We start from the raw sequence: 576,716 nt of genomic DNA, 5'->3' as shown, positions 1-576,716 counted from the left end.
AGGTTAATGATTTCTTGGCCTGCAATCCCCAACAAGCCATACATACAAGCTTTCTTTCCCTCTGAGTCAATTTTTTTGCTAGCTATTAGATAATTCTCAAAAGCCTTATGCCAATTTTTCCACTTCATTACCGGTTTCCTGGCGTTTGTAAAAAATGATGGTTGAGTAAACATATTAGAATTTGTCATCTTCCAAAAACTCTTTTTTTTCTTCTAAAGCTTGAGAAAACAAAACTGAAAAGCAAAAGACGTAACTAAGAATGTATTAATAAACAGTTGCGGCTGCCATGACTCGCCGGTGGAGGGTGGGGTGCGCGGCAGGCGGGTTTGTTAAACAAAATTAATTAACTTAGCTTCGCCTCCGGTCTTGCGTCTCCTCTCTCTTCTCCTCACAGGAGGCAGGCCGCCCCTCTCCTCCCCTAAGCCAATCAAAACACGGCAATGGCAGTGTTGTGATTGACTAGGACATCGATCACACAGGCGTCTATGGGGAGGCTGTTTTCCCAAACTTCATCCCGGAGTAAGAGAAGGCAGGATGCGACTTGATCCCGTAAACACGCGTGGACTGGCCACAGACTCCAACCGTCTGGTGGAGATCTTACATCCTGAAAGAAATTCATTAAGGTAACTTGGTCTGATTTGCTCGGACCTCTACCCCACCTCTGCAGAGACTTTTTAGCATTCTGCATCTCAGCTAAATACCTCTGCCCCCCCCCTTGTCCTGAAGAAGACCCTACTAAGATGCTTCACACACTGCGCTACAATTTGGGTCGAAACGTCGATGCTTATAATATGTCTTTACACTGCACATGTATATAAGGAAACAATTGAATTGACTCTGGGCCATATGTATAAAATTGTCAGGACGAATCAGAATGTTCTCCCCCTGTTCACTGCTCTGCAATTTTTGTACTGTATATAGTGTATTCACCTATCACCACAAGTCACCACAGTTAATTGATATCCTTTGTGCACAACTAAATATGTATATTGCTTTAGCCTTCAATATCTGATATTAATCTCAAATATATAATTTGAAATCTATTTTCAGGTGTTTGTTACATTGTTCTTTGACCAAAAGACTTTTGATTGTGATTAAAAGCCAATACTGTTTTGAATTCAAAAAGAAATTGACATACCCGACAGAACCATTGTTTTTGTTTAATCCTAATCCCAGGTTCTGAGGGACACCGGACAACCCCATTGTTGTTTTCTAGTTTTCTTCATGCAGGCTGCATGCAGCCTGGATGGAGAAAACAGGAGAGTGCCTATGACTGGTTTGGGCGGCCCTGGGGCCGACCAAACAGTCAGCGCCCACAACAGTGGGCAAGGCACTCCTCCCCTGCCTGGAGCAGGACCGTCCATCTGCCTGCCCCCAACCAAGCCCTTCTGCTTTCTCACAGTGCGAGAAGCAGAAGCATAAAGTGGTATTACTAATACCATTTTATGTTTCTGCTTCTTGCACTGTGAGAAAGCAGTGGGGCGACGCTCCTCTGCCCACGTGGTAGAGTCGCCCCTGTGAATTAATAGTGGTTAAAGGCCTGTAACCTGTAATTCACTTAAAATACATAATATGGCAGCATGAGCATATCTATATTTGAACAATTGAGAATGTATTTACAGTTTATCTATTGCGTGCAAATCACTGTTGTATGTGCTCCAAATATACAGTGTTCGCAATTAGGTGTGCAAATCACTGTTTTGATTCTCCCTTTTTATTGTAAAGTAAGTTTATGATTAGCGTTTGCATGAGGTGTTCCAATCGGTGTCTCGGAAATTTAAATAATCCTGGCATGCCTGTCGCCAAAGACAGGCCAGTGCTAAAGTAAATGATCCGAAAATATGGCCACTGTAATCAAAACACTTATTTCCGTGTAAAGTTGAGCTTGTAAACCCAAAGTTGTGCTTGAGCGGTGACACAGCCTCCTGCTGTATGAGCATAGGCTCAAGCATGCGCTTCCTTCGTCACCGCTGTCACGCACAGGCTCAATGATGAGCTCTCTGTATCACGGCTGGCTTCATGCGCAAGCAGACTCTTGATAAGTGATGTTGCATGCTGAATCCATCGTTACTGCCTTCATCGCTTTGTCACAAACACTGCATTACCATACGGTTTCCCCGTAATTACCCCATCCCAGTGTTCACTTCACCCATGTGTCTAACTATAAATTTGTCCTGTGCGGCAGGTCTGTGACCTCTGGCCTATCCACGTGGAGGCCTGCCATGAGGATGGTTTTGGGTGGGCGAGCCGCCAGACTATCCACCCCCATCCCCACCCCCTGTCATGTAGGTCTTGTATATTTTCCAGACTTTGTCAAATTTTGCCTGTTTGCCATGTATTATGGATGAGAGTTTTTCCATGGCATAAATGGACCAGATCTTGCTCCACCACATATGTATGGGCGGTGTAGTGGGTTATTTGCCAACCCTGTGCTAATGCTAATCTAGCCGCTACAAAAAGTTGGGAGATCAGCTTACCCATGGGAATCTTTAGTGGGAAAATGGAGTTGTCACCTGAATTGCCTAGCATTATTAGGAGGGGATTAAAACTGTGCTGAGTACCGGTGATCTGGCAAATATGTGTTAAAATCTCCCGCAATACATCTGAAAATGAGTGTAGGTCGCCACATGTATAAAAGTGCCACTCTCGCCACAACCCTTCCAACAAAGCCCTAAACTCTGCATGATGGCATGTACCTGGGTGAGAAAAAGGTACCAATGTGTCAGCAATTTGAATGCACTCTTTTTATGAGATACACTAATTGAGCCTTTCAGAGCCCTGCACCAAATGTTGGCCCAAGTCTCCTCCGAAATCGCTTTCCCCAGGTATCGCTTCCATTGTGTAATATATTTGTGGTTATGGGTCAGATATAGGTCCAGTAAGAAACACTGGAGTCAGGGGATGCCTTTGTGTGGTATTTTGTTAGCAAATAAGCCTTCAATAGGTGTCTTTTCCCTCCCCTCCAATGGAGCCACCTCCCAGAAACCAACCCATTTAACAGTTGGGTGATTCTGTAGCGGTCCGGCGGTCAAGATTCCAATTCACCCTAAGGTTCTCATTTGTGACAGTTCTCCCCTCCACATATGCGTCCCCCAGTGTATGTGGTTGCACAGTTTTCCATGCTGTAAATCTGGGGTCCTGAAGGACGGGTGGGAAATCTGGGTTATGCGTGATAGGGGGATATTGAGGAGGGAAAGGTTGTAGGGTCTTTTGTCCATTACACCTGCTGCCAGTTTTCTAAAAGGACTACTGTGGCGGAGAGGCGTGGAGGGCTCTGGTCTCTCTGAGGGAGGCCCTGCAGACAGAGAAGGGGGAATTTCAAGAAGGTCTATTCTACATGAATCTATCCCTTTTGGGAGCTGTTGTGATTCCATTCCAATGCAGGATGCATCTGGGACTCTTGGGCATAGGTTTTAAAATTAGGAAGACCTAATCCTCCTTGAGTGCAGGGCTTTAAGTGGGATGAAAAAACTGGGTGGTCTCGCAGAGGGGGGTCGCCAATGTAATTAAGGGCGTGGTTTAAAAATATGTAAGCTACAAATCTGTGCTTAGCATAGTGTGACACCTGACTTGTATTTTGCTGTTTCTGTCATTGCATCCAGATATATGATATAAAAAGTAACATCATACATACAACAAGTCAGGACTATTGGCTTTGTCAATGGTTGTTAGTTGCATTAGATAAATAAGCAGCAACTATGGCTTGTAAATAATATTGAAAAAGCTTCCACTTAAAGCCCTGGTGACCCCACGACAATGTTGCTGCTCCTGAGTTTCAAAAAGAGAAGGGAAATCCAGAGAGAAAATGGTTCTCTTTAAAGGATATCCCTTCCCATACAACCCTCACCTGGCATGACGTCATGCCATAACTTCTCCACTAGTGAGAAGTGAGCAGTGAGCAGTGAGCAGTGTGAGCATGCACACATCAATGTGCCTGCTGTCACTGCAGTCCGGAAAAAATGGCCCGCCTGTACCAGGGCACAAAACAGAGCTCAATAGAGACCCATTTGGAGGCACCCTTTAAAAAACTGCTGGTGCTCAGCACTGGTGAGACCCGGCCCACTTAAAGCCCAGCCTGGGTGACAGGCTTCAATAGTGTGGCCCATGGACTCTATGGGAGCGTTTCGTCCACACAAATAAAATCATGTTTTTTTGTATTTAGTCTAAGGTGGAGTCATGTATATGCAATAGGAGGCACTGTACAATATACAGTATACAGGTAAGAAATTAATTTTTATGCACATCATTCTCCCAAGCCAGGAGATTTCGATCTTCCCCCACTTATAAAGGCCCTTGAATAACATATGCATAGCCGGGGAATGTTAGCTCTTACAACTGTGTGGATTTCTGTGTTAGACGAATGGCTAGGTATTGGAGAAGCTTGTTGGACCACGCAAAGCCGTTATGCTTGAGCACTGCTTGGATGTCCTGGATATATTCTCCTCCAGCTCAAAACAAACATCCCTCCGCAAAGGGCACACAAAAAACCTCCAGGTATTCATTCTTGATATCCGGGTTAAAGCCCAGTTTTATGAGAGAGAGCTGTAGTATTTTGTGAAAACAGAAAGTATGCCCTGACAAGAAAGAAAGTGCTGATCTTTATCAACAACAGCTCCCTTTGGAACGACCCCTGGTGGTCTGCCAAACCTGGACCAACTCCAACAGACCATGCCTGCAAACTATGAATCATCCTGGACAGCAAGTACACCATGAAGCAACAGATGAATGCAGTCTGCTCCAGCTGCTTCCACACCCTCCCATGCTCCAAATAATTTTCAAATAGGCTCCCCACTGGCACGAGGAAAACTGTCAACCAAACCCTAGTCACCAGCCAACTGCACGAGGACAGGGCACTGTAAGCAGGATCCACCACCAAACTCATGAAGAGACTACAGAAGATACAAAACTCAGCAACTGGACTCATCTTCATCCTACCCCAATGAACCCATATCACCCCACACTCCGCATCCAGAAAAGATGCCAATTCAAGATACTGCCAAACACCTCCAAAGCCTTCGAAAGCCTAAGGCCAGCATACATCAACCATAGCCTGAACTTCCACCAACCATTCAGAGACCTCCACTCCGCCACCCTTGTCCTCACACTGAACCCGTGTATCTGCCGGAGCCACAGCGGAGGCCGTACCATCTCCTATCTCACCGACTAAGTCCTGGAACGGCCTCTGCACCAGCTGCGGACACTCACTATCTCACCTCACTGGAGGATTTCAGGAAGAGACTCAATACCTGGCTTTTTGACTTAGCTCTGCTACCCAGCACCTGGATACCCTCATGGGTGATTAGTCACGCTACACAATTTCTGACTGATTGATTGATTTGGTGCGGATCATCCCTTCCTCATCTTTTATTGCTTCAACTTAATTTCCAGGATATAGTTGTTTGAGCTTGTAGACCAAACTCATGGTGGCTTTTTTGCCTTTCTAGTAATACTGCTTAATGTACAAGAGTTTCTTGGCTCCCTTTTCCATAACTACCAGCACTAGCTCCGCCCTGGTTTTCCTGAAGGCCGTAAATGTTGGAGGGTAAATGTTGACTTTGTGCTGAGTCGCAAGATGTGTTATTTCAATCTCTAACTCAATTAACTCTCCTCTTATTAGCGCTTTGTCAGCATCCCAAATTGGATCCTAACTGACCCCTATTGTGGTATTTTCCTGAAAATAATCTGTTATGGCACCCCAGATTTTCTTTCCTGCACCCCATGATCTCTAAGTGCTACCTGCATTGTCTATTAAATGGCACCTGTGTGATCACAACTGTAAGCTCAATCTTGACTGCCGTGTGATCTGTCAATATTTTGGGAGTCTATGTCAGAGGCTGGGCAGGCCTGTAGGAAGTCAAATGATGTCAGGAAATAGCCTATCCATGTATACATCAGGAGCAGCAGTCAGTCTCACATGCCCGGGGGTTGCGGCGGTCTTCTTTTAAATCACCACAGACTCCAGAGTAGTCCACCACTGGACTCAAAACTCTATGTCCCGGAAAACCACTCTTGAACTGCCAGAGAGAATCCCACATGAGAGCTCAGATGCAACCTGTCTTGGTATGTCCGGTTTGCGTTGATTTTTAATGTTTGTAATGTATCTAATTAGTTGTAAATGGTTATTATTTTGTTATGTTTAATAATTTTGTGCTTTTTATCATTTAAATGGTGTTATTTGGATATAGGCAAAATAAAATAAGTATAGAGGTGATTTTGTGTATTTTGTCCATGTAAGATAGGTATCATTATGATTTGCAGCCACAATTAAAATCTGACTGGTCAGGACTGATTAAATGCAGAAACAATGGTAAGATTTTGTTATTTAGGATCTTGGCCGGGATTTCATTGTTGATGTTGATCAGTAATGGCGGATTGGATTCTCATTACTCAGGCTTACGGACAGTAATAAGTAGTGCCTTCGGGAGCAAAAGGTGGAGGACACCGGTCCTCATGTACTCCTTGAACACCTCTAGAAGTCCGGAGCAGGTGATATTTATAATAGAACTGAACTGGTAAACCATCTACCCCAGGTGCTTGCCAGAATGGTTGGCTCACGATGACTTCAAAATTTATTCGGTGATGATAGGTTCATCTAAACACTGGCAGTGGACATCCAAGAGCCACACTAATACAACAGAGTCTGTACAACAGTTAATGTGATGAATTCTTGAAAAATTCTCTCCGCCCCATATATTGTGGAACCATCATAGCAGATTTCATGGCTGTCTGAGCAAGCCTAGGGGTACTTTATATATTAAGTCAAGGGCTCCCCCAGACTGTCTCCCTCTCCATATTGGTTCGCTTTGGATTCCATCCCAAGATAGTTAATCTTCTTGTCCTAGTGTCAGGCGCCACTGCTTACCAATCGCGGTTCTTTGGTTCTTGCACGGGAACAGAAGATGCTTGCTTCCCGACTCCCACTTCCAATCAATCAGGGCCAGAATTAAATCATGGCGCTAATCCATTTGAAAGGGGGAAATTGGATAAAATAATAAACAACAAGAGAAGAGACTGGTCCTGAACCTTCGGTTTTCCTGTCTGGTCTTCGTCAGCTTAAATCAGCCTGCTGAAGATACCTGAGGAAACTAAGCATACACAACAATTATGTGTCTTGACCTATCTAACTACTCTCTCTCTCTCTCTCTGTGAAATATTACCTACCCTTGGTTCTGTAGTGACCCGCTTCTCTTCTAGGAGAATGATGTGTGTCTTTTCCTCTTGCTAGTTAGATGAAATTCAACATCTGTAATTACAGTTTACAAGATTATTTCCTGACCTTCTTTTCTACTCTAATTTTATGTATCTTATTATTATCATAAGAACCTACCAGACTCTTTTCTGTGTGTTGTCTTATATTTGGATTCTTTTTAAGTCTGCTGATTTCACGAGGTGAATTCTTCTAAGCTCACTTCAAGTTTTTTCCTATTTGGGTTTCATAGGTTGCTGGCTGAAGCAGAGGGAAGTCGCCCTCTTCTATTTTACTTGTCCAGTCTCTCATTTATTTCTCCAGAATTTCTATCATTCTCACTAACATAACTAACTTCTTTTCTTTTCTAGGTGCTGATAAACTGTCTATGGTAAGTACTTTTTAATCACCAATAAACAATTAGTCGTTCAATATTTTTCCATTCAGAATACGTGAATAGTCTTTTAACACTTAGCTCCGTTTCTCTCTCTTTATCTTCTGTCAGCTCACTGGAATGCGTCTTCCTCCAGAGCTCCGAACTGTGACTGGAATCCTCTTAAATACCTTTTCCGGTCTCTCTCCGTGTTGCAAAGCTTCGAGGAATACTAGGAAAGTGCTACACAAGATTTCCGACTCCGAGAAACTATAAACCCTAAACCTTTTAACTAGAAACTACGAGAGCTCAGTAAACGTCGGGCTTCCACGGGAAACGCTTCGGTGAAGTGCACACTTTCCCGGGTGCGCGAGCGTCACCTAAGCTCTCTGCTGACGACTGACGATCGCTGACCCCCGCTCCCTGGCGGCCATCTTAAGATTGCGCAAATGCCACAGGACTGACCAAGGAAGGCTTCTAGACAGTCCTCCTTCCAAATTGGTCCCGTGCACCTTTGTTGCGCTGCAAACTGGCCTGAATTGTGGCTCTGGATCGTTAGGGATCCTGACAGTACCCCCCACCAAAGATGGTCCTCCCAATCTTGGCTTGGTGGGATATCTTTGATGAAAAATCTTGACTAGTCTTGGAGCATGAACATCTGTATCCAGTTCCCAAGACCGCTCCTCTGGTCCATAGCCTTTCCAATCGATCAAATAATACAATTTACCCCTCACTAACTTTGAATCCAGGATTTCCTTGACCTCAAACTCCAATCCAGTCTCTAACTGAATCGGCTGTGGAGTGGATTCTTTTCGTAGATTTGGAGCAGATTTTTTCAATAGTGAGACATGAAACACTGGGTGGATTTTGAGTTTTATTGGCAATGTCAATTTGTATGTTACTGGATTCACTTGCTCCGCTATAGGATAAGGGCCAATGAATCTTGGTTGAAATTTTCGATTGCCCTTTAGCCTAAGATTTTTAGTATTCAACCAGACTTCAGTCCCCACCTCCAGAGGGGGAGGTTCTTTTCTTTTCCTGTCTGCGTACATCTTGTATCTCTCCTTAGCCTGTTCTAGATTCTTTGACGCAAATCTATGTACTAAACCCAGGTGAGATACTAAATCCTTAACTGCGGGAACTGGACTCTCAAAATCCTGTACTGAGGAATTAGGATGTCTACCGTAATTCAAATAGAACAGGGAATACCCAGTAGAAACGTTCTTAGCGTTATTAAAGGCAAATTCTGCAGTCCATAAGTAGTCTAGCCATTCCCCGCTCTGTTTCAAAGTGAATAATCTTAGATATTGCCCCAGCTCCTGATTTACTCTCTCAGTTTGTCCATCCGTTTCCGGATGGAAACTGGTGGAATATCGTGTCTCTACTCCCAAACTCTTCATAAAGGCCCTCCAGAAATGGGAAACAAACTGGGTTCCTCGGTCGGATATAATGACCTTAGGTATCCCATGCAATTTCACTACTTGTGAACCAAAATGAGCAGCTAACTGTTTTGCTGTTGGAATTCCCTTTAAAGCCATGAAATGTGTCATTTTCGTGTATGCATCAACTACCACTAAAATTGTGTTAAACCCTTGACAGGATGGTAAATCAGTGATTAAATCTAGGGTCACAGTGTGCCAAGGAAAGGGAGGAACAGGTAGCGGCTGCAACAACCCCTTGGGAACTTGTCGTTCTGATTTTCCCTGAGCGCATATCTCACAGGTCTTTACATATTGTTCTATATCTTTAGTCATCTGTGGCCACCAATATTTTCGTTTTATTAACTCCACAGTCTTGAACTCTCCTTTTTGCTCTGCTAACAGATCATCATGACATTCCTTCAAGGCTTGCTTCTGCAATGCTGAAGTTGGCAGATACAAGGCTCCTTCTCGGTAGGGCAAATCATTGAAAACTTCTCGTCCATCCTCTTGCTGAGCCCATTCCTGCATTTCTTGAGGAGATAAAACTTGGACTATCTTTTCCTTGAAACTCTGGATATCTGTGGCGCCAATAATTTTATAGTCAGGTATGATCGTTTGAGTGTTTGTTTGATTCTTCTCTTCTCCTGTTCCCATTCGAGATAAGGCATCCGCCTTCCCATTTTGAGTTCCTGGTCTATAAGTGATCACAAAATCATAGTCAGCAAAATACAATGACCAACGAAGTTGTCGGGGAGTTAGGGTTCTAGCTGACTTCAAGAATTTGAGATTGCGATGGTCAGTATAGACTGTAACTACATGGTGAGCTCCCATGAGATAATGCCTCCATTCCTTGAAAGCATCCTTTATTGCCAACAGCTCTTTTTCGGTAATTGTGTAGTTGATTTCTGCTGGTGTCAATTTTCTTGAATGATAGGCCACGGGATGCAACTGCCCTGTTTTCTTGTTTCTTTGAGAAAGCACTCCTCCTACTGCAAGATCTGAAGCATCTGTTTCAACATAAAAAGGCTCCAAAGGATCCGCGTGAAGAAAAATGGGTGCTGAGGTGAACTCACCCTTCAAGGATTTAAAGGCTAATTCTGTTTCCTCCGACCATTCGAAGCGTGCTCCCTTCTTCAAAAGTCGAGTAAGAGGCAAGATTCGTCGAGAGAATTCACTAATGAATCTTCGATAGAAGTTGGCAAACCCAATGAACGCTTGTACTTCCTTTACACTGGTTGGCGACTTCCATTCAAGTACTGCCTGAATTTTTCGTGTATCCATCTTGATTCCTAATGGTGAGATCACAAAGCCCAAAAATTCCACTTGAGTGGCACTGAAGGCGCACTTCTCCAACTTGACAAATTATTTATTATCCTGTAGTTTTCGTAGAACTCCTCTAACCTGTTTCTGATGCTCCTGGGTATCCACTGAGTAGATCAGTATGTCATCGATGTATACTATTGCACATTGATCGATGTATTCACTGAGTACATCATTGATGAAATGTTGGAATGCTGCAGGAACATTGCATAACCCATAGGGCATCACCTGGTATTCAAATAATCCAAAACGAGTTCTGAAGGCGGTCTTTCACTCATCACCCTCTCGTATCCGAATGAGTTGGTACGCTCCTCTTAAATCCAGCTTTGTGAAAATCCGAGCCCCTTTTACCTGATCCAACAAGACTGAGATAAGTGGAAGTGGATATCGGTTCTTCTTGGTTATTCTATTTATTGCACGATAATCTATGCACGTCCTCAACTCCCCTTCTTCCTTCTTGGGCACAAAAAATAGAGGCGAAGATACGGGGGATTGAGAGGGGCGAATAAACCCGTTAGCCAAATACTTGTCGATATACTCTCTAAGATGGTGATGTTCCTTTTCCGTCAAGGCATATACCCGGCTGCATGGCAAATTAGCACCTGGTTCAAAGTCAATTTTGCAATCGTAAACACGATGCGGTGGCAATTGTTCAGCTTACTGTTCATTGAATACATCTTCAAAATCTTGATATTCCGGAGGTATGGCTTGCGCGTTTATTACGCACAGCGTGACTTCCGCTGAACATAAAGCATGGGCCGGATTCTCTTTTTTCGCTTCTTCTTGATTTTCAAAACAATTCTCTCGACAATAGGTTGAAGTCATTGCTATTGTTCTGTTACTCCAGTCAATTGTTGGATTGTGCTCAGTGAGCCAAGGAAGTCCTAGGATGAGCTGAAACTGTGGGGCATCAATCAAATTAAAATGAATGGCTTCCCTATGCCCATCATCTCGAATTAACTGTACCAGCTCGGTGTGACTTACAATGGGTCCCGAGGAAAGATTAGTACCCTCTATTGCTCTAACTGGTTCACTTTTTGCCTTAGCGATTGCTTGCAGCCCGATCTTTGCTGCGAATTTCTGGTCACAAAAATTGCCAGTGGCTCCAGAGTCTACCATAACCGCCACTCCTTCCATGGTTTTTGGCGAAACTTTATCGTCATGGATAAGATCAAGTGTGGTGAAGAAGACTGTAGGGTATTTGCCAAACAATGTTCTGACGGAGTTTTTTCTTCACTCACATCCACCTGTACAACTCCCTCTACAGGTGGTGCTGCTAGTTTTCCTTCGGCTTGAAGAAGCTTTTAGGTTTCTTTGGGCAGTTTCGCACAAAATGCCCACTCGAGCCACAGTACATACATACATTACTAGTTCGTCTTTTCTCTTTTTCTCCCTTCGAAAGTGGACCCCTGATAGCTCCTATCTGCATCGGCTCCGGCCCTGAATATCCTTCCGTGCTTCTTCCCACATCGGTACTTGCTCTATCAAACCGAGGAACTATACTTCTGAACTCTCGCTTTCTCTCTCCTCTTCGCTCTCCTTGACGGAAATCCAGCTCCAACACTAAATCAATTAAGGCGGATATTTCCGTAGGACGATTCGGAATCTGCGCCAACCCATCTTTCAATTCATCTCGCAGACCACGATAAAAGATTGCTGTTCGCTTACTTTCCGGCCAATCGAATTGGGCCAAATACGCCACTAGATCTCTATTTCCTTGTTTAAGCTCCAACAACTCATTATCCACTGTTTGGGAGATTTGTCTACGATCGAATATTCGCAGGAATTATTTTTTAAACTCGTCGTAGTTCAACAAAAGAGGATCATCGCGTGACACAATCGGCATCGACCAGGCTGCCGCATCTCCACTTAAGTATGAGAGAACAAAAGCTACCTTAGATTGCGCATCAGGGAAGATAGAAGGGCGGCACATAAAATGCAAAGAACATTGCGTGATAAACACTTGTGCTTTCTGTGGGTCCCCACTAAATCTCTCAGGGGCAGCCAAAGGTATTACAGGAGACAAGGAATGTATAACCTGTGTAGTTAATTGATTTGTGTTCCCCCCAGAAGTGGATGGACTCTCTCCTCCTACTGAGTACGGCTGTCTCATTCTCTGTGCTAACTCTGCCGTTTCCTTTCTTGAATTCATAACCTCTTGCCTTAGACTTTGATTTTCTTCTTTTACCGCTACTAACTCTTTCTGTATGGCTTCTAAGACTGCCCCCAGAGTCTGCAAGTTCATTCCCTCAACCATTCTGTTCAGGTGCAAGTTTAAAACATGGGCACTTCACTCTGTCAGGCACCACTGCTTACCAATCGCGGTTCTTTGGTTCTTGCACGGGAACAGAAGATGCTTGATTCCCGACTCCCACTTCCAATCAATCAGGGCCAGAATTAAATCATGGCGCTAATCCATTTGAAAGGGGGAAGGGGGAAATTGGAAAAAATAATAAACAACAAGAGAAGAGACTGGTCATGAACCTTCGGTTTTCCTGTCTGGTCTTCGACAGCTTAAATCAGCCTGCTGAAGATACCTGAGGAAACTAAGCATACACAACAATTATGTGTCTTGACCTATCTAACTACTCTCTCTCTCTGTGAAATATTACCTACCCTTGGTTCTGTAGTGACCCGCTTCTCTTCTAGGAGAATGATGTGTGTCTTTTCCTGTTGCTACTTAGATGAAATTCCACATCTGTAATTACAGTTTACAAGATTATTTCCTGACCTTCTTTTCTACTCTAATTTTATGTATCTTATTATTATCATAAGAACCTACCAGACTCTTTTCTGTGTGTTGTCTTATATTTGGATTCTTTTTAAGTCTGCTGATTTCACGAGGTGAATTCTTCTAAGCTCACTTCAAGTTTTTTCCTATTTGGGTTTCATAGGTTGCTGGCTGAAGCAGAGGTAAGTCGCCCTCTTCTATTTTACTTGTCCAGTCTCTCATTTATTTCTCCAGAATTTCTATCATTCTCACTAACATAACTAACTTCTTTTCTTTTCTAGGTGCTGATAAACTGTCTATGGTAAGTACTTTTTAATCACCAATAAACAAATAAATACCTTTTCCGGTCTCTCTCCGTGTTGCAAAGCTTCGAGGAATACTAGGAAAGTGCTACACAAGATTTCCGACTCTGAGAAACTATAAACCCTAAACCTTTTAACTAGAAACTATGAGAGCTCAGTAAACGTTGGGCTTCCACGGGAAACGCTTCGGTGAAGTGCGCACTTTCCCGGGTGCGCGAGCGTCACCTAAGCTCTCTGCTGACGACTGAGGATCACTAGAACGCTGACCCCCGCTCCCTGGCGGCCATCTTAAGATTGCGCAAATGCCACAGGACTGACCAAGGAAGGTTTCTAGACAGTCCTCCTTCCAAATTGGTCCAGTGCACCTTTGTTGCGCTGCGAACTGGCCTGAATTGTGGCTCTGGATCGTTAGGGATCCTGACACCTAGCGAGAAACAGCCTTTACAATGAAGTGTTTAGCACGCTATGTCCTTACTATGAATCCTTCAAAACACATGCCTTTATCACGCAGGTAGGTATTGGTGCCTTCAAGGGGCAGGTGGTGTTAAAGGGAGCCAAGAATAATCTAAGGGTTTAGTGGTGAGTAGTAGTAAAGTGAGCTAAGGGTAAGTTTAGGGTTTAGGGGTGGGTAGTGGTAAAGAGACGTAAGAGTCGCTTTAGGGTTTAGGACCGGGCAGTGGTAAAGGGACTTAATGATAATTTTAGGTAGTAGGGATGGGCAATGGTAAAGGGGGTAAGGGTACATTTAGGGTTGGGTAGTGGTAAATGGACATAAGGGTAATTTTAGGGTTCATGGGTGGGCAGTAGTAAAGGGATGTTAGACTAATTTAGGGTGCAGGGGTGGGTAGTGATAAAGATGGTAATGGTAAATTTAGGATTCAGCATTGGGTAGTGGTAATTGGAGGAATGAGTAAGTTTAAGGTTAAGGGAGGGGAGGAGTAAAATAAAAGAAAGAAGGATATGAGGGAATTTCCCCACCCCCAAAACACCGACTGGCAGTCACCAATATGTAGTTATGTTAGGCCTGCTTTTCGATAAACAGAGCTTTTTAGGTTTGCTAATAACTTTGGCCTCATTTCATGAATCCTCATGAAGTGTTCCAAAAATAAGAGTTATCCCCCTCAACTCAATCCTGAAAAGCTTCAGGGTGAGACAGGGTCTGGAAAAAAGGGGGGTCCCAAAACATAAAATACTCATGCATTTTACATAGACTTCTTTAAGATGGGGTTTAGCCTAAACTGCTTAACGAAATTACACCAAATCGACAGGAAGCTAAATCTTGGTATGCAGATTGTGGTTTTTGTGATTTGGTGTGAAGCTGTTCAGTAGTTTTTCAAGATATTAAGGGTAAAAATAAGTGTATATTTTGGGAGTTAAGCTCGCAAGAGTTCTGCGAACCTCCGACAAGAGCGCACAATCAAAAAGGGAGTCCTGTGATTAGTTCAGAGGTCTGTTTTTCCCATGAGCTTCCATGTTCTTGTGAGAGGCTACTGCGAGTCTCAGGAGAGCAAGCGCTCTGGTTGGCTGGCTGTTGGAATGTTAGAAATGACATGCCCACTGTTAGAACTGGCGATTTCTGGTTGGCTAAGGCTTGTGCCAAAGCCAGGCAGAGACCACCATTCTACGTCAGGGCAAGGAAGTCACCCGCCAAGATAACCCATGCTCACCCTCTTGGCGCCCTTAGCTTGGCACGAGCAGTCAGTCTTATCCCGGAGGCGATGTGTAAAGCATTTGCGCACGCACCTACTAGCAACAACATCCAAGGCCCCCCACAAAAGGAACTCCACACAAGGTTATATAGAAAATAGCCTTTGTATTATCAAAACACATCAGAATCAGAATCACAGGATGTACATTGTGCCAACTCGCACGGGCAATATTTACAAGGGATTATATACACGGTACAGGGACACGTGGACCACTGTCAGGAATAAGCACTTTTAGAACTAGCACTTTTAGAACATATAATACTTGTAGCACTAAAAAGCAAATGTAGCACACAACCTGTAACCACTGGTAAAAGGTAAGTACCTCCTACGCAATCCTAACCACCTTAGGCATATATCACGCAGGGAACCATGAACTCACTAGTATAACCCATACTAGATAAAACAGCCTCCTAAGCATAAACATATGTCTAGAGGTATCAGAACACAGGGTGCACAAAACATACTACACACAGTACATTTCCTAACACCCAAAGCATTAGCACATGAATCACGTTTAGCACATAAATCACATTTAGCACATAACTCACATCAAAGTTCAGGTTGCGCCACTGCGCCAGAACCTAAATGTAGCAGCTGCCCACTACTTGCTGGGCAGCTGAGGGACAAGAACAGGGCCTAAAAACGCTGCAGCTGGCACTAAGTGCTGCACAGCTGTGGAAGGCCCAAGTAGGGGCGAAGGAGAGCAACTTACTCCTGAGTCCAAAAGAACACATGTCCCTAAAAGGAAAACTTAAACAGTGCAGCTGCCCACTACTTGCTGGGCTGCTGTGAAGACACTGCAACATGGGCTCTCCCTGGCACTCTGGGAAAAAGACTGCGCCCAAATGCTGGAGGCACCTGGCTCTGAATTAAACACTTGCCCATCGTTGGAGCCCTCTAGGCTCTAAAACAAATGTGGTGCACCCTGGAGCCCTCTAGGCTCTTAAAACAACTGAGGCTTCCGGCAAGCTCTCAGGCTCTAGGATTAAGGGGGGCCAACAAAGGAACTTGCCCCCGATAAACTGTGGGCCCCACGTGGGCGCTGGGACAAAGGCTGTTGGGCGGCGGAGCCATCTGGCTCTGAGGAATCATTAATGCAATGTGGGAGCAGCCCACCGTCATCCGGGGCCGCCCGAAATGCTCCCCTGATGCGGTGCCCTTCTCAGGCACCAACCTGAGCTCCCACAGAGCCCCCCCTGCCCGTTTCACTCACCGGGCTGCTGCGACTGGTGGGGGCTCCTCCAGCGGCAATGGGATGAATCTGGCGCTCGCAGTGGGGGCAGGCACCGGCAGCCCGGCTTCCCCCCGGCAGAGGGGGGAAGCGGAAATGACAACACCGGCCCGCCCACATCTCCTTCCGGCGTTTCCCCCGGGCTGCGGCGGTGAGATTCGGGGGCACAAAATGAGAGGTAGGCTCCCTCGTAATGAAAAGCAAGTAGCGGGGCGACCACCCGCGGGGTCAACAACCACAAAAATAAGCAGGGTGGCACCCCTGTTTAGTTAAATCTAAATCTGGGCAAAAATGCAGGGTTGGCACCTGCGAGGTACACATAAGGGCAGGAGCGCTTCCCCCCGAGGGAACACAACAGCGCTCTGCCTATAAATGCAGAATAAAGCGCTCACCAGGGGCTGGGGGCACAGGAAGGGAGGACCCCTAAAGAAGGCAGAAGGGGCCCCAGAAAGAAGTCCTCCAGCAATCCAGGGGCTGGGCAGGGCCCAGGGAGGCAAGCCTTCCCCTGGGCACCAGCAGCAGCACGTCCCTAGTAGATTCAAGTCAGGAAACAAGAACATTTTGCATGGGGACACAGCCCCTTTTTATACACCCAACTCCTTTGTCTCAGGGTGCAGGGTGGGGGAAGACCAGTCGCAGCTGGTTTTGGAGCACTCTGATGTGCTCAGCCCCTCTTCCCATTCACTGGCTAGGCTGGGTCATCAGTTGCACCACATGGGGCGGAGCCAGCATTGTGTGGGGAAAGCCCAGCCCTATTCAGGTCCCAGGTGCACTCCTCCCTCACATCAATCATGCAGATCTCTCCACTCACCACCGGGGCAGACCCATCCTGACTCCTGGAGCCAGGCTCACCAGCCAGCTCCAGACAATCACAAGCCAGACAGCCAATTCACATAAATTACACAGGCATGCCAACTTCTAGAAGTGGCACTTCCACACTAGACACAATAACGCCACACACATCATCGCGCAGCATTTACTCACACGAGTCCACACATACCAAACTTGCACCTGCACTCCCCACGCATCACGAGCTACCAGGGACACATACATTCCCCATGCATTCCTATGGGAGGGCAGGCCAACCTCACCACATGCAAGCACTTTACCATGGGGCACAGTGGTAAAGTGCGCAGAAGCCAAAAATCACTAACACCAGGTCACAATTAAAAGCAAGAAGTTTAGGGGTGAACCTGCCAGAAGGGCCAAGTCCAACAGCCACCAGTACTGTTCACTGTGAAAAATGTGAGATGTTGTGCAAATGAAATAAAAAAGATAGCTAAGGGCGCAGCAGAAATGCATGCCTTACCCCTAAATTTAGAGAGGACATGCCTAAGGGATAGCTACTATGGAGAAAATAAATGTATATTGTTTTTAACCACATTTTTCAATCTTGCAGTGGCATGAATAGTACAAAGGAGTAGATGAGTTCTCAATACACTATTAGTAGGAATGTATATTGTGGTCCTTGTATTTGAGAAGGAGAGTGTAACAGATAAGTAATGTGATTAGTAAATACGTAATTCTTATTTTCAAAAAGGGTTATGATCTTGCAGGACTCTTGTGCGATCATGAAAAGTAGGAAGGAGTAGTTAATGTTTGAATAGACTGTAGTAAGCATACTTGCTACTGAAGGAAGGAGTATTACTGGAGATGGTGTTTATCAAGTGTACTATTTACACCCATTGGCTTTGTAAGAGATGTGAATAGGGTATAGTCTTTTCCCAAGCCCTACCTTGCACATCCCTATCAGAGAGAGGGGTGTTAGCAGGGAAGACAGCCCCTAGACAGAGCATACTATGTATACCTGCCATCTAAGAGAGAAGTCTCAGTGGAGGGGCCATTCTCTTCACATGCCCTAATACACACACCCATCATCTGAAACAGAGTTATGACAGAAGAGGCCAGTCCATGTACACAGCCAAATACGTACACCTATCATCTGAGAGAGAGGTCTAACAGGAGAGGCTAGCCCATGTACACTCTCTACTATGCACAGCCATCATCTGCAACAGAGGTATGACAGAAGAGCCTATCCCATAAATCAATCCTACTATGCACGTGTCATATGAGACTGAGATCTCCCAGGTGAAAATAGAGTATGGGGGGACTTTTTTCTATTTAGTCGTTGAAAGAATTATGCCAACCCTCTGTGGCATTATTGTTTTTGCATCTCCTGCTAAGCACGTCGAGTTACAGGTCCACTATTTCAAAGGAAATCTTGGTTTTCTTCTGTGACCCCCACATGCTTAGATGGCCAATCCACGTGTCTTTGAAATAATTTGGAAGTGGAGACACATTTTCTGTGTTTTGTGAAAAATATTCTGATTGTATAATTGAATTGTAGAAGTCATCTACACATTGAGGAGGCACAAAACACAAAGCATTCATTTTTTTAGCTCAGTTTGAAGTTTACTATTTGACATATAAACTTCAGCTAAGGAGATTTATTTTTCGCCAATATGCCTGGGAAAAGTGAAATAAAATCCTTGAATTTTGCGTATTTGGATACACTTTTGTAATTGCAATAATCATTTGTAATTCATAGTCAATTATTATTTTTCTAGGACTTTTATTTATTGTTTTAAATTTTATAACAGATAAATATTCAGTGTATGTTTAGAATTGTTTGTCAGGAAGTAAACCATAAACTAATGGATAATAGTGTTTTTAATGTATACATGAAAAGTATACATTTAGGTGAATGGATGGGGAGTTGATTTAAAAGTGCCATACATCATCTAAATGTTGCTATTCTCTATGGTTACTGTGTTATGAATTGTACTTCAGATTAGTATTCGTTTCAGAGGGTTCTCAATATCATAGAGTGAAAAAGGTTTGTTACTGAAAGGGGGGAAGTTAATGTCAAAGTAGGATTGCAGAGTACTCTTAGGGGATTACTCATCTGTTCACTCTTCTTAATTTTGGCATAGTGGACATGCTACGCGCAACATGCATGGGGATGTTCTGGGCTCCCTCCCTTAAACTGAGCCACAGGGTTCATTGGAGGTGTTCGCAGGGGACTTTATTTGCTGAATATTTTCCTTTGCTTCAATCTCCACTGCAGAGGCTGAGTGTTTATCCTCTGGTGTTCCTTCCACTGTGTCACCAAGAGTAACTGCTCTGCCTTTGCAATGGGATCAAACATATTCAACACACCTGCAATGACTCCTGAACTCAATAAATCTCTCCTTACAATAAATATAGCCACCATATTTTAAAAGTATGTTGCAGCTTTTGAGTAAAATATATCTTGCTTCACGTGCATTTTCCATTCTTAAAAAACCTGAAAAAACAGAATAAAATATTAGGCATTAGATGTAATGAAATTGTTTGTTGTTCCAAATTTTTTAGGCCCTTTCCTATACAGAGAAAAACATTTCAAAGTTATTTCTTGGACGTGAGAATTTTTTTTACTTATTGCTGGTTAACTGTGGAAAAAAGGTCTCTGTTAGAATCCTGTTTTGAAAAAAGAATGTGAATATTACATTGAATTTCTATTTATTATGAGTTAAATGTACCTGTTTTATTAGTTGTTGTGGTTTTAGCTTCAGGCTTTTGTAGATGCAATTTAGATTTTCTTGAGGTAGTGTAGATTGCTTGATTCTTTGTTGTGTATCTAAGGTCAAGAAGACATTTGCATACCATTATTGACTTGGTCTTATATCACTGCATTTATTTATGTGTAATTTATGATGTTTACATTGTACTGTTGACTATTTCCAACATGTTTATGGTGTCTTTGCTTTGGGTTGGAGCAATGATTTTAGTTTTCCTTTTTGTTGGTCGGAAGGTTCTTTTTTTAAGTATAATATGTTTGGCTTTGTTTTAGTCTTAAATAAGGGAAATATATTATTAGTGTTGCCTACTATCCAACACCTTCCCTGAATAGACACTTGGTGAAGTTAGAATAGTAAATCTGTCCACCAGTCACTGTCAATCACCTTCCCTGAGTTAACACTTGGTGAAGTTGGAATAGTACATCTGACCCCAGTCACTGCCCAGCACCTTACCTTAGGTAACACTTTGCAGAGTTGAAATAGTAAATCTTACCACCCCCAGAATCACTGTCCAGCACCTTACCGTAGGTAACACTTGGTAGAGTTAAAATAGTAAATCTGCCCCCCAGTCACTGGCCAGAACCTTACTTGAGATAACAATTTGTTGATGTAATTGTGAAACTTGCTCCCCTAGCCACTGTCTAGCACCTTCTCCAAATTAGCACTTGGTAGAGATGGAATAGAAAATCTACCCAGAGTCACAGTCCAGCACTTTGTCTGAAGTAACACTTGGCAGAGGTGGAATAGTAGGTCTTGCATCTAAATCACTGTCCAGCACCTTCCCTGAGGCAACACTTGCAGGAATTAAAATAGTAAACCTTGTGCCCTTAGTGACTGTCTAGACCCTTTCCAGTGTATAATGTATTTCTTTTCTTTTCTTACAATGTTACCTAATTAAAAAACATTCACAGTCAGAATTTTCTTTTAAATATTCGGAGAAAAAATGTCTGAAAATGCAAATAAAGCTATTAAAGTGTACTTGTAGAGTATACATTGCTATTTGTTTGTATATAATTGTGCAACTTACTTTCCAAGAGAGATGGTAATCTTTTTCAGTATAACTCACTCTCCTATACTCAGGTGCATGTGGTCAGGTTAAAAGGCACTGACTACAAAATGGTGGACGCCTGTTTTTATATGTTATTTTAAGGGTATACCATAATTTACCTTAAAATAAGTATTGGAAAAGATGTCCGTGACTAAATGTATAGTTATTTTTTGTGGTGAAATGCAACGTGTATTTGATCTTATTCATAGACTTTCTCAGCCATTTTGGTTAGGGGCAGGGTATGTAGAAATGAAACAAAGTAGGAATTCTTAAGTGTACATAGTGTTTTCCTATTCTAGAACACGTTAGCGCCGTTTTGTGATGTTTTGCATTCTTTTATATTTATTGTTGGAAACATTTGTGATGGGTTGCGATATTTTGTATTGTGTTGCATGATATATAATGATGCTTAAACAATGTGAGTTGTGTTGCATTTTTTTACATTGTGTGTCGCGTGGTAGTATCATCTTGGATAAATTTCCATAGGGTTGCAATGAATTGTGTTGACTTAAAATGGTTGTGCTGTGTTGTGTTCTGTTGCATGGAGATGCGCTTCAAAAAAGTCTTTTTTCATAACAATGTTTACTAAAATATGACATCTTACATAATTATATTGTTATTGTAGTAATCATTTTAATATTGTTATCCCTATTTAATAGCCTTTTTTATAATAAAAAAGCTGCATTGTAAAGGTTTACGTTGTAAAAATCTGCGTGGTAATGATATGCTTGGTAATGGTTCATATAATGTAATCATATGTATGTTCATGGTAAAGACATGCGTGGTAAAGACCTACGTGGTGATGGTAGATGCATTGTAAAAACTGTGTGGTAATGGCATGCATTATAACGTCATACAACCGGACAAGGCTGCATTTTATATTTGATAAACACAGCCATAAGCCAATCTTTTACTGCCTTATCATGTGGATGTACCACGGTATACCGCAAATGTACTGCAGTATACCACGGCACAATATATAACTAGATTTTTTTAAACTGCTAACTTTAATACCACTTAAAAATACTACCAAAAGGTAGCATTTACACCTAATAACATATTTTCCTTCCTGACATTATTGACATCAGTTTGCAACCTTTCACACTACGTCAGTTTCAAGTACCACACTCCACTCTATGCCACTCCAATCTACCCCACTACACTGTACACTATTACACTTTACACCACTCCATTTTATGACACTCCGGTGTAGATTTTGGCCAAACTTGGCCTTGAGTTCATCTTGAATTTCAAACACATCCACATGTTCATCTCTCACTGACTCCACACCCAGCAAATTGCATACTAATGCTTTGTGAAAATATGTCAACTTTGGTGAGTTTCAGAGTAAGCGGTAGTACAAAATGTAACTGCTCAACACCTTTCTTGTTGGCAATTCAAGACTAGTCATTCCAGGAGAATGTTTGTGTGTAACTATAGTTGTCTGATGAATTAAGTATTTTAGTCCAGGGCCAGCAAATTTTAGTGATTTGCTGGACCTATATAACAATTGTCTCACCTCATGCTTACTGCGTGACTTTTTCCTGTGAATTTTATTACCTACAGCATTAGCGGCTGGTGTAATTTGATAGTGGCGGGCATATATCAATGAATTAAATTTGGCATGTGACTATATTCCGTGAGCTAAACTTTTCTCAGTGGTGTTCAGTGGTGATCACACCCCAAAAAACATGGTGAGAAATTAGTATTTTTCATCACAATTTCTAAAACAAATTGAAAATAAATGTTGTTACAGGTGTTCTTAAGGAAAAATTCATACTAAGATTAAATACAATTTCTAGTTAAATCTAATTTGACCTACCCAAATATGTGAACACCAACCAAGAGGGTTTGAGATCTCCCCCTTTAGGGTAAAATGCAAACAAGGCAGAAAAAAACGTATTGAATGGCAGAATTGCACAACTTAAAATCCGGAATCTTGGACCAATCTCAACTTTCCCACTTGTCCAAATTTTGTGATCTAGAGAAGTGACTTACTTCAGTCTGCCTCCTTGCCCTTTATCATCACATTTGAGAATACTTTGACATACTTCAGTTCAAGATGTGCACTATTCAAAAAAGTATCTTGTAGATATTGTACTGGATTATAATGCTGCTTCACGTATGATAACAACCTAGGAGTCATAAGGTGCATGTGATAACTGACTTGTCTCTCCATTTATTATTGCCATCATTGTGAGGGAGGTCATGAATGTTTTATATTTGAAAATATCCATCTAGTGAATTTATTGCACAACGTGAAACCAGGCAACAATTCTGACTCCCTCCCTTGACCAAATTGTGTCATCTCTGTCAACTGCCTTAGTTGGCTCTAACTCTTTGCTTTTATCATCACATTGTGTGATCCAAGGCAATTGCCTTACTTCACTGACTCTCTTTGTCCTTTATCATTACATCAAATCAAACGTGATGATAAAAGATGAAAAGGCACAATGAAATACAGCAGTTGCTTAGGATCAAGCTGTGAAGCAGTGATTGATAGATCACCTTGAAATTAAGACAAACCTCTCTAGCAGTACTATACCCTCTCCTGCAGTTTCTAATAAACCACAACGTTGCCCCATCTCTGATCATAACTAAGCATGGGCGTAAAATCCGTTCCGCTCGCGGATTTTCGGTAAATTCGCAATCCGCGAGATTTGCAAATTTCCCGCAAATTCGCACGCAGCGGATTTTTTTTTTTCTTGGTGATACAATTTTGAGGCGCGCGGCGTTTACTTACCGTCATTCATCGTTTGCCGAGTTATTTTTCTTGATATTTTGCGAGTGCTGCTCCATTTTGGATCTTGCTGCGGGATCCCGCGGGAATTTGGCAAGCGCGATTACGTAATCGCGGCTTGCCAACTTGTACAGCGAGAGTTTGTCAACGCGAGTACGCCGTGATCACGTATCGCGGTACTTTGCAATTGCGAGCTTGGAGATGCGGCGAGCAGCAATAATCTCGCACTCGCGAAAATACAAAATTTGCAATTCTGCACAAGAAATCCACCAGCAAGCAGCATAAACCTTCTGGAAATGATGATTTTTATCTGAATAACTCCTCAGGTTGACATTTGCCTGCACTTTTTTTGCGAGGAGTCCATTTTGGGGAGGGGGGGGGGTGGGAGGAAGGAAGTGCCCCACAGTCTTCAACTTCCTGTTCCTGTCCAGCAGGCTCCTCCCAGTGCTTTGTCCATCTCCTGGTCACTTTTCATTTGGATCTGGAGCTGGAAGGATTACTTTTTGTGGATGCTGCTGGATATTTGGATTTGAGGCCTTTTTGACTTTCTTTGGATCGCTTTTGGATTAGAAATTTCACAAGTAAGTTTGTTTGGGGCATTACAGTTGCTGCAACTACAATTTTGGAATTTTCGATTTTTGGGCTGTTTTGGGGCCTTTTGCCCAGGGGTACTCAGTGGTGGGTGGACTGAGTCTTTCTGTGGGGTGTCTTGAACTTAAACATCATGGAGGCCATGGATGGAATGGGATTGTGCTGATTTTTCAGTGATTTTCGTTTTTTTGGGCTGTACTTGTGGCCTTTTCACCAGGGGTAGTGAGTCTTGCATGGGCCTAGTCTTTCTGTGGGGTTTCTTGAACTTAAACATCATGGAGGGCATGGATGGAATGGGATTGTGCTGATTTTTCTTTGTTTTTCGATTTTTGGGGGTGTTCATGGGGAGGGACAGGCCATGTGGCTGGGGGCCATTTTGAGTGCTGCTACAGGCCCTGGCCATGTGCTGGGAGGCAAGTGGCCATTTTGATTGCAGGCAGTGTTGTTAGGCCTGCAACCATTTTGCCTAGTTTTCAACCTTTATGCCCAGGGGTAGTGAGTCTTGCATGGGCCTAGTCTTTCTGTGGGGTGTCTTGAATTTAAACATCATGGAGGCCATGGATGGAATGGGATTGTGCTGATTTTTCTGTGATATTCGTTTTTTTGGGCTGTACTTGTGGCCTTTTCACCGGGGGTAGTGAGTCTTGCATGGGCCTAGTCTTTCTGTGGGGTGTCTTGAACTTAAACATCATGGAGGGCATAATTGGAATGGGATTGTGCTGATTTTTCTGTGTTTTTCGATTTTTGGGGGTGTTCATGGGGAGGGACAGGCCATGTGGCTGGGGGCCATTTTGAGTGCTGCTACAGGCCCTGGCCATGTGCTGGGAGGCAAGTGGCCATTTTGAATGCAGGCAGTGTTGTTAGGCCTGCAACCATTTTGCCTAGTTTTCAACCTTTATGCCCAGGGGTAGTGAGTCTTGCATGGGCCTAGTCTTTCTGTGGGGTGTCTTGAATTTAAACATCATGGAGGCCATGGATGGAATGGGATTGTGCTGATTGTTCAGTGATTTTCGTTTTTTTGGGCTGTACTTGTGGCCTTTTCACCAGGGGTAGTGAGTCTTGCATGGGCCTAGTCTTTCTGTGGGGTGTCTTGAACTTAAACACCATGGAGGGCATGGATGGAATGGGATTGTGCTGATTTTTCTGTGTTTTTCGATTTTTGGGGGTGTTCATGGGGAGGGACAGGCCATGTGGCTGGGGGCCATTTTGAGTGCTGCTACAGGCCCTGGCCATGTGCTGGGAGGCAAGTGGCCGTTTTGAATGCAGGCAGTGTTGTTAGGCCTGCAACCATTTTGCCTAGTTTTCAACCTTTATGCCCAGGGGTAGTGAGTCTTGCATGGGCCTAGTCTTTCTGTGGGGTGTCTTGAATTTAAACATCATGAAGGCCATGGATGGAATGGGATTGTGCTGATTTTTCAGTGATTTTCGTTTTTTTGGGCTGTACTTGTGGCCTTTTCACCAGGGGTAGTGAGTCTTGCATGGGCCTAGTCTTTCTGTGGGGTGTCTTGAACTTAAACATCTTGGAGGGCATGGATGGAATGGGATTGTGCTGATTTTACTGTGTTTTTCGATTTTTGGGGGTGTTCATGGGGAGGGACAGGCCATGTGGCTGGGGGCCATTTTGAGTGCTGCTACAGGCCCTGGCCATGTGCTGGGAGGCAAGTGGCCATTTTGAATGCAGGCAGTGTTGTTAGGCCTGCAACCATTTTGCCTAGTTGTCAACCTTTATGCCCAGGGGTAGTGAGTCTTGCATGGGCCTAGTCTTTCTGTGGGGTGTCTTGAACTTAAACATCATGGAGGCCATGGATGGAATGGGATTGTGCTGATTTTTCAGTGATTTTCGTTTTTTTGGGCTGTACTTGTGGCCTTTTCACCAGGGGTAGTGAGTCTTGCATGGCCTAGTCTTTCTGTGGGGTGTCTTGAATTTAAACATCATGGAGGCCATCGATGGAATGGGATTGTGCTGATTGTTCAGTGATTTTCGTTTTTTTGGGCTGTACTTGTGGCCTTTTCACCAGGGGTAGTGAGTCTTGCATGGGCCTAGTCTTTCTGTGGGGTGTCTTGAACTTAAACATCATGGAGGGCATGGATGGAATGGGATTGTGCTGATTTTTCTGTGTTTTTCGATTTTTGGGGGTGTTCATGGGGAGGGACAGGCCATGTGGCTGGGGGCCATTTTGAGTGCTGCTACAGGCCCTGGCCATGTGCTGGGAGGCAAGTGGCCGTTTTGAATGCAGGCAGTGTTGTTAGACCTGCAACCATTTTGCCTAGTTTTCAACCTTTATGCACAGGGGTAGTGAGTCTTGCATGGGCCTAGTCTTTCTGTGGGGTGTCTTGAATTTAAACATCATGAAGGCCATGGATGGAATGGGATTGTGCTGATTTTTCAGTGATTTTCGTTTTTTTGGGCTGTACTTGTGGCCTTTTCACCAGGGGTAGTGAGTCTTGCATGGGCCTAGTCTTTCTGTGGGGTGGCTTGAACTTAAACATCTTGGAGGGCATGGATGGAATGGGATTGTGCTGATTTTTCTGTGTTTTTCGATTTTTGGGGGTGTTCATGGGGAGGGACAGGCCATGTGGCTGGGGGCCATTTTGAGTGCTGCTACAGGCCCTGGCCATGTGCTGGGAGGCAAGTGGCCATTTTGAATGCAGGCAGTGTTGTTAGGCCTGCAACCATTTTGCCTAGTTTTCAACCTTTATGCCCAGGGGTAGTAAGTCTTGCGTGGGCCTAGTCTTTCTGTGGGGTGTCTTGAACTTAAACATCATGGAGGCCATGGATGGAATGGGATTGTGCTGATTTTTCAGTGATTTTCATTTTTTTGGGCTGTACTTGTGGCCTTTTCACCAGGGGTAGTGAGTCTTGCATGGCCTAGTCTTTCTGTGGGGTGTCTTGAATTTAAACATCATGGAGGGGTTGGATGGCTTGGGATTGTGCTGATTTTTCTGTGATTTTCTTTTTTTTGGCCTGTTGTTGTGGCCTTTTCACCAGGGGTAGTGACTAGTGAGTGTTGCATGGGCCTAGTCTTTCTGTGGGGTGTCTTGAATGTAAGCATCATGGAGGGCATGGGATTGTGCTGATTTTTCTTTTATTTTTTTATTTTTTTGGGGGTGTATAACTGAACTGATGTTCCTCTGTCTTCCATTGCTTTTAGGTGCACAAGACTCAAGAGAACCACCAGTGCCAGGAAGAAGTCCTGCAGCGGTGTGTGTGCAGCATAACGTCACGCGACGTCACGTCTGGCCTCAGACAACTCTGCAACTCGTGCAACTGCGGCCTGCTGTTCTGACCTGCTCTGAAGAAGATGGCCCCAAAAAAAGGTCTCCGTAGCTCCTCTAGCAAGAAAGTTGCTAGTAAGGAGCAGAAGAAGCAAGTTACCAAGGAGGCTGGTGTGCCGGCCGCCGCGTTTTTTGGGAGTAAAAAAAAAAGTACGCCTGCAGCAGCAGCGGGATCTGCTGGGGACCAAGCTGGGAGCAGCACCCCTGCTCCATTGGGCTCAGTGCCTCCACCACCACGCCAACTTAAGTCAAAGCCCTTGAGTGCTTCAGAGGCAGTCAGTGTACTTCTTCAATCACCATCGACCAGTGATGTTGGCTCATCGCAAGAAAGTAGCAGCAATGTCCCTGAATCAACACAGGTTGTTGTAACTCATCTGACAAGTGTTGAACAACCACAGCCGCAACAACAACAACATGTGCAAGTACAAGCCCAAGTACATGTAGAAGGAGAGGCAGCGCAAGGAGATGCGCAAGCAGAGGTGCATGGAGGGTCACAAGTGCCCACAATAGTTGTTCCTACCGAAGTAGGGGCACATCAGGAAATTGACAATCAGACCGAGGTATCATTTGAGGAAGCCACTCCTCCTGATGATCATTCATTGTCTTCCACATCCCTAGCAAGGAAAAGATCAAGGGGGTGTCTACATCTTCTTCAAGCCCACCTCCTTCTGATGATCTGGATGACGATTGGGAACCACCACAGCCGTCTGAGAGTGAGGCACACCATGATCTGACAAAGATACCTAAGCGTAAAAGGAAGGTCGTCGAAAAACTCATAGCTATGGAGTGTGATGAGGCTCAACAAGAAGTGACGGATACTGCTGCTGATGAAGCCTCTCACGACGACGAGCCAGTCATCATAAAGGTCACTGCAGCCCCAGCGGGCATGCAGCAAAGAGACATTTTGACCCTATCCCGAGAAGCTGCTGAGCGTGATGATGATGTCGACGAGGAGGCAATGGAAGAAACACCACAATCATTGGATTAACTAGTACACCAACACCTACCGCTTCCATATTTCTTAGTCGCCAGAAGGGACCTCCATCCACCTCGACCTCAATTAGTGGTGGTGAAAGTGCAAAACGTACTGAAGTTTGGCAATCCACACCCTCCACTTCATCTGGCATTAGCAGCAGGACCACCACCACCAGTATCGCCGCCTCCTCCGGCCCCCAAAGACATTTCAAGTCTGCAGTTTGGGACTTCTTTAGTGTTTGCCCAAAAAATGAAAACGTAGCCATTTGTAGCATGTGTAAGCTTCGAGTTAGTCGTGGTAAGTTTGGTTCCAACTATGGTACCGGAGGCCAGAGAGGTCATCTTGAAAGAAAGCACGCTGTCAAATGGTTTGCGCACCTACAGGCGATCAAGGAAGCCCGAATTGCACGTAATGCTGTTTCATCTGATGATGACGAGGAGGAAGAAGACGTGTCAAGCCCTTCACTTACACCCAGTACCCCTGTCAGCAGCACACCCCATGTGAGCCACACTAAGAGTGTGGGAGAGAGTGATACACCAATGCGAAAAAGTTCATCAGCGTACGTAACTGGGTCGAAGATATCATCATCATCATCCCGTAAATCCTTGGTCCAGGGCAACATTAAAAAGATGTTGTTTACAGAAGCGCAATATGAACGCAACCACCCACTGACGCGTCTGTATAACACTAAGCTGGCTAAAATGCTAGCTCTGGACCTTCTCCCTTTTTCTTTTGTAGAAGGGGTTGGTTTTCTAGAATTAGTGGCAGCGCTCTGCCCTAAATGGAAGGTTCCTAGCCGGTTCTATTTTGCCCGAGTTGCGGTTCCAGCACTACATGAAGATGTTCTGGAGGTGATTGGGGCAGCTTTGCAGAAGAGTGCTGTTCACACTATACATCTGACAACAGACATGTGGACCAGTGGCGCAGGCACTGATTACATGTGCATCACTGCACACTGGGTCTCTTTTTCAGGGGTTAAAGCAAAGCTAAACGCAGGTGTTGACACGGACAAAGTTTTTAAAGCTGCTCGGAAACATGCAACACTAGCCATGTTTGGTTTGGAGAAACGTCACACAGCAGAAAACATTTTGGATGTGTTTAACACAAAGGTCCTTGACTGGCTGTCCCCAAAAAAACGCCAGGTTGGTTATGTTTCCACGGATAATGGCTCCAATGTAGTTAAGGCCATGCAGCTGGGTGACTATTTCAGAGTGCCGTGTTTGGCGCACTGTATAAACCTGGTTGTCAAAAAATTCTTGAGTGATAAAGGCAGTGCAGCGTACAGGGTAGTGGACACCTGCCGAAAAATGTGCAAACATTTCAGCCATTCTTTTAAGGCCCGGAAGCATCTGAGGAGCCTGCTATATGAACGTCAAATGCCAGTGAAAGCACTCATCCAGGAGGTGGCAACACGTTGGAACTCAACCTTCTACATGCTTGAGCGTCTGTATGAGCAGTATACAGTACTCGATCACTATTTCTTAACACAGGGTACAGCTCAGAAGGAGGACCTGAGGATGGGTGTGGCGCAATGGGACATAGTTAAAAGCCTGACACGCATGCTTCGTCCTTTTGAGTTCTTCACGTGTGCAGTCAGCAAGGAGGACTGTAATTTGGGAAAAGCTATCCCATTGTTGTACATGCTGGAGCACCAACTGAAGGAGGTGTGTTCTGTGTTTCAAAAAGATGAAGAAAACCAAGACCCTTTTGTTCTGGCGGAGAAATTATTAGAGCACCTACAAGGTGATGAACGTCTTAAAATGATCCACTCAAACCAGCATTACATTTGTGCTACTATTCTGGATCCACGCTACAAAAAGGCGCTGGCAGGCCAAGCATTCTTTCCTTTTGCTGATGAAGATGTTACAAAGTACAAACAGTGGCTAGCCTCCTCAGCCAAGAGGTTTGAAAGAGAACGGCAGCAAATTGAAGGAAAAGGCAGTACATCAGCATCAGCAGGCCATCCCCAGTCACAACAATCCACTTCTGCACCTGTGACTGCGGCACAAGTGACCTCTCAGCCGTTAAAGAGACCGGCAACCGGATCATCTGCACCACCAGACACAACAGTAACATTGGAGGCTGAAGAGGATTGGCTAGCTCGGCTTGGGTTTGGTTCTCAAAAGGTCACAGCAACAGCTAAGCAAAGTGGAGGAACCTTGGAAGAGGACCTTGAGTCGATGGTGAAGGACTATCTGAATGACTCAACAGAGGTCTATGTTAATGCTGACCAATTGGCATATTGGCATGGGAAAAAAGAATTGTGGCCACAGCTCTCCAACCTGGATTTAAACTACTTGTCTTGCCCACTCGCAAGCGTGTCTTCTGAACGTGTTTTCAGTGCTGCTGGTGGCATTGTAACTTCCAAACAGAGCCGCCTCTCGCCCAAAAATGTGGAGAGGTTAACAATGATCAAGATGAATCAGCACCTCATACCACCAGATTACAGAGTACGAGAAAGCACGCCGGATGAAGACGAGGTGGACAGCAACATAGATGAGGGAATTTCTTCTCTGTCAGGTGACACTGAGCTCACCCTGCCTGAATTCGCAGAGTATGATGACGAAGCCTTATTCTTATTCGTGAACCGTGACACCGAGCCCTGAAAATGAGACAATGAATCAATAACATTCTTTTTCGTCCTTATTCACTTTTATTCCTGTGTGTCTGTCTTTCTTTGTTGTGCACAGTTAATGTAATTCAAACTTTAATCACCTAATCACAAAAACAAGCCCATCAGCAGAACTGTCTTCACTTGTTTGCTTATTGATTTGAAGGTGCCGCAGTCTGCATTCCTCAAGTTCACAAGTTCAGAAGAACATGCTCCTCTATCCTCCTCCTCCAGACTCCTATTTCCATCAAAGCAGAGGGCTGGTTTACGCCCAATGAAGAAAGACTCAGCACTTGTGGGGGTGTTGTTCTACCTCTTTGCGGGTGAGTTGACGGCTCTGGGGCCATTGCTGGGAAGCTCTAATACCGGATAAAAGTGGTTTGGACCAAATCCGAGGCGGAAATTTTTTGGTGTTTTTGCTGACTTGCTTGCCTTTGAGGTGCTCTTAGGGGGGGTTCCGTCTGTTTGTGGGTGAGTTTCGGGGTCTGTGAGCACTGCTGGGACACTCTAATCTTGATTGCATTTGCTTTTCAGGAAATCCGTGGTGGTAAACCGGACTTATGGCCTAGCTACACAGCGCGTTTGGACCGAAGGCCGAGAAATATTGTAAGTAGGAAATTTTGCTTTTGGCCTGTTTGGGCCTACTTTTACTTTCAAAGTACGTTTTGTCACCAGTTTTCTGCTAGGCCTCGTTTTTTGAGATTTGATTGGGGGTCTTCTACATTTTTGCGACTGGCTTTACTAAGGGTCTGGGTGGGAGCACTGCTGGGAAGATCTAATTTTGTTCTAAAACACAGTTTACAGTACACCTAGCTTGAGGGGAAAGATCCGCTACATTAATTTGCCCATACTTATTTATCCTTCAAAAGGTGACTCAGACAGAGTACGCACTTTCAAAAATATTGTACTGTCTACTAGGAAAATCAAAGTGTGACTTTTTGCACTCCACAGCACACATACCTTATATTTATTTATCAGTGGTGTTGTAATATTATATCACTTCCTGTTTTTCGTTGAATAATTACAGGCCGGGTTTCAGTCTGTGCAATGGGGAAAAAAGGATGGAGTCAGGCTTCACATTAGCGAGCCGCAATTCAGCATCCGCCAGGCAGGCAGTGGACAGGGTGTCTTCTGGTCACCAACATTGATGGACAAAGCGTCGGATGGAATGGAGGAGTGCCGCTAATAAGAGGAATTTTTTTCTGCATGCAACTTACTTACCAATTTCAACAGGACAACTACAACAACATACAGATACAGTATCCATTGTTTCTTTCTATGAATGTGACTGCATTTCTTGGATCTCTCTCTGCTTCTAATTGATCCCTTAACACATCACTTAGTCCACTCCACTATCACATCTGCACCACACATAGTCATTTGTAAGTGCTCCTACGTAATTCGCAAGTCGCAGCACGCCCCAGCCCGTAGAGGACTGGGATGGCCCCAATGATGAAGCATGTCACCAAGGGGCAACCCTGGTGAGTGAGGGGACACCTAGAAAAAGAGCAATTTCTCTTTTTCGATCTACTATACCTTCCAGACCAACCCCATTGAGTGTTGTGAATGGATTTATAGTGACCAGCAAGGCTCTCGGGTATCTGGCAACAGAGACCTTATGTTGAATATAGTTATCAATATTTCCACACACGCCCTGTACTGTCGCATTCTTTCTTCCACAGTTGTCGAAAGTACTACTTACTTTTCACTGACGTGCATGCACTTTCAAAGATTGATGGATAGGTTTGTACCTAAAGATTTGTTTATGTTCAATTGTTTGTCCATGCTGTGCTTTTTTTACAGGGTGTCTTCTGGTGACCAACATTGATGGACGAAGCGTCAGCTGCAATGGAGGAGTGCCGCTAATAAGAGGAATTTTTTTCTGCATGCAACTTACTTACCAATTTCAACAGGACAACTACAACAACATACAGATACAGTATCCATTGTTTCTTTCTATGACTGTGACTGCATTTCTTGGATCTCTCTCTGCTTCTAAATTGATCCCTTAACACATCACTTAGTCCACTCCACTATCACATCTGCACCACACATAGTCATTTATAAGTGCTCCTAACTAATTCGCAAGTCGCAGCACGCCCCAGCCCGTAGAGGACTGGGATGGCCCCAATGATGAAGCATGTCACCAAGGGGCAACCCTGGTGAGTGAGGGGACACCTAGAAAAAGAGCAATTTCTCCTTTTCGATCTACTATACCTTCCAGACCAACCCCATTGAGTGTTGTGAATGGATTTATAGTGACCAGCAAGGCTCTCAGGTATCTGGCAACAGAGACCTTATGTTGAATATAGTTATCAATATTTCCACACATGCCCTGTACTGTCGCATTCTTTCTTCCACAGTTGTCGAAAGTACTACTTACTTTTCACTGACATGCATGCAGTAGTGCATGCACTTTCAAAGATTGATGGATAGGTTTGTACCTAAAGATTTGTTTCTGTTCACAATTGTTTGTCCATGCTGTGCTATTTTTTCTTGTCTCCCAAAACCTTTCCCAAAAACCCCCGTACCCATCCATTTTTCAAACCCTAACCCTCTTCCCCCGGGCTGTGTGGTTTTGATTGATGTGTGACTAAATTACAGCAATAAATCCACACACTTGCTGGGGAGGATAAGGTGATAGCAACAGGCTGGTGAAGAAATCCGAGGATATATTCTTACTCTGCTTGACAAAGACCCATGGCTAATGTCAAAGAACTTCAACCGAATTAGTAGTTATACTTTACCATTTGTTAGGCTACAATCTGGCACTGTTCTAGTGTACTGTCACCTGCTATATTCTCTATTGGACCGTTGTATTGCTCAGGAGGACAAACCAGATTTCATTTTCTTTTTTTTCATAGGCATGCAACTGCCACTGTGTCACACCACTAGTACCACCGCTATGAGGAAATTTTATCCGCCCAGGATTGCCAACCTTATTCGCTGTTTCCCGTGGAGCTAGCCCTGGGTCTAGCCCTACTTTCAAACACAAATTACAGGTAAGATAAGCGTTTGGTGGTTTGGGAGTATAATGGAGTATTAGGAGAGACGAGAGACTGACGGTAGTACTACTAAAGTCCTAGGACTCTTGAATTCACTTCACTTACTCTGTGAGAGGCACTTAGTGTTGAAAACATTTGGGCATTTACACTTAAAGGAAGAAAACAGAACTAAACTTTCAGGAAAACAAAGTTACTGTTAAACCCCCACCCACCAGGCAAGCAGTAAAAAACAGGTATGCTCAGATAAAGTTTGAAAAAGTATATTTATATCCCTAACAAAATAATCTCCCGCAAGACCCTCCCTAACCCCAACGGTTGTCCTTTAAAAGTCCCAAACCCAACTACCGATTCCCACCCCCCAAAAGTCTCTAAAAAAGGGGCAAGGGACACTATGGGTGGATGGTGTTTACTTTTTGGGCCAGGGCATCATACTCCTGGCGGAGCAAGGCGTGCTCTACGCGGAGCCCCTCCAACACGTTTGTAAAGTGGTGGAGCTCCTGCTGAAGGCGGGACACCCTCAGGGTACTGCGGCGCAGGCGTGCCTTGCAGTTACAATGGCTGTGAGAGGCAGCTGTTGTCCTTGCTGCTCGGCGTTGGCGTTTGGCTTTGGCTGCCCGGCTCAGTCTGGCTGGAGCACTGTGCTGGGTGGCAGCCCGTGGGGGCACGGAGGCCGATGCAGACGACGTTGTTGTTGTGGTCGACGGCACACTTTCGTCGTCCTCCAGGGCCACCAGCCGCCGATATTCTGCAACAGTGGCATCGATCCTCCGTTGCCGGGCCGCTCTAGCCAGCTCCTTCCTCCTTGTTTGTTTGGAAGGAGCATCTATATGAAGAAAGAAAGACATAGTCTGTAACCAATGCTCTTTAAGATTAACTCAATCATTCAGCAGAAATTTGTGTTGCAGTACAACTAGCAACTTGCAAGCGCATTACATAACTATTGAGGCCAGTATCTATCTAACCTCCCACTTCTTCATCCTTGCTCTAACATTAGTGGGAGTTTAAGGAACAAATTCTACGAGCACTATGGACTTCCATTGGAGTCGACTATGAAAGTACACCAGTCTTATTCTTCTTCTTGTCTCTTGTTTAGGAAAATTGGTACGTTATCTTCTGCAAGCCGGCATAATGCCAGCGCAGTGAACTTGCACCCGAGAAAAAGAGACGCACGCCATGATGAGTGACATAGACTTGCGTTACTGTACCGGTCCAGTACATGCAGGTGGTGAAGCTCTTACTTTTCTATTACGGGTGGCACTGAGAATACTCTGTTACAAGGGCTACTGCTTAATTAATTTAACTTTCACCCTACAGTGCAAATGAGTACTAGAAATGGAAAAATGAAGAAGATAAATAATCTGATTATCTATCACTTCACATGGGATGTTTTTGCTTACATATGGGATGACTTTAGGTGCTTTGCTTTTTATTGAGTGACCAGTGATACATCCACACTTGAATGACTGAGTACTACTAAACTTATTAAGAGAGGTAGGGAGTGGCCACCGTAATAACCGGATCTATGCTGTGCTTGCAATACAAACTACTGCTACTATTGATGGTAGTATTTGGACAAAATTACAACTTCTTTTCCTTGCCTTTCCTACACTGGAACGGACGTGCGGGTGCAGTGTTACATGCTCTTCAAAGTTACACTTAGTTCATCCACTGACCGTCTACTCTCTCTAGATCATGGGTACTCACAAACTTTCTCTCAGGGGCTAAATTTACAGTGTAGTTTGTGGCCGAGGGCCGCACTGGTGGGGGCGGAGTCAGAGGGGGCGGGGCTAAAGCAAAACGAAAACTTGTGACCATGAGGTTGCACACAGGTCCCTGCAGCAGATGCCTTCATCCACTGAGCCACCAGACCCAGCATTTACATACATCTCTCTCCCTACTGCTCTCCCTCCTGCCCTCCCTCTCCATCTCTCTCTCCCTCCTGCCCTCCCTCTCCCTCCCCCTCTGTCATCTCACTGTGTGTGTGTCTGTCTGTGTCAGCCTTCAGCCCGGGCTGAGACAGCTTCCTCAACGCGCACACACAGACAGCCACACCAAAGTACTTAACAGGTCTTTAAAAGACCATTAACATATTATTGAGGCTTTGTTTGTTGTAGCGCCCCTGCATCTCCACCCTGACAATCACTGCTTTCCCGGCCCCACAGAGCAGAGGCTTTGTTCTATTTCACCTCTTTGTGGCCCTGCATCTCCACTCTGCTCTGTGGGGGCCGGGGGAGCAGTGATTGTCAGAGTGGAGATGCAGGGGCGCTAACAGGTGAAATACAACAAAGCCTCTGCTCTGTGGGGGCCGGGGGAGCAGTGATTGTCTGCAAGGTCTGCGCACCGCCAAGGAAGGCTTGCCGGGCCGCCACCGGCCCGTGGGCCGTACTAAGAGTACCCCTGCTCTAGATACACATATGCTATCTAAGAGTCAGATAGTAGCATGATCCAGGTATATTATGGACACATACAGTTTCTGTGTCACCCACCCAGGCTGTTGTCCTTCAACCAATCATTGCTTCATCATTCACCCAGCCATGCATCTCATATTCTTTCCTTCCCAGCCACGTCTTCAATCTCAATAAGTAAGGAATATATAAGAGCTTACCTCTGCCCGCCACCACCACCGTCTCAACTCTCACAGCCGGCACTGGAGCCGCCTCCTCCTCCCCTGAAGAATTGCCCTCCGCCTCCGTGTCGAGCACCACCACCTCCACGCTGGCCCCGCCACCAGATGTTCCACCTACAAAGTACATTTAAGAATGTTAGAATAAACCACTCACTAGTATTTGGTCTAGGAATGAAGACATGTGAAAATAATGTAATTTGTGACTGTCTACTCGAAAGTAAAAAAAAATGTCCCTTTTTCCAGGGAAGGGTGTTGTCTTGCTGCACTTTTTGGCACAACTGATGAAGGCTGGCTTTTTAACACGCACCATTTTTCTCCACACAGACAGAAGATGGACTTCTAACAACAAGATCAAGTTGAAACCAGGTGAGAGCTCGGCCCGACCACAAGAAATGTCTCCAATTAATCGTTAGCACTAACCACTTTTCCATTCTCATTTAAATGTTTAGTTTTTTTATTATGACTTTATTCTAATAAATGTGTTTACTTTTAATAAAGCTTTTAAACTTAAATAGACTCTGTGTTTTTTGGTCCAGACTAGAGTGACTGAGCGAAAGGTTTTGCAATTTTTGCAAGCATGAGTCCGTGCCTCTGACACTTCTTGACTCTGACTCCGAGTCCGTACTCTTGAGCTACGTTGGATAATCATGATTGGGGATCAATCATCGATGAATTCGGGAGGTAAATGACTGTGCCACACTATGTAGTCAGTCAGTAAGGACATTGGGGGTTCAAAGTCTGTTATCACAGAGGTATGTGGAAACTCTAACAGCGCCTATTATAATTGATAAGCAATGCACTATTTATTGTCCATAGTTCTGTTTCTGCAGAAGAATTGTCCCCGCAACAGTAGTGGTATGGATTGTCCTCCTATCCAAACCAAAAGGTAGTATCTTATTCTTTCTTGGTGGTCATTCACATTTTATAGTTGGGAATTTTCAAAGCAGATAGAACACTTCAAAAGACATTATGGACAATCCCAGAGGACTGCACTGCACTAAGTTGATAGAGCTATTGCTGACTAGAATGGGAGTTTCGCCAACCGTGCAATCTTAGTTAGCTACACAGACAGACTAATAAGAATAATCTAGTAATACCACAGGGAGTCATAGTAGAGGCAGGATAAGAATTTAGATACAGTCTACAAGAAGATCAAAGACAATTTTGAAAAAATCAAATGAGGAACGCTAGGAAAAATAAGTACTAGTCTAAAATGAAAACTTACTGGGGCCATCAAAGGAGCCCTTGCCTGCCCGATTCTGGCCCTGTTCAACAGCATCCGCCGCCTGCTGCTCCTGTGTCCCCTCGCCCCTGGGGGGAGCTGACGTACAACATGAAAGAAAGAACAGAAAACATGGATGATTGTTGCTTGTCAATGTCAACCAAATCAAACATTTCAAAACAACAATAACAAAATATTTCCGCGAAATTATATTGATTGGGGTTAGTTTTCATTGATTTGCGGACCTGCGACTTCGAAAGTCACGTAACTCACTAAACAAAGTACTGAAAGGTTCACCTAGGACTGGTAGGCAGCAGTCCGCAGGCAAGACGCAAAGTGACAGACAAACTCCATTGTGATTTCAGTCAGATCAGTGACAACACTAACAGTTGCCTGCTACATAACCAGTCATTTAAATAGTCAAACTATCAATCCACCGCCACTATTTTTCTTATTGTCAGGGGTACAAAGGAAGGGGCAGATTTAAGCCCCTTGCGGCTCTTTTGCTCCGTTCTTGCGTGACTTTTGTGACGCAGCAACTAAACAAAAGAGGCGCCATGGTGCGGCGTATAATATTATAACAACGTGACGCATTTGGGAGATGCATCCCGTTATAAAGCCCTGCGCCATCAGGGGGCGTTCCGGCGCAAGGGAGGGCATTCCTGCGCTGGAACACATCCTAAAAGTGGCTGAGGGAAATCTACAAAATTTCAATCAGTCACCTTTAGGACAATGATGCGTCACACAAACCCTGCACCTGCTTGAAGCAGACGTACGGCTTGACCCAGCATTGGGGAGATAGGGTACCCCAGAGCATTGCTGGAGCTGCGCCATTGTTGCGACGCAACTCCAGCAGTAAAGCTTCGGTGACGTTTTGGGCCCATGGTGCGCCGCATTGCAAATACGGCGCACCATGTTTGGTGGTGGTAGCGGGCAACACAATTACTGGCGCATCCCTGCTACTTTGCAGGGATGCGACGGTAATTGCAATTCTGCCCCTTAGGGGCATACTTACTTACGCGTTCTGGCGCATCTCCAGAGATGCGCCAGATCAAATGCGTCACGCAAAACTACCCTTGCGACACGGCAGATGCGCCTCATTTACAATGCGGCGCGCCCTGGCGCAAGGGTAGGCACTTGCGTGACGCATCTCGTCACGTAAACCAACCCTTGCGACACGGCATATACGCCTCATTTACAATGCGGCGCGCCCTGGCGCAAGGGTAGGCACTTGCGTGACGCATCTCGTCACGTAAGAGCGGCGCATCGCTGGAGTCACGTCGCCAACGCAATGCAACTCCAGTAATGCTCAGGGCCACCCAATACTTAACATGCTGTGTCAGTCCTTACGCCTGCTTCAAGCAGGCATAAGGAATTGAATTGACGTAGCAGCGTCGCAGAAGTGCCTGCGTTAAATCTTGTAGATTTCACACAGGCACTTTTGCGAGGCGCACAGCCGCAGGACCGCCCACCCTGCGTACTAGGAACGCACCCATTGTGGCACAGGCCCATGGCTTTATAACGTGACGCATCTCCCTAGATGCGTCACGCTGTAAATGACTCGCAGGGATGCGCCACGTTTACGCCGCTGTTGCGTCACGCAAGGCAACGTAAACGTGGCGCAAGGGGCTTGTAAATGTAATCTGCCCCCTAGTGTCTAGCATTATGCAGTTCTGTAAAGTACACTCATACATAATTGTTACTCAGGCCAATGAGACCACAAAATAGAAAACAAATAAGCATAGTAGGAACGCCACTGAGAAGGAGAGCAGTGCACCTGAAATGCACAGAAGATTTTGAAATATAATTTAACTACAATGTAATCGTCAGCAGCATTATTGGCTTGCTCCATGTAAAAAACAAATATTTGCAATACAACAACACAGAGCAGGAGAAAACATAGTAGTGAGTGATGAAACAGCTACTACTACTCACCAAGCCCGGGGATCTCCAAGCCGAGCTGGTCCAGCAGGTCGCGCTCCCTGTCCAGGACGTCCGTCCAGCGGTGGGTGACCTGGCTGTAGGTGCGCTGGACCCCGGAGAGTTGGGACATGGCCCAGCACACCTTCTGCCACCGCTTCCGGCGCTCCCGGATGTTGTAGCCGCCGGCCGCGATCCTGCCGCCTCCCGCGATGGTCCTGGGCAGGCGGCGCTGGACGAAGTAGACCAGCGCGCCCACTTCCTCCGGGCTGAAGATCTCCCGTCGCGTCACCTGCTCCCCCCTCAATCGCCCGCATGCTGTCCTGGCACGGGGTCCAGGACTCCTCCTCCCCGCCGCCGCTGCGTCCCTCAAGTGCCTGGGCAGCTTCACGGCGCCTGGCTTCACCATGGTCTGGGCAGGTAAGGTAGGAAGTAGAAAATTAAGAAGGAATAGGATAGGGAAGAAGAAAAGAAAAGAGTTTAAAAGTAAACAAAAATAGCAGAAAAGACAAAAATATACAGCTAGGAAAAGAGAGGGATAGATAAGAAGCAAAATCGTTCGAAAAAAAACTGAAAACAAGCAAAGGATGGCAAAGATAGCAAGAGGATAAACACCATGCCCAGACACAGGAAATTAATGAAAAACAAGATGGCCGCCCGTTCACGAGCGCGAAAGTAAGTTTGCACGCAATTTTCCTCGCGATCTTGTGCGAACTTGTACTCGCAATGCGCTTACCTCGCGAGATTATACATAGCGGGCGGAAACGGAAATACGTCACGCAAACAAAATGGCCGCGCCCGTACTCGACCTTGGGGTAAATTCGCGTGTTGCGCTGCAAGCGGCTCGCGAATACTGCAAAAAAACTCGCGAAATAACACGCCGCAAAAAAATATAAAGCTCATTCGCACGAATTGGCGGCTTCCGCGGTCGGTTTCACACGACGCCGAGCCTCGCAAATAGCGCGAAATTACCGAAAAACAATTTTTGCAAAAGCAAAACAAATGAGCAGGTGCTAAAGGTCAATCTCATGATTTGTAACGATTCCCTGTTGTGCTTCCTGAGGGGGCCCTCCAGAATTCGGTTGCCTGCTTGCAACTATTGTGTGACCCTGCTCTGACCTTAACTGTATGCCACAAAGGTCCTGATTTACAGCTAAGGGAGCAGACAAGCAGGTGCCAGGCTGGAACTTCAAATTCAGTGACACATTAATTAGCCCCTAATTCATTATTGTCAGTTGGGGCAGGGCAGGTGTTGTTAATAAACTAACCCCAAATTAATTCATGTCAGTTGAAGCAGGGCAGGTGTGCTTGCTTTTCCCCCCCATCTTCTACAGTGATGATGAACCAGAGGGTGGCATTGATGTAACAGAGGGTGGCATGGGTCAAAGAGAGGGTGGCAGTGGTGAAACAGAAGGTGCTGGGAGGCTGTGATGATGAACCAGACGTAGAAACAACATAGTCGCGACCGTTGCGAGCCGACAAGTAAGTTCGCAATTGCGAACTACTACCAAATCCTCGCGAACTGGCAGAAACACTTGCGAACACAAAAAAAAAATCCGCAAATTCGCGGGAATTCGCGGATTTTGCGGATTGCAAGCTCGCAAATTCGCTAAATTCGCGAACGCCAGATTCGCAAAATTCGCCCATGCTTAATCATAACCCAGGCCGTATACAAGATGAATATGATAAATCACTTGTCTCTCGTTCTTCACTGACATATCATCCTGCCAGTGGGGTTAAGGGAAAAAATGACTCCTGTTTAGAAGCTATCACTTCTAATAAGTGCCACTCGTACGATACAATCTAATGCACTTAAATAAAATGCTTTTGCATGTTAAATAAATACAGTATTTCTTTAACATGCGGAAGCATTTCGCTTCAATGCATTAAATAGCAGTGTATTAATTGAATGCACTTAAATAAAATGTTTAGGCTTCTTAAAAAAAATACGATATTTCATTATTGGAAGTCGGAGCCCTTTTAAATACTACTTTGCCAGTTGAAACATGCACCTCTCAAGGGCATTTAACAATCACTGATATATTGAGACCATTTGAAGGTCATCACCTTGAACAGTGTCTGTGCTTTATGATTATGAGGCAACCTACAGCACACCTGCCTCACACCCCTTAAGCTACTCGCTCCCCCCCCCCCCCACCAAGTACCTGCCAGAATCTGGCAACCAGCGCGAACCTACAGGCTGGATGTGCACCTCTTGGAGCAATCTGTCCTTGAGCGATGCCAAGAGGACCCCTGGGGGGAACAGCCTAGCAACAGTGCTTGCCTGTGGGCATTACACAGGGCGCATGGCTAAGGGCTCGGTGCTCAGACTGGGCAGGGAATGGTTCCTCGCTTTCAAAAGTGGTGAATGGAGGCGCTTAAACAGGAAACAGCTTCCGTAATCAAGAACTGAAGTCACCAAGTATGGGGAGATTAGTTTCGAAAAGTTAGGAGTCCGAAAAATCATATTTGACGGTGGCGGATAAGTCAACAGGGCAGTAAATGATTTCGAGATGCAGTCTCTTCAGCAATGAAAAAAACAAGCTCCAGCACAACTCAGACATATGCATTGAGATAGTTTACGTCACAGAAGCAGCATGATTGGCATACCGCCTGCTATGTATGGGACTTAAGGCCAATTTGTCCGGGGGTGCCATAAAAAAAGTGACACTCCTGTGAGTCATCAAGGGGTGGTCCCTACCTCAATATGGCAGACTTGGGCTAAATGCAGGTAAGCTCTTAGCCTGCTTAAATTACATACATGAAGCCAAAAACATGAGCACTAGCACTTGCGCTTGTAAATAGTTCATGGCTACCTGGTTCTCGCTAAAGCAAAAATCAGAAAGTGACAACCAGCCAGGAACTGACACTGCATTGCCATCTTTAACACTAATTTTAAAATGGCTCCTTCAGTACAATGACAAGTACAGTGATGCAGAAAGTAGGAAAGGCGTGGCCCCGAAGAAAGCAGTCGTCCCCTGACCTACAGGACTCATTTTAGAAGTGAGCCAAAATCAATCTCTCGAACCTTAGAGAGCAGGCTCATCCAGTCTGTATCACTCTCTTGACTTAATTGGGCAGGCTTAGTGCTGCATTTGACGAAGCTAATTGCTAATACTGATTGATTTTTAAACTAATCGTATTTTGCCTTCTGTAAGGATGTTTTAAATGTAATAAACCTTCATAGTTTTCATTAGTTTTATTCATCTCAAGATGACTTAATAATTGATTAGGTTACCTGATTTGCTGCCTGAATTTAATCTTGGAGGGGCACATTTCCTCATACATTATTGAGGGCAATACTGGCCCCGATCACATGTAAGTATTTTAGATTAACAGATAAAATACCATCAACAAACCAGATTCAAGATTAGATCAAATCTAGGTATACATTTTTTCGAAGTCTGCGCTTTTGGTTCCTATGGTCTAGACACATTGGGTTCTTGGCAGAGTTCATAAGTAGCTCAAGAGAAAAGGAATGCACTTTGATGAATTGTGGTATGAACTGAAATGGTGGTGAAGTTTATAGTTTGAGAGTGCAGATTTTTGTGGTTTCATGATTTATATGGTGTCTGATCTTTTTGGTTATGCAGTTTTGATTTGAGGTTTATTAGGAGTCCTAGTTGTTGTGATTTTAATGATTCTGTCATCTTTCTGAGGTCAGATTGTTGGAGCTTATGGAGTTTGCTTAGGTGTCATCATTGAAGATATTTAAACTTATGAATCAAATGTCTTAAAAATTATTGAACTGTGGAGATTGTTGGATTTTTGTTTGGCTTGGGTAAACGGATTGGTCGAACGCCCAGATCCCAAGATATATTTCTGAACTTGACTGCAAACGTTGAGGATTGTATTGTAAGGTGCAACATACACACCATAATAGAATATTTCTCTTAACTAAAGTATAATTTTATATGTGTTCTAATTTAGATTGATTTGGGTTTTTTTTTTGGTGCACGGGAGAAGATGCGCTGATTGAGGGTGGGTTACCACTGGTCGAGAATTCACCCTATTGTGATTGATAGTGATATAAGAATATTCTTCTATTCTCTTTAGTGCAATTGACTTTTCTTTCCCTATTTAGTTTAAGCAGATAAGAAAATTCTTTTGTTTGTTTTGTTTGAGGTCCTTCAGAATTACGCCATAGAGAATCACACTAAAATTGATTGATTGTCACTGAAAAGCTCCTCTGTAATTGGATAGTCATCCAAGCAAGTCCTGCTGGGATTGGTCAGTTCTTGCTATATGTTGCACTGTGATTGCTTATTATGGTTTATATTACATGCCTTATGTAATGTTAGAGTAAAAGCAGGTGCTGCATAATAAAAGTCAAAGGTTCCTATAATACAAGAAGAAAAGATTCCTCCGGAAGATTCCCCTGCCTATGAGATTAAGTTGAATTTGAGATTCCATCCATGTATGTGGTTAAAAGAATGTAATGAGATCACAGGTGACAAGAACATGCAATTTCCTTTGGAGAGTACCTTTAGTGTAAGGAAGCTGGAGTATTTGAGTCGAGTGATGTATGAAGGAAAACGACAACCTAGACCTGCACAGTTGGAAGCATTGAATGCGTGGGATCATATAGTGATTGAGAAGGCACTAAAGAGAAGGAAGAGCCAGATTAGAAAATGGTGTGTCATTGGTTAGATACACAATCAAAGCCCCACATACCTGAACAGCCGCATCACATTCCACCAACCACAGAGACACCACCCCTCCACCAGAATCCTACTTGCACTTATACCATACCTCTTGGAAATATCCAGGCTGTGTACTAGCCAAAGGTCCAATGGGAGTCTATTCCAGAAGTGCGGTCCCAGATAGGAAAAGGATCTCCCACCTATACTCAGGTGATTGATTCAGAGGCAACCTAGCCAGGTATGCCAAGGAAGAGTGAAGGGTGTGTGTAGGGATGTATGCACTGATCTTCTCGCTGAGATTGGCTGCGCCCGTCCCATGCAGGGCCTTGTGCATAAAGACTGCCCTCTTTTTTATCAGGAGCCAATGAAGGGCCCTCAGGTGCCGGGTCATGTTGGACCTAGGTGGGAGTCTGAGTAGCAATCTTGACACCAAGTACTGTACCACCTGCAGTCTCTTCAGAAGGTAGTCTGGGAGACAGAGGTACAGAGCGTTCCCATAGTCAAGTCTTGATGTAATCAGGACCTGCACCACCTTTCTACCAGCGGTCTGAGATAACAAAGGTAAAAAAAACTCTGCATGTGAAGCACGTTGAAACAGGACCCGACTAAGGGGCCGATTAGGATTGCGGTGAATCCGCATCCTCCGGGACGGCGGAAGCCACCGCCGGCCCGGAGGATGCGGATCCACCGCTGCGGTGTCAGAAAAGACCCCCACCAGATTAGGATGGCAGGGGGGTCGGGAAGACCGTCCGCAGCTTTTCCGCCGCGGTCCCGTGGCGGAAAAGCTCTAATATGGAGGCGGTGTCTGTCAGACACCGCCAGCCATATTAGGATTAGCCTTGGGTCATGCCTTTCCACGGCGGCAATGACGAAAAGGCATACGGTCTTTTCTTTGGGGGCCCGTTGCGGGCCCCCAGGGTGAAGGGGGGGTGGGGTGCACATGGGGGGTACCTATGGTATCCCCCTGCATTTGCTTGCACATAGCGGCATTGATTGATCTAAGAGGGGGGTTCTACCCAAGGAATCCACATGGGACCTGGGTGCTATATGGTGTAGGAAAGAAGGGTCCCAGTAGAGCTTAATACATTTACATGAATTTATTGTAGAAAAATCAAATGTAGTAACACACAATGTCAATTAATCACAATGCATGAGCCATATCAGTTGGTCAATAAAAGTGCCCCAAGAAAGGAAAGGGGAGTGGGATAGCGTGATGCTGTGAAGGAAAAGGACAGTGAGGGAATAAAGTTTGTGACAACTTATATATTGCAATGTTAATTTAGAATGCAATACAGTTTCATGGCTTCAGATCCCTGAGCCAAAGAAATTGGGGGATTATAACATATCCCAAAGGTTTGTACTATTTCTGTTGACACAGAAGAATTCAAAATAATGGGGGAGTGTCAACTGAACAGGACATAGAGGTAGCCGTCGACGAAAAGGCATACGGTCTTTTCTTTGGGGGCCCGTTGCGGGCCCCCAGGGTGAAGGGGGGGGTGGGGTGCACATGGGGGGTACCTATGGTATCCCCCTGCATTTGCTTGCACATAGCGGCAGGCACCGCGCGGTGCCTGCCGCATTGTGCATGCAAATGCACTGCATGCAGTTTTAACATTGCAGCGGGTGCTGCTTTAAGCAGCACCCGCCGCAATGTTAAAACAAGCATTAGAAATGCAATCGGGCTCGGATTTATTTGAGTTTGAGCTAATGGCATTGTAAATGCCAATGTATTGTTGCTATGTGTTATGGAGTGTGTTCATGTGGTGTGTACTGCCAGTGATCTCCTTGTGAGTGTGCGAATATTGCACCACTTGCCTGTGATGTCCTTCTTGTGAGTGTGAGAAGCTTGCACCTCTGCTGCCTGTGGTCTCCTTGTGAGTGTAAGAAGCTTGCACTGCTGCTGCCTGTGATGTCGTTCTTGTGAGTGGGAGAAGATTGCACCTCAGCTGGCTGTGGTCTCCTTGTGAGTGTATGCACTGTCATCGCTAGCCTGTAGATATGCACTGTCATCGCTAGCCTGTAGATATGCATTGGCTTCACTAGCCTGTAGATATGCACCGTCATCGCTAGCCTGTAGATATGCACTGTCATCGCTAGCCTGTAGATATGCGCTGTCATTGCTATCCTGTAGATATGCGCTGTCGTCGCTAGCCTGTAGATATGCATTATCATCGCTAGCCTGTAGATATGCACTGTCATCGCTAGCCTGTAGATATGCTCTGTCATCGCTAGCCTGTAGATATGCATTGGCTTCACTAGCCTGTAGATATGCACTGTCATCGCTAGCCTGTAGATATGCATTGGCTTCACTAGCCTGTAGATATGCGCTGTCATTGCTATCCTGTAGATATGCACTGTCATCGCTAGCCTGTAGATATGCTCTGTCATCGCTAGCCTGTAGATATGCACTGCCATCGCTAGCCTGTAGATATGCATTGGCTTCACTAGCCTGTAGATATGCACTGTCATCGCTAGCCTGTAGATATGCTCTGTCATCGCTAGCCTGTAGATATGCGCTGTCATTGCTATCCTGTAGATATGCGCTGTCGTCGCTAGCCTGTAGATATGCATTATCATCGCTAGCCTGTAGATATGCACTGTCATCGCTAGCCTGTAGATATGCTCTGTCATCGCTAGCCTGTAGATATGCACTGTCATCGCTAGCCTGTAGATATGCATTGGCTTCACTAGACTGTAGATATGCACTGTCATCGTTAGCCTGTAGATATGCATTGTCATCGCAAGCCTGTAGATATGCACTGTCATCGCTAGCCTGTAGATATGCACTGTCATCGCTAGCCTGTAGATATGCTCTGTCATCACTAGCCTGTAGATATGCACTGTCATCGCTAGCCTGTAGATATGCATTGGCTTCACTAGCCTGTAGATATGCACTGTCATCCCTAGCCTGTAGATATGCTCTGTCATCGCTAGCCTGTAGATATGCGCTGTCATTGCTATCCTGTAGATATGCGCTGTCGTCGCTAGCCTGTAGATATGCATTATCATCGCTAGTCTATAGATATGCACTGTCATCGCTAGCCTGTAGATATGCACTGTCATCGCTAGCCTGTAGATATGCATTGGCTTCACTAGCCTGTAGATATGCATTGGCTTCACTAGCCTGTAGATATGCACCGTCAGCGCTAGCCTGTAGATATGCACTGTCATCGCTAGCCTGTAGATATGCACTGTCATTGCTATGGCTTCACTAGCCTGTAGATATGCATTGGCTTCACTAGCATGTAGATATGCACTGTCATCGCTAGCCTGTAGATATGCTCTGTCATCGCTAGCCTGTAGATATGCACTGTCATCGCTAGCCTGTAGATATACATTGGCTTCACTAGCCTGTAGATATGCACTGTCATCGCTAGCCTGTAGATATGCATTGGCTTCACTAGCCTGTAGATATGCGCTGTCATTGCTATCCTGTAGATATGCACTGTCATCGCTAGCCTGTAGATATGCTCTGTCATCGCTAGCCTGTAGATATGCACTGTCATCGCTAGCCTGTAGATATGCTCTGTCATCGCTAGCCTGTAGATATGCGCTGTCATTGCTATCCTGTAGATATGCGCTGTCGTCGCTAGCCTGTAGATATGCATTATCATCGCTAGCCTGTAGATATGCAATGTCATCGCTAGCCTGTAGATATGCACTGTCATCGCTAGCCTGTAGATATGCTCTGTCATCGCTAGCCTGTAGATATGCACTGTCATCGCTAGCCTGTAGATATGCACTGTCATCGCAAGCCTGTAGATATGCATTGGCTTCACTAGCCTGTAGATATGCACTGTCATCGCTAGCCTGTAGATATGCATTGGCTTCACTAGCCTGTAGATATGCGCTGTCATTGCTATCCTGTAGATATGCGCTGTCATCGCTAGCCTGTAGATATGCATTATCATCGCTAGCCTGTAGATATGCACTGTCATCGCTAGCCTGTAGATATGCACTGTCATCGCTAGCCTGTAGATATGCGCTGTCATCGCTAGCCTGTAGATATGCTCTGTCATCGCTAGCCTGTAGATATGCATTGGCTTCACAAGCCTGTAGATATGCACTGTCATCGCTAGCCTGTAGATATGCTCTGTCATCGCTAGCCTGTAGATATGCACTGTCATCGCAAGCCTGTAGATATGCATTGGCTTCACTAGCCTGTAGATATGCACTGTCATCCCTAGCCTGTAGATATGCATTGGCTTCACTAGCCTGTAGATATGCGCTGTCATTGCTATCCTGTAGATATGCACTGTCATTGCTAGCCTGTAGATATGCATTATCATCGCTAGCCTGTAGATATGCACTATCATCGCTAGCCTGTAGATATGCTCTGTCATCGCTAGCCTGTAGATATGCACTGTCATCGCTAGCCTGTAGATATGCATTGGCTTCACTAGCCTGTAGATATGCACTGTCACGGCTAGCCTGTAGATATGCTCTGTCATCGCTAGCCTGTAGATATGCACTGTCATCGCTAGCCTGTAGATATGCACTGTCATCGCTAGCCTGTAGATATGCACTGTCATCGCTAGCCTGTAGATATGCTCTGTCATCGCTAGCCTGTAGATATGCACTGTCATCGCTAGCCTGTAGATATGCATTGGCTTCACTAGCCTGTAGATATGCACTGTCATCGCTAGCCTGTAGATATGCATTGGCTTTACTAGCCTGTAGATATGCGCTGTCATTGCTATCCTGTAGATATGCACTGTCATCGCTAGCCTGTAGATATGCTCTGTCATTGCTAGCCTGTAGATATGCACTGTCATCGCTAGCCTGTAGATATGGGTTGGCTTCACTAGCCTGTAGATATGCACTGTCATCGCTAGCCTGTAGATATGCTCTGTCATCGCTAGCCTGTAGATATGCGCTGTCATTGCTATCCTGTAGATATGCGCTGTCGTCGCTAGCCTGTAGATATGCATTATCATCGCTAGCCTGTAGATATGCACTGTCATCGCTAGCCTGTAGATATGCACTGTCATCGCTAGCCTGTAGATATGCTCTGTCATCGCTAGCCTGTAGATATGCACTGTCATCGCTAGCCTGTAGATAATCATTGGCTTCACTAGCCTGTAGATATGCACTGTCATTGCTAGCCTGTAGATATGCTCTGTCATCGCTAGCCTGTAGATATGCGCTGTCATTGCTATCCTGTAGATATGCGCTGTCGTCGCTAGCCTGTAGATGTGCATTATCATCGCTAGCCTGTAGATATGCACTGTCATCGCTAGCCTGTAGATATGCTCTGTCATCGCTAGCCTGTAGATATGCTCTGTCATCGCTAGCCTGTAGATATGCACTGTCATCGCTAGCCTGTAGATATGCATTGGCTTCACTAGCCTGTAGATATGCACTGTCATCGCTAGCCTGTAGATATGCATTGGCTTGACTAGCCTGTAGATATGCGCTGTCATTGCTATCCTGTAGATATGCACTGTCATCGCTAGCCTGTAGATATGCTCTGTCATCGCTAGCCTGTAGATATGCACTGTCATCGCTAGCCTGTAGATATGCATTGGCTTCAATAGCCTGTAGATATGCACTGTCATCGCTAGCCTGTAGATATGCTCTGTCATCGCTAGCCTGTAGATATGCGCTGTCATTGCTATCCTGTAGATATGCGCTGTCGTCGCTAGCCTGTAGATATGTATTGTCATTGCTATCCTGTAGATATGCACTGTCATCTCTAGCCTGTAGATATGCTCTGTCATCGCTAGCCTGTAGATATGCACTGTCATCGCTAGCCTGTAGATATGCATTGGCTTCACTAGCCTGTAGATATGCACTGTCATCGCTAGCCTGTAGATATGCACTGTCATCGCTAGCCTGTAGATATGCTCTGTCATCGCTAGCCTGTAGATATGCGCTGTCATTGCTATCCTGTAGATATGCGCTATCGTCGCTAGCCTGTAGATATGCATTATCATCGCTAGCCTGTAGATATGCACTGTCATCGCTAGCCTGTAGATATGCATTGTCATCGCAAGCCTGTAGATATGCACTGTCATCGCTAGCCTGCAGATATGCACTGTCATCGCTAGCCTGTAGATATGCTCTGTCATCACTAGCCTGTAGATATGCACTGTCATCGCTAGCCTGTAGATATGCATTGGCTTCACTAGCCTGTAGGTATGCACTGTCATCGCTAGCCTGTAGATATGCTCTGTCATCGCTAGCCTGTACATATGCGCTGTCATTGCTATCCTGTGGATATGCACTGTCGTCGCTAGCCTGTAGATATGCATTATCATCGCTAGCCTGTAGATATGCACTGTCATCGCTAGCCTGTAGATATGCTTTCTCATCGCTAGCCTGTAGATATGCATTGGCTTCACTAGCCTGTAGATATGCATTGGCTTCACTAGCCTGTAGATATGCACCGTCATCGCTAGCCTGTAGATATGCACTGTCATTGCTATGGCTTCACTAGCCTGTAGATATGCATTGGCTTCACTAGCCTGTAGATATGCACTGTCATCGCTAGCCTGTAGATATGCTCTGTCATCGCTAGCCTGTAGATATGCACTGTCATCGCTAGCCTGTAGATATGCATTGGCTTCACTAGCCTGTAGATATGCACTGTCATCGCTAGCCTGTAGATATGCATTGGCTTCACTAGCCTGTAGATATGCGCTGTCATTGCTATCCTGTAGATATGCACTGTCATCTCTAGCCTGTAGATATGCTCTGTCATCGCTAGCCTGTAGATATGCACTGTTATCGCTAGCCTGTAGATATGCATTGGCTTCACTAGCCTGTAGATATGCACTGTCATCGCTAGCCTGTAGATATGCTCTGTCATCGCTAGCCTGTAGATATGCGCTGTCATTGCTATCCTGTAGATATGCGCTGTTGTCGCTAGCCTGTAGATATGCATTATCATCGCTAGCCTGTAGATATGCACTGTCATCGCTAGCCTGTAGATATGCACTGTCATCGCTAGCCTGTAGATATGCTCTGTCATCGCTAGCCTGTAGATCTGCACTGTCATCGCTAGCCTGTAGATATGCACTGTCATCGCAAGCCTGTAGATATGCATTGGCTTCACTAGCCTGTAGATATGCACGGTCATCGCTAGCCTGTAGATATGCGCTGTCATCGCTAGCCTGGTAGTAGTGGTGGTGGTTGTGGTACTGCTAGTAGTGGTAGTACTGGTAGTGGTAGTACTGGTAGTGGTAGTACTGGTAGTGGTAGTACTGGTGGTGGTGGTACTGGTGGTACTGGTGGTGGTGGTAGTACTGGTGGCTGTAGTAGTGGTAGTACTGGTGGTGGTGGTACTGGTAGTGGTAGTACTGTTGGTGGTAGTACTGCTGGTGGTAGTACTGGTAGTGGTGGTACTAGTGGTGGTGGTACTGGTAGTGGTAGTACTGGTGGTGGTACCGGTAGTGGTACTGCTAGTGGTGGTGGTACTGCTGCCCGTAGTACTGGTAGTGGTAGTACTGGTGGTGGTGGTGATGGTAGTACTGGTGGTTGTAGTGGTACTGGTATTGGTAGTACTGGTAGTGGTAGTACTGGTGGTCGTGGTAGTGGTAGTACTGGTGGTAGTGGTAGTACTGGTGGCTGTAGTAGTGGTAGTACTGGTAGCTGTAGTAGTGGTAGTAATGGTAGTACTGATGGTGGTAGTACTGGAAGTACTGGTGGTGGTGGTGGTACTGGTAGTGGTAGTAGTGGTAGTACTGGAGGTGGTGGTACTGGTAGTGGTAGTACTGTTGGTGGTAGTACTGCTGGTGGTAGTACTGGTAGTGGTGGTACTGGTGGTGGTGGTACTGGTAGTACTGCTGGTGATGGTGCATGTATCAATGAGTCTAATTTTTCCTAATGAAATAGCCATTGGCATTACGTGAGACACACAAGACATTTGTGAATTCCCATTGTAACCGCGGGAAGGCTCTGTTTTCCATGATTATTGCGTATTCACGTTTTTTCCACAAACTTTACAATAATGATGACTGCATGTTAACTCTGCGAGTCAGGCTCGACAGCACGTGTCACGAAGGTCACTTTTAACCCTCATCATTTATTCAACCAGTAGTCTGCATGTCAGCACTTATTAAAATTCTGAAAACAAAGCTTACAGAACCAGAATCCAAATGTTTTATAATAAAACGCCTTTAAACCCCGTTTTTTAAACCACAGACAAAAATAGTGCAGCGCAGCGTGCGAGGAAAAGAAGGAAATGGCGCCCTTTGGAAATGAGAGTATTCAGGAAACACAAGAACTACAGTGTGGACGAGCATGTATGAGTCATCTTCTGTGAGCCTCGCCTGCTGCCTCTCGTCATTTTACATTGAACGCGCTCACCGCTGTGAACGCGCTCGCATCATCTGGATTGCATTACACGGGCACTCTGACAGCTCCTAATTAAGATTAATCACTCTGCGTGCTCGTTCGCGCACAGAATATGCCATGAAACTAACATCAATGACGGACGAAAAGTCAATATAGCCTATCACGTCAAGGCTACTAAATAGACAGCACAGCGAAGACGAATCACTAGGCACATGCCATAAAACACTAAGGAATGTAAGGAATGTGTCTGGCCAGAGCCCTAGAGATCCTTTTTTTTTTCTTCAACATTAGGAGCTCGAAGCTCCGCCTCCCCTGCTGACGCAGGGTTGACGAAGGCCAAGCCCTAAAAAGGGTGGCGGTCACAGCCGAATTAGCACAGAGGGACCGCCGCTGCCCCTGCGGACGGTCCCTCCACCTCTGGAGTGGCGGACGGACGCAGGTCCGTCCGCCATCATAATCACCTCCTTTGGCTTGAATCTTAGGTTGGAAGGACAGGGAAATGGTGTGATGCCCATTGTGTTGGGAATGCTGATATTTCATCAAATATTAATATGGTGAGACGGGTGGGATGGGTGGGCAACTGTACAAAAACCATTGAGGGAGACTGTATTATAGTACATTTTAATAGTAGGAACATTGCAGACAGGCTACTATGGGACACCTCAGAGATACAAAAGGTGAAGGGGGGTATCAGGGCTGTGCCCCTGGGCTTTTTTTATCCACCGGGTAATATGCCAATTGTACCAGTTAGGTCCCACTCGCATGAACTCCGGCAGAGACCTTGTCAACCCAGTCAGAGTTTGTCTAAAAACTTAGGGGGATATACCAAATGGGAAATTATAAATAGGAGAAATAAACGGTCATTACCTAATCCCCCTAGGGTACGAGGAACCAACGGATTTGATTTGCCTTTATTAAATAGTTTCTCTCCATTGTCTCACATAGATGAGAATGATTGACTCGAGATGTTAACTGAACGTACTCCAGAAGATGGTCACAATTCCCAGTTAGTGGCTGTAGAGGTTAACCTTAACAATAAGATCATTAGCTTGAACATCGCAGGATTGAGAGCGAAAAGAGATGTGCCTAGCTGGTTAACCTTTATAAAACAATATGATGTGATCTCTTTTCAGGAAACCTGGGAGAAGGAGAGTAACTTTTGGCTGGATGGGTTTACATCATATTGCTTACCAGACTGCCCAAGTATAGCAGGGAGAGCGAAGGGGGGCCTTGCCCTTCTCTTCTCATTAAAACTAAAAGGTCTGACAAAGAAGCTGGAGGCGCCCTCCGTTAATTGTCTGTTTGTTGAATTATGTACCCCCAAGTCAACCTAAAGTGTTATTTGTACATTTTTATAACTTGGGGGAAGGCAATTTCCGCAATGAACATTTATTTTATTTAAAGGCTTTTTTAGAAACTTATAGGTCAAAACAAACTTCTTTTCATTACATTATTCTTATGGGCAATTTTAATATTCACTTATGTAATTTGAAGTGTCATTTTGTTAACCACTTGGGTCCTGAATATTCTGTCCTACCCCATTTTGAGCATACCCAACAGGGGGAGGTTATGGAGGATCTTTTGGCTGGAGCTGATTTGTTTGAACCCCTCTGTAACGAGTCAAGTAAACGGTGTCCAACCTTTAAAGCCTGAGAAAGGGACACCATTATTGATTATATATTTGTGTCCCCTACATTATTATCTAATGTTGCTTTTTATAATGCCCAGTTTTCCCCGTTTAGTGACCATAACCCAGTAATTTTGGAGTTAAATAAGAACGTGGGCCTTCTAGGTTTAACAGAAAGGCTTACAGGATCGAGGAGTTTACTATTAAGGGATCAGGGAAGGAGACTCAAGTGGTCAAAAGTTGTTCCTGAATCCTTTCATAATGATTTGTGTGAGAAAGCCAAGGACAAATTTGAATTATGTCAAGAGCCTAGTACATCGGGGACTGAGGTGATTAAAGCCTTCGAAGATATCTGCAGGCAAGTAGCTATGGACCTGACTGTTACCTCTAAACCCAAACGGAAAAGAGGGGAAAGGTGGTTTGATGCTGACTGCTCTGGAGCTCATCGCATATTAATGTATGTCCTTAAGAAAATACCTAGAGATAGGGAGCACATAGCCCAAGCGAGGAAGTGTTATAAGTTAGCACTATCCGCTAGACAAAATAAGATTAAAAAAGAGGCATGGAATGCAGTCATGTCCGTTGAAGTAATCAAGGACAGCTCTAGGTTTTGGGCCACTATTAACGCGCCTTTCTTCTCGGGTGTGGAAAATGACAGCATGGTAACCAATATCACAGAAACTCAATGGATAGACCATTTTGAGAACACATATGGACTATCGGAGGAGCTAGAGTTTGCTCTGCCCCCAGGAAAATATGGAGTTTCTTTAGGTTTAGTTTTTTTAGAGGAGGAATTTGAAACAGCCATTAAAGAGACCTCCTCCAATAAAGCTCCTGGTACAGATTGTGTCCCCTCAGATTTATATAAATGTGACCCGAAACTATGGACAAAAATTCTGGTAAATTTATTTAATGCAGTAGTGGCTCATGGGGCTCTGGTGTCTTGGTCCAGGTCTATAATTATACCAATATTTAAAAAAGGGAATAGAGGTGATCCATGTTGTTACAGACCAATATCACTGATTGAATCTGTAGTTAAGATCTTAGGGAAAGTGATATTGGCTAGGGTTACGAAAAACGGGGTTTTATCTAACTTGCAATATGGCTTTAGAAAAGGGAGAAGCACTATGGACCAATGCCTGAACCTACATCTATTAATAAGTAAATACACGGTAGCCAAGGAGGGTTCCCTGTATATGGGTTTTATGGACCTTACATCAGCATTCGACCTGGTTAATAGATCGAAGCTGTGGTCCATTTTACTTGAAATAGGCATTGATGAAAACCTGGTATATTTTTTGGCTGATTTACATCAGGATTTATCGGCTGTAGTTAGGGTCACTCAGGAAGGTAATTGTACAAGACCCTTTAAATCTTTCAGAGGTGTGCGACAGGGTTGTATCCTGGCCCCTCTGCTTTTTACCCTGTATATAAATGACTTAGATAAAAAACTGGCCCAGGCAACTTTGGACACTCCGCGTGTTGGGACACTTTCCATCCCGGTTCTCCTATACGCGGATGACGGTTTTGTTGTCTCGAACTGCTGTGGGTCTCCAGAGGCTTTTGGACGCCTTTGGGGGTTTTTATGTGTTCTCTAAATCTTATAGTTAATATTGCCAAGTCTCACATTATGCCTGCAAGGCATAGAAAGAGAAAGATCAAATCCTTTACTTGCAATGGAGCTGTGGTGTCTAGAGTACCCGCTTTTACTTACTTAGGGGTACTCTTTGATGAGAGAGGTTCATGGGTCCCTCAATACAAACTTTTAAAAAACTCAGTAATTAGATCTACCTCTGCATTAATGGGGTTTGAACGGCATCTGGGAACTAGACCCTTTGAAGCTATTATTTCCATTTATAAGGCGAAATGCCTGGCAATTGCAACGTCTGGCGCTGCAATCTGGGGCTATAAACAAGTGGATAGGGTGCATCTAGCTGAAAATTGCTTTTTACGAACCCTTCTGTCTGTCCCCCAATCAACGCCAACCTTTGCCATCCATAATGAATTGGGCCTGGGTTATGTGACTGATTTATTGAAAATTGCGCCTCTGGTCTGTTGGCTTAAGACTTGGCTTAATCCGGACATAACATTGAATCATTTAATTGTACGTGATTGTGTTTCATTGGATAAGGCTACTAATATTCAATGGCTCCTATATGAAAAATGCATGTTCACCAAGCTGGGACGCCCAGACCTTTATCATAACCCGGATGGGATCAGAAAGGCTGAAGTGAATTGGGTGAAGACCCAATTTTTTTATCTAAAGTCGATGGAACAGGCGCTCCAAAAACCTTTGGTCAGGGCTCATTATCTAATAAATACCTCCCCAGCAATTGAACCCTATCTAAAGACTGTGAGCAATCATTTCCATCGGTGGCTCCTGACCAGGTTTCGTCTGAATATGATTCATTTTATTTTAGGGGATAGTTCAGGGTGGTGTAAACCAGAAGAGACTGGCCCATGTAAATGTGATAATTTCTCATCACAAGACACCTTGCACTTTATGCTCTTTTGTGATCTTTTTATTGATATCCGGAGGAAGTTCATTGCTCCGCTCTTGAGGGAAAAAGGGTTTTTCCAGGCAAGACCGGCACTATTGTTTCTCCAATAATTAGACGAACCCCAGATTATGTTTGGTGTTGGTAGCTTCCTTGTGCTGCTGTGCGCCTTAAAAAGAAAAGACCCGTCACAATGATTGTTCTATGAATGGTTTTTTACATATTTTTAAAGTAATAGTTTTTAACTATTTTCTATTGATTATTGACTTGATCTTGTGGCATTTTATCTTGTATCGTCCATATGTATATACTGAATGTTGGTATGTATGTGTCATTTGTATGTACTTTTATTATTTTAATTAATCGAATAGAAGTTTTTTTGACTGACTGACTGACTGACCTCGGATATTAGGCATTACTAGTTGCATGCAACATAGTTTATCTGAAAAAAGCTATGTTTCTATTGTTCCAATAGTTTCCAAACCTGTGTGTATATGACCGGTCTGATTATACTAGAATGTAATACATATAGTTCAGGGCCAACATCACCATCACTCGCAAGGGCGTACATACATGGTAGTGGTGCGCTTACTCAGGACACCTTAGGGTGCAGGCACCTCCGTCTCAGGTGTGGGGTTCTCACGCGGGTGCGCCAAAAGGTAACATGTAAGGGGGCCCCAAATGTCTCTGGGCTTGGAGGTTCTAGGCAACAGTTCCGCATAGGTGGTGAGTTGTTCCTGACAAAAAACTAAGTCATGGAACCAGACCTTGAATTTGGGTGCCCTTCCCCTGCCCCACCGGCATGCCACCGCCTCTTAGCCATGAGTAGTGCGAGGGGCACATATTTTCGATGCGCAGCCTGTAGTGGTTTGACATAACCTAGCAGGGCCAACAGTGGTGTGGGCTCAATATGAGTGCCTGTCATCAAGTTCAAGGCTTCAAAGACATGTCCCCAATAGACATGTACTCCTGGCCACACCCAGGCTAGATGCAGGAAGTCCGCTCCCAGAGCCTGACATCTGTTCACCGGTCTGTGTTTCGCAGATTATACCTGTGCATCTTGGATAGGGTGTAATACAACCGATGGAGACATTTGTAGTGTATTATACGTGGCCTGCTGCTGGCCAAGACTTGCTCAGTCTGCAAGCAGCAGTATTCCCAGTGTTCATCTGTCAAGTCAAAGCCCAGCTCTGCCCTCCATTGTGTACGTGATAGTGCAGTCGGTTCCTCTCTTTGTGTGTGCACTATATTAGGGAGACAAGGCGTTTGGCTGCCGTGTTTTTAAGAATCAGTTGTAGTGGAGCAAATACTAGGGGCTCAGCCGGAAACTCTGGGGTTATGCAGCGGACTCCCTGTCTGATTCGTATATATAAAAAGACATCAAGCAGAGTTTGTTGTAGCCCCTGAAAGACATGCTCGGTCTTGCAAAACTGGCCATCATGATACAGGTCTCCCCAAGTTTTAATGTGTGTTCGCTCCGCAAAATTATGAAATATTGTCACTTGGAGAAGGGGCATGCTAAGGTGATATGTGAGAGGTAGCAGCGGGGAGTACAGCAGTGGAGTGTCCAGCATGCGACCTATGCGTTGCCACTCAGTGATTGGCAGGTAACAGTGGTCTGTGTCTTTTCCCTAGTGCTAGGTATGTCATATAACGCATCATTGATCGGAATGGGGTGTGCAAGCCAGTGCTCCGCCGCTACTTGCGGCATATATTGTGGCTGATACACCCAGTAGTACGCGTAGTGGGCTTGCGCACTGATATAATAGAATTCAAAGTTTGGTACACCAAATCCTCCTTGCGAGTATGGTCTAGTGGGAACATTCCACTGCAGCCTCTGGTGTTTACCCCCTACACCAGGCACGTCCATTCTGACCTGAGTGTTTTAAAGAAATAGCCCCCTAGATGAAACAGTATATTTAAAAATAGATAGCGCAATTGGGGAAGTATCACCATTTGTATTAGGGATGCCCACCCCACCATTGAAAGGGGTAGTGTAATCCAGCGGGTAACATAGTATGTTATGCGAGTCAGTGCTGTGCCATAATTAAGGGGCATCAGTTTGTCCCTATCTCTAGTGATACGAATGCCCAAATAACGCGATCCTCATCACACCACTCTAAGGGATAATCCAGCGGGAAGCGAGTTGTTGCAGCAGTCAGGGGAAAGATACAGGACTTACCCCAATTAATTTGGATCCCCGAGAGTTTCCCAAAGACAATGAATTCCCTGAGGACTGGATTTAAATGTTGTTGTGGGTCGCGAATATATAGAGTAATATCATCGGCATATAGAAATATAAGTATCTGTCACATTTCACCGCAGGGCCTTATCATTATAGTGTTGCCGCAGCTTTGCTATCAATGATTCAACCACAAGCGCAAAAAGTAAGGGGGGTAAGGGGCACCCCTGTCGGGTGTCTCTGGTGATCGGGAATGCCTGGGATATGCGCCCATTTATGAACACCTTAGCAACTGGTAAGTGGTATAGCAGCTAAATGCAGGAGAGGAAGAGGGGTGGGAAACCAATTCGTAACATCACCCTGAATATATAGTACCACTCAATTGAATCAAAAGCCTTAGTGGCATCTAAAAAAACAGCTGCCAGGGGTAATTCAGGGGAGACATTATTTAAATTGGTGAAAAGGGTTCTTAAAATATGGGAGGTAGCTCTCCCGGGCACAAACCCCGATTGGTCGGAGAGAAACAGATTTTCCATCAGTAAGCTAAGTCGGGTGGCAATAAGCTTGGCTAGTATTTTTGCATCACAATTAAGGAGGGACAGTGGTCTATAGGAATCGCACTGACGGGGTGATTTCCCAGGTTTCAAGAGCGAAATGATGAGAACCTCTCTCATGGATGGTGGGAGGCAGCCAGTTCCAGTGAATATTCGTACACCTCGCGCAGAATATGGGCCTTCTGATCTATATACATTTTGTAAAACTCTATAGGAATGCCATCCGTTCTGGTAGCCTTCCCCAATTGCATGTGCATGATGGCATCCCTGACCAGCTCGAACAGGGCACATAAAAACTTTCGCTGAACATCGCTCAGTCATCCCAATGTCACATCTTCCAGATAACTCTTTAAATTCAAACCATCTGTCCTATTCGTGGTGTAGAGTTGAGCATAATGACTTGTAAAGGCATTGAGTATGTTTGCAGTTCCTCAGTAGACCATCTTGTGCGGGCCTTCGAGCTCTAACACATAGTTGGAATAGCGTGACTTTCTAAGCATGTCTGCCAGTGCCTTGCCTGGCCTTTTCCCCTCCCCATAGCGACGGGCCACCCAGTATCTACCACAACCAGGGTTCGGCAAGTGGCTCGGCCAGCAGGTTTCCACGAAATTGTGGGGCACATTTCCAAAAGTCACGATCTCTGTTTTGTCCGGGTTGCATCTCAAATGGTGCAGATCCAGACTGTGAAACACCTTGGTGAGACAGCATTCTATCGGCTTCCCATCTAAGTCCTTGCCTTTCTCGCAAGCAAACAGAAGCTGCATGCCATCGGCATAAGAGATGACTTGTGCGCCAAGGGACTCCACGAAGATTGCTAGGGAATTCTGAAAATACATTGAAATTGTGAGACAGAGAGCTGAGCCATGCGAACGCCCATAGTCAGGGGTCCGGCTTGTTCAGTGTGTGCCAGCAGCTAGACTTCCGGAGTCCAACTGTCCAAGAAAGATAAAAGCCAGTTTAAGGCAGATTGACGGATCCCTATCGAATAAAGGCGCTCAGGCAGCTTAAGGTGGGGCACGGTTTCAGAAGCCACAGTGAGGTCCAGTAGGATAAGTATGGCTTTACCTTCAGTGCCTAGAGTACGCCGAACATGCTCCACCACTTCGAGAAGCGCGGTCTCCGTGCTAAAATGGGGGCTGAAACCTGATTGAGTGGGGTGGAGTATACCGTTGTCTTCCTGATAGCTTGAAAGTTGGTGGTTAACTTCCTTCTCCAGGATCTTGGTGAGAGCAGGGAGAAGGGAGATGGGCCTATAGTAAGCTGCTTGCTTGGGATTCACTGCAGTTTTTTTTAGCAGTGGTAGCATTTTGACCTTCTTCCAAGCTAAAGGAACCACCCCTGTTGCTAGCGAGGTGTTAAATATGTGGTTCACAATTGTGTTGATAGAAGGTGCTACCATCTTTAATATTACAATTGGGTAGGGGTCAAGGGAGATCCAGATTGTATGCTCTTTAGAGCAGCAAGAGACTTAGACGGAGATATGAGAGTGAATGTGTCTAAGGAAGAGTACGAAAGAGGAGATACTGGTACCATGTGAATCTTGCTCTGCGATTGGGATGTTAGAATTACCTCCCTCTACACATCAGACCCTCACCCACACACTTCTCAAATTCTGTAAGAACCTGAATACCTGGCTCTTCAACTAACCTCCTACCCCCTCACAACCCATTCAGACTTACAGTTCACTCCTGCTACAGCACCAGGATATCCTTGCAGGTGATAGCACACTCTACAAATACACTTAACACAACATTAATTTTGATACAAATGTTCCTGTTGTTGGTAAAATGGTTACTATTACTACAGCACAGTTGAGTGAAGAAGTGAGAAGATAAAATAATATATAGCAATTAAAAAGTGAATTTGGAGACATTTTACAGGGTATGATTGACACAAAAAGGTTGTCTGCATACAATGAAGATGAATGTATACAATGAAGATGAATTAAAATACCAGAGTAAAGAAGCAACTAAATGTGTGCTTTGAAGCAGATGGTAGGCTCGAAAACTTAGCCGAAAAGTGCGACATAGATTTATGTAAAAAAGAAAATTGCGTCGAAATTTTAGAATTATTTGAGGTGACTGAAATGGGTTTATTTAACCCTAAGAGCACCTATTAGAGAAATAATTTATTGTACAAAAGAATTGGCAGATTTTAGAATATGCAGGAATAAATGGAAAAAGACATGGGGAGGAAGTGCTCAAAATACAAAGATTGAAGAAAAATAAACAGGCGTGAGTATAAATGAACTTGGAATGGATATGTCTGAATTTCCTTTGCGAGAAGTATATTGAGGAGCATATGCGTATGTCCCTTGGAATGCTTCCATTTCTAACGATAATGGCATTACTCCTAGTCCTACTCCCTCGCCTTCCTTCCATACAATTGAGGCTCCGCCTCCCACCCAGACCCACCCCCAGCATAAAAACTCTGCCCGCCCCCTCCTCCACCTGTACGTAAACAAGCCGAGCTAGCACTCAGTTGAACCGCACCGGGAGGGAGGGAGGGTCCTCGAAGGAAGGCGAGGGAGTAGGACTAGGAGTAATGCCATTATCGTTAGAAATGGAAGCATTACCTCCCGTCCCTCCCTCGCCTTCCTTCCATACAATTGAGGACATAGCAAGCAGAATAAAACAGAGACGGACAACTGAGTGATAAAGAACACCAAATTTAATACAGTGCCCAAAACACAGCAGATCAACATCCCTGGTCCTGCATAGAGGACAAGACCCTGTGGCCCAGAACATTATCCAAACGTTCCAGACTCGCAATTCGATAGCGGCGGACAAAAGTAGACGGAGAAGACCAAGTCGCCGCCCTACAAATCTCCACCACAGAAGCCCCATGCAACTCAGCCACCGTAGCAGCCATACTGTGAGTGGAACGCCCCTGAACCCCCACAGGAGGAACCACACCCTTAAGATGGTAAGCCAGCAAGACCGTGGACCTAATCCAACGACTCAAAGAGGCCGTGGAAGGCTTAACCCCTTTCCGAGCCGGACCAAAGTTAACAAACAAAGAGTCCCCCACCCGGAAGGACTCAACAACATGGAGGTACCACAGCAAGGCCCGTCGGACATCCAAACAATGCAAGCGAGAATCCTCAGCCGAGGAAGGAGCAGGACAGAACTCAGGCAAAATCACCTCCTGACTGAGGTGAAAAGCCGAATTGACCTTAGGGACAAAGGACGGAACGGGAACCAGAACCACCCGATCCGAAAAGACTTTACAAAAAGGAAACTTGCAAGACAAGGCCCCCAACTCCCCCAAGCGCCTCGCAGAGGTGATAGCGACCAAAAAGCAAGTTTTAAAAGTCAAGAGACGCAACTCGAGACCCTCAAGGGGCTCAAAGGGAGGACCAGACAGGACATCCAACACCAGATGCAAATCCCACGAAGGGAAGGACCGAACAGGGCGGGGAAACAAGTTTAACAGACCCCGAAAAAAACGAGGCATCAGAGCCCCCTCATCCTGCAAATTACGCCAGGAGCCCCTAAACGCCTGAATAGCCGCCCACTGCACCCGCAGAGAAGCCACCGACAGCCCCAGAAGAGCCCCATCCTGAAGGAACTGCATCACCAAAAAGAGGTCAGCAAGCGTGGGGTCAACACCCTTACCAGCACACTAGACCGAAAAGACCCGCCAATGCCTGGCATAGGACAGCAGAGTGGAGGACCTACGCGACGCCTGCAAAGTAACCGCCAACTGGGCAGGAACCCCCAACCCAGCTAAGCCCTGCCGCTCAACAGCCAGGCCGTCAGGTGCAGCCTCCGGAGAGAATCCAGGGGAAGGGCCGGAAACTCCAACGGGGACGGAACCACCGGAAGGACCCACTCCCGGTCGCAACACAACTCGGACAGGAGAGGAAACCAATTCGCCCGAGGCCAATAGGGAGCCACCAACAACACCCGAGCACAATCCCTCCGGACCCGCACCAGAAAGGACCGAAGCAGCGGAAAGGGAGGGAAGGCATACAGCAGACCCCGAGGCCAAGGACAGGTCAAGCCGTCGACCCCCAGAGAACCGGGACACCTGCCCAGAGAACAGAACTGCACCACCTTGGCATTCCCCAGATCCGCAAACAGGTCCACCACAGGGAGGCCCCAACGACCCACCAACTGGAGGAACACACCGGGAAGGAGAGAGAAATCCCGAGACGACGGAATGGCCCTGCTCAACAGATCCGCCCTCACATTGTCCACCCCCCGAATGTAGAGAGCCGACAGACCCAGCACCCAGACCTGAGCCCACCGAAAGAGGACGCTGGCAATCAAGTTCAAGGACCTGGACCGGGTCCCCCCTTGACGGTTGACATAGGACTTCGCCACCAGATTGTCCGTCTGAACCAACACCCAATGCCCCCTCAAAGAGTCCTGAAAGTGCACCAGGGCAAGCACAATCGCCCTCAGCTCCCGCCAGTTCGAGGACCTCCGGGAATCCAGCAGAGACCAGAACCCCCGAACCTGCTCCGACCCCAGCCAAGCACCCCACCCGGACAGGCTGGCGTCCGTAGTCACCACAAGCGGAGCCGGGGGAGTCAGAGAAACCCCCGCCAGGAGGTGTTGGCGGCAGAGCCACCAGGAAAGCTCCTTCCGGATCCGGTCCGTCATGGGCAGCAGGGACAACAGACTCTGAGACCCAGGAGACCAACCCAACAGGATCCAATTGGCCAGGCGGAGGAGATGAAAACGAGCCCATGGAACCAAAAACACCACGGAAGCCATGTGTCCCTGCACCCGCAGCCACTGGACCGCCGAAGAAGCCTCCCGGGACATCAAGGCCCGAACCTGCGACTGAAGAGACACCAGGCGCTTGTCGGGCAAGGCAACATGGCCGAGCAAAGTCTGAAAACGAGCCCCGATGAACACCAAGTCCTGAGACGGGACCAAAGAAGACTTTCCCCAGTTCACCAAAAATCCGTGTCCCTGAAGAACCTCCAAGGCCCTCCCGATGTGAGAGAGCAAAAGAGACTCCCCCGCAGCATGCAGCAAGAGGTCGTCGAGATATGGATGAATGAAAACCCCTTCTGCATGAAGGAGAGCCACGAGAGGCGCCAGGACCTGCGTGAAAACCCTGGGCGCAGACCTGAGGCCGAAGGGAAGTACGCAAAACTGAAAATGGGCGTCTCCCACAGCGAACCTCAGGAAACGCTGAGAAGCAGCGGCAACCGGGACGTGGAGATAAGCGTCCTCGAGATCCATGGAGGCCAGGAAGTCGCCAGGCTGAACCAAAGGAATGATGGCCTGAAGGGACAACATACGGAAGTGTACGGGCCGAACCCAGGCGTTGACCCACTTGAGATTGAGGACAGGCCGAAAGCCCCCGGTCACCTTCCGAACCAGAAACAGAATGGAGTAGGTCCCCGTCCCCACCTCCTCGACAGGAACCCGGCAGATGGCAGCCTTGGCAAGCAAACAGGACACCCCGTCCAGCAGAGCCACCCTGCGGGGACCGGAGACAGGCAGAGGAGTCAGCCGAACCCCAGAATCCGGCGGAACCTGCAGGAAGTCTATCATGTACCCACGACCCACAGTGTCCAGGACCCAGCCATCCGAAACGTCCTGCTGCCAACGAGGAAGAAACTGCCGAAGACGACCCCCCACCGGCAGGGAACCGGCCAGACAGTAGTTGTCAGGGACCCTTCTTGGCAGGGCCCTTAGGAGCGGAGGCAGCGTGCCTGGGAGAAAAACGGGGCTGAAAGCGCCGCCTGCGGAAAGATTGACGAGAATCACGCTTCGGGGAAGACCGAGGGGCCCTACTCCAAGGCTTACCAGATGGAGCCGCCCCGCCCTTATACGGCAAGGCATGCTTCCGCTCCTTGAAAGCCTTCGAAATCATGGCAGGCAATTGGTCCCCAAACAGAGCCAGTCCATCAAAAGGCAATTTCAACAGAGCCGCCTTCTCCCCAGGATCAGCCTTCCAGGACCGGAGCCAGAGGGAACGACGAGCCGCCACCAAAGCCCCAGTGGACATAGCCGAAGACTTTATAACATCCGACGAAATGTCCGCCAATAGCCTAGCCTGCTGTTCCATAGCAGCCAGGAGGTCAGAGCACTCAGAGCCCTCCTGAACCGCCGCAGCCAATTTCTCGAAATCCTGAACCAAAGACTGCGCAGAGTAGGCAGAGAAAAGGCTAGCCCTCAGCGCCAGGTTCCCAGCAGCAAAGGAGCGTTTAAGGCCAGAATCCACCTTCTTATCAGTAGCATCCGCCGGGGTACAGTCCTCAGGCTGAATAGCAGTCTTGCCAATCAGAGTGGCCAGGATAGAGTCCAGCTTCAAATTGTGAGGCAAGGGGTCCTCCCCCTCCAAAAGGTAAAGTTTCTGAAGGAAGCGAGGGACCTGCAACTTATCAACCTCACGCCACTCCCTCAGCACCATGTCCTTGACCGGACCCTGAAAAGGCATGCCCAACCTGGATGGAGAAGCATACTGAGGAAAGAGATTCCCATCCGCCTCCAGCTGGAAAGGAGGGAACCCCAAATTGTCCCGCACATGAGCCAGAATATCCCATCTCTCCTCCCTGGAGATAAACTTCCCACCCGAGGAGGTAGAAGGACCATCATCATCCGACAAGGAAACCTCCCTTGCAGGATCCAGTGAGCGTGGACGAGAAGAAGCCGCAGGCACCGGACGAGCCTGGAGAGCCTTAGACACAGCCGCCTCAATCATGCCCTGCACCTCCTCCTTGGACATGAGAGGCACATCACCCCCAGAAAGGCCCCGACACCGAGGGCGCTTGGAGGGAACAGGAGAGACCTCAGGCGAGGAGGAAGAGGAAGAAGACACCACATGGTTCCGCTTAAACGCCCGCTTGCGACCCATGGCAGAAGCACAAAGGAGCAGAAAACCCCACGCTGCCAAATGAAGGAAAAAATCACAACCGGGAACCAATGACAGCCCCGGCCAGAAAACCCGCCAAAAACGGGCCCTACCCTCATTACATTACCTTTCATTTACCAGTAAATGCAAAAAAGAAAAACAAAAAACGGGCAGCAACCCGTCCTACCAGGTCTTCCAGAAGAGTGTAGTCCGGGAGGAGGCATCCATGACAGCCCGACCCGGAAACACAGCCCCAGCCACAGGAGGACCGCCCAACAACGCTGCGGCTTCCCGAGTCACCGCTCCGCCCCCAAACCACGAGGGAGACGAGGAGAGGAGACACAGCCAGGAGAACGCTGCAGAGGACACCGTCGCCGCAGAGAACCAGCACGAAGACTCCCCGGCACCGCCACAGGGAGGAACTGAAGGTAAGTCCCACTAGGGAGACAAAAAAAAACAGGTGGAGGAGGGGGCGGGCAGAGTTTTTATGCTGGGGGTGGGTCTGGGTGGGAGGCGGAGCCTCAATTGTATGGAAGGAAGGCGAGGGAGGGACGGGAGGTAATGGGTCTGATCTCATTGCATTTACAAATAATTTTCCAAAACTTATGGAAAAAACCGATAAATGGAAATGGAGAGGCCAGTGACAATTTCTATGGTGCTTTGGATACATTTAAATTAAATGTTCTTTGAAATTATTGTCCCAAAATATTTGAGGGCAAAGTGTAAAGGATGTATTGTGGCCAACAGAAGAGCATCAAAAAGTTCTGACTCCTGTGGTCATTGAAAAGTATAAAGAAGTGATTTGAAAGTAAAAGGTGCCAGAGGAACGAGTGAATCTGTCAAAGATCTTTACTGTTACTGTTACAAATTAATTTGTGCATGTGTATTAAAAGAGTCTAATGCAGATCTATAGAAAATAGAGCAGAGTAGAAAGATCGGACCAAACAAGACTTTAATGGTTTTCTATCAGCCTTTGTGTTAGGTGTGCATCCAGAGCTTACTTCTCATATTCAACAGAGTGTGAAGATTATGATGTATTGGCAGACAAAGAGTATCAACGAGATACTCAAGTATGAAAAATATTGCAGTAATTGCTTTGACGCAAAACAGAGAAACGTTAGGGAGAAACTAATGATTTCTCCGAAAAAGCAGTTCCAGAAAAGTAATAACAATCAGAAGGTGGTTTCGGGCTTCCATTCTGGTTTTCTTTGTGATGCAAATGTTGAAATACAAGGAGTTAATGTGCAAGGAAATAATAATACTATTTGCACAAGTGGAGATGTTGTTCCACAAGGTAGTGGTAGAAGATTTGTGAATAAGATGGTGAGGCGAATGGCCACACAGTATCATTTTTTTTAACATAAACATTTGTTCTTGTATCAAAACCTAGGAGGTGAAATGGCATGGACCATCACTAAAGCAATGTAACATGTTCGAGTACTATAGGCTAGTTTAGATATCAGAACACCCTACCCAGTTCAACTCATAGAGGTTCCAAACCTATCCCTTTCGGGAAAAGAAGTTCCAGTTGGTGGCATTAGCGACAAACATTACTAATCAGGTATCAGCAAATGTCTGTGTTAAAATTGGGGCAACAGAGAACAAACATAATATAGAATACTAGTCCTGTTGACTTGTTAGGTAGGGATTTGCTCTATCAAGATGAATTGTGCAATCTATTGCACATCAGATGGTGTAGAAATTCAGACTCAGGCTGAAGATTCAGAATTTAAAATAAAATCACAAGAGTCAAAAGTTTGTCTCCAGTTCTTACAAAAGAAGATTTACCTCCTGATTTTAGACATGCAGTTAATTAGGCTGTAGGAAAGTAGAATCTGCTTTCATGGTCCCCCCACCAATTTTTTGCTGGTGCCATTATGTTTTTCTGACTAATCTGACTGGAATCCTGCTAATCTCTGTGCTTCTTCCAAAAATTGGAAATGGTGCATACTAAGGTACCCCTAAATTAGCAACTGATGTACCCTTGTATGTCCCAAGTATATGGTACTAAAGAACCCGGGGCATAGGTACACCAGGAGTCCCCCCATGGGCTGAAGCATGTATTATGCCACTCATGGAAGACCACTCAAATTGTGACTACATGCCTGCCATTGCAGCCTGTGTAAGCTGGTGCTAGCACTACTTACGACAGATATAGGCTTTCCTATATCCGAGATCACTACACTGTAATCCTATAATTCATCCCTAAAGCGGGCCTTTCAATCCCGAAAGGAGGGTGTTCGGTTATAGGTGTTCGGGTGTCCCTGCATGAGCAGGATACCCCAACAACCTGCAGAGTACATTTTCCCAGGTTGTAAGTGCATCAGCCATTATTATATATAGAGTGGTCATGGATGATTAAACAAGGTCCATCTCTAAACTGCCAGGAACGAACCCTGTTGTGTTTGGTATCAAACATGTTGGAATCATACCCCAACACCATAAATAGTATTGGAGGTATGATTCCATGCACTGTAAAGTTTCTCCAGGAGGCCCTCAGGGCTCCTGGTACCAGTCTTCTACCTCCGGACAGCAAGCTTTGGCTGCTGCCGACCAGAGACACAATTCTGACCCCCTGCTGCTGAGCCAGGCTCGAGAAGGGCTAGGCAGGACAACAGGTTTCCTTTCACAGAGAGGTGTGACTACCTCCAAGACAGGATTTAGTGTATTGGGACGGGGTGGAGGCACTTGTCCGCACCACTAGACTGCTTTGAAGGGCACAGTCGGTGCCCTCCTTGCATACTCAAGTTGAAACCAGTGCAAGGGTCCATTGGTTCCGGCTCTGGAACTAAACCGGACAAAAGACATGGGAGTATCCTCCCCAATGTCCAGCCCCCTCCTCTGGGATGGACCCCTAGATCATCCCGACCATAACCTTAGAGTACTTAAGGGCTTACCTGTGGGTGGGTCCCTAGATTCATTGTGGAACAAGATTCAGATCTGGGAAGACTCCTGCTACTCATGGTCTGGTCTTCCTGCCAGCCTTTCACAATGTCTGTGCCCTTGCTCCATATAGGTTCTTCATAAGGCCTGAGGACATCCAAGACACCTGAAGGAATCTCCCTTGGAGAAGAGGAGTCACTCCCCTGCATCTGCATACACCACAACACAGCTGACCGGTCTGCTGATTCTGGGCTCCCACAGACTCCAAAAGTCACAACAACATAGATTGTGGTTTTAAAACTCCCTTGAGGCCTGACCTGTCTTCTAACCAAGTTTGAGGCCTGTATCCGCCGTTGGAACAGCTGGAACAGCTGGAACAGAACCCCTGTGCACTGCATCGACTTGGCGTTGCCAAGGCCTGTTGACACTCTCCTCCAGAGATCGTCAGGCTCCGAGAAGCTTAAGCCTCATGCAATTATTACAGCCAAAATCATTGTCCTCGCCGCATCCTTTGCACTGTGGGCCTTCGTTGTTGGTGAGGTGCTCGAGGTCCTCTTTTGACTCCTGTGCCTTTGGCCCATGGGGTCTCCTGAGGTTCTTACTTGGCTCCAGTGGGCTCCCCTGTTTGCTCTGGGCCTGCTCTGACTTACCTGCTTGTTGTGAGTCATTTGGACATTGCTGGTCCCAACACTGCACCCTTTTCTACAACTACATTGGTTGCCATTGCTAAGGCTTATTGGTGCCCCTGCCGGACACTGACTCCTTGGCTCTTGACACCCAATGTGGGACAGCTCGTAATCAGCTCTTGGTCTTCCAAAGCTGCAACTTCAAGGGCACCATCAACTCTCCTGCATCTACTGACATCGGTGGGCATTCATCTTCCATGCCTCCTGGTACTCCTGAGTGGCATAGACTCTGTCCCCTCTGCTTGCAGATTCTTCTCATCTTGAATCCATCTTTGGGTTCCACCAGACTCTTTCACCTTCTTCGCCAGCAGCACCTTTACTGAAGTCCTTCATTGTAGACTATGGGGGTTTTCGATGTCACTTGCACCTATGCACCCAGCTTCCCTGTTGTAGGTATCCTGGTTCCTCGGATACCCACAGGTTTGGTGACTCTCCAACTCATCTTCCACTGGGTTTCATCAGGGTCCTTTGGGAAGGGTCCTTCTTTAAAATTGCACCTGCGACTTACCCATTGACTTGTATTGAGTATGCGGTCATGTTTCCACACTGCACATGGTCTCCGCTGGGTCCCTAGATACTCACCTTGGGTCCCTGGATCTTCAACTTCTTCTGGGTCCAGTCTTAACTTAGGTCATGGTTCGCATTCTGCTATTTTAGTATATAGTTTTGTCTCCACCTAGAGACTTACCTATTCTATTATTGAATTATTGTGTGTATTATGATTATAACTCGGGAGAAGAGATATTGCTATGTGTTAGGGAGTGTTTACAATAAATACACATGTTTATAGCTACACTGTGAGGTTATGTTTCACTTAACCTATACCATAAGATTACGTACTGGTAAAACAAGCTGCTTTGCACTTCTACTGGACTAAGCCTGAAGTCTGCTCTCCACAGCTACCACTAAGAGAGCTTTCTATGGTTGCATAAACCACTAAAATCCCCATAAACTTTGTGTGGATTAGTGCAAGATGCTACACCTACATAAGGGAGCACCATATACTAAACCAGCCTGCTACAGAGGAGATATGAGATTTGGCCGGAAAAGCAATTGGATTTATTAAGAGTGCAGAAAAAGCAAAAACATTCCAGTGAGACCAGATACTGTGTTCCCTCCAACTCCTCAGTAGAAGTTTACCTGGAAAGTAGGGGCAGGGATGTAACCTGACATTGAAAAGATGATTGAGCAGGGCATCTTAAATGAAGCGCTAGGTAGACCATGCAACTCACCAGTCATGATCATAAAAAAAACCTAATGGCAAATGGAGGGTGGTTCAAGACCAACATAACAACAACACTGTTGTCCTATGGTACCAATACCTACTGTGATATTGTTTCAGACTTCTGTCGATGTTACAGTAATTGGATTGCGCCAATCATTTTTCTCTGTTCCTCTTCATGAGAATAACCAATATCTCTTATGCTCAGATTTTTAAATAAAGTTCTTGTACGCAATTGAATCCCACAAGGATATGCACAAAGTCCCTCTATCTTTAGTCTGATTCTAAAGAAAGATTTGGGGTATCTGCAGCCACAGCGTAACTCAGTGCTGGTGCAGTACATAGATGCCCTGATGGTCGCATCAAAAACAAAGGAAGAGTGCACATTTTATACAATTGCACTCTTAACCATCTTGCAGATAATGGACGTAAGGCATGATCAATAAAAATGCAGTAATGTAAGTAAGAAGTTATCTATTTGGGACACCACATTGGAAAGGGAGTGAGAAAAGTTTGCAGAGAACATGTTTCTGCTATTCTGAAACTGAATCCTCCAAATACACAGACAAGCAAGGAAGTTGGCTACTGTAAGCAGTGGATTTCAAACTTTCATTTAATTGCAAAACCTTTACTGAGGCACACTCATGGAGATGTAAGCAATCCAGTGTCATTTGATGATGAATGCATGAGTGCCTTCCTGGAGTTCACAGAAAACAAAATAATGACAAATTCTGAAAATTATTTTTACTTGTTCTCCCATGAAAGAGAAGGATGCACATTGCCTGTACCTAATCAAAGACATGGAGAGGTGAAGAAGCCAGTGGCCTACACTCTGCTTCATGGAATCCAGTACCCACACCTTTCCCTGGTTGTTTAAAATCAGTAGCAGTGTTTTTTCTTGCCACTCAAAGGGAAAGGATTGAGATGGGTTATACACTAATTGTGTTGGTTCCTCATTCAGTTGAGAATTTGCTGACTTGTACTCAAACTCAGCAATTGACAAACAGCCGGCTAACAAAATACAAGCAAACAATCTTAGCAGATTACATTTCAATATTTTATTTAGGAGATCCAATGCAATGAATCCAGGAATGCTTTTGCCAATTGCAAACACAAAGTGATGATGAAGATTGTGCTCATGATTGTACTGAAGTCACTGAGTTATGCACTAATCCAAGGCGAGACCTAAAAGATGTATCACTGGAACTGGCTGATCAAATTCTTTTTGTGGATGGGTCTGGTCTTGGAGACCCTCATGGAGCATTTAGAGCAGCATATGCAGTCTGCACCATATAAAAGATTGTAGAAGCATCATAATTGTGTACTATCATTTCAGCGCAAGTATAAAAAATGTGCTTTAACAAGAGCATGCTGTTTAGCCAATTATTTGAGTGTGGCAATCTGCACTGATGGCCAGCATGGTTTTAGCATTGCCCATAACTTTGGATATTTGTGGTCTGAAAGGGGTTTTATGATATCTTCTGGCAATGAAATGCACATTTTGAGCTTAATAAAAACATTGCAGCAACCAAAATATTTCTGTAGGCAAATGTTTGCCTCTAAAAAGTGGAAATAATAAGATTATGTTAAGCAACAAGTATGCTAATGAGGTGGCAAAACATTGTACTCTTGAGTCAGCCAGAATCCGCTCAAAAGAACAAGAACAATGAAAATTGAGAATGGCAATGTAAACTGTTTCTTGTTGACTCCCATTCGGACACTGATCAAGCTTATCGAGCTCCAGGACGAGGTGCAAGAAGATTAAAAGAAGTGGTGGTAAACAGCAAGTTATACAAAAGCTCACAATGAGATTTGTATAACAACTTAAAAACAATACATTTGACCGAATTCAGTATTGTTATTCTTGTCCACATTAATACATGATCTAACACATAATCAGAAGTAGACAAAAGGCAGTGAGGGAAACAAACTATATCCGCACTTGTTATAATATCACTTAAAGTTGATTTATACTACAATCTGACTCATGCCCTCCTTTGTAAGTTCACTGCCCTGGAACTTAATTGGGAAATATACACAACAATTGCACAAAGAGGCATGAGAAACAGCATATAATATGCACAATATAACAACACAAATTAATGTGAGAAACTTGAATTCTAGAAAAATCTTCCTTTATTTTTCATTCATACAGCCAACGCAATTCGCCCATGCGGGCTTCGTCAGGGCTAATTTCAGAAGAATCAAAAACCACGTCTTGGCTAGTTGACAGGACGTAATCCCAAATTTCTTCTTCTCAGACAATTCCTTCCTAGTCTCATTTAATCCCCCAAATGTTCCGTGGTATCGGGTCCCGTATTCGTGTGTCAATCAATTTGAAACAGGAGAGAAGAAGAAAAACAGAACTCGACCATCAGCGAGTTCAGGAAACAGTATAAGTCCCACTCCGAGCGGCCATCAGCGATATGGTAATCTCTTCCAGCAACAAACAAACGCTCCAAAGCGGGACCCGATACCACGGAACATTTGAGGATTACGTCCTGTCAACTAGCCAAGACGTGTTTTTTGATTCTTCTGAAATTTTTCAAAAATTCAATGATCTAACATTTAGGTGGTGATGCCTTGATTAATCTATTTTGCATGCATTAGGTCAACCCAGACTTTAGATCTGTGGCTGAGAATTTGTGTCAACGTGTGTAACTAGCCAGCAGATAATCAGGAAAAGAACATTGGTGAGTCACATAGGAATGTTGTAGGGCCAGTTTACCAAGATACAAGTGAACTTCTTAGAAATGCCTGGACACAACTGTCTCAGATGCTTCTTAGTAATAGTGTGCTTATTTTCAAGGTGGGCTGAGGCCTGCTCAACGAGGTGTTGTGGCAGCATGATAAACTATTACCGAGGGAGCTGAACCCTAGATTCTGCAAACTAACTTCCATAGAAACAGATAATGGTACTCACTTTAAGAATGAAATAATTAAGCTTTTATAACATCTCTGCAAATTGATCAGAAGATCCATTGCAGTTATAGACTAGAAGCGTCAGTAGTAGTAGTAGTAAAGTAAAACAATGGCACTCTGAAATCAAAGTTGGCAAACGTATGTGCCTCAACATCACTAAAGCGGCCAGATGCACTTTAGTTTGTTCTAGTAAGCTTCAGAAATACTCCAAATTAAAAGACTGGATTTTCCCTCAAATAATTATTTCTTCAGCTGCACTTGTGTCAATAAGCAAAGACATTGTGTTAGATTACTGCAAGTGTCTGACTGATGTTGTATGCTCCATTTCTCATCAGGTGAATTTGACAACACAATTAGCAATAGAAGAATTGTGCCATAGCTTCCAGCCGAGGAACTGTGTAGTGGCGAAGTAGCACATTTGCACGTTTTGCCTTTAGCCAAGGTGGAAAGGTCCATCTCAGGATATCAGGTCATACTTGTGACGAGCACTGCTGTGAATTGTGGACGCTTCCCACAATGGATCCATGCATCTCACATGATGAGAGTAAAGACTGAAGATGAAGAAGTGGAAACAACAACCAATTCACAGTGTCAAGCTCGAGTTCATGGTGCTCAAGAAGAACAAGATCAGCAAGAACAAAAATGACAATGGGATCAAACTCCAGTTTGTGATCTTGGAAAGAAAAATCTGAAAATACAAATAACAAGCACCCCTAATGGAAATCAGTTTACAGGGAGTCAAACTGTTTCAAATGAAAGTGAAACCGAGGTGGCAAGTGGAAATGAAGATAAAGCAGTAGTCATAGTTGAATCAGAAAGTGTATATGTGAATGTGTATCAAGGAGGTAAGTGGCCTTAAACTGTGAAAGGAAACAAGAGAGTTTAAAGGACAGCAAAGAAACCACTAACGATCAGAGCAAATGAGAGCAAGACTTCAATGATAGTGATTTTATAAATGCTATGGTGAAAAGTTCGGCAAAAGGGCCAAATAAAAAGTATGCAGCTCCTGAATGGCTGATTAAGATATGAAAGTAATTAAACTGACAAATTGACAATTTATTTCGAAGTACTTCCTTAAATTTGCAATAAATAAAAATACATAAGCAATTGATGGATTGCTTAAAATTAACTTTTGTTTCTGAGATTTGCACAGTGGTTCATAGTTAGAACTTGGTTTTCTTGTACCCTAGGTATTCAGTTGAAGATAGCGGATTTACCTTGATCTCTATGGACTAATTCTATGATCTGAATATTCAAAGAAATTGAAGCTTGGATTTGATTCTGTACCTTACATTTAGTAGTCTTTTTTGATTTTGTTTAGAATTTTTAGAGACACATTGCAATCAGTAAGCAATGATGCAGGAATATTTTGAGTATAGCTTTATTGTTAATACTATTGATAATACCAATTGGCTTACTACTGTGTTTGATGTCACCAGTTGTATATGCATCACCTGAATCTAATGGCTAACCATTGCACATAATAGTAAAATAGATGTGAAATTAATATATGGGGTAGATCTTTGGGTTTTTATAAATAAATGTGTACTTCTTATTTGAATACTCTGAAATAATGAAGATCCATAATTGTTATATATGTACTATTTTGCCTAGCGCTATCGCATAGGGGGTTTCCATATCTCCAACTTCCTTTAGCTCATTCCTTATCATGTAATGTTTTCAACATTAGTCATGGAGGAGAATTTCAAGGACCTTACCTCATAGACTATAATACTTCTCTGTAACCGCTTCTTGAAACTAAAAATTATCAACAGATTATTTCTAAACATTTGAGACTAAGGGGTCCATTAGGATGACGGGCGGACTTTGCCCGCCCGTCATCCTATCGTAAATCGGGACCGCCCGCCATAAGGGCGTGGGTCCCGGGGGTGCCATTAGGATGTGCCCGCCACAGTGGCGGGCACATCCTGTATTTTCAGCATTGTGGCGGGCGGTGCTCTCTGCACCGCCCGCCACAATGCTGAAAATGCACTTTCACATTTTCATTTGCAAAGCGGCAGGCACCGCGCGGTGCCTGCCGCTTAGCAAATGAAAATGAATGGGGGTACCACAGGTACCCCCCATGTGTACCCCCCACCTGTACTTCACTCTGGGGGCCCGCAGGGGGCCTCCAGAGTGAAGACCGCATGCCATCGGCAGCGCCGCCGCGGAAAGGCATCTAACAATGCCCATGGTAATATTGTGGGCGGTGTCTAACAGACACCGCCTCCATGTTACTCGTTTTCCTCCCTGGCCGCTAGGCGACCGGGGCGGAAAACAGGCGGGCGGTATTTTGCACCGCCACCTTCCCCTCCGCCATCCTAATATGGCGGGGGGATTTGGGCTTGCAATGTCGGGCGGTTTGCCTCCGCCAGGCCGGCGGTGGCCACCGCCAGCCTGGCGGAGGCAAACCGCCCGACATCGTAATGGACCCGATAGAATGCAAATTAATTTAAAACTTAACCTGAATAAAAATAAGTTTGTGTGTAGATTCAGTGATGAGGAGTGTTAGTTTATTAGGAATTTAAAGAAAGAAGAGTGAACATAATTAGAAATTGGGAAGAAGTGAGAGAGATAAAATTGCAAGAAGAATCTGAAGAAAAACAGTAAAGGAATATTCTGTGCAAACCAAATTCGAGATCTAACTAATCTATTTCATCTCTCTGTTGTATTAGTTGTTGTGAGTACTGCTTGTTTGATTTTCTATGGTACAATCAGCTTTGAAAATGGGTAGATTTATAATATGTTCTTGGAACATCTGTGGCCTAAATGACAGAAGGAAAAGGGGTATAATGGCTCAAATACTGAAAACTATGAAAATCGATGTCTTGTGTATTCAAGAAACCCATATAACTTGGAAGAATAGGAACTGGCTTAAAGATTTAGGCCTTGAATTAGTAGGCTGCACTCTGCAGGGTGCAACCACAAGAGGCGTTGCTATATTAAAAAGATATGGGTTAGGGACGAGTAAACGGGTTGAAGAGTAATTAGTGAATTACGGTTGCAGGCTACACTTCTGACTATTTTTACTGTCTATGGCCCCAACTCAGATGATCCGGACATGCTGAATCAATTAAGCATTGAATTAGCACTGTGGCTGTCCCCCTTACTTTTATGTGGGGATTTTAACTTGCATTTGGATGGGAAAGATGACATTTCAAATAATTACATCTATGGTGGTATGAAAAGAAATGTATTCAAGGCCACTAAAGGCATCATCGATGAATTCGGGCTGGTAGACGTAGGTTATTTAAAGGGAGGGGGTACCCCTGGGAGCACCTTTTACTCTGCCCCGCACCAGAAACACTTTCGTTTAGATTACTTTTTCGTAACTGCCGGATATATTAATACTGCCAAAAACATCAGGTTTGAATTTGTGCCCAAATTAATCTCCGACCACAACCCTATTACTTTGGATTTAGATATTAACTTCAGACCATCCCCTAGGCCTTGGTCCTTTGAGCGGAAATTACTATTCAATCCCCTTTATATTGAACACATGGGGAAGTGGATCCCTGAGTTTTTCGAAATTAATCAAGGCTCAGCATCAATTGAGATCGTGTGGGATGCTTTTAAATCAGGAGTTCAGGGAGAAACGCGAAGTTATTCAATAAATAAACAGCGGGAAATTAGGAAGGCAGAAGATATTGAGATGGTAAAACTGAGATATCAAAATCCAGCTGATGGCGGCATGCAGTAGAGGGATAAGTATTGAGCCAATTTAAAAAAACCTAGCCATACAGAAAGCAAGGATTCATCAGAGTTTTGCTACAAAATTGGCTCAACAAATTGCAGCTTTTAGATCAGAGATGTATGAGGTGGGAGAAAATTCAGGGAGGCTCTTAGCAAAAAGACTTCGACAGAAGGCGGTGTCCGCAAACATAGATAAGATTATGGATAACTCAGGGCAACTATATGATAATCCATTGGATATACTGGGGATTTTCCATGAATTTTTATTGTAACCTATATACAGAGGATATCACTAGAGATATTGAAGGAAGAGTAACAGATTTTATTGATTCTTTACCCAACATTATTCTACCACCAGAAGAGTCTGAGCAACTGGTCACCCCAATTACTTGGGAAGAAATAGAATTATCTTTAATGTCACTAGCTTCAGGTAAAGCTGTTGGACCTGATGCTATCCCTCTGGAGTTCTTCAGGGTCTTTCGAACTATTCTTAAAAAAGAAATGATTATACTTTTTACGGAGGCCCAAAAAGGAAAGGCACCACCTTCCTGGCAGGACTCAGTAATTACTGTTTTTCTTAAAAAAGATAAATCGCCTTTATTGCCGTCTTCATTTCGGCCCATTTCGCTGATTAATGCTAAGATTTTAGCCTCACGCCTCTCCAGTATTATTAAACCGCTTGTTTCTAAATTTCAACACAGATTTATTCCTTCCCGTGATACAGCTGATCATATTCGCCATTTAATCACATTTCTGGACTGGGCTCAGGTAACCGGTTCTACGGTTGGTGTAACCCTGTTGGATGCTGAGAAAGCATTCAACAGGGTTGCTTAGGCATACATGTGGGACACCTTAACTAGAAAGGGATTCGGGCCAGGTATTTTAACAGCCTTAAAAACTATGTATCATTCCCCTACCGCTTCTATACGTTTGGGTGGTCAAACATCCGCCCCGTTTTCGATTACCCGCGGCACTCGGCAAGGGTGTCCATGCTCACCATTACTTTTTGCTTTCTATATTGATCCTTTTTTAAATCGCTTTAATCTTGCTGAAAACATCAAACCAATTCACCTAGCCCATACAGACTATTGAGCCCTAACCTATGCAAATGATATAGTAGTAGTCACAAAAGATATAGAAACCACGCTCCCCGTCATTAATGATCTAGCGGCACAGTTTGGGTCCTTCTCAGGATACAAGTTGAATTTATCCAAAACTCAGACTTTGTATGTTGGAGGCAACCAGCCCTCTACTATAGAAATCATTCCAGAAGTCACATACTTGGGAATTAAGATCTCACTCCCAGATTCTAACATCCCAGAATTAAATATTAACCCGGCAGTTGCCAAAATTATGCCACATTAGAAAGATTAGGCCATCTCAATTTATCTCTATATGGCAGAGCGAACGTGTTAAAAATGCAGATTTTACCCAAATTTCTATATATGTTCCGTACAATTCCCATTGAATTCCCTCTTGCAGGTTTAATTAGAGCAGGCAACCTCCAGATTTTTGTGGGGCTATAAACGACAACGCAGAGCTCATAAAAAGATGATCCTTCTTAAAGAGCTTGGTGGGTGGAGTATTCCCCATTTCTTATTCTATTATGTAGCCGCTTCTTTACAACTCATTAGTCCACTTGTTATTGGGGATAAAGATCTAATCCCTTTCTGTAATGCTCCATCTATCTACGAGCTGGCTATGGGCGAAGAGATGAAGGGATGCCTGCTGAACGTAGTCGAACCTAGTTATTTTAAGAAGACCACATTTAAGATCTTAAAAGCTCCCTATACAGTGTGGAAACTAGTCAGGCGACATATGGGTATATTAAAATTAAATGCATATACACCTTTCACTGCATCTGATTTTATTACCTCATATTTTTTGGGATCAAGTCGCTACTAGGTGGGGTACTAAAGGAATTTGTTGTTTAGGGGATTTGTTTAAAGAGGGACATTTATTTTCTTTTATTGACTTACAAACCAACTTTGGTCTATCGAAAAAGGATTTTTTCAAATACGTAGTTTCTTACAGAATGTAGGACCACTATCAGAACATCAAATGAGGAAACTTCACCTTATTGAATGTATGGCGAAAAAGACATCAATTGGCCTATTCTATTCTCGTCCAATTCAAGAATTCCCAAATGATCTGGAAAATTGTCAATTAAAATGGGCAACTAAGCTTGGGATACCTGAAACAAATATTCTTGAATCTGTTATGTTGGCCAATCGAGTTCTTATAATGTGGATGATGCGATCACAGCATTTTATGGTTACACATGATCTATATTATACCCCAGGAAGATCTCTAAATGAAGCCTGACCGCAGGGACAAAATTTAACAGGTGTGGCCAATGCGCCGCTGATGCGGTACATATGTTTTTTCTATGCCCCCAACTTTCTGAATTCTTCTCTCGTATTGAACAGTTTTTGGGTGCAATTTTGGGGCGCACGATTAGTATAACCAGTGATTTGGTATTAACTGGTTGCGGTTTGGGAACCGTGGGTCAGCCAAGACCAAAAGCAACAACATGTTTTCTTTTTATTTGTATGGCTGTAATACGGGCTTGTATTACAAGAGACTGGACTAATCCCGAGCCGCCTTCTTTTTTTAGTTGGCGTGAAAGACTATTGTCAATGTATAATTTGGAACTCGCCATTTATAAAACTAAAAGGACAAAGAGGAGGGCTATGAGAGCAAAGATATGGGCACCTATCACGGAATGGATTTAGGAAATGGTAATGTTTCAGATTCTATGTGTATTTATTATTATTTGCTGTTTTGATGAACTCATCTATTAATTCTGTAATATTTGGAAATATCTGATTATATTTGCTGTTTTTTCCTTGCAGAAAAAATTAAATTAAAAAAAAGAATCTGAAGAAATTTTTTGAAATCAAGGATGCATCCTAGTCTGAGAGAGAAGAATAGTCAGGGACGCACTTTTTACCTAAGGGGGCCCGTTGTCCTCTGCCTCTGAGGAGAAAAATCTCTGGCAGGGACATAAGCCCAGGGATTTTCATCTGTACTTTCATCTGTACTGTCAAGTTCTTCCCTGCAGCAGATACCGGGATTGTCATCTGCCCTGGTGGTACCATGAGTCCCAGGGTGCAGATTGGGATTCATCACCCTCACTTTCGCTGCCATAGGTGAGGGGGAGGCGCTTCCATCGCGTCACAAAGCGCAGCATCACCCCAGTAGGCGCGCCCGGGCCCGTCCTTGCCCGTCATTGACCGGAAGAGGCTGGGCTGGGCCACAGCACTGACATTTACTGCATTAGATCTACAGGCTGTCGTATCACCTCAAGGTAGTGGTCCCATTGAGTGTTCATCGCACCTCTTATGGCTACTTTTTTGCAAGTTTTTCATTCATTTGCTAATCCTTTGTGCCATTGTTTGTGATTTATTTTGTAACGCTATTCCCCTTTGTTAAGCCTGTAAGTTGTTCATTGTGCTATAATATGAGTAACCGTAAGGGGGTGGCAGGCACTCTGGACACCGTTCTTGTCAGGGCAGAGTCCGGGCTCTGCCATGAGATTGAACTTACGGAGAGGCGCCTGTCGCTTGAACCCTTAGCTGTGCCAAGGCGAATATCTTCAGGACCCATGGTTGCGGGTAAAATTCTATTAACTTGCTCGCCCCCTTCTATGGATGACCAGTCTCAGTCCCTCCCCGAAATTGTATCATCCCTTACAGACATGCCATCTGGAACAAGTATGGTCACTAGGCAGAAGACCTTTAAACCCTCGATTGAGGATCCAGTGACCAAAACAAAAGAGCAGATAGGAAAGAAAAGAAGAGGGGCTGGGACTCAAAAGGTCAATCAACCAAAGCGGCCTAGATTAAACAACCAGGAGGCATCTTTAGCACGCACTGTCTGTACTCAAACTGACTTTCAATTTGACGCTACCCCTTCCTCAAGCTCTGCTTCAGGGCCCGCCATTCTAAACACCTGGGGTGAGGACACCATGGGTAGTGTTTGTGCTCATATGGAACAATTGCTTGAACCCCGTTTTGCTCTACTTCAGACTCGTCTATGGATCTTGCTGTAAGCAAACTGAGCAGTCAAATTGGATCCTCACAGCATGTTAACTATGGCGGTGGGTATGGGTCTAGCAGTATCCTGTACTCCAGCTATAGCTTCTTCACTGGACCTATTTGCTAGGATATCAGCCATTGAAAATGTGCTACGCAAAGGCCAGGGAACCTGCGATTCTAGTGTATTGCACAACACCATAGTAGCAGAAGGTGGTGTCCCAGTTCCCCCACGACAGGTGACGGCTGTAGGACCCAAGAATACTTCTGGGCCAATTTCAAGTTCTGCTTCTGTTTCTGACAAGCCTTGTGTCACCACCAAGGTATTCATCCCACCTGTTGTCCCTATGGAGAAGGAGGGGGTGAGGCTTAGCCTGCCTCCGGAATCTACCCCATTGATGATAATTTTAGCAAATGTGCCACACACTGTTTCTGAGGCAAATGAATCCAGTGAGGCATTAAGAAACAAGGCTCTCTGCTGGCTCGGGACCAAAACCGGGCTGACTGAGACCTTGTTTAGCAAGTTTAAAATGGCTAGAAGGGTAGGGTGGGTAGGGAGAAGGGAAAAACACTTCCAGGGGATTGCATCGTTCTGACATTTAAATCACCAAGCTTGTTACGTGAGATGCTTTGCAGACTTGGTTGTGATTTTGTGATACATAATGGGATAAATGTTCTGTCCCCCAGATATTTTTACCCCCGCCCCCGAAAAGATTTCCATTAACTTTTAACACAAGGCCGATTACTACCAGTTGTTATCAGCAGTTTAGTATACCGCTCCAAAATAGATTTGATATATTGCCATCCCTGGAAGACATAGTTTGACTTACCTTAAACCCTAGTTCTGTACCACAAACGGGGCTTGAAAGTGATACTTTTAATACTGTAAAGGTTGCACCTGTGGCCCCAAAGAAGTTTATTTATAACCTTAAGAAACATACTGAAAAGCAAGCCATCTGCCCTACGATACGATCAATGTATTGGGCCAACTGATGCCACTTGGGCAAATAGGGAAATGACAGACATTAATTTTGCACCTGATTATAGTGACCAGGGACCACTTTTGCCAGATGGAAACAACAAAAACCTGCATTTAAAGAATGATGTCAATTTCTGTACCACAAACCATAGCTATAATTGTGGCTACACAAAACATCTTACTAGGGTCGATTTTGGGGATAGCCACTTGACTATACTCTCATGGAATGTGGCAGGCTTAAACACTAAACTAAGTAACCTGGATTGGCTGGATTTTATTTATGATTTTTATATTTTATGTATTCAGGAAACTTGGATAACTGAAACTTTACATAGCAATGGGTTTAAACCCTTTCTAACTCTGGCTGTGCCTTCCAGGCATGGGAGGAGCAAGGGGGGTCTGGGTATTTTTATATCACATAGGTTGAACCTCAGAAAGGTGGCTTTTGTGGCATCCAATATTTGCTATCAAATTTTTAAATTGGACATTGATAAACAGTATTGTATTATTCTTATTAATTTTTATAACAATATTCCTGTTACAGAAATTAACCAAGTTATTACGCAGTTTCTGGTGGACTTGTCAGCCATCCAAAGGAATATACCTAAAGAACTTTGTGTACTTTGGAGAGGTGACTTTAATGTGAATCCTTGTAGTCAAGCGTATGGTGGACATTGTGGACTCTCACATGATGATGATATAGACATCTCCCATTTCTCACATTCACTTATTGGAGAAATGCTAAATACGGTTAAATATTCCTTGGATTTAGGCTTTGTTAATGATTTGTGCTCACCGCCTATCCTCTATAGTAGTACATTTAATGGTGGGGGATTGTCCTCAACTATAGGCTTTTTTTCTAATTTCAAAGAGATATGCAGATAGAATTTCTAACTTTAAAACCCACACAGTAGCTTTTAGTGATAATTTTCCGATCAGTTTTACGTTAGACTTGCCGACTAAGGTTGGGCGGGAGTGGATACCTTCCAATTAACCAAGACACTTCTAGACAATTATGATCTAGAGTTTCAGACCTGCCTAGATGAGAGGGCAGCAGATGTAGATATCGGCGATTCCTTTCAAAAAATCTCAAAGGCTGTTGAAACAAACCTAATGACAAAATCAAAAAGCACCTCCAATAGCAGGTCCCGGTGGCTTGACACTCAGTGTAGTAAGTCGCACGCTGCCCTGATATCGGCCTTGCATAAGCAGACTAGAGATCGGGATGAAATAAAATGGGCAAGGTTGGCATATAAAACATCACTTAAAGTACGTAAAGAGGCTATTCGCACTGAATTGTGGCAGGCACTTAGGCAAGCCTCCGTCTTAAAGGACATGAAAGGCTTTTGGAAAGCCGTGAATGCACTGTTCTTGGCCCCCAAACACTCCCCTAGTTTTGAAAATACAATTGGGGAATATCAATGGGTGTCCCATTATTCTAGACTATATGGCAGTGGCTCTGTTCCCGCCATTGGTGTGGGCCCTGGTTTTGGCCCTTGTAGCCATCTCCTCATCCGCCTCGATATTGAGGTGGATGAGGTGATTGAGGCTATAAACGCTAGTGCTGGGAAAATAGCTCCGGGCCCAGATTGGGTACCCGTGGACCTTTTCAAATCATGCCCTAAATTGTGGGGTCCACTTTTAACATTGGTCCTAAGGGTTCAAGGTTTTACTTCGACCTGGACAGAGTCCACCCATGTTCCCATCTTTAAGAAAGGTGATCGCAATGACCCAGCTTGCTACTGCCCCATTTCCGTGTTGGACTCCCTAGTAAAGGTCGCCGGGCGTGTGGTCTTAAATAGATTGCAGACGTGGGCTGAGGATACAGGTATCATTTCAGATTCACAGTACGGATTTCGCACTGGTCTGGGCACAATCGAACAAAGCCTGAATCTGAGCCTCATTATAGGAAAATATGCCCAAGCAAAAAAAGGGAGTCTGTATATGTGTTTTGCTGACTTGAGCTCAGCGTTTGATTGTGTCAATCACCCAATGCTTTGGTAAATTCTAGAGGAAATGGAGGTGGAAGGTCATTAGTTAATTTCTTAAAACAATCCTGTCTAGAGGCCCGGGCTAGGGTTCGTTACGGCAGAACTGGTGAGCTTAGTTATAGTTTTCCGTTTGGAAAGGGGGTAAGGCAAGGGTGTGCGCTCGCACCATTCCTTTTTACCCTCTATATAAACAGCTTGGGAGACTTTTTTTTTTTTTTGAAAAACTTTATTGTCAAGAAGGCAGAAAAGTTATTCACATTGACACTTTCGATCACCAGTTTTACATTATCACATGCTACTGTCAAAGAGACGGATAAAACATACTACATTCTGGCACTTTGTAGTTATCTTCACACTATGGATATGGAAGAAGTAATAGCAACCATTTCGTACAGACTCTCACTCACTAACATACCATACCCTGTTTCAGTTCGTAATCCGCCCATTTATGATACAGCGATCAGTTCCCAGCAATTTCAACTAACAGAAAAAAAATTACATCTATAAAACCCAACTAATGTCATCACTTCAATAGAATGTTGTACCCGTTCATAGGCAGTTGTCATCCATTGCACATGATCAGTACGTTGTCAAAGGTAATGTCATTTTCTCGCTCCACCTCATCACAAACCAGTTCTTTATGTAAGTCCGCCCTCCCTAATCTTCTTCCTCCTCTGACTCCAAGTCCTCGTCCTCTGGTAAGGGTTCACACGGTTCTCCCCTGTATTTGTTCCATGGCATCCATACCTTATTCCATTTACGGGGACAGGCCCGCAGCACGTATACCGCCCTTTCCTTCACCATTAGGAGGTCCATATTCCTAATCCATCCAGTCACCGTAGGCAATTCTGGAGCACCCCATTTTTGTGCAATGTCCCTCTTGGCCACTGTCACAGCCAACGTGACCCACAATTGTCCATATCTGTTCAGGTCATTAGGGTCCCAAATGTTCAATAGGCACTTACGGGGTTCAGGCAGGATTGACACCTCAAGGGCTTGGGAGACTGTGCGCATAATTTGTCTCCATACGTCTTGGATCAATGGGCAATCCCATAGTGTGTGGAGTAGAGTTCCCTCCTCCCCGCATCCTCTTAGACAGAAGGGGTGTGGCGCCCTCTGTATCCTGTGTAGAAGTGTTCTGGTGTAATAAGTGCGGTGTAGAATCTTGAGCTGCACTAACCTGAACCTAGCTGAAATGCCCACTTCTCTTGGTGACGCAAGCGCCTCGTTCCATTCTGTGTCGTCCATGTCGCCTAGTTCCCCAACCCATCTCTCTCTAAGTTTCTGCGTGGGGTCTGTCAGGTTGTTAACCAGTTTTTTGTATGTGAGAGAGGTTGCCTTTTGTTCCATAAAGTCCGTCAGTAACCTGTCCTCTAGTGGTGACGATTCTGGGAGTGTGGTGTCAGGTGGAATTGCGTGTAGTAGTGCGTGTCGGATTTGCACATACCTGAATGTTTCAGTGGGGCCCAGACCATACTGCTGCTGGAGCTGTGAGAGTGCAACCACCGAGCCCTTGTCCCAAAGGTCTCCTACCACGGAAATCCCTATGTGGTCCCATTGTGCGAAACCCTTACTGGACCTTAAGTTTCCTAGCGTTTTCGTGTCCCAGAACGGCGTCATCCTGGTGATTTTCCCCTTCCAACCCAGTCGAGATTGTGCTGTATGCCATAAGGTCGCCGTATGTAACGTCGGTCCAAGCAATTTCCGAACCTGTGAAAAATTGTATAACACTGAGAGCATGCCGTCCGTCCCCAACTGCGACCAATCCGCCTTGTATGCGGGGTCTTCCCGCGGGACGTGGATCCAGTGATTAATTATCTTAAGTTGGGACGCCCAATAATACAATTGAAGATTGGGTAGCGCAATCCCTCCTTCATACCAGCTTTTTACTAATTTGTCATGTGCTATACGGGCTGGGCCGTTGCTCCACAGCAGAGCAGACACCAGTGCAGCGACTTGTTGGAAGTAGCGTGGAGCCACCATATAAGGGGTATTTTCTAACACATAGAGAAATCTGGGGAGAGCCATCATTTTATATAACGCAGCTCGCCCAAGGAGGGTTAGTGGCAGGGTAGCCCATTACTTAACGTCCGCACGTAGACGTGCCAGAGGTGGCACCAAGTTTGCGGTATAAAAGTCCGCCGCATTAGTGGTGATGAAAATACCCAGGTATTTAAATGAGCCGGTCGCTAACTGCAGGGGGCAGTCATCCCGCAACAACGGCTCCGGGCCTTTAAGTACGAATATTATAGATTTGGACCAATTCAGGGTGTAACCTGACGCTTTCCCGTGCTCGTCGCACAGAGTCAATAGGGCAGGAATACCCTCATTGGGATTAGTCATGTAGATCAGCATATCATCTGCATACAGGGAGACTTTATCCTCCCACCCTTCCTCCCAGGTGATGCCCCGAAACAGTGGTGTTGCTCTGAGCAGGATAGCCAGGGGCTCCAGCACCAGCGCGAAGAGTAGGGGCGATAGCGGGCACCCTTGTCTAGTCCCGCGTCCTAGTGGGAACGTCGGTGAAATGTGACCATTCGCTACCACCTGTGCCATCGGTGACTGGTACAGTAACCGTACCCATGCAATATATTTCGGGCCGAAGCCCATACGAGCAAGGACCGCAAATAGATACTCCCACTCCACCAGATCGAAAGCCATTTTGGCGTCTAGGGATAAGATGACAGCCTGTTCCGAAAGGAGATGCGCTCGTGACAGCACCCCATGGACCCTCCGCAGATTCAGTGCCGTGCTTCTGTGTGGCATGAAACCTGATTGGTCGGGGTGTATTAGGGTGTGTAGGTGCTTGGTCAGGCGACTAGCCAGGAGTTTCGCCAGGATCTTTGCTTCCACGTTGAGCAAGGAGATGGGTCGGTACGAGGCGCATATAGTCGGCGGCTTGGCTGGCTTAGGAATGGCCACTATTGTGGCATTGCGCTGGTCCAGAGGGAGTTCTGCCCTGTCCACACTCTCAACATACATATTCAGCAGGGGTTTGCTCAACAGGGGAGCTGACGCTTTGTACCATTCTACGGGTATCCCGTTAGGCTCTAGCGCCTTGCCGGATTGCAACGACTGTATTGCCAATTGGATTTCGTTTTCTGTCAAGTCAGTGTCTAGTTCCTGTTGCACTTCTTGTGAAAGCGCGGGGACAGTAATGTGGTCGAGCGATGCTATCGCCTCCCGTTCCGTGACGGCCCGAACCGGTGTGTATATCTCCTGATAGTGGCGCGCTAGGGTGCGTACTATTTGTTCAGGGTGTGTCTGCAGCTGGACATCCTGTGTGTAGAGTCTCTGTATACCTCTGTTGCTACCACCCCGCTTGTCCAACCAGGCCAGCATCCTCCCGGCCTTATCGCCCACGTCATATATCCTGTGTGCGGTGCTTGCCAAGTGTCCCTTAGTAATCGTTGTGAGATGAGCCAGGTGTTGTTGTTGTCTGAGGTGCAGCGTATGTGTGGTGTCAGGGGTGGGGTCCGACATGTGGGCGGTGTTCGCGGTGTGGAGTGCCAACTCTAATTGAGCGAGTTCACTTCTGGAGTCTCGTTTGTGTCCCGTGATTGCCGCTATGGCTGCGCCGCGCAGGACTGTTTTGTACGCCTCCCAGAGTATCGAGGGCGAGGAAACTGTTCCTATATTTTCTGTAAAATAGTGCGATGTGGCCAATTTGAGTTTCTTCCTGATACCAGGGATTGTTAAATAGTTGGGGTATATCGGATAGAGTCTGGCGCGCTTCCTCTCTTTAGCAGTAATGTGGAGGGACACTGGGGAGTGATCAGATATGCCTCTGGGTAGGATCTCTAGTTTGTCTACTGATCCCAGTCCTACCCCCAAAAAGAAAAGGTAATCAATACGTGAGAGACTGTTGTGTGTAGAGCAGTAGTGCGTGTATTGAGTCGCTGTGGGGTTCAATTGACGCCAAACATCTGTGAGGCCTAGCGCGGTCAGAAAACCAGGAAGCGTGGCAGTCCCTCTCTGGCGTTCCCGTACGGGAAAGGTGTCTAGCAAGGGGTCTGTTATAGCATTAAAGTCCCCCCCAATGATCATGTCACCCTCTGGGAGGTCAATGAGAAATTGTCCAAGCGCCGGCAGTGCTGTAGAGTGCAGCGCCGGGGGGATGTACACGGATACCACACTGAGGGGTCTCCCCTCCCACTGGCCATACAGCGCCGCAAAACGACCCTGATCGTCCGTCCTGCGGCTTTCAACCATAAAAGATGAGTTCTTTTTAAGGAGTATCCCAGTGCCCCTGGACCCTGTAGTGAATTCCGCGTGCACCGCCATGGCATACCCACGTCTGTCGAGTGCTTTGCATGTAGACCCAGCCAGGTGCATTTCTTGCAGCATCACTAAGTCAGGCCCGTGGCGTTTGATGGTTTGGAGGACCAATCCCCTTTTAATTTTGTCCCCTAGGCCTCTAACGTTCCATGTGAGCAGTTTTAAGGGGGGCACCACTGTCATCGGAGGGCCGCCCTCAGCGGGTGTATCTCGATCCTGTTGGGCCATCTGGGTTTACGACCAGTGTTACTGATGTGTGGAAGTGGAGTGTAACACATATGCAATGACTTGTGCTAGGGTACCTGGAGTGTACGGCCTGTAGTAGGACCGTGCTCCACACGGAAGTGGTGATGACTGAGAATAATAACCATAACATTACAACTTCCCCCCCCACCCCCTCCCTGCTCCCCTGCACCACGGACGAATTCCCGCCCGCATCCCCAACTTGGCAGAGTGCTTAATCCCATCCCCGTCCATCTTACTTGCTCGTGGGGTTGGTGAGACCCCTACAGGCACCGGCCAATGCCCGCCCTACTCAGCTTCATCAGCGTCAAGTTCCCAAGGGCTGCAAACGTGTTGTCCCTCATGCAGCCTACTCAAATCAGCCCCTGACAGGTTGTCCAGAGTCAAGTGGGTCCCTTTCAAGATCCGATTCCAGTCCCGTGGCGCCTTCCTCGTTCGCGGTGCTGCTGGACGGGCGATCCGCCGGCCTTCCGCTGCGCTGGTTCTGTCGGTCCCTGTGCGGGCGCTGGGGTTGGCCCACCTGTCTCCATCCGTCGAGCCATTCTCTTGCCACCTCCGGCGTGTCAAAGAACCACGTTTTTCCTTCGGCCACAATTCGCAATTTGGCGGGGAAAAGCATCGAGTACGGCAGGCCTTTGTCTCGCAGCGTCTTCTTCACGTCCGTGAATGATTTCCTGCGCCTAGCCACCTCTGCTGTGTAGTCTGGAAAGAAGGCCAAAGTTGAGTTCTGAATTTTTACAGGTGGGGAGACCCTCGCCGCTTGTAGGATGGCGTCCCTGTCTCTAAAATTGAATAGTCTAGCCAGTACAGGCCGTGGAGCGGCGCCTGGCTTGGCCGCCCCACCAGGAACTCGGTGCGCCCTTTCAACAGAGAAGAAGTGAGACAGGCCTTTAGGTTTCAGCTGGGTTTTGATGAGGTCCTCGACGTATAAGTCCATTGCAGCTTTACCTTCCGATTCCGGCAGGCCTAGGATGCGGACGTTATTTCTCCGGGAGCGTCCTTCCTGATCGTCGAGCTTCTCCTGTAACTGCTTAGTGACTCTTTCCATGCGTTCCATTGCTACTTGCAGGTCCGAGGTGGCCTCAATGAGCGATTTCGTAACTACCTCCACTTGAGACACTCTTTCCGACACTTTCTTGAAGTCCGCCCGAAGCAGAGTATCTTCGGAAGAGATGGAGCCCACCGTCGTCCGGACCTCGGTGAGGGTTTTCATAACGTCTTCTAAGGTCACCTTTTGAGTTCCGCCCGTTTCTGGAGCTGCGCCTGCAGAGTGGCGGCCGCCATTCTGGGATTGTCCATGCTGGCTGTACGCAAATTTGTCGAGCTTCGCCTGTGTCGACGCACTCCTTGTACCCTTGCCTGCCATGGCGTTGCGCTGGTGAAGGAAGTATTTGCACTCGGCGGCTATTCCAGCACTTGGCGTCTACGAGCTGCGTGGTCCCCCCGGGCGCCAGGCAGTCAATTGGGTGTCTCACTGGTTCCAAGGGGTTCTGTATACCCCCCACAGGGCCCAGGCGCGTTGCAGCCGGCGGCCGTGACGACCAGCACGCCGGCCTCCGAGTCGTTCTTGTGCGGCCTACTGCGCGGCCACTCCCGTCTTCCGCGCTCACTGTAGCGCTACTCGCCGCGGTGCTTCGGTGTGTCTTCAGTGAGCCCCTGTCAGGGGGCACCCCGCGTATTGCGCCAGATCTCCGCCGTGTATCTGCGCAGCAGCGCTAAGGTGGGACTGTCTGATCAAGCAGGACGCCACACGATGAGTCAGGCACCACTATGGACGCTCCCACACGATGCTGTCCCTTCGCCAGGATACTGGGGCTCAGACCCGTCCCTTCATTAATTTGGGGTGAGACTCGGATCGGCAGCAGCACGGGAGGACGGCAGGGCCCTTGACGCAGACTGTCTTACCCTGTAGCAGGAACGGCGCTTCTGGTCGCCCGCTCCGTCTAATATGGCGCCGCCTGGGACCCAGGGAGACCCTCGCCCTCGCTGGTATTTGCGCTGCTTTTAGATGGTGCTTGCAGCCAGTCCTGGACTCGACAGCTCCCCCGGCCCACACAGGGGTAGACGCTGGACAGGTGGTGCGTATGAGCACCCCTCGTGGTAGAGTTCAGCAGTGGCCGGCCGGCGCCACCGCGCCCGGGCCGAGGAGGATGGACTTCCGCCCGGGTCCGCCAGCTACTCCAGGTCGGTGCGGCCAGGCAGGTACAGGCCCCAGCACGTCGCTGCAGAATGGAGCAGGTCCCGGCGTCCGATCACCACCGGGGTCGGATCAATCAGCGCCGCTCGGGTCCTCGAGCCGATGTCGCTCCTTCGAGCGGGCGAAAAGTCGGATTAGTGTACGGATTTTTAGTGCGGGCCGTTATGCCTGGAGGAGCTCCCGCTTCAAGCTGCCGCCATGCTCGGCAGTTGGCCACGCCCCCGCTTGGGAGACTTTTTAGCACAGGAATGTCAAGACCTGCCCAGCATTGGCAACAGGGCAATTGGCATATTATTATACGCCGATGATGCGGTCCTGTTAGCCCGCACCCCGAACGGTCTGCAAAAAATAGTGACAAGTTTCGTATCTTATATGTCAAGCCTGCACCTTAAAGTTAACATCTCAAAAACCTTTGTCATGAAATGTAGTAAGCCCAGTGTAAAGTACCGCAATATTTTCATACATAGCGGGAAACTTGATTTTGTAGATCATTTTTCATATCTGGGGGTTGTGTTTGACAAAAGGGGTTTGTGGGCAAAAGCTGTCAATTGCAGAAAATTACTTTTTGCTAAAGCTACAGGTGCTCCGATTAATTTTGCAAGGAGGTTGGGCAAGCGCCCTATTGATGACCTCCTGGTAATATATAAAGCCAAATGTATCTCTGCTGCCTTGTATGGGGCTGGCATTTGGGGCCATGTACATGTGGAGCCATTCCAACAAGTTGAAAATAGTTTTCTGAGATACCTCCTGGCTGTTCCTGATAGCACAGCTACTTACTTCTGCCATGCCGAATTGGGCCTGCCATACCTGTCTGACCTTATTAAAATCCAGCCGATTTTATTATGGCATAAGGTCTGGACAGGTGTGTCTACAGGCCTAAATCGGGACGTGATTTTAGATTGTTTGAAACTGCAGCAGGTAAATTACATCCCCTGGCTGGCATATATTAAAACTTCAAATCTTCTGGAGATGATCAGGCTGTCTTCTAACATTATGAAACAGAGAGTAAGAGCTAATCAATTACTTTTGATTCAAACAGGGATACAACCGTATTTATTGTGTACCTCAAGTAATTATGATAGGTTCTTACTGATGCGTCTTCGCTGAGGCAACTTTCACAACCTGGTTACATTTCTTCAATTAAACGACTGGTCACGTTCTCCCCGCCCCTGTGACAATGTATCTAAACAGTTGACAATCCACATTATGTTTTTTTGTAAATTTTATACTGTACTTAGGAGAATACGGATTGTGTCTTATTTGAAGATGCTAGGCTTGAGGCAATGTCGACCCGCATTTATAAGGCTTCAATCTCTAGCGGATGAAAATGTCACTAGTCACATTGTAAAATATCTGAAAGGGGTGGTCAGAACAAGGTCATCGATGCAAGGTCCAACTCTTGTTGAAACTAACTGATTCACATGATGATTTTGTTACTACCTGAGCATGCGGCTAACACTTTGAAATCGGTCTGTTATTTCATATCTATGGTAATTGTAATGGATTTTAATCAGTTTTTAGCTTGATAAACTTTTTAATTATGAATGCTTATTTTTAAATGTTGAAATATTTCTTGTGCTTTTATGATTTAATACTTGAATCTAAAAAAACAAATATTGATTGATTGATTGAGAAGAATAGTAATGTGTATGTGGCATGCAGAATCTCAGAGTCCTGAGCCGATAGAAATGGTTTTGATTGGTGAAGAACCAATTATTAGAAGAATGTATTGTTTGTCAGAGAGCTGCTTCTTTTAACCACATATTTAATTGGATGGGAAGCTATTATCTAGCTTTAGTCTTTACTCATGTTTATCACATGAATTAATTGAGTGAAAGTGTTGATAATAGTTTAAAGAGCTGGGGGCGGAGCTTGCAGGCAGCGATGGCGGTCGCGCGATCCCTGAGCTCCGCGCCGCTGCCTAACATTATTCATCAAGATCCTACATTGGCTGTAATTTAAATAGCACAAAGAGCACCAGCAGGAACCTACTAAAATCCGGTGTGCAGTGGGAGCCGGCTCGGAGCACTAAAGATCAGCTACGCTAGCCGGCGGCAAAGAAGAACCTGGCCGCGAGACCGCAACCTCGAGTGAACCAGACGCTGTGAGACGTGCTACTGCGTGCGGGCTGGAGAGTCGACTGGGCCCGGTAAGCGTCGTGTCCCTGGCACTCTGAAGTGTGTGAGTCATACACTGCGGGGGGAAGCATATGTCACCTGGAACAACCCACCCACCCCCCTATATAACATTGCACCTGGAGAGCTGAAGGCCCTCGGAGGCCTCTACACGCAGACACCTACTCCGTAGTAGGGGGGAGGCCATACTGGCACTCTGAGCCCGGCCATACACAGCGCTGCTTAACCAGAAAGACTCAGAAAAGAGGGGCATGCGGCAAAACGAAGCTGATACCTGCACCGCAATAGAGACTGGCAACCTTGACTCTATTCCTGGGCAGTTAGCCACTATCTTCACTACGCACAGCGAGTTGCAGAGACCTGGTGCCCCCACTTGGTGCACTTGACAGGCCAGAGCAAAACTGAGGGTCAGAACTGGCGCACACCGCTCATTCAAGTAGACCATCAGCCCCCAGCTTATCACCGGAGAGCCCTAGGGGACGGCCTGGTAAGGAAGTGCGCCACCAAAGTACTGAGACGACAGGGAAGCCATTTTGGCCCTGGCTCCCGGGGCGGGCCCTGCTACCAGCCATTGTATGAGGAAGCTTCATCTACCTGGCGGGCCTAGGAGTTTACTGGCAACGAGCTTGCAACGTGCTATCTGGTGGATTATATAGTGGTGTCCCCCATTGAAAGCCAAATCTGATAGGCGCCAAATCTAACGGCAGCCACCCCGGGAGGACTATGCGACTAGACACCGCCATGGGAAAGGGAGACAAGACTCAGAGCAAACTCCCTTTTGAGAACCGTCGAAACAAACCCCCTGAAACTCAAGAGGCTGACCAAGCTAACTCGGCGAGTGGCGCGGGGAACACTGCCTACTCTGACATCAAAACCATGCTCCTTGCGATGGAGAAAGGACTACAAGACAGCATGGCCTCGATTGGCACTAAAATAGACACCCTCACTTGGATCGCATCGCAGAGACAAGCATGCGGAGCGCTTGGACATGTCTGAACGACGCCTCACAGAGGTCGAGGAGGATCAAACAGAACTGGATGTCGATCACAAGAAAATAGGGAAACTTATGCAAATGCTCCAGGAGAAGACTGAAGATTTGGAGGCCCGCTCGAGACGCTCCAACATACGCATCACGGGGGTTCCGGAGATGACACAAACTGGCACCATGGAAAAGTTTGTCGAGAAACTCCTTGTCACGTTGCTGGGAGAAAACGTCTTTTCACAAATGTTCATAGTGGAGCGCGCACACCATTCGCTCAGCCCTCGCCCTCACCCGGGAGCCCCGCCACGACCCATCATCGCCCAGCTCCTAAATTATAGTGACAGGGATGTGGCCCTCCGACTGGCTAGGGACAAGAAGAAGTTGCAGTTCGAGGGCTCTAAAATCTCCCTATATCCAGATTTTACAGCGAAAGTACAGGAGGTGCTCAGGCATTTCGCCCCATTTAAGAGTCAGCTCCGGGAACTTGAACTAGATTATGCCATGTTGTACCCCGCAAAATTGAGAGTCAATCGGCAGGGGCATTCCCATATTTTCATGGACCCTAAAGCGCTGCAGCAGGCTCTGAAGGGATGGTCCAGAGAACACCGCAGGGACACCAACCGCGAGACGGAAGGAGAAGAAAATCGGAGCCAGCTGGAAGAACAAGATTGAAATGGCCCCACAGCTGGCAAGTTGTGTTCTAGTGCGCGCAGGTGTACATCGGCCACGCAGACTGCGCCACGTCCTGGACTGAAATTGAAGTCGGCACCCACTTTGCTCCTGGGTCGGGGCTGGCAGAGCTTTTCCGATGGAGGACTGATGACCAGATGGAACTGTCTGTGGGTGAGATAACTCTGATTCATGTGTAATGTACTGTGCTAGTAAACACACAACGGGGGTGGAGAGCACGAGACTTAACATATAACAAACTAGACAAACTCATCTGTTTGAAAAAACTGCCCTCACTCACACTGAAGTGTGTGACATGCTTCATCATAGGGCCTGCTTGCAATACGCCCTTGTGTAGCCACACACAGGGTGGAGCATAAGGGAGGGGGAAAAAATAAATCCCACCAAAACAAAGTACAACCACAGAACTCAACACATAATACACATGAACATATAAAAGTGATGAAGCAGTACAAATCACCAAGTAACTGAAAGTAGTGATGCGACAAAAAGTGCAGTTAATAGGAAATAATTAAAACTGTTTTAAGGATACCAACCCACAAATTTTATTCCAAGGTTCCTCCACCAGGATTAAAAAGAAAAAGGATGGGTAATGTCTTGATAAGAAGATGAGGCTTCTCAAGACTTCCCTCCTGGTACTGCTATGGTCAACATGTTTCGACCGACTTACTGTGCCTCAAAAGGTCACCCGGTCTTCTTCAGGACTGATGTCACTTTCAGTACCACTTCTGGCCCCACCGTACTTCGGTTAGTGTGCCCCGAAGTCAGGATCCTAGCCCTTCTCGTCACGTGAAGTGAATGTTCCAATAGTCAGGGAGAACATTAACTAGAAAGGAAAGGAGATGGTATAGACATGCTACACTCCCAGGTAATCTCTTTTCCTCCTTATACATTAAAAATGTCTCTTTGAGTTCACTGTGTGGTCAGAGGCGTATAAATGCACCCTCTCAACTTTCTACCCGGGTTTGCAAATGGTCCCTCGAGTATCCGAGTTTAAAACACGTTTTAAATGGTATTACTTCTGTTTGTTTTAGAAGGACCACCACTGCTGCATATATACACACACACACTCCAGGTATCACCTTGTCTCTTCCCTTAGTCACACACCTCCCTCTCTCGTTATTAAAAATCGGGCGTGGTCAACTATGCCCGCATTAGTACTCACCGAGTTTATATGGTATATAAACTCGAACTGGTGTCCGTCAGGAGGGTATCCCGGGAACACAATCTGTAGAACAAAGAAAGAAAAAGGAAAAGGAAATGGCCGTAAACCCCTCTCCACCAATGTCGGACTGATAGTGTAGTCCGTGTTCCTCGCAGGGTGTACTACACACCGGGTGTACTACACACGAGCTAGACCATGCAGGTATGGCCTTCGAGATACTGCGAACTGTAAGAGAGGTCATGCCCCCGATGCAGGCTTCCTACACCTCGCATGGCAATGCCCTGGCGTATGGGATTTCTGGGACAAGGTCTTCGCTGACATTAGCAATATAGCAGAAATTGACTTGACGCCTGATCCCACACTGGCTCTACTAGGGTACACGAAAAAACTTCCCAGGGCTGCGCGGCGATTGGTGGACATGGGACTGCTCATGGCCCGGAGGGTTGTGGTATGCTGTTGGATGAGAGGCCCCATCCCCACACCTAAACACTGGGCGCACGATATGTTGTATTGCTGCACACAGTCTGAGAACTACAGTGAGCTGCTGCCCCCCACTAGTAGACCAAAGAATTTTTAAGGGCTATATCAGACATACCTGACCAATAAAAGAGACACTCACACCGCTGAGGAGATACAGCAGCACTAGATGGCTTCAGGGTGGAGGTAAGCACCACTGAGGCGCCAAGGGCCGAGATCACTTCTGCACCATGTGACTAGCCCACTTACTGAGCGAGGAGAGCCGTTTAATTCGTTGGTGCCCACATTAATGTACATTTTAAGATTCCCGCCTGCCCAGCTATGGGTTGTTGGCTACATGGCTGTGTATACACCGGAGAGGGAATAGTCACGTAATTGTCCATACTAGAAATGTGATCAAAGTCAGATTGGCGGGAGGGGGGGTTTGATGACTGTAATGTTTTGCAAACTGTTAACCCAATAAAGAAATGTAACCAAAAAAATAAATAATTAGTTTAAAGAGCTATCTGCTGTAGTGGATCAATTTGGTTCTAACACTGTTTTAGCATTTATTACTATTAAAGAAAGGTAATAGCTGTTTGTGATGGTAATGCAAAATTTCCTTGGATTAAATCATTTACTTGCAAAAGAAGGCAGAGTTTGTTGTGTGTTGAAGGTCCAAAGTGTCACGCGTTCATACCTGACAACAGTAAGCTGATTAATTATTATATTGGTAACATCACAAACATTTTGCACAAGGCAAAGGCTTTTGAAGAGTGTGGGCTATGGGAGTCGGTTAGTACACTGTTCAACAAGATTAAAAAGGCTTTTACAAAGGCTGGTGAGTAATTTGGTAATATGTGTGGGAGCATGTTTCAGAAGATCTTAACCCCACTAATCATTGTTTTCATTTATATAATTAGTCTTGTTCTTTTGCTTGAATTCTTAGAAGGAATTTGTTTTTAAATGGGTTTAAATTGTGGGTGTGAAAAGAATGGTTGAGCAATGTCTGCAAGAATGTGGAATAATGATATTAAGCTTGAGAATATTAAAGTATGTTCCTTTTATAACACAAAATCTTTGGAAGAATAGAAACACGAAGCTGAAAATGAAGGAAACTGTATTATAGACTTAGTGGGAAATGTGATGATGATTCATCATCAGAGGGGGAATTTGCAGGAGATATTTTGATTCACAAATGGTTGCTTAGTGACATGAGTCATTTTCATTGAAAACTTTAACACTACACTTTATACAGCACTATGGGGCTCATTATTTCCCTGGCTGTGAAAGTCTGGAATTCTGTATAGAGTTCAACGCCAACCATTCCTTCTCTGGTACGCTGATCTATCGCCCCCCTGAGTCTGCAAAACTATTCCTTAGAGCACTACCAGAGATCGTAGCAAAAAGATCCCTATCGGCGGCTAGTTATACAGTATTGGGAGATCTCAATCTGCACTTTAACTCGCCGTCCGACCATTCTGCCAAGGAGTTAATTGATGACCTCGAAGCCCTTCAACTGTCCCAGTTGGTTACAGCCCCAACCCACGAAAAAGGGAACCTTCTCGATCCTATTTTCAGCAATAGCATGGATCTAATAACGGCCCAACCTATCCCCCTTCCGTGGTCAGACCACTACCTGGTGCCGTTTACCTGGTCCACCCATAAAACCCCCCAACTATCCCCCCAAACCTTGATGAGAAGAAACTGGAAAAAACTACCCGGCGACCTTTGGAGGCTTGAGCTAGACGCTACCCATCCGCCATCCTGCTCAGACCCCAATCTGGCATATGGAAACTATGTTACCTGGATCACAAATTCTTTAGACTCTCTCCTGCCTCTTCGCAAATCGTCCTCTAAGCGAGCGCAGACATCAGCCCCCTGGTTCTCTGACTCGCTGAGAGAGTTAAAACGTCGATGTAGGCAACGGGAGAGAGCCTGGCGCGTAGACTTCCTTCCGGAAAAAAAGGCCGCCTATAGAGAGGCGATCAGAAGCTATAAAGAAGGGGTCAAGGCAGCCCAGGCAACTTATTATTCCGACAAAATCTTGGAAGCCAGATCAAAGCCTAAAGAAATTTTTAACATAGTAAAGCAATGCACGAATGTCCTCACTGCTCCCCCTCTAACCAAGACCAAGGAGCAATGTAATGAATTGGCGGAATTTTTTCACAACAAGGTGTTGAACATATATTCCACCTTTCCAGCCATGGCCCTGAATCATGAGGTGCCCGACTCACCCAATTCGGAAAATCTCCCCTGTTCAGGCCTGTCTACTACTGAGCCGACTCTTGATCATTTCCCTCTCCTGGACCTTGTCACCTTAGAGAAAGTGGCTTGCCAGGTTAAGTCGGGCTCCCCTCGCGACCCAGCCCCCCCAGAAATCCTGATGCAGGCAGGCGATGCCATCCTCCCTGTAGTCCTGGAACTGCTAAACTCATCTCTGTCCACTTGCACAGTTCCCACTGCCTGGAAGCAAGCCTCTGTACGGGCGCTCTTAAAAAAACCTAATTTGGACCCTAACGATCACTCCAACTATCGCCCCATCTCATTGCTCCCGTGGACTGGCAAGGTACTGGAAAAACACATAAATGCCCTCTTGGTCCAGTTTTTGGAGAATCACTCCCTACTGCACACCTCCCAGACAGGCTTCAGACCTGGCCACGGGACTGAAACCGCCTTGCTAGCAGTTACCGAAGAGTCTCGAAGGATACTGGATCAGGGGGGATCAGTGGCAGTGATCCTCCTTGATCTAAGTGCTGCCTTCGATACGGTCAGCCATGCCACTCTGCTGAACCGTCTCCAGAACATCGGAGTCTCGGGAAACGCACTAAGGTGGTTCAGTTCCTTTCTGGCCGACAGATCTTTCCAGATCTTTGATGGCAACATAACATCTACCATCAAGCCTCTTAGCTGTGGAGTTCCGCAGGGCTCATCGTTGAGCCCTGTACTGTTCAACGCCTACATGAAACCGCTGGCTGGGGTAGTAGAACCGTACGGCATTAAAATCGTGTCGTACGCCGACGATACCCAGCTAGTGGTTTCACTGGCCCAAGAGAACGGTGGGCAAGCCTCAGCCGGCCTGCTGAACTGCCTGGAGAGCGTGAGGGAGTGGATGACCAACTCCTCCCTCAAACTGAACGGGGGAAAAACTGAACTTATGCTCCTAGGCCCAGCCTCACCACTACCCTTCTCTTCCTTATGGCCCGCCGGTCTAGGAGCACCTCCTACCCCCAAGGACAGTGTTAAGAGCTTGGGAGTTTGGTTAGACCACAAACTCTCCTTCTCCACTCAGGCCACCAAGTTGTCTGCCACCTGTTTTGGCCTATTAAGAACGCTGAGGAAGGTCCTTCCACTTTTACCTCTAGATGCCAAGAAGATGGCGGTACAAGGCCTCATCCAGTCCCGTTTAGACTCAAACAACGCCCTATACCTGGGGGCGCCTGAGATGACTCTCCGAAAGCTGCAGGTGGTACAAAACTGCGCAGCACGTACCATAGTCCAACTTCCACGGTCTCAGTCCGTTAGACAGGGACTGAAAAGCCTACATTGGCTGCCTGTGAGACAGAGAGTGGCATTCAAGGCTCTGTGCATCACACATCGGGCTTTTTGGAAGACTGGATCAGCAATCAACACCAGCCTTGTCACCCCTTACCACCCTAATAGGAACCTCCGGTCTACCGGTGCTTTTCTGGCAGCGGTACCCAGAGTAAAGAGAGCTAGGTCCGGGGGCAGGATGTTCTCACTGAACGCCGCCAGGCTGTGGAATGCACTCCCCCTTGATCTTCGATCCACACCCGACCTACTCCCATTCCGCAGAAAACTGAAAACCATACTATTCAGGAAGCCTTTCTAGCTCCTCCTGTGTTTCGTCACGTCTCTGTCTAAACTCAGCGCTTGGACGCCCCTGGGCAGCAACTGCGCTTAATAAATCGATAAATAAATAATAAATAAATTATGATGGTGGAAGGACCGCCACGCCGGCGGTGGTGATCGTTTCGCCATCGACATAAAATTTACCCTCCAACACATTTTGATGGCGGTGGGTACCACGGCGGAAGCTTTTCCACTGGTAGCAATCGGCATGATTGCCCAGCAAAGCGGTCAGCATGCTCACAATGGCGACAGAGCCTAGCAAGCGCCGCCGGCACAATTATGATGCCAGCGGTAGCCAGCCTTTCCAAGGCGGTTGAACCACCCTTGAAAGGCTGGCAGAGAATGTCTTCTGGGGCCCTTTGCGGGCCCTCGCTTGTGTTGGGGGGAGATGTGGGTGCACTCTTACATTTCACTGCACAAAATAGAAGGCACAGTGTAGTGCCTGCCAAGTAGTACAGTGAAATGCACAACATGCTTCTTTCAACATCGCAGCAGTGCTGCTGCTGTAAGCAGCCACCGCCCCAATGTTAAAGGTGTGGAATCTGACCGCAGCAGTGGTAGACCCATCATAATTGAATAGGCGGGAACCCCGCACACATGGCGGTTGGACCTAATCACAGTTACGGTGGAGGGCGGATCAAATCCGCCCGTCATCCTAATGAAAGCCTATGTTTTTTTTTTGATTGGCCAAACTAGGTCCAGAATCTATCTTGAATTTCAAATGTGCCCATATTTTTTTCTCTCTCTGATGCCACATGCTACAAAATGTGCACTAATACTTTGTGAAAGCATGTAGTTCTTGGCGAGCCTTGAAGGAAGCAGTAATACAAAACATAATTGCTCATGGCCTTTCCTGTTCACAATTCAGTAGGTCAAATAATTCTAGGAGTCTTATATTGTTTGTGTAACTAGATTTGTACTGTCACTTCTGATGACATTAGGTCTAAAGAGTACTGATTGAATATTAATTTGGAATTGGAATTGGAAGTGGATTTATAGAGCGCATAGCTACCCGGGGGCGTCCCAGCGCTGGACTCATAGAAATATCTTGGGAGCAAAAGGGACCTAAGGGAACATCCATGTTTTCAGGGGCTTAATGAATTTTAATAGGTTGGTTTCCCTGCGAATTTTGAGGGGAAGGGAATTTCAGAGTTTGGAGGCGTTGTATGAGAATGAGCGTCCTCCTGACAGCGCCTTCTTGATTTTGGGGACGTTTGCTAGAGAAAGGTGGTCGGATCTAACATTCCTGTTGGCTTTGTATGGTTTGATCAGGGATCGCAGGATTGGGGGGCCCTTGTCTTGTAGAATTTTATGTGTGATACAGAGGGATTTGAAGTTGATTCTCTCATGGATTGGGAGCCAGTGTAGGGAGCTTAGGGCAGGCCTAGCGGAACATCGTTGTTTGTGCCTGTGAGCAGCCTCGCCGCTGAATTCTGGACCAGTTGGAGTTTGTTTATGACCGATTTCGGGGAGCCATGGTATAGGGTGTTTCCGTAATCCAGCCTGGACAGGATGGGGCCTTGCATGAGTAGTTTTCTGGAGTGGGGGGAGGGGGGGGGGGGGGGGGTAAGAGTGGGAGGAATTTGCATGAGGTGCGTAGGAGGCCGAAGCAGGTTCTCGCGGTTTTCCTAGCTTGTGTTTGGAAATTGAGGTCCTGATCGAGCCAGACACCCAGACTTTTTATTTCTTTTTTTGGAGTGGGGACTGGTCTCATGCATGGTGGTCCCATGCATTTAGAGGATGGTATTAGGATGATCATGTATTAGTTTTGTATTGTGATTTCCTGAACCTGTGTAACAATATTCTCATTGCATGCTGAGGTGAGCCAGAATCCATCTCTTGATAGATTCAAGACTAATCATATTTTGCATTCTGTAATGATCTTTATAATTTAAAAAGCCTTCAGGGTTTCCATTTTTTTTGTCTCAAGAAAGCTTATTTATTTGATATTGTTACTTGATTTGCTGCCTAAGTCTTACCCTGCAGGGACACATTTCCTCATACATTCCTGAGGACAACACGCCCGATCCTGCATAGTCTCAATATCTTAGATTGTCAAAAATAAAATAGATAGGTTAAATAATGTATCCAAACAATTAGCATTTAAAACAGATAGGTTATAGACTCAATTAACAAATAATCTCTCTCTCCCAAGCATGCGTAATCAATAATTGATCACAGAACAGGAGTTGCCAGGCCTCCTTGATGGAAGGGCATTTAAGGATGCTTATTAAATAGGTTTGATTATTTGACAAGGTGTCATTTAAATAATGTATTGACAAATACACATTATTGCTCATTTACTGTACTATTTCTATTTAAGCGTATAACAAGAGGGAGAGAGGACTAGGTAGCTAGTCCGAGTCCCCTAGGGTTTATATGTGATTAAACAAAAAGGACTAGCTTAAGTTGACCAAAGTGTTACAGTACTCAAATTAGTTCTGTCACGGGCACCTTGTTGGTGTATTCATGAAGCCCTCACCCACCAACCTAGTTGGTGGCATGCTTCATCATCGGGCCCACCCAGTGACACCTAGTATGTCCCGGGTGTGCTACGACGCCTGATTACAGCGGAGCTGGTATATTGCTGAGAGTGCAGTGAGGTTGGGTGAGTTGTGATTTAAAACGGCTTGGTGGTGGTCCCAGTACCCGAGGGTAAATTAAATTTTAATAACTGGGCCGTCACCAGCGGTTAAAAGTAAGGCTACAGGACGCGTAAGGGTGGCGAGTTACTGCCCCCTGCGTCCTTCAGATGGTCGACATGTTTCAGCCAGTGCCTTAGAGTATTCTGGCTTTCCTCAGGACCGATTTTTAAAAAGGTGTGGTGAAATAAAACAGACTAGTGTAGTGGTACAGACTATGTGATACACACACTAAGGCGTTTTTCTATATTTGAGAGGGGGATTCCCTTCTCATGCATACGCTTTGGGTTATTAGCCAAGGCTTCCTGGAGGGAAGCGGTAAGGGGATGACCAGTCTTTCTGGTCAGAGCCTGCCTTGTACCTGTTGTCCCGCCGTCGTCCTCCGGCTATTTAAAACATTACACTTCTTAATGGTACTATATTATGGCACCATGTACCCACACTTTTTCCTATCCCTATTTTCCATCTCCTTCTTTCATATACATAATTTTCTGGTTCTTATTGATATGGTTTGTCTTATGTTATTATTGCTATATACTACTTATATTGACTGTTCAAATGGACAACTTGTATTATTTTTTAATTAGAGGCAAACATTTTAAGCACAAAAACAGACAATACTTGGAAAAAAAGGTTATCATAATTTATAATACATTTTGAATTCAGAAATACATTTTAAATATTCGTTAAGGATAGTGTGAGTGGGTAGGTTTTGTGCTACTGTCACAAACACATTTATGTACCTTACAGAATAAAGTAGGAAAATGGTGGTTACTTGTTTGCATCATACATTAACCACACGCCTTCTTTTCTCAGTCTTTGTTTTATCATAACAACGAGGCACTTACACATTAAAACGTAAACAATGGTGTATATATAAAAACTAATACATATCACTTTAAAACATCTATAGAAGTAGAAAGAGAAATACAGTATTTGTATCTTTCTCATTTTACATAACATATTTCTTCAAAACAACAATAAGCAATGAGTGGTCACAGGTTTACAGCTGCAAATCTAAGATATACAGATAAACATAAAATGTGTATGGAATTTTTATTACATATAAGACATGTGAGCACTTGAAGTCAGAATCAACCGGAGAACCTACTTGGGATAACTTAGGAACCAAACTATCTACATTAAACAGTAGTGGAATCTGATTTAATACAAACACATAGCTCTTCTTCTGCCTTAATAGTAAACGTTGTTTTTTTATTGTATCATGCTTTCAATAAAAAACATGTTCTCTCCAGTAACAAATAACTAGGCAGGAGCATATGTGCCTTCAAATGCACACATTGGTTAGTGGCTTCCTTGGGCAATGTGTGTTCCATCACATTAAGCCATGTCATATACCTATAACACTTTCCGTACAATTGGTCAGGTTAGGGTTAAAATAGGTGTGAAAAATAATAAAAAGGAAAAAGAAGCAGAGTTGTAATAATGGTAACTGAGCCCTGTAAAAAGATATTCAGAAAAGATTTTGTAGACTTAAACAGTTTATAACCAGTAGAAATGTATGCACAATTCCAGCATCTACAATGTTAAAAACGTTTCACATTATTATAAAAGCTCATCTGCAGCTGAAATTTCTTGCTGAAAAATATTTACAGGTTATTGCTCCCACAACCTTTTAGTCAGATAATCAATGTACAAAAATATGTTTTTTTCCCTACGAGAACTAAGGAGTTGTTACGATGCCGGTCGGACCGCAGCGGTTTTGTCGGAATTAGTCATTCCGATCGCCAGATTAAGATACATGCATCTTGTACTCCGACCGACCGCTGACAGACCTCCAACTCTGACAGCTTTTCTCAGATTGCCGAAATAGAAGTCAGAGAAAAAAACAGCAGCCTTAAGGCAGTGAAGGGATCTCTGACTGCCATCTGGATTACGATGTGGGTTTCTGACGACCCGACCATGGCGGTCCAACTGACTGCCTAGAGTCCTCTAAAATGGGGTGCAAACCCATCCAATTCTGCTTCTCCCAAGTATTCTTCACCGTGGATCCCTTTCTCAGGGTCCCTCCTACACATGAGCAGCTGGACCCCGATGACTATGACCCTGTGGAGCCGGAATCCATGCAAATCCTTCTGCAGTATATATCCCCATTGACTAAACTGTACAAATTCCGCCACATTCCAGCAATGGGGTACATGCAGCACAAGGCATCGACCAACATATGCCCTGCATGTTTGTACAAGTTACATGTTTTTGGTAATTTTGTATGTGTTTGCAGCAACATATTCAGGGATATGAGCACCACTGCTCATGAGACTGCTGAGGTAGCAGCAGTTGCATCATAATCATTTAGGGGGAACTTTCCCGGCATCAGTGGTTGGAACTGGATTGCAGCATCGTAATGACCCCCTAAGTTGCAGGACTTGTCAGCAACTTTTATTTGTAAACTTTGTTTCGCCTATAAAGCTGACAGAAGCCAAATTTGCTAATTTGCACTTCAGTATTCTGGTTGCTGCATTTCCTTCACAAATGTAATCTTCCGAACTCTTTTATGTTCAGAGATTGCACTCTAATCAATAAAGGTTATCTACACCGGTGCTTCGGCCAGGCTAATGAACAAGTTACAACTGAAAGAATGGTGAAAGTAAACCTGGTGAAATGTAGCAAATTACTTATCTGGCATATTTAAATAGGGGTGTATTTGTGTAGCACACCATGCACTCAACCACGTCTAACTCCTTAACACAAAATAAGCTTATTACATGACCTAGAAGACCAATGACTACAGCGACGCACTCAGTGCAGAGAAACTAATTCTGAAATCTTCCACTGCCTGATGCAAATAGTGTAAGCAAAACAACTAAATATGCATCATCTACTAGATCACCCTGTTCACATTTTAATATAATGCTAGGCCATTTTGCAAGATACACTTTCTTTAGAATCAGAAATCTCAATAGATTTAAAACACAAATAGAATGGAAGTCGGATCAGCCTGGACCGCATTGTAGTGTGTTTTATGTACAAAAGGTTTGCCACACCAAAACTGTGCTTATCTTATCAAGCGAACACAACAAATACAGTTGCCTGGTGTATGCATATTTGTTAAGATACAGATGATGCCAGTGACCATTTAAGTCTGCTTTCAGATTTATAAACACGATGAACATCAAGAATGCAACTAGTTGTATGCATTTATAGAGGTGAGTGGAGTAGCAAACCTGCTGATTAACTGATCCACAAAATAACCAGCACCTCTAACCTTGTGGCTGACTCAAAAATTAGCTACACGCTCAAACTGTTCCTGATTTCATGTATGACAGGCCTAGTACTTGGGAAAATTGTCTAACCATGTAGAGTTGGTATTTAGGCAGCAAGTTGCATCCAAACTTTGTTTCCTCTTCATTGTTTAATAGGCTTGGAGAGCCACTTTGTGAGTCACTGTGCAACACACAGAAGATGTTCAAATAGCGTTTTGGACCCAGTGTACAATTTAGGCTTGAATTGTACTTGCCATTGCATATTACAACTTCACTGGTATTGTTTTTTGAGTTGTCTAAGCCAACCAAGCCACAGTTTCTGTTCTGCTCAGGCTGTGTGATCAGGCGTAAAAGACAATGTAAACTAGACAGTTGCCACTTAAAAAACCTACGTCACCCTCCTGTTGCTGTGATTAGGAGAAAATGTTCACAATTCATATTTCATTCACAGAATACATTTTAACTTTTCTATACTATTACTGATACGAATGAACAACACATTTAATAAAAGCAGTACCGTCACAATGGCCTCCGTGATGAAGTAAGAAAGTGCTTGAATAAGATTTTCAAGGAGAAACAGAACGGATCTCAGAGAAAACGACTTTTAATCACAAAATTGTGTAAAATATGTGAGAAAATGTGAAATATAAAATGGCCTCACGGATTCCCCTGTGGCGTATGGAATTATTTCCTTCCTGTACAAAGCCTGCTAACCTACATCAAGACAATTTGAGCTTAAAATGGACAGAGGGAATATGACAACCATTTGGGTCTGTGGTGTTCACTACCTAGTATTCGAGGTGTGCAACGTACAATGTAGTAATATTACAAAATTAGTTTGTAGCATGTTCTAAACCTCAAATAATAAAATAGACGTTTTGCGTTAATTAACTAAAAAGAAAGTAAAATGGTGTTTCTTGCATCACCAAAACTCCGCCGTAGTTGCCCCAACAAGAAAGGATAAGCAATTGCTTGTGGCCTTTTTTTTGCGAGAAAAAAAACATTTGTTTCGAGCTACAATTACATAGCACAGTACACAAGGAAACAGTAGTATTGATAACAGGGCCTTTCCTATAAAACCAGTGGGCACGAATGTGATAGAATGTCGTTGTGCTTCCAGACAGCGTTGTCCAAATCCACCGGACTGGTATTAATTGTCACATCCATACAGCCGTTGTAAAAGGCATTCACCGGGGTGGCCGAAACTGCAATGTCTGAAAAAAATACCAGGTTTCACAATGAGTAGTGAGCATTTAATTACATTTTCTATTCTCTCCACAAAGCTCTCTGCAAACACGAAATTCAGCCACATGTGTGTCATATTAAGAGCAGCTTTGCATGGTCCATGTGTAGCACAATTTCAATAATATAAAAACATATGAGGTAAATACTTTAAATTAGCTGAGGGAGTTCAGATATCATAGTGAAGTAACTATGTGGATGTTTTCATTTTGTGGACATCACAGTGGTACTTAAAATGTAAAAAAAAAAAATTAAGTACCAGGGCCTTCGTCAGGAGGCCACTGCAGCTTGTACCACCCATTGCCCCTGGTGCCAATGATAGATAAATACAACTACTAACCATCACACTCCTACAGCTGTAAAACCTCTGACTATTCCAGGCCACCCAAAGCTATAAGAATGGATTGGACTGCAGGTAGTACTCATTTTAAGGTATATTAGATTATGAAATAACTCTTGTTTTTTCTCATTTCAAAATTAGACAAACATCGCCACCATGTGGTGAACTGTCTTAAGTCCTGGTGTTGACAATTAACGGCTGAGCTACGGAAACCACAGGTTCAAATTAAGCACTGGGTCACAGACTAACAATGTATTCATTAGTGAAACCTCTAATAATGTTCAGAGAAAGCCCTATGGCAAAACCATAGGTTTAAGGCGTTACAATAAACCTATAAATTGGAAATTGGTAGGAGCACTTTTTCCAGAGCTCTCAAGTTTAACAGGCCAAGTCCTGCTTTTTTTTAATAAAACAGGAGATCAAGTCCTAGAATGCAAAGCAACAGTCTTGACTGGATGAGCTAATCATGCATGGAGCTGGGGAACTTCAGAGCCCTGTTCTGAGTTCATTTGGACTGGGTGCACCTAGGGTTGAGGACAAATGTAAGTGGGTGTACTTGAGGTTGGGTTTGGTGCATGTTGGAGTACGTTTGGATGGGTGGGCCTGGAGTTGTATACACTCAGCATTAGGCGTATTTGGTGTGTGTTCTGGGAATTGGGTGCACTTAGGGTTAGGTGCACTTGTATTACGTGCTCCTGTGGCTAGGTCACTGTGGAAGTTGGGACACCTATGGTTGATTCACTTGGAGTGGGTGCATCTGAGGTAGGATATGTCTGTGTATGCAGTTACATAGCGCTGACCTAGTTGGAGTCTAACAGAGCACAGAGCATTAATTGTTCCTGGGTTGCAAGATGATAAATGTTTGTGTAAAGTGGGGTTTACACTATTTTGAATATTACACATACATTACATTTCAGCTGTTTACTATTTCATTTTATTTCACATCCTTTACACTTTTTAGGCCCAGGAATTGTGTGAATTCGGTGGTTTGGTGTGCTTCCTATGAGGATACCGAGATAGGTGTATGCTTGTGCAGACAAGTGTGTGGGCATGATTGTTTGTATGGTGTAGATAGGAGTGAGGGTATATGAACAAATGTGTAGGTATATACACGTGTGTCTATAGGTGCTTAGAAAGGGGTATGGCTATGTGGATGGCTTATTGTAGGAGTGACTGTTTTTTGAGGTGGTTTGGTAGTGTTCCAGAGAGTACACCCAAGGTTTTGAAAAGTGTAGTTTTATAAATGAAAAGGCTATATAATGGGACATTGACGGTACAATATGTGATATTATCCTACAACTACCATACCTGACTTACGAATAGCTAAATATTGTAATGCCCAAGGAATGAAGCCAATAACACCTTGTATAAAAAAGTAGAAGTGATTCAATGTAGGTGTATTGGTTTTTCCACCTGCATCGGTTGCTCTATTGGTGTGTAAATAGTTTGGAACATTATAGCAGTGTGCTGAGATATATGTATGTACACAAATGGGTCTACTGGTGTGTGAGTAAGTAAACAGATGGAAGGATACATGAGTAGAGAAGGGGTTGGTGAGTGTGGATGGGAGGAAGGGTGTTTAGACAGGTGTTTGCATGGGTGTATTTGAAAGTATTCTTGTCTGTACATGACAGAATGGGATATAGTAATGGATGTATGGATCACTGCTGGTTTTTGTAAAAGGGTTTGTTCTGTGTGGAAGAAATTTTGGAGGTGAGGACTGGCACATAAACATGTAACTGTATGAGTAAGAATATGCCTATTTGCATATGTCTCGGTGTGTGCTCTTTCATTAGGGGTGTTTGTATGCAGATGTGTGGATAGGTGTACCTGTGTAGTGATGTTTACTGTATTGTATTGCAGCATTTATATAGCCTGAATGCACATTCACAGTAATTTGCTAAATGGAATGCCCTTCGAAAGGATGTTTGAAAGGGTTTGAGTTTGTAGTGTGGCCTTTGTGGGAAGAATTGGGTTTAGTGCATATGGTTTGAAGACTTCCTCCAGACAGGTAGTTGAAAACATGTACCCTTTCTTAATCCATTTGCTGCGTGCGTCTGCCAACGGCTGTCACGAGCACTACCTGGGTAGTGCTGCGCACGTCCGTTGGCCGACGCGGCCCTGCCCGCACATGGAAACGCCCGGATTCTACGCCACGTTTAACGTGTTAAGCGTGAGTTGGTGCAACAATATGAGACACAAGGTGTTGTTATTTTACCAGGTACATATAATTCTGAGGTCTATCACAGGAAGATCATGGGATTGGAAATTGTCATTTTGTGCACTCTCCAAAATTAAGAAAAACCTCATGCCTATGTGAGATTTTATGAAAAAACGGACGATCAGCAGTAGAGTGAATTTAGAATTGAGTGACTCAGTTTGGACATAAGTATGGGGTTTATGTTGAAGAGTGGATCAGGGTTGTGAATAGCTCTATGTGCAATGCGAATACACTTAAAGGTGAAATGTTGACCCACAGGAAGCTGGAGTAAGGATTAAAGGCTGGTGAGAACTAGTTCCTTGCATATTGTATATAGATTCTGGGCTGTGACATGGTAATCACTCACCCATTGCTGCTTTGACAATGCTTGGTCTAGTCACCTGATGCAAATTTTGTTTAGGACATGGCCCCTTCCAGACAACATGGCACCCTGCAGATTGCGTTCAGCATCTCGTGGTGATCTGGCTTTTGTGAAATAGCAGCAGGAGCAACAAACTGGCCCACTATAAGGAGAACCTGAGGGACGATAGATGTTAGCGTCCTCTAGACACCTGCATGCTTTAACATAATTTGACTACAGCATATGGCTCAGCTACTCTGGCTTGACCTCGCTGAATTAAGACCAGCTCCGTGTTTGGTGCGCTTGCCCAGCCTACCTAGAGGGGAAACAGCAGCTGGCTCTCGGGGAGCCGGGAGATGCAGTTGGAGTCTGAAAGGCAAGGAAAGGATACCATCAATTTAGATAATGGTACTATCGCTAACGTTTCTGAAGACTTGTACACCTGAGTATGCTAAAATCGAAACAGAGTATTAATCCAGTGGACTCCCTGCAAAAGATTCTTAACTCCCACACTAAATGAAAGGCCAGAGATGTAGCAACCAAAAAAGTACTCTTCGGGGGCGTGGCCAAGCGTGGTCCAGGATGACCGCGTAGTGCTCTAGCTCCGGAGGCCGTCCCTGCACCTCGACTATCCTGCACTGCTATCTGGATCACCCAACGACTGCTTCTGGGGTCGGACAGGTAGCGGTTCCCGGCCTGCCGTATCGGAACCGCCGCACAGACCTGATGAGAGAGATATCCTCCCCTTCGCATTAAGGCCTGCGGTGACTACTGAGGCCGATCTCACAGTGCCCCAGACGCCGGAAGTGAGACTCGACCGCTCCAGCCTCTATCTGCACATAGTACCACTGGAGAGCGCAGGCGGGGAGACCCGGCTGGACTGGATGCAACGTGTGGCGGCACTGCGAGTTCACAGGCGCTGCCGCGACTCTCTTCAGCATTTGGCAGCCGGATGCCCGATGCCAGCGGTGGCGGTGAGTTCTGGACTACGTGGCACTCCCGGCAACGCGGCAGGGGCAGCTCTGGTGGCCTATACAGCGTGCATTCGCCGCCAGCTTGCTAATGGCGGCGATGCGCATTTAACTACTGTGCCCCCCTGATTGTACCGACAAAATCACATCCCCTGCATCATCAGCCTCCCCTGGGACCTTTCATAGACATTACTGGTGCATTGGGGAGCTGGAGCCCCCCCCCCCTCGAGGGCTAAGGGGTGCTTTGGGAAAGTGGTGTGCTGTCTTGGACTTGGCCTTGCGTCCTTTTATCATAAGCGCTCCCCCTGTGTTTTCACTGAAATACTGCCCACTCCGGATGAAAGGAGCCGAGACGGGTGTCCTGGGGGCCAGCTCAAGACGACTATGATGCGACTGTACCTGGAGCCTGTGATTCTATTGGTGTCTTGCCCCCCCAGGGTGGTTGCAGCTGCCGGGCATTGAATTCTGGGGACCCATACCCCCCCAGGGGAAAACAGACAGTGCGAGAAACTCTGGGGCCTGCACATCGCTTTTGAGGTACTACCCGGCTGGTGTTGCTGTTGCATACTGTGGAAGGTGGCACTCCGGCCAATACTGGGTGCCCTAATCTGGCTGGCAGCTTACCTTGGGCATTAATATGGAGAGAGTCAAGGGCGCTTGTTCCCGCGGGACGAAGCCGGTCCAAACTAATAAACTGGACCATTACACGGTCACCAAAGATGCTCAGAGGGGCCGACTGTCCGAGGATGCTGTCAGGGGGAGCCCCGGAGAGGATGAACCAGAGCTGTCGCTCAAGGATGTCATGGAGGCTATCACCGAAGTCAAGACTTCCCTGGATACCATAGCGATCAATGTCAACCTTATTAGGGCCGATCTTGGAAAACTGAACGAGAAAGTCAGGCAGGTTGAAATCACAACCTCTAGTCTCGTCGACGATGTCTCGCAGCTACAGAGGGACGTTTGTGCACTTCAGGAGTCTCGCACCCTCGCGGATCTTAAGTTAGACGACTATGAAGGCCGGCTTCAGCGCAATAACCTCCGCGTCTTGGGAGTTCCGGAGAAGGCAGAGGTGCAATCCCCAGACCTGTTCATCGAGGACCTTATCCTCAAAACACCTCCAACCCAAAGGTCTTAGTAAGTCCTTCGTTACTGAGCGCACTCACAGGGTCCCAGGCGGCCGTCCCACGCAGCCCATACTGGCTCGGGTCCTACACTTACTGGACAGAGATGTGAATCTCCAGAGGAGGAGCCCCCCCTTCGCTACGAAAACGCTGACATTTCCTTCTTTCCGGATTTTACGCAAAGAGTACAGAAATAGAGGCGGTCATTCCTCGCTGTGAAACATGACCTGAGGGAACGGGGCTTGAAGTACTCGATGTTGTTTCCGGTGCGCCTCCGGGTTGACGCGGAAGGAGGAGCGTGGTTCTTCGACCAACCGGAGGCTGTGGCAGAGTGGATTGAGTATCGTAGTGCCAAGGGGCCTAAAATCTTCCTGAGTTAAGGACTCAGAACATGGCCGCTTGACACTGAGTAATTGGGGTCGTGGTGAGCCGGGAGGGGGGGGGGGGGGGGGGGGGGTCCACAAGTGTTTCAACATAGGGGTTGAGGATTGCGTGCGGTCTTAGGCTATCCATCTATTAGGGGCGGTACAAGCACCATGATTAGGGGCAGGGAAGTGGAGCGATCTTTTTTCTTTCCCCCTTTTTCTTTTTTTGAACTCCTCTTTGGGGCGACAGGCACTCTACAAGTTTTTCATGGGCAGTTTTAAGCCCAGAGTGCAGGGCAGCGGGGTGGGGTAGGGGGTTGTTGGGTTGGGCTGTTTTGGTTGATGGCTTGGTGCTTCTTTAGCTACATCGGCAGAGTATATGATTGCAACCATGGGAAGCTAACGGGTGGGGTAAATGCGGAGGGTATTTGGCTTTTTTACTTGCATGACAGACGTGATGGGGATAAAAGCGTTAAAGTCTTGAGCTGGAATGTAAATGGGTTGCGGGACAAGATCAAAAGAAGTGTTGTTCTCCAGTACATTAAGAGACATGCTCCAGGAAACGCACCTGGTTGGGAACCTATGTAAGACAATCCACAAGGGGTAATACAAAATGATTGCACATTCGGGGTTCACGTCGGGTTCCAGGGGGGTAGGTATTCTGACAAGAAATGCATTTCCTCTAGCGGAGAATTCTATGTGGACGGATGATCGAGGCAGATACGTCAGTGTCTCCGGGATGTGGGAGGGCCGGATTCTTACCCTCATGTCCGTTTATGTCCCTCCGGGCCTACATGACACGTTGTTCGCTAACTTGGCGCTGTCCTAGTCACCATTCCAAAGGTACTCTTGGTGGTGGGGGTGACTTTAATGCAGTGGTCTCGGGTGTGTTGGATAGGTATCCCCCCCGGGAGGTTAGGCCATCGGCTTGGTGGTTGCCGGACTTTCCTGAGGCAATGGGGCTGGTTGATGGATGGAGAGTATTCCATCCGAACCAGATACAGCACACCTTTCACTCCGGGGTGCAACACAGTCTCTCCCATTTAGACTAACAGTCTGGTTCTCGTAGCACAAGTCGCCTACATAAACAAAATCAAACACTTAGCTAGGGGTATTTCCAATCACTCGCCCCTCTGGGCCCATCTACTTATAAGCCCGGGCACGGCGGGAAGGCTGGCTCCCATTAACCCTTGGTACCTACGTAACCCAAAGATTCGTAAAGACCTTATCAAGACCATTGACGAATACTTTACTGAAAATGTGGGGTCTGTCTCTTCTTCCCAGACCTTATGGGGAGCATTTAAGACAGTGATTCGGGGACAGGTTCTATCGCTGGTATCTGGCTCCAAAAAAGACAAGCAGAAGGAAGTGCTTGAAATCGAGGCAGAAATTTACAGACTACAGGGCGATTTGGAATCTGGGGTGACACCAAAGAAGCTTCACCTGCTGAACCTGAAGCAGCATGATTACAGATCTTAAATCTCGGATAGGGCCAAGGCCCTCAGCAGGGAACAGCAGGGTAGACTATATGATTTAGGAGATAAGGCCGGAAAGCTCATAGCATGGCTAGACAAACGGGAATGGGCGCGCCGGCTGGTCCCGGAGCTCATAGTAGAGGGTGGCATCTCAATCACGGAGCCCCAGGAGATAGTTGATAAGTTTGCTGACCATTTTCAAATGGTCTACACGTCGATGAACCCCCACACAGAAGCAGACTCTCTTGTTACAGGATATTAAGCTCCCCGGTCTCTCCCCGGAGGATCTGGACTTTATGGACAGCCCTCTCACAGCCGACAAGACCGCACAAGCGATCTGCTCTTTAAATTCCGGGAAGGCTTTGGGCCCGAACGGACTCCCTATTGAACTTTACAAACTTAAGCCGGATAAAATTGCTCCCTATCTGAAAACCATGTTTGAAGAAGCTAGGGTAGCTGGAATGCTCCCCCGGGAGCAGAGAATAGCTACCATTGTCACATTTCATAAGGAAGGGAAGACTAAAACAGACTGTGCCTCGTATAGGCCCATCTCTCTCCTAAATGCAGAACCTAAGATATAAGCCAAACTATTAGCTAACCACCTGGTGAAGGTGATCAGTGGGTTAGTGCATCGGATCAGTCTGGTTTTATGCCCCATAGAAATACTGCCCTCAACTTGCGCAGAGTTCACTGGGTGGTGGCTAGATCCCACACCCTGCGGGAACCAGCTGTGGTTGTGTCACTAGACGCGACCATGGCTTTCGATACAGTTGAGTGATCCTATTTATGGGCAGTCTTGGTGAACTTTGGGTTTGGCCCGAACTATATTCACTGGGTGCATCTTCTGTACTCCGATCCGCTAGCTCAAGTGGTGGTAAACAACAAAGTTTCGGCTACTTTTTTGCTTAGTCGGGGAACTCGTCAGGGTTGCCCTTTATCCCCCTTTTTTTCTCCTTGGCCTTAGAACCCTTTGCTGCTTGGATCTGTTGGGATCCGATGATAAGGGGGCTTCGATGGTCCCCTGGATGGGAGGAAGGCATATCTTTATACGCAGATGGCATATTACTTTATTTAGCCTCTCCTAAGAAATCTCTAACGGTACTACTAGATATCCTCGCAATCTTTGGCAGATTCTCTGGCCTCTCCATCAATTGGGGAAAGTTCCTACTATTTGTGCTGAGCGGGGACCCCCCTTGTTGCACCCCGGAACTGTCCAATGCAAATCAACACAGCCGGATTTAAGTATCTGGGAATTTTCTATCTTACATGACCCCTCGGCCCGCTATGCCCAGAATCTTCTTCCCTCTCTTCGGAGACACAAAAGTGATTGCTAACTGGAAGACGCTCCCCATTTCGGTCCTGGGCAGGACCACCCTATTCAAAATGATGGCCTTACCACGATACCTCTATGCCCTTCAAAACACCTTAGATCTAGTTCCGTCTTATTATTTTAAGGAAACCGAAGGCCTACAGAGGGATTTATTGTGGGATGGCAGACCCCGAATTGCCCTCAACAAACTAACGCTAAACTGGTACGACGGAGGCATTAGCCTCCCAGATGTTAAGAAATATTATTGGGCCTCTCAACTCGTGGCCACTAATCACTGTAAGTATGGTTGTGAGGACGACCCGGGCTATTCTATGGATAAGTGGCTCCTCCCGGGAGGCACCTACTGCAGAGCTTTATACTCCTGACCTAAAAGATTTTCCTTAACGGTTCCCACAAAACATTCCATTCAAATTTGGCACATCGCCAACAACTCACTGGGTTGGAGACATACATTGACTTTGGCCACTACTCTTTGGAACCCCCGAACAATTGGGTGATCTGTGGAAAACGAAGGGCTTCGATAGGTGGGACCTAATCTGTATCTCAGCTATCAAGGATATCTGGGGAGGAGCGGGGAGTCAAGTCCTTCAGTATGCTTCAGAGCGAACATGAGCTCGCAGACACCAAGTATTTTCACTATGCCCAGGTGTCACACTTGCTCCAATCACTGCTTCCTCGGGGTGCCGATCCCCCGGAGGCCTCTCCCTGGAAGATAGAACTCTAGACGGTCACCTCCCTGACAAAACAATCTTATTGATATGCAAGAAGTTAATCAACCACATGGCAGACCCTCTACAGATACTGCAGGATAAATGGACACAGGATGGGATAGAACTAGATGAGGAGGATTGGCAAACTGCAGTACCCTTCCCTAAAGAAGTGGCTATTCCGGCACGTCGAGACTGGTTCAGCTTAAAATCCTCCACAGGATCTACATAACTGGGCCCTGGCTAGTACACATGGGATGGTCCGACACAGGCGAATGCAAGAGGGGTTTCGGCCTAACTGGAAAATGTATGCACACCATCTGGGAATGCACACATATTAGCCTTTACTGGCTCCAGGTCCATGACACAATCAGTGAGGTGCTGCGCGTCTCTCTTCGCCCAGAGGCAAGACGATATCTTTTAAACATTTGGGAGCCAACAGATTTAAACACTTCTCAGACACTGTGGGTTACACGGGTTCATGTTGGCCAAACGAAACATCGCTCAATTGTGAAAAACGCCCACATTGGAGGCCTGGGAGCAGAGCCTTGATTGATGTATGTTCAGAGAAAAAACTGTATATTTGGCAAGGGTGTGCCCTAGGAAATGGTCCCGTATCTGGACTCCATGCAATGTATATGTATGCCGCCTCAAAGTGTTGAACATGATGACCCTATAACCCCATGATGTTCCTCTCTGTGATGAAGTTAATGTATCCATCCACCCAAGAGTGCTGTAATGTGTAGCCTGCATAACCCTCCGCACTGTACTGCATTGCTGATGTATGTTTCAATAAAAAGATTTATAAGAAATACATTTTAAAAAAGTACTCTTCGGGAGGGGCTTCGCGCGCAACCAAGATGGTCGCGTGAGCACAGGGCTCCCGAGACCCTCGCCGCCTCCCGCATATATCCTGCATCTAATCCTGACTACGGCGACGGGTTATTGAAGACACAACCCAGCTGATATAATAGCTGCTTTCAGAAATGTATTTGGACGCCGGGAACCGAACTTACGCCACTCTGAACTTTAGTGGCCTGCTCCATGGAACCGCCTGGGACTCGAGCCACCGTGGTGGCCAGGTGGTAGTTGAACAACAACGGCCTGCGGGAATCGGCTTGCGCCCCCGAGTTGACTTTCGGTTTCGCTCTTGATTTTTCTACCTCAGCCTATCTCCGCCCAACTCTGGCAGCCCCCGATCTAGACCCCGCAACTGCACCTGGCGCCGGCTGTCTAGAGCTGCTGAGACTCACACTTGAACTTCCCTGGGGCTGAATCGTGAGGAGTCATTTTTACCAGGTCCCAGGGGCCCCTCCGGGGTGCAACATCTAACATGGCGGGCAAACCTGACAGCGAGAAGCGGAAGACCAAAACCACTCACCGAGGGGGTACCATCCAATCGAACATTATGGATCGCTATACCCAGCCTAAAGGGTCCCCCGGTGGTGCGAGTAGGTCTCTGGAAGAGGCGGGCGATGGCTCGGCTGCATTCGATGATTTGACCCTACGTGATGTCATGGGTGCCATTGCTAGCATGAAGACCTCCATAGGCCAACAGTATGAGACATTGGCCCTAAAGCTCGACATGGTGGCGATCGATGTCAACCTGATCAGGACAGACTTATCGAAGACCAACGAAAAGGTCAAATCCCTAGATTTGAAGACCTCCAGCCTCACGACCGTTGTGTCCGACTTGCAAACGGAGGTTCACAATCTACGGTCCTCCAACGACCTCTTTGCCCGCCGGCTGGAGGATTTTGAAAGTCGGGCAAGACACAACAACGTGCGTATCATTGGGGTCCCTGAGAAGTCGGCCGAGTTGACCACAGATCTCCTCGTGGAAGATCTGATTTTGAATCACCTCGCCCCCAAAGGCCTGAGCAACTTTTTTGCAGTGGAACGTGCGCACAGAGCACCGGGTGGGAAGCTGAAATCGGGTGCCCTTCCACGGCCTATAATCGCCAGAATTTTGTATTATAGGGATAGAGACGCTATCCTGCAGGCATCACGGGCAGGTGGCCCTACTAAGTTCGAGAGCACCACGGTCAGCTTCTACCCGGATTTCACCCAGTCCGTTCAGAAACAAAGGATGGGGTTCCAGGGGGTGAAGCGGCGACTGAGAGACATGGACATGAAATACCCGATGCTTTTTCCAGCTCGGCTTCGTGTTGAACACAATGATCGGACGTTTTTCTTTGATCGCCCTGAGAGCGTGAGTGACTGGCTTGATACATTGCCTACGCAGCGAGATCGCTCGGAACACTCTGGAGGTGCGGAAGGTGGCCCGTTGGAACAAGAATGAGGAGTGGTAACTGGTTCCCGGACAGTACACAGAACTGGCAGCTGTGGTTTGAGGACTTTTGTACTTGCAATGCTTCTGGTGTAGGACCCAGAGGTGGCGAGGGGGATGGGACTCTCCCTCCTCCGGGGTCTCTTCTTGTAGTTTAATGCTAGGGCGACAGGCACACTGCAAGTTGGGGTGGCTCTTGAATCTAACGCAGGGGTGCAGGGTGGGGGGATGTGTTCCTGTGATTTGTTGGGGGGAAGGGGAGGGGGGTTTGGATGTGTTGTATTTTGTTTCAAGGCAACGCATTACTTTGCATTGTGTTCGCTGTGGGGTGGATTCTGCCCTTACTTTTGGGATGGGGGTAGGGGGTTGAAGGTACTATGTTGGAATGTTAACGGACTGGGAGATAGGATAAAACGAGGAGTGGCATTACAACTGCTGAGATGCCTTTCCCCTGATGTAGTATTACTGCAGGAGACACATTTGATCAGCAACACGTGCCCTGCCATGAATCGGCGAGGATATTGTCTAATCGCACACTCTGGATTTACTTCTGGAACTAGGGGGGGGCGGGTATCCTAGTCAGGAGTTCCCTCCCCCTGCAGTTAGATGATGCAATTCTTGACGACAGGGGCCGCTATGCCGCTATCACCGTAGGTGGGAGGGGAAGACTATCTCATTACTTTCTGTGTATGTTCCACCGGGTTTACAGACTATGACCTTCGCTGATTTGGGGAGAGTAGTGTTGGGGCTCCCTGATAGCATTCTGGTCATGGGCGGGGATTTCAATTCTGTTGTTTCCAGTAGGGAGGACCGCAGCCCCCCCCCAGGGACCTCACGAGATCACAGTCTCGGTTGAGTGGCTTCTTGGAGACGCTGGGTCTGGTAGATTGTTGGAGGCTGATGCACCCGAGACAAACGCAATACACCTTTCACTCTGGTGCTCACGGTAGTCTCGCTAGGCTTGACTATGTCCTGATGCCAGCTGCACAGGCCTCTTCGGTAAGGGAAGTCAGACACCTGGCTAGGGGTATATCGGACCACTCCCCACTGTGGCTTCTGATGGACATGAATATGGGCTCTGAGAGTCGAGTGGCTCCGATCAATCTTTGGCATCTCCGTAACCCCAAAACCCAGGCTGAGTTGGTTAAGTCTTTAGACCATTATTTTGCTGAAAACGTGGGGTCAGTGTCCTCTTCGGTTTCGCTGTGGGAGGCTTTCAAGACGGTTATCCGTGGTCAGACACTGTCGTTAATTGCCAGCGCAAAGAAAAGCAAGAATGAGATGGTGGTCCAGCTGGAAGCCGAGATAGCTGAGCTGGAGGGGGAATTGGAGTTGGGCATTACTCATGATAAATTGCATGTCCTCAGTCTCAAACAGCTTGACTATAGCGCCCTGGTAACGGATGCTGCTAGAGCTATGAGTCGAGAGCAGCAGGGACGGCTGTACGATGTTGGAGACAAAGCTGGGAAATTGATTGCCTGGTTAGATAGAAAGGAGAGGGCGAGTCGTGTGGTTCCCGTGATTGAGAGAGTGGATGGAGTGCGTGTTACGGACCCGGTTGAGATAGTGGAGTGTTTTGCTGAACACTTTCGTAATGTATATTCCCCAGTCTGACAGACCAGAAGAAGATTTGCATTTGTTGTTAAGAGACATTACGTTGCCTCGCCTATCGGATCCTGATGGATGCAGAGTTTTCTGATGAGGTAGCAATCGCTATTCGCTCCGTCCGCTCGGGAAAGGCTATGGGCCCAAATGGTATCCCCGTCGAGCTTTACAAGCTGCGTCCGGACAAAATGGCGCCGTATCTCCGTGAAATGTTCATGGAATCGCGAGACGTCGGTTCCCTTCCCCATGATCAGCGATTTGCGACCATTGTGGTGATTCACAAGGAAGGGAAACCGCGGGATCGTTGCACATACTATAGGCCTATATCGCTCCTGAATGCAGAACCCAAGATCCTTGCAAAATTGTTGGCAAACCGATTGATAAAGGTGATCAGCGATCTGATTCATCCGGATCAGTCTGGTTTCATTCCACATCGCAATACCGCATTAAACCTGCATCGTCTTCATGGTGTCCTGGCGAAAGCGGAGTCGCTATGTGAACCGGCCATCTTGGTTACCTTGGATGCTACGATGGCCTTTGATACAGTGGAGCGGCCATATCTTTGGGCTGCTCTTGCAAAGTTTGGTTTCGGCCCTGGTTTCATCGGTTGGGTAAAACTCCTGTATGAGGAACCGCTGGCCCAGATTGTGGTAAATGGTAGTGTCTCTAAGTCCTTTGTTCTGGGGAGGGGCACGCGACAGGGGTGCCCGTTGTCCCCACTGCTTTTCGCCCTCGCCTTGGAACCCCTTGCCGCTTGGCTGCGGTGGGAACCATCGCTTAAGGGTATTCGGTGGACCCCTGATTTTGACGATCGAATATCACTCTACGCAGATGATATTTTGCTGTATCTCACGTCGCCCCGGAAGTCGCTGATAGTACTGTTTGACATGCTGAACGTGTTCGGGAAGATCTCCGGTCTCGTGATTAACTGGACTAAGTCCTGTGTTTATGTACTCTCTGGAGACGCTCCCCCTTTGCCACGCATCTGCCCCATAGAGGTAACGCAGATAGGTTTTAAATATCTGGGGGTCTTCATTTCAGTGGACCCTGCTATCCGTTACAAGCGTAATTTGCTTCCCCCGCTCCAGCGGTTGAAGTCTGACGTTGCGGCCTGGTGTGGTCCCCTCTCGGACGGGCAGCCCTTTTCAAGATGATGTCTCTACCACAGTTTTTGTATGCGCTTCAGAACACGCTCGATGTCATACCGGCGAGTTACTTCCGGGAGGTGGAGAGTTTACAGAGGCGGTTGATATGGGGCGGACGTCCGCGTATCGCCCTTGCTAAATTGACACTTCCCTGGTATGACGGGGGTATTGCACTTCCGGATATCAAGCGCTACTACTGGGCCTCCCAGCTGGGAGCAATTAATCATGCAATGTATGGCCCCACGTCAAACCCTGCGTTTGAGATGGATAAGTGGCAGTTGCAGGGTGGAGACTACAATAGGGCGCTTTACTCCATGTCTGTCAGAGGGAAACTCTCAGGACCCACTAAGATTGGAGTGCGAGTGTGGCAGAGTGCGAATGCGGCAATGGGGCAACCCCGCTCTACGTGTCTGAAAGATTGGGTAGCTTGTGGAGGACGAAGGGCTTTGAGAAGTGGGATATGATTGGTATTTGTAAGGTTGGAGATCTCTGGAACAAGGATAGGATTAAGACCTTTGAGGAGTTGAAGGTAGAATACAACTCAGTGACAAGGAGTTCTTCCGCTATATGCAGATCCGCCACGCACTGACCTCGGTTTTTCCAGCCGGGGTCGCAATTTCGGAATCATCCCCTCTCGAAGATCGGGTGCTAGACGGCTACGTTCCGAACAGCACCATTTCTTTGATATATAAGAAATTGATCAACGACCGTACAGACTTGCTGGTGCGCCTCCGTGAGGTATGAACCAGCGATGGGCTGGAGTTGGATGATGAGGATTGGCAAGCTGCGATATCCTCTCCTAAGGAGGTCGCTATTCCAGCCCGTCTCCGGCTGGTGCAACTCAAAATCCTGCATCGGATTCATATAACTGGCCCCGCCTAATTTGTATGGGTTATTCTGTGGATGGGTTGTGTAAGCGTGGATGCGGCTTAATGGGTACTTTCCTCCACATAATTTGGGAATGCCCGGAAGAGGTTGTGTTTTGGAATCGAGTGCATGCAGTTATGGAGGAAGTCACTGGAGTTTCGTTGTTGCCTGAAGCCAGGCGCTGTCTGCTGAATGTCTGGGAACCGACTGATTATGATGTTGTGCAGACTCAATGGGCGACCCTTGGGAATACGATAGCCAAGAGAGCTATAGCACAATTGTGGGGGTCCCAAAGAACAACACCCACTGTCACAGCATGGAAGGAAAATATGGATTGGTGCATGTTTCGGGAGAAAACGGTGTATGTGGCCCGCGGCAGACAGAGGAAATGGGGTAAAATTTGGGGCCGGTGGAACTCATACCGGGGTGAGATGTGCACTCCTCCCCTAGAACATGTGAATCTGCTTCCCCCCTGCTCCCCCCCCCCTTTTTCATTTGACATTGATAATTTGTATTGACTTGTAACGTGCTTCCCCCCCCCCTTAGAGCATGTACCCAGCAAAATTGCCTTTATTGCCTTGTTTGTTTATGTTTATTTTATTGTTAATAAACAGAGTTATAAAAAAAAAAGTACTCTTCTTCTTAACTGCTCTGAAGTCGAAGATGGCTCAATCAGATGGGAACATATGCAATCTCTTCCATGTATTCTAGTATGGACTACTTTGATACCTCCCTGACTAGCAAGGACTCAATGCCAGTAACCACAGAGAGTACCGGAGACAGCTGGGGAAATTAGCTGTTGCATGGTACGCAAAGATTTCAGTGGCTTGCCACAATAGAACAGCTGGGGAACAAGGAAGGGAGCAAAGAAGGAGTAAATATGAAGGGGACTCAAGACAACGGTCACAGTATGGATACCAAGGTTTTACCATCCATAATGAAACCGGTATAGGGAATAGCTGTCAAAGGGAGAAGGATACTATTTCCCTGATGGGAACAACCTCAAATTCCATCCCTTTGCAACAAAACCAAGCAGTGGCAGGGCCAAAATGTATTCCCTGTCTTAAACAAAGAAGGAAAAACGGCCACAAATTCTAAGCCAGTTCGCTTTTTTGGGGAGGACAGTGCGGCTGAAAAGCGTTACATTCCAGTAAGGGGCGGCTCAGTCAGTATTCCAGGTAAGGGATAGGGATCAAGGTCTGGGGCAAATGCCTTAAACTACAGAAAGTGTAGAACTCAGATCTGAATTAGAAAGGGTGGTAGATGGTAATGTCCCTTCAAAACAATTTTCCACTGTGTCCCAATTAGTTAAAGAAGTAAGACTAAACTGTTTCGGCGGATACAAAGATTGAATCCTTATTACTGACTATTTTGGCTGAAATTCAGGCGGTTTAAGGTTATCAAAACTCCTTAGCGCATAGTCTTGGTAGCAGGATGGCAGAAATTAAAACAAAAATTGTGACGCTTGGGGTGCAGTTCGAAGTAATGACTACTAGGATTTCGGATCTTGAGGACAGCCAGAGTGAACCATCAAAAATGAATTTTACCCTTCAAAGGGAGCTTATCGCTGTGAAACAACAACTGGAGGACCAAGAAAACGGCTCAAAGAGGTCTAACCTTGGATTCGTTGACATACCTGAAATGGAGGAGGGAAAAGCAGAGATAAATTTTGAATATATTGCTGATCTGATTTGCACTCATCTTTTGACTGGCAATACGGAAGATGACTATAACTTGTGCACATCGAACACTGTTTCTAGAGTATCTGAATAGATCTCACTCTAGTATGATTTTGGTGCACTTTGAAAATTACAGGATGCATGAGAAGGTATTGAATAGTGCTATAAAACAAAGAGGCATCAAACTCAGAGACAAGTTTGAAGTACAGGTTTCCCTGAAAGTCATAGGAGACCTCCAGGTGACGAAGGAATTCCGGAAAATGCAATTCTTATTTCAAGGTCCTGGTGGGCTAGGAAGGATTTTATAACCAGTCAGATTGAAAACTTTGTTTAAGGGAGAATTTAAAGTGTCTGATGATATTATGACTGCACAAAACTACCCACATGGATTTCAGTCTAAGTAATAACGTGTTTTGAATTTTTTTCTGTTGAAAGTATGTATTATCAGGTTACTGTTCTAAAATTATTTTCTATCATTTATTTCTAAGAACCCAATCTAGATGTTGTCCTGGTCTTTGTAGGTCAAAGTGGGGGTGGGGGCTGGTGTGGATCGGTTGGGTGCAAGCATTGCACCATAAGCAAGTTAGGGGGGCTCTGTGACAGGGCAAGAGGACGCAATTGGGGTGGGTGGTGTGTTAGGAGAGGCTGAAGGGCTCCATAAGGTGGGTAATATGGTGATTTTTGGGGTGGAGGTGGGAGCTCAGTCAGTCCCTAAGTGGGGCTGGAGCATGTATCAATGGGGAGAAAAAAATGCTGTGTTGCAGTGATGGGCTAAGGCAAATAAATCAAGCAAATAAAGCTGAAGGCTCTGCTTTCAGAATCCGAGTATGGCTAGTTAGGCCTCTGATGTGAACTGCCATGTTTCAGTAAATGTAAATGGGCGAATAATCCTCAGAAGCGCCAGGCACTTATTGATTAGCTGGTAGAGCAGAAGGTCATCATTGTTTTGCCTCAGGAAACACACAATAATATCCAAAATATTATCAATTAATTGGTCTCCTTTTCAACTAGTATGTAATTCGTCTGCATCAGCCTCTCTTACAGGTGTTGCAGTTCTTGCCAGTAGGACGTTTGACGGTCAAGTAGGGCAGGTGGCATCTAAATGATTTGGAAGATGGGCGGTGGTAGACATTTATATCAACTGAGAAAGGTATTCTGTAGTCTCTTTCTGTTGTTCAACCCTAAACAGCCCCCAGCAGCTATATGATCTTTCACTCTAGCTAGTGAAGTATCCCAAGTTTTCTATAAATGGTGAAGATTTTAACTTTGTTAAAAAAAACTGAAGTAGATACAAGCAGGTGGGTTATTCCTCTGCACAAACCTAAAATGGCATGGGCAAAGCAGAGGATTGAGGAGGAGCATAGTCTGTTTGTACCTTGGCAGGCAGATTCCCCAATGCAGAGGCGGTACACTTCCTTTTCCTCTTGTCATTGCTCAGCTTCTAGGATAGATTAATGTAAGGATCTACTGATTACCACTTCCTCAATTATTTTAAATTCTCTACCAAATCATGCTGCTATAAGCAGAGACATGCCCCTCTCTGACAAATCGGCCCGCTAAAACGCTGGTCTTTAAACAGAGCATTATTTCCTGAAGTTTCCTTTATTGATCAAATGAAGGCACTGGCTACACTGTTTTTATTAGAAAAGAGAAAATCTTCTTCCATTGAAAATATTTGGGAAGCATTTAAATTAACTCTGTGGTTGGGGGGGTAGATTGTTGCTTATCAAGCCAATTTTAATAAGTTGGACTAAATTAAATTGAAGTAGTTGTCCAAGACTTGCTATATGGCAGAGCTGAAATTCCCACGTAACTGACCCTCAATATTTCAAGGAGAGATTGCAAAGCATAAACTGCTGCATTTTCTGATTCTGATGGAGAAACAACCTATAAATAATAGAACTTATGGGCAACAACGAGGAAGGAGAAGTAACTGGAAGATTGTTGGCTTGGAGAGTTAAAACACAACAAGCTCAAAATGCCATATAAAAAATACGGGATCCGTCAACAGGCAGTCTGTGGGTGAACTCCCTTTATCAGAAAAAGTAATTTAACAGCATTTTGCAACTATATCCACAGCAGATCAACGTCCAAGTAAGAATGACATTCAGGATTTTTAAAACAGAATTCAGCTCCCAAAGTTGACAAACGAAGGTGCACAAAATCTTGTTCACCCTATAACAATACTGAGATACGGGGTGATGTTAAAGCTTTGCCCAGAGGAAAGGCTGAATGAGTAGATGGGATTCATCAGAGTGTTAAGAGAGTGGTATCAGATCTTGCTTTCAGAAGTATAAGGTTATATGTGGACACTGTTTAACGATATATTGACGGGTGGCCTTTCTCCCTCCTCTTTTCATAAGGGTCTCCTCATTTGTTTTCCTTAAAAAGATAAAAATAGAGAAGACAAACTAATTTCACCCGATAACGTTACTTAATGCAGATTATAATATTTTTATGGAATCACTAGCTGCAAGGGTAGCGGAGGTCATGCCACTTAATTGGAAAATATCAGATTGGGTTCATTCCTAGGTGTCAACTGTATCATAATACACACTATCTTGTAGTAGAATTGATTATTTTAATCAACGTAAGACTCCTGCTGCAGTCGTGTTTATAGATGCAGAGAAAGCTTTTGACCTTGTGAGCTGATAATATTTGTTTCAAGGTAAGGGGATTTCCAAAACAGATCTTCTTTTCACCCAGAGTGCATTCTTTCTCAAGTAAAGACAAGGTATTGTATACTTTCGGCTTTTGAAACTAAACATAAACCACTAGTTTGATTGCTATGACCCCTATTAAAAGCCTGTGTCTTCATGAATTGTTAGATGCTGCCACTAGATTGGAGAAGTGCAACCTGGGAAAAGTTGGCAATAGGTTGATAAAAAATAAAAAAAAGCTCAAACCCCTTGAGAAGTAGTTCGATCTTGCCTCCCTTTACCCTGGGTGCAAAATATGTTGGTATATCTATAAATGACATCAATCTTGAACAAATACCAACCATTGAAAATTGAACCTGCCAGGGAAATTGCTTGAGTACTCTTTCAATCTACAGGAGGGGATATGAAACAAAGAAAGTGGATACATTGGTTGCATTTAGAAGTCTCAATTTTAAGGACCAGTTCTGATTTATACAAAGTAAATGATGAAAAGAAAAAATGGTGAATTTAACTCAAGAACAGTGGTTGGAAGCTTCATTTCTTAGCTCTGAGGAACTGTGTGGTCCTAATTTTTTGAAGATGCAACTTTACGCTCAATGGATGGTGTATTATACCCCTTTATGTAAATATGCCAGAGCAGCTTCCTAGATGCTCGGAATCTGGCTGGGAGGGGGGGGATTGAAATGTACATTAGTCTCTCTAGTGAAGGTGTACTTGGCAGTCTTGAATGCAATTTTATCTGGATGTTCTGAGCATTTGGGAATTAGACAAGCTCCGGCACCCAGAGGGTGGTTCATTGCAACGTTAGTAGCATGATCAATAATTACCGTAATTTGGAATCCGCAAAACCACCAATTCTGCAGGCATGGGTTGAAAAAAGTAATATTGTGTACTGTAAAGAGTTCTTGTATGCAAAAGGAGTAGGGAAGGGAGGAAGCATTCTTTTAAGTGTGGAAATATTCTGATCGAATTAGGGAAGACGATCTCTGTCACAATTTAAAACAAAAATGCACTTTAGCTTTGGTAAATTATACTATAGCCCTTTAGAATGTACTGTTATGAAAATTCTTGTAGGAATTCATTTAAAGAATTGCAATTCTTGGTAGTTTAATTAATGTTGCTGGAATTGAATTTGGAAAGCAAAAAATGCATCAATGTTTGTTAACTCCTTCTGTGCGCACGACGGGCGGGAGCCATCGTGCGCCACAAGGCTCATGTGCGCAGGACGGCTACCGGCCATGCTGGCACATGGCATCCCTCAAAGCCTCAGGAGCTGGGGAAGAGCTTCCCCAGCTCCCGAGGCCCCCCCACCCATGGTTTCTGTGAAATGACGATCAGCACACACGTCACGCTGATGCATTTCATAGAAACCAAAACTGAAATGAGCGTTTAGGCTCATTTCAGTTTCATTTTATATGTGCTCTGGGGCTAGCTCAGCCCCCTGAGCACGTAGAAAGATGGGAGCGGTATCACTGAAAAGGGGAGGATCTCTTCCTGCTTTGGGATCGCCTCCTGGGGCGAACCCCAAGCAGGGATCCGCCCACTAGACACCAGGGAGGGGGAAGCGGCCCCTTGGGCAAAGGCCTTTGCTCCCCCCCAAAAAATTGGCTAAGTCCAGTCTTTCTCCCCCCCCCCCCCCCCCGGGGGCAGTAGCCTCCAATCTGCCCCCCCCCCCCCGCCTGGGCAAAAAGCCTAACAGACACCAGGGATTTGTTTGGCTTTTTTATGCGTGGGTGTGGGGGGCTGCCCACACCAATGCCCCCACTCCTGAAAAAAATAGCCACAGTCTGTCTGCCACCCTTGGGGGCATATCGGGGCAATTCAACCCCCCCCCCCCCCCCTCACCGATTTCCCCCCCAGGGCAGCAGAAAGCCCACTAGGCACAGACTTGTTTTTAGCAATGTGCCTACCTGTGGATTTTGGGCCCTAGTGCAGCTGGCACATAGGGAAACCTAGCAAATCTGTACACTTTTGTAAACTAGACACCAAGGGGAATCGAGGATGGGGTGACTTGTGTGCCTCACATCAGGTTCTGTTACCCAGAATCCCTTGCAAACCTCAAACACATTTTCCTCACATTTCTGTAATGGAAATTTCTGGGTTCTGCATGGATCCACAAAATTCCATGAACCCTGCGTTCCTCAAAGTCTTCCGAGAAAAATGGTACCTCACTTGAGTGGGTAGGCCTAGTGCCCGCGACAGGAAACAGCCTAAAACGCAACGTGGACACACCACATTCTCTCAGTGAAAACGGACCCTTTTTTTGCAAAGTGCCTAGCTCTAGACTTTGAACCCTAGCTCTGCCGGCACCTAGGGAAGCCCAGCAAACTCATAATTTTTTTGAAAACAAGACACCCAGGGAAATCCAAGATGGGGGGACTTGTCTGGCTCTCACCAGGTTCTGTTACCCACAATCCCTTGCAAACTTCAAACTTTGCGAAAAAAATAACATTTTCCTCACATTTCTGTGGTGGTAAGTTATTGAATCTGCGTGGATCCACAAAATTCCACCCACCCCGCGATCCCTCAGTGTCTTCCGAGAAAAATTGTACCTCACTTGTGTGGGTAGGCTTAGTGCCCGGGACAGGAAACGGCCCAAAATGCAACATGGACACACCACATTTTCAAAATGCCTAGCTGCAGATTTTGAACCCTAGCTCTGCCGGTATCTAGGGAAACCTAGGGTTTTAGGCCCGGGCTCGGCGGCCATCTTGGGAAACCTACCAAACCCAAACATTTCTCAAAACTAGACACCTGGGGGAGTCCAGGGAGGTATGACTTGCGTGGGTCATCCATGGTTTTCCTACCCAGAATCCCCTTCAAAACCTCAAATTTAGCTGAAAGAAAACACATCCACATCCACAAATTTCATACCACCCAGCATTTCTTCAGGTCTCCCAATACAAATGGTACCTCACTCACATGGGTGGGTCAAGTACCTGCGACAGGCAAGGGCCCAAATGGTATTGAGGAGACATCAAAATTACCGATCTCAAAACAACCTGGTTTGCCATGGGGGTCAATGGGATTTTGGCCCCTGGCTCGGCAGTCATCTTGAGAAGCCTACCAAACCTGCACATTTTGGAAAACTAGACACCTAGGGAAGTTCAAGGAGGTATGGCTTGCGTGGGTCACCCAACATTTTCCTACCCAGAATCCCCTTTAAAACCTCAAATTTAGCTGAAAAAAAGCACTTTTTTCTCAAATTTCTGTGTGGGAAAGTTCTGGAATCTACATGGATCTCCAAATTTCCTACCACCCAGCGTTTCCCCAGGTCTCCCGATAAAAATGGTACCTCACTCGCGTGGGTGGGTCAAGTATCTGCAACAGGCAAGGGCCCAAAACGTATTGAGGAGACATCAAATTTACTTATCACAAAACAACCTGGTTTTGCAAGGGGGGGTCACCTGGGTTTTTGGCCCCAGGCTCAGCGGCAATCTTGGGAAACTATCAAAGCCACATATTACTGAAAACTAGAAACCCAAGGAGTCCAGTATGGCTTGCGTGGATCCCCCAATGTTTTCCCACCCAGAATGCCCTGCAAACCTCAAATCTAGCTGAAAAAAACAAATTCTGCACATATTTTTGTGCGGAATCACTGTGCCGGCACAAATGCCCTACCCAACATCGTTCCCCTCAGTCTCCCCGAGTAAAATGGTACCTCACTTGTGTGGGTGGGGCAAGGCCCTGTGATTGGGAAGAACCCAAAACATAGGGCTTAAAGGTATAGCACCAAGAATTCCAAGCGCTACAAATTTTTTTTTAAATACGTTTTTAGCCTGTTCTACATTGGACACCCACACAAGTGAGGTATCATTTTACTCGGGACACTAAGGAGAACACTGTGGGGTAGGACATTTGTCCTTGCACAATCCACACAGATCCAGTATATTCTAACCGTAGATTAATACATTATTAAAACACATAGGTCTACTGTATACAGGCGGTGGGCCACTGTGGCTGTTCAACGAGGCCGACATAGGGGACCAAATTTTCTTCCCTTGCTTCGTGGCCTGCCTGCCCTTGCATGTGTGAAGTGTGGTCTTTTGGTTCTATATACCCATCAACTGGGCAAGCCAGGCCTCAAACAAGGGAGGCTCTGGGTCCTTCCATCTGGCTGCGATTAGCAATCTAGCAACTGCAACTGATATAAAAACAAAGTAAGTCGTGGCCAGCAGCATGGCCGAGTAAGTCGCAAGCCGCCGCAGCTCCGGCAAACCGACTTGATCGGTCGTATTTTACCCCATCCAGAGAACGATTACAGATCCTTACCACCTTGCAGAAGGTTCTGCAACACGGGAGGAGGGTCTGGAGCTGAGGTGGACGAGCTGAAAGGTGCTGGAGCCGAGAAACACGACGAGAGCTTGGGAGACGGAGACGGCCACAAGATGGCGGCGCCCTGATCCCCGAGGACGTAGGAGCGAGTGGAGAGACCGCGGCTCGGCAGACGACCTGGGAGGCCTGGAGCAGCGAGACGACGCAGCGGAGAGCTGGTGAGGAGCCGGGAAATCGCCAGGACACCGCATACGGAGATCGGCAGAGTAACGCTGATAGCAAGCACCACAACGAGGATCTGGGCAAAAACCGAAGCCGAGGCCGCAGGGAGAGGCGACGCAGACGGCGTCAGGAGCGCTTCGCCCCCTGGAGAGACGGCAACACCTTGCTTTCATAACCGTGACAGATGACCGGTTTTATTTTCTGATTATTTAATATTCTCTCAATCAACGTATTTATATCGATGTTTCCTCTAGCCACCTTTATGATTTCCCACTCTTCACCCATTAATTGGAGCTGGGCATATGGATCTAGATACATGGCCTTAATGGCCTTAATCATTCGGGGGCCAAAGCCCTTTTGCTCTAATACATCCCGTAGAAAATTCCAAGTCACCCGGTCAAAAGCCTTTTCAGTGTCAAGGAGGACCATAGCCATCTGTCCCTGTGCCTCTACTGCAACATCAAATAGTGTTATAGCCCGCCTTGTATGGTCAGTTGTTCCACTCCCTGGTATAAATCCATGCTGCCAGGGTGACACCAGATGGGCTATGACCCTCCCCAGCCGACCAGCCAAGATTTTAGAGTATATCTTGGCATCCGTGTTTATCAGCGATATTGGTCGATAAGAGGTGGGCCTATCCGGGGTCTTGTCCTTCTTAGGGAAGATAATATCTTTACCTTTCCATGACTCTGGTGGAAGCCCATTGTATTGAACTACCAAAAACAAGACTAATAAAAAAGGGGCTAGCTCAGATTGAAATACTTTATAAAACTCAAGTGGTATTTTATTTGGACCTGCCGCTTTCCCAGAGGGTAGCAGGTATAAAGCGGTTAAGACCTCTTCAAGTGAAATATCTACTTCTAACTCATTTCTGGTAGATTGGTCTAATCTTGACACATGGTCCGGCCCGGATACTACTTGAATGGTGTCCTGTGGGGCGTAGTTTTCTTCCTTATATAACTCCTGAAACAATTCTTGAAACACATGAACTATGCCATTAACCTCTTTAAAGGTTGACCCGTCCTTTTTAGGTCGGGCCTAGCGGCAGCATGCATGCGCTGCTCGCTCTGCGAAGCATGCTGTATTAGGGTATGCACTCGCAGCCCCACCGACTCTCCGCCCACATTTGTCATTGGCTGTGTGTCATTGTCCTTCTTAAATGGTGGCTTTTAATTCGTAAATAGGCTTGTTAGGCCTGCCTTTGTAGCGCCTTGTCTGCATTTGTTACTGCCCATAACAACTGGACTTTTTACTTGGCTTGTTACACGGTCGGATCTATCTAGTGAGTGAGCTCTATTTTGTTTTAGGCCCGCGATGGGACAATAGTGGCTGCTTTTTTTTTTAACCGTGCTCAGTTGAAATGATTTTTTTATACTTTGACGTTGAGCGCGACGCCCGCTTCAGGGGCACCTCGCTCTGTTTCGTTTTTTTTTTGTTTTTTTTTACTTTTATGGGTTTTGCTTGCCCAGAAAGTTATAAAATCTTTCACAAACCGAGGGCTGATGGATGGTTTGGAGTGAATTTTAAGGAAAAGTGTAATTTTGCTCCCCTACAGATAGACAACGTCACAGGGATCGAACTCCTGGGTTTTTCGCTGCAAGAGGCTAAAGGTAGGCTACTCACATATCAAGCACTTCTTGATACCATCACTAACCTGACCTTAACCCACTCTAGAAAGATTCTATTAGGGGATTTTAATTTATGGGACAATAGGGAACTAGGTAACCATTTGAGAGACTTAAGGCAAACATGTGAGAATCTTAATTTACAACAATTGGTACAAAAACCAATCCATCAAGGAGGGCATGTTCTAGATCTCCTGTTTGCTAATCAGACCGAGACTGAGGTGGCAGATATACTGCCTCAAAGCTGGACTGATCACTCTCTAATTCATTTTAGTATCACGATACCCAGGTCAGAGGATAATCATAAACAGTCATCGACATACAGAAAGGGAAGAAAGTTGGCCAAACTAGTAAAAAACAGGACTCGCCGACCTTCCCGAACCAGAATCGGTTTTGCTCCTTCTATCTCCGTTAAGGAAAATTATCAAATATATTGTAATTATATAGCCGGAACTCTGGACTTATTAGCCCCATTAAAAAGACTCAAGAATAGGGATAAAGTCTCAGCTCCCTGGTATAATGAGGAGCTGAAACTATTGCGAGTAACAAGCAAGAAGGCGGAGAGAAAATGGAGAAGGACTTACTCAGAGATGGATAAGAAAGTATTGAAATTAGTACAGGCCAGATACAAGGAGTCTATCTCTAGGTCAAAAGCAGACTTCTATGCTAAATCTATTCTGCAAGCACCAAATAGCACAAAAGCTCTTTTTAATATCTTCAGGGACCTTTCCAGCCCAACCTGCATGAGCAATGAGGTGGCTGCATCGCAGAAACTCTGCGATGAGATTGCCTCCCACTTCGAATAAAAAATTGCTAAAATTGTTGGAGATCTTCACCCTAACAACACCAGTGACCAGGATGACTCACCCTGGAAGTTAGACGAAGAACCCAGGGTAGATACTTCCCTGGAATGCTTTCAAGCTCTTACGGAGGATTCCTTTAATATCCTTGCCCACAGTGTTTCTTCAGGCTCTCCTTTTGACCCCCTCCCACATAGAATTTGTCAAGTATTTGGGCAAGAAATCTTCCCTTGGCTGCGGCAGATTTGCTGCCAATCCTTGGAAGAAGGAGTGGTACCAGAGGTATGCAAGTAGGCAGTAGTGACATCTCTGCTCAAGAAATCCTCGCTAGACCCTACGATTCCAGCAAACTTTAGACCTATCTCTCTCCTGCCATATCATATTAAAATCTTAGAAAAAGCAGTCAGTAAAACCTTGTCATGCTATCTCGAGGATAACTACTTGTTGGATAGGGACCAATTTGGTTTTCGTCCAGGCCACGGCACGAGACAGCTTTGGCAACTGTAATAGACAACTTACGAATGCGTGCCGACAATGGGAATCCTACTGTCCTAGTGTTACTGGACATGTCGGCCGCATTCAATAAGTTGAGCCACACAGTACTGGTGGAAAGACTGGAGAAGATAAGGGTGAAAGGACGGGCTTTACAGTGGCACCAGTCCTATTTATCAGGAAGATAATAGGTTGTGAACATGACGCAGTTCACTTCCAGTAAGTCTCCAGTACATCACGGAGTGCCGTAGGGCTCTGCGATCAGCCCTATTCTTTTTAATACCTATTTAAAGCCCCTGTTCCCCACTATCAAATCCTTTGAAATTGACCTGGTCAACTACACTGACGACACTCAACTGATGTTTTCCCTGGAAGGGAAACAAGCGGTGTCCATGGATACGTTCCAGGGAAGTATGTGTCAGACTGTTAGATGGCTCAGGAAAAATTCCTTGCAATTCAATGGGGAAAAAACAGAGGTGGTATATTGTTATACTGCCAGAATGTCTCAACATCTACCATTGGAGTTCAAACTCACCCTGAGGAAGAACCCCTGGCTCCAGTCAACACGGTGCGTAATTTGGGGTTCTTGGTGGATGATGATCTCCAAATGGAGTCACAGGCTAACAAAACTGCTAGCGTGTGCTTCTCCCTGATACACATGCTACGGCAGATTCTTCCGTTACTAACTAAGGACTCGCGCTCTCTTGTACTAAGTAGTATAGTGCTGAGCAGGCTGGACTACTGCAACTCCCTGTATTTGGGAGCACCACAATATATTCTTCAGGGGTTGCAGAGAGTCCAGTCCATGGCAGCAAAGTTGGTGTTAAATAGGCAGCGCAGGTCTTCTACAACTCTGGCCTTGAGGGATTTTCACTGGCTGCCTATTAAGGAAAGAGTCTGTTTTAAATCGCTCTGTATTGTGTACAGAGCAGTGCATGACTCGGGCCCAGTCCCACTGCAGGAGAAGTTTACCTGGTATAATCCCAAGAGGCAGCTCCGCTCCTCTAGTGCAAATCTGATAATGACTACCAGATTTAAACGTTCCAGGATGGGAGGTAGAGCTTTTAGTGTGGCTGACGCACGCCTATGGAACAAACTGCCCCAGAACATTAGACAGGCCAATTCCATGACTGGCTTCAGGAAGAGTCTGAAAACCTGGCTTTTCCCAAGGACTGAACATTAGATCATCCCACCGTTAATCCGGTCTGCTCTTGTGGTGGCTATCTTCAAGTCTAAGCGCCATGATACCCATAGGGTAGCAGTTTGCGCTATATATTAGAACCTAATACAATACAATTATACGGAGCGCGGCGTCCACTTCAGGGACAACGCTCTAGGTTTCATTGTTTTTTTTACTTTAGTAATGAGCACAACGCCCGCTTCAGGGACATTGAGCTCTTTTTTTCAGTTTCTCACAGCTGAACAAAAAGCCAAACCCGTGCCAGTGCCTGTGCATGTTCATGAAATGACTGAGGACATGAGTGCGCGCATCTATTATCTTCTGCTGCCATAAAGCACGCAGCTTGTATAATCAATAAAATATGAACTTGCGTTAAACGATGAAAATATATGGATTCACTGCATGGGCATAATTTGACTCATAACCACTAACAAATGGATAAATGCATATGTTAAAACGTCCTGATTCCGGACTTTTCAAAAATGGAAAGGCTGCTGCGAATGTAGTGGTGAAAGGTTGCACTGCTGATGAATTAACGGTTACTTTTACCATCAGACTTTAAGGTTAGGGTGTCATCAGAGTTATCATCCGCAGAAATCAACATTGTCCTTATGCTGTTTTCGATTCAGAGCGGCGGAACTAGGACTGCCCTTTGCCCTTCCATCGCTCCTGTATTCAGGCTTTTGATTGCTTTCCGTCTCCCCACCTTAGAGATTTCTTTACATACCATTGACCTTTCTTCAGGCTGCAGGTCTGTTTTTTAGACAAAAGGAAACGAATTTTGCTTTAGAGTAGTGAAGAGTTAGAACGTCCTACACAGGGTCGGAGTGGGACAAAAAATTGTCCGAAGTTTGCAAATTAGAGAGTTTTGAACTTGTAATGAGACGCTGTATAAGTGTTTTTCACTGCATGGATTTGAGCTTTCTCTAGGAAAAGTTTGTTTTAATATAAGGGAAACCAACAGTAGAAATCTAGCCAGCAGACCACAAAACAGGCCCAAAAAAGGCAATAAATACGTCCCACACTATCTACTAAATTGCACTTCCTGATTGCCCTATAGGCCAATCAACCCTAGTTGTACAATGGGTTTATATATTAAATCATGTTTCTTAATACATTCCTTTCAATGTGTGTTTGTTTTTTTTTTAACCAATACAGTTGGATGCAGGATATAATACATTTGTTTATAGAGCTTCAGACCACTCCTACCATTTCTAAATGCTGTAATTAACAGGCGTCACTGTTATTCAATGTTATGGTTCTCAGTTTATCAACCTCAGAAGGATGAGAAGATTGCCTGGATTTAAAATCGTGACTTACAGTTCACTACGTTTAAGAGGTGAACTAAAATTGCGCAGTGCCATCGTGCCTGCATTGTAATGCATCATTTGTGGTACCATCGGCAGTTGACACACAAGCATCCTGTTGCAAATGCCAGTTGTACCGGATGAGAACGAAGCTTCTAAGCCGGTTCAAATTCTGTAATCATCTCATTTACAAATGGAATTACTTGAAAAACTCCGGCTAGAACCACACACATCCTGTTCATATTCAGACAGAACTACAGTCCGCACATTTTGTTGCTGGTTAATTCCCCAAAACACTTGAGGAGTGCAACCTTATCCTGGAAAGTGACTGCTGAAATTGCAATCGTTTTGCTGTGATTATGACTTACCTATAGAGTGCTGAGAAGTATTCTTGACTTACTCATTTAATTCAGGAGTAAGTCAAGAGAACTTCAAGAGTAACAGCAAACTCTTTGTGAACTAGGACACACACTTTGAACAGGAAATCGGCTTTCTCTGCATATTTGTGCCATGTTTGACATTGAATTCATCAGTGCTAAATGTGCGCCCTGAGTTTTTTTAATGTCGAGCCACTCTGCGAGGCATGCTGTATTAGGGTATGCACTAGCAGCCCCGCCCACTCTCCGCCCACATTTGTCATTGGCTTTTGTGTCATTGTCCTTCTTAAATGGTGGCTTCTGATTCGCAAATAGGCTTGTTAGTCCCGCCGTAGGTAAGGTAATGTCTGCATTTGTTACCGCGAAAAATGACTGGACCTTTTACTTGGCTTGTTTCATGGCCGCCTTTATCTAGTGGGTGAGCACTATTTTGTTTTGGGACACTAATCTGACCCTCCAGGATTTCTCAATTTTGCGTTTTGCAAAAAAATTGCGAAATCAGCAGTTTTGTAAAAAGGCAGCGATTTTTACAAAACTGCCGTGAAATTTGAAAAATGCGATCATTTTATTTTTGGGACTAGGCTGTGAAAACACAACATAAATTTTAACGTCTCAATTCCCATATTTTGGGAAAAGAGGCTCTCTTGTGGCCATCTTATGATCTCCACAATATTAGTAGTTTTTGTTGTGGATAATGGTTTATCATGAACCCTCTGTGCTGTTGTAGCATCACTCTCTAAAAAGTTAAACATGTTGTCCATATGCACCAGCTCTGAAATGTCTGTAATATAGATGTTATGCTTCCAGTAGGATGAATAGAGTAGTGTAAGCACTTTTCATGTAGGCACTTTTCAACTTAAGGAGATTTCAGAGCTGCTGTATTTTTGGTTAATCCTCCCAGACTAATCTTTGTTACCATATGTTAACAATAAGCAGACCCCCCAGGATATAGCAGCATGGATTAGCAAATTTAGCGGCACAAGTAAGTGTATCTGCTTTATGAGCGTTTACATCTGTATGTTTGCCTGCACTAAGCCCCAAGTCAAAAGTAAAGGTTATCAAACATACAAAATCACCAACTTTTTGTCTATTTTTCTGTGGAGCTCCGCATTGGCCAATATGTGCCAGATGGACACTTCATAAACCATGGAAATAAATTGATAACTATATATCTGGAGAAGTGTGGCTCACTGGTTAGAAGCGGCAGATCCTGAAGCAGAGATCAGGCCCGGGACCAGGGTTCAATTCCTGACGCGGCAGGGTCTTGGGCTCAATGTCCGCGGACTCGATAATTCTCGCTTCAGCGCCTACTCTAATCATGGGTCCCACGCTGCAACTCTGGGAAATAGCTTGCTTAATCTCCACATCGGCCCCAAAAAAACTGGGATGCCTGGCTTCACCTTGGGGATGCCCAGGAGGGGCATCTCACAGGGAGAGCCAGGAAGGGTTCCACAGCGTTATTCAGCGCTGGGATGCCCCTTTGCTGGGGCAGCTGTGCGCTTTACAAGTATACTACATTTACGTTTACATATGATACAAATAATAAAGTTTTCAATGACTTTGTTCCTGCCGTCACCAGTCATGCAAACAAATAATTTATTGTTTGAGCACCACAGTATGCCTGGCCCAGGAAGTACGGTACCAAAGGGGGTGGTGATGGACGGAGCATCCGAACCAATCAAACACTCACACCCAGTCAACAGATCTAGGTTTAATCCTTTAGCCCACTCTGCCACCCAAGTTCAGACACAGAAAGTACAGCATTAGACTTCTCTGTCTTACGCCACAAGTAAATGGTCCAAATAGCATTATGTCCACAGTCTGTCTATGTTCTTACTCTTACTAAACTCCCGAGATAATTAGCCTGGTGGTTACTCCCGCTGTGTTACTGTTCCTACCACATACATGCTACAATATTTGAGTGTTTACCTGCATGTTTTCCTTTTACAGGCTCCTAGTTGAGAGCGTGCACTCTGTTCACAAATCTTTTTTCTTTATAATAGTGTGTGTGTGCGAATGCATGCATGTGTGTTTGTGTCTGTTGCACACAACTCATTAATAAAAAAACTTTGTGAATCAGGTCCGAACATTACTCAGAGTTATATTTCTAAATATATTTACCTACCTACTCATCAAGATTCCATTTGGATGAAGGCAGGCAGGAGTGTTGTGATGGTAGTGATGGTAGTAAAAAATGTAAGGAATTCTGCATTTCATGGGGTGTTCTCCAGGAGTCAGACGTTTGCCCCAGAAAAGGGGTCCATCATTTGTGAATTTGTATTCAGCCTACCTTCTGTATTTTATCTGTTCCAGGAATGTAAGTTCAACTATAACTCTATGCAAAATGTTAAAATTAACTATTCTTAGAACATGTGTGTTACTATTTCAAACTAGAAATCTTCCTTGTGGGCTAAATTAAACTAAATGCCCAAGGGGGAATGAACATTTGTTTTGTAAACAATGCATTAAAGTATATTTATGCATCGATTAGCAAATTTTGCGGCACAAATATGGAAATTTAGCAGCATTTTTGCTGCACTTTATTTTACTCATAATCATTCATTTTCAGCCTGAAATCAGTGGAAACTGTTTTAGCAGAGTATTCCACTTTGAAATAGGCATTTTAAAGTACATAGGTTAGGGTTTGATTTAAAGTAAGGGATGATGAAAGGAAAGGTTGCTTTTTATATTATTGGTATTGCAATAAACATTTGTAATTTGTCATATTTAGGCTTAGTTAGCGTTAGAGTAAGAAAGCTTTATGTGATGGTGCAAGTGATGGTCTCAAACTTTAAAAAGGATAGGAGAAGGATGGCAAGCGAGGTAATTAATACACATAATGGAGGCAATGGTGGCTGCTTTTTTTGTTTTTTAATTTGCACACTGAGCGCAGCACCGTATTTAGGGACACCCCCTAAGTTTAAATGTTTTTGTTTTTTTACTTTGAATTTGAGCACGACACCCGCTTCAGGGGAATCATGCGCTGTTTATTTTAATATTCTTTTTACTTTCATACTGAGCGCGGCGCCCACTTTAGGGACACCGCACTCCTTCTTTCTGTTTTTTTAGAACTTTAATAGTGAGCACGGCGCCCACTTCATGGACACCACGCTCTGCAATACAATAGGTATTGCTTTTGGTATTCTACAAGACAATGCCCTGATTTTTTATAAAAGGCATTCCCATTTACAATGCCAATAGCTTAAACACTCTCAATTGCGAGACCTATTGCATTGTAAATGCTTGTTAATTGTGGCAATCCTATTCCTTGTGGTTTTTTGTCTCGTGTGTAGGGCAAGTATTTTTCCTACTGATTCCCATACTCGTAGGTCTTTTTCTTGTGTGTCTGGAACTTTTTGCCTATTCTCTGGGTATACTTTTTGTTTATCTCTGCTTTAAGTGTTATAATTCTAAGCTGGGTTTGCACTACTCCTAGCCCCTGAGTGATCCTTGCCATGTGCTCTTGTTCTGCTTCGGCTAGTTCCCCCTGCAGCCTCTCATTCTTACCTTTGTGCTGCCTCTAGGTGTGAGCAACCAAGCTGATAATCTCTCCCCTAAGGCCAGCTTTAAACACATCCCAGGCTATGCCCCACGACACGCTATATCTATTAGTATCGAAATAGCCAAGTGTCCAATTCCTTATATGTTCAACAAAGGCTGTGTTTACCAGTAGTTTCCTATCAAAAGTCCATTTATACTGGTGCTTTAAATTCCCATAGAGTGCTACGTCTAGAACCAAGGGGCTGTGATCTGATATTATCCCTGGGATATTTCTACTCCCTACACGATGGTGATGAAGCTGTTGAAGGGGCCGGCCTGGAAGCAAGGAGATCGGCAAGGCACATCCAGAGCGTCAGAGACAGACCGGCCTGATGTAATCATAGAAGGTCAGACAGCGATAGCCGCACCGAAGCAGAGGACATTGGATTGTAAGGTGCTACCAGAGGTTGAAACCCCCTCCACTGCAGATGAAGGTATGTTGGCGCCTTCCCTACTTCAGCCTCACTAAGGGAAGGGGGGTGCACTTATGCACTTACTGAGAATACGGCAAAAGCGGACTATGATGCTGCAAGTGTGAGCAGTGGGTCTCCAGGGGCAGGGAGGGCCCTTATCAGTCAGGGGCAGCCAGTGATCCAACCAATGCACCCTCGAGTGGTCATTTATTGAGCTGCCCACCCCCCCCCCCCCTCCGAGCTCATAACTCTAACACCTTTAACCCTGATTTGGCAGAGGTGACCCATGTGAATAACGATCAATCTCTTAACTTCATCAGGCATACAGCAACCCAGCCGGCAGAGGCAGGGATTGGAATTTATGATGTGGAAAAGGAGCCAAGAGATTACCTCTTTTCACTTTCAGATGGGGCTGAATAGTTAGTGGATCGGCCTAGTTCTTCTGTTGAATCTAGCAAGAAGGATAGTGACCCAGATGAAGCCAAAGGGGCGTGTGCCATGACTGCGTGGAAGGTGGTCAAGAAGGCAAGCCGGCATCCATCAGAGGACAAAAATCTAACATGAGAATAGTCAGTTACAGAATGTCTATTCAGCTCTCTCCGTGTCCTTACAGGATACTACTGGCTCTGACCACCCCACACTGGACGCTATCTACCAGTCCATACTAATGCACCGCGAGGAGACATGGCAGGACAGCCGTAAGGCCCAAACTGCACTGAGGAAAGTCCAAGGGGCAGTCAGAAAACTGCCTAAGGTATGTAATACCATCGGGGAGCACATGATAGATGTGGAAATAGGAACTATTGAGGTAGAAACATACCTTGCAGCCACCCGTGTACAGTCAGAGGCACATGAATCCCAACTTACTGATATACAGTGGAAGCAAGAGGATCAGGAGAACCACCAGAGGTGCAACAACCTTCGCCTGTTAGGAGTTCCTCAAACAATGGAAGGCACAGACACTCGGGCCTATGTGGTGGAACTGCTACGAACCGCCTTTCAAGAGCTAACAGGATGGAGCCCATAGAGTTCCCTTTGTCTTGAGACAATCAGCTAGAGAAGACTCTAAGTCTAAGACGTGGGCTATTCTAGTTTACTTTGGAAATTTTCTCTTAAGGCAATCCATTTTTTAGAAAGCAAGGCCTGAGGCGAAGCGGTCCTGCGGCGATGTCTCATTCTTTGTCCGTCCCAACTATTGCCAAGTCACGGTCGAAAGACGGTAGCGGCTGCTGCAGCCAATTAAGACGTTTCAGGACAAAAATGCACAGGCATATTTGGTTAACCCTGCATGTTTGAGAGTGATATGGGAGGAGGGAGGGGAGCAAACACGATTTTTTGTATCCAAAATCGAGGCAAAATAATTTCTAGTTGGTATCAAACCATAAGAATCATAAGAGTATGGTTTTTTCACGTAGGTAACCTTGCCTACATCACATTTTCTGGCTCTTGTATCTTCGATAACCTTCTTAGATGCATTCTTTGAAAGTCTTTATAAGGGGAATTGAAGGTCCAACTAGTGGCTGAACCTGTTGGGATCTGTAGCTAGATTTAGGGCTTTATATTTTGTATTTTCTTAAGAAATGTATGTATAATTTACACAGGTTACAGGTGCTGCTTCCATCTAATCACAGACAGTTGTTCGGTCTAGCTGCTTTGCAGGGTAGGGGAGGGTTATGGGGGCGGGAAGAGGGAGGGGCCCTCGGGTGGGGGGCTTAGGGTGGAAGGGCAAGAAAGGTTGGGAGGGCTGGACATGGTGGTTTTAGTGGTCATGTTGAAAGAGGGTAGGTGTGGGGGGGAGAAAGCATGAAAATCTTACCCAGAGCAGGCGTAAGGAGGGCTATATTGAATCCTCATTAAGCAAAACTGAGAGCATGAATGTTATGATTTTTCGAACATTGTTAGATGGGTATAATAACTATATGTTCGATTAATGTGGGAGGTCTGAACGATAAAGCAAAACGATTCAGGGTAGCTGAGTTTTTGAGGGCTACAGCCCCCAATATAGTATGTCTGCAGGAGACGCATATTCATTGGGTAGGAGGGAGTGGCTAACAATTCGAGGGTATATTTTGCTGACCTGCTCCTCCCAGACCTCTAATATCAGAGGAGTTGCCATTTTAGCTAGCCCAAAATAGGGATGATAAGGCGCAAATTGGCAGACAACTTAGGAAGGTGGGAGCTGGTCGAGCTGGGGGTAGGTCTAACCGATTGTACCATCTATGGGTCAAATCAGGATGACCCCAAAGTATTAAAGGATCTTGAGGATGAGTTACCATCTTGGCCCTGTCCGCTGGTATGTTGCTGAGATTTGAACATACATCAAGATGCAGGAGGTCTGTTAGACAAAGCAGGACAACTGCATGATTTATCACTATTAAGGCATTGCCATATATTTTCATCTAACGAATGGCCCAGTACTTAAAACTTAATATAAACCCTCCTTACATCTATCTCAAAATGAGCTGCTAAATAAAAACTGCATTAGGCCAAGTGGCACTGTATGGCAAAGGGCAGTTAAATGCCTTATATTTATACAATGATTATAATCATAACGGTTACAATACATTTTAAAAATGTTCATCAATCACACTATTAGTTGAGCACCCAACTTCTTTAATGTAAAATCAAAGACTCACACTCCTATGTTACATTCAATGAGTTTCTTCATTTTATTAAACATATAAAGAGCATTTGAATCAGAAACCAGTTCCTGAACAATCAAACTACGTACTGTAATAGTTGTTGGGGGCATCAAACTGCACTTGAATAGCATAGAATTTGAGCATAGCCAATTAGACGTAGATCAACAATCTCCAATTATAATCTAAATTCCTCCACTCTGCCTTGTGTTTAGGTCTGCTCTCCATAATCGACTCTTATTTTTTCAGGGAGTGCTAGTTATTTTACATTGGGCTATTCCAATATATATAAAATGATAGTCGGTATTTCTGTAATATACACCTTACTCAAGCAATCATATTTCGCTAACGAATGGCAACAAAAAACATGAGAATCTCAATCCTACAGGGATTGTCTTGGCTATCTGATGTTCTAGGTCTAGTGAAATTTAACTGATACTAGAGTATTTTCCAAGGCAGAGATATTGTTTGACTATTTTAATTTCCACTTTGGCAATTATCCATCTTTTTTCTACCTTGGTTCGTCCTTTTTACTGAATTGCATTATCTTAGTTTCTTAAAATGCATATCTTGCCTATGGTATTGCATGAAGCAAGGTGTCCCATCAAAAGACACTGTAACCCTACTTGAGTGATATCTTGAGGTTTAAGGTCATCTTCATATAAAATTAGAGTAAGCGGATGACCACTCAAAGACGGAGTAAGGCATCGATTATGAGCCAACAATTGTGGGAAACCAGCAATAGAGAGTGAAAACAGCAGGTTAATCCTCACCCTTGCTTAAGCCACTTACACAATCACAATTTCAAGTGTGTTCGTTTTATATATATATCAGTTCTCTGACCTATGTATAGATGGGTAGTTCAATATATATTTTCAAAAGACTGTATGGTATACCTGAGGCCTACAACTAAACCTATATAACAGAGCAATCAACTCCATCAAAGGCGCTCTATAGAGTAATCAAATTGGCATTACTTTTTGTTTGAACCATATACTACACTTATTCTACACTATAATATTAACCTTAGTGCTAGCGCGATATTTGTCGTACTACAATTGGTGCTAAAACCACATTGATGGTTCACAATTAATATTCCAATTACCAAATCCTGCAGGTGTTGCAATATTTTTAATTTGGTTCCCTTAGGGATCCTTGAGTGCTATAAGATGACACCTAGCTGTCTGATTTCTAAGTTCTTTTTTAAATAAATTGAAACAATCAGGCTTTCCATCCACGAGGAGGGTATTGACAATGTAGTATAGATCTCACTAAATAATCTCTTCCTAATGTAAAAAAAAGGCTTGTAACGCGGTTACTGGGGCGCCATCAAGGCCTTGAACCCGTGAGGCTTCAGAGTCTTGTATTTTAAAGTCTGTATTATCTAAGGGTGCATGCAAGATTGCTGAGGAAACATTTATGCACATGCATGTGGGCTGATAATTGCATAATGTGGGAGTGTGTTGATGCAGGTCCAAATAATAGAAATGCCACTCCATTACATGTACTGGGATATTCTCTTTGGAGGTGGCTATACCCACTGCTAGTGCCACAGTCTGCCAAAATATTTGCATATTATTAGTATCTAAGACTTTACAAATAACATGGCAATTCCAGGCTTCCATAAAATCTCTTATGTAACTTCATGTAGCATTTGTCACTTTATACTCCAAGAGTTACTATTTTCAGTATGGTTATCTCTTAGATAAACTTGTTTACATGTATCCTTAGTTATTATCCAGAAAAACTCTTTAATTTTTCAAAACATTGGTAATTACGATCTTCAATTACTCTTACTAGCTTTTGTGAGATATCTATTCGAGTACACCTGGCAGCAGTGTAAATGTTACATGAAGACACTAGACAGGGCAAAGTTTCATGCAATCAGTGGTATAAATTTAATGAACTGCCTATTCTAGATGTTTCCACTGATTCGAGCTCTATTCCTGGTACAGGAGTTGAAAGTGGTGTTTTCCAGGATTATGTCACTGGCGTTTGAGGCAATACATTTGGTTGACCTCAAGTTGCATACCCGAAAAATAGCTTTCCTGATGGTCATTTACTCAGCAAAGAGTGTTAGTGAGTTCTAGAGATAAACAGAAAGATGTGGCTATTTTGATACATTCAGTTGTGCTGATTTCCCACCATACTCCCCTGAACCTACAGCAATCAAAATATTTATACGTTATCAATGCTGGATAATTGCCTTTGCCTGTAAATAATTTGTTTCCCTTCATGGAAATATGCTTCTTTTAAATCTAGCGAGTCCATAAAGTGCCCAATCTGTAGGAATTGTGTCATCTCTTAAACTATCATCACCTTAAAGAAGTATTTTCAAATGAATTTGTTTATGAAATATGACCACCTTGAAACATGTGTGCTTATTTTGGAGGTACATTTTGTAATTACCCAATTTTCTTTTTGTAGATTGGATTACCTCTTTCATTACCCTGTGAAGGATCCTGTGACCCTTAACCTCCTACTGTCAGGAGTACATTGCAGTGTTGGTTCAAAGAGCCAATGGACGTGGGGGGTGCTTTCCTGTGAAATCCAGAATGCGGACTATTGATAGGGTGTCAACCAACTTGTCTAAAGAATTTGCCTCGTAACTTGATACACATAGGTAGCTCTGCCAGCTCATCTGAGTCTAAGAAACATGCTGTGTGGCAAGATGTCGAAGCTGTATTTGGTAGACCAGTCTAGACTGGCCAGTTCTGTCGCCCTCCTATCCTCAAGGACAGCAATTGAAACAGACAGAATGGACAAAGAAGACAAAACTCTTCACAAACAGGACCCACAGGCTTTGAAATGGGACTGAATGCATTGCTGAAATGGCTCAGATGGCTTTTCCCCAATCTTTACCTGATTGTATTGCCTGCTCCGCACTGTCTATCTCTTTACAAACAGCCCTTCACCTTTAAAAACAAGCTGAAAACTCTAGTAGAATATATTGCAACCACTGTACTAGAACCTTGCCAGGTGGCAAAGGTCCTGACTACAGAATATGTGATGGAAGCCCCAATTCCCTAGATACAGATCATCATGGTAATCTTAAAAGACAGTTTCCTACCAGCAGGGTTTGCTTTGCCTTAGCCTGCTTCCCATGTTTGAGGATCATTTTAATCAATTGCTCCTGATCATATATTCCTAGCAGTATTATGCACTCATTGACTGGTGAAACAGATGCTTGTGGCACTGGGTTCCTTGATATCCTGAAGGAAGAATGTTAGACGGACCGGGAGGGTCGGCCGAGGACAGGAGGAGAGGTCTCCGGGGAGAGCCGTCTCCAGCGATCGTACAGACGAGTAACTTCCCCCCCCCACAGAAGGACACCACACAAAGATAAGGTTTACGTTCTTTATAAGCAATCTTTTAGGTACGATGGGATGGTACAAGGAGGTCAGGACTCAGGGGTCCCCTCGATTCTAGTCTCTTGGATGGGAAAGGGGGTAGCGGGACAGTCTTGTTACCAATCTGGTAGATGCGATGATATGATGGATAGCTCACAATCCTCGAGCTCGGCGTTCTAGATGGGCGGGCCGCGGCAGCGCCGGCAGGTCCCGAGATGATCGTAGGTAGCGACGGTCCGCGGCGGCGCCAGCAGGTCCCGGTGAAGGTGGTAGTTACAACGGTCCGCGGCAGCGCCAGCAGGTCCCGACGAGGATGAAGGATGCAGTAGGTTGCGGCAGCGCCAGCAAGTAGGACAATAGTTCACGAGGCAGGGCTACGGCAGCGCCGGTAGTCCGTCAAGGATGAGTTTGTCACGGTGTCTCTTGACTCCAGGATACAACTGCCTTCCTGCTCTGAAGCTGCCCCAGTTATAGGTCTGGCGCCCTTTGATGTCCGGACCCTCGCACTTGGAGGTCGGGAGGTCCGGCATGAGAGAGTCCAGACAACCAGCAGGGGGGTGGAGCCAGCGCCCGGGGGAGCTGGGGGCGATCGGCACCTGGCGGGGGAGAGCCATCGACACTTCTTTCTCCCAGTGACCTGCCAAGTGGTCCGTTCACCTCCTGGGTGGATGTTGGTGCCGGGATGGCGGGGCCTGGCTAGGCCCAGGGTTAGGGTCGAGCTGAGGCCACGCGGACTCGTGGTGCAGTGTCCAAGATGGCGGCCGGGCCGGGCGATGAAGCTGGTGGTGGCTCGGCCCCATGATACGGAGATGTCTGTGGTCAGGAGTCCCATAGGGGACGGGGTGCGGGTCGCTTCCGGGGGTAACACCTGGAGGGTCGGGGCTCGGGCCCTGTCATGCGGGGAGGGAGCAAGCCCTTCACATGGCCTGTCCAACATGCGTCCCCCCCAGCTGAAGGCGGGGAAGGTTACCCATCCTCTTGGGGACTCTCCTCGTCGAGGCGGAAAAAGCGTGACAGGCCATCCGCGTTGGCGTGGTCCTGGCCAGGTCGGTGTTCCACAGTGAAGTCCATCCCTTGCAGGGAGATGGACCATCGCAATAGTTTGGGATTTCCCCCCCGCATCTGCATTAGCCACTGCAGGGGCCGATGATCTGTTTGCACCCGGAAGTGGGTACCGAAGAGATAGGGCCGGAGCTTTTTGAGGGCCCACACTACGGCGAAGGCCTCCCTCTCGATGGTGCTCCAGCGCTGTTCTCGGGCCAACAGTCGTCTGCCGATGAAGGCCACTGGTTGGTCGACTCCCTCGGGGTTCAGTTGGGAGAGGACGGCCCCAATGCCATGGTCTGAGGCATCCGTCTGTACGATGAATTCCCGGCTGTAGTCGGGGGCTTGGAGCACCGGAGCAGTGCACAAGGCGGCCTTCAGTTTCTCGAAGGCCGCTTGGCAGTCGGGGGTCCAGTTGACCTTCTTCGGGTGATTTTTGGATGTGAGTTCTGTGAGGGGCCCCACAATGCTGCCATAGTCCCTCACAAATCGCCGGTAGTAGCCGGTGAGCCCCAAAAAGGCTCGGACCTCTGTTTGCGTGACTGGAGGCTGCCAGGACTGGATGGCAGCGATCTTGAGTTGAAGGGGGGCCACCAGACCGCTTCCCACTTGGTGTCCGAGATAGGTCACGGACCCCTGTCCAATTTGGCACTTGCTGGCCTTGATGGTGAGGCCGGCCCGTTGGAGGGCCTGCAGGACCTCTCGGAGGTGGTGGAGGTGGTCGGCCCAGTGGCGGCTGTACACAGCGATATCGTCCAGGTAGGCGGCGCTGAACTCCTCGAGTCCCGCCAACACCTGGTTCACCAGTCACTGAAAAGTAGCTGGGGCGTTCTTCATGCCGAATGGCATGACCTTGAAGTGGTAGTGGCCATCGGGGGGGGAAAAGGCGGATCGTTCCTGAGCCCGGGGTGTGAGACCGATCTGCCAGTAGCCCGCTGTCAGGTCGAAGATGCTGAGGTAGCGGGCAGCCCCCATGCGGTCGATTAGTTCATCTGCTCGGGGGATGGGGTGAGCGTCGGTTCTGGTGACAGCGTTCAGGCCCCGATAGTCGACGCAGAATCGAAGCTCAGGAGTGGTGCCGGGGGCAGCAGCTTTGGGGACCAGCACGACCGGGCTGGCCCAGGGGCTGTCCGAGGGCTCGATGACCCCGAGCGTGAGCATCTTTGACACCTCTTCTTGGATGCAGGCACGTACCCGATCTGGTACGCGGTACGCCCGATGTCTGATAGGGGGACTGTCCCCAGTGTCCACGTCGTGCAAGCACCAGGGGGTGACCCCTGGGGTGAGGGAAAACAGGGTCGCAAATTGCAGCAGGAGGTCCCGGCAGTCTTGGTGTTGTTCCGGGGTGAGGGCCTCCGAGAGTCGGACCCCGTCTACGGAACCATCTTTCTCACGGATCTTTAGGAGATCAGGGAGAGGTTCGGAGTCTTCTTCCGCTCCACTGTCTGTAGCCATCAGGAGACTGAGCTCCGAGCGCACAAAGTGGGGTTTGAGTCTGTTGGCGTGGAGGACCCGGAGGGGGTTTCGGGGAGACTCCATATCGATGAGATAGGTGACGGGGCTCTTGCGCTCAACCACTTTGAAGGGCCCCGTCCATTTGTCCTGCAAAGCACATGGTTCGGTGGGGGACATCACCCATACTTGTTGGCCAGGTTCGAATTCGATGGAGGAGGCATTTTGATCGTACCATTTCTTCATGTCCTCCTGACTGGCCTCAAGATTCGCTTTTGCCGTTTCTCTGAATCGTCGGGTCTGATTGCGTAGGGTCAGGAGGTACTTGAAGACGTCTGGAGGGGACTTCAGGGGGGCCATCTCCCAACCTTCTTTGACTAGGCTGAGGGGCCCTCGGACAGGGTGTCCGTACAATAGTTCGAAAGGGCTGATGCCGAGGGACTTCTGGGGGACTTCTCGATATGCGAAGAGGAGGCACGGGAGCAGCACATCCCACTGGCGACGGAGGGGCTCTTCCAACCCCCCGATCATTCCCTTGAGCGTGCGGTTGAACCGCTCGACTAGTCCGTTTCCTTGAGGGTGATAGGGGGTCGTGAATCGGTAGGTGACCCCGCACTGCTGCCAGGGGGATTTCATATATTTCGAAATAAAGTTTGTGCCTCTGTCGCTGACGACTTCTCGGGGGAAGCCCACCTGGGAGAAGATCCCCATTAAGGCCCGGCCGACCACCGGGGCTGTTACAGTCCGCAGGGGGACAGCCTCGGGGTAGCGGGTGGCGTGGTCCACCAGTACCAGGATGAACCGATGTCCTTGTGCTGTTCGGGGGTCCAAGGGTCCCACAATGTCTATTCCCACCCTCTCGAACGGGGTGGTGACCACTGGGAAGGGTTGCAGAGGTGCTTTGAGTTTGCGGCCGCTCTTCCCGCTGGCCTGGCACGTGGGGCAGGACCGGCAGTGGTTGAGGACGTCGTTTCTCATCTTTGGCCAAAAAAGTGGGTCACCAGGCGACTGTAGGTTTTGTCTTGTCCCAGGTGTCCAGCCAGGGGGACATCGTGGGCCAAATTTAACAAGAAGTCTCTAAAACGGAGGGGCACCACCAACACTCGACTGGCCCCTAACTCCGCGATTCTTTGTTCACTGTACAACAGGTCGTTGTCCCAATAGATCCAATGGGCTCCGGTGGTGTCCCCGGCGCTCTGGGCGAGGTCTTGCTGGCGGAGTCCCTCGAGGGAGGGACAGGTCTTTTGCTCTTGTCGGAACTGCTCCTGGGTGGGCCCCCCTTCCTGACGCCACTGAGCCAGATCGGGATGGTCCTGGAGCTGAGCGGGCCCTTCGGGGGTTGGCTCTGGGGGGTCGGTATGGTCGGTGTCCTCCACTGGAGCGATCGGAGGAGGAGGTGCTGGCCATTCGGGTTCTTCAGGTTGGGGGATGGCACGGGCGGCCATGGACCGGGTGGTTACGCACGCCCAGTCCGGGAGGCCCAGCATCCCCAGGTGCTCTCTTCTTTCCACGGCGGCCCACGGGGAACTCAAGATCATTCCCCAGGAGACAGTCCACGGGGGCATCGTCTCGGACCGTCACCTTCAACATGCCGGAGACTCCTCCCCATTCGAAGGGGACGCAGGCCATCCGACACAGACTCTCGGAATTGTCGGCTGAACGGACGGGGCAGAGAATGTTCATCAGGATCTGTTTTGGGGTCACCAGGTGACAGCGGACGGCCGTCACACTGGCCCCCGTGTCACGTAGTGCTTCAGCCCTGCGCCCATTAATGTTCACCCACTGACTATATTTTCTGGTGTTGGCGGGTAGGGGAGCCCGCGGGATCATGTCTCTTCCCCCTAGGCACGCTAGAACCATGGCGGCCGGTTCCCACTCTTGTTGTTCTTGTTCGCATTCTTCCTGTTCTTCGGAGATTTGCTCTCCCCCCAGGGCGGCGGCAGCTACCTGGCGGGGCCTCGGAGTTTGGTTCTGTGGACAGTTCGGGTCATTGGCTTAGTGGCCGACTCGCTGGCATCGGTGACACGTGACATTGGCTCGGAACCCCGGGCGCATCGGGGTGTTGCCCCGGCTGGCCGGGGGCTGGGTGCTGGCAGCGGGAGTGGCCGGGACGGTGTCTCTTCCTCGTCCCTGGCCTCCTCCTCCTCGGGGACGGTGCTGACCTTGGTTGTTTCTGTTCTGTTCGTGCGGCCCACTCCGGCCCACTCGGGTGCTCTCCCATCGGTCAGCCTCGGCGGCAAGCTGTCGTTGGTCAGTCAATTTACTGTCGAGGAGGTGCTGCCTGAGCTCGACGAAGCAGTTGTTGGAGAGGTGCTCCCACACCATGAGATTAAAAAGTTGTTCGTAGGTGGTTACGTGGCTCCCCTTGATCCAACCCTCGAAGGCTCGGCTGAAGTAGTTCACATATTCCACCCACGTTGTACCCGGGATCCGGGTGCAGTCTCGGAACCTCTGGCGGTACATTTCGGGTGTGAGCCCATATCGGGTGAGGAGGGCAGCCTTCATGTGGTCATAGGATGTCATCAGATGGTCGGGGAGTTGTAACAGGGCATCGCGGCCTTCATTGACGAACCTCCCCCATAGACCGGCTCCCCAGTCACTTCGGTCGATCCTGTGGGAGGTCATGGCGATCTCGTAGGCCTTGAACCACTGTTGTATGTCGTCATCTCGGAAATACTCTCGGACGACATCCTTGGGGATGTGGACCTTTTTTCTCTGTTGCTCCTGGGGTGCGCGGTTGCTCGGGCACCCCTAGTTCTTTGTTTTGCTTCCGTAGGTCTAATTCTGCCAGTTTGCGCTCGTGTTCGTACGCTAGTCTCTTTTCTTCGAGCTCTCTTTGCCTCTGTTTTTCTTCCGGTTCTTCTCGGAGTCGCATATGTTCGAGGTTCAGTTTTTGTTCGGCTAATTTCAGTTCACCGTCCATTTTGAGCCGTGCCATTTCTAACTCATGTAGTCTGCTTCTTTCTCTCTCTTGGATCTCCTCCTGCGAGATACCTGTTCTTCGCTCCTCGGGAGCCGTGGTGTTCCTCTCTGATGCTGCAACGTTTTGGTCCGGGGGTCTGGCGGCCCTGGTTTCGGCCCAAGACTCAATGGCGTGCTTGAAATCGTCTTTAGTGCTCAGACCGGTGGTAGCAATGCCTAGTTCAATGCAGAATTGTTTCAACTCTCGATGGTTGTACTCTTCCAATTTCTCCATCTGGAATTTCTCGGTGGATCCGCTTTCTTTGGTTGTCATTGTGGTTTAGTCGTGGGGTGAGTTACTCTCTGTACGATTACGCGTTGATTCGGATCGCGCCGCTGGCCACCAATGTTAGACGGACCGGGAGGGTCGGCCGAGGACAGGAGGAGAGGTCTCCGGGGAGAGCCGTCTCCAGCGATCGTACAGACGAGTAACTTCCCCCCCCACAGAAGGACACCACACAAAGATAAGGTTTACGTTCTTTATAAGCAATCTTTTAGGTACGATGGGATGGTACAAGGAGGTCAGGACTCAGGGGTCCCCTCGATTCTAGTCTCTTGGATGGGAAAGGGGGTAGCGGGACAGTCTTGTTACCAATCTGGTAGATGCGATGATATGATGGATAGCTCACAATCCTCGAGCTCGGCGTTCTAGATGGGCGGGCCGCGGCAGCGCCGGCAGGTCCCGACGAGGATGAAGGATGCAGTAGGTTGCGGCAGCGCCAGCAAGTAGGACAATAGTTCACGAGGCAGGGCTACGGCAGCGCCGGTAGTCCGTCAAGGATGAGTTCGTCACGGTGTCTCTCGACTCCAGGATACAACTGCCTTCCTGCTCTGAAGCTGCCCCAGTTATAGGTCTGGCGCCCTTTGATGTCCGGACCCTCGCACTTGGAGGTCGGGAGGTCCGGGATGAGAGAGTCCAGACACCCAGCAGGGGGTTGGAGCCAGCGCCCGGGGGAGCTGGGGGCGATCGGCACCTGGCGGGGGAGAGCCATTGACACTTCTTTCTCCCAGTGACCTGCCAAGTGGTCCGTTCACCTCCTGGGTGGATGTTGGTGCCGGGATGGCGGGGCCTGGCCAGGCCCAGGGTTAGGGTCGAGCTGAGGCCACGCGGCCTCGTGGTGCAGTGTCCAAGATGGCGGCCGGGCCGGGCGATGAAGCTGGTGGTGGCTCGGCCCCATGATACGGAGATGTCTGTGGTCAGGAGTCCCGTAGGGGACGGGGTGCGGGTCGCTTCCGGGGGTAACACCTGGAGGGTCGGGGCTCGGGCCCTGTCATGCGGGGAGGGAGCAAGCCCTTCACGTGGCCTGTCCAACAAAGAAGCTTCTATAACCGAGTCTGTCCTTGTCACAGAAGGTAGACAGAGTCTGGGGCCACTATTACTTTTTATAGAGATGTGGCCAATATGTATGTCAGTGTATTGATCAGGGCATACTTTTTCATTTACAGGTGATCTCGGAAAGGCAGTCAGGGGACAGTCTTTACCAGATACTGTTCCATGACATACATGAGCCAGCTTTGTAAGCACTTTAGGGAACTGACCAGCCAAACTCCTCCAGGATCTGCTTCGTAAGAGTTATGTACTTCATTGTGCCTCATCTCAGAATGTGAGTTAAGACTGGCATTTCATGGTGACCTTTTGACCCCCTATGTCCGTGTCATCATGAGGCAGCTTGTCATGATAGTGCTCTTCATCTCAGAAGCAATCATGGTGGTATTTCATTTCTTGAAAAGGTTATCTATAAATGCCTTGACTGTGGGATCTAGGCAGGGCAGATGTAATTTTGGGTCCAGAGTTGGCATTTGAGCTTGAACCTATTCGGGATCTCTAATGACTGACCTATGTTAGTGTTTTAATGAAATACAAGAGTCTTCTATTTGTGTGCTCCATTACCCGTAGCTGCCTTGTTCCTTTTCTGTTTTTAATTCTTCTCTCTATCTTTAAAGCAGTGATTTTCTATTTTATTGAGTCTTAAGCGTTCCTTCTCATTCAATCTACGTTTGCCCTTAGTCTACTCTCTTTCTACTTCTCTTGGTCCTTCTTCTGCAATCTGCACGCTTCTATGTCTTCAGGATAAGTTTGAAACATTTTTACTTTCTCAACCTTAAGCACAATTTTAGGACAGAGCTAGAAGGTATATTTTAATGAGCAGAATATCATAGTTAGCAGCAATGTCAGTCTAGGTGCCTGGTATGGCATTGAAGACTTTGTTTCTAAGGTAATGTTGATAATCTCCGGACCAGTGGACCCAACACTGAGATGGGTGCTGAACAGCATAACCATAAAGGAGAGGTGCCAGCACATGATGAGAATTACATGGGGAAATAGAGGGTGACCACCTCACCTGAGTTTTGGGATCACAGTCCACAGATTCAGTTCTGTCCTAACTGTGATGGGCAAGGAACCTAGTATTATCACAAATGTTTCCACTGGTTTATTTCTTGGATGTTTCATCTAATATCTAGGCTCACGGGATACGACTCTAAAAGCTCTGTCTCTTCTTTTTCTGGAGTACAGGACTTCAGAGATGTTATATTTGAGCACATCATGATCTGGATAGAGGTAGCAGACAGTCTCATTCTTTTCATAGGCACAAAATAACACAAGAAATAAAGAGCATCTGATAAACAAGCACTCTTAAATCAGCACCTCCTCAACACTGATTGTTTAACTCTGAGGTCGCGTAAGCGGGCTGAGAAAGGCATACTCCTATGTTTTTACAATGGCGACGGCACGCTTCATCTTCAACAGTCCCTGCACTGTGCCAGTTGCACATTGCATTCCAAGCAGCGTGTTGCTTACCACAGTGGGATTGCCTGTTGGCAGCACTCATCTACCCCGAGGCAGCAGAGCAGTTCTTCAGCAATGCCACATTACATACAGAAATCCTGGTCATATTTGCAGAGGCCATTTTCCTTGACTTTATATCATTCCCAGGATCCTCAGATGGATGGCCTGTAACATGCTCTTCCATATCTAGTTCTCAAACCAATATTGCTACTTATTCCTATTCTGCTCTTTCCAATACTACTTCAGTATCCAAGATGCAGTAGCAATGAATGCTGGGATTACTTCCTATTTTGTCCCTGTAAAAGGGACTTTGCATTAATCATCCTTGTGCTGCAATGCTTTCAGAACTATCTTACATCATGTTCATCACCCTCTTCCAAGTAATTTTGCCCCGGGAATTTTCTTTTATGCATTTTCATTGTGCTTCAGTTGGAAGTCATTACTTGTTATACTGCCCTTGGTTTCTTCTCACCCTCTTTTCAAGATTCCAGTTTTCATCACTCGGGTTCCTCCTCAGTCCAGTTTTCTGTGAGAAGTATTCAGCTGCAATTCAAGACCTCACCACCCTGATTCTTCATCAGGAGTTCTTTTTATGCTCATGCTTTTTCCTCCTTGGGGCACTAGTTGTCCGACGCTTGCATAGCATCAGCAGCTTCATGGCTACTGGAAGGGATCGACCTTTCTTCTGGCCATCTCAAGTATAGAAGAGAAATCACCTTCAAACCTGGTCATTGACAGATTGATGAGTGTCTCTCTCACCAGGTCACGACTGCCATGAAGTGGGGATAGAGTCAATTTAAATCAGGTTGCAAGCATGCTATCTTTTTAATTAGACAGCACATGAATGGGATGCTTGAATTAATCTGAGCCACTAATAACGTTCTTTGCACTTTTCTGTCCCTGTTGTTTACCTTATGTGAGCCACTATCAACAGGGACTATTCAAGTAAAACCAGGCCTTGGCCCTGCCCCTAAAGGGGCAGTTCAGTCTGAACTGCTAGACCAAGTCCACTCAACACGAACATATAGAACTCCAGACCAACCTCAATATTTAATTAGGCTCGAGAAGCATGTAATACCTTTGAATAATGGGTTATGGAATATGACAATATACATTTTGGGGGGGTGGAGCAGGTGTGCATGCTCTTCTTTGGATTGTCAAGGAGATTGGATATCCTCACTTTTATTTAAATAGTATTCACCCTGACATTGTTTCTGTTAAAGGTTTTTAAATTTTAAATTGGCAATTTCAGGCTAAAATGCCTCATGTTCAACATCCATAAATTAGGGATTATTAATAAGATTCAATTACGGATTTTAAAAAGGAGAAACCATCTTTCGTTTCAGCAAAGAATATGAAGCATACTTTCCAAATGCTTATGGGTTGGCCCTTTTGCTGTGTGAGATTTTATTGGCAGGCTCCAAGCAACGGTAACAGAAAACTGATCCAAATAGGTCTCCAATGGTTGAGCTGGTTCCGAAATTATCACTCATAAATAGGTTAATAAACCTGGATGCCCATTTGGCAATCATATACGTATGAGCCCATGCTAGGAGGTTCTGCCCTCTTGATTGAGATTCAAGTGGCAATTGTTGCCAGGACAACAGTACAGCAAACCTAAATTTATCAAATTCCTAGCTAACTAGACTGCCCAAGAATATGATGAACAGTTTGGAAAATATTCGAATGGAGGCAGATACAGCATTCACCAGAGCTGATAACTGGTTCTTTTTTTTTTTAAATTAAAGAGATTAGCCATATTGCGTCAAAGCATTCATGAACCAGTTGTCTATTATCATAAAAATCATTGTACACTAAACAGAAAGTTGAGATTACCAAATAAATTATTGAGCTCTACATTCACTAAATTGTAAAACAAAGCTATAGGTGGTGTGATGTTTTTCACTAGCTGTGGCGATCATTTTTGTAACCACCACCTGGCTCATCTGAAAACGGTATCTAACTTACTTAACTTAGGACAGCAAATCAGTGGCATAACATTAGCCCCTGCAGCTCCTGTGGTGTTGGGGTAGGCACAAGCTCCATGGGGCCCATTCAGCACAGTACACTCACTGGGTCTGGGACCAAAGTGGTGGGGGGTGCTCCATGTACTTTGCAGTGGGGCCCCCTCAAGCTTCATTACGACACTGCAACAAATCAAGAGCATACTCCGGAAGTACTCAATGGTTATTACTTGAGGCACATATGGATGTCCATTAATTGGCAAAACACTTTATAAATTATAGGTCGAAGTACACAAAAGAGATTAAGTGTGTCCGAGTAACAGGACATGTCTGAGGGTTTCCAAATCAGCTACTTTGAAAGCAGATATGCTCATCACTACGCCACCGATGCTCACTAATACTTGAGGTTTTCAAGGTTTCATTTTGAAGAACCTCATTTTACAGTGTCTGACTTTTCTTATGTAAAACATGTACAATCACCCACCTGGAAGTCCTCCTAGATAGGTAACAACCTGGCCACTCATTGCTGTGCTCAGGATAGAAAGTTGCTGCTCCAACTCTGCTTTCTCAGAATATGTAATATCTGTATAAGAATCAGCAATCAACTCCAGAAACTGCTTACTCACTTTCAGCCACAATTGCACATTTTTGTTAGTACACAGCCTCTTGGATGTTAGCTTTGCAACTGTGACATTTTCAATAGTCACAAAGATATGCTGTAGAAAAGAGGACAAAAAGAAAGAGCTCTCATACATATTGTCAGTAAACATTATTTTTTTGCACTTTTAACACATTTAAGTCAACTATAATAGTACAGTAATATTTTCAGAAGCAAAAATATCTTAAATCTTTACTTAATAACAAAACCAAGATATTTAATATTTCAGCTAAAACCTACCCAAATTTGGCCATTGCCAGATGAGACCACCCCTGTAACAATTTTGAACATTTCAACAAGGTACTGAATTTTTCTAGAAATTTGTTTTACCCAAACAACTATTCTAGTCAGTTGTCTCTCTGAAAAGAAGGCTCTAATTGGTAAATCTCATGGATATCGTGTTAAGCTAGTATATAAACACAAGCCTGGGTAAAACAGCACGTTTATTGAAACAAAATCACTGATAATTTTTGAAAATGCCATGAAATCTAGGTATTACATCCACTATTTATCAATTATTTTGACTAGATGAATGCGATAAAAATAAAGCGTTGTGCTGCAAGATCAAACGTGTGCACTGTAGATGATTGTAGCATGTTAACATTAAGGACTAAAAGTCGATTTGTGTTTTTTGTGCAAGCTTCTGACTCTTAATTCCTGTTTTTGTTATTTCTGCTTATCAAATCTATAATGTTTCCATCAACTTTGGATCGATTATATTCTTACAGTCACAAATAATGCAACCTTTTTACCAGTGCTTAATTTGAGCTGGTGATTTCCGGGACGCAGCACCATCACTTAAAGGTCAACACCAGCACTACGACAGTCTGCCACATGGTGGTGCAGTCAAAATTAGAGATAAACACAACAACAATTCTTCATTAACTCACTATACATTAAAAATGACTAATACCGGTTATCCAAGCCTTCCTTATAGCTTTGGGGACCTGGAATAGTATTGTCACACTTGTAGGGTAAGTAGTTGTGTTGTTGGTGCTGTCATTGGAGGAGTTGACAGGGGCAATGGGTGGGTGGTGAAATCCGCAGTGGCCTACTATTTTTTTTTTTTTTTTTTTTACAAATTAAGCACTGCTCTTCATGTCTAAAGAAAACCTCATTATTAAAGGACGTACCTAAAAACCATCAAGTGCCGCTGATAAGCCTCAGGAAATATATATATATATATATATATATATATATATATATATATATATATATATATATATATATATATATATATATATATATATATATATATATATATATATATATATATATATATATATATATATATATATATGTTGCCGAAAACTCCTTGCAGCTGCTTCGTATCTTCGCAGAACAGAAAGAGCACGAATCACCAAGCTTGCTGAAATGCCTTCACTTTATTTGCATTCAGTTACAGGTAAATGCTGGCAGCCATGACGTGTTTCGTCCCTACTAGGGGGACTTGATCACATGACGCCTTACTACCAATTACCTTTGTTTATATAGGTTATCACTCTTTTTTCTGTTTTTACTTTTTTCTTTTTTTCTTTTCTTTTGAACCAACAATTGTTTTCTCATTGGCTGTACCTATATCATGTGACATTTTTAAAGTGCTAGAAGTAATGTGCAAATATGCGGTCCTATAAACTCTCGATCAAAATTTCATTTTCAATCTTTGGTTTTAAACATAAAATTGTCTGTTTGGGTTAAAATCATTTTCTCTTTTTGCATCAATGCGCTCAATAGGATGACAACAGTTAAAAGTTAAAAACATGCAATTCATATGTAATTCACGACAAACTGTTGTTTGCTAGGATTTCATTCTTAATGCATGATTTGTGCAGGTAATTCCTTCATGGGTAGGTTATATATATATATATATCCAAACCTTCACCTTGGTATTACCCCAGGGAAGACGACGCCATGTGGTGATCAAATATGCTTTATTGTCGGTTTTTCAACGCGTTTCGCCTGAACCAGCAGGCTTGTTCGTGAACAGGCCTGCTGGTACAGGCGAAACACGTTGAAAAACCGACAATAAAGTATATTTGATCACCACATGGCGTCGTCTTCCCTGGGGTAATACCAAGGTGGAGGTTTGGAGATTATACCGGAGTACCCTCGAGTAACCGGTGCTGGCGACGCGCCCTCTGGTTTGGTGGCGGTTTCTCGAGCAAAGGAGAAAGATATATATATATATATATATATATATATATATATACATATTGCACATACATACATGTGTTGGGGCTCGGTATTAATTACACTTGCAGATTTTACCCTTCAATTGTTAGGTCACATTATAAACCCACTTTTATATAAAGCCAAAGGGAATCTTATTTACCTGCATTTGCCATAGGTACTTAAAATTCAAATGTAAGCATTTGATAACACAGTGTGCATTAGAACAAAACAACGTAAGAACACCATTTCTAACCAAGATTATAGATCTCCTTTAAAGACAAATTATGGGGGCGTGGCCAATATGGCGTCACTGTAGGACGCAAATATCGGAGCTCCCGTCTGCCGTCCACCGAAATAGCGCCTATTAGCAGCTGAGTGCCCCGCCGACCACCGCGATCCAAGGCGGAGTATGCCCCGAAGCTACTGTGGCCCAGTCGGCGCCTGGAGCCCCGCCGCTTGCTTGCAGAGCGCGCTGGAGGCGGCCGGCTGCCGGGATCCGGAACAGGCCTCACAGACAGGGGGAGACAGTGAAAAGGCCTGCCGAGGCCGGCGGCTGGCGAGCGGGCCTCGCGGTCACGCGAGCACCGAGGCGCTGCGAGCCTGCGACTGTGCTGCATCCAGCGGACAGAGAGTGGCCCCCCCCCTGAGGGTCGGACCGAGTGGGAGTACTCGCCGTGACCACCGACTGCAGCGGCGGCCGGGGAGGAGCCGGCCTGATCGCCGCTACTGCTCGCCTTCGAGGAGGCTCTCCATGCCCGTGGGAGCGGCCTGACCCGGCGGCCCTGGACGCCTGGGGAGGAGCAGAGAAGAGAGCGCCCGGTGCGGGGGTGACTGAGGCTTGGGAGCAGCGCTTGGCCTTTGACGGCGGCCCCGAGGGGGGCTGCCCATCGTCCATCGCCCCAGGCCCGGGAGCGGACAGAGCGGGGGACCCAGGGGAGCTGGGGCCGTCCCTGGGGCCCAGTGAAGGAGCACACTGCGGCGGGCTGGAGCAAGGCCCTGGCGGATCGACTGCCCATGACCAGCCAATACCAGACAGACGAGGGGAGGCAGGTGGACGGCTGGGCCCTTCGGTGGCCGAGTGCTGTGAGGTGAGGAGTGTGGGGACAGCGCCTGGGGCCCAGAGACTTTCTGAGAGGCAGCTGCCGCAGCGAGGGCCCGAGAAGGCGACGCACGACTGTGGTGCTGGTCCGAGCAGGGGACTCGGAGCTGGAGGCGCGACTGGCAGCAGCTGTGGGGTGTCATTAGGAGCGACTGGCAGAGCTTGAGCACCCCGGGTGTAGCTCCCGCGCGAGGAGCCAGGAGCAGGTGGACGAAGTACTTCCTGACCGCTCCTTGGTCCGCGCTCGGAGCCGACAGCACCCCCGGAGAGCGGCGGAGGACCCGAGTGGTGAGAGCGTGGTGCTTCCTTGTGGACTGTGGTGGGGGAGACCTCCCGTGGGTCTGGACCGGACCGGCTGCTGGTTGCATGGTTTGAGGTGAAGGCAGTGGAGCAGTTGTTATCCCGCTCCTGCACGTGCGCTGGCGACCTGATTACCCCGCATTGATTATGTCCACAGCCAGGACGCGGAAGCAGAAGTCAGTCAAAGAACTTTTCGAACAGTCCTCCTCCGCCACCAAAGCCCTGAATCCAGTGGCCGCCATGACGACTACAGCACCCCGCGCGGAGGTGGGAGAAGCCCCCATCAAAAAATCCTTTATTGAGTCACTTTTCAACACCCTCCGGTCTGACATACAATCGGTCAAAACTGAGCTGGCCGCGGAAATGAGAGAGATCCGTAGGGACATGGATAGTGTGAGGGAGCGGGTGTCCACGCTGGAGGGACGGAGTGATGCGGCGACGTCGGAGATAAACACTCTGCAGCAGGAGGTGATACGTCTGCAAGATCAGCACCTCGACATGCAGGTCCACCTCGAGGACCTTGACAACAGGTCCTGCAGACATAATATCAGGATCCGGGGGTGAAGGCCCCGAATGAGACCAGGGATCTCTTTGCCTTTACTGAGGGCCTGTTCCGGCACATCCTGGGTGCCCCGGAGGACTCCCCACTTGTCCTAGACAGAGCACATAGGGCCGGCCCGCCGCGCTCCCCAAATGCCCCACCGGCGGACATTCCGGTCTGCCTACAAGACTTTAAAACGAAGGAAGCGATTCTGGCCAAGGCTCATACAATGCACCCAATATCCTATCGAGGCACCTCTCCAGTGCTGTACCAAGATGTTTCCCTAATCACGCTGCAGCGCAGATGGCAGTTCCGCCCGGTCACGGAGCATCTCCGACAGCAGAGCTTCACATACTCATGGGGTCATCCATTTCGGCTCATCTTTCACTTCCGGGACTAGCTGCACCAGATGCGCTCCTTTACTGAGACTTGTCAACTGCTGGGCCTAGCGGTGCCCCGGGATGGCGATGAACAGCAGGACCGCAACTCGGAGCCTGAGACTTCACCGTGGGGTTGGCAGAAACCCCGAAGGAGGCGTAGATTTCGGAGGCCGACTCAACGCGCCATAGAGCAGGGACAACAAGCACCTCTGACCGTCGTCGCTGACGCCCTAGCAGGGCACACCTCGGATGTGGAATGAATAAGTACTGTGGGGCCTTCATATTGTCCTCTGGTTGGGGGCTGGCTGATCCGCGGTGGATGGCGGGCGGTTCCGGACAGCCATTCTTGACCGCATTCTGTACCCCACTTTGACGGCATCCCGGGGTTCCGGGAACGGCGAACATTATGATGGATTTTATGCTTTCCTGATTGGTTTGGTTATTTTGTTCTCAGTTTTGTATTAAGACTTGGTTGTGGGGTTTGGGGGGTTTTATTTTTGGGTAGGGGTTCCTTGTCCACTTTCCCTTGGCCCTTTCCCCTGGCGCCTCCGTCTTGATCCCGAGATATGGTCCCCTTTTCCCGAGCACGCAATTTGGGTTGGTGGATATGGCTCCCGGGCCGCCTCTTCCCCCACTCATGACGGGTGACACACTCCAGGTCCTGACCATCAATGTAAAGGGTCTGAATAACCTGATTAAACGGAGGGCAGTGCTGAATTACCTTGAACACTCCAAGGTAGATATCTGTCTCCTTCAGGAGACACATCTCCTCACTAAAGACCATCACAGGATGCAATCCAAACATTTCCCCACACAGCTGTTCTCATCCAGTACTTCTAAAACAGCGGGAGTGGCTATTTTGGTTTCCCGCTCTTTTCCCGGTAGGGTGGTTCAGAGGGAGGCAGGGATTACAGGTTGCCTTCTTGTGTACCAATTGTCCCTGGGAGACACGACCCTGGTTATTGGCTCCGTTTACGTTCCCAATGAGGGGCAAATCAAGTTTTTGCGTACTGCCCTGAGCGAGGCGTCAGCTGTGTCGGCCCGCCACTTGCTGATTGGGGGGACCTTAACCTAGTTTTCGATAATGATTTAGATTGCTCTTGCCAGCGGAGGACACAGGTCGGGGTCCTCCTGGCTGCGGATCACACAAGCATGAGAGACCTGGGGCTTTTTGACATGTGGTGCCATTTTCACCCACACTCTCGCAGCTACACCTTCTTTTCAGGTGCCACAAGACTTACGCCCGGCTCGATTATTTCCTTTGTTCCACCTCCCTTCAAGCTTCTGGCACTGCTGCTGAAATTTTGACAGCGTCCCTATCTGACCACTCCCCGGTCGTGGCTACATTCCGTTTCCCGCGCTCTTCCCGCTCCTCGAGACAGTGGCGCCTCCGGGATACCATGTTACATCAACATTCGGTAGTCGGGCAGATTCAGAAAGCGATATCTAACTTCCTATCCCACAACGCCAACGCTGACACTTCCTTGGCAGTTCAGTGGATGGCTTTAAAGGCGGTGTTACGAGGCGACTTAATCGCCATTTCTTCTTCCTAGAACCGGGAACGAAACTTGAAAAGAGCGGAACTCCCGCAGAAAGTGAGAGAGCTTGAGCAGTTGCACCAGCGTACCGGGGCTCATCGTGCATGGCGGCAGTTATGCACTGAGCGGAAACACCTGGCAGTGATAGATCAGGACAGGGCTGAATATGCGGCCCCCCGCCTCCGCCATTCCTTTTATACTGGGGGTGATAAGTGCGGTCGCATCCTAGCCAACAAACTGAGGGAGAAAAGGCAACAGCAGAGAGTGCAGGGCATCCGCGAGGCTGGAGGTGGAACGGTCACGGATGATGCCGCCATCGCGGAAAGGTTTAGGGATTTCTACGCGGAGCTATACAAGGGAGATAGCTTGGACGTTCACTGTAGCGCAGAATATCTCGCGGCGGCCAGGATGCCCACCCTTAATGACTCACAGGCCGCCTTCCTTGACAGGCCCATTCAAACAGAGGAGGTTATTTCAGCGATCTCCCGCCTTAAGCTGGGTAAGTCGCCTGGCCCAGATGGCTACACGGCCGCTTTTCAATTAGCCCCTATCCTAACAAACCTTTTCAACACATTCGAGCACGCGGGCACTATCCCGGGGGAGATGTCGGAGGCAGAGGTAGTGGTCATCCCAAAGCCGGGAAAGGACGCGTCGACCTGTGAAAAATATCGACCTATATCCCTTCTGAATATAGACCTTAAATTGTACGCGAGTATTCTGGCGACCCGGCTGACCCCATATATGGCTCGATTCAGAAAAGGGGGTGGTGATGGACAGAGTATCTGAATTAAACAGAACACTCGTACCCAGTCAAGAGATCAGGGCTTGATCCATCACCGTTTTTTAGCTCACTGCACCATCCCAGCTCAGAACCTGGCTACATGCAAATTAGTCTGTCCCTGGCCCAGTGCATCATGGGAACAGGGCAGACCAAACTACCAAGCCAATTCTTTTACGGGAAAGGAAACAAGCTTCCGGGGACCGGTTTCTGGCATTACAGCCGTCTTCGGCCCGGCTTGCTTGAATCCTGATGGTGCAGTGAGCAAGGGACTCATGTCTGAGCATACCCTTACACACTTATGGTGGACAAAACGATTCAGAAAAGGGGGTGGTGATGAACAGAGTATCTGAATTAAACAGAACACTTGTACCCAGTCAAGAGATCAGGGCTTGATCCATCACCGTTTTTCAGCTCACTGCACCATCTCAGCTCAGAACCTGGCTACATGCAAATTAGTCTGTCCCTGGCCCAGTGCATCAAGGGAACAGGGCAGACCAACCTACCAAGCCAATTCTTTTACTGGAAAGGAAACAAGCTTCCGGGGTCCGGTTTCTGGCATTACAGCCGTCTTCGGCCCAGCTTGCTTGAATCTTGATGGTGCAGTGAGCAAGGGACTCATGTCTGAGCATACCCTTCCACGCTTATGGTGGACAAAACGATTTAGAAAAGGGGGTGGTGATGGACAGAGTATATGGCTCAGCTGGTTGAGCCCGATCAAGCGGGATTCATTACACAGAGGCAGACCAGTGACAACACCAAACGTGTCCTCCATTTAATAGAGAAGGCATCCCGCACTCAGGGCGAATTCATGCTCTTGGCTATAGACGCCAAAAAGGCCTTTGATAGGGTACACTGGCCCTATCTAGAAATGGTTATGATGGCTGCCGGGTTTTGGGAGAAACTCAGGACCCGAATACTCAATTGCTACCGGCTACCCATGGCGACGGTTAGAGTGAATGGTTGCTCCTCCTCAAGCTTCCCTATCGGCAGGGGCACCCGGCAGGGCTGCCCCCTGTCGCCCCTCCTCTTCGCGCTCTATATAGAGCCCCTCGCTCTTCGAATCCGGAAACACCCTCTTATTAGCGGAATTAAGTTTGGCAGTGATGTCCACACTATTAGTCTATATACGGATGACATTCTTCTCTCCTTGTCGGAGCCTATTACGGCTCTCCGTGCCCTTCTAATTGAACTGGACGCGTTCACAAGGGGCTCCGGGTTTAAGATCAAGGTGGAAAAATCTATGGCGCTGCATCTCTCCCTCTCCGAGCAGACATTGGCCTTTTTGAGAGAGGAGTTTCCATTGCACTGGGCGTCCTCGACAATCCCCTTCTTGGGCGTTCACTTGGCACCGACTCTCCGGGGGGTGGTGGACACTAACTGCTCTCTCCTCCGCACGCGCATCCGCACGGAGCTTCGACGATGGAAGCACTGCATGCTGTCGTGGTCGGGGAGGATTGCGGCCGTCAAAATGACGATCCTCCCGCAAGTTTTGTACCGTTTCCAGACTCTCCCTCCCGGCCCCCAGCGGGTTGGATTCAACAGACCCAGGCGGAGCTCTCGTGCTTCATCTGGAACGGTCGTAAACCTCGGTTCCGACACCAGATTGCGATTCTGCCACCTGAGCAGGGTGGGGTAGGGGTGCCCGACCTCCAAACCTACTTTCATGCTGCCCAACTGCGCTATCTGGTGGAATGGCATAAGTTGGAGTCCGAGAAGCATTGGCTTTTCCAGGATCAGGCGGTGGCGGGCAGACCCTTACAGAGCATTCCCTTCCTACGTAAGTTGCACCGCCCTCCTAACTTGTATGTTTCTGACATCACCGTTACCATCCTGAAAGCATGGGATAACACTGCCGTCTCGGCGAAGCTTACCACCTTTCCTTTTCCAATGACTCCGCTATTTGACAACCCGGATTTCTCTCCGGGTATGGACGCCTGTGCCTTTCAGGCATGGCGAGTCTCCCCCTGTAGATCGGTAGGGCACCTTTATGACCTGAATGGTATCATCCCCTTTCCACAGATCAGGGAACACTACAACATTCCGGAAAAGAGCCGCCTGGAGTACTTGCAGCTCTGCCATTGGGCCTTGCACCCCTCTGTCAGACCGCAGTTACAGCGTTTCCTGTCCCCCTACGAAAAATGGCTAATTGCCCGTACCTCAGACAAAATTTTTTATCTCTGACCTGTATAAGCAACTGCTTGAGCATACCACACATACCTATAATGCGGGGTGAGTAAGATTGGAGCAGGATCTGGGGAGGCCACTTACACACAAGGAGTGGGAAGGCATCTACTACAGGGCACAACACTCTGCTTACCATGCAGGTCTCAAGGAAACACTAACAAAAGTCGCAACATATTGGTACTATACTCCTGAGCGCCTGCACCAGTTCGACTCGCGCAGGAGCGATCTTTGCTGGAGAGGGTGTGGGGAGGTGGGCACTCTGGTGCATATTCTGTGGGGCTGCAGTCGCCTGCAGCCCTACTGGAAGCAGGTATTGGATGAAGTAGATCTACACCTTGACACACAGCTTCCACACTTACCCTCCTACATCCTACTTGGGTTGCCCAATCCCCTGACTTACCCTCTTAAATCCCGGAGAGGCAGGATGATCGCCATCGCCCTTGGGGCAGCTACACAAAACATCCTGGCTCTTTGGCGGTCTGATCAACTCCCCTCACTCACGGGCTGGCTCCAAAGAATTTGGATGGTGCTGGGCATGGAGAAACTCACGTTGACTTTGGCTGGTAGAGGGTCGGAATTCCCCGAGTTATGGCGACCATTCTTGACACTATTGACACCGGAGTTCAGGGAACTAACGTGCCCCCGCTATTTACGCTTGCTGCGCCTCCCTGACACTCCGATTCTCACTGTAGCTCCCAGGAAAGCCCGAGGACCTCGCTGCTGACCATTACACTCATTCTCCCCTTTTTGTTTTCCTTCCCCTGATTTCCTAGTGGACGAGGGGTGGGTGGGTTAGGGAGGGAGGGGGCGGGCGGGGGTGGGGTTGGGTTGGGGAGGGGGTTCTGGGGGGGAGGGGGTTTCTTCTTAAAGGTTGCTATTGCATCTCGTTGGCGGACTCGCTCCATGTTTTTTGTCGCTGGCAACGCTAAATTAGATACTTGTTATTGTCTCGCTTACTGTACAGGAGCTGAGGGTCTTGAATATCTGTCTGCTATATTTTCAATAAAAAGATTTAAACCATAAAGACAAATTATGATCCTTGTATCATAAATAATCTCTAGGGCCATTTCAGTAATTGGAATGCATTTGGCAGGTATCGGTTTTTGCAAGAAAAAAAAAACAATTGCGCAAATTCGTTCCAGTCCAAGGGCCCACCTTTTGTCATGTTGATTGCGAAAGCTGGGTTCTTCTCCGTTTATTATTGCTCGTCCACTATTCATACTGACTTTCAAATAGCGAACCTTGATGTTCAAAGGTAAGCACATTTAGGCATAGTCCCAATGTATTTCTCATTGCTAAAGCCCTCATATTCAAATCAATTTAAATGCCTCAAAAGTCTAATCGGAGTCTTTGAAACAGCAAAATAGCAACAAAACCCAAATTGTGATTCAGTAACACACTATGCAATTTGGGTTTGCGCATGGAAAATACTAATCACTATTTGGGAAGGGGGTGTAGAGGGCCCACTGCCTACTACTAAACAAATGGTTGTAAAAATGTTCATTTTTTGTTTTTATTTTAAACGCATCCCATTTAGCTTTTAAAAAGACAGGCTTTATTTTAAAAAGATAGTTTTACTTAAAAGTAATCACAGACATGGTGATCTGCGGACACAAGCCGGCCACCATGCCTGTGACGCTAGCCAATCATAGTGAGTCCCAATTTGCGATCTACCGCATGGATTTTAATGATGTAGGTCAAATTGGGACCCACTCCGATTTAGTATTTTGTGAGCCAACCTAATAATACCCAAGTAATTTTGTAAAATACCAATGCATTAGGTAAAAGTTGGTGCGCAAATGGCACCCACTTCTACCAAATCAATCATAACCCATTCCAAATAAGTATTCACAAATAAATATTTATTGCAATTTAAGATTGCATATTTGGAATATTAGTATATGAGGCCTTAGATTAATTCAAATTAGATGGTGGCTTTTTCCTGGCAGCATTTAGGGGATAATTTGGCTTTAATATGACCCCTTCTTCTATCCATATTTACAGGTATCCGCACGAGAACTAAGGCCCTAATTATGATGTGGTTCAAAACGGCTCCGACCATTGGTCGGAGCCATTCTGACTGCATCGTAATTTACCGGTCGGATTCCTTTCTGACCGACCCATTATGATGGAGTTAGTCGGAAAGGAATGCGACTGGTCATTATGACTGGCTTCCGACTGGCTCAGAGAGCCCGTCAGCCAGTCAGGATGCGGCCAGTAATCCCAAGGGTGGCTCTTTTCGCAGTTGGGATTACAATGTTAGGTGGAGACAGTCTTTCTGTGCCGGCCTTCCTGACACAGAAAGGCCATCAGAACTCGACTTTGGAGGCCTCCAGCAGGGCCCCCTTTGGTGCGCAGCCTCCGATTGGAGGCTGATGGTGCACATTGATCCCTGCATATTGTGGCAGGCACCTCGAGGGGCCTGCCACTGGGTGCAGGGATGAACTGCACCTCACATTTTTACAATGGAAGTATGCATTCCAGTCGTAATGTTTGATCTTATTGAAAAGTATAGGAGTGCGACCAAACAGTGTTTAGTTGCATCCTAATTAATCGGTTCGGACCTCTGACAGGGTGTTGATCGGTCCCTTGGCCGAGACAATGTCAGACGGAGGAATCTCTGCCAGACATCGTAATGAGGCCCTAAATCTTTCTTAAGACAGGGTCACTGTCTGCCTATTATTGCAGTGAGTAATGATGTAGTTCCAAAACCTGCAAAATATGTTACCTCAAATGAAGCATGAGCCCTGAATTCCAGAGTTTTCAAACCAAGTATAGATACATGTTTGTTTCCACGGATTTGAGCTTGATTAGGCAATTAGTGGTTTACACATAGTTAATCCTCCGTTAACAGCTGACAAATTAAAAACAGCCACTACAACAATGACAACTCTTCATTTGATCTTTGTCCAGGTCCTTATACGAATCACAGTAGAAGTGTTCCCCATTCCCCAACACTTAATTCTCCTCATCTGCTATGCTATTTATCATGAAGTTCCTTTCCTGTGGATTATTTCTGCTCAGAAAGGCATCCCTTTTAAACTGTCTTTGTCCATTCCTTTGATGACTTGGTTTTGCTGTGCTGCTCAGCTGAGCTGCACATGGGCTGCAGCGACCAGAAACTAGGCCCCTGAAAGAAGAGTGACTGCTAATTTTTTCTTTTGTTAAGGAAGCTTCTAAGATTGGGGTCTCTCTACACAGGTTATCAGTAGTTTCCTGTCTAGGAAGGAGTCACATTCAAGCATATCTTGAGAACTGTGAGCTATTTAACCCTTTTATTCACTCTTCAAGCATAAGAAATGTGCTTAAATAATACTGGTTATCCTACTGGGACAGCCCTTGAGAAGGAAGTGGTTCTGTTTTTTACTACAATACTTGCCAATGAACTTCAAGACACTGGTTTATCTGATCTTGGTAGAATAAGTTGCGGCCTCAGGAGACAAACTTGGTTTGGTGGAGGCAGGAATCTAAAGTTGTCACAGTCTGATCTTGCATCTGATAGTAACAATTGCACAATTCCTTTAACAGCAGTGGTATAGCCAGTGACATACCTTTACTATTACTTTTCAATGATTCACACTCTTACTCTGGTCAAATTAATTCATAAAGGCCACCACTAAGTGCCTCCGAGGCTATAATGCCAACAGGTTGAACATTAATGTTAACACAAGGAGATGATGGACGGAGTGCGGAAACTTTTCAGACACTCACCCTCAGTCACAGATCTGGGTTGAATCCATCATCGTTCTTTGCTCACTGTGCCACTAGATTCAAGCTAGCCTGGCTGATGAAGGGTGACATACCCCGAAACTGGGCCAAGGATGCTTGTTTCCGGTTCAGGGACGACCTGGCTTGGCAGTTCGGTCTGGACTGTTCCCATGAGGCACAGGGTTAAGACTGATTTGCATATGGCTGGGTCCAAACTGGGGTGGCATAGTGGGCAAAAGAATTGTGGATTTAACCCAGATTTCTTGACTGGGGAAGAATGTTTGAATCATTCTGCATTCCGTCCATCATTTGTTGCAGTTACTCCTTTTGGTCAAGCACTATACTACTGCTTAACTAAATTGGCCCAATTGCCTGACTTGGAAATACTTTACAACATATTATATATTTACTGGTAATGATATACTTTAAACAAAATTTTACATATCCATGGGGATTAAACGGTCTTAGAATCTGGATGTTTTCCTCAACTATAACCACTAGTAATCAGGTTCAATCTTGCCTACAATGAACTTTCTACAATTGTATGATTGTACAATTGCTATGGGGGCTCCGATCCTCACCCCAACCCCACTCTGCCCACTCCCAACCAAAAAAATTTGAATAAACACCCCTGGCATGAACTTCCTCCACTAAACATGAATTTACCACATTTCTGATGATGGCAAATTTATCAGTTTTTTCGTTATAATACTCTGTATGGTTATTTCTTTGCCACTCTTAATGTTTTTATCGTCTATGCTCTCTCTCCATCTTCCCCTGCCTCCTCTCATAGACTAGTCTTCATTTTGCTGTTCTAGTGCGGAGTCATAGGTCGGATGTGGAGACTTGTCTCCTCCAGGTGATTTGCTTTTGCTGTCATCAGCATGAGTCTGCATGGCATGCCAAAAACTGCCAATATTTCTTACTAACACCACCTTCAGGTTACTCATAGCCAATGTCGGGCTGGCGTACATAACAATCTGACAATGTCCAAATGGCTGGTCTAATAGATGTGTGCGGGTAGTTGTTTTGTCTGTTTGTGGGCCTGTTTCACGGTCTGGTGGGTCGTTTTTACAGTTCCTTGATATTACCACATACATTCCCTGCAGCACGCACAAATGCATAGTCTCCCACAACCTGCAAAACACCAATACAGAGTGTCTTTGCAAGTTCAAAACTGCTGAGATTTGCATATGTAGGCAATTTTGTTAGCTATCTGATTCACGAAAGGGGCTACTTTTATTTTGATGCCAGTGCCAATTTTCAGTCCCGGTCCAACCTTGCTTACAGCTAATAGCAAGCAGCCTGAGCAACAGGAATGAAGATTGTGGACATTACGAGGACCAGAACAATAAATTAGGAACAAGGTAAATAGTGGACTAGGACTGACATCAGACAGTAATAAGTGTATCTAAATAAAAATTCTTGGTACAAAAATATATCTTTTTTATTTATTGTAATTCAATCATTGTTTAAAAAGCAATCATTTGTATCTGCTATATATATATGTGATATACAATCTACATATATGACATGCTATACATTTTAATTCATTCCAGTTTGCATTGCATTACAGTGGTTATAGATCCAACTGAACATTTTGATCTAAAACATGGCTAAAGGTTACAGGTTAGCCATGTTTTAGATCAAATTGTTCAGTTGGATCTATAACCACTGTAATGCAATGCAAACTGGAATTAATTAAAATGTATAGCATGTCATATATGTAGATTGTATATCACATATATATATATAGCAGATAAAAATGATTGCTTTTTAAACAATGATTGAATAACAAATAAAAAATATATATTTTTGTACCAAGAATTTTTATTTAGATACACTTATTACTGTCTGATGTCAGTCCCAGTCCACTATTTACCTTGTTCCTAATTTATTGTTCTTTCAACTGATTTGTTTATCCCGAATTAGGAACTATAGTCTGGGGTACCCCCAATTTCTTGCAAACATTACGAGGACCAGAAACTAGTGCCGGAGTAGGCCAATAGGTAACTTACCACAGGTCTTAATGGGAGGTTTGGAATTGTAGTAACCTAGCTCCATAGCATGAGTAAGGGATCAGCACTATGTTGAAGCAGAGAGGAGTTATGTTTAGGTCTCCAGTGGCAACTGTCTCAAGCTTTCTTTCAGGAGTATGAAAACACTTAGTAGCTTTGTAGAATTATACACCGAGAGTATGTGGCATACAACCCATAATTTTGCAAAAATAATGTATATGTGTATTTATGTGTGTGATATTTGTACAGCATGAACATCGCAGAAAGGAAGCATAGGGATGTACAGGTCCAACAACAAGGATACTGGTAATGACTGCTTGGAGAGGAAGCAGGGTTCAGAGAATGGGCGTGGACTGTTACTGCATTATGATGTAGTGCTCTTTAAAGAAGTGTATATTACCCTTCTTCTAAACCCCAGGAGGGTTGGGGCACTTCTCATGGATATGTGGATTTCGTTCCCGATTACAGGCTGTATGAATGGAGACTGACTTAAGTTTTCTTTCATCCTTGTTTTTTTTTCTTTCTTGCACTTCTTCATGAAAATACACTTATGAGAGTATTTTATTTAGTTTGACATTAAAAAGCATTCGTTCCTTGAGATGTACAATTTGTTTACTTTCCTTACAATATAAAGTATGCCATATTCATCAACTCTCTCCAGGTATTAATACGCAACACTGTGCTCCCAAGTGCGGTATTTTTCTTTTCCCATTGCTCCTTTAAACTAAAGTTTCTTCTTAGGACTTCTCAATTCAGCATACCAATCAGGCATTAACTGATTTTAACATACTCTGCTTTACAGGGATCACTACACACTCCTCTTCGGAAAATCAACAATTTTCTCCTAGAATGTCCATCATACATTAATGGAGTAAGAAGCTCATAGAATACGGTGCAGGCAGTAATGCTCATGTGATGCTTAACCTCTAGCACTATGTTCTTATCTTATGCTTCTTCCCCCACACCAATGCCCTGCCATTCAGCCAAGATTTTATTTTTCCAGGAAACTTGTACAATAGGTTATAATCTAGGAACACAAATGTGCAAGATGCAGTAACGATTGCTGCTGTATGAGCCATTAGCCATGCTCATGCTTTCAGAATGCACCAGCCCAAACAGTGGGTATTTTTAGGGTAGAGACAAACGATCACACATTTGTGAAGCAATGTCACCTAACAAAGTACCACAAATATAGGGATAGGAATATAGGCATTTGTTTGGAAAATACTTTGAATTACTTGAACACTAATTGAGGTGAAAAATTACCTGTGTATTAGATGAACCAGCGTCTTCAATGGCCAAAGCAAGCGGAACAGTGTCCCCATTGACCAGGGCAAATAAAACACCAGTGTCCGTCGAAGAGCGAATATTCAGAGTTACATTTACCAGCCATTCGGCATTGTTGGCGGAATTATCTGTTAAAAATAAAATTACTGTTACAAAAGGAGAATCCAAAGAAATGTATTAAAATTACCTTTTGTAACCATAGACCATCTATTTCTTACTGAAAGGATTTTTTTTTTTATACAGGATTTCATTTCGTTGGGATAAACCTAACACATTCAATCAATCAGGTGTTTGTTGAGCGCGACTACTCACCTGTACAGTGGAACTTGTATAGTTCAATGAAGCTAACCACAGGTTTTAAACAATCAAATAACATTAACTAACACCACGAAAATCGCCTCCTAATGACCCAGTTGGCAGTGTTTTGTTTCGCCCAATTCCTGCACAGTTCTGTCATCTCACCCTTAGCAGAAAAATCAGTGTTCTCAAAAATGTCTTACTTTAATTTCGCCAGTGTCATCTTGAAAGGTAATGTACTGTACTCCGTGTCAGCAGAATACTATTATGTTTTCCTACATTTGGGTACATACTGTTTTTATTTTCATTCAGCAAATATTGGGCATTCTCTTTTCATTGGTGTTGGCACCATGAGCGTCTTGCAGGAAGCATCAGAGCGCTTGCTGTTATGTTATGTTATCATTTTGGTAGAGCGCAACAGCTGCCCCAGCAAAGAGGCGTCCCGGCGCTAAGGAACCACAAACACTATACTGAGGAAGAAAGGAGTGGGATAGACAAGAGTCCTAAGGAGAGGGGAACAGGTGGGTCTTGATGGCCTTCCGGAAAGTAGACAAGTTTTCCAAAGAATGAATGTTCAGTGGCTGAGCGTTCCAGAGCTTGGCTCCCAAAACCCTAAAGGAGCGACCACCAGTGCGGCAGAGCTTTGTACGGGGTAAAATCAATAAGTGCTGGCCTAATGAGCGCAGGTTGCGCCGAGGCACATACGATGTAAGGAGTGGACGCAGAAGTTCTGGGCATCCGGATTTGAGGATTTTGAATGTCATGATGAGGGTTTTGAACTGGATTCGGGATTCGATGGGTAACCAGTGCAACTTTCGAATAGTGTAGCATAGGGGTAGCATATCCACTACCACCCTGAAAACCGCCCAAGTGTGACTTTTCTTACCCTTTCATACGACATACCAGCATTTGGGCTAATATTTCTAACACTCAATTGTTGGCGTTACATCCTAGCCTTGAAAAACCTCTAGATTTGCACGCCAGTGAAGGGGTGTAACGCATGCTCGCTGTCCAAATCTACAATATCTTCCTGATGTCCAATGTATGAACACGACAAGAAAAAAACAAAGATATTTGAAAAAAGGAAAAAAACAAAAGTATTACTCAGGCGAGTAGAGTTTGCTATATGTATGATGTGCCAAAATGTGTTTTACTGTGTACAATGAATTGTCAATTTTGCTCTGTGAAATTAGGCGGTTGCTTTCCATCTATCACTATTTACTTCAGCGTGCCTAAGGCATTCTGACCAATGAGTGTTTAATGAATGATTTCACAAACTGTATTCTTACCTTCAGAACCTATACCACTTCTCAAAAGCTAGCACAGTGAGAAATAACATGTAGCATTTAAAGCTGCAGGGTTTGGCTTCCAGTCCTGAGCAAAAATCTCAAACTCCTAAAGTTATTTCCACCTTCTGAGTCAAACCACAACAATCACATTTTGTTTCATTATAAATTATTTTACAACACAGATTATCGGTATTATCATCTAAATCCTACATTGCATGTAAAAATGTCTCAAAGTGGATGAATCTGCTTAAAAAGTCAAATTTCGATAGCTGGTGATAATGTCAATTGCATCATTTTTCCATTTCAGAATTACAAAAAATGTTGCTGTAAAAATCTTTCATGCACTTGCATTTCCTTTTTTCTGTGCTGTAGCTTGTGGTGTTAATTAAGTCACCACAACTCTACCCGACCTAATGCATTCCTTTCACCGTTCACAGGCGGCAACCCTCATGTACCTGTTTCCTAGGTGCTCCTCTCAGTATATGGGGCGAAACCTCATACCTGTGCTCCGTCATTCTTGAGCAATATCTTCTCCTTTCTATGATAAAATACTCTCCTTATCCGAACACTCCGGCCCCCGTTACCCCTCTAACCACCCCATCCTTGAGCCCCTTCAGGAATGTGCCATAAACTTTTCATCCACATACATCTCCCGCCATCTCACATCTTGCCTCTTTTGTGTGGCCCTCTTACACTGCTCTCATTTGCCGTCGTAAATAACGTGTTCCCGCAAGCACATGAAGCCATCTTCTAACATGGCAGCCATATGTAATTGGCAAATTATCATGTGAATCAAGCTGCTGATTTAAAAGGACAATTTCAAACAATTCTAAGGTCTACACAACATTTGTACAAGCTACGTTTTTAAGTTTTAGAAATGTTCGTCTCGAAGCTGTGCAACAATATATTATTACTTGATTATTTTACGGAAAAATAAATCCGGCATTCTTGGGTATGGGAGGATCGTAGGATGTTGCTCTGCAGATTGAGATAAACTGGCAAGTATTTCTTGTCCTGAATTTGAATGTGTATGTTCTGTGAGTTTCTTATTAAACTGGCTTGTGGGCTAAATTGGTAGTGAGTTCTATTGTGGTAGGTCTCTTACTACGAACGTTACATTTTTTTTTTACTTTATCTTTAAAAGATCTGTATATGAAATCAGTTACTTTTGTCCATTACAAAAGTTGGAATTATACTAGTTCTTATAGGATGCTGGCTTGCTCCTATGTGTACTGGAAGAACAGGCGAGGTCTGCACTTGCAATGGAAGACTTAGAGGTCAGCTTTGCAGAAGTTACAACCAGGAACCAGAGGCAGTGCATCCCTTTGGGCGCTGGGGCGTTGCCTCTCTAATATTTATCAATACCTTTTAATCCCGGGCCGCGCCCGAGCAGTTATTTGCTCTGAAGGGGGTGGGGCGGGGCCGCAGGCAGCAGGTTCAGTCATCATGATGACTGACACTGACATCATGATAATAGGGGTGGACGAGCCCAGCGCACAGCACAAGTGCGCATGTTGGTTTTGGTCGGCGAATTTCTCTGACCAGCCCGGACATGTGCACTAGGCTTTGCTCTAGCTGCACATTAGGAAAAAGAGGGTTGATACATGCCGCAGCCCTCGGTCTCCTAATGAGAGCAGAGTATCCCTGCTCAAGTCAATCCTGGTGCGGCCGGAGAAGCGTCTGGATCGGCATAGATGCCTCAGTTGCATTGCCAGGCCTAGTCCGGAATTTGTGCATGAGACGTGGGCAGTGGGGAGGGGGGGTGCGTGGCCGCATGGAAGGCTCTAACAACCGAGTATGACCAATCACTGCCATGGCTTATTGTGAAGCCATGCGGTGATTGGCCATGTCTACGGTTGCTGGGCTGTTCAACTAGCTTGCAGTACTGGCTGTACCTCCCCCCTCAGGGAGCGACGCGTGACGGTCCAGAGGCAGACCACACATGGGCTTCGTGTGTTGTTCAGTACATTGAAGTCACTGCTCGTCGTGTTGACTTGTGGCCTGCCCAGGCTTGGGTGGGTCACATTTTTCCTGACCATGGCGAGTCTCAACCTTGTCTGACTTGAGTCGAGTGCTTCTTACAAAGGAAGTCGACCTCAACTGAAGCCAAGCCAGCCAGCCACTTTAACTAGCGGCAATAAAAAGTAGGTTGTGTCTATGATGTCACAATTTTAATTGAACTAAGTGGCTACTGTGGAGGCAGGCTGGATAAACTATGAACATTCTTTTATTTGATTCGCGCCTTGGCACTTCAGGATGAAAACTGCCAGGTGTGGGCCTAGTAGGCAAGATTGCAATGAGAAGCGTTATCTACCAGGGGTCGCAGGCAGTGCGTCAGGGATTGGTTTTGGAGGGATGCTTGCATACGGTCTTAGTGTCTTTGCTGCAGATCAGGAACTGATTGTCCTGGTGTATTAAGTACACATTTTGTGAGAGTTACTATGACATTTGCAAGTCTCGCTAGAGCTTGACTACGTGAGCAGTCCCAGATGTTTGGTCTAGTTCTTGAAGGAAATTCAGCCTCCCTTTGAACAAGCAATTTCCCTGCCTCAACTACATTTCCTACAGTATGCATAGGTAAAGTACACAAGTGTGTCCTTCATCGATGTTAAGACACTAATATAGTACGGCGCCAGAGCGGATATTATTATAGCGCGTAAGAGCGAACTTGACGAAAGTAAATAGAGAAATCGTGTGAGGGAAAGAAATATGGAGAGCAAGAAAGTAGACTTAAATAATAATGGAACAAGGAGATGGAGGAAGGGTGATGGAAGGAAAGGAGAGAAACAACAAATGGAAGAAAAAGAAAAAGGATGGAATGAAGGGGAAGACAGAATGTAACAAGAAAAGAATTGAAGGAAGAAAAATGGAAAGAAAATTAAGCAGGAATATAATAAAAGGCAGAAAGGTAGAAAGAATGAGAGAGGGTATGAAAGAAGGAAGGACAGGCAGAAAGAAAGATGGAAAGAGGAATGAAAGGAGAATGGAATGAAGAAAAGAAAACAATAGAAACAGGAGAGGAAGATGGTTAGAAATGACACAATGAAAAAAGACTAAAACGAAAGAAAGACAATAGAAAGAGAGAATGAATGAAAGAAAGAAGTCAATGCAGTTTTTGACCAAATTCTTTAAAAACCATGCTATAAAATGCAGTATCACGAACGATTCTTTGAAATTTGCTTGGGTGTATAATTCTCACAGGCATGCATAGGAACATTTGGGATAGCTAACGTTTATGTTATTTAATGTCATAGGGCTCAAAGTGAGGGGTATTTTCTTTTCCTGGCTACTCCCTTGACCTGGAGGAGCATAAGGAGGCAGAGGAATCCCTCTCCCCAGATTTGTGGATTTCTGCATTCATGTGAGTTGGGTAGGACACACTGGAAGAAGGGGGAGCAACCTCTTGAGTATACTTCAAAAGGTGCTCTTTGATTAATAGACAGGTAATCTGAAAGGGGCCTGGGCAGATTTCAGAAACGAGATGGGGCTGACATGGGAATCACAAAGAGTAGGGCTGAGGCCCTGGGGCAATCTTTTGATACACATATCACTGTGGCGGACATCCCTATGTGAACCTCTAAAGTCTCCCATGGCCTCTGTTGTGGGGTTATTGAATTTGGAGTCGCTCCTGCTGTGACAGACCACTTTCTGGAGGAAGGGCAGGGCACGGAAGAGGAAAGGGCACTTCAGAAGGAAGCAGACCCCCAACATAAAATTCAAAGACTCAGATTCTAAATCACATTTGATGTCTGGAAATGGACTACAAGACGGGGAGTTTGAGGCCCCCAAAATTGGCAACTGTCAAGCAGCCAGTCAGGCTGTGCCAGGAAGAGAAGCTCTGCAAGACTTTTGCCTGTGGCCAGTAGTGTTATGGTCTCCCAGCAGAGTGGTGGGACATGACCCAGGAAATCCAAGATCACCTACCCCATAAACATTGGTGCCTGCCAGCTGGGCCAGTACGCCGTGTGAGGAAAAAGAGAGCATTAGAAGGAGTAAGGTCCAGTACGGCATCCTGGTGATTGGATTATTGTAGTGTGGTGGGAGGGGAACACTGCTGCACCAATCGAGTTGTCTCTTGTGAACAGGTTAAAGTTGCGACCCCCATATGCCAGATGAGGGTAGCCATGAAGTGAGCCATGAACATTGCCATCTACCAGGCCATTTCCCATGTGCAGGTTTGAAATCCGAAAACTGGTCTGCCAGGTGGAGCTGCCCTGAGGATTTCTGCCATGCCATTCAGGCACTAGCCGGTATGTGGAGTAAAGTCAAAAGGCCCATATGCCAGATGAGGCCATCGTAAAGATTACAGCTGTGCCGATCGGTCCATAGTCTGTGTGCGGAGTGGAGTCTGCAACCCCATATGCTAATTGGAGCTGCTGTAAAGATTGCTGCAGTGCAATCGGGCTGTAGCTCATGTGCAGAGTGAGGATGGGGACCCCGTATGCCCGTAGGGGCCTCCAGGAAAAGGCAAGGAATTTGGTCTGGTCAAGATAGTCATCGAGAGGAGATGGGGCTGTGGTGACACATGCAGACTCAAGCCCCGACTAAGAACCAGCATCAGGAGCATTGCACCCCCCACCTGTGGGGAAGATTCCAAGAAACTTACCAGCCTCAGAGGAGCATTGAATGCTCACCCACCGCTGCCTCCACAGGACTCTGTGTGAGGAACTCGAAGACACCCGACTGCAGACCCTCCAGGGTCATGTGTGAAGAACTCACCAGAGACAGCCGCTGCAGCTTGAGCCCCCGTGAAGAGGGCACACTCAGAGACTTCAGTCAAGCAGGTCCTGTTGGAGTGAGTAAGACTGATTTATGGGCCCTATGGCCCCAGGGGAACTTGCCTGTCATATAGCGATTCAGGGCTGGAAGACCTTGGACTATAATAAGAGTCAGAATGGTACTCGGGATTTGGACTATTAGTGGGGCTTAACATGAATGTTGGCTGTAGTAAATGGGGACTAACCACTAGAGTGGAGTGGGACTCAGGAACCCACCTGTAAAAACACTGGAGCCTTGACCTCAGGGGCCTGTATGTATTGTTTGTGAATGTTATATTTTACTTTGTGTTGATCTATAAATGCACATTTTTTAATAAAATCAAGTATATGGCTGGACAGTCCTTTATTACGACTGCTGACCGTATTTTGAGTTGCAAGCCTGTGTCTACCCCCTTCTGCCTATATACCCCACCCCGACTTAGAAACCTTGGACTGCTCAACCCATGCTACCACTGAGAGTCAAGTGAGGAAGGGGTACTTGTCCCAGTTTCTCAGGACCAATAGCAGGTCAGGCCTGGGACATAAGGAGTAAAAGGTATCAACACATGGTTGGGCCGAGTAGCTTCTGCTTGCCCAATGGCCCTACAAACAGGATTCCAACAACAAGTGTACTAGTTCGGGTGACAGGTAAGGTGTCTGTAAAAATAAAGGGTCAAATCATCAAGGGCTCTTGTGTTTCCTAGAAACAAATTTCAGAACCTGCCACAGAGAATCCAATGTAAATGTGGAGGACCACCACTAAATCCCATTCTGAAGCAGCACTGTAGTAAACAGCATTGCAGAGCTTGCAATGAGGCCCAGACAGACAAATAATGTAAATAACAGTAAATAATAATAATGGTCCTCTATGGCCAGGCTCTTCAAGCCCAGCATGTAACTGCCTGTCAGCTCTTAAGAAGGAGTCTTGGTTTCATCTAATTTTCAGCTCTAGAGGTAGAGGAAAGAAAATGAGGAAACCTGAAGGCTAATTTCTCAGAAAGGCCAAAAAAACTAGTAGAGAAGAGCAAAGCTGTAAATCTATACTCCACCACCTCAAGTGTATGCAAAAGACCAAGATGTAGGGGCAAGCAGACACAAACTGTATGAAGTCTGTAGTGTACATTAGTTGTGTCAGCTATGTCCCAGCACCTTGTGATGGACATGCAGTATCCCAGCCTTGGGCCAACTGTCAGGATCTGATTCGACCTGTACGCGCCTGCCTTATGCAGTTAGGACTACGAGTCCAAGAACCGTGTGCGGTCGGAAGGCGGAGACTATTTAACTGTCCTCAACCCAGAAATCGGGTTGTATTGGATTTTGATGCCTGTACGTAGCGGTGCGGCTGCCCGCTAGGTTCTTGAATTCTGTGGTGCTTCGCGGGGTTAGCGAAGACATGGACGTCCCCAGGTCTTTGGTTCCGGAACAGGAGAGGCGTGTTCTGGTGTCGTGCTCGAGTAAGGACGAGTGTATCGGCTGATGCACTCAGAGGGTTCTGTGGTGCTTTGCGGTTGTTGTTCGCGAAGACACGGACTCTCGTTGGCAGGAATCTAAATTTCCGGAGCTGGAGATATCTTGGTTGTTTCCCGGTGCTTGGAGTGAATTCATCGAAGGAACGCGGTCATTCCGTATTGTTTGTTGTACTATCTAAGGATATTTCGTACTAGGATCGTCTGTACCAAAGAGCGGGGAGTTACCCTCTGAACGTCACCTACTGGAACGTTTCTACGACCTAGGAGCTCTGAGGTACTGTTAACTTGTTGTTCACATACTTTGTTTTCTTATGTTTTTCTTTGGGCTCTGATGCTGCAACTGCGGGGAAATAGTCTTTGGTTTCTGTGACGTAACAGAAAAGAGTTTGGACATAACCTGTGCATTAGCCTTGCTGAGGAGACCTCTTCGAATTGTTAAGAGGCCGACCATTTCCTTTAAGTCTCCTGGGGTGTGTTCTGGTATGTATCGGGAATGACTGTATGGAGGAGGGATAGTAGAAAGCAGACAGGGTATGTAATCTGTCCTTGTGTCTTTGTAGGCTCTACAGCAAATTGTGCCACATTAAAGAGACCCTATGGTGACCCTCATCCACTTTCCATCACGGTGTTCTCAGCAAGGTACGAGGAGTAACATTAGGGAGGGTGAATCAATATAGACTAAAGAGTAGTGGTCTAGGCCTTATTAACGGGTTGTTTTGTGTCTTTCAGATTGCCGCAACCCGCGCAGCATCATCCCGGCCCATCCTTTTTTCCCTCACCTGATCGCCACTAAGCTCTAGGTACCATATATACCGAGCTTGGGGGATCTGGAGGTGGACCCCTAGAGCATCACCCGGATCCCGAAAAGCACCGAGAGATCTTGACACCAACTGCTATGAAGAATCTGTTGTGAGTACCTCTAAGATAACTTCAGAGTGTCTATGGTACAGGCCACTAAGGACAATATAACTGTAGGATTCTCTTAGCATATCTTGCTGCTTATGTGATGAACTCAAGAACACATACTGTATTTGGTAAGATGAAGGAAGAAAGTCATAACACTTTCCTTAAAGTCTAATATGAGTAACTAGATAAGTACCAAAGGGTGGCCATAAAGGAAATACCATTTGTTTAAAGAAAGCCCAACATGGATTATCTCGATACGCTTCAAGGCAATAGAGGCACACAAAAGATGTACCAGAGAAAATTGCTCTACAATAATTATGGTCTATTCTGAATGACAGGTGCTGTCTCAAACATGGAAGGATTTTAGGGTTTCAAAATGGGATGTCTAACTAAAGTTGTCTATCTATCTATCTATCTATCTATCTATATATATATTCACTGAAAAAACCATAGGTTTCAGGGATGTTCTAGTTAGTTGGGCATTTGACTCATATAAAACCAGAGAAATTCGCCAGTTATAGCTAGTTGAGCTAACTATAACTCGCGCGCCCTCAATGCACTGCTGATGATGTTACATATTACATCACTCATGACATGGTCAGTGACATCATTGATGGTATCTCAAATGACATCACAGATGACATCATCCAGTGAATGTGTGTTTCTGTAAAGTTTAAATATTTTTCATATATATCTATGCCAAGGTGTATTGAAGAATGAGTGGATTTACAAGTACCTGAAGGGATTATTTAGTAGGCGCATGACTGACTGTATAAGTGAGTGATTGAACGTGTCTTACTGAATGCATGGGTTAGTGACTAAACTGTGTGAAAGTCTGTATTAGTCTCTCAGTTGGAGTGTAAGCGGCTGCATTGGTTGGTGAGTAGCTACATAGGTGTCTATATGGGTTATTGATTTGTTGTCTGAGTATCTGTATTAGTGCCTGAGTGTCTGTGTGGGTGGGGGGTGACTCTGTGCATAGATGTCCGAGTGGTTGATTCACTAGTTGTATGGATTCAAAGGTGCATCTGTAAAGGGCTGTATGGGTGACTTAAGTGTGTGTATGGGTGTCTTAATGAATGAATGTCTCAGTGGAATATGTGTAAATAACTACATATGTTTTAAGGCAGTATATGTCAGTGTTGGAGTATATAAATGAGTATACATGAGAGTAAGCTATTTGAAGAGTGGGTGTATAAATCACTGTCTGCTTGTATCAGTGATTGTATAAGACAATAAGTAAGTCTTAGTATCTGCATAAATAAGTGATGTGGTGTGTGTAGAAATAACGCAGTTGGTGTATATAACTGTGTACATTAGTAAATGAGTACGGTATTCATTCTTTGCATGACTGACATGGTGTGTGACTAACTCTATGGATGAGTGGTAGAGTGTGACTGTATGTATAGGTGTATCAGTACATATTATAGTACTGTATTGATGAGTAACTGTATGTGTAAGACACTGGATGTGTGTATAGACCTAGGAAATAGTCAGTGATATGTAGCATCTGGCATTCTTGTGTGTATGGTTTCAAAAATACTTATCTGTATTTTAGAGTGCCTGCATCATAGTTTATATTACGGCAGTGATGTCATCAGTGATGTCATTTGAGATGTCATCAGTGATGTCACTGACCATGTCATGAGTGATGTAATATGTAACGTCATCAGCAGTGCATTGCGGGCGCGCGAGTTATAGTTAGCTCAACTAACTATAACTGGCGAATTTCTCTGGTTTTATATTAGTCAAATGTCCAACTAACTATAACGTCCCTGAAACCTATGGTTTTTTCAGTGAATTTCCAAGGTTTTTTAAATGCTAATTCCTAACTATAGCGTCTGTAAAACCTATGTTTTTTTCAGTGAATTTCAAAGGTTTTTAAATCTTTAATAATTTAATATTTATAAAACCTATATTTTTTCCTAATTGTTTTTCAATATTTTGCAACTCTATTATCCTTTTTTTTACTTTAAAAATTATGTAATGTTTCATATCTTCCCCCAAGAATATGCATATCAAACTTTTTTTTTTCTTTGGAGAAAACTACAGTCCCGTACCGGTAATCTACCAACCTCGATCAGCACACGAATCCTATCCTCCAAATTTCAATGATTTGCTTTTTGTATCTGACGGGTTTTTGACACCACGTCCCATGTAACAGCCTGTACGTATGAGGTTGCGCCGGCTGCTACTGTGGGATGCGACCGGTACGCACTACCAAGCGGCGAGTTACGTCATGTACTAATGGGGTGGCACCCACTGTGCGTTCCAAATGCAACAAATGCACGCTGCCATGCCCTGTATTACGTCACAGACGTAGAATATCACGCCGCATACGCCATTCCCTCATTTTTTTTTTCTCAAAACTATATCTAAATAACTTTAAAGCGTATCTGAGAGCAAAAGATAATTAAAAATATTTTAAACAGTTATATATTTCTAACTGTAATAAACTTATATTATGGAAAATATATTTTCTCAAAATCACATCGGGTGCGATCTCATTGCGCACTGACTGCGCGATTGCCATGTGACCATGATAAAAAACATTTAATTAGTTCATAACATTTTCCATTGTAACAGTTCAAAAACGCCACCATTGTAGTCAATATCTGCACTGCATTTCATGAAACACACCTCATCTGCTTTGTTCTAAACTTTTTGCAATATACACATATCTTACACTACACACAACATGCAAACATAATTTTCATCAATATTCATGCTCTGAAAAGTAGCCTTCCACCTGTGATAGCCATACACCTAAAAGTTACATTACCGAATTGTTCTCCAATACCAGAGGTAATATGGTTGCATACGCTGTTCACAGCACAACGTAATATAGTACGACCCAGAGACAGTATCATGCAGAGATAATGAACACACGGACACAGATAGATAGTTGAAGTTTGTACAGGCATGTGCGCTCGACTCCTTTTTATCACCAGGGTCACATATCCAGTGACGTCTGTGCTGGATGAGTGTAAACCAGTCTTCAGGGAATGATTGCTGCTAGCATCAAACAACAGTAATCATTGCATCACACACAGAGATTCAATATTAAAAGAATCAATAATTTGTGCTGCAGTAAGGTAGGGACAGTAGATGTGAAATAATACAGAAATATTTTTATCGTAAAAGAACCACAACTTGTGGTATACTGACACACAATCAATAGCTCTGAAATATTACAGAAAAGGATTATATCATAAAAGCTCCATCAGTTCTAGTGCACTCACATAGCCACATCAAAAGCATTCAGCATGTGCACAGCCAGCAGTAATGCATGCTGTAGACAGGCTGTACTAGGAGCAATATCTGTTGCCATCAACACTGCATCATCTGCAATAGCAACTCAATCTGAATTGCGAACACTACTGTCTGCAGTGTTGGCCACAGAGAGCGGTCAGCAACGACCCACACCTACATAAGGTGACTTGAGCTGCCCAATGTGTCGTAAGCGAAGCAACAAAAAAGCGTGTGCAGAGCCTGCAATGATGCGTATGAGTGGTGCAGACAGAGCGCACTGGAGCAATGTCTTTTGCTACAGGACTGCATCATCTGTAATACCGACTTAATGTCAAATGTGAACATTGAAGTCTGCAGTATAGACCAGAAAGAGCGTTCAGCAAGGGCCCACAGACACAAAGCATTTACTTGAGCTCTACAGTTTGCAATACGCGTAGCAAAAAAAAAAGTGTGCCTAGCCTGCAATGATGCATATGAGTGGTGCAGACAGTACGCACTGGAGCAATGTCTTTTCCTACAAGACTACCTCATCTACAATATCAACTCAATCTCAATTGTGAACACTGCTATCTGCAGTGTAGGCCAGAGAGAGCAGTCAGCAAGGGCCCACAGCCACGAGCCATTGACTTGAGCTCTACAGTGTGCAATACACGAAGCAAACAAAATGTGTGCGGAGCCTGCAATGATGCGTATAAGTGGTGCAGACAGAGCACACTACAGCAATCTCTTCTCTTACAGGACTGCATCATCTACATTAGCGACTCCACAGTGCTGGGCCTCAGGCTGGACGCTGTGTGCCTGTGTCGCGGTACCAAGCGTTAATCTCAGGAGCCTTCTGAGCTCGGAGACCTCTGCACAGGAGCTTCCGCCGGCACTTGGTGGGCCCTCTTTCACATACAGCGGTGTTGAAAGGTGAACTGTGGAGCATATATGCGTCGCAGCTGCCATTACGCTTTCTAGATACCAGCAAGCTAAAAACATAATTCAAGCAGCCACCTTCGCTCACGGCGTCAGCCTCGTGGTGGTGTAAGCTGCGCAGACCTGGCAGATCTGGAAGAGAACCACACCCAGAGAAATGTGCCTCTTCTTCAAACCCCTACACTAGCCTTGCGTACGCCGAGCCAGCCCACTACCCTAAACATTTGGGCGGGGAAGGCACGTACGTGCTACCATTCTGAAATCTTACCTACTGACTGTACTATCATGGTTGAGACCACTGTCCACTTCACTCAATGGACCATCAGTGTATGTTGACATGTACATGTCTGTGCTCTGCATACTCAACTCTGTCCGGCACATCCCCTCAAGACTTTGCATAATACACTTTTATAATCGATAATTACTTACCACCTTCGCACATACTTTGCTTCCATCTCTCCCCGCATTCTGCATTGTGAGGCAGAGGTGCCATGCCATGTTTAGTTTGTGTACATGGCTAGCCAGGTTTCCCACAGCATGTAGTGTTGTTGTGTCTGCTAGGTACACATGTTGTTTTTCATGTTGTATGTGATTATATAAGGTATCGCGTTTATTCACGAGCAGTGGTTTCTCCCATTTACATATCGCTGTCTTAAAGAGCATACAGAAGTTATTCTTACAGGTGAAAATTGCGACCACAATGCCAGTCATTCATTACTATCCAAGAATGTGCAACTACACGGCGCTTCTAAGCTTACAGCCCCCAACCTTGCGTCCTTTCTTAAAAGCACGCCAACTCCCACAATCCGACCAACATTCACACAGCTTTCTAACGGCAGTTATCTGCTTCTCAAAATGCACTCATATGGAATGTGAGCTGGCACACCGCATGTCCTTACGGTTTCAAACACAGTAACTTCCTGTGGCGATGTCTATTCCCTCGATCCTGAATAAGTACCCACTGTTTTTAACATAAGATCCACACTATTTCATTAAAATACCTAAAAGTGCAGATCTTATTTTTAACTTTTTCCCTTTGCACCACCATATATTTTTTTCTCTGGCCACTGCAATCCAGACCAGAGGAGCCTCAGGTTGAGGCAGGCACCCACACTACCTATGGTACCCAATGATAACTGCCAACGAACCACAATGTAGGGGCGGAGGAACGATATATACCGCTACACCAATTCACATTGGGTTTTTGAGGGTACCATAGTTTTTCCAACCAATGGTCTGGATCTGTTACAAGTGTCCATCTTTCACTTTGATTAACGCTGATATTGTTTGGGGAAATAAAATGGACACTTTTTCCTCGTCCCTCCTCTGATTACCATAGATGTCTATTCCCACCCACACAAACTAACTCCAAAACTTCAACTTGGCCTTCAATTCTTAGTTTGAAAACAGATTTCAAGAAACAAACCAAACTAAAAGAGCTTTTGTTCATAACAGTAGTCTCTCTCACTTCTGCAAAATAAATTTATCGACTGCAGATACGACAAACTTCAAGTAAAATACACTCCCTTTTAAACTGTCAATGACACTTTGTGAATTGTTACACAATTTACCACACATGTCACACTCAAGGTTTGGCACACTTTATAACACGGTCTCCTACAACCTTCTAACACGCTTTCAAACTGTTCTTCTTTTAATACCAGACTACATTCATTCGATCATCTCTGGAATAACAGGAACAGTGCCCATAATTCTCGTTCTTTGCGGCCATCCTACTACTAATTCTACTTCTAGAAATGGCTACGCTCTCTGTGGTAACAACTATTTCCGACAGAATACGCCTCTACGCGAAGCTACATCAATACTGTAGAAAAAACAGAAAAACTTTTCGGCTACCTGCCTCTATTATTGGAGCTAGCTACAACATAACATTGATCTACACTTATGCAATATGCGTACAACCATCGTTTGATTGCAAAACTTGCCCATTTGACTGGCGAATGGATGTATGTCTTGCCAGCATCCCAATCGCTCCCGATATCCAGCAGGTAATGCATTATCTTGAAAACCATGAACTTGATTGTTCTGGCAGTGGAGCAATTTCAAATGCAATGCAAAAAGGAATCACTGCGAAATGGGATTTCTGCGCAGCCGCAAAAGATTTCCTCCAACGTGCGATCTTTCACAACATCGCAGATTACCTGCCAATTCAAATTGCCCCTCCAACATTCGAGGAACATTACAGTCCCTTCGAGGATATGAATTGGATCGCTTCACTTTTCTCAGACGATGGCAACAATAGCCTCTTGGAACATTACGCATCTCAAGCCGCTGAAGAACTTCTGGACTGGAATCTCCAAGAAATGTAAGAAGCTCACGTTATTCTTGAATGGATTTTTTTCCATCTTTTTTTACTTTTCCCTTTAAACTTTTTATAATACACTTCAATCCTACTACTTTCATATAACAACTTTCTAAGTATACTCAGACATTTGAACTCTATCTTCATTATTGTCCCTTACGTCTCCACTTTAACCAGGGATCTGTGATGTATGGCCTATGCAAATACGCTATTTACTTCCTAAATTAGCCTAAACCCGACACCCATTTTGAAACCATGTCTATTCTTTGTGCACATGCCTCTCTGCCTCCCTGCTATTCACAAAGCCCTTTCACACAAATTTACTCAAAGTCAACGTCTGCTCAGAACCTCACAATAAAAATGTAAAAAGACGACTTTGTTTAGGAAATGGTTGGCACAGTGTGGTAATCGTAAACTACCTTTATTTTCATTATACAATTTATTCATCCATGTCTAATAGCTATTGTGAGGGTCACATAGAACTGTAACATATAATGTGCAATTCACTGATGCAGGAGCTTTGATTTGACTACAGCAGAAGCGGTTGGAGTTTGTCTCAGCTCGATGACTTAGCTCTCTACACAAGAATGTTTTTTTGAAACAGCTGAAGACAATGTATGGTTTGCCTACAAAGGTACCGAATGTGCTAATCAGAAGCGCAATGTTTGTATTCATCCTCAAAGTTCAATGTGGATAGAACTAGTACCAATTCTGACACGCACCACATTGAAGATACTGAACAACAGATTGCGGACTATTTTACTGTTGATAATTTTGTGTTACAAAAAAGCACTGCCAAGGTATCTAAAAAGCTTGGTGATTAATTTTTTTTATTTTTTATTTATTTCTTTTCTTAAAGGATACATGTGGTAATCGTTTCTTACCTTTATTTTCCTTATAGAATGTAGAGTCATTTAAGTGTAATAGCTATTGTTTACGTCACATGTAATGTAATGTAATGTAATGGTGTTTTTATATAGCGCGGTTATCACTCCGAGGAGCATCTTGGCACTTAGGAATGGGCACCTGCTGGAAGGAAGGTGGTTACTGCAAGAAGGTATAGAGAGGGATCAGATCAGTGTTTTGCATAGAGTGTGGGGAACGCTGTAGATCCAAGTTTTTAGTGAATCCGAAACAGGGACTCTGATGTAATTTGGCGTAATTTTGGGGAAGGCTTGTTCCAGGCCTTTGAGCCTAAAATCATCTGCGATTTTCCTCCCTTTAATGCCAATCTGAAAGCAGGTATTTTTAGCAGATAGGCTTTTGTTGATCTCAAGCTACGAAAGCGGACAGAATGCTTGAAACCCAGTTGGAGGTATAGGGGGCCCGAGAATGGAAAGCCCTGAAAGTAATGATAAGGACTTTAAACAAAATGCGTTTGTGGATTAGTAGCCAGAGTAGGATATCAAGTGCCGCTGTTGCAGATGATCTCCTGGGCCATTTCAGTACCAGCCGTGCGGCTGCATGCTGAACCATCTGGAGCTTGTGCAGTACTGCTTTATTAGTACCTGCATATATACTATTGCAGTAGTCTAACCTTGAGGTGATAAGGGCAACGGCAACCGTTTGCCTTGCCGAGATGGGAATTAAATCAAAGAATTTCTTGAGGCTTTTTATGATGTGGAAACAGGTCCCAGCAACTGTCAGGGATTGTTGTTTAAACGATAGGGTAGTCTCAAATTGTATTCTAAGGTGTCTAACCACGTTTACTGTGTTTGGAGGGGGAGTAGTATCTTCTGGCCACCAGAGCTTGGGCGAGAAAATATTTTGGGGACCTAATGGTAATATTTCAGTTTTTTCCGAGTTGTATCTCAATTGGTTATGGTTCATCCAACTGAAAATTGCTGTGAGACAGTTGCAGAGGTTTTCTTCCATCTGGGTAGTGTCGTTGTCTAGGACGAGGATTAGCTGCGTATCATCCGCATAAGAGATGATGTTTATATTGAAGGACAATATTAATTTAATTAGCGGTGACATATAGGCATTGAAGAGGTTTGGGCTACATGCAACTGTAACATGTAATATGCAATTCACTGATGCAGGACCTTACGTTTGAATACAGCAGAAGTGGTTCAACTTTGCATCAGCTGGATGCCCTAGCTCTTGCACCAGTGGGTCCAATTATGGCAATTAAATAAAGACACTTTCTATATAATTTGCAAACTCCATGCCTTTATTACACACAGCCACTTTCTTAGACACACCTCATTTCACCATTTTTCTTCTGTGGCATTGCAACATTCTACATTATATTCTTCACAATTATTATTTTATTCCTGCTTCCTAAAACACTTCATTCGAGTCTACAGACCAGTAGGGGTGAGTAGTTGGCTTCCCACTCCCTGTATAGTACACTAACACTACTTTCACAGGTATGCTACAGCGGCCAGTATCCTACAGCACCCAAAGCACATCACGTTACAGCAATAAACTCACGACTTACACTCACAGTTTCATCCCCGAGTCTTCAGACCGGTACCAGTGAGTACTTTGCTTCCCACTCCCGCTATACTCTAAACACATACTAACCCCACCTGCATACATATGCTACAACAGCCAGTATGCTACACCGCCCAGAGCACATCAGTTTACAGCACTCAGCTCACAGTTTAGGCGCACGGTTTCATCCCCAGGTGTACCGGCACCTCACCTCACCACCATCTCACAGTAGGCAAAACAGCACTTTCACACGAGTAGAAGTAAATACTTCACATCGGCCAGTATACTACAGCGCCCACAGTACATCAGTTTACAGCACTCCGCTCACAGTTTAAGCACACGCGTTCATCCCCGACTTTACCGATACCTCAACTTAACACCATCTCACTCTAGGCAAAACAGCACTTTCACACCGGTAAGGGTAAATACTTCGCTTCTGCCAGGATGCTACAGAGCACTCAGCTCACAGTTTAGGCACACACTTTCATTGCCGAGTGCACCAGGCCCTCACCTCCGCACCATCTCACAGTGGGCAAAACAGCACTTACACACTGGTAGGGGTAAATACTTCGCTTCGGCAAGTATGCTACAGCGCCCAGAACACATCAGTTTACAGAAGTCAGCTTACGGTTTACACGCACGCTTTCATCCCGGAGTGTACTGGCACCTCACCTCAGCACCATCTGACAGTGGGCAAAACAGCACTTTCACACTGGTAGGGGTAAATACTTCGCTTCACACTCCCTTACAGCACACCCTAACCACCCTACAGACCTCACAGCGATCCTACCCTCCTCTTTCCCACTTTTTTCTGCCCTTTTCCCCCTTACTCGCTTCAACGGAATCACAAAATGGCGGCCAACACCTCCTAGTTGCAACCGCTTGCAGCCAATAAGCAGCAAGCTCGTGCTCGTAACGCCTCAGCCAATCAGATGGCAGAATTTCCAAATATCGATATCTGTAAATTTTGATATTTCTCAAAAACTACTGAACGAATTTACACGGATTTACACCAAATAAACAAAAGTGTGCTTTCTAGACCAAGACCCTTCTACCTGCCAAATTTGGTGTAATTCTGTTCACCTGTTCGACCTGTAGCCTTGTCTAAAGGTTCCTATGGAAATTAACATGGCGAAAACACGGTTTGGGACCTCCCTTTTTTCTCTGCCCCACTTGACGAATCACCCCCAAACATAGGAGTTGATATCAACAAATAATTAGTTTTGGAAATTTCGCGAAGATTCGTCAATCGGCGCCAAAGTTATTGGGAATAGAATGTTGCCATTTTCCTATGGTAACTAGGTCCTAACTATAACTACCTACTGGCGACTGCCAGTAGGTAATTAATATATATAAAATATATATATATATATATATGCATTCAAGAAATCGAGGGATCGATAAACCCAGCAGTCCGCCAGGATTCTCAGCGCGGAGGAAGCTTGCTGAGGTATTTTATCTCGAAGGGGCGAACTGTCTCACATTTGACTGCCCCAGCTTCTGACCTAACCTGGGAGGAGAGGCGCTGCAGTCCAGCGGGGACACAGAACATGCACCGCGACGTTCAATCGTCCTTCAAACCACCCCACCTACCTGATTGGGCACAAGACCACATCGATCTCCACTCCTCCACACCGGCTACCTGTCATTGCCAGAATATTGCATGCTGGGATTTGGAGTCCGCGACATTCAAAACGGACTGCCATTGGCTGTGCAGATTGTATGGGGGAGGGAACACAGTGCCTTTGGACATTTAACAGGAGGTCATTGGGAAGAGAGTTGTTAAGGGGTAAGGCGCTGAAGAAGGCACGTTTGCCGAAATGCATTCACCATTCTAGGACCTCTGAAATAAACGGCTGTTTGACCTGTGTTCCCCGCGTGGCCTCTCATCTTTTCATCTGGAAAGGATTTCAAGTTATTTATATATATATATATATATATATATATATATATATATATATATATATATATATATATATATATATATATTACCTACTGGCAGTCGCCAGTAGGTATATATAGTTAGGATTTTTTCTCTATGGGATTTTTGAAAATTCTATGTCTAATAACTTTGGCGTTTGTGGACGGAATTGGCTGAAATTTTCAGGAAAATGGAACATTTTGTTTCTGAGCAGCCCCTGACAATTTGGGGGGGTTTCATCAAGGGGGGGCCGAGAAAAAAGGGGGTCCCAAAACGCGTTTTTCCCATGTTAATTTCCATAGGGCGGTTGGCCTCACTTTTAGCTCGAACGGCTGAATGGATTTGCCCGAAACTTGGCAAAATTGTAGGGACTGTTAGCCCAATGTGCCTTTGCTAGGTCTCAATATATGTGCTCCAGTGGATTTTGAGTAATTTAGGTTCAAAAAAAGATATATATCTGGGCGGAGCCTAACCACACATCTGATCTGATTGGCTGTCAGCATTTCATCCAAGAAGTGTTGGCAGCCATCTTGGGACCAATATACATGATAGCACCTCATTAAAAAGCATTGTAGTTAATAGAGGGTTTTAGGACTTTAGTTACATTATAAATCATTTGTTGATGGTACCATACTCGTTTTAGGAATTGTGGTGGGTTCTAAGGTGATTTTACCATGTGAAAAAACCTTCTGCTGTGATATCATGAATATTGTTTGAAAGAAAACTAATATCTCATGATTTTCCCACAGTGGTTTGGAAGGGGATCTATAAGCTAAACTGAAAGCTTATTTTCTGTAAATTCACATTATCTTTCTCAGTCATGTGAAAATGAAGTCTGACATTCTCAGTAAAACCTGTACATCCAACAAGGACAGAGACTGTCAGTTGATTCCTTTGTGCTCTACTGCAGCCTCCTAAAGTGTTCTAAAGAACAACTAGAGCGCTAACAGTCCTACGTATTACAAAGGTATAGCACACCTGGAGCCATCGTGATGGGAATAAAGTGGTAACTCTTAAAACATTTAATTTAAAAAGGAACAAAATGAGGGGGTATATTATGCAATAGAAGGTATTATTAGTGCTGCAGAAAGAAAAATTAGGGCACATTTTGAGTGACTTTTCAAATCCTCTTCTATTTCATTAAAAAATTCTGACATGCAGTCTCCCAAAATGGCCACCAGAGACAAAAGAGCCCAAATGTAGCCCAAATATCACCCAGATGTACCCCAAGTATAGCCCAATGACAGAATGTCCCAGAGTGTTCTAAAGAACAACTAGAGCGCTAACAGTCTTACTTATGACAAAAGTATGGCACACCAGAAGCCATCTTGATTGGAATGAAGTGGTAAGTCTGAAAACACTCAATTTAAAAAGGAACAACATGAGGGGGTTAATTTTGCCATAGAAAGTATGATTAGTGCTTCAGAAAGAAAAATTAGGGATCATTTTGAGTGACTTCTCAAATCCTCTTCTATTTCATTAAAAAAATTCTGACATGCAGACTGAAACATGCACTTTGAATACCAGCAGCAGACGTCCCTGGTGAGCAGTAGCTTTACTACAGTGATCTAATGTGCAACTAGAGTGCTAACATTCAGAATTTATGGCAAATGTGTGACACATCTGAATGCCTTCTTGATGGAACCAAAGTAAACAAGCATAGAAAATGCAATAGATCTCGCCCTCGTTTAAGTTAAAGCCATTCTGTTTGTAATGAGGTGGCTTTTTAGCTTTGCTTTTATTAGTGTTTTTTCAACTTTCATGTAAATAACATGCATCTGTATGCATATAAGTATATGTATGCATGCATTTATGTTTGTATTTATATAGATATACAGATGATATATGTTTATATATGTATGTATATATATATATATATTCACTGAAAAAACCATAGGTTATAGACCATATATAGTTAGGAATTAGCATTTACAAAACCTTGAAAATTCACTGAAAAAACCATAGGTTATAGACCATATATAGTTAGGAATTCGCATTTACAAAACCTTATTTTACTCACACAAAACCATTGAAATTCCATATATAGTTAGTTGCACTAACTATATATCGCGCACCCGCAATCCACTGCTGATGATGTCACATATTACATCATTCATGACATGGTCAGTGACATCACTGATGACATCACTGATGACATCTCAAATGACATCACTGATGACATCACTGATGACAACATCCAGTGACTGTATGTTTCTGTAAAGTTAAAATATGTCTTACATATTGAAGAATGAGTGGATGTATAAGTGTGTGGATGAAGGATTTAGTAGGTGCATGACTGACTGTATGAGTGAGTGATTAAATGTGTCTCACTGAGTGCATGGGTTAGTGACTAAACTGTCTTAATTTGTGCATCATTATGTCTGTTGTTCTGTAAACTGTTGCATGTGTTGATAAGTAGCTATATGAGTAACTATATGGGTTATTGATTGGTTGCCCAAGTATTTGTATGGGAGACTGAGTGTGTGTGTGGGTGGCTGGGAGGTGTATGACTCTGTGCATAGATGTGTGAGCAGTTGATTCACTAGATGTATGGTTTCAAAAGTGCATGTGGAAACAGCTGTATGGGCGGTTGACTGTGTGCATGAGTGTATTGGTGAGTGAATGGATATCTCAGTGCTACATGTCAAAGTAAGTGCATATGTAAAACACAGTACATGTGAGAGTTGACATATATAAATAACTGTGCATAAGAGCCAGTGAATGTGTGAGTGGCTGTATGGATCATTGTGAACTTGTATCAGGGATTGTATAAGAGAGTAAATATGTGTTAGTATATGTTTGAATAAGTAAAGTTTGTATAACTGTATAGTTGAGGAAATGGAGGTGTGATTGATTCTTTGCATGACTGACTAGGTGTGTGAGTAACTCCATGGATGAGTGACAGTCTGTGAGTGTCTGTTTACACTGATTGTATCTAAGGTTATATTAGAGTCTGAAGAGGTTCATCGTATTATCACATGAATGATATCATCAGTGATGTGATCAGTAATGTCAAATGAGATGTCATCCGTGATGTCATCAGTGATGTCATTTGAGATGTCATCAGTGATGTCACTGACCATGTCATGAATGATGTAATATGTGACATCATCAGCAGTGGATTGCGGGTGCGCGATATATAGTTAGTGCAACTAACTATATATGGAATTTCAATGGTTTTGTGTGAGTAAAATAAGGTTTTGTAAATGCGAATTCCTAACTATATATGGTCTATAACCTATGGTTTTTTCAGTGAATATATATATATACACACACACACATACATACATATATAGACATATATACACACACACATACATACATATATTTATATATAGATATAAAAAGAAATTCACTGAAAACAGCCTAGGTTACAGGGATTTATAGTTAGAAAATAGAATTTAAAAAACCCTAACAAGTCGCAGAAACCAACATATACAGTGATGTTATAGTAAGGTTCAGATCTCAAATAATATAACTCGTGCCATAAGGTAATTATAACTCACGCCTCCGCCATGCACAGTCTTATCGTCAATAATTCCACTGCAATGTCACAGTGATAATATCAATGATGTCATAGAATATATCATGAGTGGTGTATTATGTGGGGTAATTAGCAGTGCATGGCAAGGGCGGGAGTTATAGTTACCTTAGGGCACGAGTTATAGTTACTTGAGATAACAACCCTGGTCCTCAAAATAATCAAACCAATCCATGGTATAACATACAAACACCTGTGATAGTTACCACATACAGTGTAGGCAAACTGTGCCAACGCTGGTTAGCATATTGCTGTCTTACAGCTGAAAAACAGCATTTAACATCAATTAGAGAAAACATGGATTTTTTTGACTTCCTTCTAGGACTCCATCCCAATAGAAATTAACGATTCTTGGCAACAGAAATCAATGCCATTTATAAAGAATGGAACAAATACTCAGAAAAAGAAGCTGCAAAAAGAATTAGGCAAATAGATCAGGAAACTATGCAAACAATCATTAAAATTATCAACAATGGCATGCATACGCTCTCTAATAGAGAATACTCACTAAACCACATCCTGTCTTCAGTCTTTGAACGCCCTAAAGGAGACTTAAGTTGGTTACAACACAGCCAATCTGAAGTAAAAGCTAATATACAATTAAATAGGACATCCCAAACACTCAGATTAGGTTTCTTGCCTTGGCAACTTTGAAATGAAACAGCTATTTTTTAACCTTAGAATTTGACACTTACACAGAAAATTATGGCTAAAAAAGAATCCATATATACTTTGCTGAGTATTTAACAAATGAAAGAAGCACAATTTTCAGTTAGCGACCATCCACCTATCACCTGGCCAATACACAGCATATTTATCTGATAATCACAAATTTCACTTTCATGACTGTTTAAATCTTAGCTGGTAAAAAGCAATGCACAATTCGCATCTGTTCCATTTGTTGAAGTTTATTTTGTCCAACATGTGCTTGAATGAAGACAACCAACCCTGTGTTTATTAGTACATCCAGCTGTAAAAATCAATTAGGTCACTCCTTTCTGTGTGATACCATTTTGTTGCATGGAATATATAGTTCTATGATGCCAGAGTTATGTTGTATTTTATCAGTCACTTCTACTATATCCATCCCCACCCACCTTGAACTTCTGTACAAGGCTCCTATTCAGTTTGTCCCAATGTTACTTACTGTGGCTTAAAACCAGGCCAACTTTATTTAATCATGTATTCAAACATGTCGTTGGCCTAGTGTTGATATGAGAGATGTGCATTTTGACAAAATTAGCAAATTCATCGCAGTGTTACTGCAAAAGAAGTCCTTTGACTTTAGTGACTGAAATACACAACCTGCAAATAGCCAGAATGCCTTTGGAGAATAGAGGCTGTCCGAGAGGCAATACCCAACTCATTTTGCTGATATAGTGCGTACGTTAAGTCATCATCAACAACTGGTATTGTGCAGCTTTTAAAGAATATTGGATCTGGTCTGATGACTGGATTTGAAGCAGTATTTGGACATATTCCATTACTTTTCCATTCTTTATTGTCAAGTCTTCTTGGAGGATTTCCAACCACTCCTCTGCTCATCAGCTGTGATATTGTCTTCCTTCTCCAGATCCAAACAAGGAAATGGTAAAATGGAGTACACCTATCCAGCTGAACAAAGATGCAGAGATACTCTAGCACGTCATTTGGGACATGCCTGGCTTTCAAAACTCAGCAAGAGTTCGATATTAACTTTGCACATAATCAACAATGTAGATGTTAAACCTGTGTTCTGATGTATAAACTGTCCATCTACACCTAGAGCAATCTCCAGTGGTTTTCCTTGACACAGAAATGTTGCTGCAACCATGAAAGTGTCAAGTAATTTAGATACAAACAATCAACCCCAGATGTGTCATCAGTCTGGAACAAGTGCCTTGTTATCTCAATTTCAAGGTCAAGGCAAAGGTCAAACAAAGAACAATAGCCAAAACAGTGTTGTCTGAATTTTTGTATTTTCACTTAACATGTAAAAAGGAATGAATCTCACACTTGTATCTTGATGCTTATTGGTTATATCAAACATGCCAAAGATGACATTTCAAATTCCATCTTGGATAAGATACAATACATAAGGACTGTCATTTGACCTCCTGTCAGGACTGGTCCTTCACCCCAGATTATCATGAACAAGCTGCCAGACCAGAAGATGATCTTGCCTACCAGAGATACTGTCGCTGTATTACACTTTCTACTGAAAGCGGATATCAAGCCTGAGCCCGGGAACAGTTGATGCTGATGCTGAACGTGTGTTTGCCTTTAGCAGGGACATAGCCTCCTTGACTCCTTGTAATTACAGCATTTTGCTGTAAATAAGTTATGTGGTGAGCTAATTCTGCCTAAGGAAATCTAGATGCAAGTTAATCTACTTTCCATGCTCTCCCAGAGTAGCATTCAGAAGTAGGTTTTAGGTTTTTAGATGACATTTTAACTATTTAGAAATGTCAATTTCTGCTTGTTTTTTGCAACATGTATTTGTCCTGTTTTAATAATATTCGGTGTGGCTATTTTAGATGTGTTGAGCAACAGGATTCACCTGTTGAAATAAATGCACTTTTTAGTTAAAGTGTATTTTTCTTAGCACATCCTGTGTGTGTATTATTGAGAAGAACGTAAAAGGTTTACTTCTCAAAACCACAGTGTCGCTGGACCCCTGTTTAGGGAGTGATATGAACCCAAAAGCATTTGACCCCACTTCAACTATGTATTGGATGGAGTTTGGAGAGGTTGCAAAAACCTGTCTTTCACATTCAGTGTTAATGAATTGAACTAAGTTCACTCATGTCACCCATGAGTGGAAAAGCAAACCTTGCAGAGCTGAGCCAGAGACTCAATTTATGCAACACTAAATCAGTTAGTTCTATAGAAAATATATATCATAAAACAATTTAAAAAAGCACAAAAGATAAAAGCATTAGATGAAACATCTTTATCCAAAACCTGTGACTCAGACATAAATAATAAAAAAATATTAATTATAAGATAAGCAAATTAAAAATAGATTTACAGAGGCATGGTTTCCAATATCTTTCTAGGAACAGTAAAAAACGAACATTGTTCTTATAGGGCTGGGCAAATGTTTTCAATCAATGGTATGAAGGTGTAAATCCCATTCTTTTTTCAGGAGATACACTTCTGCCTATCACAGATCGAAAAACCCCATTAACAGGAGGTATCTTATGGAACAAAGGGGAGTGGCCCTCAATGGAATAGCAGTAGTGTGTGAAATGGCTGTTCTGACTGGCTATCAGCAGCCAATCAGAATATGCCTAACACATTGACTGTTTAAACAAGCATTGGCATAGCCAATAGGTCTCGCCTGTGGGACCTTATAAGTATTTAGCCATGCAGCACATTATCCCATAGTATTAATCTGCCCCTCACCATCAATTTTCATACACGAAGATCAATGCAAAATGCTTGCAACTATACGTCAGTGACATAATGCTGTTTGAGTAGATGAGGTATTTTAAAGACAGCAATCACCCGCTATGCCCCACACTGCACTCTCATCCGCTGTGGCCAATACCGCACTCTCACCCGCTGTGCCCCCACACTGCACTCTCACCCGTTGTGCAACACACTGCACTCTCACCCGCTGTGCCCTATACCGCACTTTCACCTGCTGTGCCCAATACCGCACTCTCACCCGCTGTGCTCCACACTGCACTCTCACCCAATGTGCCCCACACTGCATTATCACCCGATGTGTCCCACACTAAACTATCACCCCGTTCTCCACACTGAACTATTTCCCACTGTACCCCACACTGCGCTATCACCCGCTGTACCCTAGACTGCACTTTCACTCACTATGCCCAATACCGCACTCTCACCCACTGTGCGCCACACTGAACTATCACCCGCTGTGCCCCACACTGCACTCTCATCTGCTGTCCCCAGTACTGTACTCTTACCCTTACTGCTACTACTGGACGGCCACCTCCTGTGTGCCTTTGCTGCCAAGCCTTCGCAACCCATCCCCCGCCCCCCGGGCCGATGGAAGTGCGGGTTCTTTTCCGTCAATGGCTATAATGTAGCGAAGACTGACAACAAAGGTACTCTACACATACACTCCACAATGACACGTGGGTAGAACTAGTTACATCGCCTCCTCTCTTACTCATGCTTTACTCCCTCTCTCTCTGTTTACCTCCCCTCTGCCCTCCAGACTTCTCACATGGGGCGGAAACAGCCACTGAATCCCTCCCCTCCAGGACTCCATGACCGGCCTCGTGGTTGCCAAGGCAATATTTCTAAAAATATTGTCGTGCTACCGTAAGGCAGGTCATGGAGTCCTCGAGAGGCGGGATCCAGAGCAGACAAATCTGCTAAACAGGAGCTTTTTCCAATGGCAGGCCTCCGTTTCCAGAGGCCTGCCAATAACTTTGAGTGGCAATATTCCCAGTCCCGAACACAGTGGAAATTTCTCCTTGTCTTTAGGAAGAAGTCATCGAATTCACATATAAAAACCTTTCAGGCACAGAAAGCTGCTACATGTTGCTTAAAATGACAGTGCCGAGATACAAATACGGGTACAAATGTATCCAATAAAGCAGAAATCCAGGGATTAAAGTGACAGTACCAAAGTGCAAATATTCATTGTAGCAGCACAGCAATCTTGCAACAATAGTAAAAGCCTGCTTGATCAATATGCATTTTTTTTCAAACAGCTTCACATTGAATAAAGAGTCAGTGCCAATACAAATGTCCAAATATAGCTAAACTTTGAACTTGCAACAAGAAATACTGGCTAGGTATGTGTACGAATTTTCCAAGCACTGTCCAAGTAGTGTAGCCATACAGTAGTTAAAGAAATTTAAAAGTAAAAATAAGTCACAATTTACTGACGCAGTGTTTTAATCCTACAAACCATGCTGCTTGAAGAAAATTGGAGACAGGGAGCACAATCAATGGATTTGTGTCTGCTCTACAAACCCTCAGGGCCTCCCAATAATCCTAATGCCAAGCATAAAGGTTTAGTCCATTTTGTGCCACAGGTAATTATATATTGGGCAAAAAAGTAGTACGTGCTCAGCATTTTCTTGACTTAACACAGGGCATATATCATAACTAGAATTTGGGTTTGACCAGCGGCTCGTAAAGGATGCCAGGGGAAGTGATCCCAACCTTAATTGTGTATTCAATTTCCTGTCAAGAGATGGAAGAATCAAGTCTAAAAATTCCACAAAATAACTGTCAACCTGTATATCTAAGAAAGAGTCAATTATGCTCTCCTGGGATGAGGTGTGCCCTCTCCTATTCTGGATGTATTTGCAACATTTATTTTTTACTATTAGGTAAGTGCTGGGAGCAATAACAGTTGGGTTCTCCCAGAGCTCTCCCAGGGCTAGATTATTTAACAAGTCCTTTATATACTTCATTCAGGGGAACTTTAACACGTGGGGTCTGCTAGTCATAGCACATAATCCTGCTCTATAATGAGCTAGTACTTCAATACTAGACCACACTCTAATCTAGTACATGTGGGCTTACACCTTACATGGTAGCTTATCTCTTGTAGACCCAGATCTAGGCGTATGGTCAAAAGAAGAGTGCTCTGAGGAAGACTCAGTAAAGATCCGATAAAAGAGTTCTCTGTTGGTAAAATAGCATCGACTCCACAGTGTCCCCATAGTTCAGATCTATAGATTGCAGCGCTAACAGCCTGAGCTCCATAAACCTCTAAGCCCCTAAAGAACTTAACAATGGTTCTTGATCAATGCTTTAGGCAGAGCCTGCTTTTCTCAAGTGGCCTTTACAGACAGTCTAATGCCTAGGTAATCGAAGTCTTTGATTCTTTCTAAAATATTTGTATCCACAGCTATTACTCACCTGTGGGCTTTATTAAGATGAAAAGTCATAATTTTTGTTTTTGATGCATTTATTTCTAAGCCATTATTTTTGCCGAACTGACTAAGTCTCTCAATCAGAATACGAATATCACCTTTCTGTGTTTTTTAATGTATCATCAGCAAAACATAATGCAGTGATTTTCTGTCCTGCTAACATAGGGTAATCGTTCTCGGAGTTAATAAACAGTAAAAAATAATGTTGGAGCCAAGGCACAACCTTGTTGGGTCCCTCTTTTGATTTCTATTTTACCTGTAAAAATCTACATTTGGGCCACTACGCATCATCATTATCGGATATAGGCGGCTACTGATGGTTAACATGTCTGGTGGGATGCCCATATCATTGACGACCTGCCAAAGCCTGGCAATTAGGACCATAGCAAATGCTGCTTGCATATCTACAAAATCAACAAATAGGCTGCCCTTCCCCATATATATGGTTTTCCACCTAATCAGTTAAAATAAGAAAGCCAGGTCTTAGTTTTGTTATAAACTAAGACCAACAAACTTAGTTTTGTTCTAAAGTCTGCTTGGAGGTGGCTTATAATTGAGTTTTCAGACATCCAAGCAGGGAGCTTATCCAGGATCTGCTTGCAGAATATGTTTTGCAAGTTGTCTATTAGTCTAATAGGTCGATAGTTCCCAGGGTCATTATGAGATCCTTTTATATAAATGGGAAGTATCTCAGCACCTTTCCATGTTTCTAGGCTGGGGCCTCCCTGTAAGATTGCGTTGCGTAGGATGTTAATATATTGGGTCCACAAATTGAAGTCGGACCGAAATAGATCAGCTGGTATTCTATCTAAACCAGGGGCCTTTTCTCCTTTTTGGACCTTGAGGGCAACTGCAGTATCTGCTACGGAAAAAGAAAAGGGCATGTTTAATGCTAAAAGGTAGTCAGCCAGGGGGTTGTTCATTGGAAACAGAACAAGGCAGCTCCCCTATTTGCTGTGAGTCAAGAGCTCCAAAATAGGTAACCAACTCCCTAGCTAACACATTACACCTCTGGCTTGTTATGCCCCCTCCTGCCTCCATGGGTAATCAGATCCAGAACTGCTTAGAATCTTTTTCTTTGGATGCTTGCACCAATTTATCCATGGTGGAAGTATCCCAGAGATCCTTAGCCACCCTCATAGCTTAGTGTTGTCTGGCAACCTTTATTGATCTCTATCCCCAGTTCTACCACCATTTATAAGGCCTGACTTGTTTGCACATCAATTTGAGTCAACCATTCTTGAATTTTTTTATGTTTACCTAAACCAGTCTTGCGTGCGAAAAAAGCACACCTATATCTGTGAAAAGCGCATTATGCACACTAAGAATGTTACTTGGGAAACACGAATGTGCCTTGAAGGAGTCAAGAGTTGTACGAGTACTTGCCGAGATATGGTTTAGTACCCTCTCCTCATTTAATTCTAAGGACGTCCATTTGACTTTTCTCATATTGATTGATATATATCTAAATCATCAATTCCCTGCACAAAGTCCCTACACAAAGTCTTTACCTTTGGACCCTCCATTAAAAGAACTATCAGTTTATGGTCACTCTCACTTTTAGATACCACAAAGAAGTCTGCCAGCTCAGTGCACAACTCCAAATTATTATTTTTTAAATCTAAATGATTGCTATGATTTCCCTTTCTAAACGTTGCGCAGGTGTGCTGTCTGAGTTTGAACAGCCATTACATGTGTGAAGGCCGTAGGAAAGAGTAATACCAATTACTTGAAAGACAATTTTGGACAATTTCTTAAGTCGAATGGCATCAAGTGCTGGTATGCTTTTTTTTTTTTTTTTTTTAATTTATTTAGGTTTAAAGCATTTTTATTAAGACAAAAGAACACGGGGAAAGGGGATTGGAGGTTAGGGTCACATACAGTACAAAAAAGAAAGAAGCATAATATCAGGAGTGCGATCGTGGAACAGTTCTCTAAGCAAGAGGAGAAGCAGCAGCAAGCGAAAAATGAAATACAAGCATATCTCCACTCTGCGTATATCCAACACCCCAAGTCTGATCAAGGAAGACAATGAAATTGACACAAAAGAGCCCAGCCCACCCCCCCCCCTAGAAACCCCTCCCAAAAAAAAACAACTCCCCAACTCCCCCCAACACCCCCGTCCAATGGGCCACTATCAATATTACCTGCCCCCCAGCCGCGTCCCCCTCCCCCAGAAACCAGCCCCCCACTCTTCCTAGTCTGCCGGAATCACTGGCGGTGTCAGCCTCAGAAGCCTGAGATATCGCGGGCAAGTGAGCTCCCTAAATTCGGTAGTTAACAGCGCACGGAAGGGTTGCCACAGCTCATCAAATTGATCTATCTCCCCCGCCGCCGTAAGCGACAGTTTTTCCATTCCCAACACGTGCCAGAGTCTGTGTAGCCAACCCGTGATGGAGGGGATTGTGGTAGTGCGCCAGTGGATGAGGATATTCTGAACCGCAGACCCCAGCGCAATCGCAATTTGCCTGCCCCTGCGGGACTTCAGTGGGTACATTAGGCCATTAGGGAGGCCCAGCAATACATACGCCGGAAAGCGCGGCAGTTCAATTTCAAAGTGCTCATCCACCTCATCGAGAACTTCCTTCCAATAGGCGGCCAGCAAGGGACAATCCCAGAGAATATGTGAGAGGGTCCCCACCTGCCCGCAACCTCTCCAGCACCCCTTACCAATGTGCCTATTCATCTCATGCAGTCGCTCTGGGGTGTAGTACCAGTACGTGGACACCTTGGTAAATGTTTCGGTGAGGCCAGTATGGTACGCAGAGTGTCGTGCCCGGTGTGCAATCTGGTCCCACTCTTTGTGGCTAAGTGTCCTGCCCAGTTCCCTGAGCCATCGTTCCCTCCCCGGGTTATAATAGTGAAACGGAGGAGGCTGTAAGTGCTTATAAAGGTCAGTAATCAATTTGGCATCAGACGTACGGGTCACCAGCCACCGCTCATACGGTGTTATTTGACGGTCAGCGGCGTCTCGCACCTGAGGCTGGAGGGCCCAGTGTCGGACCTGCATGTAACGTAGTCTGTCCAACTCCGTCAGGCCGAACTCCTGCTGAAGCTGCTGAAAGGGAACCACTCCCTCCGGCCCATAGATCTGAAAGAGCGCTCAGCAGCCCGAAGTCCTCCAATGGGAGAAAGCGCCCGGCTCCATTCCCGGGGAGAAGTCAGGATTATCCACAATGGGCGTAAATGGTGAAGGGAACGAGGTGAGGTCCCGGACCTCGCAGACCGCGTCCCACACCCTCAAGGGAACCCTCGTAACAAAGGAAGCGTAAAGGTTGGGGGGGCGGTGAGCACGGCGTAAGAATGGAACCTCCTGGAGGGTGCGGCCCGCAACCGCTTGATCCTGAAAGAGCCAGTGCTTATCGGACTCCCACCTACTCCACTCCACAAGGTATCGTAGCTGTGCCTCTTGAAAGTATTTACGGAGGTCCGGAATGCCCAGGCCCCCCGCCTCCGGGGCAAGTGTGGAGAGAACCCTCTTCATTCGAGGCTTGCGACCCTGCCAGACAAAGCGAGAAATGTCAGCCTGCGTTTGTCTGATCCAGCCCACTGGAGGCTGGAGAGGTAAAGCTCGGAAAAGATATAGTATCTGGGGCAGTACTGTCATTTTGACCGCCGCCATCTTGCCTAGCCAGGATAGCAGGCCCTTACTCCAGCGGCCGAGCTCCTCCTTGATCTTTTTACTGAGAGAAGCGTAATTGGCCGTCACCATCGCTGGCAACGTGGGCGCCAGCAGAATCCCTAAGTATGGTACTAGGGACGATGACCACTGCATGGGGAAGAGTCGCTGAAGGTCCCACCTAGTGTCCGTAGCCAAGGACACATCTAAAGCCACCAACTTGCTCATGTTCATTTTGAAGCCGGCCACGCGCGAAAAGGCATCCAACTCGTGGATGCAGGCGGGTAGGGACCTCCTGGGGTCATCCAGGGTCAGCAGGACATCGTCCGCATAGAGGCTGACCCTATGGACATACTGTCCCATCTTGATCCCGATAGCATCCGGATTGTGGCGGATCCTTTGGGCAAATGGCTCCATGTAGAGAGCAAAGAGGAGCGGAGAGAGGGGGCACCCCTGCCTCGTGCCGCGCTCGATTGCAAAACTGCGGGAGCTGCACCCGTTGACTCGTACCGACGCTGAAGGATACTTATAGCAGTTGAAAACCATCGAGCGAAATTTATCACTGATTCCCAGTTTCCTGAGAACCAGCTCGAGATACGGCCAATGAACCCTATCGAAGGCTTTCTCAGCGTCCACCGCTAGCAACATCCGCTCACCCGGGATCCGCGAGGCCTTCTCCAAAATGTGCGTCACCCGCTTGGTGTTGTCGACAGTTTGCCTGCCGGGTACAAAACCAGCCTGGTCCGCCTCAACCAGACCGGGGAGGTGCAGGGCCAGCCTGGACGCTAGAATCCCCGTGTACAGCTTGAGGTCGACATTTAGGAGCGAGATGGGCCTATACGAGCCACATAAGGCCCGGTCCTTCCCGGGTTTCGGAATCACCGAGACCGTCGCCCTTAGGAGATCCGGCGGGATGGCTCCCGGGTCGGAGAAGGAGTTAAATAGCCGAGCTAGGACAGGGGCCACAACCGGGCAAAAGGTTTTATAAAACAGGGACGTGTAACCGTCCGGGTCCGGGGCCTTCCCGTGCTTAAGTCTAGCTATAGCGGAAATCACCTCCTCAACTTGAATATCACGCTCAAGATATTCCGCCTGAGCGGGGTCCAGCGCCGGAAGGGCCACCAACTCTAGATATTCCGCGGTTTCGCGCGGTGAGGAGGGCTCCCCAGCGTACAGCGCCTCATAGAAACTGCAGAAGGTTTCCGCCACCTCCGCATCCCCGGAAACGGCCACTCCGTCTGTACCCAAAAGTTCCTTCACGACGTTACGCTGCTGCGCAACTCGGAGCCTATGCGCCAGGAGCTTGCCGCATCTGTCCCCCCCTGTATAAAAGGCATGCTTCAAACGTAACGCAGCGTATTCCGCCCTGTCCAGGTCCAGCGCCGATAGGAGCTTCCTTGCCGCCTTCAGCTGCCTCCAAACCCTCGGGGCGCCCGTACGGCGGTGGACCTGCTCGAGCTCCCGAACCTGAGTAGTCAGCTCATCCCTCTTCCGTTGCCGCTCCCTATTTCCCGCCGAGGAGATGGAGATGAACTCCCCCCTAAGAACCGCCTTCAATGCAGCCCACTGTGTCGCTAGTGAAGTGTCCGAATTACTACTATGTGTCTGGTAGTCACGTATGACCTCAATATGTTTCACCACAGTTTTCTTGTGCACAAGGGTGTCCCTAAGGCGCCACACCCCCCGAGAGGGGGAGACCGCCGGCCACGCAAACGCACCAATAACCGGCGCATGATCAGAAAGAGTCAGGACCCCAACATCCGCCGCCGTAGCAGCGGCGCGCAGCGGCCCACTAACCAAAAGATAGTCCAACCGTGCGTAGGTTCGGTGCGCATGCGAAAAATAGGAGTAGTCCCTATCTGTAGGGTGCATTGAGCGCCAAAGGTCGTGTAAATCCATGTCCGCGATCCGGGCCTTCGCAGCCTGGGAAAGTTCTCCAGTCTGCGGAAACCGCTGTGCCGACCTATCCAATGTTGAATCAAAGACGATATTAAGGTCACCCCCTAGAATAACATGTCGATCTGGAGAGGCAGTGACATCCACCAGTACTGAATCCAAGAAGCGTTCCTGGTGGTCATTCGGGCTATAGACAGAACCAACTGTAAACGATTTGCCCCCCAGGCGGAGGCGGTATGCCAGAAGCCTCCCCTTCTGTTCCGCATATTTATACAGCACCTCCCCCCTGAAGGAGTTTGCTATGAGGATGGCCACTCCCGCTGTTTTGGTCGCCGCAGAGGAGAAAAACTGGGTGGGGAACTTAGCAGAGCGCAATCTATGGCAGTCACGGGACAATAAGTGGGTCTCCTGCAGGAGGCAGATGTCAGCCTGCGTCCCCTCAAGCAGAGACAAAATCGCCCTGCGCTTAACAGGATTATTCAGGCCCTTAACATTAAGGGTCGCCACCTTCAGGGACGACATGTCTCCCAGGGACCAGGAACGCTATGCTGCGGGTAGGGGACCAGAGGGAGGGGGGGGCGCGGGGCAGCAGCGCGGGACAGGCCAGAATAGGCCAAGCGTGAGCACGGGCAACATCGGACGGCACTTTCCCAACTCTAGAACAACACCCAACCCCACCCCGAACAAACCAGTGGCAACCAGGCAAATGCCAACTCGAACAACCCATTGTCTCAGTCAAGCCCCAAAACGGACAAGTCTGTAGTAAGTAGTGAAAGTAGACGTCCGGCCACTCACTCCCTCCCGCTCCCCCCCGACCCCCCCCAGCCCCAAACCTGGCATCGAAGAAGCTATGTCCATCTCCCCCCGGAGTGAATCTAGGCCGTCAAGGCCACGCCGTTGGAGTCGGCTGAGTCCCTGGCCGCTTCTCTCAGGGCACTGGCCATGTCCGCCCTGATGGTAGGTGAATCAGGACGCCCCGCGCTCGCCGCCGATCGTCTTCTCGCTGATCTCCGTCGGCCCCCTCTCTCCGAGCGCCTCCAGGTCGGCGTCGCTCCATCCTCCTCTGTAGCCGTGAGCCCCAGGACACCGCAGATGTCTTGCAAGGAGCGTAGCTGATGAAGCACCCCGTTCCAGCGAAAAATCAAGCGGAAGGGGTGCCCCCAGGAGTACGGTGTCTCATGTTCGCGCAGGAAGTCGGTAGCAATCCTGAAGGACCTGCGCTTCTGCAGCGTGATGGCGGACAAATCCTGGTAGAGTGCCACAGGCCTCTCTCGGAAAGTCAGTGGTTGTTTCCTACGGGCTTCAGACATGATGCGCTACTTCAGTGGGAAGTCAGGCAGGAAAGCTAAAATGTCCGGCGGGGGAGCCGATGACTGGCGCTGTCGGCCAACCCTGTGGGCTCGATCAATGCGGATAGGAAAGTCCGCGGCCTCTCCCAGGATCTCCTGGAACAAGTCCTGCAAATAGCCCACCAGGTCAGCCCCTTGGTCCGCAGACGGTACACCCCGTACTCGAATGTTATTCCTCCTTGACCTGTTCTCCAGGTCCTCGGAGTGGGCCTGGAGTTCAACACATTGCTCCCGGAGACGGAGAACGTCCTGTTGTAAATGGACAATCTCGTCGTCCAGGCGTTGGGCCGCCGTCTCCACCGTCTCAACCCGTTCACCGAGGCCCTCCACCTCTCTGCGGACCTCACGGACTTCACTGGCCACCTCCCGCTTCAGCGTCTGGAAGTCCTCCTTAAGTGAGCTGAACAGTTCTTCCGTGAAAGATCTCGTGACAGGGGGTTCTCCCCCGGGCGCGTCCGCCGAGGCCTGGGAGGACCCCGGCGACGGCTGTGCTCTGTCCCGCTGCTGCTGGGCCCTGCCAAGCATATCCGGCAGGGTGCGGTCCCCCTTCCTCGAACCACCTCTTCCAGACATCCTGGGCGCCCTCAACCGAAGAATGGGCACGGGCTCGACCACTCCGGGGAACGTCCAACAACAATCAGGGACCCGCTGTGAGGAGCTCCGTCGAAATCGGGGACCTGCGTCACAGACGACAAAATGGCGGGTCAGTCCAGGCCCAACAAGCCGTGGGCACCCAATTGATATATCAGCCGGGACCCGTACTGGGGGGACCCCGGCCAGTGCGCTCCGCCGAAGGGGGGTAGCTGTTCAGAGGCAGACGGTGCAGGAAACTGCCTCCAAGAGACTCCGGAGGAGGCCCACGACACTGTCCCCTCGGAGACAAAATGGCGGGCGGGTGGGTCCAAGAAGATCGCCCGAGCCCGGCGATGCCACCGGGGCCACTCCAGAAGCCAGGCAATCGGGAAAGTCCTACCACCGGGACCACCCGGTTATTTAGAAGAGTTGGTAAATCTGGCCCCGATCTCAAGTCGATCGTCCTCCAACCCCGGGACCGGGGTCCCCCCCATGGCGGCCACAGCTTCGAGTCCAAGCACCACGGCCCGCACTCGGGGGCACTCGGGGGCCCCCATGTAGTGGGCCACCCAGCCGATAGCTTCCCTTCGACCTCCGTCGAGCGCCGGGACAGTCTCCACACCAGGTCGCCAACTTTCAGCACTAGGCCCAGCCGAGGCGTGTGGACAGCACTCCGATCTGCTCCGCCTCCCGGGCGCTCCGTCGTCTCGAGATCCACAATCGGTCTTTTGAGGTGCTTCCACCGGAGCGATCAGGGCCAAAGTAGCATCAATGCGTGCACCAGGTTCTCCGCCACACTCCTCTCAGCCGCTGAGCTTCAGCGGGGGGAGAGAAGCTGAAGAAAAAGGGCTCGAGCCTAGCCGGGCCGGAGGAGCTGCGGGAAGAAGCGTCCGCTCACCCCGCCATCTTGGCCACGCCCCCCTTTTTAATTTATTTTAAAGGTTTTATATAGCGCTGGTTAGACCCGAAGGTATCAGAGCGCTTTACATGGGTATCAGACAATAAATTGCAGGTTACAGCTTTACAAAGGTTACACAGTAATTAGAGCATGGCAATTTTAGTTACAAGTAAGGTTGAGACAAACAAAAAAGGAACATATAGGTAGGGGAAAAAGCTGGCAAGGGGAGATATTCTGGGGAGTAGGGGGGTAAGAGCAGGGGAAGTAGACAGAGAGTGGAGGAGGGAAAGAGGAGGGGAGGGTTAGAGACATGGCATGGCAAGAGGAGGGGGAGGGTGACAGGGACACAAACCGGTAGACGAGTCAAAGCTGCGCCCAAAGTCCAGAAGCTGTGATCCAGGGGGAGTGGTATCATTTCCCCATCTCTGTTGCGAGAGGCTCCCTAAGCACAGTGGACTCGCTCAAAGTGGTCTCTGAGACTCCAAGGCCTATTTACTGGATCCTTCCCCAAAAAGGGGAGAGGGAGTGTTTTGCCAAGGGGTGCCATACCATACCTCAATTGTTAGTGGCTCCCTTGGTGCTGTGGAGTCTCTCAGCGGATATGCTAAGACGCCAGCGTATATAACTTGGATCTTTCCCCAAAAAGGGGAGAAGGAGTGCTTAGTCAAAGGGCACAAAAGCACAGGGCGCTAAGTGGTGAAAGCAGGCAAGGGGAAATATTCCGGGGAGTGAGGGGGTAGGAGCAGGGAAAGTAGACAAAGAGTGGAGGAGGGAAAGTGGAGGGGAGGATGCTCTTAGGAGCACCGAGAGAGCCTACTCTATTCAATCTTGGAACTGCTCTCATACTGTGAGAGCAGGGCAAGGGTTGGAGGTGTAGTTTCCTGGTCCACCACCACCTCGGTACAAGCCAGCCGCCACTGGCTGCGGGAGGCAAAATGGTTTTTTAAAGCACCTCGCAATTGCTAATTAGATGCGACTGTGGCTCCCTGCCAATTTGGCTGCGGTAGTGAGGGTTCGCTGGGTCTCCACAGGCTGTCTGGAGTCTCCCGCGCAGCAGGAGGCGCAGTGAATTTTTAAAGTGCCCGCCCAAAGCTAATTAGATGCAGCTGTGGCTCCCTGCCGCTTTGGTCGCTGGTAGTGCAAGTTCTCCGGGCCTCCACAGGCTCTCTGGTGTCTTCCCTATCGCTATTAGTCAACAGGTACTTTCTAAACATTTAGGTAGCAGCCCATAAACACATATAAAAACTATGTAAAAATGTTATTGGCATTAGATTCTCTGTCCACATTGGGTCATATTATTCATCACTGGGCCATAAGGACAAGCATCAGGCACATCTAGATACTTAGAATGAGATATGCCTACGGAAATGTTGAGCATATGCACAAAAGATCACCTTGAACAGGTAAGTGGGTGTACTCAATAAGCATAGAGGGGGCCAGTGTGTTGAGTACTCAACCGTCCTGGCTGTTGTAGAAATTACCTCTCATATATGGAGATCCATATACATATGATCTCCATTCCTAGCCAAGTGATCTGTCACGTAACCCTGATTGCAGGGATAGATCATCTTTTTTATGATTAATTGGAAGACAAATTTGGATGTATATGAATAGTGCCCGCCCGCACCACCTGCAGAGACCGAGCCAGGGGAGGGCTACACCTCCCAGACTCCCCGGTCTCCCAGCAGCACCAGCAACGAGCCCAGAGGCGCCTAAAGAAATGTTGCAGCCCCGGGGCCGCTAAAGCCCGCCTGCATAACCCGCAGAGACTGAGCCATGGGAGGACTACACCTCCCATGGCTCAGTCTCCTAGCAGCACCAGCAACGCACCCGGATGCGCCTAAAGACACATTGTGCCCCGCTGCGTGGGATGCGCCCAGGCCAAGGGCGGCTTGTCTGCGCCCGTCAGCATCAGGAAGAGGCAGGGCCGGATCCCCCCTCTAACATCTTCATTTAAGGTACTGCTTGCGGCCTTGGTGCCCTTTTCCTTTTTCAATTTATTTGCAGCCATAGATAAGGGGACAAATATGAAACTGCAGCGGTCTGTAGCATTACTCTTCTCAAGATATGTACCGTATGAGGCCCCGCTAGCCCTGAGAAATAGGCTATAACAACTCTCTAGTTTTTGTCTATTGTTTGCTTCTCTTACAGCGGCTAACTTGCGAGCTAACAGGATAGCTTACAAAGGCTGCTTCATGGGTAAAGGGAAGGCTGGGAAGGGTGCAAATGGCCCAGGAAAACAAAGAAGGCCAAAAGAAATGAGCTAAAAAAGGCAGGGGCAAATGTGTTGTAGATCGGATCGATGACCTCTTGGGGAATTGTGAAAGCTGCTGAAACCTGTAACTACTGAGCTCCATGTAGTGGAACCCACAAGAGAATATCCTATACTGTTCGGCACAGACACGATGTCAACCCCAAATTCCAATTATGTTTTTGAAATAAAAAAAATTGTCCCGGGGTGCACAATCAAAAATGGATGAAAGTAGAGATCGTGATTTAGGACCTAATTCCTTGATAAATGTACCATCTGGTGATGTTGTTTTAACATGTAAAAAACGGTTTCAACCTCTACTTGAATTAACTGATAATGTATCTTTACAAAATCCTAACACTGGCAGTCCATCTATTAGTTCAACAGTCATTTTTATCCCTCCAGCTACCAGTCCAACACCTACCCTGATCCCCGTAGCACTTCTGTTACTGACTGTATTCCACTGATATTGGGACTTAAAGTGGAGGTGGGTGACCTAAAAGCCACTGTTAGCCAGTTGATAACAACAGTTAGAGAACTTCAGTCACCTAAACATGTCAATCCAGGGGTAACTTGTGTGCAGGTCATTGGGCAGATGTTAGTACCACCACCATCATTATCCTTATTCCTGGCTAGTATACCTGCGGTTCACAACCACCAACCTCCCTCCCAATACTGCGTTTCCGGGTCATAAACCTTGTGAGAGTGGTCTTAGTCCCCTGACAGTAGTTGGGTGTTTGCCTAAACCCATTTCCGTAGAACAAGGTTGAGCTGGGCCATTGCTCCATTCTTCTTATGATGTGGGCCCATGGAGACCTGTTGGGTGTGCAGGGGGTGGAGCAGAGGGTCTAGTTTAAACTTAAATAGAATCTACAGGCACATGACTATGTTCTGAACAGAATTTATATGGCAAATTGTCGGAAAGCAAACACCTCTTATGGGAAGTATGAGTTGGAAGACTCACTTATTAACAAGGTAACACATTGGATCAGGCACATCAGGGGATGTCGCTCTGTGATTCGAGATGATGTCCTTGGTGCATGGAGATGCCTTGCATCAAACCTTGCATTTTTCAGGAGACCTGGGCTACCAAGAGTGTATGTATTAGCGGTTACATCACATATAGCATTGAGGTGCTAGCCCCAAGGAACACAGGGAGGGCAAGCTGTGGTCTAGCACTTTTTGTATATAACTCTATTGATTGCACTCAGAAACAGATGCAAATCAACTCACTGGACCTAATGTGGATTCAGGCTACTTTTCCGACGAGGCTAGTAGTATCCATCTTGAATATTTAAGTTAGGACTGTCTCTTCAGGGAACGACTTACCAATTTTAAACATGGTAGATGAACTGGTGGGTACCAACCAGCCACAGATTAGGGTGCTGGTGGCTGGGGATTTTAATACTACGTTTGAGCCTTCAACGTTATTAGATTCCCTAACTGAGGACGAGGATGAACTGTGGGGACTCCCTAATTTAACAAATGAATCAGGAGGCTCAGGTAGTACAAAGGTAACCTTCCAGCTCATTTCGCTACTAGTGGGGAGGAGTCTAAGGGCATGTAATGGCAGGACTTGCTTGTATCTGGAAAAACAGATTACGTTCAAGAGATGCCATAGCTCAAGCGTCATTGACTATATTTTAGTGGATGTTAGATTATGGCCCTTGGTGAATGACTTGATGATTACAACCAGGACTGACAGGGACCACAATCCTCTTCTTTCCATGGCTGGAACGTCCCTCACATGGGGTGTGTCTCGTAGCCGCACAATGCAACAAGCACCCTTAATTTCTAATAATTTCAGAAGTGTTTCGTGACCCAGAAGGATAGCAGATGCCAAGCAAAAATGTATGATCTGTTTATACAACATCTCTCTAGCCTTGACTCAGCCAGCTATCGCCCAATCACGTAATAAGTATAAAACAGCACTAAAAAAGCAAACCGTGACTGGGCTGATAAGAACTGGCAGGATTTGTTGACCGCTGCAAGGTGCAACGATAATCGAACATTCTGGCACAATGTTTCACGTGCGAGTCTAAAAGGGGTTAATACATCGGATTACTTTATCCAACGAGAGAAATGGGTTGATCACTTCACCTTACTATATGATAAAAGGGAAGCTAGTCCCCATGTGGGTCGTAGTGATAACCAGCTCAAATGTGTACCCAATGATATAAGGAGGGAAGTTGACAGTGAAGGACCCCTTTTTAGCCTGGATGACACTCTTAGAGCTATAAAGAGGCTGAAATCAGTGAAAGCCCTTGGGCCTGACAGGATACCTGGTGATCTGTATAAGTCTGAATCGCTTGTCTGGGCCCCTTACCTACATTTTTTGTCCAATACAGTAGCCAAAGGGGGGAAATTACCTGAGACCTGGAGCGAGCTGAAATAATAACTATATATAAAAAAAGCAACGCCTCCACTCCATCTAATTATAGGCCAATTAGCCTATTAGACAACATGCAAAAAATCTTTGCAAGGAGGTTTTGGATAAATTATCTACCTGGATGGACGACAATGAGATCTTGTCACCCTACCAAGCAGGCTTTTGCACCAAAACTAGTACATGTGATCAGGTGTTTAGGCTTATCTTACTTATCTGGTAATAAGTGCAATTAAAAAAGCAAAAACTGTACATAGCTTTCATTGACCTCCATGCTGCCTTTGACCTCGTACCACAGGACATGCTTAGGTTGGTTTCAAAAGGAAGGGGAGCCCCAAAACAACGGGTAAATCTGCTTGTAAGGCTGCATGAGAACAACTAGGCACAGTTTGGATGTGGTAATTCTGGCAAATTAACTAAAGATCCCTTTTCGGCGAGGGGTACACCAAGGCTGTGTCCTTGCACCCACATTGATCTCCCTCTATGTAAATGGGATGGTCAATGAACTGCATGATTGTGAAAACGATTCTCCAATGTTAAATGGAGGAAAAGTACTTATTCTGTTGTTCGCTGGTGACTCTTTACTTCTATCCAGGACCCCAATGAGACTCCAGAGCTAATCAATACATTTCTGTGTTTCTGTGAGTCCAGGGGCCTGGAATTAAATGCTGAGAAGACAAAATACATGGTATTTGGCAAGATCAAAGGTAAATGTAGACCAGTAAAAATAATGGGGAAACCACTTGAAAGGGTATTTAAATTTGATTATTTGGGAATAAGGTGAAAAGAAACTCTGAGCTGGGATCCCCATATAGACAAAAGCCAACTAACTCTATGCTAGAAGTCCAACTCCTTATTGCGTTATCACAAGCAGTCTTGGTCTCAGTCAATTACTCCTGCTCTGGAAATTTAAATGAGAATGAAAGCCCAAAATGCTGCATTATATGGTGCAGAGTTATGGGGTCATGGTGACTTGCACAAGCTAGTGGTGAGCGAAAATACATTTGCTAGGTCCCCGATACCTGTCCCAGGTAGCACTCCATTGACTCCACTTTTCTTTGACCTAGGGCTGAAGAGAATTGGTGAAGTGGCTTCAATTAAACCACTGATCTACTGGCTACGCATTTGGTCCACTCAGGAGATATGTCAATGCTGTGAATCTTTGAAAAAAGTCTTAAATTTGAGTGGTGCCAAACGGATCCCTTGGTTTCATTATGTAAAATTCTGGTATAGTTCACTGTGGTTGACTCGTTTGTGGGAATGTCCGGAATGTATTAATAAGAATGATTCTGCCTCTGTGAAAGCGAAGTACTGGGCATTCGTACAAGAACGGTATGTGTCTAATAGATCAGTGAGGCATCTGACCACTGAATTCCTAAATATTAAACCCTTTCCTGAGTTTGAGTCTATTTATGACCAGATCTCACTCCTATAGTGAAAAGTCTCTATGTGAGATTCAGATGTGGCGGCTTACCCTTAAGATCATTTAATGCATGCCCAGCTTGTGGTTACACATTGGAGACAGAAGAACACATCCTTTTTTTCTGTAATGAATATCATTCTTATTGCAAAGATTGGATTCACCCGATTTGTTTTAGACTGGGAATCAGACAGTATAGGGTGGCTCTAAGGATATTAAAATCTGACACCACACTACTCATTGCATTTGCCGTAAGCAGATTTCTGTTGAGTGTATGGTTCAGGGTCCAGAAGTTCTTGTCCCAGGTTGTTCGTGAGGTTCCAGTCTTAACTGAATTGTAGGTGTAGTCAGGATTTAAATAATTGTCAACCTAGAAACTCCTAAAGAGGAACACTGTTGCCCTGAGATACACAGCACTTTATGATTATGAGTTGCAGTTGTTTGAAGATATATTGATTAATATTATAATAATACCTGATAGCATGGATTGATGATTATTGAGGCACTTGGTACTTATAGACTTGATAAGGTAATATTGACATATTTTAAGTATGGATGTTTTATATTGTTTATATGATTGCATAAAATTGGAATATTTGTGACGTCGCTGAATAGCAGATCTAAGCTGTATATTGACCTGAAGCAATCAAACAATTTTGTACTAGTCAATGTTTTTTTATGTATTCTGTTTGAGTAGGTTTGAAATATGAAAATGAAAATCGCCCTGTGCAAACTGGTCGATACGCGGATACTGTTTAAGACAATTAATTGTACTACTGTATATATTAATGGCGTTTTAATATGAATATCAAAAAAACTTTTAAAATATGTTTTAATGTATAATGCCGAATAAAGTTCATTTAAAATTGAAATGTGTGTTTTTTACCAGTTACACCAATTAGCACTTATAATTCTGTGGTATGTTTTTGTATACATTTTGTCAACCACACACAGAAGACATGGTCAAAATACAGCATAAAATGAATCTTGCCGAAATGGGGATGTTTCTTGGTCTAGATTCCCAGTCTCCTTTTGGGCACAACGGTTCGTGCAGAATAATACAGAGAGACTCCTAATAGAAATAACGCACAATGGCGATGTGGGGGGTGGGCTGGGTGTCAAGCAAAGAAACTCTCCATACACGTATTTTGTTTGATATTTCATTACAATGTTTATATAGACATTTGAAAAACGTATTCCAGTATACATACAAAATATTTATACACATAAATAAACAAGTGTAGTTTGTGTCCCAGTGAAATAAACCATAGAACCTACGCTACTATACTAACATTATTGTGGTGTGTGCAAGAAACGGTTTCTATTTTACATTTGTATTATAAAAGAGAAGGCGACCATGTAGTATATATACAATTTGGTCAACAACAATTTGAACCATAGGAAACTGTAGTTTTTTAAGGTATGCCTCTTTGTACTGTCGACAACGTTTCGACCCTTTATGGATGTAGGGTCTCCTCAGGACTGAATGTGTAGGGACACCTGAAGAGGGCCTGCAATGTAATTGAGGGAATGTTGGCACCGTGATAATTAAGTGAAGAGAAAAGAACTCACAAAGGTCCCAGCCGCGAGCCTGAGTGAGGGTGAAGACTGCAGGCACGTGTATTGATGCGGCCGGCCAACGGGCTCAGTGATAACAATGGATTGATGGGACAGGAAATGCGGGGGATGCTGACGCACAATGGCGCTGCGATGATGACGGTCATCGTATCACAGGAGTAGACGTATATGGGAGACACACAACGTAATGTGCACGGACTGCCATCTCGCTTAATTAAGCAGCGGCAGCTACTTGCTACAAATACTGCATCCAATGATGACGATCGGACCACAACTCTTACGCGCTTACAACGCCATCGTGCGTCAGCAGTCCCCCGCATCTCCTGCCCCATCAAACCATTGTTATCACTGCAACAAATTGTATATACACTACATGGTCGCCTTCTTTTTGATAATACAAATGTAAAATGGAAACCGTTTCTTGCACACATCACAATATTGTTAGACTAGTAGCGTAGGTTCTATGGTTTATTTCACTGGGGCATAAACTATACTTGTTTATTTAGGTGTATAACTATTCTGTATGTATACTGGAATAAGTTTTTTAAATGTCTATATAAACATTGTAATGAAATATCAAACAAAATACGTGTCTGGAGAGTTTCTTTACTTGACACCCAGCCCACACCCCCACATCGCCATTGTGCGTTATTTCTCTTAGGAGTCTCTTTGTATTATTCCGCAGGAGCCCGTTGTTTTCCTTCTTAAATCCTTACACCCAGGCTCCAAGTGAGTAGGGGTCCCTTGTTCCCCTTTTCAGTCTTTTTGGGGACAGGCATGTGGGTGACAAGAAACCTTATTTATTCTTATAAGTGGCAAAAACAGTATATAGAACACTAACTTGTTGCATTATATTAACACCATTAAATTATCAGTTGTAAATAATGCCTGTCAACAGACCGACAGGATATTGCACATAATTAGTCAAAAGTGATTGCTTAAATGTTATGAGGGTTACATTAATAGTAACACGAGTAATAAAATTGGATTTAAACTACATTAGGAACAAAAGTCAAATTATCTAATTATTTTGACTGCCAGAGCCTACAGATTGAGCTCGAAATTTAGAGCTCCCAATCTATAGACTTTATGACTTCTGCATCCTGTAGTGCTACTGACTGTGGAACAAGGCAATAATGCTGGTTATTGGACCTCACCTGACTCAAGATTACAAGCTGGAGCCAACGTGGACTAAGGAAGATAAGTGACGATAACTGCATTCACTGACACCACTTGCTTGCATGATAAACAGCTTAAACGCTTTCCATCGAGCCACAGGATTAGGACTTTGCCTCTAATAAAAAGGCACTCCGAGGAAGGAAAAGGAGCAAAGAAAAAACTATAGCGATGGAAGCACATCACATATCTCAAAAGCCCCCTACTCCCCCAACACCAACTACATGATGTAAATATCTGTATATACGAAAATGTCTCGGTCTCTTTCTTTTGTATCACATGGTTTGCCTGTTGCTAAGCCACTTTTACAATCACATCTTTTCTAAGCTATCTAAGCAACATAAATCCTGGATTTATATCAAACAATGTGAGAAAGAGTATTGGGCGGCGATCAGTGCTGTGTCCCCATTTCACTTTCGCTGCAGTTTAAATACAAAAATAACTTCATGGCCATTTTGCCACGTTGGCAATTCCCATGTATGCTACATAATAATGGTCTGCTTTTATTGCAGGGAAGGCTATCTTCACTAAACACAACCTCTGTGGCTCCCTTCTAGTCACTACTCCTTGTATTGGGAAGCTGGTTTGAACATTTTTGAAAGTGCTGATTTTGGGTTCCAATCTGACCCTGTCTATATTTGATTAAATCCTATTTACATGTTTTTGTCTTCCTCTTTACTTGACTGCTCATGAAACATGCAATTAAGTTATGAAAGACTGATTTCATTTAGGACATTCTGTTAATCTCCACAACGGCCCCCACAACGCTAAAGGATGCCTGGCCTCCACCTTGGGGGTGCCCAGGAGTGGACGCCTCACAGGGAAAGCCAGGATGGGTTCCACAGCGGTATTCGTACAAGCGCCTTGAGACCCTTGCGGGTGAGTAGTGCGCTATACAAGTATCAATTTATTTTACATCCTATCTTGCAATCATTTTGCTAGTTTTAAAATGTATTAGCTTTTGGAAAAGGTGTTTCTCTGTATGGGAATGCCGCTTCTTCAGGACACCAATATATTACCACTAGTTTGGTACAAAAGAGGCTTCAAACTCTCACTTATAATAGCCTTCAAAACGTTGGACCAAGAGATGACTACATAGAGATATTTGGTGGAATCGTGAATGCCGGAAGGCTGTTCTTCTGATTTTCCTTTGAACTATGGAGAGAAGTATTGTGAAGAGATCTTCCTGTTCTCTCTCAGATTCAAGAGAAAGGGAATGGTAACAGAGTCCTGATTGGAGCTGGAGTTTGAAGGAGTGGCGCATGGGGTCTAGAGGTGTGTCCCACCATTTATAGTCACATAAAAGAAAGCCAGTGGTTTAAAAACATGTTTAAGCTTAGTTGACATGAAGTGTTTTTGCACTCTTTACTTTAAAAAGAGTGTCTATATTGGACAAATTAAGAAATCACCCAATTTAGTGGTCCAGTTTCTTCAATGGCATTCCAGTACGGTGATTCAAGTAAGCTGAAGACCATCAGCATGATGCATTCGAAGTCAATTCTCTCAAATGTTCAAAAAGACATTGTGTTCAAACATTTCTTTTTCTTCTTAATTCTCTCGCCAACATCCTTTGTGTTTTTTTTGTGCTTAAGCTACTTATTGGGTCAAACAAAATGATAATAATGAAGCTATCAGCACTAGCTTTGTATACTAAAATCTAAATTGTACGCGTTTCTGACTCATTACATCGCTTACTGTAGTTGAAATTAAACTGTCCAACTCCAGTCCCGGGGTAATAGGACCCTCTCTCGACAGTGACCAGGCAGTGCTTGCTCTGTTTCTCTTGAATTACTTCCTTCACACCAGATGCCCCCTGGTTCATCAAGTTCCATCCACGAATGCATCCGTCCAAGCGAGGATTAATCTAGAACAAAAAGAGAAAAGGCATCATACACATACCACTGAAAATTGCTAAATGTTTACCTCTACATTTGTGGACTGAGGATTCGGTGGCCATCATGCCAAATCTTTAAACCCACTTTTATAAGTTGTGATTAACTGGAGAAGTGTAATCTTGATCCCATCTGAGCTACCGTAGGAGTGCATCATAATCACATGAGTAGTCAGCACTCTAAAATATTGTGTGATTATTGTTACTAAGGATAGGGTAGTATTGCATGTTTAAATGACTCCACGTGAAGAATTTGTGTATAGAACGTGATTAATAAAGGTCAATGTAACTTTTATATATCAATGTGACGGGAGAAGTTAACAAAATGTTTCCCATTGCAAGGTTAATCAATTTGAATGTATATGTGTAAATGAACGTTTAAAACACGTATTCATATGACAAGAATTATTTCCATGCAGGTGCATTGGGAATTACATTTTCGTAATCCTTTAAAACTTATACGTGTCACAAGAAGCTGCATTTACTGTGTGTGTAGAATTGTGCACATATTCTGTAACCCTGTGCACTGTTAAAGTGGACGAGAGTGGGCCTCCAGACACCAGTTCAGTTCATGCTCACGTTTCAAATCTAACATATAATTCGCATTTCACCTTCAATGCAGAATGCATTTGCTTGTATTTTGTTTCACTGCAGGTATGGACAAGGCCTCATTAGTTAGCATAGAAGGGTTTTGTTTTCATTAGGTAGCAAAGTATTAGAAGATGAAGTTAGCAAGGAGAAGCGTTGTAACGAGCAAGGAGGCGAGTTTTCATGGAGGAGGAGAGGAATGACCAAGAACAAATGAAGTTGCAATTTATTGATGTGGGAAAGGTGATGCAAGTATCAAGTTGTGCCGGAGCCATGGAAATTCATTTGCAAGGATGACATGGGATTATCTACTCTGAATTCAATTGATATTTTATGTAGAAACACAGTGGCGGTGCGTCCATTAGGGGCGTTGGGGCGTTGCCCCACTTAGCCATGGACAACACGCTGCAATTAGGAAGTAAAATAGCTTAAAAAATAAATTATCCTGAGCGCACTTGCAGTTTGCGGCAGAGAGAGCCAGCTGTACTGGGACAAGCGTCACAAGCCCGACAGCATCGGAATCGCGGAAGGTGTGGGGGCGGGGCTTCGGCAATGAGTGACAGTGAGTGTGGCCATCTGAGCAGAAATAGGTAGCGCTGCGCGCAGCAGGCACTTGTGTGTGCGCATTTCGAACTAGTCATTTTCACGACTGGCCCACGCATGCGCACACCCAGTAGTACCTTTCCTCCTCCTTCTCCCTACAGCACTTAAACAGGCAGGGACCCGGGTCCCCCGGGTCTCACAATGGGCAGTATTAAGCCTGCACTTTAGCCAATCCTGGCGCAGTGGTGCTGGTAGCGCTGCACCAGGATTGGCTGAGACACCGCGGAGACTTCAGCACTGGTGTCGCGCTTGGGTGGTGGATGTTTTCTAAGTGTGGCCAATCACATGTGGCTTATGTTAAGCCATTGAGTGGTGATTGGCCATTTCCCCATGCTGTATGTGCACGTCACCGCGCCTGACGTGCCCTTACATCAACAGTCAGAGAGAGTCACGAGGAGAGTGTGTAGTAGACCCTCGTGACTCGTGCGTGCCTGCAGCAGTCAGTGAGTGTCTCTTCATCGTGTCTGCAGTCAGTCGAGTGAGTCACACAATTCCACATAAAACGTAAGTTGTTTGTGTACAACAATCACTATTATTCACTACAGAAGTGCGTCGGTGTGCGTGGGGTCTTTCTCTACATATGCGTGTGATTGCAATGCATGACCTGAGCACTAGTACAGTAGCACATTTCCTTGCGGTCAGAACTTGCACTAATGCAAATGCACTTTTTCTTAAACGTGCGGCTGCTGCGGGGAGTACTTGTGCAAGGGAACATATGCTTCGTTATAATTAAAACGGTCTTTCTTGTGGTTTGTACTTAGAGCGGGCCTCACTGGTGCAGAGGCACCGCACGGCACATTTCTGGTTTGGCGTGGCACTGGAAGAACTAGCACAGAAGTCCACACCATCCATTGTGTTTAGAATCTGATTCTAGGAGCACAGGGCGGGTGCGCACTTTCATGTGCGCAAATAACAGCTGGGTAAACTTACACAGATGCTCAAATCCCTGCGGTCAGGACTGGCACTTAAAGAACGAGTCCAGGACCACAAGCATGGTGTCATGTGCACTAGTGCCCACTCTCTTCCATGTGCTTGTACCTACCGCAGGAAGATCGGGGGCGGGGTACCCTTTCATTCACCTATGTGTATGTTGGTGAGATGGTGACTGCTTGAACCCATGTGCGTGTGCCATGATCGTAGAGGGTATTTAATTATATGCAAACCGTGCTTGCCGTAGGCCTCTGAAGTGGTATCAGTGCTAGGATCATAGGTGTCAAGAGCATGCTTATGAACCTTGAGCAGGCACAGACAAAGGCAACAGTGACCCTGGAAGGAAAGCAGCCTCGAAAAACAAGTGCTTATTTTACAATGCAGTTCTGCATGAGTTTGTTTGAATGTTCGCCTTAAGTGCAGGTGGAGGAGGAAACTAACTGTGTATATTTATCATGGCTTAGCACGCTCCCAGATCCAGTAGGTCTTTGTATGTGTGCGACAGCATGCGCCTATGCGGTGCTCTCTGACACCAATCGTAGCTGCGCTTTACTGTTTAATTGGTGACATGGGGTCTCATTTTTTGCTTGCTTCCACTGGGACCCATGGCACCCTTGGTACGCCGGGATTTACCCACCCCTGCCTCGCTTTCATTCGCAAAAAAGAGGCCTTGCATTCTTTCATTGTCAGCCTTAATTTTGTGCTGTCGGGCAGCTGGTATAGTTATTAGGAGAGTTAACTAGTAGCTTTTCATAAGTGCCTTCGTTGCATTTATAGCAAACAGGTGGCATTTTATTGTCTTTGCGCTGTGCTTCAAAAACAGCTCCCAACATTAGGAGGGCCAGATCAGCTCAGCCTTCCATTTTCCCTGCCTCACGAATGTGTTTTAACAGTACACTCTCGTAGAAGGCTGTCAAGGCAGGGGCCGGTTTCATGCAGAGCCGGAAAGAAAGCCACATGGCCCCCTGATTCTTCAGGTCCGGAAAAATGTTCAAACGCCTCATCTAAAATAACAAAGAAAACCGTAAAATATTTTAAAGGGCCCACGGGCCATGTTTAGTAGTGGTCTCAGAAATGTCTTATTAATCCTGAAATTGTTGCAGTTCTCTCTGATCGTCTCAGAGTGCCCTGAAGCTGCTGCAAGTAAATGTGTTGACACTATAAGAGTGATTTGGATTGATATTTATTGACATCTTTTTTGTTTAAAAAAAGGATTAGAAATAGGAAAAGCACAGTTTTTATTTGTACTTTTTCTTTTCCTTCGTGACTTTTGTACCCTCGATCCCAGAAGCTCTAATTGTTCTAATCCAGCTCTTTTTAATCGTGTTTTTTATGTGACATGGTCTCTTCTTCTGCAGTTCACATGTCCACAGACCCAAACCCCTGGCAAGTTTAGCCTACAGATTCCCTGCTCCATCGCGTGTCCCTCTGTCTACGACCTCTTGAGGCCCCCAATAAATCTGAAGCGCTGAGAAGGCACTGAGGCAGAATTTCTGCGCTTTAGTAGGAGCCCCGTGGAGAAAAAGTGTCAGAAGTAATAATAGGAGCTGGGGGAGTGTTTGAGGGGGTGAGCCCTTGTTTACAGTTACCCACACCCTGTTTGGGCATGAAAGTGCCTGCAGCATTGTTGGCATTACACAAATGAGTCTATTTTGGTGCGCAGAGGCCGACTGGATGAAGGGGGCAGATATTCCTATTTTTGGACTCAGATTTTGGTACTTATTGATTTCTTTTTTTCTGGATGCATAGCTGAATCTGCCTTAAGGAGTCAGAGATTGCCGTGATCCAGGAGGATGGCTGCAGAGAGGGCGATATATTAGGTCTGTGTGCACTGCTGTTCCTGCAAACAGACATGGTGGGGGCCCCTCTGGGTACCACAGAGTTGCACAGGGCTTCGTTGATAGTTTAGGTGGAACTTGCGACTGCTTGAGTGGTTACTACGCTTATATTGAGCACTATGTGGGTTTACATCACTAGGTGTGACGTATGATCATTCTTCTACTAAGAACTGCCAGTATTTTGATTTTGTTTAATTCATGTCAGCGTATTGCACAGCAATGTAGATGAAACAACTTCAATATTAATTTTTCTCAATGCACATCAGCTGGATATTTAATGTAATCATGGCATTTTACATCTTCATGCTTCCTCAACCAGCCCTTTAATTCACAGATGAATCCAGTTATCTTTTTCATCCCTCGATACATTTGTCTCTGCAGTCATGCTTCCGAATAACATTCATACACCCCTGCAGCATTGCTCTAATCCACTGCTTGCTCAAAGCCATTACGCAATTTACATTTGGCTGCCTCCTACCCCACCGGCCATGCAAGCGCCATGCCAAACGTCATTATTTCAATGAAGCCCTAGTAGCTGTTGCAGATATTCACTTAGTTGCCATGATGAAGAACAAATGACGACTAATCTCTGAACCCTGCCCACCTCAAACCATGCACGGCCTTTCGTTTTGTTTCCACCATGCCTCCCTCCATATACCAAAGAAACACACTCACACTTCTTTGTGTGCAGGGCTTTAAGTTGGATGAAAAAACTGGGAGGGGGGGTTGCTCGTAGGGGAAGCCAATGTAATTATGAGCATGGCTTAAAACTGTCAAGCTAAAAATCTGTAATTAGCATAGTTTGCGCCTCACTGGTATTGTGCTTCTTCTGTCATTGCCTCCAGATATATAATACAAGTGACATTAAGCCCACAACCAACCAGGGCGACAGGCTTTGTCAATGGTTGTAAGTTGCATAAGATAAATAAGAATAAACTGCAGCATTTTCATTATTATATACAATGAAAACAGGTGGTTCAGAGATGTGTTACAGGTGGGAAACACTTAGAGGGCCTGTTTCCGTTGGTTGTATGTGCCTGGCTTGGGGGTCCTTTTGCAAGCAGACTAGTTTGAGGATTGGGCACATTTCTGATTTGATTATAATGTTTTCTTCACACTTGTGCTTCAAAATGCTATATTGGATCCCCATTTTCTCAACAATTTGCAGTAAATATGTGGTGTAAAACCCACCATTTGAATCCATTTTCTCAATTTTCTTGCGGGGTGAATCCCCCGCACCCTGCTTTTGCAGTTCAGGCTCGCTCGCTTCGCTCGTTCACTTATTACATTAGGATAAAACATTTTCGCCCCACCACTTTCAAAATCCACCAGCCGCCACTGTAGAAACATAGTGAGGGGCAGAGAGAGTCATTTTAGGATTCCAGGGAGAGCAGACCTATACTTCTGCTTGTGTGGCTTTATGCTATCTGACCCATGGTTGGAGTGCCTTCTACTGAAGACTCCGACAGCTGATACCTCTCTTATTTTCCCTTTACTAAATGCTTCTTAGTTTAGGGTTGCCCTTGTCCTTACAAGGGCAACCTTAAACTAAGAAGCATTTACACTACCTTTAGAGTATGGAGCGATAGCTTGCTAATGCTTACTTTGGAAAATCATCTGATGTAATTTAACACTCAATTTTTTCCTCTTCCTCTGTATTGTCATCATTGAGTTAGTCATCCACTTTATATTATAAAGAGTAAATCTCTTCAGGAGATTTGGACTTATCTTGGTCTTTCTGTATTTCTATATGATCATGTTGAGACTGGTATGTACTGATTTGATCCTAAATTTATAATTAAGCCCTACTAAACTCAAATTAAGCTGTGAATGGGTGATCACATTGGTTACACTGTAATGAGATGTTAACAAGCAATAGTTTTCTCCCTTTACTTCTCATGCAGCTATAACGATAATCAATCTGGAGATGAATAGTTGAGTGGCCCGAGCTCCTGCATTACTTAGGTTGACACAAATGGAGTTTGAACCGCTGTTTCAGATGTTAAAATATTTTAAATCACATCCCTGTAGATACCGAATGTGTTACACTTAAATAAATATAGACAAGAGCACAAAAAACAATCACTACATGCATGTACTTTTAAAATTGAGTGCATATTCACATAATGCACAACAATGTATTCATAATAATAAGGAGACAATACTACAGTTGTGGTGGCAGCTAAGTTAAGTCTAAGTACAGTCTACATTGAATTACTTAACCGAAATCCCATTACTAGCTTATATTTTATTGTTGTTGGTCCTGTTTAAGATAAAATAGGATGGGTAGGTTCTCACCCAATTTATTTCAGTATAAGGAAAGGATATGACTGAGATCAGATTACAGTAACCTGATATGGCGTGCATTTATGGCCAATCATTCATATATTTGATCCATTATAATTGTATTGCAAGGTAATGCTTGTTTTAGGTACTTTAGTTATTGGATGTTCATCATTATCTTTATTTACCCCCACACTGAGCGCCGCCACTCATTACCTTTTCTTAATTAATTTAATTTACATAACGGTTTCCATTTTCTATTCTGATGTTTCTAGTCATAATTATTGGAATAGACATATAGGGTATATTTAAGTATTCCATTACAATTTTAGAATTATTAATTGTTGTTTGGCATCGATTGTATCTTCTTCAGATATATCAAAATGTATGGTATTATCTAGGGAGGGATATTGATATTACTGTATTTTTTTTAAATAGCATAACATTTTCAGTATATAAAAGAGAAACATTACCGGTTTAATAAGACCGTCGATCTTGCGAGGTAAACCAGCAATGTAAACTTTGGTTTCCAGAACTCCATTAGAGGGTTTGAAAAGATATCCAGGGCTGTTAATGTTCATCACAGCCTCCTTAGCTATTTTTACACCGATGCTGTTTTCTAGTTCTTCCACAGTGACCTAGAAAGGCAATCAACAAAGGATACATTAATAAAGACAGGTCTTAAATGAAAATTAGAAATAAATCAATGGCTTTTTAAAAAGTTTCTTTGTTATCTGAAAATTGAGAATATTTAAACTGATAGGAATAGGTTTGGTGATCAGTGCTTACAAATTATTACTCCACTTCAAATGTTCTTTCTAAGCCTCTGATAAATTCGCCTTATGACTGGTTATTGTTCTCCTGATATGAATGATATATGAGCACAATTTGGTATTGGGACAGGATTATGGATATTAGTCACCAAGATCTTTTTTGAAAACAGCCACCTGGGCCCGTTTTTTTAACACAGCACTTTCTTTGTTTGTGGCATTGCACACCTTTCAAATGGTATGCCTGGTGCAAACAGGAACTATGGGCTGAATTTGTAAGAATTTGCTGCCCCAAGGACAGCCACAAACTGGTGCAGTCCTGGGGGCAATTAATTCAAATGAAATGCGAAGCAGCTGTTTAAAGGTTGCTCTGTGATTCACAGTGGTGGCGGCAAACTGCCTGCCCTTTCAAGAGGGGAGATAGAGCCCCTTGTAGCAGGGTGCTGTAAATTACTGCACCCACCTGCAAGGAGATGTCTGGGAAGTACAGGAAACCCACTGTTTTCCATCCAGAGGGCTGCCTTTAGAAGGCGCACTGAAAATGCACATTTTTGTGGCACTCTTTCAATGCATCTCCTAAGGGCATGTTTGCCTCTGCGCCTGCCTCCATAATATGGCACAGACGTAGAAGCAAACTGATTCCCTTATTTGCATGGGGCCATGCCACCACATGTGCTTCAGCACTATCTGTATTACAGAAGGGGATTCAAAAGAATCTGAGAACCCCCTCTGTAATGGCATTGCGCCCTGGGGGCACACAAAGCAGGTGCACCAGCCTCTTGCGTCCCTGGAGCACAATGTATACTACAGCTCCAGATAGGAACTAAGCAAAGGTTCAGGACAGTGCTTAATTTGTAAAATAACAAGTGCTGGTGCCCAATTTTTTTTGCAGATGCCCACAGTGGTGCACACGAATGTCAAGATTGCCGATTACCAAGGCTGCAGGCTTGATTCCACTTCATGCCTCTATCTTCCACCAAAATACACCACCTGCCCCTTTATTTCACACTTGCAGATCCTTTTCATCACTGCCTTCTTCCTTTATAATCTGTACAGGGCTTTCTCTTTCTATCGCTTTCCTCTTTTTGACTATTTCCATCTCTTGCTCCTGGTCAAAGTCCGATGCGGAAAAGTAAGTGCCGATCCTGCAAAAATATTGCCATCACGGCCTCCTATAAATCACTGGTTCGGGAAGTTATTTTTGGCAAACGTAGCAGGAATGCATATACATATGTAAATTTGTGCCATACATATTTTGTTACTCAGTACAAAAGAAATGCACCTTCATCCACCAAGTCTATCGTAACTGTAGAAGTGACTTCACTTCAAAGCCTTAATTAGTCTTTTCAATAAAAATGGAAGTTATTTGTTTAAAAGTGAGGTTTAGTCCTTTAGCCAATACACTGAAAAGGTCAATTTGCTATGTTTATTTAACTGTATGAATTACATTACAATGCAATTATTTGAACAGTCTGTCAACTAGCATTGGTAATTAACTTGTGATGATGAGAGCTTACTGTTGACTGTACAAGAGCTCCTAAATTATATATGAAAATTCTCTCAACTTTTGTGACACAGGGACAGTGTCATTTCTCAAAAGACTCCTTACAATTTATACTACACGATATATTTAGATGAAATGGCTACATGCCTGAAATAAATGAAGAGCAATAACTATGGCAGGGTCTTTGTTGGCAAAAGTTGCTGAAAGTGACAATGTAAAATACAGTCTTCAAACAAAAACCCTGTTAAAAAAAAACATTTTCTCTGCCTATCTAAAATCTCTATCTAAAGGACACATCCTCCAAACCATAAATCCACACTCTTAGAGGAGAATTTAGAAAGGATAGAGCAAGAAGTGTGATTACACTTGGGCATTTCTCCCTTAAAGTTATGTAAATAATTGGCAAATACAGAGACAAAGGGGTTAGTCAGTGGTTAATTTGTGTTGGTCGTTGCAGGTAGTGGCACCAGCATTCATTTTTGGAGAGCAGGACTTATTTTTTTTTATCATCAGACTTTAAACAAGAGGAGAGGAAAAGGACACAGAGAGAAAGAAGAGGAAGAGAAAGATAGCAAAACAGCAACAAAGAAACAAGACAGGGGTGAAGAAGAATCCTCAAGAGTGAGATAAAGAGATAGAAACTATAGTGTGGTTGAGATTTTATCAGTTCGTTATATACAAGTTTAGCACCTAGCCAAAAGGCAGTGCAGCATTATAAAAGGTCAAAGACAAACATAACATCAACAAGTGTTAGAAGAGGTAGCGGTGTTGTGGATGGTTAATTTATGTGATGAAGGGGTCCTTAAAGAGGTGGGGCTTCAACTCTTTCTGAACTGGAGCAGTGCTCGGGCAGTCCTCTTGGATACAGAGATCTTGTTCCAGATTCTGGGCAGCCCTGCCAAGTATCACGCATCAGCTGTGACTCTAACGCTTTTCAGTGCGGTGGTCCGCATCACCGCACTGAAATGCAAAGTCACACATAAATGGGACAGCAGCTGAGAGCTCCTCATTGACAATTATGCAGATTAAACTAAAAGAGTGGCAGCGCGCTGTGTCATGCACGCTGTTCCTGGGCTTGGGGGCTGACAGTGACTGAGGTAATAGCTACTGCTAACTCACTTGGCTGCTACAATTTAAATAATAGAAGATGATTTCCCAGTGCTGCATTCATTGCCACGACAAACGTCACAAGGCAATGCTGTGCCCAATAGGTGCACCGCGCGCCGCAGGTCGTCATGTCCTGCTTCCGCTGGCTAGAGTTAAACTTGTGGCAGGCCGGCAAATGTTGGAAGCGTTGGCACTGCTTGGCGGTAAATTGAAATAAATGACCCTGCGACCCAAACCACGGACCAGGCGGCCGTTGAAGAACAACAATGTGCAGCTGAGCTGTTGAATGGTCCTGCAGCTGAGCCAAAGTGAGTGAGTCTTGGCGGCTGGCGCACGTTCCTGTTGTAGGCAGGTAGCAGGGGTGGTGCCCTCTGGCCAAAGGGGCGCGACCCTAGCCTAATTGGAAGTACAGTGTTAGCACACCTAGTCCAGTGGGCGAGCCTAACCCTCACAACATGTGACACCAGCAGATCCCATTGATTGAGGCGCTAAAAAGGGAGCTCAAAGCACTACATAGAGTGAGAGCTCACTGACACAGCGCAACACTTGCAGCATCCCTGAGCTTCTAAGAGAGTGGCTCAGCCCCTGCTTACAGTGCAAAACCAGACAGCACTCCATAGCACAGCAGGCCTTGAGAGACCAGAGGCAGCTCCACATCTTTTCTGAGTGGTAGGTGAACCCGTAAGTGCTGGAGCCAGGATCTGTGAACTACTGCAGTTTAAGCATTTATCAAAAATCGTCAGTCCTGCCCTTATGTGAAGAGACACTGCCTTGTAATACTTTCTGTGGTTAACTTTTTATCCCGAAACACTTTGCCAGCGGGGACTTGTAGTTTTCTCTTTTTCCTATCCCAGCATGCAAAGTTCACCTGGTTTAAAAGAAAATGGACTTTGTGGACCTGGGTTGCTTCTTCACTGAGTTTGAGGAGCTCCTGGGCACATGTGACCTTCCTTTTTCAAGTGATTTGAAGCAGTTTCAAGATCTTTTTAGAGCTTCTCATTGCTCAAAATTGTGTCATTTCTGATATGTATCTCTTTCCATTGACTTCACTGCTTGGTTTTACTTGTGAAAAAGTGTCACCCTAAGTGTCACCCATTTGGCCATTGAGCATCACTCATAAGTACACGGAGACCATAGAAAAGTTGCACATGAGCAATCTGAAAACTTGGAAGATCTATAATTATTGCATTTCCACCAGTTGAACACTTAATACTCAAGTCCTAATGGAAGGAGACCCTTTGAAAGTCAACAGTACAGTATTATATTTATATAGCAGTCCCAGCCAAGAGTACCTGCCTGAACCTGCGGCGTCAGTATATAACAGTTCAGCTGACTTGCTGTGGCTGCTATTAATAAATACAATTAATGCTTTCAACATTCTGAGCTGCCTGTGCCCTCTGCCTTTAGTGTAATGTGTCTGAGAACTGTGCAGTCACGGTCTGACTCCGCTCCGCTCAGTTTTCTACTTTAGTTCAGTGACATATTAGAGGTCCTAGTTGCTCAAATGGATGTAATTTTATGTTTCCCTTGTCTTCATTGCGTGACTTTGCTCTGGAGAAAGTGTCACTCATAATCATTGAAATGTCACTCATAATTACACTGAAATTATGAAAATGTCACACACAGCAATTTGAAACCTTGGCAGCTCTGGGTGCCTTTTCCTTTTTAGGTCGAGCCTAGACAGTGCATGCTCTGTTGCAAGACCTAAAGTATTCAGTAAAAAGAGGTAGCTCCTGCCTGCCTGCTGCTTACTATACGTTCAGGGCAGTGTTGATCTTCTTTGCTCCTGTGTAATTGGTTTAGGCAGCCAACGTCACTTCCGTTTTTTTCCCATGCATCACAGACCAAGTACAGGTTTGTTAAACTTAGACAGCATCACTGCTATTTTGGGAACTAATTTTTGTGTTTACTGCAATGCTTCATGCTTGTGGCAGTGTTCGATACACGTCTGTGTCGTCCTCCCCACCGCCGTCCCCCTCACCGCCACCCCCCTCTGTGTGCCACCTCCTGGTGCTTGTTTATTTCGTAAGCGGGCCACGCTTTTATTATAGTGGCTGCTTTTTCAACAATGCCCCACCCCCCCTCGGAAACGGAAGAAGGCATCTGCTTGCAGCTACTGGTTGCCACAGGGTCACGTTCGAAGTCTAGTACTTGTTTTAAAATAATTTTCTTTCAGGTTCTCTGCTCCGTGCTCTGCTATTTTCTTTTAGTCGCTCTGGTTTGTTCTTTAAAACAATTTAGGAAGCATATGTGCACTTTATGTTTTTTGTGAGAAACTGCAAGGCGCCACCCCCCTTCGGGGAGTGGCGTTGTTAGTGGCAGCCAAAGGGCCGACCCAGCAGAGGTTCACTTCCGGGTCAGCCGACCCGGAAGTGAAAAGTAGGTGAAGGCCAATAGAATCGGGGCTTATTGACGCCCCGGAAGTAATAATAGGGCGCCAGGCTTAAAAGCCTGCGTCCATCTTAGGGCTCCCTCTTTCGTTCGCTGGCCGCCCAGGAGTCGGACGTCGCGTGAAGAAGGCATCGGGGACCATCGCGTGGAAGCGAGCAAGCGAGGGTCAATCCGACTCGTGGTTCAGGTTAGCGGGCCGTGCAGTGTGTTGTGGTTGTGGGAAGCGGCATGCATGTGTATTTTTTAAGCGTGCGAGTGAATCTATTTGTGTGGGCGAACGGAGGCGGGGAAGCAATTGGCTCGGGGGCGCGCTGAAATCTGACGAAGGAGACGGGTTTCAAGCGTGGTGAGTAGCGCGCACACGCGAAGGCAGCGGAACGGGTGTGTGGCTGACGCGGCGAGTAGGATTCCCCTAGCGTGCTCAAATCCCCGGCGCGGTGATTTGCTACTGAAAAACGTTATATTTGCGGTGAATGGAATGATAATGGAGCGTTGTGATCTGGGGCCCGGCGCGCTGATTATAAAAGTATAATGAGGACTCCGGTATTACCCGCCGTGATTAATCACTATCATGTGGGCAGCGGAGGTCCCTGTTTAAAGCCTTTTTTGCTGCACGATGTGGATGAGATGCATCTCCCCCTCCACCTTCAAAGAATTTCAGGGATGGGGATCGCAAGGGGGCCTGCAATACATTTATGGACACTCGTGTTGGAGAAGGTCATGTTCATAATAATGTGCGGTAATTGATACTTGGGGGGCTTTTCGTAGGGGATAATAGCATTATATTTATACAAGGGCTGTTATCAATATGAGGCACAAACCCATCCTATTGATGGTAAGGCTGGGGAATGAGTCTATAAGAAGGAGTGCATTCGGCAGATGGGGTATGGAGAGAAGGGCAATAAATGAGCAGTCAGGTTCTTTTGTTAGCATACCCAGGGGGCAAGCGCATGCGCATGTAGCATAACCTTAGTTATTTGGAGCAAGCTCAAGCCACGGTGGCCTACGCCTGAGAGAATAGGGTCCAAGTAAAGGAGAGCACGGTTTATACAGATGCTTGTAATGTTAGTTAAAGAAATTAACGCTTGTTCTCTTTAAGTGCAGGATGCCGCCAAAAAGGTCACGGAAGGGCAAAGAGCCCTCAGCCAAAAATGATGAGTACCTCGCTTTTACGGAGCTGCTGGAGTTCACGAGAGAAAAAGGCATGGATTGGGTGCTAAAGAACATGCGAGAGGGGGCTAGATCAGATGCGAACCCTCAGGAAGAAAGAGGGAGAGGCAAGAGAGTGCGGCGTACGCCTGAGAGGTTTAAAGAGGCAACAAAAGGCAAGCGGCCCAGGGCGACTGAGCCCCAACCAGCATCACCAGGTGAGGAGGAGGTGCTAGAGACAATTGATTTGAATCCAGCCGCAGATAAGGACAAGGACGGCATGGGGGGACAGAATGTTACCGCTAAGCCTACACAAATAGGAGGGATCCCTGTCACTCATGTGGGGGTGCCCTGTTCACAGGGTACGTTACCGCCAGTAGTGGCGCAACCAGGTAGCGGAGTGTCGCAAGTGTGGGTGCAACCCGGAGGGGTCGCACAGTTACCAGGGATGCAATTATATGGTTCCCATGGGCAAGCAATTGGTAATGGCCCCATAAGCTCGATGATCCCCACCATGACATACCCAACAAGTGCGGGCCTGTAATGATGAATGCTTACTCAAATTTAGGATGTCCACCACAGGCACCAATAGCTAACACTGCTGCTGATTTGTCTGTGTCCCCTAATAGTCAGATGCAAGGGGGGGCAGGGGGGCAACCGACAGGTCACCCACTGTTGGCATTCAGCCCGTTAATGTTTGGTTCATCCTCAATGACCCTATCGCCATCTACGGGGATCACCTGGCACGTGCCTGCAGATATAAAAGAAAAGATACTCAGAGGTGAATATGTGGACGTGTTTGACCTAATTAATGCAGGGGTGGCGTCAGGGAAGTCCAAAGGGGGGAAAGAGGGTGAATATAGTCAAAAGAAGTCATGGACAGAGTGGTCCATGAAAAACTGGATCACAGGATTTGCCATTTATGCCGCAGTTATACTGGAAAAATATCCCGTGTTGGGTCCTCAAATGATGAGTTATATATCCCTGATACATGGTGCTGCAGCTGAGTTCCAGGCCTGGGGTGGTTAAAATATGATAAAATGTTCAGGCAAATGAAAGCAGTCCACCCGGGTATATCATGGGACCAACGGGAGATCAATCTATGGCACCCTCAACATCTAAGACTAGTTCCCCCGCTCAGAGTCAGTCCTTTCGGAGTGACAAAGGAGTCGGTGATAAAAAACAGGCCTGCTGGCAGTTTAACAGAAATGAGTGTACTAGGGGGACCTCGTGCAGGTTCAAACACTGCTGTTCGTACTGCGGGGGAACATCCCATCCAGAAATCAGATGTTTCAAGAAAACTGGAAATCCCAAAGAACAGTCCACCCATACCACTCCGAAAGGAAAGCCACCCAAAACATCCGACAAGGCTCCCAACTCCCATTAAACGTCATGTCCTGACACACCTCCTTAGTAAGTATGACAAACTCGAGGAGGCTCAATTCCTGCTTCACGGCTTTACATTTGGTTTCCGAATCCCGTCTTCAGCATCCCCTACTAGAGTCCCGCCTCGCAATCAAAGCTCAGTGCTTCAGAACATGGAGGCGGCGCGAAACAAGATCATGAAAGAAGTCTCCTTGGGGCGGGTCGCGGGACCTTTCAAAAATCTTCCGAACCCTGATCTGGTCTGCTCACCGTTAGGTTTAGTTCCGAAAAAAGAGGTGGGCAAATTCCGCCTGATACATAATCTATCAAGCCCCCCAGGGTTATCTGTCAATGATAAGTTAGACCCTGAACTGTGCACAGTGTGCTATACAACGTTCGACACAGCCATTGAAAAATTGCAAGCGCTGGGTGAGGGTGCCCTAATGGCCAAAGCTGATATCCAGTCGGCATTTAGGTTAGTCCCTGTTCACCCAGAAGATACCAGGCTGTTGGGTTTCACTTCCGATGATAACTACTTCATAGACTTGTGCATGCCCATGGGATGTTCTATTGCTTGTGCAGTTTTCGAGACCTTTGCCAGGTTCCTAGAATGGGCGGTGGAGCAATTCCTGACCTCAGACAAATCCCATGCAGTGGTACACTACTTGGATGATTTTTTATTCATGGGCCCTAAGTGTTCCCAGTCATGCAGGAAGGCCCTGCTGGACTTCCAGCACCTGGCTGGAGCTCTGGGGGTGCCATTGGCGGCTGAAAAAACAGAAGGCCCAACTACATGTCTGACATTTTTGGGCATTGAAATTGATACCAGAACAGGTTTGTGCAGGTTGCCAAAGACTAAAGTAGATGCCTTCAAGGCTGCAATTGATGGCTGCCTGGGAGCAAGGAAAGTAACGTTACACCAGTTACAAGTCCTCTTGGGTCAACTGAACTTTGCCTTGCGGGTCATACCAATGGGCAGGGCTTTCTCCAGGAGTATAGCAAGGGCAATGTCTGGGCTGCGTGCAAAGCACCACAGAGTTAGGTTATCAGCTGATGTAAGAGAGGACTTATTGATTTGGAAGTGTTTCTTGCAAGAATTCAATGGCACGGTGTTGTGGCGGTCCGCCAGCACCTCAAATGCCGATCTGGAACTGTTCACTGATGCTGCAGGAAGTATTGGTTTTGGAGCGATTTTGGGCCCTAAGTGGTGCATGCAGCACTGGCCAGAGGAATGGGTAGAACGAGGTTTGACCCGTAACATTTCTTTCCTAGAGTTGTTCCCCATAGTGGTGGCATTGCACTTGTGGGGGGATATGCTCTCAAACAGGCACATTGTATTTTGGTCAGACAGCATGTCAGTAGTGATGGTGATCAATAACCAGAGAGCAACCTGCTCATGGGTGCTCCGTCTCTTAAAAGATCTAATACTGAAATGCCTGAGCCACAATGTCCATTTCACTGCTAGGCATGTTCCTGGTGTTGAGAATAAAGCGGCTGATGCATTATCTCGTTTTAAGTTGACAGAATTCCGTGCACTTTGGCCGCAAGCAGAAACGACAATGACAGCTTTCCCAGCGGAGCTATGGAAGTTTGGTGCCCCACTGCCTCCGAGTTGATAGCAGCATCCTTGGCCCCCAAGACTAAGAGTATGTATCAAAAGTCTTGGGAATGTTATATGTCATACTTAAAGGGAGCGGGCCTTGTGGATGCCTTTGTGCCTCAGAGCGTGTTAGGATTCATTGTACAACAGAAAGAGAAAGGGAAAACGGTGGCATTTATGAAGAGGCAATTATCAGCACTGGCATTTTATGCAGGGTTGCAGGGAGTTAGAGACCCAACGAAGGACCAGAGGGTAAGAAGAGCGGTGAAGGGTTGGGAGCGCTTGGCGCCTGGGGCTAAGGACTCTAGAAGGCCTATAGATGTTGGCAAGTTGGTAAAAATCTTGGACACGTTGCCGCTCGTTTGTTTTTCATCATATGAGACCCAATTATTTAGGGTGGCCTACGTGTTAGCCTTTTGCGGAGCTCTACGAATCTCAGAACTACTCCCGGCATCAAAAACAGATAGTGAGGGTGGCCTAAGGTGTTCAGACATAATAGAGTCAGTAGATGTCCTGAGACTCAGAGTTCGAAGGTCGAAAACGGATCCTTAAGGTAGAGGGACTTGGGTACAACTGGGTAGAGTAGAAGGTGAGTCTTTCTGTCCAGTTAGCCTGATGAGAGAGTTCATGCAAGCCAGGCCTCAAGGGGCTGATGATAGAGTATTGGTTCACATGAATGGCCTGCCCCTCACGAGGTTCCAGTTTACAAGGGTGGTTAAGATGACCTTGGCGAAGATTGGGGTTGACCCGTCCGACTTTACATCCCATTCTTTTCGGATTGGTGCAGCAACAACAGCTGCTGGCCTGGGGCTGCCCGAGCAGGCGATTAAGAGGTTGGGTCGTTGGAAATCCGCTTGTTACGAACGTTATGTACGCCCGCAATTAGTTTAACAGCTTTATCATTACTTTTCCGCCCCCTCTGCTTAAGACCGTTCTTACCGTGTCTCTTAATGTTTACTGTAGGTACCTCCCCTAAGAGAATCCAAATATGTTGGTGCGGCCACTCCTTCATTCGCAGGGCGGTAGTGATCTTCAAAGAGACGCTCGAAAAAAGGGTGCACATGGTGCAAGGATGTGATCATCATTGGGTGGGGATAGGCGGGCAGCTCCTAGCTGACGTCCCGAAGGATTTAAAGGCGGCTTTGGCCAGGGGCATGCCTTATCCAGATGTATTCGTGTTGCACTGTGGAGGCAACGATATGATTCCGGCAGGAAGGAGAGGAGTGAAGGAGTTCTTGTTTTCTACTCTAGCAGCGGTCAAAAATATTTTGCCCGAGGCTATACTAATATGGTCTGAAGTCATCCCGAGGCTGGTATGGTGCGGGGCGCACCCATGAAAGCAGTGAATAAATCGATAAAGAGGTTAAATCAGTCAGTGGCAGAAATCCAGCATTAGAACTATTCGTCACAAGTTGATACAAACGTCCAGGCCGGACTTATATGCGGAGGATGGAGTGCACCTTTCAGAGGCGGGCACTGAGATATTTATAGAAACAGTCTTAGGAGCCATCTCCGAAGCTCTCGAGCGCGGGGGGGCAGGTCGAGTCCGCCAGTAAGCGCCTCGCCCTGTGGCGGGGTTCCGGACAAGAATAACACGGGAACTTCTTGTCCAGTGACAGTTTTTACCTCTGAACAGGTTTTCGAAATCATCATGGACTCCGGGCTGGCGGGAGAGTTGGGGCTGACCTGCTGGTGGCCTTGGCTTCTCCAGCCCTACCCCGGAAGCCGCTGGTTGCCCAAGTGGTGGCATATTATTCACCTGCGGCTCTGTTGACCGCAAGGGGGTTAACATAAAGAGAGCAGGCTATCTGGGTTGTGGCCTGCTGGCGCAGCCCTGAAGTTAAACCAAATGCCCATTGGAGAATGGGCGGTAAAAGAGTATATATGTATAAAGTGTGAGTTTTTAATGCTGTGATGTGAAAAAATTATTTGGACTATAAATAAAGAAATGGGGTCAATGAAGTAAATTGACCCGTGAACTTATTTAATAAACATACACACTGCAGAAAATCAAGCAAGACTCCCGAGTTTGATTGTTGAAAGGGGGCCTCTCGTGGATGCATGCATTGGGGCGGGGGGAGGGTGCACTTTGTATGCCATCTATGCAAGGCGCCACCCCCCTTCGGGGAGTGGCGTCGTTAGTGGCAGCCAAAGGGCCGACCCAGCAGAGGTTCACTTCCGGGTCAGCCGTCCCGGAAGTGAAAAGTAGGTGAAGGCCAATAGAATCGGGGCTTATTGACGCCCCGGAAGTAATAATAGGGCGCCAGGCTTAAAAGCCTGCGTCCATCTTAGGGCTCCCTCTTTCGTTCGCTGGCCGCCCAGGAGTCGGACGTCGCGTGAAGAAGGCACCCACCCACCCATCCCTAAAATTAGGTCGTCTGGGAGGGCAGTAGCGGGGTTCCGGACAAGAATAACACGGGAACTTCTTGTCCAGTGACAGTTTTTACCTCTGAACAGGTTTTCGAAATCATCATGGACTCCGGGCTGGCGGGAGAGTTGGGGCTGACCTGCTGGTGGCCTTGGCTTCTCCAGCCCTACCCCGGAAGCCGGTGGTTGCCCAAGTGGTGGCATATTATTCACCTGCGGCTCTGTTGACCGGAAGGGGGTTAACGTAAAGAGAGCAGGCTATCTGGGTTGTGGCCTGCTGGCGCATCCCTGAAGTTAAACCAAATGCCCATTGGAGAATGGGCGGTAAAAGAGTATATATGTATAAAGTGTGAGTTTTTAATGCTGTGATGTGAAAAAATTATTTGGACTATAAATAAAGAAATGGGGTCAATGAAGTAAATTGACCGGTGAACTTATTTAATAAACATACACACTGCAGAAAATCAAGCAAGACTCCCGAGTTTGATTGTTGAAAGGGGGCCTCTCGTGGATGCATGCATTGGGGCGGGGGGAGAGTGCACTTTGTATGCCATCTATCACTGGTTATCACTTTGTCTTGCCTCCAAAACAAACGTTCTCCACTGGCAGCTCCAGCCCAGGTAAGCATGCTACTCGCAGCTGCCTTAAAGTAACTACAATGTGCACTGTAAGAATGGCGCACAAAGAGCCCGAGACCGCATTTATTCAGCCTGGCCGGAGGAGCGACGTGCTGCATACAAACACTGCACAGGACGTCTCCGCGGCTGCTTAATAATCATTGTCAGCAGGAGTGCAGCGCGTGATAAGGAGCTGAGGGGTCGGCATGTTCCCAAAATTAGATCATAGTTGTATTTTATTGCTATCCTAGAGCTAGAGTGACTTGTTGAGCATGCTTCCGAAGGCAACTTCTAAGTCACATACAGGTATGAGTACCTAATTTGAGAGCCAGCGTTTCAAGGAAAAAGACATCTGTATGTCAAACTATTCTATGTTTTCAGTCCGTTTTCTGGTGATGTTACTACTTTCTCTCAGTTTCTAGATAGAGCGTAAACTCAACCAGAAGGATTTGGAGCGCTTTACAAGATCAACCCTTATATTATACAAGGGAACTTTAACTTTGCTTTAAGCACGGGGAGATTAAGTGACTTGCCCAGGATCACAGGCTGTTAAACCAACATTGGGACCCCAACCCAGTTCCAAAAACGGCAGCTGTAGCCCTTAAGCAAGATCTCACTCCCACCCTTTTCCTGTTAAGCTCTCAATTTGCACACTATTCTCCCCTTTTCACCTGCACACTTCACCCATCCCAAGGCATTTAATTGCCACCGTCCAGTGCAACATCTCACCCTATAACTTTCTCTGTTTTCTCCCAACACCACATGTTCCTTACCCCACCCGTGACCTCATATTGATTCACCTACACTCCAATCAATACCACATAAATACACCCCACATAAAACCACTCTACGCCACATATCAACATTCCACATAAATACACTCCACGCCACATAATTCCCATCAGTATAATTGCGCTCAATGTCACAGTTCCACGCTACACAATTCAGCTCCACGCCACATAATTTGACAAATCACATAATTCAACTCAATTCACTTATACAACACACTGCATGCATTCACGCCACAAAATTCCACAGTATGCCACATAATTAAACTCCACTACATACCGCAACACAGAATACCAAACCACATATTTACTTTCCGTAACACACAATCCCACTCTACATAATTTCAGTACACTCAATACCATATCATTACTATCCACATAATTTCACTGCACACCATGTCACATAATTCCACAACTCAAATCCACTCCACACCACACTATTCCATACCACACAATTCCACAACTACCCATTTCAATCCAACCCACATAATTCCATTCCACTCCACACCACATAAATCCACTCCATAAACATTAGTAAAATACATTGTCATTTACAACGCCAATAGCTCTCACGTTCACAAATGCAAGACCTATTGCATTGCAAATGCATGTTTACACTTCTTAGTCTTCAGACAGATGATGTATTGGCTGTGAATGTGCCGAGAACCACTGGAGATGGTGAGCTTGTCTGCAAGATAAGCAGTAGCTCTGGTCATAATGCTTTAAAAATAATGTAGATGGTGTTGAAGATGGCACGGCTGGCAAGGGGAGCCAATGGAGTTCCATTATGATGGGGGTGGTGTGATCATATTTCTTCAAGCTCTAGAGCAGACGTGCTCCAGTGTGTGAGGTGGCCTTAAGGGGTGCCAGTGTGGAGCCCTCGCCTCACCTTCTTGAATAATGAGTTAATTCCACTCAACCAGACATCAAAGGCGCTACAAAAACACACTTTTTAACTTTGGAAATTGTGGAACAATTTAACTCACTTCTTCAGCACCCAATTTCTCTTCCCAGACCAAACTCAGGCCACCTCAAGTACGCCCCTGCTTATGAAAGAGTCTATGGATACTCCTACCTGTCCACAATATTGTACTTTTGTCCCCATCTATAATATTGTTCATATGTCCCCATTTATAATATTGTTATTTCCCACCCACAATATTTTTCTAATGTCCCAGTCCATATTACTGGGTCTTTGTCCCCATCCACAATGTTGTTCTTTTGTCCCCATCCACAATATTTCTTTTATGAACCAGAGAGGTATCTGGAGGGAAGCAATAGCCTGTTATACCATGCATTGCAGGGCTATCCTGACTTTCAGGTAAAGGTGTGCTTCTTTAATGTGTGATGTGGTACTAAAAATCATACATTTCAATATTATAAAATAATAGATCAATTAACCGAGTGTGATAGGATGTGCTTTCAAATTCTTCCTATAACAATTAAAACCAGTAATATGGTGAGGATGAATAGGCAGCATGTCCCAGATCTTAAATCCAGCCACACTGACTGATCATGTGCCACATGTAGCACTTTCACATTCGGAACTTCCTTAGTCAATTGTAAAGCTTTGGTATGAGCCTGGAATTTGGGATGATCTTTCTAGTAATCTAGTCCTGTCCCTGTACTGATTCTCAGAGTATGCACAAATTCGGGGACCAGCTTGAATAAATAGAATGAAATATAGCACAGACTTTAGAAGATGGAACAAAATGATAACCTATTTTATTTACAGCTGTTTTCTAAGACTCAAAAGATAGAGAGAAGTCAAATATGACTCCTGGATTCTTTACAGACAGTACTAAATGATGATAGAGGTGCACACCTTAATGTTGGTGAAAACTAATCTACAATTACTACATTAATCTGGTTGGGGTGCTGCATTACATAGGTGTATTGGCTGACACCGGTACTGAATAGAACTAGGGGATGCAGAAGAAGTCTGCAAGTAATGCGCACTGTTCCAGAGGAAAGACAATTATTTCCACAATATTTACACACTATTCAAATTATAACATGTTATTTGCATTTTATTTATGCTCGAATTTTCATAAATCATATTTATATGTCATAATTCCATCCTGTATACACAATTCCATTCAAATCAACATACAATATTTTCACAATATTTACACACTATTCAAGTTATAACATGTTATTTGCATTTTATTTCATTTATTATTTATTTTAAATGCATTGGGCATTGGTCTCTAAAAAAGAGGAAACAACACCTGTATGAAGACAAGATTTCGATGTATTCCTTTTTGTAAATAGGCCCATTGACAAAAATAATATCACACATTATGCAATGAAATAGTGTGAATGTGAATTATAATGATGTGATTATGCGATATTGTAAGTTTATTTGAATAGAATTGTGTATAAAGGATGGAATTATGACATACAAATATGATTTATGAAAATTTGAGCATAAATAAAATGCAAATAACATGTTATAATTTGAATAGTGTGTAAATATTGTGGAAATAATTGTCTTTCCTAGGGAACAGTGCGCATTACTTTCAGACTTCTTCTGCATCCCCTAGTTCTATTCTTTACAGACAGCACAGGGTCAATCGCACAAACAAAGCCCCAAAAAGTCTGATTGGTACCACAGAGTAATCAACTGTCTTATTTAATGCACAAAAGCATGGAATGTCAGGCATTGGTGGCTGTCCTTGCAGTCTTCCAACATTAGTGTGGCATCCACATAAGTTGAAAAGGTTAGTCCTGGATTGCGATCACATAGACAAGGAGGATCATACAAATGTGAATACCTGGGGTAAAAGGCCAAGCCCTAGGGAACTCTACAGCCTGGTGTGAACTCTGGTGGTAGGTGTATGTTGTACATTGATTCTTCATGTAATATGGTTGTCTGTAGTCTTAGTCCTTTCTTAGTGTTCTCTCATTCTCTGTCTACCACAATGCCTATGTATGTTCTTACTTCCACCTGAGAATTCTATAAGTGTCAGTTGATGGTCTGGTCAGCTAGCGAGCTTGTGTACTCAGCTGTGTCTTACAATAAATCTACATGTAATCAACTAGATGTATCCTGTCATCTATGACCATCCTATTTACAACATTTTGGCGACGTTTTCTGCTGACCAGACCAGAGAAGAAACCATCAAACACAGCGTGAGCTACACCTCGCAAAAAGAACCCACTGCGGTCCACCTATCTGCATTCTACTAGTGTCAGTTGATGGTCTGGTCAGCTAGCGAGCTTGTGTACTCAGCTGTGTCTTACAATAAATCTACATGTAATCAACTAGATGTATCCTGTCATCTATGACCATCCTATTTACAACAGTGTATCATTATTGTCGTACACTAACCACAGCAGTTGCATCTTCCAACTTTCTGCTGCCAATTCTGACAACACATTGCTTTGCTGAAGTTAATTTCACAGGCATCGGTTTGTCTCAAGTAGATCTAAGCACAAGTGCAACATTCTTTCACCATATCTTTCTACAATGCTGCTTGACCAGGAGCAAAGCAAATCACATTATCATGAGCATATTTTGCCAAAAAGGCCCTATTATTTTCAACACATGGGATACATGGCGGCTGCCTTTAACGGAACTACGGTCTTAAGTATGTTTCAATACTATATGTTAGCCATGTCTATATAAACTGCGGTCGTACCAATACAGCCTCTTCCAATCTACATTACATACAGATACACTACCATTGTGTGGCCATGCTTCCCTAGCAGACTCAGCCCTCCCAGTCCTGGGGCAGACTGAGATTCATGTATTACCCTCCAGCTCCACGGAGCCAGTGGTACCAATGTGAACATATACATATATTTCCTCAGTCTTTGTTCATATTATCTACGACAAGTGACGCATAATCAACAAGTCAAACACAACCTACCATTGAAATGTCTAGATCTTTTAACACTGAATACATTTGGAAAATATATATTTGTAAAAGATGTTCTTACTATATGCCATTGACCGTCATTAATTGCTTTGCCACCACTTGTGACTTTTAGGCCCAGCTCATTCTTGAATTGTATTTCGATTTTCCCATCACGAATTGCCAGCAAGAACCAAGACGTGCTATCAGGAGACTCTGCATATAATATCACACCCTCTGTGTCATAGGTCCGGAAATCAAATTCTGCTGAAAATCTAAAAGATGAAACGGGCATATTAGGAAATGTCATTAAAAGTGTTAAGAGTATAGCTTTGGGGACACAAATCTAAAAAACATTTTTGTATTCATACTTAATCTGGTTCTAGGGCTGGCAAATCACTGTTCCGTGTAGGGAGGTTTCTTTCTTTCTGTTCTCGCATTTTTTAATTGTGAAGTGGTTCCTCCAAACCTTCAATCGCTAGCAAATAATTTTGTGTGTGTTTTTAGGACACACCACCCAGTAACTCTGCTGTTGTCTTGAGTAAATTCAGCAGCCGCTCCTTCAGGACAGTGCCTTAGAAATTAAGCCATAATAGACTAACCCAACCAGCCTGGGTTTCTTTTAATTTGCATTTTGCTTTATGGTGCTCACTCATACCACTACTCCTTTTTGTAAAACTGGAGGTGTCCTAACAAACCCTCAGCAGCACCCTCCACCACTGATAAGTAACAATGCCTTTTTTAGGTCTCGCCTTCGCAGCGCGCATGCGCTGCAAAGCAAAAATACCTTTTTGCGATCGCTTTGGCTTTTCAGCCAAGCACGTGCACGCGTTCCATTGCCTTCAATGGCAACGCGTCCACGTCTAGAGATTCACTTGCGGGAGCGAGCTCCACCATATGGTAGCAATTATAGCTCCCGCAAGTGAATCGCGCAGGCCACCCCTGTCGCCGCGCGAGGGCTTGGTTGTTTGGCGTCAAGCTTCGTCTCAGGCATCAACGGACTTTAACTGAAAGTAGCAATTTCAAAGAAGTTCTAGTATGCAAAATGTGAAAATGTTTCTTAGCAGAGGCATTTTTGAGCCATGTAAAGGTGAAGAAAGTGGGTTTGTCGATACAATTACCTCTGTGGCTAGGTAATCCGCAAATGCAAGCCTGGGACTGCAATGTTCACTTTCACAACACAATGTTGATGTCTTCAGACTGAATACAGAAATACCTCAAGCACACGTTTTCAGCCAAAAGCAGATATGGTTCTCCTGCCAGTTAAATACACACAAAATATTTTACAGTCTCGAAGCATTGTCTCCGACTTTGCCATCAGCTGCTGCTGCCCCCAGCTCGATCTGTGCTCTCGAGGCACCATCACGTGAGCGGGTGTATGCACACAGCACACGCTCTGCTCGGGTCCCGCCTGCTCCTTGGAAAGGGCTTCCCGACAATATTGAAAGCAGAGCGTATTGAGGGTGCAGCACGAAGAAAACTGGTAATTAGATGGTGTGCTGGAATGAACGATATGTTTAGGATACAGTAAAAAGAGACTCTATTGTCTCTTCACACACGCTTAGAGGGGGGGAGAGAGGGAGATGTGTCAAATGAAGAGATTTTGTATTTCTTACGAAATAACTATCTTCTGACCTTTACGCTGTGAACGAGGTAAGAAATTCCTAGCCCGGAGAAAATATTTCAATTGTGACAGGCGGAGACCTTAAAGAAAGACAGTGTCTGACAGAGGTGAATTACTCGCGAAGAGATAGGAAGATATTTTTAATCCAAGGGTGAAATTGCTTGGTTTGTCTGCCTTTAGATTTTACTCTGGCTTCTCTCCCCGATCACCTCGTCCTCAGCCACATCGAAGTGTTCTATATTTAAAAAACAGTTACTTAAAAAAGAAGGTATTTTTCTAGGTTCGGCATTAGTGTGCTGGTGTAGTGCCCTCTGAGCGTTAGCTATGGTTGATAGATAGTTTTTAAGGCCGCTTGTTTGAATTTGCAGTGTGCCATGTGCGCTTGCACTTTAACAATATCTGCCTGTCCCACCCACTGTGTGGGACGGAAGCTGTTCTTTAAAGTTAAAGCGCGCATAGCGTGCTGCAAATACAAACAAGCGAACAAGGGGGAAATGGAGAAATCTCCTGGCTGTTAATAAGATGCAAAGTCAAGCTCCCAAGTACACAGATGATTGGCTTCCAGAATGAGGACAACACATCTAGGCTAGCTTCCTGGCCAACCAACACTCCACCAGACAATGGAAGCGGCGTGGTCACTGAAAGGGGAGTGGACAATAGAGCACAGGCTCGTCAAATAATTTAAAATCAGCTCAGACTGATAAATAATACCACAAAAAAAAAAACACCCACTCTGCAAACAGCCTCCTCAAGCAGGCGCTTTCCATTCGTTTGATAATTAAAACTACATATAATGCACCCTTGTTTGTGTGTTTCCCTCTCTTTATTTCATAATAATACTGAATGCGATTTCTTTTCAATTAAACTTGGGAGAGCAGTGTATTCGTCTCGTGGCTCGGGTATCAAGTTAAATAAATAATATAATTCTTTTGACGGCTTGTGTCTGCTTCAGATGGATAATCAACAGATTGCGCATTTCTGTACCCCAAAACAAAGTATAATTATCATGCCCCCTTCTATTAGGGCAAAAAATACAAGTTCCAAAATAAACACGGCAGGATTTCTTTTAGTTTGAAAGCTATGCGACTCTGCAGTCCAGATGTGTGAACAATACGAGCTAGAAAAAACACTGCTCTGCTATTTTTAGAACTTTCTCTAGGTTTGAAGAATGTACGTTTCTGTGGCCCCAATCACATTTCTCCAATCCGTATTGCTTTTATATTTTTTTTTTAAATAATCATGTGCCAAGTGCCCATCTGCCCCTTCCCGAATTATTGACTCCCAAATGAAGGATAAAAATAAAATCCCAAAATGAGTGTAATAATTCTCTTCAGCTCCAATTTGTACCAGATTCTACAGGAAATATGAATCTTGCCTCAACTCTGTAAACACTGTATTGATCAACGACCCCCTCCCTCATTTTCCACCCAGCCCTAAAAACAGCAGCGAAGGCAGATTTTCATCATGGGGTAAATAAGCATTTGCAATGCAATAGGTCTCAGATTTGCGAGAGTTTGATCTATTGGCATTGTAAATGACTGCCCACGCACTTTGTACTTATAGTAGTTGCTCACCAGAAGCAAGACTGGCAGTAACTGCACCTTTTTTTTACTGCCAACCTTTGTTCTGGTGAGGAAGGACTATAGTAAAATGTGCGTGTTTACACATCCCTTGCAGGATTTCAAAACACATAAACAAAAGGCATTATCATTTACAATGCCAATAGCTCAAACTCTCGCAAATGCGAGACCTATTGCATTGCAAATGCTTGTTGTTTTTTTAGAGATGAGACAGTGAATGGAGCGAATGGCAGGGATAAAACCATCAATACAAACAATAAAATGCAGGAAGTCCACACATAATCAGATCTCTACGTAAAAATGTTATAACAATTCCTACATTTATAACTCTGAGTTCTCTTGCAATCACAATAAATAAGCACATAAACCCAGCCTAACGGAGAGAATGTTTGTGTCACTGGGAAACTGGTCACAATGAAAATCAGTTTAGTTCTAGCTCGTTCTGGTACTGCAACAGGGCTGTAAATTCAACTCTTTTAAATCTATCAAGTGTGGCTTAAGAACATTGATATTGTTTTTCCAGGGATAGGATGATCCTTCAGGGAAATCCTGTCAATGGAAACTCTGCACTGAACCGAAGGGATTTGTTTGATTCTCCGGCTCTCAGCTCTGAGGGGCGAGACTATTCCTATCGGCCATATCTCCGACTTGAGTGGTTGGCTTTGCCGGCCCCCTTTAGGAGACAAACAGAAGGACTTCAATCAAACAACTAACTAAAATGTGAAATCGAACTAAACTTTATACTATTAAAACAAACTTGGTTACTATCTGGTTGGTCATTTTCAAGTACAGACGATCATTACATGCCATCTGCTGGTTAAGGGACGAAGGAGAGTCAATTACACTTTACCCTTATATGTAACCCATCATTACCCTTCCATGTAAGCCATTACCCCTATGGTACTATTAAGAGGAACAGTTCCCTTTCTCTATTTAGCACCTCATGGTGCCTTAAAGATGACCTGCACTGGTTTCTCAATTGACCATCATCACTAGCAAATAGTGTCTTCCATTTTTATACATGAGTGCTAAACCTAGTGAATCATAAAGTTCCCAAATCGCAGTTAAAAGTGAAACATGAAACTTACTTTGTGACTTCCGGCAATCTAAACCGTAGGTACACAACTGGAATCCCGATAAACTGCTCTGAAAGGTACAGCAGCTCGTAGTTCTTCTCAAGGTTCAATGGGACGCACACGGATACTGGCTGAAAGGAAAATGGCAAACTGAAATCACACGAGGAATTACCTTGTTGGATTACTTTCATGATTCATACTGAACAAGTGTTTTTTTAACTCTTTTTTCATGTGTAAAAGTAACCCCTTGAAGAAGACTGTATGTTTCATGAGTAAAAACATCTAGTTCGAGAACAACTAATTATGTCCAGAGAATAATAGATCATCAATGCAGGTTGAAGTGTAGAATCAACTTGCTGTACTTTTCATTATTTTTTAAAATATTATTTTTCAGACTAACGGTGAAAGCATAGAGCAGCGTTGACTAGTATGTAGGACATAACGAAATATCAAACATAATTGCGTAGATGGGGCAGAAGGAATGGGATGAGAAACCTTGGAATAATAACGTCCATCTTCCTTGTACAATGCCATGCAATGCAAAGATATAACCAAGGTAACTTCAGATATCAACTACAGAACCAGAAGAATCACTTTAAAGAAAATAGAAATTAGAATTACTAAGACAATATGGGCCCAATTATAAGTCGAGCGGGGAAAAATTTCCATGTGGAATTCCTCTTTGCATCATAACAAATAATCTGGTGCTTTTGCACCAAGTTTTTCTGGGTACGGGAACACCAGACCTGATTTTATCAGCTTGTAAAATCACTTTAGGCTTGGGTTGCAACAGCAGCTAGGCCTTGTAGGAGAGTAGGGTCTGCAATCCTATGATCACCCCAGATTTTTGCTTTTTGCTTCACTGGTTTACGACTTCTCTGGCTGTGGGCCTGCTAATCAGACCCACAGCCTTGCTGTTCTCTCACTAAATTGACACGTATACCTTAGGTGCATTTACCAATTGGTACTGGGCCACCTTATCAGACCCTGTAACTCAGGGCATAGGTGTACCCAGGGCCTACCTGGGGCTGCAGCATGTATTATGCCACCCCTGGCTGGCCATCTAAATCTGACACAACTGGCAGCACGACTGCTGGGGCAAGGTGGTGTAATCACCCTTTGCTTTAGATATAGTATACCTATATCTAACCCTAAAATGGGCACCTGTATTCCTATCAGTCACTCCTATGGCAGGCCTTAACAATCCTGAAGGCAGAGTGCTTGGAATCGTGTGAGATGGTGCTCTGGCATGAGCTGAGCCCGCTTGCAGCTTGCGAAATCAAGTCCTAATAGCTGTTCCATGATAACGCATACCATATACTCTTAAGTGCATTATAATCCTCGCGGTTAAATGCCAACTCTGGTATCGCTTTATCAAAACATGTCGAGTAAGGTGTCATACGAATTGGAATACTAACCCCTCGCCAATTCTGGTGATGGGGTTAGCATTCCACCCTTCTAGAGGGACACGACATGTATGTAACTGTGAACCCCGGTTAAAGTTAACTCAAGCCTCAGCATCACAAAATGGATGCTGCCACCACAGACACAAGTCTGACCTCCTGCTGCTGGGAGTCCTTCCAGCGAGGGAGGCTTGGACAAAGGGTTTCCTGTCAGGGGCGGTGCTAGCACCATCCCAGACAGGGTTTTGTGTATCCTGGGTAGGCAGGGCTTTAGAGGAAGGTGACTGCAAGTGGCACCCCGATGCTCACTATGCATAGGCCGGCTAGAACCAGTTCCAGGGGCACACCAGCCCCTGACCTGGGGAAAGTCCGGCATGGGAGAGGGGTGTAACCACCCCCCTTCCTGGTCCCACCCATGGGCAGGACCTAGTAGCGTGCCAGCCCCTTTTCCTAGTATAAAGTTAGGAGCGGGCCCCCTTCCAAATTAGATCATCTTTGAATCCTGAAACTACTTTCTACGAAAGGAACTCTTGACTTCTTCTCAAGATTTCTCCCTTGTGGCTAAGGAGTAGTCACCCTGCATCCGCAGGCACCATCCTGAGGTAATATGAATTTTTATGGTCAATTGTGTCCCCTATCGTAGACCCCAACGGCTCCATGTACCTGCTTCTAGTACATGTAAGTTCCCTCCACAACCAGCTATGAAGACGCAAATACATTTGCGTCCAACGTTAATATGTCCTCTTTCTGATCCACCATGAATGGGTCCGATATTTAGTTCCTAAGTGTGCCTTGCCAACGTCTTTACATGGTGCACTTTCATGTTTTCCTGGCCCTGGCGAGTTGGGCCTTGTTTTCTGCCATTCAAGCTTTCTCCTGCCTTCTGCCTCTGGAAGCTGCAGCCTGAACCTGCATTTGTATCCATGACCTTTCACTCACTCCCTGCGCGGCTAGCGGTGCCTGGCTCAGCCTGCCGGCCTGCCAAGACCGTATTCAGCCTTCAAGTTATCTGCTCCGCTCCTCGAAAATCACATTCCTGTCTAGCAGTTTAGGTAAACATCCTTCCCAGCTGCAGAGCAAAGGGCCCGGCCTTTCTGTCTCCATGCAAGTAATTCATAGCTTCCGTTACCATGGTAGGCCCATGGCCCCTTGCTTTACACGTAGACACACAGTTGCATATACACGCATTAACAGTCAGTATAGAATAGCCTCTGCCCAAGAGACCTTTCCTTCTAGATAATACAGTTCCTCAAACACAAGATATTGGATATGATTTGGGATTAGGTTGTTCTGACACTCCAGACTTCTGTCTCCACATGTAGGGCTAAATGTCAAGTCCCCTTCACCCTCCAGTTCCACGTCAATCATACGTCATGCTGCTGCGCGCGCATCCCTGCCACATGTTCTTGCTGACTCGACAGGATCTTTCTAGGGATCCACCCACTTATGACACTTGTATGTGACGTTTTCTAGCACATACCTCCGTGTACGCCCTAGTGCACGCCTCCTGTTACGTATTTCTGCTCTTATCTCGTTTCTCTCAGCTGTTACGCCTTCTGCATTCAATATTACTGTATGAAATGACTATATATACGATTGCTTTTTAATAAATCATTGTACATGTCCATTGCAATTCCTACCCTGAACCCTCGTGGCGATGGGTCATGCTACCATTGGTTCGAACCAATTCCTTTTTAAGGAATAAAACCCCTTTTAAACCTCAGATACCACGGACTCTGCCTTCTTATTTTTGACTGAGTTATTCTTATTGAACTTTACCGCATAAATTAAGTACAGGTAATTAAAATTTACCACAATCCAAGCATCGCGGTCTGCTGTAAGTCTCTCCTCCGGAACAAGACTGCCCAGCTCGACGCCGGCTTCCCTGGCACCTCTGACCTTAACCTACATCTTCAGCTCAGCTGAGATCCGTGGGTGTGACGAGACCTCGAGGGACCGGCCATCTTCAGGACTGCACGACGCTTGCCCAGCCCGACCGCCGAGGGATCCTCGAGTGAGTGCTTTGGGGTCCGAGAAGCCCCAACCCTGAGCAGCTCCAGCACCGAAGTTCAGCCTCCCAGCCTCCACGAGATCTGCGTGGGGCCCTTCTGCCTGTTTGCTGCTCACCGCAATGTCTGGCTACTAGCCCGCTGGCTTGTGGCCTTCCCGACGACGAACGACGACATCAACACCGCTGGTCTGGTTGCTCCAGACTGGCCCTAGCTCCCCTCCAAAAGAGGAGCACCCCGGACCCTCCTGGTCCACTCCAGACGCCATTTTGAGTCCACCGCGTGGGCTTGCATTTGCAAGACTTGTTGCCCCAATCCTGGGTCCAGCGACGTTGACAGCAGATACCTTCGTGGGACAGCTCGCACCTCCATCCTGGTCGCCGACAACGCCTCCTGGTCCGTGAGACTGCAGAGCCCAGCGTCGCCCACTCACCTGGTCGAGGTGACTCCATCCGGTGCCATCCTGGTGCCCATCTAATCAGTGGCTAGTGATTCAGAACTTGGTCCCCTCTGCTTACAGTTGTCTTCCATCTTCAATCCAGGTTTGGATCCCTCCGAATCTCTTCACTGGTCGCCTGCCAGCAACTTCTTCTTTCAGGCTCCATAGACTGCAACGAGGATTCCCGACGTCTTTCCAGACCTATGCAGCCGCAGCCCCTGGGCTAGGTAACCTCAGCATTTCGGTGCTCCAGCATAGCCTTACTATCCAAGGGTCCAGAATCTTTTTCGTTTCAGCTCTACCTAGTCGGATTCGTCCGATAACACTAACTTTACGAAATCTAGCATCCATAGACTTTGTCCCGCATCCCGCGTGAGAGTGCACACTCTGCACCCGATCTCCCTAGGCCTCCTGCTAGTAATCTGAAGGTTCAGTAGTCCAGTCCTAGCGATCCTAAAGCCTATTAGTGTAGTACTTACCTGCTAGTAATTTCGCATTCCACTTTTAGAGTATATGGTTTTTCGTGCCCCTCGGGCATTTGTGTAAATTGTGCGACTTTCAGTATTTTCATAAGAGCTTTGTATTGTGCATAGCGCCCTGTCCTCATAAAGAGTCCAGGGCTGTTGTGTTCTAAATAAATATACTTTTATTTTCATACCAACTTGTGTGGTGTCCTTTCACTTGGTGTTCAAGGGGTATATGTGATGGTATAACAGCTGGCTTAACACGCCCTCTAGAGTCTAGCCTAAAGACTGCTCTTGTCCATGCTACTAGGATAGCTGGTCTACGGTTGACTTACAACCAATCATCAATAAGGGTTGTTTGGACTGATACATAGTGTTCACTAGAATAGTGAGCACTGCATATCAGGCCAACTTCTCACATTGGTGAGCAGCGGTTGGGATTTGAGCTTGCTGTTGTTTTACCACACGTATCCTAAGAATATAATTGTGAAAGATCACATAAGTATTAAGGTACATATAACTTAGCTTAGAATACTCTGAGTTCTACTGAACCAGCTGTTGTAATTAAACAGGGCCAAGCACACCCTGACTACAACTCTTAGCAAGGGATCAGTAGGCAAACAAATAGTGTAGGTAGGTGCATCACTTACACCACACTAGAAGCATGTCGGACAAAGGAGGGAACTCAGAAGCCCCCCTTGTGTCAGTGGACCCTCCACAGGTCACTTCACGATATGCTGCTCTTAGCTTCCAGGAGATGAGACAAATCTGTACATCCAGGAAGCTAAAACAGGGCTCTAACCCTACCATTCCCTTTCTGATTGGTCTCTTAGAGACTTATGATGCTAGGAGGACTGCTAACACAGACCCTTCTCATCCAGATGGGAACATGCCCCCCTTAGAGGGAACCCTTGGGGACCCTGACCTCAACCTCAATGGAACAGGAAGTGATCAGGAGGAAGAGGAACAGGAGTTGTCAGGGGATGAGGCAGACAAAGGTCAGGTAGAAGTCAGTAGACTAACCAGGACCAACTTAAGCAGGCATGAGAATGGATTTGGGGGACCCCCAGGGCCACTCTCAGGCAGGCTTAACATTGGGAATGGACGAGTTAGGTCTCTATCTAGAGGCTCTAACAGATCCATTTGAACCAATGGCTCTCAGACCTCTTCTCATAGAGGGATGTCATCCCCTAAGAGAAGGGAGCATGAAGCTAAGATGAGGGAAGCCAATCTGAGGATTGAAAGGGAAGAACTTGCCCTGGCCAAAGAAAGGCTTGCCTTTGCTAGAGAGCAACATTTAAGTGGGCTAGATCTCACTGGTGGCAGCATTTTACCTAAAGAAAAGGACAGGAGTTTAGACACTAGACACCTGAGTAAGATAGTGCCCCCCTTTAAACGAGGGGATGATATCCACAAATAGATAACTGCTTTGGAGAGGGCCTGCACTGTCCAGTGCGTCCCCCAGAGTCAGTGGGCAGCTGTCTTGTGGCTCTCCTTTGAAGGCAAAGGTAGAGATAAGCTCCTCACTACTAGAGCTGAGGATGCTAACAATTACCAAGTCCTGAAAAGTACACTGATAGATGGGTTTGGCCTAACCACTGAGCAGTACAGGTTGCTGTTCAGGGATACCCAGAAAACTCAGTCTCAGGATTGGTCTGATTTTGTGGATTGTGCCACTAAGGCTTTGGAGGGCTGGTTGCTGGGCAGTAAGGTTACTGATTATACAGGATTGTACAATCTGATCATGAGGGAACAGATTTTAAACAATTGTCAGAACCAGTTGTTGCATCAGCACCTTGTTGACTCAGATCTGACCTCTCCCCAAGAATTGGGAAAGAAGGCAGACAGATGGGTCAGAACAAGGGTTGAGCAGAACCAGGGTGGTCAGAAGAAAGCAGACCAGAAGGGTAATAATACCAAAGGTGAACAAAATGACCAGAAGTCTTCGACAGGTCCCCAACAAACCAAAGAGGGTGGGTGTCAGGCTCCCCAGAAGAAGAAGACTCACGAAGGCCAGTCTAAAAGGTGGTGCCAGTACTGTAAAAGTAAAACTCACTGGTTTAGTGAGTGCACCAAGAAAGGAGGGCAAACTCCTGCCACTGCAGCCCCTAAGGCACCTGCACCCCCTAGTACAGTCAGCAGTGGTAATGCACCTCCCAAGGGATTAGTTGGGTTAACCTTGGGTTCTGAGGGGTATGACAACTTAGTTGGCACACTCACTCAGGCTGTCCTTGTCTGTACAGGGGATGTGGATATATCCCCTGATGCCAGTCCCAATACTTTGGGCAAATACAGACAGACACCTTTTATCAATGGCAAGATGGCTCAGGCCTACAGGGACACTTGTGCCAGTGTCACAATGGTGACACCTAACTTTGTGGACCCTGGACAGATCATGCTAGGCCCAGAGTACCTAGTGGCCAATGCCAGCAATGTCACTACCCACCATAGTATGGCAATTGTTGATTTCTCCTGGGGAGGGGTAAGTGGCCAAAAGAAGGTTGTTGTTAGTTCAGACCTCCCAGTTGAATGTTTGTTGGGCAATGATTTGGAGTCATCCCTATGGTCAGAAGTGGAGCAGAGGACTCACATGGAAATGTTAGGCTTGCCAGCACATGTGCTTGCTGTGACTAGGTCACAGGCCAGAAGATGCCCCACTGAACAGGTGCTGGATCCTGGAACAATGGACCAGACACCTTCCAAGAAGAAGAGCAGTAGGGTCAAGGCATTGCCTTCCCCCTTGCCCCAGTTTGTGGATCAAGTCTCAGAGGAGGCTGACCTCAAAGAGCTGAGGGAAACTGAGCCTAAAGAACTTGAACCTGATCAGGTTGAGTTTCTGGGTTCAGGGGGACCCTCCAGAGAAGACCTGGGGAAGGCACAGTTAGACTGCCCTTCCCTTGAACCCCTCAGACAGCAGGCTGCTGCTGAGGCTGCAGGTAACGCCACAGGTGCCCACAGGGTATAATGGGAAGATGGACTACTATACTCTGAGTCAAGAGACCCCAAACCTGGTGCAACCAGGAGGCTGGTCATCCCCTTGTCTCTGAGAGGTTTCCTCCTCACCTTGGCCCATGAGATTCCCCTTGCAGGTCACTTAGGCCAGAATAAGAATTGTGACAGGATTGTCTCATACTTTCACTGGCCTCACATGAATGAAGATACCAAGGAGTTTTGTCGCTCCTGTGTCACTTGCCAAGCCAGTGGTAAGTCAGGTGGCACAACAAAGGCCCCCCTTATACCAATGCCTGTGGTGGGGGTGCCCTTTGAAAGAGTGGGGATTGACATTGTTGGTCCAATGGAACCCCAGACAGCATCAGGGCACAAGTTTATACTGGTGGTGGTGAACCATGCCACCAGGTATCCTGAAGCTATTCCCCTTAGGACCACTACAGCACCTGTTGTGGCAAGAGCCCTAGTTGGAATGTTCTCCAGAGTGGGCTTCCCTAAGGAGGTTGTCTCTGACAGAGGTGCAAACTTCATGTCAGGATATCTGACTGCCATGTGGAAGGAATGTGGTGTCAACTACAAGTTCACTACACCCTATCATCCACAATGCAATGGGCTTGTTGAAAGGTTCAACAGGACCCTAAAAGGGATGATTCATGGACTACCTGAAAAGCTCAGGCGTAGATGGGATGTCCTGATACCCTGCCTTTTGTTTGCTTACAGAGAGGTCCCACAGAAGGGGGTTGGCTTCAGCCCTTTTGAACTTCTGTATGGGCATCCTGTAAGAGGACCCCTGTGTTTGGTGAAGGAAGGATGGGAGAGACCTCTCAAAAAGCCTGCAACCAACATAGTGGACTATGTACTTGGTCTCCGCTCCAGGATGGCTGAGTATATGGAAAAGGCTTCTAAAAACCTTGAGGCAAGCCAAGAACTCCAAAAAGCTTGGCATGACCAAAAGGCTGTCCTGACTGTGTACCAGCCTGGACAGAAGGTGTGGGTGCTGGAGCCAGTGCCCCCAGCTGCACTCAAAGACAAATGGTCTGGGCCCCACACAATCCTTGAGCAAAAGGGAGAGGTCACCTACCTGGTGGACCTTGGAACTCCCAGGAGCCCCCACAGGGTGCTCCATGTGAACAGGCTCAAAGCATATGTTGACAGGAAGGACATGAGCTTGCTCATGGCCACAGATGAGGGACAGGAGGAAGAGAGTGACCCTCTCCCAGACCTGCTCACTCAGAATCCTGATGATGGATCAGTAGATGGTGTTGTCTTTTGTGGCAGCCTCTCTGACCATCAACAGAAGGATTGTAAACAAGTTCTTCAATCCTTCAGACATATGTTCTCTCTGACACCCAGTCAAACCAATTGGTGCACCCATGAGGTTGACACTGGTGACAGCCTGCCAGTAAAGAGTAAAATCTACAGGCAGCCTGATCATGTTAGAGACTGCATTAAGACAGAAGTGCAGAAAATGTTGGAGTTGGGAGTCATTGAGCCCTCAGATAGCCCTTGGGCTAGTCCAGTAGTTCTAGTGCCTAAACCTCACACCCAGGGTGGTAAGAAAGAGATGAGGTTCTGCGTAGACTACAGATGTCTCAATGCAGTCACTAAGACTGATGCCCACCCAATACCAAGGGCAGATGAGCTTATAGATAGATTGGCTTCTGCCAACTACTTAAGTACATTTGACCTGACAGCTGGGTATTGGCAAATCAGGTTAGCTGAGGATGCCAAGCCCAAGACAGCATTTTCTACCCCTGGTGGGCATTATCAGTTTGTGGTAATGCCCTTTGGTTTGAAAAATGCACCTGCCACCTTCCAAAGGCTGGTGAATCAAGTTCTCACTGGGCTGGATGACTTCTGTGCAGCATATCTTGATGATATAGCTGTCTTTAGTTCCACCTGGGAGGATCACCCGGTCCACCTGAGGAAAGTGTTAGAGGCACTGCAAGCAGCAGGTCTCACTATCAAGGCCACAAAGTGCCAGATAGGGCAGACACAGGTTGTATACCTGGGCCACCTTGTAGGTGGAGGCCAGGTTCAGCCACTGGAGAGCAAGATACAGTCCATCAGGGACTGGGCTCCTCCAACCACCCAGACTCAGGTCCGAGCTTTCTTGGGCCTGACTGGTTATTACAGGAAATTTGTCAAGAATTATGGATCAATTGTGACTCCACTTAATGAACTGACAAGTAAAAAGATGCCAAAGAAAGTTCAGTGGACAGCAGGCTGTCAAAAAGCATTCGATGACCTAAAGCAGGCCATGTGCACAGCACCTATCCTAAAGAGTCCAGACTACTCCAAACCATTCATTGTCCAAACAGATGCTTCTGAGTTGGGTGTGGGAGCTGTTCTATCTCAGCTGAATTTTGATGGTCATGACCAGCCCATTGCTTTTATAAGCAGAAGGCTGACCCCCAGAGAGAAAAATTGGTCAGCTATTGAGAGGGAGGCCTTTGCTGTGGTTTGGGCCCTGAAGAAACTGAGGCCATACTTGTTTGGCACTCATTTCAAGATTCAGACCGACCATAAGCCCCTCTTGTGGCTAAATCAGATGAAGGGTGAAAACCCCAAACTGCTTAGGTGGTCCATTTCCCTACAGGGGATGGATTTTACAGTGGAGCATAGACCTGGCACTGATCATGGCAATGCAGATGGGCTCTCCAGGTATTTCCACTTAGAGCAAGAAGACTCACCTGGTCAAGGTTAGTTTATTGTCCCAAAGTTTGGGGGGGGGGTCATGTAGGAGAGTAGGGTCTGCAATCCTATGATCACCCCAGATTTTTGCTTTTTGCTTCACTGGTTTACGACTTCTCTGGCTGTGGGCCTGCTAATCAGACCCACAGCCTTGCTGTTTTCTCACTAAATTGACACGTGTACCTTAGGTGCATTTACCAATTGGTACTGGGCCACCTTATCAGACCCTGTAACTCAGGGCATAGGTGTACCCAGGGCCTACCAGGGGCTGCAGCATGTATTATGCCACCCCTGGCTGGCCATCTAAATCTGACACAACTGGCTGCACGACAGCTGGGGCAAGGTGGTGTAATCACCCTTTGCTTTAGATATAGTATACCTATATCTAACCCTAAAAGGGACACCCGTATTCCTATCAGTCACTCCTATGGCAGGCCTTAACAATCCTGAAGGCAGAGTGCTTGGAATCGTGTGAGATGGTGCTCTGGCATGAGCTGAGCCCGTTTGCAGCTTGCGGAATCAAGTCCTAATAGCTGTTCCATGATAACGCATACCATATACTCTTAAGTGCATTATAATCCTCGCGGTTAAATGCCAACTCTGGTATCGCTTTATCAAAACATGTCGAGTAAGGTGTCATACGAATTGGAATACTAACCCCTCGCCAATTCTGGCGACGGTGTTAGCATTCCACCCTTCTAGAAGGACACGACATGTATGTAACTGTGAACCCCGGTTAAAGTTAACTCAAGCCTCAGCATCACAAAATGGATGCTGCCACCACAGACACAAGTCTGACCTCCTGCTGCTGGGAGTCCTTCCAGCGAGGGAGGCTTGGACAAAGCGTTTCCTGTCAGGGGCGGTGCTAGCACGATCCTAGACAGGGATTTGTGTATCCTGGGTAGGCAGGGCTTTAGAGGAAGGTGACTGCAAGTGGCACCCCGGTGCTCACTATGCATAGGCCGGCTAGAACCAGTTCCAGGGGCACAGCAGCCCCTGAGCTGGGGAAAGTCCGGCATGGGAGAGGGGTGTAACCACCCCCCTTCCTGGTCCCACCCATGGGCAGGACCTAGTCGCGTGCCAGCCCCTTTTCCTAGTACAAAGTTAGGAGCGGGTCCCCTTCCAAATTAGATCATCTTTGAATTTTGAAACTACTTTCTACGAAAGGAACTCTCGACTTCTTCTCAAGATTTCTCCCTTGTGGCTAAGGAGTAGTCACCCTGCATCCGCAGGCACCATCCAAGCATCGCGGTCTGCTGTAAGTCTCTCCTCCGGATCAAGACTGCCCAGCTCGACGAGAACCGGCTTCCCTGGCACCTCTGACCTTAACCTACATCTTCAGCTCAGCTGAGATCCGTGGGTGTGACGAGACCTCGAGGGACCGGCCATCTTCAGGACTGCACGACGCTTGCCCAGCCCGACCGCCGAGGGATCCTCGAGTGAGTGCTTTGGGGTCCGAGAAGCCCCAACCCTGAGCAGCTCCAGCACCGAAGTTCAGCCTCCCAGCCTCCACAAGATCTGCGTGGGGCCCTTCTGCCTGTTTGCTGCTCACCGCGTTGTCTGGCTACTAGCCCACTGGCTTGTGGCCTTCCCGACGACGAACAACGACATCAACACCGCTGGTCTGGTTGCTCCAGACTGGCCCTAGCTCCCCTCCAAAAGAGGAGCACCCCGGACCCTCCTGGTCCACTTCAGACGCCATTTTGAGTCCACTGCGTGGGCTTGCATTTGCCACGACTTGTTGCCCCAATCCTGGGTCCAGCGACGTCGACAGCAGATACCTTCGTGGGACAGCTCGCACCTCCATCCTGGTCGCCGACAACGCCTCCTGGTCCGTGAGACTGCAGAGCCCAGCGTCGCCCACTCACCTGGTCGAGGTGACTCCATCCGGTGCCATCCTGGTGTCCATCTAATCAGTGGCTAGTGATTCAGAACTTGGTCCCCTCTGCTTACAGGTGTCTTCCATCTTTGATCCAGGCTTGGATCCCTCCGAATCTCTTCACTGGTCGCCTGCCAGCAACAACTTCTTTCAGGCTCCATAGACTGCAACGAGGATTCCCGACGTCTTTCCAGACCTATGCAGCCGCAGCCCCTGGGCTAGGTAACCTCAGCATTTCGGTGCTCCAGCATAGCCTTACTATCCAAGGGTCCAGATCCTTTTTCGTTTCAGCTCTACCTAGTCGGATTCGTCCGATAACACTAACTTTACGAAATCTAGCATCCATAGACTTTGTCCCGCATCCTGCGTGAGAGTGCACACTCTGCACCCGATCTCCCTAGGCCTCCTGCTAGTAATCTGAAGGTTCAGTAGTCCAGTCCTAGCGATCCTAAAGCCTATTAGAGTAGTACTTACCTGCTAGTAATTTCGCATTCCACTTTTAGAGTATATGGTTTTTCGTGCCCCTCGGGCATTTGTGTAAATTGTGCAACTTTTAGTATTTTCATAAGAGCTTTGTATTGTGCTTAGCGCCCTGTCCTCATAAAGAGTCCAGGGCTGTTGTGTTCTAAATAAATATACTTTTATTTTCATAACAACTTGTGTGGTGTCCTTTCACTTGGTGTTCAAGGGGTATATGTGATGGTATAACAGCTGGCTTAACACGCCCTCTAGAGTCTAGCCTAAAGACTGCTCTTGTCCATGCTACTAGGATAGCTGGTCTACGGTTGACTTACAACCAATCATCAATAAGGGTTGTTTGGACTGATACATTGTGATCACTAGAATAGTGAGCACTGCATATCAGGCCAACTTCTCACAGGCCTTGTCCCACCACCCTTCTCAGCCTCCTTTTATGGCGTAACCCTTCTTCTCTTTCCCTTCCTTCTCCTACCTTTCCGACCTTCCTAACCTCCCTAAGTATTACTCCAGGTACCTCACAAACGTTTACTGTAGGCACATCTAGGCACAAGATTCGATACCATCAGGTAAGTACCTTTTTCAATAGAAATACTTTTGAATTTAAAAAGTCGACAGTGCACTTTTGAGAAGCTGCAATGTTATCCTAAGGGAGGAAAAACAAGTACGACATTCAGGTACAGTACAGAGACTTACGAGATCAATCTCCGGGACGTAGGGGATGTATGACGATACAAAGCTATCATTTAGATCGCGGAACATTAATTGCTGTTATTACACCGCAAGTCGTTACAATGACTTACGCTGGACTTAGGAATAGTGTGATTTACTATTCCAACTCCAGTCTACATGCAGTAGGGAAGGTGTTGGAATAGTAAATCACACTATTCCTTAGTCTAGAGCGCCCTCCAGTGCAAGTCGTTATAACGACTTGCGTTATAAAAACAGCAATGTGAATGTATTCGCAGTGTTTTGACCGTGTTGTAAAGGTAGTTTTCCGATGTAAGGTGAGTGGAGGACAAGGTCCAAGGCAATACCAACCAGACACCACCAGCGACACTAGTGCAGATGGGTGCAGGGGTGCAAACAGCGTTGGGTGCCCAAAAGAAGTCAATTGGGATCGGTCTTCGCAAAAAGACCCTGCAGGCTTGAGTGGGGGGCCTGTCGGACTGACCCAACAGGGGGGCTCAGGCCTCACAATGCTGTGGGACGTAGGGACACCTTTAGTCCTCTTCTCCACGGGCTAGGGGTGACAGGTGCAGAGGTGTCCTTTGGCATCTGGTTTTTCTTACCGGAAGCAGTCATGGTAGTGGGAGCCTGCAAGCAGAGGCTGCGGGGAATCATCGAGGAATCCACAGTGGGGAAACCTAAAGTAGGCTTTGAGTCTAGAGGGTCTGGGGTCACCATTGGCCCACTTCAGCTTGGGCTAGGCGGCTCAGAGTGCAGTGGTGGGTTCCAGCATCGGGTTTCTGCCATCTTGAAGCCTCACAGCTCAGTCTTTGGTGCCTGTGGGCTACAAGGGAATAGATCCACTGTCACACAGAGGTTCTTGGCTTTTGGTTGAAGTACTGGTGGGTCTCCTAGGCTTCGGAGACATAACATCTGCTGGACAAGTCAACTTTTGGTGCAATTGTCGAAGTGAGCAGACAGGCCAGCAGAGTTGCCGTCAAGTCAGTTGCTGGATCTTCTGTCCTTGCTCTCTGTGAATCTTCACGTCTGTCTTCTTTCAGGAAAGCGGGTTTTCTCTGGTGCCAGGAGCTCGCCTAAATACTAAATCTAGTGGGGCGTGGCCAACACCATGGCAGACTAGCTCCGGCCGCTCATTGTAAATCCTGGTCTTTATCCTGTCATTTTAGCCACATCTGAAGATTACAATTCGCTGGCTGACTACATACCTAGGAAAGAAGAGGATTCCCTTGAGACAAAGCTAAGTGGAGGTTTAGAATACTAAACCTTACAGTGTCAAAGGTACATACAACAGAAACATATGAAAGTTAAAAATTCATTTATTTTGAATAAATTAAAACACACAATAGGGCAAACTAATCTAAATCCCTAAGAATAAAAAACAATAAAACAATTCACTCAATAATGACCCGCACTATCGAGAACAGACAAAAATGGGTACAACATAAAAATTGTTTGTTACACTTGTACATTCCTGCTCCGTGGTTAAACAACCAGTGTTGTACTGCTACGACATCGGCATATCAAATTTGGTTATGGAGACTTGAATTGTACAGTAAGTAGCGTTGACGCGTTTCGGTGGGTTCTCTTATTGGTTACCACCTTTATTAAGACAAGATTTATTCTGTCCTCACCAGGGAATGTTTACAATCGCCCCTGAGTTGAAAGGTGGACTTATATAAGTCTTCTGAGTTAACTTCTTGAAACCAGAAAGCAGTATCACTTGAGCCTTCTAAAGTATCTGCTACTAGTAGGTTGTCCTGTTATACCTATTATGGTTCGAATAAGTTCCCCTTGATTCGTCGTTCCAAGTTTTTTTTGGCGAAATGAAAAAGATAGGTTTTTTTCGGTTTATTTGAAGACTAGGCCAGAGTTGCCATTTGGGGTGTTCATGAAGTCCCAGCTAAGGTAGCTTGTTTTTAGAATTAGTCCCTTCTGGTCTCTTTCTCCCTCTTGGCTATTTCAGTAATTGTCTACTCGAATGGCACGGGATTCCAATGTCCATCTAGTAGTCTATCCTGGCCTTTGTTAAAGTACCTATTCCTTATGGAAATGTTCCGCCGTCTGTGGGGGTCCGCCTTGAATGCCTACCCCGGCCCACAGGAGAAACACGGCAAAACGCCGCCGTGGGTGAAGCGAAGAGGCAGTCACGGCCAAGGGGAAGACCAGGCCCAGCCCCCATGATGGCCGCCTGGTTCCAGCAGAGATAACGGCCCTGTGAGGAGCACACCCGGAGGGGGTGAGTCGTACTGGGGCTGATCTGCGGTGGCCGCCTACCTTGCTTTCTGGCTGGATCTGGCATTGGGTGCAGTTCGGAGGTTGAGGCGAGCGTGCTGAACGCACAAGACTGGTGCTGCTGCCCTCCTCAGCTGGGAGAGAGGAGGGGTGTCGCAGATTACGTGCCGAGGTGGGACCTCCTTGTTTCCTTCCTGCCGCAGTGTGAGGGGCTGGGCCGAGACTCTGTCGGCACCTGCGACTGCGGCTGACTGCTCCCTGGACGTTGGAGCTGCCCAGGCTCTGGTCTCGGGCCAGATCGCCGGGGGCTGGAGAACGGTGGGTGCGGCGCGGCTGAGCCTGAAGTGTGTGCAGCCCAGAGTTCGCCGCCAGAGTCACCGCTGCTGCCTCCCCCCCCCCCCGCGGTGCGTTAGCGGTGCGGGCCAGCCCACAAGAGATAATCCAGACGTGGACCCCCCTGCCTCCTGTAAATCCTGCATCAAGTAGACAGCTGTCCATAGCGCCCGAGGTACAGGCAGGGGAAGGGGGCAGGTCGGGATGTACAAGTCCTGGTGAGTGTAGGATGTGGCGGCGAGAACAGTAGACCCAAGGCCCTAACCACTGAACATTGACCTGAACCCCGCCGAGTTTGTCTTGCCACGCTATACAAGCTGGCCGGAATTGATCCCTGGGGGCGACAGGGTCAGGTGCGCTCCCATGTGTCTGGCTGCCCTTCCCCCCCAGGGACTGGGCAGCTGTAGGGCCCTGCTGTATTGCACGTCTGTGAGGCAGGCATGCCATTGGTCCACAGAGGACGTTAGACCCTTACTGTTGAGAGACCGGACGGAGCGGTGTAAAGTCAGTATTGCTCCAGGAGTGGCCAGCTGGCGGCCATCCTTCCGAACAAGACGACATCGTTTCATCATGTGCTGTGCTCCCTGCAGCCATAATTATGTGTTCTGAAATGGTAGGTCCCCACTGACAGTTCCATCCACATGCAGAGAAGGCCTTGTGGGGGCATGGCTTGTGAAGACGACACTGGATGGTGGGCTCTGTGCATACTTGATATAGCGGGAGGCACGTGGCGCCTGCCCCCGGAGTGCAGCCTCATGCGATACTAGCCACAGCAGGAGTTTCTGCCTCTCCTATTGGCGTTTCTGCCCCCAGGCTGGTTGAAGTACTTCCTCCCAGACTAGAGATGGCAAGGGACAAGGAACCAAAGGGGAAATTAGACAAATATACTAAGGTGCTCCCAGCGCACACAGAGCCAGAGGGAGACGCCGCGAGTGCGCCTGACAACGCAGCTATCCTTCAGGCGATTCATACCTCATGAGAAGCCATTGAAGGCAAAATGGCATAGATACGTGCGGAGGTGACCCTCCTCCGGCAGGACGTTCGCAATATTGCAGATTGTGTCACTCAAACAGAGGTCCGCATATTCGAAGTGGAAGATGTAACGCGTACCTCCAGGGGCGATATCCAGGAATTGCAGGCTACCGTGCGGGAGCTCTTGTGAAAGGTCGATGACACGGAAAACAGGGCACGGAGAAACAACCTCCGCTTTATCGGTATACCCGAAGGACAGGAGAACGCTGATCCCATCGCTTTCTTGACAACATGGTTACGCGATGCCCTCCCAGGAGCTAAGTTCTCCACCTGCTTTCTCATTGAAAGGGCACATAGGATGCCGGCGGTGAGACCTCCACCGGGGACTCCGTCCTGCCCCTTGATTGACCGCTTTTTGAACTATCAGGACCGAGATGTAATCCTAAGGGAAGTCCGGAAAATGGGTGAACTTAAGTTGGCCAATGCCAGGGTCATGATCTTCCCTGACTATTCCAGGGAGGTACAGAAGATGCGGAGGTCATTCAACTCCATGAAAGTCAAACTCTGGGCCTTGCGCATTCAATATATGCTTCTATTCCCAGCCAAGCTCAAGGTGATTTTTCAGGAATCGACTCAGTTCTTCCGAACACCAGAGGAGGCCTGGGCCTGGATTGAGGAACGTCCGAGACTTGGACCAAAGGCCAGCGGTACCGAGGCTCACTCAGGAGCTTTGCAATAAAAATGGGAGCCCGCACCACGGAGGGTGAAACCACGACGGCGTCTCACGGCAAGAAACCAGAGACGCCTGGGGTCAATGAAGCCAGGGACACCGTATAGACGGCAGGAGACAACGCCAAAAGAGGATTCGGGGGAAGCCAGGGCTGCTACTGGAGACTCGACCCATGGAGACAGCACGCATGCTGACCAATCTGACCAGGACTTCCCAGAGGATACTGATGGTGACCACCCTCTCCTTAAGGCCATACACCAGGCAGAGGGGTCCAAGACAGCGGGTCTGGAAGCGGAGCCAGATCATCAAACAGAGGAACTCAAAAGTGGCGAAGAAATGTAAATCTTGGGTGAGACGGAAGAACCAATTGGCGATTCAGCAACGACACCGGGGACAACCCGCCCAGGTGTGCCTGAGTCAAGGAAGAGACTGTATTTACCATCTTCCGGGAACTAGAGACATATCCTTTATAGTTTTGGTTGTTATTGGGGGTAGGGGGAAGGGGAAGGGTGGGAGCGGCAGACACCTCAAGGACACCTATGCTTGTTATGTTGGTGATTGTAGGGTTAAGTGTAGGACATGTGAGGATGTGGGGTGGGGGGAACGGAGGGGGGAAGGGAAGGGAGTTTTGGGGTAAAGTTCACTTGTTTTTTTTGCAGGGACTGATACGGGGCATTTACAGCACTGATACTTGCCTTTCGAAATTACACCATGGCCGTACAGAATGATGACAGATACTCCGTCCTCTCCTGGAACGTCAATAGTCTGGGGGGCAAGGTAAAGAGAGGCTTAGTCTCTGCGTACATTAAAAGGTTGCAACCCGAGATAATTTTTCTACAAGAAGCGCATCTTAAAGACATGCAGTGTAAGTTCTTGGGTAGAGGCGCTTACAAGACACTGGAGCATGCCGGCTTTTCTTCCGGGGCCAGGAGGGTTGCCATTTTAATAAAGAAAGCCCAGTCCCTTTAGAACTGAACGTACATGGACAGACCCAAATGTGACATATGTGGCAGTGAAAGGCATATGGAATAGGAGGGACATTACTCTTATAAGCGTATATGCTCCTCCAAGACTACAAAAGCAGACGCTGGATAAATTAGCAGGTATCTTATAGGAGGAAGGCTCCAGTACTCACCTAGTCGGAGGGGACTTTAATGACGTAATGGACCCTCGGTGCGATCGTACTACGGTCCCTCTTGCAGGTTCTAGTGAGACAACTCAAGAGATTCACGGACACCCTAGCTCTGACAGACCTATGGAGTAGGTACCACCCAGGTACTAGAGCGTATTCCTTTTACTCCGGAGCTCATAAAACCTTTATGAGAATAGAACATATCCAGGCCCCGGCGGGAGAGGTGAAGGAGATCCAAAAGGCAGACTACTTAGCAAGAGGCCTCTCTGAAAACTCGCCCCTCTGGCTAACAGTGGGAAGAGGTGGGAAACGTTTGGGTAATGACTGGAGACTTAATGCCTGGGAACTTAGGGATCCGAAGGTAGCGCAGCAAATTAGAGTGGATTAGAAGCTCTATTTTCAAGAAAATGTGGGCTTGGTGGAGTTGGCTATAACTATCTGGGAGGCATACAAGACAGTCCTAAGAGATAGGGCCCAGAACATAATAGCGCATAAAAAAGGCCAGGCACAGAAAGATATTTCGGGGACCCAAACTAGGCTCCTCCAGTTAGAAAAGCAGGCTCTCACAAGCGACGATCCCGTATTGCTACGAAGAATGAGGACTCTACGCCAGGAATACTTGGCTATGGCCAGGGACGATGCGCAACAGGCGATTCAGGCTATGCATCAGCGCCTCTACGATGTGGGGGATAAGGCAGGTAGGCTGCTGCATGGCTCAGTAGGAAAGAACTGGACAGCAGATGGGTAACCCAGATAGAGACCGATGATGGCCAGAGGCATGTGACCCCCGTGAAGACAGCTGAGGCCTTCGCTCATTATTACAAGGTTTTCTACGCCAAACATCCCCTAGAGGGACCGTCAGAGATTGAAAGCTATTTATAGGCAATAGAGGTCCACAGACTAGGAGAAGAGCATGCTCGAGCGTTGGAAGCCGAGATATCTCTGGAGTAAGTAGGGGAAGCTATCAGTTACCTGAAGTCTGGGAAAGCTCCGGGTCCCAACAGACTGCCGCCCGAACTCTTCAAACAAAGCGCTGCCATATTGGGCCCCCACCTTTTGAACTTATACCTGGAGGCGCGAGACGTGGGTAGTTTACGAAAAGACCTCCGCACTGCCACAATAGTGGTGATACTGAAGAAAGATAGACCGCCACAGAAGTGCAGCCCATATCGTCCCATCAAGCTTTTAAATATAGAGACGAAGATACTGGCACGTGTCCTCACTGGCAGGCTCACACAGTTATATCTAGTCTTATCCACCATGACTAATCTGGCTTTATGCCAAAAAGGTCCACGAGATTAAACCTGCGCAGAGTACACAATTGGCTTGAGGTAACTAGCAAGAGGGCAGACCTGCATTGAATACTCTCCCTTGACGCTGAAAAAGCGTTTGATACTGTTCACTGGCCTTATCTCATGTCCACATTGGAAAGGTTTGGTTTTGGTCCCAAATTTAGGTAATGGATAACTCTTTTATACGAGAAATCACTGGCCCGGGTACGGGTCAATGGAGAGCTCTCTGGGGAATTCCCAATACAGCATGGGACTAGACAGGGATGTCCACTGTACCCCCTTCTTTTTGCTCTTGTACTGGAGCCTCTTGCGTGCGTTATTAGAGCGCATCCGGATAGGACCGGGTTTTGGTGTAGCAGCACAGAAATTAAGGAAGAACCAATATCGTTATATGCGGACGACATTCTTCTCTATGTCACGAATCCCGAGGTAACACTCCCATGATTACTAGAAAGTTTTGACAGCTATGGTAGACACGCCCGGTATGAAATTAACTGGGAGAAATCTTGCTTATATTCAGCAAATCAAGGATGGGGACCTTTAGACTGTGCGAGTCGGCTCCAGGTGGAACGCAATGGGATGCAATATTTAGGTATTTACGTGACCGCCAATAGACAGGAGGGCATACATCGTAACCTCCAGAGAGTCCTCAGAGAGTTCAAAAATAGATGTTGAGAGGTGGAAGGCTTTGCCTCTGACACTGCTAGTTAGGGCCGCCCTATATAAAATGGTAGTGCTTCCCAAATTCCTTTATATCCTTCAGAACACGTACTACCCAATCCCAGAGGACGTCTTTGTCAAGATTGATGATTCTCTACGTACATTCTTCTGGGACGGAAGGCACCCCAGAGTGGCCTTAGCCACCCTACAGCGTAATCAATATAACGGTGGAATATCGCTGCCAGATATTAGAGCCTACTACTGGGCCTCCCATCTGATAGTGATTAACGACTGGGAACATATGCCTGGGGATCACTCGACCTATGCGCTAGAACGCATGCAATTTGGAAAACACCGACACACCCACTACATTTTCGGAGGGAAGGGAGTCACAAAATTATTAGCAGCCACGCAGGAGGTGGTGGCCGCTTGGAAAAAAGCAGAAAGGCTAATTAAATGGACCAATACCATCACTAGAGAAACCCCCCTTTGGGTGGGAAGGAGACTCACATAATTTGCTAAATTGACTGGGTTAAAAAAATGGGATTTGCTGGGTATCTCCAGAATGAGAGGCATACTAGATCACAATAGACTTGCCACCTTTCCCGCCCTCCAGAGGAAATACGACCTGCACCAGACGCAATATTATAAATATCTGCGGTTAGCCCATGCGTGGGAAGCGCAATGTATAGACATGGAGGAGCTCCCACAATATGCCCCATTAGAGGGCAGACTCCTCATGGGCGAGATAGAAGAAAAAGCAGTCTCGTGGACGTATCGAACCATAATAAATAATCAGCTAGATACACTCCTAAAACTTAGGGTTAAGTGAGAAACTGAGCTAGGGGTCCTAGAAGATCTAGACTGGGAGACTGCGCTGACGTATCCACGAGAAGTGGCCATTAAGTTGGGACTTAGACTTATTCAATTCAAATACCTGCATAGGGCTAACTACGACAGATCTCGTTTACACAGAATGTGGAGGGCAGAAGACCCCAATTGCCTCAGATGCAACGAGGAATCTGAAGCGTACTTCCATACAACATGGGAGTGTCGGGAGATACAAGCCTATTGGGCGAAGGTACTGACTGAGCTGGAGGCTGTGTTGGGCGATACTATACCCAGAGACCCCAAATTTGTGCTATTAGGCATTCATACAGATGTAGACCTCACGAAGCCGAAGCTACTACTAACAAACCTCTACCTTGTGGTTGCTAAGAGAGATTTGCCGCGGAAGTGGGGGTCGACACAGGGACCCACATTGGATGAATGGAAGAGGGGGATGATATCTATATGACAGGAGAAAAGACCACATATGCGGCAAGGGGTTGCCCAAAAAAGTTCCTGAAAATATGGAGTCCGTGGATACAATACTATGGCCTCGAGCTGGAAGTTTTGCAATTGGCCACCCAATCATAACATAAAACGATGAAGCGGTTGGGGGGAATAGAGACGTGAGGGAGTTTAGGAGTATAAAACTGTGACTTATCTATCGCTGTCACAAGTATCAATGCCTATATGTGTGAATGTTATCAAGACTTTGCCTCTAGCACCTGCAAATGTTAATTGTATTAATGTTGCCTTAAGGAAAATGTTAATAAAGTAAATAAAAAAACAAAAATACTAAATCTAGTGGTGTTAGGGTACAGTATTGTAGGATCCAATGGGCTGCTTACCCTTGGGGTCACTACAACCCCTATGTGACCACTTCCTATGGGACGTGGGCATAACCCTGTCCCAGAAATCTAAAGTTTGCCATCTTCAAAATGCCCAACTCTGAAAAGTTGTGTCCACTTCAGGTAGCCCACCTTGAAGGTGGTACTAGCCTGAGGGTGGGCCCGCCTCCTTGACAATCTAATTTCCCCGCCTGTCCAGGTGCCAAAGGGCTCTGGACAAAGGGGGTCCGCTTTCTCTCTTGTGAGGGAAGCCAGACTCGCATTTCAAATAAGGTGGCTTCTTTAAAGCTCCCCTGCCTTGGAATGCTAATCATCTGGTCATCCTGTGCGATGGCATGTGAACAACTCTTCCAGAGCAGTGTTTGTTTCAGACCTCCTGAGAGCAAAGGCGCTCACCCTTGGGGATCAGAAACTTGTTTCTGGCGGCATGCTGGGCAGAACCAGTCAGTCAGCACACCAGAGGCTAATAGATTTTAGAGGGGCACCACTGTGAATGTACTAACAAATCCAACAGTGGCAAGGTGTGGGTTTAATAATACGGGTTGTTTGATCGCAAACATCTCTATTTTCAGTGAAGCCATCATGTAAGCTGGGGAACTAGTTTTCACCTGTGTCCAGCACATGTACTCAAAAATGGCTTCCCTGTTCACTTGTGCTGGCAGCAATAGGACTGACCGGCACAGGGGCATATCTGTTCATGCAGTTATGCCATTACATGTAGTATAGTTCACCCTGCCTGCAGTAGGGATGCCTTACCTATACTCCATGCAGTGTCTGTGGACATGGCATACAGGCTGTGTCCGACGTCATGTTTTCACTTTTGTGAGCACCAGGACACGCAGCCTGCAGTGCCTGTCTGTATGTGTTTAAGTGGCAGAAATGATGCTGCAGCCCTTATGGACCCTCTTTGGTCTCCATGCCCTAGGTACCAGGGGTACCATTTACTAGAGACTTTCAGGTAGTTCCAAAGTTATTGCCACTTGGGGGTACAACTGCACAGTTTTGGGAAAGAGATCTAGCAGTTTGGACCTGGTTAGCAGTGACCCAGTGCGCGTCCAGTCGAAATCATATCAATCATATCAATTACCAGGTAAAAAGTGGGGGTGACTATGTCAAATGGGGCACTTTCCTACATTTACCACATGCTCCACATGCTCCACATGCTCCACATGCTCCAAGCTGCCACATCATAATTCCAGGTTCACACAGTTATTTCCAATTCAGAGTGGTTTCGCTAATAATTGCAGGACTTCCATGAGAAAAATCCTGCTGGTAATGGTCATTCCAGCCACAAGGAATCTTGGCATTGCATTCTGCAGTACTTGTAATTGAGCAATCCGTGTTTAACTCACTCAACACAGGATTAACAAGAGGGCAGATGATAGGACTCAAATCAGAGGATAGCGGACCCCCTAGGGCCAGCATATACTGCTACACAAATGTGTTGAGGTAAAGTCATGTTGCCTCAGGGTTGATATTCCGAAAGAGTGCACCACAATATTCTGCTCAGGATGCTGCGGTGCCTTAATGAACCTACCTTCAATAACCTAACTAAAGAAATCCCTGGCATAATGTTGCATAGAGATGTGGCTAATTGATTTCAAATGCTAGGTGTAACCTATTAATGGCTTCTTGCTTTTGCCTGCAGTGCAAATATGACAAAAAGTGATTCAACATAACATCGGGAAGAGGTTCGAGCCCTGTAAACAGATGAGGAAATTTAACAGAACTTTCTAAGTTTGACAAAACATGGACAACCAGAGGCCACCCAGTAAAATGCTGTATCTGGGAAAAACACAGAGATGCCTAGATTGGCCCCTAAGGACCTCTAGTTCTCCAGTGCCATAGCCTCTGGCTAGAACTACTAGAAAATATACAATGCAGAAAAAATATATATTCTACAGAATCTACAAACTCAAGGAGATCTAATTGTAAAATCTTTCTTCAAATCGGAGGAAAATCCCATGTTGGAGTTGAGTGGTTGAAGACTGGACGGGGGTTCTCAAACCTGCACAACAGGCAATATTTGTAAGTGAAAGACATCATGGCAGGATTCCCTAACAACTCACGCTGCAGCTGAATGCCAGAAAACAGACAACATTGCTAGTCCCCCTGTTCTATAAAACCCAATTACGCTTAAGTTCATATGATTTTGTGTGCAACATTGCTTGCTTTTGCAAAATGCAAGGGAGTTCCAGTGACATGAATATACCTAAAGGTTGCCGGTCCTGGGACCGCTGAATGAAAATATCTACCTACTTCCCGTAACCGTCCTTCCCCCTAAAATCTGAGGGGGTGGTGAGGGGGCATGTGGAGTTTGTCTGTGGGAAAAATCCACAAAGCAGGGGCCAGTGTCTGCTGGTCCGACAGGAACAATTAGTAGGACCCTCAACCTTTCTATTTGGCGATAAGGAGAATGGGAAAATACCCTTGCAGCAATAACATTGTAGGCTTCCTGACCCATTACTCAAAGAGATAGACTGTGGCAATACACGGACAAAAGCCAATAATCTTCCACTGATGCACAGAGGTCGTCACGGAGTTGTGAAGTGATAAACTAAGTCTTGAAAGGCACTGAGATGAACAAAGAAAGAGAATAAGGAGGAAATACTTTGCTTAAATTATTTTCCCACGTATTCTCCCTCCCCACAAGATATGTACAGAAAAAGGAAGGAACAACTAAAAAGGTCAGCTCCTTCCAATTAAAAAGAGGTGTAAGAAACGGGAGAAATAATTAAGGGGGGATGACAACGCACACCAAGTAATAACCACAAACATTGGCAGAGGGAATCATTAAAGGCGCTAAATAAACCGGAGCTCTACATTCTGGTAGCTATGGCACAGAGCAGACAGGCTTAAATTAGAGGCAAGGCATAAAGTATTTATGCAATACCAAAAAAGTAATAAAGTCCAAATACAAAACAAGAAAAAACCCAAATAAAATTTTAAAAATGGAGTACATTTTAATAAATAAAATGGCACCAAAAAGATAAAAATCTAATAATGGAAACCAGAGTTACAAGTTTTGAAAATTAAAATATAAAAACAGAGCCAAAATGTGTTAAGCGCCAACTGCAGTCATCTGGTTGTGCTTGGCTGGTAGCTAGGCGCAAGTTGTTTCCAATTGCGATGGAGGGAGATCGGATACATAAATTAGTTTTGACCCAGTCAGAAGTTTTACCTTCTGACTTAGACTTTGAAATGAAAGTCCAAAATCCTCAGTGGGGCAAGGCAGCAGGCTGTGGCCAAAGAGGACACCACAACATCAGCCACTGGACGAGGTCCCGGTAAAGCTGTTTAATTTTGCCCAGAAAGCTCAGAGAGGGTGAAATTTGAATCGCCCCACAGAAGGCCGCTCACCTGCTGGATACTTTTGTACTATTGGCGCCATCACTTCTACCTTCAAACTTTGGGCCCGATGTAGGTAGCCCTTTACCGATCCGAATCGGCCGAAAATACAGATTTTCGGCCGTTTCCGATCGGTAAAGGGCTACCGAGATGTAGGGGCACATTTTCGGTAATTTTACCGAATCGGTATCATTACCGAATCGGTATATTTACCGATTCGGTAATATGTACCGAATCGGTAAAATAATTACCGATTCGGTAATATGTACCGATTCGGTAAAATTACCGAAAAAGCAATGTAGGTAGAAAATTTACCTTTGGCACATGGCTTACAGAATCTGTATTTTACCATGGAATACAAATCCATGGTAAAATACCGATTCCTGTGTACATGCACATCTGTGCATGTACATATGTGCCATGTGACAGACAGACGTGCCCTTAGGGCATGTCTGTGTGCCACATTGCACACATGCCCGTTTTGGGGGTGCTAGAGGGTGTCAAAGTGACACCCCCTGCACCCTTGTGAATTCTTTAATTACCGATTCGGTAAATACCGAATCGGTAATGCCTAATCATTCCTATGGGCTTCAAAGCCCATAGGAATGAATGGGCATTACCGATTCGGTATTTACCGAATCGGTAATTAAAGAATTGTTAAGGATTCGGTAACGAATCCAGATGTTGGGACCTACATCCCATTTACCGATTTTGAAATACCGAATCGGTAAGAATCGGTATTTCAAAATCGGTAAATGGGATTTACCTACATCGGGCCCTTAGTCACTAACTTAAGAGCTCAGATTCTTCCAGCGAAGCTTAGGCCACAAACTGTAGCATAGGAGGGCTCCATGAGGCCCAATATATTCTCGAAAAGGGCCCACCAAATCAGATCTGCCAGTGAGGGAAGGGTCCAAGATAAAGCAATCTGCATATTTGGTCACAGTCCTTCGGAGGTTCTTGAAGTCAAAAACTTTGTAAACCCCAGATTTTAGAAGATGATAGGAGAAGTAAACCTTTTTTTTTTTACTTTATTTACCATTTTGTCATATTCAAACAAACATCTGGTACATGTCTACCATACATTGTTGACGATATATGCTGCACAGCACACAATACGACCGGGGTTTTTCAAATGCAGTATCAACCTCTATCACAATACACAATTATAGAATCATCCGAACAGTTAGCATGGTAAGGCTTACATGGTCTTCCACAGTGTACGGAAAAAAAAGAAGAAAAATGGGGGATTCAGCCCACACCTGTAGGGACTATCCCTAATGTCAAGTAGATATGACTTCAAGGGATCCCATCTATCTTTAGGTCTGGATGCCCGAGGCAGTGTGGTTGCATACAAGTCACTATTTGTGTTGCAGTAAATTAGATTATTTAACCAGGCCTTGGTGGTAGGGACGACCTTACTCCCCCAGAGAAGCACTATTTCTCTTTTGACTAGTAGTAACGCGATGGAGGTGTACCTTCGCACCTGCTTGGGAATGTTACGGACATACCATTTTGGGGGTGGGATGTTATGTTAAACCAGTCATGCGAGCACGTATATCATACACAGCACTCCAATAGCACCCTATCTTTACACAAGCCCAAGTAATGTGGGCAAAGTCTGCATTGTTCACTCCGCATTTGGGACAGATAGGAGGCCTTGAAGGGTCTATGGAATGAAGTTTAGCATGCATCAAGTAAGCTCTCCACAGAAACTTAAAGTGGAGTAACGTATGTCGGCTGTTCAGCGATACTTCTTTAATCTGTGTGCAACAAAAGGACCATTGAGACTCTTCAATAGGGTGCCCCAAGTCCCGTTCCCAGACTTCCCGTACTTTAGCATCTCTAGCTGGGATTAGTGTCATGCAGCCTTTGTACAATTTAGAAACTAGAGGACCTCCCTCTGTGCTGGATATTAGAGCTGTCCATGGTAAATAGGACTCTGGCTCTAGGGGAAATTCTGCTTTTTGTGCTCTCAGTGCGCAGCGTAACCTGTTGAGAATAAACCTATCCATAAATGATGCATCTCGGAATCTCGCATCTTCTGCATCATGGAAGACATGTCCCCCTGGAAAGAGATCCCCACAGGTATTTAAGGAATAATTGGTGAGTGTACGTTGAATCAACTTCTCTTCCGTGATAGGCACCCATGGGTTGTTAACGAGTGGTATTGCAGATGAATATAGTGTATGCCCCCCAATCATTCACACTAATTTCTTCCAGGCCCAGCAGGTCGTGGACAGGAGAAGTAAACCTTGACACCAGTCATGGGTCAAGGACCTTGTGGACAGCACTTGGGGGTCAAGACACACTCCAGTAGAGGCCAGCAGCAGGATCCAGGGCAGGTCCAGTTGAACAGTTTAGCTGGACAGTTGAAGAAAAAGCTACTTCTAACTTGTCGTCCCCCTGTAGTTTGAACAGGAGGTCAGCCTTGTGATTCTTGAAATCCATTCTTTTTCCTAGGTACAAAAAGGGATAGCAGGCTCAGTCTTCTAGGTTCTCCTCTGGTCACAGATAGTAGGCCCAGCCCCCTTCTGTTCTTCCACATGTTCAGAAAGTCTTCTGAGGAGGGTACTGATGCTGCCACCTTTAAGCCTACCACCTGCCTGTCGGTATGGGAAACTCCCGAACAAGAGGGGTAAAAGTTCCCAGGGATATCCCTACCCATGTTTGCTGCATTTCGAGTGTGCTTTACTGTAAGCAATCCCTCCGTGCCCCTTCCTGTGAAAAACCAAGATGACAGAGCCTTTCTTCCCCAGAGGTGTTGCCATGGAAAACTAGCAACCTCTCCTCTGTGGTCATTCTAAACCAGTTCTGGGGCAGTTACTCTCCCACAGGGATTCACGCCTGGCTGACGGGGGAACAGAGGAGGGCTCTACACAGGTATCATCTAACATTTGCTTGGGACATGGTAGGCCTCTTAAAAGTTAATGAAGTTGCTGGTAGTTATCCTGCAAGGATCATGTGCAACATTAAACTTGTACATGTCCTACTTTTAAATGCCATGCCTTTTGGGCAATAAGGCCTACTTAAGGGTGACTTAATATTTAAAAAGAAGGTGTAGACATTACAAAAGGGTTATTTTGGACAGGGCAAATTTGCAGTTTTAAACTGCAAAGCTACGCTACAGAAGGTGGGCCTGTATTCATGTTTGCACTGTCACTGCAGTGGGTAGCACAATCGGTGCTGTGCACTTTGTACCATTTAGTAGGGACTTATAGGTAGGTTAAACATACCAATCAGGGGTTTGCCATTTTCATCATGTTGAAAGGGGAAGCACACTGGTTAGCAGGGGTTAAGGGCACAGAGTTCTACAGCCATTGCTGAATGTGTCATGTTGTAGATTAACACGGTTTGTTACACAGACAGAAATGTTAATAAAAGGTATATATTAACAAACGAAAGAGTTCTACAGCCAGCAACAACTGTCAAGATAAAAATCAGTGGGCATACCACACACAACATGGTCATTTCCAGCAAGTGGTTAACTTCATCATTGCACATGCGCTAACTTAAACCCCATAGTGATAACTAAGTCCTCTGGGTAATATCCATATTTACAAGCTAAGTAGGAGGAGCAACAGGGAAAATGAGACACTGCTATATATACCAAGAGAGGAGCCTCATTGTCTTACAAGAAAGGTAACAAATTATAGATATTATACAATAGACATGGGGTTTGAGGTACAGCGGAGTCCACTGAACCCCCTGCGTGCATGCCACCATTACTCTCAACCTAGTCTCTTGCAGTAGAGGAGTCCTCCATCGGAAAGTATGTGTTACCGATGTGGCAGGAATAGCCTCCCTTAGTCTGTTTAGAAGGAAGCCATGAAGGTTCACAAGACAGAATCTTTTAAGGTTAAGCATAAATCTTTGCAACTGAAGAAACCCATAAGTTTCACTGGTATTGTCCTCCACCTTGAAGAGAGAGTTATCACAGGTTGACTAACTATCCAGCTTGAACATTTGTCTGCTGTAATAAGGTTACTAAGAGCCTCTTGTAATATTGGGTAAATGGGATAGGAGCATCACTGCATACTGGTGCTATTGGAAAAGAATGGAGTTCTAGCTGATAATCATCCTTTATAATGTCCAGGAACAACTGATCGGAGATACACAATTATAAATGTAGGAGAAAGAATTACAAATTCCTTCAATTGAAAGTTCTTGTCTGCCCGTGTCCTGCCTTAGAAGTGGAAGGAGGATTCTGAGATTGGGTATTCTGCCATAGGTCTATACTCGCTATGATGCCTACCATGAATGGGCAAACACTGAACTGCATTCTGAGGTCGAACAGATTAACTGAATGAAAATGAATTCCCTTCTGTGAGGAAGGGCTTCTGGAACAAATCCATGGATTTCCTTGTTGAGCAATTGTGCAGGGTCCCAAATATTGTGTCAGCACACATGAATAACTTCAGTAACAAGCTTTGCTGACAAGAATTCATATTCCAAGAACCCATTAGTTTATGATGGCATTCAGCAATTGCCATTCCGGCAGCAGCCAGTGATGCACAGACTGTTAAATGAAATATCGGACAGCAACTGTGCATGCAGCTCCATGGGCCCCAATATGTCATAACTGTTCTACACCTTTCAGATTCATTCTTCTTAGGCCTGGACATGTTTAAGAAGGGACTGGAGATAATATGTGGAGGATGACCTGGAAGGAACCTCAAAAATCAAGGTGGAGGTTGAACAAACTTTTTACTGCTGAACCACCTTGTAATCTGTCATTTCTGATGGGGCTGCTTTTGAGACAATGAAGTGCTAGGAGGTGAGCCCCACTATCAGGGTGTCCACTTCTGGGGATAACCCAAACACCCCCAAATGTTAACACTTAGTCAAGTACTGAAAGATTGGACCCTCTGCCACCTTCCACTCATACCTACTGATGTGCTGGATGACCCTGCAAAAATAATGGCCCACAGGTTCAGGCTCATGGTAATGGGAAACAAAGTTCTCATTCTCTGGGATTGCCAAATTGCCCACAAATGCCAGGTGGTGCCTCAGATGCTTGCATAAATTGGCATCCTGAACATATCAAGCTTTCATCTCTGGATATTCCTAGCCTTCCTCGGCTAGGGTAGGGCGTTTTGTCCATTGTCCTTCAGTCAGACAGACAGCAGAGGCCAGTGCACAAATCAATCGACTGCTGCTACAGGAGATCCTGAGAAGGGAGCACAGCTGCCACATATTGCTGTTTATGAGGTTATGGTCCTCAGAGGAAGCTGAAGACTCAACCTTCTCCCTTTGCTGGCAAATTAGATGATGGCACTTATATATAGTTATGAACAACAGGGGCAACCCTAGAACTTGAACCAGGGGTTAAATAATACTGAAATCTAAATAGTGGTTCAAGAATAGCATTAAAGGTGAGAAGGAATTTGAGACCAAAGGAACAAAATCCTAAAGAAGTTTAGTTAAAAAAGAAAGGAGAAAAGAAAGAGACCAGAGGCTAGTGCTGACCAACTAGTGAAATAACCAAAACCCATGTACAGATAATCACTTTTAAATTTATAACATTTATTATCAAATTGTTTTTTTTTACATAAAACAATAATGGTGCTCACAAGGTTACACAAACAATGTTACAGTTATAAATAGTGACATGTGTAAACAAACAGGACATGGCTGAGGGAAACTACAAAAACATGGTTCAAAACAAAACAGAAACACACAACAAAAAAGGTATTCTCTTCTCATTTAAGGATACATATTAGCGTCAACGGCATTTCGACCCGTGAGGTTCCGTGACGGTTCCGTGACGACTTGAACCCGTGTTTTTAAGTTTGTCGGAAATACCTAATATTGGTATCAGTGAACCGCAAATGATCCATTTAGTATATCCTAGTGTTTTCGCTACGCTACGAGCAAGAGCACTCCTTCCATTGACATATTTCTGATATACCCACGGCATCCATCTTAGATCATGACCGCCATTTTGTGTTTCCTTACCCTCACATATGCAATAGCCTCTGATCACTTCATTCACTCCACTTTGATTAAGGACACGTAGCCTTAGCCGGAGATTCACCTCTTACATGACACGTGCACCTTAAACCAGATCACGCTGTAGCTGCATGACTCGACAAAGGCTGCCTCCTCTGCCCGAGGCCAGTCCTGCCAAACTGGTCTTCGTGTCCATTGTACCTGATCATGATTAGGCGGCCGAAGCCGGTAGCCTTGCCCATTTACAACCCACAAACATCCCTTATCCCACTTTTCTATCTTCCACACCTGGCTCTGTTTCTTTCTTTCTGAATCTTTATTAGGGGGAGGTAACGAACTTTACGATGAGGCGGTCCGGGTCCTGAATGCAATATTGACAGGGAATTGTGACAAACTAGTGGGAACCCCTCTTTTCGCAATGTTTGGCCTCAGATATTATCGACGGTTCCTGTGTAACACCAAATATTTATTGTTTTAGACACAAAGGTTTTGGGAATGTATTACATGTAAAGAATTTGCCCCTAGCATAAAAAACCGTATATAAGGAACAACCCACTTTGTACAAATCGAACAGGCTCCTAGTCTCTGCCCGTGTGTAGATTCTGTGACTTCTGTGTCCCTGCAGTAATAAACCTTTGGTCTTTGACGCCACCATCGAGAAGCCCGTGTTTCTGTTCATTTGTGCACCAAGGCAGGTGGAACTCCGGGGTCTTCGGGTGTTGTACCCTGACACCTCTGGACGGAACCAAAAAGTCCAGAACTCCAATTGGCGCCCAATGTGGGGCGACGTCATTCGGTACCGGTCCAAAAGCCTGAAGAGTTCGAGAAGCTTCGTGTGAAGATTCCTGAGGGAGGCGCCCCACTTCATCGATCCCGGCATATCGCAAAAGTGGCCCGAAGTTCTCTTCCACGAGGGTTTCCCGTTCAGGACGGCTGCAGTGGGCCGTTGCCTTGACCGTCGCCCTGTCTTGGACCCGAAGTGGTGCAGTCCTTAGTACGGCGAAACGTGACGGGTTTCTCCTTGGTGACGTCTTCAGTGACTCAGTTAAGTATTTAGTGATAGCTAGCTGGTTACTCTTTGTGAGGATTGTTAAAAATCCTTGATCGGTTCTTGGTTTGGTTTGGTTTTGTTAGATTATCGCTGGTTGTTCTAGTTACGATAATCTATTTGGTTTAGTTTTGGGTATCGATACATCAGTTCGTTTTGGTAGGCCTAAGTTCTTGGTTCGAGTGCACATATTTGTTCCGTGTTTTGTTTGTTTTGTGTTCCGGACTGAAAATGGTAAGTCGGAAAATGTTGTCTTGTTTTAGTTGCAACAGTGACTCACGATTGGAGGACTCTTGTCTGGTTCCTCCGATTGGGACTCCCCTATATGATTTATATTGTAAGTATGGCGTGGGTCCTATAACTTATAATGAGATATGGGTCCGCTATTGTAAGAAGGATGGTGTCCTTAGTTGGCCACTGCATGGTAGTTTTGAGCAAGAGATTCTCGATAACTTAGAAGCGAAATTGTTCAAGAAGAAAGCCCGGCCGGCAATGTTTGATTCCTTCCGTTATTGGCGGAAAGAATCCAAACAGAGAGAAATGAGAAGGTTGAAGAAAGAGCAGAAAGAACAAGAAGAGTTAACTCTAGAGCAAGCGACTAAACAGTTGCAGGCTAACGAGTGTGAGAAGGTCATAGATGTAGCCATTAGAGAGCATAACTTAGCGATTGACAAGTGCTATCCTGCCTTGCCATCGAAAATGGCTAAGATACTGGAGGACTCCGAAAACGATCCTCTGCTATCTTATCTGTTACGGTCACCTCCACCGTATGCACAAGGTGCTACGACTCCACTCGTCCCGAATGTTCAATTGCCGGTTGCTGGACAACCTGGTGCTCCTGCTCCTATCCCTCAGAATCAAGTTCCTGTACTTTCTGTGATGAATGTAAATGTTCCTACAGCTCCTCCTCTTCCTACACTGCCAACCCCTATACCTACCTCTGTACCTACTGCTCCAGAAATTATTTTTCTCGATACTCCTACTGCTTCCTCATCTATTCCTACCTCTACTGCATTTTCTATGTCTGCGAGTGTACTAACTCCACTTTCTGTTCGTCGAAGAATCACTGATTCGGTTACTAATATGCTGTCTCCTATATATAAAACTTTGATTAAGACTCCTACTCCTGACTCTGTACAGAGACGGAGTCAGCTTCCGAGTACTGAGGAACGGGGAGTTTTAGATTCCACGGCTCTCAGATGGATTTCGAAGGGTAGAAGATATAGTACAAGAGATGTGCTAGACACATTTATGCAGTGGGGAGAACCAACGCAACGATACGTCTTTGATGAGATGTGCTCGTTGTTACGTGAAGAGATAGAAGAAGACGATGTCGAATCAGATTTGGAAGATTTAATTAGGGTTCAAAAGGAGTTTGCTGCTGGAATGATAGTGGGTGAGAAAATAAAGCAAGCGATGGAACTCATTTTAAGTTTTAGGAATGATCCATCTCTTTGTTCGCCGAGAGATTTAGAGAAAGGTAAAATGAAGCTAAGTCGCCAATATCCTATGAGGGAGGTTCCTCCAATTTGGCGCGAAGCTGTGCAAGCTGACGCACCGAATGGTGTTGTAGCTGCTCCAGCACAGTTCCAACGAGTGTGGATACACATTCCATGGAAGCGAGCAGAAGTGTTAGCAGTGAAACAGGCCTTGCCAGATCCGCGTAAGAATCCAGCCGGATATTACAAGGAATTAACACAGACAGTTGAGGCTTGTATAATGAACTTAGCCGACATTGATATGTTATTTGGTAATGTAGTTCCGCAACCAGTGTGGGCTAAAATTCGTAGAGAAGATCATCAGGCTGCTTTAGGTGGTGATTGGGCAGCTATCACTGCAGCAGATAATCAACAAATAGGTGGTGCGAAACCTGAACCTTTGATCGCTAATCTGCCAGGTAGAATAATTGATCTAATGAAGACTCTGATGCCAGCATTGCGTGTTAATTGGGACAAGTTGTCAGCATGTAGGCAAAAGAAAGACGAAAGTGTCTCGGACTTCTTCACGAGGTTCGAAGAGACTTTTGTGGATCATAGTGGTCAGGACATGAGTACAGAAGGAGGACAGAGATTGTTTGTAGATAAATTTGTGCATAATTTGTTACCTGAATTATGCAATAAATTAAAAGACTCAGAGAGTGCGTGGGCTGTATCTACGACAGCGCAAATACTTGCGACTGCGCAGTACTACGAAAATAGGGATAAAGAGGAGAAGGAAAAATCAGAAAAGAAAACGAAAGATTTAAAAACTAAAGTTCTTTTGCAGCAGGCGTATCCGCCTCGCGCGAATCAGACTAATACGCAGCAAAACTCATACCAAAGGACAGATTATAGTACATCAAGACCTCAATATCAATGGAATCAATGCGCGTACTGCAAGAAAGAGGGTCACTATAAAAATGAATGTCCGATCTTAGCGCAAAATAATGCAGCAGCAGCTCAAAGAGGTCGTGGTGGTTTTGTGCAGAATTCTAGAGGACGAGGACGAGGTGCTATGCCTCCCCAAACGAATGATCGTCCCTCGAATCACTTTGATCAGAGAAATGGACAATCTGTCCAGCAAAATAGATCTCAGCAATATCTTGTTGAAGATTATTGTGAAGTAGATGAGGGTTTTCAACAAAATGTGTACTAGGACAGCCATGGACAGAGAGAGGGAGTAGTATCAGTTCCAGTGGATCAGAGTGGGCCTTATGTCGCAGTAGCAACATCAGGTGTAGTCGAACCGTTTCTGTTGGATACTGGTGCCGCAAAAAGTTCTATCATGCATGCGAAACTCCCTGGCGCACCTTTGTCTGGCTCAACAAATGTTTCCGTAGGTTTTTCAGGCGCCCCTGTTTACAACCCGATATCTGGTCCTTTGTCTATTTCTGTTGGACCGTGCCAATTGAAAGCACCCCTGATTTTGACGACAGGTTGTAATGAAAATCTGCTTGGTTTAGATTTGTTAAAACGACTATATGCGACATTGTACTGTTCTCCGGAAGGAGTACAGCTTACATTGGGTAAAAATATCACCTCTCCGATGTACTTGTCAATGGACGCACTCCCGCCGGAGCTACGTTCACTCCCTGATTCTCTTTGGGCGACTGGTCCTAATGATGTAGGTCTCCTAGAAATTCCACCGTATGTAGTAACTTTGAAAGCAAATGTTAAATTTCCAAGAATTCCCCAATATAAAATATCGAGTGAAGGTGAGCGTGCACTTTTATTGATTGTGCAAGACTTGATTAAGAAGGGTGTAGTTGAAGAAACTAGAGGAAATGTCTGTAACAGTCCTGTATTACCGATTCTGAAGCGAACTGACCCTACAAAACCTCCAGTTTATAGGTTTGTCATAGACCTTAGAGAAGTTAATAAGATTGTAATTCCGCAGTTTCCTGTAGTACCAGACATTACTGCCTTGTTAACATTGATACCTGCTACAGCTAAATGGTTCTCAGTTATTGACCTAAAGAATGCTTTCTTTAGCATTCCGATAGCCGAAGAAAGTAGGGATATTTTCGGCTTCTGTTTAGGAGGTCGAAGTTTCAGATTTAAACGAGCTCCACAAGGCTATTGTGAAAGTCCATCCATTTATAGTCAAGCTTTAAAAAGTCAGCTAGATTCTTTTGTCCTTCCTCCAGGTTCTGCCCTAGTACAGTACGTAGACGATCTTTTAGTGGCTGCCGATGACAAGGAAACTTGCAAAGCAGCTACAATTTCCCTATTGCATCATTTGTTTAATTTGAATCATAAGGTGTCTCCTTCCAAGATGCAATACTGCTGCCAAGAAGTGACCTACCTAGGTCATCTCTTGTCAAAGGAGGGAAGGAAGTTGACCCCAGAAAGAATAAAAGCAATTACGCAGATGAGTGTTCCGCGCACACAGAGAGAGGTACGTGCCTTCCTAGGTATTACCTCTTACTGTAGGCAGTGGATCCCAAATTTTTCTCTTTTAGCGAAACCATTGGTAGCTTTGACTGGGAAAAATGTTCCGAGTCCGGTGCCATGGTCTGATGAATGTCAAGAGAGTTTTACTGAATTACGAAAAGCATTGTGTTCAGCTCCTGTATTGGGTACACCTGATTACAGCAAGCCATTCACGCTCTACGTTCACGAAAGAGAAGGTTGCGCGTTGAGTGTTCTGACACAGAAATTTGGTGATAAACAACGCCCTTGTGCGTATTTTTCATCAACATTAGATCCGGTAGCCAGAGCGTTACCTAGTTGTTTGAGGGCTACAGCGGCAGCTGCGGCTTCCATTCGACAATCTGCTGGTTTGGTGATGAATAATATGCTAGTGGTCATGGTTCCTCATGCAGTGGATACACTCATGAACCGAACGAAGACACAACACCTTACTAGTGCGAGATTATCTGGTTACGAGCTGACATTATTAGCGAGTCATATTCAGATCAAAAGATGCAATGTATTGAATCCAGCAACATTATTGCCGACTGATCAAGAGTCGAGTGATTCTGAGCCACATGACTGTTATTTCAAAACGGAGGAAGAGACAAAAGGACGTATCGATTTAAAAGATACTCCCCTGTCCGACCCAGATGGTACGCTATATGTGGACGGGTCATGTTTTAAATTGGAGAATGGTGATGTGACTGCTGCCTACGCGGTAACGACTTTGAAGACGATTGTGGAGACTGCAAGAGTGAGTCAGAATTCTGCCCAAGCTGCAGAATTAATAGCTCTTACGAGAGCGTGTGTTTTAGCTAAGGGAAAGAGAGTGAATGTGTTTACAGATAGTCAGTACGCATTTGGCGTGGCCCATAGTTTTGGCCGGTTGTGGAGAGAAAGAGGTTTCATTACGTCCCATGGGACTAAGATCCAACATGGTCAGCTAGTTAACGACTTGTTGGAATCTCTAACCTTGCCGACTGAAGTTGCGATTGTGAAGTGCAGTGCTCATAAAGCAATCACGGATGATGTTGGTCGTGGGAATGCCTTTGCTGATGAAACTGCTAAACAGACAGCTAGAGACACGATGAGTAGAATGTACGTTGCTACGTCCGCAAGATGGATTGCTGAGTCTGGAATGTGTGAGGACACTATGGAAAGTGTGAAAGAGATTCAGAAAGAAGCGACTGAGGAAGAGAAACGTGTATGGAGAGAAAGTACGGGCAAGTTGGACTCGAATGGATGTTGGATTGATTTGACAGAACAGCAGCGTTGGATGTTGCCTGATGCGTATGTGCTTGCAGTAGTGACGATGGCGCATGGAGCAGCGCATATAAGTTCTAAAGGGATATGTAAGATGTTGGCTCCGGTCTGGAAGAATGAGGGAATCAGTAAGTGTGCAGAAAGAGTGGTGAAAAATTGCATGGTGTGCTTGATGCATAATCCTGGCAAGGGAACTCCAACTCCAGCTGGTCATTTCGCTCCTCCTTCCTGCCCCTTTGAAGTGATTCAGTTAGACTTCATTCACATGGAACGCTGCAACAATTTAAAGTACGTCCTGGTGGTAGTTTGTGCTTTTTCCAGGTGGATAGAAGCATACCCACTAAAAGACAACACTGCCTTATCAACTGCTAAAATTCTTCTCAAGGAATTTTTCCCTAGGTATGGAATGCCACGGATTGTATGGTCAGATAACGGAAGTGAGTTTATAGGGAAAGTTATGCAGAGTGTGTGTGCTGGTCTAGGATTGAAACAAAAATTCCATAGTGCAAACCATCCCCAATCTGCTGGTTTAGTCGAGGGTTACAATGGCACTCTGAAGCTTAAGATAGCCAAAATACAAGCATCCACAGGTTTAGCCTGGCCAGACGCACTTCCTTTGGCCTTGTTATCAACGAGAGCAACAGTGCATTCTAGAATAGGGCTTTCTCCATATGAGATTGTGTTTGGCCGCCCGGCAAATATCTGGGGTGTGCCAAGGCCTAAACAATTTTGCTCCATTGAATAGCCTATGTTGATAGACTACCTTTACGACTTGACTGCTAAATTAAGTCTTATTCATCAACAGGTCTTCGATGCTTTGCCAAAACCTCCGGAGAGTCCAGGGCATCAGCTGAAACCCGGCGACCACGTGGTGGTCAGAAACTTCGCGAGGACAAAGAATCTTCAGCCTCGCTACATCGGCCCCTTCCAGGTCCTACTGGCTACGAGGACAGCCGTACGTGTCGCTGGCCGTAAGCATTGGATTCACGCTTCTCACGTAAAGCGTGTTCCTTTGCCGCTGCCTTACGACGACTGGGTGAAGAAGGGAATTGGTGCCTCCGAATCTGAAATCACTCCGAAGTTTATCCCTTTCAGCGATGCCGATTTGATTACTGACACTTTGAAACTTGACTCTCCTCCTGAAAAGACTCCTTTGAACACTGAACATTTGTCTCCAGCATCAGAAGAAACTTTGCTATCTGCGAACTTAAACTCTGCAACAGCTGCTAGTAATACACTATTTTCCGATCAGACAGTACCAGCGAAGAAAAAATACAACCTTAGAAGCCATAAAAAGGACAAATAAAGCAGGCAACTGCATATTGTGATTTTGATATATTGAACCTTTTGCCTTCAGCCAGGAAGTTTGCTATTGTTTATTGTTTTTAAAATTGCCTTGCCGTCTGGGTAGCCGTAGGGTCGTGGCTGTGTGCCTAGTTTGAATTTGCAGGGGTCTGACACAAGGTCGATCTTTCTGTTGGTTCTGGGAACTCCCAGGGCTGATAGAGGCATTTTCATCTACGTACACATCATCAGTGGTCGCGAGCGGATTGTAGAAGATGGAGCTTCCTGCGCTGCAACGAAAGAATGTGATTTACGTTCGCAGAAACAGACTTAATAGAATTCTTCATAGCAAATGCTTTTTGATGCAATGTGCCATTACATTCTTGATTATTTTAGCAACATAGGTGGGTGGAATCGTCTTTAGCATAAATTTGATTTTTGTGCCAGTTTCTACAGTACCTCCCCTTGATCCTGCTACTTCTACTGTTTCTTCTATACACTCTTTTCATTCGTTTCCGGAACATGAGCAAGCCAGACGCTCAGAATTCACCAACAACACTTTTGTACAGCTCTTGCACCAACACCAACTGGTAGTTAACACTACAGACTGCTGGGTATGTGGCTTGATACCTCACACTATGGATAAAGGTATTCCGTATTTGGTTTTGCCTTACAGCTATAATGGATCATTTCAGGCCTTCCAAACCATCTTTGCTTATGCCCTTGAAACCTATCCTCCACGTCCACCACGTTCCACTAAATATAACTCTGCTAACAAAGCTTTAGTCCAGGGAATTATTGACATGGTCAAGGACGTCAATAATACTCCATCATACCCTAGAGACGAATTGCGAGTATATTTAAGTTGGAATACTTCAGAGTATCGCCTTAGTTTAGGAGAAAGCAAGCGTAAAAGCTCAACTCCAATCTGGGTCGTACCTCACCGAGGTCAGGTCTGTTTGCAAGGTAATGGGAGAAATCCGAGAGCTCAGCTAGGGAGGAGTGAGTGCGTAGAGACTTATGTGTTTCCGGCTAACTCTTCCCCTGCTTTTCTTACTGCTAGGGGTACCTATTTCATTTGTCGAGACAGAGCTTATACATGGTTGCCTGCCGACTTCTCAGGATCATGTTATATTGCTCGATTATTGCCTCCGACATACACTGCTTCACCTGATTACCACCGAACAAGAGTAGCGAGAGGTGTCTTCAGCAAGGAAGATACCGCTGGTCAGGAAGCTGGAGACTTCTTCAAAGGCTTCCTTCCGTTCTGGGGACCTATGGCCAATAGTAGAAACATACGTCAGCTAACACGGGTAGTTGAATCTACTATTACTGAAACTGCTGGTGCCCTTAGCAATCTGACAGCTGAGCTTCAGGCGGATAGGCTCATGACGTTGCAGAACCGTATGGTTCTAGACGTTATACTTGCAGATCGAGGTGGGGTATGCAGAATGATCTAATCGAGCTGCTGTGTCTTTATTCCTAATAATGCTCCAACAGTCTATGAGGCGATCTCTAAGTTGCACAAGATTTCAGACTCCATACATGTAGACAAGGGAAACTGGTCCTTCATGGAGTGGTTTTGGACTCTGATCTCAGAGTGGGGATGGAAGGTTCTAATGGTCATTGGTGTCATCCTAGTATTCCTATTCTCATGTTGTCTGATTATCCAGTGTGGTCCTGCTCTGTGTAGTCTTTGTGCTGCGACTTGTCTCAGAAAACCACCTGCGTTTGGAGAAAAGACACGAGAAAGGATGATGATACAGCAACATGTCACTGACCTGATGAGCATAGAACTAGATTCTGACATAGACTGAGTAATTGCCTATGTAAGGGCAAAAGGAGGGTCTGAGGTTCCGTGACGGTTCCGTGACGACTTGAACCCGTGTTTTTAAGTTTGTCGGAAATACCTAATATTGGTATCAGTGAACCGCAAATGATCCATTTAGTATATCCTAGTGTTTTCGCTACGCTACGAGCAAGAGCACTCCTTCCATTGACATATTTCTGATATACCCACGGCATCCATCTTAGATCATGACCGCCATTTTGTGTTTCCTTGCCCTCACATATGCAATAGCCTCTGATCACTTCATTCACTCCACTTTGATTAAGGACACGTAGCCTTAGCCGGAGATTCACCTCTTACATGACACGTGCACCTTAAACCAGATCACGCTGTAGCTGCATGACTCGACAAAGGCTGCCTCCTCTGCCCGAGGCCAGTCCTGCCAAACTGGTCTTCGTGTCCATTGTACCTGATCATGATTAGGCGGCCGAAGCCGGTAGCCTTGCCCATTTACAACCCACAAACATCCCTTATCCCACTTTTCTATCTTCCACACCTGGCTCTGTTTCTTTCTTTCTGAATCTTTATTAGGGGGAGGTAACGAACTTTACGATGAGGCGGTCCGGGTCCTGAATGCAATATTGACAGGGAATTGTGACAAACTAGTGGGAACCCCTCTTTTCGCAATGTTTGGCCTCAGATATTATCGACGGTTCCTGTGTAACACCAAATATTTATTGTTTTAGACACAAAGGTTTTGGGAATGTATTACATGTAAAGAATTTGCCCCTAGCATAAAAAACCATATATAAGGAACAACCCACTTTGTACAAATCGAACAGGCTCCTAGTCTCTGCCCGTGTGTAGATTCTGTGACTTCTGTGTCCCTGCAGTAATAAACCTTTGGTCTTTGACGCCACCATCGAGAAGCCCGTGTTTCTGTTCATTTGTGCACCAAGGCAGGTGGAACTCCGGGGTCTTCGGGTGTTGTACCCTGACACCTCTGGACGGAACCAAAAAGTCCAGAACTCCACCCGTAATTAATTAAAGGGTCATCATCAGGACAGAACATCAGACATAAGAGCGTCCACTGGATATCAATAAAATATCTGTATCGACAAAGGTAAGTCCTCCAATAGAGAGGTGCATCGAACACGCAACCTTCAAAACAGCTGTCACGAAACAGAGAACTCTATAAGCAATATCATTGCCACATAGGAAGTAATTAATATTGGTCCTGTAAGCCTTAATCGCCAGGGTTATGAAAAGAATTGGGATCAAATCGTAATTTATGAAAATCCACCGGTCATGCTGGCAATAGAAAACCAGTCCGTGTACTCATATAAATAGCAAATTAGCGCTGCTTCGTTTCACCAGCATACCGGTCCGGATCGCCTCCTCCGCAAAATCTCATGCTGTACTGGAACCACTGTTTAGATTTCGGCAGTTATATATGGGCTTTTGCATTCCCAGCTGCATTGTGGAGCTGGTGAGTGAGGCCATTGTGCACCAGATCAGTTACAAGTTGACAGTGTTGCCTGATGGATGTGGTGCAAAATAAGCATTGTCAAAGCCAACAGGTCTCAGCAGTGAAATCTACAGGCTTAACCAATGCTTGTTTTGGTTTAGATAGATATCGTGAATGAGCACACATCCACACAGTCAAATCTGGGAATGATGGGCAGGGGAAGCAACGGATGAGCTGAGGTGAGACGATGAAACATTGGATAATGAGGGGTGGTAGGGAAAGGGGAAGTGGGAAGCAAAGCAATGGGACAGGGTGAGAGAGCACAATACATGCACTGTCACTGTGTGTTTAAAGTGAAAGAAAAAAATACTTAACTAAATGCAGACGATATCAGCAATGGACAGACCCAATCAGAACACTGTGAAACTGAAATGCTGTTGGGTGGGACAAATAGTGACTAGGGAGGAGCACCATCGAGTCAAGAGGAGACAACTGAGACTGACAACAAAGCCATCTAATCATGAGCAAAGGGCTACCCTAAAGCACACTCTCAGTACATGTTATGTACTGGAACAATAGGTCTGCTTACAGACAGCTTAAACCATCCATCCCGGGAACTAAGGGGTTGCTATATTTTCAGAAGCATCTATTTAAGGTGCTTTTGTGAGCACTGAAACGTCAGTGCTGCCACTTCTGCACTACTCGTAGACTGATCATACATATGGCAGCCATCTTACAATATATTCATCATACTTTATTATTGGTTCACCATTCAGCAGTTCAATACAACTGCTTGCAAGGAGCTTGTTAGTGTTATATAATGTTTTTTTTACTTCTGAACAAAAAATGGTCTAGAATCCACAAAAGGACGTATAGCAAAAATATATTCATTCATTCACAAGTCAAAGACTTGTAGTTATTGTAAAATTTTGAAAATAAAAGTGGCAAATTATTTTTTGTTAATACATTTATTACAGAAACCAAAGCAAGGTAAATATTTGTGAAAAGGATACTTTAGTTTGTACAAATGTTTGTGAACTAGCCAACCAGCTGTTCCCGACAAAATATTTAACTGAAGTGGTGTGCTTAAGTTTAATTATACTGTTGCTAAAATCATATACATAGAAGTTGAGATTTATGGTTTAATTTTTACAGCTGGTAATAGTGAGTATCAGAGCCTCATTAAAGGATATGAATGGTACCTCTACAGTGCTGCTTGTAAACCTTGTAAACTTCTTTACAACCCCTTTTGCACATATTTAACTGCAAAACAACACACAACTAAAATCTCAAGATATTTTTTGTATAAGCCTTCAGTTTTAAGTCTAGCAGCTAATTGCATCAGCTGATTAGTAAGCAATGGTTACTATCCCAATTCAGCCTTGAGTTGTAGATGATAGATTTAAAAAAATAGAAATGAAAAAAGGTTAGTTTACAATTGGAGTCAATGGTTGTGACTTGTCACTCTTTTCCAAGTGTTATGTCTCCTCCAAATCCCATATGGTAATAGAGAAATGATGGCAGTTCAGTGACCATTTCTATTAGTTCTGCAACTCTACAGATTCTGCTATTTGTTCTCCATAGTCTTGTCTCTTATATAATCACAACTCCCCAGTGTTGGACTCTTATCTGTCTACCGCTGTGACTGAAAATGGTAAATAAACAAACACCTTATAAACGGTCACATAGTGATTACTGCTATTCACAATATACAGATAAATCCCTGTGTTGCTATTAAACCGAGATCTCAAATGTACCTCCATTTTACTTTGAGAACAGATGGTCACTATGGGGTCCGTTTAAAACCAAATTAGTTGCGTACATTTTCTGCGGCAACTGGGGTATTCAATACACTAAGTCATACCTCACAGGTTTTCATGTCTTTAGCCAGCTTGTAGCCTCTCTTTCCATCACAGTAGCAGGCATAACTTCCAGGTGTGTTCACACACGTTTGATCACAGATGTTTTCAGCACATTCATCCTTGTCTTAAGAGAGAAAACAAACACACCGGTTAAGATTTCATCTCTGCATTCACAAATTTAACATCAAGGTGCACAGAACAGTGACATATGAAACACAGCACACATTTTGTTAGCCTAGTGAGTCAAAGAAAAACTATGTTAGCATACAAACTTTTAAGATCCCAAACCTGAATGGAAACATTTCTGCTTCATTTTTATAGTACTCGCATTAGTACTCGCATGCTGAAATTCTTAACTTGGGTATTAAGTGGGCTTCTTGTTCATTTTGACTGCTGATTTTTGTTCAACTACATGTTAGACTCTCAGACACCTGGGATAAAATCCCACTGTGCTGTCGATGTATGCATTCATGGCTCCTGGTGATGTAAAGTCATCACCATTTATTTGCCTTAATAATGTGTTCACTTGCAACATGCCTAACCATTTCTTACATGTGTGCACCCATTATTTTACATTTAGATTTAGTGAAACAAGTGATTTATATGTTTTCTATTCATTATAGTTAGGAAATGGACATCTTAAATCAGACATGAGTTATGCCTAGGCACTCGACTCCATATTGAAAATATAAGCATTGCATTTCTGCTTGCTCTGCATACTTCTCTTCTTGTTTCTGGCACCAAATGATAGCGTTTTCTTTGAATGTGTTATTTTTACTTAGCTTACTTTGTGAAGATCATGTTTGTTGCAATTAATTGGTTCGATGATGGTACTAGCACCTGCACGAGATAGGAGGCAGAGGGGGTGAATACTACTTTGTGAGGTATCACGAAAGCTGTGGTGATTGAAGAATCTGGCATTAAGTTATCAGTGAGAAAGAGGCAGATGCCAAGTATAGGGGCAACACTGAATTATGATTGGTTCCTATTGCGGTGGGAATTGTGAAAGATGCATCTTCTCTTGAAGTTGATTAATTCATTGTATGTTGTCAGAGACTTGCCCTGTCCAACTGTGGGAGGTGTATCTTCTCCTGAATTAGATGATCTGTAGGCGGACATCCTCTCCCTTTCTTTTTCTCTTGAGACCGAATGGTCACTAATTTGCCTTAATGGGTATGGAATTTTATCTTACTTTTCATGTGCTCTCTTTAATAATGTGTACTTGCATTTGTTGAATTGAATTGGTTGAATAATCTTCGTACATTCTGTATACAGTTGACAGTAGAATAAAAGAAATCCCATGGGGTAACTTGTCTATGCGTCAAATATGGAAAAATCTCTAGTTGACGACTTGTGCTATATTACATTCACTACTTTCTCTCACCATTCACTCTAAGGTAAGTTATTGTGCCATATATAATTGGAGGACAGATTACACCATACATAACTCGAGGACAACTATACAGTACGAACATTATACCACATTTATTTCATTACATAAGATTTGAATTCATCAATTTAAAAGAACTGAACATTCAGCTCAACATGTCATAATAAAAACTAAAACACAATTAAACAATTACATTTCATAATAAATACAGTGTAGCAGCAAAAGAGAGTTCCAAATACAGACCAATCTAATTAGTCTTGAAGATTAACACATCTATTCTCAAAAATGTTTTTACTAGCATTGCACGATAAATTGAAAGTTTTTGCTCCTTATTCCAGCAATGCTGGGTAAATAGATTGTTTATGTTGTTAGGGTGTTGACGCGTTTCAATTGTTTTCCTAATTTATTCCTGCTTTATCAAGACCAGTTAATGACTCTCTTTCACAATTGTTTCAGGTGTTCACCTTGAGAACAAAAGGATAATGGCCTTCGTAATCCTATGGCTCCTTTATTTCTTTGAGGTGTGGGCCGTGTGGTGTATACAAGCTCGTTGTTTAAATCAAGTAGTAATTTCAAGCTTAGGTTGCTGTTTGGCACCATTATATTTTCTTTCTCTGAGACAATCTAAATGTTAAAACTTTTTTCTTTAAAACCGTTTTACTCTCCTTTGTAGTGGAGGGAGAAGAGTTCCCAATGAGGAAATAGTCTTCTAATCCTGTGGCAGCGCGGGTAAATATTGCTATTTCTGGCCGTTTCGGGATTTAAATTGTAGGTGGACGTGCCCTCCGTCGATGCGGTCAGGGAAAAAAGGCGCTGTGCGTCCGCTTCGTGCCACTGCTACAGTTGACTACTGATTTATTCTTAACTGATACAATTTGCGATGATAACTTTACTAATTTGAAATAAACCTTCACGGTTAGACCCTTCTCTGTTGTTCATGTGGGACAAATTCTGCTTCACTGTCACTGATATACTGCTGATTTTTTTGATTTTAGCCTCAGTTCAAGATAATGGGCCAAATGTACGAAGCATTATTGAGGTCACAAACGTGGCCGCAAAAAAGCTTTTTTTGAAGTACAAACCCCAAACTGCGATTCTATAGAATCATCATTTCGGTTTGCTTAGGGTGTCCCTTCCAAATACCGATTAGCAATAGTATGTATTGTTTTGTGACCGAATTACAGTGGCAAAACATTAATTTTTACGAACTACTGAAATGTAGAGACAAAGCATTCACAATGGGAAGGGGTTCCCAATAATCTGACTACTCTGAGGTTTAATGCAAATTAAGTTGCCCGAATTCACCAGAACCCCTTCCAAGTTTAGAAACTTTCCAACAGTTCCTGGTCTTCATTACTTCCAGAGAGCCACGGTCTGACCCATTATAATGACGGTCGCTGAGAAGGGAGTACAGCATGCCTGGCGCAATCTTGGAGGTAGACCATGTTGGCCCATATGTAGAAGGAAAGTTAAATGGCCACCTTGTATTATTTTTCACACCGATTCTACCCGTTCTTCTGTAAGAACAGTAGAAGTTCCAAACCTAACCCTCTCAGGGAAACAAATCCAGGTTGTAGGTGCTGCAAATAAGCAAATAATACATTCTGTTTTTATCCAAGTCTCTGTGAAAGTAGGTTCCCTTGTAGAGGACCATCTGTTAGTGATATGTGAATCTAGCCAGTTTAACCTGTTTGGAAGAGATCTTTTGTGCAAGCTTAAATGTGTGATTTACCGAGCACCAGGTGGTGTTGAGCTTCAGACACATGATGAAGATGCCAATTTTAAATTGAGCACTCAGAAGCCAGTTGTTGGGCTATTTCCTGTTTTGACTAAAGAGTACTTGCTACCCGACTTAAATGACTCTGTAAAGGAGGACATATGGGATTACACTGGCAATGACACTGGCCTGATTAAAGGTGTTGAACCTGTAAGGATTACAATTAAAAAGAATGCTCAATTCCCCCGAAAGCTCAAATATAACCTCTCACTAGAGACAGTGGCAGGAATAACCCCTATAATTGAATCCATGTTCAAGCAAAGCATTTTAAAAAAGATCTTAGGGAGTACCTGTAATTCTACGATTGTGGGGATACAGGAACCAAACAAAAAAATGGCAGGTCACGCAAGACCTGCTAAAAATGTATATTATCGTCGTCCCATGTTGTCCTGTGGTACTGAATCCATCTGTAATGCTATTCTAGATCCCCTGTGATACTGAATGTTTCAAACTCATGGACCTGAACCAATTGTCCTTTTCATTCCACTGCATGAAGCCAGCCAGATCCTCTTCTTGTTCTGGTTCTAAAATAAAGTTCTGGTACAGTGCTGAGTTCCTCACAGGTATAAAGAGACCTCAATCTTCAACCAGATCTTGAAAAGGAATCTGAGACATTAAAGCTGCCATGTAATTCATTATTGATCCAATTTATCGACAACATATTCGTGGCATCTACAACCCAAGAGGCACGGCAGCAATATACCATAACCCTGTTGAATCATTTGGTTGAGAATTGAAATAAGGTGTCCCCACTCAAAGTGCAGTACTGGCAGAAACAAATCCTGTATCTAGAGCAATATAATTCATAAAGGAGCAAGGAGAGTACCCCAAGAAAGAATATCTGCCAAATTGCAAATGAGCCATCCAAAAATGCAGAGAGAAGTTAGGAAGCTCTTGGTAAGTATGAGCTACTGTCGTCAGTGGATTCCTAACTTTTACCTAATGGCCAAGCCTCTACCAAGGCTTACACAAAAAGATGCCACAGCACCTGAAGATCCTCACAGGTAAAGCTGCCGTGCTATACAAATCCTGATTGATTGATTGATGTGTCAGATCTGATACCATGGTACAATGATTGGGAAAAAGCCTTCCTCAAGCTGAGAGTCTCTGCCGTGCCCTGGTTCTAGGAATGCCAGACTATGAGAAGCCTTTAAACTTAACACATGACCAACAGTGAACCTATCAAGTATGAAGTGATTATCCTTTCTGCTGAGAACATTACTCTGTGGAGGTGCTTGAGTCTCAATCCTGCTACATTGTTGCCTTTGCCTCCTGTTGATGAAGATGACGATGGGTTTGAGCATGAATGCCAGGATGGTACTGAATCGTTTACCAAGCCATGACCCGATATTCGAGATGTCCCTCTGGAAGAACCTAAATATATGTTATTTGTGGACAGCCCTTGTTTAAGATATTATTTTGAAAGCAGCTTATGCTGTTTGCACCTTTAGAGGATGTAGTGGTAGCCTCCTGTCTGTGTAATGTAACCTGTACACAGGTGGCCGCACTGATTCCTCTTACTAGAGCCTGCTGTGTTTCTGACAATTTAGGAATCACCATCTATACCGATAGCCAGAAGGGGTCTGCCGTGGTCATGAATTCTGCCAGCTATGGTACCAGAGGGGTTTCATCACCTCGTCTGGCTTCCCTCACATGAATGGTCATTATGTTATGAGACTTCTTGATGCATTGTAGATGCATCACAATGACTGAACTGCCTATTGTAAAGTGTGCAGCACACACGAGTGGAATTTGTTTTGCAACCACCACGCAGGTGAAATAGGCATATATTGTGCTCTCAAGTCTTGCAAATTCAATGGAGATTTTTCAAATTATTCGGAGTATGACACGTCTATGAGCCTTTCGCTGACCACTGCTGATATGTGGGAAAAGGTGAAGACCATGCAGGAAGAAGCAGGTTGTACTACAGTAAGGATGATGTTCGAGTTTCTGTAGATGGTCATCTTATGTCGCCTGACTCTGTGTTGCTACCTATGGCACAATATTTCCATGGTGCTACACACATAGGCTGAGATGCTATGGTTCATCTCTTTTGTACATGCTGGCTTAAGCCCAGGATCCATGTGGTTGCAGTGGAATTAGGTCATAGGTGTGCCGCTTGCCAATAGCTAAATGCAGGAAGGAGTACTCCAGTTCTTTCCAGTCACATAGGAAGATCAGTTGGTCCCTTTCGTCATATGAAGTTTGACTTTGTCTAGATGCCTGTGTGTGATGGTCTCCATTACATTCTGGTGGTGGTTTGTCTTTAGTTTTTTTCCCGGTGGGTTAAGGCATAGCCCATTAGAAGAAATGACAGTCTTACTGTGGCCAAACTATTGTTAGGGAGCTGACAACTCATTTTGGAATCCTGGTTTCTCTGGAATCAGACTGCGGCAATCACTTCAAGAAAGAGGTGATGAAACTTGTGTGCCGCTTTACAGGTTGATCAGAGGTTCCATGGAAGTTACCAACCTAAGGTACCCCGCATCATGGAGCAGATTAAGGGGACCCAGACATCTTGTCTTGCTTAAATGTGCACATCTACATCTTTGAAATGACCTGACTCTCTTCAATTGGTACTTATTAGTCTGAGGAGTATTCCAAATTAAAGGACAGACTTGTCCTCACTTGAAATTTTCATGAGCAAAGCCATGAGACTTCCTGCTGGGCTTGCAGCTGCACTTCTGAATATTACAGATGAAAAGATTCTTTACTACTGCAAAGGCCTGGATGATGTGGTGCATTCTGTCTCTCACCAGGTTGAACTGGCACCTCCTCTCCTAAGGCAAGAATAGTGCCATGACCTCAGTCCTGGCAATTTCGTTCTGGTGAAGAAGTATGTGGCCCTGGATCCCCGATGGTGTGGCCTCTCTCAAGTGATTCTGGTTACAAACACTACTATTAAATCGGGAGGCCTTCCAAACTGGATTCATGTGTCACATACTGGGAGTGTGAGATAAACTGGAGAAGTAGTGGTAACAGCCACTACTGAGTCACACAAGCCATACTTAAAGCAACCAGAGAGCTCAGAGGGAGAAGAAGAGTGCACACAAGTGTCTCCAAAGTTCACTCGAGACAAGTGTAGGGCCTCTGGTGACCTAGCCACGAGTAGCCACAGGGACCCAAACTGAAGAAGTTATAAGGGCAGACTCTGAGCCTGGAGAAGGGACAAGCAATGTGACCAGAGGAGGGCAAAGAAATGAAAGCTGAAGAAGGCATGGAGAAAACAGAAAGTTCATGTGTCTGAAGAACGAATTCCAGGAATCATCAACAAGGAGACACAAACCAGTGAGCAAAGCAAAAGTGACATTGAAAAGCCAGTAGTCAGGTAGTTGATGAGAACACAGATGCCTATTGCTGAAAGTGAAACTTACTTGAAGAGACATGAGACTGATTACTGACAAACTGTTACAGAGAAACCTCCATGATCAAAGCTGCCACATTTTGAATTTGACAAATGTTGATTTGACTGAACTAAAGTCAACTAACACTTCTGGATGAATTAACTTCTACCTTGAACTTTGTGATGACTTATGGGGTCAAGATTCCACTAGAAACATAGGGGTGACACTATAGAAGATGATTGACATAGTGATAGGCATTGCCGATAAAGCAGTTTAACTTGATATCCATTGTGGACAAATCAACCATTTGCAGATTTAAACCAGCAGAATGCTGTGTCTGAGTTTTGCCTTCCCATTCGGATTCACGAGAAATCATAGTGATCCTTTCATGAAACCAATGTAAAGCAATGGTGGTCACAGTATCAAGGATTTCATTTATAAAATGCTTACTAACATGTCTGAGTTCCCCTGCAGAGCCCTTTATTATTGATACACAATCTACCCCTGCTACCGTAGAAGAGCGGCATAAGTTTAATTTAGAGCTTCTGCATTATAAAGGATCCAAGGGTAATTTTTCAAATAATGTTTTCTTCAAGCAGTTGCAAGGTATTCACATCTAATATAAATGCTAAAGTGTGTTATGTGTGTACTTTTTGCCAATACCTATTGCTGGTGTTTTAAAATACCGCCATATTCCACTAACTTATCCCCTAACTTGAAGAATATCACTAGTTTTTTAAAAGTCAAGGTAGTTAAGACTATCGGTTTTTGAATTTTAACAAACCCATACATGGGGTGCCTATGTTTAGAGGGCTGAATCTGCATTCTGCAGTTAGAGCTGTAAAGGAAATTGGAAATATTTTGGGTGGTGATATCCTGCTGTCCTATTATAACAAAGGAAATCTCACTTGGAAAATAAACAGGAATGAAAAAAATTTTATGGAAGAATTGGAAGCAGGAAGGGAACAGACTGCAAAGGATTGAGCAAACAGTAAGGCTACTAGTTGGGAAAAGAAAGACCACGAATTAAAAGACGCAGCAATACATCCTCGATTGAGTGTGGATATGGAGAAACAAGGGACAATATGGGTTATAAGACCAAAATGAGGGATTAAGAATGCACTAGAAGTTGGCTGGACTAAGTGTGTACAAGGAGTAGAAATTAAAAATGCATATTCTGGTTGGAAGAGAACCTGCAACCCCTGGTGTGTATTATATATGTGGGACAAATGCTTTTTTCCAGTTGCCTTCTATTTGGGTGGGTAGTTGTCATATGGGCTGAGTGTTTCAAAAAGTATATTGTGCAAGTGAATTAGAAGACAAGAGAAAAGCCACTCATGGGTGATCTGTTCGCAGTGCATTACAACTAGTGGGTGATGTTTGTGGTGCTTTTATTCCTTCTGTAGGTGTGATTTTGAATGATGTAAAATTACAGTTACCCATTACTGAGCCATGGTTCTTCAAAATAGATTAGCTTTAGATATACTGCTTGTAGAAGAGGGCGGCGTTTGTAAGGTGTCACATGCCCAGCAGTGGTGCACATATGTGCGAGATAAAAGCAAGGAGATCAACAAGTATGTGAAGAATATTACAAGTCTATCTTAAGACTTATAGGAGTTAGGGAACTGCTGGGGAAGCAACTGGGATTTCATTTTCTGTTGTAGGCAAATTACTTAGTGGACAAGGTAGAGGAGTTTTGGATGCTATATTGAAGTCTATATTGATTTTGGGAGTTTGTATAATTTGCTTATTCTTCATGATAAACTGATTCAAGTTGATGAAAGGGAAAATAATACATACCAGATATGTGTGGAGAAATCAGCAGATGGCAAGGGATTGAAAAGAAAGAAGGAAGAAATAGAATTGGAAGAGAGAGAGTGTTATGTCTATGATGAGTTGAAGGAGCTAGAGGAATCAAAGCATAAGCAACAGTGGTCAGAACAGATTCTGAATGGTCATGAAAGATGATGGTGGATGTTTTATAATGGCTCCACGAGCCATCAGAGGGAATGTTGTAACGTCATCATTATTTATTTGCTCTTAATAATATGTTAAATTGCAACATGCTTAACCATCACTTATATGTATGCACACATTATTTTACATTTAGAGAAACAAATGATTTGCATGTTTACTATTAATTATAGTTAGGATATGTGCATCATAAAATTGACATGGGTCAACATGGGCCTAGGCCTCCATATTGAAAATAAAAACATTGCTTTTATGCTTGCTGTGCAGAACTCTTTTTGTTCCAAGCACTCAAAACATAGTATTTTAATTACTTGTATTATGTTTGGTTCTCTTACTGTATGAAAGGCATGTTTATTACAATTAATTGATTATATGAGGACACATAGCACCTGCACAGGATGGGAGACAGAGGAGGTGAATATTTGTTTGTGAGCTATAGCAAAGGTCGATATGATGGTCAAATTTGGCATTATATTATCTGTGAGAAGGGTCAACAGTTAATACAGCGGGAACACTGAACTTTGATAGATTCCTATTACAATAGGAACTGTGAGAGATGTATCTTTTCTTGGATTTGATGATTTAATTGTATGCTTTGCGTTTAGTTACAGACTTGCCCTGTCCACTTTTGCGAGCGGACATCCTCTCCCTTACTTTCTCTTAAGACCAAATGATCCTTCAGTTTGTGCTCATAGACTTACTTTCTAGAGCAAGTACCCTTCTCCTTTTCATGTTTGGAACCTTTATTTGGATCTACTTTCTATGCTATATTTACTAATACCAGTTTGTCTTACCCACAACCTTGGCTAAGCATTAGAGAGATTCCCTGCATGTGATTTGCATTTTCTTACTTTACATATGCTGTCTTTAATAGCATGTATTTGAGTTTGCAAAACTGAATTGTCTGGACAATATTCATACATGCTGTATTCAGGCGACTATTGATTTATACTCAACTGAATCGATTTAAGATTGTAACTTTACTAATGTGTTAATAAACCTTCATGGGTTGCAAATTTACCCTTCTCTGTTATTCCTGTGAGGCAAATTCTGATTCAGAGTCATTGCCTTTGACCCTTTTAACTGGAATTGTGTATGCACAGCACATACAATTACATTTTATTTTCTTTATACTGCTCTGCTGTAATTCCAATATAACTGTGATTAGGGATGTATCTTACCCAATAAAGTGTATGAACTTTCTGTTTTCCTATTTGCTTCCTTGTCAAATTGCTCTATTTTTCTGCAGTCTAATAAAAGGTGTATTCATTGTTAAGGTATTGCTTTGACAGGATATTGACTTCATTGTGTGTAATAACATCTGTGTTATTTCATACTACAGCCTATACAAACACTATAAATGCTATAAACAGATGTGTCATACATAAAGGCATAAGCCCAAATGCAGATAATAAATGGGCCAGTTATGATGGTATAGAGCAGTAAACGTTTTCATGCAGTTTATAAGTTTGCATTGTTCCCTAACACAACTGCTACAGAGCCATGTCTCATTCATGATAAATATAACTGAATTATTTCAATGAATTTTCGGCACCAGCAGGATATCAGAGCCTATAAATATTTTGGCCTGAAAAGATCAAACCAGCAGCCAGAGTTATCCATTTTAGTTTTGGTAGTAAACATGACATGTTTAGGGTCTATCACACATGTGTTTATGAAATGGGTGTGGAATTTCTACGATGCTTCAGAAAATGTTGCTATTGATTGGAAAAGTGCCACACCTTATAAAAAAATAAATAAAAAAACAAGACCTTACACACCACCAGGGTTTGTCCAGGACATATGAATGTGTTATGATTAGCAGACTCTGTGAGCAACGGCGATTACCAAGGTGCAACATAGTTACAATACCACAGTCAGCATTAATGTTGCTTATAAACCTGTGAAAAATAATTCCCAAATAGAAAAGGGCATGCTGAAATGTTTTTAGGCAACGGTGATCAAAATCATTGCTTTGACACTTAGGTTGGCCTACACCACGAAATAGGCATGGAGTCTACAGTACGTGACAAATAGAGACAAGAGGATCCCAGGTTATTAACCAACAAAACAGCTTTATTTTAGATTTCTCCTTCTTAAAACGTCCTCCTATTCATTGTAATTCAATAGGGAAATTAAGAATGTGATATAGAGTTTGGTGGACGAGACACTCCAGTCACAAACGTGGCGGATGTCTCCTCTGTTTGTTGCAGTGCATTGTAGACTATGTCACTTGTAATGTGATGGACAGGATATATGCCATGGTTTGAAAGAGTATTCGGTCAGCCAAACTCTACTAAGGCCAGTAGCTGCTCCTCCGCTAAGGTGGAGGAGCATTGCCCCACTGCTATTTCAGCAGTGCAAAAAAAAGATTATGATAATAACAGGACATTATTATAATTTTATTTTTCTATGTGGTAGTCGTGGGGGTGCTGGCCTCTGTGACGCTAGAGCGCAGGAGGAGTGGTTTGCACTCCTCTAAGTGAACATGATGATTTGACTGGCCCTCTAGGCCAAACCGTCAAGTGCACTTGGCCTGTTCTCCATCGGGCTGTGTTGCACAGCCCCGTGAGTACATGCCCAGCCCCCCCAGGCACTTCCTGAGCATCGAAACAGGACTCTCAGACCAATCACTACACTGCTCCTGCAGCGTCATGATTGGCTAGAAGAGTCTGGAAGATGGGTGCTTCCAGCCTTACAGCACAGTAGACAGTGGAGAGGCATGCAGCGGCGGGAGAGGCGAGACGGAAGAGAGGCGTACGGCGGCAGGAGAGGCATGCGGTGGAGAAGGTATGTTTAGTATATTTTTTTTATCCACCACCCCTGTTCCGAGGCAGCCACCCTTGAATTTTTTAAAGCTCGATACAATCACGAGGTTAGCAGAATAATAAGGGAATTTGAAACTTCACTGTTGATGAATAAAATATTACAATCAGCCAACCAACTTTAAAATCCTCAGATTATTAACTTGAATATTTAATTAAAAGTATTATTTTTTGCAAGCCTTCATATAGGTGTATTAATTGAGAAAATATTCACTAGTCAGATAACCTGTAATAATTAACTACGAATTAATGGATCAGTGGCATCTCCCTACAATACCTCCCACAATTAAGTGTTTGCTGCTGAGATCTGAGGATGCTCTTCATATCGCATGTTTAAATCATAAAAAATCTTTACCTAGCTATTGAGTATACTCTCTCCAAAAATGACACGCGGAGACATGAAGACATCAGGAGGTACAACAACGAAAGAGCCTACTGATGACTCAAAATGTAGACAGTCCAAAACCGACTTCCAGTGCCACCTGGTTCGCCCGGAGAATGAAGGTTCATTTAAGCCACGACCCAAATGGCCAGGAATCCAGAACTTAGACCAAATCAAACACAAACAAGGTCTACTAATAACAATATAGCCTGCAAGCCCCGTGACACAGCAAAAGACAAAACAGCACAATAATGACATTTGTATAGAGTGCACTCCGCGATCGCTGTTGATGGCCACCACACTGAACCTGTTGAACCCTGCTGGACACAATGCAGGGTTAAGGTGAGCACTGCCTTCCTTCTTCCCACTCATCAGTAGTTTGTGTATAGAAGATAAATACACACAACATAGGGTAGTTCTTGATGATTAAATGTAATGGAATGAAGACCGCTTTACAACCACCCAGCTGGCGCTGCTACTGTCGAAAAAACTGTCTCCATCAGAATGCTCCCATCTCCCACTTTCTTAGAACCTGCCACCGACCAACATTCTACTCACAAGAACACTACAATATATAGATACAATAAAACAGTATGAATGCCCACAGTACACAATCCTTTCCTGCTTCCAATGCTGATGGACTTAGTACCTCAATGGTTATTTGCAATATCTGTTACTTATAGTGCTATGAAACATCGAAAGTGTAGTAGGAAGCACTGAATTGGGTATTATCAGGTCTTACAGTGTTAAAATGTCAATATGGAGGCTCCTGTCAAATCGCATGCAGAGGGCGAGCATTGGTGGCATATCCCTGGAGCAGGACTCCTGTACAACTCCGATGATTGGTTTCACCACTGTGACAGACTTTGGTCTTTTCCACTGAGGACACCTGTGTCAAGGACCACTAAATGGTGCTCCACTTGTTTTGGATGTTACTCCACAACCAGGGGCCAGACTGAGCTTGAAATGGAGTCCAAATGCACCCGCTCTCCTAGAAGTAAAGTCCACTGGCCCCCAATCCAGCCTCTCATGCAGTGTATGGATGTTGCCAGGTACTATAAGTTCAGACCTTAGTGGTAGCTGTTCTCTGCCTCTCCTCTTGCATTTCTGTGATGCTTCCCTTTGCTCATCTCCCTCTGAAGGACATGGTGCAGTGGTCAGCACATGACAGGACAGGACTATCAACTGATAGTGCTGTGACTCCAACCATGAAACCCAAGCAACGTCTGGGTGCAGGAAGGATTAGTGGATGAAAATAGTTGTCCTGGAGTCCAGCAGGACTGGCTCAGAGAGAGCATCTTGAACTTGTCCTGGTGAATGAACAGGTACAAGTGGAGAAGGTCAAGGATGGATCTCAGACCTCCTTCCTTCTTAGGGCCTAAGAAGTAATAGGAGTAGGACTCAGTGTCCCTTTCTAACAGTGGTCTCACCTCTAGGGCCCCTTTGTTCAGCAAAATGAAGTCATGCACCAGAAAGGTGATCAGTCTAGAAAGGAGAGCAGGCAGGGAAAGGCATTGCATGTATAATTAGCTACATGACACACTGATCATATGTCTGTTTATGGAAAAATGGGAGAACCTTCTCTCCATGGGCAGCTGGTGGTGTAAGGGAGACAGTCAGAGAGGTTTAGTGACAACAGATCCAAGGGAAGATGATACTGACTGGGAGCTGCTGCTGGTGTTGGTGTCTCCTAGATTCACCTTTGGTCCAAAAGGGGCAGTGCATTTGATGGGGCTTCTGAATTAGCTGGGGAGTTTTTCTCATTTTAGACTGATATGGCCAGCGGTATCCTCAAACTTCTAGGTACTGCTGGTAAAATTGCCTCACGGGGGAGCCCAGGCAAAGGAAGGGAGATATAGCTCTAATCTTTATAAAGCATTGCAAGGAAAAGCTTGCTATTGAAGGGCTTGTCCAGGAGTGAAGCTTGGCCATCTCAAGAGAAGTGTCAAATGCATTCAAATGCGCAAGTGTAAAGTGGCATCCAGGCCACGGATCTAGCCATGGTGTCAGCAGAATCCCATGCACTTAAGGATTAGTTTGGAAGCATCTAAACCATCTCTGAACAGATCTGTAAGGGTTTTCTCATGTGATCAGTGAGGATGTTTATGATTTTTTTGTAAACATATCTTACGGATAGCTAATATAACAATCACAATACACCAGTTTACATTGGTATTGAACTTGACGGTCTATGTGTAGGATTCAGGTACACGGCAATATAGAGCAATGAAATCTATTTCATCTACAGTTAGGTAATACAGTCATCATACCATTAACTTCTCCTCCATCACCCCCTCCCCCAGCTTGGTCCGAAGAAATCATTCAGCTTTTACATATTACAAAGTACAACCAACCAGGAGGTCTTTCTGGAGGCCATAGCCAATCCAGACAATGCAAGTGTGAAGAGAAGGGGAATAAATGGGAAATAGTCGTTATGGGCTGGATGGCCAAGATAACTATTCCAGCCCATCAGAAGCGAAGTGGAGGGAACAACTCAGGGGAGGCACTAAGATTCTGCAACTCCTTGAGCCCGTGGGGTGGAGGAGGTCACTGATTTGGTTTCTCCACTCTCTGCTTTGTTCCAATAAAGTATCCCAGGCTCGTGCCACTGCCAGTGGGCATTGCATTCATTTCGAGTCCAGAGTAGATTTGCGCCCTTGGAATCTTTCCATCACAACAAATACGCACGCCACCTTGAGATCTGCAGACTTCTCGCCAATTAAGCATCATTTAGTACTTCGCCAGGATAAAAGCAATATCAAGGAACCTAGTAGTTGCCCTATGTTTAGCTCGTCTTGGGAACAGTCCCAACAAGTACGTCATGGGAGAAACAGGCAAAACACATTCTGTATCTTAGTCTGCAACCAACACCACGTTTCCCCAAAACTCCCTGGAGCGGGCCAGCTACCAACCAGATGTTACATGGTCACCCCCCAAGTCGCATCTAGGGTAGAGCGATTCGGCACCTAGGTGGAAACTATTGATCCTCTCAGGGGTAAGATATGTCCTATGAGATTAGAAAAATTTATTAGTTTAAACTGCGCATTGCGGAAGTACTCCGCGACAGCCCAGGTGCCTCCGAGAGAGTGGAGGTGCATATTTGACTCAGCTCTCAGTGATTCATACAATCCTGTGATTGCTTTGTATTTGCCCAAAGCTGTACTGAGGACCCGACAGCCCTACAACATCGGTGGCTCTTCTTGCCCACAGCTCTATCTTCATCTTCTAATGAACTCAGTTAGCGCCCAGAAAAAGTAAGTGACCCGCCAGTAAGTCATACTCCTTCTGTAAATATTCAAGGGACCGCAAAATCCCAGCTCCATATAAGTTGACATGTGTTTACAGTCCAAGGGCCAAGGGCCAATTAAGCGCTATTTGGCACTTCGCCAGGATCAAAGCAAGATCAAGGAACCTAACTTCCAGGTGGCATCTTCTTGAACAAAGCGTCCCAGCTAATGATGGGGCAGGGCTGGGGAATATGGGGTTGTCATTCCCACTTTTTGCAAATACCGAATCCAGCAGTAATTAGTCATAGACTGCAGGGTACAAGGCTCCGCTCAGACTTGTTTAAGATTGAGCAAGAGCTGTAACAGCCAGGACAGTGACAGTGTAATTCTGTCCTCCAGTTGGCCTCCCCTGTTTCTACCGGCCACCCATCGGTAGACCATTGCAATTGGGCCGCCAGATAGTATGCCTCAAGGTCTGGGACCGCTAAGCCACCATCTTGTACCAGGTGCTGGAGTTTCATGAGAGCCACTCTGTGGCTGCCCATCCCCAGATAAGACCAATGAGCATAGATTGCTTTTCCTGAAATATCCTTCGGGGAACAATGGTAAATCTTGGCAATCGCTACTCAACCCCACCCCACTGATATGGGGAGGGTCCCCCAGAATCTTATTGACTCCAGGGGCACTGTAATCGTTCTACCCAGGTTGCCATCCAGTATGGCAACCTCTGTCCTGAACACTTGAACTTCCAGTTAGCAAAAGCAAGTACTCTCCCATGGAAGTCCCGGATGCAGGAAAACCCACTCATTTTTGCCAGTTCGCATGCAGTCCCTAAGGAGTTCCAAACTCCTCCAAGAGATAGACAACCCTGGGTATATCCACTCTGTGGGCCCGAAGAAAAAAAAACATGTCATCCGCGTACAATACAATATTGTGCACAATTCCATGGAGCTTGAAGTCATCATATCATCATCATCATCATCATCAAAAGTCTTTATTCGGCTGAAAACCAGCCATAAAAGAAAACGTCATAAAATAAAATACATTTCCTCAAACAATTCATGATAAGATAAAATACCAACAGATAATCATGAGTCCATGATAATGGTAGCTGCAGATAGTTCAAATTATATGTAAGACAAAGTCATGTTATATTTCCAAGCAAAAAAAACCCATAAATGAGCATAATGATCTAAAAGATATAATCCATATACATAATGATCATTTTCCTAAAACATTCTGCTGCCGGACAGCCGTGGAAATATACTTGTACACCATTAAACAAATACATTTGTCATTTAACAGTTGAAGATGATTTAATGCAGCCTGACACTTGCGAAAGTTTAAAAATTGTAAAAGTGGTTTCAAGAAAGTACGTCTTAGTACTTTATAAAGATTGCAAAAAAACATAAAATGCAAAGTACACTTGACTAACTGAGTCGCATGGGCACAATTCCAGGTTGGCGTCACAATATGCATCGTGTGGATATGACACCAATAGGTGGGAGGTACCCATCCTAAATCTTATCAAATAAAACATTTTGGTGTGATTAAAATAAAAAGAGAGGTATTGCGCAATGCCTGGTTTACAAATCAGTAATGAATGGTCAACAACCCTTTTCTCCCCTCTCCAGATTATCCTAAGTACAGATGAGATAAGATTTATTTTTTCAACTTAGTCCTCTGTATTTTGGCTATAATACTAGGGCTTTCAAAGCAGTCTGGAAGTCCCAGTTTCTCCAGGAAATCATTAATATATGAAATCCAAGGGATTTTCCTGGAGTGATCCAATTTTAAACAATCTAAAACAATGGCACGATTTAGAGCTGCTTCTTTTTTTGACCAAATGCGATGCCATAGCATTAAAGGGGCCAATTATATGCAGAATGACAATGAGATCACACCTAATTCACTGTCAAATTGTGGCAGCTGTGCTTGTTGGAACTGTTAGGAGTGGTTTCATAAATGTGTTCTCTGCCCTCTGTAGGCCCTTGATTTTACATGAGCCCCAAACTCCAGCACCATACAGAGTAACAGCACACGTACAGGCCTTATAGATGTCGATGATTGCTTTGGTAGGTCTGGAGCCTACTTTTTTTGTGAATCTAAAAATGGCCTCTACATGTTTAGTGAAGCCCCTTATCTCGGCCTCAATTAGATGTTCCCATGAACTTCTCTGATCGAATAAGATCCCTAAATATGAAAAAGTCGAAACATAAGTACATTTTTCATTTGTTATATGGCATGTCTTTAAGGTTTTGGAGGATTTTCCCACCACCATAATCTCTGACTTTGCTTCATTTGTTTTTAGGCCAAGATCATTCATAAAACTTAAAACTATGTAAAAGCCACTGCAGGCCCACCCCAGTTCTCGACATCAATACGCAGTCATCTGCATATAATAGCGCTGGTAATGACCTGCGACCCACCAGCGGCGCGTCCACGTTCCTCTTCTTAATGTAGCTCTCTAAATCGTTTATATATAAACAAAATGGAAAGGGAGTCAGGACGCAGCCCTGACGTACCCCACGATCCTTCCTTAGCGGGGCGGTGAGTTCGCCACCTGACCCGTATCGTACTCTCCCCATCACTCTCTGATGCATGGCTGCCAGGAAGTGCACGATGGGTGGATCAATACCCATGGTCAACATTTTCTCCAAGAGCCTGCCTCTCTGCACCCAGTCAAAGGTAGACGTCAGGTCCATGAATCCAAGATATAAGGATCCAGGCCTGGCTAAGGTGTATTTGCCTATAACCAGGTGCAGATTGAGGCACTGCTCAACTGTTCCTATTCCACTCCTGAAACCGTACTGGATGTCGGTGAAACTGCCACTTTCTGACACTCAGTCCTCCAGTCTCTCCAGTATTACACAGCCCATGATCTTGCAGGTGCAGTCGATCAGAGATATTGGCCTGAAAAATTTGGTGTCCGACCTATCACCCTTTTTGAAGATGGGAACTATAGTCACTATTCTCCATCATTCAGGGGGACCCTAGACTGCATAACATTTAAAAATATTTGTTAACAAGGGGAGCCACAATGAAGTATTGGCCATAAACAAATCAGCGGGGACACCATCAGGGCCCGACGCCTTATTCTTTACAGTTTGAGATAAGGCCCTATCTACTTCATCTATTGATGGTGGAACAAGGGTTGACACCACATACTGGATATCAGTGCTAAAATGAGGGTCACTGCCGATTTTATAAAGGCCGGAAAAATGTTTTACCCAGGTATCGGGCATGATTGTAGCATCTATGCTTCCATTACTGGTGCCACTAAAATAGTCCTGGTTTACTGTGAGCCAAAAAAGTTTAGCGTTCTTGCTCCTACATGCTACATGGAGTTGATCCCAGGCGTCATGCCTGATTTCTTTCTTACGTTTTTCTATTACCTGCAGTCAGATTGAGCCTATTTTACCTCAAGGACATTCCAGGGTCTAACTTTTAGAGTCTTAATTAAATTATTATGTGAGCCTGTGCATTGACTATCAAACCACCTTTTGTTTCTCCGGGGACCTTTTATTTGTTTCTTAGTCAATGTCACCCCCTATTGTTTCTAATATGGCTTCAAATGATTTTATCATAGATTGAGGGTTTAGGCTATCGTCCAGGCAAGTTAAAACCTGGTTTAGGTTGATTTTTATAATCTGGTTTAAAACCAGGTCAGGATCTAATGTACACCACTTCCGCATCAACCCCTTATTTTTATCATGGGTCAATGGCGACGACCTTTATGGGGTGGATGAGTCATCCAATTGGTTCTCAAACTCCAGATATAAGGGGTAATGATCGCTAAAGGAATTTTTATATATAAAAAAGGTACAGTCTGTGTATTAAAATAGTCTGACAGTGCAATAAAATCAATTAAAGTGCTGTTGCCAACATAGGATACTAAATTGTGGCCTTCCACTTCAAGAAGGTCAATGGATAAGAAAATAGATTATTTTGACAATAATTCATTAAAAATATCCCCACATGGGCTAGGATGGAAATGACAACCCTCATCAGTATCCCCACCTACTAAGCTGCATGCTGTATGTTTCAACAGGGGACATAATTACAGTTAAAATCACCTCCCCACAAAACCACAAAATCTGTGTTTATCTCCTCAATATGTTTAGAGAATGCACCTTCCAATTCATGTGCAATTCCAGTGTTTATGTTCTTGAAATTATTATGATAAAAATGTAAAACAACCAGTCATATTTTTCCTCGGCAAGATGTTAATTATCTGAAAATGAGGCGAGTCAAGCAAAGTTTTTCGTAATCTGCCGTTCAATGTTGTATCACAATCACAATTCTAAAGAGAACATTCTGTAAAGGAACATTATGAGACTACATTCTCTATTCTAATTCCATGTGTATCGTGTATTGCTTAACACCAATATCACACATCTTCCTCCTCAACAATAAAAATAAAAACAACAAAGAAAATTAAACAAGTATGATAGTGTCATTATCTATTCTAATTCCACGTGTATCATGTATTGCTTAACACCAATATCACAGTTACCATAATTAAACGCATTATTCAAGCTGCCATGCCTTCTCTTTATGCAGGTATCAGCCGAGACTATTGGTATTGCAGTAGGACCCAACCTGCAGGACAGTAATGCATTACATTGCGCTAAAGAAGTGTGTGGAATGTTAGACTGGTTCAGGCTGGCTGTCTCTTGCCTATTGGAAACAGTTCAATTATTCAGGTTACACACTTGAGCACAGAATGTCACACCTTGCAATTCTTCATTCACAGGTGGAGTACAAATCGTTTGGGTGTCACAAGTATTAACACAACTTGGCCCATTATTGGGAAAACATTATAAAATATTCACCCCACATTTCTCAGGCTGAGAGGATATATATTTAAAATACAGATCATTTACACCAAACGTACCCAATGCACGGGGTCAATCCACCTGATTTAAAGAAGAAAAATAGTTAAAAGTTGAAATAGCAAATACAGGCATCAAAATATGTACCTTCACATGCTCTACTTGCTAGTGGTTCCATCGCCAGCGTGAATAACAGCGGGATAGGGGACAACCTTTCCGCATTCCCTGCCCACCGTGTAGGAGTCTTATACTGTCCCCCATCCTCATTTGTACCATAGGAGTAGTATACAGCAATCTCACCCACAAGATAAATCCCTCCACTATGCCCAATCAGCGTAGTACTGTGTATAACAGTCTAGGCTATCGAAAACATTCTCAATAGCCACGGACATTACAGCCACCTGGTCATTTATTGAGGAGGCAGCAAGTATCAACTTTGATACACTCCAGATATACATGGTCATGTTCCGTTCAGGTATAAACCCCTTCTGATCTGCGTGTAGCAGTCGAGGCAAATAGGACAACAGCCAGCACCCAGCGGAGGATTTTCTAGTCGACATTGAGCATCAACAATGGGAGATACGATGTTAAATCCTGGGTTAGCTACCTGGTTTGAGGAGGGAGACTATCAATACCTCTCTCGAAGTATTATGCAGTACTTGAGCCGCTCATGCAGCTCTATAGACTTCCTAAAGTTGAGGGTCCATTTGAGCTCTACATGCTGTATATAACTCCACTGGCAATCCATCCGATCCTGGAACTTAGCCCTGGCCAGAGCTCTAATTGCCTCTATGATTTCTGCTAATGATATATGCACCCTCAGCTCCCCAACCGCTGCGGATGCCAGAGTCGGTACCAGCATGGGTCCAAGGAAATAGAGTCAGAGATATGGAGGCCAGCAGTGGGCATACAAGACAGTATATTATGTACGGAATAGGCCGTTAATACAGGCTGGGTGATAAATCTGGGTGCCGTCCTCAGTTCTTATTTCCAGTATTTGCAAACCCCATTAGTGCAATTCGCCAGCCAAGCAAGCAGTGCCCCTCATTTGTCGCGCTTGCTATGGGCCCTGATCATATACTCTTGGTAATAAAAGCAGCAGAGTTTCTCCATCTATGCCACCATCTTCTCCTTTATCTAAAAACAAGGAGTGATGCACAGAGGGATCAGTGTGTCACCGGCGTTCTAGTTTTGAAGCACGTCCTCCTGCATCCGTGTCTCCTCTCACAATGAGCGCTTAGCTCCCCATGCCTGATCCATACTGTATGCACTGTCCCTGAATTACTGCGTTGAAAGCCTCGCACTCGATCAGAGCTGACATAGCCGTCCCTGCATTTTGAGCGACGTTCTGTTTTATTACGCCCTCCATAGTATCCCGGGTAATCTGGTCCTTCGCTTCGGAGGAAACAGCTAGGAATTCAAGTTCGGACAGGTGTCCAATTTAGGGCAATAAAGATAGAGTTATGATCAGACACCATTCATTGCCCAACCTGTGCATGAACCGCTGGGGGTACAAAGAAACGTGTCCAGGCACACATGTAAGTTATGCAAGTGAGAATGGAATGAGTAGTCTCATTCGGCAGGGTAGTGTACAAGCCAAGTTTCCACCAGCGCTAGATCCGATTGGGTAATTTTTCTTGCCAATCCACAGGACAGTGGAGTAGTGCTAAGTGGATGGGACCTATGTAGCAAAGGGTCGGCCACACAATTGAAGTCCTCCTCCAATAACAATGGAAGCAGTCATAAAGGGATCCAGGACAAAAAAACACTCATCAAAAAACCGAGATTGATCAGTGTTCAGGGAGTGGATATTGACTGACATCAGATGTCTACCCCCCCCAGCCAGCAACTCACCACCACATTGCACGCTACTTACCTGGAACTGGAACTGGTACTACGCTCCTGGTCTAAACCTTATAAGAACCTTTTTGGCGAAAATTAGATAGGTGGTGAAAGTCAAATATCCCAGCTAGTATTGCTACAAAGCGATACCCTCTGAGGCTGTAAGATGTGTCTCCTGCAGTAGAGCAGCACCCCTCTTAAGGTATGCCTGAACCTTATTTTGTTTAGACATGCTACTGAGGCCCGAGCATTCCACGAGATCGTTTTACAATCATGTCCCATACCTGTCATTCGGAAAACATAAGTACATGTCTCACCCTCTAAGCAAGGGCTCACCCAGCACCTTCCCCCTCCATGTGTGCAGAAGACTCTTCAGACTGTTCAGACTCAAGCATCAACTTCCTCCCACCCCAGAACAGACAGGCAACAGTACCACCATCCAAACATTAAACCACCCCCCAACCTATCAAAAAAAAAGAAAAATGTAAAACTGCGTACGTTTCACACAGCGAAAAGTACTCCAGCATCAAACAGTATGGAAATAGGTTGTCCCCTTGTGTAAAAGAACCCCATACAGTTCCCAAATATAAAATGATCTCGGTCTATCAGGTCTCCTCAGTGGTGTCAGGCATTATGTCCGGAAGCTCAGCATCTGAGGTAGGGTGCAGAACAGAACCATAGTTGGCATCTGAGTCGACATACGGTATGCTTCCTACCAGTCATGGAGCCAACATCCATGTGCGTCCCCGCTTCCCCAAGAGTTGCCACTGCTGCCACAGAACACATCCAGTTTCTCATAGCCTGTTCTTGAGTAGGTCAACTAGGGGAGGCGGGCTGTGGCATGTTGGCCATCTCCTTCTCCTCTGCGTGCGTCCAGTTGAGTGAGCACATCTTTGTCCCTTGGGTGCCCCTCAATCCACACCCTTACCTCTTTCGGATCAGTGAGGAACTTTGCCCCATTGTCTGTGATGACTTTCAACTTAGACAAGAAGAGCATGGTGTATTGGATCCCAAATTGTCTAAGCCTTGCTATAGATGTCAGGAAAGAGGAGAACTGCCTCTGGACCGCTAATGTGAAGTCTATGAAGATCATTACTATATGGTTGTCAATAAGGAGATCACCCTTCTCCCGGGCCATGTGGAAGATGTGATCTTTGTGATGGAAATGGAGCACACATGCCACCATCGTTCTTGCTGGGGCACCTGGAGGGGGAGATCTCGCCGACACCCTATGCGCTCTGTCCAGTGCTAAGAAGGGAGAAAGGCCATTCAGTGCCACCTCTAATAGAATCCAATTTTCAGCAAAGACAACCATGTCTTGTCCTTCAAATCACTCTGGGTGACAAACAATATGAATATTATTCTAGAGCGATCTTCCCTCGGCATCTTCCACTCTATATTCCAGGGTGCCCTAGGGTCCTAACCTCTGGCTGCATGTCTGCAACAGCTTATTCCGGTGTAGTTACTCAGTCTGCTGGCTTGTGTTGGTCATCCCGCAGGATGCCCAGGTCTGCCACCACATTGTCCATATTATGTTCCAGGGTCTCCCTAGTTTCTTTAATGCCCACCATTTGCTGGATTGGACTTCGTGCTACTGGGACCTTTGCTCTTGGACTCCTGGTTCTGGGCTGCTGACCTGCTTCTACACCACTGCTCGCCGCACCCGCTTCGCGGGTCCCGCTTCGCGGGTCCCGCTTCGCAGGGGAAGCCGCCGGGGTATCTGTGGAGCTGCTGTGTTGACAGAGGAGTGTTGGGGCATCTGCTCAGGGCTGCGAGCGTTCTGCAGGGACTACATTTCCCAGTAGTCCCTGCCTGGCCAATTTAGATCATCTGGCCCGCTCTCCCTGTTAGCCCCGCCCCCTGTGCAGAGATCATGTAAAAGAGACTCCCTGCTTCTCACCTGTGGGACCCTTTGCTGGATTGGACTTCGTGCTACTGAGACCTTTGCTCTTGGACTCCTGGTTCTGGGCTGCTGACCTGCTTCTACACCACTGCTCGCCGGACCTGCTGCGCGGGTCCCGCTTTGCAGGGGAAGCCGCCGGGGAATCTGTGGAGCTGCTGTGTTGACAGAGGAGTGTTGGGGCACCTGCTCAGGGCTGAGAGCGTTCTGCAGGGACTACATTTCCCAGTAGTCCCAGCCTGGCCAATTTAGATCACCTGGCCTGCTCTCCCTGTTAGCCCCACCCCCTGTGCACAGATCGTGTAAAAGAGACTCCCTGCCTCTCACCTGTGGGACCCTTTGCTGGATTGGACTTCGTGCTACTGGGACCTTTGCTTCATAACCAGGATCGCAAATACTATTGCTAAGGGGGCCAGGATCCCCGTGTCATGGAAAGGGGCTGAGATTCTCCCAATTTTTAAAAAAGGTGATCGCTCGAACCCAGGGAATTACCGTCCAATTAGCCTTATTGACTCATTCCAAAAGGTCATAGCAAGGATGGTCCTTGCAAGAGTTCAGGGCTGGATGGAGCTAGAGGGTATGTTGTCCCCAATGCAGGCCGGCTTCAGATCTGGTACAAGTACCATCGATCAGGTTTTCAGATTTTGTCTGATCTACTGGAAGGTGGTGCTGCTGGGCGGTGGAACTATCTATGCCGCGTTTATCGATCTGAAGTCGGCCTTCGACTTGGTGCCAAGGGCTAAACTTTGGTCCGTTCTTAGAGACCTGGGATTGCCAATAGAATTATTAGATCTGATTGTCAGATTACACAAGGGCAATTTTGCAAGGGTTAGGTGGGGAGGCCAAGGACAGGTGACGGACTGCTTCCCCGTAACACGGGGCGTCTGTCAGGGGTGCGTACTGGCGCCCACGCTCTTTCTATTGTTCATCGATCAAGTGGTTAAGTTTTTTGCTAGTACCCCAACTGATGCACCCACTCTGGGGGGGACCAGGTTTCCTATGCTCATCTTTGCTGATGACACACTACTCCTCTCTAAAACTGTAGCGGTTTACAGTCAGCACTGGACCGCTTTGAGGAGTTCTGTCACATCAATGATCTTAAGATTAATGTGAGCAAAACGAAATTTATGGTGCTCACTAAGAGTCATCCCCGAAGGAGTACAGTGACTATGAATGGAGAGAGTTTGGAACAAGTTGAGGTTATGACCTATTTGGGAGTAACCTTGGACTATCGTTTCCGTTGGAAAGCGCAGGTGGATACATTACATTTAAAATTTGCGCGTATCACGGGTTGTCTCCTACAAGAGCAAAAAAGGTCCCTTACTAAACGAGTTAAACCTGCACTTCGGATCTATACCACCAAGGTTAACGCTGCAATTTTGTATGGGGCAGATCTTTGGGGACATATGGACCTCTCTACCCTGGTGAAAACGCAATGCAAGTTCATGCGGAAACTTGTAGGTCTACCCCAATCCTCTCCATCTAAACCACTTTGTCTGGATATGGGTTGTAACCCAATAAACGAAATGACACGGTACAGACTGGTGGCTTTTTGGAGACGTATTTGGACCTCTCCTGATCTTAGCCTTTTTGCTAATGAGCTTGCAGAAGTAAGATCAATTTGGGGGTCCGGTGGTATTCCATGGCTGCGTACAGTAAAATCGATCCTGGTTGAAATGGGCCTTGAACAGTTGTGGGTTTCCCCGGGATCTAATATTTTTCCATCAAAACAGGAGTACAAGGCACTTTATTGGGCCTCTGTTCGTCAAGCTTTGGTCACTGCTTCTGGCTCCGCTAGTTTAACAGGAAGGTTCCTGACTCACAAGTTGGATCCCTTCCTAGAGAACTATTGGGACATTATCACTAGGCCACTTGACAAGAAACTTTACCACCAGTTTCGTGTGGGAGCCTTGCCCTTGAATTCGTTCACTAAAAACTGGTCTAATGGAGTGAGTGAATATTGCCCTTGGTGCCCGGGACACAAGGAGAGTGTGGGTCATCTTCTATTTGCCTGTTCGATTTATCAAGCCCCTCAAAGTAAATGGATAAAACCCCTTTGCCAGCGACTTAAATACAAAGGGTGTGCTGAGGCTATTTGGGCACTTAGAATTAACACCTCTGATGTGATTGTTGTGATGTGAGCGTAGCCAAATTCTTGGGGTGGGCATGGGTGATCAGAACAAGAAGTAAGCAGAAATGATTAAGATCCTGTCTCTTTTTTAATTTAAATTTTTTCAATTCCAACCTTTTTAATCTTCTTTAATTTTTAGGTCAGGTCTGTCTTTGTGTTGTCAGGCTGTTTAATTGTAATTTTAAAAAATTGTTATATTCTATATGTATAAATTTCATGAAATTCGAATTTGTATACAGTAATTGAAACTATAATTGTGTTCGCTGTAATACCAACTCTTTATAATAATCTGTATGTCCAAAACTTCACGTTTAAAAAAAAATTCTTTTATGATTTTATTATCGAAATAAAGACTTTAAAACCTGAAAACCTGGAATCCAAGGTAGTAGGTGATTCTCCTCAAGGGTTGGAAGGTCCGTCATCCATATAGTTGTTGTGGCCCAGAGGTGGTCGAGCACCACCCTCCACACCCTTCCATCTGGACGGGTGGCCAATGATATCCAAAGGAGAGGGCAATGTTGTCGTAGTTCTGGCCCCTGGAGCAGGCACCCTCATGCCACTATTCCACTCAGGCAGGTGTCAGCCTGTCAGTCCCACCAGCAGTACCGAAGGGTTCCATGGGGGAATCAAAAAACGCTGGGCCTAGCCCATGCAGAGGTAAGGAAGGCCTTCAGTGGCAAGAAGGATGAAGGAGGAACTGCTACAGCCCTGTACTGGCCAAGCTATGGCTCTAAGAGTTGCCAGGGTTGAACCCCTGGCAGTTCAATCACCTAGGTCTGGGGAAGAAATTCAGCTCCAAGGGCCCAGTAAGTGATGGAGGGCCCAATTGTCCCTAGTACCAATAGGTCAGAAGCACTCCTGGTTGTCTGGGAAACTCACAAACCTCCAACAACACAAACTGGACAACCCCTCAATGAACCAAGACAACCAAACGGGACGGTGCAGCGGGCTCCAGCTCTAATCCCCCTGAGGGACAGTTCTTGGGATCGCTCACGACTGCCCTGCGGCCGTCCCCCATGGACAACGTGGTCAGGGTGGGATGATGGCCACTACCCTACTCAGTATTGTGCTGTCTTCTCTGAGCTTACCTTAATGCACCCAACATCGCTGTCATGCCATACGGCAGGCGGTGCTGCAGTCAGGGAGCAGAAGGTCTGTGTCGGAAGCAGGCCAGGGCTCCAGCAATCGTTTCAATCCTCTGCCCCAGTCCACTTCATCTCCTCAAGGCCTGCACCACCATTTTGGGGACCTCTTAGGCTTCTCCTTTGCCCAGCCCCTGGACCTCGGCAATTGCCACAAACCTCTGTTTGCACCTTGTGGGGAGCGTTACTGTCCCGATGTGAGTGCAGCCATTTTGAGGTCGTGCAGCCCTATTCTTCACCTTGAGGTCCTATTTGCACCATCAGCTTCTTCTGAATTCTTGGTCAGGGGTCAAAGTGTTGCGCCGGTATTTCACCTAGTGTGCCCCTTTATTTACAAGGGGCTATTAGGTTGGATTATTCACTGGATGAGGCCAGATGGTGGTGAGGGCCCAGGGACCCACCGATTGTGCTGCTATTCCATTTGTGCTCAAACCACCCCCAGCAAGCAATGATTTTATGATGAGCTGCTTTGCTGAGTCCCAAGAGGGACATAGTGATAACTGTGCAGAGAGCAAGACTTCAGAAGCAGACTTAAAGGCACATAGTATCAAGTCTCTTAAGTTTTTGGTCTAAAAGGCCCATGGAAAAAGCTTTAGTGTTTAATTTTCAGAAAGAGGCATTAGGCCACTGGACTTTCAACTGAAAAGTGCAACGGCAAGAATTTCAGGGCTGATGTGAAGCAATTTGTCGGTGGACTGCTAGTCCCGAAAAGGGATTTTTCCAGGCAGCTAGTACAAGCTCCCAAAACACCTAATTAATTGACAGCAGAGGTTCTGAAACTGCAAAGGCAGCTGTAAGAGTTTCATTAAAATGTTAGATTTGGTGTCTGCAGAGGGCAAGATCAGCTCCAATGAAGGAAAATAAATATCCTCTTCTGTAGAGATGTCTAAAAAGTTACATTTTGTAAAACCAGGTAAAGACCAGCATCAGTGTTGTAAGAGGAGAGGAGATTATCAGGCTACGAGTGATAGTCTATATGAGGCATAACAAGAGTGTCAGAGTCAGGGTTCTTTCATCGAGATAAATCTCTAGGCCCCAGGAAGGGGTGGTTTTAATAGTTCATCAAAACAGGCTTCATTTTCTTTTGTGACACCCAAATGATGTTAGCAAACTTAAAGGATTTCAAAGGCAGCACCAGAAGAGATTCTGAGGGCAGTGCTAGTGACTTCATTGACGATGTCATTATTCTGAAAAAATTCAAATTTTTCTAGCCAGAGGTTACAACTTGCAGAGGTTTGATCCAAAAATTGCAATATCAAGCTTTATCTTTTTTATTTACCATGTTTAAATGGTATATGCCTGGGAGGGCTCTGAGATCTTCCTTCCAGAGAAAACTGATCACCCCTAGAGTCCACAAAGCCAGATGGGCCACCGTTCCTTCTCTGAGGCGGCTGCAAAACTTTGGTATACCCTACCATCCTCGATTTCCCAGGTTGAATCGCTCCCGGTGTTAAAAAAACTGTAGAAGACTTGGCGTTTTTCAGTTTAGTCAGCAGCCAGTCTTTCTCCTCTCTTCTTCTCTACCGCCCAGCGCCTTGACACGCTCGGGTATTAGTGCACTTTATAAATCCTCATCCTATACTATCCTATCTTATTACTGGAATTGACTTCGGCAACGTGGAATAACCCGACATAAGGGAATAGCGTTGAGTCTTCAAGGGGTTCGGGAGTGGGTCGATTTCCTGAAGGAAGAAAATAATGTATTCTTACTGTAGCACTTTTAATGTTTTTTGTAGGAAAATATTTTGGCAGATTGTTACCGGTGGAGAGATTTTTGTGAAGAGGGGGAACCATCTCTGAGGACCTTAACAAAAATCGCTGGTCGCCTGCTTCCCCATAGCCTAAGGGTGTATCAAATAGCAGGAGTCTCAGGTTGAGCAGAAATGGTCAGATCCAAGACTCAACATACATTTGTAATGTAGGTACAACAATGACATCTTCTACAGTGTTCAATCCTCTAAATGATAGGGGGAGACATTTGACCTAGTCGCTATTAAATGCTGAGACTTTTCCAACTGTAGTACAGAGAAGGTCTCTGAGTTGGGGAAAAATAGAAACTGGTGCCAATGTGCCAGTTAGACCTCATATACGTCAATGTTGGCACATCTGTGGTGAGCTGAGTCAAAACTAAGGCTTCATGGCTCCAGTGGAAATTTTTTGCTGGGGAAATAGAAATACAGTCTGGCGTTTGGAAGATATTTACAAGGTGCAGGGTCTATGGGAAGATGTATACATCAGAATAAGCTTGCTTTACCGGCATCAGTTATTCCTAGCGGCATTCTAAATTAAATATCAGAATGTTAAAATGCATTAATTAGCAATCACGATAACAATTCTACAGTACCTTCACAAGACTTTGAAACAGGGTTGTAGACGTAGCCAGTTTCACATTCACATTCATATTTCCCTGGTGTGTTTGTGCATCGGGCAGACCCACAGATGTTCACATTCAATTCACATTCGTTGAGATCTGCAACGGAAAGAAACATAGTGAAAATACTCCTTTCCCACAATCAGTTCCACAACATGCTTAAGGTTTGCACCAGCTATGCTTTAGCCACTTTGGGGCATATGTATCAAATACTCTATTTGCGATTCTCAAATAGCGATTTTTTATGAATCGCTATTTGAGAATCGCAAACGAGATGTATTTAAAAATTCGCAACTAGTTAGCGTTTTCTTGGCATTCCTTAATTCGATCAGCAAATTGCGAATCGCAATTAAGGAATACCTTTCTATTCATTCCTATGGGCCAGGAGACCAATATGAATGAATGGGAAGACCTTCTCAATTTGCGATTCGCAATTAGAGAATCGCAAATTGAGAATATTTTCAAGGATGCAAGGGTGTCATAAGGACACCCTGATGCGCCCTTGAAATGAGCATGTGTGCGCATATAGCGCACATACATGCCCTAAGGGCATGTATGTGCGCCACATGGCACTTTGAATAATGCCAAAAAGTGCATTTTTCAAAGAAATCACAAATTACCACCAACTTGAAGTTGGTGGTAATTTGCGATTTCTTAAGGAGAAATCACACAACTTGGGTGCTTGTTACATCGCATTTAAGGAATCGCAATTTGCGATTCCTTAAATGCTTTCGCAAAATAGAGAATCGCAAATTTTGTGATTGTCTAATTTGCAATGTCTTTTGGGATGATACATCCCAAAAGGCCTTTTCCCATTCGCGAATGGGAAAATTGCTCGATACATATGCCCCTTTGTTACTGCAGCTACACCAATATGCTCATTCTTCGATATTCCGTAAACAATTGCCTTTTACACAGACCACAACAGGTCTGTGTCCAGTTTACCGTCAGCTGATTATCGAGTCTAATAATGCCAACCAACAGGAGCGTTAAGATTGGCAAGTCAAAAACATATCACTGTAGCCCCGTTTAGGAAAGGCCCTTTGTAAGGGAAGACTTGTTGACGTCTGGCTCAGACTTTCTACTAATGTTTTTAGTAAATTGCATTTGTATAGCGCGCAATCTGGCATTAGTAGGTCATTACAATACTTTTGGTAGTCTCTTCCCTGTGTCTATAACAGTATTTTATTAGGCTATATATTTAAGATTATTTCTTGATTGCTCTACTTCTCCTAATGGCAAGGGAGCTTAGAATGTGGAAGTAATGTAGCAAGAAATAAAGAAAGAAAACAAAGCTATGATCTATTTTGTTTAAAGTTATAACACCGTTTGCTGTAGCTCTCATGAAAACAACCACTGCGATTACGTAAATTGAGAAAAGCATATGGGGCAACATCGGTATGCCTGGTAACCTAGGTATTTTAATTACAGAAACAAGAGTAATCCCTCAGATTAGTAATAGATAATGAGTCTGTTTGACAAAGTAATTGGTACTGATTGATGGAAAAGCAGTAGCAGCAACAAGCATAAGTCTAGAACAAAGTGAAGGAATAGTGATGGGATTTCCTGTGAGAGTGTATGTACCTCATTCTGTGGAGATTCATCTCACTAGGACAATAACACAGTATCTGACCAACAATGGGATGACAAAGTACGAGAAGATAATTCTGGGAGCAGAAAATGTGACAATCTCCAGATGTGTAAATGTCAATCCTTCTACGTTATTGCCTGATACCATGGAAAAAGAAATAAGAAATGAGGTTGATCACAAATGCCTAGATGTTCTTGAATACTGTACCAAACCAAGACCCGACATCAAGAAATGAGCCATTGCCTGAATCAGATTACGTGATGTTTGTTGATGATTACTGTCTGAGAACAAATGAGGGTGTTCTGAGTGCAGCGTATGCAGTTTGCACGGTGGCAGATGTATTTGAAACATCTGGTCTGAAAAGAATTAGTTCTGCTCAGGTAGCAGAATTGATTGCATTGATTCGAGCATGTGAACTGGGAAAGGAAATCAAGGTTACCATAGTGACTGACAGTCAGTATGGATTCGGAGTTGTCCATGATTGCGGACAACTGTGGTCCCACAGAGGTTATTTTACTTCTGCCGGATCACCAATACATAATGCTGAATTTGTGAGAATGTTGATAGATACAATTCAATTGCCTGACAACATTGCTGTGGTGAAGTGTGCAGCTCACAAGAGGGGGGATGATTATATCACCCGAGGTAACAGGTATGTAGACTCAATTGCGAAATACCGTGCTAAGAATCTTGCATCCATCAATCGGGACAGGGAAAAGGAGCCTGTTTCAAGTTCTTTAATGCTAACAACAGTTATGTTATGTTAAAATTTATTTATTAAGCTCACGTACGCCCTTAGGCTTCATGGCGCTATCGAAAGGGAACATAACACAAAAATAATACTCTAAAAGTAAGCCTGTTTAAAAAGCCAAGTCTTAGGAGAATGTCTGAAGGTGAGGAGATCAGGGCTATCAGTATCAGTATCAGTAGTTGAGACTTGGCAGGAAGTGAGGCAAATGCAGGAAGAAGCAGATGAGGAAGAGAAAAATGTCAGGTTAAAGGCAGGATGCAGACAAAGAGAGGAAGATGAAATTTGGGTTTACAAAGATGAAAGACCAGTAATGCCCGATAGCATGATTTCAAACATGGCCCGAATGTATCATGGTCAAGCTCATGTTGGAAGATATGCCATGCGTCGTCTATTTAGAGTCGACAGACGTGGTACAATCCAAGTTCAGCATGATTGCTGAGAGTCTGTGCCAGAAATGCCTGGTATGTCAGCAATTTAATCCAAACAGAAAAACAATTGTGAGTTTGGGACTGATGGGAAGGGAGGGAGGTCCATTCACACGAATGCAGATGGATTTTATTGAACTTCCACCTTGTAACCGACTCAGATATGTTTTAGTGATCATTTGTTTGTTCTCTCAATGGGTAGAGGCTTTCCCCCCGAGGAGAAATGATGGGCTAACTGTTGCAAAATTGCTTTTATGTGAGATAATCCCAAGGTTTGGATTTCCAGTGACGATCGAAACTGATCGCGGAACCCATTTTCAGAATGAATTTATGCAAATGATCTGTGAAGCACTGGACATTCATGACATTCGTCATGTGCTTACAGACCTGAAGCTTCAGGAGTGGTTGAACAAGTGAATGGAACTATAAAAAATAGAATTGCAAAATTGTGTTTGGCAAAAGGACTAAAGTGGCCAGATGCCTTACCACTTGTTTTGATGACCTTGAGAAGCATACCTGACAGAAAAACTGGATTAAGTCCACATGAGATTCTAATGGGCAGGGTGATGAGTCAAGCATTTGTACCAGTTGATAAACTGTTGACCATTAATGATGACATCATACTGGATTACTGCAAAAACATGTCTGACGTGGTGACTTCTGTGTTCCATCAAGTGGGAACTGAATCAAACATGAAAGAGAAAAATTCAGCTCATGATGTAGTCCCTGGAGATTGGGTTCAGATAAAAGTGCATCGCAGAAGGAACAGTTTGGTGCCTCGTTGGCAGAAACCAAGACAAATCATATTGGTTAGCACCACTGCAGTTAAATGTGCCAGAGTAAAGAGGTCGGTTCATGCAAGCCACACCATCCGTGTGCCTGAACCTGAAAATCCAAACGAGGAAGGGGAAAGCACAACTGATTCTGACTCTGAAGGAGAATCAGAGAAAAGTCCAGATACTGTAGCTCGGCAAGAACGTCGACATCTGGAAGTATCAGATGCTAGCTCTGAGTCTGAAGGAGAAGGAGAAACTGTTGAAATACCGAATTCTGAAGATCAATCACAAGATCGAGAATTGGTAGAGACAGACACCAGTAAGGACACTGAGCAAAGTGAAGATAAAACTGGTGGCCAAGAAAATACTGAAAAACAGACTGAAAGCTCTGAAAGCAGGAACGAAAATCCTGACATTGGAAAAGAGGAAGTAACTCACGATAAGGATGAGTTTCCAAGTTATGGAGATGTTCCTAACAGAGTGAAAGAACTGTCAAGAGAGAAAACTGATCTTGAAAAAGAAAAATACATTATAAAGTTTGTCATAAATAAAACTGTCAAAGAGACTGAAAGAGAAACTGACGACAGTGCAGATAAAACTCAATTAAGAAAGAGTTCAAGAAAAAGAGCTTGGAGAGTGAAGCATAACACCATGGGACCTAAGACAAAAATAGTTTGTAAAGGAGATAATTGGCCAAAAGAAACTGATGGACTGAAATTTAAACTGGTTAACAATGCGAGAAAACTAGAAGATAAAGTAAATGAAACAACCAGTCAAAAGGAGTCATTGGGAAAGAGAATAGAAGTTGTTCAAAGGCCAAAAAGAGTAAGAAGACCAAATGAGAGGTATAAATCACCTGAGTGGTCCTATATTGTTTTACCACCTATTGAAGAAGTAAACAGTAGCCAAGAGAACTTAAGCAGCCAAAAGTCAAAAGGAAAAAGTAAGTAATGGACTGAATCACAGTGAAAAGTGATAATTGCTCAAAGGTATAAGGTGAATGATAAAACCTGAAATCCTGATAAGAAGGACGTTGTAAGTTGAAGGTGAAAGATCTATAGGTGATAAAAGGTCGAAGAAAAATTGTTAGGAAAATTGCTGTGTAAAAAAAATATATATAAGGCTAATAGTAATCATAAAACGAAATGTTCTATTTTTAGAAAATGGTGTAGATCATGTTTTGATATGTACAGGATTACTAATATTGATATGGATAATCTTAGCTATTGTCATTCCTTTCCAGGATAACTTAGTAAAGTCGAAACATAATGTGTGTTCAAGTGGACAAAGTGTGGAATCAAAGCCTAATAAGCAGCATGTATATAGACCAGAAATGCATCAGGATAGGTCTATTAGTGATTTTACCAAAAACAAATTTTCTAGATTGTTATTTGAATATGTTAAAACTATGGATGCCAGTGACTGTTACGTTTGTGTAAAATTACCTGCATCTGTTTCCGAAGGGGTGACATATCACCATCTTCCGCTTACATATGGTGTTACATGTAGTGTGATTGCAAGCCTGTTTTATCAAACAGGGAAGTTGGAATATCACTATTCAAATTCAGATGATTTGTTCGCTAAGTTGAAAATTGTTAGTGCTCTGAATAGAATGAAGCCCGCTAAAGTAATGGGAGAATACTTTTTGGAGATAGGCGAATTGAGCCACGAGTATGCCTTCAAATGTAAAATGCGAGTTGAGGAGAAAGCATTTCTAGATATGGTTGAAGAGAGAAGAATTGCCTATACACGTAGTGAAAAAGTAAATCATGAGAAATCCAAATATTGGACATTTGAAGATGAAAACATTGATGATAGAAATGTGAATGTGGTTATAAATATAGATACTCCATTGTTAGGTAAATTCTGTATAAGAAGAGACAACACTGTGTATGACAATTATTTTGTGGGAGCAAGTCAATGTAAAGACACCTATAGAATTATAGGGGGTTGGGGATTTAAAGGGGGAAAAGATCCTGTTTTCCCTGGAATATATTTTATCTGTGGGAACAAAGCTTACTATAGATTACAGGACCATTGGTACGGGATCTTGCTACGTGGGTCTGGTCTTTCCAACATTCTTTCATGTAGATAGGGGTACAAATGGAATACATGAGATAGGTAAACCTTTAAGTCGTAGAAAAAGCGAGAGTGTAATAGAAATAATAGATGATATCTTTGGAGCACTGATACCAGCAGTGGGAATATCTTTTAATGCAGACCAAATTCAAAGATTATCAACAATAGTAGATAGTTTGTCAACAGACACAGCAGGTGGATTCTTAATGGTAAATACTTGCTATGAGAGCTATGGTAATGCAAAATCGTCTTGCTCTTGATATAATTTTGGCAAAGGAAGGGGGAGTTTGTGGAATTTTGAAGGTACAACACTGTTGCACCTATATTCCAGATAAAAGTCAAAACATTGAAAAGTACATTACAAACATTACAGAGTTGCATAAGGAAATTGAACCACTGGAGGTTGAAGGTGTTCTTGAACAACTTGGTAAAGCTTTTCAGCGATTAAACATTGGCTTAAAGAAATAGGTAGTTCAATTGTAGGTAAGATACTAATTCCAATAACAATAATAGTATTAGTGTTTTTGATGATAAGATTATGTTGCATATAGAGAAAAAGAAGGAATGTTAGAAGGTCAATAAAGAAGACAATTCAAGAAAAACGAGAAAGAGAAAGAGAAAACTGTGATATAGAAATTGAGGAATTTCAAGAAAAGGTCTTTAAAGAAACCAAAGAAAAGGATACTAAAGTATAAATCAAACTCGCAACATGTTTTGATCAAATTTGCAAAATTTTAGGAGATATTTGGTGATAAGATCACCAAAGGATGGAGTTGATGGAGCGAGGTGGAAAAACAAAATTTTGTATACCCCTCGTGAAGTAATTTCCTCATAACTGTCATTTTTATTAATTGCACGGTGTGGAAACCACTAATCAACATAGTATAGAATGCACACATAAATACACGTGGGAATACTAATCTGCCTGTATGGCGAAAATATAACTAACTAATTAATGTTGTTGTTGTGATGTGAAATAATGCAAATCTCCTAAATAAATAAAAGCAGCATAAATTTGCTTTTTGTGCATGTATTTGTGGCAGAAACCGAAGGATATGTGAGTATAAATTGCTTATATGTAGCTTGTTTGCTAGGTAATAACTAACAGGGAAACCTTAGTAAGGGAGAGGAGGTAAACAGAATAGTATTTTTTCTATAATTAACATTATTTTGTGTTTGTTTCTATGATAGTTCTGAGTTGAATGCGAGCTGTTTGTGCATGAACAAAGTCAGTTCAAGGCCAATATGCCCTGGAAGTCCTGATGACTGCCAAAAAGAATGGACGTTTGAGTTACTGAACGTGAGAACAGTACATGGAGTTGCCAGTTGTGGATGTGACTAGGCCAAAGACTTTCTTAAACAAAGGACCTTTTAAAATTTAGCTGACACAACGGAATTGAATAGTAGAATGATGAGGTGATGCTCATCCACCCCAAATTTGTCCAATCAGAATTTGAGTTTATGCTGACAGTTACTTTTTAGATAAAGTTAGTGAAATAGTGTATACAAAACCCTGACTTTACTTAAGAAAAAAGTCCTCTTCGATTTCATCCTGAGATGCTGTCAGAATGCTGATTTTTCAGAGATGTAAGATTTTCTTGAATAAATGTTTTATTTCCTTAAGTGAGAACTGAGCTTTAGATGAGGTTATTAGTTAGGGAAGTTAGGAGAAAATGAATTTTGGGAACTATCTGTCTTTTGCTAAAACTTGTGTCCTGGAATCTAAATAATAATGTCTATTTCTGAAACTGTAAAATAAATGAAAATGACTATTTGAAATAACAAATTTCCTTTTAAGTCAGACATGCTGAACTTTGCTTTTAATAAAAATTAGATAAATGGAAAATTAAGCTGGTCTTGTATTTTCCTACGCCTAATTTTTTAATAGCAGATTCATCGATCCGAACGTTGGTGTGTCTGATTAAAATGTTTTGTTAATAAAAACCATGGTAAATCTCATTTAAACTGCAGGTGTAAATAGTATAAATATTTAGTTTTGATTTAGACACTCCGCCATGATACAGCAGCTCTCCTTTAAGATACACCAATCCATGAAGTAGGACGAAAGCTGTTTTGTGAGTAACTTGCAGTGTTATGGGCCCCACTGAGGAGTAGATGTATTGATTTTGTACTTCAGGGAAAGGTGACATGGTTTTAGAAATTATTTCCGGAGTAGCGCTGCATCATGATCAAACCCTTCTAATTTCGGTTGAATCGATCAAAAGAAAAAGAAAAAGTCCATAGGGAACAAGACGCAAGTAGGTGCAAAAACATTTTGAAACTGTGAAAAACAGAAAGGTTGACAGTAGTACATTTCAAATTAGAAAACACAGACAATAATGTATGCTCAGGTTTTAAAAAGGAGTACAATTTGTTTGCTCAGTGAGCACATAAGTACATCCACGTTTCAACTCAAATTACATTAATTTAAGCAGTGCTTTCATCAGGACAATGAAAACGGAGACATCCTATAAGAAAAACAGAAACACAGACATTACCCTACTGATGGGTCATCAATTAATGAAAGCATATTGTGCAATATAACCCTCTTACCTTTAACATTTGACTTAACCACATCCGCGCTAGTTGAATTCTTCTCCTATGCTGAGATTTTAAAAAACCCATGCTCCACGAAGAGCTGGGCTCGTCATCAGTGTGCGAGGAGGCTACACCATGACGAGCCCAGCTCGTCATGAGCCTGGAAGGGGTTAATACACGTAAAGACAGGGAGTCGATATCGGAAAAAACAATCAAGGCAACTAAGCATGAAATCCGTTTGTGCCTTGAATTGATTGGGCCTGCAAACAATGGTGACCCACTGGTAGCCTCTAGTCTCAACAGAGATTGATAGTTGATTGTTACGTAAACAATCAATACAAAATGGGGTATTAAGTGGAACAAATGGTCAGTCAAAGTAAGGTTATGCAAAACATCCCACACACAACATTGTATCAATCAAGGTTCTGGGTAAATAATTATAGTGTACCCTAAAACACATATGGCTGTACCCAGGCGGTTCCTAAAACAGGCTAACGGTGCTAGGGACACTTATTGAGCATCTTGTACTGTTAGGGTGTTGTAAAATCAAGACAAATATGGTCTCAAACAACGGTGACCCTTATACTGGACATCAGTCTTAAATGTGATGGACAGAAGTAATACTTAATTTGCAAACTTCACCTGAACAAGTGGATGACCAGACAATGGTGTTTTACACATGATAGACATGTCATCATCTTAATCAAAGGTATAGGAATATATTTTTGAATGTACTCTGCAAACTAACAACTGTGCCCCAGAATATTCAGAGATAAAACACTTACTTTACAGTATGAACTTCAGGGGCATTGGAAAATCAATAGCCAATATGCTTATGGCAATATAAAAAGCCTATGCATAAAAAAAATTGCTAATAGTTCCAAAACACTGAATATATACAGTTGGTGCCATAGAGTGGATATGCACAGGAACTGCACGTTGATGCAATGTGAAAATAACAACTGTAAAAAAATCAAACGGTGAGCCCAAGAATACCTAGTGGTCCTGTTACCTATAAAAAGTAAATTAGAGGAGCTGTGTAGTCAACATACCATGGGTGACCTTCAATTAAGCAAAAAGAAAGACTATTATTATTATTAAGATGTGCTGGGATTGGAAATACAATGGTATAGTTATACACTAGAAATATCAGAATTAATCGCAATGCCATTATGGATCGTATGATTAAGAATAGAAAGCAGCAGGATTACACCACCTCTTTGGCTAAGAGTGACATGTTTTACCACCTGCTATTAATGTCATCCTCATTGTGGGCTTGTAATGTAGGTAATGGTCACCCAACAGGGCTCCAGCTGTAGTACATTTAATTCTGCTTCTGTGCTGCAGGATTAGGGCCTTCACTGGTTGTGTTAATCACATCCTTGGTGTTACAACTGCAATTAGAAAACAAGTTGGGCTCGTATTTATTACCCCTGTGTCTTGGTGTCAATACAGAATGATAGAAACAACATGGACGAACCCACAGGTAAGTGTTAGAAGTTTTATTGACTCAATGTGATGTAACAGAGTACAGACATCCAATGGATTTGTAAAAAGAACCCTCCCTCACCAACCTAGTTGGTTGCATGCTTCATCATTCGGTTCACAGCTGGGCTGCTGAATGCAACCCAGCAGTGCTTCAACGCCTCAATTACAGCGAAGTGGGTTTTATTGTTCAGTGAGGTGGGTGCTCAGAGGGTGGCGAGGTTAAAAATGTCTCTAAGAAATGCCCAACCGAAAAACTTTATTTGTAGGGTCTTAGGATATGATTACATCCTAGGGCAGGGATATAGTGAAGATTAAAAATTTAATCTTTGATATCCCTTAAGTGTAGGTGAACATGTTTCAGCCTTTTTGATAATCGTAAGGCTTTCTTCAGGACCAAAGCGGACGTTAAAAATAGTGAAGTGGCTACAAAAGTGGAGGTAGCCATGTGAGTGAAGATATCAGCACACACACTAAGGTGCGCTGTGTATGTAGTGGACAAACCATACTTACGGACCCACATAATGGTTGAAATATCAGCCAAGTTAAAAAGGATCAGACGGATCCTGCAAGGGGGAGCCTCTTGTAGTCACACATTCTTCAAGTATGGCAGCCCACATAGCATATCGAGTCACCAACTGGGCACACAGGGTACAGCTTGATCAGCAAGGCAGGCAGCAGTTTTCAGGGTGGCCACATCTGGCATATGGCAATGACCTGATTGGTGCAGCAGCCATCTCCTCACACCTCACTATGAGGATCCATTCACCAGGATTGCTCCACTGAACCCGCCGATCTCAGAGAAATGGCAGGATGGGAGTGTGACCTCTTTAATGATTGCATTTTAATGCTTTTTACTGAATTCATAGAACACTGCAAAGTTCCACAGAGACCCAAGCTCTATTCCTGCCTTCTGTAAACACAAAGAACCTGATCAAAAGTTGTGTATTCAATTTTAATCAATACACAAAAGGATGTTTGCACACAGATCGGAATTATGAGTTGTGAATTAATTGCTACTTTCTTCAATTTTTTCCTGACAGGTTTCACCAGAGCCATAAATTTAAAAAATGCAGTAATAGGTGTGGTAAACACAGACTCTACATGTTAGGTTTCATTCTAAGGAGGGAAACTCAGGGGAAGGTAATTATGTTACTCATTGAAACCCCCTCACCAAGGGTAGCAGGAATTACCCCATGGACTAATTATCACCAAATCTGTCTTTGTGTTTTTAGCATGATGATATCCATTCAGGTAAATAGTTTTCAATAGGTTAGTCGGAGGTCATTGAGCCAACCTAGTGTGCCCATTTTTTTACCTGATGTATAACCTCTAATAAATCTCCACTTCTCTTTGCGCTGTCAATACAATTATATATTTTTTCAAAATAATTATATTTTTTGGGGGGTGGAGGGGCAAGTGGGGTGTGTGTGTGTTTTTGTGTGTGTGTGTGTCTGTCTGTCTGTCTCCAGGGCTATTAATGCAGCCAAGGAAGGGACACCCGATTGGCAGCACAGCAGGCTTGCTGAGCAGGTATTTTAAAGTATCCACTCAGCAAATGTATTTGTATTGAGAAAATAGACTCCCAAAGAGGGGAAATTATTGTCTCAATGCAGACCGCAGATGGCCATGTGTGCAGAGTATGGTGGCCATTCTACATTAACCCTGCCTGTATCCACCACACCTCAGGCAGGGAAAATGAGTGGCACTGGCCAGACAAGTAAAAAAAGGAAAAAGAAATTCAGGTGTGAACAGGGAATGGGGCTTTGGAGGGGGCAGGGCCGCATGCAGAAATATACACCCTATTTAGAGATCTCCTCCTCCCTGGCCTTAAATTCTGTGCTATAAGAGCAACCACTGTAGTAGTACCCCATTTACAGCAATTCAGGCAAGCTGAGCAGGCACCATTATTTTTAAAACACCCACTCAGCTAAGTTCTTTGTACTTATAAACTAACTCTCAAAGTGGGGGGTTCATTTTTCAGTACAGAACACAGATGTGGGTCATTCTACATTTTCTCTGCTTGTATCCATCATGCCCTAAGCAGGAAAAGGAGAGACGCAGACCTGGCAAGTAAACATAACTAAATACACTAGCAAGGGGGGGAAGGGTGTCTTGTACCGATTATAGCCAAGAGACATTTTTGCCCCTTCTTTCCCCAAATCAACATTAACCAAAAAAGATTTAAGAAAGCTTTCTGCAGCTGGTCCTGATGTCCTGGGATCTGTTGTGAGAGCTGCGAAAGGCTTTTGATCAGTTAGACTTTGGGTGCACTGCCCGTATATACGCACATCGGTATAAACTTATAGACTATTAAGGTGCAGGACGGCGAGTGGAAAAACCTAGAACCACTCAATGGAGTAGGAAGACACCTACTCTGGTAATAACGAAATTGGTTGCCGTTGCACTCAGGACAGTGTGAACAGTGTTAAGTAACACAAAGCAATACACTTAATACAAAATGACAGAATTATCCAAGCACAAAAACTCTCGATAGGTAAATCTTGGAGTCTTTAATGTTGCATACAGCCAGCCGACACGTGTTTCATCGCACTTGCGATTCCTCAGGGCTGAAAATGAACAAAAGTTGACAATGGAGCATGTATCTCACAGAGATCAGGTATACAATAAGACCTGGTTACATGGTCTTGCATGCTCAGTAATTGCTTCTACTAAGTTAAGTGTCTCAACAAAAGGGACTCTCAGTGATTCTTAAGTGCCACCCCAATACATCCGTGTCGTACGTGTAAGACTTGACACTATTATCTTTAGCCGTGCAGTTCAATAGTGATTTTGTGTACTAATGTGTGGGCGGATCAGAGTTATTAATGCTAGTTTTGAATTTAGAAAAGTGTTCCATTTGTGTACGACTCAGTCACACTTCATGCTCTGTGAATCTGTGAGTAGGCTAAAAAAACTCATAGCCTAAAGATATATCCGTCACATACCTAAAAGGCTGTGTTCTTGTCAGAAGGTCTAGTTATCCACAAGAAGGAAAAATAAACACATGAACCAGAAGGATCCCATTATTATTTGACCAATAGTCATACTTCAGGCAAAACACAAAGAAGTAGTGAGAATGCAAAGAGACAGGAATAAGAAAAGCTCACCGCTCCGCTGGTGATACTTCCAACCCAGCCGGGCTCCTGACCGCAAATACCCAGTCCGAGTATTGAAAATGAACCCAATTCTGTAATCAGATTGGAAATCCAAATCACTATACATGGATCTGCATATCATTTGTACAAAGACTGCAGCCATGTAAACAGTACATTCTAATATTATAGAATGCAGTCCCCTTTATCGATATCACAAAGAAACCGCGCCCCTTGGCATGTCACACAACCCATATCTTCATTATCATTAAAGAAGTGCACCCCCCCTGACTCAAACTGTATTATCTGATTCCATTGGTTTATAACCAGACATAACGTTTATGTTTATAGTAAGTAACCTGTAGACTTACATTCTGATAGTGGTTTCCCGCTTAAGGATTGTCGAAGTATTTTCCTTGTTATTTTTTTGTCCACGGCGAGTCGATTAACGCACTGTGGAGTAGAATGCTAGTTTCGCGTAGTTCGTCCTCCATGTTGGGTTTTTCCTACAACTCATATCGATTACGATTACCGTTCGCACAGACTTCATATATTTTATTTCTAAACCTCCCCCGTGTGATAATGGCCTCTAATGATTTAATATGGTATATAAACGCAACAATTCTTAATAACATGGATAGTATGCCGTGCGCGATATATCCTTATGAGGATCGTAATCGATATGAGTTGTAGGAAAAACCCAACATGGAGGACGAACTACGCGAAACTAGCATTCTAGTTCTTCAATACGTCACGTCTGAACGCTACTTAGCGCCGTGGCTGCGCCGGTCACGTGTCCAAACAGGAACACGGATCCGGACGCACTACACGCCGCGTCTCCGCTTCAACAAGGTAAGCGGCTGGGATTTATGCCGGCGGGGGCTTTTAGAATGTATAATAATTGCTTGCCCGAAATTTGGGAACATTACAGGAGCTTAACTCCCTCTTCCATTTGGTGTCTTTACAGCGAAAAGCGCCTGACACAACGGACGCGTTCACGGCATCATTACTTTACTCCTTACCGATAGGTAAGATTTTTTGGGATTAAACGAATCCGTTCTTTTTTGATGTGGGTACTCCATTATCCTTGGGAGATTAACTAACGGACATCATTTACAAACTCCACAGAGCGTTAATCGACTCGCCGTGGACAAAAAAAAAAATAACAAGGAAAATACTTCGACAATCCTTAAGCGGGAAACCACTATCAGAATGTAAGTCTACAGGTTACTTACTATAAACATAAACGTTATGTCTGGTTATAAACCAATGGAATCAGATAATACAGTTTGAGTCAGGGGGGGTGCACTTCTTTAATGATAATGAAGATATGGGTTGTGTGACATGCCAAGGGGCGCGGTTTCTTTGTGATATCGATAAAGGTGACTGCATTCTATAATATTAGAATGTACTGTTTACATGGCTGCAGTCTTTGTACAAATGATATGCAGATCCATGTATAGTGATTTGGATTTCCAATCTGATTACAGAATTGGGTTCATTTTCAATACTCGGACTGGGTATTTGCGGTCAGGAGCCCGGCTGGGTTGGAAGTATCACCAGCGGAGCGGTGAGCTTTTCTTATTCCTGTCTCTTTGCATTCTCACTACTTTTTGTGTTTTGCCTGAAGTATGACTATTGGTCAAATAATAATGGGATCCTTCTGGTTCATGTGTTTATTTTTCCTTCTTGTGGATAACTAGACCTTCTGACAAGAACACAGCCTTTTAGGTATGTGACGGATATATCTTTAGGCTATGAGTTTTTTTAGCCTACTCACAGATTCACAGAGCATGAAGTGTGACTGAGTCGTACACAAATGGAACACTTTTCTAAATTCAAAACTAGCATTAATAACTCTGATCCGCCCACACATTAGTACACAAAATCACTATTGAACTGCACGGCTAAAGATAATAGTGTCAAGTCTTACACGTACGACACGGATGTATTGGGGTGGCACTTAAGAATCACTGAGAGTCCCTTTTGTTGAGACACTTAACTTAGTAGAAGCAATTACTGAGCATGCAAGACCATGTAACCAGGTCTTATTGTATACCTGATCTCTGTGAGATACATGCTCCATTGTCAACTTTTGTTCATTTTCAGCCCTGAGGAATCGCAAGTGCGATGAAACACGTGTCGGCTGGCTGTATGCAACATTAAAGACTCCAAGATTTACCTATCGAGAGTTTTTGTGCTTGGATAATTCTGTCATTTTGTATTAAGTGTATTGCTTTGTGTTACTTAACACTGTTCACACTGTCCTGGGATCTGTTTACACACCCCTTAACATTGGCTGATCTTTGCAGTGATTTCTAGCTCGTTTTCCAGGCTACCGCGTTATTTCAGCTCCAGGCTGTGTGACTGTGTGAAGGGAGTCGGTATTCTGTAATACACTGGGGGCACCGTATGAGTTGGCAGTCCTGCTGATGGTTGCGCCACCTTCAATAGGGTGGGACAACCGTCATTGTGACTTGGCAGCTTTGTGGCAGATGGTTCACTAGGTCAAAGGTTTACACTAGCAGAGCCAGTAGAGGGTCAACCAGTGAAAATACAGTGCTTCCTCCAACACTAAAGAGAGGGAGTAATAGCAAGTTTGGTGGCTTGGAAGTACTGCAGAGTTATGATGGTCCTCCTACTCCACCATACTCTAAATGAGGACCTTAGTTTCACCTCTGTCATGGCTTCTGGTGCAGTAAAGCTGTCAGCATGCAATAGAACGAGCTAAAGAATACACAAAACATCATCTGATGAATGGAGAAGTATAATTCTTTGAAGAGTAGGACAGGCTGACGGTAGCTTAAGAATATTAGGTTACGTGTTGTAGTTATTTTCTATTGAAGTGAGAGGGGGGTTTCTTTCAAACTTCTCTTTCTTTCTAACAGACTTCTACTCGTCTCTGTAGACTTTGTGGAACCCAGCAGTTTGGTTACTGGTTGACTAGCGGGTTGGGGTAGTTCGAAGAGGGGGAGAGACTCAGGGAGGGCGACAGACCTTTTCCTACCAGTAAGTCCTGTCGGGAGGGGAGCTAATCAATGGGTCTGATGGGGGAGGAAGGTGGGGTGTGGGGAGCGGGGTTCGGTTGGGGCACTTTGTTGAGTTTGACTGGATGGGCAAGTTGGGGAAGTGGGGGGGGGGTTGGGGGAGGAGGAAGTCGGGGGGGAAGGGGGAAGGGTATGGACAGCAAGGGCAATGCATTCACTTGTCGGGCAGGCACGCGCACTATACACCATACTTCACCACGATTCATACATTGTCACCGGAAGTTCTCTGACATACAGGGTTGGCAGCACACGTACACCACACGGCGAAGGCCGGCGCAAGGCGTCAGAGATCGTCTAACGAGTCTCCTACACTATGTCTATGGGGAATCCAGATAGAGGAACGGCACACGAGGAAGGTATTAAAGTGATGACTTGGAACGTCAATGGCCTGGGCTGTAGGATCAAAAGAGGTCTGGTTAACAACTATATTAAACGATCTGGAGCAGATGTGGTACTCCTCCAGGAAAGACATCTGAGGGGTACGAAGTGTGCCTTCCTAGCGAGGGGGCAATATAAAGTTCTGGCCCACGCGGGGTTTACCTCTGGATCCAGAGGGGTTGCAATACTGATAAAAAAATATCCACCCATGAGAGTAGCGCGAGTCTGGACCGACCCAAGAGATACCTATGTGGGAGTACGCGGGACGTGGGGAAGGAAGGAATACACATTTATCTCCACCTACGCTCCGCCCAAATTGCAGGCGGATACGCTAAGGGGAGTGTCCGACATCATCCTTGACACATCAGACACGGTTCAGATCCTTGGGGGGGGACTTCAATGATGTGATGAGCCCAACGTTCGTTAGGACGGGAAACGGAGATAGACCCTCGGCCCTGACTCCATTGGAAAAAACCATGACTACCCTTGGCCTCTTAGACGTGTGGAGGTGGTTGCACCCAACTGCTCAGTCGTTCTCCTTCTCTGGAGCGCATAAAGTTTATTCCCGCCTAGATTATATTTTTATGGCGAGACAGACGCTACAGTTGTCAGATTCAGCGGAGTACTGTGCTCGGGGGGTGTCTGACCACTCGCCGCTGATATTAGAAGTGGGCAGGAGGAGACGAGACGGACCTAGAATTCTTAGACTTTCGGCCTGGAACTTACAGAACCCGGAGATCCTGAAGGGACTGAGAGCTGATGTTAAGGTATACCTGGCCGAAAACGTGGAGTCTGTGGACTCCAAGGTTGTCCTATGGGAAGTGCTTAAAGTAGTGCTTAGAGACAGGGCACACTGTAGGTTGACAGACGCCAGGAAAAAGGGACAGGCGGAGATCCAAGCCTTGGAGACACAGATATTGCGGTTGGAGGCAGAACAACACTGAACTAAAGACTCAGGAACCCTTCGACAACTGGCTGATGTACAAGCCCAGTATAGACAATTGGTGACGAGGGAGGCCAAGACACAGGTGCTAGCGACCCTACACCGCATCTATGATGTAGGTGATAATTCCGGAAAGCTTCTGGCGTGGTTAAGTAGGAAAGAGAGGGATGAGAGATGGGTGGAAAGAGTAAGGGTTGGTCCTGATGAGTGGGCATGTACGGACGTTCAGATAGCAGACGCGTTTGCTGACTACTATGGAACCTTCTATGAGGCCCGTGATCTGGGGTCCAAGGAGGAAGCATTGAAATATATAGCAACTATTGACATGCCGAAGCTCGAGGAGGCAGACTGTGAAGACTTAGAGGCTGACGTTACGGAGGAAGAGGTTAGGGTAGCACTGACTAAACTTCGCGCAGATAAGGCCCCAGGCCCCAATGGATTCCCCGCGGAGTTCTTCAAAAAGATGGCAGACCTTTTGACCCAACACCTTTTAGGCCTGTTCCGAGATGCCGAGAAGGAGGGTCAGTTCCCATTGGACCTCAGGCAGGCCACGATCGTTCCAATATATAAGACAGGAAAGCCTGCAGAGGACTGCGCGTCCTACCGCCCCATCTCCCTGCTGAATGTAGAAGCAAAGCTTTATGCAACTGTTCTGGCTCTTCGCTTGAGACGAGTCATAGCGAGACTGGTACATATGGACCAGACAGGGTTCTACCCGGAAAGGGCGACTAGATATAATCTCCATAGGACACATAACTGGCTCCGTGAAGTGGAAGGTAGGACGGAGCCCCATTGGTTCCTGTCTCTGGATGCTGAAAAGGTGTTTGACGCAGTCCATTGGCCCTTCTTGGAGGGAGTCCTGGAGCATGTGGGCTTTGGGCCCAAGTTTAGGCGCAATGTTAGCCTACTCTACTCAGGCCCTAGCGCTTGAGTCAGGGTAAATGGAACGATGTCCAGGGCCTTTCCCATACAGAGGGGAACTAGGCAGGGTTGTCCCTTGTCGCCCCTTCTTTTTGCCTTGTCTATTGAGGTCGTGGCGTGCGCGATGAGGCTGAATACAAGGGTGACGGGATTCCAGGTGGGGCAGGCAGGGCTACAGGAGGAGAAACTGTCCCTCTATGCAGAGGATGTGTTGCTATATGTGACACAGCCGGAGACTACCATACCAGCGCTCTTTAGAGAACTGGACCAGTACGGTGCCAGATCTGGGTATCAGATCAACTGGCACAAGTCGACACTCTACGATCCCCGAGGGCGGAAAGAGTGGCCTGAGTTGCCAGAAAGATTGCAGACGACCAGTGAGGGATTTCTATGTCTAGGGGTATTTATAACAACAGACAGGGACGTCTCCTACGAGCGCAATATTAGCCGTATTATTAGTAATTTTAAAGTGGACGCAGGCAGATGGCAATCGCTCCCCCTGACAATTCTTGGAAGGGCGGCCATGTTCAAAATGATCTTGCTACCGAGATTTCAATACGCATTCCAAAATGAATATTTCCTGGTGCAACCCAAGACCTTCCGAGAAGTCCATGCGGAATTGAGGTCCTACTTGTGGTTAGGGAGGCCTCCCAGAGTTGCGCTGGCGACCCTACAGAGACAATAAACACAGAAAGGTAGGAGGAGGGCCTAAGGGATTTTAAAGACCAAGACACAATCCCTAGCTACATGTGAAAAAACAAAAGTGTCAGAGGGTCTAGTTAATCCTATGTATGGGTCATTAAACTAATAGAACCGTGTCAGATCATCTAACCAAAACTAAAAAGAGGGGGCAAATTGGTACAGGTTATCCATCAGTCACCACACGGAACCGCCCTTCATCATTTGGCATTCCTGTTGTCCACAATCATTGGTACGTCACTGGCTCAGACTCAGGGAGGTCAGATGGTATAACCTCCAGAGAGCCAAGTGGCGACCAAATGGTGGTAGAGTGTCACAAACTACCCATCAATTCGTCTGGTGGGTGACTGATTTGCAGTGCAGTGAGAAACGGGTGTGTGAAAAGGGTGAGTGAATATATAAAATTGGGTGAGTGAGCCAAAATAAGAAAACTTTATTAAATAGTATGCTCGCTCCGCCAACATTAAAAAGCAGCATAGGTAGTTTTAGCAAATATCTACCCTGGTATTAAATTGGTCGACATGTTTCAGCAAATCTTTGGGGACTAACGAGTCCATTGCTTTCATCAGGACCGGAAATTATATAGATGCTACTACAAAAAGGTGAAGTGAAGTGAAATGTTATTAAAATGTGACTTTAATACTGAGATTTCTTACAACATGAAAAAAGATCACCTGATTTGTGTGGTGTATCCTTAGGTTTGTAGAAAGTATTGTCGTCACATGATAGTAGGAGTAGAAGGCTCCACCTCGCCTGGCAACAGCTCAGGGAACGGGTGAAGCACCGCACTCTCCGTCGTTACTTCGTTACCTCCGTCTGAGTCTGTCGGGGAGACAGATCATGTGACGACAATACTTCCGGTCCTGATGAAAGCAATGGACTCGTTAGTCCCCAAAGATTTGCTGAAACATGTCGACCAATTTAATACCAGGGTAGATATTTGCTAAAACTACCTATGCTGCTTTTTAATGTTGGCGGAGCGAGCATACTATTTAATAAAGTTTTCTTATTTTGGCTCACTCACCCAATTTTATATATTCACTCACCCTTTTCACACACCCGTTTCTCACTGCACTGCAAATCAGTCACCCACCAGACGAATTGATGGGTAGTTTGTGACACTCTACCACCATTTGGTCGCCACTTGGCTCTCTGGAGGTTATACCATCTGACCTCCCTGAGTCTGAGCCAGTGACGTACCAATGATTGTGGACAACAGGAATGCCAAATGATGAAGGGCGGTTCCGTGTGGTGACTGATGGATAACCTGTAAGTGACACTGGTATCCACCAATTTGCCCCCTCTTTTTAGTTTTCGTTAGATGATCTGACACGGTTCTATTAGTTTAATGACCCATACATAGGATTAACTAGACCCTCTGACCCTACAGAGACACCAGTACGATGGGGGGGATTTCGCTTCCTGACCTGGAGGCCTACTATTGGGCGGAACACCTGGCTCCCATTAATGAATGGCTGCATGCACCGGCCACACACCCCACTTATGCATTAGAAAGACACGCTATGGGCACGCACAACTGTCTACACCACATATACGAAGGGAAGGGACAGGCCAAACTGTTGCCGGCCACTAAACCTACATTGGGAGCGTGGAAGAAGGCCTCGAAAGCTACAGGATGGACACATAGACCTTCGAGACAGACCCCAATGTGGGACTGCTCTTGGCTGAAAGAACTCAGTAAGTTGAGAGGCTTCCGGGGTTGGGACGACATAGGTATTTCCTCCTTAGGAGATGTGGTCAAGAGCGGGTCCTTGAAGTCATTTCAATGACTACAGGCGAATTTGGCCTACACCGCTCCCAGTTTTTCAAATATATACAATTCAGACATGCATGGCGGGCGGAAAGGGCACTACAGAAGACACTCCCTGAATATGCTCCTCTGGAAGGCCGCTTGCTGCAGGAAAAGATCTCCGAAAAGGCTGTCTCCCTGACATATAAGTCAAATATGAATAATAAACCGGATAGGCTGGCGGGCCTTCGGGCCGTTTGGGAGAGAGAGGTAGGGGAGATGGATGATGTAGATTGGGGGGGTAGTATTGATGCACCCTAGGGAGGTAGCGATTAAGTCGCGACTCCGCTTGATACAATTTAAGATCCTACACAGGGTGTACTTTGACAGAGTACAGCTCTTTAAGATGGGGAGAATCTCTGACCCTAGCTGCTTGCGCTGTGGAATTGAAAGTGGAGATTTCTTGCATACAGTATGGTCGTGCCCACAAATACAAGCCTACTGGGGTGAGGTCACCGCTGAACGGGGTGAGGTGCTAGAGGTAGATATCCCACTGGACCTGAAGCTCATTCTCCTGGGGATGTCCAACTATGTGGACCTGGCCCGTCCACTACTGATCTTTTTAGTTTTAGCACTGGTGGTAGCCAAAAGGGACATAATAGCCAGGAAGTGGGGGGCGCCGGATACACCCCAGTTAGGAGAATGGAGGAGAGGCATGGACTTCTATATGGCGGCCGAAAGGGTCACGTATAAGGCGAGGGGGTGTCCGAAGAAATTCCGTAAAGTGTGGGGCAAATGGAGACATTACCATGGTTTGGATGGAGGACTATGTGGGGTGCCGTGTGTACATACCTATGATGGATACTCAGGAAAGGGTTGTTCGAGATCAAGGGATTGTGCCTCACAGAACCGGTGAACTGCTATCACTGTATTAGTATCTGACTAATAACATGGGGGACTTGAATTTTGATGGAATGAGGGGGGTTGTGGGGTGGGAGGCGTGGGGCCTTCGCTTGACAGTGACATGTCTGTACTGTACTTTTTCTTTGCTGAAAAATAATAAAAATGTTTTAAAAAATAAAAATAAAAAAATATTAGGTTACAGTCATGGAAGAGTTATAGGCTGTAATAGCTCCACCTTTGCACATTAAACAATCATATTTTGGACTTATCAAAACACAAACATCTGACCTTGAAAGCATGCCATCAATGTCAACAACTCAGTCTTTACAAATTTTCTCCTGCTATTAGTAAGACCCCCTTTATTTCATATTCTTTTTATAAGGCCACAAACTCCCAATGGCTATTTTCCAGGCAGACTACATACTAATCAATCAGCTCTGTGTCAAAATGACTATTGGCCTTCCCAAATTGTATTTTCTATGAGAAGATCAAAGCCATTGATTATTGCATTGTCTAGCTTCTGGTTTCATCCTGTCTCATGCAGCATGGTTACGAGCTGTTGCACTCTACTAAAGATTAAGGAAGAGAAGGAGGTTTCCTCCTTGCTTACCTCCCTAAAAACGGGTTTCCTAAATGAAGTATGTCCATTCAGGACTCTAAAATATTTCGCTGCAATTTGTACACCTGCTTTTACATCCTTAGCACCTGTTTTCATCTGTCACTTTTCCATATTAGATCAAATGTAGTGTATTTTGTAAAGCGCACAGCTGCCCCAACGGGGCGTCCGGCACTGTATAACGCTGTGGAACCCTTCCTGGCTCTCCCTGTGAGATGCCCCTCCTGGGCACCCCCAAGGTGAAGCCAGGCCTCCCAGTGTTGTAGGGGCCATTGTGGAGATTAAGCAAGCTATTGCCCAGAGTTGCAGCGTGGGACCCATGATTAGAGTAGGCGCCGAGGCGAGAATTATCGAGTCTGCGGACATTGAGCCCAAGACCCTGCCGCGTCAGGACTTGAACCCTGGTCCCGGGCCTGATCTCTGCTTCAGAGTCTGCCGCTCTAACCAGTGAGCCACACTTCTCCACTAAAAGAAAGAGGCTGACAAGCCCCTTTTAAAAAAAGTCAAACTTTCACCAATTTGGCACAACAAAAACCTGCACATCCGTAATGAGCCTTTCTATTGGAAGACCTGGAGACAAAAGGGACTATCGTGGGTTCACCAATTATTATCAGGTCCTGATTTTTTACCCTTCAACTCACTCAGCAAATCATTCAAAATACCCGCCTTGTTCATTCATAAATATAACCTACTCAGGAAAGCACTGATGGATACTTATATCCAACTTTCTGCTGATACTGATACCCCCAGCATTCCAGAAACCTCCTCATTCCTCCACATTCTGTTACATTCCCAGTCTAAAGCTTCCACTATTTATAACTATTTATTTATTTATTTATTTATTTTTTAAATTTGTATGGCGCACAGCTACCCAAAAAGGGTTTCCAGGCGCCGATGACAGATCAGAACAAGTAGGAGAAAATTGATAAATGAAAGGATTTATTTGTGGAAGAGCCAGGTCTTCAGGTTCTTTCTAAATCTGGCATAGTTATCTTCCTTGCGGTTGTGAAGCGGGAGCTTGTTCCAAAGAGCGGGCCCTAGTACCGAGAAAGATCTCCCTCCCATTCTCGCTAGTTTGAATCTCGGGGTTGCGAAAAGTGCCGAGGTCTGGGAGCGCAGTTCTCTAGCTGGAAGGTAAGGGGCTGCAAGAGATAGTAGATACTTTGGTGCTGTGCCAGATTTAATCTTGAACATATAGCTCAGGGCTTTGAACCTTATGCGGTTTTCCACCCTGAGCCAATGAAGGTCAATTAGATGTTTGGACACACTAGATTTTTTAGGGATATTGCAAAGCAGTCTTGCGGCCGCATTTTGGGCAAGTTGCAGTCGTTTGGTGACGGCTTGGTTTGAGCCCAGGTAAAGGATGTTGCCGTAGTCAAGCCGAGATGTTATGAGTGCATGACTACGGTCTTCTGGGTGGCAAGGGGCAGCATCCATAGGATCTTTCTCAACCATTTCATAATGGTGAAACAAAGGCCTACCACTTTATTTGCCTGTTGTTTCATTGAGAGGGTGTTATCAATGATAACACCAAGATTTCTCACGTGTGTGGCCGGGGTAGGGATGGAGCCAAGTTCGGAAGGCCAGTGAGATGGATTCCACAGGTCTTTGTTTTTCCCCAGAAGAAGGACCTCGGTCTTGTCTCCATTTAACTTCAGCTGGTTTGCTGACATCCAGCTGAAGATATTTTGGAGACCTTGCTTGAGACATGATGGGGTCAGTGGGCTTGCCTCTGATAGGGAGAAGATGATTTGAGAATCATCGGCATATGTCATCAGAGTAAGCCCGGATTTATCAGCTAGGTCAGCCAGGGGTCTGAGGTATAAATTAAAAAACAGCGGGCTCAAGATAGAGCCCTGTGGTACTCCGTGAAGGGCATTTACTGACTCTGAGCAAGCTATAGGGGATGTGATTTGGAAGGTTCTGTGTGATAGAAAAGACTCGATCCAATTTAGTGCCTCACCACGGATACCGATTCTCTCTAGGGTGGCCAGGAGTTTGGAGTGGGAGATGGTATCGAAGGCCGCACTCAAGTCTAACAAAATGAGTGCGACTGTCTGGCCATCGTCTAGGAGTTTTCTGATGTTTTCGGTAACTCCTAGTAAAGCAGTTTCCGTAGAGAAACCCGCTCTGAAGCCGGACTGTGATGAGTGAAGGAGAGAATTCTCTTCGGTGAAGAGAGTAAGGGTGGTATGAACGTGACGTTCCAGCAATTTTGAAAAGATTGGGAGAAGGGAGATGGGCCGATAGTTTGTTAGAAGTTCAGGGTTGGCTGTCGGTTTTTTTAATAATGGGCTGAACATGGCGTGTTTCCAGAGTGAGGGAACTGCGGAAAGCTGAAGTGAAGAGTTTAAAGTATCAGCAATGATGGTCAAAGATGGGGTGTCCAATTGCTTAAGAACAGAGGCAGGAATTGGATCACGAGGGGAGCCTGATTTGACGGTTCTAAGAATGGAATTGAGTGATTCCAGGGTGATGGCAGGCCAGTGTTCAAGAGTGTTAATAATACTTGAACTGGGGGCGGTGTCCTCTTCAGGGATATGAGTAGGGAGGTTGCTTTTTATACCTGAGATGATTGTTTCAATTTTCTCACAAAAGAAGGAGGCGAGGTCTTGGCATTGTTTTTTATCAAGCGGCTGGACTGATGCAGTTGTTTTTTCTCCTGCGAGGTCTTTGACTGTATTGAAAAGTGTTTTCGCCTTATTGTGCGCGGAGTTTATGGTATTTGCCACATAAAGTGCTCGGGCTCTAGTACAGGCTGAGTGGTATTCGTTCCTGGCTTTGTGGTATGTTACTTTGCTTTCGGGGGCGTAGTTTTTTCGCCACTTTCTTTCAAGGGCTTTGCATTTGGACTTTTGCATTTTGAGAGGCTCAGTAAACCAGGAGGCTGGGGGGCGGTGAGTGTTATTTTTATCTCTAGAAGGTGGGAGGCAGCTGTTGACGGTGCTTTCCAGCCATGAGTGTGTGGCTAGAGCTATGCTTTCTATGTCAGAGGCTGGGGTTGGAGGATTCTTGACAAGAGTTCTGTTAAGGTAACCAATATCAAGCTGTTTCCAGTTTCTGAAAACAGAGATAGGCCAGGCGTTTTTAGGTTTAGATGTGGATAATTTAAGGCTAAAATAGATAAGATGGTGGTCTGACCAACAAATTGGAGATGTGTTTGTCCACTTCAGTTCAGGAATGTTTGAAAAGATGGGATCTAACAGATGCCCTGCCTTGTGGGTGGGACCAGAGTTCAGTAGAGATATGTTTAGAACTGTTAGATCATCCAATAGGTTTGTGCAGGCCGTATTAGTGGGGTCATCAAAGTGCATATTGAAATCTCCTAGGAGAGTGAAATTTTTTGAGGCGAGATAAAAAGGTGTAATGAGGTTAGCCAGGTTAGCGGCCCATGTGCTGGCGTTCCCCGGAGGTCTATATATTAAGATGCCAGAGGCTGTGAAGTTATGATTAAGGGTCAGTTTAAAGAAAGCAGCTTCACAGTCAGGGATAAGGGAGGGTTCTAGGGTGCAGGTGAATTTTCTGTTAAAAATGATAGCAATTCCTCCGCCAGTTTGACCAACACGGTCTCTCCCGACTATGGCATAATCAGAGGGAAGAGCCGTTGCTATGTCAGGGCCAGAGCTTTCGTGCAGCCATGTTTCAGTTAAAAAGAGGGCGCAGGGTTTGTAGTCGAGTAGAATGTTAAATATATCCAACTTATGATGTGGCAAAGATCTGCAGTTTACGCTGCAAAAGGAGAATTCTTGGTTGTCAGAATTCCCGTATTGTTTACGTTTAGGGTTGCTGAATTGGGGGTCAGGATAGGGCTGAAGATTGGTGAGAGAGAAATTGCAATTATCGCATGGGGGGCATCCGGTAAGCGTAGGCAGCAGTACAGTGCAATCTTTGTGGGGTTTGGGGCGTAAGGATTTAAGGTGCTCTGCAGTCATACCTTTATTGTGCGGGATAGATAGAGCATGAATTTGTGCCCCATGCCCCGTACTGTCACGGACGGGCACAGACGGGCGGGTCTTTGGCGCGGACGCTGCGCGTCATCGCTGCGCGTCATAGGTGGCATCAGGTTTAAGTAGAGGACGGGCTCTTCCTCAGCTCCGCCTCTACCCGCTCGGCCAATGGGTGCCTGCCTCGGCTGGAAAGCCGGAAGAAGGTGCCTCCCTGCGCCCTCCACTCAATCAAGCCTAGCGCTTGCGGTGGACCGGGGCTGCAGGAGCGAGATTGCCACAGAGGTCAGAGGGTATTTATTAAAATCACATAACAATTTACACAGTGCTAATTCTTAAAATCAATCGGCGCAGTATTTTAAAAAATAGGCGCGCTTCCTAAACTTGAATTTGTTTAGCATGCGCTGCTCTCGGTATAGTTATCCTCCTTAGCAGTGGGCAGTGCAAATCTTATTTCATTCGCACAACACAACACGCATAGATCAAATGTCACAATAGCATTTACCAAGTTCCTTTGCTCGTGTGAGCATCATCAGGGAGAGTACATGATTCTATGGGTTTAAGTAGAGGACGGGCTCTTCCTCAGCTCCGCCTCTACCCACTCGGCCAATGGGTGCCTGCCTCGGCTGGAAAGCCGGAAGAAGGTGCCTCCCTGCGCCCTCCACTCAATCAAGCCTAGCGCTTGCGGTGGACCGGGGCTGCAGGAGCGAGATTGCCACAGAGGTCAGAGGGTATTTATTAAAATCACATAACAATTTACACAGTGCTAATTCTTAAAATCAATCGGTGCAGTGTTTTAAAAAAATAGGCGCGCTTCCTAAACTTGAATTTGTTTAGCGTGCGCTGCTCTCGGTATACAAAGCAAAAACTCTAACAGATCGAAGTCCAAAATAGAAAAATTGTGGGTACACGACCTTATGACATCTTGGCCGTTATCGCTCTGGGCAAACATATGGATCAAAATACGTAAATCCTCCAGAGCAGCCAATACAACACAAACACTGTTCTTTATATATAAAAGGCTTTTATTCACGACGGCCACTTTAAGTAAAACCTTTTCAACTGTACCAGATATCTGTTGGACATGCTTGTCTCCAAATGCTGATTTATTCCACATGTTATTTTATTGTCCATGTGTATATGCTTTCTGGCAACAGGTTTGGTCCCAAATTAACCGAATTTATGGTACTAAGTTGACTTTTTCCTTTATCCATCTTTTTTTAGGACGTTTGTCGCATATTTGGGGAAATTCTATGTTGAATATCAAAATTATTGATTTGTTAATTGGGGTTGCTTTTCAGCAAATCACCACAAATTGGAAAGACTTCACAAAGATTTACTATAAGGCGTGGTAGTATGTTGTGTGTCATAATCATAGATTAGATACCTCCTTTGTTTATCCTATACACTTGGCAACGAAACGCTTAAATCTATGGTCACCTGTTACAATGTATATTGATGCAAGTGCTAAAGGACACACCTTGCCACAGCCAATTTGAGCAGGAGGTCCTTAAACCACCATGCCTAAAAGTTCCTAAAGCTATTTATATTCTAATGTTGTTCATATTCCACTTATATTGTTTTCTTTATTTATTAATCAGTCAGATCTGTGTAACTTTGAGATGCACTTGCAATGTAGTGACAGAAATTTAATATTTTATACTGCTTGATGACACCTCTTTTGTTTCAATAAAAATAATTCTGTACTTAACAAAGTCAAACTTGGACCCCAGGGCAGAAGCGAGCCATAGGCTCCTTTTATTTTCCTAGCATTCACTAAAATTGGTGAGAAGTTCAGCCTTAATGGCTTTCTAAACATCTTGAAGAGCACTTCAAAATGTGTAGGTACTAGCTGGATGCGTTCAAGGACTGGTTTAGGCACTGAGACTTCTTTTTATTCCACACGACTTGAAAGCTTGTATTGTTAATGCTACCATCATTTATTTCTAGATTGAACTATGCCAATACTTTTCACATTATCCTCCCCTCAGCTATTTACAAGCTTCAATGCATTCAGACTATGGCAGGGCGAATTGTTATTAATTTCCGGAAGTTCTCTGAGACTCATCAAAAGTTGCACTGGTTGCCAGTTTCTAGAATGATGCATTACAAGCTGCTCTCGTTTGGCCACGGAGCCTATTTTGAAACTGGCCCTGTGCTGATTATGTGTTTGGTTCCAAGTCTAAATGAACACTTCATTTTCTCTCTTTCCACCTGCTATCAGTCTCCCCTCTTTAGAAAAGCTCAGTTTTGGGGGAACGGGAGAGGATAGAGTCGGATTTTCCTTCTCTTTTGTTGCCTCTCTATTTGGAACAAACACTCTTCGCATGTGTAAAAATAGAAGAGCCTGTTAAAAATTCATTTATTTTATTGATTATCTTCAAATATATTCTGAAGTTATGCAGTTAGACACCAAGATTGTTCCATGCCAAGATTCCATAGGTCGTTTTTGCACTTTATAACAACTCATATATTGCATGTATAGTTTTTAGGTCTCGCCTTTACCATTCCGCAGGAATGGGAAATGGGGAGAATTCAAGTCGGCTATTTTCTCTTCAAACCAAAGGGCTTTCAGCCGCGGTTTTCTTGCAGTGCCCGTGAACCACGTGATAACATGCACGCGCATTCAGGGCCAGCCAGCCCAGCACATCAAAGGGCTTCTCCTCCCCTAATTATTCATGGCCGGCCGCAGGCCGGCCGTACTTTCAGTTTCCCCAGAACGGCTAATTAGGGGAGGAGAAGCCCTTTGATGTGCTTCACACCAATGCGCCTCAGTCATTCCTCTTCTTTGTATTTGCTTCCAGACTCCGATCTGCTCATGTGCACAAGACGCTTTACACATTACACTCATCTGCCTGAAGTGGGAGTTTTAAACAAGCAAAGCTGGTCCTTCTGTACTTGCAGTTTCACTTCTAATGTGTGTTGTTATTTATCATGATTTTTAGCTGAGGTGTATCACGCTTGTTCATGAGTTTGATCTCTTCATACTGTCAAATGTTTTCTAAGTTGTTTTTGATTGTCTTACCACTGGAGGTCTCCCTGTGCTACATTTAGCCTCTGACACATGCAACGCCACTCAACCACGCAACGCCACTAACCAACGCAACACCACTCAACCACGCAACGCCACTCAACCACGCAACGCCACTCAACCACGCAACGCCACTCAACTACGCAACGCCACGCAACTACGCAACGCCACGCAACTACGCAACGCCACGCAACTACGCAACGCCGCGCAACTACGCAACGCCGCAATGCCACGCAACTACGCAACGCCACGCAACAACGCAACGCCACTCACACATGCAACGCCACGCAACTACGCAACGCCACTCAACTACACAACGCCACTCAACTACGCAACGCCACTCAACTACGCAACGCCGCGCAACTACGCAACGCCGCAACGCCACGCAACTACGCAACGCCACGCAACTACGCAACGCCACGCAACTACGCAACGCCACTCACACATGCAACGCCACGCAACTACGCAACGCCACGCAACTACGCAACGCCACCCAACTACGCAACGCCACGCAACTACGCAACGCCACGCAACAACGCAACGCCACTCAACTACGCAACGCCACTCAACTACGCAACGCCACTCAACTACGCAACGCCACTCAACTACGCAACGCCACTCAACTACGCAACGCCAATCAACTACGCCACGCCACTCAACTACGCCATGCCACTCAACTACGCAACGCCGCGCAACTACGCAACGCCGCAATGCCACGCAACTACGCAACGCCACGCAACAACGCAACGCCACACACATGCAACACCACTCAACTACGCAACGCCACTCAACTACGCAACGCCACTCAACTACGCAACGCCGCTCAACTACGCAACGCCGCTCAACTACGCAACGCCGCTCAACTACGCAACGCCGCTCAACTACGCAACGCCGCTCAACTACGCAACGCCGCTCAACTACGCAACGCCGCTCAACTACGCAACGCCGCGCAACTACGCAACGCCGCAACGCCACGCAACTACGCAACGCCACGCAACAACGCAACGCCACTCACACATGCAACGCCACTCACACATGCAACGCCACTCACACATGCAACGCCACTCACACATGCAACGCCACTCACACATGCAACGCCACTCAACTACGCAACGCCACTCAACTACGCAACGCCACTCAACTACGCAACGCCACTCAACTACGCAACGCCACGCAACTACGCAACGCCACGCAACTACGCAACGCCACGCAACTACGCAACGCCACGCAACTACGCAACGCCACGCAACTACACAACGCCACGCAACTACACGCAACGCCGCTCAACTACGCAACGCCACTCAACTACGCAACGCCGCTCAACTACGCAACGCCGCTCAACTACGCAACGCTGCGCAACTACGCAACGCCGCAACGCCACGCAACTACGCAACGCCACGCAACTACGCAACGCCACGCAACTACGCAACGCCACTCACACATGCAACGCCACGCAACTACGCAACGCCACGCAACTACGCAACGCCACGCAACTACGCAACGCCACGCAACAACGCAACGCCACTCAACTACGCAACGCCACTCAACTACGCAACGCCACTCAACTACGCAACGCCACTCAACTACGCAACGCCACTCAACTACGCAACGCCAATCAACTACGCCACGCCACTCAACTACGCCACGCCACTCAACTACGCAACGCCGCGCAACTACGCAACGCCGCAATGCCACGCAACTACGCAACGCCACGCAACAACGCAACGCCACTCACACATGCAACACCACTCAACTGCGCAACGCCACTCAACTACGCAACGCCGCTCAACTACGCAACCCCGCTCAACTACGCAACCCCGCTCAACTACGCAACGCCGCTCAACTACGCAACGCCGCTCAACTACGCAACGCCGCTCAACTACGCAACGCCGCTCAACTACGCAACGCCGCTCAACTACGCAACGCCGCTCAACTACGCAACGCCGCAATGCCACGCAACTACGCAACGCCACGCAACAACGCAACGCCACTCACACATGCAACGCCACTCACACATGCAACGCCACTCACACATGCAACGCCACTCACACATGCAACGCCACTCACACATGCAACGCCACTCACACATGCAACGCCACTCACACATGCAACGCCACTCACACATGCAACGCCACTCAACTACGCAACGCCACTCAACTACGCAACGCCACTCAACTACGCAACGCCACGCAACTACGCAACGCCACGCAACTACGCAACGCCACGCAACTACGCAACGCCACGCAACTACGCAACGCCACGCAACTACGCAACGCCACGCAACTACACGCAACGCCGCTCAACTACGCAACGCCGCGCAACTACGCAACGCCATGCAACTACGCAACACCACGCAACAACGCAACGCCACGCAACTACGCAACGCCACTCAACTACGCAACGCCACTCAACTACGCAACGCCACTCAACTACGCAACGCCACTCAACTACGCAACGCCACTCAACTACGCAACGCCACTCAACTACGCACACATGCAACGCCACTCACACATGCAACGCCACTCACACACGCAACGCCACTCACACACGCAACGCCACTCACACACGCAACGCCACTCACACACGCAACGCCACTCACACACGCAACGCCACTCACACACGCAACGCCACTCACACACGCAACGCCACTCACACACGCAACGCCACTCACACACGCAACGCCACTCACACACGCAACGCCACTCACACACGCAACGCCACTCACACACGCAACGCCACTCACACACACAACGCCACTCACACACACAACGCCACTCACACACGAAAAACCACTCACGTTGCCAATAGGTCTCGCAGTACGACAGTTGGAGCCATTACAATTGCAAATAACAATGCCTTTCACTTTGGTTATCATTTTAAATACATAAAGGGCTTTGTCATTTACAAAACCAATAGCTCCAACTTTCCTACTGCGAGACCTATTGGCAACGCCAGTGCTTGTTTAATATACTTACCCCCAGATTCATCAAGAACACATTTTGCGATTCCTTAATAGCGAAAAATACTGATTCGCTATTAAGGAATAGCAAAATGCTATTCATGAAGAAATCACTTAAAAATAGCGATTTCTAATAATTCCTTAATTGCGACTCGCAAATTGCGATTCGCAATTAAGGAATATCTCCCCATTCATTCCTATGGGCCTAGAGGCCCATAGGAATGAATGGTAAAGCCATCTCAATTTGCTAATCGCAATTAGCGTTTCGCAAATTGAGATTGCAATTTCAAGGGTGCAGGGGTGTCCAAAGGACACCCTGTTGCATACATGAAATTGATGTGAGCACATATGTTGCGCACGCACATGCCCTTAGGGCATGTGTGTGCGCGCAACATGGAACTTTGAAAAATGCACTTTAGTGCATTTTTCAAAGTTGTTGCTATTTACCACGTAGTTAGACTTCGCGGTAAATAGCGACCCCAGATTGCAAATTCGCAATTTTAAAATGGTTCATGAATTGCATTTAAGGAATCTCAAATTGAGATTCCTTAAATGCAATTAATCGCAATTTAGCGATTTCTAGTATTGCGATTTTTGCATTTGGGATGATGAATCCTAAATGCAAAAATAGCGCTCGCAAAGGGCCAGATTCTCAGAATCTGGCCTTTTGCGAGCCAATTTTAGTTTGATGAATCTGGCTGTTAGTGGGTAATCTCAGGCACAAAACTTAGAAGGGTGGCAATTTTAGAAGAAATTAGGCATAAATTATAGGTTGTGACTCTTGTCCTTTGGTGACGGAGCATTATATAATCAACAACAAAGGAGTGACTGCAAATTCAAAAAAGTGCCACAAGTGGAGTGGAACGTGAAAAAATAAACAAAAATTATTTTGTATTACCCTCACTCACCCGACTATTGGGTGACATGCTTCATCATTGGGTATTTTTTCACCAGGCAGGTAAAAGACCTACCTGGTGTGCTACGACACCTGCACTTACAGTGGAGCTGGATAAAGATAAAAACAGTGATAAATTGTGATAGTGATAAAAATGAAAAAGGTGCGGACATTGATCCAAACTAGACTTTAATAAAGATCAATAGGAGCGCCAGATTAAAAGTTTGTGGAAGGACAGTATTGACTTTAAACTTGAGTCAAATTGTCCTGTTTATTGAGTCAAATGGTCGACATGTTTCTGCTCATTAAGGCCAATTTGGCCGAGCTTTTTTCAGGACCAAACACAATTCAAACACTGGGCGGTGTGCGCACTCTAAGGCGTACCCTAACATCAGTGTTTCTTGAAACTTAACTAAACTCACGGTTCTCAATACCGGTTCAACCTGGCATTTCCAGGTATTGCAATCTGTGGAGAAATGGGGAAAAAGAAACATGTAGAAACAGACATATTTTCGCAAGTACTATGAGTAAAAAAGTTTTTCTCCAAATCACTATATCAACGTGCACTCCACTTTTCTAACCCACATCGGTATGCAACTGTCAATTTCACGCATGGGTAAGTAAGCATATTGTAATCAAAATTGATATTGTATTATTGAAGATCAATTATATGGGGAAATGAGATAAGCTTATTATGCTATTGTGATCAATCCCCATAGGGTCCAGAAGTACTTGGACAATGTAGCGTCTTACCATTAAAAAAGTCACCGCTATGTATTTCAAAGAACACGACTTTTATCTAAAACCACGTGCAAGATAATTTTAACAAAAGGACCAGTATATGAGTACCCAGCCGGGTACTTAAAGATAACCAAAAACACCCGCCAATGTGGACCCAATAGAGCTAGCACACAGAAGGGGTTACGTTATTATATTTACGTGAAACCGATGTTAGTCTCACTTCATGGGCAAAGTGGCGGGGGTTACTTCACATCGAAGGAACCTGTGGGCAAAGAAGAGGCCATCAGAAAAACGCGCTGACAACCACGGTCCGCTGTTTGTACAGAAAGGGGACAGACATGGTATTTGGTCGGCATGGTATTTTGTTTGAGGCAGGTCTTACTCACTTTCACTCCGATGGCTCCCCGCATTGTAACCTACAAGGTTTACGTCCACCGCCCGAATGTTAGCCAATGTGTGTTGTCGTAAGGGAGATATGAAGTCACGTGGGTCACGTGTCGGAGGGCAGCGAATCACATCACAAGTCTCTTTGAAGTGCGCTTGTAGTGATGCTGACATCTTAAAGAGACAGTTACAAGAAAATCAAGACGTAACTTTATCAATCTTAGATCGATGCACAAAAGACAAAGATAGAACGTGTGTGTTGTCTGCCATTAGTTCCCGTAAAAGAGGTATTAAAACGGGAGATTATTTACCTTATTTAAGACCCAACTACAAACAACTCGATAAGCAAACCCAAATAGATTTATCAGGCAAATCTGTTACACAGTATATGTAGGAACTGAATCAGAAACTGTGGAGATGAAACAGAATCAAAGTGTCATATCAGCGATGCATAACTGTTCCCCATGTGATGTTATCGTTTAGGCCTCGTAGGTGGGTAGACAAACGATACACCCACCGCTGTTCTTTTTCAAACAGGGATTCATGTAGTCTGGTGCCAGAGTGTATCTGCTCTACCACTGTCCACCTAATATCATTAGGATTATGATTTGCCTCAATGAAATGTGTGGTAAGCTTTGTGGTATTCTTTTTGCATCTGATACTACTGTGATGCTCGCAGATCCTCAACTTAATGCGCCGTGTAGTCATTCCAATATAGCGTAAGCCACAAGGGCATGTTATTAGGTAGACTACGTTACAGGAATTGCAGTTTGTATGTTGGCGCAAGTGCACTACATCCACCACAGGGATGGTGTCCTAATACAGGGGGAAGTCCCCAAGCGTTAAGTACAGTGCTCTGCATTTGTCCTGACGTTGTAGTTGGTCGGGTATGTACCAACGAGTCTCTAAGACTTCTCGCTCTCCGGTGGGAGAAGAGAGGTTTTTTCCAGTTGTGCGTGTTGCTAGTGAGAATAGTCCAGTGTCTGTTGATACACCTACTTACGGTGTTCGACAAACTATTATAAGTTGTTACACATGTGAGGGGTATATCCTCCTCAGGGACTCTTGGGTGGTCTTCTATCAGCACTTCCCTTGGCTGGTTTTTGGCCCGTTTGCAGCTTGTGGCCAGAATCTTTTTAGGATAGCCACGTGTTTCAAGTTTTTGGGTCAATATCGCTGACTGATCTTTGAAATCTCCCATCTCACTACAATTACGTCTAAGACGTAAGTGTTGGCCGTATGGGAGATTCTCTCTCAATGTGCGGGGATGAAAACTGGTGAAATGTAAGAGATTATTTTTTGACGTCGGTTTCTGATAGTTCTTGGTTTGTAACCGGTTTCCTTTTCTGGTGATTGTGATGTCAAGGAAAACCATTTCACTGGGGTTGTAGTTGTGGGTGAGTCTCAGATGTTCATTACAGGTATTAATCCAAGTTAAGAACTCTTTTAGCTGTGATTCTGAGCCAAATCATAATCCTAATGATATTAGGTGGACAGTGGTTGAGCAGATACACTCTGGCACCAGACTACATGAATCCCTGTTTGAAAAATAACAGCAGTGGGTGTATCGTTTGTCTACCCACCTACGAGGCCTAAACGATAACATCCCATGGGGAACAGTTATGCATCGCTGATATGACACTTTGATTCTGTTTCATCTCCACAGTTTCTGATTCAGTTCCTACATATACTGTGTAACAGATTTGCCTGATAAATCTATTTGGGTTTGCTTATCGAGTTGTTTGTAGTTGGGTCTTAAATAAGGTCAATAATCTCCCGTTTTAATACCTCTTTTACGGGAACTAATGGCAGACAACACACACGTTCTATCTTTGTCTTTTGTGCATCGATCTAAGATTGATAAAGTTACGTCTTGATTTTCTTGTAACTGTCTCTTTAAGATGTCAGCATCGCTACAAGCGCACTTCAAAGAGACTTGTGATGTGATTCGCTGCCCTCCGACACGTGACCCACGTGACTCCATATCTCCCTAACGACAACACACATTGGCTAACATTCGGGCGGTGGACGTGAACCTTGTAGGTTCAAGTTCAAGTTCAAGTTCAGTAATTTGTATAGCGCACTACTCACCCGGAGGGTCTCAAGGCGCTTGAGGGAGAGTGGATGCGTTATTTATCGAATAGCCAGGTTTATAGCTGCTTTCTGAAAGAGAGGTGGTTCTGTGTGAGGCGGAGGTGAGTGGGGAGAGAGTTCCAGGTCTTGGCCGCTAAGTAGGAAAAAGATCTTCCTCCCATGGTGGATCTATTAATGCGTGGAATTGCTGCAAGGGCTTGATTGGATGAACGTAGTTGGTGGGTGGGGGTGTAGAAGGATAGTCGTTTGTTGAGGCATTCGGGTCCTAGTTCGTAGAGGGCCTTGTGTGCGTGGGTGAGGAGACGAAACTTTATTCTCTTGTTGACGGGAAGCCAGTGGAGATCTTTCAGGTGACCGGAGATGTGATCTTGACGGGGGATGTCCAGTATGAGTCTGGCTGAGGCGTTTTGGATGGGTTGGAGTTTTTTCTGTAATTTGGCTGTGGTTCCGGCGTAGAGGGTGTTTCCGTAATCTAATCAACTAGTGACTAGTGCGTGGGTGACTGTCTTTCTTGTTTCGGTGGGGATCCAGCGGAAGATTTTTTTGAGCATGCGCAGGATGTTGAAGCACGATGATGAGACGGCGTTGACTTGTCTGGTCATCGATAGGGAGGAGTCAAGGATGAAGCCCAGCTTACGTGCATGGTTCGTGGGAATGGGTGCGGTTCCCAGGGCCGGTGGCCACAATGAGTTGTCCCAGGAAGAGGGGGATGAGCCTATTATGAGGACTTCCGTTTTGTCCGAGTTCAGTTTTAAACGGCTGTTCTTCATCCACTTGGCTACTTCTTTCATTCCTTCGTGTAGATTGGTTTTGGCGGTGTTGGGGTCTTTGGTGAGGGAGAGGATCAGCTGGGTGTCGTCAGCGTAGGAGATGATGTTGAGGTTGTGTTGTCGCGCGATGGATGCGAGGGGACTCATGTATACGTTGAAGAGGGTGGGACTGAGTGATGATCCTTGTGGTACTCCGCAGATGACGTCGGTGGCCTCTGATTTGAAAGGGGGGAGGCAGACTCTCTGGGTTCTTCCGGCGAGGAACGAGATGATCCAGTCCAACGCTTTTCCTTGTACTCCGACGTTGTTGAGGCGTTTAATGATTGTGTTATGACAGACTGTGTCGAATGCGGTGGAGAGGTCAAGTAGGATGAGGGCAACTGTTTCTCCGTTGTCCAGTAGCGTTCGGATGTCGTCCGTAGCGGCGATGAGGGCGGTTTCGGTGCTGTGTTTGGCTCGGAAGCCAGACTGTGAGGATTCAAGGAAGGTGGCGAGCTGACTATTGACGGCTTTCTCGATGACTTTGGCCGGGAAGGGGAGGAGTGAGATGGGGCGGTAGTTCTTAAGTTCCGAGGAGTCCGCTGTGGGTTTCTTCAGAAGGGCGCTGAGTTCGGCATGTTTCCAGCTTTCTGGGAAGGTAGCGGAGATGAAGGAGCAGTTGATGACATCGCGGAGATGGGGTGCGATGATGGAGTCTGCTTTGTTGAAAATGTGGTGGGGACAATGGTCAGTTGGCGATCCCGAGTGGATGGAGTTCATCATGCGGATGGTGTCTTCAGTCGTGATTGGGTTCCAGGCGCAAAGGTTGTGAGAGTGCTGTTTTGGTTCGGAGTTGGGTGGAGTGGGTTGTTCTTCGGACAGGTTTACAAAGCTGTTATGAATGTCGGCGATTTTGTTGTGGAAGAAGGAGGATAGGGAGTCGCAGAGGTCCTGGGAGGGAGTGATGTCGTTGGTGCCGGTGGTGGGGTTGGTAAATTCTTTGACGATGTTGAATAGTTCCTTGCTGTTGTGGGCGTTGTTGTCGAGTCGATCCTTGAAAGCTGATTTCTTGGTGGATGGGATCAATTGGTGGTGTTTGCGGGTGGCGTCCTTGAAGGCGATCAGGTTGTCAGTGGTTGGGTTTTTTCTCCATGTTTCCTCGAGGGTACGACATAACTTCTTGGATTTCTTAAGGTCCTCGTTGAACCAAGGGGCCTTTTTGTTTCCTTGTTTGATCTGGTGGTTTTTAAAGGGTGCTAATTCGTCAGCGCTGTGGGTGATCCATTGTGTGAGATTAGTGGCAGCTTGGTTTGGGTCCGAAGATATGGCGGGGGGGTTTTGGTTAAGCGATGTGAAGAGTTGGTCGGTGGTGATTTTGTTCCAGTTTCTTTGAGGAATAGGTTTTGGTGGGATGTGAGTCATGGTCTTTTTGTAGCTAAAGTGGACGCAACTGTGGTCCGTCCAGTGGAGGGCTGTGGTGTGATCGAAGGAGATGTGTTTGCTGGAGGTGAAGATGGGGTCGAGCGTGTGTCCGGCTAAGTGGGTTGGGGTGTCAACAAGTTGTTTGAGTCCGAGATTGGCCAGGTTGTCCAGAAGGGTGGTGGTGTTGCTGTCATTTTTCTTTTCCAGGTGGAAGTTGAGGTCTCCTAGTAGAATGTAGTTCTCGGAGGTGAGGGCATGTGGGCTGATGAAGTCAGTGATGTCTTCGTTAAATTGTGAGCGGGATCCTGGTGGTCTGTAGATGAGGGTGCCTCTAAGTGTGGTTCTGGGGTCCGTGTGGATCTGGAATTGAAGGTGTTCGGCGGTCGCGAGGTTGTCGTCAGACCTGGTCGTGATTCGGATGGTGTTCTTATGGGCGATGGCGATGCCTCCTCCTGTTTGGTTTGTGCGATCTTTTCGGATGATCTTGTAGGCGTCCGGGATGGCTATGGCGATGTCGGGCGCTGATGAGGTGTTCATACAGGTTTCTATAAGGAAGGCGACGTCCGGTGATGTAGTGTCGAGTAGGTCCTAGAGTTCCGTGGCGTGTTTGTGGACCGAGCGGGTGTTCAGCAGGATGCATTTCAGGTGGTTAGAATCGGAGTTGTGTTTGGAGGAGGAGGATTTGGTATGTGTCTTGATGCAGGCGAATTTGCAGGAGTGGCAGGAGAAAGGACCGTGGGTGTGTCCTGGGGTAGCGACGCAGCATTGTGGGGTGCGACCGGGGTTAAGGGCAAGGAGCGTAGCGGTGGCATACGTTATGCGGGTGGAGTGGATTTTGTGGGAGCCAGGGGGTCTGGCACTTGGTGCGGTCCAGGCGCGGAAGGGCGCAGACGGGCTTACCTTTGGCGCACCTTCGGCGCGCATGGGGCGCGTCCGCTGCGCGTGAACGCTGCGCGCAAAAGCATCTGACATATATGGAAAGTGGAAGGGGAGGGGAGGGGCGAGGGAGGATCAGCTGGGAGGCGGGGCGGGCTGTAGAGGACGGCCTCCGAGGCACAACAACAACTAAAATGGCAGCGAAAACGAAACTAGAGACAGGCTGGGGCACAGAGACTAATTAAGGACTGAGACAATGTGTGTTGAAAGCGCGACAATGATCGAATGACAAAACAAGCAATGCAATATTCAAACAAAGCCACACAAATAGCGCTACAACTGGGAAAGTGTGAATGAAAGCACAGTGCTAAAATCGGCTTAAAGCGCTAGAAATATTTCTATTCTTCCACAATGCTAATCGCGCTACAGCGCTATGCTAGATAGGAGCCAGCAGATTTGAAAGCAGCAGATCTGAGCAAAGAGCGCAGCCAACGATACCAGATGAGAGCTGGGAGCGTGGGGAGCGACCGCTACTGAGAGCGTCAGGACGGTCACAGCTCTTCCGAGTGTGGGAGCAGGCTATGCAGTCAGTGGGAGGGAGGATCAGCTGGGAGGCGGGCGGGCTGGAGCTGGAGCTGGGCGGGGAGCCATCGGAGTGAAAGTGAGTAAGACCTGCCTCAAACAAAATACCACGCCGACCAACTACCATGTCTGTCCCCTTTTTGTACAAACAGCGGACCGTGGTTGTCGGCACTTTATTCTGATGGCCTCTTCTTTGCCCACAGGTTCCTTCGATGTGAAGTAACCCCCGCCACTTTGCCCATGAAGTGAGACTAACATCGGTTTCACGTAAATATAATAACGTAACCCCTTCTGTGTGCTAGCGCTATTGGGTCCACATTGACGGGTGTTTTTGGTTATCTTTAAGTACCCGGCTGGGTACTGATATACTGGTCCTTTTGTTAAAATTATCTTGCACGTGGTTTTAGATAAAAGTCGTGTTCTTTGAAATACGTAGCGGTGACTTATTTAATGGTAAGACGCTACATTGTCCAAGTACTTCTGGACCCTATGTGGATTGATCACAATAGCATAATAAGCTTATTTCAACTCCCCATATAATTGATCTTCAATAATACAATATCAATTTTGATTACAATATGCTGACTTACCCATGCGTGAAATTGACAGTTGCATACCGATGTGGGTTAGAAAAGTGGAGTGCACGTTGATATAGTGATTTGGAGAAAAACTTTTAAATATGTCTGTTTGGACATGTTTCTTTTTCTCCTTTTCTCCACAGATCGCAATACCTGGAAATGCCAGGTTGAACCGGTATCGAGAACCGCGAGTTTAGTTAAGTTTCAAAAAACACTGAGGTTAGGGTACGCCTTAGAGTGCGCACACTGCCCAGTGTTTGAATTGTGTTTGGTCCTGAAGAAAGCTCGGCCAAATTGGCCTCAATGAGCAGAAACATGTCGACCATTTGACTCAATAAACAGGACAATTTGACTCAAGTTTAAAGTCAATACTGTCCTTCCACAAACTTTTAATCTGGCGCTCATATTGATCTTTATTAAAGTCTGGTTTGGATCAATGTCCGCACCTTTTTAATTTTTATCACTATCACAATTTATCACTGTTTTTATCTTTATCCAGCTCAGCTGTAATTGCAGGTGTCGTAGCACATCAGGTAGGTCTTTTACCTGCCTGGTGAAAAAATACCCAATGATGAAGCATGTCACCCAATAGTCGGGTGAGTGAGGGTAATACAAAAACATTTTTGTTTATTTTTTCACGTTCCACTCCACTTTAGGCACTTTTTTGAATTTGAAGTCACTCCTTTGTTGTTGATTATATTTAGAATGGGGTAGAGGAGTGTCCTTGGAACCCTTTCTCTCTTGTTTATCCGACGGAGCATTATAACCTGAGGGATAGCTCAGGTGTCTGGCTGCTGACCTATGTGTAGACTGAGAGACAGTTCAGCTATTTGAAGCCTGAACGTATAATTTATACCAAACCAAATGCATATTGCCTCCGCCTAAACCAAATGCCTCTATGTTCAATTTCCTAGAGTGCACTGTAGGTCAGATGTAGACTTTGCTTTAATGTATGACTTGTGTGCCAGGATGGTGTCTATCGAGAGGGAATACATGAGCAATCCCCCATGTGTAGGCAAAGCATTGCTGTGCCCTGACTCTTCGAACTAGTGTGGTTTGGCAGCAAAATGCTTGTCAACACTTATTCTGCTGTGAAACTAAGCTTGGGTTTCACAAAAACAGCATACCTCTGAAATTGTGTGTAATAGTTTACCAATGCAAAAGCCTGCACCACAAAAACACTACTTTGTGCTATCCCAATAGTTAAAGTGGTTGTTTACATTTGTTGTAGATATTCCCCTGACGAAGGCCTAGTGCCGAAATGCATAGGGATGGAATCTAACCGTGATACTATGATGAAATACTTCAACATATTCATTTGAAGAGATAACAGAAGTAAAAAAAAAATCAAAATGTCATGTTTTTGAAAACTAAAAACATATGAATCATCGACCGTTTCTGAGCATTTCTTGTTCATCTTTGCTGTAATTTACAGCACCAGAATACCTGTGCCCAGAGAGACATTTCCACAGCGGTGTAGGTGCTACCAGGTTATTGTGTTACTAGATCAACTGACACTATGATCATTGTGGTTTCGGCATCATTTTGAGATTAGAAGCCAGACAGCCTTTAGCCACGCATGGCTGATTTCAAGTCATTGTTAAGACTGGGAAACACCGTTTTTTTGTACCAAGAAGGAGGAACAATTTATCATGCTTTCTGAAGTCTATTTATCATGCTTTCTGAAGTCTATTTATCATGCTTTCTGAAGTCTATGCAGTCACACACTATACAAGATTTAATTACTTATAAAACTATGTGAGCAAAAGGCATACATCATTTGGAGTTATGTGCACCCTAGCTCATGCCGCAGAACACAATTCAATACATGCTGCCCAGATACAGGAAATTGGTTGTAAATCTTCTCTATGGTGTGAGATGAGAAATGACCCTAAATGACTTGCCAGCATTATTACCAAATTAATCGAAGCTAACCAAATTGCAGACGTCTGCTGTCCAACTATGTAAACTCCATCCAATATGATGAAGATGATGATGATGAAGTCCCAAACCGAAATCGAACCTAAACTGAGTTTCATTGAGTGATGACCAACATTCTTTTTGCAGCCAAATCTGTTACCTGAACTGAACTCTTAGCATACTACAGGTGAAAGGGTCCAGGTGGTGTTGGCTTACATTGCAAACAAGGTGCTTAGTACAACCAGAAATCCATGGACGTTCTGAACAATTGTACAGTCAAACAGGCCTTAATAGTACCTTAAGACGATAATCAGGAATAACACATAACAAAGGTTTGATCATTTTAAAAGTCGATTTGAAAGGCCAAATAAACCATAGGCTAAGGCCTACTAGTGTAAAAAAAAGTGTAGGTAAGTATGCCCCCCTCCCAGTGGGTGACATTCAATAGCGAAGATATTGTAGAAGTTGAAGTGGCAAGACAGAAAACACCTAGGAGTTAAGTGATCATCAACAACCAAGCAGGTTTCTTAACCTTACACTTAGACACTGAATTTGCTGATACCATTTTAAGAGACTTGCTCCATGGACTGAAAGCAACAGACTCAGTCATGAGAAGCTAAGCATGATGGGCCAAACGCATTGCTGAGTGCAGGTGAAGTGAGATTCAAGGGAAAGAAAGAACCCAGAACAGAGACCCATAGAAAACAAACTCAAGCTGAGAAGCATGAAGAGTGTGGTTCTGCAATGCTACGTCAAGTTCAGAAATGCACAAAGGTAGTAATCTTCTGGTTCAGGCACTCGAGCCATGAGACAATGTAAGATGTTGTGACAATGAGATTGTGTGCAGTAGAATGACTCCTTGTCTGAACAATCTGGATCTGACTCTCTGTACTACATGTCAAACAGTACTACACTATATCCTTCAGGATTATCGGGGGTCTCTGTCAGGCCCAGGGACCCAGAAAGGCAGGATTCTTTACCCGTTTGATGTAATTTGTTTTCAAGAGACCTGGCTGAAGAACCAAAAAGACAGATGAACCATCTATTAGGAGGTTTCCTAATAAACTTACATGCCCAGCTATTGGCAGTATGGATATCTGAATAATCTTGATGGCGATATCTTTGATATAAAATATGATTAATATACTATTTATAATAGACATTTGGCAGTATGTTTTCTAACAATGTCCACAACATTGCTAATTTTATTGTTTCACACATGAAAAATATTTCCAAAGCTTCTCAAGTAGATCTAATACACTGTTTGTTAAACAATGATTTTAGGTAAGTTTTCCTCTCCAAAAGCAAACAAGCATTGGCAATGACAATTAGACTGGCTCATGCATCTAATCATCCATCCATCTACTAATTCTTGCATACGCACGCTCGCCCATGCGCATTAGCGCAAGGAGGCACACACCATCTCACCATTAAGGAGTTGCTTTCAGACAGGTGCCATCAGAGTTGGCTGTACTTTTTTTCAAATCATAGAGATGAAAACAAAGCATTAAAAAGTAAAATGCCCCTTCAAAGCATGCAATCATTCTAGTTCAAAAGCAGAGAATACGAGAATATAAGTTGCAAATGGAATCTGGTCTTGTGAATATTTGCTTATAAACAAATCGCTCAGTTCGATTTAGAGAACAGATTGGGTGATTGTTTATAAGCATAGATTTACAGAACTGTCATTATACTTTAAATTAAGACCAGATTCCATTCGAAGTTGCATCAATGCATCATGTATCTTCTTTATTTCAATTGTAAATCTTGTCTGGTAGAATTTATTTATTTATTTACTTAGAGAATCTTATATAGCGCACAGATACCCCAACGGGGTGTCCCACCGCTCCTGTGAGTACTGAAGCTATATTTAACTCAGATGGAGCTTAACAGAAGAGAAAGGTTTTTAAAGCTCTCCGGAAGGGGAGTTCTTCCTGTATGGACCAGATGGACATGGGAAGCTTGTTCCAGTGGGTAGAGGCACAGACTTGGAATGTTTTACCCCCAGAGCGTACTTTTTTGAATCTGGGGGTGGAAAGAAGATGTTTAAAGCTGGAACGAAGAAGTCTGGTGTTGCTATAGGGACGGAGGCAGGAGGAGAGGTATGCAGAGCCCTTTCCCCGGACTGCCCGGTGGGCCAGAGTAAGCGCTTTAAATTCCGCCCTTTTGTGCACGGGAAGCCAATGAAGCTTTCGCCGGTGAGGTCTGATATGTTCAAGAAGGGGGAGGCCGCAGACCAGACGAACAGCAGCATTCTGGACGGTCTGGAGACGCAGGTGAAGACCCAGGGATAGACCTAGTTACAGGCCGTTGGCATAATCCAGATGGGAGGTGATCAATGTCTGAACAATTGTTTTCCTAGTGTGACTAGGGAGGAAATTGATGAACTTTTTCACCATCCTAATCTTGGAAAAGCAGGCAGCGGATACCGTCTGGACTTGTTTTTGGAATGAAAGGTTGGTATCCCATTTAGGATTGCACTTCTTTGCTACTTTGCTCTTAGCAGAAGAGAACTTCATCAGGCCTTGTCCCAGTAGATTTCTCGTGATTCTAGTTCTGAGAACAATTTTTAGTGACGCTTGTGTACTGTAGGTCTTGATGAAGGTGGACAAATAATTGAAGGTTGTCCGCCACAACACGAGTCAATGTTTATACTGTCCATAGTGGAAAGGCTTTGCAGGAGGAATGTTTGGATATACCTTTTTCTTTTTTTTGTGAAGACTTTTATTCTCACACTGAGATCTTGTTTTAATGAATGGAATATATGGGTGATTTTGTTTGTAAGGATATGTTTGATGATTCGATTAATTTGATTATTGTAATGATGTGTTTATTTATTAATTATTAAAGATTATCTCTTTCGTTGGTACATCTTCTAAGTTGACTAAATTATCATTTCTGTATTTAGCTGTTGATTTTTCCAATAGTTGATGTTTTATTCATTTATTCTTGTTGACTATTACGGTATAGATTTGTTGTTTTTTGATTTTACTACATATACATCAATCACAGTTAGTGGATTGTCCAAGCAGCATTATTCCTTTAGAAAGGAATATAAGATGTTTGTTATCAATAAGTAAATATGCCTAGCAATTTATGTGTTTTATAGCATGAACAACTAAACTATCATTGTATCTATGTTGCTCTGCAATGTACTTTGCTCTAGTCTTACCTACTAATCTAGGGCTTACATAAAATGGGGCTAGCCCAAACTAATAGCCAACGCAGCGCCTGCTTGCAGGTGTTCATGTGAGTGGACAGTTTGATACCTTGCAGTCTCTTTGTAGACATTGGTGGACGTGAGGTTGGAAGCTGGCAAACATGCACAGATCTCAAAGTTTGAGATCTTGGTGCACAGAGGGGGCCATGGTAGCTTCTAGTTGCAGGCACATGGGACATCTCTGAGTAGCGATCACTTATTGAAGAAACAAGAAATCAGTGAAGGCACAAGGGCTCCTCACAGTTTCAGTCCCTTGAAGAAGGTAAGACAGAACTCTGATATTAGATTGTAAGAAGCACAATAGTACAATCCCAAATTGCTGAACTGATCTCTAAGTTTTCTAACAACAGTAGTTTATCTTCAGTTTCAGATACACATAATTACCCCCAGCAACGGCCCACTGCTACAGGTAGCTCATTCAACCTGAGACTTTGTCAATGCTTTTAACATTCCAATCATACACTGTAATGAAAGCACCATCTCCTTCATCAGCTATCATGGAGCTACTTGCATTAGATGCTCTTCTTACTGCTCGACTTTTGACAGTCCACATCTCTCCATTTCAACCACTTTGTGTCACCTGCACTTCAAATGAAACTGTGCAGAAGGACATTGCTGTTCAAGATGAGTTGGTTATCCATCTTAAAATGGGAAACTCTACACACCATTGTCCGGGAGTGAGGTTTTCAAACTGGACACTATAACACAAGCTGAAAGGACAACTCTTTGTGAATGGTTGGTGGCTCTTGTATTACGCAACACACATTTGAACTTTCTGCATTACTGCAAAGGTGGATAAAGCTTTAAAGATTATGAAATTGTAGGGCTGGTCAACAGCATTACTGGTATAAAATAAGTCCTGCTGATCTTCTTAGAGCCAAAAACACACTTTCTTCTAGATCGCACATTTCCTTTTTTCCTCCTGTAAGTAACCTCAGCTTTCTGAATGTTAGTGCTTTTTCATTTTTGATCTTTGAAATATAGTTCCACAATACAGTTAAATACTAACAGCTGTATGTTCAATGGAGGAAACATTTGCAAATATGAGCACATAATATGTGCCGGTTTGTGAAGTGCTTCGGCATCACATCCTTGTTGTCAATCCTTTTGGCTCCTAGGGAAGAGGAGGCTTTCCATGAGGCCTTTCAAGAGCATAATTCTACAGTGACCCAAAACTGTTTCGACTAACTTCTGACTATGTTCCACCAAATTAACAATGCAACTGATTGAGATGCTCACCCATTGCTTTCTGTTGCATTCTCCAGTGATCAATGCAGAGTACTCTTCACGCTTACACCAACAATTAAAGTGGCTAGGCAATCAATTGAATGCCTTTATTCTGACACTAAATGTTAGCCTGTTCCACCAATTGATAAACTAAGTTGGTCCAAACAGATGGAACCCACAATGCTTACTCACTCCTAAAATACAATGATCTCATCCTAAATCCAGCGGTTGTAAAAATAAAAAAGAATATTATTTTATTATTTATGTGTATTAAATGGGTTATACTGATGCACTTATGGGAATTGCGGTGATTTAATAGCCAAGAGGCTAAGCTTGGAATGAAGGAGACCCGCGGTATAAACTTAATTTTTAGCATTTGAACAGAAGAGTAGGAGATCTTCGGCAAATCAATATATTGTTGTGCCTCACATTGTTAACATGTGTAACATAGGTACACAAGTGTAATGAAAATCTGTAATGAAAAAAATTAAAATGACTATGCTGTTTCCAGTCTGGTATTGACCAGATTACATAGTCTTGCAGCCCTTCTGTATCACACCCTGGATTCTATCATCGGTTCTCCAATAGACTCCATTCACATACCACTGTTCGATGCACAACACATCACGATCAAGACAATCTTGCTCCAATTAAAAGTTACCTTTGGCAGTCAGTTGCTTCTTGGAGCTACATACACTGTATCAAATAATTTACGTTGAATGAATAAATAATAAAAGTAGAACTATAAAAAGGTATGCAGACCTAGATGTTTTTAGACATACTATTGTACTACGGCAGATTGATCTTGCTATTAAGCGGAGTATGTGCAGGTTAATTGAATAGGCAGAAAAAATAGTGTACAGATGAGACCTATAAATTGTTAAATACATCCTCAATGAGGCTCTAAACACCTCCCTCTTGCTACATTAATTTGTACATTGTTGGCTCAAAGACAGATTGACAGACTAAATCATGCATTTTAATCTAAATCATACCTTTGCAACTCTGTTTATTGGGAAGCATGTAGTAACCATCCTCACAAAGACAGCGGTAGCTCCCCAGAAAGTTACGGCAGATTTGGCTGCAGCCGCCATTTTCATTTTGTGGGTCCCAACATTCATTTATATCTAGAAAACAGGTTCAAGAAAACACAAATATAAGCAAATTGTTGTCAATAGCAGTACTGTTTGGTACATTGTAATATTGTATGTTATTTGGTTGGTCAAATTTCCTTCCTAAAATTATAAAATTATTATTTTACTATTTGCAAGGTATGCATCTGCCTTAACTCAGAAGAATAAAAGTCAACTTTTCACGAATTGTAAACTGAGTTCCTTTATTAAATTCAGATTTTTCAACTGTGGATGTGATTTATTGTGAGGTATTACCATAGATGAGTTAGCCAGGACTTTCTGAGTTTATTCAACTTTAGGGGTGGGTGGTAAACGTTGCTCCGCCAACGGAGTTCACAGAGTTTTGGCAACTCTGCGCTCCTTTTAGAGCGCACACAATAGCAAAATCTCTGTCAATCACTGCATGGTGGAGTTTACCGACGCCCACCTCTAGTTCTTACCTTCTCCCAAACTTCTGCCCACACTACTGTACTGCACAATCCAATGCCATGGGAGTTCTTTCGAAGCGTGGGTCATAAGTAGTACTTCCTGCATGAACATGCCGAGCTCAGTGGTGCAGTCTTAAGTCAGGACAATTCCCCAGCAGCTGAGATGGTTAGAAAGTGAAGGGGGCGGGCGTCAACTACAGCGCAAACCCAAAGGAAGGAACACATGCTAGAGCGGGAGGGGCGGCGGAAATAATCTTTCTGGGCGGAGCGATAATAAATACAAGCTTCTTATATAACATGGGAGCCAGGCCCTCTCTAGTAAAGGCAGCTCTTCGGGACCCAGCATGGCACCTTCTCTAGCCACGATATTCATAGTACTCTCCAAAGTGCTCCAGCCGCCTCCTTTTTAAAAAATAATCTTTTGTACTTATTTTCACAAAGCTCACAATTCATCAATATCGCATCGAAGACGACAAAAATTCATAGCCATTATGCAATAGATCCCCCATAGCAAAAATAAACAAAAAAGTTTTCCTAAACATGATACTTTCCCCACTTCATTTTACATGATTACCCGCTAGCTACCCAATTTTTCCATATCCTGGCTACCTTAGTAATGGAACCCACTATTTTTGCATATAGAAGTTCTCGATAATAGACTTTGTGCATCTTTAAGATCCGTTGGGAAAGTGTTGGAATATTATCAGATTTCCAATTAGTCAAAATAAATTACCTTGCAACCAAGGTAGAGATAAATACCATCTGACGTTGCCCGATGGTCGCTTGCACAGTAGATATGGTTATGCCTAAAAGGGCAGCATACGGATTGGGGGAAGATTACACTGCAACTTCCATCCAATTTCCAAAAAACCTCTTTCCGAAAATCAGAGGAAATGTAAATAAAACATGCACCCAGTCCTCAATAGCTTGTTTACACCGAAAACATCTAGCTTCTACCCCAGGAAATATTTTATGAAGCTTTGCTGGAGTTTAATACAGCATCCATTTGCTAATCCAGCCGCCTCCTTAAGTAACATGGTGGCCAGTCCCATCCTTAAACAGCAGTTAACGCAAGGGCCTCAATCAGTAGAGAGAGACTTGCTGAGTAATGTCCGTATAGCGTGGCTTTGGTTTCTAGTAGCTGTAGGTGGGACCTGTTCTGAAGTGGGCAGGGATGTGCGCTGGTAGGGAATGGAGAGTCATATTTAGGTGTGGATGATTTAGCCTAGTCCTCCAACTAATGCTGAAGTGACAACAACAATGGTGAAGATGGAGAGCGGTGCTCATAAGGGGCGGTGGGTAAGCGTAGAGTGTCTAGCAGGTCCGGTGTCTGGTACGATGCTAGACATCGGCCGTTGCATCCAGTGCTGATGAAGATATCAGGTTGCGATGTTGGGTACCAGTTGTTGATGTTGAGTATAAGGTACTGATGAGCATTGAGTACAGGTGTAGTAGTAGCAGATAAAAAATATGTGGTTTCATTTGTGGTTGTTAGATATCAACTAGCGCCTCAAGTGCAGACATGAGACGCGTCACATGCTTATAGGGAATTATCCAGAGCACAGCCATGTGATAGTATCCATTGTATCATAAGGGCATCATATTCAGAGTATGGCCACAAGACAGGTACAAATGTGATGAACTTGATAGCAGGGCATTCCCTAGGACATCAGGTGAGGATATGATACAATAGTTTGGCACCATGGTGTGGTCGAAGAGTGTCCGGTTCTTTTCAAAGCTTTTGTGTGGTTTGGTACTTGTGAACTCTGGTTTCGTCCTGAGCTCTTCTAGTAAACAACATACTTTTTGTCTTCCCCCTGATGACATATATTTTAGCAGAAGTGCTTCCCTATTGGGGAGTGGAGGGGGTTTGGAGGCTGTCTGGGGCAGAGTACCAGTATCTCAGTCACAGTGTGAAAGTACTGCATCACTACTAGGCTAATGCAGTGAATTCGAACAGAAGGGAATGCGTGCTGCCTCGTATTCACCCTCATGACGTATAGAGCAAGAAGATGTTTTCTTAAACACGGCTAAGCTCAGGTGGTCCCTACGTGACACCCGCAAACACTCCTCCACTCAGCCTCCAGACTGTTGCCCGGGTCCTTGGTATGTCAGATAAACTGACTTTATTCTGGTCATGTCAGCCCACGGGGACACAGAAAACACTGCAGTCCAAACATGAACTTCTCCCACTCCAACTGGAGTGACAGCCTTGAGCAAATACAACTTGACATGGCTGCAAGTGCCCACTGGGCCTCTCCGTGACATTTCCACATTTAATGAACTGCTCTATTTGTTCAGCAACAGAATTATCAAGCATGCAAGCAGCGGACGCATGTTCACTGCTCTAGTATGCGTGCAACCACAAACACATGTACAGTATTGACAGCGAAGTACATTTTTCCAGATTTTCTTGCCAGGTCGGCGACTGGGATGGAAGGAATGTTGCTCATAGTTTCCCAAATGCTGGATGTCTCTTTTGTGCTATCGTCATCGTGCTCAGTGCACTGCTGTAAGAGAGTGAGACACTCGTGCAGGCCATGGTCTCAGCACCTGCAGAAGCAACAGGCCACCGGCAACAACAAAAAAGGGTGGGCGGAACTCCCCTGAATTTTGCAGAGTTTTTATGTAACACCGGGAGTGCCGCCCACCCCTACTAAAATGATGCTTATAATATACTTCCTTACGGGGCTTTTAGTCAACCTTATTCATCCATTGGTCTTTCACAGACTCATTCACAGTAGCTTCTGTCAACTGTAGAATATAGCATGGGGCAATAGGTCAGTGCACTGCAGCAATCGGCTAATTTAATTATGAGCAGGGCTCCCAGTTTTCAGTTTTGACCGATTTTTACGGATAAATACAGACAGGAAACAACGTGCTTCCTGTCTGCATTTATTTTTAAAAAAGGAAAAATACAGAAATGTGGGCATCTTTTGAGTGCCTTTCCAGACTGTCTTTCATTAATTCTAGGCCAACAGCTGAGCAAATACATTGCACTGGGAGTTAAAAAAAGGACGAGGTTTCATTAAATAACAGCAAACGTCAACATCCATTTGATGTATAATGCCAATATTTACCTGTGGGTGTATTGTTATGTTACATTTGGCTTCATAATTTGCTAAACCATGACAGGCATCAAAGTCTGAGCGCATATTTATTGGTTAAAAAATGTGGAAATATATCATATTACAAATTCATTGATTCAGAGAAAACAAAATAAGTATGGGTATATACAGACATAAATCTTATAAAAATAAATACTATAAAACCGTGAGCCCTAATTATGAGTGACAGCATTCTGCTTTTTTGCAAGGAATACCTCTACACTCATGATAGTTCCCTTCAGTGCAAAGGATTACAGTTGCAGTGTGTGCTTTCTGAGACCAAAAATAGTTTCGCTTGTAGCCAATGTTTTCTTTATAAAACTGTAAGGGACCCAGTAGCTCCCCTAACAATAAAGTTTATAATAACCATGCCAAAAAAACATTTACAAAGCTCTGGTGCCTTTTGGTTAAGTTTGCATTGTAGAAATATCATATACGTACATAGAAATGCAAATGTCTGGCGCCAACACCAGACCACTGGCTTTGCCAATGTTTGTTTTATATATGCTCTAATTATTTTAACTCAGTGACCGAAGTGCATCAAAAAATAAGCATGTGCAGGCGTGGCCTGACTGGCCAAGATGACGGCAGTCCCTCCGTGAGCTCTTGTTCCCCGGAGTTGACGATCCAGCTCCTGAGGCTGCTGCTCCTATCCCCCCCAGGGGCCACTCACGACTCTTATCTCCCTGACTCTGGGGGTAGCCTTCTTTGCAAGCCTGGGGGCTGCACGGACACCAGAGGAGCTTGCCGGGCCACAATATGCTGCGGGTCGGCATAGCAGCTGCCGATGGCCGTGGGGGGAACGGGCTTCAGCGCTCCTCTCGAGTCGCGGAAGTATTGATATTGCCGAAGGCTGACGGCCAAACGACACTTGCCAAGGTGTGGTCCCCTGGAGCGGCGGGAACACGTTGCTTTTTTCTGGTTTGAGCCTGCAGCGGCACTGATGCGCGTGCCTTGCCCTGATCACCGCACTGCCTATGGGCCGTGTGGGAGTTATGTGGCGGCTGCTCGTACCTGAATGGAGCCTCGCTGGAGTATGCAGTGGCTTGTTTGACTCTTTTCTGGCCCGTTGTTGGTGCAGGCAACCAGGGTGGACCTCCTGGCATGGGAGGCTGTGATGTTATAATGCCCATAGCGGCGCTTTTTAGGCCTATGGGACGCACAGCAATTTTGGTCCTAGTGCTGGAGGGAACTACCTTTCTTGCTCATAACTGTGCTTCCTGGACTGCCTATCTCCTGCAGCTGGAGGTTCCAGAGTGCGAGGAGGGACCCCCTCTTTTACTTTTCATGGTCCTTGCCGAGCATACCTGCCTCCTGCTGGAAGTGGTGGCATACTTCTGGGACCATCATGTGGGACGTGTTTTGATCTGGTGTTGGTGGAGCCAGCTATACTATGGTAATAAAACCCCCTACCACCTTCTCCTTTGCCAGGAGGTCTTCTGACTTCCACCTTTTATATCTAAGGGGTATCAATTTTTGCCTGTAGGGATTTCGACAGCTCGTACTGCCAGTGGAGACTGCCCTGTGCAAGCAGGTCAGGAGTGTAACCCTCAATTACTACCCCACCACTGCTGACCGCACCAGGCTCACTGGTGTTCCACCTGTGTTTGTATCTTGACCTGCGGACTGAATTACATCTCTCGACATTATGGGGAAGGGGGTCCCTCCATCATCTACCCAATCGAGGATGATGAGTACACAACCAGCTCTCCCCCGGCCACTCAACGGAGCGTGTCTGAGGCTCCTCTGTCCTCTCAGCCATAAGGCGGACCATATACAAATGAGATTTTCCTGGCTATCCAAGATCTGAGAGGTTGGTGTCGATGTGTCTCTCCTACACGAGGATCTGTGCAATGTGGTGGACCGTGTGGCCGGCACAGAGGGGCATATCTCCGACCTCGAAGATTCCATATTCACTCTCAGGGCAGAGGTGACTCGCCACAGGATGGCATTTCATAGCCTGGAACTCAGAGCAGAAGATGGCAAAAATTGAGCCCGCCGCAATAATCTCTGGTTTGTGCGTTCCTCAAAGGGGTTGAAGAGAAGTCTCCTGCAGACTTTCTGGCTAAATGTAACCTGTCGTGGGTCCTTCAAGGAGACTTGTAATCCTGTTTTGTAGTGGGACATGCCCTGAGATCCCTGATGGTTGGACATCCGCATGGGACCCCCTCCATGGCCAGTGATTGGGAAGGTCGGGAACTGCACAGACAGGTATGTGATCCTACCCTTTGCCTGTGAACTGGCCCCCATGGCCTTCTAGTCTTCCCAGATTCTAATTCTCTCAGACTATACTCGCTTTTTAAAGTGACAATGCCGCTCTTTTGAAGCAGTGAAGCCAAAGTAGAAAGTGATGGACATCTAGTATATGCTCCTATACCCTGCCAGTCTCATGGTTATCCACGCCTCCACATCCTATTTCATCGGCACACCCGAGGCGGCTTGAGAATGGGCTACGGAGACTAAGCCTTTACGCACTAACTCGGTGCACATCTGGGAAGATCACTCTTCTGATGGAGGTACTGCTGCAGGGACAGGTGGCGTGGCCTGAGAGACGGGCCTACCAGGCGGGGAAAATGACCCGGGGAGGGGGGTTGGTCCGCTGCCTCCTCCTCTCCAAGAACTCCTAGTCCTTCTTGTGACCCTGTTTGAGAAGGAGCAGTTGTTGCCACATTGGCTTATCTGATGTTGTCCGATGCCCCCACACCTTCTTCCCAGGATACATGAGGTGGTGCAGAGACTTGGCCTTTTCTGGGACTTATTTACTGTTCTTTAAACTTTACATAGCTCCTGATCCAGTAGCCATTCTTCATTTTGTGAGGTGAGACATTGTGTGTGTGCCCCGTAGGGTGGACCTTTGTGGTTTGAAGTTATGTTTGGGGGCGACATGCTTCTGGGTGGAAAAATGGAGTGGGGTGTTTGTGGGGATTGTTCCAGGTATTTGGGCCTGTTTGGTCCTGTATGTTTGGTTTTAGTTTTAGGCAAAGTGCAGTTCCCTGTCCTTCTCTTCCTACTAGATACCTGCTCAGTTCACACCCAAGCCTTTTAGAGTGTTCATTTTCATGCTGGTTCTTAAGATAATGGCATCCAATGACAATAGCCTTAATGACCATGTTAAACATAGTGCTACGCTGGGGTTTGCCAAGAGCCATGAACCTGATATTCTCCTCTTGCAAGAGATCCATCTCCTTAGCACTCAATGATCTTTCTTGGCCCGCAATAGGTACGATAGGGTGGATCACGCTGGTTACATGAGGGGATCATGGGCTGTGGCTATCCTCATCCACAGGCCCTGGTCAGTCACTTATAGCATCTCCGATCCCTAGGGTAGATTTGTCATAGTTGATGGGACGATTGATGGTCAGGCCTACCATTGCTGAGTGTCTATGTACCCCCCCCCCCAAATTCCTAACCCCACGCATGATGCTGTTCTGAACATGATGGTTGGGAGCTCTCAGGGGAACATTATTCTTGGTGGTGATTTCAATAGACTAATGTTTCTGGTCTGGGATAGCTATAAAGCCACACCTCCGCCTACCCAGCTTATGGATTGGGCATCTAGCCTCAGCCACTGTGATATTTGGCATAGGATTCTGTTGCATCGCATTTCTGATCACACACCTGCCACTGTCCAACTGGTTTGTGAGGCCTGGGGAAATCGTCCGATTTGGTGCCACAGTGCTTGGCACCTTGTGAATGCGACTGCGGCTGAATTTCTGCCTCAAGAGCTGCTTTCCTTCCTGCAACTCAATGTTGAGACTGGTGTCTCCCGGGACTCTTTGAGCTTCCAGTAAGGCACATATGAGGGGTGTGCATACATTTTCGGAAACTAGAACCGCAACGGTTGTTGTAGGCTGAAGGGCTAGTACTCTGTCGCTCAAGCTGATGAAGCATAGGCGGCTGATCCCGTTGAGCCTCACCAACTTGCCCAGGACTGGCTTTCGCTGCATCAGTTGAGCCTTGATGAGGCTCAGCGATGCTGGAGTACCTCCCAAAACAGGGTGTATGGTTGGGGTGATAAATCCAGCAAACTTTTATATTGATTGGCCTCGCGCTGGTCTTACCAACAGAGTTATCTCGGGCATCCAGGTCACTGAGGATGGCTTGCTTAGGAGACTAGTGCTTTAGCAGCTGCCTTTGCTGACTACTGCGGTGAGCTGTACACCCGCCACACCCGACCCCAGCGTGAGTTTTCTTCTCCCTGATTACTGACATGCCTCTCTGTTCGCTCGTACCCGGCGATGCAGCTACATTGGATAAGCCCTTTACTCTTTCTGACCTGTTGCTACCCCATTTGCTGGTGCTATACAATGAGGCCATCTCTAATGGACGGTTTCCAGTGGAAACGATTGTACCCAGAATTGTGGTCCTTCACCAGCCAGGGTGCCCCTCTGAGTCCTGTGCGTATCACCAAATGTCCCTTATCAACACTGAACACAAACTTTATTCCAAGATACTTGATAATCACCTCTTTCATGTAATCCCCAAATTGATCACGTAGGATCAATGAGGCTTAATGCCTCTTCGCAAGATTTGCAACTGTATCCGGATGTGTGCAAGTGCTGTGGCATAATGTCATCTCATGCCCGGCTCCAACACCTTCCTTCTTCTCGATTTTGGGAAGGCATTTGACTCTGTTGACTGGGACTTCCTTTGGGATTTAATGGCTCGACTGGGTTTCGTTACCAAGTTCATCAGATATGTGCAAAATACATAAACTGGTGCTTCAATACAGATCTGCCTGAATTGCTCTCTCTTGTGCATTTCCAATTCAACGGGGCACTAGAAAGGGTTGCCCGTTATCCCCTCTCCTGTTCACTCTTGTGATTGAGCCCTTAGCGATGAGAGTCCGCTGTGATGCACAGATACAGGGATTTTGGTGGGGAGACGCTTTGCCAGAGGACTAAGGCGCGCTTTATGCTGGTGGCGTAGTGCTTTTCCACCACGATCCCTTGTCATCAGGTCCTCAGGCTTTAAACATACTCAACCTCTACAGCCAAGTATCTGAGCTCTTGGCTAACCATTTGAAGTGTGTGCTTATTCCCTTGATGGGTCCCCTGCAGGATCATGGCTGGCATGGCTCTATACCCCTTCATCGGCTAAGCTTTCTTTACCTTGGATATATATCTCATAGGTTCCCGACCTGACGTGGTCGCTGAATATTACACCTCTTGTGGCACGTATGAGGAAAGATCCCAAACGTTGGGCATCTCTACCCCTAAACCTCTTGAGCAGAATTGTGCTTTTTAACATGGTGGCTTGCCTGGTCTGGTCTTGTACATTCTACCGAACGTCCCCCACAGTATTCCATCAGCTTGCTTTCACTCGGTCCAGGCTCTTATACCTCCCTTTTTGTGGAACTACAGGGTTCTTCATATAGCCTTCGTAAATGTGTGCAATCCACCTATGATGGGGTCTGGCAGCAGCAGATCTGTGGCTTTACTACTGGGCCTCCTACTTGGTGGTCCTGAATGACTGGCTTCACGGGTGTGAGGGCCCGGTGTATCACACAGGACTTTCTCTCACGTCCTAGGAGCTGATTATTGGTTGTTTATATGGGTCTCCAATTCCCCGAGCTTTACCAGATATCACGGGGTGGCTTTTAGGCACTCTTCTCAGTCATGTGGCGGGCCTAGAGGGGTTTCAACGATGGGGCCTCATTGGCATCTCCCAGTTTGGTGATATGTGGCAAGGTTCTTCTAGGAGTCCCTTTTCCGAGTTGTAGGTTGACTTTCATTTTACATCAAATGCAGTTTTTCCATTTTTTTGTAGCTCCGTCATGCCTTATTCTATCTCTCGATCTGGAAATAGTCCGAGAGTACAGCCCTACGGAGGTAAAGCTCCTTATGCCACGCCTCAAAGGGGTCTTCCAGATTGATCAGTACCTGGTCACCAACTCCCACTTTGATTCAAATTAATGTTATTCTCCATACGACCTATTTGATGTCTGAATGGCTGTAGAAAGTGGGAAAACTTCTATCGGCCGCATGACATCGATGATGCTAATACCTGCTAATGATCTGATTGTGGCCTGTCATACAATGATATTGGCCCCAAATTCTGTGGGTTTTATCAGCTGTGTTGGGGAGGCCAACAGACTGTTCCCCTCAGATTGTGGTTCTGGGTTTGATAGAGGAGCTTGGGGCAGGTGATCTGAGAGATACTTGGTGGGTTTGGGTACCTTGCTAGGGAAACGTGAGATTTCCCGGAACGGGATATGAAAGACTGCTCTTTACTTACACATCTGGCAGAATGTCATGGACTGGTGTTCACAAATGGAGGAATCTGTGTATGCAGCACGTGGCCGCCATAAAAAATACTGTAAAATATGGGGCATTTGTTGGCACCATGTTGGGCTTTTGGGATTGTGAGGCGGATCCGTCTAATATTTCGTGATCGGGGCTGTCAAAGCTGGCTTATGATTAATTTAATTATATGATACATATCTCTAAAAAACAATAACAATACTTTTTTTTTTTTTTTTACAGTATGAGAACTGTGATCCTGAGTCCAAGGGGGCAGGGCAGTGAATGTGAGGCCACTACGGGGCTTAGATGTTTGATAGATGGCACTATTATCTACACAATATTCTTTGACCACTTCACATGAGTATAAGAGTTAGGCTACACTCATTTTTTTTCTGTCAAGAAAGTTGCAGATGATGACAGAACGAGCAAACTGGTGAGTACCAACCAATAGTTCCATGAATAGTGCTCACGTGAGGCACTTTCTGACTTCTACAACATTTTTTCTTTGTTGGGTGTGAGATTATTCTCAGATGGCTGATAAAAGTGTTTAAACAAAAACGATTTTAAGAACACTATGAGGTAGGCATGATTAGACAATGTAACATAGCCATACCTAGGAGTATAGAATACCCGCTTAATGCAAGTTACTAAAAGTGTTTTGTCTAACCAGGTTATTTTTGTATGTATTCCCTGAGTGGCGGGCTACCTGGTTATATTCCCTCTTTTGCCTCTAATTTTTGTTGAGTGTGGGGGCGGACCCAAGGCATGGCTAAATAGAACAAAATATTCTGTAACTAGTTTGTTGGTCTTTCACTTTCAAGTAACTGGATGTAAAATTACACATGTTAAATGAAAAATAAATGCTAGTAAAACTAATCAGTAAGTAATTCACTTTATGTTTTGAAATCTCCATTGGTAAATGTGATCACTGCAGATATCTGTGTGTGTGTGTGTGTGTCCAGAGAGCCACAGAACTGAATTCTGGTTGGTGCAGTGGGGAACAGTGACTGGTGAGTTTTTAGTAGTATGTGGTCCCAGACTGTGATAGAAAGCACTGTGAATATTTACAGCATTACACACAGTATAGGACAGGCTGACACAAAGTGCAGAAAAAGATTTAGGTTTAAGATTTTTTCAAAAGTGTTTCGAAAATGTAGCTCTGAGTAATATGCAGACTGCACCTAGTGAAAACATTTTTTTTAATGTCCCTTAAAAGGACGCACTAGATCATCAGGCAACCTTACACCACCTCTCAAAAAGAACACTCCTCAAGTGACTCCATAATTTAAAGCCAATATGGGCTACCAAGCAGTCTTTACATTTGCAGAGTAGCCATTTACACTTCTTCGAGACAGCAGGCAATCTGGCAAAAAAGCAGGCACCCTGGCAAAAAGGCCTGTTTCATTTTCAGCTGTCTGCCCCTCCCTCGGCTTCACAGCACAGGAGACTCTCTTCCCTTCCACTTCAGCTGAACCATCTCAAATGTCAGAATTAACGGTCCAGGAATGGTTGCCTTTTAACATAGTATAGGAACTGTTTTTGTCAAATCAAAAAAAGTATAGGTACAGATCCCGCCCACTTCGACCTCTCTTTTGACTGCTTGGGATTTGGAACAACTGACAATATTCGGTGGTTCTGCAGTTTGAAACTAACAGTTAGGCACACTGAGATTCAGCGAATGAGCCTGGACAAGGAACTGGCGCTGAATCCAAAGAGTGGAGATTAAAAGGAGGTGCTGAAATGTAGTCCTCACACGAGTGACCCCCATCGCTAATGCAAACAAATAGGTGGCTGAAGGTTTGCAGTATTGGCTCCCAGCTTCTGGAATACTCTCCTGTTAGACATTAGAACCTGCACTGAATTTGTTAGATTCCGTAGACTTCTTAAGACCTGGCTATTTATCCAAGCTTATAAGTAGACTTGTTGAAAACTAATTACATGAGGTCCCAGCAAAATTCTTAAGTTCAGCGCCAAGAAACTAATCGGTGTACGAGCGCTTTATAAGAAATTTTTACCATAACATAACCTGTCAACAGCAAACTTCATCTCAAGGAAAATGCTTCTACTTATTTTTTTGTGTGCATTTTTTAAAAACACGTTCGCCTTTTCCCACTACCATTTTTTTTTTGGTTGCATGCATATTTTTAAAGTTTGTTTCACTTATGAGTCGTTTACACATTCTCTGAATCTGGTTGTTCCACCCGGTTTGATTTCCAATTTGATATTTTCTTGGGCTGCTTGGAGATATTTCCCGTCACGTAAAAATACATTAATATACCCACCAGTGTGCTTCAATACACTTATGACTTTCAAAGCTCCATAATCGTCAATTTTTAACAATGAAGATGTCTGCTCAAACAGCTCAAAGGTAGCTAAGAACGCTGCACATGGAATGACGTGCAGCTTCTGATGCTTTGGAATGGTTAACTATTTACCTTTCATGCATTATTTGCTCTATTGGGGCATTAAGGGGTGAGCTGTAGACAAAGAAGTTGTTAACATCCCTAACGTGCCCCAAGGACAGGGGGATGTGTTTTGCCAACAGTGGGAAGGAAATGTTTGGCACAATGCATTTGAAACCGAGCAGAAATATTGATTCATTCCTTCTTTCACTGTTATTGCTTATTTAGGATTACATGGCAATGCACTCAAAGCATCAGTTTTATTCAGAACTTGAAGGAATCCCAAACATTTAAGATCGCTCTTTAAGGTCTTATCCCTCCTGGTAAGAAACATACATGGTGTAGCGTACTACTCATGTAGACAAGTGCTTCAGCGCCCACATAGGTGTAGTAAGCCCTATTAAAGGCTGCAATACAATAAATACAATCCAATACAATACATAATAAATATGCAACATACAGCAGGGTTCTGACTATGTTTTCTTGTTGGAAAGAGCCTCAAGACCAGTGGTGTGGACTTAGAAAAAACCCTATTTGAGACTCAGGAGACCAATATTGAAACATACCTGGGTTCAGCAGAATAAAGCACCCTTTTGTTACAAGAAGTGAGTCTTTGATATATTTTCTGCTTAGTTTAAAGCTGTGTAAGTCTTTTATACTGTAAGACAAGGCGGGCCTTCGCTTACACTCAACAAAAAAAACATCAGCTGTTAGTGAATGTAATTTTACTGCGTCTACAGAGTTTTTTGAGTTTTTTTAATCTAAACACCTCCTCATTTTCTAAAGCAATATGTTATATCTTCTTAAGTGTCATTGTATGTAATCCAGTGTAGCTGTCTCCTAGCTGATCAGCCAGAGTGAGAGATGGTAACGGAATGTTGGCGTGACTGTGATGAATGGAATGCCAGGGTGCCTGTGTGGATGAGTGGTGGAAGTTGGAGAAGGGCTGAGCAGCAGGAAGGCTTCTCCTGTTGGGGCTGGAATAAGGGCTGGCAACAGGAATATGGACTGATGTACTTATTTACTTGCAACCAATAAAGAAGGCTACTAAACTCGACCTGGCTACCTGTGTCAACCTGCGAGTAAGGGTACAACACAATGTAAACCATTTTTTGTGTCATTAACTGTGTATATTAAAGTAATATCATAATATCAACACAGCAATGCCCTAGAATGTGCCACACCTTTTTTAAATAAAGAATATAACGAGGGGCAAAAATATACAAAATGTAGCTTACTTCTATTAATGTGCAAGGCATTTAAAAACCCTTCAAAGCAGTGGAATCACAGAGCACTTTAGTAAAAACAAATTACCTTCTAATGCAGAAATAAACCATTATCCGTTATTTAATCATTCACACTGTAGTTTGCCTTTAATAGCTTATGTTGCATAATTTGTCTTTTCCTTCACATGTAGTTCAGGAAATCTTGCCACATAATGAGGGTCAGATTCCCAAAGGGCCTCCGCCAAGATTGTGTGGTGGGGAAGTTCCTGCACTGAGGGGGTGATCTCCTCAATAAGAACTGCGGAGACTCCACCCTGTGAGCAGAGACTCCCTCAGGACTGCAGGGCCTCCGCCACAAGTGCGCGGGGGAGTCTCCGCACTCGGGCGGAATCTCCGCCATAAGAATATCATAGACTCTGCCTGAGTGTGGAGACTCCCCCAGCACTGCAGGGCCGCCGCCACGAGTGCAGAGGCCCTTTGTGAATCAGGACCTCAGTCTGTTTTGTCGCACACTACCACTGGCCCATCACTATAACTGAAGATGCAAATATACCCTGGCAGAAATTCCAATTGAGTGTTTGGAAAGGGTATCTACTGAATCAGGATCCAGTCAGTGGTTTTTGGACACAGGAAGGTAAGATTTAAACATCAAAAGGAATGTAATGTAGAGGTTAAGTGCACACACACCGACTGAAAACAATAATGAGATCCAAAATATAAGTGGAATTTTTCTATAATTGTTGTATGACCAAAACCCATGCTACAAGATGTAACTGGTAATGTTGAAGAAATAGTTTTGCAAATAATAAGTAGTTGTAGATTTTAAATACCTTCTTCGCATGTGTCTCCTTGCCATCCAGATTTACAGACGCAGGTGTAAGTGGCTTTCCCGTCTATACATTCTTTATAGCCATCTTTATAGCAGGGAAGAGGATTACACTGGTCGGAAATCTCTGTGCGAAATAAAAAGAAAATAAACGATTACATTTTAGGCATATGTAACCGAAGGGCCCATGCCCAGACATGCCAACCTACTTCATCCCTAGATAACATGAACAGGGGAGTGGGCATTAATGGTGTGGCAGTGGAACGGGGGCCCAGAGCTGGGGGGTCCCATTCACCACAACTGTAGATGACTTTTTCACTAATTAAACAGTCTAGTTTGCCCACTTGTCCATGTTTGCATTAGGGACCCTGGCACCCCTGCTTTGCCACTGACCATAAATATTTGTTCATGATCGTGTCATTTAAGTTTTGGAAAATAATGTCATTTTAAGGTCAAACTGATGCCAAATCTGAAGTTGTCTTAACAAAATTATTTAAATATGGCAATTTTTTTTGCGTGATGAACATAATGATGGCTGGAGAAGGGATATTATGAAAGTTAGAGCAGCAACATTGGAGGGTGATATTGTGAAGATGTAGGAGGCTAGAGGGGAAGATGTAGGACGCTAGTGGGGATTTCCTCTCTCAATGAAAATTATTCTGTGACATGAATTAATTAAAATTATGTTTTTAAAGTGTTTTGAAGAGATCACTGTATGCCCTTTGGCTGGTGCACAACCCACTAAATTGCGTCCACGTTTGTAGCAGTTAAGGTGCTGAGGCACAAGTATGTCATTCACATTTTCGATGTACATCACGCATGTTAGAATTAGGTTTCTTAGGGGCCAGTTTGTGACAATTTTAGCTACCTCCGGGTAAATTACCTCATGTACATTACGAACATAATCCAAAAACACAAAAAAGAAAATGATTTGCTCTTTTTTATCACGGTCTTCTTTCACGGTACATGATTTCAGGTGAAACAGACTAAAAACACAAACTCATTAATAAAGACTGCCAACATTTCGCTATTGTATATATATATATATATATATATATATATATATATATATATATATATATATATATATATATATATATATATATCCAAATAAAAACTTCGACACGCATCTATAGCCAATCTCAAGCAACTACTCCCAATATTTTGGCACAGGACTTATAATAACAAAATGAACAATCCAAGAAAAGATTGAAAGAGAGTTTTGCTGGATTTAAAATGTTTAAAAAGTTGGTTGACATTTTGGAAGGGAGTTATTTATCTAAAACTGATATTTTGTCAGGCTATAGTGCCGAGTCCATGGTTTTGCAGTCCATGGCTTTTCAGTCAGTAGTTCACCTATTAGCACATTATGGCAAATGTATGTATGTATGTATGTATGTGTATGCCTGTAGCACAAACGGATGAAGTGCTCTACAAAGGGTTCCCTGTGGTAAATAGACATAAAATACGTATTCTCAGCAGAAGCGGTAACAGATAATGCCAAGCGTGGAGAAAAAGTGCATGGAGGCAGATTAACAGGAAGGGTGCAGAAGGCACAAGACGGAAGGTGTATAAATCCGTGTAGAAGAGAAGGTGAGTTGCGTGGTAGGTTCTCGTGAATCGGAAAGTGATAATCAGGGAAGTTTCTCAAGAAAAAGTGCTGCTTCAAGAGATGGGTCTTCATTTGATCTCGCAAGTGGAGGAGGGTTGTGCTAGCTGGATCGCAGTGGGATGAAGCTCCATATCCTCTGTGCATAGCAGGAGATGTTCTGTGGTCCATTCTTCTCTGCACTTTCTGAGTCTACCAGTCCTGGGTGCAACGAGTTTTCAAAAGCCCTAAAGATCCTGATTTTACTTGCCAGGTATGCACAGAGTGATTGTGTTTAACATCTTGAATATGACCCATATACCTTCAAGATGATGCTGGTGTGTAGGTAGAGTCAATGAAGTTCAGTGAGGGTAGGAGTGATCCTATTTAACTTCTTAATCCTTTTCTATGATGGACTTTGTTAATGAAGGCACTCTTCAGGGATGTCTGGAGGGATTTTTGGATGCTGGAGTGTTAGGCGTTGTCTGGGTCTTGATGTAACAGGAGTAGTGCTTGGGTGACCGTTCTGAGGTGAGTCAATTGGAGAAAGGACTTTGTTTCATGAGGTATGGAGAATTGATGGCTGTAGTTTCCGATGTGGAAGAGCTCATTTGGATGAGTTGGGATCTGTCTTCAAGGTGGATGCTAGCCATTGCGGTGTGATGCTATTTACGCATTTATTCCTACGGAAAGTGGGGCTGAACAGGGATAAATGGCTGCTGAAAGATCAAACAAGAAGAAGGGCCAGGGGTCGCTGCTGCCTCAGATGAAGAGTGTGTCATAGAACAAGTATGTAGCTGCCATCTCTGTGCTGAGCACAAGGAGATGATGGACGGAGCGCAGAAACTTTTCAGACACTCACCCCCATTCACAGATCTGGGTTGAATCCATCATTGTTCTTTAGCTCACTCCGCCACCCCAGTTTAGACACAGCTATATGCAAATCAATCTTGACCCTGTGCCTCATGGGAACAGTCCAGCCCGAACTGCCAAGCCATGTCGTCTCTGGACTGGAAACAAGCATCCTGAGACCGGTTTCGGGCTAACAGACCTTATCATCCAGGTTAGCTTGAATCCAGTGGCAAAGTGAGCAAGGGACCCACGTCTGGGCATAGCCTGACAACTTAGGGCGAACAAAGCTATCCCAAGGAGAGGATGAGCAGAGCGCTGAAAGTTTTCAGACGCTCACTCTATGCTGAACAGCAGACTGAAACAAAATTAGTAGTATTTGGTGTTTTTAAGATTGCCAAGAAATGGTATGTGGGTGATCAAACAATAATTGGTAGGCTAGTCAAAGTACAACATGATCATCTTCAACACACGTAGATATGTCCAGTTATTGAGGGGGTCAGCAAAGATACTTTAGATGAGCGATGCATTGACTACTTTGATAGTGGTACAATTGGTTCGCAATAGACATTTTGTGGTTTATCGCCATAGAAACAGGGCAATGTTATCCTTATTGAAAATGAAATAAAGAGTCTTTACTAATCCCTTTGCATAGGTGGTTGGATGCTGGTTCATGTTTTCCATTGTTGTGGTGTTGCCGTATTTTGAAAGGACAGTCTTGAAAAATGTTGTTGATCTTGATGCACATTTCCTTGAAATATTAATGCGGAGAGTGAGGAATGGAGTAGTTAACACAATGCTTAATTCCATTAAGTAGTGTTCTTCTTCTATTGGAAGTGATGTTGATGATGGAGGTACAGAATGCTGCCTTGGGTTCTGTCATAATGATCTTGTGGGATGAATTAGATTTTGCAAGACCATCACGTCTTAGCACAGATGCGTTTAGCACTATTTCGTCTTCTGCCTTCTCAATAATAGGACATCTGATCTTTCTCTGGGAATGTGACCTAAAATCTAGATAGGTAGTAGTTGCCTTGAGCACACTGCTAAAACTGCTGTAAGGCACTATGTTTTACAATATTTTTATTTAACTTTCTTCTTGTGCAAGAACCCCCCATTGACTAGAAAAGGGATCTCCATTATAACTTACTAAAATGTGGATTTTCATCTGTATGCTAAGGAGTACCTCCACTACACTAGACGTAAAGTGCTTTTGATTGGACCCAAGTCATGCTTCTTTACAGATTTAGCTTTGAGTGCTACTCATGAATGGTTCCACCTGCATTTATCAAAATCTTTTTCCAAGAAATGACGTCCTGCTTGCAGAGTCGGGTTTGACATAAACGTGATTATTTAAATGGTAGTGCTGTTACATTGTTCAAGCTTGATGGGTTTGGGGTCCCAGGGTATTTATTGGCTGGTAGCTCTGGGGAATTGGATGTGTTAGCCCACCAAGCTGTGCTCCTGTTACTATCTGTGTGCTCATCCTATGGTAAGAATTCTAGTAGGATTATAACTTGTCCCACCCTTCGAAGTCAAATTTTGACAGCATAGCTGTAGTGTTAGTTTCCAGCAGTCCAGTTATTTCCATCTTAGTGTAAAAGGCATCTGTTTATATTGCCATTGTTCAGGATACAAAAGTGACTAATTACGCATTCATAGCCTTCGATTTTGCGTTTAACAAAATATCAAATTTCAGGATTGCTTGTATCTTTTGAACGGTTGTGGTAGAATCAGGTACTCTGTACTTTTTTCTGGCATCTGCACACACAGAATAAAACAATTCCAAGTTCTATAATAGGAATAAGGAAGGATGCAGTGGAAGTTGGCTTGCATTTGGGTAAAAGAAAAGTAATAGTCAAAACTATTCCCCCGAGGGAATATATAACTACTAAACAGTTACTGGATTTAAGCTTGAGAATGTTGCAAGACCGATTGGGTGTAGTTCCACACAGAAGTACAATGGTGAACTGGCACTATTTGGTTCTTGATAGACATTTCTTAAAAATGGAGGAGGAAAACTATGCCTCCCGAATTATATAAAAAACTTGTTATACCTTTAGATTCTTAGATTAGATTAGTTTCTGTTCCTGGTATTGGAGTCGCCTATCTTCAACTCAGTTTTGTTAGCTGGATCAGGTTATTTAATACCAGTTTTAGAGCAAGAGTGAGAATGGGGGGGCGATAATTGCCAGCTGTTCCACATACGGTCTTGCTAATAGCCAAGTATGGAGATCTTTCGTCCCTTAGAATAGTTGGTCCAGATCACCATCGTTTTTTGTGGCACTCGTACTGCGTGAAAGACCTGCCAGAGTTAGAGCTATTTTGGCATCCTAGAGCTCAGAAATATTTAGAAATCAATGAGGCCCAGTCACCGAAGGCCAATGTGGTTCTGAATATTCTTTGAGTCTTAGTAAGTTGTAATGGCAAGGGTAGCTGTGATAAAGAAGGAGGTCCTTCAGAGGACCTTTATATATTGCAGGGTGTGATTTGCTCACTCCCACAAGTTATGGTATCTTGACTTCCTTACACCTAGATGAACTCACACCCTGGAATTAAACTGAACACTCAATGAATTAGAAGGAATGATTTCAATTGCTATTGTTTAGAATCACAATAGTCGTATCTGGCTAAATTTGTTTGAAGATTTTCCCAGAAAAGATCAGGTATTGATGGCAGGAGGGCATGGTGAGAGGCATTTAAGACTTTGGAGCTATCGATGAAGAGGCCAGGGCTGGTACACCATGATTAATCTTGTTGATGTGTCTGGTTTGGGACCAAACTGTGAAGTCAGTAGTGAATAAGGTTATATTTTCTGCTAAACCAGATTTATCGGACCTGCCTTACATTCATAAATTGGGTCAGGAGATGTGTGTTGTGCAATGGATTGAAGTAGGATGTCAATTTATGGAAGCTTTCTATAAACAACATACTATTGAGGTTTAATAAGGTCAGAAAACAATTTAGGGTCCAACTGGGTCAACTTCTGATGTGTGCTAGACAGGAAAAAGTGATGCTAGTATTACTGGAGAAAGATTCACTGGGAAGCCACCAGACCCCAATACTTGGATGGAACCGTATGCTTTGGCTGTGGAGGCCCTTGACATTTGAGCTCTGAACTTGGCGTCTTTCACATTTTTATTATACTCCTTATTTTGAAAGTAGTAAAGAAACTGCAACGTTAACATTGTAATTCATTATTATTGTAACTGCTATCACTTTTCTTGTATTTCTTTTTCCCTTTTATTTCTCCATTTTCTAAATTTCTATTTGCTTTTTTATGTTCTGTACTTTAATCATTTAAAAAAGGGGTTTGTACACTTGCTTAAAGTTTAATAATAGTGATTTTTTTTAAAGTCCAATAGTAAATCAGATAAAATACAAATTGGAACTGAATAGAACAGTGCAACATGAGGACAGCATGTTGATCTTGCTGCCTTTTGTTATCTGGTGGATGTCATCTAAAAGCCAAAGCTGTCCTAGTGAAGGAAAGAGGCCGCCATGACCTCCTTATGGACTAAAGAAATATTCATCCTGTATAACCCAGAAACTTGGGTTCAAATGCCAGATTCTTCACTTGAAAAAACTGTGTAATCCCACACACATCTGCTTACGTCACTATACCTCATTTTAATTCTGTTTCAAATCAGAGACCAAATTGAAAACAATTAAGTTCAGGATGTGTGTTAGATATACAACTTCTTTATGTAAGGTAAGTTTGACAATGATATTGCTCCACAGTCAATAACAATATTGGCTACTAACACCGTGCACATGCCAAACTGACATCGCTGTATCCACTCATGGCAATGTTGCAGGGCGTTAGAGGAGGGAAAAAGATTATATTAAAAAACAATTACTTTTAAGGAATGTCAAGGTAGTGACGAAAACCAATGCGTTAAAGTGAGGCACAAGCCTTCAAGAAATAACCCTGTCTCAGCTTTAGCTCAGCTATCCCTATGAATATGGTGGTTGGCCCCCTTCTAAGGCCCGGTCTTAGCTGAGATAATTATCGCACATGGTAAAAATCGACACATCGAGGTGTAAGGAATGCATTATGCATGATCATTATTGCTAATCACAAGTTTTGTCCCTATGTCGAATAACATATGGAGCCAAAATTGGCATGTTCGGGGAATTTGCTGAGAGTTTTTCCTCTTATAAATTTCATCAGGTTGGACATGCGAAAATGTATCCGGTAGATGGATGTTTAATTGCACCCAATATGCACTGGTGCAATAAAGTTTAAAACACTCCAAATTCTGATGTGTGGTAACAGGAGTTACAGGACACATCAGAAGTTATTGGGCCCCTTGCAATGAGGGCCTAAATGTGAAGGAACACAGAGCACTAATATCTCAGCCAACGAAGAGTGCAATCAATCCAGCACTGTTTGCCAGCTCTTCAGTAGCCCCAAAGGGCCACAAAGAGTGATATGCACTGCAAGGGACATCCACCAGTTAGCAAAAGAATCAGCTGCCCTCTCTAAGGGGTAATATGGAAGGCCAGACGATAAAAGTATTTACTTACCGAGTCTTTTCTGAACAAGGGATGAATTGCATATGTGTTACCTCCCTCCTTCTCCTCAAGTGGTTAACCGGAGGTAAATTCATATACGGCAAGCAAGACTTGTACCCCTGTCTCTGACCATTCATGGCACCCACAGACATGGAGAACTGCTTGTGAGAGGGTGCACACAGCCCCAGTGTAGCCTCTACCACTGGGGCACCCGCCCCCTATCCATTGTAGTCAAGATTGTGGTGTGGCACTCGTAGAATGCCCTGTTTATCATATCTCAGGAGTATTGCAGCACCCACTTTGAGTCTTTGATCACAGTAAAGGTAGAATCTTTGTTAGTAGACGGTTGCCATGTACATCACACATACTTAAACAGCTTCATTCCAGGGTGAAGCATGTCACAGAACATGTGGTAGTTACTCAAAATTAAGAGCCAACCCCCAATGTATGGTGTGGTTCTACCGTATTAACTATTGATATGGAAAAGGCCTTTGACTGAATGGACTGGCAATTCCTACTCTGACTACTTATAAGATTTGAGCTTGAGTGAGGTTTTTGCAAATGGATAAAGGTGCTCTACACATTCCCAGTGGCCACATTGCACACTGGAGAAGTGATGCTGGTGTGATACCACATTAGACGGGGAACAAGGCAGGGCTGCCCTACCACCCCCGCCACTCCTATCATCGCACTAGAACGTCTCAGAATAGGAGGAGGAGGAGGCTGGGGATTCCAGGTGGGTAGACAACTCTCATCATCCCTATCTATACAGACTAGCGCCTATTGTACATTTGGGATGTGGGGCGGAACTCCAGCTCATCACAGAACTTAGAAGACTTTGGGCAGCTTTTGACTTTATAAGGTAGCTTGGAGAAATCTTGTTTTTACCCACTGAACCCAGAGACAACACCAGACTGGGTGGGTCGTGGAGGGGGGAGGTTAAAAGTTGGGAGGATGCCACCTTTAAATATCTAGTTGTTATTATATGTGTGTGTCTGTTTATAAATATACACTCTGTACTAAAGTTTCTGGTAGGCAATGATGAGCGGGCCATTGGGAACTTAAATTCCCAGGTAGCTTCATGGAGTACTCTGCCACTCACGGTTGTGGGAAGGATAGCACTAACCAAATGGTTATCCGTCCAAGCGTCTTGAATTATTTTGCAAATCTACCAACAGATATCCCCTGGACGGGTCTTTAAAGCCGTTGAAAGTCTGTTAATGAACTTCATAACAAATGTAGGAAGGCAGCGTCACGCTAACAATATTGAAGCAATAGGTCAGTTATGGGGTGTGGAAGACTCCAACTTTGAGCTGCACTATATTGAGCCTCACACTCAGTGGCTGTGTACCACACCCAGAGTTGGCAGCTCATCACTGCCACTGGCCGGCAATGCAGAGAATCCCGATATGGTACCCTATGCCTTTGAAGTCCTGTTGAATAAAGTACTGGCCCACTTAGTGTTCCAGAGCAGGAAAGAAATGGTGAATTGGGAGCAGGTAAGGTTGGAAATGGGGTTGGGGATCTGTTTGAAAATGGGGCTCTAGGAACATTCTACTCATTTTTGGAGACAACAGGGTTTACCCAGGTCAATTTCTATGCTACAGGCCTATGAAGGCAGACATGTGTGAGCTATGGGGTATTCTGGGCTCTGAACCACCGACCCATGAATATAAACAGACCTTATTCAAGCTGGGCTGTGGCCAGAGACTAGTTATATGGGATTAAAGGGCCCCACTGGGCCTGGGAGGGGCATCCTGAATAAGTAAAAAGATAAAGGTGAATCTGATATTGGCGGACCTTTTCATGAAAAGGAGTATGGTATTCCAGACTACAATATATTCAATACAACCAAATGTAGGACTCCTATGTGACCCTCCATGCACTCAGTGAAATGTACTATAGTATGATGTTACTTTGCCCCAGATGCCAAGTAAAAAGGCAGGATTCAGCCATATGATGCAAGACTGGCCAATAGTGGAACAATTCTAGCAAGGTGTCAGCACTCACATCGAGAACACAGTGGGAAGGAGTTATTACATGATTCTAGAGGCCTATATATTGGGCCTGGCCCTCTGCCCCAAATTAGGTAAGGCCAAGATAATGTCTGTGGCTCTACTATGAACACTGGCCAAGAGCACTGTTGCTATACACTGGAAGGCAAGTTGAGGCCCTCCCACTAAACAGTGCTACAAAGCTGTCACAAGATGTATGGATAGCAAAAGCATGTCATTGCATATAAAAGAGGCTAGGGGGTCTCAGAAAATTTCCGATTGCTAGGACCTGGGACAAACTTGCGGCCATATTCTCTCTAAGGATTATGAATGATGACAAACCATCCTAGAGAGGGAGTCTACCACAAAAAGCTAAAATCAATGGCCCAAAAAGACATATGTACTTATATCGCGTTTATGCAGCACATACATGCCTGGTGAAGGGCTGCTTTGCAGCGGACAGGTCTGCACGTACCCATCAATGAGATCTCCATTGAGCCCTCATATCTTCGAAATCTGCACAGTGGTCAATACATCCCCTTCCTTGCTCCCCCACTGCCCCAGTCATCGTTAGCTTGCCCTTACCTGCAATACCTACTGATAATAGCATTACACATGAGAAACAAGGTTCATGACCCAACTAGCTTGGGGCGATGAATTTCTTTGCTATGTTTGTATTTGGAAAGTTTGAAATAGCAGCAATACAAGGAAACATGCATTCTATTCTAAAGGGCGGTCCAAATATAAGCTTTCTCATTGTGGGCGAAGCAATTGATGTAGATCTGTGCCTAGTTGGCAGATCACCACAGTGAATATTTCAATTGCAAACAGTTGTTGTTAGCAAAATGGCAAGAAAAAAGATTGCTTAACAAAAACCAAAAAAAATGGTTAAATAGAGCTTCAGTAGTACAATGGACAAATATCTACACCAGACAGAATACTGTTGTCTAGTTAAATACATTTAAGTTAGCATAAAGTTCTACCTAAAGTAAATAACATTTTACTAACCTGTGACACAAGACCTCAAGTCAACGGAACCATCTGAATTCAATGCACCAAGCCTGTTGGATATTCCAGCTCGATAGGCACCAAGGCATGCTAGAAACAAAATTAGACATGTTCACGATTGAAGCCGACTATACTGTGTCAAATAGAATCCAAATGTAAAATCTATGAGAGCACCAACACTAAAATCATAGGTATGGCTTAAAAAATTCAGCTAAAACAAGTATTTTCCATTAGTCAAACACGTCAATAATAAATCATAAATTTACTTACCCAAAAAAATGAAAAATTGGAGCTACTTTTTTTTTAGTAAATGGCTAATTTATGAAAAACAAATGATTAAGGCTCGCAAAGGCACATAACGTTAAAGTAACATTTCCCACACAACGTATTTCTTTTGATCTTGAGTAACACACGAAAAAGCAACTAACTGTGCTACATATTTGCGTTTAGGTATCACTTAGTTGTATACAACATGATGAGTGAAAAATATGTGAAACGCACACTCTCAAAGTTTAAGCTGTGTACTACCCCTCCTATTGATCAATCATCCCCGGACATGATATAACATGCATGACTGCGATGACCCCTTTCTGCGATTCCCATCAACAAATTTCTCATCACTTGACAGAAACCCATGAATTGCTTAATTTGAGCCGGTGTGTGCAGGTGGGGCCCACCAGCACTTATTTTCCCTCATGAGACTTTCACCCAAAGCAATAGAGTGAAAATAACACAAGGGGAGAACAAGGGGAAAATGTAAAAAAGTATCAATGGGAGAAAACAGGAACCTGAAAGAGTGAAATAAAAGGGACAAGGAGTGTCTGGTGGGGGATTAAAGAGGCATGAGGTACAATCGAAACTACGGAGCTTTGGTATTGGCTGTGCATGTTATGTTATATGTTATGTTGTTTAGTGCGTGTCTCACCAACCCCTCCAGCATTGGCTCCAGCTAAGGTCCCATTGCCAACTGATCATCTGGTTCTTCTTTTCAAGATGCCGTCAAGTTTTATACTAAGCGTGACCACTGGATTACAGGCTGGAAGTGTTTGGACCTGGATAATAGGACCATGGAGATTGAATGCTCACATATACTAGAGCACACAACAGAGTTTTTTTGCCTTCCAACAGTCACATCCTTGTTACGGGTGCCCTTCTCAGTGGTAGTAGGCAGAGTTGGCATTTAAGGCCAAAGCAACATGGTAAAGATGCCTGTCAATTTGCTGTGGTGGCTCTCCGCTATGTAAGAGTTCACACCCAACTACTGAGTTCAAATTTGTTTTTCCCACAGTTAAGGATCTCCCCTTTTACTTGCATTGCTTCTATGTTTGTTAAATCAAGCTACTTTTTAATATCTACTTATTGTTTGCATTCTCAGCTCTGTTCCAGCTGACATTCTTGGCATCCTGGGAGTGGGAGCCAGGTTTGTCAGCTGTTTGTGACAGAGACTTCCACTGATAAGACAGTTAAGCCTGATTCAAACTCTCTTAATGCCGTTCTTTCGCTGGCAGAGACACTGTGGTCAATTTATGTGTAACTGCTCCTCATGCTCACAAAAGTTCAATTACTTATCCATGCCTGAGACAAATCCATGGTCCCGGATGTTCAGTTACTTATCTATGCTTGAGACAAATCTATCGGAGGAAGATTGCCATGTGTTTCACTCTTACCCTTTCTCTGTTTTCCTAGTTCATGCATGGTATTACAATTAAACATCTGAGTAAGGGTTCATAGCTGTTCACCAGCCTATGCCCGCTCAAAATCTGACAGACGCTGGTCTTTGCCATTCCTGTCTGTGAGGTTACAGGGCATCATCGGCTCCGATTTAGGTGTAGCACTTCCAGTCCTTGGATACAAGACAGAAGCAAGCCACGCCTTAGTCCCCCCCCCCTCCAGCAGACAGACAGAGGGTCCTTACTCTTATCTTCTTCTTGCAGTCCAGTCACATTCTGAGGACCTGTTGGTGATCAGCTTTTCTCATACCGACCCTTAGCCAGTAATTGCCGACAATGCCGAATCCACTTCATAAAAAGTTCTCATGATTTGCCCGGCCTCCTTTTATAATGTTTTTGGTTGGTTTTCGAAAAATCTACTACAGAATTCTCATTTCTAGGGATCTGTCAAGATGCAGAATGTCTTACCATGTGTGTAAAGCTTCCTCCGCCCTCTCAAGGGTGGGTCTTTTTAAAAAACAAACTCGCTCTCCCTCAGCTGGAAAATGAAATCTGAAGGGTTCTAACTGTAATCTTAAAGGCATTCATTAATACTACATAATTCACCTTACCTTTGGTAAACATATATCCACAATTATCAATATAGTCCTACCTATCTCTGGACCTTCGCCAAGCCTTTGATTCTTTACTTTGGGATTATATGTTATGTTCCCTAAGGAGGTTTGGTATTCCAGAGGAATACATTAACTGGGTGAAGTTACTGTACACTAATCCAACAGCTAGATTCAGAACAGGAAGACTCCTCTTGAAACAATATTCAATTGTGCGGGGCACGAGACAAGGCTGCCCACTATCCCCCTTATTGTTTATAATTGCTCTGGAATGGCTCTTATGCACAATCCGTCATAAAACAAGGCACAAGGGCATACAAGTGGGTATGGCACCGCATATAGTATCTGCATACGCGGATGATATCATATTATATCTTAATAACCTCACTAACGATTATGACCCTTTGACTCCTATTTTTGCTACTTTTCAAAAGCTTTCAGGCCTAACAATAAACAAAACTAAATCATATGCAATTTTCTTTAAAGTTAACACGCAAATGGTCTTTCAAAATAGCGCCTGTGACATTTAGGCATACACGTCTATAGGGAAACGCAGGACCTACTGGATGGTAATTTAATGCGCACTATCGAGACAGTTAAGTCACAGATAACATTTTGGATATCCCTGCCCCTGTCAGTGGCGGGAAGAGTGGCAATTAGCAAGATGGTGGTGCTGCCCAGCTTGCTATATTATTTTACTAATCTCCCAGTGCTTGTCCCGGCTCCGATTTTTAAATTACTAGACACACTATTAACTGAACTGATATAGGGCACTGGGCGCAGTAAAATAGAATTAAAGAAGCTACAACTGGTCACAAGAAGTGGAGGATTGGGAGCGCCGGACTTGAAGGCGTACTGCTACGCCAGTCAATTACAATGGTTAACATATTGGATTGTAGGCAGAAATCTACAGGAAACTGATGTCTCTCAACAATCTTGGGAGCATGGACGGTTACAATTCAATTGTTTCAATTTACGTCTTTATTCGATCATAATCAATCATAAAAGACACATTAAGACAAATACAATATAATATAAAAAAGACATACAATTTCATACAATAATATTTTGTTAAAAAAAGCATGTCATGTAAAATCCCAAGACTGTTAAAACAATGATTAGGTTTAAAAGGGAGAATTCAGGGTCAAAAGCTATTAATGCATAATTACACAGGGCTTGGTAACAGTCTTCAATATTGAATTGAATGGCGTGGGGGAAACTTGGGTACACCAATGCATAAGCAGATAGATTACATAATGCCTTGCAGGTTTTTCCTTCTAAGGACCAAAGTCCAGCTCAGAAACTTAGCCATAGCAACAACTATGACTTCAGAAGTTTCAGTTTTTAAAATACGCAGCGCCATTTGACAAGATCTAGATCCAAACTTTGTACAAACCGGCTTTAGCCATTTCAGCCGAGGGCACACAAACAGGACATGCGATAGAGTCTCGTCCTCAGTTAAGCAAGTGTCACATTTTATATCCTGGTCATCCAGCCACTTTTTAATAAACGATTTCAGGGGGAGCGTTCCCACTCTAAATTGGTGGAAGAGTTTTCTATCACCAGGACGTGTGATAAGGTCCCAATAGGCCTCCAGCTTACGCTCACAATTATATTCAAGAAAGAGGCCTGTGAGGGAACCACTAGTAACCGAGGACAGCGACTTTACATAAACCTTGTCCCTATATATAGCTTTAAGATCTCTTTTGGATGGAAAGGAATTCCCCTCTGCGTCCTCCCACAGGTGAATGAGGCCCATTTCAGATAACAATGCCTTAAGCTTTTGAGGCCAAGAAATGTTGTTTGATTTATCTGCTTCCCTAATGGAATTAACAGTTTTTGCATAAGGTGCTAGCTCCGGGGTTGTCCAAAGTTTTTGCCAATAGGCAAGTGGTCTAAAACCCGCAGCCTCCTCAAAGAAAATACATCCTAGATCTAAAAGTAGGGGCCTCAGAGGAGAGGATTGAGGAAGGCCGGTCAATGCCCTCAGGAACTTGTTCTGGGCTAAGACTAATGGTACTAAGTTTTCAAACCCCCAAAGTTCCGCCCTGTAAACTATTGAGGCTCTAACCTTCCCTTGGTAAATAGATAGAGCCGGACCAACTGGTTTGGTTTGGGACAACCGGAATTATTTTAGGAGGGTCCCTGCAAGTTGATTATGCCTTAAGACAAATAAATCTAACTGTGGCTTCCAGTTCAAGCGTTTGCCCAAAGTAACACCCAGGTATGCAAAGGAGTCGGCTTGTTCCAGGGGCACATTGTTCATTTCCACTCTAGCATTTCACTACTTTGTGTTTATGCAAGACCATGAACTTCGTCTCATCGACGTTAACTACTAAATCATGGTCATTGCAGAACGAAGTGAATCGATCAAGGGCACGTTGCAGACCTGATTGCGTCTTCGACAGAATTAAGGTGTTGTCTGCAAACATTAATAGAGGAACCCTGGATCCAGCAAGAGTAGGTGCGTCTGTGGAATATTCGGAGTAGTATGAGATACCATTATTTATGAACAATGAAAAGAGGGTAGGGGCCAGAACACACCCCTGCCTTACTCCCTTGTTCACAGGAAAGCGGTCTGTTAGCTCACCCTGCTGACCCCATCGTACTTGGGCAGATGTAGACTCATGTAGATTTACAATAAAAGATAAGATTTCAGTAGTCATCCCTGCTTCCCTAAGAACCTCCCACATTTTATGGCGGGGGATTAAATCAAATGCAGATTTAAGATCTACGAATGCTGCATAAAGTGTCCCCCCTGCTAAGACCACTGTGTTCCAGTAGATCATCATGAATCTAAAAAACGTGGTCGATAGTTCTAACATGGGAACGAAATCCTGCTTGATAGGTGGACAGTATTTCGTTCTCATCTATCCAACTATTTATCCTACTTAGCACTAATCTCGACACCATTTTTTTAAGGGAGTCTATGAGGCTTATGGGCCTATAATTAGATGGACTGGCGTGATCCCCCTTTTTATAAATGGGGATGATTTCTGCCACGCACCAGGATTCCGGGATGGGTGCACCTCTTGCCAAACCATTAGCAAGGAGCTGGATATATTTCAACCAGTTCTCCCGATCTGATTTAAATATATCCGCTGGGATACAATCCGGTCCAGGAGCCCTACTTCCTGTCACACCATCGAGGGCTCTCTTGATTTCCGCTAGTGTAAAGGAAAGGACTGAGTCCGTCACAGCACAGGGCTGGTACATAGTACTATCTTCGGGCGATGAAAATTGGGACTTGTAATGTGCGACCTAACTTCAGGTGGAACGTTGTTAACTGGAGCCGTGCCAGCACTACCACTGCCCCATTTAATTAAGTGCCAGAACCGACACCAGTTTTTCCTATTGCATGCCTATATGAGGTCCCTCCATCTATTTTCATCGTAAGCCTTCTTTGCCATGAGTTGTATAGCCTTGTAGACTGCCCTTAGTTCCCTTACCTCATGTGCTGATCCCACCCTAATGGCTTCGGACAAGTGTCTGAGAGCTATCCTACATTCCCAGTCATGCCATTTTGCAGTTTTGTGAATGGGGGTTACATTAGATCTTTTTATATTTTTAGTAAAATAGATTTTCAGCTTAGCAAACAAGGAATCAGGGGTCTCTATAAGAGTTGTAAGGCTTGCCTCGCTGGAATCAAGATAGGATAGGGCTACAAGGGACTCTTCAAGAGTAGACCGTATCTGTGCCATGGTGCCCTCATCTACAGACAGACCCCCCAGGATATAGCGGCATGGATTAGCAAATTTAGCGGCACAAATATGGAAATTTAGCGGCCTTTTTGCGGCACTTTATTTTACTCAATCATTCATTTTCAGCCTCAAATCCTGGAGGGTCTGTGCAGTGCATTACAAAAGCGGTGGGAAGGGGGTAGGCAGCGCCTAGGACTGGACTATCAGCGTGTCATCCCCTGTGAAGTTGCTCTAGCAATGTCGCCTAGTGGTACCCGCCAGTGACGCCACCCACAGCATTGTTCAGACGGCGTGTGCTGTCTACCATAGAATTTGTATTGGAAACCCCTAACCTTCCAAAATATATTTCTGTAGCACCAGACTCCCCAAGCTTTTTTTTTGGGGGGGGGGGGATTGGGGGTACTTCTCAGCGTGTCCTTGCATACAGTGCCATGATGTGTGCTACTGGTCTGCCGACTGTCTTCATATGTGCATCGCCATGAACAGTCCTGTTTGTAGGCAGCCTGTCTGCAATTGTGTTGTGCCACAGGCTGTACTATTGGTCTGCTGCCTGTCCTCGTATGTGCAGTGCCATGGAGTAAGCCATTTGCCTGCTGCCTGCCCTGTTCTATGCAGTGCCTGGGGCTGTGCTGTTGGTCTGCAGCCTGCCTTCGTATGTGCAGTGCCAGTGGGCTATCGGTTTCCAGCCTGCCCTCGTATGGGCAGTGCCATTTTCTTTACTACTGGTCTGCAGCCTGTTTGTGCAGTGCCATAAAGTGTGCTGTTTGCCTGCTGCCTGTCCTCTTCCATGCAGTGCCTAAGGCTGTGCTGTTGGTCTGCTGCCTATACTTGTGCATGCGTGCAGTGCCAAGGTCTGTGCACTGTTGTGTTAGCCATGTCCTGTCCGCCCCTTATAGCACATCAAGGTTCCTTGATTTTTTAACTATGTCTGAGCACAGCCCCATTCTCCTTTTGTGCCGTCAAACACTCCTAAGTATTACGCAGGCACTCAGTAATTGGTCCCGACAAAGCACAATCCCAACTTCACCAGTATGTTAATATTTCAGCCTCCTGCCCTTCAAACGCGTTGTGATCACAGCCTCTGAACAATCTGATGAGCAAAAACACCTCCCCTCTCTGCCTTCATTTTCTGAGGGTACCAACGCTGAACTGCTTTATCTTGTTTTCTTTGTTTTCTAAGGTGATATTGCTTTTGAAACTCTGATAAGTTTTACATGAATAACACAACATACGGATTGTCAAATCAGAGCTTGTAACCCTTGGTTTATTTGGGTTATTAGTCAAACTATGATAGCTCTATAGTTAAGTACATCTTTATCCAATGTGAGGACACTCTGACCTCCTCAGGAAGTTGCAGCTCGGTTGTGTGTTAGAAAGGGTTACAGGAACACCTGTGTTGTCATAATCATGAATGTGCCTAAATGCTGTGTGTCTGTGGAAGGAGCGCTGCAGTGTAGATCTTGTTCGCACATCTATCAGTGGTAAGCGTAACCTCCCTCACACCTTGTTCCGGCTGCTTCTGAGTCGAGTGTTCACGGTGAGAGTCTGGATACAAAGAAGTGTGAAACTGAATGGCGTGGGTGGTGGTTGGGAGTTCAGGCCTCTGGTATCTTTGTGGCACAATCCATGATTGGGTGTTCTGTGCTTTTTGCCTCGTTTGGTTTCTGCTGAACAATATGATCCCCTTTATAAGTGTGCGGCGCAGTGGGCTGTAATTGAATCGGGTTGGCAGCTGCCGGTAGGCGCGTTTAATGAACATCTCGTGTTTATGTTCAATCATAAACACACACATGGCTGCATGGTATGCTTCTTTGATAAATAAGAATGGCTTGCTAACTCACAATATGATATGGTTGTTCTTGTTTGGCGCCGCCTCCTTTAGCATTTAAAATGCTCAATGGGAGGGGGCGTGGCCAAGATGGCGGGCTGAGAGGTCGCACTTGCCGAGAGCTCCCGGACCCCTGAATCCCTGCACCGCTTGTAACCGCTGATTCCCCCCCGGATCACGCGGCGACTGAGCCTGGTGCCCACGGTGGAGGTGTGGAGCGACTGCTGAGCCCGGTTCGCGCCGTCGGGGGTGAGATCCTGACCGGTGAAGCTCGGGTCGGGGCCCGCTGAATGGCCCGTGTGCGAGCTGGAAGCCGCGAGTCTCCCGACCCTCGGAGCGTGACGGAGCGCCCAGCCGCCTGTGTGTGAAGCCCGCAGCGGTGCATGAACTGTCGGAGTCAGCAGCGGCTTCGCGAACGGCTCGGAGTTGTCCGACGGCGGTTGTGCGGAACGGAGCAGAGTGGAGGTGAAGAGCGAAGGCGGAGTCGACATCGCCTCACTACGCCAGCCCGTGGATTGAAGAGGCCCGCTGGGAGAGGCCGCTCCGGCCGGTTGTCTGAGCGGAGCAGCGGAACGGGGCTCCCGGGGCAGATCTCCCCCTGAGGCTACGGCCCCCGGCGACCATCGCACAGTGACTTTGCCCACTGGCCGGATTTTGGGTCCCGGATCAGAGACGGAGAGGGGTTCTCCATATTGGGCGTTGGCCCCTCGACATCACAGAGCGGCCATTTTGTGGTCTCCGGCCGGGCAGCTCGGCCTTCCTGGTGCTCTTTATGTGGCGCTGCCCCCGGCTGGCATATAGCTGCTTTCTTTGCCCTCAACGTCCTCTACTCAGCTGCAATGTCGAACGCTAGAGGACAGCGACGGGGCGACCGAACCTTGCCGGACATGCTGGGACGCGGCGCCCTACGCAGCGGTGGAACCCAACCCGCCACGACCTCCCCGGCCCCGACCAGGGGTGCAGATGGCGGAGAACCCCCGGTGACGAGATCATTTCTCGAATCGCTCTTTAGCTCCCTTCGGGAGGACTTTCAAACGCTCAAGCGTGAGGTGGCCGGGGAGGTCCGCGAAGTAAGGAGAGAGATGGACTCCCTGGGGGAACGTGTGAACACAGTGGAGGAAGCGGGTCACTCCAGGGATGAAGAGATCACCCATCTGCAGCAGGAGGTCCTGCGACTGCGGGAGCAGCAGATTGAGCTACAGGCCCACGCCGAGGACCTTGAAAATCGGTCCAGGCGGAACAACATACGGGTCCGCGGTGTGCCGTCCGGTGATGAGGGTGAAGACGTGACTGCCTATCTGGTGGCCCTCTTTCGTGCGATCCTGGGAGAGTCGGAGGACTTTCGGATCCGCATAGACCGAGCACATCGGGTGGGCCGCCCCCGCAGAGCTACGGCGCCCGCCCCAGACATTCTGGCCTTCCTCCCGGACTTTCCCTTGAAGGAGCGAATCCTCCGAGAAGCACGAGGGCAGCAATCTTTCCGATTCCGGGACCACCCTGTGACCCTGTTTCAGGACTTATCTACAGTCACGCTGCAGAAGAGGAAATCATTCAAGATCGCCACTGACTTCCTCCGGGAACAAGGGACACAGTACTCTTGGGGGCACCCCTTCCGTCTGATATTCCGATGGAACGGTGTTTTGCATCAGCTTCGGTCCCTCCAGGATGTCTGTGCGGTGTTGGGCCTCACAGCATCGGATACGGATACCCCGGCTCCGCGGCGGAGGCGAAGCACTCGTGACGGATGGTAGCAAGCTGGAGGGGGGACCTCTCCTCCTTCGGAGCGTCCGGGCTCGCCCGTGATCAGGGCGGACATGGCGGCCGCCATCCAGGAGGCCTCCAGAGTGGCGGCGAACGGCGAAGTGGCCCTGACAGCCTGAACTCACTCCGGGGGGAGTCTACTTTAGCTTATTCCTCTTGCAGGTGCGGGGATCCGGGGGGTGGGCTGGGAGGAATGGCGAGTGCTGGAGGAGGTGGCTGGACGTCCACTAGACTGATTTACCACGGCCCTGCCCGTTACGGGCCGGACTGGGACAATGTCTTTTTTGAAAAGTTTGAGTAGCAGGGAATGGGGTTGGGGCAGGCGGGCAGATGTTTTGATTCTAGGGACTAGAGGGGGGGCCAGTTGCGGGGGGTGGTGTAGATTTGGTTGTGTGGGGACAGGGGGGGGTTTTCTAGTTGTGGGGTGTTGGGGTTCGGGGACTGTACTGTGCCAGTGGACGGTTCAAAGTTGCTCTGTTTTGAGGCCTCGAGTGGTGCCTTCTGTGTTTCCCTGCGGGGCTTTGCCTCTTGAAATGTGCTCCATTGATCCCCCTCCTTGATGGCTCTTAGGGTGCTTACTCTCAATGTGAAAGGGCTGAATAATCCGGTTAAGAGGCGGGCAGTGTTATCCTTGTTAGAGAACTCACAGGCGGATATCTGTCTGTTGCAGGAGACCCATTTGCTGGCTAAGGACTGCTCGAGGATGCGTACCCCTAAGTTCCCCACGCAGCTGTTCTCCTCTAGCGCCTCCAAGACGGCAGGGGTGGCGATCTTGTTTTCTAGGGGGTTCAGGGGAGAGGTTGTGTGCAAGGTAGCAGAACAGAAAGGGAGACTTCTAGTGTACAGGATCAAGATGGGGGGTTTAGCACTGACTGTTGGCACCATCTACTGCCCTAATGATCACCAGGACCAATTCTTACACAGGGTTTTGGAGGACGTAGCATCCACCTCTGATAGGCACATAGTGTTGGGGGGTGATTTGAACCTGGTTTTCGATGCGGCGATGGACAGGTCTGTGCAGCGGCGCCACCAGTTGGGTGAGCTTTCGGGCTCGATTCGAGCTCGACTTGAGGAGCTGGATCTGCATGACATGTGGCGCCACCTCCACCCCACCACCCGCGCATACTCTTACTTCTCACATGCCCATAGATCTTATGCGCGATTAGATCATCTCCTTGTGTCGGGCCCAATGCTCCCTTTGGCTTCGAGGGTGGACATGGGGGTCCTCTCTCTTTCTGACCACGCCCCGGTGGAGGGCGCTTTCACTCTGCCCCCGGTGGTTCGGCCGAGAGGGGTCTGGCGGCTCCGGGACACGCTTTTGCACAGGCGGTCGGTAGTGGATCAGATCCGGGCGGCCATTTTGGATTTTCAGACCATAAATGATACTGGGGATACTTCTCGTGCGACACAGTGGGCAGCCCTGAAGGCGGTGCTCCGAGGCGAATTTATAGCGATTTCCTCGGCCGAGAATAGGGACCGACAGCTCAAGAGAGATGAGCTCACCCAGCAGGTGAGGGAGCTGGAGCAGGTTCATCACAGGACAGGGGCCCCCAGGGTGTGGAGGCAGCTGAAGGCGGCACGGAAACTCCTGGCGGCCCTTGACACAGACCGGGCGGAGTATGCGATGCTTCGCCTGAAACACAAATATTATACAGGGGGCGATCGGTGCGGGCGGCTCCTGGCTAACAAACTTAGGCTACAACACCAGCAACACCGTGTGAAGGAACTGGTGGACCCGACCGGTGGTAGGGTCACGGCTGATGAGCAAATAGCAGACGTCTTTCGCAGCTTTTATGCTGACCTCTACACCGGGGAGGCCCCCTCGGCCCGGGCTGAGATGGCCTATCTGGACTCGGTCCCGCTCCCGTCGTTGTCTCAGGAGCAGGCTCAGTTTTTGGAGCGTGACATCCGTATCGAGGAGGTGATCACGGCGATATCCCGGCTTAAATTGGGCAAGGCCCCGGGTCCGGATGGCTTTATCCCGCTGTTCTATAAAACCTTCTGTCAGGAACTGGCGCCTCTACTGACCCGCCTTTTTAACTCCTTCGCAGAACTGGGAGCCATCCCTCCGAATTTCTCCAGGCCACGGTTTCCGTGATTCCGAAGCCGGGTAAGGACAGGACCGCCTGTGGGTCCTACCGTCCCATTTCGCTACTGAACACAGATTTGAAAGTGTTCACCAGTATATTAGCCGCACGCCTGGCGTTGCACCTCCCGGGCATGGTTGACTCGGACCAAGCGGGCTTCGTGCCCGGTAGGCAAACAGTAGATAACACAAAGAGGGTGACGCACATCCTCGAGAAGGCTTCCAGGATCCCTGGGGAGAGGATGCTCCTGTCCATAGACGCGGAGAAGGCTTTCAACAGGGTGCACTGGCCCTACCTAGAGAAGGTCCTGAGCAAATTCGGGATTGGGGAGAAGTTCCGTCATCTGATCTTCAATTGTTACCGGTTTCCCTCTGCGGTAGTCCGGGTGAACGGCGGCAGCTCTCGACCCTTCCCCATTGAGCGGGGTACGAGACAGGGGTGCCCTCTCTCCCCTCTGCTCTTTGCCCTGTACATGGAGCCCTTTGCTCAGAGGGTCAGGCAGAACCCCGACATTGTTGGTGTCAAGATGGGTGAATTCCATCATGCGATCAGCCTGTACGCGGATGATGTCATTCTGACGCTGGATGACCCGCGGAGATCGCTGCCGGCCTGTGTAGAGGAATTGGACTTATTCGCTGACGTGGCGGGCTTCAAGGTAAACCTGGGGAAGTCGGCCGCCCTTGACATTTCGCTTACTAACGCCACCAGAGCGGAACTACAGAGGCTTTACCCTCTGAGCTGGTCCAGGGACCGGATCCCGTACTTGGGGATCCTATTGGCGCCCTCCCTCCCGGAGATGGTCACGGCCAATTACGCGGCGCTGGGCGCGAAAATCAGGGAGGAATTGGGCCAATGGGATAAGGGCACGCTGTCGTTACTGGGTAGGGTGGCCGCGGTGAAGATGACTCTCCTGCCTCAGGTGCTTTACCTCTTCAGAGCGTTGCCGCTCCAGCCCCCCGCGGGGTGGCTTGCGGAGACACAGGCTGCCATCGCGCGGTTCGTGTGGCAGGGCCGCAGGCCGAGGATCAAGAGAAGCATCGCTATGCTGTCACCGGAATCCGGGGGGCTGGGGATACCGGACTTGCGGAAATATTTCCAGGCCGCTCAGCTCCGCTATCTAGTGGAATGGAGCCGGTGGGAGTCTGATAAGCACTGGCTGTTCCAGGACCAGGCGGTGGCGGGAAGGACGCTGCAGGAAGTACCGTTCTTGAAGCGGGCCCATCGACCCCCCAATCTCTATGCGTCTCTGGTAACGCGGGTCCCGCTCCGGACGTGGGACTCGGTGGCTGCCAGGTGCGAGCTTACCACCTTCCCCTCTCCCTTTACGCCGCTCATTGGCAACCCGGACTTCGGCCCCGGGATGGAGCAGGGCGCTTATGAGCGATGGCGGGTGGCCCGCTGCTGCACTCTGTATCACTTGTATTGCCCTGAGGGGGTTGTCCCCTTCCCGGACCTGAGGAGGGAGTATGGCCTCCCGGAAACGGAGCGCATGCGATACCTGCAGGCGCGCCACTGGGCATTACAACCCCAAGTGCGCGACGCGGCACACCGGGAAATCACAGCGTATGAGCGTTGGTTAATTACTCGCACGTCGGACGCTAAACTGATCTCAGACCTGTACAAAATGCTGCAGCCCCCCTCCTTTCATATTCACAACCCCGGTCGGGAACGTTGGGAGCGTGAGCTCGGGTGCGTGTTGAGCCATAAAGAATGGGAACACATCTCCTTCCGCGCAAGTCACTCGGCCTACCACACGGGTCTTACGGAGACCTTCACTAAAATCTCGACCTACTGGTACCGTACTCCGGAGAAACTGCACGAGATGGACAGGGCAATACCAGGGACGTGCTGGCGCAACTGTGGCAATACTGGTACACTAACACACATACTATGGGAATGTCCCCTGCTGGCTCCTTACTGGGAAGAGGTTTTGGGAGAGGTAGACAAATGCTTTGGGATAGAACTGCCTAGATTCCCGGCCTATGTTCTGCTAGGGTTGCCGAATGGGCTGATGTATCCCCTTAGATCTAAGAGAGGTAGACAGATCGCAATTGCGCTAGGGTCAGCGGTGCAGAATATTCTCATACACTGGCGCACTACCACACTTCCCTCTGTAGTTGGTTGGCTGCACAGATTATGGCATGTCCTTGGAATGGAGAAGATGTCCTTAGTAGCCTTGGGGGATACTGATACTTTTGAGGAACTGTGGGAGCCCTTTCACAGCCTGTTATGTTCCGAGTTTCGGGAGATCACCTGCCCTAGATACCTTAGGTTGTTAAGGCTGACACCGCCACCGGACCCGCCTGCTTGATTGGGTGGGGTCGGTACTGTGTAGCGGGGATTTTCGGAGAGTTGCATGTAGCGGAGACTGTAGATATTGGCACAGTGCAGGGGGTGGGTTAGGGTTCGGTAGTTGGGGGTTCTGTTTGGTTGGGTAGGTTCTTGGAGCGGGGTTGCTTCCCCTCCCTTCACCCCCCCCCTTTTTCCCCTTTCCCTCTTCCCCTCCCCCCCCCCCTTTTTTCTTTTCTTTTTTTCTCCCGTTCTCTCTTGGTCCCCCCCCCCTGATTTTCTTTCCTCCCCCCATCCCGTCCCTCCCCCCCTTTTTCTCCCCCCCCCCTCGTTGTTTGTATGTGACCACAGTTGGGAAAGCTATGCTCCCGAGTCGGATGGGGCCTCTTACGAAATTGTAATTGCATTACTGTACTTGCTGTACAATGCGCATCGCTGTGCGGTTCCTGTGGTTTACTTGTTCCTTGCCCCTTTGTGTCCTACCCCACCCTGCTTCAATAAAATACTTTAAACCTAAAATGCTCAATGGCGCCGACGGCACAAGCCAAGTCAGCTACTAATTCCCCTTCTTTGTAATTCAGATACGGGCGCTCTCCTGTTTCCTGCTATTACGGCTGTACAGCACAGTTCACGTCGTGACGTATGCGCTTACAGCCAATTAAAAGGCATCATTTTTTATGCCTGCCAGGAGACCTGTTTTTTGCGGCCGAAATACTAAATATCGCGGCTATCGCGCTTTTCAGCCGATTTCGCGATTATTTCGTGAATCGCGAAATGCTGGAGGGTCTGTACAGAGACACGTGCCCATTTTAATGTTCGACAGTCATGTGACATAACGTCTGCCGTGAGGGCCTCTGTGCCGCCTCTCCGCAGTAAGCGACCCTTTACCTCTAATGTCAACGACAGTGGATCATGATCGTTCTCTGGTCTAGTTAATACCTCCATGTCCTTTAACCTTGCCCACAATTCTAAGTTGATTAGGAAGTAGTCAATCCTACTACTTCTTCTCCCATTATCAAAAGTGGGGTTTCCTTTTACTTCAGATTTGGATCTTCCATGAACCTCCCTGAGCCCACCCTCCTGTTTCAAACTTTTTAATTGCAGTACTGCCTCCGTCCATTTATTAATTGGGGGGAGCGTTAACGATGGAATGCCCCAGGTCGCATCCTCGTCACTAGTGAGACTGGCGTCTTCTGGGCCAAGCAGCTCAAACATGCAAGTAAAATCCCCACAATGACCGGTTATGTTTACCTTTCAGTGACTTGATAAAATAATCTAGGCTGGAGATGGTCGGTGAGGCTTTCCCGCCGGCCATACTTCTTGCGTTGATATTAATCAATATAAAAGCAGGATCATGTTCAAAATTTATTTTAAAAACCTGTATATCTGGATTGTCGATCCCCAGTTCGGCTACCTGGAAGCCCACCTGCTGTCTTACCCAAACAGTTAAACCTCCTGAGGGGCGGCCCTTGGGGTTCGCAATGGCCGGTTTGCTGAAGGACAAATAGCTTGGTCAGAAAATAGTACTCACAGACCAGGTCTCCTGGAAGGCAAGAATATCATAAAGCTCAATAAGAGTAGACCAGTCATAAGAGGTTGTCTTCGGTGATAAACCAGCAATGTTCCTTGATAGCAAACTTAATGTGCAGGGAGTGATACCTACACCCCGATCTAACAACATCAGGGGCTCAGGATGCTCAGACCCCCCCGGTTGTAACCAGCGAAGGAGTTGAAGCAATCACATTAGAAGCGGCAGGTAGGTTAAATGTGACCTCTGTCGCAGATAGAACTACAGGGGTCAGTCAGTCACACACATCTAAGCCAGACAAGGGAGCAAATCTATCAGTGTGGATGAAAGCAAAGAGACTACATATAGGTTTTTCTGGTGCGAGTCTGCTCCTGCCCTCTAATGGAGGAAAATAATGGGGTCTATAGAAGAAACCTAAAGGCAAGAGGGAGATTTTCCCAGAATGGTGCCATTGATTTCTACTCCCTAAGGGACCCAATAAAAATCTAACAACATGAGTATTATTAAAGTTGGCAACTACACAGTCACCCCACCCTTCCTTTGTGGAGTGTCCAACACAAGATGCACGTCTAGCCATAATCATTTGGTTACAGATATCCTATCCCTGAACCCCATCTACCTTCAGTTGAGCACTAAGCCAGTGCATTGTTTTAGACATCAACTGCTCAGTGGATTCTATCTGCCCCTCCTGTAGAATCGGTACATTCTTTAGGACCACCACAAGAGGAGTGGCAGCCAGTGGGAGGTGTAATACTCTAGAACCATTTGCGCCTATGCTGCGGCCCGGAGAATTCTGCACGGCTAATGGGTCACGGTTGGAGGGCCCATAAGCGGGGTTGACCTGATTTCCAGTCCCAACAGTAGATAAGTGTTGGATAACATTTCTGAGAGACCTGCCCCGGGGATTACTACCCGCCCCCTTGAAGTACTCGGAATGAGCTGACCACCCAGTGGAACTAGGTCATCCTTAGAGACAGTACCCACCCCACCATTCCTAGCAGACAATACAGGTGGTAAATTGGATAAATGGGGAATGGTGGGAAGGGATTTAGGGTTAACAGGGTCACACAAGACGTTTGTTTGAATTTCAGATGGCCGAATAATTTTACCCAAAGTGTCCTCAATGGTACAAAGTTTAGATGCAAGAAGCGTTTCATAGTTGGTTAGTCTTTCCTCAGTCACAGCCAGTCTGTCGAGGATCAGGGATAAAGATGACGAGAACAGCGCCCCGACTTTAACCAACAAGTCTTCATGGGCATCAGACAGAGCACCCAATAAATCCACATTTGAAGCAACAGAAGTAAAGGTTACGGGCACAGGCACTGAAGACAATGGGGATACTGTTCCACCGTTCTTGTTAGTTTTTTACAGTTTAGCATTTTTCTGCCTTTGAGGACCCCTCCCCTCTTCCTCTTAACGGCCTGCTCCGGGGTTGGGCCCATGGATGAAGTAATGGGTTTGGGCAACGACCTTGTGGTAATGCGTGCAGGAATACCACAAGGTGCACCCTCATGGGCCATCTCCGCAGGTAGGGGGGTGATTGGAACCTCCATAATTGCAGAAATTTCCAGAGGTGCCTGTGATGACTGACTGGTGCCTCTTGCTAGATCAAGGGAGTCCGTGGTTAGGGCCAGTGGGCATTCGGGTTATCATGCAGCCACCAAGCCACTTAGCGATGAGCGTTTGGTCTGCAGGGATCTAGGGAGAGCCTTTGCTCAGTCAATGCAATCTCATGGGCTAAGACAGATCTGGCTCTGATTAGGAATTGATCCAAAGTCCCAACGACGCTTCCCCAGGTCAACGCCGATCTGCCTTTTCCCTCACAAGTTGACATTTTGGCAGGGGACAAAAAGAAGGTAAAAGTGCAAAGTACAAGGATCCCAGGTAAATTATAACTTAGATGTAACAGGGATGAGGGAACAACTAACCTGGATGGCCGCGGTGGTTAGAGAGGGGGCCCAAGCCCAGCCTCTTCTGGTCTCAAACAGGCCCCCCTTGGCCCGGGCTTCGCCCGGCGCGCCTAGGCGCGTTCCGCAATTCGGGGGCCCTGTCGCCCTTTTCAGCACCTCCTGGCATGATGATGCAGTGCGCAGACGGTTACATAAACTTATGTTACTGAGGAGGAAGAACTACTCCGATTACCTCTCATTTATTAAAAGTAGCGTTGGCATACTGGAGTAAGGCAGTGCGCTACACAAAGCAAATGACCCCATACGCTCCTAACTTACCATTACTTGGACTGCCATTACAATCGGGGACTATCACACGTAGATCTATACTGGCTTGGGAGGAGGCAGGGGTCGCTACTGTGGGGGCTTTCTTTACCGATGGGGCCATCATGACTCATGATGCAAAAAGGGGGTACCAGACACACTTTTTACTACACGCGCACATATCCCATTTTATACGCACCACATGGGCCCCAAATGGCCAGTAACCATTACCGCATGCACTATTAAAAATGCAATACTTGATGGGGAACGGCAGACATATCACCAAATGGTTATACAGGGGCATCCGTACAGTGATGGTGGCCCCACTTTTCTACATTCGCGAGAAATGGACCACGTAATTAGGCCACGTGTTCAGTGACAAGGAGTGGGAGGTTATACTAGAACAACCCAGGAAAACTTCCAGAAACCCCTAGTTTAAATTTATTCAAATAATGATCGTGCATTGAGCTTATTTGACACCACATAGACTGCACAAGATGTTCCCTGAAGTGGCGGACAGTAGCCCCCATTGCCATGCACCAAATGCGAAATTGTTACACAAGATGTGGGACTGCCCGAGATTGCTTCCTTATTGGTCTAAGGTGCACAAAATCCTGCATGAAATTGCACCAGTACTACAAAATGACACCCCAGAATACTGCATACTGGGATTAGGCCCTAGAAACAAGCAGTCAGGCCCTGTCCGTGGATTCATGAATCTTTCTCTTATATTGACAAAACGCAATATCACAAAGCGGTGGAAGTCTCCTAAACCCCCATCACTGCTAGAATGGTACACCGAAATGGTTAGATGGGGTAGAGCAGAGGGGGATGAAATTTGCAGAGAAGAGCAAAGAGACCTGCGTAAAAATATGATATCACTGTACTGGAACGTACTGTTGGAGGTGTTTATAGCTATGGATGTGCTGGCCTGTTGAGGGAGGGTATTGGTGCGCACTAAGATTATTATGCCTGATTCTTGGCTAACCGGGAGATACAATACGTGTAATCACGGATTATTCATATGGTATTTGAGTGGTGTATTCATGGAAATTGACAAGAGTACAATGATTTTGTGTTTTGGAAGTTATGAGGCTATGTTTATTGCAGCTGAGTCAGTGGGTGGGATAGGTGGGGGGTTATTTTACGGTAGCTATTAGGTTTAAGCAATGGTCCATTTGCCAGAAAGAGACAAAACAGAGTCTATTGCACAAGATGAAACTGGTCGTACCATCAGACCTTTATGTTTAGAATCAGTATGGATGATAAGTAGGAACTTAACAGAGTGTAAATTATGCCGATTATTGCTTGGTATGTGATTATGTTGACATGCTGGGGATCACGTTAATGTTGTGCCTCCTCCCAAATGTGTATTAAGCGGTAATGCTACTGTTAGGGGGTATGAGCCCCCTTTATGGGCAAGAACTGTCAGCTGAATATTCTTATATGTTGTGAAACTTCAATAAAAAATATGTTTTAACATTTTTTTTAAAAAATATAGTCCTACCAGACTTGTCTAATAACATGGAGGAGAAAACAGGATTTCTCTTATGAAACCATTGCTTTGATTAACAAGTTTTCAATCAAAATAGGAACATTTTTGTGAAAAATATATAGCGTGAAGTAAAGTTTGTAATTCTTGATGCATCACTCCTTGTGAAACAAAATAGTGCAATATGTTTATAATGCTAATGGAAGATTCCTGTGGAAAACTAAACAAAATATTAAGTTTGTAATCCTAATTGTTAACTCCTGATGAAATAAATAAGTGTATGTCTAAATCTTTTCCAAATGTAGTGCCAAAATACTTCTACAATTTCTAAGAAGTCTTTTGTTGACGTCTTAAAACAACATGTTACAGAAATCCTAACTCCCAACAGCTTATCCAGCTGCAGCAACTATGTATTACCATTGCCTTGCAAGGATGCTACATTTCATATGCAACAGCAATGGCTTAAGATGTGCCAAGGTAAGGTCTCTTGTAAAGCTGTTTATGACCTCCTCATGTTACTCTGTACACCCCTTTAAACTTTTTTTGTGGCCACCGGACACCCCAGCAGCAACTGGTGTGTGTGGCTACCCGAAGCCTTCCGAGGAAGGAGCTTACTGGGAGCTGCTCATGAAGATGGCATGGACCTCAGGATCCTGTCTGCATCCCAGAATGTGACATGGAGGTCAGAGTAGCTGGGGTCTCCAAAGGGGCGTTCGGAGAAGCTCTTTGCCCACAATGAGACCATAGCATCCCCAGCAGCTTGGAGCGGCGGCGGCCGGGCCCTTCGCTGCAGTAGCACTGTGCTCTCAGGAGGTACCATCAAAGTTGTGCAGGAGCTTCGAAATCTTTTGCCCTCACTGGGGCTGAATGAGCTGAGTGTGCTGGTGGTAACTTGGCCCGTGTTTTGCAGCAGGTCCTATGGAGGTGTTGGAGCCAAGAGGGGCTTCGGATCAAGTTGGCTTTGCCACTACAAGAACACTGCTAACATCAAAATAAAAAGGTAAACCACAGATGAGATTTGTGGACCCACTGTAAAATGGGCAACAGCCCACAGATAGAAGTTCCTTAGAGGTAAATGATGAAGTGGGAGTTTATTGTTAACACCTCTGCCACAGCCCTGGTCCAACTGTCACTCAGGCACAGCTCCTTATCTCGGCCCATTCTAGAACCTGGAGGAGCCAAGATTTTAAAGTCATATACCAATCCCATGACAGCTGATGTAGATACTACACATCTCCCTTTTTTATACAAAAGCTCTAGCATCGAACAGAATTTATAACATTTGTTTGAGCCAGAAAACATTGCATAATGACAAAATGAACCTCTAAAGTTTACATCAGTATAACAGCTACAAAGAATACTACAAATGGAGGGGGTTATAAGGGAACAAGAAACCAAATAAGAGAGAACTAAAAGTGGCCGTACATATACAATCTAGAGTCGAATATAATGACTATCTAAAACTATAGTTGGATACACGTATATATAAACTAGAATGAAATGCAATGGCTATCCAAAAACATGGATCTTCTATACCATCATAAATTTAAGATTCAGTTGACCATTTAAGCTTTTAAGATACTTGGGGGCCGGGTCACATTCCCACTGTTTCTGGCACTATTGTTAGATTTGTTATTGTCTGTCATATCATGTTTTCTGACCATGGGTTTATCTTTTGATTCATTTCCAGTACCATTTTTTTATTGTAACTTCACTGACTTGGAGAAACATGCCTCACCACTCTTCTCAAATTCCAAAACCTACCATCCTGAGTCTTGACCACATTGCAGAACAGTTGTATTATCTTCTAGGTCCAGTAAATTTTGACCACACCTTGTAACAAGTTAAAGCCCTCACTCTGATCCAATCACTCAGTTTAAGGTCTATTAACTTGGTCTTATGCATATGATCGTAACGTTCCTTATGGGCTGTCTGTAATTCTAACTTGTTTTTCCTCAATGCTTGGTTAATATCTATATTCACCCAATCTTTATTCCATTTCAACCACCCTGGTACCATACCCGTCCAAACCTGGAATTTGGTTTCCTGCATTTTAGTAGCCCAAACCGAGTCATATTTGCGGACTGATGTGAATTGAGACAATACTTTTCTAACGTCTTACTACTTCTTCCTTTCAACACTTCCCATGTAATTTGTCTAGCTAAATATCTTATTTAAGACTTTTGTTGAATTTTTCTACTACACCATTGGCTTTAGGGTGATAAAGGGCACAGAGTTTGTGTACGATACCATTACATTCAAGAAATTCATTAATTTCCTTAGAGCAAAATTCTGTCCCAGTGTCAATCAACAGTGTGTTAGGAAGTCCTTCCTGGATAAAGCCTTCAAAAAACTTCACAACAGCACTAGAACTGATGTCAGAGACAAATTTAATTTCCAGCCATCTCTAAAATAGATCAACCAATACTAGAATAGACGGTGAACTTCTTTCCCTAGTCAACGGGCCTATGATATCCATTGCCACATCCACCCAGGGTCCTTTAGATAGTGAACAACAATGCATGGTTGGAGTACAAGACTAACACTTCGGCACTCGCAGAGCAAGACAAACAATCCCTTACAATTCACCATCCATTTTTAATTCTCCTTGAAATTTCTGCTAAGCCTTTTTTTGTAAATCGCTCCTTATGAGGCTTATGATCAAACGTTTCCCCAAATGAAAAAAGTAAATTTAGTGAGTGCCCAGTACACAGCCAACACCTCTCTCTCTCTCTCTCAATCACTGAATAATTAGTTTCAGCCTGTCTCAATGCCCTGAAGGCATAGGCAAATGTCCCTTCACCATCATCATTCTCCTGCAGCAGAACCCCTAAACATTTCAAGCTGGCATTGGTTGCTACAATTGGTTTTTTTCCTTGGATGAGCTCCTTCAATTTTGCAGTATGGTCACACCTCTAATCGTAGATGACTGTCTTGAGCAAGCTACTAAATCAAACCTAGGAACTTTCAAACACTCCTGCTTCCCCCAATGTATATGTGTTTCTTGTAAACACAGAATAGCCAATTGCATAGTTTGTAGAATTTTGGATAGCAGTGCCCGTTTTTTCCCATCATTTAGGTGGCAGATATTCCATGTACTTATACGCAACCTTACCCCGCCCCATTTAAACAAAGCATAGAACCTGATCTCAACGCAACAAAAAATACCACTGAGGTAATATTGCCATTTTTACTCAAAAACTCTAACATACCACCAAAGCTGTTATTGCAATTGCTGTGACTATATTTTAAATCTAGAACACTAATAACCCCCAAGCCTAGCCCCTCCCCTTACCCAACCCCAACCCCTGACCCTCCCCAACACTCCACCCCCTTGTGAGGCAACAGGACCTAGGTCCTTGTGATGGGATAAGCTGGCTTCCACCGCTCTCCTCTAGATCCTTCCTCCCATTTTACAGACTAAAGAGGATCTGAGCCAATACCACCCCTAAAAATACTAAAAGCAATGAAAAAGAAAAAAGCCCTATCAATTAGCTTGATCCCCACCTTAATACCCGAAAAAACCCAATAACCCCTGTGATAGTGAACCACCAAAGATGGAATAGATCTAAATAGAATTCAAATACTCCTTCGCCTGGATTTCCAATAGAAAAAATTTCATCTGGTCCTGGTGAATTATTTTCAACTTTGAGGGATACAGCAAAAAGGCTTGCATCCCCTTTGCTTGGAATGCCGCTATTAGCTGGCGGAGCTGCCACCTCCACTCAACTGTGGCCGGCCAGAAATCTGGTCTAACAAAAAACTCACAATCTTTCCCTACCCTCTTCCAGTCTGACCTAGCCAAATCATTAACTCGCTCCCTAGCCCAAAAATTATTTAAGCAGATTAAAATTGCCCGAGGCTTATCCCCCACTGAGCCAGACTTCTGCTTTTGCTTAAAAGGGAAACAGTGTGCTCGTTGGACCTCCAACTGCCAGTCCCACTGCTTTAAATCCGGAAAAGCCTCAGAAAAAAGTTCCACAATTAACTGTCTGATGTCCGACCCCTCTCTGCCTTCCCGAACTCCTACGATTCTTAAATTGTTCCTCTTTGCCCTGTTTTCCAGATCGGTCAATTTCCACAACATACCATCCCTTTGCGCCTTAATCAAATCCGTAAGATCTTTCTGAATTGCCAAATCGTCCTCCAGTGTGGAAATCCTTTCTTCAGCCTCTAGGATTCTGGCAGCGATATCCGAACATGTCTTGGCCACTCTTCGGATTGAATTCTGCATCCTGCGACATGCACCCTGTGTACGCACACTCTCCTGACACGTCTACTCATGGTGCGCCATGATTATCTGGTGAATAGTTGACAGCGTTATTTCTGTAGGAGGTCCCTGAGTAGCATCAATCACACTAGCTGCATCAGCAGCTGCAACATTCCCGATTGAACCAGGCTGCGTAGAAAAGGAATAATCCCATATCATCGATCCTAGAGACCCCGAGTCCTTACTTGGAAAAAGAGCCGTTTGATCTTTTGGTTTCACCATTTTGCTGACAGTACGCACCCCTCGAGGCGAAGCTTCATTTTTTAGTGATTCACTGCCCCACCAGTCAACGAGATCCCTATTGTCCACTCCTTATCAGGGCCTAAATCCTCCGATGACCCTGTGTGGTCTGACATAGAATAGAATTTATCTACCCCTTCGGGCTCCTTCCCAGAGCTGTTACCATCAAAAGTATCCTTTGAGCGAAGCCCTTGAGCTGCTGTACTTAGGGGATCAAAATTATGACTTGGAAACTCAGGATTTTGTTGAATACTCATGGCCAGGGCTACCACGTGTGGGGCTACAGTTCCCATAATTCCATTGCCCGGGAGAGGAGGCATAGGCTGGAGTACTCTTTCTCCTTCAGCTTCAATGTGTATTCCAATGCCCCCAGCCAACATCGTGCTACTGCTTGAACAGCCCCTGTTTAGCACAAGTGAACCGTCCCCAACCTGCTCCTGCTGCGAGGACCCATTTCGCTCGGGGGGAAACAGGTACACTCTCATTGTTTACAGCGGGAATAGAAGCTGCACCTGACGCTTTCAAACCCGTACAGCTTGCCGTCTTGCCCGCAGCGGCCTGCTCCTGCTTACTCACACCACTCGCAGGGTTTTCCACTTTCTTCACTTTCCCCAGTTGTGCCTTAAAGATCGAAGGCAGCGTCTGTTTCCCTTTGCCTGCTCCGGCGGCAGTTGATTGAAGATTTCCAGCCACTCAAGCCGCCATCTCTTCTGCTCCGCGAGCAGTTTGCGGTTCTTTTCCTCCACTGGCACCTATGCCGGGGCTAGCCGCTTGGACTGCCAGCGCGTAAGCTTTTGCATTCTTTACCAGCATTTTCGGGGCCATTGCTCCAAGCAGACACCGAAATGAGCACAGGAGGCCAACACAGATTGGAGATAATCCCAGCCAGGGTATTTTACCCGGTACTCTTCTCCGTAACTGGATCAATCGCCAAAGCATATCATTTGATTGCGCTGCTTTTCTGCTGAATTAGATCTAAAATCCTTTTCTTTCTAGCTTCAGCCCACTCTATCACAGCGGCAACCTTAAATGGAAGGAATTGTCCAGGAGAGCTTTTAACGCCAGCTCACACAGACGAGTGACCGGCAGCCATCTTCCCGCATCAGCGCACATCCTCACATTGAAATTAAACTGTGTGTCTGGCTGTAGGTGAAAGAAATATACTGAAATAGGCAACCATGGCAATCCATGACTGCCCTGGCACTAACTGGCAACATTTTATAGCCTATGAATGTGAAGATATTGCATTGCAAGTCATACTACTTAGTATCTGAACTGAATCAGTGGGCACTAATTATTATGAATAGTAAAGTTATATAGACCTGGACTTAGAAAACCAGATCCCTCTGAGGTGTATAAAGATGTACCAACTGTCTCAACTTACAACAAATATGAAACCCTTAGAGGTTGTAATGATATAGATTGACTCAGTGAAAACGTGGGCAGTCTTTCTAAGAGAAATATGGATTATATCCCTACTGCAGACACTCAGGATGGGGAGTGCTATGTACAGAGTCAGAAGGAAGCAAAGAGCGAACCTGCATACAGGGCACTCGACAATAATTAGACCCCCTGAAGATATGGAAGAAGAAGTAGTAGGTATTTCAAGTCGTGAGTCCCTTAACACAATGTCATGGAATGTGGCAGGAATAAAAAACAAATTAGACGCCAAGAATGGCAAAAAAACTATAGAGGGCAGTGCAGTGGTTATGATCCAGGAAACCTGGACTACAGAGCCCTTTATCAGTGGCTTTCAAGTTATATGCACAAATGCAACCCCATCTAGAATGGGGAGACCAAAAGGTGGTCTAGCAACTTTAATCGCTCTTACTTCATCCCTGATTTTAAAGAAAGTCTATAATAAGTCACAGTATTATCAATTGATTTATATATATTCGGAGGGGAAACAGTCTATAGTTTTGGTTAATTTTTATAACAACATTTACGCTAGTACTAGATCAAGAATCATTAAGGCATTAGAAAAAGACCTGGACCATTTTCTAAATGAACTCGGAGGGGAATATTTACTGATATGGGCGGGTGATTTTAATATTGAAACTTGTGATATTGTATCAGGTGTACAATGTGGACTCAATGATTGTTTTGGGGGAAAGTTTTCAGCACTTTAAGCATGAAACTTATGGGGAAGCAATTAATGATCTTACCCATAAGTATAATTTAATGGTTTTAGATTTGGAAAACCCAGATGGAGACACATCTTTATGTACCTATGTCGGGGCAAGATCAGGTTCATGTATTGACCACTTTATTGTGTCAGTTAAAGTCCTGGGCTCAATAGAAAAAATGTGTAATTTGCCCAAGCTGGATTAGTGACCACCATCCACTTACCCTCACAATAAGGTTTTGCCTGACTCAACAACCCAGGGGTAGGGTTTTAGATACAGACATTAAGACAAAAGGATCTAATGAGGTCAGCATTAAATGGTCTGGGGTAAATCCAACAACTTTTATGGATCAACTAAGAATAAATAAACAAAAAGATATTGACAGCTGTCTGGACAGCTCCTTAACAGATCAATTAATTATAAGTCCCCTTAATAATATCATGGTTAAAATTAGAGAGGACTTAACAGTCCAAAGGAAAAAAACGACCCATGAAAATAACCCTAGATGGTTTAACTGAGAATACTCCAGGCTTAATAGGGAACTGAAAACAGCACCAAAGGTAAAACCACGAGACAGAGAAAAAAATAAGCATCCTGAGGAAAGATTATAAAAGCACCCTAATCAAAAGAAAAAATGAAATCTGCGATGATGCTTGCGAGAACATTTGGTTCAGGCTGCAGAGACAAGAAACGCAACACTATTTTAGAGGACAATTGATCACCCATATTTAAAAAAAAACTCAATAGAAAAAATTGAATATGCAGTCTCCCCTGAAGACTGGATCGCACATTTCGAGGGTATTTTTAAACCTGATGCTGTCTTAGAGATGACCGTAAGATTTTTTATTTATTGTAGTAGACACAGTACACACTTCAGTAATTAGGAAGATTAAATCAACCCTACAAAACAGTGGTAATGGAAAGGCAACCGGCCCGGATGGGGTACCCATAGATGTATTTAGATGTACCATTGACTTCTGGACCCCATGTTAGTAAATGTTTTTTTTTTATATCTATTTATTGAAACATAACAGCTCCATCAAAAGACACATCAGGTAGCAAGGAGAGTGCATTAGTAATTACATAGTGATTGAGTAGAATAAACCAGCCAATAACAGACAAAGGAACAGACTACCCCCTAGGTCACGCCCCAACAGTTATGAGTGGGTCTGATAATTCGCCCCTCCCCCTGTCCTATCCCAACTCCCCGGCCAAAACCCTCCCCCCTACCTCCCTTCTCCCTCCTTCCCCTCGCTGTGTGTTCAGACTCTGCTACCGAGCGGGGCGCAGGTCTTCCCAGGGAGTGGGTGTTACAAGGTTACACAGTGGGTGGTAACCAGCGGGGGAGACCCCTACGGTGAGGCCTCTGGGGTATCCCTCCATTCCCCTCTATATCTCCTCCAAGCCTGCCAAATGTTTTCCCATTTTTTGGGGCATCCTCTGCTGTTATAGATGACCTTCTCAGCCCTCTGCAGAAAAACTGAACTATTCCCTATCTGTACCACACAATGGAAGATTATATATATATACCTCCATAACTCAAGAACCCATTAGAAAATCAACCACATATTAAATCCAAAATATAAAAACAATCAAAGCAATATTAAAGAAATTGTACAATTTATTCCATACAATACAATATCTGATTTGCAAAATACAGTGCCACACTATAAAGTTAAAAATGTGTCAATTCACATAAAAAACAATAAAATACAGGTTGTCAAGGAACAATAAAATACAGGTTGTCGACGCAGAATTTCAGTTTTTGTGATAACACCTTCATCAGGACAAGATTGTATTTAATAAAAAAACATACAATTAGATACATTGATCACATAGTTCATTTAGCACATTGCTATTTCCCTATCTACATTTGTTTAATCTAAAACCTTTACACAATAATAAACGTATTTAATATGTGGTTGATTTTCTAATGGGTTCAACCAGTTATGGAGGTATATATATATAATCTTCCATTGTGTAGTACAGATAGGGAATAGTTCAGTTTTTCTGCTTACTACTCCTCGTCCCTGATCGGAATTGTGAGGAGACCTCCTTTCTTTTTGATAATAATAATGATGATACTTCTCAGCCCTCTGACACCAGTCCATATCTCGCTCTGTTAGTAAATGTTTTTAATGCAGCACTAAGGGGGGTACTGCCAGCCTCTTGGGTGGAAAGTATTATTGTTCCCATATTTAAAAAAGGGGACAGGGGGATGGCGAACTATTACCGACCCATATACCTCTTGGACGACTGTACCTCCAAACTGATGTGGAGAATACTGCTGGGAAGATTAGAACAATGGGGTGAGGAAAAAGACATCCTCTCAGACGCACAGTATGGTTTCAGGAGGGGTATGAGTACAGTGGAACAGTGCCTAAACCTTGAGTTATTAATAGGAAACTATACTATAGCTAAGGACGGAGTGTTACACCTTTGCTTCGTAGAACTCACAAGTGCATTTGACCTCATCAATCACGCTAAATTGTGGGAAACCCTGAATGAGCTAGGAGCCCCCATAGATATCATAATATACTGATCCCAGATTTATGCCCTATTAACCTCTAGAGTACGGTTCGGAAAAATGGGAGAATGTACTAAGGGTTTTAGGGTCAAGAGGGGAATACGCCAAGGATGTGTGTTGGCACCTCTCCTTTTTTCCTTATACATTAATAACGTGGATAGCTTTTTACAAAAACAAAACGCAGACGCCCCTAAAATCGGAACACGAATAACACCAGTACTCCCCTACGCAGACGATGCGGTGTTGCTGTTGAGGACAGAAAACAGGCTACAACTCTTAATAGAAAATGTTGATAAATACATGTCTGATACAAATCTTAAGTTAAACCTCAGTAAAACCTAATATGTGGTAATAACAAATCGAAGCAGAAAACACATCATGTGGGAGGAACTGAGATAAGTAGAGACCCAACCTTGTTATTTGGGTTTACTCTTTAACAGAAAAGGTACACATATTAAAGATGGGAATTAACATTTTTAAGAATTATTAAGAGCCTTTTTAGATTCTCAGCTAAGTTAGGGAATACGTCTATTAGGAAATTCTTACACTATACAGAAGTAAATGTGTGACAGGAACCTGCTATGGGGCAGCTATATGGGGGAGGACGAACTTTGCGCCCATACAAATTAAAGAAAACATATTACTAAAGAGAGTATTGGCAGTTCCAAAATCAACAGCTACTTTTATAGTGCATAAAGAGTTGTCTGTACCATACTTAAGCAATTTTATTCATTTAATTGGCTCACATTCTGGAGAAGGGTTTGGGTGAAAGAAGGCACCAAACTGACGAAGGACCTAATAAGAGACTGTTTGTCTTTGGACAAAGGAAGGAAAATTCTGTGGCTAGAGCATATTCTCAACCTGCTAGCATACTGTAAAATAGATTTTGATAAGGCGAAGCCCGAGCTTATTCAGAACGTTAGCAAATGTGATTTAAAGTTGAGTTATGCCACCGAAAAGGAACATGATAGGATGGAAAATATAAGTCACAAACAAAGATTTACCAACTTTTGCGAAATCCCCTCCACACTGGGCACCCAAGTATATCTGTCTCTTGTGAGTAAGACTAAACACAGATTTTACTTAACACGACTTAGACTTGGTACCCTGCATTATAAAGTAGCGTTTCCAAGTAGGGAAAAGGGGTCATACAAATTCCCTAACTGCCCATGCGATGGAAAAACTCCACAGACAACTTTGCATTTCTTATTGTTCTGTAATTTCTATACTGAGATCAGGAAAAAAATTAAACCGTTATTCCTGACTAATAGACTGTATTAGTACAAATATGCTTTTTTCTATCTATGCAAACTCGAAAATTTAAAAAACGTGTATTCTGTAATCTCTTTTATAGAAAGGGCAATTAAGATTAGAAAAGTACTGTCTCATCTAGATGTCTTACTATATGAAGATTTTAATGATTGAATGTAATGATATTTTAAAAATGTATATAATGTACCGCTCTGTTTTTGTGGAATTTTAAGAATGCGTATTTTGAACTTGATTGTGAGAAAGAAATGAATTTTTGAAATTTTTAACACTGTAAAAGGTTTGAAGTCTTTTTTTTCTTAATTTAAATTATTAGTGTATTTGTCGAAGGCTTTTATGGCTGTAAAATTAGTCTGAATAAAGCGGACTTGATTTGACTTGAATAGTAAAGTATCTAAAATATGGTCTTAACAATTTCTTACTTGTGAAAAAAGTATGACCTAAATTTTGAAACATAAACAAGACTGGGTTTGTCATTTGGGCAAAAAAAAAAAAAGAGAACATTTCCAGAAAGAACATGTGACCTGATTTACAAACCTATTTTTGCCGTCACAAATGCTGAAATGCACTAAAAAGTGTTTCTCTAGGCAGGAAGCCAGGCCAGACGTGCCGTAGCGGGCACCAGGTGTTTTCTCAAGGGCCGGAAGGGTAAGGGCCAGTTTTCGAGGGGAGGGGGTCCACTTTATTACTGGGGGCCAGTTTGGCAGCAGTGCTGCAATATCGTCCCCATTAACAAAAGTGGCAGCACTGCTAAAGTAGCAGTAGTGCTGCTTCTCACTAGCACCCCATGCCCCCCAGGCTGGGCAAGCAGAACTGCCCAGACTGGTTTGTGGTCCCAGTCCGGTCCCGGTAGTAATCCCATTTTAGGAGACTGTAAACTTTTACAGCCTCCAAATATGGGAATGTGAATGGGTACTGAATCATAATTTGGAAGGGGAATATTGTATGCATTCTTTCCAAATTGTAAATCGATGTGTCATGTATCAAAATTTACCAACCCCATAATCCAGTTACAAAAATTTTAAAATTCGAACTCCTGAGTTTGTGTAGTAACTGGTAAAGGATTCACAGAAGGGAAGGGGTCCCCATTGGGGTCACTTCCAATTTGTAACTTGTGAATGAAGGGAAAAGTTTCTTAGGGACTACGGGACTTACGCCAGCTCTCAAATAAACTTTTTTTAAACAAAAGTGGACTGCATTTTAAAAATGTTTTTACTTTATTCAAATAAGATCACAGAGGGGGGAGGAGCTACGAGAGCGACCGACATGGCCGCTTAAGTCCTGGGCTCCCGAGACCCCTGCCGCCCCGGGGCACATCCGGAGTTCTATCCTGCCATCAGACCGTGGCAATCGCCACCGGAGAAGAAGCGGTACTGGTCGCTGCTGACAGAGTCCTCATCGGCCCCCGAGAAGCAGAGAAAAGAGGGTCAGCGGTATCGTGACCTGGAGGCCCAAAAGCAGGGGCCTCGGGTAGTGAGACTGTCCAGCCTGCAGTGTGTCAGCGTCGGGATAGGCGCCGGAAGTCTCCGACCCGGCGCTGTGGGAGTCTCGGCCGCGCCTCCGGCACTTCTTTTGCAGCGTCCCCCACACCACCCCCTGGCAGCACACGGAATAAATAAACGGGAACACGCACTTCGTTGGTGCGTTTCTGACCGGCGAAGCCAGCATTCTAAATGTAGACGCTGTTGCTGCAAGACTGTGAGCTCTATTGTTTCGTGCCTAGCTGGGAAGCAATAGCGGAGGCACAGGCAGACACCCAGGACTATCAGTGGCAAACTTGCTGATGATTACGAGGTTTCCACTATGGTGTATGCAGACTGGCTATAGGTGTTGTGTCGCAGCAGGCTGGGGCTCCACTATAGCTGAGGTCAGTATTGGCAAGGAGGCGAATGCCCTACAAAGAACACCATATATGTCCAGTGCGAGGCCATAGGGATGAGAGTGCGCCCTGTGTGGTGACCATCATCGTGCGATTCTCAGATCAGTGTGGTGTACTTGTGCTTGGTGGATGGTGCGACTGGAATGATCATCGACCCTTCCTGCCATGGAGAACCGGTGTGAACTGCAAGTAAGGAATAGCGCTGAATAATCTGGAGGTTCATAAGGTGGTTGGTGCACTGAGCGGACACCCAGGACTATCAGTGGCGAACCTGCTGCAATTAAGAGGACTCCACTATGGTGTATACAGATTGGATATCGGAATTGTGGCGCAGCAGGCTGGGGCTACGCTATAGCTTTGGTCAGTATTGGCAAGGTGGCGAATGCCCTACAAAGTACATCATATATGTTCAGTGCGAGGCCATAGGGATGAGAGTGCGCCTTGTGTAGAGCCCATCGTCGTGTGCTTTTCAGATCAGTGTGGTGTACCTGTGCTCTGTGGTCGGTGCGACTGGACTGATCACCAACCCTTCCACCCATGGAGACCTGGTGTGAACCGCAAGTGAGGAATAGCGCTGAATAAGCTGGGGGCTTATAAAGGTGGCCGTTGCATTAAGTGGAGTGGTTGCCGCAGTATCGCAGGTGCTCTACCACCTCTTGTTTGTTCCCCCTCTGTCCCCAGAATGGTGACTAAAAATGACACTGAGAAGCCGCAGTCGAAGACCAGAGGAGTTAGGTACACCCAAACTAATAAGTTAGATCGCTACACGCAACCCAAGGGGTCGCCACCTGGGTTAGGAAAGTTGCAGGATGGCCATATGGGAGACTCAGCTTCTACAGCGGAGCCTACGCTGCAGGACGTGATGGCAGCGATACATGGAGTGAAAACCTCCCTCGGCAAGAAAATGGAAACCCTAGATCATAAACTTGATACGGTAACCATAGAAGTTAATCTAATCCGAGCGGATTTCACGAAGACCAGTGAAAAAGTTAAATCACTGGATATTAAAACCTCCAGTCTCACGGACGATGTTGCTCTCCTCCAGCGGGAAGTGCGTGATCTCAAAACCTCCAATGAAGTTAATAGTCGCAAGCTGGATGAATACGAAGGGAGGGCCCGTAGAAACAACGTGCGTATCATCGGAGTGCCTGAAAAAGCAGAGGGACAAGCCGCTGACCTTTTCATTGAAGACATCATTCTAAACCATCTGAAACCCAAAGGCTTGGGAAATTTCTTCACAATTGAAAGAGCACATAGAATACCAGGAGGCAGACCGCGACCTGGTGCACCACCCCGGCCTATGATTGCAAGAGTGCTCAAGTTCAGGGACAGAGATGCTATCCTGCAAGCCTCCAGGACCGGTGAACCTCTACAGTATGAAAACTCCACTCTGAGTTTTTATCCGGACTTTACGCAGGCTGTGCAGAAACAACGGCAGACCTTCATGGGCGTCAAACGGAAACTCCGAGATAAAGGTCTTAAGTATGCCATGCTATATCCCGCCAAGCTGAGGGTTGAATATGCTGGTAGGGCAATGTTCTTTGACAATCCTGAAATTGCCTCGGACTGGCTGGAGACCATCTCCTCTCAGCATGAACAGCGGCGGGGGAGTAGGGACGAGGAGGACGGCGCACAGGAGCAAGAATGAGAACTAACAGTATTACCGGTGGTGTTTGACCGAATGGAAGGATGGAGGGGACACGGAAAGATTGTACAGATAAGTTAGTTATAGACACTTAGTGCCACGGTTTGCTGGGAAATACGGGGACGAGCGGGGGGCCGGGAGTCGTACTCCTCCTCAGGGTTACTTTTCGATAGTTTAGTTGTTAGAGTATGGGGCGACAGGCACACTGCGAGTTGGGGGCGGATGAACACCGTAAGCAGGGGTGCGGGGAGGGGGGTGGTGAACGGGGTTTGTTTGGGGGGGCATTGTTTGTAATTTTTTCGTATTGGATTTGGTTGGCACTGCATTTCAAGGCTTCATTCAGAATTGTGGCACGTTTAAGGTGCGGAACTTGGAGGGGAGACTGACCCACTACATGTTTTATGATGGGGGGTAAGGGGCTGAAGGTGTTAAGTTGGAATGTAAATGGGTTAGGGGACAAAATCAAGCGTAGTGTGGTTCTTCAGTTCCTTAGACGTCAAGCCCCGGATGTGGTACTGCTTCAGGAGACGCACTTAGTGGGGAACTCTTGTAGGGCACTGCACAGAATGGGATACCGTTTGGTAGCACACGCAGGGTTCACATCGGGTTCCAGAGGGATGGGGATTCTGCTTAGGAAGATGCTCCCTATGGTGGTTGATTCCATCATCGAGGATGACAGGGGCAGGTATATCGGGGTGTCGGGTCGCTGGGAGGGGCACACCCTCTCCTTGCTGTCAGTGTACGTTCCCCCAGGTATGCAGGCAACCACATTCGTGGATTTGGGGAAAATCCTTTCGGACCTCCCGAGAGGTCCTCTGATCATGGGAGGCGACTTTAATGCTGTGATCTCTGGCATTATGGACAGGCACCCCCCTAGAGATATGGGGAGGGCGCAAAGATGGCTTCCTGACTTTATGGATGCAGTGGGGTTGGTCGATGGTTGGAGGCTGCTTCATCCGGACCAACGACAGTTCACCTTCCACTCTGGTGCGCATGGTAGTTTATCACGTATTGATTACAGTTTGGTGCCGGCGGCCCAGGCATATTGCATCACAGAGGCTACACACCTAGCTAGAGGCATATCGGATCATTCGCCACTTTGGTTCAGGTTTGATCTGTCCTCAGGATCGGGTGGTAGGATAGCCCCTATTAACACCTGGTACCTACGTAATCCTAAAATCCGTAAGGACTTGCTGAAGGAGTTGGACCTTTATTTTCGGGAGAATGAGGGATCGGTATCGTCCCCACTTTCGCTATGGGAGGTCTTTAAGGCACTTATAAGAGGCCAGGCCCTGTCATTGATTGTAGGAGCGAAGAGAGATCGGAATGCAGAAATTGTAAGAATAGAAACTGAGATTGCTCAGGTTGAGGCGGAATTGGAGCGTGATGTGACCCGTGCTAAACTGCATGTCCTGAATCTTAAGCAGCTCGAGTATAAAGCATTGGTCACTGAAAGTGCCAGAGCTCTAAGTAGAGAACAACAGGGCTGGTTGTACGATGTTGGAGACAAAGCTGGGAAGCTTATTGCCTGGTTAGATAAGAAAGACAGGGCTGATCGGGTTGTTCCGGAACTTGAGACGTCAGAAGGCACACGAATAACAGATCCCCAGGGCATAGCGGATGGTTTTGCAGACTATTTTCGTATTGTATATACCTCAGTTGCGGGACGGCCAGAGGAGGACTCTCACTCATTATTGCGACATATCAGACGCCCAGTCCTGACTAAGGAAGACCGTGATTTTATGGATAGAGCTCTTACTGTAGATGAAGTGGCTCTCGCGGTCCGCTCTTTGAGCTCTGGTAAGGCATTGGGTCCGAATGGGCTCCCGATTGAATTGTATAAGCTTAGGCCTGATAGAATTGCCCCCTATCTTAGAGGTATGTTTGTGGAGGCGCGAGAACAGGGTGTGTTGCCATATGATCAAAGAGTGGCATCTATTGTTGCTATACACAAGGAGGGGAAAGCGAAAACCAACTGTGCCTCTTATAGGCCTATCTCTCTATTGAATGCGGAGCCCAAGATTCTTGTCAAATTATTGTCAAACAGGCTTGTTAAGGTTATTAGCGGTCTGGTACACGCTGATCAATCAGGATTCATTCCCCATAGAAATACAGCTTTAAATCTTCGCAGATTGCACGAGGTGTTGGCCAGGGCTGATACCCTAAAGGAACAGGCTATAATAGCGTCACTTGACACTACGATGCCCTTCGACACGTTAGAGTGGCCATATCTATGGGCAGTCCTGGCTAAGTTTGGTTTCGGACCGGAGTTTATTAGTTGGGTGCGTCTGTTGTATACTGATCCTCTTGCGCAGGTGGTAGTAAATAATCGGGTCTCGGCAACATTTTGTTTGGGGCGAGGCACCCGACAGGGGTGTCCACTCTCTCTCCTTTTATTCTCATTGCCACTGGAGCCTTTGGCGGCCTGGATCCACTGGGAGCCTTCCATTCGAGGTATTCGATGGTCCCCTGAGGTGGAGGACAGAATCTCTTTATACGCAGATGATATTCTGCTCTATCTGACTTCGCCCAGAAGTCTTTGAATGTCGTCTGTGATGTCTAGGCCTCATACGGTAGAAATTCGGGGCTCACAATAAATTGGGGGAAATCCTATTTGTATGTGCTGAGTGGTGTCACCCCGATTCCCCCACGAAATTGTCCGATTCAGATCGCTGCGGATGGCTTCAAGTATCTGGGGATCTTTATTTCATTGGATCCCACAGTTCGGTACGAGAGAAACCTCCTTCCCCCTTTACTTAGGTTAAAAAGTGATGCGAATAGTTGGAAGAAATTGCCTCTCTCTCTATTGGGGAGGGAAGCCCTTTTTAAGATGACTTCCCTACCTCGTTTCCTTTACGCCCTCCAGAATACACTAGGCATAGTCCCGGCCAGTTATTTCCGAGAGGTAGAGGGGGTGCAGCATGGTTTATTGTGGGAGGACAGGCCCCGTATTGCGTTGACTAAATTAACGTTACCGTGGTATTGCCCTCCCCGACATCAGAAGGTATTATTGGGCTTCTCAATTGGCAGCCATAAACTAGGGTACTTATGGGCTCGGCTCGGACCCTGGATATGCTATGGATAGATGGCAACTCCCGGGTGGCAATTACAGTAGAGCTTTATACGCCAAGTCGACCGGGAAAAGTTTGACGGGACCAACGAAGGTAGCGGTTCGGATATGGCATGACGCCACTAACTCTTTGGGGTGGAGAGACCGCCTAACGCTAGCCACTCCGCTATTTGACTCGGACAGACTAGGGAAGCTTTGGAACACGAAGGGTGTTGATAGATGGGACTTGATAGGGATTGCTAAAATTAGAGATATGTGGGTCAAGGGCAGGATCAAGATGTTTGCTGAATTGCAGACTGAATTTGAGATGAGTGGAGCGGAGTATTTCCGTTATGCGCAAGTTCGACATGCCTTGCAGTCAGCAGTGGAGGAGGAGATACCCGAGGCCTCGCCATTGGAGGACAGGATATTAGATGGGCACTTACCGGATAGAACTATCTCCCTCATTTATAAGAAATTGATAAATCACAGAGTAGATCTTCTTGTAGAGTTGAGGGCCAAATGGATGGGGAATGGTATTGAACTTGATGATGAAGACTGGCAGGCGGCCGTGTCCTCCCCGAAGGAGGTTGCGATTCCGGCGCGATTGAGGCTAGTCCAATTGAAAATATTGCATAGAGTGTATGTCACAGGCCCACGCTTGGTCTGGATGGGGCTTTCGGATGAGGGTTTATGCAGGAGAGGATGTGGACAGGTGGGCACGTTCCTACATCTGGGAATGTCGCTATATGAAGGATTACTGGAGTTCTATACGTGCTGTTATGCGAGAGGTGCTCGGGGTAGCAGTATTTCCAGAGGCAAGAAGATGTCTCCTTAATGTCTGGGAACCCACGGATCTAAACACAGCTCAGACCAAGTGGGCCACTCTGGGGGCAATGAGAGCGAAACAGAATATAGCACAACAGTGGGGTTTCGGGAGACCGCCCACTCTTGAGAAATGGAAAGAGAGCATGGACTGGTGTATGTTCCGAGAGAGGACCTTCTATCTGGCCAGAGGCCGACCCTGTAAATGGTTAACTGTTTGGGGGCTGTGGAATCGGTACAGGGGAGAGATCTGTGTACAACCAGTGGACCCTCTTTTGGACATACTTACATCCCCGTGACCCTAGTATGTAACAGTATTTCAGCCTCCCTCCTTCTCTCTTTCACATCTGTTGTAATGATATGTGGGAATGTCTAACCTCTGTTTTGTGCACCCATTTGAATGCCTTTTATCAATAAAAAGAAATATAAAAAAAAAATAAGATCACAGATATTGTTGGCTGCTGAGCCCAGCAGGTCACAAGTCCTCTGATGGCAGCTAATGGGAATAAGTCACAGTTTGCCACCAATCACCAAATTCATACTATAGGTCGGATTGCAACCCACTCGACATGGAAATTTTACAACCTGATCCATTACCACGTCAGTTTGCAAAATTCAACATTGGTTGCAAAATTACTGGTCACAATTTGCAACCAGTGTCTTGAACCTTAATCCCTTAGTTTGCGAAGTTGCATGTTTTTCTCACAGATGTTGATACAATTTATGTTAGGTTCCTTGATGCCCACCGGGCTAAGTTTGCACGGTACAAGATTGTTTTTATTCATTCATTCATTCATTCATTCATTCATTCAGGTTAACAATATTTGTATCGCACACAGCTACTCGAAGAGTGTCCCAGCGCGTGCCCAGTGGGTGAGAACAGAAGTAGAATAGCAAGTTAATGAAAGAGGAAAGTCTTCAGTCTCTTCCTAAAGATCTTCAGATCCTGAAGGCAACGTAAGTCAAGTGGAAGTTGGTTCCAAGCCACAGCAGCCATAAATGAGAGGGAGCTGCCACATAACCTTTTTTGACGGAATCTAAAAGTGTACGCCATATGCATTTTAGAAGAGCGCAGTTGCCTACAAGGGGCATAGAACCTAAAACGCTTTCTCATATACACCGGGCCAAGCCCATGGAGGGCTTTATGAGCCATTACAAAGGACTTGGATTTCACTCTCTCTTTCACCAGCAAGCAGGGCAGGTTACGCAGACGTTGCCTGACACCGACCCTTTTAGGGACGTTCAGAAGAGTTCTGGCTGCAGCATTTTGAACAACCTGAAGCCTGTTCAATAGATAGCCGGGCAGACCATTGGACACTGCATTGGCATAGTCAATGCGTGTGGTGATAAGCGCTCAGGTAAAAGTTTCCCTTGCGGAGAGTGGGAGTAGTGGAAGAATTTGTTTAGTGCTTTCGAGATGCAAAAGCACATTCCAGTCAGGTTATTAATCTGGGGGCCAAAGCACAGCATTTCCTCAAACTAGATCCCTAAGTTCTTAGTGGGTTGTTCCCAGCGTGTAGGCGAAGAGGACTCATTCGGCGAGAAAGAGTGCCAAAACAGAGGAGGGAAATTACCAATGAAGACAGTTTTATCTTCATTGCATTTCAGCTGAGCCGACTTAAGCCAGTGGAACACTGCTGTCAAGCATGTTTAAACATGGGAGGTGGAAGACTCATTTTTATTCCACATAAAAAGAAGCTCAGTGTCATCGGCATACGTAATGACTTTGGCACCCAAATCCTCAGGTAGCCGAATAACGGGAGACACATAAAAGTTGAACAACAAAGGGCTCAGTGCAGAACCTTGCAGGACCCCAGTCATCAAATTCTGGGGAGTGGCTGTAAAAGGAGGAATCCAGATTTGCTGAGTTCTGCCCTCGAGGTGAGATTTCAGCCGCCACTTCCATGCTGACCCTATGACGCCAATTTCCTGAAGACTGGACAGGACCAGGGCATGCGGCATGGTATCAAATGCTGCCGACAAGTACAGAAGGACCAGGGCAGCCCTGCCCCTGCATCTAGAGTTTCACAGATGGCCTCGGACATTTCCACAAGTGCAGATTCCCTGCTATGAGCCTCTAAAACCTGATTGAACCGGGTGAAGAAGATCATGTTGTTCCACAAAGTCAGACAGCTGTTTGTTGACCAGTTTTTCACAACCCTTAGCTGCAGCTGGGAGGAGGAAAATGGGGCAGTAGTTAGAGGGAAGAGCAGGATCCAATGTAGTCATTTTGAGTAAGGGAACAATCATCGTCTGTTTCCAGGAAGGCAGGACCATAGCTGATGCTAAGGATAAGTTGATCAAAGGGTTCATCACTGAACTGATCACCACCTAAGCACCAGCCAACAATTTAGCCGGGCTGGGATCAGAAGGTGAGCCGGATGTAAGGGTGTTTGAGACTGCTAGAGAATCCCTTGCTGGTATAGGTTCAAAGGCTATGAGTTTGGCAGAGGTGGAGGGAAGTGACAGCAAGGAGAAGACCAGTCACTAGCTGGCTGTCCCCAACACCCAAGTTAACTTGTAGAGATCAAACCTTATTAATGAAAAAACACTAGAGAGCTCCTCACACCAAGCGAGCGGGGGTGTGGATACTACTCTCAGCTTTAGGGGAGAGGAAACTTTAAACAATGGTTAAGATTTCTTTAGCATTATTACCATCCTGGAAAATCCGCTCCGCATAATAAAGGCTTTTAGCCTTAGCAATGATGGCATAGTATTTCTTTTGTGCGTTTTTGAAAATTGTTCTAGCCATGGGGCAATACTCCTGTCTCCATTTGTGTTTCAGCCATTTACATTCATTTTTCTTAATTTCAAGGGAGCCAGAGAACCCTGACTTTGAGGGGGATTCATAATGAGCCTGGGCTGAGTCTCGGGAGTGAGGCGCTCCACCTCTTTGTATATCCAGTTGGTGAACTACCCGAGGGCTTCATTCAAATCACCAGATATCGCAGGACATGTCTCAGCTAATGCTAGACTAAATACAGCTCGGTCTATTCTATGGCCAACTTTCCCCTGTTGTCCTGTAAGCGACCCCGCCTGCTTTGGCTTGTTTTGAACATGCCAGGAAAAATGGTCAGACCACGTCACTGGGAGAGGATCCTCAACTGTGAGTGGGGTATTTGAGCATATCAGTTTCGAAAGGTGGACGCCTCAATGGGTGGGCAAGGTAACACATTGTTGAAGTTGGGCCAACTTCATGGAGTCAAGAAACAGTGAGTCCCCGCTTCCTAATTATCCATATGAATATTGAAATCCCTGAGAAGCATAAAGTGAGAATAGCGAAGTGCACAAGGGATTATCACATCGTCTAGGGATTAGAAAAAAAGGCCATCTGAACCAGGGGGCCTGTACATCAGTATACGCCCCAACGTATATTGAGGAAAGATATTGATGCAGAAGTCAAGAACTTCCACCTTCGCCAGCTCCCTTATCTCACTCCATTGACAATTCAATCTGTCTATTAACACCACAGCAACTCCACCCCTGCGCCCTGATCTCTGATCCACTCTAGTGATTCTGAAACCATCAGGGATGGCCATCTCGACCACCTTGCTGGAATTTTCAGATAACCAGGTTTCAGTGCAAAAAAGCAGGTCAATTGACTCGCCAGTGAGCAAGTCAAAGATGCCTTGCGTGTGTTCAGCTACCGAGGGAGCATTAATCAGAACAGCTTTAATCGTGTGCTCGCTATGTCTAACTCTGGACAGGCTGGTAAGTGGAGATGAACATAAAGACTCTGGAGCTAAGCTAAACTTGCAATTGCTACATTCCAGAATTTGCCGCGATGTCCCATCTGCTAACCGCAACACAGTTCAAGGGGTCTAAGGATAAAAGCTCATCCCTGCAACAGGAACTTATCAGAGACTTACTGTTAGAGATGTCATGGGCATCTTTAACAGGCCGCTGCCGGTATGCTGATGGGCGCAGACGGGCTTCCATTAGGCGAGCCTTTGGCGCATCTGCGCACCGCACATTTTTACAGAGTACCCCCCTTGAACGACTAGAGCACTCACAGACTAAAATGGCATCTCTAGTCGTCCCACACCAGGATGATAAACTTTTGGCCAGACGGGGTACCCACTCTCTTTTTTCCAAGTATTAGTTTTTCGGTGTGCGTATACAGGTGCTGCACAGGTCGGAACCAGTTAGCTATCAGGCAATATGCTAGTTTATTTTTTGACAAAAACGTAGTGAGTGATTGTATGTATTGGGCTACTTACAAAAGGTATAAAATACTTTGAACAAAAAAATTATTTTTTTGACAAATTTTCTTTGAACCAGAATTTATAGCACCATAGGGTTATATAGCATCTGTTGTATAGGGGAGATATACTAAATAGGTACTGGGCTTTAAAGACTGGATGGTAAAAGATTACCAAAAAGTGGATCCTTGGAACATAACATTACTAAATACTAGAAACTGCCAAAAAATAAACGTACTGGATATGATACATAAGTGTGGCATAAACATTTCTTCCAAATCATCATAATTAATGTATCAGTGGTTCACACTTACCTAAATATTTTGGGTAGAAATATTCCTGTACAGAAATAACACAAAAAACAATATTAGTTCGAGAGGAACAATTAGAAATGGTAAAACTAGTCCAAAATGCTAAAGACATTTATTTATTTTGATTAACTAAAGGACAGAAATTTCAACACTTTCAATTCAAATTGTTAAACAGCACATATAAAGAATGTCAAGATAGTGCCCAGTTTAAGCGCATTAGTAATGGCACACAACATTGACAAAAAGAAAAAACTTCGCTGTATTTGAAATGGGTATTCCATTCATGGCACGGTATGAGTGCAGGAATCTTCCTGGTAGTTCACACATGAGTCAGGACTTCCACTTGACATGTATCTTTTTCCACTTGGATACCAGTGAGTGATAAGTGTACTTTGGGCCTAATTAGGACTACAGCGGGTGGCGGTGGTCCGACTGCGCTATTACATGTTGGGTGGTCGAACTGCCATGGTACCGCCACAACTGCAAGGGATCAGCAGAGATCCGTAGTGGTTTTGCAGCGGTCTTGAGGCCGTGACATACATGGCTGTGCCACTGCGACACTGCCAAGCATATTACCAGTTTCCTCTCCACCAGGGTTTTCATGGCGGTGAGCTCCTAATGAAAACTGTGGCAGAGAAGAAACAAAGGGGGCCTGCCCCAGAGCCATGGAGTACACACATGGGGCACATGTTGGGCCCCCTGTGTGCAGTCACCCCATTTGCTGCATGTCTTTGACTTTACAGTCCATGCAGTTTTCATTATGGTGACTTTTCAATAGGCACCACCATAGGAACGGCAAAGGACCACCCGCCGGACCACGAGATTACTCGTAATCTGGTGGATGGCTGGTGGCCGAGTTTGACGGTCCTGGAGTGGGGCGCTGGTGTGGCCACCCACTCCAGGACTGCCAAAATCATAATCAGGCCCTTAGACTACATCCAGTTGAGGTACGACTTAGTGTTCATCCACTGGCACACAAATGGTGTCCTGCCCAACCCACCCAAAACTACTTTCGGCAGCATAACATTGTACACAAATTCCATTATACTTTAAGCTACCAAACTGCAACCCAATAGGAAGTAGTTTTCAGAACCTTGTCCCACTATCGTGGGAGTGTTTTGGTCTAGTACAAAGAAAGAAAATTGAACACTGAATATATTTTGCCCTGAAATTTAAGCCATACATGCAGTGCAACATTTATTTCACTAATGTCATATTTCAGATCAATGCAAAAAAACAGTACCCCCATATAGGCTATGTTAATGGAAGAAATTGTATGGCATCTACCTCTACCTCTATTGTTGTAAGTTTAACCTTATACCTACCTCATGGTTTTGTTTTTTAGGTCTCGCCTATACATTGAGCATGCGCTGCATAGGCAAAAAACCTTTAGCAAGAGCTTTGGCTTTTTAGCCAAAAACATGCATGCTTTCCATTGCCTTTAATGGCAACGCATGCACGTTTGGCGATTCCCTTGCGGGAGCGAGCAGCTGGCACCATATGGTAGCAATCATCGTGCCTTGCTGCTCGCTCCCGCAAGGGATTTGGGCAGGCCCCCTCCTCTCTCCCCTCTCCCTGCTGCTGCGCGTGCTTGTTTGTTTTTCCGTGCACGCTTGTGCTTGTTTGTTTTTACAGTTGGCAGGCGAGCTTCTTCGCTTTCTCCATTGCAGATTTTGAAGTGAAGCATGAAATAAGAGACATGTTCAAAAACTGTCACTGTTAATAAAATGTGGGTGATGGAAAACAGACTGAAGGCTCCTGTACCCTATTATGAAACACCTCTCTGAAGCTACGCCCCTGCCAGGAGCCCCCACAAAAATTATGGTCTCCGGGGCAGGTATTCACAAGTAAGTTTGCCCTGTCTGCATACCGAACTTGAATGCTGTCATACCAGTGCCTCGTAAGTGCCAAAAGTAACTCCCCATATACCTGTCCAGTTCTCTAACATGGGCAGTAGTCCACACCCCTGGAGTATAGAGGTTGAGTTATGCCCGCACATTGAAGTTGCATGTATGTAGCGCTTACTATGCCTGAAGAAAAGTTGAAATGGCGCATGTAGGGGGTGGAAACATACCTGGCACCTGCACACCACGTCAGAGTCCGTTGACAGCGGATCCACCACTTTTCCTTTGCCCTCGTCGACCCACTGGGGCACCACGGTGACCTTGTTGTCTTGCTTGAGGCGGGGCCTCTTGTATCCCCCAGGGCCAGGGCGGTCGTTGGAGGCGCGGGCGCCTGACATGCTGCTTGCTGTGCTGCGGGTACCGTCCACTCTGACTTCTCCCGGTGCACTGCGAGCTCCCAGAGCCTCAGCACCGAAGGACTAGAAATAAAGCCTGCCCTGGCGCTGAATGTCACGAGGGGGAGAGAGGAGTCACGGTGTGACAGAAACACACTCCAGGGCTTAAATTCGCGTCAGTCGTGTGGTAAAGGGGGGGGGGGGCAGAGTTTGCCGGGCTGCAGACACAGTGACCCGGATGTCAAGATGACGTGACGCCTGACTTATGAAGTTCTGCTTCTACCCCAGTCCCACATACCATTCAAAAACACTGCCCTGCGTTCCTGCGATGTGTCTGGCTCTGCCATTGTTACCGACTCTGCCACAAAACTAGCGCCTATTCAGAGGCCCTGGGCTTTAAGATAGATGTATAACGAACTGCGCCTCAAGAACTTCCGTCTTTTTGGGCCACTGCCTGGCAAGAAATCTTAGGTCAGTTTGATTTAAAACTGTGGATAGCATCGCCCTAGATATTAGAATAACTTTGAAACATAGCCAATAGGTCTTGCCTTTGGGACCTTAGAAGTATTTAGTTATGCAGCACAATATCCTTACTGCAACAACATTAACTGTTGCATGGCTAAACAGGCCTATTGGCTATGCCAATGCTTGTTTTATTAAATTCGGAGTTGCTTTTAGATATTAGTATATGATTTTGGGTTAAACTATTTCATAAACTTACCATTCCCGAAAACTACCTGCAGACACGGTTGTGTGAAGACAGCAACATAATTTGATAAGAACGATACTGTTTAATATCTAATTTGGGAATTTTTTGTTCTACAAAATACCTATATATTTCTCTTATTGTTGCTTGTTGCTTGGTTAAAGGTTGCATTGGAGACAAAAAAGTATAGCAAAATACGTTCATATTTATGATATCAAAATAGTCATATTAATAGTCATCAATATCTGGTCAACAAAGATCAAACGTTCCTGTATCTGTTCCAAATTGTATTTTTTCCGTGGTACAATTAATTTGTTGTGAAAAACATATTCCATGTATTGCATTTCAATTTAAAAGATCGTAATTATTGTAATATTTACTTAAAATAGGTCATGTTGTCGGCATATGAAGTAAAAGCCCCCAAAACAATAAAAAAAACATAAGGGTGTGTAATTGAAAATAACCAGAGAGGGAGAAAATAGAAATTCGGACTGCTAGGATACATCTATATATTATAACCCACCAAATATGATAATTCATCTTAGCTCGCCATACCGTTTCAGGATCATTTTCAAACACCTCCCTGGCTTCTTCTTTATTGCACAGTTCTTCAATGCATTCTCTTTCAAGATTACCCTTTTTGCTTTCCTCAAGAAATGTATTCGCTCGACGTTTCCGCAGCAGGAACTCGGATGCCTGCCGCTGAGATAAAACTGTATAAAAAAAAAATTGTTGAGTTAGTACGTCATAATATATTGTTAGTGTTAGCTTAAGAAGAAGTTCTGTAGAAACGACATACGAACTAATTGAAAATTGTGTGTGTTAACATGATGGAAAATATTGCAGTGCTACCTGGTTGAGTGACCGACAGCATTCTTCAAACAGAAAGACCATTAGTGCTCCATAACTGGCATCCTTGCGCTTTACAATTAATCACTATTAATTTCTAGCAAAGAAGATTTTTTTAAACAGTTTATCTCAAAATTACGGATTGATTTCAATTGTCTAGGAAAAGAAGACACACAGTGACCTTTTGAAACAAATTAATTTGGCAGTGAAATCTACAGAAGAAAAAGTATTCATTATTGAAAAATGAAATTTAACAGATGTGGCTGTATAAATGCTAGATTTGCTGGTTTGGGGATGCTTCCTCGTGTAAAAAAGGCACCTTTGACCACCTTCAGAGATACACAAACAAATGCTTTACAATTAGAGTACTGTCCAAAAAAAAGAGCCTTTCTAGAAATCTACTGGCAAGGAGCCATGAAGAAAGTAAAAGTGTAGATGTTTTATGTAATCGTACAATTTAACTTTTACCCAAGCTGCTCTTCTTCAAATGCCTTCTCTAATTGGTCAAGCCACATGTAAAAGTCATCGGTAAAGACAAGTGCACTGGTATCATGATGTATCACACAAAACCTTTCAATTGAAAAGATTATGGCTAATTGTATAATTGGACAGGTCGCACCACCGCTCTGTGTGCGGCAGCAACTGGGATGAGAACTGGCCAATTCTTTGCTATGTGTTGGATGAAGCGGTCTTTTATGCACTTCAATTGCACTGCCCTGTTTTCCACGATGTAACCTGGGTGGGATGCAAGGGGGAAAAAAACAATGTTCCCTTATAATATATTAATAAATCACCTGTTTGATTATATAATTATTTTGGATGTCCTTTTCATAAAATGGCAAAAATGACCTGCTGCAAAACCGGCCCCCTGTAGCACAAACGGCCACCACCGGTCCAAAACTGCCCGCCAGCCTTCCGGCCCAGCCGGGAAACACCCGGTGCCCACTACTGCCAGTCCGGCCGTGTACTCAATGTTAGATAAATATTTGAACAACTTTAACTCCTCACTAGGATTATGTGTTTCATGTTTTATTCTACTTTTTTAAAACTCTGTGAGACTGTGAACGAGAGAGAGTTATTTTATTGCAAAGTAAATAGTTAAAAATTATATGTGCAATCAGCGTCGTAAAAAAACTTGAGGGGGCCCTCCTGCGAAGTACATTGAGGAGGCTCACCCTCCGGCGGCCCTTCCCACCACCTACCACTTTGTCCCACAGCCCAAAAATCTGATATATTTTGATTTGAAACCTCCAACATTTAATGAAATGCTTCTATATTGTCTTGCTCAAAGTTCAAATAAGAAAGTGGGAAACACTCTTAGCATATAAACTATGCCATTTGTAACATTGTCAAGAGCAGATTATTTAACTGAGACAGCAATCAGAACAATGCCAAGGAGCAATCCTATTGTCTCAGGAACTGCCTATCGCTAAAGAACAACTATGAAGAGTCTGAATTGGAATTTATATTGATAGATAATAACTTGAAAATTTGAAAGTCTAACCTAAACCTGCAATTTCACAGACTCGACTGACAATATACACAAGGAAGTACACAAGCTATAACACAGTATCCAGCCAACTCCAAGAGAAATAACCATTAATTGTCTGCATACCACACACTTGTGACTGTCAAGCGTTGTGCATGATAATAACGTGAACTGGGGAAACAATTTCAATTTCTACCATAATATCTTTATTAGAAATCAGGACAAAAACAGGCAGGCAATAGAGGCTGAGGCTGAAAACTGCTTGGATGCTTCAAAACATTGATGCAGGTGTTTTTTAGTTTGAATATACCATTTCTGTAGTGTAAACAATGCTGATTACAAGATTTAAGGCATGCGTATGCAAACAAGTGCAATCAACACCATAAATAGCACACCATGTAGAATAAAAACACACCATATCAGCAAGTACCTAAGTAAAGAATCTTTACAAAATGTAGTTGGTAAAGAAATGGAAAAAGTGCAAATACCTTCAAAGTGCATAGTCTAGCAATATACTCAAATCAAGCATGTTTTGTAAAACAATCCCCCTTTCTTCATGCATCAAGGTGAAAATACTTTTATAGTGCACGATAAAAACAAATCCAGCAATATTAAAAAATGAAGGCAGGTTAGTCAAACAATTCCCCCTTTGGTTTGTGCATAAAGGCACACATATATCAAAGCAACTGGTAAGCAATAACAGGTACAGTACGAATGATCAAACCAGTTTAGGCAAACAATTTCCTTTTTGAAGGCGCAAATATTTCAAAGTGACTGGTAAAACAATACCAAATACAGCAGGCAGCAGCAGCAGCATAAGAAAATCAAACCTATTTAGTCAAACTAATTTCTCTTTTGTTTGTGCATGAAGGCCAACATATTTCAAAAGGACTGGTAAAGCAATAACACGTTTAGCAGCACACATCTGGTCAAACAAAGCCCCTTTTATTTGATCATAAGGCACAAACTTTTTAAAGTGATGCACGGTGGCGCTGTATATCTAATTTAGAGATGAGGGCAACAACAGTTGTTGATACGTTCAATATACAGTAAAAATGACTAATAGTTGCTGCCCAAGCCATTCTTATAGTACTGGGGCATGGAATATTCTGAAATGTCACACTTGTAGGAGTGTGATGTTTAGTAGGTATGTGGGTACTGGCATTTGCAGTACTAGGCAATAAGTGTCACAAGCTGCAGTTGCCTCCTGACGAGGGCCCAGGCACTTATTTTTTTTTTACAAATTAAGCACTGTATCTGAGGTCACTGATCACCCACATCGTGGTGTGAAATGTTTGGAGATACAAGCACAGTGTGGCTGTAAGTGTACCTCATGTGAGTATTGCACAGCATCGTGTGTAACCCGCTAATGGCAGCCAAATATGAATGTGGGCCAGTAACACAATCATCTCAAGTGCAGAGGGAACTCCCAAAGTTGCATGCTACAGGGTGTCACTCCAGATTGTTCCTTAGACTAAGCTGTGTCCTCGCAGCTGGCGGGAATGGTTACAGAAGCAGGGATGCTGCTCACCCTATAATATGTGGTCCTCTTCACCAGACCTCATCATCAGATGGAAGATCAGTCTCTGCTGCTATTGATATCCTAAGCTACGCAATGTCCTGTGATGCAGATATCAGCCCAATGTGGTCACCTGAGACCTCACACACCAAGGATAGGAGAAGTAATCACAGTGACCTTCAGACAGCAATCTCCCAGCCAAATACAATGGCATTGTCTTCTGGGGTTCTCTATTCTAGGCCTTTGGGTTCTTTGTGGGTTCCAGGTCATGAACGAGAAGCTACAACTTCAGGGGAGAGAGATTCCTGGCTGTTCTGAGGGTAACCAGTCCCATCCACAGTTAACCTAGTCATTTACAATTTGCAAAGCTCATTGGGGGATCATTCTCATGTGTGTATTTACAATATTATGTTTTCACCACCAGTGAAACTCAAGGATGACACATGCATATCCAAGGCTACTAATTTCTTATGTAGGTTGGAGGACTACATAACTTTTCCGAGGATTATCAGTTTTATTTGCATTCAGTCCTAGGGCCTTTTGCAAATTACAAAAAGAACTTCAGAGCCAAAAGGAAAGGGAATAGAAAATGGAGGCAGGACAGTGGGAGTTTGGTGAGGGAATAGTATACTATTAAAACAAGCATTGGCAATGCCAATAGCTCTGCATTTAAATTGATAACACATGCAAACACAAGCTTACACAAGTGGGGAATTGTGCAGGTGTGTGTTTGCATGTGCTAGCATGTTAAAGCCAGATCTATTGGCATTATTAGTAATCGTCTCTAGTAGGTATTCCGCGCTCCACAAGATGAACAAAGTAGGTTGGCGTGCATGATGCAGCACTACCTATAGGAATTGCATTTGATCTGTTACTATCACTTAATATTTTACTCCTCAATTTGATTTTGAATTTTAATTTACCAGCTATTACAAATTTAGATAGTAAACTATGGGTATTGTCAGTAAAATTATACCTCCATTGTGACATAATACATAGTGGCCCATGCTGATTACACCTTTTGCAGGCAAACCCTTTCAGGGTTTTTTCTGTTCTCCAAGGAAATACTTTCCTTTGCTACGTGCAAAGAAATTGAGGCACACACAATACTAAAACGAGAAACAAGAACTCTAGATGTTGGTAAGCTACAAGCACACCCCAAACATCCCTTTAAAATAGCCTGTCGTGTAGTTGCTATATACCCTATACAGGATCTACACGTTTGGATAACAAACTGTAGATTGGTGGCAGACTGGTTCTGTGCACCTCCACCAGATATGTTAGCCTGTCTGCATCAGCTAGCTCACAGTGCCACTATAATCTCCTCTTACCAAGGAGAGAATAGATTCTAGCAACCTCAGAACATGACAACCCTGATCCCTCAGAATCGTGGAAGCAATATACTACCTTTCGCTCAGTCACTCGTGCTCACTTAGTTGGTCCCAGAGATACACTGAATAAACATACTGGGCGTTTTGTCAATAAGAATTTATTGAACAGTTGTCATTCTAGTGTAGAATAGATGAGCTGTAACAAGCCATTAGACAGTAGCATAGATATATGATTAGCAGTACTACGAAAGTAAAGGGATGGTACAGTTCTACCATTTTGCAGTAATCATGAATATATACAAGTACATAAAATACATGAGAAAAAGTGTGTACTCCTACGATGCCTCCCTAACTAGATGTACCTAAATGTACCTAGCATCTGTGTAGGTGTTATGCCAAAAATTCCTCTAGGATCTAGTCAATCCCATTCCCTGAGATTGAGAGAATATGGGACCCCGTCCTGGTCTCGAGTTGGACACCCCACAAGGGATGTTAGACCACTGCGAGCTGGAGTGTCTGCATGCCAGCACCTCAGCGTCTCTGGCCAGTGTGTCATCCGGGAAGTCACGGTCTCCTCTGTTTTTCTAAGCAAGACATGATGTATATATACCCATAGGTCTCCCCAGGGGTCCTACCTTGCTGTGTTACTGTGTCGGCCTTAAGGATGACGTCAGGCCTGAACTTTATACAGAGATATTATACAGGAGATGGTAGTCCTGCTGTGTTTCCAAGAAACCTCATGCGTAATGTATGAGATTCAAACTAGGGAAAAAACTGCCTTCTGAATGCAGTGTTGTATCTAGGTACAAGGTCAGTCCCTAAGAACCGTTATGTATGTAATGTAGGAAAGAATATAGGTGAAAGGTTGCAATGCTACCTGCGCCTATATAGGGTACCTATATGGAATATAACACCCACTCCTCTTCCGACTGGACGACATATGTAACTTATTACCGTACTACTAGCCTAACTAGATATAGGTATGCTTAAAGTTCATAAAAACATTTATTTAGCTAAAACCTTTAAAACTTCTAAAAAAAAGTCTAAAAGCTTAGAGATGTTAAAAGAAAATGATTTACAAGTCATAGCTCTACACGTTTCCGTAGTTATAGTCTAAACCACTTTAAGCATCAAAAGCCATGTATGCCCAATAAATGAAAGGAATGTCAATTTTGTTTTTGAGTTCCAAATTATTTCCAGCACTCGATGAGCCAAAATGAGTTAATTGTTTATGTGTCCTGGCTGGTAGACGCAACATTTTTGTTGCTTGCTTCCTCAGTAGACGGCCCCTGTAGCACCTTGCAGAGTACGTCAATTGAGCACAGATGATGTTCCACACTGTCCGCAGCCGGTATGGGGCAGTGTGTGCACTGTCCAAAGCCTGTGTGTCAGTGGAGGAGCCGGTGTCCATACCAACAGGTGTAGTTACTACCTGTGGCGGCTCAAGGAATACCCCCATCAACCATGGAGTATGCTGGGGACACTGCAGAACATGGGCCGCTATCGGGTCCAGTAGAGCATTCACGTCCGATTGCGCACATGATGGGAGTGTCAAACAAAGGTCTACCATGCATTCTTCTCTGCAAAACAGGCATCTAAGGACAGGTAAGATGCAGTCCATCCAGACTGGTCAAAATGACAATAACCAAGTTGCACTTAGTTCTCTTAGGCGAGGTGTGCCTAGATGTTGTACCATGCGGTCACGGTATTTACGCTCCAGGAGTACTTTTTCCATCTTCTTGGTGACTGGGACATCCATTGCGTAGCAGATAGAAAATAATCAGGATACCTGCTATTAGAAACAGGATTAGCAGAAGCCCTCCAAAGATGCTTCCGAATACGGAGTGTATGAAGTTTGGTATAACTCCAAGTACCGGCTGAAAGGTACCTAGAAGTCCTGAACCTATGGTCTCAAATAGGTGGACTATGCCTGTCGTATTAGACATGTTAAAGATACGCTTTACCATTTCTACGAAGCTGAGGTTAAGGGCACAGACTTCTGTAAGAGCATGGCTTTCATTCTGCTTAGAGTATCAAACTGTATTAAAGAAACATTCAGTAAAGGCTATAAAGGCGCCTCCCTGACTGTATGTGTCAGTTGGAACAATAATTGCACACAACAAGTAACCCTGGAGCTCATAGTTACTAGATATGCAATGCCCAGGAGCATTCCGCAGCCGCCTTAACTGTTCAGCATCAAGTAACTCCCATTTGAAAGTATCCTGAATGCTAGAGGAATCACTGCAACTAGGCCACCCCTCAGAGGACAAGTTCGCTACAGAACCATTACAAGCCCTGTGGAGCATTATATCCTGACATATGAGCGATCCACTAAAAGAGTTCTCATAGTTTGTACCGCTTAGAAACACTTCTCGATCCCCACTCCAGCATCGAAATCTGTATCGTAATTCCCATGATTCCTTAATGCATTCCTTGTCCGTTTTTTCATATCTGCCTGCCTGCTTTTGTTCAAGGGATTTGTTATCTGTAGCATTTCAATTAATTAGTATGATTAAGTCTTAACAGGCTGTCCTGATTTGTCTGTCACAAAAATGTTTGTATCACAAAAACACTTGACGTTTATTTCCACATGTATTACTCTTATACAGACATAGAGTATCATAGAGACACAGGTGTATATATTCAAAAGAGTTTCATATTGTTGCAAAACAGATTTCTTTATGGAGGGTACAAGAGCATTATATTACACAATGAAACCGGAAGTTTTAACTATACATAAATCAATGTTCTTCCTAGTTACAATTGTGAACACCTTTTCTGGAGTGATTATACAACAATAAAAAGAAAGAGGTGTGCTTTTGCCCACTAGACCATCTTCAGGACTGTTAATAACAAGCATTTGCAATGCAATAGGTCTCCCATTAGGAAAGTTTGAGCTATTGGTATTGTAAATGACACATTTTTTATTTATGTTTTGTTTTTGAAAATAGCGAAATTAATAGCTTTGTCATTTACAATACCAATAGTTATAACTTTCGCAAATGTGACACCTATAGCATTTGTAATGCAATATGTGTTGTATTTACTTGACTTGCATGTATTGCTATTACAACTAACAATGGCTTTTAATTTTTTTTCAATAGTTAATAATTAAATAAAAGTTATTGTAATTTATAATGGCAATATCTTAAAGTTTTGTAAATAACTTTTGTGAAGATTATGTTCAGTGTATTTTATTATGACGAAAATCCAATAACAGAAGTGAAATATTAACATTTTTTGTTACATTTGTAATAAAGCTTGAAACATTGAGAGAACATATTTGAACCAGTTGTTGTTGAATGGTTGCACAGATTGATTCTGTGGTGGCGCTGAGTGATGTTGTGATGGCGAACGAGTGATGCTGTGGCGTTCAGTTATGCTGTGGTGGCGCATAGTGATGTTGTGGTGCCCCTGAGTGATGCAGTGGTGGTGCCGAGTGATGCTGTATGCTATGCTATGTTTTGTTTTGCTTTCCTATGTTTTGTTTTGTTATGCTATGCTACATTTTGCTATCCTATGCTTTTGATTTGTTATGCTATGCTATGCTATACTGTGTTTTGTTATGCTTTGCTATGTTTTGTTATGCTATGCTGTTTTGCTATTCTATGCTTTGCTATGCTATGTTGTGTTTTATTATGCTATGCTTTGTTTTGCTATGTTATGTTTTGTTATGCTATGCTATGCTTTGTTGTGTTTTGTTATGCTGTGCTATGTGTTGTTGTGTTTTGTTATGCTATGTTGGGTTTTGTTATGCTATGTTTTGTTATGTTATGCTGTTTTGTTATGCTGTGCTATGCTATGTTTTGTTATGCTATGCTATGTTTTGCTATTCTATGCTTTGCTATGCTATGTTGTGTTTTATTATGCTATGCTTTGTTTTGCTATGTTATGTTTTGTTATGCTATGCTATGTTGTGTTTTGTTATGCTATGTTGTGTTTTGTTATGCTATGTTGTGTTTTGTTATGCTATGTTTTGTTATGTTATGCTATGTTTTGTTATGTTATGCTATGTTTTGTTATGTTATGTTTTATTGTGTTTTGTTATGCTATGCTATGCTTTGTTGTGTTTTGCTATGCTATGTTTTGCTATGTTTTGTTTTGCTATCCTATGCTTTGTTTTGTTATCCTATGCTTTGTTTTGTTATCCTATGCTTTTTGTTATGCTATGTTTTGCTATCCTATGCTTTTTTGTTGTTATGCTATGCTGTGTATTATTAATCTATGCTTTGTTTTGTTATTCTATGCTGGTGAGGGTGTGTGAGGGTGAGTGAGAGTGAGGGTGAGTGAGAGTGAGTGAGAGTGAGGGGGAGTGAGAATGAGGGTGTGTGAGGGTGTGTGAGGGTGAGAGGGTTGTGAGGGGGTGTGAGGGGGAGTGAGGGTGTGTGTGGGTGTGTGAGGGTGTGTGAGGGTGAGGGGGTGTGAGGGGGTGTGAGGGTGAGAGGGTGTGAGGGTGAGGGTGAGGGTGGGTGAGGGTGAGAGGGTGTGAGGGTGAGGGTGAGGGTGGGTGAGGGTGAGGGTGTGTGAGGGTGAGGGCGTGTGAGGGTGAGGGTGTGTGAGGGTGAGTGAGGGTGTGTGAGGATGAGAGGGGGTGTGAGGGTGAGGGGGTGAGGGGTGTGAGGGTGAGTGGGTGTTAGGGTGAGGGGGTGTGAGGGTGAGGGCGTGTGAGGGTGAGGGTGTGTGAGGGTGAGTGAGGGTGTGTGAGGATGAGAGGGGGTGTGAGGGTGAGGGGGTGAGGGGTGTGAGGGTGAGTGGGTGTTAGGGTGAGGGGGTGTGAGGGTGAGGGGTGTGAGGGTGAGGGGGTGTGAGGGTGAGGGGGTGTGAGGGTGAGGGGGTGTGAGGGTGAGGGGGTTTGAGGGTGAGGGGGTTGTGAGGGTGAGGGGGTTGTGAGGGTGAAGGGGTTGTGAGGGTGAAGGGGTTGTGAGGGTGAAGGGGGTGAAGGGGTGTGAGGGTGAAGGGGTGTGAGGGTGATGGTGTGAGGGTGAATGAAGGTGTGTGAGGGTGAGGGGGTGTGAGGGTGAGGGGGTGTGAGGGTGAAGGGGTGAGGGGGTGTGAGGGTGTGGGGTTGTGAGGGTGTGAGGGTGTGGGGTTGTGAGGGTGAGGGGGAGAAAGACATGTTTGCAGGGCAGAGAAGGATTTGTAGCAGACCTCTTAATGGGAGAGAAAGAGGCAGAGCATTTGACCGGGGATCAGAGCAGCTGTCCGCCCTCAAACATGCATCTCTGGGGATGGAAATGCTGCTGTCTCCGATTCAGACATTCCCTGCAGATCGCCACTGTAATTGCGCATATATTTACTCAAATGGCTGTCCTATTTGAGCTGTTTTCCAAGGGTCAGCGCGCAAATGTAGTCTTTACGAATTACAGTTTAGGAGCCCACACAGCCCCCAATAACTGAACTATATTAACGCATGCCTATGGACATTTTAAATGTTAAAAATAGGGCCGATGATGGCTTAAAGGGATACAAGCATATTAAGCCACAGATAAAATAAAGCACGGGCACTAGACACACATAGTAAAAGACTAGGGGAGTTGCCAGCAAAAAAATTGTTAGGGGAATCAAAGTCGGCAACTTGTTATTCACGGAGTCAGCAACCAAGCAGGAATTACAAGGTCCCGGTAAATAATGGCCAACTAAAGTGGTCATGAAGCACAAAAAAAAGGATTAAAAATAACACAAGTAAAGTTCCAAAAGACCGCAAAAATGAGAACAAGGGAATGATCCAATGAGACCGCTGGGACGACATTAGGTGCGGCGGGAGGGGGCGGGGGAGGGTGTGCTACTGAATGAGTCCTCGACTCGTGCTACAAAGGTGAGGTGAGAGGAATGCAATACTGAGGGAAGGCGCGTGCTGCGAACACTAAATCCTAAAGGAACCTGGCACTGTGACCAATGTCTGTTCGAAAATAGTTAAAGGAAAGCACGTATATAACAGCAACAGTAACAACACATTAAACATTTTGATTTTCGTGGTTTGGGCTGTGGTAATGCTCTCCTTGTTAGTGAGGAGGACCAGAAGGCTTGGAGGGGCAGGGGGCGTGCTGGGGGCAGGCGGCGTGACAGCAAAGCTCTTAAGCTGTCAGCATTCGAGGGGGGGCCACTGCCGGGAGAAGTGTTTATCTAGCGTGAACTTTGTACTGGCATGCAGCAGGTTAGATTAAAGCCCGAGGGTCGCCGCAGGAAATGGGGTGAACTCTTAGAGGAAAACAAGCAGGGGGCAGGGGAGGAGGGTTCAGCGTGTGAAGGAGCCTGGCCAGAGATGTTTGGTTAAACATGAGATTTTCTTTCTCATCCGAAAGAAAGACAGGCGAGGAACACATGATGTGAGGAAACACGGAGGTGTGAACTTCCGATGTTTGTCCTGAGACGCACACAGCCGTGTGAAGTGCCATCTGTGCCTTTGAAGCACATTTACCTTTGAAGCAGATTTACAGTGAAGTGTGTAACCCGAAGCCTGGCTTTCATGTGCACGCGCTTTTTAGGTCAATGTGCTTGCGCATTGAGCTTGCTTTTCACGGGCACAGCATCAAATCGCCCGATGGTTAAGCCCCTATATTCTCTCTCGCAAGCTCAATGCGCAAGCGCATTGACAGGCGAGACCTAAAAAATGGTTGACCCTTCAGAATATATGCAGATAGACTTTTTAGTCCAAGCAAATTAGATTGAATTTCATCAAAAGGCAGATTGCGGTTTTCGAGCGATCTGCCTTTTGATGAAATTCAGTCAGACGTTTTTGACTTATCTGACACATAGTGGATACTGTGTCTATAAAATTCTGCATTCCATTGCTCAAGGGTTCCCTCGGTAGCTCAAGTTATTAGTACCATGAGGCTCTTCTACATATCATCCTGATTCCAAATTGGTCATGAATTATCCTTAATGACCCGAAAAAACAACTATATACGACACATATGGTCGATACTGAAGATGGCCCACACCTACTTCTATACACAGGGTGAATGGAGGCTCTCTTCTTCAAACTTCTTTGCTGCTCGAGCTCTTCATCACAGAGAAGGTCAGCAGTATGCAAAGAGTGGGGATACTGCTTGGTGTGAAGCTTCGCAACCATGAAGCTTGCAATACATGAAACGCACAAGTGGCGTCAAGACAAACTACATGCCCCAGAGTGCCAAGGGACTCTCAAGAGACTTGTAAGGGTAGCCACCAAATTGGATTTATGGAGTACAAGTTCTCTGTGTTTCAGAGCATGCTTGGCTAGGCATTTGATATACTTAGTTGCTACAGCCAGAACCTTTATTCCAGGAGATTTCAAATTTCCTGCTGAAATGCGCTAAAATGTTTTATTTAAAAAAAGTAAAGGAACATCATCAATTGAAATCAGTTCATAATTGTGCTGAGGAGGAGAAAATAATTGTTTCATAAGTATAGTTGGAAGAAATGCTGAAAGGGCGCAGAGGGAGGGACTGCTGCAGGAATACATAAATAAGAACTGCGACAGGAACCATGAAAATCTTTACAGTTTTGGAGGAGGGCATGCTGATGCATACAGTGTGGGACTGCAGGGTCTTAAGGAAGTTCTGGAATGGGGTGTTCCGGTGCCTAGATGAGGTCCTGGCCTGGGTGCTTCAGAGGGATCCGAAGCGGGCACTCCTTCACTTTATGGCTGGGGTAGGGGGCAATAGGTATAAGCGCCACTTATTGTTACTGGGGATAACGCTGGCTAAGAGAGACATTGCACGCTCATGGAAGGCGCCCCTGGCCCCGTCGCTCGTAGCCTGGAAAAATGGGATGGACTTTTGTATGGGGCTGGAGCATCCCATTTACGTAGCCAGGGGCTGCCCTCAAAAGCACTACAAGATATGGAAGAGGTGGGCAGACTATTGGGGCCTAGAGTTGGATCCGCCACCTGAGGACAACGATATCCAACCCCATTGACAGCTCAACAGCCAAGACTGTAATACAGACACTCTGGCGCATATGGCAGGCGCTATACTAGGCAACCATGATACAGGCGAAGCAGGCAGCAGCGGTGCGCGGGGGGGCCAGGGGGGGTCGTGGGTGGACGGGCGGGGGGGGTGGGGGTGGTAACTCAGTTTCACTGTTTTTCCTTTACTTGTATGCTTGCCCCTTGGCAGAAACTACACACATTCGTAATTGATAATTTGATACTGGTGATTGTCTCTGGATATCATAGCATTACATAATATGTATTTACTATGCAATCAATCAAATCTTTAAAAAAAAAAAAAAATCTTTACAGTTTTGTAAAAATAGAAGGTGCTTTAGGAGCTAAAACGGTAGCATAAGCATTTAATACCACTGCAGCAAATGGTGAATCGGTAGGGATCTTGTGAGAAACAGGAGACCTCCATTCATGCATTTGCTTTTGCATAATGAAACTGCAGTCCTCATCCCTTGAAGGGTTGGAGGCGGATATTTAAAAAAAAACAAGCACTGAAAATGCAACAGGTCTCACCTTTGATTAAGTTAAAGCCATTTGCTTTGCTAATGGTATTGTATAGCAAAGCAAATGGCTTTAACTTAATGAAAGGCGACACCTATTGCATTTTTCAAATCTAGCCTCCCCAGTCTTCGGCCTCTTCCACTCCCCAAACTCTCCCTACCCAGAATAGTCACCTGCAGCCTCTTCCAGTTCCCAAACCTCTCCCAGTCCCCAAACCTCTCCCAGTCCCCAGTCTCTTTCACTCCCCAGACTCGTCCTACAATCTCCTCACACAGACGTCTACGTTCCGCACACTCTTCTATTCCCCAGACACCTCGACTTTCAGTACTCTCCTCCCTTTCTCCTCTCTCCAGAATCTAAATCCCAACCCTTCTCCGTCCTCATGCTCTCTTAAGGAGGCGGCCCTCTTGCACAGTCTCCAGAGCTCCCATATTCACATCGGAGCGCTTAGTGTCCTTGTCAGGAGTATGAAGCGCTACATAACGTACAATACAACCTTCCACTTTTTGCTCTGTATGAGGGCAGACGCTTATAAAAAATGCTTATCTTCGGTAAGCTATCGCGCTCAAGAGGTAGCAGGACCTCGCTCAGCTATCACAAACACGAGAAGAGTGAGTTCAGGAGCTCCCTCCCGGATCACTTTGCCCCTCAGTGCACTCTGAATAGGTGGAGCTGTTGCACTTCAAGGAGCCGATCCCCCAGCTCAGCAGCGTGTGCCTTGATAAATGAGCAATTGTCTAGACAAGTGGAATGTAGGCCTAGCTTTGCGCGCCCAGCAGTGTTAGCGCCCTTGGCCAGCAGCAACATAAAAGTGATTTGTCGTGGCTCAGAATAGAAATACTGCTACTACATTTAATAATACATGGCTTTATAGAACTTGCTCCTACAGGTCGACCGATTAGAAACGCTATAAATAAGAGGAGTGTTGTTTAGGCACCGGCCCGATGGTGCTCAGTTTAAGCTCACCGTGAACGAGGAAAGGCTTAGCGGGCGCTGGTGCCAAGATTTCAAGTTGCGCCTGATGGCCCGGAACAGGCACCAGCAGCTAGCGCTGAACTCCCTAAGCTATCTCGCCGAGTTCGGTCTGCGGTTCTGGTGGGGCTGTTGCAGCACCATCCATGCTGTGAGATTTCCTTCCCAATAGTGAAGAGTGCGCTCCTGAAACTTTTTGTTTTTGCAGATTTATATAGCGCAAACTCGACCCAAAGGTATTGGAGCGCTTTACATGAGCGCCACTTACGTTACACAAAGACACATTCATTTGTTTTTGGCGACAGTGTACAAGAATGTCGGGGGCTCGTCAGTTGTGTAAGTCAAAACGGGTAAGAAAAATAAAACTGCCTTTTCAAATGATAAAAAAAACAGGCGGTTGAGAACGTTAGGATAATGTTAATAAAAATACCGCTGTCATTATTGCACACACTATATATATATATATATATATATATATATATTCAATGAAAAAACCATTGGTTTTAGGCCATATATAGTTAGGGATTTGCATTTACAAAACCTTATTTTACTCGCATAAAACCATTGAAATTCCATATATAGTTATAAGCGCTAACTATATATCGCGCACCCGCAATCCACTGCTGATGATGTCACATATTACATCATTCATGACATGGTTAGTGACATCACTGATGACATCACTGATGACATCTCAAATGACATCACTGATGACATCACTGATGACAACATCCAGTGACTGTATGTTTCTGTAAAGTTAAAATATGTCTTACGTATTGAAGAATGAGTGGATGTATAAGTGTCTGGATGAAGGATTTAGTAGGTGCATGACTGACTGTATGAGTGAGTGATTAAATGTGTCTCACTGAGTGCATGGGTTAGTGACTAAACTGTTTTAATTTGTGCATCATTATATCTGTTGTTCTACAAACTGCTGCATATGTTGATCAGTAGCTATATGAGTAACTGTATGGGTTATTCATTGGTTGTCCAAGTATTTGTATGGGAAACTGAGTGTGTGTGTATGGGTGGCTGGGAGGTGTGTGACTCTGTACATAGATGTGTGAGTAGTTGATTCACTATATGTATGAATTCAAAAGTGTATGTGGAAACAGCTGTATGGGCGGTTGACTGTGCATGAGTGTATTAGTGAGTGAATGGATATCTCAGTGCTACATGTCAAATTAAGTACATATGTAAAACACAGTACATGTGAGAGTTGACATCTATAAATAACTGTGCATAAGAGCCAGTGAATGTGTGAGTGGCTGTATGGATCATTGTGAACATGTATCAGAGATTGTATAAGAGAGTAAAGTAAATATGTGTTAGTATATGTTTGAATAAGTAAGGTGTGTATAACTGTATAGTTGAGAAAATGGAGGTGTGATTGATTTTTGGCATAACTGACTAGGTGTGTGAGTAACTCCATGGATGAGTGACAGTCTGTGACTGTCTGTTTACACTGATTGTATCTAAGGTTATATTGGAGTCTGAAGAGGTTCATGGTATTATCACATGAATGATATCACCAGTGATGTTATCAGTCATGTCAAATGAGATGTTTTCAGTGATGTCATCAGTGATGTCATTTGAGATGTCATCAGTGATGTCATCAGTGATGTCACTAACCATGTCATGAATGATGTAATATGTGACATCATCAGCAGTGGATTGCGGGTGCGCGATATATAGTTAGCGCTTATAACTATATATGGAATTTCAATGGTTTTATGCGAGTAAAATAAGGTTTTGTAAATGCAAATCCCTAACTATATATGGCCTAAAACCAATGGTTTTTTCATTGAATTTTCAAGGTTTTGTAAATGCAAATTCCTAACTATATATCCACTATAACCTATGGTTTTTTCTGTGAATTTCATTGGTTTTTTAATAGCAAATATGAAAAGCTTTAAAATGTCAAGTACGTGATAGATAAAAACATTTTCGTATTTATGCACGCTGATGTGCTTTGAACGCTGCCCCCCCCTCCCCTCTTTTCTCTTAGTAGTACTCTCTCTTTGCAGATAGTGAACGGTAGTTAACGCAGGCCTTTGCCCCCGTTGTAATCCGTCGTGCCTGCTTGTCTCTCCATTTGATTGATTGTTATCCAAGCATTTACTGTTTTAGAATTGGTTCTCTTTGGATCATTCTCTATTTACAAACAAGCACAAAGTCGCAATACTCTGTTTAGTCTTTGCAGATAGTGAAAAATCGTGTAAAAAAATAAAAGTAATCGAGCAAAATCAGTAGGCCACTAATTGGATCTCTTTTTGACCTCGCTAAAATAGAAATATTAGGAACAACCCTTCATGAGAAATACGAAAATAGTGAGATGAACTGAGCTCCACACCATGAGGGCTGCAAGACAGCTCGACTCCGTCACCCACCCCGCCCAAAATAACGACAAACCCTATGCAAATATTAAAAATATAGACAACACACCAGCAAAGAAACAGGGTAAAACATTTTATTAAATAACTATTTACATAACTATTTTATACTTTTTATTGCCCGATCCGGCTAGCTCAATCGATCGAGCATGAAACTCATGCACTCTGATAGCAAGCGTTGCTACTGATGCTATGCAGACCAAAACTGGTTTTCAGTTTGTACATTTTTCTAGATTTTTCAATCCAAGGTTGGTTGACTTTGTAGAACGATGGCTTCAGATTTTCAACATACGGTGTGGTGGCGCGGACTGGGAGGGGGCGCTTCGCTCCTGCCCCCTCCCCAAGTAAGATTTTCATACGTGAAAGTACGTTAATGGTTTTGGTCCCTGAGTTGCTTCAATGTCACTGCCATTCTCAAATGGCATAAGTTCTGGATGTTGGGTGCCATAGTTAAGAGTTCTGAGCAGTGCTTGTAACACTGTCTGAAGCTTATTTCCACCTACTGCAGCTTCACTATTCTCAAAGTAAGTGAGTGTCGTTTGTGGACCTGACTGCATTAGAAAACAATGTGATATGTTACCTTCCTAAACAGCTTGACGGAGGCCCCTGAGGGGCGGTGTGATGGCCATGGACTCGGAGAAGACGCTTGGCTCCGACACCCTCCCCAAGTCTTATAGCACTGGTGTAGCCTGAGATCGCCCCCGACATAGGCGGCCGGCTCCCGGGGTCCGGCGGAACTTTTTGCCTTTTGATGACTCTTCAATTCTGGACCTTGTCCCACAATCCGTTTGACCTGAAGACACGCTGTAGTGGGGCGCCCCTTTACCGTTTCAGTTGCCATTCCGCCCGCTTTTGCTACACTGTGCCTCTTCCGCCATTCAGCTGTTTACCGCCCGCTCTTGCGACTACAGCGTCTCGCTCATCATGTAGTTGAGTTGCTCCCGCTCTTGCGGTGCAGCGATAGGCGGCTGCCACAGGACTCTCAAAATGGTGGCCGGCTCTTCGGTTTTGGGCCTGGTCCACTAAAATGGCCCTGGGACACCTTTGAACTCGGACGCTTCCCTGATAGGGCTTGGGTCCCATTCTCGAAAGCGTCCCCTCAGCCGTGAAGATTCTACAAAAGTCTTGGGGGCCTCCGACTCCCGCAGGCTTCTGGTGGGGAGCGGCTGCCATGATTGCTCGTGGAATGGCCACGACGGAGCTACAAGATGGTAGTGCTCTCATGCTGACGCCAGCTTTAGTCTGAAACGTCCAGAAACACTGTAGACTACCAATTCGATCAGTTCCGGTAGCGCCCCAACATGACCCGGAAGAGAAGAACTTGCCCTCCCCTCTTTGACTGATGGTTCTTGTTGCCTGTTCCCTCTGTTGTCATTTAACAGAACTTTTTGGACTGCTGAAAGGGGTTGTGTTCCGAACGCTGGTTGGTGGAGACATTTTGACTATATTCTTGACCTACGTTGTCGCGTAATGAGTTATATGACACGCCGCGTTAGCGCACCCGGAAGTGATCCGAGGCGCGGCGCGCAGCGCGTAACGTAAGCATAACAGGTCATGTGACTTGTTAATAAAACTTTTCATTGGTTCATTTTGCTTTTGTTATTTTAATGATGAAAAGCTTGGTCATATGACCTAAAAATTACGCTTTTTATTGTTTTCGAACATTATTTTTTTTAAAACATATATGTTATAATATTCCAGGCTAATGTACTTTCCCGGAAAATTTACAACTGTCCTGCAAGTAAAATATATTCCTTTTTCGAGAAAAAGGGCGTTTCTTCCTTCCATGACGGAGCCGTTGAGTAAAAGAGATTCGGCCTGCTGTCTTAGTCGCCGATACGCCTGATTATCAGATTCTTATCGATCACTTTATGTTGCAGAAATGAAAAACACACCTGCCCTTGACCATTTATCTTTACTGCGTTCCTACAGATTATACCTTTTATCCGTCATGTAATTGGACTGCTTTATTTCACTTGCCTTTTACTGATTCGAAAACAGTGACTAAAAGTAAAAACTTTACCAATGTAAATACTACTACCGTGTTTTGTTTTAAAAACCTTTATTGTGAAAATGTCAGTATACAAATACGGGCCTATAATCACGTGGGCCGGCCACGGAGCAAACTGAAATCGTATATGATGAGGAGACATTTACACTGTAGAGGAGCGTAACGAGCGGGCCATTAGGTTGCAAGAACAAAGGTGTCTAACAGTTGCGGAATCGGTGGACGTACATTTTGTAATTAAAATACGACAGGGCCACTTACAATAACATTTTCTAGATATACATTTGCGGGCAAGGAGTTACGAGTCCCATTTATACCGGCGCCATTTTGTGCGAGGCCGGGCAGGTCCAAGATATAGTCAAAATGTCTCCACCAACCATCGGCCAGACCAGAACCCCTTTCGGCCCTTTATGCTACAAGATGGTGTCTTCCATTCAGAAAATATTGTTGGCAGCATTTTGAAAGGAAACAGAAACAGCCGTTCTCCTAGTGAGTTTCACATTGTTACATTTAGGAAGAATGTTGAAGAGTAGTATGTGGAAAATCTGAAGCCATTTTTCTACAAACTCTCAATCAGACTTGGATAGAAAAAAAAATCCTGAAGAATGTACAAACTGAAAACCAATTTTTGTCTGTATAGCATCAACAGCAACGCTTGAGTCAGCTTTGTGTCAAGCCGCCATTTTCATTCAATCAATAGCGTCCCCCTGCACACATTCAGGGACCTGGTCGTGTCTTCAGATGAAACGGATTGTAGGAAAAGAAGCAGAAAGGAAAAGGAAAAAAGTTCCGCCGGACCTCGGGAGCCGGCCGCCTATGTCATGTGCGACCTTTGGCCACACCAGGGCAATAGTGAAGCTGCAGCAGGTGCAAATAAGCTTCAGACAGTCTTACAAGCACTGCTCAGAAATCTCAACTGAGGCACTCAACATCGAGGACTTGCCATTCGGATCTTGGCGCCTTGTGCTGGTTCCGACCTATTCACACATCGGTCCACTACTGACATCACCTCATAAGCCAACGGGGCACCCCACGCCGACTTTCGGCGCAGCATTGTAGGATGGCCACACCAGTGCGGCAACTTGCTGGACACAACCTCGGTGCCATCCGGATCTCGGCGCGTTCGACTCACTGTACCGCAAGAGTGACCGCAACTCAGCTGGACACGCCGTCTTTCGGCGCAGCATTGTAGGATGGCCACACCAGTGCGGCAATTTGCTGGACACCACCTCGGTGCCATCCGGATCTCGGCGCGTTCGAGTCACTGTACCGCAAGAGTGACCGCAACTCAGCTGGACACGCCGTCTTTCGGCGCAGCATTGTAGGATAGCCACACCAGTGCAGCAACTTGCTGGACACTAACTCGGTGCCATCCGGATCTCGGCGCGTTGTGCTGCCTTCGGCCTATTCGCACATCGGTCCGCTACTGACGCCGCCTCACGTGCCAACGGATTTTCTACGCTTTTTGTAGCCCTATGCCGCATAACAGGTCATGTGACTTGTTTATAAAACTTTTCATTGGATCATTTTACTTTTGGTTTCCTAAAGATGGAAGGCTTGGTCATATGACCTAAAAATAACACTTTTCATTGGTTTAGAACATTTTTTTTTCCCAAACGATGAAAGCCCCACCTTGTTTCTGGATCATTCAGACTGAAGCTGGCGTCAGCATGAGAGCACCACCATCTCGTGGCTCCGTCGTGGTCATTCCGCGAGCAATCATGGCAGCCGCTCCCCACCGGAAGCCTGCGGGAGTCGGGGGCCCCCAAGACTTTTGTAGAATCTTCACGGCTGAGGGGGCGCTTTTCGAGAATGGAGCCCAAGCCCTAGCAGGCAAGCGTCCGAGTTCCAAGGTGTCCCAGGGCCATTTCAGTGGACCAGGCCCAAAACCGAAGAGCCGTCCGCCATTTTAAGAGTCATGTGGCAGGCGCCTATCGCTGCACTGCAAGAGTGGGAGCAACTCAACAACATGGTGAGCGAGACGCTGTAGCCGCAAGAGCGGGCGCAACTCAGCTGGATGGCCGCCACCTGGGGAGGCCCGTTCACGCCGCCTCCCCCACGCCCCCCCCCCCCCCCCGGGCCGCCGCACGCAAATTTTCGGAGCAGCATTGTAGGATACCAAAACCAGTGCGGCAGTTTACTGGACATCACCTGGGTGCCATCAACATCTCAGCGCGTTCTGCTGCCTTGGGACTATTCGCACAACAGACCGCTACTGACGAGGCCTCCCCCCGCCCCACCCGGGACGCCCCACGGCAATTTTCGGAGCAGCATTGTAGGATCCCAAAACCAGTGCGGCACCCAGGCGACATCACCTGGGTGCCGTCCAGAACTCTGCACGTTGTGCTGCCTTGGGACTATTCGCACAAAAGACAGCTTCTGACCATTGTTGCTTTTTTGGGTGAAAAATGTTTAAATGTTTTTACAGTTTTTGTTCCGTTCATTATAGTTAAATGTTAATAAAGTTTTAAAATCTAACTTTGTTGGAGTGCTATATATGTTTAAAAAATCGGGTGAATGGGGCCTTGAATCGGGTTATTGTCATGTGTGGGCTTTGCAAGTGTACTGCTACAAGATCGGACATTTCAAACTCAAATGCACGTTCTTTTTCTTACCTTTCCGAAGCATGGAGCGCAATAGCAGGCAGAGAAAGGGTGATGCACGTGTTGAACACTGCCTGGCCTGGCAAGTTGCTGGCAGTGCCCCCCCCGCCCGCTCCTGAAAGAGGGCACACACACACCGCCGCCCCGAGTACTTCACAAATCTTTAAAAGACCATGCGCTTGTTCATGAGGCTTAAATGGTTTATCACCCCTTCTAGAACCCCTGCATCGACCTTCTGACGTTTCCTGGAAGAATTAGCACGTAACACAATACCAAGCCCTGTCAGCTGAAACCCCCGAGAAATCATGGGGCATATTATCAAGGGGGTTTATTTCCGCTTTTTGGGCTTTAAAAGCCAAAAAAAAAAGAGATAAAATTATCTACCTATTACCAAGCTGTCGCTAACACCAGTTAGTGACAGCTAAAAGGAGATAGCGACCATCTTGGGCCCCGCTTTGCATATCAGTGATATTTATCACTAATGACATGCAAAGTGGGCGTGCCAAGATTTTAGCGACTGGAAACAGTCCCTAACCATCGCTATCTCCTATTACCAACTTTTGGAGATATTTGCGCTAAGCGCGAATATCTCCAAAACCTAACACCTGCCCTAAGCAGTTTTAGCCATGTTATCCAATGGGAAGTGGATAACATGGCTAAGAGCATTTGCTGGATAATGCATGAATATCGCTGACTTTTCAACGATATTCATGCATTGCGGCCGTTTTTTATCGCATTTGCGATAAACCTTGCTAATAGCAAGGTTTATGTGCGATAAAATTCGCCGATGTGCGGCGATAATTTTTGTCTCTAAACAAGTTAGAGACAAAAATTATCGCTAGTTGTTGGTAATATGCCCCCGGGTTTTTGCTTGCAGGAATCGGGAGGCGGGAGACTAGCACTGAAATCAGTAGTCTCACGCCTGAATCGGGAGGGTTGGCATGTCTGGATACTCTACAGCTGGGGCCATAAACTACATCCGCAGGGCTAGGTGATAGCCTAGGTCCGGCCTGGACAATCGGACACAGAGGAAGAGGAGTGTCAGAGGGTGCGGTAGTGAATAGGGTGAAAGGGAGGTGTCGGGCGGGCACAGGGTGTGATTCTCAGAGAAGAGCAGCGCAGATGGGGGGAAGTATATGGCCCATGCATGAGAGAAAGAGCGGGGGTGACCAGTGCGTGGGGGAGATGCTTGCGAGGGTGGGGAGCCATGCTGAGGATCGGCGGCGTGCAGAGAGTGGCCCTGGTCAAGGCATCTAAAATGGCTGCCGTGCACGACAAAATTGTGGCATTGGACAAAAACGCAAGATGGCGCAGACAATGTTTATCAATAAGGATTCATTTATAACAAAATATTTACTCGCAGTGACAAAATGGTGGTCAACACTTCCTGATTTCCATCGAATCGAACATTAACAAACGTCACGCAGCAAAAAAAAAAAAAAAAAAAGCTCACGCACAGAGCAGTTTTTAGCCATGTTATCCAATGGAAGGTGGATAACATGGCTAAGAGCATTTGCTGGATAATGCATGAATAACGCTGACTTTTCAGCGATATTCATGCATTGTGGCCGATGTGCGGCGATAATTTTTGTCTCTAAACAATTAAAAGGAAGCACAAAATGGCGAATTCCCGTTTCGCTACCAGTTTGCGGCCCAGTTCGCGGCCCGTGAAGCGCTTCTACCGTGAAAAATCATTTTTTTTTATTTTCCCCACGGGACCCTTTAATAACCCCAACAACATTCCTAGGGGGTCAAGAGGGGTATACCTTGCCCCCTTTCAATAAATTCCCCCTTCGTTTTTCACCTCTTCTTCTCTCTCGATCCTACCGAGAGATAAGATGGCGGCCGCTCCGGACTGTTTAGAATGTTGACAGACACCGGAGAGCCAATCAGCTTTCTGCGCGCAAAGTTCCGTTTCGCGAAAAGTAAGCGGACCGGATCGCTGCCCGGAGCGCTGTTACAGATATATATCTTGTTTTGAACGTTAATTTCTCAAAAACTACTGGAGCACATATATTGAGACCTAGCAAAGGCACATCGGGCTAACAGTCCCTACAATTTTGCCAAGTTTCGTGCAAATCCATTCAGCCGTTCGAGCTAAAAGTGAGTCCAACCGCCCTATGGAAAAATGAATGGGAAAAACGCGTTTTGGGACCCCCCTTTTTTCTCGGCCCCCCCTTGACGAAACCCCACCAAATTTTCAGGGGCTGCTCAGAAACAAAATGTGCCATTTTCCTGAAAATTTCAGCCGATTCCGTCCACAAACGCCAAAGTTATTAGACATAGGATTTTTTCCCTATGGGATTTTTGAAAATTCTAACTATATATACCTACTGGCGATAGCCAGTAGGTAATATATATATATATATATATATATACAGTGCTTTAAATGGGCTGGTACTAAGTACCGGCACTTCTACATTTTCTACCTTTGAGTACCGGAACCTTTTCTTGTCTCCAAGAGAGTACCGGTACTCATGGGGCAGCAAACCAACTCATGCCAATTTGGCATGTAAAGAAAGAAGCGTGACACAGCGGAGTAGTCAGTCCGTTTTCGCGATGCACTCAGATTGAGTGCTAATCTCCCCTTACAATCTACTAATTGAGCAACGCCAATATGGTTTAAATCACAGCAGCCAGGGAGTTTGGGAGGGGCCAGAGTCACACTGTGATCATTGGCACAGTGTCCACGCAGGCTCTATGGAGACAATAGCACCGTAGGTGTGCGATAAGCGCCTGCCAAGAGGCACATCTCCTGACTCGGTGAAACCTAAGAGTAGGTTTCCTGCTGGCAATTTTCTTTTTGAGGCACATAGATTAGCCCGAATGTGGTAACACCTATACAATCTGTAAGTACCTATTCGCACAGTGACGGGGGTCACAGCATTTGATCCCTTTCAATCGAAAGAGGCCGCAGCAGCCGGGGGCCTCTTTGTCCTGCTGGGAGAGCGTGGAGCCTGCAGCTTCAGGTACAGGCAGGTTGACAGCATTATAGTATATCCTGCTCACACCTGCTAGTAATGGTTTGTTACTGGTTTCTGTGTTATGTACCACATGGCAGACGATGTATTTCAACAAGTCAATGTTATCATAAGATGACAAAATAAATACATCTTATTTGAGGGGGTTCGGATTCCACAAAGGAGTTGGCCGGGTGATGTGAAATATTTCGGACTCTTTCCTGGGTTTTGATACACATCTTTCTACAGAGCCGTGATAGGTTGCGGCATCAGCTGTTGCACTGCTCTGTACTTACCTTCAGTCTTTTTTTTTTTTTTCTTCTCATCTCACCGTGTCAAGTCTTTGTGGAACATTTACAGTCTTACTATCTCTCTGTGGGCCACCAGGCTGACCACACTGTAACTTGGGTCACCAGACCTCCTCCCCTTTAGTACCAGGGACATGGTGTAATCATTGGAGTGTCCAGATCAACCTTAGGTTCCTTCCCCATCTCATTAGAGGGTGCCAGATGTTAGATGCCTTCTCCTCTGCCCTTTCATATTCCTACCGGGCCATATTGAATGTTGCATTTAGGCAGTCCTCGCTACTTGGGTGGAGGCGATCCTTCCACCTCCTACAAATTTCCCTCCTTGCTAATAAGATCAAGTAGAGAAGAAGCACTCTCTCTTTCAAAGTGACTGTCTGATAAGACAGCCCATCATCCCCGAAAATGATCAGAGAGGAGTTTACAATAATCACAGTGCTAAAAAGACCTGACAAAACCTGGCCTATCTCTTTCCAATATTTCTCTAGCTCTTTCCTTTCCTTTCAACAAACATATGCACGCCCTCCCCTCCGCGGACTACATCCTCCTCGGGGACCTCAACTTCCACCTGGAGAACAACAACGACCGCAACACCACCACCCTGCTGGACAACCTCGCAAACCTCGGACTCAAGCAACTGGTGACCACCCCCACCCACTACGCCGGACACACACTCGACCCCGTCTTCTCATCCAGCAAGGACATCGCCTTCAGCCACGCCACCGGACTCCACTGGACGGACTACAGCTGCGTCCACTTCAGCTTCAAAAGGACCATGATCCACCAACACCAGCAACAGGTTGCACGCAGAAGCTGGAGTAAGATCACAGCCGACCAGCTCGCGACCTCCCTGAGCAAGAACCCACCCACCAGCGCAGCAAACCCCAGCCAAGCGGCCACCAACCTCACGAAGTGGATCAGCGACTGCGCAGATGACCTCGCCCCTCTGAGGACCCCGCCTACCAGACCCGGCAGCAAGAAGGCCCCATGGTTCACCGACTAACTCAAGAGCTCCAAGAAGAACTGCCGAGCCCTCGAGAGAGCCTGGCGCAGAGTCCCAACACCGGACAACATGACTGCCCTCAAGCTCGCCACCCGAAAACACCACCAACTGATCCACGCCACCAAGAAAACTGCATTCAAGGAACGACTGGACAACAACGCACACAACAGCAAGGAACTCTTCAACATCGTTAAAGAGCTCTCCAACCCCAACGCCAGAAACAACGACATCACTCCGTCGCAAGACCTCTGCAACTCCCTCGCTTCCTTCTTCCACAACAAGATCGCGGACATACACAACAGCTTCAGCACTCAACCGACGCACGCCACGACAGAACCACCACCCTCCGCGCCTGGACCCCGATCAGCACCGAAGACACCGTCCGCACGATGAACTCCATCCACTCCGGATCTCCGACCGACCCCTGCCCTCACCACGTCTTCAACAAGGCCGACGCTGTCATCGCACCCCACCTGCCGGACATCATCAACACCTCCTTCAACACCGCCACCTTCCCGGAGAGCTGGAAGCACGTCGAACTCAGCGCTCTACTAAAGAAGCCATCAGCCGACCCCACCGACCTCAAGAACTCTCGCCCCATCTCGCTGCTCCCGTTCCCTGCAAAAGTCATCGAGAAGACCGTCAACAAGCAGCTGGCCGCCTTCCTCTAGACGAAAGGATCCCTCGACCTCTCGCAGTCTGGCTTTCGGGCCAACCACATTACCGAGACTGCCCTGGTCGCAGCCACCGATGACATCCGAGCCCTGCTTGACAACGGAGAAACAGAAGCCATCATCCTCCTAGACCTCTCCGCGGCCTTCGACACTGTCTGCCACCGTACACTAGTGCAGCGACTCAGCAACGTCGGAATCCAGGAGAAGGCACTGGAATGGATCATCTCCTTCCTCGCCGGAAGGACACAGAGAGTCCGCCTCCCCCGTTCAGATCAGAAGCCACCGAAGTCATCTGCGGCGTTCCTCAAGGCTCCTCCCTCAGTCCGACCCTCTTCAACGTCTACATGAGCCCCCTCGCAGACATCGCACGCCAGCACAACCTCAACATCATCTCCTACGCCGACGACACCCAGCTGATCCTCTCCCTCACCAACGACCCCGCCACCGCCAGAGCCAACTTCCACGAAGGGATGAAAGAGGTAGCCGAATGGATGAAGAACAGCCGCCTGAAACTGAACTCGGACAAGAAGAAAGTCCTCATCCTGGGATCTTCACCCTCCGCCTGGGACGACTCCTGGTGGCCCCCCGCCCTAGGCAACACACCCAAACCAACAGACCACGCACGCAACCTGGGCTTCATCCTGGACTCCTCCCTCTCCATGACCAGACAGGTCAACGCCGTCTCCTCGTCATGCTTCAACATCCTGCGCATGCTACGTAAGATCTTCCGGTGGATCCCCACCGAGACCAGGAAGACGGTCACCCAGGCCCTCGTCACCAGCCGTCTGGACTACGGCAACTCCCTCTACGCCGGAACCACTGCCAAACTCCAGAAGAGACTCCAGCGGATCCAGAATGCCTCAGCACGTCTCATCCTGGACATCCCCCGTCGCAGCCACATCTCCGGACACCTGAGAGACCTGCACTGGCTCCCGGTCAACAAGAGAATCACCTTCCGTCTCCTCACCCACGCACACAAAGCCCTACATAACCAAGGCCCAGGATACCTCAACAGCTGCCTCAACTTCTACGCTCCCAAACGCCTGCTTCGATCGACCGGCCACGCCCTCGCCGCCGTCCCCCGCATCCGAAGAACCACCACAGGGGGACGGTCCTTCTCCTACCTCGCCGCCAAGACTTGGAACTCCCTCCCGACCCACCTCCGCCTGACCCAGGATCAGCTCACCTTCAGGAAGCAACTCAAGACCTGGCTGTTCGAGCAGTAGCGGACCCCCCTCCCCTAGCGCCTTGAGACCCTCTGGGTGAGTAGTGCGCTATATAAATGCTGTGATTGATTGATTGATGTCATCCGCCAACGCTTCATGGCACCTCAGACATTGTGGTGGGGGGACCGGGGCAAACTTCCCTATTTTGTAGGGGGTATAGTAGAGCCTGTTGGTTACAAAGAAGTGGTTCTTTTTCAGGCAGGCAGGCTTGACATATTTATATAAGATCTTCAAGGATTTTTCGAACATGCCCTCTGCCTGTGTTGCCAGTGAAGAATTGTTCCATACCCCCTCAGCCGATGGTATCTCCATATCTTCACCCTTTAACAGCTGTTGGTACCATACCGAAATTTCCTTTACTGGGTACGGATGATCAACTAAGTCTTTCCACTACCTCGTTACTCCACATCTCCCCCCGTTCCACTATGTGCCAAGACACCAATTGAAGGTACTTAAACCTTGAAAAATGATTCCCTACCTTCACCTTCAAATACTCCCATGGGTGTATCCCTTCCTCATCCATTAAATCTTTCCGCTTCAAAATTCCAGCTCTTCTAATAGGCAATGCCAGGGCGTCTTTTAGACAGTCCGGAGTACCGGGCGAATCCCAAATTGGAGATGATTCCGAGTAGTACCCAATCCCACTACCTATCCTTACCCGGTACCAAATCTCTAGGGCTGTTTTTAAAATCTTTAATCGCACTCTCTTAAAAAATCTTGGAGATCCAAATTTATACATGGATTCATCCTTTCCCCCCTCCACTCTCACCATTTCTTGCAACAGTTTTCCCCAGGGTGAGTCATCGGGTCTCACGAGTAACATACGTAGACTCTTAAACTGATATGCCACTGCATAGAGGCTAATGTCAGGGAGGGCAAGCCCGCCTTTTAGTAGCTGCCTTCTAAGTTTCTTCCAGGTCAAGTGGACCCCTTTGTCCCCCCACACAAAGCTCCCAATTTTGCCCTGAATCTTTTTTATGTCTTTCTTTGGGAATAATAAAGGAATAGTTGAAAATAAATATGAAAGCTTTGGGAGAATAACCATTTTTTCTAGATTCACTCTACCATAGATTGTTAAGGGGAGGTTCTTCCATCTGTTGAACAGACGATCTACTTCTTTAGTTGTTCTATCTAAGTTTATCTTAGGGATCCGATCTACTTCACGCACAATATAAATCCCCAGGTATCTAAACTTACTTACCCTCAGTCTTAACCAAGCAAAAGTTAGGTAGGAGGCAGAGACAGGTTTGCATCTCCACTGTCAAATCGACGACTAGGCTTCCAAACCGGCTTCAGAAGACGCAACAAGTTGGATCAATACAAGAAATGAAAACTCAAGGGATTGAAAAGGTAAAGGGTTTCGTTAATGGCGTCACCGTCAGAACAAAAATGCTATTTTACAGGACAACTCAAAGAGCAGAAATGCAATGTAAAATATTCCAAAAATGTCCCTGTCCCTTATCCCCGCCCCTAGCCCCGCCCCCTAACCCGCATCTAAGGTGAGTACCTGCACTTATTTTTTTCCACTTAAAGCACTGTATATATATCACATCGGAGGCATCTGTGTGCTGTGTTGCATCGGAAGCAAGAGTTCTGACCCGCAAGACTTGGTAAGTAATACATCGTACCTCGAAGGCTGATGAATGGAAGTAAAACCTGTGCCTTCCAAGAACTCAGCACAGGACGCATGAGACATCACTACTGAATGGGTTCTGCGCGCCATTAGGAACCATTCTGCACATGTTCGGGTTCAGCGCCTACAGCAACAAATATTCGGACCTCTCGGCACTCTCTACCCAACTGGCCGAAGCCTCCTACCGGCCGCCACACGGCGAGGCTGCACCCACAAAGCTGAGCCGGGCTCAATTTGGTGCAACGTGCCAACGCTGGTTGTGGTTCCCAGTCTGGCCCTGGCCAACGCTGATTCCAACCCAGTTCCTTTCATACGGCTCCATGCCCCTCTCACCTATCCCTCGATTGGAAGGTGCCATTCACCCTATACCGGTCTTTCCTCTCTTAAATAAGTGAAATACTTCCCATAAACTTCAGTGGGGGTCACTCACTTTGAAACTCTTCCCCTCCCACGCCATAACATAGTCATGTCCATTGATTCCAATAGTGTCGCCCTCCAAAACCACTGTTCTTCAGTCCAGACTCGAACCAGCTGAGAGAAATGCAAGTTTTAATTTATATCACACTCTTTTCCACGTGCCTGCTTCAGTCCCCATCCTGTCCCTCGTGGCTGTTACTGGCGGGCAATTGTCCCCATATGGACCTCAGTGGCGAGCAAGGGTGCGAGGGGTCCTAATGCAAACACAGAGAATGTGCCCCGGCTGCCTGACGATGGGATGTAAAATGGAGGATCATTGGGTCCCTGTAGCCTCTGGGCCCCAGTACCATGCGCCCGATGCATATTTAGATCTAACGCCCCTGAGAGACCTATTTTTAACCAGTACTAGACCTAACTGTTAAGTAGAGCGCTGGAGTTTTTGTAGCCACGGGTTTTCCACATAATCAAGGACTTGCCCCATTTACCACACAGTCGATAATCTCCTGCATACTCTGCAGATTTAACAATATTTCTAGCTCAAACAGATCAAAAGCTACTCAAAACCCTGAGACCCGTGTTGCTGTGCAGTGAAGGCCCCTTTGAAAGGGCTGACTGGACCCCTTTCTGTAGCTTATTGCTGTATTTGGGTCCTTAAGTGCTACTAATGAAGTGAAACATTTGCCCTGACAGTATTGACGTGTAAACATGAGTAAATAAGTCAGTACTTCTTTCAAAAAATGTATCTCATTAGGCTTCATAACTTACTTTTTCTTATTACATAATTTAGACAACCTTGCCGCATAATTTGGTATTCCCCTGCTGCATAATCCAATGTCTCTGCTCTTAGGGCATGAAGCCGTGCGCGTGTAGGGGTGCGGGAACCAGCGCAAAGACGAGTAGCAGGCGCAGCAGAAAGGAGCGGTCTTACTTGTGCTTCCCCATGGGTCTGCCCGGGTACTGCTGCAGGCTGCTGCCCGAAGTGTACAGGTTGTAGCGGCTGCCGTAGGTCAGCGGGCGGTGGTAGTAGGTGTCCTTGGCGTCTCCCATGGGCAGCAGCGCCCCCAGCCAAACAAGGGCCAGTAGCAGCAGGGTGGGCCTGCGCGGGCTCCGGGCTCCATCTGGGTCTAGCGCGATTACAGCCCAGTCCCCCTCCTGCCTGCCGCCTGCCCTGTGCATCTACTGCCCCGGGCAGGGGAGGCAGACTCTGCGCCATTAGCATAATATCTCACCCACCCCCTCCTTACCGGGCACAAGACCCCCACTGTATCACATCAAACAAGAGGTTAAAGAAAGTAGGGGACGCGCACACATGCAGTACGGTGGGGGAGGGGGTGGTGGGCACGAAAACAGAGGGTGGGAGAAGCCTACAGTGGCAAAAGAGAGTGATGGGGAGAACGAGCAGATGAAAGGGAAAGAAGAAGAGACTAAGAGGGTGGGTGGACCCACGAAGGGAGGAGGAGAAGAAAAGGAGAGTCACAGGAGCTGGAGGGGTGGGGAGCTAATGACGAATAAAGGAGAAGGAAAGAGAGAATAGAGATGTGGGATTAGAGGGAAAGAATTGTACGGAGATGGGGGAGTGGGGTAGAAAATATGTAGAGCTGAAAGAATGGGGGAGGATGGTGCAGGGAGAACAAAAGACAATGAGAGAAGTGTAGAAAGGGAAACGAGAGCGGAGGGAAAAGAGAGCTGTAGAAACAAGCTCTCGGCTTTGGCAAAGGCAGCCGTGTGTTTATAATTGCATCGTGCTTTCACTTTAAGTGAAAGCGCGATGCAAAAATAAACACGCGGCTGCCTTTGCCAAAGGCGAATGCTAACAAAAAAGTGTGAGGCAGCTAATTAGGAGACACTGTCTCCTGCCGCCAGTAAGAGATCCAATCCGGCTGGGCGTGGATAAAAGGAGACACGCTGGCAACAAGCAGTGATGGATATGCCTTCAGTGCAATCATTGCACTGCCTTTGGCATAATTTGAGACGCCAAACAATGCGCACAAATCAAAACTGAAGGAGGAGCTGGGACGAGGCTTCTGGAATCGTATTGATTCCAAGACGCCTTGTATGACGAGAGCAGCGCATGCGAGGCTTACGTCGGGCCGAGACCTAAAAAACGCTGGCATGATCCATAGGGCATTTTAGGAGTGGGGGTTGTGCTTTCAGCAGTGCCCTGGACTATACTATGTGCTCTTCTCCATGACATCAGCCTACATTGACAATGTGGAAACTACCCTTTAGGCATAGCTTCCTCCTGCGAATGGGCACCATCATTTATCAGGTGTAGTTATCCAATCAGTGGTTTGGAAACGCAACTGCAGTCACAAACCATTGATAATTCTCATTGCTAGTTGATAGAGGGAAATGCTCATTTCATGTCCTCTTTTCCTACTGATTCGTAAGTATCTGTAACTTGCAATGCACAAATTGCAAAGACATGTGTGTAGTGTGTAGTCTCGCACTATAACTTTAGTACAGTTTGAGCCAGGTTTTTGCGGTCACAAATCCTGCAATTTTGCAAAACACAGTCTTTGCAACTGCAAAACCTTCAAAACATCAGGTTTCCAGTACCACAGAAATGTAAAGGGGGAAAGTATTCTAAACAGCCCAGCAAGAAGCAGTGCTACTATCACTGACAGAGTAACTGTTGCATGTACCTTGGCGTTGTGAGTACCTTAAAAACGTAAAAGGATGCAGTCCAGAGAAGCAGGAGGTGGACGAGGTGGAACAAAAAAAAAAAGTTACTTAACATATAAATGTTACAATTCTAAAACATGCTTCTAAGAAATAAAATATATATCAAGTAGATTGCAATTAATATTAACAAAATATGACATATTTGAAAGCGTGGGTGAACCCCATTGATTTAATGGATATTTGAAAGAGTAGCATATTTTATAAGGATGTACGGATCATAAAGCACAGAAAGGTTTATATTTATAAAGGTGTAAATATTACGCCTGTTAACTGCACTTGTGATGCTTAAAATAGAACGGTAATGACATTATGTGTTAAGAGTACGTACCTTTAACCTGGTTACCTATTTAAAGTGTGTGCAGCAAATACTTCTAGCATGAGGCTGCAAGTTACCGTTGAAAAGTTTCATAACTGAGCACTAATTGAGTTACAGAATAGAGGTAGAGTCTTAAAAGTGTTTTTTACGTTGGTAATGTTGAAGCGTCATTTGTTTTTATTGCATGAGTTGTCCTAAGTGGGACGGGTATGCCCAGACGTGGGTCCCGTGCTCACCATGCCACTGGAGTCAAGCTATCCTGGCTGATAAGAGATGAGACCCGAAACCGGTCCCAGAATGCTCGTTTCCGGTCCAGGAGGACCTGGCCTGGCAGTTCGGGTTGGACTTTTCCCATGGGGAACAGGGTCAAGACTGATTTGCATATGGCTGGGTCTAAACTGGAATGGTGTTGTAAGCAAAGAAACATGGACTTAGGCCTAGATCTCTGTACTGGGGTGAGTTTTTACATTGTTCAGCATTTAAGCCATCATTTGTTCTTTTTGCATTTGTCGCCCTCACTCTAAGTGGGACGGGTCTGCTCAGATGTGGGTCCCAATGCCACCAGAGTCTAGCTATCCTTGCTGATGAGGAGTGACTCCCCAAAATCGGTCCAAGGATGCTTGTTTCTGATCCAGGGAGGACCTGGCCTGGGAGTTCAGGCTGGACTGTTCCCATGGGAGCAGGTGGACTGATTTGCATAAGGCTGTGTCTAAATTGGAATGGCATGGTGAGCAATAAATACAATGGATTTAGGCCCAGATTTCTTTACTGGGGTGAATGCTTGACACTGTTCAGCATTCTGTTCATCATTTATTCTTATTGCATTTATCGCCCTAAGTGGGGCGGGTATACCAATACATGGGTAGCGTGCTCACCATGCCACCGGAGTCACGCTATCCTGCAGAACCTTAAACACTTACCATTGGTAGTTGTGCGCCTTGTGAATCCTCTCTATGAAAAATGTTCTGCCCATAAAAACGTGGAACATCAACTGGTGGAATCCGTAATATGCAATTAATGTGGTAATAAGTTAAAGCACAGTTGCATATCCAGCCCATCCAATTTAGTCACAACTACTAAGCAAAGACAATTGCAAACAGATAATTTGAATTGCAATCTATACAGTGGGTGGAGTAATATCCCTCCTAAAGGAAATGGGCATGTTTATTTAGGCCAACCACAACAATCCGGGCAAGAAGCGTATGATGCTAGATCTCCCTCTTCTGTTGTAGCATAAGGAGTGCAACTGGCCAAGTCTCCTATGGTCTTCATCGTCTGCCTAGCTCTCCTCAGCAGTGTCAAATGATACTTAGTGAAGAAACAATGAAACTGTCCATCATCTCTTGTGCCCTGTGAGCAGCGACCATGGATAAAGGTCGCAATAATGAGTTCTCTTCTCCTTGTATCTTTAATGAAAGATTCACATTTTTTATGTATATTTTTAGTTTATTTCTTCTAACCCAAAATGCTTGTGTTGTCTATCTGCGCAGGTCTGTGTATGTTTTATTGAGGAACTTTATTGATTTGCAATTATATGGCTATATGTTATATCTCTGTGCATCTTTGTGTGTATGGGTTGTCTTTCCATTCCAGTGTGATTTCATGCGTCAGTTTCTTTCTGTGCTGTGTGTATATGTCTGCACGTTTTTTTTATTGCAATTGACATCTGCAATCATCTGAGTTAGCCTCTATTTATCGGTATGTTCATATAGCCTTATAGCCCGCCGTAGAGGGCTATACCGGCTATTAAAGGCCCTCTCCAGCGTTAAAGGCCCCGAGCCGAAGGCGAGGGCCTTTAACAAGGGAGAGGGACTTGAATAGGGGTATAGCCCATCTACGAAGGGCTATAAGGCTATTAGAACATTCTGTCACTAGAGGGCAGAATGTTCTAACAAAAAAAACAAAGCCTTTTGGGAGCGTTAGGGGATTGGATTCCCCTCAGGTTCCCTGAAGCCTTTGTTCACAGCCAGAGCTGTGAACAAAGAAACATTGGAATGTTGGAGCTCCAGGCTCATACCAGCCATTATAAGCCCAGAGCACTCCATTGTTTACAATGGAGCTCCCAACATTCCAATGTTCTAATCTGTATTAGTGCCTTTATATTTGTGCCCATCTAAATAAGTATGTTTACATCTATGCATATGCATTTCTTTGACTTCGTTTTCAAACATGTAAACACATTCAGAGGATGAGAGAATTCTCAATCAACTTTATCATATTTGTTGGTGTGCATGTGCTGTGTTTTTTTTATACAGGCACAAAAATGTACTGTCTGTACTTCTTAAACTATTATCCATGTTTTCCCAGTACTCATTAACATTTTATGAGTTATTCAGCTCGCACATGTGCACAAAACGGTTGTATATATTGCGTGTATATCAAAAACAGATGGATGAAAAATCACCAAACCAAGAAAAGGCCCTGCATCATGGAAAGAATGTCTTTTAAATAAAATGTAGTTTACATCCAGCGGGTTGTATTATGCAAATGAAACACGTAAAAATGGAAACGTAGAACTTACAAAAGACAAGTCTAGAACCTTTTTTTTAAATCTTAAGAAACATATAAAAATGTGAACCAAATGTATAAGGATTCTGGATTACATTTTGAATTGCATTTCGCTTGGCGTTGATTCTAATTATTCAAAGTCGAACAAAGTTATTAAAGATGCAAAAAAGCGATTCCACATAGAGTGAGGTGCCAACCATAACTTCAGAGTCACCGCTGTAATTATATTTATGAATATCCACCTTCATGAGACAATTAGAAAGAGGGGCCCAGGTTCATGGATAGAAATATATTTTATGATACAGAGGTGGGACCGAAATGGGATCACAATGACATCCGAACCGCAGAGAAAAAAGAACAAAATTCGCAAGTTAAGGGGAGTGAGCACAGAAAGCTGAACAACACCGGACAAGCATTGGCATAGCCAATAGGTATCGTCTTTGGGGCCTTATAAGGGTTCAGCTAGAGCTATTGGGAATGTTTTAAGGTATGTTGTAGAGCAGTGTGGTTGCTGTGTTTTGTATTGTAAACTTGGTGTTGAAGTTTTGCTTAGTGTAGTGATATGGGGGCAGTAGTATGGAGTGGAATGTAGTGGTGTGTTATATGGTGTGTGTTGGTGGAATGCATGTTGTTAGTGTGTTTTGCTGGGGTGTATGTGGGTGGTATATCTATCCTTATGACAAAGAAATCACCAATTGTAATTATATTTACTTAGTTTTTTCATTATTTCATATTTATTTATTTTGGGACGAAAGCATAACAAACTGCATCACAGCAGCAGGGAGGACAAAGGCAGCTGCACTTTTGGGTTACAGCAGGTGAAAGTGTGTAGAACACTGAGTATATTGAGACGCAAGGGGTTTGTTTCTTAAAATAAATCATATGCTGTACCCAGGCATCATAGGCTGTGCACTCTACACCCAATGTAATGGGGCGGAGTTTGCCAACCTTATAAGGATGGAAGGCAGAGTGGTGTAAGTGAGAAGTGATCCTGTGGCCGGCATGGTATTCATTTATTTGTATAAAATATTCGCCAACAGCCATGACATGTAGCATAAAGCCTGGCTGTGGGCCCCGCTAATTGTTTACAGAAGCGGATCGGGTTAACAATAAGGCACACGGAGGAGCTTCGCGGGCAACCAAGATGGCCGCGTAAGCTCGGAGCTCCGCGGACCTTCCGATCCTCCGAAACTATCCTGCCCGTAATCCTGATCCACGTGGGTGGATACTCGTTGCTGAGGGCCCACTGAGGCGAGAACCGTTTTCAGATCCCGAATCGGTGTCTCCTACGCTGAGCTACGTCGAGTGGGACTCCGTGCCAGCTCAGTGCCATTGTCTCTGCGGACTCCGCCACTACGCACTGCCGATCTGCGGAGTGCCCGCCTGCCTTCATCAGCGGCGAGGTGTACTGGACAGCGGAGCTATCCGGACAACGAAACGAACCTGGGACAGCATTTTACTGTCTTCCCGGACAACTTTCCGACTCTCTGGGCTTGGACTTGCCTGGCGTAGCCCTTTATCCTCTTGGACCTAACATGGCGGGCAAGGGGGACCCCGACAAGCCATCGAACAGAGGCGTCCGCGGTAAATCGCAACAACAGCAGAATAGGATTGAGCGCTATACTCAACCGAAGACGCCGCCTGTCACTGGGCCCTCTGCCAAGGACATCCAGCATTCGGGCTCGCCGGGCGGCTCTGAGCCCACTCTGAGCGACATTTTGGGAGCCATTACAAACTTCCGGGCGGACATGCAGCAACAGCATGAAGTCCTCACACACAAGGTGGATGGCATGGCCGTTGATCTGTCCCTCATTAGAGCCGACTTGGGCAAAACTAATGATCGGGTTAAGAATTTGGACATCAAGACTTCCAGCCTGACGGGAGACGTCTCGGACTTGCAAACCGAAGTCCGGAACCTGCAGAGGACAGCGGAACAATTCGCGAGACGGCTGGATGACTTTGAAAGCCGGGCCAGGCGGCAGAACGTCCGCATTGTCGGTGTACCGGAGGGTTCGGAGGAGGCGGCGACGGACCTCCTCGTTGAAGACCTGATCAGGACCCACCTGGCCCCGCCTGGCCTCAGCAACTTTTTCTCGGTGGAGCGTGCCCACCGAGTGCCGGGTGGCCCGCCGAAGTCGGGCGTGGCACCCAGGCCTATCGTAGCCCGGCTGCTCAATTTCCGTGACAGGGACGCTGTCCTGCAGGCTTCCAGACGGCATGGCCCGCTAAAATTCCAGAATGCCGATGTCCATTTCTACCCGGATTTCACCAGGACGGTTCAGCGACAGCGCCAGAGCTATGCAGGGGTGAAGCGAAGATTGCGTGACCTGGGCTTCAAGTATTCCATGATGTTCCCCGCTAAGCTCCGGATCGAACACGAAGGTCGTGCCCTTTTCTTTGACTTCGCTGAGAACGTTAGTGACTGGCTGGACACTCTACCGACTCGCCGAGAAACACAGGAGGACCATGAAGGTGGCGCAGCTGGCGGATCGGACCTATGAGACTTGGCTCTATAGTGGGTGATTCCTTGTCTATCTTGCTTGCCTCAGTGGACTGTCGAATGTAGCTTTGTGATGCCGTACTATCTTTCCTATCAGTACATGGAGGGTGGCGGGAGGTGTTCGCGGAGATTCCTCACTCCTCTGGGTGTCTTCTTGTAGAGTAGTTATGGGGCGACAGGCACACTGCTGGTTGGGGGGGCTTTTTAGTCACATGCAGGGGTGCAGGGTGGGGGGTGCAACTATGCAAGTTTTATTGTTTGTTTGTTCTATCTCTTTTTCTTCTTTGAGGCAATGGACTGTGTGTTTTACTGTACACTTGATGATTGAGTTGGTGGGAGTCGGGCGGGCGGATTGTTGGGTGATGGGGGGTAGGAAATTGAAGGTGCTTAGCTGGAATGTCAATGGACTAGGAGACCGTGTTAAGAGAGGGGTGGTGATCCAATTAATAAAGAGACACATGCCTGATGTTGTACTTTTGCAAGAGACGCACTTGGTGGGGAACTCCTGTAGGGCCCTGAACCGTAAGGGTTACAAAATGGTTGCCCACTCTGGGTTCTCCTCGGGCTCCCGGGGGGTGGGCGTCCTTGTGCGTGCGTCCCTTCCTCTTGAAATAGACGTCACACTACTTGATGATAGAGGACGCTACGCAGCTGTGGCGGGAAGATGGGAGGGGCGTCCCTTGGCTCTGCTTTCGATTTATGTTCCTCCTGGCCTCCAATCTGGCACCTTCCAGGACCTTGGTGGCGCCATCTTGTCCCTGCCTTCGGGCTTATTGATCCTAGGGGGCGATTTCAACTCAGTCTGCTCTGGCGCTCTCGATCGCCAGCCACCGAGAGACCTCCCGGGTTCCCAGACGTGGCTGCCGACCTTCCTTGACTCCATGGGTTTGGTGGACTGTTGGCGGTTACTGCATCCTGCGCTCCGCCAATTCTCGTTTCTCTCTGGTGCCCACGGGAGCCTGTCCCGCTTGGATTATGTCCTCACCCTGGCGGCGCAGTCACATGCCATCTCCGAGGCACGTTTTCTGGCGAGGGGCGTCTCTGACCACTCGCCGGTGTGGGTCTCCTTTGACTTCGGTGTCACCCTGTCCAACCGCCCGGCTGCGGTGAATCCCTGGTATTTTCGCAATCATAACACGCGAGCACTCCTTACCAAGGCCATTGACCTATATTTTACTGATAATACGGGCTCCGTTGACTCTGCGATCACCCTGTGGGAAGCGTTCAAGACTGTGTTGCGGGGCGAAGCCCTAGCTCTCATCGCAGAGGCGAAACGAGTTTGTGATGCTGATACTCTGCAGGTGGAGGAGGAGGTCCTGGATCTCGAGTCCCATTTGGGGCCCGAGCCCGACCCTTCTCTCCTGCACGAACTCTCCCTGAAACAGTCGGAGTACCATGATCTTGCCACGAACGCTGCCCTGGTCTTGGCGAAGGAACAGCAGGGCCGCATCTACGATGTCGGGGATAAGGCAGGTAGGCTGTTGGCCTGGCTGGATAGGCGGGAGATGGCGAGCCGGGTGGTCCCGGAAGTCCTGGGCGAAGACGGAGTAGTGGTCACCGATCCGAGTGCCATTGCCGAGTCGTTCGCGGATTATTTTCGGGGCGTTTATACTTCCGGCTCGGACCGCTCCGAGGCCGACTCAGCTGAATTCCTCTCGGCGATTGACCTTCCTCGTCTTTCGGTAGAAGATAGTGCCGATATGGACCGGGACATCACTGCGGACGAGATTGCTCTGGCGATCCGCGCCCTACGTGCGGGCAAGGCAACCGGACCCAATGGCCTACCGGTTGAACTGTACAAGATCCGGCCGGATGTGATCTCCCCTTATTTGAGAGATATGTTCCTCCGTGCCCGTGAAGAGGGTGTCCTTCCCTTGGACCAGCGTCTGGCCACCATAGTGGTTATCCATAAAGAAGGCAAGCCGCGAGATGTCTGTAGGTCCTATCGCCCCATATCTCTCCTTAACGCTGAGCCCAAGATCCTGGCCAAACTGCTGGCCAATCGGTTGGTCGGGTTATAGGCGACTTGGTACACCCGGACCAGTCCGGTTTTATTCCCCGCCGCAATACTGCCCTCAACCTGAGACGCCTGCACGGGGTTATGGCCAGAGCACACTCCCTTACGGAACCAGCGGTACTTGCCTCCCTTGATGCCACGATGGCCTTTGATTCCCTGGAATGGAGCTATCTATGGGCGGTGCTGACAAAGCTTGGATTTGGACCGGGCTTCCTGGGCTGGGTGCAGCTTCTCTATGCTAGCCCTCTGGCTGCTGTCACGGTTAACGGCCGCATGTCTGCTCCCTTTGCGCTCCACCGCGGCACCAGACAGGGCTGCCCCCTGTCTCCGCTCCTGTTTGCGCTGGCTCTGGAGCCGCTCGCGGCTATGCTACGTTCGCATACTGACTTGCATGGGATCTCCTGGTCCCCGGGCTTCGAGGACAGGGTCTCCCTCTACGCAGATGACATCCTGCTCTACCTCACCTCCCCTTGCAAGTCGCTTATTGTGGCGTGTGACGTGCTCAGGTTGTTTGGGCGCTACTCCGGCCTGATTATTAACTGGGCCAAATCCTCCCTCTATATCCTCAAGGGTGACACGCCGCGCCTCCCCAGAGGTTGCAACATACAACTGGCCGGGCAAGGCTTCAAGTACTTGGGGATTTACATCTCAAATAACCCTAAAGCGAGGTATGACCACAATTTACTCCCCCCGCTCCACCGGTTGCGAAGGGATGTGGAGAGCTGGGGTAAGCTCCCTCTCTCTCTCCTGGGCCGGGCGGCACTATTTAAAATGATGTCCCTGCCCAGGTTCCTGTATGCCTTGCAGAATACTCAGGACCTTGTCCCGGCTCGTTACTTCAGGGAGGTTGAGAGCCTGCAGCGTGCCCTGCTTTGGGATGGTCGGCCTCGTGTCGCTGTCCAGAAGCTCACCATGCCATGGTACGACGGGGGCATTGCGTTACCAGACGTACGGAGGTACTACTGGGCTTCCCAGCTTACCGCTATTAACCACGGTTTTTACGGTCCTGTGGACAGCCCGGGTTATGCAATGGATAGATGGCTTTTGCAAGGGGGAAATTACTACCGCGCCCTCTATTCTAGATCCTTCGATCGGAACCGCACGGGTCCGACGAAGGCGGCGGTCCACACGTGGCGAACGGTCAATAAGATACAGGGTTGGCAGGGCAGACTGACGAAATTCACCCCTCTATTTGATTCCGACATTTTGGGCAAGCTCTGGCACACCAAGGGTTTCGACAAATGGGACCTCATAGGTATTTCGAGGGTCGAGGACATGCTGACCAGGGGGGGAGTTAAGACTTTCCCGCAGTTGCAGGTGGAATACCAACTGAGTGGAACAGAGTTCTTCCGTTATGCCCAACTCAAGCACGCAATAGCCGCTGCCGGACCGGAGGAGGGTGACATCCCTGAGAGTTCTCCCTTGGAGGACCGAGTCCTGGACGGGCATATGCCGGATAGCGCCATCTCTCTGTCCTACAAGAAGCTGATTAATGTTCAGGTCGACCTCCTCCAGCGCTTGCGGGAGCAGTGGGTGGCCGATGGTTTGGAACTGGACGACGAGGACTGGCAGAGTGCTGTGTCCTCCCCTAAGGAGGTCGCCATCTCCTCGCGTTTGCGGCTGGTCCAGTTCAAAATCCTCCACCGGGTGTACGTCACCGGCCCCCGGCTTGTGCATATGGGCTTCTCGCCAGATGGCCTTTGCCGTCGTGGCTGCGGAGCCCTTGCTACTTTTATGCATATATTATGGGAATGCCCCGCTATTGCCCCTTATTGGGAGAGGATACATCGAGTGATGAGGGAGGTAACTGGGGTGGAGTTGGCTGCAGAGGCGCGTAGGTGCCTCCTTAATGTCTGGGAGCCGAATGATTATAGCACGGCGCAGACTCGATGGGCTACACTGGGCAACATGGTCGCTAAGCGGGACATCGCGCAGAAATGGGGATCCAACGTGGCCCCCCTGGTGGTACAATGGAAGGCCAACATGGATTGGTGTATGTTGCGTGAAAAGACTGTATATACTGCCAGGGGGCGGCCCCAGACGTGGAGTAAGGTGTGGGGGGCTTGGAACGCTTACAGAGGTGATCTGTGTCTGCCACCTGAGCCGATGCCTCGCGATGAGCGCCTGTCACCGTAGAAGTTGACATCAGCTATGCTACTCATGTTCTGATTCTCCTGTTCTTCCTTCCCCCCCCCCTATTTTTTACATCCTACTTAAGCTCCTTTCTAAATCTTCTCCAGCCTATGACGCCTCCTGCTGACTCATAGCCACTTTTTCCTTCCATTGCCTTTTTTGCGCCCTCGGGCGCTTCGGTTTATGTTTTTGTTTGTATATAAAATAAAAAATAACCTGCACTGTTCTGATATGAATCGCTTTGCACTATAACCATTCTGATACCCTGCTGCCTTGCCTCCGGGATGTTAGGCTGAATAGCTGTGTGCATCATTACAATAAAGGTTTTCAAAAATAAAAAAAAATAAAAAAACAATAAGGCACACTTGGGCACAGCCAGTGGTAGGAAACTCTGCGCAGGTAGTCCCCCCGGGAGACGAGAGCACGACAAACCCCATCAGAGCAGTAGGCACGACAACAGCAGCTGCACTATAGGGTTATAGCGAGTGAAAGTGTGTAAAACAGTGTGTAAAATGAGGGCCGATTCTAACTTGTACATGGAGCAATACAGTGTATGGTCACTATGCGCTAATACACATATCACAGAGACAGCACAATAAACACCGCACCCAGGATTATCAGACACCTTTTGAAAACAATGGCTGAATACAGGCTGTACATACCAATAAATAAGTATACCTACAATGTTAGGCATGTGTCGTGTACACAATAGCTAATAGCTGACGTTATACACCATAAAAGCGGTGAAATACAAAGAGAAAGAAAAGACAAAAAGACAACGAGTGTTGCGCGTGCACTGAAACAAAGGTCCTCAGAGAGGCCCCAGGTGGAAACACAAAGAGAAATGCAAGAAGACTGTGAGTAATGCGTGCGCACTGTAAGGAATGTAAGGAATGCATTGTGTGTCGCTGCTTGCTCCCACAAGCCAAACGGCGTGGGAACGAGCATTTGCTAAAGAGGTGGGACATGAGCCCAAATGTAGCCAATTGCAAGCTACGATAAATTATTGACACAGGCAAAAACTAACCTAATGCGGGGAAAGTCCTAGCCACAGGGAGAAGTTTGGAGCGCTCACAAGAAGCCTCCCATAGAGTAGCGCATGCGAGCTGCGCTAGGTTCGACCTAAAAATCAAGAAAGCAGGTTACACACCTCATGACACAGATGGGAGAGAAGCACAGTGTACAGCAGTACATCTATCTCAGAATACAAAGGTAAAGCAGAGCTAGATAGTGAGGGGGTATTAAGAGTGCAGCCATTTCAAAGGCATTGAGGTGAGACAGAAAAACTCTTACTTTGCTAAGGTGTTATAGTGTTATAGCTATGTTGTATAATAGCGTGGCTGCTGTTTAGTATGGCCAAACTTTAGCGGCGTAGATGCGAGCGGCACAGAGTGGAGTGGCAAAGAGTGGAGTGGCAAAGAGTGGAGTGGCAAAGAGTGGAGTGGCAAAGAGTGGAGTGGCAAAGAGTGGAGTGGCAAAGAGTGGAGTGGCAAAGAGTGGCGGGCGTAGAGTGGCGGGGCGTAGAGTGGAATAAAGTGTCTTAGAATGTCGTAGAGCAGAGTGCCCTCAGAGCAGAGTGTGGTGGAGTGGCGTAGAGTCGTAAAGTAGAGTAGAATCGCAGAGTAGAGTGAAGTGGCGCAGAGTGGAGTGGCCTGGCCTAGAGTGAAGTGGCATAGAGTGGAGTGGAGTTTAGTGGCCAAGAGTAGAGTAGAGTGTCAGAGTGGAGAGTAGAGGAGTTGAGTAAAGTAGAGTGTCAGAGTGGAGGAGTGGAGAGTTGAGGGGCACAGGGGGGAGTAGAGTGGAGTAAAGTATAGTGTCAAGAATGGAGGGGTGTATTGTGGAGGGACATAGAGTTGAAGGACGTAGAGTGGAGTAAAGTGTTGTGGAGTGGAGTAGCATAGAGCGGAGTTCCGTATATAGAGTGGAGTGGCATGCGGAACAGTGAAGTGTCGTAGACTGGCCTAGTGTGAAGTGGCATAGAGTGGCATGGAGTGTGGTGGAGTGTGGTGTGGTGGAGTAGAGTGCAACACTGTGTCGTAGCATGGATTGTCAGAGTGGAGTGGTAGGGTGGCATAGAGTCAAGTAGAGTCATAAAATGGAGTACAGTCACAGAGTGGAGTGGTTTAAAGTGGAGTGAAGGGGTCTGGCCTAGATTGAAGAAGTGTAGAGTGGAGTAGATTGTCATAGAATGGAGTAGACTGTCAGAGTGGAGTGGCATATGGGGGAGTGGAGTGGAGTAAAGCAGTGTGTCAGAGTGGAGGGGTGTATTGTGGCAGACATAGAGTGGAGTGGCGTAGGGGGGAGTAGAGTGGAGTATAGTAGTGTTTCAGAGTGGAAGGTTGTACTGTCGAGGGTCAAAGAGTTGAGGGGTGTAGAGTGGAGTAAAGTGTATTAAGAGTGGGTGGCATAGAGTGGAGTTCCGTATATAGAGTGGAGTACGGTGGCATGTCGAAGAGTGGAGTGCCACAGATTGGCCTAGTGTGAGTGGCATAGAGTGGTAGAGTTGAGTTTGGTAGAGTCGAGTTTTGTGCCATAGAGTGGAGTGTCATGTCGTGGAGTGGACTGTCTTAGAGTGGAGTGGCGAAGAGTGGGGTATAGTGGCAAAGAGTGTAGTAGAGTGGAGTGTAGTAGAGTGGCATTGAGTAGAGTGTTGTGGAATGGCGTTGAGTCATGAAGTGGATGGAGTAGAGTCGTACAGTGGAATGGAGTAGTATCGAGAAAAATTACGGTGAGTGGCATAGACACTAGTCAGAGTCTAGTGGAATGGTGTTTATTGGAGTAGAGTGTCGTGGAGTGAAGTGTGTGGAGTAGAGTGTTAGAGTGAAGCGGATTATAGTGGAGTAGAGTGGAGTAAAATAGAGTGTCATACAGTGGAGGGGGTATGGTGTTGAGGGGCATAGATTGTAGTAAAGTGTTGTAGAGTGAAGTAGATTGGAGTGGCGTAGAGTCGAGTGCTGAATATTGGAGAAGTGATTAATAGAGTAGCATGGATTGGAGTAAAGTGTCACAAAGTGTAGTAGAGTGGCGTAGAGTGAAGTAAAGTTGCATGGAGGGTCTTAACATGGAGTGTCATAGAGTGCAGTGTTGTACAGTGGAGGAATATCATACAGTGGAGAATCATAGATGGAGTAGAGTGGAGTAGAGTGGCCTAGATGAAGTGGCATAGAGTGGAGTGGAGTTTGGTAGAGTGGAGTGTCGTGCCGTGGAGTGGAGTGGAGTAGGGTGTTTTAGAGTGATGTGGTGTAGAGTGTGGAGCATGCATGTTGGGGGAGTGCATTGCCATCACAGACAACACATTTTCAATTAAAATGACAATTACATTTGCACATACTGTTTTAATGATAAAACTATGCAGCGCATAAACAATAAGTTGTGGAAATGGCATCACCTATTGTACTGATTTGTTTTGATCGTATTAAAATATTTTTTTCTCCCAAAGTTTCGAATTTTTTTTAAATGTACTTTTGTATTTCAGAAATATTCTGAAATATTTGCACATTTCATTTACAGACATTTCAATTTTGTTGTGTGCTAAAAAAAGACCTTTTCTTTCCCACTACCAGACAAGATTGTCACATAAATAGTCTTGTATTTAAGTCAGATAAAAAAGAGTAAACATCAAGCTCCCTCGGAAGACACCGTCTGACATTTGACCTCTGTCTTTGAACGCACAACAAATGTGAGAAAATAAGAATAAAATGAAAAGGCCTGTTTACAGGAAGTGAGGACTCGTGAAAGAATACAAGGGGCGATGGGAAACAAGGTTCTCAAAGGGAGGTACAAAGACGTCCTCGACAACCTAAAACAAATACAGCAGGAAAACAGGAAGCCAGAAAATGTGAGTTACAAACCTCGAAGCCAACGGTAAGGAATGGGCGGAATGCATTCCCAGGGAAGCTTTCCAAAATGCCCAAGTAGATTAAATGATGCACTACAGGAGGGGATAGATAACATCAGATTTCCAAAGCATGTGACATTTTTCCAGTGATGAAGGCAAAAGTTTACTCCTATATTGTTAGATACCTGTATTTTGGGTTTCAAACGAAAAACGTCGTTGTTAAGACGGTCCTCCGAATATGAGGATTAAGACCTGTTGCCTTTTATGTCTAATTCACTTGACTCTATCCCATATTAACATATGTGTTTTGAACAAGAATGAGCAATGAAATAAGGCTTTTTGAATGCCATGAAAAATTGGTTTTTGAGAATTATTGAGTGACAATGGGGGAGACTTGTTGTAATATGCAGATCAGAATCAGTGTTTCTAGGGACTTGTCTTATCTAATGGTTGTTTTTAACTAATAAAGTGTCAAAAACATTTGCTTATGTTACTTTTAAAATTCTTTTGTTATCAGATCATTCGTGGCTACTCCAGAAGAAGGCGCTGGTCGCCGAAACACGCGTCAGAAGTATTTTATGCCACTTCTTTTCTCTCTCTTTATAAATTTCCTTTTTATATAACGAAACTGTAATTTTTATTTTTATTGTGATGTTATGTAATGTTGATCTCCATATGTGATTAATTACATTTGAGAATCAATTTTTAACCATTGTTTTTTTATCTTTTCATGATAATAAATTGAGTCATTTAATTTTTTTTCTGTTTAGTTATGTTTTCTCCCTTGTCACTTTACTATTAAGCATTAAGTACTGAATTGCCTAGGTTGTTACATATTATGTGTTGTTTATCCCTGACCTAGGAATTATCATATTCTAAATGCTAAATCGCTAAAGCGTTTGCTTGGTGAAAATGTTTATTTTTGCAAGCGTAATGACGGCGGCTGATCAGTATAGTACACTTTTTGATAACACCAATGACAGCGTAACTTACCGAAAGTACTAGCAGGATGTTTTAGTTATAAACATTAGCGTGATAGCGATTTAGCATTGAAAGCTTTATTGTTAACGTGGACAGAAGCATTTCACAGTTGAAACCAGTAATTTAAATGTACTGTCGTAGTATTAATATTAAGTTGAGTCATTATTATTGTTTGTTGATATCAATAGGACAGGTTGAAGCAAGTTTTTGTTTTATAACTTTGCAGATTTCCCTGACGAAGGTGCAGTTGGCACTGAAATGCATTGGAAAAGATAAAATGGGAATAATGAAAACCTCAATTTGAAGAAATATACATGTGGATATAACATGGATATATTTTGAAAAAAGAATGAATGAAGATGAATAAAAATCAACAGAATTGAATTTGTAAACAACTAACAGTCGAGTTTTGAATTTCTTTTTGCTGTAGTATCAGCAACTTCCTGATGCCCAGGGTGAGAGGATTATGGAGTAATAGTCCTGCAACAAGTTGATTATTCTATACACTCTAGGAGGAGAGTGATACCCAGGAGGCACGGTTAACCATCACATTTAACATAGGCTGTGCACATCCCACACCTTGTAGTTCTTGAACAATAACTGCGTCAGCCCCGTGCGTGAGGTGCATCATCAAAGCTATGTGAATAATAACAGCTGTGAGCCTGTGCGTGAGGTGCATCATCAGAGCTGTGTGAATAATAACTGTCAGCCCCGTGCCTGAGGTGCATCATCAGAGCTGTGTGAATAATAACAGCTGTGAGCCTGTGCGTGAGGTTCATCATCAGAGTTGTGTGAATAATAACAGCTGTGAGCCCGTGCTTGAGGTGCATCATCAGAGCTGTGTGAATAATAACCTAGCAAAATACAAGTGATGCCAATGGTATCAATTTAGACATACTTATTTATGGAGAAAGATACCATCAATTATCTATCTCCACCATACACATTTGTAAATGACTAAATCAACTGTTCTATTTTTATGTTCATCTTACGGCTAATTATCTGAAAGAAACACAAAACACATCAGTGATATCTAGTACTCTTTTAGTAGTCTTTTCCCAAAAAAAATTTGTAGTATTATAATCATACACATCAATAAATCACATGATGTCTATTCTCTTGAATCGAGCAATTTTTAACAAGACATACAGGTAGAAAAAATAAATAACAAATAAAGTTATACAAACGTTGACCCTTAATCCATGGGTTATGTCTGAAGCCCAATAGTTTGCAAATAAGGAAAAAACGGTAATGTCTCTTATAACCTTAATTCCTTCTTCGAACACCACAATTGTATCTGGGAGTAGATGAAGCACAACTCAATGTTTTTATGGCTTCTCAAGTCAGTCCAACTTCTAGGGAATATATCCCGTATTGTTTCCAAATCAAACAAAGTGTGTCGAAATCAATAATAAACTGTCGACGCGTTTTGGCCTGTCAGGCAGTTTCAGGCCTCATCAGGACAATGGGCAAACAAAACAAGCAGTACTTTACCGCATTCAAACCCGGTATACAATCCCAGCCTATTTTCCAAATTAGTCTTCGCTATTGTGTATCACACCAAGCATATCATTTGGCAATTCTCCATATCTGCGAAAAACCTGGTGTCCACGTTACGTGGCTTAATCGCGTTTTCGGATCCGGACGATGATATTAATCCAAAACACGTCCAAAGACCATAAGCGTCTCCAAATCACGCCAGATATTCTCTATACCTTGGATCGTCTCCCAAGGAAAGACGTACAGCTATGTGAATAATAACAGCTGTGAGCCAGTGCCGGAGGTGCATCATCAGAGGTGTGTGAATAATAACAGCTGTGAGCCCGTGCTTGAGGTTCATCATCAGAGCTGTGTGAATAATAACAGCTGTGAGCCAGTGCCGGAGGTGCATCATCAGAGGTGTGTGAATAATAACACAGCTGTGTGCCCGTGCGTGAGGTGCATCATCAAAGCTATGTGAATAATAACAGCTGTGAGCCCGTGCGTGAGGTGCATCATCAGAGCTGCGTGAATAATAACAGCTGTGAGCCTGTGCCTAAGGTGCATCATCAGAGCTGTGTGAATAATAACTGCGTCAGCCCCGTGCATGATGTGCATCATCCACATTGCTCAGATCATCCAAATTCCTGCACTCTCTACCACACTGCTTTCACGAACAGCATACTCTTGCACACACTCTCACTGCTCACCAATTCAAAGTTTGCTAATAAGGTTTTGCAACGCATTGTCATACAATGCCAATAACTCAAACTCTAATGCTGCGAAACCTATTGCATTGTAAATGCTTGTTTAATTATTATTTTTTGGTAGGAACAGGGAGATTAAATGATTTGTCCAGAATCACAGGATGAAGAGTCGACCCAGAGACTCGAACCTTGGTTTCACCAGCTCCAAGGTCGGCAGCTCTGGCAGTCAAACCACATCCTCTCAGTGCTACACTCACAGGCGGTGGACTTGGGTCTGTAGGGATCCCCGAGGCGGTGGTGGAGATGGCCGTTGGGGTAGAATGGCTGCCTTCCGGGAGTTCTGTGCGCAGCTAGTGCCCCAGCCTTTCATGGAACAAACCAGTGCATTCTGGAAGTTGTAGTGCAGCGCAGGGGCGCATTCGCCCTTTTGTGCTCTCTGCCATCCAGGTGGATAGTGTGAAGTCAACTTGACACTATGTTGCCACCCCATGCTTTAATGTACTCAACCAGTGCGTTCTGGGAAATGTAGTCCTATGTAGAGGTTCGGTGTCCCTCCTCGGGATAGAGGGTGCAGCAGGGGACGCTCCTTCTGTCCTGCCCCCCGCCACCCACAGAGATGACGTGTAATATGCTGCAGCCTGTCCCCTGACCCAGTCATGATGTTACAGCAGCGCCCATGTTTGTATAGCACACATTTCCTCCTGGCGCCGCCTTGAAGAGCACCCAGGTCTTCACAGACCTTCTACGGGTCCCGGGGCGGACATGGGTAGCAGCGAAAGTGCCCCATCACGGAGCTGTGCCGTGTGACCGGGGGCGGGGGGGTGAAGCTCAAGGGGCAGCCTCTGACCCTGGGGGCCCGGATCATGCAGGGACTGGCTCCCTCCCTCCCCACTTTAACGAAGGGAAAACTCCAGGGTCAGCCTGGGAAATAAGGCTTTGCTGTTTCACAGCATGAATAGTTGCCAGCCACAAAGTGCCTTAATTCGGACAAGAGGTCACAAGAATCCTCGGTTGCGAAAGGAAAGAAAACTTGGGAATTCTGGACTAATTGGTGGCCCCATTTACACTAATGTATCTTCTGAGTGCGTTCGGAATGCCATATCGAAAAAAAGACTTGCTTTTTATTTAGTTTTATTTATGGTTGTGCAATGGTATTTTAAGCGCGTTTTTACAGCCCCTACTACCATGTGCATTGTCGCGCAGAGTTTTTGAAATCTGTGCTTGTTTGTAAATTAATTATAATTAGGGCTCCCGGTTTTATGGTATTTATTTTTTTGCCATTTCCGTCTGTATTTATCCATATTTATTTTTCGGGCATTTTTCCTGTATTTATCCACATTTATTTTTGCCACTAGTAAAAGATGACGCTACAGCTAGTATTTTTCCACATTTATTTAAATTGACAATGCAATGCAATGCAATGAGCTTGTAAATAAGCCCCAATCTGTGATCTCTGTCGAAGGCCTGGAGGCAGGCAGGACACAGCTCATGTTGGGTCATTAGACTCTTGCTTGGGGAGAAAGGAAGATTGCTGTTGGGTAGAACTTAACCCTCACTCTTTGTTCCGGTTTAAAAGATTTAAGCCTATTGGCTTGAATTCCCATGATACAAACGTGCAGAGCTGTGTTCAGTGTGATAATTCGGTTTTTGTTTAATACACGCCTGGCACTGCAGGTTGGGGCACACAGTGCACGTCACGCATGACACGCTTTAGAATCATTTGTAATTATTTAATGCACATGCACTCTGTGTTGTTTAATGACACATTTAATTTCGCTTCATGCAGCCTGCCTGTTGGAATGCAACAAACATTTTAAGATATTATGAAAGCATTTAAAAAATAAAATGCCACGGTGTGAGATGTACATAGTTAATTCGTTAAACGCAATTTTTTGCGGCAGGCGCTACGTCGCATGGGATGGTGGAAAAGACTGACGGAGGAAACCCCACTGTGGCAGAATGGTCGGTTGCCGGCTCTGGCGTCCCTACAGGGATTCCGCGCTGGGACGTGATAGGAATATCGGCGTTGGGCCATGTTATGAAAGGTACCACCCTTAAATCGTTCCAAGAGCTGAGGGAAGACTATGACATGCCCCAAAACCAGTTCTTTAAATATTTACAGTTCCGTCATGACATCTCACCCGCCTTGGAAGGCCTGGACTCCTTGCCCGAATTCAGCCCCCGGGAGGCTAAGGTATTCATGGGAGAATTGGAAGATAAAAAGATATCCCGCATCTACCAGACGTTAGTTACGCATTGCTCCCCTTTGCTAGATAAGCTGCGGACCACATGGGAGGGGGACATGGGTGAGCTGGAAGAGGAAGATTGGAGAGAAGCCCTTGAGGAGCGGCCATTGCTGTATGCCTACGGTTTATTCAATTCAAATATTTACATAGAGCTCACTATACTAGGGAGAGGCTATGGCGGGCTGGCTTGATTGCGTCCCCTGAATGCTTGAGGTGTTGTCGGGAGGTGGGCACCTTTATGCATACGGTATGGTCATGTGGTGCGCAGGAAAGGTTCTGGACATGTGTATGGGACTGTCTGTCTGAAGTGTTGGGTTGGGAGCTTCACCGTACGCCGCAGTAGGGCCTTCTCCATGTTATGGAACAAGGGGGTGGTAACATCTATAAACAGCATTTACTGCTTGTTGGCCTTACAGTAGCCAAGAGGGATGTGGCTCGAGCCTGGAAGGACCCTAGGGCCCCCTCCGTGGGAGTATGGAAAAAGGGTTTAGATTTCTGCATGGGGATGGAGCATCCAGTGTTTGAGGCCCGAGGCTGCCCCAGGAAACACTATAAAATATGGAGGAGATGGGCAGATTACAGAGGACTGTGGCTGGAGCCGCCAGTGCAACATGATGTTGATGCAGGACAGATGCGCTTAGATCCTGGGTGAGGGAGAGTATACATCGAATGTTTCATAAATTATTTTTTTCATTCTAGGAATGTGTGGACATTGTGCAGGGGGTTAGGGTGGGATCCGGGTGGGGGAAGTTGGTGGGGGGGAAGGGGTATGGGAGGGCTGGGGTAATTGTTTTCCTTAAAATTATTGTATAGATTGCCTTTCAGTGAATGTTGCTCATCTGCTTGCAGCTCCTCCGGTGTCCGGAGTGCTGCGTCCTTTTTGCAATCTCTCAATAAAGATTTTGTTCTGAAAAAAAAACACGCAATTTTTTAAGTGATTTTCCACATACAGAACGTCGTGTAAAATTTAGAACAAAATAGTGTCTCCCAGTTCACAAGCTCAAGAAACATTGAGCCTCGACTTCTCTCTCCTCCTCTACCTCCTCCAACGCTCCTCCAACGCTCCCTCAACCACCACCCCTTGCTTCACCACTTCCATTCTCCCTCGAGGGTCCCCCTCACATATCATATTGACAGGGCAATCCTGTTGAACCAGCCGACAAAGCATTTTACCCAGTGCCCATCCTGACCTGTGAAGCGTCTATGATGTTGATCCCCCAGTGGATCTCTTTCCAGCTAGGCCATCACCCCCAAATCACACACCTACGTATACAAAGGGTTTTTGCTTTCAACAAGGTATGTAGTGTAGTACCGGGCCGTCATATTATTTACATTACTAATCCATGCACCTCATAATACGAGTCCTAGTAGAGCTAGTCACATATTGATTGCAGTCACACACAAGCCAGTGACTGCTGCTCTCACGGATATCACACCTCAGAACAGGGTAGCTGATGTACCCACACAAGTGGGAAAGTGATCAGCTTTAGAAGGACCACGAGATGGGAAGAACAGTTGTAGCTTGCCGCCGAGAAAGGGGGGAGGGGGCGCACTTTTTATATCCACGTGTCAAGCACCGGCTCTGCATCCCCGGAGGCAGCTGCTGCCTCCCAGACCCGCTAATTCCATCAGGGAGCGGAGTCCGTCCTAATCTGACTCTGGCAGGGGCTATAAAAGGGGTGAAATAACAACAAAGCCTCATTAACAAATAAATGGTCTTTCAAAGACCTGTGAAGTACTCGGGTGCGCCTGGCAGCTCTGTTTACGCACAGGAAGCTGTCATCTCTTAAGCCTGTAAGGAAGGGGAGACACCAGACGGCAGCACAGCAAAATATACCAGTATTTCCCCGTTTTTATATATAAATACAGATAAAGGAAAACTTTTTTCCCGTCTGTATTTATATGTAAAAATCCGTAAAAACGGAAAACCGGGAGCCCTAATTATAATCATGAACTGTAAACATGAAGTTCTATATATGGAGTGTGTGTGTGTTTATACATCTTCAACATCTTCAACATAAACAAGGATGCGTGTGAATGTATGTATAATCATCTACCAGCTGATGAATGGGGCCATGGGCAGGACGTGTCACGTGAAGGGATCGACACAGACACACCTCACACCACCCTCCCCTATAGTCTGTAGTGTAAAGGCCTTCACCAGTATCACCAACCCCCCAAAAAACACGCAGAGCACATGCCAAGCGGTGCAAGCGACCCAGACTCACTAAGCAGGCGTAGTACAGGCAGCAGCAGCGGCACAAGCTTCCCAGACACACAGACGAGAGGTGCAAACGCCCCACAGGCACACAGAACTGGCATAAGCATGGCACAGAAACTCCCGTGCAATTTGCCTCCGCAACTTCAAACACCAGTGAAAGAAGCTGTCACCATTAAACCCGCAATGTTAAAATGAAAGCGGGCTTGTAGTTCTCCAAATTTATATAGCGCAAACTCGACCCGAAGGTATTGGAGCGTTTTACATGAGCTCCGGTTAGGTACAGAAGGACACATTCATTATTTTTTATTTTTTGGGGTAGGCACAGGGAGATTACATGATTTGCCCAAAATTACAGAATGAAGAGTCGACCAGAGGCTCGAATCTTGGTTTCACCAGTTCCAAGGTTGGCAGCAGTCAGACCACATCCTCTCCATGTTACACTCACAGGCAGTGGACTTGGGTCTGTAAGAATCCCCGAGGCGGTGGTGGAGATGGCCGCAGCAGTGGCGTAACGAAACTTGAGGGGGCCCCCCTGCAAAGCACATAGAGGCCCCCCCCCTCCCCCCGGCGGCGCGGCGCGGCCCACCATGTACCACTTTGCCCTACCACCCAGAAATCTAGCATATTTTAATTTGAAACCTCCAACATTTAAATTAAATGCCTCTATATTCAGGGCTCGAAAATTCAACTCGACTGCCCGCATAGTCGAGCTACATTTAACAAAGTCGAGCTGTTTTTAGGTCCTACTCGCCCTTTCTGGCGAGTAGGAAAACAAACCAACTTTTGTCCTCTGTCTGTGAAAACAGAACAAATGTGACAAGATAACTAGATTTAAAGGCATTTTTATTGCTCACAAAGTTAATGAGCAATAAAGATGCCTTTAAATCTTGTTATCTTGTCACATTTGCTCCACTTTCAGAGACGGAGGTCAAGTAGATTGCAGTTAGGTCGAGTAAATTTTTTAAGGTACTAGTTCTGCAGGACTAGTACCATTTTTTGGATTTTTCGAGCCCTGATATTGTCTTTCTGTAAATTCTAGTGAGAAAGTGGGAAACACTCTCAACATACACACTATGCCATTTGCAACAATACTGTCAAAAGCAGATTATTTAACTGAGGCAGCAATCAGAACAATGCATAGGAGTGATCCTATTGTCTCAGGAACTGCCTATGGCTGAAGAACAAAAAACAACTATGAAGGGTCTGATATAGAATTGACAATACCTTGAAACTTTGAAAGAGAAACCCAAACCAGCAATTCCATAAAAACTCGACTGACAATATACATGGGAAGTACACAAGCTATAACTCAGTATCCTGCGAAAGTCAAGAGAAATAGACTGTTGAATTATCTGCATGCTACACACTAGCGACTGTCAAGGGTTGTGCATGATAATAACGTGAACTGAGGAAGCAATTTCAATCAAAATTTCTTTATTAGTAAGCACTGCAAAACAGGCTGGCAAACAAGGCAGAGGAAGAAAACGGTTTTGATGCTTCAGAACACTGATGCAGATGTTTGTTTTAATTTATCATTTCTGTAGTGTAAACAACGCTAAATACAAGATTTAAGGTACACGTATTACAGACAAGTGCAAGCAACACCATAAATAACACTGTATGTAGAATAAAAACTAACCATATCAGCAAGTACCTAATGAAAATCTATACAAACTGTAGTTGGTAAAGGAAAAGAAAAAGTGCAAATACTTTCAAAGTGCAAAATAAAGCAATCACCAGTCCAGCAATATACAAAAATCAAACATGTTTTACAAAACAATCCAACTTTCTTCTTGCATCAAGGTGAAAATACTTTCAAAGTGCATGGTAAAAACAAGTCCAGCAGTATGCAAAATTGAAGCCAGGTTAGTCAAACAATTCCCCGTTTGGTGTGTGCATAAAGGCACATATATTTCAAAGCAACTGATGAACAACAACTACAGCACATTCAAGAATCAAACCAGTTTAAACTAACAATTCCCTTTTTGAAGGCTCAAATATTTCAAAGTGACTAGCAAAACAGTAACAAGTACAGCAGACAGCAAAGCAGCATACATAAATCAAACCTATTTAGTCAGACTAATCCCCTTTGTTTGTGCATGAAGGCATAAATATTGCAAAGTAACTGGTAAAGTAATAACAATTTAGCAGCATACACATCAAACCCATCCAGTCAAACAATGCCTCTTTTATTTTTGCAGAAAGGTGCAAATATTTCAACGTGAGTGATAAAAACAAGTTTAGGAGCATAAACATTAAACCAGTTTCGACAAAGTATGCCCCTTTAGGGACAATAACATGTTCAGCAGCAAAATAAACAAAGCTGTTTACTCAAATAATGTCACTTTTGTCTGTGCAAAAGAAAAGTGTCAAGGGGGTGCATATATGTCGGGTTAAACTGAATAAATATCTTCTTGCCCCTATAAACGCATGTTCAGAATATTGAGGTAGCCTATATATAAGCGAACAATAATTAAAGTCTGATATACTGGCAGAATACCATATTACTTACTGCTTCCTCATGTGACTCACAGGACAGATACATGAGGTAGGAACAGTACTTGCAGGAGCCTGATGAAATGTATTGCATAGTTTGAAGGGTGATACAGCAGAAAACAATACTTAGAGTGAACACAAGGCTGAAGACTGCTTACACCAGGAAGAGTGACTGGCGAATTAGACCGGTGGCTGAAGGCTAACTGCTTGGTTCACTAAACTGGAGAGATGTACTTGACTGAAAGAATGTTTGCCTCTTGGCCTTTCTTCGTGTCAAGTTTGTGCTACATAAAAGTTTGTGTCAAGTTCGTGCTATATCAACTTCGGGTCAAGTTCGTGCAATATAAAACTCAGTAAAATAACAGGAAAAAAAACAAAGAAGGAAATAGCAGAAGGGATGGGATTGAGGAGGTAATCACTCATCAGTTGGATGAGAATGTTGAGAGCGAAGAATGCAGGAGTTGAATGCAGATGCAAGAAGGCATTAACTGAATGGACGGCTGCAAGGCGGCAGGAGCTAAACGACAGGGCCAAGAAGACAGGGGATGGAGCGGTCTTGAATGTATTGTATTGTTATATGTATAGAGGGCCTACTACCCCTTTGTGGTGCTCTAAAGCGCTTGCCTACATGAGTAGCAAGATACAATATGCATAGAGTGTGTGGTTGGAAGCGGCATTTAAAAAACACTATTGGGTATTGGTTGGACAAAATGAGGTTGAACCTATTGCTAACTCGTCATTGATGGGGCGATTCTTAGTCTTTTGGACTGGTGCATTCTGGAACCATATTGTGATGCTGTGACTGTGCCACTGGATGAGAAACTATATTTCCAATTCCAGGTTGGTACATTGCCCTTGAAAACATTTACCAATAAATGGGCTCTAAACGATGATGTACTGTGCTCAGTGCTCTACCAGTAATAGCTCTGGAAAAATTATTGGCCATGTCCTGTTTGCCTGCCCAGGATATGTTAGTCCCCAGCAGAAATGGATCACTTATTCTGCAGGCAAATGACGACTCGAATCAGTTGTACTGCTTTTAGAATCCTCAGATGAGACCCAAGATTAACGTATGCATTCACTGTCACCATGTTTCTGGGGTGGATGTGGGCAAAAAGAGCCAGGACCCTTGCTACAGTTGGGTTGAGTTTAAACAACGTATATCTGGGACTTCCAACTGATAGATGTGTTTTCTTTTAACTTGAAAATCAAACCCTCAAGTATACTGATAGCACTGTTTTGTTGTGGAAACATTTTAAGCGGCTAGTGAAACAAATTATCATATTGTATTCGGGCGAGTCTTGAGTCCCAAGATGGCTGCCACTACTTCCTGGTTGAAGTGGTGGCAGCCAATCAGATCTCATCATGGCTCGGGTCCCTCACTGTGCCACTGGAACCATACTACATCCGACTGAGGAGCCAGAATCAGCATGAACCAGTCTTGGGTCGCTTGTGTTCGGGTTCAGGGAGGACCCCGCTGGATTGTTCCTATTGGAGCAGAGTCAAGACTGATTTGCATATGGCTGAGTCCAAACTAAGGCGAAATGGAGTTCAGAAGAATGGTGGTGTGAAATGCTACTCTGAGCAATTGCCAGTGGTAAAACAAATTGTAAGCATTCGTCCCATTACCTTTTGAGTTTGATGAAAATATAAGCATGCATAAAAGATCCGTCCATGCAATAAAACATTAAAAGCCTACTGTCTTTCAATTTCTACTTTCAACAGATTAGTGAAATTAGCTTACTGTCCATGTAGAGTTCAGATATTTTTTTCTTCATCCCTAAGAATACAAGGATGAACTTGCAAAGTTCTATGGATATGACACTTGCAAAGATGGATAATTATTCTGTTTGCCCACATTTTCAAACTCAGTTTCACATTCTTGGGGTGTCAGAAATAGAACATGCACAATAAAGTTTAAAAAAATGAATCTTCTGTAAAAAAAAAAAAAAAGAATTCACTGCTACAGGAGAGGAGAAGGGGATGGTGGAGGTATTACACCATTAAAGTAGGAGAGCAGAGGAGGGGAGGGGCTACTATGCCGGATGGAGAAAAAGCATAAGGGAAAGACGTGTCATGCGTCTAGCAACAAGAAGGAGAGCTCCCAGTGGCAGGAGAACGGGAGTGTCAGGAACTTTGAGAGTTGAAGGTTGTTGGTTATTGCTGTAGTGAACACTTTCTCTCCAATGTAGCGATCTTCGAGAGTGTAAGAATGTCAGACTAATGATTACACTATTGATGAAAAGAAACAGAAAGGGGAGGGACATACAAGTGATGTTTTGATGGAAGGGTGTGGATTGGTTACAGTCTCTGAGTCGGGTTATTATAGCACCTGTAAAATAATGTGTGGAAGTGAACGTCCGTCCCGTTAGCAGCGCATAGCTTAATAGCATGCGGCATTAACAGCAAGCACATTATATTGGGTAGCTGTGTGTTTGTCTCTTGTTAAATGTTATTTCACCGTAAAAGAAGACAAAGAAGGTGCAAACGTAAAAAAAAAAAAAAGTAAATTTCAGTCCAATTATCAGGTTCTATAACTTCTGAACAACGATTTTTCCTAATATCTCTTCTGGCTGTGGTGCCCCCATTGAGACGAATAACTACGTCACCACCCTGTTCATGGATGGCTCTTCCCCTATTAACGGACAGTCCCTCTCGGGACAGTGTCTTCTGAGGAAAGATAGATTTGGCTTCATTGTGGTGAAAGGCTGCAGTTGAGTTACTTTTCTGGACTCCTTTGAGGAGGTTATTGGTTGATAAGCGTTAAGAGTAAGGGGTCCCAGTGAACGAGAACATATAATTACACACAAAATAGTAAAACTAGTAAACAGAGATTCATTGCCTCTATAATGTTTTAATCACATTATAGGAAAAAATGCGTGATTGTATATTCAACAAAGCATATACACTTACAAATGTATTGGTGCCCCTGAGGGTGGGGGAGGGAAAGTGATATGGTGAAGGTATAGTGAGGGGAAGGATAGGTGACAATAAAAACGTGATATTGATCAGGTAATAAAAGCGGAAAATCAAATGTTCAGTAATACACAAGATAAACCATAAATCATTGTTATAATTCCAACAAAGCACATGCCCCAATGTCCATTTAATGCAAAATTGGTGGGTTGATTAGGGCTGTTGTAGGTTAAGGGTGGGTGTCGACGTTTCGACCCTGGAAAGCAGGATTAATTCACACTCCTTGCACTCGGGTCTTCTTCAGGACAGGCAGTACATAGGGGCAGCCAACCTGATATTTAAAAAGGGAATTTATTTAGTAAATTATGAATTGGAAAATTATCCAAGATTGACTAAGTGGGTAGGGTATGCAGATATACCTGAGTATGTCCAGTGGGGTGATGGAGTTGATCCAAAGAAAGGTCCTTAATATTAGTTCAAAGGCCTAGGACAAATCAAACATAAACTTATTAAAATTAATTATATAATTGAATTACCAAGGACAATTAAGGAAAAGCCGATAGACTTACTAAAGTAAAAGTTCGGGTTCCTTTACAGGTCAGAAATTGCTGGATGAAGAACCACTCGAACCATCTATCAACAGGAGAAACACCACTTAGGATTGGACACTCGATATTTAAAAAGGGGTAAATTGTGGATTAGAGTTGCAGCGGAGCTTACCAAATGGCTTGAGAATCCGCTCGTCTTAGTTTGAGGCAGAATTGCTGAATAGATCCAATTGCGGTGTCTACAAAATAAAAGGACCGCAATCGAATGTCAAAATATTAAATTCAAAGGTTAGCGCGGGAGAATGGAACAAAGTGGTGCGAGCAACCGGAAGGTTTGTAAGCTTACCGGTCGGCTTCGCGCTCGGCGTCTGACTCCGGTTCCTCGCGGCGAGAGAACTTCCTGATAGTCAGGTTGTTATGGTAACCTAGTCACATGGGATGGGCAGGAAAGAAAGACTACGAGAGACGCCCGTTGCCATAGTAGCGTAATCGGGTTTCGTAGTTGAATGTTCCGCTTGTTGCATACGAGGGTGAATAAAACCACCTAATTGGATCGACAATTTGGGCAATGTAAACCTAAAAGGGGTAATTCTGGAATCATGAGTTTCAAACGGAGCCGGTCGAATGGGTGATGTTGGTGACAACGACCAACCAAGATTAATAGCCAATCACTGTGACAATATTCTCGGATTGGAAATGCACTGTAATGTTGGTAAACCAGTCCGTGATTAATGTGGTTATCAGTTCACATACTTATAACATGAAGTAGGATGGTATCATCATTGTTAGCACCTAACTGCGTACCTATGCCATGATGGTAAAGCAGTATTATTTACATTTCGCCAGATGTTAGTGTCAAAGACCAACCATAATCAATAACCATGCACTATAGCATTATTCATAGGCTGGAAACGCACTATGTTGTTGGTAAAACAGTACTGGATTAATGTAGGTATCAGTTCACATAAATACACCCTGAAATAAGATGGTGTCATCATTCTTAACCCATAACTGCGTACCTATGCCATGATGGTAAAGCAGTATATATTTACATTTCGCTAGATGAGTACACATCGTATCAGTATCAACCAAGATAATATGTCAGCCAGTAGGCAGCAGATAGCCCATACTCAATGTTCTGCGTACCTGTCCCATGACGGTATAGGCAGTTACAGTTGGTTAATAATAATAATGCACAATGGATGGTTATATTCGAGTAATTCTGTAATCTCATGTGGAAATCAGTAGCATACATTACGCTAAGGTGGCAAGTTGCGAAAAAGAGCTATCATGTTCATTGAGACCAGTATTTATAGAGTCAAAGAAGAACATCCATTTCAGTTCCCTTATGTTAAGTATGTTGGATATGTTACCACCCCTGGGGCCAAGGTTGATTTTCTCAATTACTAGCCATTTAAGACTGTCAGGTGGATGTTGTGCTGATCTGAAATGGTCTACTAAAGGAGCACCGGACACCTCACATCTGATCCGGCTCATATGTTGCAAAACCCTCTGTTTGATTTTCTGTTGAGTTTGCCCAATATAGATGAGGTTGCAGGGGCATACAATCGCATAAATCACTGTCGAGGTGTTACAATTGCTGAGAGATTTCAGTTGGATTTTCTTTTGATTGTGTATGAATTCTTTGGTTTGCATGCAATTATCACAGGCTTTGCACTGGCCGCATTTGAAATGGCCAATGGTCGGCTGGAGATTCCACAGAGATCTGATGGTAGGATCTGTCTTGGATGGAAGAAGCGAGCGTACTACATAGTCTTTTACACTTCTGGATTTTTTGAAAGCATTTAGTGGGGTGTCGGGATGCTGTATGTCGTCTGCAACCAGTTGCCAATGGTGATTTACAATCTTCTTGATTGAGTTGCTCTTGGTAGAGAAGGTCGTCACACAGACAATTCTATCCTGCTGATTATCCATTGGGTCTTTGGTCTTTAAGAGTTCCTCCCGTGGGTAGAACCACGCACGTTTCTTAGCTTTAGTCACCAGCCGTTTCGGGTAGCCACGGATTTTCAAACGTTCTGCTAGTTCCTCCGACTGTTGAAAGTAATGTTCTTTGGAGGAACAGTTTCTTCGGACCCGTAAAAATTGACCAAATGGGAGGTTGTCCCGGAGGGCACGTGGATGGTGACTACTATATTGAAGTAGGGAGCTCCTCTCCGCCGGTTTCCTGTACAATGTGGTTTGAAGTTGGCCCTGATGGTGATATATGGTGATGTCCAGAAAGTCAATACTTTGATTATTGGATTGTATGGTAAATTTAAGATAAGGTGATTGCTGATTTAGCCATAGGTGAAACTCATTTAGGGTGGTCAAATCGCCATTCCAAAGTATTAAAATGTCGTCTATGTAACGAACCCAGATATTAAGATGGTTGTTGAAAGGATTATGGGCATCCAGTATGTTGTTTACTTCGAAAGCCGCCATATACAAAATGGCTACATCCGGGGCAAAGGGAGCCCCCATTGCCACACCCTGTATTTGAAGAAAGAATTCATTTTTAAAGGTGAAAAAGTTCTTAGTCATTGCGATCCGAAGTAAGGAAATGATGAATTCAGAAGGCACCTGCTTGGGTGCTGGTCTAGATTCCAAGTACCTCATGATGACTGTTAATGCTTCCTCTTGGGGGATGGAAGTATACAGAGATACCACGTCGCAGGTGACTAGTAATTGCTGCGTTGGGTCAAAGGGTAACCCTTCGATTAGGTTGATGGTTTGAGGAGTATCTCTTAGGTATGTCTGGGTAGCCTCCGCCAATGGTTTTAAGAAAAAGTCAATATACCTTCCCAATGGTTCTAGAATAGAGCCACAACCCGATACAATCGGACGTCCAGGAGGGTTGGTCATGTCCTTATGTATTTTAGGGAGAGTATATATCGTGGCTAAACGTGGGTACGGCTGGTTGAGATAATCAAATTCATGTTTTGATAGGAATCCAAGTTCCAATCCAAGCTGAGTGATTTCCAGGATTTCACGTGCTATTGCTTGTGAGGGATCCGATCGAAGTTTCTGGTAGCTAACGCCATCCATCAGTTGTCGTTGAATCTCAGACTCGTATTTTTGGGTATCCTGAATCACAATGGCACCACCTTTATCCGCCGGTTTAATCACCACTTCCGGGTTATTAGCCAGTGACTGGAGAGAATCCTTTTCAATCTTACTTGTATTATATCTGGTGTAGGTCTGATTCATTAGAGTAGCGTTCACATCCCTCCATACAACTGCCTCGTACGCCAAAATGTTGTTGGTCATGGTGCATGACGGTGGAACAAACGTGGAGGGAGGCCTCAGGCCAGTACAGGATGGATTTTTGTAAGGCCCAGCATTTCTGAAAAAATATTTCAGTCTCACTTTCCGAAAAATTTTTAACAGTTCAGTACGAACTGTAAATGAGTCAGGTTTGTTGGTTGGGACATATGACAGTCCCTTGCTTAATGCGCGTGTTTCAGATTCGTTCAAGATGTAGTTGGAAATGTTCACCACAGGGTTCATGGTAGATGTCTGTATTACCAGCGGTAAGTTTTGTTCCGGGTTGTTCTCTCCCCGTGCTGCTCCTGCTGGAAATGAACCTGTTTGGATGTTTGACCACGTCCGGTGTCCCAGTTGGTGTTGCTCTGATTCTGTCCCCGGGGTTGACCTCTGTTGGAAAAATTGCCTCTGCCTCTCGGGGGGCGCCATGGTGCGGGTCGCTGGCCTAAAAAAGGTTGGTACTGTGGTGACTGATAACTGTAGTCAGGGTAATTGTATTGACGATTCGGGCCAGCGAGATCTTGTTCCCCTTCGGAACTATATGAGGAGTCAGAGAAGGTTGTATAGTTCCGTCTACCGCGGAAACTGCCTCGCCCTCTGTTAGTGAATCTACCTTGTTGGTCCTGTTTATAATAGTCGTCTTGCAGGTAAGGGTAAGTTTTCTTTTTGTCGTACAATCTTATGTCCCTGGCAAGTTTCTCTAATTTACGATTCTGAGTGGTGAGGTCAAAATCTTTTAGAGTGGCTTCCAGATTGTTTAGTGTTTCTTTTGCTCCTTCCAGATTAGCATCTGCGGCGATCTCTGCACGTAGTGACTTAATTTCGCTGGTCAGTATCTGGATCTGTTGGGCAGCTGTCTCTATCCCAAGCACCATCCAGTGGCGCGAGCAATTGTTCGATATGTGACTAAACCCTTCCCTGAATTTAGGAACTTCAACAAAGATAGCAGGTTCGATTTTTATTTGTAGGCCAATCGGGATAATGTTCTCCTTGAGATATTTGGTGAGCAGGTGTCCGTGCCAGCGGCGGAGGCTACCCAGACATACCTAAGAGATACTCCTCAAACCATCAACCTAATCGAAGGGTTACCCTTTGACCCAACGCAGCAATTACTAGTCACCTGCGACGTGGTATCTCTGTATACTTCCATCCCCCAAGAGGAAGCATTAACAGTCATCATGAGGTACTTGGAATCTAGACCAGCACCCAAGCAGGTGCCTTCTGAATTCATCATTTCCTTACTTCGGATCGCAATGACTAAGAACTTTTTCACCTTTAAAAATGAATTCTTTCTTCAAATACAGGGTGTGGCAATGGGGGCTCCCTTTGCCCCGGATGTAGCCATTTTGTATATGGCGGCTTTCGAAGTAAACAACATACTGGATGCCCATAATCCTTTCAACAACCATCTTAATATCTGGGTTCGTTACATAGACGACATTTTAATACTTTGGAATGGCGATTTGACCACCCTAAATGAGTTTCACCTATGGCTAAATCAGCAATCACCTTATCTTAAATTTACCATACAATCCAATAATCAAAGTATTGACTTTCTGGACATCACCATATATCACCATCAGGGCCAACTTCAAACCACATTGTACCGGAAACCGGCGGAGAGGAACTCCCTACTTCAATATAGTAGTCACCATCCACGTGCCCTCCGGGACAACCTCCCATTTGGTCAATTTTTACGGGTCCGAAGAAACTGTTCCTCCAAAGAACATTACTTTCAACAGTCGGAGGAACTAGCAGAACGTTTGAAAATCCGTGGCTACCCGAAACGGCTGGTGACTAAAGCTAAGAAACGTGCGTGGTTCTACCCACAAGAGGAACTCTTAAAGACCAAAGACCCAATGGATAATCAGCAGGATAGAATTGTCTGTGTGACGACCTTCTCTACCAAGAGCAACTCAATCAAGAAGATTGTAAATCACCATTGGCAACTGGTTGCAGACGACATACAGCATCCCGACACCCCACTACATGCTTTCAAAAAATCCAGAAGTGTAAAAGACTATGTAGTACGCTCGCTTCTTCCATCCAAGACAGATCCTACCATCAGATCTCTGTGGAATCTCCAGCCGACCATTGGCCATTTCAAATGCGGCCAGTGCAAAGCCTGTGATAATTGCATGCAAACCAAAGAATTCATACACAATCAAAAGAAAATCCAACTGAAATCTCTCAGCAATTGTAACACCTCAACAGTGATTTATGCGATTGTATGCCCCTGCAACCTCATCTATATTGGGCAAACTCAACAGAAAATCAAACAGAGGGTTTTGCAACATATGAGCCGGATCAGATGTGAGGTGTCCGGTGCTCCTTTAGTAGACCATTTCAGATCAGCACAACATCCACCTGACAGTCTTAAATGGCTAGTAATTGAGAAAATCAACCTTGGCCCCAGGGGTGGTAACATATCCAACATACTTAACATAAGGGAACTGAAATGGATGTTCTTCTTTGACTCTATAAATACTGGTCTCAATGAACATGATAGCTCTTTTTCGCAACTTGCCACCTTAGCGTAATGTATGCTACTGATTTCCACATGAGATTACAGAATTACTCGAATATAACCATCCATTGTGCATTATTATTATTAACCAACTGTAACTGCCTATACCGTCATGGGACAGGTACGCAGAACATTGAGTATGGGCTATCTGCTGCCTACTGGCTGACATATTATCTTGGTTGATACTGATACGATGTGTACTCATCTAGCGAAATGTAAATATATACTGCTTTACCATCATGGCATAGGTACGCAGTTATGGGTTAAGAATGATGACACCATCTTATTTCAGGGTGTATTTATGTGAACTGATACCTACATTAATCCAGTACTGTTTTACCAACAACATAGTGCGTTTCCAGCCTATGAATAATGCTATAGTGCATGGTTATTGATTATGGTTGGTCTTTGACACTAACATCTGGCGAAATGTAAATAATACTGCTTTACCATCATGGCATAGGTACGCAGTTAGGTGCTAACAATGATGATACCATCCTACTTCATGTTATAAGTATGTGAACTGATAACCACATTAATCACGGACTGGTTTACCAACATTACAGTGCATTTCCAATCCGAGAATATTGTCACAGTGATTGGCTATTAATCTTGGTTGGTCGTTGTCACCAACATCACCCATTCGACCGGCTCCGTTTGAAACTCATGATTCCAGAATTACCCCTTTTAGGTTTACATTGCCCAAATTGTCGATCCAATTAGGTGGTTTTATTCACCCTCGTATGCAACAAGCGGAACATTCAACTACGAAACCCGATTACGCTACTATGGCAACGGGCGTCTCTCGTAGTCTTTCTTTCCTGCCCATCCCATGTGACTAGATTACCATAACAACCTGACTATCAGGAAGTTCTCTCGCCGCGAGGAACCGGAGTCAGACGCCGAGCGCGAAGCCGACCGGTAAGCTTACAAACCTTCCGGTTGCTCGCACCACTTTGTTCCATTCTCCCGCGCTAACCTTTGAATTTAATATTTTGACATTCGATTGCGGTCCTTTTATTTTGTAGACACCGCAATTGGATCTATTCAGCAATTCTGCCTCAAACTAAGACGAGCGGATTCTCAAGCCATTTGGTAAGCTCCGCTGCAACTCTAATCCACAATTTACCCCTTTTTAAATATCGAGTGTCCAATCCTAAGTGGTGTTTCTCCTGTTGATAGATGGTTCGAGTGGTTCTTCATCCAGCAATTTCTGACCTGTAAAGGAACCCGAACTTTTACTTTAGTAAGTCTATCGGCTTTTCCTTAATTGTCCTTGGTAATTCAATTATATAATTAATTTTAATAAGTTTATGTTTGATTTGTCCTAGGCCTTTGAACTAATATTAAGGACCTTTCTTTGGATCAACTCCATCACCCCACTGGACATACTCAGGTATATCTGCATACCCTACCCACTTAGTCAATCTTGGATAATTTTCCAATTCATAATTTACTAAATAAATTCCCTTTTTAAATATCAGGTTGGCTGCCCCTATGTACTGCCTGTCCTGAAGAAGACCCGAGTGCAAGGAGTGTGAATTAATCCTGCTGTCCAGGGTCGAAACGTCGACACCCACCCTTAACCTACAACAGCCCTAATCAACCCACCAATTTTGCATTAAATGGACATTGGGGCATGTGCTTTGTTGGAATTATAACAATGATTTATGGTTTATCTTGTGTATTACTGAACATTTGATTTTCCGCTTTTATTACCTGATCAATATCACGTTTTTATTGTCACCTATCCTTCCCCTCACTATACCTTCACCATATCACTTTCCCTCCCCCACCCTCAGGGGCACCAATACATTTATAAGTGTATATGCTTTGTTGAATATACAATCACGCATTTTTTCCTATAATGTGATTAAAACATTATAGAGGCAATGAATCTCTGTTTACTAGTTTTACTATTTTGTGTGTAATTATATGTTCTCGTTCACTGGGACCCCTTACTCTTAACGCTAGCTACCCAGGTCCCAGCGACTTTTTGGGTCAACCCTGTTCTTACTTAACGCATTGGTTGATAAGCGGCATTTCTGTGAGAATGGCTCTTCAGTAGAATTGGCCACAGAAGAAGAAATATGTTCGCCCCCACCCCTCCCCAGCGCGAAGGGGACCATTCAATAAGTGGACACCGCACGATGTTTAATGTGGATTCATACCAATCACATGCTCTCTTTTTTTCTGGCCAATGTACAGCAGGTATAATATAATGGCTAGAAATGATGTGTTTCAGAACTTTGAAAGAAATTTACTGATAACTGACACCAGGCCCAGATTGACCATACTTCTAAAAGGACATTTCCCCAATGGACTGCAGGCCTGGGGATGTTTCCCAGGCAGCATAGACAGACACATTCTAGAAGTGATACCCCAGGCATCACTTAGTATGCTACTGACCAACACGTCCCCAGTAATGGATGGCATATGAAGTGTTTGGTCACCGCTCTACAGGTGGAAAGTATTGTGGTGGTGAAAGAGCACCTTTGTATCTGCAGGCCCCTAGAAGTCGTCTCCACTTCCAATAAAAAACGAAATATATCAAACTTTTCCCAATTAATGAACAATGGCGCTTCATGGAGACCTCTGTGGAAGGATGTGTGACAGTGTTTAGCCCTCCACGCTAGACACTGCCATCTACATTGTTCTCTGGTCTCTGAAGATCCTACACTCTAGGGACCTTATAATAGTCAGCAGAAGCAAGGTTTGGTGGTGAGCCTTGTGTCCGAAGCCTGTGGAGGCTATGGAAACAGAGTAGCATTCGGCTTTCCATATTTGGTATGCACGCAGAGTGATTTTGTTGGCATGGCTGTTCTGTGGGAACATCCTTAATCAAAAGGAGCGCGTTCTGGTTCTCTCTGTTGGCGCATTTACATGGCGCGATGGTGGTCCTTTCCATCGGATGGACCCGAGTAGCCCTGAGGAGCCTGTTTTAAAAGTAGAATTGACGCATCTTTTCCATAACGTCAGTCAGCGTCACTGTTGAAAGAAGTCTGATCATTTTACCTGATATTTACAACAGCACACCGGGTGTTTACACTACATACTTCAAACAGGGTATTACTGTGCGTGCGTGCGTGCGTTGCATTAGAAAAAAGGGATTTGCTTTCAAGTCTCACTCTGCCAGCCTCCCGCCGCCCTCCGATCTCAATGCTGGGGATAACGTGTGACCACTTTAAATCTTAACAAATAGATATATAATACAAGTAACATCAAACTTACAACAAGTCAGTACTATTGGCTTTGTCAATGGTTGTTTGGTGCTACATAAATAAGCAACAAGTCTGACTTTGTAGTATCGTATATTGAAAATGCTTCGGTTCTGAAATGAGACTGTGAAAGAAATATAACAAGTCTCTTTGCAGTTACATCAATGGCAGTGAAGGGTGGCACTGTTGGAGAGCTAAGATTTACATATTTTTACCCTGCGGGTGAGGGCAAAAATGGACAACCCGATAGGGACCAGTCTCAGACCCTGCTTTTTAGAAAGAACTTGGGGGCTCAGCACCGGCAGGACCAGGCCCGCTTAAAGCCCTGGTGATATAATCTGACAAACTATGGTAAAACGCTTCAGTTTGTTAAACAAATATACTTTTTTTAATGAAATTTTGGGAGACGTTACCATTTTTTTACATTCCGTTTACAAGATTTACCTGCCCCAAAAAAATGTTCAGTACTCGTCTCGGCTCGTACGCAAACTCTTAGAATGAATCCTGCCCGTTGGCTCGCCCACCTCTACCCCCCAGTAGCCTTGTGTGCCCGGAACCGTCCATGAGCTCAGCAAGGCCAGTTATGGTACCCGGGTTGGTCTAATGACACACTTTATTGCCCATGAATCTAGGCCTACACAAAGGGTGCTCTAAACAATCCCCTGTGCTTCTTCAGTGACTTATATGATACGTAATTAAAGTGGCTTTAACACCCCCGACCGTCCCCTCGCAATCCCACAACAATAGCTGTAAAAGGTTATTACTGCACTAATAAACGGCGAGGCTCATGCTGAGATGCTGATATAGAGGAAATCATAGAGATTAATGCTGCATTAATATAGAGCCTTGTATAGCTGATGTGCCTTCCCACCACAATTTAAATCGGAGACCCCCAGTTTACACAGAGTTATCCGCAGCCGGTCACACAATCAGCTTATTATTCCAGCATTAGGGCCGCAGTCATGCAGCGGCCGCTGTGTTCCCTCAGACCTCTAATTAGCCTAGGGCTGGCTCGGACCGAGTACACAGACTCACCTGACACCTGCCCTGAGGTCTGGCGGCGGGGCCTGGGGCCTGGCCTGCAGGCTGCAGCTCACAGTTCTGTTAGCTGGCGCAAGGCCGCAAGCATGACGGGTAGAGAGGCTGAAGCCAGCGCAAGGCTAGCAAGCCAGGTAGGGGGCCGGGGTTCAATTTAAATAATTTAAATTATGGCTAAATGGCAGGCCCGGTCGGTGACGCAGTGGACTTCGGACAGTCCTAGCCTGCGTAGGAGCATTGCAGTGGGGTCTTTTTCTCTTGTTGGATGCCACACCTCGTCTCTAACGTGCATTGCGCAGGTCATGAGTCATGACAAATATAATAAGGGCCCAGGCATTAGTCACCAGCCCTGCCCCCGCCAGCCCGACTCACACCCTAACGCGCGCATACGCGTCCCGGGGCCGGAAGCCAAGGCAAGAAAGTGAAACCAATATACGCCACGCCCGCGCGCACCCAACCTTTAATTTATTCAATAAAAAAGAGACTTCTCTGAGCCTCGCACGCCATGAATAAAGAGTCTCAGGCAGGGGCCCCGCACCATGGTCCATTTGCAAGAGCCTCACGGGGCCCCGGCCGGGGCCCACACACCATTATAACTAGCCTCAATCCAGGGCCCCGGCCGGGGCCCCCCACCCGCACCATTTGCAAGAGCCTCACGGGCCCCGCGGCGCGCACCATTTATAAGTGTCTCAGGGGCCCCTGCAACAATCAGTTACGAGCTCAGCGGTGCGCACAGCGACCCATTAAAATCCACATGATCATTAATGTATTGAGGGGGTCGGCCCGGGGCCCCTGGAGTGGGGGGGGCCCCCGCAAAGCAGGGACTGCGGGGGGCCTGTGTTACGCCACTGGGCCGCAGGGGTAGAATGGCTGCCTTCCAGGAGTCCTGTGCGCAACTCATGCCTCAGCCGTTTATGGAACAAACCAGTGCATTCTGGAACTTGTAGTGCAGCGCAGGTGCGCACACGCCCTTTTGTGCTCTCTGCGCTCCAGGTGGATAGTGTGAAGTCACCTTGACACTATGTCGCCGCCACATGCTTTAATGTACTCGACCAGTGCATTCTGGGAAATGTAGTCCTATGTAGATGTTTGGTAATCCTCCTCGGGATAGAGGGTGCGGCAGGGGGCGCTCCTTCTGTCCTGCCCCCCCCTGCCACCCACAGAGATCACATGTAATATGCTGCAGCCTGTCCCCTGACCACGTCATGATGTTATAGCAGCGCCCTTGTTTTTATAGGGCACATTCCCCCTGGGGCCACCTCGAAGCTCTTCCAGCACTCCTCAGACCTTCTACAGGTCCCGGGTGGACATGGGTCTGCCCCATCACGGAGCTGTGCCGTGTGACCTGGGGGGAGGTGACGCTCAAGGGGCAGCCTCTGACCCTGGAGGCCCGGGTCATGGAGGGACTGGCTCCCTCCCTCCCCACTTTAATGAAGGGAAAATTGCAGTGTCAGCCTGGGAAATAAGGCTCAGTTGTTTTGCAGCATGAATGGCTGCCAGGCCACAAAGCTCCTTAATTCGGACAAGAGGTCACAAGCACATGACCACTTCCAGGCGCATGCCCTAGGAGAGCATCTGCCAGCTGATGATGGGGCCAGGACATGGAGGCCGGAGGGCACGGAAAGGGATCGACACGGACACACCTCACACCACCCTCCCCCATAGTCTGTAGTGTAAAGGCTACACCAACCCCACAAAAAACACACAGAGCAGAGCACATGCTAAGCAGTGCAAGCGTCCCAGACACAATGAACAGGCATAGTACAGGCAGCAGCAGCACCGCAAGCTTCCCAGACACACAGACGAGAGGTGCAAACGTCCCACATGCACACAGAACAGACATGGTACAGGCAGAAGCAGTCACAGACACTCCAGCGCCATTTGCCTCTGCAACTTCAAACACCAGCGAAACAAGCTGTCGCCATTAAACCCGCGATGTTAAAATGAAAGCGGGCTTGTAGTTCTCCAAATTTATATAGCGCAAACTCAACCCAAAGGTATTGGAGCGCTTTACATGAGCTCCGGTTACGTTACACAAGGACAAATGAATTTTATTTTTTTTGGTAGACACAGTGAGATTAAATGATTTGCCCCCACGTACCTTTCCGATCCAACGGCATGGTCGCCCGCGCTGCTGCATGTTCTGCAATTCCTGCGATTGTCTCAGTAAGATCTCGGCTTGTGCTCTCTGCCTCCCCCACCCCCCTGTCTCCACCGCACAGGGAGTGGAGTCTCAACCATGGGAAGGGGGCAGACACAGGCACACACAACTTGAAACACAACAAGCACGGTACCGCAAAGTCAGCCGCGTGTTTACTTTCGCATCCCGCTTTCACTTTAAGTGAAAGCGCGATGCGAAAGTAATCACGCGGCTGACTTTCCCGAAGCCAAATGTGCTCTCTGCCTCCCCCGCCCCCTGTCTCCATCACACACGGAGCAGAGTCTCAACCATGGGAGGAGTGCAGACACAGGCCCACTCAACTTACAAAACCACAAGCGCGGGTTCGCAAAGTCAGCCACTATTTACCTTCGCTTCGCGTTTTCACTTTAAGTGAAAGCGCGATGCGAAAGTAAACACGCGGCTGACTTTACCAAAGCCAAATGCAAAGAAAAAAAGTGTGTAGAAAGTAATAAAGGGGAGAGTGTCACGCTGCCGGTAAAAGATCAAGGGCCCGATGTAGGTAGGCAAATACCGGTCGGTAACGGATGATTTCGGCCGTTACCGACCGGTATTTGCAGATGGAGATGCAGGGCCATGTAAAAATACAGAATCTGTAATTTTACAGAATCGGTATTTTTACCGATTCTGTAAAATACCGAATAGGTAAAATTACTGATTCTGTATTTTCACATGTAGGTAGCACTGCAATCAGTGCTACAGGGGTTTAAGAATTCATAATTTACCACCAACTAGAAGTTGGTGGTAAATAATGAAACCCCTTAAAAAGCATCTCTTTTGCTTTTTAAACAGTGCCATGTTGCAGAAATACATGCCCTAAGGGCATGTATGTCGGCAACATGTGCACCCATGCACAATTGAGGGGTGCAACAGGGTGTCAAAGTGACACCCTGCCACCCTTCTATGTTTAGCTCAATTACCGAATCGGTATTTACCGATTCGGTAATTGACATTCATTCCTATGGGCCTCCAGGCCCATAGGAATGAATGGCAATTACAGAATCGGTATATACCGATTCGGTAATTACCGATTCATACCGATTCGGTAATGAAATCTGTATAATTACCTAAATCCCGATTGCCAGTTCTTAAATACCGAATCGGTATGATTCGGTATTTAAGAATCGGTAATCTGGGATTACCTACATCGGGCCCCAAATTCCTGTGGGCATGGCCTAAAGGAGACAAGGCGGCAACAAGGAGGGACTCAGAAGCCTCCTTTACAATGAGAAGCCTACGTTTTGCATGCAACATGACGAGAAACAATTAGAAAGATGGGCAGGGCTTCAACTACGCCTCCGAGAACTTCGGAATCTGAATTGATTCCAAGAATAGGTCTTGAATGCCGAGAGCAGCACATACGCTGCTTTCGACAGCCGAGACCTAAACAATAAAGTGTATTTTTATCTTAATTTAAACACCAAAACGAACAGAATAGCATACATATAACCGAAGTTATAGATTTTAGAAGCAAAATAAAATCTGTGCAAAATAATACAGTGAAACTTTTATAGTGCGGTCAATGGGAAAAACCACCAGTGACAATCGATCACTTGCAGGTCAAGTTGTGTTGTACCCTTGCAGGGTAAAGGTGATGTGGATCCCAGGACACAACTGTTAGTTAAATTTTACCTGGCCTGTAGAGCCAGGGTGCAGAGTTGTCCTGGCTGTCCCTGGTGCTGAACAGAAGACACAGGAGAGTTGATTTTACCACTTACATGGTGCTGCAGGGAACAAGATGCAAAACTGCACTCCTATAGCTAGTACAATCAAAAGGAAACCCAAACAGTTGGAAATGCACTCCTGCTCAGACCTGGAGAAGTCCAACACCACACATGCCAACCACTGCTACTGCAACATTCTCCCATAGAAAATAAGGCACGTAGGGGCTTGAAAGAATACCCCACAGAAAATCATCTTAAAATAAATTAATTTAAACTTTTAAAAAATATATATAAATGTAATGTTTAGCGAATTATACAAAAATAAATAAATATTACTTTACAATATTTGCATACAATTTTTAATTTAAAAATAATTGCAAAGGAATTTTTTTCAAAAGATAACTAAAATAATCTGCATGAATTCTAGACACAACTTTTGGTAACATTCAGTACAAATATTTATGAAAAATAAACATTTTATTTTAGGTGGGATTCCTTTGAATGAATCTTTAGAAAAATTATTTTTATTTAATATATTTCATCTAATTAAATAGTTGATGTTAGAAATTGGGTTTCTGGTTTGCAGCGGTAAGTGCCCTGTCCAAGCAGGTACCACAACCATAGTCAGGGTAAGTAACAACACACCCAAAATTATTCCGTGCTCATCCTCTGGTAGCTTGGCACAGAGCAATCAGGCTGGACTTGAGAGGCAATGTGTAAAGTATTTGTGCAAGACTTTAAACAGTAACACAGTAAACACAACATAAAAATACTCCCCACCAGGTTAGAAATCTAGAACTTAATTGTATAGACAAAACAAGACCACCACAACAAAAATCAATTAAGTAGAAGTCGAGATATAAATATTTAAAGAATAAACTATAAAATATCACTAAGAAGCAATAATCACTAATTTGGAAATCTGGTTGTCACTAATTTGGAAATCTGGTGGTGGCGGACCTGGATAAAGTCAAAAGTTCAGGCCGACCGCGATGGAGTGCGGTCCAAATACATGGACCCAGTTAGGTCCACTGAACAAAAGTACCTTGATCCGGGCTGCGTCGCTGAAGAAGATGCGAGGTTCAGCCGAAGCGATGCGTAGATGTAGAGCCATGCAGTGGATGAGATGCGTCAATTTTCTCCATGAAACGGCGGCGATGCGCCACAGGCACACAGAACTGGCATAAGCATGGCACAGAAACTCCCGTGCAATTTGCCTCCGCAACTTCAAACACCAGTGAAAGAAGCTGTCACCATTAAACCCGCGATGTTAAAATGAAAGCGGGCTTGTAGTTCTCCAAATTTATATAGCACAAACTCGACCCGAAGGTATTGGAGCGTTTTACATGAGCTCCGGTTAGGTACAGAAGGACACATTCATTATTTTTTATTTTTTTGGGTAGGCACAGGGAGATTACATGATTTGCCCAAAATTACAGAATGAAGAGTCGACCAGAGGCTCGAATCTTGGTTTCACCAGTTCCAAGGTTGGCAGCAGTCAGACCACATCCTCTCCATGTTACACTCACAGGCAGTGGACTTGGGTCTGTAAGAATCCCCGAGGCGGTGGTGGAGATGGCCGCAGCAGTGGCGTAACGAAACTTGAGGGGGCCCCCCTGCAAAGCACATGGAGGCCCCCCCCCCGGCGGCGCGGCGCGGCGCGGCCCACCATGTACCACTTTGCCCTACCACCCAGAAATCTAGCATATTTTAATTTGAAACCTCCAACATTTAAATTAAATGCCTCTATATTCAGGGCTCGAAAATTCAACTCGACTGCCCGCATAGTCGAGCTACATTTAACAAAGTCGAGCTGTTTTTAGGTCCTACTCGCCCTTTCTGGCGAGTAGGAAAACAAACCAACTTTTGTCCTCTGTCTGTGAAAACAGAACAAATGTGACAAGATAACTAGATTTAAAGGCATTTTTATTGCTGTAATAACCGACTTTTTCTGGCCCTTTTTAGAGGGAGGATGATGGAGAGTGACTCCAGTCTATCACCTTTATAATATAGGGATGAGGACTATAAGTAGGACCTATTTATAGGGCACAGTAGTGCATTTTCGTATCCTTTTTATTAGATCAGGGCTTATGAGCTTAAGCTAGGGAATAGATATACAAGTGCTACTGATGATTCATCCTTTTGCTAGAGTATTAGCATATTTTCCATGGAGTTATGTGTATTTTGGGCCTGGTAGGCCTTAAACGGGACAGACTCCATCTTGCCTTCTGCCCGGTAGCTGGAGAGGCTTTCTAGGTCAAGTGTAATGTTTTAGTTTCAAGGTGTTGTTCGCTTGGAGAGAACCGGCTCAGGCTGGCCCTTATCGAAGGAATGTATTTTTCTCCACTCCGAAGACACAACTCCAGGCCGGCCGGCTGGGAACGTGTCCTTGGTACGGGGAGGTACAAGAATTTGGTGGGCGGCAGGTTACTGGCCGTAACTTTCCATGAAGGGACAGGCTTTGATATTAGCGGAAGTGTTAGGCAATGAGTTAGTTAGTTCGTAGGCGGCAGCTAGCCGTTAGCATCTATGCTATTAATTATCTTCACGGCGGACAGTCGCCATTTTGAAGTCCGAGAAATATTCTGAGACCGAGACTCTCTGAGAAAGACTGGAGGAGAAATAGCGCATAGTGCCAGAGAGACAGAGAGACGGTAGCTAATAGCGAGCGAGGTTCCAGTGCCTTGGAGGGAAGCAGAGGAGGTTGAGCCTAGCGGTGCAGACGTGTACTTGTGACGGCTGAGGTGTGACCCCGAGACGAGCCAAGACACAGAGACGAGAAGGGAACCTAGATGACTACCGAGCCCCGACTTCATATTAACCAGGTGACCTCCGCCCTTTCCCATATTGAGCGCTCATCCTAACCCCTTTTGTCTTTTTCTTTGCAGAATGTATACATATCGCATAGTATTGTGTTTGTGTTAATTGCTAATAAATACCCCGAGTTCTTAGTGAACTAACATGTGCCTTGTATTCTTGTTCAATCGAGGTAACCGCACTTTCTAGTCAGGCATTGTTTGCATGAACGGTTGTGATTCCCGATCAGGTAAGGAATGAATGAACAATGAGGGAATGAGGGTATGTTTGATGTCAAGAGCAGAAGGTACATATATACACATCAATTTGACAAGTCGAACTGATTTCGATTATTGTAGTTTTATCCCGAGTAGACAAGTGAGAGATCTCCTTCTTAAGTACTCATAGGAAAGTGGTCGTCGTTGGTGAACGGCGTTAGTGAGAACACTGGGGGGATACAGTGTGGAGGTTCGCCGGATTGTGAACCGTGTGTATAAGTGAGAGCACTGGGGGGATACAGTGTGGAGGTTCGCCTGATTGTGAACCGTTTGGAAAATGAGAGCGCTAGGGCTGCAGACCTATGCGTGTAGACACACCAGATTGTGTGTCGAGTGAGCACTGATAGTGATCAGTGTGTAAGGATATATATTCAGTCTGGGCCGAAGTGGCCGCGAGACTAGGTGGTATAAATAGGATATTGTAGAAAACCTATGCATGTTTATTGCTGTCTTCCTCATCCTTAGGTACGAGATGTACATACATATATGTCTATACCCATTGTAAATACGTCCTGAGGTGGGAGGTGATCACGTTCCGGCTGGGTTAGAGGGGCCCCTAGGGGCTGATTCCATCTGAGCGGAAAATCCGGTCGTTACAATTGCTCACAAAGTTAATGAGCAATAAAGATGCCTTTAAATCTTGTTATCTTGTCACATTTGCTCCACTTTCAGAGACGGAGGTCAAGTAGATTGCAGTTAGGTCGAGTAAATTTTTTAAGGTACTAGTTCTGCAGGACTAGTACCATTTTTGGGATTTTTCGAGCCCTGATATTGTCTTTCTGTAAATTCTAGTGAGAAAGTGAGAAACACTCTCAACATACACACTATGCCATTTGCAACAATACTGTCAAAAGCAGATTATTTAACTGAGGCAGCAATCAGAACAATGCCTAGGAGTGATCCTATTGTCTCAGGAACTGCCTATGGCTGAAGAACAAAAAACAAGTATGAAGGGTCTGATATAGAATTGACAATACCTTGAAACTTTGAAAGAGAAACCCAAACCGGCAATTCCATAAAAACTCGACTGACAATATACATGGGAAGTACACAAGCTATAACTCAGTATCCTGCGAAAGTCAAGAGAAATAGACTGTTGAATTATCTGCATGCTACACACTAGCGACTGTTAAGGGTTGTGCATGATAATAACGTGAACTGAGGAAGCAATTTCAATCAAAATGTCTTTATTAGTAAGCACTGCAAAACAGGCTGGCAAACAAGGCAGAGGAAGAAAACGGTTTGGATGCTTCAGAACACTGATGCAGATGTTTGTTTTAATTTATCATTTCTGTAGTGTAAACAACGCTAAATACAAGATTTAAGGTACACGTATTACAGACAAGTGCAAGCAACACCATAAATAACACTGTATGTAGAATAAAAACTAACCATATCAGCAAGTACCTAATGACAATCTATACAAACTGTAGTTGGTAAAGGAAAAGAAAAAGTGCAAATACTTTCAAAGTGCAAAATAAAGCAATCACCAGTCCAGCAATATACAAAAATCAAACATGTTTTGCAAAACAATCCAACTTTCTTCTTGCATCAAGGTGAAAATACTTTCAAAGTGCATGGTAAAAACAAGTCCAGCAGTATGCAAAATTGAAGCCAGGTTAGTCAAACAATTCCCCGTTTGGTGTGTGCATAAAGGCACATATATTTCAAAGCAACTGATGAACAACAACTAAAGCACATTCAAGAATCAAACCAGTTTAAACTAACAATTCCCTTTTTGAAGGCTCATATATTTCAAAGTGACTAGCAAAACAGTAACAAGTACAGCAGACAGCAAAGCAGCATACATAAATCAAACCTATTTAGTCAGACTAATCCCCTTTGTTTGTGCATGAAGGCATAAATATTGCAAAGTAACTGGTAAAGTAATAACAATTTAGCAGCATACACATCAAACCCATCCAGTCAAACAATGCCTCTTTTATTTTTGCAGAAAGGTGCAAATATTTCAACGTGAGTGATAAAAACAAGTTTAGGAGCATAAACATTAAACCAGTTTCGACAAAGTATGCCCCTTTAGGGACAATAACATGTTCAGCAGCAAAATAAACAAAGCTGTTTACTCAAATAATGTCACTTTTGTCTGTGCAAAAGAAAAGTGTCAAGGGGGTGCATATATGTCGGGTTAAACTGAATAAATATCTTCTTGCCTCTATAAACGCATGTTCAGAATATTGAGGTAGCCTATATATAAGCGAACAATAATTAAAGTCTGATATACTGGCAGAATACCATATTACTTACTGCTTCCTCATGTGACTCACAGGACAGATACATGAGGTAGGAACAGTACTTGCAGGAGCCTGATGAAATGTATTGCATAGTTTGAAGGGTGATACAGCAGAAAACAATACTTAGAGTGAACACAAGGCTGAAGACTGCTTACACCAGGAAGAGTGACTGGCGAATTAGACCGGTGGCTGAAGGCTAACTGCTTGGTTCACTAAACTGGAGAGATGTACTTGACTGAAAGAATGTTTGCCTCTTGGCCTTTCTTCGTGTCAAGTTTGTGCTACATAAAAGTTTGTGTCAAGTTCGTGCTATATCAACTTCGGGTCAAGTTCGTGCAATATAAAACTCAGTAAAATAACAGGAAAAAAAACAAAGAAGGAAATAGCAGAAGGGATGGGATTGAGGAGGTAATCACTCATCAGTTGGATGAGGATGGTGAGAGCGAAGAATGCAGGAGTTGAAGGCAGATGCAAGAAGGCATTAACTGAATGGACGGCTGCAAGGCGGCAGGAGCTAAACGACAGGGCCAAGAAGACAGGGGATGGAGCGGTCTTGAATGTATTGTATTGTTATATGTATAGAGGGCCTACTACCCCTTTGTGGTGCTCTAAAGCGCTTGCCTACATGAGTAGCAAGATACAATATGCATAGAGTGTGTGGTTGGAAGCGGCATTTAAAAAACACTATTGGGTATTGGTTGGACAAAATTAGGTTGAACCTATTGCTAACTCGTCATTGATGGGGCGATTCTTAGTCTTTTGGACTGGTGCATTCTGGAACCATATTGTGATGCTGTTACTGTGCCACTGGATGAGAAACTATATTTCCAATTCCAGGTTGGTACATTGCCCTTGAAAACATTTACCAATAAATGGGCTCTAAACGATGATGTACTGTGCTCAGTGCTCTACCAGTAATAGCTCTGGAAAAATTATTGGTCATGTCCTGTTTGCCTGCCCAGGATATGTTAGTCCCCAGCAGAAATGGATCACTTATTCTGCAGGCAAATGACGACTCGAATCAGTTGTACTGCTTTTAGAATCCTCAGATGAAACCCAAGATTAACGTATGCATTCACTGTCACTATGTTTCTGGGGTGGATGTGGGCAAAAAGAGCCAGGACCCTTGCTACAGTTGGGTTGAGTTTAAACAACGTATATCTGGGACTTCCAACTGATAGATGTGTTTTCTTTTAACTTGAAAATCAAACCCTCAAGTATACTGATAGCACTGTTTTGTTGTGGAAACATTTTAAGCGGCTAGTGAAACAAATTATCATATTGTATTTGGGCGAGTCTTGAGTCCCAAGATGGCTGCCACTACTTCCTGGTTGAAGTGGTGGCAGCCAATCAGATCTCATCATGGCTCGGGTCCCTCACTGTGCCACTGGAACCATACTACATCTGACTGAGGAGCCAGAATCAGCATGAACCAGTCTTGGGTCGCTTGTGTTCGGGTTCAGGGAGGACCCCGCTGGATTGTTCCTATTGGAGCAGAGTCAAGACTGATTTGCATATGGCTGAGTCCAAACTAAGGCGAAATGGAGTTCAGAAGAATGGTGGTGTGAAATGCTACTCTGAGCAATTGCCAGTGGTAAAACAAATTGTAAGCATTCGTCCCATTACCTTTTGAGTTTGATGAAAATATAAGCATGCATAAAAGATCCGTCCATGCAATAAAACATTAAAAGCCTACTGTCTTTCAATTTCTACTTTCAACAGATTAGTGAAATTAGCTTACTGTCCATGTAGAGTTCAGATATTTTTTTCTTCATCCCTAAGAATACAAGGATGAACTTGCAAAGTTCTATGGATATGACACTTGCAAAGATGGATAATTATTCTGTTTGCCCACATTTTCAAACTCAGTTTCACATTCTTGGGGTGTCAGAAATAGAACATGCACAATAAAGTTTAAAAAAATGAATCTTGGGGGGGCGTGGCCAAGATGGCGTCGGAGTAGGACGCTTTCTCGAGCCTCTCCGACGCCGATCCTGCATAGCGGCTAATTGCGGGGTCCCAAGGCATCCTACCTGCGCTGTTCGGTCGGCGGGGGCTGCCGATAGCTGGCGGTGTGCTCCGGTGTCCTCCCTTCGACGGAGGGTGGCCGGCAGGAATCGAGAGCTGGGAGCTGAGCTGCGGCCTGCGAGGCGGCGGCCTCGCGTGATCTGGAGGCCGGAGGAGGAGGAGCAGTCCCGGGCCCTGACGCAGCACCGGCGCAGGGTACATCGCGCTGAGCGGGAGAAGCGAGGATCTGGACCCGCCGGCGGAAGGAGCGCTCGCTGAAGGGCACTGGGAGGAACAATCGGCGCGCCGGGCCCGGGCCGGTGACTGGACGACACCTGGGGTCGGCGGAAGGAGCCGGACATTGGACCGAGGGGCGGCCCCCTGAAACTCGGAGCAGATCCGAGCGCTGCAACGTCGGCCCGACGGGGGTAGAGCAGGGGGATTCCTTACCCCAGGGAGCAGCAGACCGGTGTGCCTGCCGGCGGGGGAAGACAAGCGAGGCTGCGAGGTGGCGAGGCCCAATATCTGCGCAAGAACGCGCGCCACATTGCTAACTGCCGGATTCGGGCCTGATCAGTGCAAGTAGCTGGAGGACCGGTGCGAGGTCTTGCACACGCCTGCATACCGCGGGGTGAGACACATTAAGCCTGGCGGCCGGTCCACGGTAGTGGCTGAGCTTTAGATACCATCGGGGGCCCTTGACACTGCTGATAGAGACTGTGGAGTGGCCTGCCATTGCATTGGAGGTGGGCCTTTCCGGCGGCGCCTGGGGGAAGCGGGGCGTTCGCAACTTGCCAATACGGATTTTGGGGAGCAGAGCGCTGTGACTGCCGCCACTTGGGTGGTGGGCCCCTCTTGCGGCCGAGCGCTTGGCGCCAATTTGGAGGAGCCCTATCGTTGGCTGACCGGACCGGATTGTCCCTGGTCTTGACCGCTGGCGGAGACGCGTGCCGTATTGGGGTCCCATAGGCCCTGTGCCTGGCCGTCTGCTTTGAGGTGAAGGCCTCCCCGGCCGCTTTCTGCCCCTGGACTAGACTGCATCTTGGACACTGGTACATCGGTGAGTCGAGGTGGCCTGGAAGGAGCGAGGCCGCACTACCGTAGGAGTGTACCTGACTGACCACTGGAGAGGGCGAACAGCACCATCGACAGGTCGCCCTGACGCGGTGAGTCGCCGTCCCGACTCCCACCCTCTGAGTGGCGGCTATCTAGAGCCTAATTGTAGGAGTGTGGAAGCGACTAACAGCCATGTCCAACTCGCAAACCCCAAACCATCGCAGCAACCGGCTTCGCCAGGGGCCAGTGGCTCCTCCAGACAGTCAGATGATGAGGCGCCGGCGACTAAAGCCTTCATGAAAGAACTCTTCGCAACTATCAAGGACGATATTTCCGAACTCCGTACGCAGTTGGCCTCGGACCTCAGAGAGGTACGGAGGGACGTGGATGGGATTGGCGAAAGAGTGGCGACGCTGGAGGACCATGACCTTAGCATGGCGAATGATGTGCATCAACTCCAACAGGACATCATACGCCTTACGGAGCAAAATCTGGATTTACAAACCCACGCAGAAGATTTGGAGAACCGCTCCAGGAGAAATAACATTCGTATTAAAGCAGTGCCGTGGGACGGTGAGGCGGGGGACCTGCGTGGGTACGTCCTGGCCCTGTTTCTCCAGATCTTGGAGGATGAAGAGGTGCGTGACATCCAGATGGACAGAGTGCATAGAGTGGGGCTGCCCAGGAGGGGCGGAGGGCCGCCTCCTGACATCCTTGTTTGCGTACACGACTTTCAGGTGAAGGAAAAGATATTGCGAAAAGCGAGAACCACTACCTCGTTGCAATTTAGGGGCCATCGCCGACAGCTTTACCAGGACCTGGCAGCGACGACCTTGCAGAAGCGGAGGGACTTCCGCCCTGTGACCGCCTTCCTCCGGGAACGCGGAGTATCCTACTCCTGGGGCCATCCCTTCCGGATCATCTTTCGTTGGGAGAACCGGTTGCGACAGATCAATTCCTTGCGGGAGGCAAAGGATCTCCTAGGTATTGAAGAAACGGAACCGACGCAGGAGGCGCGTGGCTCTCCATTTCGGAGGCGGCGGCGCTCTTCATCATGGCACAGTGTGGGCCCAGCCACAGAACGACGACGGCCGGACTCGGCGACTAGTGAGCAGGAGAGAGGGGCCGCAGTGGCTTCGGTGGCCTCCGCCACCATGACAGATTCCCAGACGAGCTCTGGAGCAGCGTGACCCCGATCTCATGGAGTGGCGTCGGAGGGGCTCTTGGCTTGAGGTCCCCGGGGCACAATGGTACTTTTGGAGAAGACACCCCGGACTTTGGACCTGGGGGTCCCCAGGTGGACCCCCCTGCCCCGACCCCAGTCCAGTGGGAGACTTCTGAACCGCGACCTACTGGAACTGAAGACTGCGAGGTTCAGGTTCAGTGCCTTGAGTTGCATTTTGTTGTTCTTTGTTCTTGGGGGGGTGGAGGGTGGGTCTATTGAAGCTCTGAATATGGATGTCATGGCGGGGCGGTTTGGTTTGGGGTTGGGGGTACGGGGGGTGGCGGCGGCGGTGTGTGATGAGTGTATATTGAGAGTGCTTTCGATGACATTCTCTTCTATATTTGTATGTTGTTTCGGGATATGCCTTTCATGACCCCTGTGTACCTTCGGAGCGTGGATGCCATACGAGGCTTGCGGTATGACCATGTGGGCCTTTCGGAGTGGTTGTGGCTGGGACCCTTCCTTCGAGTCCTTGTGTCTGCTTCTCTTCCTTGGACTTGGGTCCTGATGCATGTGCGGGGCCGGTGCGGGCACCGTGGCTGTCTAGTTGTGAGCATGGCGTGGACTCTGTATTGCCCCTTATGCCTGTCAGCATAGGAACTTGGAATGTAAAGGGCCTTAACTCTCCGCAGAAACGGCAGAAACTCTGGAAGTACATCATGGATCATCATTTGGATGTGGTGGCCCTCCAGGAAACCCATCTGGCTAGGAGGGATGAGTTGAGGCTTCGTCATAGGCAGTTCCCCCTTATCTACAGGGCATCTGCGACCACGAAGCATAGAGGGGTGGCCCTACTCTTCCGAGCGTCCCTGCATTTTCAGCCCATGGGCGTAAGTGTGGATAAGGAAGGCCGTTGGCTGCTGGTGAAGGGATTGTTGCGTGGCCGCCTGTGTACTTTTGCTGTGTTGTATGCCCCTAATGCGGGACAGAATGGCTTTCTGCAGGGTCTGCTGGACAGGATGGGGGACTTTGTGGAGGGTCACTTACTCTTATTAGGAGATTTCAATATGGTATGGGACAAGGGTTTGGATAGTTCTGGGGGCCGCAGGGCAGACACTGGAATCTTCTCAGATGAAACTAAACGTCAGATAGGAGACATGGGACTGATTGATAGTTGGCGCTTTCTCCACTCACAGACCAGGGATTACACCTTTTTTTCCAACGTACATCACTCGTACTCCCGCATTGATTATGTCTTGGTTAGTCAGGCCCTTCGGGGGGACATACAATTAGCTGATATTTTTCCGCTCTCACTATCGGACCATAGCCTCGTGGTTCTGGGACTGCACTGGGCCACCGGGGGGGATGGTTGGCGTAAGTGGTATTTCCCGGCGGCTCTGGTGCGAGATGGGGAATCGTGTAAGGCCCTGCGCAAGGCGATTGGTGACTTCTTCCTCCTCAATCCACCTGCGGACACGTCGGTGTATACCACGTGGGACGCATGCAAGGCCTCTCTATGGGGCACGTGCCTCGCCCTCAATGCGAATCTGAACAAGCTGAGGCGCAAGGAGCGGGAGGCTCTGGAATTGGAACTGGCTTCTTTGGAACAGGCCCACAAGGCGAACCCCTCCAGGGTGACTCTACGCCCCCTGACGGCGGTGCGAGGGAAACTGAGGGCCCATTATAATAACAGGGCGGAGTTTACTCTTCTGCGTCTTAGGCGCACCTCCTATTCCCAGGGCAACAAGATCGGGCGCCATCTTGCCCGGCAACTCCGGGACAAGCGTGAGAAAGATTATATAGGGGGAATTCGCGACCAAGTGGGCTCTGTTCAGCATAGAGATGCTGACAAGGCGACCATATTCGGGCGCTTTTATGCGGCACTCTACTCGAGTGACGCTCTCGATTCGGACGCACAATCCAAATTCCTGGAGGGTCTGTCTCTCCTGAAAGTCTCTACAGAATGGAATGAATCGCTGTCCTCCCCCATCACCCGGGAGGAGGTCTTAGACGCCATTAAAGGCCTGAAGCTGCACAAGGCCCCAGGGCCTGATGGCTACACGGCCCTCTTCTACAAAACGTTCGCCTCTGAAGTGTGTGACTACTTAGTCTCCCTCTTCAACGCAATGGCGGTTGATCGCAGAACCACGGACTCTATGGCCGAAGCACTAATCACTGTCATTCCCAAGCCGGGGAAGGACCCTACTCTCTGTACATCCTACCGTCCGATCGCGCTTCTCAACTTAGACGCCAAGCTATATTCCTCTATTCTGGCGGGTAGACTGCAGGATCTGATGCCTACTCTGATCCATCCTGATCAATCGGGGTTTATTAAAGGCAGGCAGACCCATGATAACCTGCGCCGCGTCATTCACCTCATCGAAAAGGCGGAACGATTTCGCGTGCCTGCGGTGCTAGTGGGGCTAGACGCGGAGAAGGCTTTCGACCGCGTCGACTGGGGGTTTTTGCACCAGACGCTGGTGGCCTTCAGTTTCTCGCCTTCTTTCGTGAGGATGATTGAGGCCAACTACAGCGGCCCTACATCTCGAGTGTTGGTCAACGGCCATAGATCCTCGAGTTTCCGTCATTCCCGAGGGACGCGTCAGGGATGTCCCCTCTCGCCCCTTCTCTTTGCTCTTAGTATTGAGCCGTTGGCATTGGCGGTGCGAGAAAATGAGAGGATTTTAGGACTTCCCTTTACAGGCGAGCAGCACAAGATCTCGCTCTTTGCGGACGACGTCCTGTTGTCTATCAGGGAGCCTGCGCTGTCGCTCCCGCATGTCCATTCGGTGCTCTCTGCCTACGAGGAGGTGGCGGGCTTCAAGGTTAATTTCGATAAATCCTACATCCTAAATCTGACCCTGTCGGCGGGGGAGGTACAACTGACCCGGCCGCTCACCCCGCTCGCCTGGGCGTCGGAGTCCTTGCTTTACCTGGGCGTGCGGTTGACCTCCACCGTGAATGCCCTGTTCCATGCTAACTTCCCTCCGATGTTATCTTCTATTAGAACTGAGCTGGAACGATGGAAGCCTAAATTCATCTCGTGGCTGGGCAGGATACACGCCCTTAAAATGGTGCTCCTTCCCAAACTGTTGTACCTCTTTCAGGCTTTGCCTATTCCGATAGGGCTAGATTACTTCCGCAGATTGAAGACTGTGATGCTGAAATATGTCTGGCAGGGTGGCCGTGCAAGGCTTCCGTTTTCGGTCCTGCGGCGCCCACGCCTGGAGGGAGGGGTTGGCTTTCCGGACATGCATTTGTACTACAAAGCCGCCCAACTGAGGGTCATCGTGGAGTGGTCCCAACAGCTGTCGGAAAAGCACTGGCTCCACATGGATCGGAGCGTTGCGGGTCGCTCCATCTGGGATCTGGCCTGGAAGCCTAAAGCAGACTGACCCAAAAATGCCTACATTAGCACTCCCACAAGCACGGTATTGAAGGTCTGGGACACGGTGAGCGGTGACGACCGCTGGACCACGTTCCCGTCCCCATTCACCCCGATTCATTTCAACCCGGCTTTTACCCCGGCCCTGGAGGAAGGTCCCTTTGACGCTTGGAAGGAAGGTGGCTGTAGAACCCTCACCCACTTGTTCCATGGCGTCGAACCCCTCACTTTCCACAACTGCATGAGGGATTATGGAGTTCTTCCGACAGAACGCTTCAGACATCTCCAACTCCTACATTGGGCGACGTCACCTGCCGTAGTGGACGCGGCTACCAGACCCTTGTCGAAATTTGAGTCCTTCATTCTTCACACCTCCACCATGAAGGGAACGATTTCTTTCCTGTACAAACTGTTGTTAGACTCTACCGTGGCACCGCGACCGCGCTATCAAGACCATTGGGAATCCACGCTGGGGAGGGACATCTCTACTACTGAATGGCAGGCCTTATGGAGAGATGTGACAGCGCATAATCACTCTACTGACCTCAGAGAGGCACATATGAAACTCATCTTTGACTGGTACCTGTATCCCTATAAATTACACCACATATTTCCTACTGCTTCAGATAGGTGTTGGCGGGGCTGTGGGATGTTAGGAGACTTTAGCCATATATGGTGGGACTGCCCCGCCATCAAGCCATTCTGGGCTGAGATTCTCTCCCACATAAAGGACATCTTGGGTTACCCAATCCCAGACTCCATGGCCTTTGCTTTATTAGGGCTTAGGGACCCGCTGCTTGAACATCAGACTAGAGCGGATAAGCGTGTTCTGTGGTTATGTTTGGGTGCGGCCAAGATGACTCTAGCAGCTGCGTGGAAGTCCCCATCTGCCTCAGCTCTTTCCTTGTGGCATGCCCGATTGTGGCGTCTGTTGAGCATGGAACGCCTCTCTGACATCTTCCTGGGGAACTTTAAAAATGTTATGTACAACTGGGGCTCACTTGTGAGATTTCTGTCCCGAGGCTTACCTTCGGCTGTATGCCCGTCAACGCTGCGGTCTCTTCATCTTTTCCAAATTTGATTTCGAGAATGTCTGTATTGCATTGTGTGCTTGTTGGTCGCCGCCACTGGGGGGAGGGTGATGTTGGGGAGGGATGAGGGTGGAGGGGTAGTTGGGGTAATTGTCTTGTGTTCTTCCTTTCTTTCTTCTCTCTCTTGCTACGACTGGCTATGACTAGGGAGGGTTGCTGGATTATGGGCGGAATTTGGGCTGTTCTTTTGATCTACGGATACCTGTTCTGGACTAGAAGCTGCACTGGGTGGAATCTCCCCAGTTGCTTGTCGGACTATTGTTGGCTACCTGTGAACTATGGAGCCCTGTCGCCCTTCTTTTTTGAATGCGCCCTCCCTATTTTTGTGCCCCCTGTGTGGGGTTGAGTGGCGGTATGTCGCCTGTCTTTCTCCCCTTTTCTGATTCCCCTCTTACTGTTTCCCACCCCCTTTCTGTTTCAACTGATATACTGCAAAATAAAAAATTTACACAAAAAAAAATGAATCTTCTGTAAAAAAAAAAAAAAAGAATTCACTGCTACAGGAGAGGAGAAGGGAATGGTGGAGGTATTACACCATTAAAGTAGGAGAGCAGAGGAGGGGAGGGGCTACTATGCCGGATGGAGAAAAAGCATAAGGGAAAGACGTGTCATGCGTCTAGCAACAAGAAGGAGTGCTCCCAGTGGCAGGAGAACGGGAGTGTCAGGAACATTGAGAGTTGAAGGTTGTTGGTTATTGCTGTAGTGAACACTTTCTCTCCAATGTAGAGATCTTCGAGAGTGTAAGAATGTCAGACTAATGATTACACTATTGATGAAAAGAAACAGAAAGGGGAGAGACATACAAGTGATGTTTTGATGGAAGGGTGTGGATTGGTTACAGTCTCTGAGTCGGGTTATTATAGCCCCTGTAAAATAATGTGTGGAAGTGAACGTCCGTCCAGTTAGCAGCGCGTAGCTTAATAGCACGCGGCATTAACAGCAGGCACATTATATTGGGTAGCTGTGTGTTTGTCTCTTGTTAAATGTTATTTCACCGTAAAATAAGACAAAGAAGGTGCAAACGTAAAAAAAAAAAGTAAATTTCAGTCCAATTATCAGGTTCTATAACTTCTGAACAACGATTTTTCCTAATATCTCTTCTGGCTGTGGTGCCCCCATTGAGACGAATAACTACGTCACCACCCTGTTCATGGATGGCTCTTCCCCTACTAACGGACAGTCCCTCTCGGGACAGTGTCTTCTGAGGAAAGATAGATTTGGCTTCATTGTGGTGAAAGGCTGCAGTTGAGTTACTTTTCTGGACTCCTTTGAGGAGGTTATTGGTTGATAAGCGGCATTTCTGTGAGAATGGCTCTTCAGTAGAATTGGCCACAGAAGAAGAAATATGTTCGCCCCCACCCCTCCCCAGCTCGAAGGGGACCATTCACTAAGTGGACACCGCACGATGTTTAATGTTGATTTATACCAATCACATGCTCTCTTTTTTTCTGGCCAATGTACAGCAGGTATAATATAATGGCTAGAAATGATGTGTTTCAGAACTTTGAAAGAAATTTACTGATAACTGACACCAGGCCCAGATTAACCATACTTCTAAAAGGACATTTCCCCAATGGACTGCAGGCCTGGGGATGTTTTCCAGGCAGCATAGACAGACACATTCTAGAAGGGATACCCCAGGCATCACTTAGTATGCTACTGACCAACACGTCCCCAGTAATGGATGGCATATGAAGTGTTTGGCCACCGCTCTACAGGTGGAAAGTATTGTGGTGGTGAAAGAGCACCTTTGTATCTGCAGGCCCCTAGAAGTCGTCTCCACTTCCAAGAAAAAACGTAATATATCAAACTTTTCCCAATTAATGAACAATGGCGCTTCATGGAGACCTCTGTGGAAGGATGTGTGACAGTGTTTAGCCCTCCACGCTAGACACTGCCATCTACATTGTTCTCTGGTCTCTGAAGATCCTACACTCTAGGGACCTTATAATAGTCCGCAGAAGCAAGGTTTGGTGGTGAGCCTTGTGTCCGAAGCCTGTGGAGGCTATGGAAACAGAGTAGCATTCGGCTTTCCATATTTGGTATGCACGCAGAGTGATTTTGTTGGCATGGCCGTTCTGTGGGAACATCCTTAATCAAAAGGAGCGCGTTCTGGTTCTCTCTGTTGGCGCATTTACATGGCGCGATGGTGGTCCTTTCCATCGGACGGACCCGAGTAACGCTGAGGAGCCTGTTTTTAGAATTGACGCATCTTTTCCATAACGTCAGTCAGCGTCACTGTTGGAAGAAGTCTGATCATTTTACCTGATATTTACAACAGCACACCGGGTGTTTACACTACGTACTTCAAACAGGGTATTACTGTGCGTGCGTGCGTTGCATTAGAAAGAAGGGATTTGCTTTCAAGTCTCACTCTACCAGCCTCCCGCTGCCCTCTCAATGCTGGGGATAACGTGTGACCACTTTAAATCTAAACAAATAGATATATAATACAAGTAACATCACTCTTACAACAAGTCAGTACTATTGGCTTTGTCAATGGTTGTTTGGTGCTACATAAATAGCCAACCAGTCTGGCTTTCTAGTATCGTATATTGAAAATGCTTCGTTCTGAAATGAGAGTGTGAAAGAAATATAACAAGTCTCTTTGCAGTTACATCAATGGCAGTGAAGGGTGGCACTGTTGGAGAGCTAAGATTTACATATTTTTACCCTGAGGGTGAGGGCAAAAATGGACAACCCGATAGGGACCCGTCTCAGACCCTGCTTTTTAGAACTGCGGGGCTCAGCACCGGCAGGACCAGGCCCACTTAAAGCCCTGGTGATATAATATGATGAACTATGGTAAGACGCTTCAGTTTGTTAAACAAATACACTTTTTTCAATTAAATTTTGGGAGACGTTACCATTTTTTTACATTACGTTTACAAGATTTACCTGCCCCAAAAAAATGTTCAGTACTCGTCTCAGCTCGTACGCAGACTCTTAGAACGAATCCTGCCCGTTGGCTCGCCCACCTCTACACCCCAGTAGCCTTGTGTGCCCGGAACCGTCCATGAGCTCAGCAAGGCCAGTTATGGTACCCGGGTTGGTCTAATGACACACTTTATTGCCAATGAATCTAGGCCCTTGCTCATTGCACCATCAGGATTCAAGCAAGCCGGGCCGAAGAGGCTGAAATGCCAGAAACCGGTCCCCGGTAGCTTGTTTCCTTCCCAGTGTAAGAATTGGCTTTTGTAATTTGGTTTGCCCTGTTCCCATCATGCACTGGGACAGGAACAGACTAATTTGCATACAGACAGGTTCTGAAACTGGGATGGTGCAGTGAGCTAAAAAACGGTGTTGGATCTAGCCCTGATCTCTTGACTGGGTGAGAGTATTCTGTTTAATTCAGAGACTCTGTCCCTCACCACCCCTTGTTGTAAATATTTTTGTCCACCCTAAGCGTGGAAGGGTATACTCAGATGTGAGTCCCTTGCTCATTGCACCATCAGGATTCAAGCAAGCCGGGCCGAAGAGGCTGAAATGCCAGAAACCGGTCCCCGGTAGCTTGTTTCCTTCCCAGTGTAAGAATTGGCTTTTGTAGTTTGGTTTGCCCTGTTCCCATCATGCACTGGGACAGGAACAGACTAATTTGCATACAGCCAGGTTCTGAAACTGGGATGGTGCAGTGAGCTAAAAAACGGTGTTGGATCTAGCCCTGATCTCTTGACTGGGTGAGAGTATTCTGTTTAATTCAGAGACTCTGTCCCTCACCACCCCTTGTTGTAAATATTTTTGTCCACCCTAAGCGTGGAAGGGTATACTCAGATGTGAGTCCCTTGCTCATTGCACCATCAGGATTCAAGCAAGCCGGGCCGAAGAGGCTGAAATGCCAGAAACCGGTCCCCGGTAGCTTGTTTCCTTCCCAGTGTAAGAATTGGCTTTTGTAGTTTGGTTTGCCCTGTTCCCATCATGCACTGGGACAGGAACAGACTAATTTGCATACAGCCAGGTTCTGAAACTGGGATGGTGCAGTGAGCTAAAAAACGGTGTTGGATCTAGCCCTGATCTCTTGACTGGGTGAGAGTATTCTGTTTAATTCAGAGACTCTGTCCCTCACCACCCCTTGTTGTAAATATTTTTGTCCACCCTAAGCGTGGAAGGGTATACTCAGATGTGAGTCCCTTGCTCATTGCACCATCAGGATTCAAGCAAGCCGGGCCGAAGAGGCTGCAATGCCAGAAACCGGTCCCCGGTAGCTTGTTTCCTTCCCAGTGTAAGAATTGGCTTTTGTAGTTTGGTTTGCCCTGTTCCCATCATGCACTGGGACAGGAACAGACTAATTTGCATACAGCCAGGTTCTGAAACTGGGATGGTGCAGTGAGCTAAAAAACGGTGTTGGATCTAGCCCTGATCTCTTGACTGGGTGAGAGTATTCTGTTTAATTCAGAGACTCTGTCCCTCACCACCCCTTGTTGTAAATATTTTTGTCCACCCTAAGCGTGGAAGGGTATACTCAGATGTGAGTCCCTTGCTCATTGCACCATCAGGATTCAAGCAAGCCGGGCCGAAGAGGCTGAAATGCCAGAAACCGGTCCCCGGTAGCTTGTTTCCTTCCCAGTGTAAGAATTGGCTTTTGTAGTTTGGTTTGCCCTGTTCCCATCATGCACTGGGACAGGAACAGACTAATTTGCATACAGCCAGGTTCTGAAACTGGGATGGTGCAGTGAGCTAAAAAACGGTGTTGGATCTAGCCCTGATCTCTTGACTGGGTGAGAGTATTCTGTTTAATTCAGAGACTCTGTCCCTCACCACCCCTTGTTGTAAATATTTTTGTCCACCCTAAGCGTGGAAGGGTATACTCAGATGTGAGTCCCTTGCTCATTGCACCATCAGGATTCAAGCAAGCCGGGCCGAAGAGGCTGAAATGCCAGAAACCGGTCCCCGGTAGCTTGTTTCCTTCCCAGTGTAAGAATTGGCTTTTGTAGTTTGGTTTGCCCTGTTCCCATCATGCACTGGGACAGGAACAGACTAATTTGCATACAGCCAGGTTCTGAAACTGGGATGGTGCAGTGAGCTAAAAAACGGTGTTGGATCTAGCCCTGATCTCTTGACTGGGTGAGAGTATTCTGTTTAATTCAGAGACTCTGTCCCTCACCACCCCTTGTTGTAAATATTTTTGTCCACCCTAAGCGTGGAAGGGTATACTCAGATGTGAGTCCCTTGCTCATTGCACCATCAGGATTCAAGCAAGCCGGGCCGAAGAGGCTGAAATGCCAGAAACCGGTCCCCGGTAGCTTGTTTCCTTCCCAGTGTAAGAATTGGCTTTTGTAGTTTGGTTTGCCCTGTTCCCATCATGCACTGGGACAGGAACAGACTAATTTGCATACAGCCAGGTTCTGAAACTGGGATGGTGTAGTGAGCTAAAAAACGGTGTTGGCTCTAGCCCTGATCTCTTGACTGGGTGAGAGTATTCTGTTTAATTCAGAGACTCTGTCCCTCACCACCCCTTGTTGTAAATATTTTTGTCCACCCTAAGCGTGGAAGGGTATACTCAGATGTGAGTCCCTTGCTCATTGCACCATCAGGATTCAAGCAAGCCGGGCCGAAGAGGCTGAAATGCCAGAAACCGGTCCCCGGTAGCTTGTTTCCTTCCCAGTGTAAGAATTGGCTTTTGTAGTTTGGTTTGCCCTGTTCCCATCATGCACTGGGACAGGAACAGACTAATTTGCATACAGCCAGGTTCTGAAACTGGGATGGTGCAGTGAGCTAAAAAACGGTGTTGGATCTAGCCCTGATCCCTTGACTGGGTGAGAGTATTCTGTTTAATTCAGAGACTCTGTCCCTCACCACCCCTTGTTGTAAATATTTTTGTCCACCCTAAGCGTGGAAGGGTATACTCAGATGTGAGTCCCTTGCTCATTGCACCATCAGGATTCAAGCAAGCCGGGCCGAAGAGGCTGAAATGCCAGAAACCGGTCCCCGGTAGCTTGTTTCCTTCCCAGTGTAAGAATTGGCTTTTGTAGTTTGGTTTGCCCTGTTCCCATCATGCACTGGGACAGGAACAGACTAATTTGCATACAGCCAGGTTCTGAAACTGGGATGGTGCAGTGAGCTAAAAAACGGTGTTGGATCTAGCCCTGATCTCTTGACTGGGTGAGAGTATTCTGTTTAATTCAGAGACTCTGTCCCTCACCACCCCTTGTTGTAAATATTTTTGACCACCCTAAGCGTGGAAGGGTATACTCAGATGTGAGTCCCTTGCTCATTGCACCATCAGGATTCAAGCAAGCCGGGCCGAAGAGGCTGAAATGCCAGAAACCGGTCCCCGGTAGCTTGTTTCCTTCCCAGTGTAAGAATTGGCTTTTGTAGTTTGGTTTGCCCTGTTCCCATCATGCACTGGGACAGGAACAGACTAATTTGCATACAGCCAGGTTCTGAAACTGGGATGGTGCAGTGAGCTAAAAAACGGTGTTGGATCTAGCCCTGATCTCTTGACTGGGTGAGAGTATTCTGTTTAATTCAGAGACTCTGTCCCTCACCACCCCTTGTTGTAAATATTTTTGTACACCCTAAGCGTGGAAGGGTATACTCAGATGTGAGTCCCTTGCTCATTGCACCATCAGGATTCAAGCAAGCCGGGCCGAAGAGGCTGAAATGCCAGAAACCGGTCCCCGGTAGCTTGTTTCCTTCCCAGTGTAAGAATTGGCTTTTGTAGTTTGGTTTGCCCTGTTCCCATCATGCACTGGGACAGGAACAGACTAATTTGCATACAGCCAGGTTCTGAAACTGGGATGGTGCAGTGAGCTAAAAAACGGTGTTGGATCTAGCCCTGATCTCTTGACTGGGTGAGAGTATTCTGTTTAATTCAGAGACTCTGTCCCTCACCACCCCTTGTTGTAAATATTTTTGTCCACCCTAAGCGTGGAAGGGTATACTCAGATGTGAGTCCCTCTCTCATTGCACCATCAGGATTCAAGCAAGCCGGGCCGAAGAGGCTGAAATGCCAGAAACCGGTCCCCGGTAGCTTGTTTCCTTCCCAGTGTAAGAATTGGCTTTTGTAGTTTGGTTTGCCCTGTTCCCATCATGCACTGGGACAGGAACAGACTAATTTGCATACAGCCAGGTTCTGAAACTGGGATGGTGCAGTGAGCTAAAAAACGGTGTTGGATCTAGCCCTGATCTCTTCACTGGGTGAGAGTATTCTGTTTAATTCAGAGACTCTGTCCCTCACCACCCCTTGTTGTAAATGAATCTAGGCCTACACAAAGGGTGCTCTAATCAATCCCCTGTGCTTCTTCAGTGACTTATATGATACGTAATTAAAGTGGCTTTAACACCCCCGCCCCCCCTCGCAATTCCACAACAATAACTGTAAAAGGTTATTACTGCACTAATAAACGGCGGGGCTCATGCTGAGATGCTGATATAGAGGTAATCATAGAGATTAATGCTGCATTAATATAGCGCCTTGTATATATGCGTAATTTCTAGGTGCTGACAGCCGGTGTTTGTAATGTGTTTATAATGCCCAGTGGTATTTGTTGATCCTCTGAAGAATGAGATGATGTGCCTTCCCACCACGATTTAAAATCGGAGACCCCCAGTTTACACAGAGTTATCCGCAGCCGGTCACACAACCTGCTTATTATCCCAGCATTAGGGCCGCAGTCATGCAGCGGCCGCTGTGGTCCCTCAGACCTCTAATTAGCCTAGGGCTGGCTCGGACCGAGTACACAGACTCACCTGACACCTGACCTGAGGTCTGGCGGCGGAGCCTGGGGCCTGGCCTGCAGGCTGCAGCCTGCAGCTCACAGTTCTGTTAGCCGGCGCAAGGCCGCAAGCGGGACGGGTAGAGAGGCTGCGGCCAGCGCAAGGCTAGCTAGCCAGGTAGGGGGCCGGGGTTCAATTTAAATAATTTAAATTATTGTTACAGGGCAGCGCTCGGTCGGTGATGCAGTGGACTTCGGACAGTCCTGGCCTGCGTAGGAGCGTTGCTGCTGGGTCTTCTTCTCTTGTTGGATGCCACACCTCGTCTCTAACGCGCATTGCGCATGTCATGAGTCATGACAAATATAATAAGGGCCCAGGCATTGGTCACCAGCCCTGCCCCCGCCGGCCCGCTTCTCACCCTAACGCGTCCCGGGGCCGGAAGCCAAGGCAAGAAAGTGAAACCAGTGCACGCCACTCCCGTGCCCACCCACCCTTTAATTTATTCAATAAAAGAGACTTCACTGAGCCTCGCACGCCATGAATAAAGAGTCTCAGGCAGGGGCCCCCGCACCATGGTCCATTTGCAAGAGCCTCACGGGGCCCCGGCCGGGGCCCGCACACCATTATAACTAGCCTCAAGCCAGGGCACGGCCGGGGCCCCCCACCCGCACCATTTGTAAGAGCCTCACTGGCCCCGGCAGGGGCCGACGACGCGCACCATTTATAAATGCCTCAGGGGCCCCTGCAACAATCAGTTATGAGCTCAGCGGTGCACACAGCGCACCATTAAAATCCACATGAATATTGATGTATTGAGGGGGTCGGCCCGGGGCCCCTGGAGTGGAGGGGCCCCCCGCAACGCGGGGGCCTGTGTTACACCCCTGGGCTGCAGGGGTAGAATGGCTGCCTTCCAGGAGTCCTGTGCGCAACTCGTGCCCCAGCCTTTTATGGAACAAACTAGTGCATTCTGGAAGTTGTAGTGCAGCGCAGGGCGCACTCGCCCTTTTGTGCTCTCTGCCCTCCAGATGGATAGTGTGAAGTCACCTTGACACTATGTCTGCCGCAACATGTTTTAATGTTCTCGACCAGTGCGTTCTGGGAAATGTAGTCCTATGTAGAGGTTCGGTGTCCCTCTTCAGGGTAGAGGGTGCGGCAGGGGGCGCTCCTTCTGTCCTGCCCCCCCCCCGCCACCCACAGAGATGACATGTAATATGCTGAAGCCTGTCCCCTGACCACGTCATGATGTTATAGCAGCGCCCTTGTTTTTATAGCGCACATTCCCCCTGGCGCCACCTCGAAGCTCTTCCAGCACTCCTCAGACCTTCTACAGGTCCCGGGCGGACATGGGTGGCAGGGAAAGTCTGCCCCATCACGGAGCTGTGCCGTGTGACCTGGGGGGAGGTGACGCTCAAGGGGCAGCCTCTGACCCTGGGGGCCCGGGTCTTGCAGGGACTGGCTCCCTCCCTCCCCACTTTAATGAAGGGAAAATTGCAGTGTCAGCCTGGCAAATAAGGCTCAGTTGTTTTGCAGCATGAATGGCTGCCAGGCCACAAAGCGCCTTAATTCGGACAAGAGGTCACAAGCACATGACCACTTCGAGGCGCATGCCCTAGGGGAGCATCTGCCAGCTGATGACGGGGGCCAGGACATGGAGGCCGGAGGGCACGTGAAGGGATCGACACGGACACACCTCACACCACCCTCCCCCATTGTCTGTAGTGTAAAGGCTACACCAACCCCACAAAAAACACACAGAGCAGAGCACATGCCAAGCGGTGCTAGCGTCCCAGACACACTGAACAGGCATAGTACAGGCAGCAGCAGCGGCGCAAGCTTCCCAGACAAACAGACGAGAGGTGCAAACGTCCCACATGCACACAGAACAGACATGGTACAGGCAGAAGCAGCCACTGACACTCCCGCGCCATTTGCCTCTGCAACTTCAAACACCAGCGAAACAAGCTGTCACCATTAAACCTGCGATGTTAAAATTAAAGTGGGCTTGTAGTTCTCCAAATCTATATAGCGCGAACTCAACCCGAAGGTATTGGAGCGCTTTACATGAGCTCCGGTTACGTTACGCAAGGACAAATTCATTTTTTTTTTTTTGGTAGGCACAGTGAGATTAAATCATTTGCCCCCAGGTACCTTTCAGATCCAACGGCATGGTCGCCAGCGCTGCTGCATGTTCTGCAGTTCCTGCGATTGTCTCGGCAAGATCTCGGCTTGTGCTCTCTGCCTCCCCCACCCCCCTGTCTCCACCGCACAGGGAGTGGAGTCTCAACCATGGGAAGGGGGCAGACACAGGCACACACAACTTGAAACACAACAAGCGCGGTACCGCAAAGTCAGCCGCGTGTTTACTTTCGCATCCCGCTTTCACTTTAAGTGAAAGTGCGATGCGAAAGTAAACACGTGGCTGACTTTCCCAAAGCCAAATGTGCTCTCTGCCTCCCCCGCCCCCTGTCTCCATCACACACAGAGCGGAGTCTCAACCATGGGATGAGTGCAGACACAGGCCCACTCAACTTACAAAACCACAAGCACGGTTTCGCAAAGTCAGCCACTGTTTACTTTCGCTTCGCGTTTTCACTTTAAGTGAAAGCGCGATGCGAAAGTAAACACGCGGCTGACTTTACCAAAGCCAAATGCAAAGAAAAAAGTGTGTAGGAAGTAATAAAGGGGAGAGTGTCACGCCGCCGGTAAAAGATCAAATCCCTGTGGGCATGGCCAAAAGGAGACAAGGCGGCAACAAGGAGGGACTCAGAAGCCTCCTTTACAATGAGAAGCCTAAGTTTTGCATGCAACATGACAAGAGCTAATTAGAAAGATGGGCAGGGCTTCAACTCCGCCTCCGAGAGCTTCGGAATCTGAATTGATTCCAAGAATAGGTCTTGAATGCCGAGAGCAGCACATACGCTGCTTTCGACAACAGAGACCTAAACAATAGAGTGTATTTTTATCTTAATTTAAACACCAAAACTAACAGAATAGCATACATATAACCAAAGTTATAGATTTTTGAAGCAATATAAAATCTGTGCAAAATAATACAGTGAAACTTTTATAGTGCGGTCAATGGGAAAAACCACCAGTGACAATCGATCACTTGCAGGTCAAGTTGTGTGGTACCCTTGCAGGGTAAAGGTGATGTGGATCCCAGGACACAACAGTTAGTTCAATTTTACCTGGCCTGTAGAGCCAGGGTGCAGAGTTGTCCTGGCTGTCCCTGGTGCTGAACAGAAGACACAGGAGAGCTGATGTTACCACTTACATGGTGCTGCAGGGAACAAGATGCAAAACCGCACTCCTATAGCTAGTACAATAAAAAAAACAGTTGGAAAGGCACTCCTGCTCAGACCTGGAGTAAGTCCAACACCACACATGCCAACCACTGCTACTGCAACATTCTCCCATAGAAAATAAGGCAAGTAAGGGCTTGAAAGAAAACCCCACAGAAAATCATCTTAAAATAAAATAATTTCAACTTTTAAAAAATATATATAAATGTAATGTTTAGCTAATTATACAAAAATAAATAAATATTATTTTACAATATTTGCATTCAATTTTTAATTTAAGAATACTTGCAAATTTATTTTTTTCAAAAGATAACTAAAATAATCTGCATGAATTCTAGACACAACTTTTGATAACATTTAGTACAAATATATATGAAATATAAACATTTTATTTTAGGTGGGATTCCTTTTAATGAATCTTTAGAAAAATTATTTGAATTTAATATATTTCAGCTAATTAAATAGTTGAAGTTAGAAATTGAGTTTCTGGTTTGCAGCTGTAAGTGCCCTGTCCAAGCAGGACCCACAACCATAGTCAGGGTAAGTAACAACACACCCAAAATTATTCTGTACTCATCCTCTGGTAGCTTGGCACAGAGCAATCAGGCTGGACTTGAGAGGCAATGTGTAAAGTATTTGTGCAAGACTTTAAACAGTAACATAGTAAACACAACATAAAAATACTCCCCACCAGGTTAGAAAACTAGAACTTAATTGTATAGACAAAACAAGACCACCAAAAAAAATTCAATTAAGTAGAAGTCGAGATATGAATATTTAAAGAATAAACTATAAAATATCACTAAGAAGCATATGGGCTGGGATGCCCGCCACCCCTCCCAACACCGATTCCCCATGGGAGGAGACAGTCACAGATTTGAACTTTTGGAAGGCGGGGGGCCTCACGACCCCTCCAGCCGTATTTATTAAAATATGAAACAAAATTTAAAACATTTCATGAATCATGTACAAATTCAACTTCAATTACATCTTGATGAAGACAGGTTTTTCAGGGTAACCTTAACAAATCTCTAATACAAAGGTTTCCTAGCCGAGTCTAGCATCCTGATAAATGCATTACACTTGAATTTGTACAACCTAACATTAAGGGCCAACGGCAAGGTCTTAACTGGTGTCAGATCCCTATCACCAACTTCCCGCCCTCACGGTGTGAGTGGCGCATGCGCAGAGGACTTTACCCTCGCCGCCAATTGTAACTTCCCTTGTTGTGGGGGCCCCCTTTCACTCGACGCCATCTTAAGGTCGTCTGAGTTCGTGTGCGAGGTATCCGTAAGAAGGACAGCGTGGACTCCCCCCCTTCCCCACACTCTCTTCCGCCGGAGCGGATATCCGCCCCCCGGGAAATTTGTGGGAGGGGCATATAGCCGTCTCCCCCTGGGACGGCCCTATGGCCGTCTCCCCCTGGGCGACCCATCCGTAGTGGGTGCCGCCCCCCGTGAGAGGGGCCAATGGCCGCCTCCCCCCGGGCGCTCCCATCCATAATGGGTAGCGCCCCCCCTAGGGACCTTGAAATCACTGCTCACCGGTCATGACCTTACCGCCCGACCAAAAATAAATACGACAATTGTTTTACCTACTAAGGAAAGAAAATTTTTGACTAAACTTGCAACAGCTTGATAAATTCACCGACTTCAACATTGCTACTAAGGGAAAAAGGTCCTAGAGCAAAGCACAATCTTTATTGAATTCATTACTTTACGTTTCTACAAAGGAAAAAATGGCCTACAAGCAAGTATTCAAGTACATGCATACCCTCGTCATACATTTAAGATGCAAGAAATGATTGCCATACATGTTTATTACATCAAATAACACCCTTCGATATTTCTTTATTTCACAAACTTTGCAACAAGGGGCTGATGGGTGGGTCAAAAAAGTGCAGCTTGTTCCCTTGAGGGCTCACGAGCGACGAGTGGTACAGCCTTCAGAGCGCAGGAACAAGAGGAAGCTTTGTTGGATTCCCGCACCTTTTATCCAGCTGCGGGAGGGCGGGGCCCCGCCTCAAGCACGCCCATCAGTGCACGGACTTCTGGGCGGGTGTTTAGGACAACCTCTTTTTGGGCGGGAGGAGCATGTTCCGGCCACGCCGCTTCGGGCATACCAGCCGGGACACGCACCCCGCCCACAATGGGGGATCGGGGCACCCATCCATACGTTCGGGGGGACCGAGTGGTCTCCCCTTTCCATTAATCACTAATTTGGAAATCTGGTGGTCACTAATTTGGAAATCTGGTGGTGGCGGACCGGGATAAAGTCAAAAGTTCAGGCCGACCGCGATGGAGTGCGGTCCAAATACATGGACCCAGTTAGGTCCACTGAACAAAAGTACCTTGATCCGGGCTGCGTCGCTGAAGAAGATGCGAGGTTCAGCCGAAGCTATGCGTAGATGTAGAGCCATGCAATGGATGAGATGCATCAATTTTCTCCATGAAACGGCGGCGATGCGTCAGGTCTGAGTGTGATGCTCTGGGTCCGAATGTGATGCGCTGCTACTTCTCCTGCAGCAGAGTATACATCGATTCCGGGGGCAATGCTCAGGTTCTGAAGATGATGCACGGGGTCCACTCCATGCAACAACACAGATGCACCGGTTCCAATCCACGCAAAGGTGCAGATGCGCCAGTTCTGATCCTTGCAAAAGTGAAGATGCGCCGGTTCCAATGCTGATGCATGGGTTGCCTTGAAGAAGCACACTAGGCCTCACTTCCAAGGGTACAGGACTTGGGGTGGCACCACTTTTTCAAGGCAGACTCACAGATGGCAGAGTCAAGGTACAGATGCAGGTAAGATGGAAGTCTTTATGTCCCTGAGACTTCAAATCAGGAGGCAAGTCGGCAAGCCCTTAGAGCAGTGGAATAACAAAACATGAAGAGGCTCCTAAACAAGGTACATGGAGGGCACCCCCTCTGGGCTCAATCAGGAGCTCTCAGGCCAGGGTACTGTGCTGAGGGGGGCCCCCAGGAGCTCAGGGCCACCCTGCACCGCAGGTGTCTATGTTATGCCACTGCCTTTGAGTCACTCTGGGTTCAAGTGATGCAGGTCCAGTCCTTCTCACCCAGGCAGGGGAACAGCAGGCAGCACAGTAAGGCAGTAGCCCAGCAAAACAGCAGTCCAGAAGAGTATCAGCCCTTTCAGTAGCACAGCAGTTCTTGTTCCTGGCAAAGTCTTCACAGTTCCAGAAGTGCACTGAAGTCAGTGTGCCAGGGGTACAGTACTTATACCCAGCTGTGCCTTTGAAGTTGGGTCAACTTCAAAGAAGGTTTTGAAGTGCACATAGGTCATCCCTTCCCACCCTGGCTCCAGACTCACTAAAGAGAATCTGCATCCCTTTGTGTGTGACAAGGACACAGTCTATTAGGTGTAAGTGTGATGCTGTGCCCAGCTCCTCCTTCCCATCTCCCAGGATGGCCCATCATGTCACACCTAAGCTCCCTTTGTGTGTGGCTGTCTGGAGGGAATACACAGAGCACAGCTGTCATCCAACCCAGACTGAACAGAAACAGGCAGCTAGCACAAAATGGCTAAAGAATGAAAATGAGAAAATTGTAGGAAAGAATTGGGCGCGCTACATCATGGATGAAATTGGATTTTAATTATGAACCAAAAGACACCATGGACTGCTATCTGTTGGAATCATTGTATGGAGAATAAAACACAGAACATCTGAATAACGCGTTTCATCTTTTTCACTTGTTTAAACTTGGAGTACAAAATGGATTAACATATAAAAGGGAAAATTTAATGGTTTAAAACATTGAGAATAAAAATGTACGTAAACAAGAATTTATGAATTCAGAGTGGCCTATGGGCCAGTTTAATGACTGTGCACCGGAGTATCTGTGTCCAAGGTCTTGGGTCACCTATTCTTTTTTATAAAGTAAGAAAATGCTAACTTTCAAAAAGTAAGAGACATATGTAGAGAATGTACTCCTTCCCTTATGTAAATTCTTTATTCGAAAATCATGTCATCGTTGGTGCGTGCGAACAGATGCTGTGCACCGCCCCAGCACACAGCTCATACTGTAAGAATACCTAAGGGCACATTGACGTGCCCCATCTGTCCCACTGCGATGTGGGAAAGTCCTCCCTCTCTTAATTCCACTTCATCCATTTTATCCATTTCATCATGAGACACCAATATTTATACAATACCCTTCCAATCACTTTTCAATCCTTATGAAAACACTGCGGAGACAGCGTCATTTCACCTTCCATCTTTATTTGTAACTTCTTCAAATGCTTACTGAGTGCCCATCGAGGCTTTTTCACAGCAACATGAGCAATCAAAGGTGAAACATAACAGAGTAGGCTCGTCACTTTTTACCCAATGCATTGTATCGCTCCATCTGTCGCAGTGCGACAGATGGGGCGATACAATGTGCCCTTAGGTATACTTAACTTTCAAAAAGTGGCATTTTCAGAACTGCAATTTAAAGTTTGACTCCACCATGCGTTGTGATTTTAAATTGAGAGTCCAGAGATACCATTCTTGAAAAGTTAATCTCTTCACATTTGGGAATTAGACTTAATAGATGTTATAAGGTAATCCCAATGCTATCCTATGGGAGAGATAGGACTTGCAGTAGTGAAAAACGAATTTGAGAGTTTTTCACTACCAGGGCATGTAAAACTTAAAAGTACATGTCCTGCCTTTTAAATACATTGTAACCTACCCTGTAGGTTATACAAGACCTCCCTTAGGGGTGAGTTATATGTAACAAAAGGAAGATTTAGGCCTAGCAAGAGGTTTATCTTGTCAGGTCGATGTAGCAGTTTAAACTAGGCAGGCAGTCTCTGCAATGGCAGGCCTGAGTCATGGTAAGAGGGCTACTTAGGTGAGTGGCACAATGAGTGCTGCAAATAGCATTTAATTTACAGGCCCTAGGCACATGTAGTGCACTTTACTAGGTACTTAAAAGTAAATTAAATATACCAATTGGGGATAAGCCAATGATACCATGTTTAGGGGAGTGAGCAAAAACATGTTAGCACTGGTTAGCAGTAGTAAAGTGCATCAAGTCCTAAAAGCCAGCAAAAACGAGGTCAGAAAAATGGAGGGAGGCAGGCAAAAAGCTGGGAGAAGACCACCCTCAGGCGGTTAAATCTAACAGTTAATGCAGAAGTTAATAGTGCTGGAGTACTTTTTTCAATGTTGTTCTACAATTAAAATAAATATATAAAGTTAGTTTACATTTCACATGAAAATAAGTTTACAATTGGTTTTAATGTTTAATAAACTTTTTCTTACTGTGCAGTCTCTGTCTTAATGGCAGATACCTCTGCCTATGTGTGAAACAACAAGTAGTGGTAACATTACACTTGTAAATTAAGCTCTACCCCATGAATTTAGGAAGTAGGGACATTCAAGTCAACACTTTGTAGTAAATTTACACAAGTAAATATTGAACTGCCAAAGGTAGTACAAGTACTACAAATATTAATATTACATTTATATGTGTAGATTTACTCACTAGTAAGTTGAGTTTTGTGAATGGGGATCCCTGGGTTTAGATGAGGGGACTGGCACAAACATCTATTCTTCGTTGTCCATTAGGGCACACACAGTCAGTCCTATGTCAGCTCAAAGTAGCCACAGAGCACACACATGGCTGTGATCTGAAGAGATTGCCAGGGTTTGCCCAAGCACACATTAAATCACCATGTCCATGCCCCACTCATAGATGTCACCAGGGCACATAGAGATCGCACACAGTTCCCTACAAGCATCTCATGTCTTATACATGTGTATAATTAGCATCAAGGGGCTCATAGAGTCGATATATCATGACTTTGGGCTGCAACAAATATTAATGATCCCACACATGACATACATCATGATGCTGGGCTGAATTGGCTGCAGTGCCATCCAATGGCTATGAAGCTCCTGTCATCCTCAACCACTTCCGATGGGTAAGAGCGATCACCTGAAAATGTGATACAAGATGGGCCCGGTGCCAGTTACTCTGTTTCTTGATCAGTGGCCAGTAATGGAACTCGCTCAATCGAGTGAAGTGCCCTGTTGGCCTCCTTTGCCCTTTGTATGTCCAGAGCTCCTGAATGAAACTCACCAGAGTGTCCGAGTCAGGCAAAGCTATACACGGCAATGCTTTGACTCCTACACTTTCCCCTTGTTCTGCCCTTTGGTTGCCGCGGGGTCTGTGGGCCTGCCGGTCCACATAATAGAAACCCACCACAGACATCAGCCTACTCTGCCATCTTAAGGTTGCCATTAAACCGAACTGACGTCAGTACTCTTTTAATATATCAGTCGCCATCTGTAAAAAAAACATCAGCTTCAGTTACACAGTGCTGCTTGCTCACTAAGATCTGGGATGGGGATATGGCAACGTTTGAAAGGGGTGTTGTACTATCACTGATTTTTTGTTACAGGGTTCTCAGCGAATTAAGGATGTCTCGCCAAGCTAGAGGCAGAGGTCTTCCTCGTTTCTAACTGCGGACACGGCTGTGGCAGGGTGTTGCTCTCTTTGGACAGGTGGAGAGTGGTGGAACCTGGAATGTAGTGAGCGGAGGTGAGTGAGTGAGCACTTGGATGTGCGCATGTGCCGGCGGCCGCTCCTGGGAAGGACCGATATGAGTTGTGATGGTCTTCGGGTCTCCCAGAACTTAGTTCATGTGGCAGCTGCATAAAGAAATGAAAATCTAAATAACAAGTGCCATCTGACAACGCAAAGTACTTATGCTGTTAACATGTGGTGCATCCCTGACAAGCCGCCATCACCAAAGCAGGAGATCTGCCCCCGGTCACGAGACTGGAACTGCCAAAGACGAGCACCCGTCAAATGAGAGTTGTGAAAGAGGAACAAAGCCACTGCGACGGTCAATCAAAGACGAAGGAGATGCTACAGTCCAGGCCCGACAAGAGCACCATCCAGTACCAGCCAAGCTGCGTCTACGCTGGCCAGGTAACCAGGGCCAGTCTTGAGAAACCGAAAGACTGACTCAAAGATAATCCTGCGTAGGAAGCTGCCCTTGATAGTGAGATCTCTTTGGGTGGAAGTACCAACTGTCCTACAAGGCTGATGTAGCGACCGCTCAGTCAACTAGCAAATGTGCTTATCTTGCCCAAGATCAAACCGTGCAGAAGGCACAATAGACAATGGGGAACTTGGTAGAGTTGGAAGAGTGGCACAGAGGGTTTAGTGTTTAAATAAGAGCCCACAAGTGAGATTGCTTACCTTTAAGTTGTAAACCTTATCTAATTGTTTAGTTCTGATACTTAAGTACATTCTTTTTACTAGAAAACAAGCACTTGAGTTTTTAGTGAATTATTGTCTGTTGTTTGACGGTTTGGGTTAGGAGTCTGTGCTCCCCACACTACCTCTAGAACGAGAGTTTGACGGTTCGCTCTTTATACCATGAGCCTTAAAGTGGGAAAGGAACTACTTGGCCCAGTATGCAAAACCATAATAGGATGGGTCGCAGGACACCAGGTGCAAAAGAACCCAACTACCAGTGCTGGATTACCAAATAGGCAAAGTAGTCACCAGCCTTTGGGCCCCACTTCTTTTAGGGGCCCCGCAAAAAAGCATCAAAATAATATTGATTTGATCTTGATAGAAAATTATAATGAAGCGTTCTTGAATTGTTTCCAAAAAGTAGGAGAAAAGTAATCAACTCAAAGAAACGAAAACTTTGTTGGTTTATCAAAATAAAAACAATTTAAAAATGTGTTTAATAAAATTAATAATTCATACTGGTTAGTTTTGTGTACTAAAATCAGTTTATTAAAATTGTTGGTTGGTAAAAATAAAAAGGTATTAGGAGACAATTTGTGAGGGGGCCCTGAAATTTTGTTTGACCAGGGACCTCCAAAGGGTTTAATCCGGCACTGCCAATTACCACGGTTGTAGAGCAGTGGTCCGTCAGTGCCCTATGACCCCCCCCCCCCCCAAGCCCCCGTAGGGGTCTTGTAAGCCTTTCTTCAGCATTTAGTTGCAAATTCCATGCAATGGTAATCCTGGAGTAGAGCACCCTCCCTCCACTGCACCTCTGCCAGCCACCAAGGCGTAAACCTGTTGTTGCCACACAGGAGAGTGAGCACTAGGCCGGCTTCAGGGCATTTCATCTTTCTTAACTAAAATGGGCCCCAGCAACCAAGAGGCCCCATCTCAGAGACTGAAAAAGCTTGGAGCCTGCAGATACAGACAAGCGGCTAGCATTAGGGGACCCGGGTGCTGACACTGCGCTTACAATGCTTTTATCCCATCATTATTTTAGGCCTTCACTTGTATTAAACAGTGTTACACTACATTAATGGTATTTGGAAAGTTCCAATCTGATGCTGGAATGTGGAGGCAGGTAGATGGCCAAAACACTACTTTTAAATGGGTAATCTCTAGTAACCAAGAGCTGCACAATTGGCAAGTGGCAGCTGTGGCTTGTGTCACGGCTTTAAGTGGGCCAAGTCCCTCCGGGTCTCAGATCTAGTACTATTTCAAAATGGAGATTGAAATTTGGACCCTTTAGTCATGTCGTTATCTGTAATTGCTAAAACTCTGATCGATTCCTGAACAGGCGTTAAGGCACTCCTTGTAAGCAATTTAGTTCCCGGTTATGTTTCACGTTTTACTTAATCTTGCATTTCCTAAGACAATTGGCTGTTTCAAGGATGCCGTGGTTTTCATGTAGCATATCACAATTGTATAGCGTATACGTTCAACTGACTCACTGTCAGATGTTTATAGCAGGCCATGATTGTGTGCACTGGATCTGAGGCAGAAGCAGTGCAAGTTTCTCACTGAACTTCTCAGTCGAAGTAGGTGTTTAAAAGTCATTACCATCTAATCCTTGGCCTCTTTACAGAGCACACCAAGAAATTGTCATGTATTCCAGTTGCAATTGTGATTCTGTGAAAACGTGTTTGAATAAGGTACACAGCTGTCAAAATATTAACAAGGCAAAGTTTTTTTTTTAAATACAGTGCTTAAAGGTGAGGGCATGAGTAGAGTTTGGGGGTCATGAAGAAAAGGAGATGTGAGGAAGTGAATTGAGAAGAGAGTAAAAAGAGGGTGTTGAAGAGAAAAGAGATCAGGCATAAGATATGCAGATAAATGAGATACAGATATAAAAGGGCTAGCACAGACTGAACATAAAGGGAATGATTGTAAAACTCTACTCCTTTCACAGGTGTTAGTAGAGTTGCCACCTGACCTTTTTTTACTGGCACCACTGGTATCAATGTTCCCGCCGGTATGAAAATAAGCAAAATCCCCTAAGGCCGGTATTTTTAGCCCTTATGTGTACATACGTCAAACAGCAAATATAAACAGAAAGCACTTTTAAATGTGTTTTAGAGCCGCGCTAACAATCCCTGACCAATAAAGAAAACAAAGGCAGAAAAGTCATGTTAGAAATTAATATATATGAATTTGTTTAAAGCCCTATTTTGTATCATGTTCAGCCTTTGCAAACTCTTAAAACAACAAATGGCCCATATTTTTCTCTCGGGAAAGGTGGCAACTCTAGGCATCAGTCATGTTTAATTCAATGTCTCACAATTTCAGAACTGAAACCTTTTCAATGGTATTTGAAAACAAAATCCTTGTTAGTCATCATCATCATCAAAATTACTTTGTTCCATTAATTCAAGGTAATTATAAAAGCATGTATAGCGTAGATCCTTTATTCCTTATAACATCTTATTGGATGAGAAGAAAGCCATAGCCAGTTTGAAATCTAATTCCAATTTGATTATCAAACCGGCCGATAAAAGAGGTGGGATTGTTATGCAAAATATTGATATCTATAAAGGTGCAATGCTACGCCAATTAAATAATCATGAACATTATTGCAAACTATCTAACAATCCATCCAAAGAAATTCAGAAACTTATAACTCAGGTTACTGATGATGGCATGGAACTTGGTTTTCACAGTCGGAACAAACATCAGTTTCCAAACAAAAAAAACCCTAGGATACCGGTAATTTATATCTCCGCCGAAAATCCATAAAGATGCTGTAAGACCTCCGGGACGACCAATAGTATCTGGTTGTGGTTCGGTCCTGGAGCCTCATGGCCTTTTTGTCAACTACTTCATCAAGGATTTTGTGCCTGTTACTGAGTGTTACATTCGTGACAGTATGCACTTGATAAATATTATCGAGGAGTATCCATATGACCCCACATCCGGAGTACTTGTACCCTGGATGTGGAGTCATTGTATACCAACATCCCGCAAAATGACTCCATGCTGGTTATCCAGGAAGTTCTTGACAGACGCCCTGGGCCCCACCAGGATCCGACTCTTTTTTAATTTTGCAATTACTTGAAATTTGTTTAACAAAATTTTTTTTTCTTTGTGATGGCCAATACTACGGTCAGATCAAGGGCACTTCCATGGGGGCAATTTTTGCCCCCAACTTGGCTATTCTGTACATGGATCACCTTGAGTGTGGTCGTATTTTGGCACCCACTAACCCCTTCCATAGTGGCATTGCCCTATAGAAGAGGTATATCAATGACATTTTTTTAATTTGGCAGGACTCTGAAACCTTTCTTGTTCAATTCCTACATTGGCTAAACAGTAATTGTAGTGGCCTTACATATACACTAACTACCAGTCACTCTTCAATTTCCTTCTGGGACCTTAACATCCAGCTCCTTGAAGGTAGACTTATCACGGGTCTTTATAGAAAACCTACAGAGCGTAATACTCTGTTGAGTTATCAAAGCCATCACCCACGCACTCTGCGTGATTCTCTTCCATATTCCCAATTCCTGCGTCTTCGCAGGAATTGCTATGTGAAAGAAGATTACTTTCGTGAAGCACAAGTACTCAGCTCGAAACTGAAGGCAAGAGGCTATCCCCATAAACTTATCCGGTGCTCCCTTAAAAGAGCCTGGTACTGTCCTAGGGATATTCTTCTTGAGCCTAAATCCAAAACTACTGAAAACCGACTAGTTTGTGTCACAACTTTTTCCCCTGCATCAAACTCTATTACTAAAAGTGTTAAAAAAACACTGGCCAGTAGTAAATGCAGGTGTGCTAACTGTGGATAAATCATGGTTTGCTTTTAAAAAATCCAAGAATATCAGAGACCACCTGGTGCGGGCTGCTCTACCCTCCACTGACCCCACTGAAACATTGGATGACCTATGGGGTCTCCCTTGCTTGACAGGCCATGCAAAATGTGGTAATTGTTCTATGTGCGATACTACCATTGAGGACAAAGAATTTGTCTATGATGATATCAAACTTACACGTAGACACTTTACAAATTGTAACAGCGTAAATTTTATCTACGCTATCTTCTGTTCGTGTGCAAAGATCTATATAGGTCAAACCACACAAAAGGCAAGACTCAGGATGTGTCAACATAGAAGTCGCATACGCTGCAAGACGCCCAACGCACCGTTGGTCGACCACTTTAGCGAACTGGCTCATACCGAATTGGATTTTAAATGGACTATTATTTCCACAATCAAAATACCCCAGAGAGGGGCGAATGTACAGCAGCTTCTTAATAAAGAAGAACTTCATTGGATACTCAAGACTCGAAGTATTCACAATGGGCTCAATCGCGCTGAAGATTGGACTGCACTACTATAATCTGCATACTTATGGTTGTTTAACTGTGATCCTGATGGCTTTGTTCTTTCCATGTAACTTGGTATATTGTCTGAAAGTTGCATATATACCTGAATTTTTTATTGTGTATATAACAATTGTCTTTGGTTTTAATGGTCCATAATTGTGTTCTAACATTTGTTCCTTAGGTTATGTAATTGCCACTTCAATTTATTGCATATATGTAGTTCCTCTTATTGCCCCTTTTTTGAATTGCTGCTGATTACACCCTGCCGATTTTCTAACAAAGAATTGTACTTTGTTAAGCCTTGTCTGAATATATATGGTCCTTTCCAGTGCTCTTTACACGAATGCAATCTGCCGCTTTTTTACAAATGAATTGAACTTCGATGTACCTTGCCGTACTTCTTATTGTGGCAATGTTTGTCCCTTTACTATTTGGTCATGTTAGCATCACTTAACCAGTATGGCTGACGTGGTTTTCTACCTTTCCTCACTTCGTTTATCTTTACTGTTGCAAAATGGCCGCCCGAATGGTGCATGCTAGGGATTGGGCCGCTTTACATCACGTGGCTTTTTATTCTACTACTTCCTGGTTGCTGCTGATTCCTCTAGTGTGTGTAATTTTCACGCGAACGCGGACCGCATTGACGACCCGTTACTTTCTTCTTGCCAGTAAGACTCTTGTTGGATCAGGATATTGATCAGTCTTGATCCCCCTGGGAATTCCTTCAGTGTTCGTCACTGTTCGTTTCTTCCCTTACAGAACTGCACCTATTACGGTTTATTGTTGCCCGGCTAATCATCCAGTAAGCGCGTAGTCTTTTCTGGCTCCTTGTAATACCCTCTATATGTTGAGGTCCTCAATTATAATTAATTTTTATATTTCGCCTAGTTTAGGCGGACTACCACGTTATTTACTACTGGTTTCGGGCGTCCCATACTAGCCCTGCAGGTATGTTCTTACTGAGCTACCTAGTGCTGCACGTCGTTTAATTAATTAATTGCACTCGTCACATGGTGGGTTACACATTTTCTGCGATGACTAAAATTCATGCATGAACCTTAGCCCCGTAGGCATGTATTTATTGCCTGGCTATATGTAGTGTTTTGCCATTGCTTCTGTCTATGTTCTCTTTCTAGTTTTTCTAGAACCTTTGCTCTCCCCGTTCCTTCCTCTGTCCCTTATGTTCTATTTAGAATGTATTTTTTAAATCTCTTGTCACAGTTGCCTGCCTGCTTTGCTGTGAGCTGCTGCGCAGCACCTGTTTCTACAATAAAGCTACTCAACTACTTCACCGCGTCTGTCCAACTTACTACAAAATGTTTGGCGACGATCGTCTACAGGTGCCTGCTTTCCACGCGTGCATCCGCACTTCATGATTCCGGTGTTGCGGCAGGTCGAAGACGTCGAGTCTCCTCCGAGAATCTTCGCGTCCTCATTTGTTTTTCCCGCCTCATCGAACATTGCACTTTCACGTTGTGATTTAACAGAGGTACTGTACACTTATTTACTATTTTACAGCGGTGGCAGCTCTACTATCATTACAGTTTTACTGGTCACATCTGCGTCAACGTCACTGAAACGCAGTGTTCTTCTGTTGAGGCGCAGCGTTGTTCTGTTGATGCCCATCGTCCATACGCACACGTCACAGCTCGTCACTGGAACGCAGCGTTGTTCTGTTGAAGCTCACTGTTTAACGCCATTTTCAACATGTCGCGCAAGTAGGTGTGACGTTCTGGACACTCAACACGTTACTGGAACGCAGCGCTCTTCAAGTGAAACGCATCGCAAATCGCCATTTTGCGATTATTTTTTTTTTTTGTCTTCTCTTTATTGGAAACACGTCTGACAACGGAGTCTCTGTGTAGACCTCTCCATTTTCTTAACTTCGCGCTCCTCAACGGAAGCTTTGTTCACTTCCCCAAGCCAGTGTACTACATCGGGTGGTCTACACATCGGATCATCGACCTGCAACAGAAACGGTGGTACCACATCGTGTGATCTCTACCTACTTACAACTGAACCCCCATAATCGCCAAACTTTAAGATCTGCATCTTCTACCGAGTCGTTGGGTAAACAACCACCGTTGTGTACTGAATTCCAATAACTGTTATGTTTTGACCTTACCAGCTTCATTTTCACGGAAGTCATTGGGGAAACAGCAGCTGTCACGTACTGTGTTTCTGCTTTTTGATCTGCTCCAACAACAAACTCATTTTTTAATATGGATTCTGTCTATTGAAGTCACCTCTTTGTTTTAACTTTTTCCTTCCACAGGTTTAGTTATCATTTTCCTTATGTCACTTGTGTTGTCTTCTTTAATCCTTCTTGCCTTACCATTATTACAGTAAAATCCTTATTGACTCATTGCTGTTACGGAAATGAGTCTACAAGCAGTCTCCCCTCCTTCACCTTTTCTTGATCTTCCTGGTGACCCCCTTTTTACTTGGAAAAAGTGGTTTGACGCTTTTACTACTTATTTAGGTGCAATTGGCGCCTCCAGGTACAGGGCGGAAAGGAAAAAATATCTCCTTTTGAATAGCCTTGGTTTTGAAGGTCGCTCAATTTTTAAACATTTACCTCCTTTCGTTCTTTCTCCAGGTGAAGAGGATTTAGATGATTACAATCAAACTGTCAAACTCCTTGAGTTACGTTTTGATATTAAACCCAGTTTAGTTGTCGTCAGACATAAGTTCTACAAACGTGAACAAAAACAAGGTGAAAAAGTTGAAGACTTCATCTCTGCACTTAGAATACTCAGTGCGGAGTGTGAATTTGAAAATTTCAGGGATCAAATGATTAGGGATCAGTACATTTGTAAATGTTTAGATAAGAGTATCCAGCAAAAGTTGCTCTCCCTAGGCAATCCCTCCCTTGAGGAAACTGTACGTGTTGCCAAAAGTATTGAGTTCTCCAAACTTTCTGTAAAAGAACTAGATGTTAAACTTGCCACATCTTTTAGTAAAGAAGAAACTGTTGTGGGTGCTGTTAAAGTGGCTGACATTAAGTCTAATGCTTCTGGTCGCACTGACAACAAATTCTTCAAACAAACGAATATCTGTTTCAAATGTGGGAATTTTCCTCATTCTAAGTCTGGTCGTCCTTGTCCTGCAAGAAATATCAATTGTAGATTATGTGGTAAGTTGGGCCATTTCACCAAAGTTTGTCAAAGTGTAAAAAGAGGGTCTTCCCTTCCTCAGCCCAACAAACAGTGGAACAATAACTACAATACTTCTGTGGCCTATGTTTCTGACTCCATCCAAGATGATACCAACATTCAGGATGATTTAAGAGACATGGTTGCTGTCGTTGGTGTCAGTGCTGATGATCCTGAGTGGGAATGTGTTGATCCATACATTGGCATTAGTATTGGTGATAAGGTTGTTCGCTTACTGGTAGATTCAGGAGCCAGGATAACAATGCTTACTCAAGAATTATTTGGAGAAGTTTGGGGTGATCGCAAACTTTTTCCCCCTGACAGGTCTCCTCTAAACTATGAAGGTAGAAGAATCAAACTCAAAGGTTATTTTGAGGATTCAATTGAATTCAGAGGAAGGAAAATTTTTGGCAAGGTTTATGTCTCAATCAAAGGCCTAAATATCCTCGGTTGGTTCCATCACGGTCTGTTTAAGATGGTCCTCCGTCCTGGCACCAAAGATCCGGTCTCCATTTCTGTTGTACAAATTGATGACCAGTCCTCCCCATGCAATGATCTCCTTATTCTTGGAGATAACTTTGTCAACACCTTAGTCAAAGATTTTCCTTCTGTTTTTAGCAATAAGTTGGGGGAGGTTAAAGGGTTTACACACACCATTCGTGTCAAGGACAATTCCATTCCTATCAAGCATAAGCTCGGAAATGTCTCCTTCAGCGTGAGGGAACAACTTGAGTCTGAGTTGTTTGGCCTTTGCAGCAAGGGGATTATTGAACCCATCGAGTCCTCCTTATGGCTTTCCCCCTTGGTGGTCGCTAAAAAGAAAAATGGGGTGCTTCGCGTCTGTGTCGACTTACGCAGTCTTAACAAGAACATCTGGGTGGATTCCTTTCCCCTCCCTAAAATCCCTGACATGCTTTTGCTTATTGATGGTTCAAAGTGGTTCAGCAAGCTCGATTTGGCTTCCGCGTACCACCAAGTTGTCCTTGATCCTTCCTCCAGACATTTCACTGCCTTTGTTTCCCCTGTAGGTTCTTTTCAGTACTGCCGTATGCCCTTTGGGTTAGCCTCTGCGGCGGCAGTTTTCCAGAGGATCATGACCAACATCTTGAAAGGTATCAGTGGTGTCGTTGTTTTCCAGGACGATGTACTTATTCATGGTAAAACCTGTGGCAGTCATGACATAATCTTGAGGGAAGTACTAAAGGCTTTGGGCAACGCTGGTGTTGTTCTGAAGAAAGAAAAATGCGTTTTTAGGACACGGAAAGTGGAATATCTCGGTCATGTGTTGTCTGAGAATGGTGTGGAACCTAGACCAGGTCTAGTTAAAGCCATTGTTGATAGTCCCCCACCTAAAGACAAAGTTGGCTTAAAGTCTTTCATCGGACTTTGCGAGTTTTATGCTAGATTCATTCCCGACTATGCCTCCAAGGTTCAACCTTTGACTAACATGCTCAAGAGGGAGGTTCCTTTTTTGTGGCATTCTAATTGTGGAGAGGTTTTTGCATGGATCAAACAAGAATTGGTTGGGTCTAAAGTTTTGAAGCCTTTCAATCCCAACGCTATGTGCACCATCACTGTGGATGCCAGTGGGTTGGGTTTGGGTGCCGTTCTTACTCAAGATATTGGTGGTGTTGAACAGACCTTAGGTTACGCTTCCAGAGTTCTACGTGGAGCTGAGTCCAATTTTGCTGTAATTGAAAAGGAACTCCTAGCCTGTTGGTGGGCTGTTAGAAAATTCAATCCTTACATCTGGGGTAAGCATTTCCGTTTGAGGACGGATCACAGTCCTTTAGTCTCTATCCTCACTGGTGACCACATTAAAGAACACTCCCCCAGGATAGCCAGACTCTCCACTAAATTACTCCAATATGACTTTGAGGTTTGCTATATACCAGGCAGCTGCAACACTAGAGCCGATTATTTCTCTAGGAATCCTGTTGACACTGACTGTGATGGTGATGGAGAGGAGGATTATGATGAGGAGGATTGTTTTGTGGCTTTTGTTGGCATGGATGATATGCGTTCCATTAGTGAGGCTGAATGGAGGGAACATTTGTCTAAGGACGTCCTTCTCAATGAAGTTTCTAGACATGTTAGAGATGGTTGGCCTAGAGAGAGTAATGTTCATCCTTCTCTTCAAACTTTTGTCAAAATTTCTGATGAACTCTCCATTGAGGGTGGTCTTCTTATGCGTGGCGATAGACTTATTCCCCCCTGTGATCTCAGAATCAAGGAGCGCATGAGGGGCACCTAGGCAAGACTTTGACCAAAAGAAGAGTTAGAGAGCATTACTGGTGGCCCAAGATGGATCAAGAGATTGACACTGTTGTTGAGGAATGTGTTGTCTGTTCTAGCGCTGAGAAATGTTTGAAAATACGTTCTCCTCCTCTTCAACCTATCTCTTTTCCAGACAGGCCGTGGGAAAAAATAGGCATTGATTTGGTAGGTCCTTTTTATTTGCTTCCCTCCTCTTCCAGGTTTGCCATAGTGGCTGTTGATTATTACTCGAAATGGCCTGAGGTCCGTTTTGTCAGTGAGGCTAACTCCAGAAATGTGATTGATTTTCTCAAGGATTTGTTTTTGCGGGAAGGTTTTCCCTCTTCCATTGTTAGTGATAACGGTTCTCAGTTCATCAGTCAGGAGTTTAATTCTTTTGTTTGTCAGAGTGGCATTGATCACTTGAGGAGTGCCCTCTATCACCCCCAAACTAACGGTCTCGTTGAACGCATGAACAGGGTTCTCAACAACTGCATTCAGTGGGCTATTGCTCAACACTGTCATGTTCCAAACGCTGTTAGATCCATGTTGTGGTTCTATCGTACCACTCCCCACTCCTCCACCAAAGTATCCCCCTTTGAGCTGTTGCGTGGGAGGAAACCCTGTTCCAAGGTTTGTCCTGGATGGATGTCACGTTGGGTTAAACTGAACTCCCTTGACAATGTTGATGATGTTGCTAGGACCAATGTGATGTTTGCACAGTCTAAGCAGAAAAATGATTTTGACTCCAGGAAGAGAGTTTCTTCGCAACCCTTCAAGGTGGGTGAGAGAATTCGAGTAAAATTATCCACACACTCAACTAAAGGTAGTCCCAAGTTTTCTGAACCTTTTGTTATTGACAAAGTTTGCGGTAATTCTGTTAGAGTCATCATGAAGAACTGGTGGAATGCTGCCAGGATTGTTAAAGTGGGTGAACCAGTTGTCAGTCACCCTTCATCTGTTTTGCCTTCTACTTTGGTTGTTCCTCTTCAATCTTGTGAACCTATTGTCAATCATCCCTCTTCTCAAGATGCTCCGGTTTTGCCTTCATCTTCTGCTGGAGCGTTGTCTTCTTCTTCTGCTGTTCCTTTCCAACCCCGTAGGAGTGTTCGTTCTCGTTTTGCTCCCGTAAGATTCCGTTAATTCTTCCTTTCCCCTCCTTCACTTTTCTTTCTTTCTCTCTTTTTCTCTTTCCTTCTTTTCCGTTTTGAAGAGGAGAGGATAATGTAGTGTTTTGCCATTGCTTCTGTCTATGTTCTCTTTCTAGTTTTTCTAGAACCTTTGCTCTCCCCGTTCCTTCCTCTGTCCCTTATGTTCTATTTAGAATGTACTTTTTAAATCACTTGTCACAGTTGCCTGCCTGCTTTGCTGTGAGCTGCTGCGCAGCACCTGTTTCTACAATAAAGCTACTCAACTACTTCACCGCGTCTGTCCAACTTACTACACTATATTACTGTGGTTATCTCATTTGCACTTGGGGACATGGTGTTTCAGTTGATCTTGTCTGTTATGGCACTTCACTCACTAACCTTCTTGCTCAAACATCCTTTAAACGGCGGTATTTGAAACCTCAATTCACCTTGTCATATTGAAATGCGGGTTTGTGTTTCTAAAAGGCTGGCACATCTCTCCTATGAGGTTAATTAAATGTAGATATGTTGTTAAAGTGTGTGATTGTTTGAAAAATGCCCTAATTTGGTTTTGTATTTTTTTCCTTTTTCCTCTTGCTTTTGTACTAATATATGTTCTGGCAATTGGTACCCATAGTATGGGCTAAAAAAAGTTATCTGTGAACTTTTCCAATAAGAAGGCATGTATTGTTTGTCCTGAAGATGAACTCTGAATAATTATAGGGTTCGAAACGTCATCGACCTTGTCACGCTATATGCATATAAATTATGCTAATGTTTGCGAGCAATAGTGTGCTAATTGTATAGTCTGATTGTGAATTATGATACACAGACTACCTGAATTGCCTGTAAATTCCTGTTTGTCTTTCTACTGAGTGTGTTAGTTGGGCATCAGCTGGTGTCCTGCTTGTATCACACCATGTTACCTTTGTACTTCATTTATCAGAAATTAAATACTGTCCGGCTGGACAATGAATATAGGTGCTACTTAGTCTATATTTATTTTGCAAAATATCCTACTGACTAGGGACCACTGTCCTGTGTAAAATCTTGTGTACATACGTCAAACAGCAAATATAAACAGAAAGCACTTTTAAATGTGTTTTAGAGCTGCGCTAACAATCCCTGACCAATAAAGAAAACAAAGGCAGAAAAGAAATGTTAAAAATTAATATATATGAATTTGTTTAAAGCCCTAATTTGTATCATGTTCAGCCTTTGCAAACTCTTAAAACAACAACAAATGGCCCGTATTTTTCTCTCGGGAAAGGTGGCAACTCTAGGCATCAGTCATGTTTAATTCAATGTCTCACAATTTGAGAACTGAAACCTTTTCAATGTTATTTAAAACAAAATCCTTTTGTTAGTCATCATCATCAAAATTACTTTATTCCATTAATTCAAGTTAATCATAAAAGTATGTATACATCACTGTTAAAAATGTTAACAGAATCAATTCATCAGTATCAGTCAATAATTGATTTCCTGGATTTGAGACACATACATAAAAAAGAGGCAAAACTAACAGGTTTAAGGATCAGGCAGCACACACAAAAAATACAGAGCCACACGACATTGTCTAAAATTGTGCTTTCGTAAAAGTGGAATTAAAATCCTTTTCCATTGGTTACAATAAAATTTACAGAAAAAAAAGATCTGCAAATCGGACTGTCGTGAAGTGTCATCACATGGGCAACAAGGGAGGTCGTTCGAAGAAAAGATACCAGCAGGGTGGCCCAACATGCAAGGGATATCATTGAGCCGAAACCTTAGCAAAATAAACATGTGCCGTGGGATTGTTGCAAAGTCCAGATAGGGGGATATTCCCTCAATCTGCAATGGCCCTTCAATATATTCTCTAACGGTAGGTTTATTACGCTGTACATTCAATCTCCCTTCTTTAGCAGCGATCATAAAACAGGACTTTAGTACTTGTTTCGAGAGAGTGCCACATTTTTCTGGCATTACAAATAAACTACCTAAATCAAGAGTGCATGAAGTATCTTTCACATACTTTAGCCATAAAATGTTCTCCTTGTACTCAAGGGATAGGCAATCCTGTATTATTTGTTGGGTCAATGACACTGTGTCTCTACGCCAAACTGAGTTTATCCAATCAGTTCTATAAGGGATGCTTAGTTCTTCATGTAAATTAAAATTGGGACAACCGGAGGGGAGACTTATCATTGATTTCCAAAACAAATCCTCTATTGTTTGGATCCTCTTTGCGTCTACATGGCCCCACACCCCTGCATCATACGTGGCTACTGCTCTTGATTTAGCCCTATAGACCTTTCTTAAAATGTCTGGGTTTCTTGTTCCCAGTTTATTTGAGAACGAGCAAATAGCATTAGTGCTGTTTTCTAACATAATCCCACGGTTCTCTACCATACTCCTCCAAGATGCCTTATAATCAAAAGTGATTCCTAGACATGGGAAAGACTCATTCTGTGCCACTTTACAATTTGAGAGAAACAAGCATTTGCAATGCAATAGGTCTCCCATTAGGAAAGTTTGAGCTATTGGTATTGTAAATGACACATTTTTTTATTTATGTGTTGGTATTGAAAATAGCGAAATTAATAGCTTTGTAATTTACAATGCCAATAGTTTTAACTTTTGCAAATGTGACACCTATCGCATTTGTAATGCAATATGTGTATTATTTACGTGACTAAGATGTATTGATATTACAAATAAAAATGGCTTTTATTATTTGTTTAATAATTAATACTTAAATAAAAGTTATTGTAATTTATAATGGCAATAGCTTAAACTTTTGTAAATAACTTTTGTGAAGATTATGTTCAGTGTATTTTATTGTGGCGAAAATCCAAGAACAGAAGTGAAATATTAACATCTTTTTTGTGACATTTGTAATAAAGCTTGAAACATTGAGAGAACATATTTGAACCAGTTGGTGTTAAATGGTTGCACAGAGTGATGGTGTGGTGGCGCAGAGTGATGGTGTGGTGGCGCAGAGTGATGTTGTGGTGGCGCAGAGTGATGTTGTGGTGGAGTAGAGTGATGTTGTGGTGTCGCAGAGTGATGGTGTGGTGGCGCAGAGTGATGTTGTGGTGGCGCAGAGTGCTGTTGTGGTGGCGCAGAGTGATGTTGTGGTGGCGCAGAGTGATGTTGTGGTGGCGCAGAGTGATGTTGTGGTGGCGCAGAGTGATGTTGTGGTGGCGCAGAGTGATGGTGTGGTGGCGCAGAGTGATGGTGTGGTGGCGCAGAGTGATGGTGTGGTGGCGCAGAGTGATGGTGTGGTGGCGCAGAGTGATGTTGTGGTGGCGCAGAGTGATGTTGTGGTGGCGCAGAGTGATGTTGTAGTGGAGTAGAGTGATGTTGTGGTGTCGCAGAGTGATGTTGTGGTGGCGCAGAGTGATGTTGTGGTGGCGCAGAGTGATGTTGTGGTGGCGCAGAGTGATGTTGTGGTGGCGCAGAGTGATGTTGTGGTGGCGCAGAGTGATGTTGTGGTGGCGCAGAGTGATGGTGTGGTGGCGCAGAGTGATGGTGTGGTGGCGCAGAGTGATGGTGTGGTGGCGCAGAGTGATGGTGTGGTGGTGCAGAGTGATGGTGTGGTGGCGCAGAGTGATGTTGTGGTGGCGCAGAGTGATGTTGTGGTGGCGCAGAGTGATGTTGTAGTGGAGTAGAGTGATGTTGTGGTGTCGCAGAGTGATGGTGTGGTGGCGCAGAGTGATGGTGTGGTGGCGCAGAGTGATGTTGTGGTGGCGCTGAGTGATGTGGTGGCGCTGAGTGATGCTGGGGTGACGCTGAGTGATGCTGGGGTGACGCTGAGTGATGCTGGGGTGACGCTGATGCTGGGGTGACGCTGAGTGATGCAGGGGTGACGCTGAGTGATGCAGGGGTGACGCTGAGTGATGCTGGGGTGACGCTGAGTGATGCTGGGGTGACGCTGGGGTGACGCTGAGTGATGCTGGGGTGACGCTGAGTGATGCTGGGGTGACGCTGAGTGATGCTGGGGTGACTCTGAGTGATGCTGGGGTGGCGCTGAGTGATGCTGGGGTGGCGCTGAGTGATGCTGGGGTGGTGCTGAGTGGTGCTGTGGTGGTGCTGTGGTGGTGCTGAGTGGTGCTGAGTGGTGCTGTGGTGGTGCGGAGTTGTGCTGTGGTGTTGCTGAGTGGTGCTGTGGTGGTGGTGATGTAGTGGTGCTGAGTGGTGCTGTGGTGGTGCTGAGTAAATGTAAATGTAAAAGTGATACTTGTATAGCGCACTACTCGCCCGCAAGGGTCTCAAGGCGCTTGTACGAATACCGCTGTGGAACCCATCCTGGCTTTCCCTGTGAGGCGTCCACTCCTGGGCACCCCCAAGGTGGAGGCCAGGCATCCTTAGCGTTGTGGGGGCCGTTGTGGAGATTAAGCAAGCTATTGCCCACAGTTGAAGAGTGGGACTGCATGATTGGAATAGGCACTGAGGCGAGAATTATCAGGTCCGTGGAATTTTTGAGCCCAAGACCCGCCGAGGCGGGGAATTGAACCCTGGTCCCGGGCTAGACCTCTGCATCAGGGTCTGCCGCTCTAACCATTAAGCCACACTTCTCCACAAGTGATAATGTGGTGGTGCTGAGTGATAATGTGGTGGTGCTGATTGGTGCTGTGGTGGTGCTGAGTGATACTGTGGTGGTGCGGAGTGATGTGGTGGTGCTGAGTGATGCTGTGGTGCTGCTGTGGTGGTGCTGAGTGGTGCTGAGTGGTGCTGAGTGATGCTGTTGCGTTAAGTGATGCTGTGCGCTGAGTGGTGTTGTGGGATAGACGATACCTAAAAAACTAGGATCGGCCGATGAGAAACAAGCGACAGCCATCCCCCTCCAGGGTTCTTGGAAATCGTGCATGACTCAAGGTTGTGACTCCAACATTTCCTGCACTGCATGAAAAATCTCACAAGAAGATGCTAAATAAACCAGAGTCTTGTGTGTCATTGACAAAAACCCTTAGGGTAGGTAGCATATGTTCATAATGCAGTGTTTTTCTTGCACACTTCTTAGAATATGGAAGCATTGACTGGTGGTGGCTTTCCCAAGCATGTTTAAATAACATCTAACAATGACGATACCGGACTTAAAATGTGGGCGGGTGACATTCATACCAGAAAAAGAGGTGCATACATTGGGCTTCTAGGTTGGTTTTAGGAAGCAACTCAACTACTGACAAGTATGTTCTTGCTGACTTCTCATCCTTGCCACTAGTGTTCCAAAAGAGCTCCTGGCTGACATGACTGAAGCCAGGTGGAAAATGTAACTGTTAAACTGATGAGTTGTTACTGGAATAATTTAGGAGGTACTGGTGTTCAGACCAGTAAAACACATTTATATTAAGAGGCCGTTAAATGGCAGTGCGGTATATAAATGCAAGTCAGTAACTAGCATTTTAATGGAGGCCACGGCACGACTGGCCGAAAGGAGGAAGAAGCTCGAGACTGAGACAGGAGGGATGCAGACTCGGCGAAATCCATGCTGATTAGGTAAGCGGAATGTGTCAACTTTACTTTATCTTTAATCAGTTTACAAGCAACTGACAACAACTTCTTTGCGGGGAAAGGGGCTTTAATGATAATCCACGACAAGCAAATAGGGAGACATGACGGGGGTGGGGACACGAAGTGTGTAGGGAGACATGACGTCAGACACCGATGATGAACCCTAGGCTTTACAGGCAGCTGGGGTAGGCGGAGAATTAAACAGGCAGCCTGTTTGTGGTGGTGGGAGGGAGAGCACCCGGGGAGATGGAGCTTTGAAGCAGGAAGCGCTGTGTTTGTTTAAAGTTATTTGATAAAAAATTGGAGGTGGGCGAGCAGTGCCCTGCAACGTTAAATCAAATCCAATGCAGCTAAAGGATTCTCCCTTTCTCTTGTGCGCCGCGGAGACGGAGAGCCACTGCTGCCTAGCATTACATATGTATACGAAATCGGGCGCCAGGCTGAAACAAGCGGCAGGGTTTAACAAGTTAAAAAACAAGAACTACAGCAGGCAAAAGCAATAAAAGGCTTTGTCAGTAAACAAGCAAAACTTGTGTCAAGGGAAAGACGTAACGCCTTAAACTCGCCATGATTTGATTTTTAAAAAACGTTCTGATATGCGGAGAGGATGAAGCTCTTCTGAAAGCACGAGAGCTCAGCCCAGAGAAAGCCAAAGCAGGAAGGCTGGAGAAGTGTGAGCCTGGTGGGGGGGGGCGGGATGCGAGCGAGTGGGAGGCAAAGCGGCCGCAAAATTAAACGAGTCACGCATGGTTTAACAAGTTAAAAAACAAGAACTACAGCAGGCAAAAGCAATAGAAGGCTTTGTCAGTAAACAAGCAAAACTTGTGTCAAGGGAAAGACGTAACGCCTTAAACTCTCCATGATTTGATTTTTAAAAAATGTTCTGATATGCGGAGAGGATGAAGCTCTTCTGAAAGCACGAGAGCTCAGCCCAGATAAAGCCAAAGCAGGAAGGCTGGAGAAGCATGAGCCTGGTGGGGGGGGGGGGTGGGGGGGGGGGGATGCGAGCGAGTGGGAGGCAAAGCGGCCGCAAAATTAAACGAGTCACGGCCTGGCGGCTGTGAAGTGTGAAGCAGTAGGCGGGGAAGCAGATCCCTTTGAAGCTCTCGGAGTCAGGAGCAAATGGTAAGGGGAGGGCAAGCTCGTGCACGAGGCCATGCACTTCTGGAAATCCGCTTTTGGTTTAGCTTTCTGGTTTCACCTCAATAGGTCTCTCTGCGAGACCTAAAAAGGATGGTGGTTTACTCAATTTTTGCCCTGCAAATAAAACAAATGACTTGGATTCATTTGTACTGGGTTCCAAACCTTTCATAAAATCCTCATAATTGTTTAACATTGTCTGAAGGGATCTTCCCGTTCGCACAATTAAAACTGCATCATCTGCATATAACAAAATTGGGATGTGCAACTTCCTTATTCTGGGCACATCTATCGCTGCTTCTAGTAGTTTGGACTCCACCCCATTAGTATACAGCGAAAATAAAAAAGGTGCGAGAACGCACCCTTAGCGTACTCCTCTTGTTACTGGAAACCACTTAGTGCAGTGTTTCCCAAACTGTGGTCCGCGGACCCCCAGGGGTCCGTGACACATTCCCAGGGGGTCCGTAGGCAAAAGTTTTAAAAGCACAGAAACGTTTCTTGTATAATTAGCAGCTTTCCAGCAACAATAAAAGTGTCAAGAGATCGCCAGTGATTAATGTACCTGCTGGAGACTGAAGAGAGTTTTGTTCAGTGGCAGCTTTGATTTAACTAATGTAGCACAGAGGGTTAATGTGCCTACTGCAAAGAACGTGTAACATGCACTTTAAAAAGCAGTATTTTGTTACTGCTTTTGTCACAGAGATTATTTTGTTACTGTGCACTTTATAAGTGACAATCGTAATCTAGCAGAGGGACCTATAACCTGTCATCAAAGAGCTGCTTGCAAACTGCATGGTACCAGTTAGTAACTTATATTTTGCCCCAGTTATTAATTATCCTGATGCTGCTATAAAGATATATTTGGGTGGAAATACATTTTTAATGTTAAAGTCAATGCTAGCCACTGTGTTATGTTCTGAATCCTGAGTTTGTGCTTTTCCTGACCAAGCACTCTTTAAACATTTTATATACACACTGATTTACATGTATGATTCAATGTCTCTATATGTGTGTTATGTAAAGTACTCTGACATCCTACAATGGTATAAGAGATGCTATAAAACAAATGAAATACATGTGACAGAGGGGCTATTACTTCAATATAAAATACTAAGGGCCAGATGTACGATCTGTTTTTATATGCGCGAACGGGTTCGCAAACCAATTTGCGCTTGCAAAAACCTATTGGGCCATGTACATAGCCCATTTGGCACGTCGCAATTTGTTTGCGACTCTCTAAATAGGTTTTACAACTTGCTATTTGGAAGGAGCATTCCCTTCCAAATAGCGAGTCTCAAAACCATGTACAAATGTTTGCGGTCGCAAAACAGTCACAATTACCACCTACTTCAAGTAGACGGTGAAAGCGGACACGCCCCTTTCAATATGTGCCCTCCCCGCTCCCGCCTCCCAGTTGCTCCTCCCTCCCTCGCACTTCGCCATAAATGGCGACCGTGCGCACGCGCAGCGTTGACGCGCACCGATTGTGCGCCAAAGGCGGGCCAAAGGTAAGCCCGTCTGCGCCCGTCTGCGCCTGGACCGTGCCCAGTGCCAGGACCCCTGGCTCCCGAAGACACCAGCCCACCCGCCGGACCTACGACGCCACCGAACTCTAGGCACTCAACGCCGGTCGAATCCCGGGCTGCTATCGAACCACCCCGAGACGCACCCACGTACCCTTCTGCTGCCACTCCTGCAAGTTCACCTGCATCCGGACCTGCACTACACCAGCACCGACCAAGCCGAGCACCAGCAGCAACCACCTCATGTGCATCCTGCTCAACACCCGCTCCATCCACAGACACGCCGTCGAGCTCTGGAACCTGCTCGACACCACAGCCCCAGACGTCGCCTTCCTCACAAAAAACCTGGATGAACGCCTACTCAGCGCCCGACATCGCCATCGCCATCCTGGACGGCTACAAGATCATCCGGAGGGACCGCGTCAACCAGACAGGAGGAGGCATCGCCATCATCCACAGGAACACCATCCGCATCACGACCAACACCGACGACACCCTCGCACCCGCCGAACACCTGCACTTCCAGATCCACATCAACCCCAAGACCACCCTCAGAGGCACCCTCATCTACAGACCCCCGGGACCACGCACACAATTCAGCGAAGACATCGCCGACTTCATCAGCCCGCACGCCCTCCCCTCCGCTGACTACATCCTCCTCGGGGACCTCAACTTCCACCTGGAGAACAACAACGACCGCAACACCACCACCCTGCTGGACAACCTCGCCAACCTCGGTCTCAAGCAGCTGGTGACCACCCCCACCCACTACGCCGGACACACACTCGACCCCGTGTTCTCATCCAGCAAGGACATCACCTTCAGCCACGCCACCGGACTCCACTGGACGGACCACAGCTGCGTCCACTTCCGCTTCAGAAGGACCACGATCCACCACCACCAGCAACAGGTTGCACGCAGAAGCTGGAACAAGATCACAGCCGACCAGCTCGCGACTTCCCTGAGCATGAACCCTCCCACCAGCGCAACGAACCCAAGCCAGGCGGCCACCAACCTCGCGAAGTGGATCAGCAACTGCGCAGACGACCTCGCCCCTCTGAAGACCCCACCTAGCAGACCTGGCAGCAAGAAAGCCCCATGGTTCACCGACGAACTCAAGAGCTCCAAGAAGAACTGCTGAGCCCTCGAGAAAGTTTGGCGCAGAGACCCATCACCAAACAACATGACTGCCCTCAAGCTCGCCACCCGAAAACACCACCAACTGATCCACGCCACCAAGAAAACTGCATTCAAGGAACGACTGGACAACAACGCACACAACAGCAAGGAACTCTTCAACATCTTTAAAGAGCTCTCCAACCCCAACGCAGGAAACAACAACATCACCCCTTCACAAGACCTCTGCAACTCCCTCGCCTCCTACTTCCACAACAAGATCGCGGATATACACAACAGCTTCAGCACTCAACCGACGCACGCCACGACTGAACCACCGCCCCCCACCACCACCCTCCGCGCCTGGACCCCGATCAGCACCGAAGACACCGTCCGCACGATGAACTCCATCCACTCCGGATCTCCGACCGACCCCTGCCCTCACCACGTCTTCAACAAGGCCGACGCTGTCATCGCACCCCACCTGCGGGACATCATCAACACCTCCTTCAACACCGCTACCTTCCCGGAGAGCTGGAAGCACGCCGAACTCAGCGCTCTACTAAAGAAGCCATCAGCCGACCCCACCGACCTCAAGAACTACCGCCCCATCTCGCTGCTCCTGTTTCCTGCAAAAGTCATCGAGAAGACCGTCAACAAGCAGCTGGCCGCCTTCCTCGAGACAAACGGATCCCTCGACCTCTCGCAGTCTGGCTTCCGGGCCAACCACAGCACTGAGACCGCCCTGATCGCAGCCACCGACGACATCCGAGCCCTGCTCGACAACGGAGAAACAGCGGCCCTCATCCTCCTAGACCTCTCCGCGGCCTTCGACACTGTCTGCCACCGTACCCTAGTGCAGCGCCTCAGCAACGTCGGAATCCAGGAGAAGGCTCTAGAATGGTTCATCTCGTTCCTCGCCAGAAGGACACAGAGAGTCCGCCTCCCCCGTTCAGATTAGAAGCCACCGAAGTCATCTGCGGCGTTCCTCAAGGCTCCTCACTCAGCCCAATCCTCTTCAACATCTACATGAGCCCCCTCGCAGCCATCGCACGCCAACACAACCTCAACATGATCCTCTCCCTCACCAACGACCCCGCCACCGCCAGAGCCAACCTACACGAAGGGATGACAGACGTAGCCAAGTGGATGATGAACAGCCGCCTGAAACTGAACTCGGACAAGACGGAAGTCCTCATCCTGGGATCTTCACCCTCCGCCTGGGACGACTCCTGGTGGCCCCCCGCCCTGGGCAGCGTACCCAAACCAACGGACCACGCACGCAACCTGGGCTTCATCTGGACTCCACCCTCTCCATGAACGGACAAGTCAACGCCGTCTCCTCGTCATGCTTCAACATCCTGCGCATGCTACGTAAGATCTTCCGGTGGATCCCCACCGAGACCAGGAAGACGGTCACCCAGGCACTCGTCACCAGCCATCTGGACTACGGCAACTCCCTCTACGCCGGAACGACCGCCAAACTCCAGAAGAGACTCCAGCGGATTCAGAACGCCTCAGCACGACTCATCCTAGACATCCCCCGTTGCAGCCACATCTCCGGACACCTGAGAGATCTGCACTGGCTCCCGGTCAACAAGAGAATCACCTTCCGTCTCCTCACCCACGCACACAAAGCCCTACACAACCAAGGCCCAGGATACCTCAACAGCCGCCTCAACTTCTACGCTCCCAAACGCCAGCTTCGATCGACCGGCCACGCCCTCGCCGCCGTCCCCTGCATCCGAAGAGCCACCACAGGAGGAAGGTCCTTCTCCTACCTGGCCGCCAAGACTTGGAACTCCCTCCCGACCCACCTCCGCCTGACCCAGGACCACATTGCTTTCAGGAAGCAGCTCAAGACCTGGCTGTTCGAGCAGTAGCGGACTCCCCCTCCCCTAGCGCCTTGAGACCCTCCGGGTGAGTAGTGCGCTATATAAATGCTTTGATTGATTGATTGATTGATGGTAATGCATTCGCAAATGGACCCCTTCCCCTTTGCAAATGCATGCAAAATTATTTTTTAAGGTCAGGCAGTGGTCCCAGGGACCTCTGCCTACCCTTAGAAAATGAAAACAAAACGTTTCATTTTCTTTTTTTTTTTTTAAATGCATGGTAAACAGGCTGCATTTTTTTTTAAACTGCTTTATTTAAAAGTAGTCCGAAACATGGTGGCTTGCAGAGCCCAGCAGGCCACCATCGCTGGGAGGGCTGGCATTCTCAATGGGCTTGCATATTGCGAGAGGCTCATTATTATTAATGAACCTCGCAATTTGCGACCCCATTGGGAATCCCAAACAGTGTTAAACACACTGTTGTACATTTCATTTAGCGACTCGCAATTTGCCACTCGCAATGTGTCGCCAATTGCGAGGCGCTAAATGAAATGGTCGTACATCTGGCCCCAAAATCCTTAGTACTTTGAGTATTTGTTTTGTGTGCACACGTGTGTATTTTTTCGAATTACTGTTTCAATGTTTAAAATTTAACTCATACAAATTGCTTGGGGGTCCCCGGCTTCCAGTGGTAACTCAATGGGGGTCCTCAGGAGTCAAAAGTTTGGGAACCACTGACCTAGTGCATTCTCCCTGTGACCCATACCTAACACATGCTTCAGCCCGTGAATACAATTGTCTAATAAAGGTACTCACTGCCTGTTCTACACCCATTTCCCTCATAATTCTCCAAAGCTCAGGTTGAGATACACAATCAAAGGCTGCACTGAGGCCCATAAAGGCCAGGTATAAATTGCCTTGCTTAGCATTAGTATACTTTGCTATAAGCAGGCTCAAATTCAGGCCTTGATCTTGTGTGCCTCTCCCTTTTTGAAACACATATTGTGCAGGGATCAGAATATTATTTGTCGATGCCCAGGTCTCCAATCTATTTAATAGCACTCTGCCCATTAGTTTTGCCGTGGTATCTAGAAGGGAAATCGGTCTATAACTCCTGGGGTCTTGCTTGTCACCTTTTTTAAAAATTTAAACTAAAATGGCTTTAAGCCAGGAGGCGGGAGGTCCCCCTCTTGCTATTGCATTAAAGGTGTTAGTGAGCAGCGGGCTCCAAAGGTCAGGGCAGTCTGAGAAAAAAAATCTATTGGAGCACCATCAAAACCGGGCGCCTTATTGCTGGAACTTTGATTCATTTATCTTAAATAGCTAACAACCATTGACAAAGCCAATAGTCCTGACTGATTTTAGGTGTATATCAATTGTTGCGTTATATATCTGGATCCAATAACAGAATGGTCAGAGAGGAACCAATAGGTTGGATGGCACACTGTGGGAATCACAGAAATTTAGTTTACGTGTTTAAGCCACGTCCTTAATTCAAAACCACACCATCTTTGGAGACCCAGGTCAAGTAGCTTAGTGGAGTAATGTGTCCACTGCAGGGGCCTGTGTTTGACCTCATGGTTACATGTTCAAATCCTGGTAGGTCCACTCAGACTTTCATCCTATTGAAGTTGATAAAATGTGTACCATTGAGTTAGGTAACAAACATCTGTTATTCATAGGGTGACCAACCGTCCGTAAATTTCACGGACAGTCCGTAATTTCGGCCGTCTGTCCGTTGTCCGTGAAGGATTCTTTAACGGACGCCATTTGTCCGTAATTTTAACCGGGCACGGTCGCACATCCCTAAAGCAGGCACAGCTTCCACTCACCTCCCTTCTTGACTTGGCTTGACGCATTCAGGGCTGTTTGCATCTGAATAGATGCCCCTGCTCTTGAAGCTGCAGCCCCCACCCCTCACACCTCCAACCCTTGATGAGCTGTTAAGAGGTGCTTGAAGGTGGCTGAGAGGGAGGAGCTGCAGCTTCAGGAGCAGGGGCATCTATTGAGATGCAAACAGCCCTGAATGCGTCTTGTATCGGCAATTGGTGTGAGACATTCCCTTTCTGCCCAGGGCCCCAAACATCCTACAACCGGTCTGGATTACACCAAGGCAGCACGTGGTTCTCATCACAGCACAGAGCTTAATAACTGTCGCTAAATTGTAAACAAACCTCGATTCTTCAAACATGCAGTCTTTAATGTAAAAAAATAAAGAAATGGCACAATCGCACCCACACTGATTAACAAAGTAAGGAGGACAATCAGTTAAATCAGTTCTCTCGGAGTATCTCCTTTAAGTACTGTACATCACAGTGGGGGCTGGTAAAAGTAACATTTTGGAAAGAGAGACTGACTTCTCATTGTCTTGTCCAGGAGGGGGTGAGGAGCCCTACCCTACCCTGGAAGAGACCAAGATGATACTAGGATACTGCATGCCCAACCCTGTGCCCACCCTGGTGGATCCTGGTCCCCCTCCTTCCCACCCCCCTCCCCCCAGTGATGGCTCTTGTCCCTTGCCCCCCCCCTTACCCCCCCCCCCCCCACCTGTGGTGGATCCTGTCTCTGCCCTGGGTGGCTTCTGTCCTGGTCCAGGAACAGCTTCTGCAGCTCAAAAAGGCTCAGCTCAAAATGAATATGAAAAGGTGGGCGAGTGAGTAAGTGAAGGGATGGCTGGATGAATTAGTGAAAGGGTGCATGGATGAATGAAAGATTGAATAGATGGATAATAAAAGAGGATGGATGGATTGATGAGTGACTGGTGGAAGGATGGAAGGGAGAAAAGGTAAATAGCTGGATGTATGGGTGGAAGAGTAGCTGGATGGGTAAAAGGGTGGATGGATGAGTGAAATGATGGATGAGTGAAAAGGTGGATGAGTGGGTGGGTGGGTGGATGGATGAGTGAAATGATGAATGGATTGATGAATTGATAAGTGCAAGGGTGAATGGATGGACAGATGAGTGAAATGGGTGGATGTAAGGATGGATGAGTGAGTGAAAGGGAGGGTAGATGGACTAAAGGATGAATAGATGAGTGAAGGGGTAAAAGGATAAATGGATGAGAAAAAGGATGGATGAGTGATAGGGTCAATGGATGGATTCATGAGTGGATGAGTAGATGGATGGGTGGGTGGATGGATGGATGGAAGGAAGGATTGCTAAGTGAGAGGGACGATGGAGCGAGAAAGGGAGGATGACTGAAAGGGTGGATGGGTGGAAGGATGAGTGACTGGGTGGATGGATGAGTAAGAGAAAGGATTGCTGGATGGGTGAAAGGGTAAATGGCTGGATGGATGAGTGAATGGATGGATGGGTAGAAGAGTGGATGGATGAGTGTACAGATGGCTAGGGTGAAAGGGTGGATGGATGGATAAAGGATGGATGAAGAGATGGATGAGTGAAAGGATAGATGAAAGGATACATGATGGATAGGTTTGCAAATGGTTGAATATGTTTGGATATGGCTGGGCTTACTTATAAACCATTGCGCGACCTATGATGTGTCTGTAAAACGTATCCAATTGTCCTGAAGTTTTGTCCTGAATTTTGACCTCCTGTCCTGAATTTGTGTCCTGAATTTTGACCCTTTGTCCTGAATTTTTACACTCACCGTCCTGAATTTGCACCAATGCCAGTTGGTCACCCTAGTTATTCAGCGTCAAGATACCCATCTGGGTGAACGAGCACTTTACACAAATACATGTTATATTTGGAGACCCACCCTACTTTACATCCATTTTAAAGCCTCGTCTGACGTGCAGTATCGTCAGTCAATGTTAGTAATTTGCATATGGGGATTTTTAAATTCATACCCCACTTTATGTACCTTTTTCAACGAAAATCGCCATCAGGGTGGAAACTTTGTGTCATTAAAACAAACCTGACTTTAGCCAGCGTCAGATCCCAGTGAAGTGTGGAGGGGGGCGGGGTCGAAATAAAAAAAACATCAAATCATGTGTCTCCTATTGTGACTTATTGCCATATATGCGCCCTTACATACTACACCATGAAAAAGTAATATTACACGTCCTACGTGGACGTTAGCTCACTGACTGACCGGTACGATTGCTGCTTGTAAGCGCTACAGCTCACTTACAGCAGAGTTCAGGTTTCCGAAGTTTATTCTTCATGTCTCACCTACATACCCAGATCAGATCCAATTAAAAGGCCTTGCAGCTAATCAGCTTTAAAGAGATCTTGGGCACGCCACCTTCAGACAATGTTTTCATTCGGCGGCTTACTGGGAGTTCAAACAAAATGTATGCTCAGCAAAATCTTTCCTGAGAGCGCGTTTTGTTTGTTTTAAAAATAAACAGACGCCCCTGTATGTGAATTAAAGCGCGTTTTAACGTAGCTTCCTTCTCTTGGAAAAATCCTCAGTCAGACCGTTACAGACATGTCTCATGACAAAGTAAACGTTTGTTCGGGTTCGCTATACCAGTTCATTACAGAGCACCTAGCAAACTAAAAAACATTTAGTCGTCAAAATCATGTAAAAATGTATTTAGCGTCATGACCCAGAACTATGTCCATATGGGGAAATGTAATTCGCGCCGTAGCTCGGTTTTTATATAAAGTGTGTCGCAGAGATTCGCTCGAAAAAGGCTTAGTGGGCTGTTGAATAGCACAGCTGTGCGGGTTGTTGTTGTTTCGATTGCATATAACGAGGGAAGGGGAGTTATTTACTTGTATAAAGGTAGGCTTGGCTGTCCTCGATTTTTTTTTAAATCCCAATGTTTTTTTTAAGCCAGTATCCGACTTTCATCTCCAGTCGTAGACCGTATTACACAACTCGACTTTGGAAAAACAATTATGTCATGGTTTGTAATCCTATTCAATCAGCTCACATTTGCTGGTTTTGTGCACTTTTGGTCGCAAGCGCAGAGAGAATATTCACACGCATTAGAACACAATTTCATATAGGAAATACCAACACCAAAAAAAATGACGTACTCACACGTTACCCGAGCCTCTGAGAGGATGACGACCAAAGGGAAACAGGAGAGAAAGCCAAGGCAGCGGACGCCGAGGAACCTCATTATCGGAGCTAGGAAGCGAACTTGGCGGGTCACGGTCCTCACGCTCCCGTGGCGCCTCAGACGTTCCTCGTTTTCCTACTTTGCGAAGATTGTCGCAGTTGTCCCTGTCTCCTTCCTGCTCTGCCGTGGCCCGTGGGAAATAGATTCTGTCTGAAAGTGTTTTCAGCTGCCAGAGGGAGTGCTGTGGTGTAACACGAGGGGAGGAGAGGGGCAATGTGATGAGCGGCTCAACAAAAGACCTTTCCCGGAAACATTTGTTTTGTGCTAAACTGTGAGGTTTGCCAAATGTTCCTACTTGGAAAAATAGCAATCCCGGAGAGGGGGGTTACTTGGACCTATTTCAACTTGCTATAGATAAGCACCCTAGAGAGCTCTAAAGTCTTATGTGGCTTCTAGGATTTAAACGCTTTTCTTCAGGCTTTACTATTTAACAATCATTTAGTAGCAGATTATTTCTTACATGAATGTGGAGAGAGTATTTATCCCTAAGATTTTTGGGGACTGGATCCAGTCCTGTGCAATCCGTGAAGATTAGATGCAGTGGCGGCTGGTGACTTTTGAAAGTGGTAGGGCGTAAATGTTCGGGATGAGTGCCCTGTGGTGAGAGAGCGTAGCGAGCGATCCTGACCGTTATATGGAGATTCAGGGAGGTTCTCCCTTGGGGAAAATTTGTAAAATGTAGTGGACAAATGGTAAATTTTCAGGTAAATTTGAGAAAGCAAGAATGTTTATAAAGCAATTGTGAAAATGTAGAATTAAAATGTTAAAACATAAAAATGCTCCATATCTTACTGAATAAAACTATGTAATGAATGCTTGTTCTTAAGAAAGTTTTTGCAGGCGGACTGTGAAAACACAACAAAGTACAGTGCAGCTAAATTATTTTGAGGAAAATTGTGTTTTGCATTTCTAATAAAAATGCTCTCTATGTGACCTTGAGGGACTCACAGGGCGATATTGGGCCTACTGCCTAAAAAGTCAGTTTGGAGGGAAGCTTTCCCGCATGACGAAACTGTGTGATCCTGGGCTAATTCCTAAACTTCCCCGTTCATCTGCTTTCTTGTCGGCTAAATCCATTTGATCCCAGAACTATTCTTAACTAAACATGACTTTTAAATGATATCAGGAAACATATGACTGGCACAAAATAAAGGCCTGAAAACTAATTGTCAACTGTATAGCCAAAAAACGCATGGGTTTTGATCCTGAATTCTCTACTTTGAAAAGGTTATCAGTTGCAAATCATCTCTCAGAACCCTCTGTGTTTTTGCAGGTGAGGAGGCTGACAACAGACCAACAAACGCATGCACCCCATTTCTCGGATCTACCAAATTGGGAGCACTTAAGGCCATGTTTAAGAGGCAGCTAAAAACGAGCCACTCTGAAAGCACAACTTGGCGGTGCAGTTCACTGCTTGGAGCTGTGCAGGCATCCTCATGCATAAGAAACACTACATTTTACAGATAACACGTTTTGTTGTATATATATATATATATATATATATATATATATATATATATATATATATATATATATATATATATCCTGAAATCAAATCTGCATAGGAAAAAATGCATGTACCAATCCCCTATTTCAAAGGCATATTACCTTAACTTTTATGTAAATCGGAAGAGTGAGGCCTCTGGCCGGTGAAGCTGTTAGCCTGGTGAGCAGCAGCAGGAAGTTTGGTTCTACAAGATGCGTTCAACAGTGCTAGGCAGCCCTTGGGTGACGAAAAGCTCCTAGTGCGTCACTTCGATGTAGGGAAGCGCATGCTCATGAGCGCAGCATGGCCAATAAAGTGCGCCTGGCACCGGTACGGAGAAGCGCTCACAACACAAAAGGGCCCCCTGAGGTAGAGCTCAGAGAGGAGTAGGACCTAGTTGAGTTGGGTTTCCGTGTCACAGAGATCACAGCTGATACACTACTGCAGGTGTAAGGCAAGGCACCCGCTCTGCTCGTGCTACCAGCTCCGGGAGCACTATAAACAAGATATGTCCCAGTGTTAAAATATATATATAAAAAAAGAATCGGCAGTGAGAGGATCAGATGTATAGGCCACAATGTTCCGCCTTCTACATTCCCTACCAGTATGCTGTAGACAATAACTTGAGTAGTCGGAAGTAGCAGCTCCTGAGGTTTTAGGGCTGTCTTTGAACTAGTGTCTCCTCAATCTACACCATCTGCCCCTTTACCAACACTATACAGCACTAAAATGCTTTCCCCGCCCGTAAGCGAAGAATATTTGCTTGGAAAAATGCTTATTTTGACACAGACTGTGACCTAACACACCTCTCTCCCTTGTCCCAACAAATGCCTTGAAGATCAGTTTGTAGAAAACATTAGATTGTATTTAAAAATGCTTTTGGTGGCCATTGCCTTTATCCATACTTGCACCGCACATACAGTCGTCGCGGCCGGAATTACGAGCGGGTGGGGGGGGGGGAAATGGTGTTGTTTCGCCGCAGAGGGGATGGGGGGGGAGGCGGGATAAATAATAAAAGTATTAAAGTAAAACTTATCTTCCCGCCTTTAAGTTCCGCCTTCCGAGACTCCAGGCTCCTGACCCCCGCCGTCTGCCTTTCGAATTCCCAGGGTGCTACTCGTCAACAGGAAGGCGGCAGGCAGCCTCCCTCCCCTCCAACGTGGCGTCTATGATTGGTGCGCCCGGCTGCCCCACCTGGGTCATATCTCTCTGTATGCTGCAGCATACAGAGAGAACAGGGAGAGTGGGCGGTGTTACTCGAGGGCAGAAGGGAGCGGCTTGCCCACTGTTGTTAATACTGTCTATTTGGGCAGCCTGTGGCCGCCCAAACAGACAGTATTAACAACAGTGGGCAAGCCGCTCCCCCCTGCCCTTGAGTAACACCGCCCACTCTCTCAACCAGGAACTTCTGCTTTCTCGCCGTGCGAGACAGCAGAAACAAATGGTAGTTATTATGGTAATAACTACCATTTGTTTCTGCCTTCTCGCACGGCGAGAAAGCAGTGGGGCGGCGCCCAAACGCCCCCATGGACGAGCAACCACTGATTAGATGAGATAGGTAGATTTTTATTGATTCCAGTTATTTAAGCCTGATAAGCGTGGCTCAAATCCACTAGAGTGACTTACAGCACTCACCTATAATTACCTTATAGGAAGTCAGCCGGACAGTGGAGAAGTATAAACAAAAGTCTTTATTAGGCCAAACAACACTCATATGAGAGGGCCCTGTCCGACCTCACTCCTAGGAGTGCGAACGAGAGGACTGACTCTCTGCATCACAGCAATACATTATAATGCAATACAGTAAATGGGGTACGCCCCTTGTGGAAAGTTACCGAGCCTCAAGCCAGTGGACAATGCTCTCATACAGCAGGCATCTGCACCTGCAAGGGATACATTATTATCTCTGCTCAAGGCCATGGAGCTAGGCTTCGACGTCTCTGGGCATGAGAACATTACAGATAACGAAACTTGCTAGTTTCGACCACAGTAAGCCGAGAAACGAAAACTGCTGTCTTAGTATATTTCTGTATTCCTGCGGGAGGGGCATGAGCGAGCAGAGCCCGCAGGCACAGAGAGTTACACAAAATGGTGGCACACAGGCTAAGCTAAGAAACTAATATGGTCACGCATACATTTGAATATAAGCAATAAGTAAGAATATGAATTCAGCATAGGTGCATATACGAAATGCATTAGTTAGTCATATGATGCTAACTCACACGTCATCATAGGGTAATTAGAGCATCGAAAAGTGAATTCTATCAGACCCTCCTTTTAGCATCATTGGCTAACTATAGCCTCATTTATTTGCCAAAGGTAGTGCCGACATCCATTCTAGGGGCAGGACTTTACTACTTCAGTCTAGTACATCTTCTGCAATAAACATTAACCAACTTGCATCAGCAGGAATTTCAGTCACCAGAAAGGCAATTAAAACTATTACGATCACTACTATTTTTCCCTTTCGGGGAAGGGCCAACCAGGGGGAATAAGGCTCACGTCTCGGGGGAGCTGCAAAAGGCTGCTCCTCATCAGGGATGGGCCGCCCAAAGGGATACATTTCTAATAATCGTACAAAAGTATCAAAAACCAAAAAGGTAAAAATCACACTGTTACTAAAAAAAAAATAGTCCCAGGCAATCCTCAACCGGCCAGAGGGGTTCTTCAACCCTTAAAAAGGGATCTTCTCCCTGTGTCCTTCAAAGCCTCACAGGCAGGCTTTTACCGTTCATACCTACTCCAACGTCGCTGGTCAACACTTTGAAACAAGGGAAGCACTTAATTCGGGCCCCGCGCCACTCTGTAGACTCAAAGAACACAATCTTCGGCTAAACACCGGGGCTCTTACAAGTCCATCCCTACCACTAAATCTTCTTTTACAGAATGTCCACTAAGCCCTTCTTCCAGTATTTAGTCCATCATATTCCAGCA

General features: G+C 45.5%; 1 protein-coding gene across 1 annotated transcript; it reads right to left on the bottom strand.

The window, feature by feature from the left end:
• Positions 1-103,090: 103,090 nt before the first annotated feature.
• On the bottom strand, positions 103,091-572,502 carry PROS1 (protein S). Its single transcript, XM_086934426.1, has 17 exons — positions 572,215-572,502; positions 440,306-440,463; positions 436,809-436,833; positions 395,283-395,372; positions 385,330-385,452; positions 370,954-371,085; positions 323,313-323,438; positions 294,202-294,323; positions 250,274-250,392; positions 246,067-246,256; positions 228,937-229,101; positions 222,026-222,194; positions 174,200-174,348; positions 158,039-158,270; positions 107,291-107,981; positions 103,931-107,168; positions 103,091-103,215 (listed from the first exon to the last, which is right to left on the bottom strand). The coding sequence occupies exons 1-15, from the start codon at positions 572,294-572,296 to the stop codon at positions 107,839-107,841; spliced, it is 2,025 nt and encodes a 674-aa protein (XP_086790552.1). The 5' UTR covers positions 572,297-572,502; the 3' UTR covers positions 103,091-103,215; positions 103,931-107,168; positions 107,291-107,838.
• Positions 572,503-576,716: the final 4,214 nt, after the last annotated feature.

Source organism: Lissotriton vulgaris, chromosome 8 (assembly GCF_964263255.1).
Source record: "Lissotriton vulgaris chromosome 8, aLisVul1.2, whole genome shotgun sequence".
In the NCBI taxonomy this organism is placed as follows: Eukaryota; Metazoa; Chordata; class Amphibia; order Caudata; family Salamandridae; genus Lissotriton; species Lissotriton vulgaris.
This window is presented reverse-complemented; position numbering and strand designations above follow the sequence as displayed.

Excerpts from the sequence above, each read along its gene's own strand:
- PROS1 (XM_086934426.1), bottom strand. The coding sequence starts at position 572,296 with ATGAGGTTCCTCGGCGTCCGCTGCCTTGGCTTTCTCTCCTGTTTCCCT. Across the intron at positions 395,373-436,808 it reads TTTCTACCCAAAATATTTAG|CATGCCTTGGTGCCTATCGA; the intron begins GTAAGTGTGAAC and ends TTTTGTTTCTAG. Across the intron at positions 174,349-222,025 it reads ACAGTTTAATTTCAACTACA|ATAATTCCGCCAACAATGCC; the intron begins GTAAGCGATGTA and ends TATTTTTAACAG.